Below are 451,930 nucleotides of genomic sequence, written 5' to 3' on the forward strand. Positions count from 1 at the left end.
AGAGGGTACAAAATGGAGACAGGGAGGAAACGGGATACGTGAGGGGTAGAAGAGATCAGAGGAGACACATACAGGTGCAGCTAGGGGTAACAAGAGTCTGAAAAGGCCAAGAGGGTTGGTAGCCAAGCAGGATAGGAAGACTATAGGCATAGCAACTTTCACACACTGTTTGCTCTAACAGTCTTGCTACAGGATGGAGTTGTCTGGCGTGACCTGGGAACACAGTGCTCTTGAGCCCCAGGAAGTTTCTTTTCTCTATCATGAGCTGTGCTTGGACAAGCCCAGGCACAGGTGTGGCAGGTCACAATTTCCACACCCACCCCACCACCCCTCGACATTAACTTTGCCAGACCGGCTCAGGTGGAAGCAAGTGACAGCTGTATTTGCATGCAAAACTACAATCTGCAATGAAATGCCATAAACATGCACAAAATATACAGGGGTTACAACATTCACAGGCCTTCACAAACAGGACAAGAATCCCCTGGGCAAGGACCAGGGGAGGCTACCAGTTTCTCTTTTTCTGTCCCTCCCCACCCCCCCCTACAAAAGAAGGGAGAAATGAGCAAAGGAATGTTAATACCAAAACAATGCAGCCAAGGCCAGGCAGAGGCAAGTTAGTATCTCTCCAGAGCAAAGAGGCAAGAGGAGAGGAGAGAACTGGTTTGGTGCAAGCACTCTTACGGTAGATATCTCACCCATTCACAGGTATCTTCATTTTCCTTTTCACACAACACAAAGATTTACTTAGATTTCACTACTTTTCTGTTCAGGATCTGGAAAGATTCCGAGGGCACAGCCTACCACTGCCACAACAGGACGCTGCCCTTTCCTTTGCCTGGTATGTGTGCTAGGTGTGGACCACACTTGGAAGGTCCTTGTGCCTCCCCTTGCAGTTGCCCAGGCTTAGATATGGAAACTTTCCCGTGCGTGCAGTAGCCGGCTACAGCCTCCACCGACCCCAGCACCCTAAAATGAGGCAACTACCGCAGACACCCACACATGACATCTGACACGGCCCCAGACAGCAGCTAGAGGGGGAGAGTGAGGTTGTGAGAAGGGCTCTGAGAGTCTCTGGGATGAATGCAAGGAAGCAGGTCCTACTGCTTGCCTCAGCTGTACCCCTGACGTGGGCCCTTCTTCCCCCTGCACACTTCCCCATTGCATTGAGCCAAAAGTGGCACACCGCATACCTGAGCATCTCCAGATTCCTTAGAGCACGAGGGGCAGAGCTAACCCGGCAGCAGAAGCGGGTGAAAGCAAAAGCGGGCGAAAGCCGGAGCCTGCACGCGTCCCTCCGGGGAAGGTCGTATTCTCCTCACACACAGAAGATCAGCTGAAGCACATTTCTAGTTACAGCCCTAATCAGCCAGCACCTGCCCTGAGAAGGGCGCTCTGCACCAGGTGAGCTCTTCTAGCCAGGGATGAGTCAGATCTCAGGGACAAAGTGCTATCCTGGGGTGTATTACCCACACAGCTACCCAACCCCGCCGTCCAACTCGACTAGGAGCCAGTCCAGCGACAGCAGTCTGCCAGACCTCCACCTTGCTACAACCAACAGCTACAGAGTATCTTTCACGTGCTTTCCATCCACTGGCATTCAGTTCAAAGTATCCGCGTCCAGCAGAGTATCCTCTGACGCATATAAATATTACAATAGCGCCGTGTACGGCCAGAAGCCGCCCGCGGCCCGCCGAGTCGCCGTCCAGTGGCCAAGCGGCAGAACTGCACCCTTCGTTACATAAATATAGAAATAGTTCTGCACATAGTTCGATTCAGTTCCAATCGTAACACTAGGCCACTTATGAACGTATTTCACGACCGTGCACAAGACCATGTATACGAGTTAGTGATTCCTCGGTTATTACCGATTTTGACAATTAATAAAAATAATAGTATTTTCATAATTCCTATTTCGTATTCTGAAATTCATTAATCTCTTCGTCACAAACATCCAGAACACTCCAACACTGCACTGGAGGAAATGGAGTGATGTGGCATCCAGTTCGCTACCAGTAGAGTACATACAGGAGAGGGTGGAAAATACTCACACCTCGCATAGCTCTCTCATCCGTGCCATAACCTGACCTGAAAAGATGGATAGCAATTACAGCTCCCTGTATAATCCCTAATCTAACAAACATTGCCTTCATTTCCACCCGAGGGAAGAAGAGATTGAATTGCAAAGTAAAGAGCTGAGGTTGGCCAATGGAACTTTCCACTTCAGGAACAGCCACTTCTTGAAAATCAGAAATTGGTAAATGCATGTAAAGCCACATAAAACCTTAATTCCACTCTCTCTGAACGATGCCTCTGCATTCGCTTCTATCTTTTGCCGTGACTCTGAACTGGTCAGGAGCCCACAGCCTCAGTCCTCCAGGCTCCCACTTAACTTTCTGCCTAAATACAGCAGCACAGCTGCTAAACTCTACAGCGCTCTACCTCTCTTAGCCCTGCAGCCTTTGGCACGCTGGGCCACTTGCTGCTCCACTGTCCAGGGCCATGATCGCACCAGGAGCCTGTAATCGCTTCCCACCACATTGCCGACAGTCCCCACGGCCAGAAAACCCCCGTGGCTACTGCTGACACGACCCAGACTACGGTCATGAAAAGTCAGAGAAGGCACGCCGCCTCTCTTCAGGCACACGCCGACACCTGCGTTTGCACAGGGGTCAGGCAGAGAGCTGTGGCTTTCCCATTGGGGCAGTTCCAAACTGCCTACTCGGCATGCAGTGTGACTGCCTCCGACGAGGTGAACGCAGCTGGTGCGCTTTCTCCTGCCAGGTTCAGGGAGCTCACGTTGCCATGTCCACGTGCCTCACCGCTTTGTTGCTGGGCTGAGAGAACCGTGGGATGTGCAGGAATCTTAGAATTGTGGAACGGTTAGGGCTGGAAGGGACCCTAAAGATTATCCAATCCCAACCCCATTGCCGTAGGCAGGGACACCTTCTGCTAGCCCAGGTTGCCGATGCCTCATCCAACCTGGCCTTCGATAGCTCCAGGGAGGGGGTATCCACAAACCCCTTAGGCAATCTGTTCCAGAGTATTACCACCCAGGCAGTGACCCAAACTAATAATTGTATCAGTTTTATTAATACTGAGGGCTACTCATTTTTCAATCTCACAGGGAATAAATCCCAGAAATGGCACATTACCAACAGGAAGATGACTATTCCTCTGCTTCCTATGAGAAGTATGGTCCTCTAAAACCCTTTGGTGGCGGGGTTGGGGCCAGAGGGTTAATGAGTTTAGGAAGCTTCATACATTTGCATTTAGGACAACAGGTTTTCAAGAATTTGCTTATGCTGAGAGTTTTTACCCAATTTCTCAACTGCAAAGGTGTTGCAAATAATACAGGCAGATATTTTGCAAGGCAAGATAAGTGCTGGTAGCAGATTACATAAGTGATGCTGAAATCACAGAATCACCGACTCATGGAAACATTGAGGTCAGAAAAGACCCTCGGGATCACCGAGTCCGGCCGATAACCCTACTCTACAGGGTTCACTCCTAAACCTTGGCCCCGCGCACCACATCTCAACCACATTTACACAGATCCAGGCTTGGGGACTCAGGCACCTCCCTGGGCAGCACATTCCAATGTCTGACCATTCTTTCTGAGAGGAACATTTTCCTAATGTCCAGTCTAACTCTACCCAGTCACAGCCTGAGGCCATTCCCTCCTGATCCATCACTAATTACCTGTGCAAAGAGACCGGCACCAGCCTCCACAAGATGCCTTCAGGTAGTTGGGCACAGCAATGAGGTCTCCCCTCAGCCTCCTTTTTTGCCACACTAACTAGAAAGGCATTGGAGGGGAGCATCGAGGCCTGGTTTTTGGACTAGGTGGTCAGGCAGGCTTTGGAAAGTTTTGGCCTAATGAGTTTGTGGTAAGCCCAGGTTGGAGACCTGGGCTGAGGCTAATTATGAATTTGTGGATTGCTGTATCTATGTGTGACCAGCATTTCCATTTACACTTCCAATCCTGCACAAACAGCATTTGTAGTACATTCCTTTGGGGGCAGGGGGGTGTGCTAAAATATCTTTCTGTCTGCTCAACCTAACATACAGGCACACAAACGCAGGCTGGGGATCGCAGGTCTCGCAAAGGACACTGCGTAAAGCACCAGGAGCTGCCGCCTGGGCGGAGGGGATCAGGCAAGAGATTTGCTTATTCCACAACCCACTCTCCCAGGCACCATCCATGGTGGATGGTGGCTTCTCACATTAGAGGCACATCACCGCATTCTGGAGGATCTATACAGAAGGGAATCAGGGTCAACTGCATCCCTGCTCAACTTTTGATAACATAGCCTCCTCTTCCCCTGGGAAACCTTTAAAATATGTTTCTGTCCCCAGGACTGCCCCTTCGTCTCTTCAGAGGCACCGTGCGACGGCTTGCCTTGTGACACGCTACGTTGGGGACCGTCTGTCAGGTCACGTTAGGCTACGGGAGTGGCCTGTGGCACAGGCCCAGCTCCATTCCCAACAAACTGTCAGCAGAGCAGAAAGCAATACTTGCCCACCATTGGAATTTCATGCCAGGTCATCCTGGAAAGCTCATGTAACAGTTTGATGCGCCCAACAGTTTGCTCAAATAGATGCCTGCATCCTGAGAAAGTCTGTCTCCTCCTCTGTGCCGCACACGTGACCTGCCGGGCACTCGGCGCAACATTGCTCTACCGGCATCACGCGTGCGTGAAACAACGGCTTCCACAGTAGCTCAGAGGTCCCTGGTCCTAACTGCAAGAGCTGTGTGGAAACGGACAGCTGGAAACCGCTGCATATGAGCTTCAGCTTGGCAACAGAAACCAACAAATACAGATCACAGTATCACTTAGGTTGGAAAGGACCTCGGGGATCATCGAGTCCAACCTCTCAACACAGACCCCATGACTAGACCATGGCACCAAGTGCCACGTCCAATCTCCCCTTGAACGCCTCCAGGGTCGATGACTCAACCACCTCCCTGGGCAACCCATTCCAATGCCGAATGACTCGTTCGGTGAAGAATTTCCTCCTCACCTCGAGTCTGAACCTCCCCTGGCGCAGCTTGAGACTGTGTCCCCTCGTTCTGGTGCTGGTTGCCTGGGAGAAGAGGCCAACCCCCTCCTGGCTACAACCACCCTTCAGGTAGTTGTAGAGGGCAATGAGGTCACCCCTGAGCCTCCTCTTCTCCAGGCTAAACAATCCCAGCTCCCTCAGCCTCTCCTCATAGGGCTTGTGTTCAAGGCCTCTCCCCAGCCTTGTTGCCCTTCTCTGGACACGCTCAAGTGTTTCGATGTCCTTCTTAAACTGAGGGGCCCAGAACTGGACACAGGACTCAAGGTGCAGCCTAACCAGAGCAGAGTACAGGGGCACTATGACCTCCCTGCTCCTGCTGGCCACACTATTCCTAATGCAGGCCAGGATGCTATTGGCCCTCCTGGCCACCTGGGCACACTGCTGGCTCATATTCAGGTGGCTGTCGATCAGCACACCCAGGTCCCTCTCTGTTTGGGAGCTCTCCAGCCACTCCGACCCCAGCCTATAGCTCTGCATGGGATTGCCATAGCCAAAGTGCAGCACTTGGCACTTGGACTTGTTGAATGCCATCCCATTGGACTCTGCCCATCTGTCCAGTCGGTCGAGGTCCCTCTGCAGAGCCTTTCTACCTTCTAACTGACTAACATCTGCCCCTAACTTTGTGTCATCTGCAAACTTGCTGATGACTGACTCTACCCCTTCATCCAGATCATCAACGAATATGTTGAAGAGGACAGGGCCCAGCACTGATCCCTGGGGGACACCACTGGTGACTGGCCTCCAGCTGGATGTGGCACCGGTCACTACCACTCTCTGGGCCCGGCCCTCCAGCCAGTTCCTAACCCAGCACAGAGTGCAATGGTCCAATCCACGGGCTGACAGCTTAGTCAGCAGTTTGCTGTGGGGGACGGTGTCAAAGGCCTTGCTGAAGTCTAGGTAGACCACATCCACAGGCCTCCCCACATCCACCAGGCGGGTCACCTGATCATAGAAAGAGATCAGGTTGGAGAGGCAGGATCTGCCCTTCCTGAATCCATGTTGGCTGGACCTGAGCCCTTGGCCATCCTTCAGATGCTTTGGTCCTGGGTGACACAGGGCATACCTCGCACCGTCCTTCTAGGCTGCTACGCTATTGTAGGCTCCTCTGACTTCTCCACAGGGTAAATATTTACAGAAACATAGAATCACCAAGGTTGGAGGAGACCTCCAAGATCATCAGGTCCAACCTGTCACCACAGACCTCATGAATAAACCATGGCACCGAGCGTCACGTCCAAACCCCTCTTGCATGCTTCCAGGGACGGTGACTCCACCACCTCCCTGAGCAGCCCATTCCAATGGCAAAGGACTCTCTCAGTAAGGAACTTTCTCCTCACATATTTCTGTAGGAGTTAATAGAGTGTCACCTCAAGGTCTGCAGGAGCTCTGGCAACACTGAAATTTGACTGTCCGCACAGGAAAACCAGGCAATAGATGATACAAATAATAAATGCTGCTATGAGCAGGGAGGAACCAGCATCAACATCTTCATTCAGCCTCTGTTGCCATCCCCACCACCAACACCCAGCACACACCATGGGAACTCACCAGTGATGAGAGGAGGATCCCTCAGCCCAGATGGGCTCAGCTTGCTGCTTCTGTCTCTCCTGCAGGGGATTAAATAGGGGAGTGGGTGGGAAGGGCACAGTGGCCGCACCCCCTGGGTGGGAGGCGACTCCACCAGAGCCCAGGTGCTCTGGGTTTGGAGGGCAAATATAGGGTGGGTGAGGGTGGGGCTTGGTGTCAGGTGGTGATGAGACTACCAAATTTGTTCCTACTCAACCAAGGGAAGTAATGGCAAAATGCATTTTCTTTACTTTTTCCACCCCCCCTTCTTTGCCAAATCTATTCAAAGCGAGCAAGCAGCAGGATACCAAACCACACAGAAAGAATTGTAGAACACTTCTTTTCTCATCCTCTAACATATTTCAATTAAAATATGCACATATTACAATGAATTCTGGGACTTTTTTTTTTTTTACCAGAAAAATTAGCCACTGTCGATATGGACACTATGAATTGATTTTACATTTTCCAGCTGCCTCTTTTAAGGGTTTTTATTCTATTTGTCCACCCAAGTGCTACCAAAAGATTAGGATGGGGTCACGCACTTGCTGAACTCTAACAAACCTATACCTAAAAGCTCTGCTCTTTGACATCAGCAGTGACTTACTGACATGGATAATAAAAGCCCACCTCTCAGGTGTGGTGGTTTTGGTTGGGTTTTTTTGGTTGTTGCTTTGCTCTGTTTTGTTCTTTTTCGGTGGGTTGGTTTTGCTGATTTGGTTTTTGGGTTTTGTCAGTCTAAGGTCTCTTTCACAAAACGGAAGGCCAGGTGGGACACGGTTTAATGGCCATGGTGGTGTCAGGTCAATGCCTGGACTGGATGATCTTAAAGGTCTTTTCCAACCATAACAATTCTGTGATTCTGTGACTAAGGGAAATGGAAAAAAAAAAACAAAACAAAACTAGAAATGGGTAGATTCAGATTGAGGAGGAAGCTCTTCCCCATGAGGGAGGCGAGACACTGGAACAGGTCGCCCGGGGAGGTGGTGGAAGCCTTATCCCTGGAGGTTTGGAAGGCCAGGCTGGATGTGGCTGTGAGCCACCTGATCTAGTGTGAGGTGTCCCTGCCCATGGCAGTGGGGTTGGAGCTAGCTGACCCCTGTGGTCCCTTCCAACCCTGACTGATGCTATGATACTATGACCTCACCTGGGGACTGTATCCAGCTCTAGGACCCTCGACAGAAGAACATGAACCTGCTGGAGAGGGTCCCGAGTAGGGCCACAGAAAGTATCAAAAGGCTGGAATACCTCTCCTATGAGGACAGGCTGAGAGAGGATGGGTTGGGGTTGTTCAGCCTGGAGAACATAATACTCCAGGGAGACCTTACAGGGGGCTTCCAGTATCTGAGGAGGTTACAGGCAAGCTGGGGAGGGACTGTCTACAACAGCATGCAGCAGCATGACAGGGGGCAATGGTTAGAAACAAGTGCCAGGTAGATTTAGACCAAACATTAGGAAGAAGTTCTTCACTATGAGAGGGGTGAGATACTGAAACAGGCTGCCCGGGGAGGTGACAGGGACCCCATCCCTGGAGACGCTCAAAGCGCCGATGGGGCACTGAGCAATCTGATGTTGGGGATGTCCCTGTTTACCGCAGAGGGAGTGGATTAGATGTCCTCTAGAGTTTCCTTCCAATCCAGTTCACTCTGTGAAACATTCCATGGTTTATTCTAGGATTCTCTGATTCCCAGTTTCATTCATACACCACCCTTCCTGCCTTCTGTCTTTGTTTCAGGGGTGACTGGAGACAACAGGACAGCAGAGGCCGTTTCGTGGTTCAAACTCCGTGGCAGAAACCACGGCACGGAGTCGGGCTCTCCCACCATTCCCAGAACTGCATCCCTGTTTGTAAAGATAAGGCCAATAAAACACTTCCACATCTCCCCTTCGCCAGAAAAATAAATTCAAGCAATCCAAAGCTAAATAGAAATAACGTGCAGGCTTCATGCATGAAGTGAGTAATTTACAAAGACAGCATTCTTTGAGGGTCGCTGCTGCATTCAGCTGGAAATTCAGACAACCCAAGGATTGCTGGGCCCGCTCATTTATATTCCTCACACCTTCCCATTGCAGCCATTTTGATTTCCCACGGTGGTTCAGATTGGCTGCAACAAAGTTTTGCCTGCGCGGTTTGGGAAAAAAAGGATCGCTCTACAGGCGAGCGGCCGTTTATCTCCTGGAGACAAAAAACAACCCCAAACCGACCCAAACCTCCGCTTGAAAACAGGGGTATATGTGATTAATTACTTAGCACATGCTGGCTCCCAATCTCCCATTCCAGAATTTTACAGTACCCATCCGGAAGCCAGAGGCAATGGTGTTACGCTGAGGTAGGAGGAAAGAGTGAGGCTGAGCAGTCTGCTGCCAACACACAATCCACAGATGGTTAACACAGGCAGGAAAATCTGGATAACCGAGGAACACATGCACAGGAAAATCCTCTCGTTTCAGCAGCGTCACGGTAGCAAAAGTCCAGAGTTATTCGTAGAATCAAAGACTTGGCCAGATTGGAAATTACCTCAACGATCATCAAGTCCAATCTATTATCCAATACCTAACACCTCGTGACTGACTACACCATGGCTCCAAGTGCCAAGTGCTGGAGCACCTCTGCTATAAGGACAGGCTGAAACAATTTGGGCTGTTCAGCCTGGAGAGGAGACACCTGTAAGGGGACCCTAGAGATAGATTTCCATATCTGAGGGAGACCTACAGGAAAGCTGAGGAGGGATTGTTTAGAAGGGCTTGCGGCGATAGGAAGAGCGGCAATGGTTAGACACTGGAGCGGGGCAGATTTAGGTCAGACATCAGGAGGAAGCTCTGCACAATGAGAGTGGTGAAATACTGGAACAGGTTGCCCGTGGATGTGGTTGAGGCCCCATCCCTGAGGATATTCAAGCTCAGCCTCGATGTGTCCCTGGGCAGCCTGCTCCGGTAGGAGCTGTCCCTGCCGACTGCAAGGGAGTGGGACAGGATGACCTTTGAGGGTCCCTTCCCACCCGATGCAATCTATGAATCTGGAGCAGAAGACACTGCTTCTACCCTCCATACAGGAGAGTCAATACTACACAAGAGGAACCCCATCTCTGGCCCCCTCCCCGTGAGCTGCCAGTTGGGTACATTTGCAGACACAGCCCACACTCATCATACTGGAGGGGTGGGTTGCTTTACCAATCTGTACTCACATTGTACTACATGGTGAAATCCCAGGTTATTTCACGAGACTCTGCTAATATTGCGCTACAGGATGAACCCCTGGGTTGCTTTAGTAGTCTGCGCTAACACTGTACTACACGACGAAATCATTTTACCGTGTGCGGCAGAGGACGGGTCTTGCAGCACCAAGGCTGAAACTCAGTGGGATTTTGTGGGCGCTGGCCCAGCTCTGAAATGCATCCCATGCCAAACCACCTGCTAGAGTGGACTTCAAATCTGAGATCCTCATTAGTATTCCTCCTCACTCCTCAGTCTAATCAATCTTTCTACTGCAACTCACTAAATAAGTAATTGAGGATGAAAATGCTGCACAGTGAATCCACATTATTGCTGTGCAACAGTTAAACATCCAGCTATTACCTTTGTGCTAGTAATCGCCTCTAATCCCGATAAACGAAAGAGTGACAATAGGTACAGAACCCTTTGGTAGTCCCAGGCAAAAAGAGTTTTGTCGGTCCTGAGGTCTCAAACACTGAGCTCTGACATTAATTATTCCCGAGTTAGCAACAACTGCCTTTTGCTAGCAATATTGGCTAGCTGGCATCCCAGTGTCTACCTCCTCTACTCTTCTAACTCAGCAGAAAACGATATTGCCGCTTAGACTGCGGCCTGCTCACAACTATGCTCCAAAATCTTCTGGATACCTATAAAAATTAAATGTTTCTTGGGAGACCATCCCAGCCTCACGGAGGCTTTCCCAGCAGACACCTCACCAAGCACTTAATTACTTCCTTGGTCACTATTAGAGGCATCTGCTCCATTCCCTGGGTAGGATGTCAGCATGAAAAAAAGCCTCATTCTTTGGGGAGGAAAAAAATACATAAATAAGTGCTTACCTCAGGAACAGATGATATCTGCAGAGAGGTTCTCAACATATCTTCAGGCAATTTCCTAGGGCACCTTAATCCCTTCTCCCTCTCATTCCTTCGGACGGTCCCAGAATTTTGCGTGGTTTTTCGCTCCCCTTCGCAAGTACCCTTGCGCCTTGTGCAGAATATTGCTGTCCAGGTAGTTTCACCCCTTGAGGGATGCCACTTGTAACTCATCTCCATCTGGACAACAGGCTTTTGACCGCTACCCATCGATGCAATCATCCGACCGGTTCCTTCTCCACCGGAGAGTCCGCTCATCAAATCCAAATCTCTGGCATAGAGAGAAGGATGTTGTGGGGGACTATGACAAAGTCCAGATAGATGACATCTGCTGGTCTTCCCTTGTCAACTGATATAGTTACCATTGTAGAAAGCCACTAGGCCAGGCAGGACTCATCCTCGGTGAAGCCATGCTGACCATCTCAAATCATCTCCCTGTCCTCCACATGTTCTAGCATACCTTCCAGAGGGATCTGTTCATGATCTTTCCAGACACAGAGGCAGGATGTAGAACCTGGTGAGGCAAGAATATGGAAGCATGTACAGACTGCACAGCAAGTTGATTTGCTGGATTTGGACGAGCAACATCATTCTCTAACTTTTCCTTTCACGCAAAAAGGACTTAAAAATGGTAAACTAAGTGGTGAGAGGAAAGACATTACATCAGACACATGATTCCATCACACATAAAACTATTTATGTCCTTCCAAACCACAAATACAGCTTTGCAGCATTGCAGTCCCCCAACAGACCTTGGTTTGCTTCAGTTCCCGTTTGCCGGTACAACTATTATTGAATTCTCACACCAGCAGAAATGAGGAGGAAGTACTGGGTTGGAAGGAACCTCTAGAGGTCACCTAGTCCAACCCTCCCTGCAGTAAGCAGGGACATCTCCAACTACATCAGATTGCTCAGAACCCCATCAAGCCTGACTTTATCTCTAGGCATGGGGCCTCCAACCACCTCCCAGGGTGACTTGTTCCAGTGCCTCACCCCCCTCATAGTAAAGAGCTTCTTCCTAATGTCCACTCTACACTGATCCTTCTGTAGTTTAAAACCATTGCCCCTCGTCCTATTTTCCCTCTGCGAGAGTTATTGCTTCCATGGGTGTTGTACACACCCAAGAAAGACAGAAGTACATTAGAGGTACTTCACTGGTAACTTCTACTTTGCTATACGTTGATTCTTTCCAGTTCAGCAGGCTGCCCAGATTGGTTGCGGAGTCGTCTTCTCTGGAGACTTTCACAACCTGCCCGCACATTGTGATCCTGGGTAACGTGCTCTGGGTTACCCTGCTCTGGCAGGAGGGTTGGACTAGATGATCTCCAGAGGGTCCTTCCAGCCTCCACTACTCTCCATCGTGCAAACAGGTGCTCATGGCCTGTTCCGATTCCTTAAAACCACTGGAAGTGCTGGGATTGATTCCAACGGGAGAAGGAATGCACGTTCATAGAGGAGGGATGGTCTTCTGGAAGAGGCATTCATAGGCCTGCTCTCTACTTCAGTCCTACAGTGTCACTGCTATCCTGTTTACAGTCGCTTAATCCATGGAGTGATCATATTAATTTTGTACTTTATAAGCTCACTGGGCACCTGCACAAATTGGTCTAAGTGCTCATACAAGATTTAGCATATTTCTGGCTTTTGGCGCTCACGCTCAAATCCACAGGCCAGGAGAAAAAAGGGAAGAAATAGAATACAAAACACGTTGTAAAAGCTCAAAATCCAATCGGCCGTCCTGCTGTCCTGCCTTCCTTCCACTGCGCTCCCAGAATCACAGGACATCAAGGGCTGGAGGGAACCTCTGGAGATCAGCCAGTCCAACAGCCTTGTCAAAGCAGCATTACCTAGGGCAGTCCACACAGGAACAAATCCAGGAGGGTTTTGGAAGTCTCCAGAGAGGGAGGCTCTGCAGCCTCTCTGGGCAGCCTGCACCAGGGCAGCAACACCCTCACAGTAAAGACCTTCCTCCTCAAATTGAGGTGGAACCTCCCGGGTGCCAGCTTGCACTCATTGTTCCTTGTCCTATCGCTGGGCACCACCAAAAGGAGGGTGGTACCTTCTTCCCGACACCCACATCTCAGATGTTTGCAGGCATTGAACAGACCCCTCTCAGCCTTCACTCCTCCAGACTAAACAGACCAGGTCTCTCAGCCTTTCTTTGCAGCAGAGATGCTCAAGTCTCTGGGGAGTCATCCTCCCAGCTCTCCATTGGACTCTCTTGAACCGGGGAGCCCAGAACGGGACACGGTATTTACAGGTGTGGTCTCAGCAGGGCAGAATAGAGGGGGACAAGAACCTCCCCTGACCTGCTGGACACGCCTCTCCGGATGCACCCCACGATGCCATTGGCGCTCTCGGCCACCAGGGCACAGTGCTGACCCACGCAGACCTTGCTGTCCAGAGGGACTCCAAGGTTCCTCCCCGTGGGGCTGCTTTCCAGCGGGATAACCCTTAGCCTATACCGGTGCTTGGTGTTACTCCTCCCCAGGTGCAGGACTCTGCACTTGTCTACAAGACTCATCCAATTTCTCTCCAAAGAGATGGTTCCTAAACTGTATTTCTTTGTTTTTTTTGTTTATGAAGAGTTTGAATTTTAATATTTTGCTAGCTAGGCAGCAGATATGAAATCTGGTATTTTGTGCGCAGTAAAATGATAAAGACCTTATTTTAAACTTCTAACGATGGTGTCTGTGCTAAAGAGAAGCAGATTAGTAAACGAGGGCGACAATAAATCTGTCAGATTAAACTGCAGAAGCTGTGGCCATAGGCTGGTGAAATGGCTGTGCACTGGCTGTTGTTTCACTATAACAGCTACCATTAAACGGCAATTTTATCACCACCATTATTGATTTATTTGGCTGAACTTCCAGAATACAGCCTCGTTACAATCTTAATTCAAAGTACGTTTATTTTCTGCGAGCACTGACAGAAGAATACCGGCACTTAGACCAGAGGCAGCTGTGTCAATCGCCCCGGACCGCAGGGAGCAATGTCATAAGGTTGCAGGCTTCACCTGAGGGAGTAGCACCGGGCAGGAATTACTCCTCAGAACCACGGAATTGTTAGGGTTGGAAGGCACCTGAAGGATCGTCCGGTTCCAGCCCCTCTGCCATATGTCACCGTAGAAACCCGCCTGAGGAGCCCAGCCTGGACACCCCTTGAAATCCGATCGTGTCGGCCGGAACGATCCCTACCCCGGACTCCCGGATGGGTCCGAAGGGTGCACTGAGAAATAGCCGCTCACCCTTCTGGCACAGCTTTCTACCAGGCTTTGACACCTTGGGCGACCGGGCTTCCCAGAGAGGTTGTGGAGTCTCCTTCTCTGGAGACATTCAAAACCTGCCTGGATGCATTCCTGCGTGACCTGCTCTAGGTGATCCTGCCCTGGCAGGGACTGGAATACCTTTGGAGGTCCCTTCCGACCTCTACTGTTCCGTGATTCTGTGATGTTCTCTGTGATTCTGTGAGATTCTTGGGGGTTTTCTAGCTTTAACTAGTCAGGTTGGAAAGAGATGTTAGCTTCCCAAGGTCGAGAGATGCTTAACTTCTGCAGAAACTCAGAGCTTGCCGAGAAGAGAAAAAAAAAAAAAAAAGGTTAATTTTGGCACTGGATTCCTAAGGTCTATCACACCTAAGCCTTGCCTAGCTCTAGACCAAGCAATTAAATCACAGCAGAGAAACCAGAAAATCTATCATAAGTCCTACTTGTCTATAAACACTTGAGGGAGAAGGGAGGAGTCTGGTTCCCTTCATCCACAAGCTTCTTACAAAACTGGCCTGATTTCAACCACTCTACATTTTCTGTGGATAAGGGCAAGGCCAGCAGTGCCCCTGTGCAAACAGAAAAATTCATGAGGACAGAACCAAAATCAGGCAACTACACAGGAACAACAACAAAACCCAACAAACGAGCGGCAGAGGTGCTTTTTTCCCCAGCACAGCTCTCTGCTACTGCTGGACAAGCAAAGGAGGTCCTAGGCAGGGCAGAGGATTGTTTTGCCTCTCCTACTCTTTCCATTGCTATGCCATATATATATATATATATATATATATATAGAGAGAGAGAGAGAGAGAGAGAGAGAGAGAGAGAGAGAGATATGCAGGCTGAGTGGAATGCATCATAAAAAGGTGACATTTTATAACAGCAGTTTGTAAATTTTCCAGAGGCTTACTGCCTGTAAATCACATCTCTTATTCCCTCACTGACTTTATTACTGCAAACCCAACCAAGGATAAACTCCATGGCAGTTTACTTGAAATTTATCCTTTTTTATTCAGACTGAAGTGAGGGCTTTTAATATTCCTTTTCTTCTAATGATAAAGCCATCCTGATAATCTTATGTCCTTCACAGACACTTCGAGGGACTCTAATGGAGCTGGGAAAAGCAGTTCCTGGTTTGGGTAGTTCCTATCCCAGCGTATATTTCTGCTGCCAACCGAGGTGCTTTTCCCCTTTATTACAATTGTGTGCATTTATTTTTATTCCAGATCCTCCCCTGCCACCCAACCCTCTTCAGATATAAACTACCTCCCTTCGACTTGCATTGCTGTGCTTTGACTTGCTTCATAGCTAGACATCACAGACTGGTTTTCAACTGGATCTATGAACAAGCCTGCTCTTTATTTTGTAACATCCACATTTATCTCATGGCTGAGCTACGCAATTTATTCTCCCATCTGTGCAGAGGACATTTGCATGGTTAAGCTTCACAGGCATTAATGGAAACTGCTGGCACAAATTCCTTGCGCATCAGTGAGAGTTTTGAGAATGAAGTGGGTTAGTGAATCAACTCCTTTGTCCTAGGAGGTCCGTGGAGCAGAGTGCCCCAGCTCGTGCGCTTCCCTCTGCTTTTGGCGGTTCTCGTTCTCTGCTTGTGGCCTTGTTGACGCCTCATTTTCACCCCTAAAAGAAGCAAGGGTACAGAGGACCGAATTGTTTGCAAACCGGCAAGGAAAGCTCTCTCTTCTGAGCGCTTCTTTGACCAGCTGTTGGAAAGGTCAGTCTTTCCTCTCCTGGCAAGGCAAGCACAACTGGCAGTCAGATTAGAATGAGCTCCAAGCACTCACATCTGGACTCGGGAAGAGTCCATCACAGAGCCACAAATGGTAGGGGTCGGAAGGGACATCCAGAGATAATTGAGTTCAGCAGGTCTGCAGGTCACACAGGAACATGTCCAGGCAGGTTTGGAATGTTTCCAGACCAGGAGAGTCCACAAACACTCTGGGCAGCCTGCTCCAATGTTTCAGTATCTCGAGAGGATGTCCAGCAAACACAACAGGCTCCGTTTACTTAGTCCTGACCGCAGGGTAGAATAATCTCTCTGGGCAGACCACAGAGGGCTTTCCAGACACAGGCATGGGGGACTCTGCTGCAGCCTCCAATTGCCATGACCATCGTGAAGGCATTCAACTAATATCTCCTGCTGATGCTGAAACAGAGATTTCATTTCCCAGAAGACTTTCTCAGGACAAGTCAAATCCATTTACTACTTTTTTGGACCTCAGAGACGTAGCAACACAGAGCAGCATTTAATTGTTGTGTCTTAAATGACCTGCTCAGAGGTGAAATATCACATAGAAATGTGGATCTGATAAAATGGGAACCCATTTTAGCTGAGCCACAGTGAGATGAAGAAACATTTTTGCTTCAGAAAAATCCGAATTTTTTGCTGGATCCCGGTTCCATATGGGAAACGGTAGGGGTCGGATGATTTGGAAAGGAGTTCCTAAAGATATTCCCAGAGAACGAGCTTCGGAGATTAGCCGTTCCATGTGCCCAGGACATCTTGTTTCGTATGAAATTTAATCAGCATTGTGTAATGACATTACATTTTATATTGCAAATCACACATTGTAATTACCTAATTGCACATTGTAAATATATGATTACATGAATTTGTACCAAATATTCATAATTACATTTAATTACCCTAATTGCCTCAATCTAAACTAATCAACCACAAAATACAAGGAAAAGTCATGCAAACCAAGCCTACAGCAAAGAGCATTTTTGGAGAGTGAGCTCCCCTTCCTAGAGAACCCAGGGACACAGCACTGCCTCAGACCAGTAGGGTGGTGTGGGAAACAATTTCTGTGCCTCACATTTTCAGTGGCGGTGTGCAACAGGACAAGGGGCAATGGATTCAAAGCAGAACACAGGAGGTTCCACATGAACGTGAGGAGAAACTTCTTTCCTGTGAGGGTGGCAGAGCCCTGGAAGAGGCAGCTCAGAGAGGTTGCGGAGTCTCTTTCTCTGGAGACTTTGAAAACCCACCGGGATGCGTTCCTTCGTGACCTGCCCTAGGTGATGCTGCCTCGGCAGGGGGGTGGGACTGGATGATCTCCGGAGGTCCCTTCCGACCCCTAGCATTCCATGAGTTCCTAAAACGTAGCCCTAAATCTCCCCACTTCACGTAATGGGGCCAGATTTACCTTTGCTCTGCTGAGGGCAACGCTCCTAGGAGCTGATTTAGCCCTGGAGCACAGCCTCGGTCATTTGAGGTTCACCTTGCAACCCTAGTCACAGGGTTCTCTTCCCTGCTAACTGAATACCGGCACTTTCTAACCGCATCAGCGTGAGTGTTGCCATGCATGATTCTCATTTACTGCTTTCCTGAGCAGTGGCCTATTTCTCTCTCAGCTCTTTATTGTGACTCCAGGAAAGGTATCAATCAGAGAAGCACAGAGTGCTTTTGACGCCCTTTCAGCAATTAAAGCTCATCTTACATATTTATATAAATTTCCTTCCTTTGGGGGACAATTCTGAGGAGGCTGACCAAAGTCCTGCTGCCCAGAGAGGAAGGCAGACTGCTACGGAATATCCCTTTCTTGCCTTCCCTTTTATCACTGCTGTATCCATAATTACACCTGTGGTACTGTAAATACAGCTTCACACATCTCAGAATGTTTAAGGATGTTGCTAGGTCTTGTAGGAAGAGAATTAGGGAGGCAAAAGCACACTTGGAGCTTAAACTGGCCTCTACTGTGAAGGACAACAAAAAGTCCTTCTATAAATACATTAATAGCAAGAGGAAGGGGAAGGAAAACCTCCACTCCTTGGTGGATACGGAGGGGAACATTGTAACCAAGGATAAGGAAAAGGCAGAGATACTTAACACCTTCTTTGCCTCAATTTTTACTAGAAGGGCAGAACGTCTTCCTGACAGCTGGCCTGCAGAGCTAGCAGAAGGAGCCAGGGAGCTGCACAGTTTCCCTATGTTCCATGAGGCGGTGGTTGGAACTCTCCTTAGCAGCTTGGATCCCCACAAGTCCATGGGACCAGATGGGATTCATCCTAGGGTGCTGAGAGAGCTGGCAGATGAGCTGGCCAAGCCACTCTCCATAATTTTCCAGCAGTCCTGGCTCACTGGCAAGGTCCCAGAGGACTGGAAGCTGGCCAACGTGGTGCCCATCCATAAGAAGGGCCGGTTGGATGAGCCAGGGAATTACAGGCCTGTCAGCCTGACCTCAGTGCCAGGCAAGATCATGGAACAGGTCATCCTGAGTGCAATAACACAGCACTTAGAGGATGGCCAAGGGATCAGGCCTAGCCAGCATGGATTTAGGAAGGGCAGGTCCTGCCTGACCAACCTGATCTCCTTCTATGATCAGGTGACCCGCCTGGTGGATGTGGGGAGGCCTGTGGATGTAGTCTACCTGGACCTCAGCAAGGCCTTTGACACCGTCCCCCATAGCAAACTGCTGGCCAAGCTGTCAGCCCATGGCTTGGACGGGAGCACACTGCGATGGGTTAGGAACTGGCTGGAGGGCCAAGCCCAGAGAGTGGTGGTGAATGGTGCCACATCCAGCTGGCAGCCAGTCACTAGTGGTGTGCCCCAAGGATCAGTGCTGGGCCCTGTGCTCTTTAACATCTTTATTGATGATCTGGATGAGGGCATTGAGTCCATCATCAGTAAATTTGCTGACGACACCAAGCTGGGGGCAAGAGTTGATCTGCTGGAGGGTAGAGAGGCTCTGCAGAGAGACCTGGACAGGCTGGACAGATGGGCAGAATCCAACGGCATGAGATTTAACACATCCAAATGCCGGGTTCTGCACATTGGCCACAACAACCCCATGCAGTGCTACAGGCTGGGGTCAGAGTGGCTGGAGAGCAGCCAGGCAGAGAGGGACCTGGGGGTGCTGGTTGATGGTAGGCTTAACATGAGCCTGCAGTGTGCCCAGGCAGCCAAGAGGGCCAATGGCATCCTGGCCTGCATCAAGAACAGTGTGGCCAGCAGGAGCAGGGAGGTCATTCTGCCCCTGTACACTGCACTGGTTAGGCCACACCTCGAGTACTGTGTCCAGTTCTGGGCCCCTCAGTTTAGGAAGGAGGTTGACTTGCTGGAACGAGTCCAGAGAAGAGCAACAAAGTTGGTGAGGGGTTTGGAACACAAGCCCTACGAGGAGAGGCTGAGGGAGCTGGGGCTGCTTAGCCTGGAGAAGAGGAGACTCAGGGGTGACCTTATCACTCTCTACAACTACCTGAAAGGAGGTTGTAGACAGGCTGATGATGGTCTCTTCTCCCAGGCACCCAGTACCAGAACAAGAGGACACAGTCTCAGGCTGCACCAGGGGAGGTTCAGGTTAGATATTAGGAAGAAGTTCTATACAGAAAGAGTGATTGCCCATTGGAATGGGTTGCCCGGGGAGGTGGTGGAGTCGCCGTCATTGAAGGTGTTCAGAAGGAGACTTGATGGGGTGCTTGGTGCCATGGGTTAGCTGTTTGGGTGGGTTGGATTGGTTGATGGGTTGGACACGATGATCTTGAAGGTCTCTTCCAACCTGGTTTGGTTTATTCTAATAAAGGTTTATTCTAATAAATGCCAATAAAGCATACAGCATGCACAGGCAGTGTCCTGGAAAGAAGCAGATGTTGAGCTATAGGAGTTGGGAGGATGGAGCCAGGCTCTTCTCAGTGATGTCCTGTCAGAAGTCAGTGATGACTTCTGCCCTGAAAGCCTTTGTGAGACTCTTAAAAACTCCTCCAGTTGTGCACTGATACTCTTAGTGATACAAACATGCTCTCTCATTTCATGAAAATCCGCTGGTTTCAACTGGAGGATCCTACCCCATAAAGATTCAGCTCATGCAAAGCTGTGTCCCTCAGACGCCAGTGCTGTCAACATCTCTGTCAGCGATACAACAGCAGGATTGAGGCACCCTCAGCAGCTTTGCGGATGACACCTGGCTGTATGATGTGGCTGACACACTGGAAGGAAGGGATACATCCAGAGGGACTTGGGACAGGCTTGGGAGGTGGGCCCAAGCCAACCTCATGAAGCTCAACAAGGCCAAGTGCAAGGTCCTGCACCTCATTCGGGGTGAGGGGCAGCTCAAGAGCAGTCTGGAGCAGAGGGACTTGGGGGTGTCAGCTGACGACAAACTCACCGTGAGCCAGCAATGGCTGCCGGCAGCCCAGATGGCAGCTGCGTGCTGGGCTGCATCCAAAGCAGGGAGAGCAGCAGCACGGGGAGGGGATTCTGCCGCTCTGCTCTGCTGAGACACTACCTGCAGCACTGCCTCCAGTTCTGGTGTCCCCAGCATAAGAGGGACATCAAACTGCTGGAGCAGATCCAGAGGAGGGACGCAAAGTGCTGGAGTATCCCCCATACTGGGAGAGGCTGAGAGAGCTCAGCCTAGCAGAAAGAAGACTCCAGTGAGACCTTAGAGCAGCCTTCCAGTACCTGAAAGGGACTACAGAAAAGCTGGGGAGGGACTTGTTACAAGGGCTTCTAGTGAGAGGACAAGAGAGAATGGATTGAAGCTTGAGGAGGGCAGATTTGGACTGGAGCTTAGGAAGAGATTCCTGACAGTGAGGGTGGTGAGACACTGGAGCAGGTTGCCCAGGGAGATCGCAGATGTCCCCTTCCTAAAGTTGTTCAAGGCCAAGCTGGGTGAGGCCTCGAGCAAGCTGGTCTAATAGCAGGTGTCCCTGCCCATGGCAGGAGGGTTGGAACTAGGTGATCTTTTAATGTCCTTTCCAACCTAAACCATTCTATGAATCTGAGGAAGTCATTACAGTAAGTATTGCTTACATGTTTAAAATCCGCAACAAGTTGTTTATCTACTGCCTTGTAAAATGGCATCAATCACGCAAAATACTTTGAATAGAGCTAAAATTTATGCTAATGCCTCTGTTCCCTCACGTCAAAACTAGGCAGTCCCACAGTTAAATTTATCCATCTAATCTCACTTCTTGCTGTGTAGTAACACCGTCTGTAGGCACCCAGTTACACGTTATGTTTTCCACAGGATTAATCTCCTCGGAGGCTTTCGGCGGGGCATCGCTTTTTGTGTGTTAAGTCTAGATCTGCTAAAGGACTTAGCCTCGCAGAGTGCAAAACCACAATGGCTTCAAAATCCTCTCGCCGATTCCACTTCGCTTGGGAGATGTCTCAGGTTCCTGAGTCTTAAATACATCTGTCAGTAAATATCCTTAGGGACTAAGGGCACCCTACAGGGGATATGTGTCCCGATAATGTCGAGCAGCTTTGCGTCTTGTTCGTTCCCAGATCCCAGTGGGATGAGCAAACTCATCCTTCCCCTGTGTGTTTTCCCTGAGGAAAGCTAGAGAACATTTATACAACCATAGAATGGCTCAGGTTGGAAGGGACCTCACGGATCATCCAGTTCCAACCCCACTGCCATGAGCAGGGACACCTCACACTAGAGCAGGTTGCTCACAGCCACATCTAGCCTGGCTGGATCTGGCCCGGGGATGAGGCTTCCGCCACCTCCCTGGGCAACCTGTTGCAGTGTCTCACCACCCTCACGGGGAGGAATTTCTTCCTAACATCCAATCTGAATCTACCCATCTCTATTTTTTTTTCTATTCCCCCTAGTCCTAACACCCCCTGACACCCTAAAAAGTCCCTTCCCAGTTTTCATGCAGCCCCTTTCAGATACTAGAAAGCCACAATAAAGTGTTCTTGGAGCCTTCTCTTCTCCAGACTGAACAGTCCCAACTCCCTCCATCTGTCTCCATAGCAGAGGAGCTCCAGCCCTCTGATTATCCTCGTGGCCCTTCTCTGGACAGGTTCCGGCACCTTCAGATCCCTCCTGGACTGGGGATGCGGAACTGGACACAGCACTCCAGGTGTGCTCTCGCCAGAGCGGAGTAGAGGGGGATAAAGCTAAAAGCTTCATCCAGCCTGGCCTTAAACACCTCCAGGGAAGGGGCATCCACAACTACTCTGAGCAGCCTATTCCAGAGTCTCACTACCCTCATACTGAGGAACTTCTTCCTAAGTTTCAGTCTAACCCTACTCTCCTGCAGCTTCAAACCGTTCCCCCTTGTCCTATTGCTAGGCAACCATAGGAAAGGTCCCTCTGCAGCCTGAAGGAAACGTATCTATATATGAAGCCTCTCTTGGTGATTTTTAGGCTAGTATTAACATGTTTGATGCAAAATTAAAGGGGGGTGGGGGGGGTGGTGTGTTTCTAAACTAGTTATTTCATACAGAATACCCAAACAACAATAACAGATCAACACCAACAGCAACATCAGGAAAAAAAATAAAACCAACCACAAACCACCAACTGCGACCAAATTAAAAAAGGAGGAAAGGAGGAAAGTGTAAAACTACTTCTTACAACCCCAAACCCACACAGAAAAGTCTTTAACCGCCCTACTAATTGCGGTGAACCGCCAGGCAGCTTCGCAGTGCCTGTCACCCTCGAGGCTGGGAGTGATGCTCTGGGATGCCTTTGCTCCTTCCCTTCATGCTCTGGCCAGGAAATGTGCTTTAGTCTTCTTTGACAAAAAACATGACCCAAAAACTCAGCAGCCATTTGTGTGGACAGCGCTGGAACGGGCTGATAACATTGTCATGAGATATACAAAGTTATGTACAGAGAGAAAAGAGCTCCGGGGAGGCATGTAAAATGACAGGATATTAGCTAATTCTTACTCAGGGCTGCCCTGCATTGTTCTCCTACAGCATCAGCTTGGTTGTCAGCAGGACTCAAAGAGGCAGGTACAACATTTGGGAAGAAAATGAGGAGCCAGAAAACACAAAATTTCACTATTATGCCAAATGATTTTGCTTCGTGCCGTGCCATTCATCTTGGATGTCATGGCAATTCTGCTCTCTCGACAACACAAAAGAGGAAGCACTGAGAACATAAAGGCTTAGGGAATGGCCCTACAAGGGAGATGTGAAATAGAATCTTGGAATGGTTTGGGCTGAAAGGGACCTCCAAAGGTCACCTAGTCCAACCCCCTCTGCAGTGAGCAGGGACATCTTCCACCAGATGGGGTTGCTCAGACCCCTGTCCAGCCTGACCTTGAATATCTCCAGGGACGAAGCCTCAACTACCTCCCTGGGCAACCAGTTGCACTGTTCCACCACCCTCGTGGTGCAGAATTTGTTCCTAACATCCAATCTAAATCTGATCTTCTAATTTCAAACCACTGTCCCTCATCATATCACTGCAGGCCTTTGGAAACAGTCCCTCTGTACCCTTCTTGTAGCCTGCTTCAGGTACTGGAAGGCTGCTATTAGGTTTCCCCAAAGCCTTCTCTTCTCCAGGCTGAACAACCCCAGCTCCCTCAGCTTGGCCTCACAGCAGAGGTGCTCCAACCCCCCGATCATTTTCCCGGTCGTCTTCCTGCTCCGACGGGTCCACGTCCTTCCTGCGTCGAGGGCTTCAGAGCCGGACGCAACACTCCGGGTGAAGTCTTACCAGAGCAAAGTGGCAGTGAACGTTAGACATCTGCCTGGAGAAAGGATGACAGAATGAGCATGCAGGGGAGCTTAAGCCTGGGAATCGTGTTTGGACACAGGAGAGCCAATCTGGAAAGATTAACAACTGTTGTTCATAATCCTGGAACTAGAGAGCACCTCATAAAATGATTACACAGTGGGATTAAAACATAGAGAAGGAAGAATTGACTTCATTCCATGTATACTTACAGCACAAGGCCTCACTGTCACAGGATGTTGAAAATGTTAAGGGTATAAATGGATCAGAGCAGCCAAATACATGATAGGAAGTTTTTTCTGAGAGTATTAAATCTGAGGACTGCAAGACAGCCTCCTTCTGTGGCTGGCAGTCTGCTGAAATTTGTACAGACGTAGATTTCTTTCGCTTTTCTTTCCCCCCCTCAAGATTTATTTTAAGTGTCTGCTGTGGTCACTGGCAGAGGAAGGGCACTGGACTGAACTGGTCTGAGCTCACCTGCAGTTCTGTGTCCAGCTCTGGGGCCCCCAGCACAAGAGAGACATGGACCTGAAGGAGAGGGTCCAGAGGAGGTCACAATGATGATCAGAGGGCTGAAGAACCTCTGCTGTAAAGACAGGCTGAAAGAATTGGGGCTGTTCAGCCTGGAGAAGAGAGGGCTCTGGAGAGATCTCATAGTCACATTTCAATATCGGAAGGGGACCTACAGGAATGCTGAGGAGGGATTGCTTAGAAGGGCCTGTGGTGATAGGACAGGGGGCAACGGTTTGCAGGAGGAGCAGGGCAAATGTAGCTTGGACAAACAGGAGGAAGCTCTGCACAATGGAAGTGGTGAAATACTGGAACAGGTTGCCCAAGAATGTGGTTGAGGCCCCACCCTTGCACACAGTCCAGACCTGATGTGACCCTGGTCTGCCTGCTCTAGTTGGAGGTGTTCATGGTGAGTGCAGGGTGGTTGGACAGGATGACCTTTAGGGGTTTCTTCCAACCCCACTGCAATCTGTGAATCTATGACCTTGTCCAAAAGGAGAAGGTGCAATGCTAAAAGCAAGGTGAACCCGGTACAGCAAGGGTCATGTTGATGGAGACGTTGTCTCCACTAACATCAAGAGAATGTCACAGCGATGTTGAGCTATGGTGTGGATAAAGACAGCTTGAGAACCCTTCGGCTCCATAGGAAGGCAGCCAGCTTCTACACGCTGACGTCCCCAGCTCGCTGTACGTGTCCCCAGAGCTGCTGTTTCCAACCTCAGGGAGCTTTTGTTCCTACAGTGAGGCTCGCTCTCATTTTCTTTGTCACAACAAAGGCAGAGGGCTTAATTTGTAACCAGGTGCAATAACCAATCTGCCTTTTGGACGAGCCACGAGATGAAGCACCTTAATGCCTCCCAGCGAGTGCTGAAAATCCTGGCACCCAGGATTAAAGCCACAGGAATCAAAAAGCACTCTCACAACTTCAGCCCATTAAACAGAGACATTCCAGGCATGCTGCACTCTATAACAAGCAGCAAAAAATGATTAGCCCAGCAGCAAATGGCAGTGCACATGGCTCACTGCTCTGGCTCAGCACAAAGGAGGCAACAACCTCCTTGCAATCCCAGCTAGCCCATTAGACTCCTGCCTCCATTGGAGGGCTGAGTTAGGAAACTGGGGAAGGAAGAGCACTGGTGCAGTCTGCCCAGAGACCTTATGGAGTCTCCTTCTCCAGAGACCTCTTTGGATGTATTCGTGTGTGATCTGCTCTAGATAAACCCGCTTTAGCAGAGGGCTTGGACCAGATGACCTCTCAGGATCCCTTCCGAGCCCTACCATTCTGTGAGGCAAAAGGATTCTTTTAGGGCAGGGGGAGCGTTCTTCTGTTGAGGGTCCTACAGCTGGATACAGTCCCCCAGGTGAGGTCACAGTATCATAGTATCAGTCAGGGTTGGAAGGGACCACAAGGATCAGCTAGTTCCAACCCCCTTCCCATGGCCAGGGACACCTCCCACAAGACCAGGTTGCTCACAGTCTCATCCAGCCTGGCCATGACCACTGGCAAGGAGGGAGCCATTCTCCCCATACTTGTGAATACTTTTAGTCACCCTAAAACTGTGGGTGAATACAGCAAATAAATTATTTTTTCCATTTTCTTTTCCATGTGCAGTTTCCCTAGGCCTCTTTTCCATTATAGCTGACCTGGGAATAGTAAGTCTGCGCTTTTATTATTTACATTATATATCTCTATAATCCTGAAAGTTACTCTATGCTTTCCAACCTCCTGAGAAGTTTTCCCTTTTCATGGTGGCTTTGATCAAAAGCTGAGCAAAACAAAGGGAATTCTTCCCTTGGCTTCAATGGGCTGGAATCTTAGCCCTTATGCTTTCACTGAAGAATAAGCCAAAGCTATTATTCTGGCAGTGCAAGAGAACTGTTTCTTCCTTCTGTCACGGTGCCCCAGCACGCAAAGCCAAAAAAAAGCACACATCTTCCTCAGCTCAGCCAGAGATCACAGAATCACAGAATGTTAGGGGTTAGAAGGGACCTCTGGAGACCATCCAGACCAACACACAGACCCCCTGCCAGAGCCGGGGCATCTGGCTCAGGGCACACGAGAACACATCCAGGCAGGTTTCGAAAGTCTCCAGAGGAGATGCCACAACCTCTCTGGGCAGCCTGCTCCAGTGCTCCATCACCATAAGGAAATCTCTCCTCATACTGAGGTGGAACCTTCTGTGTTCTAGCCAATACTCATTGTTCCTCATTCTACCACTGGGCACTGCTGAAAAGAACCCGGACCCTTCTTCCTTACACACATCCCTGCAGGTATTTGTAAACGTTGATCAGATCCCCTTTCAGCCTTCTCTTCTCCAGGCTAAACAGCCCCAGGTCCCTCAGCCTTTCCTCATCAGGCATATGTTCAGTCCCTAATCTTCCTCATAGCCCTGTGTTGGACTCTCTCCAATATTTCCCTGATCCCTCAGACCTGGACACAATACTCCAGATGTGATCCCTCTAGGGCAGAGTAGAGGGGAAGAAGAAACTCCCTTGACCTGCTGCCAACTCTCAATGCACGGGTCACTGGCCTCCTCGTCTGCAAGGGCACATTGCTGTCCCATGGAGAACTTACTGTGCACCAGGACTCCAAGGTCCTTCTCCATGGGGCTGCTTTCCAGCAGGTCAACCTTTAATCTGCACCAGCGTAGGGGATTACTCCTCTCCAGATGCAGGGCTCTACACTTATCCTTGTTGAGCTTCACTAGATTCCTCTTTGCCCATCTCTTCACTCTGTCCAGCTCTCACTGAATGGCAGCACAGCCAGTCCTCCCAGTTTCATGCCATCAGAGAGGCCTCTGCCAGGGCTTTCTTTAATCACAGCCGCACACAAGACCAATGTCCTCATTACATTCAGCAATACCAAACTCCACATTGTTACTATGTATTCATGGCTAAAAAAACAACCATCCAGGGGCTTGCAATTCGCCATCAGTCTGTATGTCCAATGCAGAGCAGAAATGATGGAGCCAACAGAACAGAAAAGCTTTTGGGAGCTGCTGTGAGGCAGCACAGAAGGTTCACTGTGGCTCTGGACCAGGAGGATTAGGCTGCAGAAGCCAAGTGCTTGTGGACCGGAGCAGACAGCGGGTGCCGATACTGCATCCAGGACTCACTAACCAGGCAGGGACCCCACTTCACAACTTCTGCGTGTTTAATGTACTCATGCAGCTCATTGTTCCAAAGAGGCTGTTTGGGCAAGGCAGGGGGAGTCAGGTCCATATTTTATATCTCCGTTAGAGAATACAGAATTGACCAGCTTGGAAAAGACCTCAGGGATCATCAGGTCCAACCTATCACCGCACACCATCTGACCAACCACATCATGGCACCAACTGCCTCATCCAGGCTCTTTTAATATACTTCCAGTGACGGTGACTCCACCACCTCCCCGGGCAGCACATTCCAATGGCCACTCTCTCTTTCCGGGAAGACTTTCTTCCTAACACCCAGCTTTAACTTCCCCTGGCACAGCCCAAGACTGTGTCCTCTTGTTCTGGTGCTGGTTGCCTGGGAGAAGAGACCAACCACCAGCTGGCTACAACCTCCCTTCAGGGAGTTGTAGACATAAGGTCTTCCCTGAGCCTCCTCTTCTCCAGGCTAAACCTCACCAGCTCCCTCAGCCTCTCCTCACAGGGCTGTGCTCGAGACCTCTCGCCAGCCTCGTTGCCCTTCTCTGGACATGCTCAAGTGTCTGAATGTCCTTCTTAAACTGAGGGGCCCAGAACTGTTCACAGTACTCAGGGTGTGGCCTAGCCAGGGCTGAGTACAGGGGCAGAATGATCGCCCTGCTCCTGCTGGCCACGCTATTCCTGATCCAGGCCAGGATGCCGTCGGCCTTCTGGGCCACCTGGGCACACTGCTGGCTCGTGTTCGTCTTCTTCATCTGCTTCATCTGTTAGGGAAGTCATGGCAAACCCCTTGAAATGGGCAGCAAGTCTGACCACAGCCACAGAACAGCTGCCTGGCAAAGCCCGATGGCATTACAGTAGGGCCATTACTCTGGAAAAGAGGAGACTCGGAATGCATGTGGCAGGAGTTCATGAAACTGTAAACAGCACAGGAGATTATAGAGGATCAAATGGACATCAGTCTGACCCAGTACAGTCCCATGAGGCATTACTGGCTCTTGCTTATGCCAAGAAGAAAGGAGTCAGAGGAAAGAAGGACAGCAGCAAAGGAAGACTTGTGGCCAGGCTAAAAAGAATGAACACCACAGAACACCAAGATAATTCTACAGTATATTCCACCTGTGTTTCAGCTTGAGGTACCTCCATGACAGGTATTGTAGTCACCACTTTACAGAAGGAAAAACTGATACAAGAGAGATGTAGTAATTGGCCCAAGGTTACATGGGAAGTCTGAGGCAGAAACAGGTCTGAGTTTAGATCTTCAACTTCTCTCTGCAAAATCCTACATGAAATGCTGTGACAAGGAAAATGTTCCTGGAGCTGTACAAATTAGGGGATGGCACAGAGCGTGTGCCTCATTGTGAGCCTGTAAATGAATGTTAAACATGGATTTGGAATGCAATTAGTCTGCCCTAGCCACTGAATATATTTGAGAAGGCTAACTGGCCCATGTCAGCTCTTGTCACTGGGGAGCTCTATAGGCAGCTCACAAATACAGGACTCCACTTAGGTGCTTAAAACTGGTAGGAAAAGCTAAGAGAAAGGAAAGGCAAGGAAGGGGGGAAAGGCGGGGGGGGGGGGAGGAAGAAGAGAAATGGGGAAGGAAAGAGGGGGGAAGGAAGAAGAGAAAAGCAGAAGGGTAGGACAAGAAAAACTGTACTCTCTGTTTTTCATAGGGCTCTCCATGAAATGGAGCACTTCCACAACTGGAGCACTATGGGCCAGAAAGAATAAGCATAAAAAGATTGGAGGTTGCAAGACAGCTGTCCTTTTGTCACATCAGTGTCACACACAGAAGAGACTGCATTGAAACGGGTAGGACTGTACTGGTGAATCCAAAGGGAAGGAGGAAGAACAAACCCACACCAATTTGCCATCTCTACAAGCTATTCTTTTCCATGCAGATTATTCACGTACCTTAGGAATGAGGAATAAATGCACAAACAGAACATTGCCAGCAGATTTCCCTTGCTAAACCAGCAATCCTTCGTCCATTCCTAGGATTCAATGTCCTCTCGGTCAGCAGATTCAGAGTGGGAAATGGGTACCAGCTACCAAAAAAACTAAACCACATATGAAGGCAACATCTTGCAGGCACCAGTACAAGTTAGGAGCTGCCCTGCCGGAAAGCAGCTCCGTGGAGAAAGACGGAGTGCTGGTGGACAGCAAGTTCTCCATGGGACAGCAATGTGCCCTTGTGGCCAAGAGAGCCGATGGGATCCAGGGGTACATCGAGAAAAGTGTGTCCAGCAGGGCTAGGGAGGTTCTTCTCCCTCTCTGCTCTGCCCTACTGGGACCACAGCTGCAATACTGTGTCCAGTTATGGGCTCCCCAGTTCAGGAGAGACAGAGACCTGCTGGAGAGAATCCAACTGAGAGCCACGAGGATGATTAGGGGACTTGAACATTTCCCCAATACAGAGAGACTGAGAGCCCTGGGGCTGTTGAGTCTGAAAAAGAGAAGACTGCGAGGGGGGCTGTTCAATGTCTATCCATGTGTGAGGTGGGGGTCAAGTGCAGGGGGCTAAGCTCTTTTTTTGGGTAATAAGATAAGGAACAATGGATACAAACTTGAACGTAGAAGGTTTCACCTCAACGTGAGGAGAAACTTCTTTACGGTGAGGGTGACAAAACCCTGGAGCAGGCTGCCCAGAGAGGTGGCGGAGTCTTCTCTGGAGACTTTCAGAAACCACCTGGATGCTTTCATGAACAGACTACCCTGGGTGATCCTGCTTTTCACAGCAGGATTGGACTTGATGATCTCTGGAGTTCCCTTCCAACCTCTAGCGTTCCGTGATTATCCATTTCAATTAGGCTTAAAAAAAATCAGCTGTAATGCCTGCCAAAAAATAGATTAATAAAAAGGCTGCAGTGGAATATCTGGATCCTTAACTCCACCCAGCAAAAGCCTTGCAGAGATTGCCCTGCAGTGCTTCCTATGGAGATGGTGAGGTTTTGCAGAGGATAAACACAGTTTGGCAAATAGATTTGAAATGACTGATTTACTCAGATTTCCATGTTTACTGGTTTGCCACTGCTGTAATTTGTACTCCTTGTCATATCTCATCTGGCCAGGGTTTGTAACAGTGGGTCTGGGAGGATTCATCTTTTGTAACTTTAGCACCACCACATGGTTTGCTGTGTTTAAAACTCCTATTAAGGAACTGAATTTTTCCCCTGTCCTTTTCCTCTCCATTTTTCTTTGTTAGTTTTTCATTCATTTGCTTGCTGGGTTTTTTTCTTTGTTTTCATCCTGTTTCATTTTTTCCTCCTTTCCAGTATTTTTCACAGACATTAAACAAAGACTTGAGGCCATTTCTCACTCAGAGATGAAACACCCCACACCTGAGCAGTCAAAATACGAATGCTCTCTTAGGGTTGTACAGTTCCCATTATTCACATCAGAGCCCCTAAAAACAAACGCCATTCCGTGCTTAAATGTACCGGCCAAACCCGTCTGTGACCTGACAGCAAGAACGCTCCGTTCCCTACTGTTTTGCATACCAGTCACAAAGCAGTTTCAAAAGCATGAGCTAATCTTGTCACAAAGAACAACTCTCCTAAAGAAAAGGAGAGAGAGGGTGGCCATGCTGATGGCAGCAACGGATAGCAAAGGAGATACAAAGTCACTGTCTCTAAATACGCTGAAGCACCTCTCCTACAAGAACAGGCTGAAAGAGTTGGGGCTGTTCAGCCTAGAGAAGGCTCCAGGGAGACCTTAGAGCTGTATTTCAATATCCGTAGGGGACCTACAGGAAGGCTGGGGAGGGACTGTTTAGAAGGGCTTGGAGTGATAGGATGAGGGACCATGGTTTGAAACATGAGCAGGGGAGATTTAGGCTGGATATCAGGAAGAAGTTCTGTACAATGAGAGAGGTGAAATAGTGGAACAGGTTGATCAGGGATGTGGCTGAGGCCCTGTTCCTGCAGACATCCAAGATCAGACTGGATGTGTCACAGGGCAGCCTGATCTAAGGGGTGACCTCATTAATGTTTACAAATATGTAAAGGGTGAGTGCCCAGAGGATGGAGTCAGGCACTGCTCGGTGAGGCTCGGCCCCTTCCCACCGATGTACCTCTTATCTCCAAAGTGTATCCCTGACTGGAGTTACTACCGAAGACTTCTTAGCAGTCTTAAAATGCAAAATGGGAAACTGTGCTACAGAGGCAACTCGATTCTGACAGCGGTGTTTACAGGTGTTAAGTGCCACAGGACGCTCTAAATGAGGCCACTGGGGGTACTGGTCGACAGCTGGCTGAACATGAGCCAGCAGTGTGCCCAGGTGGCCAAGAAGGCCAATGGCATCCTGGCCTGGATCAGGACTAGTGCGGCCAGCAGGAGCAGGGAAGTCATTGTGCCCTGTACTCAGCACTGGTTAGGCCACACCTTGAGTCCTGTGTCCCGTTCTGGGCTCCTCAGTTTAAGGACTTTGAGATACTTGACCATGTCCAGAGAGGGGCAACAAGGTTGGTGAGAGGTCTCGAGCACGAGCCCTATGAGGAGACGCTGAGGGAGCTGGAGATGTTTAGCCTGGAGAGGAGGAGGCTCAGGGGAGTCCTTATTGCTCTCTACAACTACCTGAAGGGAGGTTGTAGCCAGGTGGGGGCTGGTCTTTTCTCCCAGGCAACCAGCACCGGAACGAGGGGACACAGTCTCGGGCTGTGCAGGGGAAATTTAGGCTGCAGGTGAGGAGAAAGTTCTTCCCAGAAAGAGTAATTGGCCATTGGAATGTGCTGCCCAGGGAGGTGGTGGAGTCACCGTCCCTGGAGGTGTTCAAAAAAGGACAGGATGTGGCACATGAAGCCATGGTTTAGTCAGTCAGGAGGTCTTGGGTGATAAGTTGGACTGGATGATCCTTGAGGTCTTTGCCAACTTTATCAATTCTGTGATTCTATGACACAAAACTACCTTCTTCTAGGGTCTTGTAAAGCTACATCCCTCAAAAGAAAAGATGCTGACTGGAGCCTTCAGTTCACAATTACCTATGAATTTTACTTTACCACCTTGTTTATTTCTGACACGTGATCAAAACAGAAAATATCAGTGTCTGCAATCACCTGAGAAAGACCAGAAAGACATGATATGAATCACAGAATTGTGAGGGTTGGAAGGGACCTCAAGGATCACCTAGTTCCAACCCCCCCTGCCCTGGGCAGGGACACTTTTCACCAGTTCAGGTTGCTCAGACTTGGCCAAGGACTACATGAAAGAGAGTGAAACACCCCTCAAAAAAAACCCACAAATCAACCCAAAACCCCTCAGATTGTTTGAGGTTAGGAGGCCTTTTCTTCTACCTCTTTTTTTTTTTCCTGTAATCGAAATGTATGAAGAGCTACAGAGCCAGCCTGCAGTAGGAATCTAAACCCCCAGCTGGACTGGTGCATCCTGCACCAGAAAGTGCTGTTGAAAACAAAGGGATTCAGGCTGACGGAAAGGTCTGCCCACAGGGATTGGAATTAAAGATCAAGCCCTTGTGCTTTAGGCTGACATCTCTCAGGAGAGAGCTGCTTTGACTGAGGGCTATGGCTGTCCATGGTGTTTAAACCACAGCCAGGCTAACACAGGAGGTCATGCTCACTATTTCACAACCTGTACTTCTTTTATTGGAGCCTTTCTGTCTCTGTTCCTGGCAGAACAGAGATGAGAGGCAATTTACATTTTATTCCACACTGTAATATTACACGACTTAGCCAAAATCCTGTCCTCTTTATTCTTTCTGCCAGCACAATTTGGATAAGTAAAGAAGCTTTGATTGGTGCTCTGCTTGTCACAGAGCATTCCTTCAGGTTTCCTTTCTTTCTTTCACCTCAGCATTTCACAGTATCACAGTACATTAGAGGTTGGAAGGGACCTCCAGAGATCCTCAGGCCCAAGCCACCTGCCAGAGCAGGATCGCCGAGGGTAATCCACACAGGAATGCATCCAGGTGGGTTTTGCCAGGAGACTCCATAATCTCTCTGGGCAGCCTGCTCCAGGGCTCTGCCACCCTCGCTGTAAAGAAGTTTCTCCTCGTGGTGAAGTGAAACCTTCTATGTTCAGGTTTGTACCCATTTTTCCTTGTCTGATTCCCGTGCATCGCCAAACAGAGCTTAGCCCCCTCCACTTGACACCCACCACTCAGATATTGAGAGGCATTGATCAGATCCCCCCTCAGTCTTCTAAAGACTGAACAGCCCCAGGGCTCTCTGGCTCTCTTCATAGGGGAGATGCTCCGGTCCCCTGGTCTTCCTCATGGCTCTCTGTTGGATTCTCTAAAGGAGGTCCCTGTCTCTCTTGAACTGGGGAGCCCAAAACTGGGCACAGGATTGCAGCTGTGGTCTCAGCAGGGCAGAGTAGAGGGGCAGAGGAACCTCCCTAGCCCTGCGGGACAGACTTTTCTCGATGCACCCCAGGATACCATTCTCACAAGGGCTCACTGCTGTCCCGTAGCAAACTTGCTGTCCACTAGGACGCCAAGGCAGGATTGGCACAGATGCACCTAGCACAGATCCATCCTGCTCCACCAAGGCGGCCAGAGAGAGGCACTGTGGTCCAGCAGACACAGACCTACACCCCAGGAGAAGCTGTGCCCTTGGCCGAGAGTCTGCAGAGGAGCCAGCCCCCACCACACGTGAAAGTGCCAGTGGCTTGAAGCCCTTGTTTCCAGCCTTTCTGATTCCAGACTCTGAAACACTACAGCCCCAGCCCTCTTACTCAGAGAAAGCCACTTTAGTGTTTCTGCATCCAGTTCATGACATGATGCTGCATTGATTTATGGGAAAACAACAACAAAGAGATCATCCCAAGAATTTACTGTGCTGGTGCATGGGATACATATCTGATTTCTGATTTCTACCCCATACTGAATCAGTGCTGTGCAGGAGCAAACACACCTTTCCTTCTCCTTTGTAGAATTTAACAGAAAGGAAAAAAAAATTAAACAAAATCCTTGTTACAGGTTCCACAATTTTCTGCAGAAATGGGAGCATCAGGATAATTGTATTCAGTATGTATTCCAAGGACTTTGCTGATATCTAATGAAGCGTGTGGAACCAAGCTCGTGTTCCAAGGAGAGGGAGGTTATCGCTTAGAAATGCGCATGTCTACAAGTTCAGCATTTCTTTGGCTTAGATTCATAGAAGGGTTTGACTTGGAAGGGATCTTAAAGATCACCTAGTTCCAACCCCCCTCCCACGGGCAGGGACACCTCCCACCAGTCCAGGCTGCTCAAGGCTTCATCCAAGCTGGCCCTGAAAACACATCCAAAACCTCCCTGGGCAACCTGTTCTAGTGTCTCACCACACTCACGGTCAAGAATTTCTTCCTAACATCCAGTCTAAACCTGCCCTCCTCAGGCTTCAATCCTCAGCTTTGATTTCTTGATGCTTGGTTGAAAACAAGTTAAAGGGCTTTGCTCCTTAGAGACTGGGTGATAAAACACATGTCAAAAATGCCGCTCTTCTAGCATATCTCTTCATCCACACTGCACAAATCAGCTCCTACCCCTCCATAGTCTTGGGCTCTGTCTCTCACACAGTAACTACAAATTCTCAGTTATGCCACAGTTGCATGTTTACCTTTAGAGCTGAACCATGGTGTTGAGTTTATGCCTACACACAAACATTGCTTGCTTGGTGCTCTGCAGATTGGAGGCCTGTGGCTCCCTGCCCTCCCAACACACACACAGAACAACTAACCCTGACATCTTTCTCAACATGAATGAGGTCAGCCCTCAGGCTCCTCTTCTCCAAGCTAAAGAGCCCCAGCTCCCTCAGTCTTTTCTCGGTCCCTTCAGCATCTTTGTGGCTTTGCACCACAAATAAGGCATCAGTGCCTTGCATAATCCTTCCTCATGTGAAGGAGGAAAAAAAAGGCAAAGGGGAAAAACAAACCAACAAACAAAAAACCCACCAGCTTTTAAAGCAGCTGGAAAAAAAAATTACTATGGAAAGAAAGTTTGGAAATTAAACCCTCAGGGCACCCCAGCAGTAGCACAGCAGATGCAGAGGTACCTCTCTACCTGTACAGGAGGCATTAACTTATTGCTGTCAACATACTTCTGTGAGGTCCACCCTTGGCAGGCTATGCAAATGCAGCCAAATTGATTCTTTCCAGACATCCATGGAAGTACACAGGCAGGCTGTTTATGCCTTCTGTTCCAATCTGAGAAGAAATAATTCAAGCAGAACACAATATCTGGGAAATATTTTCTTGTCATTTATGGCTACAGAAAAGCTAATGGAGGGAAAGCTTTGGAGAACGGCAGCACTGTATTCTGCAGCCCATAAGGATCAAGACATTAGAGCTGTGCATGGTTTAGCCATCTAACGAGTACCATCATTTGCTTCCCCATACACCAGAGCATCATAGAATGGGTTGAGTTGGCAAGGACCTCAAAGATCATCTAGTTCCAACCCCTCTGCCATGAGCAGGGACACCTCCCACTAGACCAGGTTGCTCAAAGTCTCATCCAGCATGGCTTTAAACACTTCTAGGGATGAGGTATCCACGGCTTTTCTGGGCAATCTGTTCCAGGGTCTCACCACCCTCATAGCATTCTTCCTAATGTCCAATCAAAACCAACCTACCCTGCTCTAGTTTAAAACATTGTCCCTTGCCCTGTGACCACACACCCTCCTAAACAGCCCCTCTCCAACCTTCCTATACGCCCCCTTCAGGTACTGGAAGGGCTTTATAACACCTCCCCACAGCCTTCCCTTCTCCAGGCTGAATAGACCAAAGTCCTTCAGCAGGTCCTTGTAGGACAGGTGCTGCTGCTGTCTGATCATCTTTGTGATCTCCTCCGGACTTGAACCACGCTCCACAGATCTACATCCTTGTTTTGTTGAGTGTCCCAGAGCAGGACACAGTACTCCAGCTGGGGTCTCACCAGAGGAGACTAGAGGGGGAGAATAACCTCCCTTAACCTGCTGGCTTTGAGCCTTCAAATGATGCCTCTAATCACACCAGGCAGGACATTGTGAATAAACAGAAGGATTAACATGTAGCTCTTCTGCAATGCTTTCCTCAAAGCATATACACAAACATTTAATGCAACCTTGCAGTGCCCACACAAAGTCAAAAGATAGAATTGACCCATGCAAAGCTTCTTTCTTGAGCATGACTGCAGAGACCACAGATCAATATCTTCTCCTGCAGACTGCACGTGGAGCACCAAAGATGCTGCCACTCCTCCCAGCTCCCACTCCACAGCTGACAAGCAGCCTGCCCCAGCCAAAAAGGTCCAGCTGGCATTGCGAGCTGGAGGAGTGACACTTCTCACCACTCAGGGTGACCGGAGACCTTGCCACATCCACGTTCAGTATCAAACAGCAACCTCACGGTCGGTAGAGAGCGGAAAGAGCGGAGCAGTTTTGTATCAGCATCGAAGTCGCAGCAGCTGCTTTTCACGGCTCGCGAGTGAAACGCTTGTGACCAGGCTAACACTGCATATTTATCAACTGCATTGAAAGAAAGGTGCATCAGCCAGATAAAAAGCCCCCTCACTGTTACTAATCACATTTTACACTCAAACAGAGCCTTAAATCCCAAGCAGTTCTGAAGAATTTAGCCAAGCTCACAAATCGTTCAGACAAGAGCCCAGGCAAGCTGGAGTGAAGCCAGCAGAGCCACGCTGCTTTACGCCAAGTTTACACAGGGGTAGGTGCATGCTCATGTATGGACATCACCCAGCTGCTCTTTAGCAAGGCACTGCAACACGCACAGAATTGGGTCACTTGGAAAAGATCTCCAAGATCATCAAGTTCAACCATCGATCTGGTGCCACCATGGCCACTAAACCATGCAGCCTAGACAAAAAGAGTAGAACAAACCCATACAGAACCACCCCCATCCCCACCCAGGGTTTTGGGACACAACTCAGGAAGGGATCTACCCCTCATGCCTGGCTCTTTTCTGCTTCTTGGAGCAGACACAGACAAAACTTCAGCTTCTCACTTCAGCATGAAGAGACATTTCTTTACAAGGAGGGTGACATGGAACTGGAGCAGGGTGCCCAAGAGGGTTGTGGAGTCTCCTCTGAAGACATTCGAAACCCACTTGGATGTGTTCCTATGCGGCCTGCCCATTCTGCTTTGGCAAGGGGGTTGGACTCAATGATTCCCAAAGGTCCCTTCTAACCCCTAACATTCTGTGACTCTGATTCTTCTGCCACTGGTGCCCTTGAAGGACCAGTTGCATTCAGTTCCCACCTTGGAAAGAGCTTTTTGCTGAAATATTTCCCTTACAGCCACATTTTCTTCAGTGCTTGGTAATGACTAGCAAAACTGCCCTGTGATTGTCATGTTTGTAAGCATGTGATTACCAGGTTTCTCATTGAGTAGAAGCTGGCTGAGGTCTTGAACCTCTGAGACAGTTCAGCCACCCCAAGAGTTTAGCACTATTTTTTTCCAGTCTGGCTGTGATGATCACTTAACATAAATGCTGGAGACTGTGCAGACTGTGTCATGTCTAGTCAAAAAAAAACCAGAAAGTGGACTGTTTGAGCCCGTAATTTCAGCCTTCAAGGATGCCCTTTTATATCCTTGCAGGATTGCAGGCATCCTAGTGCCTGAGGAAGATACTCCGCTCCTTCTAAGCTGACAGTTAATTAATTTTGAAGAAAGCTGCTTCCCATCACATTCTGGGGAGGAGCCAAGAGTTGATGACAGGAAAGCTTTGAAACCAGGGGCCTCCTGATGGGTGAGAAAATGCAAATTGTTCTTAGGTGATAGATATAGGAAGGAGGGCACAGGGTTGATATGGTGCTTGAGTCAAGGCAAGGCTTTTTAGTATTGGACAAAATACAAAGCCCTTCACAGGCTTACAGGATGTTAGGGGTTGGAAGGGACCTCTGGAGATCATCAAGTAAAAACCTCTGACAGAGCAGGACCACAGAATCCAGCACAGGTCACACAGGAACACATCCAGATGGGTCTTGAGTGACTCCCAAAAAGGAGACTCCACAACTTCTCTGGGCAGCCTGTTCCAGTGCTCTGGGACCCTCACAGTGAAGAAGTTCCTCCTCATGTTGAAGTGGAACCTCCTGTGCTGTAGTTGACATCCATTGCCCCTTGTCCTATCACAGGGTGGAACTGAGCAGAGCCTATTCCCTCCCTCTTGATCCCCAGCCCTCAGATATTCATAAACATTTATTAAATCCCCTCTCAGTCTTCTCCAGACTAAACAGCCCCAGGTCTCTCAGCCTCTCCTCCTCAGGCAGTGCTTCGGTCCCTTCATCGTCCTTGGAGCCCTCCGTTGGACCCCCTCAAGTAGATTACTGTCCCTCTTGAACTGGGGAGCCCAAAACTGGACACAATATTCCAGGTGAGGTCTCACTAGGGCAGAGTACAGGGGGAGGAGAACCTCCCTCGATCTGCACTCTTCTTAGTGCAGCCCGCTTATCCACAGTTTGCCTTCAGAAGAGGGAAGGTTTGTGTCTGTTCAATTTCAAAACCATAGTTTGCTAGGGAGTATGTGCAGCCCTACCACAGTGGGACTTGCAGTCATTCTGTACAGTGAATAAAGCAGCAGCCTTTTATGAAGTCTATTCCATTCCTTCCTTTGCTTTGGACTGTGTTCACTTGCTTGTTATTGTTTTAAATTCACCAAGGATAATTTTAAACTAATCTTCTCATTGTTGTTTTTTTTTGCAGCAAACCCTCATCAATAAGCACTGAAAGGATGATTAAAATATCACTCCATGTAGAACAAACTGTTACAATTACTGTGGGGAGTAAATTACCCTAACAGAGATGTAATGTCCATGCCTTCATTTCATGAAAGACTTATTATTAATTAAAAAAAAAAAATAATAAAGAAAGGGAGAAAAACCCAAACTCCTAGCACTGTAAGCAGGTCTTTGTCAAAAGAGCTTTTTCTAAACAGATAAATTACTTGCTTTGGTCTAACACCAAGTTCTTTATCCATAGTGATTCATAGAATCTTGCCACCCATCAAAGCACTAGACAACAAGGGCAAAGGAGACCACCACTCCCTTGGCTAAAGCCCAGAGAGAGAGGCAGAGCAGCTACATATCATAGACTTGTTAGGGTTGGAAGGGACCTCAAGGATCATCCAGTTCCAATCCCCCTGCCATGGGCTGGGACACCTCACACTACAGCAGGTTGCTCACAGCCACATCCAGCCTGGCCTTAAAATCCTCCAGGGATGAGGCTTCTACCACCTCCCTAGGCAATCTGTTCCAGTGCCTCATCACCCTTATGGGGAAGAACTTCTTCCTAACATCCAATCTGAATCTACCCGTTTCTATTTTTTCCCATTCCCCCCAGTCCTGTCACTACCTGACACTCTCCCTTCCCAGCTTCCTTGTAGCCCCCTTTAGATACTGGGAGGCCACAATAAGGTCTCCTCGGAGCCTTCTCTTCTCCAGACTGAACAGCCCCAACTCTCTCAGTCAGTCCTCATAGCAGAGGAGCTCCAGCCCTCTGATCATCCTTGTGGCTCTTCTCTGGACACATTCCAGCACATGCAGATCCTTCCTGTAATAGAGGCTCCAGAACCGGATGCAGTACTCCAGGTGGGGCCTCACAGAGCAAATCCTCTGGAGAACCAGAAAGGGAGCCACACCATGCAGAACTCATGCCTTGATGGTGGACCTACTTCTGTTCACAGACTGCATTGGGTTGGAAGAGACCCTCAAAGGTCAGCTTGTCCAACCCCCCCACAGTCAGCAGGGACACCTCCAACCAGATCAGGCTGCACAGGGTCACATTGAGCCCGATTTTCTCCTCCCCACAGACAGGCCTCTGCCAGCTCCAGGAATGTTCACATTTGTGATAGATTGAGTTGATCCCATTCTCCTCTGTGAGAACAGACACCTAATTCACTTATTTATTCAACAATGTCTGCTGCTCCTGTGACAGAAATGCCCTTTCCATTTTGCAGAATCCCTGTTGCCTCGTTCATTTCTTATTCTTTATCCACTTGAAGTCTTTCTTCTTTATTTTCACCTCTTGTCCAATTTTCATTGTACCTTCTCTCTTTGCTACTCTTAGGCTTCCTTTAACATTTTCAGTTTATTCTGTAATCTTTTCACATCCCCTTTGAGTTAGATCTTTCATAATTCATGTGTGTCCTTTTCTGCTCCTCTTCCTACCTGAACGTCCCTGTTAGCTACATCTGCCTTATTTTACTGTCACGGCAGGTCCTGCTCTCATCCCAACACAACAGCAAAGCTCCTATTGAGTTCAGTGGGAATGGGGCTCTTGGAGTGTTTATGGCTTGGCTCAATACACTTAAGCCCTGGGTGGGGGAAAAGAAAGTAATTAAGCAATATGTCAGGACAGACCATGGCTCGCTGCCAATTAGTGGGTGCTCAGTGTAACAAAGGCACAACTGTGGCACACATTAATCAGCCTTAATGTACAACCTGAAAGCTTAGATCCTTATGAAATGGGTGTTTAAAACGTTAAAATGCCTTTTATTTCAGTGAGAGCAATCACTATAGAGGCATTTCAGTACCTGAAGGGGGACTACAGGACAGCTGGGGAGGGACTGTTTCCATTTGCATGTAGCACTAAGGGCCAACGGTTTGCAAACAGAGAAGGGTAGATTTAGATTGGACACCAGGAAGAAGTTGTCTACTCTGATGTCTGAGATAATTCTGCTTTAGGTTATCAGATCTCCTCCTTTGCACCAGCCTTTAAGAACTGAGCAAGATAAATAAGAAATAATTGATAATGACAACATCAGAAACAAGCTGAGAAGCAGATCCTCTTTAGTATCTTCATTGATGATCTGGATGAGGGGATTGAGACAGACATCAGCAAATTTGCAGATGACACCAAGTTGGGAGCAGATATTGGCCAGTTAAAGGGTGAAGGGCTCTGCAGAGGGACCTCGACAGGCTGGGCAGAGTCCAACAGCATGGAATTCAACAAATCCAAGTGCTGGATGCTACACTTTGGCCACAGCAACCCCCTGCAGAGCTACAGGCTGGGGTCAGAGTGGCTGGAGAGCTGCCAAACAGAGAGGGACCTGGGGGTGCTGATTGACAGCCGCCTAAACATGAGCCAGCATTGTGCCCCGGTAGCCAAAAAGGCCAATGGCATCCTGGCCTGCTTTAGGAATAGTGTGGCCAGCAGGAGCAGGGAAGTCATTGTGCCCCTGTACTCTGCATTGGTTAGGCCACACCTTGAGTTCTGTGTCCAGTTGTGGGCCCCTCAGTTTAGGAAGGACATCGAGACACTTGAACGTGTCCAGAGAAGGGCAATGAGACTGGTGAGAGGCCTTGAGCACAGCCCTGTGAGGAGAGGCTGAGGGAGCTGGGGTTGTTTAGCCTGGGGAAGAGGAGGCTCAGGGGAGACCTCATTGCTCTCTACAACTCCCTGAAAGGTGGTTGTAGCCAGGAAGGGGTTGGTCTCTTCTCCCAGGCAACCAGCACCAGAACAAGGGGACACAGGCTCAGGCTGCATCAGGGGAAGTTTAGGCTCAGGGTGAGGAGAAAGTTCTTCACAAAGAGAGTTGTTAGCCATTGGAATGGGCTGCCCAGGGAGGTGGTGGTGTCACCATCCCTGGAGGTGTTCAAGAGGGCATTGGACGTGGCACTTGGTGCCATGGTCTAGTCATGAGGTCTGTGGTGACAGGTTGGGCTCGACAATCTTTGAGGTCTCTTCCAACCTTGGTGATACTGCAATACTGTGATCTCAGTCAGGCACCCAGAATCACAAAATGGTAGGGACCTCTGAGGATTATGGAGTCCAACCCCCCCTTCAAGAGCAGGGTCACCTAGAGTAAATCACATAGGCGCACATCCACAGAAACTGAAGTTTTCTGTTTCCCAGTGCTTTCGCCTCAACAGTGACAAAAGAGACCCAGCCTTCCAAATTCCCCACTTGACTAAACAGCTTCTTTCTCTTTGGAAAGGCTGAGGGAGCTGGGGATCTGTAGCTTGGAGAGGAGGAGCCTGAAGGGTGACCTCATTGGTGTTTACAAAGACGTGAGGGGCAGTGTCGGGAGGACAGAGCCAGGCCCTGCTCAGTGATATCCAACACCAGGACAAGAGGCAATGGGTGCAAGCTGGAGCAGAGGAGGTTCCATGTGAACAGAAGGCAAACCTTTTTTCACAGTGAGGGTACCAGAGCCCTGGTGCAGGCTGCCCACAGAGGTTGTGAAGTCTCCTTCTCTGAAGATGTTCAAAATCCACCCGGATGCATTCCTGTGAGACCTACTCTAGGTGACTCTGCTCAGGCAGGGGGGTTGGACTGGATGATCTGCTGAGATCCCTTCCAACCTCTAATGTTCTGTGATTCCCCATTCACATGGAGAAGGGCAGCTCCATGTTATGTTTGTTTTCCAATTTAGGGCCCACACTAGCATGTTCCAAAAGTGCTGGCATTTTCATTTTGTTCAGCTTAATGGAGGGTGACTCAAACCTTAAGCTGTTTGGTTTTGGAAAGCAAAGCAAATACACAGTGAGGCAGAGGATGAGCTGCGCTGCAGCTCTGTACCACATAGATCGTTAAAAGCAAATTTGTTTCCTTTCCAGAACAGCCCAACTCCTGATCCATCATGTTCTGTGTGCCCATTGCCTTTCTGAAGAGACCTACCACAAACTCCAGACATCCCACAGCTTCACATACCTCCTTTCTTCCCCAGGAGGGTGGTGAGACACTGGAACAGGTTGCCCAGGGAGGTGGTGGAAGCTTCGTCCCTGGAGCTTTTGAAGGCCAGGCTGGATGTGGCTCTGAGCAACCTGATCTAGTGTAACGTGTCCCAGCCCTTGGCAGGGGTATGGAACTGGATGATCCTGGGGGTCCTTTCCAACCCTGACAATTCTATGATTCTTCGTTTTATTTTTTTGAATCAGCACCACATTCTTCCAACTCTCTCAAAGCCAAATAGGATTCAGTCTCTAAATACTTTCTATAACTGCCATGCAAGCATGGTGAGAATGGCCCAAAAATGACCAGAGGTCCAAGGCTCTCACACATCTAGAGGTGTTACTCCACAGTGCTGCAAAAGGAGCACAAAACCTCACTTGGGCCCTAAGCTCTTCCCCCTCCCCCCTCCTCCCCCAGCAGTTTGTCTGCAAGTTAGGTTCTGGTGTATCCCGCTCCATCAGTCCCTTTGTCATGCTGCAGTGTGCATTCCTGTGAGTAAGTTGCAGGTGGTGGTGATTTTTCTTTGTAACATGAATTAGCTCTGCACCTCTGTAGCACATTTAGCCATGCTGGATCCCTGCAAATATTTCTTTGGTTTATCTTATTTTCCCCACATAGAACGGCTTAGGTTGGAAGAAACCTGAAAAGTCATCCACTTCCAACCCCCCTGCCAGGGGCAGGGACACCTCCCACTAGCCCAGGGTGCCCAAGGCCTAATCTACCTTGGCCTTCAGCACCTCCAGGGAGGGGGTATCCACAACCTCACTGAGCAACCTGTTCCAGTGTCTCACCATCCTCACTGCAATGCTCTGGGGAAGCAGTGGAACATGAGAGACAGGCACCAGACATTTTGTAGCTAAATCAAAGCTCTCTTCTTTCATCAGGAGAAGAAATACGCTACAGAGGAATACCTGCTGCAATCAGGGGGAGAAATCTAAGCATTTGCCTGTAAGAGCTGAATTTAGCAATAGAGAAGAACATAAAACACTGTGTTTCCTATTAAATACAGGCTGAAATAGTGGGTCTCCGGGACTCAGCAAAACTTGATAATTTCTAAACCAAGAACCCAGGTGGTAGCTCTCTAGTTGTGCAACACCATACTGAAAACCTCTGCTCTTGGCACAAACAGGGCTGCACACCCTAGGCACAGCCATGTGTGCTGGTGCAAAACAGAGCTAACGCTAACAAAGCCACCGAGACAGAATGAATAGAAGTCCCCAGAGGTCCATCGTTTAAATAGCAGCACAGGAGCAAAGGCTGAGGCAAGTGATTTCAGCTACAAATGGTTTTAACTTGAAAATCAGAGAAAGGCAAGATGTGCGTGATGGGGACAATGATAAGAGAGAAAAAACAGGCTGGATTATTCCACAACTGTAAATCATCCTCTGCTATGAGGACAGGCTGAGGAAGCTGGGGTTGTTTAGCCTTCAGAAGAGAAGGCTCTGGGGGGACCTCAGAGCTGCCTTCCGATAGCTGAAGGGAGCCTACAGAAAGGCTGGAGAGGGACTTTACATAAGGGTGTCTAGAGACAGGACAAGGAGAAATGGTTTGAGGCTGAGGAAGAGTAGGGTGAGAATGGATCTTAGGAAGCAGCTCTTCATTTTGAGGGTGGTGAGACTCTGAAACAGGTTGCCCAGGGAGCTTGTGGATGCCTGCTCCCTGGAGGTGTTCAAGGCCAGGTTGGATGAGCCTTGAGCAGCGGAGTCTAGCTGAAAGGTGACCCTGCCCAGGGCAGGAAGGTTGGAGTAGATCTCCGGGGTCTCCCCCAACCTAAACCATTCTGTGAATTAGATCTGGGGCGGGGATTAAAGAAGCCCCACTGAGGAAGACAATTTCTAAGTGTCTCTTTGCTCAGCTCTCACCCCTCTGGTCTTTGAATACTCAAACCTTTTGCAAAACACTCAGTTTTGCTCTTTCGTGGTTGTGCTTTGCTTTTGGCTGTGCTGTTTGGGGGGGGTTTGTTTTTATTTTTTTAAACATACCTGAATCACTCTTTTGACTCTGACTCCCTGCTCTTCAGCTAGTAAGAAAATTTCAGGAGTCTTTGTTGTAAATAGCTTCCAGCAGAGAATGATTAGCATGAAGATCGATTGTGTGATTTGCCATAGTATATGGTGAATGTTTTCCGCAACTAAATAAGAAGAGCATGATCCTACTCTGTGGGAGGGCTGGTTTAAATGCTCAGAACATTCCAGGGAAAAGAAAAGGATGTTGTTAAGAAACTACAAAAGAAGCACTAAATAGCAGCATCTCTGTCTGCTGCAGAAGGTCAGAATGACCTAGCGCTCTTAGAGTAACTTTACCTTGGGTGACGCTCAGTACAGGTACAATCCATTCCCACCTGCAACACTGACAGACCATGCCACACTTCTGTGGAATCAAAGAATAGCTTAGGGTGGAAGGGACCTCAGAGATCATCTACTCCAACCTCCCTGCCATGGGCAGGGACACCTCTCGACTAGACTTGGTTGTTTAGGGCCTCATCCATCCCATTCCTGAAGACCTCCACAACCTCCCTGGGCACCCTATTCCAGAGTCTCACCACCCTTGTATTGAGGAGCTTCTTGCTAAGCTCCGGTCTAACCCTGCTCTCCCTCAGCTAAAAACCATTCCCCCTTGTCCTGTCTCTGGACACCCTCAGGAAAAGTCCCTCTGTGGCCTTCCTGTAGGATCCCTTGAGGTATTGGAAGGCAGCTCTACAGGTGCCCCCAGAATCTTCTCTTCTCCAGGCTGAACAACCCCAGCTCTCCCAGCCTATCCTCATAGCAGAGGTAGTCCAGCCCTTGGATCATCTCTGTGGCCCTCTGGACTCACTCCAACAGCTCTGTGGCCTTCTTATGCTGGGGACACCAGAACTGGAAGCAGTATTGGAGGTGAGGTCTCAGCAGAGCACAGTCAAGGGGCAGAATCCCCTTTCTTGTCCTGCTGCCCACACTCCTCTTAATGCAGCCCAACACAGAGCGACCTTCTGGGCTGTGCGAGGGCACTGCTGGCTCCTGGGGAGCTTCTCATCAACAAACATCTCCAAGTCTTTTTTTTCAGGGCTACTCTCAACCCCTTCTCTACTCAGCCTGGATTTGTGCCTGGGGTTTGCCTGACCCAGATGCAGGACCTTAGAGCTGGACTTGTTGAACCTTATGCAGTTGGTACTGGCCCAGTTCTCAAGCCTGCCAAGATTCTTCTGGGTGGATCCTTTCCCTCAAGGGTGTCCAGCACACCCCACAGCTTGGTGTCATCAGCAAACTTGCTGAGGGTGCACTTGATGCCACTGCCCATATTGCTGATGCAGACATTAAACAGTACTGGATCCAGGACAGACCCCTGAGGATTTCCACTTGGTATTACTCACACTTTCAGTACCTAACAGCTGTGTGTACCCATTGGTGCCCTTCAGCCTTCTGTGGGGCTGGCTGATGGGGCACAGCATCCCCAACCAGACCTGTGGCAGCGGTGAGGAGAAACTCTTTTGTGCGGCTCTCAGCCCTGCACCACTGGGTTGTGCTTCCAGCTTTACCAGACCTACTAAAGGTTTATCTCATAACAATGTAGATATCCTCAGATGCACAATAAAGCATTGATTACATTCCAGGCTGTATTCACACACACATCCTTCCACCAAAATGATAAAGTCCCTGCTTTCTGCTTACTAAACACTCAACCACAAACCCCCACCAAAGATCTGCTCGGCCTGTTTGCTGTACTAAAGAGAAGACATTTTAGAGGAATGGGTCTCATCTTGTTATTCAGAACAAACACCCAAAATTCATAGCCTATTTCAATATGAACACAGACCTGATCCCATTTTCTGGGATGGAAAGAGCCTATTTCAGAGGAAAGCAAGATGAGCACTTGTCTGGGGCCCCTGGGAAATGTGCAAACTCTCCAGAGCCTCCCTGACAGAAGAAAAGGACCCATCTATCTCAGCTCTCCAGTTCTCACACTGTAGAGATTATTGCAGCCACTTCTGCAAGCAGCCTTGAATGATCTAAGCTGCTTTTCTCCCTCACCAGTACTGCAGCACTGAGAGAAGCGGGGCAAAGCAGAGCCCTCCATAACTGAGCATCTTCAGAGCAGGGGGAAAAAAAATGTCAGAACAAAGAGCCCTTGAATTTCTCCTTCATTTCCTAACCACGTAAAAGGGAATGGGGGTCCTCAGATCTGGGAGAGAAGGTGGGATATGGGCTGTTGTTTTGCAGCAGAGAGCTCTACATATAATACTACCTGGGGCTTTGCAGGCACAGCTACAGCCAGCAAAGAGCTGGTGATCCCACAGCTTCCTTGTAGGAGGTGTGTGCATTGGGGCAAGGGGGGAAGGGAAGGAGGGCCAGAGTGCAGCCTGAGGTAATAACTGCATGTGCACAGGGAACTCCATACATGACAGGAGTGGGAAGAAATCAATCTTAGAACATTTTCTTTTGCAGTTGGGATGCAGTTTCTCCTTGTGTTGAGATAGAACTTCCTGGGTTACAGTTTGTGTCCATTGCCCCTCATCCTGTTACAGGGCATCACTGAAAAAAGGCCTGGCCCCTTCTTCTTGGCAGCCACCCTTCAGATATTTGTAAACACTGATCAGATTCCCTCTCAGCCTTCTCTTCTCCAGACTAAACATCCCCAGGGCTCTCAACCTTTCCTCATTAGACCAATGTTCCAGCCTTTTCATCATCCTCACAGCCCTCCACTAAGACTCTCCAGTATTTTCACGTCCCTCTTGAACTGGAGAACCCAGAACTGGACACAATACTCCAGATGCAGTCTAACTAGGGCCGAGTAGAGGAGGAGAAAAACCTCCCTCAACCTGCTGGCCACACTCTTCTTAATGCACCCCAGGGTACCACCGGCCTTCTGGGCTACCAGATCACGCTGCTGTCATAGTATCATAGTATCATTCAGGGTTGGAACTTCTTGTTATGCACCGGGACTCAAAGGTCCTTCTCCGTGGAGCTGCTTTTCAGCAGAACAACCTCCAACCTGTCCCGGTGCTTGGTGTTACTCCTACCCCAGATGCAGGACTCTACACTTATCCTTGTTGAACCTCACTAGGTTCCCCTTTGCCCAGCTCTCCACTCTGCCCAGATCTTGCTGGGGTAACTGCTCAGAACAGAGCTATCTCAGCCAAATTCCCTGTCACACACCAAAAAAAAAAGGTACCAGCTGCTTACTGCAGAGGCAGTCATTTACCTGGAAAGGCCGCTAAAAGCTCCAATTTAATTGGCAAAAGCCAAAGTGGAAAGATAAAGCTCAAAAGCACTTCAGGCTTTTTTTTGTCTCACTCAGATTATTTTTTTTCCAGAAATGCTGGGGGGAAAAAAATAGGAAAAAACCCAACTGAAAACTCATAAATCATAACCAGTGCTGCAGAGACCCCATGGGAAATGTTGGGTGTGATTTCCCTGCCTGGGTTTTCATTTCCCTAACCCTTCCATAGCTGCTGGTATCTATGCATTGATATTATTCTCCTTCCTGCTTTAATTCAGGCTCAAAAAGTCTTCTTAAAACAGATTTGATGCTTGCTTAAGGAACTATCTTACTTCCAGCAAGAGATGGCTTTTACTGAGAGCATTCCCCCCAATGACTTTTTAATCTTCCTAGCCCTGACCTTTTAGTTCCAAATATTAAACAAATCACAAGCTATTACTTGTATTTATTAGACCATTAGAAGCCAAATCCACCTTGTCCTGAACAGTTATGGAGGAAAAGGGGAGCCCAAAGTGAGAGGAATTAGATAATTACAGCACAAAAGACCGAACATAAGTGAGTTATTCTTGGGACATTTTCCATTCTGGTTGCCATCTTACTCATGAACATGAGGTGTCAGGAAGCTTTATTCCTCCTACCCAAATTTTATGTGATTTCAGTTCCATTATTTGAAGATTTTTTCCAATATTTGGGAGTTGGGCCAGCCAGCCATTGCCCTAAATTTCTGATTACAGACCCAACAATCCACAAGGGAAGACTTGAGAGCCCGGCTAATAGTTGGGTATTTCTTTAGCAGAGCCGATGCAATACTTGGCTGCTGGGGAATGCATTAGAAGACCCAAGCCCTCAGCCTTTGTAAATGCAGAGATATGGAAGACCTCATTCCACGGCTCTTCACTGCACTGTCCCTATTAAAAGGCAGCACAGACAAATGTAATGGGTCAAAGGTCTAGAAAGGATTTCCAGAGAAATAAAAATTCACAGTAGAAAATAAATAACAAAATTAATACCAACTTCCATGAGCAAGAGGTTTAGGAACAGCACCATAGCTGCAATACTGGGCAGTGTTCATGGGATTTGAGATGAGGAAGCTATCTGGAAAACAGCACAGGTTACGGTAATAGATATCACAGGGGTTTCACAGATTCACAAATTGCATTACGTTGGAAGAGAGCCTCAAAGGTCAGCCCGTCCAACCCACTGCACTCAGCAGGGACACCTCCAACTAGAGCAGCATCTGGTCTGATCTTGAAGGTCTCCAGGGACAGAGCCTCAACCACATCCATGTGCAACCCATTCCAGTATTTCACCACTCTCATTGTGCAGAACTCCCTCCCAATATCCAACCTAAATCTCCCCTGCTCCACTTTCAAACCATTGCCCCTCGTCCTATCACCACAGGCCCTTCTAAACAGTCCCTCCCCAGCCTTCCTGTAAGTCCCCTTCAGACACTGAAAAGAAGTTCTAAGGTCTCCCCAGAACCTTCCCTTCCCCAGGCTGAACAGCCCTAATTGTTTCAACCTGTCTTCATAGCAGAGGTGCTCCAGCCCTCTGATCATCGCTGTTGTAGATGAACAGCTGCAGGGAGGAGGCAAGGCCAGGCTGGATGAGGCTTTGAGCGGCCAAGTCTAGTGGAAAGGCTTCTTTGCCCATGATGTGGAGGTTGGAGCAAATGATCTCTGAAGTCCCTTCCAACATAAGCTTTCTCATAGCTTCTGCAACAGCCCAAGGTGACAAAGAGTAGATGCACAGTCAGTAGCTAAGTGCTTCACCCTTCCCTTGCAGAGCAAGGTCAGCCAGCACCCTGACACAGCTTACACTGGAGCAAAGAAAGTGAAAACTCTTCATCTGGCACGATTCTCAGCCCAAAGAAAGCTTTTATGCGGTTTGCTGTTATTGTTTGTGTTATTGCTGCTGGTATCTGGACAAAGACCCAAAAAGGGATTACATGCTCACAGACAAGGAGCGTCCAAGTGACACTTTCACCCAACCCTTGGCTGTGTGCAATTTGCTCTTCTTAGGAGACCCACTGACTGAAGTGCCCTAGTTTTCCAGCCACCATCCTGTAATGAGCTGAGGATGCCATACATCTTGCTTCTAAACCAGCAAACTCAGTATTACTCTCACACCACCGGGTAAAGCTCACGTTACAGCGCTGTCTTGGTCTCTGTTACCAATTGTAAGGAGATATCAGGCATTTCCTAAGAATCAGGTTGCAAAAATGTAGCTGAGAGACATACAAGGACATAAAAATTCCAATGAGATAAAAGCATCCCTGTTTACATAGCAATTCTGCTTCATTAGTCTCAATGTTATTTCATTAGATTCAATGCCATTTAGCTCTGATGTTCATTTCAAGGCTGCTTATTTATACCCAGGCAGAGCGGGGGAAATGCTGTAAAAAAAACCAACCAACCCAAACCCTCTGTGCTGAATGCAGTGTTGAAATGGGGTTTAATATGCAATAAAATATAGAGATCTTGCTCTAGTTAGGCATCACTGTTTGCTTACATATGATACCATGCACACTATATCCTGAAGTGAACTCAGTCTGCAGGCATGAAACCCTGCAAGTAGAGAGACTCGACTGAGACTGCTCAGAGACGCTTCAGAGCACAGAGAGATTTCTTACCTCATTTATGCACCCTTTCTGCTGGCTGAGAGTCTTTCCTGTGTGGGGCTTTTACAGAAGGTTTGGGTTTGTTTTTTAATCAGGGATGAATTTCGCCTCATCAATCCATTTGGGCTGTTTTGCAGAGGGCAAAAATCCAGGGGGCATGGGCTGCTACCACCAAGAGAAGCGTGGCCAGCAAGTCCAGGGAGGTGATTCTCCCCCTCTACTCCACTCTGGTAAGACCCCACCTGGAGTACTGCCTGCAGTTCTGGAGCCCCTGTCACAAGAAGGATCTGGATGTGCTGGAAGGTGTCCAGAGAAGGGCCACAAGAATGATCAGAGGGCTGGAGCACTTCTCCTATGAGGACAGACAGAGAGTTGAGGCTGTTCAGTCTGGAGAAAAGAAGGCTCTGAGGAGACCTTGTTGTGGCCTTCCAGTATCTGAAAGGGACTACAAGAAAGCTGGGGAGAGACTATTAAGGATGTCAGGGAGCGATAGGACTGAAGGAAATGGAGCAAAACTAGAAACGGGCAGATTCAGATTGGATCTTAGGAAGGAGTTCTTCACCATGAGGTTGGTGAGACACTGGCACAGGTTACCCAGGGAAGTGGTAGAAGCCTCATCCCTGGAGGTTTTGAAGGCCAGGCTGGATGTGGCTGTGAGCAACCTGCTGTAGTGTGAGGTGTCCCTGCCCAAGGCGGGGGGTGGTTGGAACTGGCTGATCCTTGAGATCCCTTCCAACCCTGACAATTCCATGATTCTACCTCAAGTGTTCTACCTCAGAGGTACCAGGCTACATCCCCTGGAATTTTGCTACACTGTAAGACTGCCTGCTTTCTTGAATTGCCCTTTTTTTATAATCAAAATGCTTATATGCAGCAGCTCCAACCCACTAAGGATTTGATTCTTCATTTTTTTCCCTTCATTTTACTGTATGCTATTTGCACATCTTGCTATAGGGTTTCCCTGCAAGTACATAAACTGATTTTAATTGTTCCCAGTGCTGACACCCATTTAATTAAAACAGTAGTGCTACAGCAAGATTTATTCTACAGAAACAAAGAGATTTTCAAAGCAGTAATGGAACATGTAATAGATGTGTCACATTTTAAAAGCCTAATTAAATCGATTGTTTCTCTCCATCCTCAGCATGTCTCTCTCAAGTGTAATATAATTTTAAATGCCTGAGATGCTTATTTCAATCATTGTGTGAGCTGGATTCACACTTAGGATGGTTGCTTTTGGCAAAGTGATAAGAGTTGATAAGACTGAAGGATGGGATGGGTGCCATCCAGAGGGACCTGGACAAGCTGGACAGGGGAGCTGAGGAGAATCTCATGAGGTTCAATAAGGCAAAGTGCAAGGTCCTGCACCTAGGTCAGTGCAACCCTTCATATCAGTCCAGGCTGGGGGATGATGAGATTGAGAACAGCCCAGCAGAAAAGGACTTGCGGGTGCTGGTGGGTGAGAAGCTTGACATAAGCCAGCAATGGGCACTTGCAGCACAGAAGGCCAATGCAGTCTGGGCTGCATCTAAAGAAGCCTGGCCAGAGATGGAGAGAGGGGATTCTGCCACTCTGCTCTGGTGAGACCTTACCTGCAGTTCTGTGTCCAGCTCTGGCGCCCTCAACACAAGAGAGACATGGACCTGCTGGAGCGGGTCCAGAGGAGGGCCACAACAATCACCAGAGGGATGGAGAGCCTCTGCCATGAAGACAGGCTGAAAGAATTGGGGCTGTTCAGCCTGGGGAAGGGAAGGTGCTGGGGAGACCTTAGACATCCACCCAGCACCTTAAGGGGGCTACAAGAAAGCCAGGGAGGGACTTTTCACAAGGGCTTGTAGTGACAGGATGAGAGTCAAATGCTTTAAAATGGAAGAAAACAGATTTGGACTAGAGATTAGGAAAGAAACTCTTTCCAGTGAGGGTGGTGAGACACTGAAACAGGTTGCCCAGGGAGGTTGTGGATGGCCCCTCCCTGGAGATGTTTAAGATAAGGTTGGATGAGACCTTGAGCAACCTGGGCTAGTAGGAGGTGTCCCTGCCCATTGCAGGGGGGTTGGAACTGGATCAGGTCCCTCCCAAATCAAACCATTGCAGGAATCTATAATACTCCCCTTTGTTCACAATCTCTAGACAGAAGAGATGTGCCCATTTCAGAGAGAGGCTGAACTCAGCCCAGAGGAAGGATTTCAGCCCATGAGGACAACTCCTTTGCCCCAGCAGCATTTCAGCAGTGGAGCAGACTGCAGGGCTTAGATCAGCGCTGTGATCAGAATCTCTGCGCTTCAGCCCTTCTGCGCACGTAGTGCAATCACATCTGATTTTATACAGCAGTCAAACACTGTAAGGCCCCCAAAATGAGAATAATAAGAGCACCAAGGGAGGCAAATTCCCTTAGAGATCATAGGAGATTATCTTAGAGAAGAAAATTCAGTACAAGCTAGATATCAAAAGCACAATACTTTTCTTACAGATAACCAGCAGCATAGCAGTTATTGAGGCTTTGGCAGCTAAAACCTTTTCTAACGAAGAATACATTGCAATTATTTAGTCTTAAATAAGTAATCACTTTTTTTTTTCCCCCTTCTGCTTTCATATTCTGAAAATAATTATATTACTTAGGGTTCATTAACTGTTTCCAGCAGAATAACCAGCTTTATTTAATTAGCTGGATGAAGCTTTTTAGTTACTTCCTTTCCTCCCATCACTGATTAAACATTAGTTTCAGAAGATTAGCAGCTATTTTCTTCCACTCAATATCCTCTTTAGTTAAATAAATAAATAAGAGAGGAAATCAAACATAAATGCTATGACTACTTAGAGAAGACATCAGTGACAAATGGTGTTTGCCGAATTCTTTCATCCACTATCCTGCCCTGACCAGTAGAAAGGGTAAAACACTTCAAACCAAAGCAAATGCCGCTTGTAAGGGACAGGTTGAAACATGAACTGTTACTCTTCCAGTCCAGTTCCCGCATGTGGAAATGGTCATTGCATTATGGGTGTCAAACAGGCAGGATTTATCCTTTTCCTTCAATCTGAATTCAGGCAGCTCCTGCAGCAGTGAATTCCACATTAGTTCACTATCAGTGGTAAGTAAATGCCCCTGCACGCTTCAGGTGCCCAAACAAGACAAAAGATGTAAGTCCTGTACACAGAATGTCTCAGGTTGGAAGGGGCCTCAGAGACCATCTACTCCAACCACCCTGCTATGGCCAGGGATCCATCTCAACTAGATTTGGCTGCCCAAGGCCTCATCCAACCTGACCTTGAACAGCTCCAGGGAGGAGGCAACCAGTACCTCAAAGAATTGTAGAATGGCTCAGGTTGGCAGAGGCCTTTAAAGGTCATCTACTCCAACCTTCACACCATGGGCTGGGAAGCCCCTCCACTAAACTTAGCTACTTAAAGCCTCATCCAGCCTGGCCTTGAACATCTCCAGGGAGAGGGCAGCCACAACCACTCGGGGCAACCTATTCCAGTGTCTCACCACCTTTGTATTGAAGAACGTCTTGCTAAGATCCAGTCTAAACCTACTCGCCCAAGGGGGAAGGAGGAGAGTTGCTGGCTGCAGTCACTGGGCAGGACCTGGGGGCACTGTGAAGGCAACACAGGCAAGCATCTTGTGGACCCAGCAGGTGAGGAATATTTTTCTCACAGAATCACCCAGGTTGGAAGAGACCTCCAAGATCATCAGGGCCAACCCATTACCCAACCCTAACCAATCAATTAGACCATGGCACTAAGTGCCTCATCCAGGCTTTTCTTAAACACCTCCAGGGATGACAACCCCACCACCCCCCAGGCAACACATTCCAACGGCCAATTACTGTTTCTATGAAGAACCTCCTCCTAATCTCCAGCCTAAACCTCCCCTGGTGCAGCATGAGACTGTGTCCTCTTGTTCTGGTGCTGGTTGCCTGGGAGAAGAGACCAACCCCCACCTGGCTACAAGCTTCCTTCAGGTAGTTTTAGAGAGCAGTAAGATCTCCCCTGAACCTCCTCTTCTTCAGGTTAAACACCCCCAGTTCCCTCAGCCTCTCCTCATAGGGCTGTGCTCCAGACCTGTCCCCAGCTTTGTTGCCCTTCTCTGGATGTGTTCGAGCATCTCAATATCTTTCTTGAATTGAGTGGCCCAGAACTGGACACAGTGCTTGAGGTGTGGCCTAATCAGTGCTGAGTGGTCCCTGCAGACATTAGCCACCTTCCCTCACCAAAACCCATCTTGCCTCCACAATGCCAAAGATCTGGAACAGAAATGAAACTCTCACTGCATTTATTAAAATCAACAGCTTTGTAGAAACAAGATCCAACCACATCAGTTCTCAGCTACTGTCTGATCCTCCTAAATTTTAGCACACAAAACCTCCACAGCACCAAAGCATGCAAACCAATTTTACACTCCTCTCTTCAGCAGAGAAAGAAATAATGCCTCAGCCTGCTTTGCCAGTTCATTTTTGTGCCCTTCACAAATTGTCAGTGCCTGCAGCTGTAAAACCAGAACTTCCTCATCTGTCCCTGCAGCACGTTCCCCTGGAAGCAAGCACAGGCAAGCAAATGCAAGTGCCTGCTGCAGGCTCCTAAATGATGCAGTGCTTTGCTGTGCCACGCTTTTCAGGTAGTGGTATTAGCAGAGTGTCCCTGACTGGTGGTATTATGGCTCTTTAGTAAGGGCATAAATCCATCTATTTTGTTAGGATTAATCAACATCTGAAATGAAAACCCAAATGATGGGAATAGAAAACTGCACATTTCTACAGACTGCAGGTTTTTATTGTTATCATTCCTTGGCACCTTGGTCTGTGCTCAAGGCTTTTTTTCCACACACCCCCTCCCCGCCCAGGTGTATGAAAAGCTGGACATGAGCCAGCAATGGGCACTTGCAGCCCAAAAGTCCAGTGGCAGCCTGGGCTGCATCAAAGGCAGCCTGACTAGGAGGTTGAGAGAGGTGGTTCTGCCCCTCTGCTCTGCTGAGACCTCACCTGCAATGTTGTGTCCAGCTCTGGAGCCAACACAAAAGAGATGTGGAGCCGCTGGAGTGAGACCAGAGGAGGGCCATGAGGATGGTCAGAGGGCTGGAGCACCTCTGCTATGAAACCAGGTTGAGAGAGTTGGGGCTGTTTAGCCTGGAGAAGAGATGGCTCTGGGAAGACCTGAGAGCTGCATATCAAGGTCTGAAAGGAACCCACAGGAAGGCAGGGGAGGGCCTATGGTGATAGGATGAAGGCAAATGGTTTCAAAGTGGAGCAGGGGAGATTTAGGTTGGACATCAGGAGGAAGTTCTGCACAATGAGAGTGGTGAAATACTGGAACAGGTTGCCCAGGGATGTGGTTGAGGCCCTATCCATGCAGACATTAAGGATCAGTCTCAATATGTCCCTGGGTGGCCTGATTTAGTTGGAGTATCCCTGCGGAGTGCAGGGGCATTGGACAAGATGCTTTGAGGCTCTCTTCCAAGCTGATGTAATCTGTGAATCTGTAAACTAGAAGTTACATCAAAGATCTCCTCACACTTGGCAACACAAAACATCTTTACTGCTAACTACAACCATTGTGCCTTCTTTTATGATTCTATTCTACTCCCTTTCATGACTCTGGTATCAGTAATGTGTACTTTGATATAAGGAGTCAAGACAGACCTCTGCCTTCCCCATTTTGACAAGGGTATGCTTGACTCGAGGAAGCTGCAGATGTGCAAGCAACTCAAAGCCAACCAGGGAGTAAGATTCCAGCTGCTAATATTTCTGCTTCTGAGTTGCTGGCATGCTGCTGTTGGCTTGTTTCCTAAGCACAGTCCTGCTACCAGGCCACCTCTGATCTGCTCTAATGCATAGATGGATGAGGGTAAGACCTGCTCATAGCATCCAAGCAAAAGCAACTGACTCCTAGCACAGACTCATAGAATGGTGTGGGTTTGGATCTCTTCTGCTCCCATTTTTTCCCCCCCCTCAGACCTTTATTGCTGAACATGCAAATGGGAGTTTCATAAATTCATAGAATGGCTTAGGGTGGAAGGAACCTCAAAGACCATCTAGTTCCAAGCCCCCCACAACCATGGGCAGAGACACCTTCCACTGGACTAGGCTGCTCAAGGCCTCATCCAACCTGGCCTTGTACACCCCCAGGGAGGGGGCATCCACAGCTCCCCTGGGCAACCTGTTCCAGTGTCTCACCACCCTCACTGGAAAGAATTTCTTCCTAGTCTCCAGTCTAAGTCTGCTCTCCTCAAGCTTCAATCCATTGCTCCTCATCCTATCACTACGAGGCCTTGTAAAAAGTCCCTCTCCAGTTTTGGGTTTTTTTGTAGTTACATGCCTTCATATCAATAAGGAAATGCCTTCATCCAAACAAGGAAAACAACTGTGCTAAGAATACCTCACCTGACTTCCTATGGAGCACATGCAATGCATGGCCACATAACTCCTGCAGAGGGAACTGCACATTGTAGCTGACTGACAGGTAGGGTTTGGAAAGAGCCTTCTGTTTATTTACACAAAGCCAATACCCAACCAGCTGCCTGTCAGAATCCAGCACCATTTAACCCAGCTGTCAGGAGAGTTGTTTACATCATCATTACATACATTTTTACAGTGGGTAAAATCTGTCAACAGCTCAACAAAGCATGCCCATCTATTGTCTGGGTACTGCATGGAGAGAGGCACCAAACCACTTTTTTTAGGCAAGTGATGGGGTCACAGAGCAAGAAAATATTTCAGTCTCTCATTTCCTCCCTGTGCAGGCAGTTATTAAGTTAGAGAGAAGCCTTTACAAATGAAAGATTCAATGAGGGCCTGTGTAAAGGATGAGGGAGGAAAATAATAGCAGGTGGCACTTCAGTTCCTATATTCCCAGAGCAAAATCAAAGCTGGAAGGTAGCTGTTACACTCTGCCTGTGAGGCAAAGTTTCTCCTGTAGACATAACCCATCTAGGTAGGCTATTGCAATCCCCTGCAAGAGCAGTGCTTGCCGGCTGCAGCGCTCAACAGACAAAGTAGCAAACCCAAATTCCCCAGGACTGAAGGCAATGTTGCTGTTGGTTGGTTGGGTTTTGTGGGTTTGGCTTTTCTTTTTTTTTAACCCAGCATGTTAAACATGTTCCATTTCCCTCCAAGTCTGCCATGCACTAAAACCAGAGGGTGAAGCCAAAAGCTCCAGGTCAGATACAGCACTGATCTTAAGACACCAACTTGATGGACTTGTGTGAGTCAGTCCTGGCTACCACAATAAAACTGCTCCAAGAGCAAGTTCACAGAAACAGCTTAGTCAGTCTGTAGGAAGAGATCCTCATAAGCAAAGGTGCTCTTAATTAAGGAATACAACAAAGATCTCGAGTCAGAATGAAATGGTCAAGCTTTCCTAACTCCTAAAAGTTTGTTTGGAAAACTTTGTGTTTGACAGCCAGATTCTCCTTCTCTCCAGCTCCAAGCCACTCTGCTGGCTCTGCCCTGCTTTTCTGTGCTTTGCTGGCACATCAGAGCTCTTAACACTTAGCACTTACTTTAAATTTCCTAGCCATGCTCATTGCCAGGAACTTTTATTGTTCCTTTTCAATGTAGTGTTGTCATCTTGATTGACTAGATGGCAAATCTTTCAACAGCTGATGTGTTTTTCAACTCACCATTTGCAGGACGAGCTTCTAGTCCACATGGTCAGAGAGAGGAGCTGGAAGAGCAGGAGGAAAATCCTAAAAGCTAAAGAACAGAAAACACATTTTAAAATGCTGACATTTCATGGGTTCACAGATTCATAGAATGGTTTAGGTTGGAAAGGGCCTTCAAGATCATCTAGTCCCAACCCCCTTGCCATGGGCAGGGACACCTCCCACGAGACCAGGTTGCTCAAGGCCTCATCCAGCACGGCCTTGAATACCTCCAGGGAGGGGACAGCCACAGCCTCCCTGGGCAACCTGTTCCAGTGTCTCACCACCCTCACTGGACAATTTCTTCCTAATCTCCAGTCTAAGTTTGGTCTCCTCAAGCTTCAATCCAATCACTCTTGCCCTTGTAAGCTCCTTTCTGGCTTTTTTCTAGCCTACTTCAGGTACTGGAAGGCTGCTCTTAAGTCTCCCTGGAGCCTTCCCTCTCCAGGCTGAACAGCCTCAACTCCCCCAGCCTGACTCCACAGGGGAGGTTCTCCAGCCCCCTGGTCATCTTTGTGGCCTCCTCTGGGGAAGAAGCATGAGGAACTGTTATGGTTTGACTGACCACTATCACTAGAGACTAGAGGTGCACAACACTACTACAACCTCTCTCACTTCCTCTCTGGGGTGGGACAAGGAGAATGAGGATTTGGGAGGCAAAAAGATAGCAGAAAACCCTGTGGGTGGAGATAAGGAGAATTTAATAAGGTGATAGAAAACACAAAGAAAAATGCAAGGTTTATGTTGCAGGCATCAGAACGGACAAAATGTGAACCACACACCACAAGCCAGAGGCTGAACATCAAGTCCCATAAATCCCTTTTGCCCTGGCCAGCCCCTTCTCTTACAGTGGACATGACATCAGCTTGGCATTGAGTAACCCACTAAAGATCCCTGTTGGCAGCCTCTCCTTGCAGCACAGTTCTGCAGCACAGCAGCCCCAGTCCCAGCTTCTGCTCTCCACTGCTGGGGGGGAGGGGGAGGGCAGTCTTCCCATCCCTCCTCGTGAGACCAGCCAGCTAAGACCAATACATCACCAAGCCCAGTTCTCATTTCTTCTTGTGAAGAGTCAATTAAGAAAACCAAATTCCAAGCCATTAATATGGCACCCTGCAACAGGGTTTCACTGCACCTTGATAATTTAGGAGTTTCTTTCCCTGCTGTCTGTAGTTATGGACCTCTTTGCATGTGTGTTTAAATCTGTCCATCTGTGAAGTGCAATGAATTTCTGCTGAGCTTTAGAGTGACTGTTCTTCCAGTTTAAATCTTCCCTGAGAACCTGTTTACTGGTGCTTACTGTGTGGTGGCATAAATCACCTAAATGGACTCAGGATTTGGTTGTAAAACATCAGGACATGCTGACCAAGGATGCCATTGCAATGCAAGCAGCAAACTAATTTTATGGACATTGTTCTCTTGCATAAAACACAGCAGAAGTTCAGATCTTTTATGCAGTAATGGAAGCCACAGAGGAGGTTGTTTTCAATAACAAGATCAGTAGAGTTATTCTGAATGTGACCATTTCTTGAACCTGGCAGTGGGCCTCTTTCTGCCCAGAATTCAATTGATCTTATGGATCCTCTCCATTTTCAGTGGGATGAGTAAAACCTGAATACCCCTTGGGAGCTACTGTTATGTATGTACACCTGGAGTTTGTATCTGCACAGCATTTTGATGATGTTGTCAATATGATAGCCTTCAACAGAGCGAGGTTACCCCACCAGGGCTCACAGGCATCCCTTTCTCTCCATCCCTCCCCATAGCCCTCAATGAAGCTCCTGGACCTGGAGAGGCTGGTGGGACTTGGGACATAACGTATGAGAGCCACAGCAGCTCCTAGAATATCCAAACAGAGGCCAGGGCATCATTATGGTAGCTACTTTATACAAAATGTAATATACAAATCCTGAGGCAGATGGCACAAAGGCAGAGCTTTACCATCATTTGACACAGAGGAAGAATTTAGGTGACAGATTCAAAGATGACCACACTGAAGTTGTAGCAGATCTCATAGACTGCATTGAGTTGGAAGGGACCCTCGAAGGTCATCTTGCTCAACCCCCCCTTTGCACTCAGCAGGGACATCTTGAATTAGGTCAAGCTGCCCAGGGCCACATCGAGTCTGATCTTGAGTGTCTCCAGGGATGGGTCCTCAACCACATCCCCGGGCAACCTGTTCCGGTATTTCACCACTCTCATTGTGCAGAACTTCCTTCTGATGTCTGTCCTAAATCTCCCCTGCTCCAGTTCTAAACTATTGCCCCTCATCCTATCACTATAAACCCTTCTAAGCAGTCCCCCAGCTTTCTTGTAGGTGCCCTTCAGATATTGAAATGCAGCTCTAAGGTCTCCCCACAGCCTTCTCTTCCTCAAGTTGAACAACTCCAATTCTTTCAGAAGTCCCTCCCAACCCCTCTCCTTCTGGGATTCTGTGAAGCATTTGGCAGAGCCAGGCAACATGCCCACACAATCTGGGTCATCCTCCTCCAAACTAGGATCTGCCTCCTTCTCCTTATTCAGCTACAAGTCACTCTTCACATACATAAAAAAATGCAGCAAACCGAAACATCAGTTCCTGAAACATCCCATGAATGCATCCACATTATCTGGGAAGATAGTGCTGTCACCTCTAAAGGATGATCTACGGGTCAAGAGGCGTATCTGCATGATATGGAAAGGACTGGAGCCTCTGCTGAGTTACAGGGATGACAGAGCTGCAGAACGTTACTGTTGAGTCTAGAAAAGCCTTGTGAATGCTCTTTACCTACCGGCAGCCAGTGAATTACAGGGGAAAGGAGTATGCTGGCCTACAGGGGAAGGCTTCCAAGACACGGGAAGAAGAGGCAGAACACTGCAGTATTCACAGACTCATAGAATGCCAGGGGTTGGAAGGGACCTCCAGAGATCAGCAGGATCTCAAGAGTTTAGTTAAATTTAGTCTTTTCTCCCTGTGGCTATCAAGGCACTTCTCCAGCCATAACAGAGATAGCATTACAACCCACAGGCATTGCAAAACTTTGTGTTAAGGAGTCAAAGCAGAGAATTAGGTCAAAATGATCTGAAGAAGAAAATCTAGTGATATGAAGGGAGGAGAGACCAAAAAATGAGAAGAACTGTCTACACCACACACATCCTCAGAGAGCAGGAGGAAAAGAATCACAGAGGGATGGGACCTAGCCCCTAAAGCATTCAGGGGATGTAACAGTACTAGTTTGGCAGCAGAGAGACAGCAAGCACAACCACCTACTGTGTCTGCATCACTCCATGCTGGCTGTTACCCTATGGCTCCATCTTCTAAAGGGAAAAATATCATAGGAGCATTGGTTTTCCTTTAGCCATGCAGGCAAAGCTAACTACAGGCTCCACAGGTAAAGGGATGAGGAAAGCTCACACGAGGTTTTTACACTTTCTGACAGGCATGAGCTGTACACTCCAGAACATTGTCCAAAACAATCAGCTGACCAAAGCTGGGTGGTGAGACTCTGGAACAGGTTGCTCCAGGAGGTTGTGGATGCCTCTCCCTGGGTGTGCTCAAGGCTAGGTTGGATGAGGCCTTGAGCAGTAAGTTTTATTGAGATGTGTCCCTGCCCATGGCAAGGAGGTTGAAGCAGATGATCTTTGAGGTTCTTTCCAACCTAGGCTACTCTATGATCTTCATCAGACCCAGAAAAGGACATCTACCTTCCCCCCAGACACAGAGTCATAGACTGGTAGGGGTTGGAAGGGACCTCTGGAGATCATGGAGTCCAATCCCTCCACCACAGCAGAATTGCCTAGGGAAAGCCACACAGGAGGTGCCTTTCTAGTTAGTTAGCTCTGTGGACCCTACATCCTGAGAAAGAGTCTGAGAAAACAGCTCCTATTTGCAAGGCCTCAGACAACACAATCCCAGGCCTCTCCCTGACTGAGGAAAAGCTTGTGTGATTTATACTCCTTTTTCCAATTGATAGACAAAACACAAGAGAGTGCCAACGTGGAGTCAGCTGATGATTTTCTGGGTTAAACCCTGCTCACAGATGTATGAAAATAAATTTGTACATCCATTTAATGGGTAGTTACATTAGTGCAACCAAGTGAGGAAATTGTTGAGTCATCTCTGACCTGACTCTCAACTATGAAAATCCAAAGAATAGGGGTGGGGGGGAACCAACCACATAACAAATCTATTTAAAAGGGCACTTCCATGCTCCATAAAGTAAGAACCTAAAGATCAGCTTTACAGACAGATTTTTACCCTTCTTACATGCTATAAAACCTATTTATTTGGAGAAAAAATACTAATATTACTACTAATAATAATAAATCAGATTTACAAGTTGGGGTTAAACTCAGTCATCCAGACACCTAAGGACCAGATTCTTTTACCACCATTGCCTCCCCTTACCCTATGCCCCAGACATGGGCCAGCCTGCTGTACTGGAGCAGGAGGGTAAACAGGACCCCAGGGAGGTGGTAGAGTCACCATCACTGGAATTGTTTAACCAGAGACTGGATGAGGCACTTAGTGCCATGGTTTAGTTGATTAAGTGGTGTTGGGTGATAGGTTGGACTTGATGATCTCAAAGGTCTTTTCCAACCTGGTTAATTCTGTATTCTGATGCAGGGAGTCCCCAGATTCATAGATTCACAGAATTAAATGTCCCTTCTAACCCAAATAAAGATCAGCCAGTTCCAACCCCCCTGCCATGGGCAGGGACAACCTCACGCTACAGCAGGTTGCTCACAGCCACATCCAGCCTGGCTTTAAAATCCTTCAGGGATGAGGCTTTCACCACCACCCTGGGCAACCTGTGCCAGTGTCTCACCACCCTCATGGTCAAGAACTTATTCCTAACATCCCATCTGAATCTACCCATTTCTAGTTTTGCTCCATTCCTCCTAGTCCTATTATTCCCTGACACCCTAAAAAGGTCCCTCCCTAGCTTTCTTGTGGCCTTCCAATATATGCAGGGGTCTACAACAAGGTCTCCTCAGAGCCTTCTCTCCAGACTGAACAGCCCCAACTCTCTCAGTCTGTCTCCATAGCAGAGGAGCTCCTCATGGCCCTCACTGGCCATGTTCCAATACCTCCAGATATTTCCTGCAACAGGGTCTCCAGACCTGGACACTACTCCAGGTGGGGTCTCACCAGAGTGGTGTAGAAGGGGAGAATCACCTCCCTTGACCCGCTGACTACGCTTCTCTTGCTGCAGCCCAGGATGTGATTTTATTTCTGGGCTGCAAGTGCATACTGCTGGCTCATGTTGAGCTTCTCATCCACCAGCAGCCCCAAGCGCTTTTCTTCAGGGCTCCTTTCCATACTTGCAAGAGGTCAGGATGATCTGTTTGTACAGCACTTAGGTACATGAGGTTCATGGCCCACACTGGCTGTTCTCAGGAGGTAGAGCACAAAGAAATCATTAGCAAATCAAAAGGAAATTAAAAAGGAGCAGCTTTTCACCCACTTTCAGCAGATAAGAGGGAACATCACAGAACTGTCAGGGTTGGAAGGGACCTCAGGGATCATCCAGTTCCAGCTCCCCTGCCATGGGCAGGGACACCTCACACTAGAGCAGGTTGCTTGAACTTGTGCTTTCCTCCCGCTTCTTAACTTCTACTTGCACAACGAGCACTTCATCATCATGGGGCATTTGCCTATTTGAAAGTGTTTATTGACCTGAACCATTTTTTTTTCACCCTGTGTTTACATTTAATCATCTAACAAGCCAGAATATCTTGAGCACTAATAATAATCAACACATTAGTAACATCACTGTCATTTTAAGCCCTGTGACTAAACACTGCAAATTAATTCTAAGTTAATTAGTTTCATTAGCTATGCAAATATTTCTGAGGCTTAAAGCACCAAATCAGATTTAATTTGCTAAGACAATGTTCATTGGGAGTTTGAGGAATCTGTTCTCGCTTTCCATTAATTAAGGCAAGTTACACTGTGGGGTCTCTATGCAAGGGGGAAAAATAGTTAATAAATAATTAAATCTAAAGCAACAAAACTGTTAAACTGGAGCTTTTTTTACTGCAAGGGTAGTAACACTAAAGCAGAGCTTGTAAGTGTGATCTCCCTTGTGCCTTTACTCCCAAGCACTGCAGTCAAAGTGTGAAGTAAACTCACTTGAAAGAGCTGAGAGTGCTAAGAATAAACAGAATAAACCAAACCAGGTTGGAAGAGACCTTCAAGATCATTGCATCCAACCCATCAACCAATCCAACCCACCCAAACAGCTAACCCATGGCACCAAGCACCCCAGCAAGTCTCCTCCTGAACACCTCCAATGACAGCAACTCCACCACCTCCTTGGGCAGCCCATTCCAATGGGCAATCACTCTCTCTGTATAGAACTTCTTCCTAACATCCAACCTGAACCTCCCCTGGCACAGCCTGAGACTGTGTCCTCTTGTTCTGGTGCTGGCTGCCTGGGAGAAGAGACCATCATCCGCCTGTCTACAACCTCCTTTCAGGTAATTGTAGAGAGCAATAAGGTCACCCCTGAGTCTCCTTTCCTCCAGGCTGAGCAACCCCAGCTCCCTCAGTCTTTCCTCATAGGGCTTGTGTTCCAAACCCCTCACCGACTTTGTTGCCCTTCTCTGGACACGCTCCAGCAAGTCAACATCCTTCCTAAACTGAGGGGCCCAGAACTGGACACAGTACTCGAGGTGTGGCCTAACCAGTGCAGTGTACAGGGGCAGAATGACCTCCCTGCTCCTGCTGGCCACACTGTTCCTGATGCAGGCCAGGATGCCATTGGCCCTCTTGGCTGCCTGGGCACACTGCAGGCTCATGTTCAGCCTACCATCGACCAGCACCCCCAGGTCCCTCTCTGCCTGGCTGCTCTCCAGCCACTCTGACCCCAGCCTGTAGCACTGCATGGGGTTGCTGTGGCCAATGTGCAGAACCCGGCACTTGGATGTGTTAAATCTCATGCCGTTGGACTCTGCCCATCTGTCCAGCCTGTCAAGATCCCTCTGCAAGGTGCAGAATTGTTCCTCACAGAATCAGAGGCTATATTTGGTTGGAAGAGACCTCCAGGATCATGCAGTCCAACCTTCAACCCATTCCAGCATGTCCATGTCTCTCATGTGTTGGGAGTCCCATTGCTGAGCACAGTACTCCAGGTGAGGTCTCACCAAAGCAGAAGGGCAGAATTCACTTCTCTCAACCTGCTGGCTTTTGATGCAGCCCAGAATAAGCAAACAGTGCTGTTGGATTTATCCCACCAGCATGGTGGAAACAGCAGATCCGCATTTGGAAAGTCAGTTTTCAGAACACCTGGCTCTCCTAGATATGGAAATGGGATCCCTGCTCTCAGTCCTGTGAGCACCAGTTTGAATGGTAACAGGATCACAAATACAGTTCAGAGACAGTGAATCATAGAATCGTCAGGGTTGGAAGCGACATTTAAAGATCATCTAGTTCCAACCCCCTTGCCATGGGCAGGGACACCTCACGCTACAGCAGGTTGCTCGCAGCCACATCCAGCCTGGCCTTCAAAACCTCTGGGGATGAGGCTTCCACCACCTCCCTGGGCATCCTGTTCAGCTAGCACCCTCCAGTCCTATTCTGCTGGGCAGCTTTCCAGCCACTCTTCCCCAGGGCTATAGCATTGCATGGAGTCGTGATATCCCAAGGCATTAAGGCAGAGTGGACAGGAGAACATCAGACTGTCAAAGCAGCTTGTGCTTCTCTTCTGGAACACAATGCCTGACTCGAAAGAGAGCCTTTCCTGCTGTTCTCTCCCATTCCTGCAAGCCATTTCTCATAAGCCATCTGCCTTGATGCTGGCATGCCTTTGGCATAAGGATGATCTGGTTAGATGCGGGTTGGCACCAAGCCTGCTGATTAAACCAGTGATGAAGTGACTGCTCAAAAGGAAATTTCCTTGACCATCCACAGGTCACACAGGTTTCTTTTGCACATATAAATTGCATCAATTGTTGTGTAGAAATAAAATCACTTCCAAAGAGTGATGGGTAATTACACCTTGGGAAGGTTCTACCTCACCATAGCTACATGAGCTCAGAGTAGCAGCACTTAGACAAGTGGACTGGGTTACCAAAGTTGGATTTGACTGCTCCATCTGGGGAGATGACACATAAGAGATACACCCATCTTGTGGAGCAGCTTCAGCAAGTATTTACTTCTTTAGCAGGTCTTTGCAAGACATGGATCCACAGACACACAAGTAGGAGTACTTAAACCATTCTTCCCCTTACACTCGGTGAGATCAAGAAATAATAAGTAAATTGAGGTCAACAAGACTAAGTGCAAGGTCCTGCAACTGGGTCAAGCCAAACCCTGGCACAAATCCAGACTGGGTGCAGAGGGGGTTGAGAGCAGCCCTAAAGAAAACCTTGGGAGTGTTGGTTGCTGAAAAGCTCCCCATGAGCCAGCAGTGCCCTCACACAGCCCAGAAAGCAGCTGCGTGCTGGGCTGCATGCAGAGGAGTGTGGCCAGCAGGGCAAGAGAGGGGATTCTGCCCCTTGACTCTGCTCTGCTGAAACCTCACCTCCAATACAGCATCCAGTTCTGGTATCCCCAGCATAAAAAGGACACACAGCTGCTGGAGAGGGTTTAGAGGAGGCCACAAAGATGATTCAAGGGTTGGAGCACCTTTGCTGTGAGGATAGGCTGAGGGGGCTGCAGTTGTTCAGCCTGGAGAATGGAAGATTCCAATGAGACCTTAGAGCTGCCTTCCAACACTTGAAGGGAGCCTGCAGGAAGGCTGGAGAGAGACTTTCCATAAGGGTGTCAAGCAACAGGACAAGGGGGAATGGTTTGAAGCTGAGGGAGAGTAGGTTTACACTGGATCTTAGCAAGAAGTTCTTCAGCACAAGGGTGGTGAGACTCTGGGATAGGTTGCCCCGAGTGGTTGTGGATGCCTCCTCCCTGGGGGTGCTCAAGGGCAGGCTGGATGAGGCCTTGGGCAACCAAGTCTAGATGAGAGGCATCTCTGCCCATGGCAGGGGGGTTGGAGTAGATGATCTCTGGGGTCCCTTCCAACCTGACCCATTCTATGATTCCATATTAATATACACAAATCATTTCAGTCCCATAAGAACAGTCAGCTTGCTTGTCCTGAGGTTGCCTACATTCATGCAATTTGGAGAACTGAAAGACCTTGTGGGCTTCAGGGATGAAAAAAAAAGGGCAGCCACGTCTTGTTACAGTCCACCACTTTTAGCAAATACTCATACATTTAAATAGTTCAGAATTTAACCCCTCCTCTCCTTAAGTTTGCAGTCATCACAAAGTGAAACATCTGCACTTATTTTCCTGCCAAGTCCCTTCCCCAGTTCAAGCAGAGCACAAAGGGCTCATGGATACATTAGGAGCATCAAGTACTTTCGTCCTTCTTTTAAGATTTCGCCAACCCATTATTTATCTACTTATTTAATGAGGACAAGAGGAATGAAGGGCTTTGGGGTTTTCAGGAGGCTATTCTTTTCATATTTTTTTTTTTTTTAGTCCAGTCACTCATCTAAGCAACACACAACCCAGAAATAACGAGGAAAGGTGCGAAAAGAGACCACCTTGACCTCTGCATTTTTCACAAAGAGGAGATGTGTGTAATGAAGATCATCTGTGGAGCTGCAGCACTTACATACAAACTCAGGAACAGTGCACCCTGTTCCTGTTTATTTTAACCCAAAGTGGCCAAAGTAATAGGCCCAAAGTAAGCAGCATCCCTCACTGGTGCCACCTGGCCCCGCATTCAGCAGCCTTCATGACAGCAAAGATGGATAAGGATCATGTGACCAGCCTGCCCTTGGGAAGGGACATAGAATTGTCAGGGCTGGAAGGGACCTCAAAGATTAGCCAGTTCCAACCCCCTTGCCATGGGCAGGGACACCTGACACTAGAGCAGGTTGCTCACAGCCACATCCAGCCTGGCCTTCAAAACCTCCAGGGATGAGGCTTCCACCACCTCCCTGGGCAACCTGTGCCAGTGTCTCACCATCCAGATGGGGAAGAACTTCTTCCTAACATCCAATCTGAATCTACCCACTTTATTTTTTTTTTCCCTTTCCCCACAGTCTTAGTTTCATAGTTTCATTCAGGGTTGGAAGGGACCACAAGGATCATCTAGTTCCAACCCCCCTGCCACGGGCAGGGACACCCCACACTAGATCAGGCTGGCCAGAGCCTCATCCAGCCTGCTCTTAAACACCCCCAGGGACGGGGCCTCAACCACCTCCCTGGACAACACATTCCAGGGTTTCACCACTCTCATGGTGAAGAACCTCCTCCTCACATCCAGCCTGATCATGGTGAAGAACCTCCTCCTCACATCTAGCCTGATCAGTCCTATCACTACCTGACAGCCTAAAAAGTCCCTCCCCAGCTTTCTTGTAGGCCCCTTCAGATACTGAAAGGCCACATTTAGGTCTCCTTGGTGCCTTCATCTCCAGACTGAACAGCCCCAACTCTCTCAATCTGTCCTCATAGAAAAGGTGCTCCAGCATACAACAGCTGAGCAAGCGAGGAGAAAAAGGAAAGCAGAGGAAGCTCCAGAAATGTCTTTCTGCTATTCCTCTCATTCCTATTATTCTTTCATTTATCATCTGGAAAACACTCTCTTCTCTGGCAGCCATGTGTATACTCCAACAGTTCCCTTTGGCTAAGGATAAGCCAAAGGGAACAAGGTGGAGAGTGGGGAGTTGAGCCAAAGGATGCTTGCTGGGTGATCTGGGCATGCAGCAACTGCTGGCTGGCTAAGCCAGAGCTCTTTTATGTTCCACTTCACACCCACACATGCCTCATCTGTGCAAGGGTAAGCCAGCAACAGACACAGCAGGAATGCATCAGACCTACAGCTTTTGCCTCTTGGGCTTGTATGTGAGGGTAAAGTAGGTGAGCATGGGCAGAGGAAACTAGTGCTGAAAGGAGTAAGAAAGAAGGCTGTGCAGAGGATGGAAATAGTGAGGAAAAAAACATCTAAGGATGTCAGGGATGTGGGGTAGCAGTGAGCATACTGGGAGAGCCTCACTGGCCTCACAAACCTGCTCTTCTGGGTATCCTGGGCTGGACAGGGGGACTGGACCAAGCTGAGGCATGACAAGGAAAGCTTTGCAGGCACAGATGACAGGATCACCTTTGGTGGGATGAAAAGAAACTTCTTACAGAACCACAGAATTGTTTTGGATGGAAACAACCTCAAAGTTGACTTAACGCCAGCGTGGCCATTAAACCATGCCCCAGAGTGCCTTGTCTGCAAGTTTTCTGAACACCTCCAGGGATGGTGACTCCACCACCCCCCTGGACAGCCTGTTCCAACACCTGACCACTCTTGCAAAGATTTTTCTCTTAACACCCAACCTAAATTTCCCCCGGTTCAGTTTGAGGCCATTATAACTGAGAGAAGCCCAAGGGACAAGATCTGGGTCACATGAGAGAAGGCAAATCCGAGAGGCTGTACATGTGAGGAGATCAAGAGGAGCGGCAAGACATCCCAAATCAATATATGAATGTAGTCCATGAGTCCTAATCCTAACAAATACATAAATAATAATAAATGCTATACCAGGCTGTCACCTGTGGCCCTTCCCCACTTCACTGGGCTTTGGTGCTGTGAGCCATTACACAAGGACTCCTTCTTTCATCCTTTTTTTGGCTGGTATTCAACAGAGACTCTGGTCCTGATGAGTCTGAGGAAGTAGAGTAGAACCAGTTTGGTTGGAAAAGACCTTTAAGATCCTCGAGTCCAACACACCAACCTGACACCACCATGGCCATCAAACCATGTCCCACAGTGCCATGCCTACTAAACTTAGTGGGAGAAGAAGTAGGAGAGAATGAAAAACTAAGCAGTCAGGCAGCTTGTGATCTGTAGTGCCTGGGAGCAGGGTGGTGACTCCCACAGCCTGAGCACCCTCTAGTGGTACCCAGCACCTTTCCAGCCTGGCACACTGACACCCACCCCCTTCGAGCACCAACATCCAGCTGTTTGCCCTGGCTTTTAACAGAGAGCTAAACACAAATATTGTGGGAACAGTACCAAAGCCCACGAGGAGCTAACTGAGGAGCTCTTATCACACTATGTCCTATAGCAAGCTTGTGTCAGGAAGGTTTTGCTGCTGCCTTCCACAGGGCTGCAAAACAAAAGCCTTTAGATGCACACACACCACCTACCTGGCACACCAGCTCCCTGATAATTAGGGGAGGCAATCATGTGAGGGTCCTTCACAGAACCTAGCCCTGATCAATCCCTCACTTGGCACTAACCCAGAGGAAGGAAAGAAAATCCATACCAGAAGTCCGGACTTCAGTTGTGCAAATGGAGGAAATGGGCGAAGTCAGCTGGAGAAGAGAGGGCAGGGATGTAAGTTTCATCCTAAACTAAATGAGTTCCTGGAATTCTCCTCACAACAGAACAAAACAACAACCCAAACCTACAGAGAAGTGTTCCACAGATAACTGGCAGAACACACATCTTAGAAGGACATGAGCAGGGAATGCAATAATGCCTCAGCAGCAAAGGCTCCTTGGCTGCATCTGAACCAGAAATTATTGAGGAAGAGAAGTGCAGGCAAAAGTTACAGCAAGCTAAAGCACAGAGGAAAAAAAAAATCGTTTTCTGCCTTCCCTTCTGCAAGGCAGCAGTATACAGGGGCTCAAGCCCCAGACAAGCAGCACCACTCAGCTGGAAGCAGTGAGGCACAAATCCAAAATCCTCTTAGGAGCATGAAAGGGACCACATCCAGGCTCCCTCCCTCCCCTACCTGGCAGCATTTCTTCCCTCCATGGAAACTCTTTAAATTAAAAGATCAGGCTTGCAAGTGTTTCTTCCTCCCATATGATAGATGTTGGGATTTACAAGTCTGGTTCCCAAATGGATGCAACTCCTTGCCTCCAGGAACCCCACTCTAGTGTGAGCTGTGCTTCATGTTCATACTTCTACCCAGGGCTCCCTGGCTTGCTCTGGATGGCTCTTTATACACCGTGCATCATTTGGGATTTCTCTTTTGGAGATGTGCTTCCAGGAGCTTTACAAGCTTGCAGACCAATTTTTGGAGACGGATGCTGCTGCAGCAGTCAGATAGGTAAAGGCTAGACAGAAATGTCTGGTATCAGATGCAACTCTTCAATATCAGCTAGCAAATCACATCCTGAGCTGCATCAAAAGCAGTGGTGGCCAGCAGGTCGAGAGAGGTGATTCTGCCTCTCTGCTCTGGTGAGGCCTCACCTGCAGTATTGTCTCCAGCTCTGGGGCCCCCAGCACAAGAGACATTGACCTGTTGGAGTGGGTCCAGAGGAGGGCTGCAGAACCTCCGCCATGAAGACAGGCTGAAAGAATTGGGGCTGTTTAGCCTGGAGAAGAGAAGGCACTGGGGAGACCTTAGAGCTACATTTCAATATATGAAGGGCACCTACAGGAAGACTGGGGAGGGACGGTTTGGAAGGGCCTGTGGTGATAGGATGAGTGGTAGTGGTTTGAAACTGGAGCAGGGGGAATTTAGGCTGGACATCAGGAGGAAGTTCTCCACAATGAGAATGGTGAGACACTGGAACTGGTTGCCTGGGGATGTGGTTGAGGCCCCATCCCTGGAGGCATTAAAGATCAGACTGGATGTGTCCCTGGGCAGCCTGCTCCAGTTGGAGATGTCCCTGCTGAGTGCAGAGCTGTTGGACAAAAGAGGATCCTTGAGCATCTCTTGAAGACCAATGCAATCTGTGAATGTGTAAAAGTCACAGCTGTACCCAGGTAAGGAATAGAAGAATTGGGGTCAGTCACCTCCTGGGCTTGTTCCCAAGTATTGCACTAATTCCTTATCCACAAAAATCACAGAAGGCTGGAGGTTGGAAGGGATTTCTAGAGATCATGTAGCCCTATCCCCCTCCTAGAACAGGATCACTGGGAATAAATCACACAGGAACACATCCAGGTGGGTTTGGAATGCCTCCAGAGATGGAAACTCCACATCCTCTCTGGGCACCCCACTGAGGCAGTGCAGAAGGGGGGGAAAAAAATACCAAAATACCAAACCCCAGGAACGTGAGGTTAATCACAGATAACCTGAAAATGCCTGCCATGTAGAACTTGATTCTGATCTCGTTTCTTGTTGGTGCAAATTTCTGTCACTAATCATGGAAAGGTTTTACAAACCAACCTTTCTTTGAGGCTATGAGGCACTGCATACACGCAAGGAGACAGCCTGCTTGTCAAGATGGTTGGAAACCTCTTTCTGGATTGTTGGCCTCATGATGCCACACACACCCCCCATCTCCAAATGTCTGCTCCAGCTCATTACCTAAGCAGCTGACAAACTCCATTAATCTGATGTTGAGTTGGAGAAAAAAAAATAAGAGAATAAAAAAAAAAGTCAATCTGTGTCCTTTGTAAGTCATATCAGGACAAGCAGCAAACATTCCTACGGCTTTATCAGTACCAGAGCATTTTCTGACCGATGGCCAACTGCACAAGGCCCTGCACCCTTGGAGAGAATCACCCTTGGAAATACTGACCTTGAAATAGTGTAACCTTCCTGGATGGCAATGGTAAGAAATTGAGCAAGGCGAGGATGGCTAACACTAGTGATCTGGGGAATTAACACTATGATTGGGAATTGTTTTCCCTTATTAGTCTCCATAGGTTTGTCTAAGGCAGCTTCTGCTTTCACAGAGTCATAGAATGCACTAGGTTGGAATGGATTTCAAATGTCATCTAGTCAAACTCCCTTCAGTAACCAGGGACATTCCCAATTAGAGCAGGTTGCTCAGAGCCACATCAAGCCTCACCTTGAATATCTCCAGGGAAGGGACCTCCACCACCTCCCTGGGCAACCTGTTCCACTGTTTCAGCATACTTCTTCCAAGTCCGATCTAAATCTACCCTGCAATTGCCCCTTGTCCTATGGCTACAAGCCTTTGTAAATAGTCCCTTCCCATCTTTCTTGGGGGCCCTCTTCAGGTACTGGAAGGCCTGTTCTCCAGCCTGAACAATCCAAGCGACTCAGCCTGTCACACAATCACAGAATGTTAGAAGTTGGAAGGGGCCTCTAGAGATCAAGTCCAATCCTCCTGCCAGAGCAAGATCACCCAGTGTAGTCTGCACAGGAATGCATCCAGGTGGGTTTTGAAAGTATCCGGAGAAGGAGACTCCACAACCCCCCTGGGCAGCCTGCTCCAGGGCTCCATTACCATCACTGTAAAGAAGTTTCTCCTCATGTCGAGGCAAAATGTCTCTCTCCAAGTTTGCATCCATTGTTCCTTATTACCGTGCACCACCAAAAAGAGATCGGTCCCGTCCACTTGACACCCACCCCTCAGATATTGATAGACATCCCAGGAGAGATGCTCCAACGTTCTGATCATTTCTGTGGCCCTCCTCTGCAACCTCACTGTCAGGTCCACATCCTTCTTGTGTTGACTGCCCCAGAGCTTTAATGAACTCCAAGAAAAAAGTAAAACCAAAAAGTGTATCAAGTGCTTTCCAATCTTCTTCCTAATGTTTACTAAAACCCCAGTAATTAAAAAAAACCACAACAGTACAGCATGGGCAGTTCTGGTTTTTTCCTCTCAACAGCTTGTGAGCTATCATTTGCATAAAATGATCTGCTATTAACTGCTAAACTAATACCTAATTATCAAAATTACTCCAGACTTCTCAGGCTCTGTCCTATCCATCTCTGCACTGTCAGAATCACACAAGCTGGGCTGTGTTCTGTTGCAAGTGAAGCTCCCTGTTAATTGCAGACCTTTTGAACCTGAAAGTCTGTGAAACACTCAAACAGAAACCTCAGGATCTAGGCAGCATGCCACTAGTTTTTCATACAGTATTCAAACATCATAAGAATGGCAAAGTATATGAATCACAGTGCAATTTTATCATTCTGGCCACATCTAGCATTAGAATCAAAAATAATCCTAGAATGGCTTAGGTTGGAAGGGACCTCAAAGATGATCTGCTCCAACCCCCCTGCCATGGGCAGGGGCACCTCTCAACTAGACTCAGCTGCTCAAGGCCTCATCCAGCCTAGCCTTGAACACTCCCAGGGAAGTGAGCAACCTATTCCAGCGTCTCACCACCCTCATACTTAAGAGCTTCTTCCTAAAATCCAGATTAAACCTACTCTCCCTCATCTTGAAACCATTCCCCTTTGTCCTGTCTATAGACAGCCTTATGTAAAGTCCCGCTCCAGCCCTTTTGTAGGATCATTTCAGGTATTGGAAGGCAGCTTTAAGGTCCCCTCAGAGTCTTCTCTTCTCTGTGCTAGAGAAGAGCTCCCTCAGCCTATCCTCACAGCAGAGGTGTTCCAGCTTGTTAATCATCTTTGTGGCCCTCCTCTGGACTCACATCTGTGTTCTTCTTATGATAGGTACACCAGAACTAGATGCATTATTCAAAGTGGGGTCTCAGAAAAGCAGAGCAAAAGGGCAGAATCCCCTCTCTTGCCCTGCTCCTGATGCAGCCCAGGACACGGTTTGCTTTCTGAGCTGCGTGAGGGCAATGCCAGCTCACAGTGAGCTTCTCACCAATCAATACAAGCAAGTCTCCTTCTTCAGAGCCACACTCAACCCACTCTGCACCCAACCTGGATCTGGCTTCATTAGATAGAGAAGAAATGCACCGCAGATATTTTTCTTGCAGGATGGCATGCCAAAGCACAGAGTCATTAAGAGCATAGATATAGATAAAATGAACAGTGTCAGGTGCAAAACTGCTTCTTAACTTATGAACTTCCAGAGTCACATTTTGATCTCATTTGCAGCAACATTAATCCAGAGCTCAATCAAATTCAAATTTATGCCATTATAAACGAGAGCAGAATTTGGCTCTTAAATTACAGCAGCTAAGCACAACAGATTTTGTTTCCCTTGGAGTGTTTTTAAGCTCCTGATAAAGAGACAGCTTTTATGTCTTTAATAATCCCTCCTTCCTGCATTCAATGAGGTAAGCATCGCTCAGTCAAAGTGCAGGGCTTCCTTCATTTCTCATGACAAGTTTAATGTCTTTTAAAATAGTTTCTAAAGCAGTGCATAAATCATGCTGAAAGTGACAGAGGGATCAGGCTCAGCCCTGACTGTGAGCGGCTGCACCACCCTCCTGACACTTTGAGACAATGGGGTGGGGGAAAGGTAAATCAGAATGTGAAAGGAAGTCTTGGGAAGAAGAACTGAAAACCAGCAGTGTGATCAATTGTTGAACTGATGACCCAACTGACACAGGGATTACTGATCATGGGTTTTGCCATCTAGGGAATAAAGCCCCACAACCCAGCCTACTCCAAACCTTACCCAGCCTTTAGGCTTTTGCTGTCTGACATACACATGTGGAGTTGCTGTACATCTAGTGTACACACGGTGTACAGGTATACTTGGGTGCATTAATACAGAGTGTGGCCAGCAGGTTGAGGGAGGTATTTCTCCTCCTCTACTCAGCACTAGTCAGACCACGTCTGGAATACTGTGTGGAGTTCTGGGCTCCCCAGTTCAAGAGGGACAGGGATGCACTGGAGAGAGTCCAAGGGAGAGCTATGAGGATGGTGAAGGGACTGAAGCATCTCTCTGATGAGGAAACTCTGGGAGACCTGGGCCTGTTTAGTCTGCAGCAGAGAAGGCTGAGAGGGAAACTGATCATATCTACAAATATTTGCAGGGTGGCTGTCAGGAGGATGGAGCCAGGCTCTTTTCAGTGATAGAATGAGGAGCAACAGATGTAAACTCAATCACAAGAAATTCCATCTCACCAGGACAACAACTTCTTTACTGTGAGGGTGCCAGAGCCCTGGAGCAGGCTGCCCAGAGAGGTTGTGGAGTCTCCTTCTCCGGAGACTTTCAAAATCCACCTGCATGTGTTCCTGTGTGGCCTTCTCTAGGTGATGCTGTTTTGGCCCTAGAAGTCCCTTCCAACCCCTAACGTTCTATGCTTCCTTTTCTCTCAGTATCCTTCCTTCAGTCTTCAGTGAAGGTAAATCCCAGGCTTATATACCCTGGCCAAAGCCCTCCTCAAAAATTAATAATTTCTCTTTTGGTCGGGATCTGCCACAGATCATAACACAACACTGCCAAGCAATGTGGGAAGTGAGATTCAATAATTAAGTAACTGATAAAATAACAGACTTGCTTTCTATAAACAAACTCTACTATTAAGCAGCACTTAGGAGGACGGAATGTGGTCCAAAGTTACTCACTACTTGCTGCTTTGTGACAACAGTGCAGAGATGTGGTGCTGAGGGATGTGGTTTAGCACCAGCCCTGGTAGTGTTTGGACTCAATGACCTAAAAGCTCATTTCCAACTGAAACCACGCTAGGATTCCATAATTACTGCCAGCTGCGATTCAGCTGTAGTTACCACAGGTCATCACGTTAAGCAGTATATTGGCAGGGTTACAACAACTATTCTGGGATGTTGTGGACAAGGCAAAGTTCATCTATAGGATAGAAAACAATGAGGCATTTTAGGGTTAGTTCACTGAACACAAAAGAACATTTCAGCTTTCCAGTACCACAGTGATTAAAAACCCAATGAATGAAAACACAGAAAAAGCAGCAGATCATAGATTCATAGAATGGGTTGGGTTGGAAGGAACCTTAAAAATCATCTAACTCCTGGCCCTGAACGCCTCCAGGGAGAGAGCATCCACAACCTCCCTGAGCAACCTGTTTCTGTGTCTCACCACCCTCACTGCAAAGAATTCTTCCCAACCGCCAGTCTCAATCTGCCATCCCCAAGCTCAAATACGTTCCCTCTCATCCTATCACTACAAGCCATTGTAAAAAGACCCTTCCAGTCTTTCTTGCAGGTCCCTTTGAGGTACTGGAAGGCTGCTATAAGTCTCCCTGAAACCTTTTCTTCTCCAGACTAAACAGCCCCAACTCTCCCAGCCTCTCCTCATAGGGGAGGTGCTGCAGCCTTCTAATCTTTCTGCCTCTCCTGTGAACCTGCTTCAGCAGTTCCGTGTCCTTGTTACGCCAGGGACAGTTCCTCTGTTTTCTCCGGTGAACAAGGAGAAGCACCTCAAAGCAGAGCACAAACCCACGCAACGCCAGACTGCCTGTTGCCTCTACGCCATTCTTAGTACACCACCTACCCTTACAACGAACTATCGCCACCGAGGCACCAACAAAACCGACAGCAACAGCCACCTGAAAGCTGTGGATTCGCTGCCACTCCTTCCAACACAATGAAATCCCAGGGTGGGATGTCAGGTGGGAATATCCTGGTACACAATCAGTTAAGCTATCCAGGGAGAGATGAACCAAAACGTGCACTCACTCACAAAGGCCAAATCTCCCCACGGGTACCCCAAACGCACTTACCAAGGAGGGGGCTGAGGACTCCTTGACGAGGTCCCGGTCTAAAGGGAGAGGATCCAGCTGCCAGGCCACTTGCCGTGTGGAAAGCAACCCTCTCCGTAGCAGGACTCCTTTATATCTTGCCCAAGTTTTGAGGTGCACCGTGGTAATTTTTTTTTTCATTAGTTGGAGGCCTCCAAGCACCACAAAAGCAAGGCCAGAACGTCTGGCTCCGCAGGTGCCACTTAATGACTGCTGATCATCATCAGCTGCTAGCAGACCGCGGGACCCTTTGTCAGGCGTCTGTGAGGACTTTTGTGATTGTCAGGGCGGTTGCACCTGCCCACAAGCACGCAGTTAGACACGATGGGGTGCGAATTGCCACGGCATTGTTAGATGTCTGCAGGAAGGAGTCTGAGGCCAAGGCAGCATCCTTCACACGCGGCAGCAGCCATTTCTAACCGAGTTCAGGTGGAAAAATACTGGAGCATCTGTGCTCTGTTCTTCAGGCAGAAAGCACAATCCTTGGCAGCACACATGCCCACTGTTACCTTCTGGAAAGTAAGAAAAGCGTATGTTCGAGCAGATGCTGCACTATGATTTCCTCCCCTTGGACTCTGTTAAGGGCATTCAGTTAATTGTAACACTGCAATTAGCTGTGTTTTGCTAGCTCAAAGGCAGGGTGTTTTTTTCCACATGTGAGTACTCCACTGGCACTACTTCTCTGAGGAACTGTAGAAAGGCATGTTAAGGTTAACAAATGGAGAAAGAGAGGGGAAGGCAGTAAATTAAATAACTGGCCTACAATGGGTCTGCAGTGACAGGGCTCTGGGCCACCTGATCTAGTTGAGTATGCCTCTGTTTACTGCACAGAGATTTGGACTGGGTGATCTTTGGAGGTCCCTTCCAACCCAAACCATTCTATGATTCTGTGTTTCTACGACCGTAAGCTCTGGGTCGCTCCCGAGCAAAGCAGGATGACAGGTTGCAGCCCTGCTGTTAGATGTCAGAGTGAGAAACCTTGTAGCAGCAGCAGGTCCTCTGAGCCAGACCTCTCAGTCCTTGATCCATCAACCCCATACTTCTGATCAGTGGGAGCCTGCATGGAGTAAGGAGGGTGGGGATTTCCTGTTTACATTTTTCTCCTGTGCAGAACAAACCTACAAGCCACAGCTGCAGCCCCGGTGGCTGTTATCACTCCTGCGTTTCCTGCGTGCAGAAGAGCTCGAGGAGGCTTCTGCACAGTGGCCTTGAGGCAAGGATCCTGGAAAGCACTCCAGCATGTGTAAAGCAATCCCTGCCTATGCCAGTACTTGAGCAGAGGAATAGCATCAGGCATATCTTTAATTACACTGAAGCACAGTTCTCAGCCCCCAGGCATGGACAGCCACTTGTGTGTGACAAAGGTAGAGCAGGGCCACTGCTCCCATGCTCCTGGCAGGCACCACACAGAGAAGAGAACTCACATCCTCCAACACCACACACTGTTCTAACACCTTTGTTGATAATACCCTCAAAGGCATCTGAGCAGCAACAAAATTCTGCAAACCACCAAATGCTGCAGATAAAACAGACGACCCACAGTGCCTGCCAGGCACAGAATGACAGCAGGCGTCACTCGGCAGTGCTGCTCCCCATGCGCTTCCAAGCTGGCTTGTCAAACAAGCCTTTCTTTAAAGATGCACTCTTCTGCCTGACTGTGGTTCTGTCAGCAGCTTTGTGGACAGACAATCTGGCAGCAGGCAGTTTGTTTCCTGGACTAAAGACCGTACATAGTCAATGTGGGAACTGACCTGCTCCTCGGGAGCCAGCAGTTTGGCAGCAGGAGTCTCAGGGAAGGCCTTTCTGGCTTGCCTTCTGGCCATCTCCTTCCCAAAGCAATCCATATAAGCGCATGCAAATAACACAGGAATACACCCAGAACGTTCCTCATTGACTGCTCCTTGTAGGAAATGAAGCTGTGGGAGCCCACACATTGGCTACAGCAGCAGAGTGTTGGGAAGGGGTCAGCAGTACCATAGGTGAGGCCTCAAGGACCATGCACTCCTTATGAACACGTCCTCTCAAAGGCCAGGATGTTATCCCAGGTTTGAGGCTGGTGTGGTTCAGTTGGTCCCTTGCTTCCTTCTCTAAGTCCACCACTTTCTTTGATTCCAAAGATGATGGGGAGGTGAGGATGAGGAGGAGAAGAGACCACAATACAGGCACAAGCTACTTGTATTTAGGGAGGCCACCCATCAGTCTAACCCTGCTGTAGCAGTGGAGAAAAAGGGTATGCCAAGCAGAGCTGAATAAAGTTATGGAGCACACCTCCCAGCCATTGCAAGGTCAGAACAAAAGCTAACATCACTACTGGTTAAAGTGGAGTAGATGATGCCGAAGGAAGAAAGTTGAGTGGGTGGTAGGGACAACAAAGCAGGACTTTGCCAGCCAGTGCAGTTTGGTTCCAGTTCCTGAAATGGATGTATGGATGGATACAGGTTATGCTGTTGAGGCCAGTCTAGGCTCAGCCCCATCTCCACCTCCCAGCCCCATCTCCACCTCCCAGCCCCCTCTGAGAATACAGGGATGGCCCTGAACCCCTCACTTCTCATAAGTCTCCTTCCTGTCTTCTTCTAGTTCTCAACATCCAAACCTGTAAGAGGCTTTATTGTTTGATGCCATGAGTTTAAAGCAACAACTGGAAGAATCAACTCAGGCAAAACCCATGCTGCTCTGGCTCGTTCCTTCCTTTACTCTGTGCTTTTTTTCTGGATACACTTGAACTGGATGTACTCTGCTCCTGTGAGACCCCACCTTGAATACTGCAAACAGTTCTGGTGTCCCCACCATAAAAAGGACATAGAAGTGTTGGAGCAAGTCCAGAGGAGGGCCATGAGGATTACTGAAGGGCCAGAGCACCTCTGCTGTGAGGATAGGCTGAGGTAGATGGGGTTTTCAGCTTGGAGGAGACTCCAAGGAGATGTTAGAGCTGCCTTCCAATACCTGAGGGGACCCTACAGGAAAGCTGGAGAGAGACTTTTCATAAGGTTTTCTAGCAATAGGACAAGGGGGAATGGTTTGAAGCTGAGGGAGGGTAGGTTTAGACTGGATCTTAGGAAGAAGTTCTTCAGTACAAGGGTATCGAGACTCTGGAACAGTTTGCCCAGAGAGGTTGTGGATGCCTCCTCCACGGAGGTGTTTAAGGCCATGTTGGATGAGGCCTTGGCCAACCAAGTCTAGTTGACAGGTGTCCCTGCCCATGGCAGGGGGTTTGGAGTAGATGAGCTCCGAGGTTCCTTCCAACTGAAGCATTCTATGATACCATGAAGACAGGGGCAGCTTTTGAGGATGTCCCCATACTCTTATATTTACTTTGCAAATCCTGCTCTGGGGAGCAATTGTCTTTTTTGGTGGGTTGCTCCATCATGCCCATATATAGGGTCCCAATGTCTAGAAGCTACAGTTGCAGTAATAAATAATAATAACAATAACACAGTTACTTGGAAAGCAGCCCCTTACAAAATGAATGGACCTCTGTGAAGATAAGCAGCCCTAAGAACATGATTACTTCCTCCACACAAAGGCTATAATTGATCATAAAATAACAAGTCACACGTTCTGGAATGCCTCTCTTTGATCACTCAGCAGGAAAATTATAATCCTTCATCAGTGATACAGCAGCTGTGTGTGGAGCCTTAAGAGAGCATTTGACAGCGACATTTGTATCCCAACCATTCCCATCCACTGATGAGGCTGCAAGAGCTGCTCAATAAGCATTCACCCCATTAAAGGAACTGTGGCAGATTTCCCCTCAGACACAAGCTCTCAAAGTAGTTAACAGTCAGACAAATGGCACCTCCCAGGGCCCACACCTCCACCAGCTCAGCTTTCATACAACGCAGCCTGATGCAGAGGCTTTGCACAGACACCACTGGCCAAGGAAAGCCTCTCAACAGAGTCAGAGAATGGTGGGGGTTAGAAGGGACTTTTGTCCAACCCTCCAACCCCCCTTTCTAAAGCAGCTTGCATGGGAAGATGTCCAGGTGGGTTTGAAAAGTCTCCAGATAAGGAGACTCTCCACAACTACTGTTTCAGTGCTCTGAGATCCTCAAAGTGTTTTCCTTATATTAAAGTGAAACCTCCTCTGTTCTAGCTTGTGCCCATTGCCCCTTGTCCCATTGCTGGCCACGACTGAAAAGAGCCCAGCTCCATCCTTCCCAAGGAGGGCCACAAGGATGATCCAATGGCTGGAGCCCCTCTGCTATAAGGGATTCAACCTGGAGAAGAGCTGCCTTCCAATACCTGAAGGGATCCTGCAAGAAAGACGGAGAGGAACTTTTCATAAGGGTGTCTAGAGACAGGACAAGGGAGAATGGTTTGAAGCTGAGGAAGAGTAGAGTTGGACTGGATCTTAGGAAGAAGTCCTTCAGTATGAGGGTGATGAAACTCTGGAACAGGTTGCCCAGGGAAGTTGTGGTTGCCTCTTCCCTGGGGGTGTTTAAGGCCAGGCTGGATGAAGTCTTGGGCAACTGGGTCTAGTTGAGAGGTATCTCCACCCATGGCAGGGGCCTTGCATCTCTGTGGTCCCTTCCAACCTCATTTGTTCTATTATTCTTTTGACTTCAACCTTTTAGATATTGATTAGCATTTAGCTGAACCTCTGGGAGAGTATATCTTGTGCTACCAATCACAGAATCACAGACTGGTTTGCAAAGGATCTTTAAAGGTCAGCTATTCCAACCTTGCTGCGGGGAGCAGGAACATCTTCAACTAGATTAAGTTTCTCAGAGCCCTGTCCAATCTGACCTGGAGTGTTTCCAAGGATGGGGCTTGTACCACCTCTCCATGACCTTCATCCTAACTCCATCTAAATTTCCCCTCTTTCCATTTAAAACCTTATTCTGTTGCAACAGGCCCTGATGATAATCTTGCTCCCATCTTTATAGGCCACTTTTAACCTCTGAAAAGTCACAATACAGTCTTGTCAGAGTCTTCTCTTCCCCAGGCTGAACAATCCCAACTCTCTCAGACTGCCCCAGCCTTCTGTCCAGTGCTGTGACCTCCTCTGGACCTTGTGCTGAGGACTCCAGAGCTGCACCCAGCACTGCAGGTGCAGGGACTGAGCAGGTGACAGGACTCATGGGAACCAAACTCCGTGAAACCAGCCTTCACCACTATCAAGATACAGGACAGCAGCCGGACCGCGGCTTCCCCACCGACGGAGGGCAACGAGCCCGCCCCGGGGCGGGGGGCGGGAGGAGCCCGGGGACCGTGGCCGGCGTCTTCGCGGGATGCGGAGCGGCAGAGGCGAGAGGAGTCGAGGGGAGAGGAGCGGAGAGGCGAAGAGGCACCAGCGGCCATGGTGCCCGCACTGCTGCCCCTTCTGCTGCTGCTGCTGCTGCTGCCGCCGCCTCCGCTGCCCGCGGCGGGCGGCCGCTGCCCTCCCCGCTGCGCCTGCAGCCAGGCCGCCCTGCGCTGCCTCTCGTCGCCCCAGGGGCCGCTGCCCGCGCCCGCCCGCGCGTAAGTACCGCGGGGGAGACGGCACCGGCAGCGCCGCTTGCGCCTCGGCCACTCAGAGTGGGAGCGGGTCGAGAGGGGGTGCTGCTGCCTTCCCCATGTCTTGGGAAGTGCCGTCGGGAGTTGAGCAGGTTGGATGGGATGCTTAGGGACTGAAGGGCTAGCCGGGTTTCGGAGCCTGGCGGGCGCTGGTGCGAAGAGGAAGCCTTGCAAGGAACGGGAAGCAGGGGGTTTGTTTCACCCCCCACTCCTCCCCTCTAGGACGAAGATGCGCATCTTGTCGGGACGTTTTCTCGGCTTCCAAAAGCACATGCCACATGCCACCAGCCTCAGGGACAGATCTCAACTTTCTGTATTCTCCCGCTGCGGGCAGGAGGCAAAAAGATGCTTTTCCTATTCCCAAGTAGTGGCGTGGATAACTTTAGAGGAACCCGATGAAGCGGTTGATATTTATCTTCTAGGGGTTCCCTGCCTGGTTGGTTTCTTTTCTCTTTCACAAAGCCGGACTGACTTTGACCCTCTTCACCCAAAGCTCCTGCAGTTTAATGAGCCCTATATTAATGCAGCAAAATCCCCTTACCCCTTCTCTCTGCCTCTTCTGGAGGTCCAGCTCATTGACAGTTTAGGGGCTAATCTTCCCTTTGTCCACCCTTCCGTAGTGGGGGAAAAAAACCAAGCAGGTGTGAGTTTTGACAGCTGTTTGGGTCTCTATGGACTGCTGCATCAGATCTTTCTGCCTGCTACTCCTCTTGGAATTAAGGTTAAAAACAGGGAATCACAGGCCTTCCCTTACCCCCACACCATACTCTTAAGATCATGATGTAGCAGACCAGACCAAAATACTTGATATAAGAAGGTACTCCAGTGTTGTGATGTTTATGGGCTTAGTTACAGCACTGATCTAAACACTGGTGGCGTCAAAATAAGGGATTACACAACTCAACAGATAGCACAGTTGCTGTTTTGAGGATCCTTTGGTTATCTGCACACAAATGGAGCCTTATTATGCCCCTTTTGGGAACAAAGCCTGTGTTTTCTATTTTCATCTCATTTGTTTGTAAATTTCATGTGCTCTTGAAATTCCCCAGGGATGATACTATCCCCTCATCTCCTCTCCCTTTGTCCAGAACTGAAGAACTGATAGGAGCCAGAAATACCAATTTCTGTTAACCTAGAACCATCTGAATCGTTTTTCCAAAGCCAGCTTATAGAAAGTACCATTTCCTCCCCTTTCTCCTAATAATTACCTGAGCATCAGAGCAAGGAGAGCCTGTGGATGCTAAAGAGCCTCTCCATAGTTATTGCAACAAGCACATCAAGGATCCCTGCAGCAACAGAAACAAGTGGGAGGTTAATTTTTTTAATGGATTTAGCATGTTTATTAGGATGATGCACATCCCAGCCCAGAGAGGTTATCAAAAACTCTACTTATGTGTTGTGGTGGTTCTTTCTTTCTTTCTCTTTCTTTCTTTCCCTTTCTTTCTTTCCCTTTCCTTCCTTTCCTTCCTTTCCTTCCTTTCTTCCTTCCTTTCTTTCTTGGCATACTCTTTTATTTTCCCATTTTCCATCTATCATCTTAGGAAGAAACAACATCCCAACTTCAGTGATCAGGTTAGGAGAGAAAATGGTCTTATGGCTGTTGGCAGTTAGGATTCTCTTAGATCAACAGGGCTAGATGATGGACAAAACTAAGAGAAGAACTCTTCTGCCTTTAATATAACAATCTTTTATGACTGTACACAAAGTCCAGCTGTTAGGCTGGCTGTAGAAAGCAGCTTTGCAGTCAGAAAATAATTCACCCAAAATTCTGATCAATCCTCCTGCAGAGAAAACATTTACACTTAGATGGGAAAAAAAAAATCCATGTCTTTCAGCCTGCATTTGCAGACATAGAATCATAGAATCACAGAATGGTCTGGTTTGGAAGGGACCTCCAAAGGTCATCTAGTCCAACCCCCTGTGCAGTCGGCAGGGACATCCTCAATTAGATCAGGCTGCCTACAGCCCTGCTGAGCCTCATTTTGACTATCTCCAGGGATGGGGCCCCAACCACCTCTCTGGGCAACCTGTGCCAGTGTTCTACATGCCCAGCTCCTTCTAGTTCCAGGCCAAATCCAACCTGATTTACATTGAGTCTGGAACTGTTCTAATAAATTTCCATTGCCATTTAATTGAGGGGGGTGTGTGTTGATAGTTTTTGTTTGTCTGTTTCATTTTGTTAATAGAAAGTGTACAATTACAAAGCTGTACTGATGAACTTACAGTCACTGCCCTTATAGGTCTATATGTATTCTTGTTTTGTTTAAGTTCCTACTGAACTTGGTTTACTTTCCTTTCACCTCTTTGATATTCATACTAGTGTCTTCTTCCCTGCTTAGCTGTTGTCTCCCTTTCTCTGCCCCCTCTCCCCTACTCATACAGCTTTGCCAGCTTTGCTAGTACTGACTCCTTCTCTTTCCATAATCCACTGATCTTTTGAGCTCTCTTCTCCCCTGTATGAGACAAAGCAAGAGACATTTCCCCCCTCATAGTCACATCTGTACCTGTATGCAGCAGATAAATTGCAGTGTAGTGCTGGCAATAATAATTTGAGGGTAGGGGTGGGAAATGCTGTTCCAGGTTGTTCCAACACACTTCTTTCTGTTAGTTCCATGAGAATACAGAAAGCAGACCTCAGAGAAGACCTTGTTACTAGAAGAAAATAAACAGCAATATGTAAATCCAGCTATAGCCAGGTAATTCAAACCTTGATGCTCAAATGAGCTGCATTTCCAAATGTGTTTTCAGTACTTTATTATATCCCAAGTGTGCATCCTGTAGGGAAATCTCAGCCATTTTTCTTTACCAAGTTATTCTTGCCATGTCATGGTATTGCTGAAACAGTTTTCAGAATGATTAGACTTTCGACAGGCTGCAGAAGGATGTGTTTTATACAGTCTGGAATTGACCACATTTTTCTCAGGCTCCTGGTTTTAATCTGGACATTAGACAGACACTATAGAAGCTCCCATTATCCAGACACATTCATTGTGCTATTTTAGCTACAGCAGCTATGTGTCTTCTTAGTCTCAGCAGGGACAATCCTCGATATCAATCCAGGCTGGGGGATGGTGAGATTGGGAGCAGCCCTGCAGAAAAGCACTTGGGGGTACTGGTGGGTGAGAAGCTGGACATGAGCCAGCAATGGGCACTCGCAGCACAGAAGGCCAAAGGCAGCCTGGGTTGCAGCAAAAGAAGCCTGGCCAGCAGGTGGAGAGAGGACATTCTGCCACTGTGCTCTGGTGAGAGATAGATGAATACCTCTGAGTTTCACAATCAGAGAAATCAATATTTCATTCCTGCCAGGAGCTGCTTGAGTTTTGTGGTGTGCTGTCAAAGACATCAGTCATGTTCAATAGCAGAGACTCCAACATGAGATAAGGCCTCACTTTACTCTGCACTTTGGGAAGATTTAAACTTGCAACAAGCAGCTCAAAACTCAGTTAACCTAAATGCTTATGCATGTGCCTGCCCAGGGCAGAGGGTTGGAACTAGATGATGTGTAAGGTCCTTTCCAATCTAAACCACTCTATGAATCTACATACACAGGCTGGCTTGTACTTAGCAAGCTGAAGGATCTGCAAAAGGTGAGCATAGGAGGAGACATATAAATGCAGGGTTTGAGGTACAAAGCACAAAGTGGACAAAAATAGGGGTGGGAACATTCAATTTTTGGTGAACCTAGGATGTCTTCATTGATGTGGACCTGTTTGTGCACACCACACCAGTTATTTCAAGGCTTAAGAAAGAGGGCTGGTTATGAATTGCCTTTTTTCCTTGGCTCTTGCTGTTTTGTGAGGTGCTTAATGGGACAAGGTAATGTCAGTGCAGATGAGTTCACAGTTCCAGCTACCATGGATGAGCTCAGGAGAGTTAAAAACCAAAACCCAATGAAGTTGAAATGCAGAATGGATTAAGGGCTGTCATGCAATTTAACTACAGTAGCTATTAAAATGCTGGGTCATCCCACTTAAATTTAATGACTTAGCTGAAACTTGGAGCACCACTGCCAAAAGCTCTCTTCAGGCAGCAGGAGTGGGTCACTGAGCCACATGTTACAACCGCTACACTGTAAATAGTCACATCCCAGAGTGGCAGGGGCTTGTTTGGCTGAAGATTTTGATGTAAGTAAAAGCCAAGATCTGTTTTAGTCTTTGCACTTTAAGATATGCTCAGATTTCTTTTGTAAATCATAATATCTTCCCCCAAAGTCATGCTTTATTTTGTAAGCCACCCCAGTTGGTGCTGCAGTTATGCAGAGGTTCCTACTGCCAGGGTTACAGAGCAACAATTTCTCAGCTTCTACTTTCTACTACTTCCTGAAGTTGTTTTACTTTTGGCTTGGAGTATTTAACCTTCTATAAGGTGGCATCACCATCCCTGGTGGTGCTCAAAAAATCTGGGACATGGCCTTGGAAGAGGCTGCCCTGAGAGGTGGTGGAGTCGCCATCCCTGGAGGTGTTCAGGAAATGTGTGGCCATGGCACTTTGGCACAGGGTTGGTTGATGGTTGAACTCTGGGATCTTAGAGATCTTTTCCAACCAAAACAGTTCTATGATTCTATGGTTTAATGGCCATGGTAGTGTCAGGTCAGTGGTTGGACTCGATGATCTTAGAGGTCTTTTCCAACCAAAACAATTCTCTGACTAGTCTTTTGTCCCCTCAGGGGCAAACACATTTTTCAAGACACATGACTTAGTTTCATTTCTGGTTTCAGCAAACCTCACACAGAACACTCCAGCGGCCATCTAGAGACAGGCATGACCCATTCACTGTGTTGTCAAAACCATATATATCCTTAAAACATCCCTATTAGGTAGGGAACCATTGTTGTCTCCAGTTCACAGACAAGGCAGTCAACATGCCAAGGAAATAAATGCTGGAGGTTCCACGTAAACACAAGGTGGGTGTCACTTTGAGGGTGGCAGAGCACTGGTGCAGGCTGCCCAATGAGGTTATGAAGTCTCCAACTCTGGAGGCATTCCAAATCCACCTGGAGGTGTTCCTGTGTGATTAATGCTGGGTGACCCTGCTCTAGCAGGAGGTTGGACTACATGATGTCCAGAGGCCCCTTCTAAACCCCCCCCTCATTCTTTGATATGTCCTAGATCATGCAACTTGAACCATAGCTAGGAAGTGACTGCCAGGCTTCAGAGTACATCTGGATTTGTAACCTTGTAAGCCCAAGACATACAGGTGGCTGACATCCTGTCCTTTATATTGTGTGGGCATGATATGTGTAGATATAAAAATACATATTTATAAGTGTTTGTAATTGAATACATTTTTAATTCTTAGATGAGGCCTTGAGCAGCTGAGTCTAGTTGAGAGGCATCCCTGCCCATGGCAGGGGGGTTGGAGTAGATCATCTCTGAGGTCCCTTCCAACCTCAGCCTTTCTATGATATAGAAGATTATAACAAAGCAAGCAGGTTAAATGGGTAGGAAGGAAACCTTTCAGCCAAAAAAAAAAACCCTGAGGGGTGGTGGGGGTGTGCATTTAAGGATGGGAAACAAACATCTCTGACTAGATACCTGTGATTACAAAGCAAAATGTTTGCACAAAGATAAGGTCTTCAAGTATGTTAAATATTTTCCTATGGCCATTATCAAGGAGAGTGTGGTCAATGGCTAGATAAATTGGCAGGTAAAAGCACTGTGACTCAAATGCAGAAGAGAATGGTAAAATGCAGATCTGTCTCCCACATCATTAATTTCTCAGGCAGAGTAACTGAAATATTGAATAAGGGACATCCAGACTGGCTCTTAATCAACTAACCATACTGATGCAATTTCTTTCCTTATAAATACATCTTTAAAAGTGTAGCAGCCCACTTCCATCAGGCTATTAATTTACTTCATAGGTTCTGCTTATTAATGATTTGACAGTGATTAGCCTCAAATTGATGTTGCTGAGGAACTGAGCCAATATCCTTTGAATTCTGTTTAACTGAGATCAGTGGTAAATGGATCAGGCCACAGGCTTACAGAGAACTGCAGGTGAAATGAAGTGGTGCTGTGCTTTGGTGATTTTCTCCTGGTGTGTAAAGAAGGAAACCCCATGCCTCACAATCCTCTCCTCCTTCTCTTAATTTTTCAGATTGTTTACTCATCTCCCTGTAAAAGTAATCCCATCACACGCCTTTGAAGGACTTAGAGATGCTTTCATCATGTAAGTTGACAATATTTTCCCTAGGGTTCTCCTTAATTTCATGAAATGTCCTTAATGTAATGAAAACCTTAACACGAGACAACAGTGTGCACTTGCAGCCTGTACCCTGGGCTGCATCAGAAGCAGTGTGGCCAGCTTGATGAGGGAGGGGATTCTGCCCCTCTGCTCTGGTGAAACCCTACCTGTACCACTGTGTCCAGTTCTGGTGCTCCCAGCATAAGAGGGACGTTGATCTGCTGGAGCAGGTCCAGAGAAGGTCACAAAAATCAGAGAGATGGAGAACCTTCCCTATGAGGACAGGCTGAGGGAGTTGGGGCTGTTCAGCCTGGAGAAGAGAAGGCTGCGGGGAGACCTTAGAGCTGGCTTCCAGTATCTGAAGGGGCTACATGAAAGCTGGGAAGGGACTTTTTACAAGGGCTTGTAGTGATAGGATGAGAGGAAATGGAGTGAAGCTTGAGGAGGGCAGATTTAGACTGGAGATTAGGAAGAAATTCTTGACAGAGAGGATGGGGAGACACTGGAACAGGTTGCCCAGGGAGGTTGTAGATGCCCTCTTGCTGGAGATGTTAAGGTCAGCTGTCCCAGCTGAAACATGGCAGGTTGGGGTCACCATTATTGATTACTTGAACATTTATCTGCATTGAATGGTCTCTAGAAGACAGTTGATGACACACTAGTGCAATGTAGAGCAGGGGAATGACCTTCCTCATAACACAAACAGTGCCACTTTCTTTTTAAGGTCCACTTCTACACCTCTTCACCTATGAAAGGCACTTAGTGCATCAGATATTAAAATATGCATTGGCTGTTACCTGATTTATTTAGGGGGGTAGGACACCCCCTTTGTGGTGCATTCTTGAAGGATAAGACTTGAAAGGTGAGGATAATTCAAATATCTAAATAGACTCAACAGGACTGCTTTAGCTTTTAGTGCTTATTGGTTAAACAGTGTTGGCTGAATTATAAACTTCAGTGTTCCTGTAGCTCTGGCAAGTAGAAAATAAGCTAAATTCTGCTGCATCTGTTCCACTGCAATGAAGTGCCATGGTACAATCCAGTGGTGCTGTATTCTTGCACTCACTTGCACCTTAATGATTAATGAGAACTTCACCAATTTCAGAGGGGAGCCCCACTTCAATCTCACATTTCTCCTACCTGTGTGACTTGAGGCTAAACTTTCCCACACTGTATGTACCTGCTATTATTCACAGAGAAGCTTCTGCTCATTGACATTTTCCCTTCCACAAAGAGAGTTTAATTCATTTCTTTGTATCCTTTTAATGTATCTCTCCACATTAAGAGTGCAAAAATCAATGTATTTGTCTGAAGTAAACCTATAGAATGTTTCATAATTGTCGTGAAGTGTAGAGCTACTTTGAAGAATGCATACCTTCAAATGATCAATCTCTAAATCATCTATTTGTGCAACTCATCACCATCTGCAAATCAGGTGATCAATTATTCTCACTGCCACAAGTCATTCCAGCATATAGAAATGGTAAGGCAGTTGCAGACAGGAGGAATGTGTCCAGATTTGCAGAGAAAGGCAACAAAGCTTGTGAAGGGTCTGGAGATCAAGGCTTGTGAGGAGCAGCTGAGGAAACTGGGATTGTTTAGTCTGGAGTAGACTGAGGGGAGATGTCATTGCTCTCTACAACTACCTAAAATGAGGTTGCAGCGGGGTGGGGGTCTGTCTCTTCTCCCTAGGATCAAGTGATAGAACAAGAGGAAATGACCTCAAATTGCACCAGACTGAAAGAATTGGGGCTGTTCAGCCTGGAGAGGAGAAAACTCTAGGGAGACCTTAGAGCTACATTTCAGTATCTGAAGGGGACCTACAGGAAAGCTGGGGAGGGACTGTTCAGAAAGGCTTGTGGGCTTGTAGGATGAGGGACAATGGTTTGAAACTGGAGCAGGGCAGATTTAGGTTGGACATCAGGAGGAAGTTCTGCACAATGAGAGTGGTGAAATACTGGAACAGGCTGCCCAGGGATGGGGTTGAGGCCTTGTCCACAGAGACATTCAGGATATAACTTGATGTGTCTCTGGTCAGCCTGATGTAGTTGGAAGTGCACCTGCTGACCATAAGAGGGCTGGACAAGATGACCTTTGAGGGTCCCTTCCAACCCAATGCAATCTGTGAATCTATGAATCTTGACTATGAAACATGACTATGAATCTATGAATCTTGGGCAGTGACTGGCTGGAAAGTAGCCCTGAGGAGAGAGACTTGGGGGTGCTGGTGGACAAAAAGCTCAACATGACCTCTCAATGTGCCCTTGCAGCCCACAAAGCCAATCAGATCCTGGGCTGCATCAGGAGAAGTGTGGCTAGCAGGTCGAGGGAGGTGATCCTCCCCCTCTACTCAGCCCTGGTGAGATCCCACCTGGAGTACTGTGTCCAGTTCTGGAGCCCCTATTACAAGAGGGATGTGGAGGTGCTGGAAGGTGTCCAGAGAAGGGCCACGAGGATGATCAGAGGGCTGGAGCACCTCTCCTATGAGGACAGACTGAAGGAGTTGGGGCTGTTCAGTCTGCAGAAGAGAAGGCTCTGAGGTGACCTAATTGTGGCCTTCCAGTATCTGAAGGGGGCCTACAGGAAGGCTGGGGAAGGACTTCTCAGGATCTCAGGTAGTGATAGGACTAGGGGGAATGGAATGAAGCTGGAGGTGGGGAGATTCAGGCTAGATGTGAGGAGGAGGTTCTTCCCCATGAGAGTGGTGAGACCCTGGACTGGGTTGTCCAGGGAGGTGGTTGAGGCCCCGTCCCTGGGGGTGTTTAAGAGCAGGCTGGATGAGGCTCTGTCCAGCCTGATCTAGTGTGGGGTGTCCCTGCCCATGGGAGGGGGGTTGGAACTAGATGATCCTTGTGGTCCCTTCCAACCCTGAACGAAACTATGAAACTATGACTTAGTATACGAAGCACTATGAACATTATCTACAGCATCACCCCTGCAAACAAATAGTCCAGCTGAGTGAAGCAGGACTAGCAATAGGAGCAAAAGGCTCCCAGGTGTGAGGTTCCTTCTGGTTACATAAGTGCAAAGATACTTCCTAGAATGGCTCAGGTTGGAAGTGACCTTAGAGATCATCTACTCCAACTGCCCAACATCTCTCAAATAGACTTAATTGCCTAAGGCCTTGTCCAATCTGGCCTTGAACAGCTGCAGGGAGGAGGCATCCATGACCTCCCTGGGCAAACTATTCCAGAGTCTCACCATCTTTGTACTGAAGAACTACTTGCTAAGATCCAGTATAAACCTACTCTCCTCAGCTTCAAACCATTCCCCCTTGTCCTGTTTCTAGACACCCTCATGAAAAGTCCCTCTCCAGCCCTCTTGTAGGATCCCTTCAGATACCGGAATGCAGCTCTAAGGTCCCCCCAGAGTCTTCTCTGCTCCAAGCTGAACAACCCCAGCTCCCTCAGCCTATACTCCTAGAAGAGGTGCTCCAGCCCTTGCATCACCCCTGTGGCTTTCCTCTGGACTTGCTCCAACAGCATTGTGGGGTCTCAGCAGAGCAGAGTCAAGGGGCAGAATCCCCTCTCTTGCCCTGCTGCCCACACTCCTCTTGCTGCAGCCCAGCACACAGCTGCCTTCTGGGCTGCAGGAAGGCACTGCCAGCTCATGGGGTGCTTCTCATCCCCAGGTCTTTTCCTTCAGGGTTCCTCTCAACCTGTTCTGCACCCAGCCTGTGTCTGTGCCTTATTCCAGAGGCTGGCATTCCCTTTTGCCAAGACAACAAAAGGCTAGTCTTTCTCAATTCTCCTTGCAAGGGCTCTCAAGGTGTCTGTGGTGAGGCATGGACACTGCTGTCAAACAAAAATTGGTACAAAGAGATGAACAACTATTTCTAAAAGAACATTAAAAAAGGGCACTCATTTGGAGTACTGTAACCAGTTCTGGGCTCCCCAGTTCCAGAAAGACAGCAAAGGCTTACAAAGATGATTATGGGATTAGAACATCACTCTTATGATGAAAGGCTGAGGGGCTTGGGGCTTTTTAGCCTGGAGAAGACTGGGGGGATCTTATCAGTGCTGATAAATATGTAAAGGGTGGGTGTCAGAAGGATGGGGCCAGGCTTTTTGCAGTGGTGCCCAGCGACAGGACAAGAGGTAATGGGCAGAAACTTGAACGCAGAAAGTTCCTTCTAAACATGAGGAAGAATTGAGGGTGGCAGAGCTCTGGAACAGGCAGTCCAGAGAGGTGGTGGAGTCTCCATCTCTGAAGTCAATCAAAGCCTGCCTGGATGCCTGCCTGTGCAGCCTGCTCTAGATGACCCTGCTCTGGTGGGGGAGTTGGACTCTACGATCTCCAGAGCTCCCCTCCAACCCCTATCATTTCCTGGTTGTGTGAAAAGAAGAAAATGCTAATTGGAAAGCTGATTTCTGGTGTCTTTCTTGCTCATGTCTTGCTTTGTGCCTACCTGTTTCATTGCAGTGAAATCTCGCAGAGCGATTCCCTGGAGAGGATAGAAGTGAGCGCATTTGACAGCCTCCCCACGCTGTCTGAAATGTAAGCATCTGTTCAGAGTCACCAAGGAGTAAACAGTCTGAGGAGAAGTATTCTTGGACCAAATCTTCCTCTTTAACTTCGATTGGCTTTGGACTAGATCTGTGATGAGAAACAAAAGTGCCATGTAAAACAGGGAGCCCTCTTTAAGGTCTAGCCTTGGAGACTGAAATCATACAAAAGACATCCTGACTTCAACTACCTGAAAGGACCTTGTGGAGAGGCTGGTGTTGGTCTCTTCACACAAGTCACTAGTGACAGAACAAGAGGGAATGGCCTCAAGCTGCCACTGGGTAGGTTTAGACTGGACATTAGGAAACATTTTTTCACAGCAAGAGTGGTCAGGCATTGGAATGTGCTGCCCAGGGAGGTGGTTGAATCACCAAGCCTGGATGTGTTTAAAGGTGGTTTGGATGTTCTGCTTGAGGCTACGGTTTAGGGGTGAACCTTGCAGAGTAGGGTTCTGAGTTGGACTTGGTGATCCTGAGGGTCTTTTCCAACCTGAATGTTTCTGTGATTCTGTGATCCATGCCTAATGTCCCACAGCTTTCAGTGAGCACGGTGGCAGGAGCAGAGCTCTGCCTATTTCTGCCAGCACTGTTGAGATTTCTAAGCAGGGAAATTATTTGAGATGACAACAGATGAGGAAAAATTTTCTTTTTTGAAGATGAGGATTTAAATACAGCTGCTTAGTATGCAGAGCACTTCCTCTGAGTGCTAAAATATTACTCAAACAGAACATGTACTGATTTTAAACTTGACCTGCACAGGCATCTGAGAGAGAGAGGCAAGTTAAAAGCAATGAATAGGAGAATGCTCTGAAATATTTAGTGAAATTGGAAACTATAAATCTGGTTCAATATCTCATTACTGCCTCCTCTTTTTTTCCCTCCACATAGCATGATCAGCCAGTGGCTTAAAAATGGTGCAACTGAGTGAGGACAAATCCATCTCTTCTTTTTTCCCCCCACTCCTTTTATGTGAACTCCATTGAAGCCAGTTACTCACATAAGCCAGAGATACAGATTTATCCAACTCTGGCTGAGTCCAATTTCCACAAAAATCAGTAGTGGGTTTAGGGAAAGAATAAAAGGGTTAACCCTGTGCATTTACCTTCATAGAATCAGAATTGTTAGGGTTAGAAGGGACATCAAGGATCATCCAGTTCCAACCTCCTTCCATGGGCAGGGCCATCTCACACCAGATCAGGTTGCTCATAGCCACATCCAGCCTGACCTTAAAAACCACCAGGGATGAGGCCTCCACTACCTTCCTGACCAGCCTGTTCCAGTGTCTCACCACCCTCACTATCAAGAGCTTCTTCCTAATCTCCAGTCTAAATTTGCCCTCCTCAAGCTTCAATCCATTCCCTCCCATCTCATCACTACAAGCCCTTGTAAAAAGTCCCTTCTTAGCTTTCTTGTAGCCCCCTTCAGGTACTGGAAGGCTGCTCTAAGGTCTCCCTGGAGCCTTCTTTTCTCCAGGCTGAAGAGTCCAAATTCTCTCAGCCTGTCCCCATAGGGGAGGTTCTCCAGTGTTCAAGGCAGGGTTGGATGAGGCCTTGAACAACCTGGTCTAGTGGGAGGTGACCCTGCCCATGGCAGCAGGATTGGAACTGGATGACCTCTGAGGTCCTTTCCAACCCAAACCATTCTACACAGGGATCTCACTGTGGGGCAAGGACAAGGCACGCACACACGTACACAAAGCTCAGGCTCCTTGCTCAGCCTCACCTCCAAGATCACCACGATGGTAGCACTCATGTGCCTCTAAGCCCCGGTGGTAAAGCAGCAGCTCACTGTGTTAAGCACACCACAAACCCAGAACACAAAACTGGCAGGTGACAGCAAAATGAGCAGGATATCCATAACAGATCATCTCGGCTCAGTGAATCGTGAGGATCCAGGAGCTGTTAACCTTTTGTCAGCTACCTAACAATGACAGCTCAATTTCATTTCCAGTAGTGCTGCAGAATGCACTGGGGGTATGTCTGTATCACAACCTGCTGCCATTTTCTGCACTTGACTGTTTCCTGACAAGGCCAATCAGAAGCAGAATTCTTGTGACACACCCCCACCCCCCACCCCACCCCCAATGCCTGACAATTAGACTAATTTGTAAAAAACATTAACATATTTTTTCCCCCTCATTACAGATTAATCCTGAATACAAAAAATCTGTTGCACATCGAGGATGGAGCATTCAGAAACCTTCCAAGGCTGAAGTACTTGTAAGAAAGAGTTTTGCTTCTTTTCTATTTGCCTTTTTTTTAACCATTTTTTTTTTTTTCCATATGCAAGAGTAGAGAAATTACAGAAAGAAGTAGAATGAAACCAGAAGTTTCTCATGCATTTTGGAGAATAAATCTTATGAAGAGCGACTGAAGGAGCTGGGGCTGCTTAGTTTGGAAAAGAGGAGGCTGAGGGGAGACCTCATTGCTCTTTACAACTACCTGAAAGCACCTTGTGGAGAGGCTGGTGCTGGTCTCTTCTCACAGGTAATTAGTGATAGAAAAAGAGGAAATGGCCTCAAGCTGCCACTGGGTAGGTTTAGACTGGACATTAGAGCAGGGTTAGACTGGATCTTAAGAAGAAGTTCTTCAGTATGAGGGTGTTGAGACTCTGGAACAAATTGCCCAGGGAGGTAGTGGATGCCTCCTCTCTGGAGGCAGGCTGGATGAGGCCTTGGGCAAGCAAGTCTAGTTGGGAGGCATCCCTGACCTTGGCTTGGAGGTTGGAATCAATGATCTCTGGGGTCCCTTCAAAATTAAGCCATTCTAGGATTCATACATGACACTAATCTTTTTAAGGAATTGTTACAATTGTCCCTGCAGAGCTGCCTCCTTGTCTCCTCTCTGCTAACATTTTCTCCTGTAAAAAGGAATTCTGCTTTTCTCCAGGAGCATCTGTAACACTGGGATAAGACACTTTCCAGACCTGACACAGATATTCTCACTAGAAGCTCATTTTATTTTGTAAGTAGAGACCCAAGCTAACCCAGCCTTGAGTCTTTTCTCTCTTGTTCCTGGACCACTGACAAAACCGCCTTTTTCTCCTTCCCTCCCCAAGGGAGCTCTGCGATAACTTGCGTATGACAACGATCCCACAAAACGCTTTCCAGGGGATGAACAATGAATCACTGACACTGTGAGTAAAATGATCCTAGCTGCAGTTCCTCCTGCAAGGATAACACTTCTGCTTCAAAGTAAGCAGCCTGACTTTAGAAACATCTTGAAGTTAAACCCCAAAAAAATGTATGTCCGTGTCATGAGTTTGGTTTTGAAAGGCTTAGGAATTAGCAGAGTGTCCTTCAGGCAGAAGAGCAGAAGGTTACCCAAAAGCTAACTTCACTTAGGAAAGAAAAGAGGAGGAGGAGGAATCCGAATCCTTATCTTCCATGCAGTGTTGTTTTTATAAAATACCATCAACAAACCTCCAAAGGCTGTGCTGGAGCCAAAGTCTCTCTTCTACCCTCAGGGATGTGGTTTCTTGAAATAGTGCTTTCAGGGACAAACTAGACTGATACTGCTGATGAGCATCGGCTGCACAGGGACTCTCTGAACAGGAGAAAGAGAGAAGAAATTGATACAGAGTACTGATGTTTATTCTTCCCCTGGTTTCTTCTGACTCAGTTTATGTTGATTCCTCTTAAGTCTCCACACACCATACTTTCCTTCTTAGCAAAGTCTGGGTTCATTGCTACAGCCACCTGAGAGACTGGAAGGTTAGAACCACAGAATCACAAAATGTCAGGGGTTGGAAGGGACCTCAAAAGTTCATTGAGACCAACCCCCCTGCCAAAGCAGGATCACCTAGAGTAGGTTACACAGGAGCATCCAGGCAGGTTTTGAATGTCTCCAGAGAAGGGGACGCCACAACCTCTCTGGGCAGCCTGCTCCAGGGCTCTGGCACCCCCACAAAAAAAAATGTTTTCCCTTCTGTTCCTGTGGAACCTCCTCTGCTCCAGCTTGCACCCATTGCCCCTTGTCCTATTAGTGGACATCAGTGAGCAGAGCCTGGTTCCTTCTTCCCAACACTGACCCTTTACTCCCATCCCTCTAATCATTAAGGGCAATATTGAGATTGTGGATGCCCCCTCCCTGGAGGTGTTCAAGGCCAGGTTGGATGAGGCTTTGAGCAACCTGATCTAGTGGAAAGTGTCCCTGCCCATGGCAGGGGGGGTTGAGACTAGATGACCTTCCAACCCAAACCATTCTATGAATCTGTGAGTCTAAACTCTAAAACCTGTAGTATGTAACATAATCTCATTTTTTCCAAATCGTTCTCCCTTTCACCTTATTTTTAATCCTCAGCAAACTGTACAAAAATGGACTTGAAGATATCCACAGCCATGCCTTCAATGGGACAAAGCTCAATCAACTGTGAGTATATTTCCCCTCTTCAGTACTTTTTATACATAGTAACTATAGGCAGTAAATACAGTAAGTAGTACAGTAATATAATAATAAAGATGGTAACTAATCGATGAAATACAGTTAAAGGCTCTTCCTTCAGCCTCACTGGCTCTGCCTTTGCATTTCCTGCTACCCATTAGAAAGTGTCGTGTTTCAGTCTCACTCCAACTCAGTTACTGACCCTGCAGCACATCCTGCTTTTCCTGAAACACCATCCCTTAGTTTTGATGAGAAAAGCTTATCATCTTTCATCAAATATAATACATTCTTAAACTTAGCAGCAATAGTGGAAAACTGGAAACAGTAGCCCAAACCAAGGGACCTACATTCTGTGTCTGGAAACAACAAATAGTTTGTAATTTACTTTCGCCTGCTCTGGGACTCAGCCTCTTGGTTTGGGCAAAAGTTTTGTTGCATTCTTGTATGCTGCTGCCTGTCCTGGTTCAAGTTATAATAAATTGGAAATGATCAGAATTTAAGTGTAGATGATAATTCCAGTACCTGAAAGGAGCCTACAAGAAAGACAGAAGGGACTTTTTACAAGTGCCTGTAGTGATAGAATGATAGGGAATGGATTGAAGCTTAAGGAGACCAGACTTACAGACTGGAGATTAGGAAGAAATTCTTGACAGTGAGGGTGGTGAGACACTGGAACAGGTTGCCCAGGGAGGCTGTGGATGTCCCCTCCCTGGAGGTTTTCAAAGCCTAATTGGAGAAGGCCTTGATCAAGCTGATCTAGTGGAAGGTGTCCCAAACCGTGGCAGGGAGGTTGGAACTGGATGGTCTTTAAGGTCCTTTCCAACCCAAACCATTCTATGACTCAATAGTTTGTAATTCACTTTCACACGCTCTGGGACTTAGCCTTTTGGTTTGAGCAAAAACTTCTGATGCGTTTCTCTACACTGCTGGTTGTCCTGGTTTAAATTAGAAGACATTTGAAATGATCAGAATTTAAGTGTAGATGATAGTGGTCTAGTGACATCAGGGAAGGGAACAGTTGCATGAGGAATAAAAGCACTGTCAGGCCAGATATTGCAACAGCAGCTCTGATGGGAGAAAGGTTTGAAGTAGTTGGGGAGGATAAACTAAATAAGTAAAGAAGAAGAAAAGGTTTCATTTAAAGGATACATGTAAAGAGAGTTATGTTTGACTCCACAGAATCCTGAAGGACAACAAGAACCTCAGGCGGATACACAACGACGCCCTGAGAGGGGCCACAGGACCAGATGTCCTGTAAGTACCCAGCACTCCCTCACCCGGGTTTGTTGGTGTCCTATGGGAAAGGTGCTGTGCAGTGTAGGCTACATCATCCCAGCTAACACGGCCTCCGAGTCTGGAAGAAGACTTCATCTCTTATCCTCTGCCTCTAAAATGGAAATATATCAACAAGATGCCATGAAACATGCCTCTGCTATGAGAATAGGCTGAGGCAGCTGGAGTTGTTCAGCCTGGAGAAGAGAATACTCTGGGGGGATCTTAGAGCTGCCTTCCAATACCTGAAGGGATCCTACAAGAGAGCTGCAGAGGGACTTGTCATAAGCGTGTCTAGAGACAGGATAAGGGGGAATAGTTTGAAGCTGAGAAAGAGTAGGGTTAGACTGGATCTTAGCAAGAAGTTCTTCAGTATGAAGGTGGAGAGACTCTGGAACAGGTTGCCCAGAGTGCTTGTGGATGTCCCTCCCTAGGGATGTTCAAGGCTAGGTTGGATGAGGCCTTGAGCAGCTAAACCTAGTCTACTCCTTGCCCACAGCAGGGAGGCTGGAGTAGATGATTTTTGAGGTCCCTTCCAACCTAAGCCATTCTGTGATACTATGAAATCACAGGGTGGAAGGCTCAGTTTGCACCACGCCAAATGCTTATCAGCCAGTTCTAGCATTGCCATTGACCTCCACCTCACAGATATTTTGGCCTTTGCTTTATCTGTGTTTGATCCTCTTGATCCTTCCCTTGTGCTTTATATTCTGGCATTGCAAACTAAGATCTTTTGGTAGGATAACTACAATTTTACTATTTATTATTTGAGAATTTGGTTATAAAAAGGAAGTAGCTGATTGCATGCTAGAAGCCTGCGCTGAATAAACCACATTATCATCATCCTCATGCTTTATTAATCAAGTACTTGCTGGCTGGCTGCACTGCATGTGACTCCATGCATGAAAACACAATGGGTGGTTCTGTAAATAGCACTCTGTGCCACACTTGTCATTCTGTTCCTTTTATTGGTGCCTTACAGTACATGGCATTACTAATGCTACTCACAGTTGTAGCCTTTTCCCCCCTGTTTAATGACCTACCATTGAAAATCTTCAGCTATGTTGATGGCCTTTCCTCACACAAACAGTCCTCTGAAGCTACTCTAAACCAAACTGCTTAAGCTTGCTGTGGCAAGGATTCATTTAAGTGTTTCAATTAATAACTATTTCATTTAAAAACCTAGAACAGCCTTTGAGAGTTAGGTAGAGAGAAGGGAGGTTGTCCCACCTGTTAGCTTGCTGGCGAGTGCCATTCACCCACTTTCTCTCCCTTGCTCTGGCCTAAAGCACATCCTAGGCTACATCAAAAGGTGCATGGCCAGAAGACCAAGAGAGGTAATTCTGCCACTCTGCTCTGCTCAGGTGAGACCTCACCTGCAGTGCTGTGTCCAGCTCTGGGGCCCTCAACACAAGAAGGACATGGATCTGATGGAGCACGTCTGGAGGAGGGCCACAAAAAGCGTCAGAGGGCTGCAGCACCTCTCCTATCAAGACAGGCTGAGAGAGTTGGGGCTGTTCAGCCTGGAGAAGACAAGGCTCCAGGGAGACCTTACAGTGTCCTTCCAGTACCTGAAGGGGGAAAGCTGAGGAGGGACATTTGACAAAGGCAGGTAGCACTAGAACACGTGGCAGTGGTTTTAAACTAGCACAGATTAGGCTTAGATTGGACATTAGGGGGATGTTTTTCACAATCAGAGTTGTGAAATACTGGAACAGGTCGTCCAGGGCTGTGGTTGAAGCCCCATCACCAAAGACATTCAAGGTGAGGCTTGATGGGGCTCTAAGCAACCTGATCTAGTTGTGGATGTTCCTTCTTGCTGTAGGAGGGTTGAACTAGACATTTAAAGGTCCCTTCCAACCCATGGCATTCTAAAGAGCCATCCCTCACTCCATGCACAGTAGCTTGCAAATAAGGACATCAGGGTACAGCCCCTGGAGCAGCGGGTTTTGGTTTCCCCAGGACAGAGAACTCTGCCTCATGGGGGTTTCCGGGCCCCAGGCGTGCTTTTACCCTGCTGCTCTGTACTTTCACAGACCATGTTTCTGAGCTGGGCATCAGGTGCTGAGGCAGCTTTGCACACTCAGAGCTTGGTGAAACAAGAAGTCACTGTTACCCTACAACGCTTTAGTTGTATTTTGATAGATACATTTTGATCTTGGAAAGAAGTTCTTCACAGAAAGAGAGATTGGCCATTGGAATTGGCTGCCCAGAGAGGTGGTGGGGTTGACACCCCTGAAGGTGTTTAAGAAAAGACTGAATGAGGCACTTAGTGCCATGGCCTAGTTGATTAGTTAGGGTTGGGTGACCTACTGGACTTCATGATCTTAGAGGTCTCTTCCACCCTGGCTGATTCTGTGATCTGAAGAGAGGAATGCTCTCTTTATTTCACAGGGATATCTCCTCAACAGCACTGGAATCCCTGCCTAGTTATGGGCTGGAGGCCATTCAAGTCTTAAACGCAACATCATCTTACTCCTTAAAGAGGCTACCACCCCTGGAGAAGTTCAGCAGTCTTCTGGAAGCTGTTCTCACCTATCCAAGCCACTGCTGTGCCTTTCAAAACCTAAGGACTGAAAAGTAAGTCCAAATAGTACATTGTTGTGCTGCACTGCTTCACAAGCTCCAAATTGGCAATTCTGCTCCATTCAGCTCATTAGCTTTGATGATCCTTTGAGTTAGAAGGATGCTGTGGTATGTAGCAAGCCCTTGCACAAAACAACAGATCTCTGCTAAAGCCAGGAAAATGATATATTTGGCTTAAAACAGGAGTGGGTCCCATCCTGTCCCCAGCACCTGACAGCAGGAACTTTAAGTATGTTTAAAACTCTTATTTTCACACATTCAAAGATTCCATCAGGTTGGAAAGGACCATCAAAGGTCATCTTGTCCACCCCCCCCTGCACTCAGCAAGGACACTTCCAACTAGAGCAGGCTGCCCAGGGAGACATCCAGTCTGACCTTGAATGTCTCCATGAACAGGGCCTCAACCACATCTGTGTGCAACCTGTTCCAGTATTTCACCATTCTCAGTGTGCAGAACTTCCTCCTGATGTCCAGCCTAAATCTTCCCTGCTCCAGTTTCAAACCATTGCCCCTCAGCCTATCATCACAAGCCCTTCTAAACAGCCCCTCTCCAGCCTTCCTGTAGGTCCCTTTCAGATGTAGGTATTCCTGGAGCCTTCTCTTCTCTAGGCTGAACAGCTCCAGCTCCCTCACTCTATCTTCATAGGAGAAGTGCTCCAGCCCTCCGATCATCTTGGTGGCCTTCCTCTGGACACCCTCTAGCAGGCCCATGTCTCTCTTGCACTGGTGGCCCTTGACAGGGGGACAGTACTCCAGGTCAGGACATTCAAGATTAAACTCTATGTGGCTCTGGGCACCTGGATGTAGTTGGAGGTGTCTCTGCTGACTGCAGGGGGGGTTGGACAAGATGACCCTCAAGGGTTTCTTCCATCCCAATGCAATTTGTGAATAACCAAGCTGAAAGACCATACTTATACTCCCCATGAGGTGCTACCTACTGTGGTAGTATTTGAAACCTCCTCCCTGCTTCCAGAGGTCTACAGGAACGTTCACACTGCCAGGAGTCCAACTCCAGCTTACTTTGCATGTTGGTGAAGTTCTCATCGCTTGCAGACAAGATGAGAATTTAGCCAAAATCCAAAGCGACACTCAACTTTCTTTTCATTCTTCTTTCAGACAAAATTCCTTGCTTTCCATTTTTGACAATTTCTCCAAAGAGTGTGAAAACACCACGAGGAAATCACCTAATGAAGCATTGTGAGTACCTGTCTGCATACAGATGCTGGAAGTGGCCAGCTCAGACCTCCCGCTCCTGCTGGTGCTGTGATTTTCAGCTGCCAATTCAGTTGCACAGTGGCAATTTCAGTATCATTAAACCACCATTTTTTGGGTTTTGTTCAAAAGAAATCTAAAAGAGATACAATCCTGTGAGCTTTACTCACTCCAGCTTCAGTTCTGAATTCACCTTTCAAATTAGCAATTAAATAGTTAAGAAGGCTAATGGCCTGCAAGGAGACTTTCCATGGCCTGAGATATGTGCAGTTGTTTGTGATTCAGAGAAGGGCTGCTACTCTTAATACAATTTTGCCTACATAAAGTATAATTAGAAGTCTGTATGCCAGCAGTTTTCCATGGTAGAACTAGAATCCCTGAGTTGGAAGTGTGTTGACCCTGCACAACTGCTTTACCTCTTCTGTGTCATAGAATCCTCAGGTTAAAAGGGACCTCAGAAATCCTCTGTTCCAACCTCCCTGCCATGAGCAGGGACACCTCTCAACTAGACACGGCTGCTCAAGGCTTCATCCAGCCTGGCCTTGATCACCCCCAGGGAGGAGGTCCACAACCACTCTGGGCAGCCTATTCCAGAGTCTCACTATCCTCATACTGAGGAGCATCTACGATCCACTCTAAACCTACTCTTCCCTCAGCTTCAAACCATTCTCCCTTATCCTGTCTCCAGACACGCTAATGAAAAGTCCCTCTGCAGCCTTCCTGTAGGCTGCCTTCAGGCAGTGGAAGGCAGCTCTAACGTCCCCCTGGAATCTTCTCTTCTCTAGGCTGAACAACCCCAGCTCCCTCAGCCTGTCCTCTTAGCAGAGGTGCTCCAGCCCTTGCATTGTCTTTGTGGCCCTCCTCTGTACCCACTCCAACAGCTCTGTCTCTCCTTATCACCAGACTTCTGTTTGACAGAGGACACAGTCTCAAGCTGTGCAGGGGGAAGTTTAGGCTTGATCTTAGAAAGAAGTTCTTCACAGAAAGAGAGGTGTACCCATTGGAATGGGCTGCCCAGGGAGGCGGTGGAGTCAGCTTCCCTGGAGGCGTTTAGGAAAAGACTGAATGAGGCATTTAGTGCCATGGTCTAGTTGATTAGTTAGGGTTTGGTGATCTGTCAGACTTAATGATTTTGGAGGTCTCTTCCAACCTGGCTGATTCTGCAATTTTGTAACAAACAGTTCACTTCTCTCTGGGGGGGATTGGGTTTTTGAATAGCTACAGAGATGACTCTTCCAACACATCGGTGTGGCCAGAAGAGAAGAATCTGTACCCGTTCACAGCAGATGAGGAGCCCTCCCCTTACAGCTACTCAGCCATTTTTTATGACAGCGAGCTGACCGCCTTCGACTTCGAGTACGATTTCTGCCAGCCTAAAATACTCACCTGCACCCCGGAACCGGATGCCTTTAACCCCTGTGAGGACATCCTGGGCTACAGCTTCCTCAGGGTCCTCATCTGGTTTATCAATATCCTGGCTCTCGCCGGCAACTTCACCGTGCTCCTCGTTCTCATCACCAGCCACTACAAGCTGACCGTTCCTCGCTTCCTCATGTGCAACCTCTCCTTCGCCGACTTCTGCATGGGGCTGTACCTGCTGCTGATCGCCGCCGTGGACGCCCAGAGCAGCGGCCAGTACTACAACCACGCCATCGACTGGCAGACCGGCGGTGGCTGCAGCGCCGCCGGCTTCTTCACGGTGTTTGCGAGCGAGCTCTCTGTCTACACCCTGACGGTGCTCACCCTGGAGAGGTGGCACACCATCACCTACGCCATGCAGCTGGACCGCAAGCTGCGCCTGCGCCACGCCGTGCCCATCATGCTGGGGGGTTGGGTGTTCTCCCTTCTCATAGCTGTGCTGCCCCTCTTCGGGGTCAGCAGCTACATGAAGGTCAGCATCTGCTTGCCCATGGACATCGAAACGGGGCTCGCCCAAGCCTACATACTGCTCATCCTGGTGCTGAATGTCGTCGCCTTCGTTGTCATTTGTGCTTGCTACATTAAGATTTACATAGCTGTTCAGAACCCAGAGCTGGTAGCTGCCAATAAAGACACCAAGGTTGCCAAGAGAATGGCCATACTGATCTTCACAGATTTCACCTGCATGGCCCCCATCTCCTTTTTTGCCATATCTGCTGCCTTCAAGGTCCCTCTCATCACAGTGACAAACTCCAAGATCTTGCTGGTTTTATTTTACCCTGTCAACTCCTGTGCGAACCCCTTCCTCTACGCCATCTTCACCAAAGCCTTTCGAAGGGATTTCTTTCTGCTGCTGAGCAAGCTCGGCTGCTGTAAGACCCGAGCAGAGCTTTACAGGATGAACTATTTCTCTGCTCACATCTCTAACTGCAAGAATGGCAGCTCAGCCACAGCCCCCAGCAAAACCTCCCCAGGGCTGCTGCTCTTGTCAGCCTTGGAGAAGCCACGTCCTGCAGTACCAGACAAGACATCTTGCAATGGCAGTTAAGCCAGAGTGCCACTAGATGTGGCACTTTGAAAGGTCAGGTGAAATTATTCTAGTGACTAGGGAATATTTTCTATTTTGAGCATTGCACAACCAATAAAAATGCCAGTCAGTAATTCTTATGCAACCTAACTGTTCTGGTGGTCAAAGTGGTATTTTCCCTGCTTTTCTTTTGTAATTATAGGCCTGGATGGTGACTGCAAGGCAACACTTTTTGGGGTGAAACCAGAGTAACCCAAGAGTAGCCAGGTTGCTCTTTCACACAATCACAGAATGTTAGGGGTTGGAAGGGGCACCCAGGGCAGGTCACACAGGAACACATCCAGGTGGGTTTTGAAAGTCTCCAGAGCAGGAGACTCCACCACCTCTCTGGGCAGCCAGCTCCAGGGCTCTGCCACCCTCACTGTGAAAATGTTTTTCCTTATGCTCACATGGAACCTCCTCTGCTCCAGCTTGCACCCATTGCCCCTTGTCCTGTCACTGGGCATCACTGAGGGGTGGGTGTCAGGATGAAGGTGCCAGGCTCTTTTTGGTGGTGCCCAGTGATAGGACAAGGAACAACAGGTACAAGCTGGAACACAGGATGTTCCACCTCAACATGAGGAGAAACTTCTTTACTGTGAGGCTGACAGAGCCCTGGAGCAGGCTGCCCAGAGAGATTGTGCAGTCTCCCTCTCTGGAAACTTTCAAAACCCACCTGGATGTGTTCCTGTGTCACCTGCCCTAGGTGATGCTGCTCTGGAAGGGGGAGTGAACTGGATGATCTCTAGAGGTCCCTTCCAACCCCAAGAGCAATCCAAGAGCAACCCAATCCAAGAGCAGTTCAAAGCTCTTGTGAGACCCCTCTGTGTCCAGTTCTGGTGCCCCCAGCACAAGGAGAACATAGAGATGCTAGAGCGTGTCCAGAGGAAGCCACAAAGATGATCAGAGGGCCAGAGAACATCGCTTGTGAAGACAGGCTGCAAGAGTTGGAGCTGTTCAGCCTGGAGAAGAAAAGGCTCCAGTAAAACCTGGCAGCCTTCTAGTACCTGAAGAGGGGCTACAAGAAATCCAGGAAAGGACCTTTTTACAAAGGCTTGCAGTAACAGCATGAGAGGGAATGGATTGAAGCTTGAAGAGGGCAGATTTAGACTGTAGATTAGAAAGAATTTCCAGTGAAGGTGGTGAGACACTGGAACAGGCTGCCCAGGGATGTTGTAGAGTCTCATTCTCTGAGATTTTCAAACCCACCTGGCTGTGCTCCTGTGTGACCTGCTCTAGGTGATCCTATTCTGGCAGGGGACTTGGACTCAATGATCTCTAAAGGTCCCTTCCAACCCCTAACAATCTCTGCTACACATAGAAGGGAGGAAATAAGTAAACCCCAGACTTTTCATAAAGATTTAAATACATGTGTACTTCTCTCTCATGATGTTTGCTAAATTTTACCTTCTTTCTGGTGGAAATTTTTAGATTGTCATTTCCTGAAGTATCTTTGACCTGGTCCCACGCACCTCTTCCCATCACATCTGCAGCAATGTGTTTGCTAAGCTGTAAGCAGCAGCAATCGAAAACATTAATACAGAAAACTATTCAGATCAAAAGCTCTCTCATCTAATTACTGCTCAAGTCATTAGCTACAGCAATTAGCTCATCTGAGCTTATATTTTAATACACTTTTTCTACACCCCCCCCATATTAAAATTAATTACTTCAGAGGTATTTAATTGTAAATGTCTTACTAAAAGCTTTAAGTCTTTGCCAGCATTCATTCAAGAACACTGGAAACAAAATGCAGGGCAATTTGTGTATGCTTAGACGGAAGAAAAGGGAAATCAGTGCTACTGGAGTTCAAATAGATAGCCTATAGCTCTGGACTAGGAAATCAACTGCAGGCACTCCAAAAGAGTATCTGCAATGTAGACTGGAGGGAGCCAGATCTGTCACAGAACGGCTTATGGTGGAAGGAACCCGAGAGATCACCTACTCCAATCTCCCTGCCATGGGCAGGGACACCTCAACTAGACTTGGCTGCTCGAGGCCTCATCCTACCTATCTTTGAGCAGCCCCAGGCAGGAGGCATCCACAACCACTCTGGACAACCTGTTCCAGAGTCTCACCACCCTTGTACTGAAGAACTTCATCCTAAGATCCAGTCTAAACCTACTATCCCTCAGCTTCAAAGCATTCCCCCTTCTCTGGCTTTATTCCTATGTGACCTGCCCTAGGTGATCCTGCTCTGGCAGTGGTATTGGACTCTATCACTGGAGGCTTCTTGCAACTCCTACCATGCTCAGATTCTGTGGCAGAGCGAGCTGCTGTCACCTGCATGGCTCATACACATTTCTTTAAGCCATTTTGTATTCAAGAAACACAAAACCAACTCTGTGCTGGAAATGTCTGAGATAGCATTTTATTGTTGTGCACAGCTCACAGCTTCCTGGTCTGTAGTGCTGGGATGTACTGGGTTTGTAGAGCAGCAAACAAATGATTGCATTGCCAGTGAAATTAAACCACGTCTTTGTGTTACATCACACTACTCACTGCATCTCAGCAGACATGGAAGGTACAGAATAAACAACACTAATTCTCATGTAGTGAAAGCTCAAGGGTCTTCTTCCACCCTCATTTCCTGTCTTGCAGCTCAAATACCTGCCTTTAAGCTGACGTTAAAAACCCACAAAGCAACAACAAAAAAAACAAAAAAGGATGGGAGGAAAAAAGGGGAGAAGGAACCACACAGGTTTCAGACTTGCACAGACATTCTCTTCCCAACAACCACATTGTTTTATACTTCAAATAAGTCATCCTTCAGCTCCTATTTGACAAAGTGAAAAGAAACCCAACAGCACTGACACTTAGTATTCCATAACTTTCTTGAATTCCTAACAGACTCAACAGTTCACTCTTCAAAGCTAATTCATTCCAGTGATGGTTCTTGGGTAGAAAAGTAATGAAAGAATCAGAAAAGAACAGCAAAAACCCAGCTGAGTAACTAACACCACAACATTTTCATTTGCATAGTATCACCAGTGCTGATTTTGCATATTTGTTTAGCACAGCTTCGTGGTTTTATTTGGTTTGGTGTGTGGTTGAAGGTCAGGGGTTTTTTTAATGGAGGAAAAAAAAAAAAGTCTGCTTGTTTCACAGGAAGCTCACGAGGGACTAATGCCACAGTCTCAAAGTACATACTTCAGTGAGGTTTCACCACTCTGCATCTCCAACAGCTTTGGCAAAGACATGTTCTTTACCCTCAATGGCCATCACTCCATCTTTTAAGAAGAACTTCCATTTGTTCTTGCTTCGATGTATCTGATGAGAACAAATAAATATATAAGTAAATGAGTGCCCTTATAAAAAATCCTACATAATTAGCCCATCCATTAAAAAACAGGATTCAATGTCAGTGGGTTTACAAACTTTGTTGGGGTTGTTTTCACAATCCTGACAGCTCAAAACGTGAGCTGCTGCTGAACACACTACAAACACACAGAAGCAGCAGACTGCAGTTGGTTATAATCAACTCCCTCTCAAAGGGACAGCATTGTGAGTCTCGGCACACACTACACCCCCCCCCCAACTTCTCCTCCAAAGTAAAAAATATATAAATAAATAAAACCCAAAAATGTGACAGCTCAACATTGGCTGCAAAACATCACAATAATCAAAATTTCCTGAGGGCACCAGTCCCAAAATATCCTGCACATTGCAAACAAGTATGGCTTAATTCAGAGTGGTTTCCTTCTATTCACCTTGCAAAGCAGTGCTACACACAGAGAGATGTCAGGATAAGGCTAAAAGAGGGGAAAACTTTGCTTAAAAACAACTACCACACAAAACAAGATGAGGCTCAGGTGAGACCTTATTGCTTTCTACAACTCTCTGAAAGGAGGTTGGAACCAGGCAGAGGTCAGTTTCTTCTCCCAGGTTACAAATGCCAGGATGAGAGGAAGTGTTCCAGGGCTCCATCACCCTCACCACAAAGAAGTTCCTCCTCACGTTGAGGTGGAACCTCCTGTGTTCCAGCTTGGACCCACTGCTACTTGTCCTATCACTGGGCACCACTATAAAGAGCCTGGCAGCTTCATCCTGACACCCACCCCTCAGATATTTATAGACATAGAGGAGATCCCCCTCTCAGCCTTCTCCAGACTAAACAGCCCCAGGTCTCTTAGTCTTTCCTTACAGCAGAGATGAGCTCGAGTCCCCCAGTTATCCTCATAGCTCTCTGTTGAACTCTCTTCAGCAGATGCCTGTCTCTCTTCAATTGGGGAGCCCAAAACTGGACACAATATTCTATGTGTGGTCTCACCAGAGCATAGTAGAGGGGGAGGACAACCTCCCTAGACCTACTGGACACACTTCTTGATGCACTTGGTTTTGTCAACATTTAAACTACTGACACGTGTGTCCAAAACCATAGCAGAGTTAGGATTACTTGATTTGGTCTTCCAACAGTTGAAAATAAGGTTGAATTTTAAACATTCACATGAAGGAGGACAAAATGGCCTTTCATAACTATTTTGTATTTCAGACAACAGAATTCTGGTAGGAAAGAGTCTCTCAGTAAGTTCTTAAAGCCAAACAAATGGGAAACAAAGTAGACACACTCCTCTTTCTGTTACCCATTTCAAAGTCTTAATTCATGGCTGAAAATGCATCCATCCAGGGACTTGGAGATACTACTTAAAAGGAAGTCCCTAAGTTTTAGCAGCTTTACAAATTTTAATTTCCCAAGATTTGAGGGTCCTTTTCTTTTCCTTTGTAGGCCATTATGAACCTGTTGATCTTCAGCAGCTAAGTCACAGAACCACAGCATGTTAGGGGTTGGAAGGGACCTTGAAAGATGAAGTCCAACTGCTGTGCCAGAGCAGGATCACCTAGAATAGGTCACACAGGTATACATCCAGATAGGTTTTGAATATCTCCAGGGCTCTGCCACCCTCATAGTGAAGAAGTTTTGCCATAGGTTCTTCAGACTATTATCAGCTAAACAAATAATTTAAATGCTCAGATTTAGATTTGCTTTAGGAAACAGCCTTAGAATTTCTTTAAAATGCACTGCCAGCAGACCAGGCACAGATTTGCTGAAGTTATTATGGAGAAAAATTAAGGAATAAATATAAAACTATAGACTGTACCTTGTCATATTGGCAGACTATCACATTGTCAGTGTCAAACAAGTCTGGAGTGTCCTGTTCACTGACGTCATCGTCAGAATTTAAGGGGTCCTAGAGATTAAAACTGGATTTTAGATAGGCTTTCAGAACAGCATTGACATTAAGCACATCTACAACAGTAAGAGTTACCTCTGAAAAATAAAAAAAGAATTAAAAAAATAGTAACATCAAAGAGCTGGAGGTTGTGAAGCCCACATTGCATAATGCTCATTTATTGGGATCTTTACATGCCTCCCTTCTCAAAACCAAAGGTCAAAAAGCAAGACAGCTAACTCAAAGCTGGCCTCACTAACTGGTGTACTAAGCAGTTGGTATTTAGTAGAAATCCAAATGCTATGAGGTGAATCTCTAGGGTACAAAACTGCACATCTTTAAGGAAAACCTTTTAAGAACCACCATACCTACTGTTCTCTTCTCTACCTCATGCAACTTCAGAAGGAAAAGAAACAACATTTATACCCCAACCTTACTTAAACAGAAAGCAGAACTCTGTTCTGCTGAGGCTGGGGTTTTACCATAGAACTTTAATTATGGCAATTAAGGATTTTAATTCATCCAATGAGCAAATGGCTTCTCAACATCTCTTTCATAAATTGTCTGAGGTGTCTTCCAACCTAAGAGATCACCTACTCCAACCCCCCTTGCTATGGGCAGGCAGCTAGACATGGCTGCCCAAGGCTTCATCCACCTCAGACACCTTCAGGGAAGTGGCATCCACAACCACTCTGGGCCTATGCATCTATTTCAGAGTCCCACCACCTTCATACTGAAGAACTTCTTCCTAAAATCCAGTCTAACCCTACTCTCCCTCAGTTTCAAACCATTCCCCCTTATCCTGTCTCTAGACACCCTTAGGAAAAGTCCCTCTTAAGCCTTCCTGTAGGATCCCTTCAGGTATTGGAAGGCAGCTCTAAGGTCCCCCTGGAATCTTCTTTAGACTGACTGACCCCAGCTCTCTCAGCCTAACCTCATAGCAGAGGTGATCCAGTCTTTGTACCATCCCTGTGGCCCTCTTCTGGACTCACTCCAACAGTTCTATGTCCTTCTTATGATGCTGACAGTTTCATTTGTCCATGCTCCTCATAATGAGCTCCTGAGTAACTTCTCAGCAATACCTCCAATCCCAAGAGGTATGTAACTTAGCCATGCATTCCCTGCATTCCACTTATCAGCAATTGATCTGGGTCAAACAATTCAACAGTCAAGACAGACACACTATTATAGTGTGCTTCACGAGGCATAAAACTAAAGTTACCTCCTCAACTGCATCTATTTGGACCTCTTCATTATCACCACCGCTGCTGCTAGACTCTGTGGTTGAAACACTGTCACATTCTTCATGGTTGTCTTCATTGTCCTCCAGAACTTTTAGATCCTCTGATTCATTAATGCCAACAAATAAATTCTCTCCCCTGTCCCTGTGTGGTATTTCTTCCTTGGGAGAAACATCACCAGTCCCATCCAGCTGAATTATGCCTTCAATGTCACTGCAGATATCCTTCTCTGACTGCAAATTAGATTCCATCTGCTCAGTAGGTTCCATCTGACAGGAATAAGAGACCAGAGACAGCTTGCGAATTAGCACCACAGAGCTTTTGCTGTTCACAACAAAAATCTGAGGGGTTTTTTTTTGTTAATAAAGCAACAAGATTAGGGCACTAAAATCAGAGTTGCAAGTCTTGGTCTACTTTTAAACCCCAAATACACTCTCAAATCTTATTATTACACTTAACCCTAAATGGAATTCATGGCAAATACTCCTCAGCAATATAGAAAAACCTTTTCTTAGACTTTAAACAGTGTTGTACTTGAACAACTTCTAAGGAAAAAGGCCTTTAGAATTTTTATTGCAAAGAAAACTCCAGAAACAAACAAAAAAGTTAAGATGCTACTCTCTTGGCCATAAACCCCAGCATTTCTAGTTTTTGAAGAGTCAAATGGAGCAAAACTAGAAGTGGGTAGATTCAGATTGGATGTTAGGAAGAAGTTCTTCACCATGAGCGTGGTGACACTGGGAACACGTTGCCCAGGGAGGTGGCAGAAGCCTCATCCCTCGTGGTTTTTAAGGCCAGTCTGGATGGGGCTCTGAGCAACCTGATCTAGTGTGAGGTGTCCCTGCCCATGGCAGGGGGACTGGAAGTGGATGATCCTTGAGGTCCCTTCCAACTCCAACAATTCTGTGATTCTAAATTCTTATCAGATCTGATTTGTCATTCTCAAAACAAGTTAAATGCTCTTCAAACAATACAAGTTAAAACTAATTCCAGCTGAGATCAAAAAGCAATTTGCCTCACAAATAGACAGGATTCATATGCAGGTTCACAGACTGTACCAGGTTGTAAGGGACCCTCAAAGATCATCTTGTCGCACACAGCAGGGACACCTCCAACTAGAGCAGGCTACCCAGGGGCACATCAAGTCTGGCTTCCACCACATCCCTGAGCAACCTGTTCCAGTATTTCACCACTCTCAGTGTGCAAACTTCCTCCTGATATCCAACCTAAATATCCCCTGCTCCACTTTGAAACTATTGCCCCTCATGCTATCACTCCAAGCTCTTCTGAACAGTCCCTCCCCAGCTTTCCTGTAGGTCCCCTTCAGATACTGAAATGGAGCTCTAAGGTCTCCCTGGAACCTTCTCTTCTCCAGGCTGAACAGCCTCAATTGTTTCAGCCTGCCTTGACAGCAAAGGTGCTCCAGCCCTCTGATCATCTTTGTGGCCTCCTCCAGACTCACTCCAGCAGATTCATGTCCTTCCTGTGCTGGGGGCCCGAACACGCCAGGTGAGGTCTCACCAGAGCAGAGTGGAAAAGTGTCCTCCCTCCATCTCTGGCCATGCTGCTTTTGATGCAACCCAGGCCACCATTTGCCCACTGGGCTGCAAGTGCCTATTGCTGGCTCATGTCCAGCTTCTCACTCACCAACACAGTCAAGTCCTTTTCTGCAGGGCTGCTCTCCATCTCATCATCCCCCAACCTGGACTGATATCAAGAGTTGCTCTGACCTACATGCAGGACCTTGCCCTTTGCCTTGTTAAACCTGATGAGATTCTCTCAGTGTCAGAATAACACAGTAGTTCTCAGAATGCCATTCAGGTCAGCTCACTCCCAGAGAAAAAAAGAAAAAACTTATCCTAGAAAGCAGCCAGCCAGTCTAAGAACACATTATACCCATCCAACACTTACAGCAGTTTTCAGCCTGACATTCTCTTCAGTGCCAGTACTTCAGCAGTATCTGGGACAAACTTTTAAACGTAAAAATAAGCAGCTACTGCTATTCAAAACAAGCTCAGGAACTGACTTCAAAATGCTAGCAATTTTGGTTATTGTAATTCAGAGGTGCTACTTGTCACTTACAGATGTGTTTCATTACACCTCTTAGGATGTTTCAACCAAAAATCTCCCACAGATGTATTTTCAGCAGGTGTTACCTTGTCAGAGGAGACAGTGCTATCCTGGCATTTCAGAAGTGTGTCATCATCCACATCTTTGCCCATGATAATCAGGTCAATGATATCATCAGACACCTGCTGTTGTGCCAGCTCCAGAGGCTCGATGTCTAACTGCCCCTCTACATCCTGCAGTATACTGCCTGAGCTGTTTGCCAGGGATTCAGCAAAAGCAAAGCCTTCAGAGGATTCTGGAGCAAACACAGCTGTATTAAGATTGGCCTGCTGGGGTTCTTCTGTTGAGCCTGAGCACTGATTCAACACCACATTGGCTGCAAGCTGCTGCTGACTCACAGGAGACTGCTGGACTAAAGTGATGTTGGCAGAGTTCTCCAGGTGATTCTTCTCCATGACTTTTGGCTGAAACACCTTGGTCTGTTGGACAGCACCCTCCCGGGGTTGCAAAGTTTCAGCAGGTGCCTGGGCAGAAGATGCATTCACCTGTGCGAGGCTGGCAGTGTTGCCTTGCAGAACTGAAGGCTGCACAAAGGGCTGAAATAAATGCTGAACAGGATGGAGGATGCTTGAATCTCCCGAGGCCTGTGCAACCATAACAGGCATATTTACCTTATAAAGCTGCCCTGCCAAGAAAAGAGTTCAAAACTGCTTCAGCAGGTTAAACTATAGGTTGATTCAGGCAAACTACCAGAAACAGGACATTTAGAAAGCAGTACTTGCCCGGAGCACAACCTCAGCCTTCAAAAATTAAGTGTTCAGGGGTTTTGCTTCCATCCAGACCCTCATGTTTCATACCCCTTTTTGGTTTTAACTTCCACAATATTCTGTGGCACTAAATCCAGTAACTTAAGTACGAAATCAATTTAAAAAGGAAAAGGCTGCTTTTTGTTTTCCATGCTTTTAAAGAAACTAAAGCCAGGTTGGACAGGGCCTTGAACAACCTGGTCTAGCAGAAGGTGTCCTTGCCCATGCCACAAGGTTTGGAACTAGATGATCTTGAAGGTCCCTTCCAACCCAAACTGTCTCTTCCAACCTTGGTGATACTGTGTTATTGTGATTCTATGATGAAACAATAACTATTCTGTATCTACAGGGACAGTTCTCTCCTTTAAGGACCTTTAGGTATCCCCTCAAAAATAACCTGCCAAGTGAAAAGAAAAAAAAAGCCAAATCAACAACAACTAGTGGTGGTGGAGGGTTTTGGATCTGTCCTGTCCTTGTACAGAAACCACTCATAGAATGTTTTGGGTTGGAAAGGACCTTCAAAGGTCATCTATAGTCCAAGCCCCTCTGCAGTAAGCAGGGACATCTTCAACTAGATCAGGATGCCCAGAGCCCTGTCCAGTCTCACCTTGAATATCTCCAGGGACGGGGCACCAACCACCTCCCTGGGCAACCTGTTGCAGTGCTCCACCACCCCCATGGTGCAGAGCATGTTCCTAACATCCAATCCAAATTGACTGCTCTCTAGTCCAACCATCCAACCCTATTCTACCAAGACTACTACTAAGCCATACCCCAAGTGATAGATTAAATCACAGTAAAATGAGAGCAACAAGTTAAAATTATTTACACTAGAAAATCTATTTGGTTGGTTGGGTTTTAGGACTAAATTATTGGAATTTAACATTGGAATAATTTCTTCAAAACTAAATATTGAAATATGACTCAAAAGCCAAACCAAAAAAAACAAACCATAATCTCTAAATTACTGTTGCAGTATTTTGCCCCTCAGGTTTCTTATTGCACTAAGAACCAATTAAGACTTAAAGATTAAGAATTTTCAGTTTTGTCTGCGTAAAAAAAATAAAGAAACAGCATTTTTGCCTTCCAACAGCAATTACAAACATGATCTACAAAGTGGGAAGAGGGTAACTGCCTCCACCCACTTGCACCTCATACTTGCTTTATCAGACCATCTTTCACTTGCTCTGTAACATTCCTCATCTCCTCTTTGATCTTACCAGATGCTGTCTGCAGTGTCACTCCAGCTGGTACATGGATAGGATAAGCAACACTCGAAGGGAGAGCAAGAGTTGCACCTATTTGTGAAGCACCCTAGGTACACAAAAGCTTGATTAAAAAACAGTGCAGACTTTTTAGCTCCTAGGGCCCTAAATGTCACATCCAACACATGCAGATGTAACAGGAATGAGGACTTTTTTGTAGACAACTTTACAGAGTCAAGGAAGGGAGCTTCAGAGATCTCGTAGAGAAGGTTTGTCTGGACCAGACTGCACAGGTTTACAACATAAAGGCAGGTTTTAAAAGCTTCCAGAGAAGGAGACTCCACAACCTCCTGGAGCCTTCTCTTGTCTAAACTGAACAACCCCAACTCTCTCAGTCTGTCTCCATAGCAGAGGAGCTCCAATCCTCTGATCAACCTGGTGGCCCTTCTCTGAAGATGTTCCAGCACATCCAGATGTGTCTTGTAATAAGGGCTCCAGAACTGGACACAGTCCTCCAGGTGGGGTCTCAAGAGAGTGGTGTAGAGGGGGGAAAATTACCTCTCTCAACCTGGTAAGCACACTTCCCATCCCTCTTCACTGCTCCAACAGCAGCATCAGCATTACAGCTTTCCCTTTGCACACTACTACATTTGGTTTTCATTAAAAAAACAACCAAGCAAAAACACAACCAAATTTAAGAAGAGCTAGACCTAACACCACTGTCTTTCTTCAGCTGTTGGTTGTCGCTCAGCCAGACTTCCACTCCCTTGCATACTGCACACTACTGGAGAGAGGAAACTGTCACAAGAAATGCTACTTTTTCAGTCCCTAAATGCTGTCCTAAGCCTCTACACAAAAGAAATCTTTAACACTTGCTTCCCCCTAAGCCTGGTAACAACTGACAAACATAACAGTTTAGAACTCAAAACAATGAATACTGAAATAAAACATTGCCACAGCTACCCACCAGATCCACTGCTGTGAAAGGCTGAAAACCTCTGCCAGTTGGGATGATTAAAGAAGCTATGCAAAAGAAAACAACAAAAAAGGGCATTTTACCAAAAAAAGAGTAATTTCTTGGACACAGTTGATCTTTCAGTTGTTCATAGCAAGCACTGCTGAAACTAAACCAATCAAACTTCAGTTCACACTCATTAGATCAACAAATAAGCGAGCATGACTAGATAAACCTCTTGAATATACTTCCCTTTCTGCTCCTTCAAGCTTGTGCTGTACTCAGGAGGCGAAGTTAAACACAGGATTTATAACACCTTTTGCTAAAATGCTGGTCTTGGGAGATTTTTGCTTGTTTTAAAAATAGTATTTCTATTTAACTATTTGATCTGTTGAAGATACACTGTAAAAATTTAGCATGCCCACAGTTCACTGTGCCTTCCACAGATGGTTTCACCTTAGTATTGCCCTTCTAAAATTCAGGGGTAACAAGGTAAAGCTCCTCCAAGAGCACATGAACCCCGAAGTATGTTCCCTTTAACTACAATATGGAATAAAACATCTCTCTCCAAAACCAGTCCCTTCAACTGTTAAGATTGTGAAAAAACCTCAGCCAACCAAACCAGTAACACAGCAAAAACACCCCAAAAACAACTCAGATGAGGCTTGCCTGCCCAACCACGAAGTGTACTATGACACAGATTTTTCATTACATCATCTCAAATGTCTTTTGCCTTCTATGGGGGAAAGGTCCTAGCAGCCTCTCACTTTGAGAGAAACCTCAGCTGAGCATTGCACTCCTAACCATAACATTACCAAAACAGTCAGCTGGATTTAATTGAGAAGAATAGGTCCTGGTGTCAGAAGGCAGTGTGAAAGTCAAGTACTTCCTTGCAAGGGGAACACTACTTTTAGGAAAACTAACTGAAAGACAAACCAAAACACTCCCCCCAAAAAACTCTTCCCTCCTCTTTGACCAAGGGATTACATTTTAACAAGGGCAGAACCAGATTAAACTCCCAACATGACAGCAGAGCTCCATGGCACAAATGCACACATCATGCCACACGTTCAAAAGGGGAAGTGAAAGCTTAACTCTGATGGTGAATTTACGATTGAAGGGCTACAATTTTGGACTGCAGACAAGAAGGTTAAAAACCTCTTCACATTTTGCTGCTGGAAATAAACAGCAGGTCAAGAGCATGCAGACATAATCACATTAGCTCAAATCCTTGATTAGTCAAATTCTGCTTTCAAGCAATTAGTGTTCCACATCACAGCCAGGTAGAATCACAAACCAAGATTATTGCAGCACCCTGAAGTCTTCCAAAAAAACCATTTCTGATTCTGGCTACTCTTAAATTGCATCTGTTGTATTCAACAAGACCTGACCTGCTGAAGCCTGCAGAACCTGGTGGAAATTTTGTGGCAACTGCATGGTAAACTGTGAAGAACGGTGGCTGTGTTTGAAGAAGCCTTCTGTTACTTTAGACTGAATCACCTTGGTTTCCCAAAGCTGCAGAAAGATCAATAGGTATCAGCTTTAAATACAAACCACATCTAAAATGATAATTCCTAGTTTTCCCCAAGAGTAAATGGACTGATTATAGCCAATAAACATGGTAACAATCACTGCTGAAATTTGACTTCCAGCAGCCCAACACATCATTTACAGGGTATTTGTTACCTCTAAGTCAGGGCTAAAGTTTGCATGTTTTGGAGGGCAAAGAAACTGCTGGGTAGGTTAAAAACTGACAGGCACATTACCCTCAAAAGAAAAGCAAACACCCAACTTCTGTTAATGCAGGGGAACCCAACAAACCTGCTTCAAGTCCTTCAGAACCTGTTCCTCTAGGCCTTCTTCTGCAAAGAGCTCCCGCACACCTTCGATCACATCTTCAATAATGGACTTGTAGAGTTTAAGCTACATTACAAAATTAAATTAGATGTTTCCAATTTTTTTTCCAAGTTCTGATGCATGTTAAGTCATTTGAAATAACTGCACAAACTCTAATCTCACCACAAAATACTGTTTCAAACTGAACAACATGGTGCAAGACAATAAATACTGTGTCAGGTGCAAAGAGTCTGCCAAGTCCACTGATTCTTTTAAGTCTGAAATCTCTGGGAACAGACACCCCTAGAACACTGGATTTGAGCTTCAAATCATTGGTTTCTGCAGGCTACAGAAAGGCTCAAGAAATGTTGTACTTCCAAACAACCATGCTTGAAACAATCACTTCAAAACTGTCTTTTGCCACTTAATACAACTCTAGTATCACTGCCCTTACCTTAAAGGCCAACCAACACCACAAGCTGGTAACAACTAACTATGCCACTTCTATCAGAAGCATAACATAAGTAACCTGCAAGAAGTAACTGAAGTTTGTTTTTCAGCTTTTTTCTTCTTTGTGTGTCTGATGCTATGTAACTGTTTAGCTATGGAAATTTTAACACTAAAGCTACGAGTCTCATTCATATTACAGTAGGAATCCAACACATTTTATTCCTTCTTCTCCCCACATCACTGATTCCAGTCAGACCTGGACAACAGACAAACATAGGATGCCAAATTAATCTGCTCAGATGCAAGAAAATAAGCTTCTGGTAATTAAAAGCTTATTAATCTTGACTATGCTGCCTAGGGAGGCTGGGGATGTCCCCTCCCTGGAGGTGTTTAAAACCAGGCTGGATAAGGCTTTGACCAACCTGGTCTAGTGGAAGGTGTCCTTGCCCATGGCAGCAAGTCTGGAACTAGGTGACCTTTAAGGTCCCTTTCAGCCCAAACCATCCTATGAATCTATGACTCACTACCAGCAGAACAGCACACACCAAGTGAAAGATGAAGCTGAGACTTTTAGATAAGCTTAGAATTTAACGTTCCTGAATACTAATTTACATTTTCCTAATTTAACCTCAAATTAATATTTTATTACTCCAAAGTCATTCCAAAGAGCAAAAGATAAACAATTTGTTTTAAAAAAACAACCAAGGAAGTCTTGAACCAGGGCCACTACACCAAGATGATGCGGAGTAGCCCATGCATCAAATGCTTTGCCTTCATTGTAGATACAGAGTACAAACCAAACTTAAATCCCTCAATGTGCCTATTCATTGATTGCATGGTTTCAGTTGGAAGGGACCTTAAAGATCACCTAGTTCCAACCCCCCTGACATAGGCAAGAACACCTTCCACTGGACCAGGTTGCTCAAGGCCTCATCCAACCTGGCCCTGAACACCTCCAGGGAGGGGACAGCCACAACCTCCTTGGGCAACCTGTTCCAGTGTCTCACCACATTCACTGGAAAGAATTTCTTCCTAATCTCCAGTCTAAATCTGCCCTCCTCAAGCTTCAATCCATTCCCTCTCATCCTACCACTACAAGCCCTTCCAAATCCTACCACTACAAGCCCTTCCCAGCTTTCTCAGAGCACCCTCCAGGTACTGGAAGGCTGCTGTAAGGCTACCACACCTCTCCCCAATGCTGCCAAGCTACAATAAGTTCAAGTATTTATTAAGCTATATAAAAATCTGTACATAACTGCAAAATTCAAGCACCACATTTCCAAATTGGAGAAAAATGGTTCGACTCCTTCACATCCAGGCACTGCCAGGCCCCCCCCTTTGCCAGACCTTAGCTATGCGCATCAGGCACTGCCAGCACCGGGAACTGCACAACGGGGCAGCAGGACAGGACTTAACAAGTCCCCATTCTAGCAAAGCCAAAAGCAAGTCTTAAAGGGAAGCCTTTAAGTATGACTGTATGGTATGACTGTCCGCTGAAGGACTACCTGAAGTCCCACATAAGAGAGGCAAAGGCAGATGAAACCCGAGGATAGTGACAGCCACCACCATGCTTTCACAGTGTCCCTCTGCACCACCCAACAGTGGTTCAAGCTTTTGCCCACAGAAATCTTTTAACACACCCACCCACCCATTCATATCCCATAAAGAAAGAAGTTTTTAAAAGTCTTTCCGAAGTCAGCCCTGGGCTTCCCACGCCTGAGCAGCACCCGCGGGGAAGACCCCACAGGGCCGCACCGCCTCCCGCCGGGCCCGGAGAAGGGAAGATAACTTTCCCAGCCCTGCCCCGCTCTCATCCCCTCTCTCCAGAGGGGGCAGAGGCAGGCAGGCCCGCAGGGTCGTTTTTACGCCCCTCAGGCTCACTACACGCCGCAGGTCAGGTTGGGTTAGGGTAGGGACGGGACCCTTCCCGGCCTCGCCGCCGAGCCTCACCAAACCGTTAGCGTTAGCCATGGCTCCCACAGCCACGCGCCGCCCGCCCGCCCGCCTTAAAACGCCGCCCGCCGCCGGCACCGCCCAGCCCCGCTCTGCCCCCCCGCCGCGCGGAGCGGCTCAGCCCAGGCCGCACCTGCGCTTTCAATCTGTCACCTCCCGACACCGAAAACAGTACAAGAGCCAATGGAGATGAGCTAGAATAGCAGCAGTTCTACCTACACTGGCAGAGCACTGGATTAGGCTGCCCGGAGAGGGTGGACAAGATGACCTTTGAGGGTCCCCTTCCAACCCTATGCCATCTGTGAATCTGTTGTGGAACCTCCTTCACTGGAGGCTTTCAAAACCCACCTGGACATTGTGTTCCTGTGCATCCTCGGTGAACCTGCCTAAAGAGAAGGCTGGACTAGATAATATCCAGAGGTCCCATAGAACCAGAGAATTGAGAGAGTTGTCTGGCATGGGTAGGGACACCTCACACTACAGCAGGTTGCTCAAAGCCACATCCAGCCTGGCCTTAAAAACCTCCAGGGATGAGGCTTCCACCACTTCCCTGGGCAACCTGTTCCACACTCTGTGTTTCTGTCACCCACCGCTGCCCAAAGCACAGGGCCACTGAAGGGGCCTGGTTTGTCATTCAGATCCTGAGCTCCATCCTGGAACTTCAGCATAGAGGGAGAAAACCTGTGTTAGGAGAACCCCATAGTGTGAAAATAGACCCAGGAAAGCTGGCTGCAAAAGCATAGTATTTTGCTGTGATAAACTCTCAAGTCATTATTGTCTCATAAAAGAGACAACTGAAGCTCCCAGTTAGGTAGCAGCAGTAGGGTACAACTCCTCAAACAACTGCTTAGGTTTGCAGTGACCTGTTTATATATTAATATAAATACTTCCCAATTTAGCAGCTACTCATCTGCAAAAATGTTTCTTAATATCATGTATGGAAGAAAATAAAAACAACTTGGTCTTTATAGACCTTCTATCCATACATGGACTGGTGTTGCCCTGATCATTCTGAGAACACAGAAACGCCATCTTCTCTTTTCCCCTTCTTTTTCCTCCCCTTTTCCATTTTTCAGGTAGCTGCAGTGCAATTTGTCTTGAGAAGAGGAGACTCACCTGGTAAGCTTTGATTTTTAAGGCTGACTTACTCATCCTGAAAATATTTTAATGGAAATACTGACAGACCCTTAATTATATAGCTAGACTAACACCTATAACAACAAAAAATATATTAAAAAAGATGGCAGTAACATCCATAACAATATTGTAAGTTGCATTTCCATGAGTGAGACAAATGCTGTTTGCTATTGAAGTTTGCTCTGCAACAAAATCTGTTTAATGACACTGTCTGTATCTTGAATTAAACAGCAGTTGCCTATTCAGCTGTTCTCTGTGCCCTGCTTTATCAAGAGGAAAAGGCAAGCCACGCTGCTTTGCCTATAGTGTAATTGAAATAATAAAATGTATGGTTTTTTAAGCACAGTGCTCATTTGGAACTGTCTGGGACAGTGGATACCAAGAACATCATTATTCTTCTCCTCTCTGGTTACTCCTGTCGTGTTAGCAAAGAGAGCAGGAAGAAGTCGCAACCTTGAAGATCTTTCTGAGCCCTGAAGGTTGCAGATGGTGATCCTGCAGCAGGCTGCGATTCATTGGGCAGATAAACCTGATGCAGAGCCATCTACCTGCTAGCATAGTCTAGAGCAGTTTTAGAAAGGTGGCAGTGCAGAAAGGAGGCTTGTAAGTGAATTCCCTGCTTTCTACCACCCTTTGTTTATCTGGAGATTACAAAGTGCCTTGGGATTGGAACAATTTGTATGCCTAGGGTCGGAAAGAAAGAGAGGTTGGGGAGGTTACTACCAAGGGACTTATCAGCTGTCTCAGATAGGGTCAGGTTATTTTGGCTATGTTCAGATGAAAATCTACACCAAAACAAGTGATCTTCACCTGCACTTCAGGGTGACAGCATTGTCTCTTTACTTGCATGTACCCAGCATATCCCACCAGCGCAAGGCACTGTGGGCATACCCCCATGTTGCAAGTTATAACCTTTTTATTGCCAGGAATAAGTGCAGCCCTGTGGTGATTTTCGTGCTAATGGATTTTGTTAACATTTAACTCCACTTTTATGAGAAGAAACTGAGGCACAGACACAGTTTCACAGATTGCATCGGGTTGGAAGGGACCCTTAAAAGTCATCTTGTCCAATCATCCTGCAGTCAGCAGGGACATCTCCAACTAGATCAGGCTGCCCAGGGTCACATCAAGTCTGATCTTGAATGTCTCCAGGAACAAGGCCTCGACCACATCCCTGGGCAGCCTCTTCCAGTATTTCACCACTCTCGTTGTGCAGAACCTCCTCCTGATTTCAAACCCCTCATCCTGTCACTACAAGCCCTTCTAAACACACCAAATATCATGCTCAGACTAACAAATGGCAGTTGGGAGCAGCATCCACGTTTCATCAGTCTTGGTTCAGCTTCCAGTCCATCTCTCCCTGTTGGAGTCTCTTTAACAGCTCACAGGAATTTTAGAAGTCAAGGCACTGAAAAGATTAGCCTGATGTTCAAACCCTGCTGATTTTTCAGGAGGTTTCTCAGCATTTGGGGATGTTACTCCTTAAAGGGCATCTCAAACATTCCTTTACTGGACAGGTATTAATTTCTACTTATTTAGACTCTCTTGGTACATGATGTCTGGAGAAAATTTATTTTTGGCTGGAGGACATTTATTAATCGTTTTTTTAAGAACAAGAAATTAAAGTTACCATTTTAAAATACCTTCCCTCTAGAAAGAGAGAGTCCTCAGCACTCTCAGTTTCTAGGTCATGAATGCCCTCTTCTGCTGAAATCCAGCATTGCTGCACTAGAGCAATGTGGCTTCTCCACCGCAGGACTGCAGGATTCTTTCTCAAGGCATGCTTTACAAATACCATCTTGCCCTCCTTTACAGCCTCACAGATTGCATTGGGTTGGAAGAGACCCTCATGTTGTCCAATTCCCCTGCCCTCAGCAGGGACACCTCCAACTAGAGCAGGCTGCCCAGGGACACATCAAGGCTGATCTTGAATGTCTCCAGGGACCTGGCCTCTACCACATCACTGACCAACCTGTTCCAGTATTTCACCATTCTCAGTGTGCAGAACTTCCTCCTGATGTCCAGCCTGAATCTCCCCTGCTTCAGTTTCAAACCACTGCCCCTCACCCTATCACCACAAGTCCTTCTGAACAGTCCCTCCCCAGCTTTCCTGTAGGTCCCCTTCAGATGCTGAGATGGAGCTCTAAGGTCTCCCTGGAGCCTTCTCCTCTCCAGGCTGAACAGCCCTAATTGTTTCAGCCTGTCTTGATAGGAGAGGTGCTCCAGCCCTCTGATCATCTTGGTGTCCTCCTCTGGACCCACTCCAGCAGGCTCATGTCCTTCCCGTGCTGGGGGTTTCAGATCTGGACACAGCACTCAAGGAGAACTCTCAGCAGAATCCCCTCTCCATCTCTGGCCACACTGCCTTTGACACAGCCCAGGCTGCCATTGGCCCTCTGGGCTGCAAATGCCCATTGATGGCTCATGTCCAGCTTAGGTGGGTTGGATTGGTTGATGGGTTAGACGTGAAGGTCTCTTCCAACCTGGTCTGGTCTGGTCTGGTCTGGTCTATTCTATTCTATTCTATTCTATTCTATTCTATTCTATTCTATTCTATTCTATTCTATTCTCACCCACCCCCCCAAGTCCTTCTCTGCCGGGCTGTTCTCAATCTCATCATCCCCTAGCCTGGACTGATATCAAGGGTTGCCCTAAACCAGGTGCAGGACATTGCACTTTGCCTTATTGAGCCTCATGAGATTCTCCTCAGCTCACCTCTCCAGCCTGTCCAGGTCCCTCTTGATGGCACCCATCTCCTCCTTCAGTCTTATCAGCCACACCATTCAGTTTGGTGTCATCTACAATCCTGTTGAGGGTGCCTCAATCTCATAACAATCATTCTTAGGAGGGAACCGGTTACGGAGTCCAGGCAGATGCCTTGACAGGGGCAGAACTGTAATTCCACTTGAAAGATAGTCTCTGTCATGCTCCCTTTGTTTTCAGCTGTTAACTCATGGATATACAGCACTCTAGACTCATAACCAATTTTATTAACAGCCTGATTTTGTTTTAAACTCCATCATTTCCGTCAAAGTTCTGAGACAGATGACACTGGGACCTGTGATTTGTTCCTCTTCCATTTATCATGTGTGACTTGTGTTTCTTCAAGTGCCTATCCTTTTTTTTTGTCTGATTTAAACCCCTTCATCAGAAGAACCATCAAAAGGGCTGTCCCTTAATTCAATTTAATGACAAATTTTCAGGACATTTGGTAGCATAAGAAGAGCTGTGACCTGGACAAACTGCCATATAAAAGTGGCAGGCCTGATGGATTGAATATACTGAACAGTACTGTGCACCTCAGCATCCTGATAAGCCCTGAGACTTGTGCAGTATGAGTAAGCCTTATTAAGGATGAGATAAGCTCTGCTTCTCCTAAATACTCACCCTGATACAGAAGCCTTATGTGGAGAGAAAGCCTCAAAGGGAAGCAGCAGCCACCAGCCCCTTCACCGTCCTTATTCTCACTTATGCTTTCTGCCACACTCCTGCCAGTGCTCAGCTCAGTGCTCATCTCTTCTTCCCTCACCTCCTTTACTGCCTGCCTTGTTTCTCTGGGTATGATGTACAGATGTTTATAGCACTCTCCTTCTCAAGAGACCCCAGTCTCCTGCCTTGTGTTCCCATGGAAAACACCAGTCCAGCTCCCTCCTCTTTTGTCTGCTGTCTGCCTGCATTGCTTTCTAAGCCTCTTCCCAGCCATCTTGTTTTACCCTCCCTTATCAGTGGCTGAAATCTCAGTTCCTCCTTGCAACTTAACCTATTTCTGGCCTCCCCTAAACCAGGGGAGTAAAACTAGCCACAGGGACATGCAGAACCATGCAGAGGCAGGGTGCAGCAGGAGAGTAAATGCCAGGAACACCATTTCTTCTTATTTGAATTAGCTGCTGGAAGTTTGTAGTCGAGCAGGCGATTGCAGAAGTCCAGCAGCTTAAGTGCAAAGTTAAATAAGAGCAGAGCAGCATGTTTTGGACAAGGCCAATTTGCTCTGCCTTAACTTTGCATGTAGTAATTGGGAGAGGAATAAAGCTGAGTGACCACAGTAGCTTCTTTCACCAGTCATGAGGTTTGCAGCATCAAGCATACACTATAATCACCTAGAAATCATCAGGCTAATGCCTCAGTTCTTGCTTTAAATCTCTTCTCATCCACTGCTGGCCTTTATTTAATGTTTTCATTGAGCCTCCTATACTCTGTGTCATTAGTTCCTTGCATGAGCAAGATCTTCCAGTCCAGGATGCTAAGATCCCATTATTGACAGCTTATATAGAGGTGATGCAGGGATGCTCAAGAGACACTGAACAAGCTCCTCTGCTTGGCACATATAAAAGCAGGACCAGCTGCATGGCATGGCACTGCCCTGGGCAGTCCACAAGCAGGCACCAGCTTGGCTCATTTGGGTAGGTAATCTCTCAGCTTTTCACCTTGACTTAGAAAGCAGCAGTTCTCCTTAGCCCTTGCAAACAAGCTTGCCCACCGCCCTTTCCCTCTGCCAACTCCCTGCCCACAACCTGCCTCTTTCCTCTTACCTCCACTGCCTGTCACTCATTGTGGGTCTTTTCCATTCCCACTTTTTTCTCTTCAGACTTTTATTGCTGAACATGCAAATGGGACTTTCATAAATTCATAGAGTGGTTTAGATTGGAAGGAACCTTAAAGATCATCTAGTTCCAACCCCCCCGCCGCCATGGGCAGGGACACCTGCCACTAGACCAGGTTGCTCAAGGCCTCATCCAGCCTGATCCTGAACACCTCCAGGGAGTGAACATCCACAAACTCCCTGGGCAACCTGTTCCAGTGTCTCACCACCCTCACTGGAAAGAATTTCTTCCTGATCTCCAGCCTCAATCTGCCCTCCTCAAGCTTCAATCCATTCCCTCTGGTCCTGTCACTACAAGCCCTTGTAAAAAGTCCCTCCCCAGTTCTCAGATAGTGGAAGGCTGCTCTAAGATCTCCCTGAGCCTTCCCTTCTCCAGGCTGAACAGCTCCAGGCTCTCATCCTGTCCCCATAGGGGAGGTTCTTCAGCCCTCTGATCAACTCTGTGGCCTCTTCTGCACTCAGTCCAGTAGTTCCGTGCCCCTCTTATGCTGGGGGCAGCAGATCTGGATGCAGTGTTGCAGGTGAGGTCTCAGCAGAGCAGAGAGGCAGAATCCCCTCCCTGACCTGCTGCTCTCCCTGCTTTGGATGCAGCCCAGCACACAGCTGCCTACTGGACTACCAGGGACCATTGCTGGCTCATGTTGAGTCTTCCATCAGCTGACACCCCCAAGTCCTTCTCCTCCAGACTGCTCTCAAGCTACTCCTTGCCCAGACTGGATTTGTGCTTGGAATTGCCCTGACACAGGTGTGGGACCTTGCACTTGGCCTTCTTGAACTGCATGAGGTTGGCTTGGGCACACCTCTCAGGCCTGTCCAAGTCCCTCTGCATGGAGTTACTCTACATTAAACCAAAACCACCACCACAATGCAGTATAATGCTGGACTGCACCTACCCCCAAGCAGGAATACCTCATCCATGTTTCCATGGGTTTGATTGCATTCTGGCAATTTACTATCTCAGTTTTTCACATACCTGAGTCGTATTGTCTACTGATACTTTTAAACGTTGGTTTAAGCCCTGGAAGGGGACTGTCCTGCTAGACACCTGCCTTCCATTTGCAGGTGCTCACTGAGGGGTAGAGGAACAATGAAAATGGATCTGAACTGTATTTCCCAGTGTTGCACAGAGGAGCTGCCTGCTTTGCTATAGAGACAGCAGCACAAGGCAAGTGCCAAGGTTATCGTACCCTTTAAGCCCATTCTTTGAATGCTGCCCCACTAACCTCTGCCTTATTCCCATGTTTCCCGGCAGAGCTTTCACGATTTGCCTAGTAAGAGGCTTTGAAATTCGTGAAAGGCTTAACCAGTTGTGGCTTCTTTATAGTCAAATATCCCAGAGAGATCAGAGGAAAAGCTCAGCGTTCTTTGCCTTACTATTGTTATGCAAATAAGGCAGGAAAAGGGCCTGACATAAATGATCGTTAGTGGAATACAGGCACTGCTCAGCCTTCTGCAGCTGGCTTTATCTATGATGAAGAAAGGTGGACAAGGAGAAATTGAATTAAATCCAACAAGAGCAAGTAGAGAGTCTTGCATCTGGGAAAGAACAACCTCATGGACCTGTGTAGACTGGGGACTGACCTGTGGGAGAACAGTGAAGGGGAAAAGGACCTGGAGGTCCTGGTGGATGGAAGGATGACCATGAGCCAGCAATATGCCCTTGTAGCCAAGAAGGCCAGTGGCATCCTGGGGTGGATTAGTAGGGATGTGGTTTAGTAGGTCCAGAAAGGTTCTCCTCCTCCTCTACTCTGCCCTGGCGAGACCACATCTGGAACATTGAGTCCAGTTCTGGGCCCCTGAGTTCAAGAGGGACCTCAGGGAATTGCTTGAGGGAGCCCAGTGCAGAGCCACAAAGATGCTGGAGTGGAACATCTCCCTGCTGAGGAAAGGCTGAGGAACCTGGGGCTCTTTAACTTGAAGAGGAGCCTGAGAGGTGACCTCATTCATGTTTATAAAGATGTGCAGGGCAGTGTCAGAAGGATGCAGCCAGGCTCTGCCCAGTGATGTCCAATGATAGGACAAGGGCCAGTGGGTGCAAGCTTGAGCAGAGGATGTTCCATGAGAACATAAGGAAAAATTTTCACCGTGAGAGTTCTGGAGCCCTGGAGCAGGCTGCCCAGAGAGGTTGTGGAGTCTCCTTCACTGAAGACTTTCAAAACCTGCCTGGATGTATTGCTGTGGGGGCTGCCCCAGGTGATGCTGCTCTGGCAGTGGGATTGGACTGGATGATCTCCAGAGATCCCTTCCACAGCCTAACATTCTGTGATACTGTGATTGTTGTCACCTACTCACACAGAGACCAGAACTGCTCTTTCTAATGAACTGCAATACCTGATGATAGGAGATCAGCCAGTTAATTATAGCAGACATAAAACAACCTTGATAGATTTCCAGTGAGGGGACAAGGAACAGCTAGTTGGAAATACAGCTTTCTTTTTTTATAATCAATATGCAATCTACAAAATGTTATTACAAGATTATCAGCATGATCTGTTTACAACCTTAAACTGACAAAAGACCCACATAAAATTTTATTTTCCATTAAGAGTAAGAGCCCTGCTCCAGAGTTATCTAAATTATAGCTAAGAACTACTAACTGCAGCAGTTAGTTGCTGGGTTTAGTCAACAAAAAGACAAATAGATGTGAAATGGAGGCGTGCATACCAATACTGCAGCTAAAAAGGTACATCAGGTAAATTAAATGCACCTAAAAACAATGCATGAAAATGTGTTTTCAGATGTAAAGTACTATTGGACAATTAATACAGAATCAGGAGGGGAAAAGAAGCAAGGAGCATAATGATGACAGCAGCTTGGCATCATGTTCACTGGAGTTTAACCCTTGATATCAGTCCAGGCTGGGGGATGATGAGATTGAGAGCAGCCCTGCAGAAAAGGACTTGGGGGTACTGGTGGGTGAGAAGCTGGACATGAGCCAGCAATGGGCACTTGCAGCCCAGAAGGCCAGTGGCAGCCTGGGCTGCATCTAAAGAAGCCTGGCCAGCAGATGCAGAGAGGTAATTGTGCCCCTCTACTCTGCTCTGCTGAGACCTCACCTGGAGTGCTGTGTCCAGCTCTGGGACCTCCAACACAAGAGAGACATGGACCTGCTGGAGTGGGTCCAGAGGAGGACCACAAAGATGATCAGAGGGCTGGAGCACCTCCACTATTAAGACAGTCTGAGAGAGAGGGGCCTGTTCAGTCTGGAGAAGAAAAGACTCCAGGGAGACCTTAGAGCTGCATTTCAATACCTGAAGGTTACCTACAGGAAGGCTGGGGAGGGACTGTTTAGAAGGGCCTGTGTGGATAGGACAAGAGGCAATGGTTTGACACTGGAACAGGGCAGATTTAGGTTGGACATCAGGAGGAAGTTCTGCACAATGAGAGTGGTGAAATCCTGGAACAGGTTGCCCAGGGATGTGGTTGAAGCCCCATCCCTGGAGACATTCAAGATCAGACTCAGTGTGTCTTTGGGCAGCCTGCTCTAGTTGGAGGTGTCCCTGCTGAGTGCAGGGAGGCTGGACAAGATGACCTTTGGGGGGTCCCTTCCAACCCAATGCAATCTGTGAATCTGTGGGTGCACAATCATCCTCATTTCTCAAGAGCTGGGGCACACAGGGGCAGCTGGACTATTGTTCCCAATCACTGCAGAGCTTCAGCTCTGACACCAGTAACACTTCCTCTCTTGTGTGTTCTTTTCTGGTTGGGATAAGTAAGCAATGCAATGCAGGTTGCTTACATACTAGCATCAAGAATCTTCTATAGTGCCTTTTTTTTTTGCCTGTTACCACTATTCCTTTCTTTTTTTTTTTTTCTTCTTTTTTTTTCTTGCCTCTCCTTTATTCTTAGAGCCTTTGATGCAGATCCCATTTTGTCAGTTAAAAGACTTGCATTGACTTCAATGGGTGTTTGAATCCAGAATTACACCAAGTGCCATTTACCTGCAGTGACACCATTAGTATGAGAAAGATGAATGCAAAGATCAAGCCTGTGGGCTCCAGCAAACACAACACTTTGTAAATCAGGCAAACACCCTATGAAAATTAGCTGCTCTCACTGATTTCTAGTTAAAATAGAAAACATCCCCAAACCCTGCTGGGCCTCTGTGAAGGAAAGTGATAATATCTAAGTACTGCTCTGTATGTGAGCAAATGCTAGTGAAGATTATCAGCACCTTAGTGAAGTGTCAGAATCTTAAGTGACCAGAACAGTTGGAAGCATTCCAGTGACTGCAGGCACTAGCTGTAGGAAGCAGACATCAGATACTTGGGAAACCTGCTTCCTCACAGGATGCCAGTGGACCTCATGAATTATTTAAAGCTCCAATCCTTATGCTAGCTGGACACTGAGCATGGCAACAGCTTATAGCAACTGTTCCTCAGCCCCATTCTCCTCCCAGAATTACAGTTAAGACTACTTATGGTCTTCTGAAGAGTCAAAGCCAGCATGTTTACTCACTGTCACCTGCTGGAGCAGAAGAGTCTTAAACACTGAGCATATTTCTTCAGCAGGTCATAGTCAAGGAAATCAGACCATGCAGAAGAAGAGGGAAAACAGGTTATTTGTGCTTTGGCAGAATAGGAAGTTAGGATTGATGGGAGGAAAAAAGAGTCAGACAACGCAAACTTACTTTCATTAAACTGCAGCTTGCAGTTTAACCTATTCTGACAGCAAGGCATGCAAACATCAGTCTGAGATTGAGCAGGGTAATTATTCAGCCTTAGGTTGCACTAATTGTCAGGTTTAAGCTGAGAGCCATGCATTAAGCAGAGTAACTTCCTTTCAGTGTAGCAATATTTCTGTGGAATTAATTCCCTGTGATCCTGATCCAGCTCTGATGAAAGTTAATGGTGAGTCGTGCAGGCCTCAGAAGGAAATCCAAGAGTCTGCACCGTAGATAAAGCTGCAGCTTGACCTTTTTATGTTGACAAGTTCAGTAAGGATGGATGATCATTTGCACCATACCAGATATAATACAGACTCACTATCAGGAAAGATAACTTGCAATGGGGCTGTTCATCACTTAAGCCATTCTGAACAGTAGCTCATGTCTTGAGGGGTCAGTGTTATGTGGGCTTCTTAAACACATCTTGAGATAGAGAAGACACCTGACGGAAGAAAAGCAGCTGCTGCTTCTGCAGGATGCATAATGCCACCAAATGCCCAGGAGATCAGTGTTGCAAATGGGAATCCTGAGGTGAAAGGATCCCAGACTGGCCTGACTGTCCCTGATGCTGAAAACCAGGGGCCAGATGGACAAGACAGGCTTTGGACAATGACCACTGCTAACAGTCTTACTGAATTAACTGCAGCCATGCCAGTCAAAACAAACGTTGGTGCAGGTATCTGCAACAGAGATTTACACAGATTCACAGATTGCATTGGGTTGGAAGGGACCCCCCAAAGGTCATCTTGTGCAACCTCCCTGCACTCAGCAGGGACATCTCCAACTAGATCAGGCTGTCCAGGGTCACATCAAGGTTGATCTTGAATGTCGCCAGGGATGGGGCCTCAACCACATCCCTCGGAACCTGTTCCAGCATTTCACCACTCTCATTGTGCAGAACTTCCTCCTGATGTCCAACTTAAATCTCCCCTGCTCCGGTTAAAAACCTTTGCCCCTTGTCCTATCCCCACAGGCCCTTCTAAACAGTCCCTCCCCAGCCTTCCTGTAGGTCCCCTTCAGATACTGAAATGCAGCTCTAAAGTCTCCCTGGAGCCTTCTCCTCTCCAGGCTGAACAGCCCCAATTGTTTCAGCCTGTCTTGATAGGAGAGGTGCTCCAGCCCTGACTGTCTTGGTGGGAAGATCAGCTCCATGTCTCTCTTTTGTTGGGAGCCCCAGAGGTGGAGACAACACTCCAGGTACTCCTCTACCTTAGCAAGCAAACAGGTTAATAGATGTTGTAATTTAAGTACAACCATGGACTTCAGTGAACTGCGGAGCTCTGCAGTGATGGTAAGTATAAGCACATTGCCCCTGCACACACTGCACCCCTTAGCTCAGCTGAGAAAAATATCAAATTTAAACCTGAATACAATCATAGAATTGTCAGGCTTGGAAAGGACCTCAAGGATCATCCAGTTCCAACCCCCCTGCTATGGCAGGGACACCTCACACTAGATCAGGTTGCTCACAGCCACATCCAGCCTGGACTTAAAACCTCCAGGGATGAGGCTTCCACCACCTCCCTGGGCAACCTGTTCCAGTGCCTCATCACCCTTATGGGGAAGAATTTCCTAACATCCAATCTGAATCTACCCACTTCTATTTTTGTTCCATTCCCAATAATAAACCAAACCAAACATGACTTGAAGATACCTAATGGCTTCTCAAGTCAAAACACCGCTGGAGGATGCAGCAGATGAGGAGTATTTGGATCACTGCTGCATTCCAATGCTTGCTTAGATTTTTAATAATGCACTCTGCTAATGAAAAGGGATATCTAGAGAAGCCAAAGTACCATAATAGTCTATCTGGGGCCTTGGCAGTGCAATACCCATAAAAAAAAACCAGCCCACCCTCAGGACTTACTCTAGAATCTATTACCCATTTCATTCTCAAGCTGCCAAATGGGGGGAAATGTTTATTGTGATAAACTAGGTTCATCTGCTGGGCTGCCATTTCCTCAGCCTGGCAATTTTCTCAGTGCATATCCCACATATTTCTGCTTTTGGGGGAGTAACATTTATCTGTATATTGCATAGTGTTCATCTAAACTGTTACTAGCTGTGACACAATATAAAGTGAGACTTAGTGCACTGCTGTATTTTTTGCTCTCCACTAATTTCAGTTTGAAGTAAAAAATAATTTTAAGGAAACTGCAAGAAGGGGGGAAAAAAGAGAGAGAAGGAACAATAAAGGGGGACTGGGGGTTAGGAAGAAGAAAACCCCAGAAGGTTAGTTTGTTTATTTATTTATTTATCAGGTTGTTGGTTTTGGTTTTTTTCCCCAGACCTGGAATTGCAGCCTGAAAAGAAAAATGAGAAAAGGAATAATGGCTGAGGAGAAACATTCAAACCTTCCACTAGGTGCCAATAGCTCGTTGAGAACACAGCTAACACATTGATAAGGGATTAGCAACTCAGACAGCCACTGCATTGTCAGCAAATTTGCTGATGAGACAAAACTGGGAGCAGTGACACACCAGAAGGTTGTGCTGCCATTCAGCCAGACTGAGGCTGGAGAGCTGGGCAGGCAGAAACTGAATGAAATTCAATGAGGGCAAGCAGAGAGTCTTGCACCTGGGAAAGAACAATGCCATGGACCAGGATACATTGGGGACTGATCTGTTGGAGAGCAGTGAAGGGGCAAAGGACCTGGGGGTCCTGGCAGATGGAAGGTTGACCATGAGGCAGCAAATGTGCTCCCGTGGCCAAGAAGGCAAATGCCATTCTGTGGTGAGAAGGCTGAGGGAGGTTCTCCTGCCCCTCTACTCTGCCCTGGTGAGGCCACATCTGGAATATTGTGTGCAGTTCTGGGCCCCTCAGTTCAAGAAGGACCTCAGGGAACAGAGGAGAAGCCTGGAGAAGAGAAGGCTCCAGGAAGACCTTAGAGCTCCATCTCAGCATCTGAAGGGGACCTACAGAAAGGCTGGGGAGGGACTGTTCAGAAGGGCTTGTGGTGATAGGGTGGGGGGCAGTGGTTTGAAACTGAAGCAGGGGAGATTCAGGCTGGACATCATGAGGAAGTTCTGCACACTGAGAATGGTGAAATACTGGAACAGGTTGGTCAGTGATGTGGTGGAGGCCAGGTCCCTGGAGACATTCAAGACCAGCCTTGATGTGTCCCTGGGCAGCCTGCTCTAGTTGGAGGTGTCCCTGCTGAGGGCAGGGGAACTGGACAAGATGAGGGTCTCTTCCAACCCAATGCAATCTGTGAGGCTGTAAAGGAGGGCAAGATGGTATCTGTAAAGCATGCCTTGAGAAAGAATCCTGCAGTCCTGCGGTGGAGAAGCCACATTGCTCTAGTGCAGCAATGCTGGATTTCAGCAGAAGAGGGCATTCATGACCTAGAAACTGAGAGTGCTGAGGGCTCTCTCTTTCTAGAGGGAAGGTACTTTAAAATGGTAACTTTAATTTCTTGTTCTTAAAAAAACGATTAATAAATGTCCTCCAGCCAAAAATAAATTTTCTCCAGACATCATGTACCAAGAGGAGTCTAAATAAGTACAAATTAATACCTGTCCAGTAAAGGAATGTTTGAGATGCCCTTTAAGGAGCAATAGCCCCAAATGCTGAGAAACCTCCTGAAAAATCAGCAGGGTTTGAACATCAGGCTAATCTTTTCAGTGCCTTGACTTCTAAAATTCCTGTGAGCTGTTAAGGAGACTCCAACAGGGAGAGATGGACTGGAAGCTGAACCAAAACTGATGAAACGTGGATGCTGCTCCCAACTGCCATTTGTTAGCTTGAGCAAGATACTCGGTGTGTTTAGAAGGGCTTGTAGTGATAGGATGAGGGGTTTGAAATCAGGAGGAGGTTCTGCACAATGAGAGTGGTGAAATACTGGAACAGGCTGCCCAGGGATGTGGTTGAGGCCTTGTTCCTGGAGACATTCAAGATCAGACTTGATGTGACCCTGGGCAGCTTGATCTGTTTGGAGATGTCCCTTGGGATTGGACAAGACAACCTTTGAGGGTCCTTTGCAACCCAATGCAATCTGTGAATCTCTGAATATCCCATAATGGTGCCTTCTGTCCTCCTCTACTGCATTATGTAGTGGCCAGCCCTATCTCAATCTTATCCATCAAGTCTAATAGTTATTTTTTTACCAATTTCAACCTCTAGTTAGAAAACAACAATAACAAAAAGCCCCAAACCAGCTCGAGCTAGCAAGTAGCCTGGCACTGCAGGTGTGAACTGCAGCAACAGCATGAATAAAAGCTTTGAGGCAGAATCAAAACATTCCCAGACCAAACATATTTCAAAACCACTTCTCCCAAAAATAGCTCCACTGAGCAAAACCAATGCTGCCTTTGCACTTGTGTTTTTCTGCATCATCTTGGATTAGACAAGGCATTAGTTTTCACTTGTTCTTTGGCTAAAAGTCTCTATCACAAGTACATGAAGATATGTTCAGAACACCAAGTAAATACTGTATAGGGGAGTGGGGTGGAAGAAAACACTGAAAACATCCTGAAAATACCTTGGCAATTGTACAAGGCTTTCTGAACCACGTGTTTCTGGGGCTGCAGATCACCCTGTGTCCAGAGACTTGACTTCTGTTCCTGAACCACAAGTATAAGATAACTGCTGCTATGGGTCTGTAAGAGTCCATGAAGATGCTCAGAGGGCTGGTGCACTTCCCTTACAGGAACAGGCTGGGAGAGTTTGGGCTATTCAGCAAAGAGTAAAAAAGAAAGCCTCAGGGAGACCTTATGGTGACTTTCCAGTACTTGAAAGGGGGCCTGCAAGGAAGCTGGGGAGAAACTTTTAACAAGGGCTTGTAATGATACGGCTAGAGGGAATGGATTGAAGCTTGAGGAGGGCAGATTCAGACTGGAGATTAGAAGGAAATTCTTTCCAGTGAGGGTGCTGAGACACTGGAACATTCCTGGAGGTGTTAAAGGTCAGGCTGGATGAGGCCTTGAGCAACCAGGTCTAGTGGAAGGTGTCCCTGCCCATGGCAGGGGTGTTGGAACCAGGTGGTCTTTAAGGTCCCTTCCAACCCAAACCATTCTATGAATTGCGAACGACAAACTGGACAGTAGCAAACACACACCAGTCAGATGGCATTTCCTGGCTGGATCTGAGTGCCAGTTTGTAAGACAGGCTGTGTGGATGAGAGGAATCTTGCAAAAGAAAAACAAAACCCCAAACCCACACCAAAACACAGCCTCAGTTACTTTTGTTTGCTTGTTTACAGTGCAAGGTCAATCTGCTAGCAAGAGAGCAGAGCTCTATTTTATCTTTAATGCACAGCTGTTATTATGGTACAAGCTTGTTCTATCTATAATCTTTTGATACTTGGGCATAAAGTGGCCCCTTACTGCTTTTTTTGTTTGTTTGCTTGCTTGCTTCAGCTCACTCTACAATTATTGCAGTGTAAATCTTGATTTACCCAAGATTTACCAGATCCTTACAGCTTCCAGCTGAGAGAGCAGCCTTACAAACATAAGGACTGCATTCTTCAGATACATGGCTCCTCCTAAGCAGTCTTCTACTAAGGGGCAGCCCTCAGGGAGCATCCCAGCTCTTGAGAGGCATAGGTTGGCATCAATCATGGCCTCAAGTTGCAACAGGGAAGGTTTGGGTTGGAAATAAGAAGAAACTTCTTCCCTGGAACTGTTCTCAAACGCTGGAACAGGCTGCCCAGGGAGGTGGTTGAATCCCCATCCCTGGAGGTGTTTCAAAGAGGCAGAGATGTGGTGCTGAGGGGCATGGTTTAGCCCCAGCCTTGGTAGAGCTAGAGGGAAGTTGGACTCAGTGATCTTAAAGGTCATTTCCAACCAAAAGGAGTCTATGATTCTATGATTGCTTGCTAAATCCAGAGTGTTAGGGAAGAATCTCAGTTCTCCCTTCAAAATATATTTCTTACTCTCATAGGAAAATAAAAAACTGGAAGGCCCCCAGCTTAGCTAAGGCAGAGATGCTGCTCTGTGTCCAACAACCACCCTTTCCACAGCTGTTACTGCAGTGTTTTATTTCAAGTACCAGAGCTGTCTTGTGTAACATCATTTATTTCAGTGCATCTAGGCAGGAAGATAAAGGCACAGCTCAGAGTGCTGCTCAAACAAGATACATCCCAGCTGCCAGGATAAAGGGCCACTGGGACTCCCTTTCTAGCTTGGTTTGTTATGAGGAAAATAACAAACCTCATTTCTTCCCAACAGAAGTGTTCATGAAGTAACTGTCATGCTATAAGGCAGAGTCATGAAAGACTGCCCAGATAATGCAGCACAATCTGAATTACTTCAATCCAACCCTAGATCCTAAGGCTCACTTGCTTTACAAATTCACAGGTTGCATTGGGTTGGAAAGGACCCTCAGAGGTCATCTTGTTCAACAGAAACTGTAGGAAGAGGTGATACAATGCAGGGCAGATCCGTAAGAGGCACTGGTAGGGAACACTGCATCCTGAGTTTTGGGACTGAAGCGGCTCTAAATATGTCCCATACAGCAATACCTTTAAGGTGAGTGGGGAGAAGGAGGTGCCCAGCAATGGCCATCACCAAAGCTAGCAGAGGGGGAGGGAAACCAAACTGAACAGGGCAGGCTGGAGAGATTGATGGAAAAACTTCACCCTCACAGACTTTGCAAGCCACCTGCAGCATCATGACATCTCCAGGTCCTTCTCAACACCTCTCTCAAGCTACTCCTTGCACAAATAGAGGCTGGGTGAGGAGTGGCTTGAGAGCAGTCTGGAGGAGAAGGACTTGGGGGCGTCAGCTGGAATTCTCCTGGGCAGGTATCCGGTGATATATGTTGGATGACAGCTAGCCACTCGTCATTCTTTGCTGGAGGCACTTGCCTGCAGGACCTCTTTGGACGCTGTCATCAAACAAATCCCTCAAACAGACATGACCATGAGACCATGAGAGTGGTGAAACCCTGGAATGGGTTGTCCAGGGAGGTGGTCGAGGCCCCGTCCCTGGGGGTGTTTAAGAGCAGGCTGGATGAGGCTCTGTCCAGCCTGATCTAGTGTGGGGTGTCCCTGCCCATGGCAGGGGGGTTGGAACTAGATGATCCTTGTGGTCCCTTCCAACCCTGAATGAAACTATGAAACTATGAAACTATGAAACATGCTCAGACAGTCCCTTTTAAAGCTAGAACCCTTCCCACAGCAGGAGCAGCCCAGCCTCAGCCTCTCAGAACACACCTCTGGCTGCCCAAGCCCCAGCTCCAGCTGGAGTCCATTGGAAACACAGGGCACAGACAAATCCCCACAGCACATCGCAGATAAAGCAGAGCACCAGTCGCAGATACAGCGTCTCACATTTGATGCACTTTGCATAATTTACGAACTCGCACATTTTCCCCAGAGCACGAACACGGCCCACAGGAAACCTCAGGCCGGTGACTCCCGGCATTCCCCAGGGACACACAGGGCCAACAGGCAGACCCTCGTCCCAGGAGCACACCTCCCGGCATTCCCCAGGGACACACAGGGCCAACAGGCAGACCCTCGTCCCAGGAGCACACCTCCCGGCATTCCCCAGGGACACACAGGGCCAACAGGCAGACCCTCGTCCCAGGAGCACACCTCCCGGCATTCCCCGGGAACACACACGGCCGCCAGGCAGTCCCTTGCCCCAGGAGCACACCTCCCGACGTGCCCCGGGAACACACACGGCCGGCAGGCAGTCCCTTGCCCCAGGAGCACACCTCCCGGCATTCCCCGGGAACACACAGGGCCGCCAGGCAGTCCCTTGTCCCAGGAGCACACCTCCCGACGTGCCCCGGGAACACACACGGCCGACAGACAGTCCCTCGTCCCAGGAGCACACCTCCCGGCATTCCCCGGGAACACACAGGGTCGGCAGGCAGTCCCTTGCCCCAGCAGCACACCTCCCGACGTGCCCCGGGAATAAAGATGGTCGACAGGAAGGTCTGTGCCTCAGGACTGCAACTCCCGGCATGCCCCGGGAACACCACAGTATAAATCTGGCAGAGAGGAAATGCCCTAACACGGGACTACGGATCCGGCATATCTCGGGCAGGGACCGTGGGCGTTGGGACGCTTTCTATCTCCGGTCTACAGCTCCTGGCATGCTCAGCTCCGCCCGCTCCCGTAGTCGATTCCGGTTGCACCCACCCCGGCTGCCTATCCTGAACCCCGGGTCCGCCTGGACGTGGGACGGTCGCGGGGTTTCCCCCACGGAAGGCGGCAAAAAGTGCGGCGACGGCACCCAGCAGGCACTGCAGTGTGGCTTGCCTTTACCGGCGCCTAGCGGCGAGCAGCACCCGAACGGCACCGCTCCTGCGCCGCTCGGTAACCGCCATAGCTGGACATGGCCGTACGCTGGAGGACTGAGCACTGACGGTGCTGCGATACGGGCACACGCAGCTCCCGAGCCATACTGAGCTGCAGATTTTTATATAATAGAATTACTAGAGTTGGAAAAGACCTTTAAGATCATCGAGTCCAAGCGTAACTCAGCTACCATGACCACTACACTGTATCCTGAAACACCACATCCACAGCTTCTTGAACACTTCCAGGGATGGTGACTCCATCACCTCCGTGGGCAGCCTGTTCCAATGCCTCACCACTCTTGCAGGGAAGAAATTTTTCCTGATACCCAACCTAAACCTCCCCTGGCAAAACTTAAGCCCATTCCTTTCATCCTACTGCTAGTTACTTGGGAGAAGAGCACTCCAACCTGCTTTCAGGTAGTTGTAGAAAGAAATGAGATGTCCCTCAGCCTTCTCTTCTCCAGACTAAACAACCCCAGCTCCCTCAGCTCTCCTCATACACCATGGCCTCCAAACTAAGTTAAAACAATTAAATGGTTTAATGGTTCAAAGTGACAGAAGGAACAGGTTGGATTGCCAGTGACATGGGCACTGCTGGTAGGTGATATTGCAGAGTCACAGACTGCATTGGGTTGGAAGAGACCCTCAAAGGTCATCTTGTCCAACCCACCCTGAACTCAGCAGGGACACCTCCAACAAGAGTAGGATGCACAGGGCCACATCAAGGCTGCTCTTGAATGTCTTCAGGGATGGGACCTCAACCACATTCCTAGGCAACCTTTCCCAGTACTTCACCACATTCAAGTGGAAGTTTTCCAAAAGCGTGAAATTTTGAGTCCTGCCACACGAGTCAGAACCAAGTTAGAGCTCACAAAGCCAGCTGAGGATGAGGTCTGCAGAAATAAATGCTGTGCAGCCTGACACTCCTGCACTGCCTTGCAGGTTCTGAAGAATCAGAAGAGGGCAGAGTAGGAAAAGCATTGAGCCTGTTTTCTCCTATGTCGTTGCTTTGTATGATTTCTGAGAGACCTTGCTCCCCCTAGTAGAAACTGCAAGTAACTCTGCAGCTAACTTGCATTTAAGCAGAGTGGGAACAAAGCATAGCCAGCAGGTCGACAGACGTGATTCTCCCCCTCTGCTCTGCTCTGGTGAGACCCCACCTGGAGTACTGTGTCCAGTTCTGGAGCCTCTATTGCAGGAAGGATCTGGAAGTGCTGGAACGTCTCCAGAGAAGGGCCACAAGGATGATCAGAGGGCTGGAGCTCCTCTCCTATGAGGACAGACTGAGAAAGTTGGGGCTGTTCAGTCTGGAGAGGAGGCGGCTCTGAGGAGATTTAATTGTGGCCTTCCAGTATCTGAAGGCAGCTACAAGAAAGCTGGGGAGGGACCTTTTAGGGTGTCAGGGAGTGATAGGACTGGGGGGAATAGAGCAAAACTAGAAATGGGTAGATTCAGATTGGATGTTAGGAAGAAGTTCTTGACCATGAGGGTGGTGAGACACTGGCATAGGTTGCCCAGGGAGGTGGTGGAAGCCTCATCCCTGGAGGTTTTGAAGGTTTTGAAGGCCAGGCTGGATGTGGCTGTGAGCAACTGGATCTAGTGTGAGGGGTCCCTGTCCATGGCAGGGAAGTTGGAACTAGATGATCCTTGAGGTCCCTTCCAATCCTACCAATTCTATGTAAAAAGTATGAGAGCAAGCATGGAACACTCATCCAACTACTTAACTTATGATTTAGTAGGAAGCTGCATCTGTTTATGAAAGAATCTGAGCCTTCCTTCAAAACTGTTGTAAGCCAAACAAGATCACTGGAGCTCAAGGTAGGTGTTCAGGATGATTCTTAAAGCTACTCTTGATGTGCCAACAGAAAGTAAGTAGCACTAAAATACCAGCAGCATTAACAGGATTATTCCAACAGGAACATCTTGCCCCTTCATCATGCCAGAAAAGACATTTCCTCTCTGTAAGTCCCTACCAAATACAGCCATTCTGATATTCTGGGAAGTTACAATGTGAGCTATTTTTGTTCCCCAAATATTGTGCTAACAGTCTTCCAGAGTGTTATGTGTGGGTTTCAAGAGGCATGAAAACTGTTTTGACTTTAATAAGGGAAATGAATAATCTGATTTCTGTCCCTGTTTGGTTCAGGTGGGCAAGCAGAATGAAAGGGACATCTCTGTGCTCCCATCTTAGGCTCCTCCAGGCTAGAAATCTTTTTGGAAGCATCTGGGTGTTGATTCACAGATTGCATTGGGTTATAAGAGACCCTCGTCCAACCTCTCTGCAGTCACCAGGGACTCCTCCAACTAGATCAGGCTGCCCAGGGCCACATCAAGTCTGATCTTGAATGACTGCAGGGACAGGGCCTCAACCACATCCCTGGGCAACCTGTTCCAGTGTTTCACCACTCTCACTGTGCAGAACTTCCTCCTGATGCCCAACCTAAATCTCCCCGGCTCCAGCTTAAACAGATGACGGGAGAGTGAACCTGCACTGCTGGTTCCTGGCACTGCTGTGCCTGAAGGCAAGCCCTTTGCTCTGTGCACAGCTACACAGCATGTTGACATTACTGTGCTGTGCTTGCACTGAGGCTTTCCAAGCACTGCTTTAGGCATCAGGCTTCAAGAGTATGACAGAGGAAAGAATGCCATTAGCCCTACTTTACAGATAGGAGTTGAATGATGCACTCAGAGACAAATGAAGGGCTGAACCTGGATGTCTGGACCATCTCCTCATTAGTCACTCTTTCTGGAGCCTTGTATTAAGTGCTGACATCTCCCTCTTAGCTGCAGTCAGACACAGATACGTGTCAGTTGGGATGTTCTCCCTCCAGGTACGCAGACACAGATGTAGATACTAGAGGTCAGATTATGCAGTCCTTCTCAACTCAGGAATTGGATCAATAGCCACAGCAAAGCAGAAAAAGGGTCAGTTAGCATCCAAAGGTGAGCAACCTGCTGTAGTGTGAGGTGTCCCTGCCCACGGCAGGAGGGTTGGAACTGGCTGATCCTTGAGGTCACTTCCAACCCTAACAATTCTATGGTTCTATGATTCTGCTTTCCCTCCAGACTGACTGCTAGAAATCAGTTGTTGAGACTATCTGCAAACCACCTTTATGCAAGAGGCTGGAGCTTATGAGTTTGTCCACTGGCCACACTGGCACTCAGGAAAACCCTGCAGCTTGCCCTGTTTCACTCTCACACCTTGATATGTTTTGGAACAACAAGGCAAAATGTCAGCAAGCCAGAACAAGGTCTGGTTCAGAGGGGAGTGAAAAAACAGTGTCCTGGGGACGATTCCAGGCTGGGGCAAGGTGGCTCACTGCTCTCCAGCTGTGTGTGACACATGGCAATCCAGTGCCAAAAGCTGTGGGTGAAGGCTGAGTTTGGCAGCACATTTTATCATTAGCCAGCAGAGTAAGCTAGGAAGACCAGTGTTAGTTCCAGTAAAGAGTTCAGAAATAGCCCTTTTTCTCCTGTTTCTCTGGCTCCAGCCTGCCTTCCTGTGAGGAACGACTGCACAAACTGTCCCAGATAACCCTTCTGTCCCTTGTAAAGGCTCTTTAGGGTGGCTAAATGCAGGCAAGGGACCTGTTTCTCTTTGCCTAGCTTCAAAATTAATTTGCCATGTTTACCCAGGGGTTAATGGCTTCACTAGCTGTCACCTGTAAAGTGAATCCTGGCTGGAAGAAGCTACAAAGAACTGAGCCTTTCCACTGTCCCTGTACAGGATTGATTGGGGTAAGTGTAACCCATCGGGTGGCAAGAGGGCAAAGCACTCACCAAATCATGCAAGCAAATGGCCAGAAACAACTGATCCATCTGGCCCAGAGATAAAGAAGAATTAAAGACTTAGGAATGTTTAACCAAGTCTCTCAGCTCTGGAAGAGAAATACCTTCTTCATGAGGTACTCAGTTGCTAATCATCCAAAATGCCTTTGCTCCATACCCCTATGAAGCACTGTTGGGCAACAGAATCTGAACAGGCCAGCATGGAAATGTGAGTGTTTTACTACATTAATTGCTAATGCTAGTGCCTGTCATAGATTCATAGATTCATAGACTCATAGAATGGTTTAGGTTGGAAAGGACCTTAACCATCATCTAGTTCCAACCCCTCCGCCATGGGCATTGACACCTCCCACCAGCCCAGGTTGCTCAAGGCCTCATCCAACCTGGCTTTGAATACCTTCAGGCAGGAGGCATCCACAACCTCCCTGGGCAACCTGTCCCAGTGTTTCACTACCCTCACTGTAAAGAATTTCTTCCTAATCTCCAGTCTAAATCTGCCCTCCTCAAGCTTCAGTCCACTCCCTCTCATCCTACCCTTTGTACACTTTGTAAAAGGTCCCTTCTCAGCTTTCTTGTAGGTCCCCTTCAGGTACTGGTAGGCCACTCTAAGGTCTCCCTGGAGCCTTCTTTTCTCCAGGTTCAACAGCTCCAACTCTCTCAGCCTGTCCCCACAGAGAAGGTTCTCCAGCCCTCTGATTATCTTCATGGCCTGGCTCTGGACCCACTCCAGCAGCTCCATTTCCCTCTTACGTTGGGGACACCAGAACTGGACATAATATCCAGGTGGGATCTCAGGAGAGCATAGAACCAACCCCTGTCCTTGCCCTACACTGTCCCACACACTATCCAAAGACCAAGACTGGTATAATTTTCTTCTATTTAGTGCTTCTATCTGCAGCCTCTCCACCTGGCACTGTCCTTCTCTCAAGGTATTCCACCCCCATGGGCTTGTCTCCAATTTTCCAAAGCACCCAGTACTCACTTGGCAGCCATATGGCACTGTTTGAAGGGAGCCCCAGCCTAGTGTGGTGTGTTGGCATAGCTGTGCTATGCTGCACTACTTTTACTGGCAGTCCTTTGTCAGTGATGAACACATTGGTAGCTTGGGCTTGTTGTGGCTTGCTCCCACCTCATCTAGAGACTGGAACATCTCTCTCATAAGGAATGACTGAGAGACCTAGGGCTGTTTAGTCTGGACAAGAGAAGGCTGAGAGGGACCTTCTGAATATCTAGAAATATCTGCAGGGTGGCTGTCGGGAGGATGGAGCCAGGCTCTTGTCAGTGACACCCAGTGATAGGATGAAGGGCAATGGATGCAAACTCAATCACAGGAAATGCTATCTCAACAGGAGAAAATTGTTTTTTACTGTGCAGGTGACAGAGCACTGGAGCAAGCTGCCCAGAGAGGTTGCAGAGTCTCCTTCTCTAGAGATCTTCAAAACCTGTCTGGATGTGTTCCTGTGTGACCAGCTCTAGGTGATCCTGTTTTGCAGGGGGGTGGACTCAATGAGATCTGGAGGTCCTTTCCAACCCTTAGCATTCTGTGCTTCTGTGATTCTCTGTTATCCAGCCTGCTGAGCATGTGTGTGGGTGTGGCAGGGGCCAATCCTGGAGAAAGATAAGGCTGTGATTTGTCTCACACCCCTAAGAAGAGGAATCTAGGAGACTATTGCTTTAAATGGCAGAAGAGCAGACTAGCTACCTTTTAGCCAAATTCTTAGAGAGAACTCCAGCACTGGTGAGCCTGTACCCTCCTCCTGTTCAGTGCTATATAGTCAATGCACTGGAGCTATACAGCAGGAGCCACAGATACCCTGGTCCAGAGCCACGGCAGTCTGTTCAGCATAGATAACAGGAGGAGACAAGAAATGCCTGAGCTTTGCTACCAATGCCTGCCCTCTTAGGCCTCTGTTGCTCTCTTCCTTGCAGACCCAGAGAGATAACAAATCACCTCTGTGGCTTGATACCCTTCACCCTTCTTTCCCCAAAGTGGCCCCTGTCTGTGTGCCACAGGAGGGGTGAGCAGTATGAGCAGGGGCCTGCAAGAGGTACCTGTGAAGGTAGCTTTCTTAGCAACCTAGGGGGCAAAGGGAAGGTTTCTGAGTTGTCTTCTCCTTACTATGTTTCAGTTAAGAGACAAGGCTGACCTTCAGTAGTCCTCTCCATAGCACCTGACAGCTCCTCTGCCCAGCTCTTCCCAGCCAGAGGCTCTGGGCCCTCCAGCAGCCTTGCTGGCATTCCCTGCCCTCTTCAGCTGTGTGGAGCAAGACTGCTCAGTGAGAGCCCCAGAAGGAAAATGAGATGGAAATGATCATATAGCTGTCCCACTCCTCTTACTGTGTCTTCCTCTTGGACAGAAAACTTTTGTCTCAAGAACTGCCTTCTGACAGCACTAAATCACTACTTAAAAAAAAAGTACTCACTGACCAACTGAAATGGAACCTGGTCTCTGACCCTTTGTAGGGAGGGGAGAGACAAAGAAAGGACAAGTGTGGAGAATGCCTGACTCCTTTGGGATGAAAATACAGAGTTCAAGAATTAGAGCACTCCTAAGCATTACAAAAATAGCTCATCATTTGAATCCTATGATGCTACAGGACATGCATCTACCACACAGTGAGTCAGAAAGATCTTGTTTCTTTACAGGGCTGTTGCTGTCATTCTTGGCCATAAAGCCATGTAAATAACATATGGTACAACAAATGGCATCCCTGAAATCTGCCAAAGGTTTGCAATGCCTACAGGTTAACTACTCAAACCAAGCCACCTGTCCAGTGACTTGTACTTGAGCTGTTCCACTTCATCATCCCTATGCTATTATAGTATGTTGCTGCAGCACCATAAATCTACGTAGTCAGATAGGACATTACCCTCTGAAGAAATTACTCTGTAAAGAAATGTGTGAATGTAAGGCAAAACCCCTCAAGAGAGAGCTTAGCTGGGCCTCAGGAGTTGCTTGGAGAAGGAGGACTGAGGGGAAACCTTTCCAGAGCAGCTTTTTCTTTGAGGTTAGCTGTGTGAACACAGGAAAAAGATGGTGACATATATTTTATTGTGGTTAGAGAAACAGCTTGGGCTTGTCCTATACAACAGGAGTTATGAGTGTTCTATGAATAGCTGAACACTTGTCAACCTAATGACACGACCAATAGCTGCCTAACTGAGACACCATTAACCCTTTATTTCTGCAGATTAGTTGTCTGCCTACTAATTTCCTGCTGCAATGGAGCCCTTCTTACTGCAGGACTCAAAGATCCTGCCAGGCTCTGGGTCTCTAACTTTATTTGGTTTGTAGAAGTTTAGCCACTCTGGCCCGTTCTTCTGTGTGTTCCTCTCTGGGAACTTGGCCCACTTGGCTTGAAAGAAGCCAGCTTTCATTGGGTTCTTCAAAGCAGACAGCATCAGAACTGGCAGAGCTTTTCTTGGGTGTTCCTTGGCACCCAGTAAGTGGCGGGCTGCTAGGTGGTGAGCAAACAAACTCCTCTCGGAAAACAGCAAACAGGAGGAGGAAAGCCACCCAACCCAGAGGCTGACAGTGACCCTGCTGTCAGAGATCCTTGGACTCGCTCTCACCAATGTCCTTCTTGCCACTTCAACCCCAGCCCCACAGCAGAGCTGTTTATACACCTTATGAAACTGCATCATTGTGTAAGTATCAATAGGCAACGTGGGGTGAAGATATGATAGCATGGCTAAAGTGTCTGCTGTGGAGTCAGGACTTCCAGCTGCTACAGCAAGCTTCCCCACTGACCTTGCTTAAGTTACCAACCAAGTTGCAAACTCAGGGTATCTTGAAAATTAAATAATCTCCAGCAAACCATTTTAACATCACTAGAGAGAAGGCTCTGGAGAATTCTGAACCCTTGTTAGTTCTAATTTAAAAGTATCATAGTTTCCTTTGCATTTATACATCTATAATGAGGATAGGTATATCATTATAGTACTTAGAGCTGTATTGTGATTTACATTATAATAAAAGCTGTCATACTTTAATTATCATTTAATAGAAGATTGATTTATATACTGAGAGGTGTAAGATTGTTGCTAGAAATGCTCACGTTTCTGGAGAGGGCAGCAAGCATGTTGAAAGGTGACTGTACGTAACACTGCTGAAAAGATGAGAGAAGCAAACTGCAGCTGCAAGTGCCAAAGATGTGTTGTGGTTGGTTTCATAATGCTCACTTCTTACAGGTAGCCAAGAGACTCTTTGGAATCTGGGAACTTGCTCTTTCACAGGACTGCTCCAGCTTGCTCAGTAAATTCAGATCTGCAAAAGTACAGGAGGAGAGGAGAGGAGAGGAGAGGAGAGGAGAGGAGAGGAGAGGAGAGGAGAGGAGAGGAGAGGAGAGGAGAGGAGAGGAGAGGAGAGGAGAGGAGACTCAAGGAGAGGAGAGGAGACTCAAGGAGAGGAGAGGAGACTCAAGGAGAGGAGACTCAAGGAGAGGAGAGGAGACTCAAGGAGAGGAGACTCAAGGAGAGGAGAGGAGACTCAAGGAGAGGAGACTCAAGGAGAGGAGACTCAAGGAGAGGAGACTCAAGGAGAGGAGAGGAGACTCAAGGAGAGGAGACTCAAGGAGAGGAGAGGAGACTCAAGGAGAGGAGAGGAGACTCAAGGAGAGGAGAGGAGAGGAGAGGAGAGGAGACTCAAGGAGAGGAGAGGAGACTCAAGGAGAGGAGAGGAGACTCAAGGAGACTCAAGGAGAGGAGACTCAAGGAGAGGAGAGGAGACTCGAGGAGAGGAGAGGAGAGGAGAGGAGAGGAGACTCAAGGAGAGGAGAGGAGAGGAGACTCAAGGAGAGGAGAGGAGAGGAGAGGAGAGGAGACTCAAGGAGAGGAGAGGAGAGGAGACTCAAGGAGAGGAGACTCAAGGAGAGGAGACTCAAGGAGAGGAGAGGAGAGGAGAGGAGAGGAGAGGAGAGGAGACTCAAGGAGAGGAGAGGAGAGGAGAGGAGAGGAGAGGAGAGGAGAGGAGAGGAGAGGAGAGGAGACTCAAGGAGAGGAGACTCAAGGAGAGGAGACTCAAGGAGAGGAGACTCAAGGAGAGGAGACTCAAGGAGAGGAGAGGAGAGGAGAGGAGAGGAGAGGAGAGGAGAGGAGAGGAGAGGAGAGGAGAGGAGAGGAGAGGAGAGGAGAGGAGAGGAGAGGAGAGGAGAGGAGAGGAGAGGAGAGGAGAGGAGACTCAAGGAGAGGAGAGGAGACTCGAGGAGAGGAGACTCGAGGAGAGGAGAGGAGAGGAGAGGAGAGGAGAGGAGAGGAGAGGAGAGGAGAGGAGAGGAGAGGAGACTCAAGGAGAGGAGACTCAAGGAGAGGAGACTCAAGGAGAGGAGACTCAAGGAGAGGAGACTCAAGGAGACTCAAGGAGACTCAAGGAGACTCAAGGAGACTCAAGGAGAGGAGAGGAGAGGAGAGGAGAGGAGAGGAGAGGAGAGGAGAGGAGAGGAGAGGAGAGGAGAGGAGAGGAGAGGAGAGGAGAGGAGAGGAGAGGAGAGGAGAGGAGAGGAGAGGAGAGGAGAGGAGAGGAGAGGAGAGACCTTCAAGATCATCATGTCCAACCTAGGCAGGCATTTAACACAAAAATTACATCAGTTTAAGACATTGACGTAAAAACTTTTAACCTGCTACAGCTGGATTCTGCTCTCACACCATGTGGGAGGCATGAAGGCATTGATGGATGTCAACAATTAAGATTTTGTATATAGAAGTTTCTTAAGTTTCTTCTCTCTACCCTGCCTGGAAGGGCTCTATCTGGCAAGTTTTTGCAGAGCACATTTAGCAGATCAGCTCCTGCATAACCTCTGGCAGCTGATTCAAAGTATGGATGAAATAAGTGTCACTGCTGTTTCACCTGCAATCCTTTGGTGGAGGGCACAAAACCAGAATGGGGCAGACTGGGCTGCTCCTCATAGGATTCATGTCATGTCTCCTGAGGCAGAGCGTGCACAAGAGCAGACTATAAATTTGCCTGAGATTTGGAAGGGATGGAAGAGTGTTTCCAATCTCATTTCCTCTTGCTGAGCTTTCCCATTATGTAGAGCATAAAAATAAGTAAGAATATGAATAAAGCTGGAAGGAGGAGAAGGCAAGAGCATGCATAACGATTAGGGTCCCACTGTGAGGGTGGAGTGCCTTAAGTCTTCACAAGCAGAGAGGGAACCTGAATGTGGACCTCCCAAAGCCCATGGGAGCTGCTAACCATAAGGCAGTTACAACAACCACTGGCACCCTTTCTGAAGAAAAGGATGACTCCCCTGAACTGTTTTTGAAGTACAGCACTTTGCCCCTTCTCCTTTCCACGGGTCAGGACTGTAAATCCTCTAGCTGGTAGCACTAAACACATCTCCAGTATTGGCAGTGTGTTTTCTCTTTTACCATGAAGTACAGCACTTTGCCCTTTCTCTCACCCAGGGGTCAGGACTGCAAATCTCATAGTTGGTAGCACTAAACAAATCTCAGATATTCACAGAATCACAAGAATGTTAGGGGCTGGAAGGGACCTCAAGAGATCATCCAGTCCAACCCCCCTGCCAGAGCAGGATCACCTATACCAGGCCACACAAGAACTCATTCAGGCAGGTTTTGAATATCTCCAGAGAGGGAGACTCCACAGCCCTGCTGGGCAGCCTGTTCCAGTATTCTGGGCAGCCTGTTCCAGTATTCTGTCACCCTCACAGTGAAATAATTCTTCCTCTCATTACTTTTTCTCTAGTGTACAGAGAGATCTTGCATGGCTTTGGCCATGGAACAATTCTCCAACTGCTTTACACACATCAAGTTCAACTTTTTAGTTAGGCTTGTGGACAAAATTAAGGCAACCACATCCACAGAAGTTAGCCTCTGGATACTAAGTCCTGGGTGCCCTGGTCCCCTTTCCTTTCAAGAACTAAAAAGTAACAGAAAAAGACACAGAATATTTGCTCCCAGCAGCTTCCGTCCAGCCTTCAATCCTCCCTCTTTGCATTCCAAATGGAGAGGGAAAACAGACACTTCTCTCTTCTTTAGTCTAAGTATAGAAAGAGCTGGCCTTGCACTCAGATTCAAGGGGTCTTTTAAGGCTGCAGAAACCCTGGCAACAGAAGGTGTGATGCAAATTGAACGGCAGCAGCAGAAATATCCAATGGTTTACCACGTAGCAACGAAGGGAACCAGCCAGGCCTGAATTTGAAAGATGGGGAAGATCTCTATCCTTTGTTTGTTCTGCCTACATCTCAAAACTCTGACAGTCTGCTCATGCAGAAACTCATGCAGAAACTCATGCAGTTCTCCATGCTCAGCACAGTGAGTAAGACATATTTCACAACTGATGCCAAGCTGATGCAAGCAAAGTGATGTTACACTGAAACTTGGAACTAACACCCCAGTTCAGTACAGGAGTAGATAAAAAGACTGTGCTCAGGAAAGACATCAGAAGCACCTCTTTCCAGATGAGGGTAAAGATGATCTTTCCTTCAGAGAGAATAGTATGGAATTCACCACAAATACAAGGTTTAACTTGTATGTATTTCTGGAGGTGTCTGTATTGAAATTAAGAATATTAGACATTTATTTTACTTTAATAATCAGAATTATGGAGTGGTAGAGGTTGGAAAGGCCCTCTGGATATCATTGAGTCCAACCCCCTGCCAAGGCAGGTTCACCTAGAGAAGGTCACACAGGAACACATCCAGGTGGGTTTGGAATGTCTCAAGAGATGGAGACTCCACCACCTCTCTGGGCAGCCTGCTCCAGGGCTCTGTCACCCTCACATTGAAGAAGTTCCTCCTCGCATTCAGGGTTTGTGCCTTGTTACCCCTTGTCCTGTCACTGGGCACCACTGAAAAAAAACTGGTCCCTTCCTCCTGACACCTACCCTTTGGGTATTTATAAGCATTTATGAAATCCCTCTTCAATCTTCTCAACTCTAAAGAGACCCAATTCTCTCAGTCTTTCCTCATGAGAGAGATGTCCTAGTCCTCTGATCATCTTTGTAGCCCTTTTCTGTACCCTCTCCAGCAAGCCTCTGTTCATCATGAACAGGTGAACCCAGAACTGACCACACTATTCTAGATGTGGCCTCACCAGGGCAGAGTAGACAGGGAGAAGAATCTCCCTCGACCTGCTGGCCACACTCTTCTTGATGCATTTATTTTATTTTACACAGAATTCTTCAAGGCTGCTATCCTACTGCAGCCATATATTTTTTTTTTGCATCACCTAACAGATCTAGTCTCCATTCCATTGAAAGTGTCATCTTTGGCCTTTCCATTTCATATATATTGTGTCTGCTCCTAGCTTGTGTGTAGAGCAATTAAGTCAACAATGCATCTTCCCCAGGGAATGGGGTTTTTAACCTTTCAGGTTCAAATCTAGCCCTTTTAGTACTGGCTGAGGCTTACTTCCAATTGGATAGTATCTGTGTGATGAGTTTTGCTCAAACTATTTGTAGCTGTCTGTTCAGTGCCTAGCAGAGACCTCCCATCAGCTTACTTGGGCCTTGGGTGGGAAGCATGTCTGTTTTATTAAAAAGATTAATACAAATGTGAGAATGTAAGTAATATGTTGTGTGTTCACAAATACTAGCCAAATAACCTCTGGTTTGAGAAGCTGGATGTAAGGGATGCAATTTTCCCCTTCTCTAGGTGGGGGGGAAGTTTGGCACCGGCAGGTTGGCAGCAAGGTTCACCAATGGGCTGTGTAAACTCCTAAACTTATGCACACCATTTATCCAGCTTCCTTCTTTACAAATCCACAGCATTCACAACTCCTACTAACTTTGATCTAGGTCCTTCAGCGTGGATTTAAGTGCTTGATCCAAGCTGCAAAGGTTGACCAAAGCAAACACTTAACAATGCTGAAATTCAAGCCTGGGGCTGTTTGTTGGTCATTCCTGTAAGTGATGCTAGAACTAAGGGAAACTTGGGGCTGTTTGTTGGTCATTCCTGTAAGTGACGCTAGAACTAGGGGAGAATTATGAACTGTTTGTTTTAAGTAGAAATGAACTCATCCAAAAATACTTTCTGCACTAATGCAGCCATGTGGCAAATGCACCATAAAGGATGCATTGTTATTTTTCAGACAGGAAAGCTGCCGACACAGACAGAAGCTTACCAGAACATCCATCCAGAAATGCAGAGAGCTGTCTGTTGCTCTTTAGCCCCTTACAGCATCTCTGAGATGTGCCATCACTGGACTCAGCCTGTCAGAAACAATGCCCTGGTTCTAGAATAGAATAGAATAAAATAGAATAGAATAAATCAGGTTGGAAGAGACCTCCAAGATCATCGTGTCCAACCTATTACGCAACACCACCTAATCAACTAAACCATACAACCAAGCACCCTATCAAGTCTCCCCCTGAACACCTCCAATGATGGTGACCCCACCACTTCCCCAGGCAGCCCATTCCAATGGGCAATCACTCTCTCTGTGCAGAACTTCCTAACCTCCAGCCTAAACCTCCCCTGTCACAGTTTGAGACTGTGTCCTCTTGTTCTGGTGCTGGTTGCCTGGGAGATGAGACCAACCTCTGCCTGTCTACAACCTCACTTAAGGTAGTTGTAGAGAGCAATAAGGTCACCCCTGAGTCTCCTCCTCTCCAGGCTAAGCATGCCTACGAATGTGCAGTTTCACACAGAGGTGTGAGCAGCAATGACTGCCATTTTAAGACATTACTTTCAAAAATCAGGGTGACACCTCCCCACACACACCCCAAAACGTTTCTGGGACATGGAGCACCACGAAATGGAACTTGATCTCTTCGCTTAGCATTCACCTGGAGCCTGCCAGGCGCAGCGCTCCGGGTATCTCTTCCTCTCTGTTACGGTGGGACCCGCTGAGCAGGGATCCCCTGCCTCCTCCGGGCAATCTGGTCTAGCTGAAGAGGTCTCCCTGCAGGTGCGTCGGACCAGATGACTTTTGAATCCAAAGTAATGACCCTACCAGGCCAAAGTATTCCATAATTCCAGTCATGATTCCCCTTCTCGAGCGCTCCTGAGGCTCGGGGAAAGCGCGCTGCCTAACTCCATCCTTTCCCGCCAAGCGTCCAGCCTCCCCGGCCCAGCCCGGGGGACACCCAGACAGCTGGGGCCGAGACGCCGCCACCCCTCACCGACACCCTCACCTCCCTTGGGCACAGAAGCCCCTCCGGCGCGGAGGGAGCCGGCCCACCACTGACAGAAGGCGGCGGTAGCGGGGCTGCCAGCCCCCCCGCGATGCCGGCGGGTCCCCAAGCGCCGCCCGCTCGCCCGCAGCACACGCACCTCACGCCTCGCCTCACCGCCCCCCACTCTCCCCCTCCCCGCCCAGCCGCCGCCGCCGCCTCACGGACCTCACGGGCCTCACGTCGCCTTGCAGCCGCCGCTTAGCGCCATGCCGGCCCCCGCCCCGCCCCCGCCATTGGCCGGCGCCCCGCCCCGCCCCCGCCATTGGCCGGCGCCCCGCCCGAGCTCTCCTGCCATTGGCCGGGCGCGCCGGTGCGCGATGCGGGCGCGCTTCTCACTGGAGGCTCGGCCTCGGGGGCGGGGCGTGAGGCCGGGCCGAGGCCGGGGGTAGCCGGGGCGGTAAACAGGAGCGCGAGGCCCGGGCGGCGGGCGCGGAGCTCAGTGGATCGAGGTGAGGTGGTGCCCGGCTGGGCTGTGCCAGTCCGGTGCAAGCAGGCCCGGGTACAAGGACTGGCTGTAGCGACTGGAGGGAAAGGGGCTGCGGGGGTACCTAGCAGTGCAGTCCGATGGAGCGGTGCTTGGGAAGGTGGCGGGCGGTGGAGGCGCTGCCGCGGGGAGAGCAACCTAGCCGGGCGCGGAGAGTGGGCACAGGAGCCTCCCGGCATCTCGGCATGGAGATCGCTCCTCCAGCGCTTCGTTCTCTGGCGGGGGGATGTGTGTGAGGTCCGTGCCAGCGGCTGCCAGAGCCCTGCGGGGTCGGACCCGGCCGGAAGGCAGTCGGTGTTGTGGCCTTCGCCGTGCCCTTGCCGAGGCAGTGGCTCGCAGAGGCCGCAGGCGGGAGCAGCGGGGCCTCGCTGATGCGCCGCCGGCTCTGCCCTTGCGGGGTCAGGAGTCGGTCAGCAGGGCGTTCAGCTGCCCCGGCTTCTGGCCGAGCTGTGCTTGTCAGGGTGCCCGGCTGCAGGTCACACGAGATCGGGGCCTTGTGCAGCGGCTGGGTCCCGCCGCGCTGCTGCCATCTTCTGCAGCCTGGCAGCTGGGGGTGGCCGCGGGTTCCCCAGGGGCTGACCGGCTCCTGGCCCGTTTGGGTCCCCGCTCCTGTGCCGCAGCCCTGCTCTTCGCAGAGGGCATAGTGGCTCTCTGCTCACCCAAGCAGAGCGCTTGATGTTCTATGTGTCCAACCTAAATTTGCTTAGGGTAAAGGGTGGAATCGACATTTCTGCTGTGCACGGTGTCTCTATCTTGCCATGGACGTCTTGTCCTTTGCTCTGTGCATCTGCTGGCTTGCCAGGCTGCTCTGATTTGGACCCTCACTTCTTTGTCATTGGGACCCTTTTGTGCGTCCTGCTGAAGATGGACATAAAATAAATATGTTGGCTGTTTTGAGCTTGCCTGTGGCTGACACAGGGGGAGAGAAACTGTGGTCAGGTGCTCCAAGGAAATAAGCTTACTTTTCACAAGCTCAAAGAATCTTTGAACAGAGCGAATAGGAATTAATTAGTTTTAAACAGGCACTGCACACATTACCCATAAATAGTTACAGATATAAAAGTTTGGCTTGTGTAATGTTGCTGTCATTGTTACTGACCATCCTTGATCCTGCAGAACTGTGTTTGGGTAATAACACTATTTCTGATACCCTGATACACCCATGTCCCACCTGGCAAAAATGTAGGTGGGCAATTTCCCCTCTGCATCCTCCCGCTCCTGAAATGAAAATCCAAACTTTGCAGTGTTGTGAAAAAGATGCTACTGTTGATAAATTGAGGGAGACTTCTTTTTTCCCACTTATAGGCAAAGAAAAATGTGAGAGGAAATAAAGGTTCTTCTTTCAGTAACCCAAAGCATTGTTTTCTAAAAGGAATTAACCTAACAGCTTCTGAACTTTATTTCCTGGATTGCTTGTCTTTGAATTATTATGCACATGCTCAAAGCATCACTGAGCTCTAATCCAGAATCACTGAGCTCCAGTTCAGCGATGCTTTGAGCGTATGCAAAATAATTCTCAGCGCTGGTTGCAGAGGGATGGTCGAACCAGTGTCGATGGTAGGTTGCTAAAAGACTTCTGAAAGGATCTGGAAGTTGCTCTGAGTTAAAGGCTGCATGCAGAAGAGCATTTAAACAGAATACTGGTGGGCTTACGTTTCTCTGCTGTGTAATAAGAAGTTGTCTCTCTTGTATCATCAGGAGGAAAAATGTAACTGCAGTTCTCATGCACCAGTCCGCTTGCTCTTACACTGTGGAATCATGGAATGGTTTGGGTTGGAAGGGACCTTAAAGATCATCTAGTTCCCAACACCCCTGCTATAGGCAGGGACACCTTTCACTAGACCAGGTTGCTCAAGGCCTCATCCAGCCTGGCCTTGAGCACCTCCAGTGAGTGGACATCCACAACCTCCTGGGCAACCTGTTCCAGTGTCTCACCATCCTTGCTGTAAAGAATTTCTTCCTACTCTTCAGTCTAAATCTGCCCTTCTCAATCTTCAATCTGTTCCCTCTCATCCCGTCACTACAAGCCCTGTAAAAACTCCCTCTCCTGCCTTCCTATAGGCCCCCTTCCGGAGGGGAGTCTTATTTCTGTATTTCATAAATACTGTTTTTATGCTGTTAGTTAGCAGTGACTTTGGTAACCTTGAATAAGATATGGTTAGACTAAACAGTTTTGTGTTCCAGAGTTAGTTAAGAGCCAGGGTGAGGGGAAAAATAGGTGACCTGCTGTTCTTTGTCAGTGTCTCTCTTTCATAAACAGAGAGGTGTGATAAGTAGAAGAGAAGGTCACTACACGTGGGGAGTTCCCTTAAGTGTTTACCCTCCGCATGTTGATCACTTGGTTTCGCTGCTGTGTAATCTGTGCTATGCCATGCAACTCTGGTCATTTCATTTGTGATATTTCAAGCAGGTTAATAATAGCAAGTATTGCATCCATGCAACAAGAACAGAGCTTTTGGGGCTTCTGGTCCCCCAGCAGTCCTTTGACAGACAGGTGGTGATGTGCTACACAGCCTGACAAACAGGGTGTGAAGTTAGTTTTCTGGAGAGGGATGAGGGACCTGAATTCCTACTTTTGAAACTTCCCTCATGATAAATTGATCAGTTGGTTACAGAGCTTTCTTTTTTTGTAGGTAAAGAGTTGTTTGGTTTTCTTCCCCTCTGTGTGTGTTTTACTGTTTTGACAAGGGTAATAGGGATGGTGTATATCTCTTGTGGTCTTTTACTTGTGTGTCAATGTGCATGGTGTAGCTTGCTTGGGCCAGCTCAAGGTATCACAGGACTTGGCTTGATGCATGAATAAGCATTTCCTCTTATTCCTTAAACCTGTCTGTACTGATGGGTGAGCAGTCCAGCCTAGCATGGAGGCAGTAAGTCTGAAGCAGTATTTAGGTATCCCATCTCCTGTGAGTCTGTGGGTCTCCTGGTTTTCTCTGTCTAAACCTATTTAAGAAGGGATCCTGGGAAAGAAAGCTTTTTGAGTTACTGAGCTGTGTCTTCTGAGTCAGAGCATCTATGGAAAAGTAGCTTGCCTCTCTTTTACTGCTGTGAGTGTGTGCTTTCCTTCAGTACCTGCAAAAATAAGTAAGCTGCACATGGAGCCAAAATGCAAGCTAACAGTAGTTTGAGGGAGGGGGTTCAGTCAGTGTCTGCTTTCCCACCCAACTGTGTTCACTGACACGTGCCTAACCTCAGATTCAAAGATGCTCTTTGCATTTTTTTAGATGCCACTTGTTTTATGTGTTTAGGAAGAGACTTGATGGAGTGCTTGGTGCCCTTGATTAGATAGTGTTGGATGATAGGTTGGACTCAATGATCTCAAAGGTCTCTTCCAGCCTGGTTAATTCTATTCTATTCTATTCTATTCTACTCTATTCTATTCTATTCTATTCTATTCTATTCTATTCTATTCTATTCTATTCCATTCCATTCCATTCCATTCCATTCCATTCCATTCCATTCCTCCCCCCATTACAGTTGAGTTTCTGCACCTTACTTTGATGGCTTTGTGTTCTGTCCATCAGTAAAGGTGGAGAGCTAAGTGAAGTCAGTTGCATTCCTAGTTATTCAGTATCTGAAGTGTTCTTTGTGCTTCTGACAGTATAGAAGGTAACACCAGTTGCTCTGGAAAATGTAGTTGTCAATCCAGAGAGTTACCTTCTAGAAACTTTACAGATTTATATGCCTGCTTGAATAAGTCTAGGCACATATATGGAGTTAAAAAATGTTTGGTTTTTCTGTTTCTGGAAACTCCATAAGGCTGTGTTTCATAAAGACTCTGTAGATTCTGTATGTAGAGACATCACAAAAGATGATCTGCTTGTGAGCTAAGGTGGTCTTAGTGCTGGTTCGTGTTTGTAGATTCTGTATGTAGAGACATCACAAAAGATGATCTGTTTGTGGGGCAAGGTGGTCTTAGTGCTGGTTTGTGTTGTGCAGGTGATAGCTTCCACTGTGTTTGTTTTGCTTCCACAGTTTGTCCTGGGTTTGTGTATAATTTAGATCTTTATGTAACCCTTTTATTGCTATTCACACCTCCTTTTTCACCAGTTGCACACTCTGGTATTTCTGACCTTGGAACCTGACTAAGGGCATAGCATGCATGGTTCTGTCTTGGTATACAGAAAGGATCATGAGCAAAGTATCTTCTGCCACCTGAGGAAGGCAGATGTACAGTGCAGCTACAGGATGTGTCTAGTTTTCCAGAAGATAATAATCAGAAAGGATCTGTCTAGAAACCATTGCTTGTGTGACATCTAATCATCTAGATACAACTGTTAACAACATACCCATACAGATGGTCAGCACACCTGGCTATAAATCTTTCATTGGCTTTTTTTGCTCTATAGGGGTGGATATTTAAAGGACCAGAGGCATAATCATGAGGTGTTGGGTGACAGGTTGGCCTTGATGATCTTTGAGGTCTTCTCCAACCTTATTGATTCTATGATAAGCCATGTGCTGTAAGGATCAGCATACTCTGGGCAGAGTTGTGGGTCTCATCCAAGCCCCAACACTGGCCTGCAGTGTGACTGTGGGTAGATTATGTGCTCTCTTCCCTCTTCCTTAGCTTTTTGAGAGCTAAAAGTGAAGAGTGATGTGCCCTGAGGGTTGGACTAGATGACCTTTGAAGGTCCCTCCCAACCCAACCTATTCTATGATTTAAGTGCAGGAGGAAGAGCTGCTATTTTGCTCAAGACTTTTGTTTGCAGTCATGGTTTATTTGAGGCTAAAAAATCTGCAGCTTTTTTTTTTTTTTTTGGTGAGGCACAGCTTTTTATCAAATTTCCAACTCCTAAATGTGACTCAGTGTGCTTTCAAAAAGGTAAAACTTCCAATGAAAACAATTACAACATAGCAGTGTGTGCCAAAGAAAACCCCCAAACTTGCAAACTGATAAACTCCCTCATTTTTGCACTTCATTCCATTTCAGAGCATGAGGCCACTGGGAGCTCTGTTGGCTACCTGTGCTGCAAAGCTGTGCATCAGAGAGGGACTGGTTCCCTGTCCATCAGAGGGGGAGCTGAGTTCCAGTGGTCTCTTCTGCCTTAACTGGTGAAATGACTCTGAGAGAACCTAGAGCTACTCTGCAACTCTGGGGAAAGATGTTCATAATGTTCAATGCTTGTTTAAATTACAGTGATTCTAATTGTTAGAACCTATGATTCTGACTCTTAACTGCTGCTCAGAATTGTTCCATATGGATGTGGGGACTTGTCTGTGTGTATGCTGTATGCTACACACATAAGATTTAACACATCCAAGTGCCAGGTTCTGCACATTGGCCACAACAACCCCATGCAGTGCTACAGGCTGGGGTCAGAGTGGCTGGAGAGCAGCCAGGCAGAGAGGGACCTGGGGGTGCTGGTTGATGGTAGGCTGAACATGAGCCTGCAGTGTGCCCAGGCAGCCAAGAGGGCCAATGGCATCCTGGCCTGCATCAGGAACAGTGTGGCCAGCAGGAGCAGGGAGGTCATTGTGCCCCTGTACACTGCACTGGTTAGGCCACACCTCGAGTACTGTGTCCAGTTCTGGGCCCCTCAGTTTAGGAAGGATGTTGACTTGCTGGAATGAGTCCAGAGAAGAGCAACAAAGTTGGTGAGGGGTTTGGAACACAAGCCCTATGAGGAGAGGCTGAGGGAACTGGGGTTGCTCAGCCTGGAAGAAAGGAGACTCAGGGGTGACCTTATCACTCTCTACAACTACCTGAAGGGAGGTTGTAGACAGGCTGATGATGGTCTCTTCTCCCAGGCACCCAGTACCAGAACAAGAGGACACAGTCTCAGGCTGCACCAGGGGAGGTTCAGGCTGGATGTTAGGAAGAAGTTCTATACAGAAAGAGTGATTGCACTATGGAATGGGTTGCCCGCGGAGGTGGTGGAGTCGCCGTCATTGAAGGTGTTCAGGAGGAGACTTGATGGGGTGCTTGGTGCCATGGGTTAGCTGTTTGGGTGGGTTGGATTGGTTGATGGGTTGGACACGATGATCTTGAAGGTCTCTTCCAACCTGGTTTGGTTTATTCTAATAAAGGTTTATTCTAACACTGACAGAGGGATGACTTGGAACTGGTGAACTCTGCCTTCATGTAAGTTTGCTGTAAAACCAAATAAAGGTGTAAATTCAGCCTGTAGTAGCTTAAGTATACACTTCAAATACGGGATCTGCCTGAATCTGATGTGGATCTGTATGTTTTGTTGTCATGCTCTATTGTGATTGTAACATTCTCTTGTCCTTGTTGCTGGATGAAAAATACACGTGTGGGAAGTAACTTTGGTAATTAATCAGAATTGTTCATAGAATCAGTAAGGTTGGAAAAAGACCTCAAAGATCATCAAGTCCGACCTGTCACCCAACACCTCATGACTACTAAACCATGGCTTCAAGTGCCAAATCCAATCCCTTTTTGAACACCTCCAGGGACAGTGACTCCACCACCTCCCTGGGCAGCACATTCATGTGATTAAAGTTAGACTTGTGCCTGCAGCGTTTGAGCCATGCAGAGAATGAAGGGCAGTAGCATGTTCTAAGCACTGCCTAATGCATAAACACAACCCCCCTTTCTTTTTAATTTGCACTCTTATTCTTGATAACACAGCTGTCTGAACACAAGCCACCAGTGTGTTCAGGAGGCCAAGAAAGTCATCGGCATCCTGGCCTGGATCAGTAATGCTGTGGCCAGCAGGACCAGGGCAGTGGTTGTGCCCCTGTACTGAGCACTGGTGAGGCTGCACCTTGAGTACTGGGTTCAGTTTTGGGCCCCTCACTGCAAGAAGGTCTTTGAGGTGCTGGAGCAGGTCCAGGGAAGGGCAACAAAGCTGGTGAATGGTCTGAAGAACAAGGCTGGTGAGGAGCAGCTGAAGCACTTGGGGCTGTTTAGCCTGGAGAAAAGGAGGATGAGAGACCTCATTGTTCTCTCTACAGCTGCCTGAAAGGAGGTTGGAGTGAGGTTGGTGTTGGTCTCTTCTCCCTAGTATCAGGTGATAGGATGAGAGAAAATGGCCTGAAATTGTGCCAGGGGAGGTTTAGGTTGAGGATGAGGCAAAATTTCTTTGCTGCAAGAGTAGTCAGGCATTGGAACAGGCTGCCCAGGGAGGTGGTGGAGTCAGCATCCCTGGAGGTGTTCAAGAAATGTGGACATGGCACTTCAGGATATGGTTTAATGGTGGTCTTATGTTGACAGTTGGACTTGATGGTCTTAGAGGTCTTCTCCAACCAAAACAATTCTGTGATTCTATAATACAAAGAGAGGTTGATAAGTATAAATACAACTCCAGATTGAAATATTGGTCCAATGGCCCAAACATTTTTGTGCTGCAAATGTAGTCGATGGAACTTTTTTCTTTTGTGGTTCCCCAACTGCAAATACTTAATTCTCAGGAGTAGCCACAGAACTCATCATTGGGGAAAAAATTAGGAAGAAATTCTTGACATTGAGGATGGTGAGACACTGGAACGGGTTGCCCAGGGAGGCTGTGTATGCCTCCTCCCTCGAGGTGTTTAAAGACAGGTTGAACGAGGCCTTGAGCAACTTGGGCTACTGGAAGGTGTCCCTGCCCATGGCAGGGGGATTTAAACTGCATGATCTTTAAGGTCCATTCCAACCCAAACCATTCTGTGATTCTATGAATGAATTGAGCGAGTGGTAGCCTTAAAATGCCAGCGATCAAGATGGATCTGCCTTGGTGTAAAAGGAAACCAAGTGCCCAGGACAGGATTGATTGGGGTATTGTGTGGAGGCGCTGCAGGAAGTGGCCTGTAATGAGGCAACGTGCTCCCACTAGGATCTTAATTAGGAGTGAATTGTTTCTAGATCTGTGGCCAGGGGAGAAGGAGACTGTTAATTCCAGGCATGTGGGCTATGACTATGCTTTTGCTTGTTGCCAGACATTCCCCAGAAAGCAGTAAATAGCACAGTCAGTCGAGCATTCCCGTTGTATTGATGTATCTGTGCCTAAAATAAAGCAGGCTCTGCTCGCTTTGAAAGTGACCAAATAGCCTTTTTCCACTCTCATGTTGTGTTTCAAGCCATTTATGGGGAAAATGGTTTGTGCTGGATTTTGAACTAGCTCTCATTCACCAAAAATAACTGCCAAACCATCTGAATGTTGGTGGAAAGATGCATTTCTCAGCCAAGCAGCCCACTTTTATCAGTGCCTGTACTGCTATTATAATGATTAGAAAGTAAATGAGTTCCGCCAGCCCCTCAAGGGTGTGCAAGGGCAGTCTTAAAGCAGCTTTGAGAGACCGGTTCTGGTTCCCCCAGCATAAGAAGGACATCAAACTGTTGAAGCAGGTCCAGAGGAGGCCACAAAGATGATCAGGGGACTGGAGAACCTCCCCTATCAAGATAGGCTGAGAGAGCTGGAGGTGTTCAGCCTAGAGAGAAGGCAGCTCTGGAGAGACCTCATAGTGGCCTCCCAGTACTGGAGAGGGACTTTTTACAAGGACTTGTAGTGACAGGATGAGAGGGAATGGATTGAAGCTTGAGGAAGGCAGGTTTAGATTGGAGATTAGGAAGAAATGATTTCCAGTGAGGGTGGTGATACACTGGAGCAGGTTGCCAGGGAGGTTGTGGATGCCCCCTCCCTGGAGGTATCCAAGGCCAGGTTGGATGAGGCCTTGAGTGGCCTGGTGGGGGCCTTGAGCACCCCTCATGGTGGGGGGATTGGAACTATGTGATCTTTAAGGCCCCTTCCAACCTAAACCATTCTATGATTCTATGACTTGATGACTTCAATTTATGGAGGCTTGCGTCAAATCGACAGGGCAGGACTAGAACATAGGAGTCCTTAGTTCTGCTGTAGGTCAGATCTTTAAAGGTATTTCTTTTGGAGCTGCAGTTTAGGGGAGTTGTGGGAAGGGGGGAATAATAAAAGGCAAGTCTAGTTATCTGTCTAGTTACCTGTCACCTTGATTTAAAGGATGATGGCATGTTTCTCCTTTTAAAATGCAGTTTGTTTTGTACCCTTCATGGTTAGAATTTGGTTGCAACCCAAGGAATCCAGCTAATGAAAATCTAGCATGGAAATCTAGTATCAAAGGAACTGGTGGGGAAGTGTGTTTTGGAATGGAAAAAGGCCATAAGTGAAAGGATCACATGAAAGGGCTGGTGTGATGACACACATGAGAAGAAACAGAAAAGTCTGTAGAAGATAGAGAAGGAATGGCTCAGGGAGCTGGGGGTGTTTAGCCTGGAGAAGAGAAGGCTCAGGGGAGACCTTATTTCTCTCTACAGCTACCTGAAGGGAGGTTGTAGCCAGGTGGGGACTGGTCTCTTCTCCCAGGCAAACACCAACAGAACAAGAAGACACAATCTCAAGCTGCACTAGTGGAGGATTAGGTTGGATGTTAGGATGAAATTCTTCACAGAAAGAGAAAAGAGAAATTGGCCCTTGGAATGTGCTGCCCAGGGAGGTGGTGGAGTCACCATCACTGGAGGTGTTTAAAAGGAGCCTGGATGAGGCACTTAGTGCCATGGTTTAGTTGCTTAGATGGTGTTGGGTAATAGATTGGGCTCAAAGATCTCAGAGGTCTTTTCCAACCTGGTTAATTCTGTATTCTGTATTAAGACCAGTTACAGAAGAGCTTAATGAATCATACTGACTGTGAAGGTAGTCTGTGTCTGGTTTAAGGCTGCAGAACAGATGTGCTGGGTACCTGCTTATCTGTATCTTGTTTGTGGTGTTTACTTTTATTTCACACTGTTGCCACCCTCACTCCAGTGATGTGGGTGGCTACAACACAGAGGTTTAGAGTCCTTGTTTAGATGCAACTGAGATAACTGATTGTGATAATGGGTGATAGGGATGGCATAGAGACTGTTGGCTTTTCCTGTGGAAGCATGATATTTAATTGTCTGCCTTTACTACCTAGACAGCCTCATAGTTTTCTTTTTTGTCTCATTCATTTAAAAGAACAATTGGAGATAAAGTTGAGGACAACTAAAACTCCTGCAGAGCTGAGAGGGGGAATATGGGCTACTCTGAAACTGCTGATGTTTCTGTGGGGCTTTTTGCTTGATGGGGGTGGGGTTTGGTATGCTGTTTTCTTTCTCTTTGTTTTTTTCCTATTTATTGTTTTCTTTTTCTGTTTCTCTTTTTTCTTGCTGTTTGTCTTAATGTTTGTCTGATTCTCTTACTTTTTTTTCTGTTTATTTTTTCTGTTTCTCTTATGTTATTCCCCCCCTGTTTCTCTTTTGTTTTATTTTCCCCCTGTTTCTCTTTCCCTTAAATCACTGAGCTCTTTTCTTGGGTGGATAGTGAATTAACTGTTGGTGGTCGAAGTAACTCCCTTACATTGAAAGAGGCTGTGGTGACATGCACTGAAACATTTCCCAAATATTCATGGTGTATTTCTATATTATTAGAATTCTCCTTGTGTTTAAACTTGGTCTGTTTTATATATATGTGTATATTTGTGTGAGTATACACATGTGTATACCTTCTGTGATATGTGAGTGAGGGTTTTGACTGTACAGCCATCTAGGAAAATGAACATGGAGTCAGAGGCTGCTCTGTGTCTCTCTACAGACACAGAATCACCAAGGTTGGAAAAGACCTTCAAGGTCATCATGTTAAACCATTATCTTACTCTACCAGGGTCATTATTACACCATATCTAGACAGCTTTCAATACATCCAGGTCTGGATTCAGCCACTTCCCTGGGCAGTCTGTCCAGTCTTTGAGAACCCTTTTGGTAGAGATGTTTTTCCTGATGTCTACCCTAGCAGGTGGGAACTGTAGACGTACTGTTTCCCACTGGGGAGAAGGGTGCACAGGTTAGCATGTGGAAAAGAAGGGGAATGAATGGAGAGATGTGTTTTGCAAACTATAGAAATACAAGAATGTTCTTTCTTGTGAGGCTTTGTGTCTTTATTATTGGCCTGATAGGCTGAGTGTCTTTCTAGGTTTGTTTAAACCTTCAGCCCAGTGGCCTGGCATATTGAGGAAGGGAAGAAATGTGTTGCAGTTAGTCACTAGAGGATAGTAGCTTGTGAGGCAGATAGGAGTACACAGGAGCATCCCAGGGATTGATTTAACTTTGTCATTACAACAGGATTCAAAATCTGGTGTGGTGTCAGGAGATAATTTACCTACCAGTATAGCATCTAACCTCTACAAGTCCCTCTGCCCAGCTGTATGGACCTCATCTGGTGTCTGAGCATGACTTGGCTCTAGCCTTCTCATGCTAGAAGGTGTGGGTGTTTTCCAGAGATCCATTCAGCTATGAGAAGTTTACTAAGCAAAAACTGTGACACTGCCTGTTCATGGAAAATAGCTTGGCTGACACTTCTTGGCCCCCTTCAATCCAGGTCAGCAGGCACTCTGGGACAGCTAGCATAGGCATGACCCACTTCTCCGCACTCCCTGTTGGCACTGCCTGGCTTTGCTTGTGCAGGATCACAAGTCCTCAGGAGATGCAGACTTTGGACACTTGGACCAATTCTCTTTGAAACCACTCTTTAAATCTGTTTTTGATAGAGCTTGCTTGCAATCTTTGTTGATTTAGAACTTGCCACAGAGAGGGAACAGCCTCCTGCCTGCTGTCTGCGCTGGGTGTTAACTCACGCCTATTGCTGGGGATAGGTACCAGTCTTCTCGGGAGACTTCTCTCTCTCTGTCAGTCTTCATGTCTCTTGTCCTTGCTTGTGCTTATTGCTTTTTCATTGAGGAAAAAAGGTGATTTTTCCCTTTTTTTTTTTGTGTGTGTAGTCTTCCCTTCTTGATTATCTAGCATATATTTTCTTTCATGCTTTCCCCTTCTGGTTGTGCTAATCTTGTTAGTCCTTGCTTTCCGTGTCCTTCACAGAATAATTAACCTATGTATCCTGCTCAGTGTAGGGAGACAACCTGGGATATTTTCCACTTGAGGAAAATGCCTCCAATGCACATTGCACTGAGTAGCTCCCACCTTGTTGCTTGATGATGAGTACAAACACTATCTGAACATTTTCTTCTCCTAATAGCTAGTGCAGTATAGTTGTTTTGGTTTCCTCTGTCTTTTTCTGACCACACATTGTTGAAGGTAAGAACTTCATGTACAAAAGATGAGGAACCTGAAGGAGATGAGACATAATTCTGTTAAAAAACAGGAATATGGTCTTGTGTCTGAAAATGCATTCCTCTTTTTCTGCCTTTTATTTGTTGGTGACTCTCCTTGGGTTTGACTTCTGAAGTCCTTATTGAGCCATGTGCTTGTCCTGCCTTTTCCATTCGGGTCTGTGAGCTTCCTGTGGAGAATCTTTCAGATCATTGGAAAGAGCAAGTCCTGTAGGCTTTGTATTTCCTACCCAGAGACCTGTGTTCCAGCAAGGTGCTGGGATAAATGCTCTGTTAGAACAGCCTGACCTTTAGCAGCGCAGCATCGGGGTCTGTTGCTGCTGCTTCTGAGCTAAGAAACAATACCACTTGCACGATACCTGGGCGCTTAGCACTGCTGTGCAGAGGAAAGTGGAGGCAATAGCATGGAAGTGAGAAAGGTATTGGCAGCCATGTGCCCAGTGCTGTCTTTTATAGCCAGACCCATAAAGGACAGTTCACTTATTTCCTTAGTCAGGCAGTGCAGGTTGTGCAATGTCTGTTCTCCGTTCGTGGTTGCATCCCAGAAACTTTGCTGGAAGATTGATTTTCATTTATTTTTAAATGCAGATTTAGTGTCTCATAACTGTCACTTCCAGGGAAGTCCTTCAGCTCTTTTGGGGTGAAAGGGGGATATGGCATTAAAAGAATCCCTGTTAAAAATATATGTTGTTGTCTGAGTGTGCTCTGATCTGTACTGCTTTGTCTTTCCTTGCCCTTCTTGGGAGAGGGGGGTGAAGTTCTCTCATTCAAGCTTTGCTGTGCTTCTAACACTCGTGACTACAAAAGCACTTATTTCTTAAGTCGTGGCAACCTTTGAACTGATTTCAGCTAGGACAGCATTGTGTTGTTGGCTGGTTTCTTTGCCTGCCTTTTGAATGGCAGGGACTGCCTGCAAACGCTTTGAGTGAGATCCATGTGGAAATTTCCAGTGTGAAGATGTGTGGGGAAGAAACCACCTCCTGTTGACAGAGTGCCTTTCCTTACGTGGCAGGCAGCTTTCAAATTTAACAGTGTATTATGCAACATTAAACCAAATTGCAGTGATTTCACCCTGGAAAGATTCCAGGGGTAGCATTTCGGAGATTCAGAGAATGGTTTGGGTTGGAAGGGACCTTAAAGATCATCTCGTTCTAGCCCCACTGCCATGGGCAGGAACACCTTCCTCTAGACCAGGCTGATCAAGGCTTCATCCAACCTGGCTTTGAACACCTTCAGGGAGGAGGCATCCACAACCTCCCTGGGCAACCTGTTACAGCTAACTTATTATGCCTAATTATTTGCAGGCATTTGGTTGTCCTTCTAACAACTGTACTTAAAACATGTGATCCATGTGTCTCAAGCTGCGCCAGGGGAAGTTTAGGCTGGAGGTGAGGAGAAAGTTCTTCCCAGAAGGAGTAATTGTCCATTGGAATGGGTTGCCCAGGGAGGTGGTGGAGTCACTGTCCCTGGAGGTCTTCAAAAGAGGATTGGAGGTGGCACTTGGAGCCATGGTTTGGTTGTCAGGAGGTGTTAGGTGTTGGTTAATAGATTGGACTTGATGATCTCTGAGGTCTTTTCCAACCTGGTTGATTCTATAACCCATAATACTCACTCCTGGTTACCTTGCTCCTGATTTTGATGAGTGCATCTCCTGTGAGACTGCAGTAAAATTGTTTGTTTATCCAGAAACTAAACTCTAGCATTCCATACCTCTCCAGCATGACTGGTACGGCAGACATGGTTTTGGATAGGGTTTTGTATTTCCTGAGGAGGTGATGGGATGGATTTGTTTGTGCAGCAGGATGTAAAGTTCTGAGTGCTGTTGACACAGGATCCCTGGTAGGACTTCAATATAGTGAGGTTTATACATACATATAGTATGAATTATGGAATCACAGAATGCTGGGAGTTGCAAAGGACCTCCAGAGGTCATAGAGTCCAAGCCCCCTGCCAAAGCAGGATCACTTAGGGTAGGTTACACGGGAACACATCCAGGTAGGTTTTGAATGTCTCCAGAGAAGGAGACTCCACAATCTCTCTGGGTAGCCTGCTCCAGCGCTCCAGCACCCTCACAGTAAGGAAGTTTTTCTCTATGTTGAGAGGGAATTTCCTGTGGTTGAGTTTGAGTCCATTGCCCCTCATCCTGTCACTGGATGTCACTGAAAAGAGCCTGGCTCCATCCTCCTGACAGCCACACTGCAGATATTTGTAGACATTGATCAGATCTCTCAGCCTTCTCTTCTCCAGACTAAACATCTCCAGGTCTCTCAGCCTTCCCTCATCAGACAGATGCTACAGTTCCTTCATCATCATCATCATCATCATCATCATCATCATCATCATCATCATCATCATCATCATCATCATCATCATCCTCCTCCTCCTATCTCTCCGTTGTTCTCTCCCCAGTAGTTCCCTGTTCTGTTGAACTGGGGAGCTCAGAACTGGACACAGTATTCCAGATGTAGTGCTGAGTAGAGAGGGAAAAGAACCTCCCTTGACCTGCTGGCCACACTCCTCGTAATGCACCCAAATATACCCTTGGCCTTTTTGGCCACCAGGGCACATTGCTATCCCATAGATAATTTATTATCAACCAGGACTCCAAGGTCCTTCTTTGCAGAGCTACTCTCTAGCAGGTCAACCCCTAACCTCTACTGGTGCATGGTGATTTTCCTGCCCAGGTACAGGAGCTGAGCTTCATTAGGTTTCCTCTTGCCCAGCTGTCCAAGTCCTGCTGAATGGCAGTACAGCCTGACAGGGTGTCAGCCACTGCTCCCAGTTTGGCATCATCAGCAAATTTGCTGATTTATGTGGGTGTTGACAGATTGTCTTCTAAAAATGAATTGGTGCCTCTGTGCCTACCCAGGAAAGAACTCCAATATGTGGTCTTACACTACTGCTTGTTTGTTTTGTGTCCAAATCATTACTGAAAAAGCTCAGTAAGGTTGAACCTCAGCATCTAGTGCCAGGTGCATGTGCCAGCACACATATTCTGTGTCAGTAGAGGTGGAAGGACATGCAACTGAGCCAGCCCTAGAACTGTCAGTGTGGCTCTGCTTTAAAGATTTGTGAGATGAGTGAAATAAACAGGTGAAAATCTCCCTTGCAAAAGGGGTTTGGCATCGTGGGCACTACTGGGTTTGTGTTGTGGCACTTCTGTTTGTTTTGTCTTTACTTTGGCCAGGTTTTTTGTTTGTTTTGGTTTAGTGTCTGTCTGTTTGGCATTTTGCTCTGGTTTTTGTTTGGTTTGGGGTTTTGCTCTGGTTTTTGTTTGGTTTGGGGGTTTGCTCTGGCTTTTGTTTGGGGGTTTGCTCAGGTATTTGGTTTGTTCCTTTGTGTGAGTTTCTTCTTTCTTTCTTTCTTTGTTGTTTTGTTTTTTACATGAACTCCAGTGATATAAGAGAGTCACGGTCCTGAGCCTGAACTTGGTTCTAGGCTGAGACAAAGGAGTTGATGGAACTCATTCTTCTCAGAGAGACTCTGTTCTGCATCCTCTGCAGTATCCAGTTTGTGTTTAAGACACTGAAATTGCACAGACTGGTAGGAATCTGAGCGGGAGTGTGTCTGGAACAGAAAGGGAGCCCCAGTGAAAATGTAACACTCAAGTGCAGTGCTTTGCAAATGCTGTGCTAGGGAGTTCTGAGCTACTTAAGTTTCCAGTTAAAAGTAGCAGAGTGAGCTACACTTCCAGGACTGAGCAGACTACGTTGGAGGACAGGCAAAGTTTGCTCATTGGCGTGGAGGTGAAGGTCTTCAGCTGTGTAAAATGAGCAGGCATAGCTCCAGGGCAGGAATGGGATGTGACAGTTGTCAGTGCACTTCATCTGTGCTATTGGGCACTGAGAATATGTTCCAGGGCCTGATAATAATTAAAAGTCAAATGCTAATGCTTTTAATCCTTTTTAAGTGTCAGGAAGGAATCAAGACCACTTCTGAGGAAAGTTTTTGTCACTGTGAGGGTGACAGAACACTGGATCAGGCTGCCCAGGGAGGCTGTGGAGTCTCCCTCTCTGGAGCCCACACGGATGTGTTCCTGTGTGATCTGGTATAGGTGATCCTGCTCTGGCAGGGGGTTGAACTGGATGAGCTTTTGAGGTCCCTTCCAACCCCTAACATTGATTCGGTGACACTGCAGTGTTACTGACTTCTGCCTGTCTTTGCTTGAGTATTTGTGTGTCCTGGAACATTATCCTAATATTATCCTAGGAGAGCTGTCACTGTGGCTGGTAAGGTCAGCTAACCAGCTGTCACTCAAGCTGGCCTGTGTCCTGTCTGAGCTGCAAACAAGTTCCCACGGTGGCTGGTTGCCAAAGTGGAAAGCGATTGTCTGGGATATGCACCTGGCTCTTAGGTGACTTGAAACCAGTTGCAAAGTTATTCCCTTATGACCTTATGACATATTTTTTAATTTCTTTCGTCTCCTGTCATCTTTCAGCACAGAAAGACATCAGCCATGGCAGGTGATGCCATCATGGTCATCAGAGGCTTCACAAAGCTGAGTAAAGCGATCGTGGAAACCCAAGCGGGTCAGCTTCGGCAGGTTTTCCTTGGAGGTGATGCAGTTACCATTGCAAAGACTGTCCAGGCCACTGTTGAAGAGCAGTTGAGTTCTGCCTTGGGCAAAGTGCAGGTAAGCAAACCTCTTCACAGGCCAGGCTGAAGCTTTACTTTACTTCCAGCTAAGTTTTTAGTTTCGTTATGAGAGTGACTAGGAATTCCTTTTGCTTTACTGTGAATGTCTGCCGTGCCTGAGTCTCTACAGATCACTTAGTGCAGAGAAGTAACAGCCTAGCTGCATGCCCATCTCCCATGACCACAGATGGGTAGGGAGTGGATCACAGAATCACAGAATGGGCTGGGTTGAAAGGGACCTCCAAAGGTCATCTAGTCCAACCCCCTTTGCAGTAAGCAGGGACATCCCTGACTAGATCAGGTTGCCCAGAGCCCTGTCAAGCCTCACCTTGAATATCTCCAGGGATGGGGCCCCAACCACCTCCCTGGGCAACCTGTTCCAGTGTTCCACTACCCTCATGGTGCAGCACTTGTTCCTAACATCCAATCTAAATCTGCTCTTTGAAGCCATTGCCCCTTGTCTATCACTGCAGGCCTTTGTAAACAGTCTCTCTTCATTGTCCCTGTAAGATTTAAAGTTCTTTTCTGAAAGTCTTTCTGTTATTGTTTGCAGGATTTAGGCAAACAGCAGGAGAACTTGGCTGATCTCAGTGATAAGTTTTGGGAAGATTTTGGGAAGGACTATGAGTTCTCAGCCCAAGAGCGATCTGATGCTCCAATGGACTTCTCCACTTCCCCTGGCAAGCTTCACCAACACAGCAGTGAAGGCCCTGCTTACTCTTACACTACAAATGGACCTTTTAAAAGTACTGGTGATGCTGGAGATTCTGACATGGATCAGAAATCTTCTCCTCCCAAAATGGATGCGAGGTTATTCAGAGGCTTCAGGGACCCTGGAAATCCTTTTGCTGCTACCTTTGGACAAAATAGGGCTTTTCACCAAGACCATTCCTCTGTTGGTGGATTAACAGCTGAAGATATTGATAAAGCCAGACAGGCTAAACCAGGTTCAGGACAGAAACCCTATAAACAGATGGTATGTGATACTTGTTTTTTTTCTCAGTACTGTGGTTTCTATTCTGGATTGGCCTTACTCACCTTCTCCTTGGTTTCTCTCATTTCTTCCTCTTCTGCTGTTCCCTTTTATGGAGCTATCTGGCTGAAGCCCAGTTGCTTTGTGGATTTCTTTTTGGTTGATTTTCCTTTTCCCCTCCTCCTCTTTCTGCTGCAGCTCAGCGAGAGAGCCCGGGAGAGGAAGGTTCCTGTCACACGGATCGGACGGCTCGCCAACTTCGGAGGTCAGTTTGCACTCCCACATCTGCACTCACTAGGCTTCCACATTAGAATCACAGAATGGTAGGGGTTGAAAAGGACTACTGGAGATCATTGAGTCCACCCCCATTGCCAGAGCAGGATCCCCTAGGGCAGGTCACATAGGAATGCACAGTGACTAACGACTGGCTGTGGCAGTGCTCCTGATGAAGCTGGAGTTGGTTCTGTTCAAGAGAGACAGGGATCTGCTGGAGAGAGTCCAACAGAGAGCTACCAGGATGATTAAGAGACTGGAGCATGTGCCCTATGAGAAACTGAGAAACCTGGGAACTGGTTAGTCTGGAGAAGGGAAGACTGAGAGGGGATTTAATAAATGTTTATAAATAACTGAGCGCTGAGTGTCAAGAGGGAGGGGACAGGCTCTGCTCAGTTGCTCCCTGTGGTAAGACAAGGGGCAATGGATATAAACTGTAGTACAGGAGGTTCCACCTCAATGTGAGGAGGAACTTCTTCACTGTGAGGGTCACAGAGCACTGGAACAGGGTCCCCAGAAAGGCTGTGGAGCCTTCTTCGCTGGAGACTTTCAAGACCCATCTGGATGTGTTCTTGTGCTAGATTCTATGGTCCTGCTCTGGCAGGGGAGTTGGACTCAAAGATCTCTGGAGGTCCTCCCTAACATCCTGTGATCCTGTGATCTCTGGTTCAACTTGCTAATGAGAAAGTGCTTCCCACAAAAAGCTGGCTAGCTCAGAGCTTTTTCCTTACAGGCCAAAGCCTTCAGTCAGAATGAAGTTGTACTTTGAATCCCATCTTCTGTCTACTCTTTTATCATAACTGCTCTACGATAGCACAGCAAAAGAAAAAAAGCTCCCCACATAAACAGAGCTTTCAGGTGCATTCTGGGAGCTGCCTGTAAACAAGAGCTGCAGAGCTGGCATGCGTTATTGTTTGTGTTCAGATGGCAGGCTGATGTGTCCCTGGAGTTTAGTTTTTGTGTGCCTGTTGGAAAACAAAGTCATTCTTCAGAGGGCAGGGCAGATGATTTGGGAGCACACAGCAGAACTGCAGATCTCCATACTGGGCTGTGCTGTTTCAACAAGAGGGAGAGAGTGAGGTGCAAGTAGATCTCCAGTCTGTACAAGTGCTCTGGTCCTGCCTATTTGATTTGCCTTTGCTGAGGAAACTCCTTCTAGTCCCTACTGTCTTTACTGTTACTGTCCAGCATAGGCAGCTGGAGCAGCTGTTACTTTAATTAGTTGTTTTCCCAAACTTGTCCTTGCTGCTTTTCTGAACAGTGGTTAAATATAAACCAGATCTTTTTTTGGTATTGATTTATGAGGGTAGGGAGATGATAGTTGTCAAGGTTTTATTTACTTAGCCATCACTTATAAGCCATTCTCTCCCAGGAAGGCTGGCAAGTGGAACAGATCATGGATGCCTCCTCCTTAGAGGTGTTCAAGGCCAGGCCGGATGAGGCTTTGAGCAACCTGGGCTAGTGGAAGGTGCACCTGCCCGTGGCAGGGGGTTGGAACTAGAAGATCTTTCAGGTCCCTTCCAAACTAAACCATTGTGTGAAAGCCTGAGCTTGCAAGGTGAAGCTAACTGAAGCCCATGTGAATTTTCTTGGCAGAATGGGACTTAGTGTGTTAAAAAGCAGCTAAATGTCTTCAGTAATATTAACAGATAATGCTTATCTAATGTCTTATATCCAAGACTAAGTATGTTTCTGAGAAAAAGGGAATTATCACAGTGTTGCAAAGGGAAAAGGTGATCATAGCCAGTCTTACTTAGCTTAATCATCAGATGAGCAGCCTCACTGTGTTTTTGTTGTGACTGTAATGTTTTGAGATGATAGGTTGTGAACGGTTTCCCTCAAGCAGCATGTAAGGCTCTTGTAGTTCTCTCCCACAAAATCTGATGGGGAAGCATGTGTGCAAAATAGACATCCAAGTGTTACAGATGCCAGAAGACAGAAAAAGCGCCTCTCAGATGTAATTCAGATCAACACCACTGTGTTCTTCCTCTTTGTGTCTCTGTGTCAGAGTAGGAGGAGCTGGGGGCAGAGACATTCCATGCAGTACAGGAATAAACAGCAAGTGGGTTTTGTGATAACATCAGGGTTTAATACTGGCCAGAGTTCATTGCAGGTGCTGGCTTCTCAGCATTCTTAGTGTTCTGTAAAGGGAAGCAGGATTCCTGATCTGCTTTTTGCAGTAACAAGGACCACTGAAAAACTCACTTGACTTCAGTGTTTTTAAGCTCGAGTAGCATACAAGTCTCCATTGTAATCCAGCCTTGATTTCTACCCGAAGTGTCACTTCACACTTGGTTGTCGTCTTCCAAATTTATCTCTGGCTTCTTGCTGACAGCTGGTGGGCATGAAGTGGCAGGTGACCAAATTTTCTATGAACTTTGAGTTCCACTGCTGTGGTTGTACACTCCAGCACTCAACATCCAGGGCTGTTGCCTGTGGAAAGGCTGACTCCTGCTTCAAGGGGAAATGGAACTAACTGCCTCTCTTCTCCTGACCTCACTTTAAAAAGAACCCAAACAAACAAAAACACCCAAACCAAAAACCCCAATCCACCAAACCTGCCTCCCAAACCAAACCCAGGAAAGGAGAGCAAGGAAGAAATGATTGTTTATGGGCAGCATCCCCAGACCTATCTCTGTGTCATCTGTTTTTTGTTCTTGCCCTTCTCCAGCTGTCATGCTGGCAGGACAGAGCTCTTGCTTTGAGACTACTTCTAGGGTGACTTTGTGTTGCAAAAGCCAGGATGTTCTCATCAAGCTGTTTTGCTCCTGTGCATTTGACAGTGTGGCTTGAGGCTGATTACAAAAATGCTTGTGTATGTGGTTCAGAGGGTTTAAAGCTCTGACCTGGGTCTTTTTCCTTCTTATTTTTAAAGGACTAGCTGTTGGCCTTGGCATTGGAGCGTTGGCAGAAGTTGCAAAGAAGAGCCTTAGACCTGAGGAACGCAGTGGTAAGCCCCTTCTGTGTTCTCATTCTTAATTAGTATGATTTTTTTCCCCCTTATTTTTATCTATTTCTCAGGCAGAGTGGGAAGACTGTATTGTTTTGAAAGCTGAGCTGGTGAGGCAGTCAGGATAACAGGGGAACGTGGGTAGTTTTACTTATAACATAATCCTTCTCCACTTCCAGTCTTTAAGTGGTTGTGCTCTGAAACGGAAGGATGCTCTACCTAGCAGGGACTCCAAGGATGGCTGCTCTCTGCAAAGAGAGACTTTCTGGATATGTTCAGTGGCAATTCCTTATTTCCAATATTTATTCATATATTATTTTCCCCCCCTTTCTTTCTTCTCCCCGTTGGAGAGACCACACCTGGAAAACTGTCCAGTTCTGGGCTCTCCAGTACAAGAGAGACAGGGATCCACTGGAAGGAGTCCAACAGAGAGCTATAGGTTTGATGGGGGAACTTGAACAGCTGTCCTATGAGAGACTTGGGGCTGTTTAGTCTGGAGAAGAGAAGGTTCCAAGAAGAGAAGGGAATCTTAGAAATCTAGGATGGCTCAGATTGGAAGGGACCTTAGAGATCTTCTGCTCCAACCTCCCTGCCATGGGCAGGGATGCCTCTCAACTAGATTTGGCTGCTCAAGGCCTCATCCAGCTTGGCCTTGAACACCCCCAGAGGAAGTACCCATGACCTCTCTGGTCGACCTGTTCCAGAATCTCACCACCCTCTTACTGAAGAACTTCTTCCTAAGATCCAGTCTAAGCCTACTCTTCCTCAGGCTCAAACCATTCCCCCTGCAAATGCAGGGTAGCCCAGCAGAGAAGAAAGGATATTTGGCTGGCAGTCGTTGTTTTTCTCCAAGACCTGAGGTGTTTGAGGCTAAGTGCATTTCTTTGCTCTGATTTAAAAGCATGCATTCAGGCAAATGTGGCCACTCCTGTCAAGAATCCTTGACAGATTGTTCATACCTCTTGGAAGCTGATGCTTTGCTTTGCTTGTAACAGAGGAGAAATTGCACAACTGTTGGTATTTGTCTGCTTGCCAGATTACTTTCTAATTGGGCACACCCCAGAGTGAAAACATGAGCTTGCAGGTCTGTGAAATTTGAGGGAATAACATGAGCTTTGTTGCTCTTCCTCACAGCAGGAGGAAGGATCCTTCAGAGGGCAACAAACACTTTTTCCTTGCAGTAAAGGAATTGCACCTTTTTATTCTTGCTAGTGACATGATTATTTTGCCCTCTAATTACAACTTGGTGCCAGAAGTTGTCTCTGCAGCTTGCTTTGTAAAGAGTAAGAAACCTTGATTAAAGAATAAGGCAGAGGGCTGCCAATTTCAGTGCTAGGCATGGGAGTTACAAACTGAGAGCAGTGAATACTGAGCTGAGGCAGAAGTCAAAGTCTCTTTCAGCCCTCGTGCTCTCTTGGGGCTTTTTAGGCCAAGACCACAGGAGAGTCTCCAGGTGAATCAGGTACAGCCTCTTATTAGTGTCCTCAGATGTGTTTTTTACAGGATTTTACAACTGTGGGTAAGGCTCCTTAAATGACAACTGCCTTCTTGGGCTCTGCTGCTGCAGAAATGCATGGCAGTTTTGAGTCCAAGATCCCATTTTCTTACTGATATGATTTTTCTTTCCTGGCATTGGCAGCCTTAGCTCTTCCTGGAGGAAATCTCTTGATTTAGGGTCCCCTCTACATTTCTTTAAAAAAATACCTCTGCACCTCTTTCACAATTTCAGCTGGAGTCATTTGTGTCCAGCTTTTCTGGCTGGTAGCACCATAAGCACAGGCTGAGACCTGTCTCTCTTGAGGATGACCTGTTGTCCTGTTCTCTAGAAGCTGGTGGAAGATGTCTTTTCTCTCTCCACTGCTGCAGTATTAACTGTTTGGCACTTCAGACATCAGCAAGTGAGATGTGTGTATGCCCAAAGGCATGCTGAAGAATTTCATGCTCACTGACATCCAGGAGTGAGAGGAAAGTTGTCTTCTCTTGGTTACCCTCTTCTTGTCCAGTCAGTGCAAATGGAAGTGTCTCCACCTTTCAAATGGAGCTAGAAAAACTGGTCCTTGAGTCACACAACGACAAGCTAGAAACTCCTGAGCTACAGGTGATCCTAATAGCATGGCTTGAACTGTTCCCTTCAGTTGCTCTTACCAAATAGAGGGACCACAAATGTCTACACCCCTGCATGTTCTCTAGCAACTCTGCTAGCGCTGATCTGCCTTTTCCTGCTCAGATTCCCCATCCTTGCTTAGTAGCTACAGGGCCTTTCCCCTCTCTCTACCTGGTTTCTCTCTTATTTCCATGATCAACTTCTTAAGGGATTTATCCTAGAATAAAAAAATCTGGTGTGAGAGTTTGTGAATTTTCTCCCTTCTCCATCCAAGCCTGATGTCCTGGACATAAATTCTTTCCACTATCAATTCCTGTGAATAGGTGCAGGAGGGGGTTTTGTTGGTTTGTTTTGTTTCTGGAGGAGGGTTTTACTCACAGAATGGTTTGGGTTGGAAGGGACTTTACAGATCATCTAGTTCCAATAGGGACACCTCCCGCTTCTATTGACATTTTTTTCCCCTTTCCCTGATGAAGTAGGTTAAAACCAAACAATAAACCCAAACTACAACAGCAACAACTTTGTGATCTTAAGATGGGGAAGTAATAATTTGTACATCAAAAGGTGCCAGCCATTTTTAGGGAAAAAAATGTTAACTTACTGAAAATCAGCATATTTCTTCATGAACTTGTGCTGGGTTTTATCCCTACTTCCTTTGCACCTAGCCTTGGAAGTGTGTCTCTGTTCTCCCTCCCCGTGCCATTTACCTAACCCTGCTTTTGACTCTTGTTTCCAGGTCATTCCTTGCTCGTGTTTCCTTTTAGCAAAGTACACAAAAAAGCAACGGCTGAGCACATGCCGCCTGGTGCTCAGCTACTGGCCTTGTGGGCTTGACTTCAATGAGAAGCATGCCAGGACAAAGGGGGTGGGGAGTGCCTGTATCTGGCTCTTTCTCTGATAAGACTTGTAATACTGTCAGGGTTCATTGGCTGCTGGAGGTGACTTCAATCATTAACCAAGTCCTTTAAGTCCTTTATCCTGCCGCAGACTCGGAGCAGGATGTTTCTGTGTGCCAGTGGTGTGAAGGAAGTAAAGCTTTGCCTCAGTACTTTCCCTAGCTCCTGTGTGTCCCATGGAGCTCACACAAGGGATTATTTACCTCATCACTGCTAAAACCACAGAGTTTTCCTGCTGGGACAGTAGAGGTGGGATTGCTGAAAGTCAGAGCTGTTAAATGGCTCCAAGCAGTCCATTCTCCAGAGCCAGCTTTTCCAGTGAGTGGAAAAGCAGCTTGACCTGCTCAGTCTCTGGGAATTCTCACATTGGAACTGGATGATCCTTGAGGTCCCTTCCAACCCTAACAATTCTAGGATTTTATGATTTTCTGGGCATATCTCCTGTTGAATGTGGGCTAGCAGAATGAAGTGAGCATGATGAGGTAAGGATGGTGTTCACCCATGTGCTTTCTCTCCTCATCCACAGGAAAGAAAGCAGTGATGGATTCCAGCCCATTCCTGTCAGAGGCCAACGCAGAACGAATTGTGAGAACCTTGTGCAAGGTCCGGGGAGCAGCACTGAAGCTGGGACAGATGTTAAGCATTCAAGGTAAGAGAGGTCCTCAGCTCTCCTTAGTGCTGAAACGTTGGGCCATTGGCTTCTTGTGCTATATGGTCAGCTGTCTGGAGTCAGTCAATGTCAAGTGAGTGTGAAGAGACCAGACAAGTGGCTTTCCCATCTGAGAGCAGTGGTGGAGACATGTTTGATTGAGTTCAGTCTAATCCCAGTATGAAATCACTGGAGGTATGCACTAGGTACCACCACGTTCCCAATGTCCCTGCCATGTCAGGCACACAACTGGTTGGAACTGGCTGAAAATAGTGACACTGTCTGTGTGAATTGTAATGCCTGTATTAAAAGCAGTTGTTGGGAAGCATGCATTTAGCAGGGACACCTCTCATGGAAGGGACACTTCTCCTGGCAGGGATACCTCTCCTAATGGCGACCCCTGCTCTACATGCAGGTGTCCCTGCTAGAAAGGAAAAGGACAGTGTCAAGAGTGGGGATTCTGCTCTGCTCTGCTCTCATGAGACCCCACCTTGAATACTGCATCCAGTTGTGATGTCCAGCATAAGAAGGACACAGAGCTGTTGGAGTGAGTCCAGAGGAGGGCCACAGAGACGATCCAGGGGCTGGAGCATCTCTGCTAAGAGAACAGACTGAGGGAGCTGGGGTTGTTCAGCCTAGAGAAGACCCAAGGGAGACCTTAGAGGTGCTTTGGAAGAGCTGGAGGGATCCTACAGGAAGGCAGCAGAGGGACTTTTCTTGAGGGTGTCCAGTGACAGGACAAGGGGGAATAGTTTGAAGCTGAGGGAGAGCAGGGTTAGACTGGAGCTGAGGAAGAAGTTCTTCATTATGTGGGTGATGAGACTTTGGAAGAAGAAATTCTTCATTATGTGGGTGATGAGATTTTGGAATAGGCTGCCCAGGGAGGTTGTGGATGTCTCCTCCCTAGAGATGTTCAAGGCCAGGTTGGATGAGGCCTTGTGCAGCTGAGTCTAGTTGAGAGGTGTCGCTGCCCGTGGCACCGAGGTTGGGGTAGAGGATCTCTGAGGTCCCTTCCAATCTAAACCATTCCATGATTCTATGAAGAACATGGTTCCATTCTTTGTTGACCAAAAGTGGTCAAGGTTATATCCACAGCCTTCTCCCATTACAGCAATCTGATTGTGGTCTACGTGCATTGTTGGCACTGAAGCTTTGCTTGGAAGTCCACAACAGCTGATAATAGAACACCTCTTTTAAACTTGAGGAGAATTCAAAGTGATATTCCATCAAGCTCTGAAGCCAGTGACCACAGGGGAAGGCATGAAGTGGCATCCATGTCTGTAGTGAACTGTTACAGTCCTGGGAGATAGCAGGTGTGCTGAATTCAAACCTTATCTGGACCTGTCCACTTTGCTTCCTGCCCAACTTCTTAGGGAAGGAAAGGACCGGCCAAAAATAGATGTTACCCTTGTCTGGAAATAGCTTTGGAGATGTCGCTGAAACTGAGTCAGTGTCTGAGTGTTTGAAGGGCTCAGCTTGCTTGGCTTGTGTTTCTCCTTGTGTTGTTGTAGATGTTGGCTGGCGAGGCTGGATCTAGCCCTGTTTTAAATGACCTGGGCTAGCCAATACAGCAAGAGCAGCTCCCTGTTCCACAAAGGCCTGACTGTGGCATTCCATCATTTTTCATTTGCCAGTCACTTATTTTAGGTGTGTGCCAGCCTGATGGCAACACTTAACAAAGCAGAGGGGGTGACAGCAGCTGTGGCATCAAACTGCCACACAGATCCTGCCTTTATCACCCTTTTAAAAGTGCCAGGTGCCAAAGACTGATGGTTCAGAGTGCAGATCCAGAAGGAGCTCTTGGGCTCCTTGCTTTCTATGGCCAGCATCTCAGGAAGGAGGGGTGGGTATGAGCTGTGTCTGGACATCAGCTCTGAAGTTAACCTGGGTCTAATTAAATTCTAAAGGCACTATTGCATTGCACCTGATGTGTGCTCAGAGCCTGGGCACAGCTGCCCTGGGCTTGGATGTGAGTAAAGAGGGAATAGCTGTGAAAAACCAGATCTAAGGAGCAGAAATGCCCTGGATTTTTGTCACTTGCCTGCTGCTTCCTAATGTTACTGAGCTCCGGCAAGAGTGTCACACGCTTACTGATTGACTTCACTTTGGTATCAAGAACATGCAAGGCCTTCAGCAACTTCAGTGGTGCTGCCCAACCCTCACTTGACTGGAGACAAATGTGTGGAGTGCTGCAGTACCTGGTGAGAACATAGGCCCCTGGTAACTTTGCTGAGGGACAGTTGTGAAATGGAGCTCTTCTTCAGCCTTCTCTTCTCCAGGCTGTACAGCCCTGTTTGATGATCCCCTTGGTGACAGAGCAGAAGCTTCTGTCAGTGCCTGGAATGCACACACCAGTGCCATGTCTGGCCTTCTGGCAGGGCTCTAGTGTCACAACTGTAGTTTCACTCTCTGCTCCTGCAAATCCTTTTGATCCCTGACTTGAAGGGACGTAATGGGACCTCCTCTTGAACTCCTACTCACTCCAGTGAGGGTTTGGTAGTACTTTCTAATGCTGCTCATGGCTTCAGTGGGAATTTGTGAACAGGAGGCATCACACCTTTAGAAATGATTGGAAGAGAGAAAGAGAAGTCCTGGGCACCAGTAGCACAATAAAAGGCTTCTTCTTGGTGGTGCCCAGTGATAGGACAAGGAACAGCAGGTATAAGCTAGAGTACAGCACCTCTGGTGCTGGTTTTGGATATGGGGAGTTTGCAAAGTAGAATGATTTCAGAAGCCTTCGCTGGGGCATGCCTGGGGGCGGGAGAGCTTGGCTTGTCTGTGTGCAGGTGCCTGCTGTTTGTGTGCTGGAGAAGCAGAGAATGCAGTGCTGTGTGCTCTTCCCTTGGCAGATGATGCCTTCATCAACCCCCACCTGCAGCGGATTTTCGAGCGTGTCCGTCAGAGTGCTGACTTCATGCCCATAAAGCAGATGATGGTGAGGAACATCCCTTCCTGCTTATGGGGGAGGAGGGGACAGTAAGAGGAAACATCACCTGTGGCATACCCCAGTAAGGGAGATCGGTAGGGATTGTTCTTTCACTAAATGTTGCATAGCTTCAGGTGGGGTAGCTTCAGATTCATTTATGTGCTGCCTTTTGCCTCCAAAGCACTGAAACTTAGCTCTAGACAGAGGTAAAAGTGTGTTTTGGTTTGTTTTGATGTCCCAAGTCTGTGCTGATGGAACAAGGTGTTGCATACAGATACAATTATAGGGTCTTGTTGAATGTAGCCTCCTCTTCTGTTTCCATTCTCTCATCTTATGGCTGTTAAGCCAGTGTCTGGAAATGCCTAGAAGCAGCTTTTATTCTGATGAGAAATGAACAGCAACCTTGTCCATCCTTTTCTGCTTAAAGCCAACCCACCATCCAGGAGAGCCAGAACATGGCAAACTCGATTTTCTGTCCCTGCTTCCCTCTGTGGATTCAGCTGACACAAAAGGAATTGCCAGCGCTGCATCTGAATGACACTGAGCAGAGCCAGAGCTGGCAGCCTAGCAAAAAGGCTGTTAAAGCAGGTTGTGATGTTTAATTGTCAGTATTGCCTTCAAGAGAGTCACTCTTGCGTGCCTGGATTGCTTCTCTTCAGTTGGGCAGTAAGAGGGAGGAAGAGAAATATCCAAACTCCATGCTCATTTTCTGGAGGATGACAAGTGGCACCAAAAAGGGGACTGAGTATCCTGAGGGCAGTAGTGTTTGCGCTCAAGATCACTGTCCTTTAGGCCACAGCACAGAGCCTCACATAGATCTGATCAGCATCTGCTTAGTGTTGGGCAGCACTGCTGGCTGGACCCTCCCTTGTGATGGTGTGGGAGGGAGGACAGTCTAGAAAGCAGGGTGTAGGTACTCACAACTACTGCAAGCTGCGAGAGGCACCTCAGAGGAGTGGGATTTCCCCTAGTGAAAATCCTAAACCTTTTATTCCCACATCCTGATGCCTTTGTTTGTTTGTTTGTAGAAAACCCTGAACAATGATCTTGGCCCCAACTGGAGGGACAAACTGGAGTCCTTTGAAGAACGTCCCTTTGCTGCTGCTTCAATTGGTCAGGTTCACCTGGCACGCTTGAAAAATGGGAAAGAAGTTGCCATGAAAATCCAGGTGAGCTTCAGACCAGCCTTAGCACTTTCCTGTGCCCCACAGGAGGGCAGGGGAGCAGTATGAGCATGCTTGCTGCTAGACACATACAGGCCTTTATGCAAGTGAAAGTGTGGGCCCAGTGAGTCCTTACCTAGTGCTAGGCTGTGTAGCTCGAGACAGTCTCTGACTCCACACAAGTGGAAGACACCTCCTAGGTAGATCACTGCAGTGTGGGGATAGTGGTGGTGAAAGACTGCCTGTGCTTTTAGGGCCCTACCTGAGCAGCCCCATCCCTGGGATGTGCACATGCCACTTGCCCCTTTTCTGGCCACAGCCCAAAGGTTAAAGAAGTTTTAAGTGATGAGCAGGCAGTGACTGTTGAGCAATGACAGTGACCTTTCATGTGCTGGAAGAGTCCTTGTCAAAGGACCTGAAGGAGCCCTTCTGCTTGCAAGGAGCTACACCTTAGCATGATGTCTGTCCCATTTTAGATGCTGGGCTGTAAATAACCTTTTAGAGGAGGGGTAAGCTTTTACAGAATCACAGAATTATAGAGGTCTGTTCCAGCCTCAGAGATCATCAAGTCCAGCCTATGGCCTAACACCACCACCTCAACCAGACTATGTCACCAAGTGCCACACCCAGTTAAACACCTCCAGGGACGGTGACTCCACCACCTCCCTGGGCAGTCCATTTAGAGGTGGTGCAGATAGAGCCTGGCTCACTTGTAGGTGGCTGTGTGGTGGGAGGATGTTGAGCTGGAAGTTTTTATCTTGCTCTATACAGCTTAGGTCATTTAGGTATCAACACTGCCCTCTCCCATTCTGTCCTGCAGTACCCTGGAGTCGCCCAGAGCATCAACAGTGACGTTAACAACCTGATGACTGTCCTGAGCATGAGCAACATTCTCCCTGAAGGTAAAAACACAGAGAGCCTTGGCAAGTTCTGCCTTTCCCCTGGCACACAGAGGAGCAAGCAGCATGCTGCATACTTCTCTCTATAGACTGGAGAAAGGGAAGCAGCCTTGAGGAAACATTGAAAAGGACTTGAAAATTGCCACCTTTGCCCAGGAGCAGATCTCCTGCAGAAAGTGGGGGAGTTAGTGAATGTGGGCAGTCAGTGTAGGGCCAACTTGGGGAGTCATGCTCTGTTCCCCTCTCCTGTTGCAGAGCCACCACTGCCTTGGGCACATGCCCACCCCAGTATTCTCTAAGAGTAGTGGAAAATATACCTGTGATTTCTTTTTTCTGACCATGACCAGACCCAAAGGGGCTCCTGGCAAAGTATCAAGTGTCAGGGCATACTCCCTCAGATGGCTTTCCAGGCATGAAGGATGAGCAGTGTTCAGGTTAGGTTGTCCTTGTTCTTTTCTGGTACAGTTGGCATTACTCACTCTTCTCTGTGTTTCCTGTAGCCTCCCATTCCCTGCTCTTTCCAGTCATTCTGTGTTCTTCCCAGACTTGTGGAGTCATGGAAAACTGTCACACTTGGAGCTTGCTCAGTGTCCCAGCACGCAGATTAAGTCCCTTTTCCCACAGGGAATCTAGGACTTAAACCATTCTAGGCATCCATGAATCTACAGCAGCTGCAGGCACATAACTGGGAAAAATGAGTATTAAGTTGGAGGGGACCTTGAAGATCACCTGTCTCCAACCCTCTGCCATGGGCAGGGACACCTCCCACTAGACCAGGCTGCCAAAGGCCTCTTAGTAAGACTGCACTTAGCCAGGCTTTAAACCCAGCCTGGGTACTGACAAAACTGGGGTCTGCTCTTGGTGGTGGCAGGGCAGGGCCCAGCTGTGTCTGGCCTGAGAAGCAGATTGGTTTTCCAGCTCCAAAACTAAGACTGAACCTAGCACCTCAGGTCCTGCCTAGGTGCTGTAGCAGTTCACCATCTTGGTCCTGCTGTTTCTCCCTCTCATAGGCAGATAAGATTTTGGACCCTTCCTTGCTGCTTTTTTGGCTAGCCTCTGGGTACTCCTGCTCCTTGGTGTGTGTCTCTGCACAGCTATGCCAGTGTGGAGAAGTGAAAGCTGGGGCTGTGGGGTAGGGTCTGGGGGGTGACAGAGCCCTGCTGTACAAAGATGGTGTAGATGTGTCTTGTTTTAGGAGCACCTGTGTGGCCTAGGCCCAGGATTACCCACAGAACCTGTGTCTACTTGGAAATGCTCTTCGGCTCTCTGGAGCCTCCTGTACTACTCAGCTCAGAGCTGGCTGGGTAGCAGATTGGTCCTCAGTTGCACTTCTGGAAAGCTTAGCCTGAGGAGCTCCTTTTTTTCTCAACCTACTTCTCTGTTTGACTTTCAGGTTTGTTCCCTGAACATTTGATTGAAGTCGTGAGCAGAGAGCTGGCCCTGGAGTGTGACTACCAGAGAGAAGCTGCCTGTGCAAGGAAATTCCAGTATGTTCACACCACTACCTTCAACCCCTTCCATCTGTGCATGCTGTAAAAGGCAGGAGAGGTTGCTTAACTGCAGGGACAGTGGGGAGATAAATGCCATGCCCTGGGATGTGCCTGTGGGCTGAGCCCTCTGCCAGAATTACCACCTTGTCTGAGCCAGGCCTGTAGTGACTCAGCTGAACTGTGATGCTGAGCATGAAACATGGGGGTGAGGCAGGTGGCTGCTACCCTCTCTCTTCTGCAGAAGCCCACAGGAAGGTACTGCAGTAACTCTTGAGGCAGTGCTTTCTTTGCAGGGAATCCAGGGGAGGACCACAAGATGATCCAAGGGCTGGAGCACCTCTGCTGTGAGGACAGGCTGAGGGAGCTGGGGTGTTCAGCCTGGAGAAGAGTAGACTCTTGGTGGGGGGATACCTTAGAGCTGCCTTCCAGTAGCTGAAGGGATCCTACAGGAAGGCTGGAGAGGGACTTTTCCCAAGGGTGTCTAGAGACAGGACAAGGGGGAATGGTGTGAAGCTGAGGGAGAGCATGGTTAGATGGGATCTTAGGACAAAGTTCTTCAGTATGAGAGTGGTGGGACTGGAATGGGATCCCCAGAGTGGTTGTGGATGCTTCCTCCCTGGGGGTGTTCAAGGCTGGGCTGGATGATTTTTCCTGTAAGAGTGGTCAGACATTGGAACAGGCTGCTCAGGGAGGTGGTGGAGTCACCATCCCTGGAGGTGTTCAAGAAACATGGCCCTGGTACTTTGGGACATAGTTTAATGGCCATGTTGGTGTAAGGTTGATAGTTGGACTCTATGATTTTAGAGGCCTTTTCCAACTGAAACTACTGATGATTCTATGATGTACCAGCCTAGTGCCCGTCCAATGTCACTCTCTGGCAAGAGATGTGAGCTCAGCAGCTGGCAGCAGCCCTGTGTCACTGGTGTGGCTTCTGGTGACTTGATCCCTACTGTAACTGCTAAGGAAAACAGCTCCTGGCAGCCACAGCCAGGATGTGAGGAAAGCTGGCATGAAGGGGCTGTGTGCTGCCTGAGGTGTGGCAGAGGGACCCAGGTGCTCTCCAGGCTCCTAACCTTCTCATCTCTTCATTCTCTAGGGAGCTGCTGAAGGACCACCCCTTCTTTTATGTCCCAAAAGTAATAGATGAGCTGTGCAGCAAACACGTCCTGACCACAGAGCTGGTGTCTGGCTTCCCCTTGGATCAAGCTGCAGGGCTGAGCCAGGAGATCCGAAATGAGGTACTGTGAGGTGCTCCTGCCTCTCCCCTCACTCATGCTTGGCCTGCCTGGTGACTGGTAGAGCAGGGGACACTTTGTGGAAGGGCAAACCCTGAGCACTGCAAAGCAGGATGGGATCTGGGGACTGCCTAGAGTCTCTGTGCAGGGAACTTGGTGATGACATCGGAGTCTCCCCAGGCCGGTCTGGGCCTTGCAGGAACCAGTATTCAGCAGGGAGGGGCTGGAGGGGGTAAATGGAAGGGCAGCTGAAGGGGAGGTAGCTGAGCTGCATAACTTCTAGGTGCCCTTAGGTTTGGGGAAGAGATTGTCACTTATTGGGGGGGGAGGGTCTTGTTTTGCAGCTGCTCTGTTGGGCAGAAGTGCAGAATGACCTCAGTGTTGTTATCCCCTCCTGGGGAACTGACCTGTGCTGCACAGGGCTGTTGGAAAAGTACCTCCTGGTAAACAGGAGGGGGGATGTGAGGATGGGTAGGCGTTGGTGCTGAATATAGCAAGGGATGGGAGTGCTGTGGTGAGACAAACAGCTGCTCCAGGGGCACAAATAACTGTTCTGGTATCTGCATTTTCTCTTTTTGTTTTGGTCTTTTTTGTGTCTTGCTGTGAACTGTCAGCTGTTAGCAGGTCATTGGGGAAGAAAGCAGAGTGTGTTCCTCTACATAAACTGATCTCAGTGGCACACTGGACTTGAAGCTATGCCAGAACTGGCTGCCTGTGACCCCTGAGCTCGTGTTCTTAGGGCTTGTCCCCCTCCAGCAAGCTGCTGTATCATCAGGGCTGCTTTTGCAAGGCTGGGAAGGGGGCTGTTGCTGCAAGAGAACCCCTTCGTTCCTAGAAGCTGCTGGCCTGGCTGAGCTACAACCCTCTGACCCAGATGGCAGAGTCCTGTTGCAGGCTCTGTCTTGCATTTGGTGCTCACCTCTCTCCTAGAAGACATGGTTCACTCAGTTTGCAGCAGCTCAGGGACAGAATGGAAGTGGCAGTTACGCTGCTGCCCAGGCTCCAGCTTGCATAACCTCACAGAATGCTAGGGGTTGGAAGGGACCTCTGGAGATCACCGAGTCCAACCCCCCTGCCAGTGCAGGTTCACCTACACAACATAGCAGCTTGTGTTTTAATTCAGTGAGAGCCCTTGCTCAACTACCAACAGTATCTGGAAAAGTGGCCCTCACACCTTGCTCGAGTGGCAACTGCAAAGCCAGCCCTGGGCTGACATCAATCAACCCTTTGCTTTTTCTATCCAGATCTTCCCTATCAACAAGGGAAGGGAGTTTTGATAGGGGGTTGTAGTGATAGGATGAGAAGGAATGGATTGAAGCTTGAGAAGGGCAGATTTAGACTTAGAACAGCTCTGCTGTAGTGTGTAACTCAGCAGTGGGCTCTTCAGAGAGCAAGCTACTCTTGCTTCTCCCATGCCTGTCAGTCCCTAGGTGTGAGCCTGCTGCTCATCCCTTGAGCTGGCTCAGTGCTGAGCCCAGCAGAAGACTTGGCTGAGGAGTACATGCTGGGTGTACACAGCTAGTGAAGAGCCCTTTCAGTAAGGTTTGGTCCTAGCTGTGTGTCGTTTGGCAGTGTTATAGGGAAAGACTCTCCAGTTTAACTTCTTTGGGCCTGTAACTGAAAATGTGGAACCACATCCCATTTTCCATTACCTACCCTGGCTTCATTTTGGTCAGGCTCCTGCAGTTCTTTCCACCACATGAGGCTCTAACACTTTGCTAGCCTCTCCTACCTCTGTTTCTGGATGCCTCTTGGCCTCTTGACATCTTGTGGAGATGTTCCTTTGCTCTCAAAGCAACAACCAAATGTGCAGTCAAAGCTGGGAGGGTCAAAGGCAGGACCAGGACACAGGTAATGTGTGCAGCTGAATGATCCCTGGAGCCTGCTCTTCTCAGCTGCCAGATGTAGGCCAGCAGCCTCTCTGGAGGCACCTCTGGGGGGCTGCCAGGAGCTACAGCTCAGACTGATATAAAACTTGAGTGGCTCCTGTGCTGCCTGCTAAGGATGTCTCATGGCAGGTGTGGGCTGGGAGGCACTGGGAGGTGCTCCATCACCTCTTGAGTAGTTTTGCAGCGTGCAGCAGGGAGTTCCTGCCAGTCTGGTGATGTGTCCCTGTTTGCTAATGCCCACTGTAAATGGCATGTGTGAGTAGGGCTTGCTGCCCTCCTGACTTTCTGCTTTCTCTCCTTGCTTTTCAAGATCTGTCACAACATCCTAGTGCTGTGTCTGCGGGAGCTGTTTGAATTCAGGTACATGCAGACTGACCCAAACTGGTCAAACTTCTTCTACGACCCACAGCTGCACAAGGTAAGCCCAAGCTGCTGCTGCCCTGCCTCTCCAAGAGCTGTTTTACACCAACTTCTGATTGTTTCCCACTGCCAGAGTTTAATGAGCCCTTGGCTGAGATTCTGATTCTTGCCCTTGAGCCTCAGGCAGGTAGGACAGTGAAACCTGTCCCTGTGCCACCCGTCCTCACTCGGTCTGGGTAGGAGAGCAGGGCACCTGTGACCCTGGCTGCCTGCCTGTCTTTGGACTTGGATCCAGTCACAGCTGCTTCCTTGGCCTCAAGGTCTGTTTTGAAGCTGGTCAGTGGGAAGTTGCAGCTGGCAGTGCTCTACCAGCACACTCTGGAGCCAAGGACTTTTACTTGAATGCTTTTGTCTGAAAACAATGGCAGAAATTGCAGCTCTCCTGCTTGGTCTGGCTGCTTGCTTGGGTGCTGCAGGTCAGATGGAACTGTTTGGCCATCTGTGAGGTCTCTGTTGGGAAGTGCTGGGTGAAGGTTATGTGTTGCTCTGTCCCCACACAGCCTGAGTTATCAGCTGAGCAGGTGTGGGCACAGCTCCTCTGCCACTTAGCAGTGCAAATGTCTGTGCTGCTGTCAGGGAATAAAGGAGTCAGGGGAAAGCTGAGCTGCTGTGGAAGGGCTCTGCAGCCAGCTGAGATTCCTGAAGACATCACAGAAGGTCAGGCTCTTGCTGGAGTGGTTGACACTGCAATACAGATGGGTTTGTCCATTTCCAGGTGGCCCTGCTGGACTTTGGAGCAACACGAGGGTTTGATGAGAAGTTCACAGATGTCTACATAGAGGTGAGAACTTGCACTGTGCCCTAGATTGCTGCCCTGGGCATCTTAAGAGTCTTGGCAAAGCTCTGTTTTTCTCTTTGCTGTATCACTGTGCACTTGAATTCACTGAGAGCATGAAGGGGCTGGAGGCAAGAGAGAGAGAGACATCTATTCTCCTTTCATCCCTTACCATAGTGTTCAGCACATCTGCTCCAAGCCCCTGGCTGTTTGTTTGGATGCTGAGATTGCAAAACAAAGGTGGAGCACTGTCCTGTTGCTTACTGAGAGCTCAGGCAGCAGAGCCTAGCAGAGCATTCAGAATCCAGTGGTTCTTACAGCAGAAAGTGCTTGTCCTGTCCACTCTCTCTGCCTGCGGTCTCTGGCCTGCTTGCAGACTCTGAAGTTCACATGAAATCTTGTGTGCTTCTTTCATCATCACTCTGGTCTGCACCTGATACATCCAGCTGCAGGGGCCAGAAGCCGTCACCTAAAGCTTCTCACAGCTCTCCTGTTTTGCTGGGGGAGGGGCTGGCTGCTGCAGCATTTGTGAAGCTTTTTTTGATGTCCCTCATGTTCCCTGGGCTACATGTAGCCCTTACTGGGAAGAGATTTGGTGAACCAGGAGCTGTTTCACTTTGGTAGTAGCTCTTAAACTGCCCAAGGTGCAGAGCCCTGAAGAGGAGGGCAGTGAGTGGGCAGCACCTGTGCCTGCAAGCAGTTGTGTGCTCAGAACAGCTTTCAGCCATGCTCTAAGTCTTCCTCCTCTTCAGGTAATCAAGGCAGCTGCTGACATGGACAGAGAGAGAGTTCTGAAGAAGTCCATTGAAATGAAATTCCTCACTGGCTATGAAGTCAAGGTATGGAATAGAAGGGTCTGCTTTTACTGGTGGCCACCAATAAATGTGTCTGTTGACATACCCAGCTTTCTTCATGTTGGTAGAAAGCAATGCTGCTCTGAAAGGGGGGGAAAAAAGGTTCTGACTTTTGTTCTTTTTTGAGAGTGGGAGCCCCCAAACCCCTCTCCTTCTGTTCCTCCCCATGCAAGACCCTGCAGGTGATGACTGCTGAAACTTCATGACTGGGTGGATAGTCTCTGCAAGGTTGAGTTGCTCAAAACTGTATTGACCTCATGTTCCTCAGCCTTGCTGAGGGCTGGAGGTGACCTTTCTTGTGGGTAGAGCCTGGTATCTCGAGCTGCTGCTGCTTGTAGCATTTCTCCTGTTCCTTCCCCGCTGCTGGAAATGGCTGGTGACCTTCCTTCTGCCTCTTTCCTTTTGGGCAGGAAATGGAAGATGCCCATTTAAATGCTGTCCTCATCCTGGGAGAGGCTTTTGCATCCGAGGAGCCTTTTGATTTCGGCAACCAAAGCACCACGGAAAAGATCCACGGTCTGATCCCGGTCATGCTGAAGCATCGGCTGATCCCTCCGCCAGAGGAGACCTACTCTCTCCATCGGAAGATGGGGGGTTCCTTCCTTATCTGCACCAAACTGAAGGCCAAAATCCCCTGCAAAAACATGTTCCAAGAGGCATACAGCAAATACTGGAGCAGCAGAGGCAAGAAGCCGGAGGAGTAGGAAGGATTTGAACTAAGGATGTCTCGTTCTGAGGGCGCAGTTCACCTGAGCCTTGCAGAGAGCGTTCTAAGCCTCCCATGCATTGCACCCCAGTTCTCCATCCTCTTGAGATGCAGCAGCTCTGCCCTGGAAGCCAAGGTTGTGTTTCATAAGGACAAAGCTGTTCTGTCGTGCTCTGTGTGTGTCCTACGCTGACTGCCAGTGCAGGAAGCTATCTTCTTTGAGTGCTTCTCTACTGTGGCAAGGCAGCAGCTGACTACCTGGAGTGCGTCGGTAACGTGGTGGTGGTGGTGGTGGCTGCAGATTGACTGGGGAGGGGAAAGGAGGACAAAGAGTAGCTTTGAACATGGAAACCCTGTTTGGAATTCTCCACAAAATCTTTTTGGTTTGTTTTGTTTCTTTCCAATTTTTCTTTCCAAAAGCCTTCCCTCTTTCATGCCACGGTGGAATTCAAGTAGTTTTCATACTGAGGATGAAATACAAAGGTGAACCCCTATCACAGACATGGTCAGCACCTCCCTCCCCACCTTGTGTTTTGGTGGCAGTTTGAAGAAGCCTCCTGGATTTCACTGATTTAGTGTAAGGGGAGGGGGTTGTGTGTACCTAGGATGAAGTTTTTAATGCTTTCTGCCTCTCTTTGGCTTGCATAGGAAGTATTTTAAAAATGTGAGAAGCAAGTGCCAATCTCTTTTAAACACACCTGTACACTGACACAGCCCTTCTCGGGTCTGGGAGTCAGAGATGTCATCCAGAGAGCAGGACCTGAGCACACAGAGTGGGATTCTTCACTGTCTGGCAGATTTCCTGAGGGCAAGTCAGGTGAGCTCCAACTCTGACACCATCTGCTTGCTGGACTCCTAACCAAGAACCTAGTCAGTCTGTCTGTCTCTTTTGCTTTCCTCTAATGAAGAACTTAAGGCAAGGCAGACACAAGTAATGTCTCTCAGGAGCATTTCAAGCTTTTGCTGAAGTGTCACACACACTTAAAAGCAGCCACACAGGGTTAGTTTGTTGGAGTCAAGCTAGGAAATTGACTTTCTTAGAGTTTTTGTACCAAGCCTGTACCTGTTCGACTTCCTGATTTCAATAAAAAAAGTGCTTGTGCAGTGGGGCCTTCTGCCTGCCGTTTGTTCAGCTTCTGCTGCCAAGTCAACCAGGGCCTGGCCTGTGGGATAAACAGGAGAAGCTTCCAAGTCTCCTCTTGTTGCAGTTGGTTATGCTCAGAGCATAGCTGCTGCCCTTGTAAGGCCATCTGTCTATGGGCTGTTTATTGCCTTCCTCCTTCCAGTGCAGCTCTGTCCTCAGTACTGATGAATGGCTACAGGTAGCTGCAGGGTGGCTGTCCGGAGGAGGGTGCCAGGCTCTTTTCAGTGACACCCATTGACAGGATGAGGAGCAATGGATGTAAACTCAATCACAGGAAATTCCATCTCAACAGGAGAAAAAGATGTCTTTATTGTGAAGGTGCTGGAGCCTTGGAGCAGGCTGCCCAGAAAGGTTGTGGAGTCTTCCTCTCTGGAGATCTTCAAAACACTCCTGAACATGTTCCTGAGTGACCTGCCCTAGGTGGCCCTGCTCTGTGGGGAGGTTGGACTCAATGATCTCTGGAGTTCCCTTCCAACCCCTAACATTCTGTGATTCTCCAGACAGTGATGGTAATGAGGAGCCAGAGGGACATCAGCCTGAGCAGCTGTCTGGCCATGAAAATCCCTAGTAGTGGACTTGTCTTCTTGTTTTCATTTGTTCAGTCACTCTATTACCAGTCTCTTGGACACAGGTCTCTTTGCCTTGCCTCTTTTTGTGAGGAAAGAGTGGCTGTGGGAGTTGATGCTCACCCGGGGCAGATATCCTCACCTGGCAAGTGCCAGATATGTAGCTAGTCCTACTCAGGCAACACAGCCCAGGAATGTCGGATCTTAAACTTCAGGGAACAGGTTCTTCCTCAGGGAAAAAATTCTCACTTGTGACACTTGCAGAAGTAAAAGAACAGGTAAGTGAATAAATTGTCTCTCAGAAGGAACCTATGAGGAACAGGAGAACAGGCTGTTGTGTTACCTTTCTTCTGAGATCCTAAAACTCCTCATTTGGGACTTGGTTGAGAGAGTTTAATTCAGCTGCTCTTGGAGAAGAGTGAACTCTGCTGTCAAGTGAAGCATTTGCTTTGCATCGAGGTTTTGTGCACTGATAGAGTAACTTTCCTTCTTCTGGCTTCTGACAGACTGAGTTTATTTTTTCTCCTTTGGTTCTAGACCTTGCAGCTCTCAAAGCAGTGGATTTGTTTGACACGTTAGATGCCATTGGTAAAGGTTAAAAAGCAAAGCATTAAAAGCTGAGCAGGGGATTGAATTTGGTGAGCTTCAGAGCAGCATTTCTGAGGCGGATGATCCAGAGCTGGTGGGTTCAGAGCTTGCTAAGAAGGCAAAGTAAACTCAGAGCATTAGAGTTCCCTTCTGCAGTGAGCACAGCCAGGTGAGCCTGGTAAGTGTTGCTTCTTGTGACCACTGATATCTGGTATGCTCTGCTGGGGCAGGAAACATTTCCCTTCCCTCGAGAGCTGTTTAACATCAAGCTGTAGCAAAGCATAAACCCACAAAGCTGTTCTGCATTTGCCTAAAGGGCAGCAGCTAGCAGGAGGTCAGGTATTTGGGTTTTTGTTAGAAGAGCTAATCAGAGCTCTCAGTCCCTAACCCTCCTGGCCTTTTGTGCATCTTCTAACGGGATTCACTTCTATAGCTTTGTCCAGAGAGGTTTGAGCCAGGAGAAACTGCATGGCAGTGTAATAGCTGTGAAGGAAAGGTGAGACAGAAAGCTGTGCTCTGATGGCATTTGACTCTATTGTGCTGCTGGCTCTACCTTAGCTGGGACTACACAGGTAGGATGAGATGAATATTTTTTTCTGCAGCAGGCTTCTAAGTTGTAGAAAACTCCTGCAGAAACCAGTTCTTTGTTCCACAGGGCAGGCTGGAGGTTAAATCTGCTGCTCTGAAGACAGGGATTTGCCATTCTATAGAATCAAGATTCAGGCTGCATGTGGTAGCACAGATTTTTCCTGCCTTCTTTCTTCAACCTGGGTGCCACATCGAAGCAGAAGATGAATGCTGAGGAGCTGAACAGGAAGCCTAACATGCAGTTCACTTTCTGCTTTTCTAGTGTCCAAATCCCTTGACAATAGAAGGCTCATTTCCCAAGCCCTTCACAGCTGTGATAGTGCAACTGGGACCCTGGGAATTCAGAAACACAGCACCAGGAGTGCAAGCCAGAGTACAGGAAACAGGTGGTAGTTCACGGAGCTACACAGCAGCTAGAAGGGACCTGCAGTGGCCTAGGTGGGATGAGCCCACGAGCTTAAATCCACACAAGATGGAGCAGGGGAGGCTGAGCAAATGATACTTTTGACTGAAGGAGAGGGACAGGATCAGAAGGTTCTGTGGAGAGGTAGCCATATAGGAAGAGTGCTGGCTGCTCCTCGAGAGAACTGCTGGCAGTCTTTGGTCATGAGAGGATGCCCAGGCTGGCACTGCTGGCAGCACAGGATCAGTAATAGCACAGTCCTCTATTCCTGCTGCAAGGGAAGGGGGGACTGAGGCATGCAATCGAAGGTAGGACTTTTACCCAGCAGGTACTGAGCAAAGAGGAAGATGTTCCAACAGACACTCTGCTATGGAGAGAATCCCAGGCATCGTGGTGGGTGATGTGAAAGGGTCAGGCCACATACAGAACTTCACAGGTATTCTGAGATGTCCTTGAAGATTCACAACAGTCAATTTGATGAGACCTTGAGGTGCTGGAGTGTGTCCAGAGAAGGGCAACACAGCTGGGGAAGGGTCCGGTGAACAGGGCTGGGGAGGAACAGCTGAGAGGCCTGGGGTTGTTGCTTAGTCTGGAGAAGAGGAGGCTGAGGGGAGACCTCATTGCTGCCTGCAACTCCCTGAAAGGAGATTGGGGTGAGCTGGGGGTTGGTCTCTTCTCTGTAGTAACAAGTGATAGGACCAGAGGATATGGCCTGAAATCATACTGGGGGGGTTCAGGCTGGATGGTAGGAAAAACTTCTTAATTTCTTTGCTGCAGGAGTGGTCAGGTATGGGAAAAGGCTGCCCAGGGAGGTGGTGGAGTCACCTTTCTATGAGGTGTTCAAGAAACCTGTGGACATAGCTCTTTGAGACACGGTTTAGGGAGCATGGGGCTGTTGTGTTGAAGGTTGGACTGGATCTTAAAGGTCTCTTCCAGGCAAAACAATTCTATGGTGGTAACTCAGAAATACCTCAGAATCCAGGCTCTGTCTCTAGGGTAGCTGAAACACCGGATGTGTAACTTCATGGAGGAGGGACATCCGAAATGCCGACTACGAATCTTGACAGAGAAGAGATGACCTAAGACAAAAGGTCAGGCGAAGTGGCTGAGGCAGGTCAGTGTCCCAAAGCACAAGGTGGCTTGGCTGGATTTTCAATAAGGTTCTGCTATTTTTAATTCTGAAAGCTGTTAAGGAAGAGATAAGAAAAATTCCTTTTTCTTCCCACTGTGCATTTGTGCTGATGAGTTACAAAGTCTTCCCTTCAAGAACACCATCGAGTCCCTTTTCCATTTCCTCCTCAAGGCTTGCAGTGAGAAGGTTAGAGGGGGAAGGCAAAAACCCCAACAAAAGACAGAACATCTGCACTTCTAACAGTTCCCTGTTTTATTGCAGTACATCAAAGTAGGTTAATATTAAGTGTGTTACCAACATAAAATAGTGGTGGCAAATCATTTTTTTACATTTGACTCGCCCACCTTAAATATTTCTGTGCAAAAAAGAATCTACATCATTGTTCTGTAGCAGAGAATCTCTTAACCATGTCCCCTACAACATTGAGGGCATTAAAAACCAACAACAACCCAAAAAAAAAAAAAAAAAAGGAAAAAAATAAAGAGTGAGAAGAGGCAAAAACCCCAAAAGCAGAATCTTTTCCCCCACACGCACACTTGTCAGCTTTTATACTCTAAAAACAAAAAAGTGATTACATCTATGCCATGCAAAACTGTACAATAATATTACAATGGAAAAAGAAAAAAACAAACAAACAAACAAAAAAAAAGAAGTAAACCCTAAAAAAAAAAAAAATAAAGGTAATTGTAAAAAATAAAATGATATGAAAGTGTCCTACATAAAAAGGCAGGCAGGTTATCATTGCTCTGAGCTGCCAGCGCTGCTTGCTTTCTGGATTTCTTCCCTGTGGATGAGACTTTTTCTTCAATGCAAAGACTGCAAAAAAAGAGCTTAGACTGAGCTGTGGCTGGAATGAAAGGGCCAGAGGGGAGGGGGAAGATTTAGAGCACAAAGCCTGCAGCAGAGCAGTTTCTGGCGGGGTGTTCCTCAAGTCCAGTGTGAACACAAAGCATGCAGCAGGGCATGGTTTGTGTGGGTGCAGAAAGCTGCCTCCATGCTTCCATGACTCCTCTTACCAAAACCAAACCACCCCACAGCAGAAGCTGTTCTGTGCCACTTGGATCCTCAGACTTAAGGCTCAGGAGGTGTGGGGACTTGCACTGCAATAGATTTTACCCCTCTGAAAATGAAGCGGCCTGTATAAAATGGAGAACCCTCCCCCTACACCCTCTTTCTTCTACCCAATAGCATCTGTGTCCTGTGGTTCAGGGTCTGTCCAGGCAAGGCAGTATGGTGCCAGGATCCTGTGTGTATTGCTCCAGCTGTTATATTTTGAAAGGCCAACTCGCTGTGAAGCAGCTTGGTGTGGCTCAACTGCATCTTTGTACCTTACACTCTGCTTTTGGGACTGTTTCAGTATGACAGGACCCCTAACTTCCCTCTGCCACATACCTGAGAAATACACACCTGGCTTCCAACATGCTCAGAATCCAATCCATGAGCTAACCAACCTTCCTGACTCAGTTCTAAAGCTTGTTCAGGTGAGCAAAAATGCACATTCCTAACAAGCCACAGCAACTAATGGAAAGAAAAGGAAGCAACTACATTGCCACTGGTTTGAAACCACCAGCTGTCATCTACAGGCCCAAGGCAAGAGAGAAGAAAGTACTACAACCCTGCTTTGGGGCTGATGAAATGTAGGAGGAAGCCACACAGCTGTGTGTGCACATGTGCAGGGGAAAACCACTCACCAGCCCTCTGTCATTCTACAGCCTGGAATCCTTAGTAGCTGCCTGAATCTGTTTAGATCCTTTGTTGCCAGTAAAAGAGGAAAAAGAAAAATGCAGAAACCAACCCTCCCAATGTTTAAACAGTATCAAAAATGCCAAACACCTTCAGCCTCAGCCGGTAGGAAAAAAAAAACCAGTTAGATCCACAGTGTGTACAGAGTGCTACAGTCAGAAACTCCACAGAGTTTCAGCTCCCTGGGCAGGATGCAGCCCTCACACTGTGAAGCTGAAGCAAGGCTACAGTGCCAAGTAGCAACATCAAACCTTAAGAGACAAACTGAGATACCAGGCAAGAGTCCTACAGTTCAAATGACCAAATGACTTCTCCTAGCCCAAAGAGGCTTTTCAAAGCTCGGCTACACTCTGCAGAGGTTTTTAAGCATTCAGCTGAGGGTGGTTTAAAACTGCTTGCAATCAAGTGGTCCCCAAATACATTGAACTATTCAAGTCCTAGGAGAGTTTTTCTCTGAAGTGATGTGGTCATTTGCTTTTCAACTGAGAGAACAGTTGCTGTTTCCCTGCTGAATAGAGGAGTATAAAAATGCAGAGTACCAAACAAATGGTTAAATAGAGTAATCCTAAAGGAGACTGCCAAGGCTTAGAACTACGGTGTACAAACAGTGTAGGCCTCTGGAGCGCTCATCCTCTGGAGCTTGGTTTTGTAGCACAGCCGAGCTAAGCTCTGCCTGAAAAATGTCAGGGTTTGATTGCAGGCACCATCATGGAGGGGTTTACTCAATGGAGTTGTTTGTTCCAGGCCATTTTCAGACAGAGCATTAGCTCAGCTGCAAAAAATAAACACCACAATGATAAATCCACAAACAAGACCCTATGACCCTCACTTGGGGGGGGCTGGAGGGGGACTGTCACGCAGACTGCTGGTTCAATGCCTTCTCTCTACATCAAAATAAGGTTAATGTTTAAATACAACATACAGTACATACCAAACTAGTCTGCAAAGGCTTTGAGAAGTGTGTGGACATGCTTCACCAAAACGGGGGGGGGGGAATTGTGGGGCAAAAGCAGTGGCTATACTTGAAGCAACAGGCTGCCACCTTTAAAAAAGAAGCTGATGTGGAGCTGGAATAATGCCAGTAACACCCTGCCTGTCTGTCCCTCACGAAGACTGGGAGGAATTAGTTTCAAGTGCTTTGCTGGTTGCTAAAGCTTTCAATATTAAATGCCAGGCTTGCAAATGTGAGAGCTTTGAAGTGAAAAAAATGAAAAACACAGCCAGTCTGCTACTCTGAAGAACCCACACAGGAGAGAGAGGGAGACAGAGAAAGAGAGACAGGCTTTTGATATGCTCACCTTGAAAAAATAAAATTGCCTGAATTCCTGTCCCAAAGTAACACTGAATGAATTTAAACCTGGATGAGCCTCTTGATTCAAAGTGAAAGAGAAATCTTCCCTAGAGACCCAGCATGATTCAGTGGCTGGAGGTGATCTGTGTAATTCTTATTTAGCTCCTGCCTGGAAACTGCTGGACGTGGGTTGGACTTACCTAGAACTTCTATTGGGGAAGACAGAAGCTGGGAAACTCCCAACTGCTCTATGTGGGTGAAGCACTATGGACTGCTGACTGCAAGAATACAGAATGGTTTAATAAGAGCCATAACAAGTTTCCCAAACCCCACAAACCCACTATTCTAAATACAAAAAGCCCTTTTATATGTTTGGGGATGGTCAGAACATAAAGCCAGGAACAGTACTGCTGAGAAGAGAGGCTCATCTGAACACACTCCCAACCTGCCAGGGGACATTTCCCTCGTGCCAGCCATTTGCACATCAGTCTCTCTTACTTTATTCTGTTGACTGCTTGACCAGCTTCAGCTTTTCTGCTTATTTCTGCAACTTCAAGTGGGCTCTGCCTTCTGCTGTGATACCTTCTGCCCTCCAACCTGAACTGCAGGTGGAACCAAACAGCAGGTTGAGCACATAAAAAACAACTGCAAATTGCACAAACCCGCAGCCTGGGCAGGGAGGGAGAGGAGAACCAACCTTGCCAGCATGGCAGTTGTGAGTAGGCATCTTTGACTACCACAGTGTGAACAGTGTGAGGTCAGTCGTCAAGGTTCTTCGTTGCTACAGTGACAGCGCAGCCTGCCGGGGCTGGCCTCAGGCTAAGGGCACTCAGTTGGCTGATGTGTATTAGCAACTAGTATTTGGTAACAACAGTTAACAGTTTTCTGGTTAGGGATGGTCAAGGAGGTGTGGAAGACTGCTCCCCTCCGAGTTAAACCTGGTGAGAGGCTGACCCAGGAGGCAGTTTCCCTGCTGAACCCTGCCGTGGTGAGCTCCCTTGCTGCCTTAAGGACCTCTACTGTAGTTTGCTGGAAGGCTCCTCAGCTGCACAGCTGACAAACGAGAAACCAGGACACCACCTGGCTGCCTGACGCCCTTGCTTGAGGGGGGGTTGGGGGGGCGTGCAGGGGGTTTGCCTTCCAATTGTCGTCATTGTGGCACGGGATGGGGGGGTGAACGTGAAAGCAGGAACGAACAGCTTCAGTGACGCTACTGCCAGCAGGAAAGAAACATTGCAGAAGCACTGCAGGGACCTCTCCCAGCCACAGGAAACATCTTTCCTGCAAAAGGTTTCAAGAAGACCAGACCTCCCGAGTCTGTCTTATTACCAAGCATGAAAACAGGGACAACACAAATCTTAAATTAAAGGCTCACTTAAATAAGCATCCATCTTCTGCTGCATACACAATGCTCTTTTTTTTCCCCTCTTTTTTCTTTTTCTTTCTGTTTTTTTTGTTTTGTTTTGTTTTGTTTTTTTCTCTTTGAATATATACATAACCTATTTTAACCTCTAACATCTGCATACTCATTTAGACTCTGTCCTGTAGTAGTAAAATATTGCATCCTCTTCATCGATAAGGATTTGCTGGCGACAATCAGATCGACATTCAAACGTGGTGGCTTGGAAAGCTTTGTTTTTTTATGTGCCTCTGACATGTACTGATGGTTCCCCGTGCTGGGGAAGGTGAGGGGGGGAGAGGGGGAAAGGGGTCTCTGTGCTACTTTTGTACAGTACAATGAACTAGTGTAGGAAAACAAAACCAAATCCCTCTGAATTTTCTCTTCTTGATACTGAGCCAGTCTACAGAAGCTACGTTTTGGGAAGTGGAAGGTGTGTGTGTGGAGGGAGGTGGAGGAGGAGGTGGGATAAATATGTCTTTAAAAATGAAGCAGCTGTAACCACAAAAAGGAAACCAATGCTAATACAAAGTCTACAGCATCTGATATTTGCCAACACCCTAAGCTTTGCTCCTTTGCTGCTGTCAAATGTGGGGAAGGGAAGGGTGAGGCAGTGCCGAACGGTGCTGCAGGTGACCAGCTTTTACCTTCCTCTGTACCCCACGCTCCCAGATCACTGTCAGACAGGGATTGGAGAAGGTTAGGATGATGAAGGTGAGAACTGGAGCAAGTGAAGGGGACAGCCATGGGGGTAGCGAGCTGCTGTGATGTCAAATCTGAATGCTGAAGCAGTTCATGAGTCCCAACTCACGTGGTCAGAGCTCTCCAGGGAGAGGCTCTTGGTCTTGTGAGGAGAAACTGGGCTGGGAGGGCTGCTGAGGTTGGAGCTGTTTGATGCAGTAGAATGTCTTGGAGAGTCAGAGTCCTGCAGCCCAAACAGAAGAACAACACTAAGTAACAGGACAGCAAGTTTCTAAGAGAGACTGAGGGTGTCTGAGCAACAGGGGACTAGATCCAAAGGCCACCAAGTATTTCTCTTGTGTCCAAATATCCTGGGGAAAATTCTGGGGAATATTTTTTTTTACACAGAATTTCCTGGTCCAGAGCAACTTAAGAGTAAGCAGCCAGACCACTGTCTCCAGCAGGCACAACTGATCCTGAGTAAGCACCTATGGGATCCTTGCAATCTGCTTCTTGCCAAGGGCCTCAGCAGAATGTGCAGCTTTGTGATGCCTGTGAAGCCACAATGGCTCCTTGCACTGAGCTGAGCAATCTTGATGGGGCCAGCTTCACCACAGCTACCTCTTCTGTATCACTCCCGGCATTTAATTCAAAGCATCCTAATCAAGTTCCTCCAGGTGCACCTTCCAGAGTACAGCAGAATGCAACTACATCTCGGCTGGAGTTTGGGCTGACAGCCACATTCCAGCTTCAGCTGAAAGGACAGATGCAGCACCTATGTGAGCTCTCCTCATTCCTTGCAATGAAAAGGTGCTGAGGAAGTTTGAATCATAGAATTGTCAGGATTGGAAGGGACCCCAAAGATCCCAACCCCCCTGCCATGGACAGGGACACCTCACACTACAGCAGGTTGCTCACAGCCACCTCCAGCCTGGCCTTCAAAACCTCCAGGGATGAAGCTTCCACTACCTCCCTGGGCAACCTGTGCCAGTGTCTCACCACCCTCATGGGGAAGAACTTTTTTCTAACATCTGAATCTACCCACTTCTAGTTTTGCTCCATTCCCTGCAGCCCTATCACTATGTGACACCCTAAAAGGTCCCTCCCCAGCTTTCTTGTAGCCCCCTTCAGATACTGGAAGGCCACAGTAAGATTTCCTCAGAGCCTTCTCCCCTCCAGACTGAATAACTCCAACTCTCTCAGCCTGTCCTCATAGCAGAGGAGCTCCAGTCCTCTGATCATCCTCATGGCCCTTCTCTGGACATGTTCCAGCACATCCAGGTATTTCCTGTTGTATGGGCTCCAGAACTGGATGCAGTACTCTAAGTGGAGTCTCACCAGAGTGGAGAAGAGGGGGACAATCACCTCCCTCGACCTGCTGGCCAGTTTAAGGTTGAACCTTCCCATGTATAACAATTCTTGGTCAGAGGGACTGAGTTTAGCACTGAAGTTCTGTCATGAAGACAGTCTTGTTCTGCACAGAACATAAATTATTAAACCCAGTTTCTGCTCCAAGTGACATTATTAGATGGCAATTCCTGAATTACTTTGCTAGCTTCAGGCACAAAATGTCTCCTGTGAAATGGTTGCTAAGATAGCTTAAGAGTCTTGGCAAGTTAGGGGCAGAAGGAAGATCACCACTCCACTAACAAACTGCTTTTCAACTGGGCCAGTATTTTTGGGAGCCTCACTACCCACACAGGGAAAGAGTGCAGGGAGTTTTCTGCATGGTCACCCCAGGAGCAGAGCTGACTCAGTCTTTTGCCAGGTTAGTTTGGAATAAAAAAAAATCCAAATTTCCATAGTCAGCAACTCCTAAACTTGTAGCCAAACCCACGACAGAATTTGACTTCCTCATCTTTACCCACACATTATGACTGTCTCCTCTGTCTTCTGTCACTCACCTCTCTCTCATAGTCCCTTGTTGGTGCATCGCTGCCTTGGTCTAGGCCACCAGAGGACAGGGACCCATCTGAGGGCGAGGCCATGGGCTGCCGCTTCGCTCCGTAGCTGCCTCCCGAGAACTCCCTCCTCAGGGCGCTGCCGTTCTGTGCAGACGATCCTGCAACACAGGCAGGAATTCAGCTGCTGCCCTGCTGCTGCTCTCCTCCAGCATGTCCCAAGATGCTCAGTATCCCAAGATACTCAGTTCATGGCTTGCAGGCTCTGCAGGCGTTTATCTGGCCTGACGCCAGCTGCAGTTCTCCTGCTCCCTCCCTTGGCGTGCCAGCATGGACACACTTTAGCTCTTGAGCTTGGAGCAGAGGAGCCTGAGGGGTGACCACATTCCTGTTTATAAAGATGTGAAGGGCACTGACAGGAGGACAGAGCCAGGCTCTGCTCAGTGATGGCAAATAATAGGACAAGGGGCAATGGGTGCAAGCTGGAGGAGAGGAGGTTCCATGTGAACATAAGGAAAAGCTTTTTCACTGTATTGGTGCTAGAGCCCAGGAGCAGGCTGCCCAGAGAGATTGCAGAGTCTCCTTCTCTGGAGACATTCAAAACCTGCCTGGATGTGTTCCTGTGTGACCTGTCCTAGGGGATCCTGCTCTGTGATTCTGTGACTGCAGAAGAAAATATTCCCCCATGAGAATAGTCAGATATGGGAATCACCTCTCAGGGGAAGCAGTGGATTCCCCTACACTGCACAGTTTTAAGACCCAGCTTGACAGGGTGCTGGGTCAGCTCATTTCAACCACACCATCACTTAGAAAGGTTGGACCAGGTGATCCCTGGGGTGCCTTCCAACCTAGCATTCTGAGATTCACACATTCTATTATTCAGTCATTTGCCCGCTCTCAACACAGGCCACTGTGCTGACTCTGGCACTCAGCAGTGGCACAGCAGTACTAGGAAAGGCGTTTCCAATGCAATTCAACTGTTCCATACCCACAGCCAGCTTTCCACTGCTTTCTGTTTGCACCAGCAGCAAGAGAGGCATCAAAAGCTCTACACAGTTCAGCAACAAAGTTGTTAACCATGGAGCTTGTGAACAACCTGCCACTGATTTCAAACACTTCAGCAGCAGCAAAGCAGTCCCAGGGGTAAAAATATAATTTAAATTCTCATGGTGGTTTTAAAACTTGATGAATTCCAGCTGTGGGACTCTCAAGACTGCTCCTTTGAAGGCAAGATTAAAATACTGTGTGTGCCCTCAATGGGAACAGAGTCAGCCATCACCTCTGAAAATTCCACCTAGTGGCAGTAGGGAGAGAGGCAAATGCAGTTAAGCCCTTTCCCTAAAATTCACACATTCACAGATTGCATCTGGTTGGAAGGCACCCTCAAAGGCATCTTGTCCAACCCTCCTGCAGGCAGCAGGGACACCTCCAACTACAGCAGGCGGCCCAGGGCCATACTCAATCTGATCTTGAATGTCTCCAGGGATGGCACCTCAACCTCATCCCTAGGCAACCTGTTCCCATATTTCACCACTCTGATTGTGCAGAACTTCCTGCTGATGTCCAACCTACATCTCCCCTGCTCAAGTTTCAAACCACTGACCCTATCACTCCAAGCTCTTCTAAACACTCCCTCCCCAGCCTTCCTGTAGGTTCCCTTCAGATATTGAAATGGAGCTCTAAGGTCTCACCAGTGCCTCCTCTTCTCCAGGCTGAACAGCCCCAATTGTCTCAGCTTTGCTTCATAGTAGAGGTGCTCCAGCATTCTGATTATCTTAGTGGCCCTCTGCTGGACCCACTCAAGCAGGTCCATGTCTCCCCTGTGTTGAGGGCCCCAGAGCCAGACACAGCACAGCAGGAGAGGTCTCACCAGAGCAGAGCACAGTGGCAGAATGCTGCCCATGCTGCTTTTGATGCAGCCCAGACTGCCATTTACCTTCTGGGCTGCAAATGCCCATTGCTGGCTCACATCCAGCATCCCTGTGCACAGACCTGCCCCCCCCCCCCCCCAAGCCCCAGAGCTGTGTTTGCTTACGTGCTGCTAAGCCACTGCTGGCACTCATGGACCGCCCTGGTTCCGTGCGGGATTTGGTGATGGATGGGATGCTGACAGAGCCGCTGAACACCGTCCGGCTCTCCTGCGGCCGAAGGTTCTGCAATGCAGACACACACAACCACAACCTTTACTTATTGATTCAGGCTGACTCCACCTTGCAAGCCCCCTCCCCCGTCCCAACCTTACCAGAGCCGAATTATCTAGGCAGCAAGTCAGCAACGTTTGCAAAACAACAATTCTGCAGCTGAGTGCAGAGAGACTGGGAAGCACACGCAACGCCGCAGCGAGGTGGCTGAATTACATGGACGTATGCAGAGAACTGAAAGAGAAGGTCTAACAATTCCAGAATTCCCTTGCCAAGAGGCTATGGCAGCCTCATGATGCTGCTGTGGACGTATCCAAGTTGTATCACATAAAGCACGCTTGCCAAGGATCTGATTAAAATGCCTCTCTTTGATGCTGTCACTTGCAACTGCCTACAATAACCAGGTTAATCCATAACTCCTGCAGAGCTGTGAACACGGAGTGGATCCCTCTGTGTTTCAGTTACTTAGGCAATTCCAGAAGTATTTTACAGCATTTAAGCCAGGCCTGCCCTGCTTGAGCTGAAGTGAGAACCTGCCTCCTGTTTTTGGCCTGCCCAAAGAGGGCACACCACTGTCTGTCTACCTGCTTTGATTACTGCTCCAGTTTTGCATTCTGAGAGTTCCAGTGGGATTTGTCTAAACTGGTAACTGAAGTAGTCCTTTGCTGAGGGAAGAGGTAGAACACAAATTCTCTACTTGGATAAGGTACCTCCTTAACAACATAAGTTGTCTTTAAGATGGGAAAAGAGTACTTTGAAGTGAGTTCTGTGATACTTTATTTCTGCTTCTCTTAACCTAGAGCTGACCTTAGGGAAATGGCTTCTCAGCTTATGTTGCCCATTTCTGCATATCACAGCATCACAGGATGTTAGGGGTTGGAAGGGACCTCTGGAGATCTTCCAAGTCCAGGACCCCTGCCAGAGCAGGACCATTATGAGGTGGCTTCTTAGCCCAGAGGGACTTTCTAATCCTCCAGCACATCATTCCACCTCTGGCTAAATATGAGATTTCATCCTGCCCCTAACATGATGTGCACTGTTAAGTCATTACCATTAACCAGAATTAAGTTTAAGGAACCTTTACAGAAGCAGAACATGAAAAGAACTGCAGGTGGCTCCCAGCAGTGCTTCATTTCCACTTTACAAAACACTTCCCGCAACACAACTGTGATTTTTTTCCCTATTTAGATTTATTTGTTTAGCTGAGAGAAAGTGGCCACACCTAAAAGAACAGCTGCTATTGTGATGCCTTTTTAAAGCTGGGATGTTGTGGATCTTTCAGACCAGAACACAGATTCCATCCCTGCCAGGGCTCCCATTTCTCTATCTGTATTTTAAAATGAGTAATTAAACAGAGGTTTTGTAATGAGAAGATTTTATACAGTTCAGACTTTATCTGGTAATTATTACCACCCTGCTGTCAAATCCAGTCTTAGAATGCTCCTTAGAGCCACGGCTGTAACAGACCCCTTTGATGGTGGCTGTGAAGTCAACCTCTTGCTTTTCCTTCTCCCAGTGGTCTAGTAATGGTTGATTTTTAACAGCAAAGAATTAAAATCTCCCAATCTGTTCCTAGATCTGCCTCAAACACCAAACAACATTATCTGAGACCTTCCCAACAGAAGAGCTCCATTTAATTCTGCCATTATTCACTGCTGCACTATTCTCAATCACCATTTACATCAAAAGGCTCAACTTGTAAGGATCACACCTCTGTCCCCTGCTTACCTCCTTTCTGGGCTTTTGGATTTTAGTTTGGGTGTTTTTTATTTTTATGTTAACAACCAGCCTGCTTTGCAGTATGAATTACTAAACTTCTGCTCCTGTTTCTTAATGAACAATGTGAGCTAAAGGGTCTGAGCCTCCTGGCTGTGCACAGGCAACGGAGGCTCCCACAACAATTAGAATCATAGAATGGTGTGGGTTGGAAGGGACCTCTGAAGGTCATCTGGCCCAACCACCCCTGCAGTAAGCAGGGGCATCCTCCACCAGATCATTCAGAGAGGAGCTCCTAAGTTAGCGTTGTCTTGTGAATAAAGCCAGGGGCAGCACCGCGCCAACGTGTGCACTGCGGTCGGTACACCAGAGTTGCAAGGAAAGCCTTTTGGACTTGGATAAGCCCAGAGTGGTTAATTTTGCAAAGGGAACACTTAGGTTTAATACTAAGGCAATTAACTTCCTTAACAGTGATTGCACAGACAACAGACAGGCATCAGGGGGAGAAAGGGGATGGGCGGGTGAATGAAACAGACTCATTTGTTTTAACAGTGTCTTCATTTTTCATGACCTCAGCTTGCAAAGTCCATGTAATTCCTTGTAGAAAGTTTCTCCACAAAGCAAATCTTTCCTTCTTCTTTGTTCCAAAAACTAAAATAAAATAAGCACATGCCAGAGAGCCTGGCATTTTGGACCAAAACCCCTGGAAGTGATAGGCAGGTGAGGCAGAAAGGGGAGTCAAAGGAAAATAAGTGGTGGTTATTAGCGATAGTTACAAAAGCAGCAAAATGCAGCAAGCTAAAATCAAAGGGAAACGGAAACCTGAGCTTGCTTTGCTTAAAGAGAGAGACAAAACCCCCTCGTGTAGAGCAACAATTCAAATCCTAGCAAGGAAATCCATCCCCTGCTGCTGAACCAAAGGTGAGAGAGGAGAAAAAGAAATCAGCTGCAGCGAAGCTGCTTGCTGAGCCAAGTTAATAAGTGTGAAAGAGGGCCAAAGGACCCACACCAGAGCCCTGCAGCCCACTCCCAGGCAGAGAAGGGAGCTGCTGGGCAGGTGTGGGCTGTGTCCCTGTGAAGCTCTGTGGTGGTACCAAGCCTCAGCTTCTCAGGCAGTGAGGCGAGAAGGTGCACATGGGGTCTAACTCAACAGCCACACCACCTCCAGGAAAGGGATTGTTTCTGTGTCCCTCAGGATGCTTGGTGTTCTCTGTTGTTACTCTTTTTTGTTTAAAGAGTGTTCTGTTTAGTACCTTACAGAACTGAGCTGTTAATTCTTCCATGATATACCAGCACAGAATGTAGAAGCTCACTTTAACAGGCCATTTTTATGCTCCCCTATGGATTCTGTGTTGGTTTGGTTCCAATCTCCCATCTGAACCCCAGGCCCCTCAGGGGGAGTGCTACCTTTCTTACACTACAAGCTCCAAACACAAAGGCAGGCTGGGCAGACACAAAGTCAACCTCACAGCCTTGTTTTCCATACAGATTCACAGATTGCATAGAGGGGTCATCTTGTGCAACCTTCCTGCAGGCATCAGGGACACCTCCAACTAGAGCAGGCTGCCCAGGGACACATCAAGGCTAATCTTGAATGTCTCCAGGGACAGGGCCTCAACCACATCCCTGGGCAACCTGTTCCAGTGTCTCACCACTCTCACTGTGCAGAACTTCCTCCTGATGTCCAACCTAAATCTCCCCTGCAGTTTCAAACCAGTGCCCCTCTTCCTGTCACCACAAGTCCTTCTAAACAGTCCCTCCCCAGCCTTCCTGTTAGGTCCCCTTCAGATACTGAAATGCAGCTCTAGCATCTCTATACAGCTTACAGGCTCTCTCAGGCTAACAAGGAGACAAATGTTTTTCTTCATACAAGACTAAACTTTTAGTGCTTGAAGGAGCTAAGAGGTACAAGATCTCCATGCTCCAGGTTGCCCACCTCCACTTTGGTTTTGTTCCATTTATGCTAGCAGCCTGCAACATTAGGATGAGGGATGCTCCTAAAGCAAAAATTAAGTGTTAATGTCTGAAACACCAGGGGTCATTCCTTAATGATCCCAAGGAGACTACTCACAGGAGAGAGGGAAGGTAGAGGGTGGGTCACAGACCCGTGATAGCTCGCTGTATGTTGAACACAGAACATTTTAGAGTACACTTGGATTTAAAAAAAGCCTCTTAAAACCAGAACTGAAATACAGCTTCAGTGACCCCATAATGACCCTCTAAGAGAGAAACAGCTTAGCAATTTTATTTTAATTATTATTCTTACTACTTTTTTTTGCATTTCAATAGAGGATTCCTCTGGTGTGTTTGCATCTCTCCTGCCAGAAAAGCCAGGCTGGATGCTGGGCTGGGCACATCTTCCAAAATGCTGCAACTCCATGTTTGAATGTTAAAATGTTAACGGTTGTGACAACTGGGACTTCACAACAGTGACACACGGCCATGGGCACGTGGCCAGTCAAAGCTTAGCTGTGCAGAGTTGCTTCACAGCCATAGAGAAAGGAATTAATTTTCCACCTACATTTTAAAATTCTCTCTAGTGCTGGCTGCAGGTAGGTATCCAAAACCCCTCCCACTGATAAGGATCTAGAAGCACAATCAAAGGGCACTCAAAGCAGCCTGGCAGTGAAGATTTGACACAGGCCTGAAGGGTGTCCAAGGGCCACAGAAACCAACAGCAGTGTCTCCATTATAGCAACAGGCATGGCTCTGACCTGTACAAACCCTGAGCAACCAGCCACCACCCCACCCATCTACACCTCACAGATGACTCCTGGTTCACTTGTGAATCTGTCCCAAGCAGAACTGCAGACCACAGCAGAGGACACAATGGCAATGCAAAGAATGTACCTGTGTGCCTGTTTTCAATGGGTTTGGATTTCTATGGGACCTAGCAACCCCTGTGTGGTCAGACCAGGATGCACAACACCAAAAAGCCAAGGAAAGCACACGTCCCTTCCCCCCGGTAACACTCCAACTGGATGGGTACCTACAGAACAGGATCCTACCTCAGCCTCTGCTTTGAACTACCAGGCCTGTGAGGATCTAGATCAGCAAGTTACCATCACCTTTATTTCTGATCTTTCCTCTACGTGTTCTACCTTTACTTACTGAACTAGATAACCAGGCACAACCTGTGCTTGTGTTTCTCAGGCTGTGTACAGTACAGTGCAAAAATTCCTGCATTCCACAGGATTCCATCCTACACCAACAGTCTGAAAGTTTAGCCCAGCACAGGCAGGTCCAGAACCTTTTCTGGATGAAACCTGGTACACAGCATTCTGCTCCTGACTGCTGCAGGAGGAACACTGTGGAACAGGCAACTTTTCCTTCAAAATTCCCACACACTTCCTGCTGATTACAAAACACTGTTCTCACAGCAAGAGGTTCAGCCCAGAAATGTCTTGTTTCTTGGCCTGTCAGAGCTGTGGAAATACCACAGCTGAGAGCTGAAAAAAATCAGTCACCTGGGACAGAAGGAAGTTAAGGGGGTGAAGGATACCACTTACAAGGGGGTTTCTCCCATGTTAATAGCCAGGCAAAAGGAAAACCACACAGTGTTAGTAGAGTGAACACCTGGCTCAGCTGTTCATACCCTCAGAGTCACAAAGTCTGGAGTACCCAGGACAGAGCGTGGAGGCGGGGAAAATGCAGGGTTTATGGAATCGTAAGAGAGGAATTTTTCAGCTGAGTTAACAGTCATGTGGTAGATGTGCTCAAAGTTGCTCGGAGAGGAGATCAGACGGGAGTGATGATGAGGGAACTGATAAGGGGAACGCTGCTATCAAAGACAACAGAGAGAGAAAGCAATGAAGGATATGGGTTGTACAGGTTACATCGGCAACAGCAGTCCACAAGAGCAGTCGCACACTGAAGGACAGCCAGACAGCAAACCTGCACAGGTTCTTACATTTTCACCCCCAGTCCTCTGAGCACCTTCTTTACACGGTGTCATACGGGCCTGCTGCCCTTGCTGTTGCTAAAACATTAAAAACAAATAAAACTTTTAACTCACTGGGAATAGGTTCTGATATTTATTATCATCATCATCATCATCGGATATTTCAAAGAGCACCACAGTTGTAAAAGGTGCTTTACAGACAGTTGAGAAGCATCAGTTCCCTGCCTTGAGGAGCTTACAATCTAAAAACCGACATAACACAAACAAAGAAAGGTGAGCACAGGTGAGATGGTGTGGGGAGAAGGACAGCTGAGAATACACAAAGGTAAAGACTGTCAAAGAGATTTCCTTCTGTTATTCATGCACTTCAGCAGCTCCGTTAAAATCAACACACAGATGGGATTTCCAAGGGGAGGGATCAGTGTTTTGACACGAGAGGACACAGGTGGTGTGGGAAGGTGAGCTGGTTAGTGCCAAGACAACTGGGACAAGTGACCCTGCTGTAGACAGACGACAGGTGACCTGTCCCCACCGCACACCCACTCAATCCCCACCGCACTTGGCGATGAAGGCATCTTGCACCGCTGCCTCAGAGCTGCAGGTGATGGGGCCCTTAGCAGCTAAGGTGTGGAAGTGTTGGGAAATTCCAGTGTTTCCAACTGGCCAGCTGAGCAGTGTGTGCCCAGAACGTGACATAAGGGAAAAGAGGGGAGAACTAGCCCTGCACATTGAAGAGAAACTGTTGCTAACTCATCTCTACAGAAGGTGCTGAGGCAAGTGTTCTTGTAACTGAAAGCCATCTAAATCCAGAGTTAAAGGAAGAGCGTTTCACAGATTGCACTGGGTTGGAAGGGACCCTCAAAGGTCATCTTGTCCAACCCCCTGCAGTCAGCAGCAACACCTCCAACTAGATCAGGCTGCCCAGGGCCACATTTCAAGGCTCGCTCTCCCTCCCTGTGCCCTCTGTACTTTTGCAGCAGGGTGGCCTGCTAGGGGATGAGTTTGCCCAACAGCTGCTAGCAGATTAGAACACCTATTCTAATTGCTAACTCCTAATATCCTCTGCCCTTTGTCCGACTGACTTCATCACCTTCCAACAAATAGATCTGAGCAACATCAGAAACGTTAGGACTTAAAAAAATAAAATATGGTAAAAATCCAGCTTCCCCCTCCACTAAGCCTAAGGCACTACTTTGTTTTGTACGTGGAACGTATTAAAGTTTGGAAGAACATTAAGTCACATCCCAATACACAGTTATCAAACATTATTGTTCTCTTCATTTCAGCTGGTAAAATCCAACTTTTAAAAAAGATTATATATATTATTATTATTTTTTTAACACATGGTTATGATGAGACTTTGCATGATAAAACAAAACATCAAACACCACATTAGGGCATGTAAGACATTATACATATTGAATTGGTTACTAGTGAAGTTTGTCAGCATCTAAGTATCAGGAGAAGTAGTCACCCATTCCAGGAATGATCCAGGAAAGCAGACCTTGCTGAGTTACCTGGTCACAACAGAGAACTAGCATCAAAGCCAGCAATGCTCCTAAAAGCCAGTAAGGGAGAATAAGGAGTCTCTACAACCACGAGCTAAAAAGCAGCGAGTAGGCCAGCTGCAGACTGTGAAAATATTGAGCTAACATTCAGCCATGAGTGTGAGAAAGCCATGAGATGGAAACATTTCCAAAAATGATCCTCCTCCATGGAACTTTCTCCATGGACTCCCACCATTAGATGCATGCAGGGGGTTCCCACTTTCCTTTAAACAATACCAAATATGGGTAAGTATTCATTTAGTCTATAAAGTTTCTCATTTGAAACAAGCAAAGCTTCACACATCATCAAGAATGGAAGTATAATGGCTCATGTATAATGAGGTCAAATTGAAGCATCATGTTGAAATATAAAGGCAGTCAAGGCTCGCTTTTTGCATGTGAAATATTTAGGCATGCAGCATGTGAAAGCAAAAAAAAATAATAATCAATCCTGTACATCTGATGTACACAGAGAGGTGGTTCTGTGCTGCAGTTAAGTGCAGTTCCAGATTTCAGATCTTCCACTACAAAGGAGCATCCACGATAAAAGTGGCTTCAAGGAACAAGAGGGCAGAAGGGAGGCCAGAACTGTACGGCCAGTTAATTGGTGACAGGCTGCTAGGGAAGAAAAACATGTAAATAAATGAGTTTGGGGATATACTAACAGGAATCATTCCACATTGTACAAAACAAGATCATGACCCAGAGTTAGCATCCACATCAATAAAACACAAATAGGTACCGGTTAGGGTTCAGGTAACAGCAAACAACAACTGCTTTCTGTTGTGTGGTAGCCCACAAACCAGCTTGTCAAAGTGAGGCCCTTACCACCAAGAAAGGAAGGATGCAAATTTAGAACTGCCTGATAGCCTCCAAAGTTTTTTAAATCTGATCTGACTTTGAGCCTTTCTGCCCAAACACAGGGCTACGCTGAAGTCAAGGGTGTCCACTCATGGAGAGAACAAGGTGGGACTAGGCTGACAGACGGCAGTTTGCCGGGACTGTAGCTCATCACCGTCCATGTCACATGCCTGCTGCATATCAAGACCTGGGAAACCATGCACAGAGAAAGCATCTTTCTTGCATTGGCGAGGGTAAGCACATGCAGATATGTTGCACATGTGTAAGCATCTGATGCCACATAATCAAACAGCCTGAGTTTAAAGCGTTCCACTTACCCTGTTTTCATTTTGCACATTTACAATGCAAACTAAACTCTCTAAAGCTGGTGTTCTAAAAGATATCATTAAGAACAGCAGTGAGCAAAAAGCAAGTGAGCTCCTGTAGTCTCTGCTTCCACCAGGCGGTGATGCCAGGGGTTAAGGCAGCACAAGTGTTACGTCTCCTCCTGCCCACCAACACACCACAGCCCAGCCACACAAGGGCCATCACCAGCAGCTCTAATCTTTTGCCTCATTCAAATTTTCTCTACAAAAGGCAGGAGAGGCAGGTTAGTGGGACTGCAGAGAACAGTTAGGATTGGTTTTACATTGAGGGAGCTGAGGTTGTTCAGCCTGGAGAGGAGGAGGCTCAGGGGAGACCTTACTGCCATCTACAACTGCTTGAAGGGTAGTTGTAGCCAGGTGGGGGTTGGTATCTTCTCCTGGGCAACCAGCACCAGAACAAGAGGACACAGTCTCAGGCTGTGCAGGGGAAAGTTTAGGCTTGGTCTTAGAAAGAACTTCTTCCTAGAAAGAGAGAGTGCCCATTGGAATGGGCTGCCCAGGGAGGTGGTGGAGTCACTGTCACTGGAGGTGTTTAAGAAAAGACTGAATGAAGCACTTAGTGCCATGGTCTAGTTCATTAGCTAGGGTTGGGTGATCTGTTTGACTTCACGATCTTGGAGGTCTCTTCCACCCTGGTTGGTTCTGTGATTCTGTGAAGATGCAGCTGCTCCTAAGCAATGCATAAATGCATCCATAGAGATGAAAATTGTCATTTGCTTTACAAAGTTCATACAGGGATGCTAGACAAAAGCTAGGCTGAGCTGGCCATTTAGTTTGTGACCATCTCATCCAACACAGATTAAAATATCAATTTGTTATTCAGACCTATTTATTACTAAGGACCTTTGTGCCTATGTAGCACTACACTGACATCAGCGAGAGCTCATGCTGTATGAAACATCTTGTATGAGTAGCCCCAGCCCAAGTTACAATTGCTCAAAGAAGCTGGAATAAACTTGGCAGTTAAAGGCCCACTCCAGCCTTTCATACACTTTCTTCATTCCAGTATCTCCTACAAAAATAAGCTACAGCACCTAAAGTAGTAGTTGGATGAAGAGAACTCGAGGAAAGGACGAGCCTTGCACTACCTGCTCCCCCTGGTGGCAGCCCTCTTGAAACGCAAACCTGCATTTTATCATCTGCTCTCCTCGACAGAAACCCAATCATCTTTCCCCACAGACCTTTGAAAAGAAGCATTTTTCCTTCTGAAACACACTAATATATTTAAAGTACACAGAAAATGTTCCATCTGAAAAATCATCACATGTGCTAGAGAAGCACAAACCTCCCTCCCTTCCCAAAAAAAACTATTCACCTTTTTGTTACAAGGTATGAATCCACTGAAAGAATTCCATGTCCTGTAAAGAAACTGCCATACAGATGAACTGCACAGAGAGGTGGAAGAGTATTCTTTACCTTTTGTATGAATTCTTCAGGAAACATCCTCGCTATTCAGGAACAATCCTCACTATCAATGAAGACTGGGGGATGAGGTGTTAGAAAGCACCCCTGTGGAAAAGGATTTGGGGGTGCTGATGGATGAGAAGCTGGACATGAGCAGGCAGTGTGAGCTTGCAGCCCACAAGGCCAATGGCATCCTGAGAGATCCACAGAGGTGATTCTACCACTTTGCTCTGGTGAGACCTCCTCTGGAGTACTGTGTTCAGCTCTGGAGCCCTCAATATAGAAAGGACATAGACCAGATGGAGAGGGGACAGAGGAGGGCCATGAAAACGATCAGGGGGTTGGAGCACCTCTGCTGCGAGGGCAGGCTGAGGGAGCTGGGAGTGTTCAGCCTGGAGAAGATGAAGGCTCCAGGGAGACCTAAGAGCAGCCTTCCAGTACCTGAAAGGACCTGAAGAATGGAGAGAGACTGTTTACAAAGGCCTGCAGTGACAGGGCAAGAGGCAACGGCTTCAAACTAGAAAAGAGCAGATTTAGATTGGGTATCAGGAAAAAATTCTTTACTATTGACTGTGTTGCTCAGGGAGGTGGTTGAGGCCCCTTTCCTGCAGATATTCAAGGTAAGACTTGATGAGGCCTTGAGCAGCCCTGATCTAGTTGAGGATGTCCCTGCTGAGTGCAGGGAGGTTGGACTGGATGACCTTTGGAGGTCCCTTCTGGCCTGGACCATTATGTGATTCTATTCTACAATTCTATGGTTCCTTCCAACATAAGCCCTTCTGTGATTGCAAGTTGCTGCTGGAACAAACACACATCAAACTGGCTTTACTTGCAGTGACATCTCCCAGCATTAAGACTGACACCTACTTGCAGAAACAAGTTTTTAACAACCACTTTAAAAAGAATTGCAGCAGAGGAACAAGTCCAGAAATCGGTTCTATATTGTACACATTTTCTAATGTCTTCCCATCACTTTGAAGTGTGGGAAGTGAATTTCCCTCAAAATATCATAAGAAACAAAGTACCAGTCCTAACTTCAAATACTACCTTTGAGCTAACATAAGGCTTGCATAACTTCAATGAATCCATTTAGAGATGAGACAGCTGAAGAAATATTAATCTGTGTAAGCCTAGAAAATCCCCTTCTGCAGATAAAATCCTTTCTCATTTTACACTTGCCAACTTCTGATTCCCATGAGTTTTCAGCTACTGATGGTGTGAAATGAGATGTCTTTTGCCCTATCTTTAGCAGCAGTTTATTTTCTCTGCTTGAGAACAGACAGAAGTATTTGAAAGAGCTCACCAGAAGTAGAAAAGTGGAAAAAACTAAAAACATTCTGCTCTGCAACCTGCTCTGAAGCAAACTGTCATGCTTGGGTGAAGGGTCAGGAGAACAAATCTTGTGAGGAGTGGCTGAGGGATCTGGGATTGTTTGTTCTAGAGAGGAAAGGGCTGAGGGGAGACCTTCTGGCCTTCTACAACTCCCTGAAAGGAGGTTGGAAGAGAGGTGGGCGTTGGTCTCTTCTCCCAAGTAATTATCAATAAGATGAGAGGAAATAGTCTCAAGTTGCACCAGGGGACATTTAAGTTAGACATGAGAAACAATTTCTTTACTGGAAGAGTAGTCAAGCCTTGGAACAAACTGCCCAAGGAGGTGGTGGAGTCACCATCCCCAGAGATGTTCAGAAAATGTACAGACATAGCATTTTGGGCACATGTGGGCATGCTAGTGTTGGGTTGCTGGTTGGATTTGATGACCACAGAGGTCTTTTCCAACCTTAATGATTCTATGGTCATTTTTTTATTTAACACTAGACATATGAAAACTCACATCCAGGGAAGACAAACATTACTTGCCAATTTCCCTTGGGTTTGGCTTGTGCTTTCTAGATCTAGGTCCTTCACTATTTATTCTTTTATACACACACAAAAACACACAAGGCTGTGGGTTGTTGTTTTTTTTTGCGCAACTGCAATAAATATGTTTGTTACTGAGAGGTTCCTTAGAGTATCTCTAGCATGAGATTTAAAGTAAATCTTCTCCTTTCACTGCATATTCCATCTGAGAAAAACACAGTGCCAGAAAGGCTCATGTGCCATGTGCAGACTCCAGGGCAAAGTGTAATATTAAAGCACCATTTGCTGCAAAACAGAAGTACAACAACCGTCTGAAGACCAGAGGTTGTGCTCCTCAGCTCCTCAACTAGTGCAACTGCACGGCACATTTTATTTTCTAGTCTTACTGTTGGTTCCTTTGGACTTTTCAGAACCTGAAAAATCCCATTTTCAGGATCCATTTCCTGCTTTCTGCACAAACTCTGCTCTTGTGAGACCCCCCACCTCAAATATTGCATCCAATTCTGGTGTTTCCAGCATAAGAAGGACACAGAGCTGTTAAAGCAAGTCCAGAGGAGGGCCACACAAAGATGATCCAAGGGCTGGAACACCTCTGCTATGAGGATAGGCTGAGGGAGCTGGGGTTGTTCAGTCTGGAGAAGAGAAGACTCTGGGGGCATCTTAGGGCTGCCTTGCAATATCTGAAGGGAGTCTGCAGGAAGGCTGGAGAGGGACTTTCATCAGGGTGTCTGTCAAGACAACAAGGGGGAATGGTTTGAAGATGAGGGAAAGTAGGTTAGACTGAATCTGAGGGAGTTGCCCAGGGAGGTTATGCATGCCTCCTCCCCAGGGATGTTCAAAGCCAGGCTGGATGAGGCCTTGGGCAGCCAAGTCTGGTTGAGATGCGTCCCTGACCATAGCAGGGGCTTTGGAGTAGATGATCTCTGAGGTTACTTCCAACTCAAGCTGTTCTGTGCTTCTAATAATGGTGATCATTTTAGATAGCACTTCTGTACTAATGCCTGTGTCTTACTGTTGTACTCACGTAATCTGTTTCATATCATAGTGTATATCACATCATATCATCTTTCTTACAGCACTAATTAGCACTTTCTGAGTCACATCTGTGTCATCACGGACCACTTTAGACAACAATACAGAACACACAAACAAGATGCTCAAGGAGTAATGATGCTCTCCAATGAACAAAACATCAATTGGTCTTTAGCTCACAGAAAAATCTCAGTAACCTCCATTTGACTATTTCCCAATTAAGATTTAGTGGAAACAAATATGCTATTACAGGGCTCCTTTTCCTATTTTTCATCTTAAAAGGTTAGGTTTTACAGAAGAAATTCTGTTTCACTGAGATGAGTTAATCTGGAGAAAACACATAAAAAAAAATAGCACCTCTGGCACGGGGAGAAATTTGGGACACTGCACACTGTTAAGCTGCTACAGTGCCACTGTCTGAGGGAAAAAAGCTCTAAAGACACAGGCTGATTTGGAGCAAAAGATGGGAAGGAAAGAATCAAAGCATAGCTCACAAAGAAAGGAATTGCTCTTTCCCTTCCCACAAAGGACACAAGCCCAAATCATCTTAATTTTTTCCCCTTTCTAAAAAAAAAATCATAAAAATTGTCATCCACACAGAGAAGCCAATCTGCCTTAAAACCCAGGAGGCATTGGCCACTGCTCCTCCTTCTCTTGATGCCTAAGTGTCATCCTCTTTGTTTGAACAACAGAGCAGGTTCAGCACCATCTTTCCAGTTACACTGCTCCTCTACAAACCACATCAACACTCTGAACAGATGTTTAAAACTGCACTTGTCCTTCCCTCTCTCACTGGCAGCTTCTGTTGCAGGGGGACATACTCTCAGATATATTTTTGTACTTACCATTGGAAGGTCTTTGAGAATTTGTATACCATCTCCTGGCCCCATATGTGCTATGTGGTTAAAATTAGTTGGGTTAGAAATTAATTTGTTTCTCATTTCTGGGTCACGTAGCATCTCCCTGGAAGAGAAAAGAATTTGTTTAGGAATTTCCTCTGAAGTGAGGATGGACATCTATAAAACACGTACAGCTTTGTTTATCAGCTACTTCAAATGGAAATTGACCATGTTAACTGTGATAAACCCTTGCCATCATATCAGGAGTGGCATGGACAAGCTTCCAGCTTGAAGAAAAGGCAAGAGGCCAGAAGAAAAGAATGTTCTTTGCAGGCTAACAGCCCAGGTCCCAGTAGTTACTAACAAGCAAAGATAATCCAACCACTGTGAGCTGATAAAAAGCTCTGTATGATGAGTAAAAGCAGAACTCATTTGTAATGGATTATGAAGTGGAGATGCAAATGAAGTAAGAAATATGACAATAGGATTGAAATAGTACTGCAGTACCTTTCTCAGCCTGTGGTCAGAATTAAAAGCTCTTCAAAATAGCAAGGATGCATTTCAGTACTCAGAACAAATAAAACTTCAAAAGATCAGCTCAGAAAAGGCAAAGACAAGAACTTGAGTTTTATCTCCACTGTATGCAGCTGTATAGTTTTCTTAAGAGCCAAAAAGACAGAAAACCTGGGAGCCAACTATCAGTGCAAGACACTGGAAATTAGAAGACTGAAAAAGTTCTTGGAGTGTAGCTTGGCACAGTAGCAGATCATCTTCAGTGAGTGATCATAAATGGCCAGGTCAGCAGCACCCTCTGTGAACAGGAGTAGTGCAGACCTAGTTTTACTGGCATTTAGGAAGGTATTTGTGACCTGTTAGAGACATGTATTAGAAACACATCCTGAAGGCCTGCCTCCTCAGAAGAGGTGAATTTTCTGGTATGTAGAGAATGTTTAGGTAGTTAAATCTATAAATAAATGGGGGGGGAAGCAGATGTCTTGGAATATTGCTAAGACCAGAATTGCCTTGAGGAAGAAAAGCAGAGTCTGAAAGTAGTTAATCCACATGCATAGCTAGCAGTGTTACCTCCTTTGGCAAAGTGTTTATTACAAATCTTTACGTACACAGTAGACGTGCACCCCTCTGTGCACTCTTATATCCAGTATGTGGAGACATGCATCCCAAATTACAGCTGCTTCACATAATTACACTGATCTAATGAGTACTTGTAGTCAGTGCATCTCCATGTGCTCACTGGTATAAACATAGATTAAACATTGAGGATTAACATGGTAGTGAAGAGACAGAAACATCTGAGTAGGCGTTCCAGAAAGCAACAAATTAAGTACGACACTAGAGAAGAGCAGAGAAGGCTGTGGGGGGACCTTACAGCTGCCTTCCAATACCTGAAGGGAGCCTTCAGGATAGGCTGGAGAGGGACTTTTCATGAGGGTATCTACTGACAGGACAAGTTTTAAGTTGAGGGAGTGTAGGTTTAGACTGCATCTTATCAAGAAGTTCTTCAGTAGGAGGGTGGTGAGACACTGGAACAGGTTGCCCAGGGAGGTTGTGGCTGCCTCCTCCCTGGAGGTGTTCAAGGCCAGGCTGGATGAGGCCTTGAGCAGCCGAGTCTAGTTGAGAGGCATCCCCACCCGTGGGGAGAGGTTGAAGCAGATGATCTCTGAGGTCCCTTCAAGCTAAGGCATTCTATGATTCTACATTAGCATCAGTCACTGTCCTTCAGGGCCTACAGGCACATACAGAAGGCAAGGACACGTTGAGTACCGACCTCCTCTGCTGCATCCTCTCCTCCTCCGGAACTCTGAAGGAGTAGCGGCGCTTGTTGTTGATGTTTCGAACCATCTGCTTCCGGCTGTTATCTGATGTCTCAGGAACTACTAGTTCATCACCCTCTGAAATCAATATTAAACACCATGATCCAGGGGGACAATTCATTAGGTATCCATGGAATTTGAATTAAAAAATATTTAGGTATTTTCTCCCTCTGCTTTTGATATTGTTGGTCACCCCTTACTGCCCACCAAACACAAACAAACACTCTGTGGTCTCCTTGGTCACTCTCTAACCTGCTAGACAGCAACAGACTTAACCTTTCTTCATACCTGAGCTGCCACAACTGCATCCTCAAAATATCACCAATTAATTCTTTCAAACAAAACATTCAGGTGAGCAGGAGAGGATCCCAGTCCTCTATGTCAAACTTTCTTTGGCAGTTCTCACTGAAAAATCTCTACAACAGTCTTGTTCTGCCAGCCCTCTGGAAATTCAAGGAAAGAGTCTTTTTCATTCTTTCCCTACTTCAGAGCCTACTCTTTTGGAAATGCTTGAACACTGATGTAATTTTGGAGCAACTCCTGGAAAAAAGAGAAGATGTGGGAAGGAGTAGCAATCATACAATAGAAGGGTTACTTTGAATGAACCCTCCCCAACTGCTCTGTCTTGCTTTATGCATATGGAGACTAAAGTTACACTTAATAGGCTTGAACATAGCTACTGCTCACTGCCAAAACAGTTTTTGCACAAACTGAAATCTCCTCTTTCCTTAAGATCAACTGAAGAATTCTCAAGTTGCCCAGGGAAGTAGTTGAGGCCCCATCCCTGGGGATATTCAAGGTGAGGCTTGACAAGGCTCTTAGCAACCTGATCTAATAGAGGATGTCCTGCAGGGGGTTGACTAGATGACCTTCAGTGGCCCCTTCCAACCCACACCATTGTATGATTCCAAGTGTGGGATTTACTAGGAAAGCAGCTCCAGGAATAAAACTTAACAGACTGTTAAAGAGGTACACCTGGAGGATACTTTACTGTTTGTCAACATATTCTGAAAGATAGTAGTGTACAGGAGTAAACCATCACAGCCTTCCTTCCTTCTGATTCTACACTCTCCAGCTTCTTTTTTCCCCCCCTTCTCCTTTCTGCTCTACTTTGAATGTTTCACCTCTATTAGGACCTAAGAAATTGTTACATGTGCTTCCACCATATTGCTGGTCTCTACCACTGCCATTCCTCTTGTGTTGATTTGCTAGTCCTTTAAATAAACACTGAAACACAGCCAACACCACTAGATGTTTCTAGAGCATTTAATCTCCACTCTTTTCAGAACAGTTGTTTTTAAAAAAGCAGCTTCTGATTGTTAGAATGAAGCACATCCCCTTTCATCTGAGAGGTTAAACAAAAGGTTAAGGAAATTACTCAGGAGAATGCTTATAAAATGGACTCTATAAATAAAGTGAAAATAAATCATTAAGACTCACAACAAAACCAGAATTGTGAAGCTAAGGCTATGGCACACAGTTGTATGAAGTCCTATGAATATGTAATACTGTATTACTTCCTGATCCCTGGGAAAGGTTTGTTTAGGTTAATTATGCACTCTGTGGACCAGTACATAATGGGTGGCTACCAGGAGGATGGAGATTCCTTTTCTAGCAAGGAGTCCCATGGATAAGACAAGGGGTGATGGGCACAAGGTACTGCTGGGGAGATTCCCATTGGACTCCAGGAGAAAATATTTCCCCATGAGAACAGTTAAACACTGGAATCATCTCTCAAGAGGAGCCCTACATTGGACAGTATGAAGACTCAGCTTGCCAAGGTGCTGGGCCAGCTCATTTCAACTCTACTGTGACCAAGAAAAGTTGGACCAGATGATCCTTGGAGTCCCTTCCAACCTGGCATTCTGTGATAAAATTATTCTGCTACTGCCATGATCATTATTTAAGTCTTTAACTGTGGGAGCATTTCCAAACAGCTCTCTGTCAGGTGATCCCATATTTGGATGGAGCATCGAGTCATTCTATTTCCTACTTCCAGTCTTCATTCAAGTCTTCATTAAATACTCAAAAGGGAATGAAAGTTCAGAGTAGCTGCCTGTCATTGCACTCATGGTGGGATCTGTAAGTTTTGACTTTCTCCCAGGTTAACAAGGATAAATTTGAAGGATTACTTTCTCTAATGCATTAATCCAGGTCAAAAAAACCCCACAACAACCCAAAAGCTCTTTGTAAACAAACAAATAAAAAATTGCATGATGAAAATGGGCTTCTCATTACTTACCTGCCATTTTATTTTTGAAATATATTAATCTAACTGTCTCCAAGCCTAAAAGGTTTAGTGATCCTTCTGTATTCAAGGGTCGTACCTGAAAGGAGGAAAATCAGACTGTGATAGTAATAACTCACATCCATATAGAGCATCTCATTCTGAAAGCTCCAAAGTGCACCAGAAACTCAAAAGCAGCACTGTAATAAAGCCAACCAGGGAGCAGTACAGTACAACTGTCCAGAACAAAGTCTGCTTCACAGCAGAGCTGCAGGCTATGGAAGCAGTATCTCCTAACCCCAGTGACACATGGCAGCTCTGAAGAACAATTGCCACTCATTAAAGCCATGAAGCAACCTTAAAACCAGTTTGGGATTTTAAATTTCTCTTTGGAGAACAAGTACAGAGAAGAAGTTCTGCACAACTAGAGCGGTGAAATACTCCAACAGGCTGCCCAGGGATGTGATTGAGGCTCTGTCCCCTTCCAACTTAGGCCATTCTATGATTCTATCTGTCTACAGTGTTCTCAAGCAGCAGAAGGTACTTAACACGCAATCAGTCCCAAAGAAGCCAGCTGCATTTAACACCAAGGCACTGCTCTTGGTGTCGTATCACTAAGTAAACTCCAGATTGGTCATTCATCTAAAACAGAGAGAAGATATCCAAACACCTTTCATGTCTTCTATTTCCAACAGAAAGCCCAACTTTCTTTGCAGTAGCTCTTCTTTCCACTCAATCACGTTTAGACAGATGTAATGATGGCTTCTACTGTGCTTTAAGAACCTGGTATGACTGTAGCACGACTGAGCCGAGCTTTCAACTGGCACTGAAACAGCTGAATTACCTTTTTGAGAGGAATAGTCTGAATCCACTCCATGGAGTTCACGTCAAAGATATCAATTGCATTTTCACTGTACACAGAGAGGTATGGTGCATTGTAACCTGTGAGGAAATGACAAGGTCATGTGCTTTGAGACAGAGCCCAAAACAGACAACATTTCACAATTTATAACTAGATTTATTTAAAGAAAAAAAGAAAAATAAATCTGTAATGCAACAACAACCTCTGCAAAATTGTGCCAGGGGAGGTTCAGGGTGGAGATTAGGAACAATTTCTTTCCTGCAAGAGTGGTGAGGCATTGGAATAGGCCGCCCAGGGACATGGTAAAGTCACCATCCCTGGAGCTGTTCAAGAAACATGTGGCCATGGCACTTTGGGACATAGTTTAATGGCCATGGTGGTGTTGGGTCAGCTGTTGGACTTGATGATCTTAAGAGGTTTTTCCCAACCCAAAGAATTCTATGAGTCTATGACTATACACTAAATGACCAGCAGTTGGAACTAAGCATAAAAAGAGTAATAAAAATCTCCATGTTTCCTTCTATCTTTAAATCTCATATTTGGTGGATTGTAAAGAGAATTCTAGTGCTGCTTATCTTGCACATTTCCCCAGGATGAAATTTGTTTCACTGGGACCACGTCTAAAGGAGAATTTGTTATTTCGTATTTCCATGTTGGGAAGAAGATTGCCATGGTCTGCCAACAGTAACAAAAGCATCCAATTTGTGTTTCAGTGTACCAGGTTTTGCTACAAAATACACCTCCATTCTGATTAGGAACAACACCAAGACACTTCATTTAAGGTGATGAAAAATCCTACACCAATACCAGTGACCAGTAGAGATGTGCTGAAGATGAAAATACCTAGTTTTTCAGACTATCACAAGATCTTATGATTCATTTTTCTCTGAGGCCATTGTAATAATTACACTCTTGATTGAAAACCAGAAGGATACACAGCCTGTAAAAGCTGTTCCTTCCACATTCAGAAGGGGCTTCACTCAAACAAGCTGAAACAAAGATGATCCAAGGGCTGGAGCACCTCTGCTATGAAAATAGGCTGAGGCAGCTGGGGTGGTTCAGCTCAGAAAATAGAAGGCTGTGGGGGGACCTTAAAGCTGTCTTCCAATACCTGAAGGGAGCTTACAAGAAGGCTGGAGAGGGACTTTCCGTAAGGGTGTCTAGCAACAGGACAAGGGGGAAAGGTTTGAAGCTGAGGGAGAGCAGGATTAGACTGGCACTTAGGAAGAAGTTTCTCAGTACAAGGGTGGGGAGACTCTGTGTGATCCATCACACTCTGGAATAGGTTGCCCAGAGTGAAGTTGTGGATGCCTCCTCCCTGGGGGTGTTCAAGGCCAGGCTGGATGAGGCCTTGAGTCTAATTGAGAAGTGTCAACATAAAATAGCAGGCAGACTGCCAGAGAGGGCAACTTACAGCAAGAAGATGGAGTCGCAGGCCACATCAATTCCTGTTGCCGAGACCTTCGGCCCTGGCAGTCAACGTAAACCCCTACGCTGCTAAAACACAGCAGGTATTCTTTGTTTGAGATTTCGACTGCACAGATGGCATCAGTTGGCTGCTGTGAGACAAACGAGAGCGTGTGGTCATCCGGATGGAGCAGGCTGTAGGGGCTGCCCTCTCCGTGCAGGGGGTATTTTAAGAAACCTGACTGGTAGCCCACACAAAGCCGGTCACTGAAGATTGCCATCCACTGGACGTTGCCCTGGACTTGGATCTCCTTGATCTTTTTGTGCCGCGTCTTGCTCTGATTGAGTTCGTAACAGAGGACCTGCCTTTTCATGGCTACGCACAGGCAGGTCAGGGCTCCGTGGCGCACGTGGCCAGACACTATGGACTGGCAGCCTTTCGTCTCTGCCAGCTTGTAGAACTCGGTCTCCCTTCCATCCAGGGCAGCCATGGGAAACAGCCGCACGTGACGGTTTCGTCCCGAGATCACCGCCACCAGCTGCTCGCTGGGGATGAGCTCAATCTGATGAACCTTCTTGTTGTCACCAACGCGGACAATCTCTGGAAACAAAACAAAACAAACACACACCCCCACCCCCAAACCCAAGTCAGTAATATTCAAGTGTAAAGTGGTTACAACAGAAGTATCTGTAAAGACAAACTAAGGCAGCAACCCAAGCAATGCCATTCATTGCTTCCTTGCAATATTTAAATGTATGCAATCAGAACTTCTATTCCAGCAACAGCAGATGTGGCAATGCTGGATAGACCTTTGGCTTTTCCTCATCAGGAAGCAGATCTGATGTAGCTGTCTGCATCAACACACAGCTGCATCAAGTCACACCTTCAGTACTGTGTCCAGCTGTGGCACACCTTGAGTACTGTGTCCAGTTCTGGGCCCCTCAGTTTAAGAAGGACATCGAGACATTTGAACGCGTCCAGAGAAGGGCAACAAGGCTGGGGAGAGGCCTTGAGCACAAGCCCTACAAGGAGAGGCTGAGGGAGCTGGGATTGTTTAGCCTGGAGAAGAGGAGGCTCAGGGGAGACCTTATTGCCCTCTACAACTACCTGAAAGGTGGTTGTAGCCAGGAAGGGGTTGGTCTCTTGTCTCTAACAACCAGCACCAGAACAAGAGGACACAGTCTCAAGCTGCACCAGGGGAAAGTTATTCACTGAGAGAGTTATTCGTCATTGGAATGGGTTCCCCAGGGAGGTGGTGGAGTCACCGTCCCTGAAGGTGTTCAAGAGGGGATTGGATGTGGCACTTGGTGTCATGGTCTAGTCATGAGGTCTGTGGTGACAGGTTGGACTCGATGATCTTTGAGGTCTCTTCCAACCTTGGTGATACTGTGAAAATGCTTCCTTGTGAGAATGGTTTGGAGGAGAAAGCCCAGAAAGGCTGTGGAATCTCCATCTGTGGGGATTTTGAGGACCTGACTGAACAAAATCGTGAGCAATCTGGTCTGAATTCAGTGTTAAGCCTGCTATAAACAAGGGAAGAAAACCTTTAACTGCATTCAAGATGCTCAGTCTTTGTTACCGGAAAGGATCCCCAAACCAGAGAACACCACCTTGAGGTTTCTCTCTTGTGTGGGGACTGTCCAGCTGATAGCATTGCAGAGAAAACATGAAACCAGAAGATATTGAAAGCAAAAAGGTTACAAAGTTACTTCCAGGTTGTTTAATATTAAGGAAATTACTACCAGTTCCTAATGTCTTACCGTCTTTGGTGACATGCACAACAAATAATCCTTCTTCATTCCCCAGAGCTATTCTTTCATGGTCTGTATTGAGATTAAAAACAAAAAATAAAAAAGAAGTTATTTTTCTTTGGAAATACTTGACAATAATCAACAACCCTACTGTGGCTTTCCAGTATCTGAAGGGGACTACAAGAAAGCTGGGGAGGCACTTTTTAGGGTGTCAGGAAGTGATAGGACTGGGGGGAATGGAACAAAATTAGAAGTGGGTAGATTCAAATTGGATGTTAGAAGAAGTTCTTCCCCATGAGGGTTGTGGGACACTGGCAGAGGTTGCCCAGGGAGGTGGTGGAAGCCTCATCCCTGGAAGTTTTTAAGGCCAGGCTGGATGGGGCTGTGAGCAACCTGCTATAGTGTGAGGTGTCCCTGCCCATGGGAGGGCAGTTGGAACTGGATGAACCTTGAGGTCCCTTCCAACCCTGACAATTCTATGATTCTATTAATTCTGATTAACAGAGACAGTTTTTTGTATCTTTAAATAACAAAAAGAAACCCTAAAGCCAAACCAAACACATTCATCTACTTCCCAATCTTTCCAATTCCTGAAAAAAAAAAAAAAGTATTTTCTCATTTGTCCTGTTAGCAGAAACAGCAAGAAATACCATTAAAAAAAACCCAAACCCATATTCAGAGCACTTAAGTGTACTACAGACTGTGGAATAAAGTGTAATATTGTGTAATTTGAATGACCAGTTTAACCTATTTGATGTAGTCTCATTTAAAATAACTAAATCAATTCTGGTTTTAGATTTTCTCTCCAGTCCCATGTGCAGGTATTGTAAAACTCAGTGATTAATGATTATTCTACAGTGCTACTTTTGCCTGGTTAAGGAATTACATTTACAGAATAAGAGTTATGAATAGGTGTGAATAGGGGGAACAGTCTTAAAGACCTGACTGGGTAGTGAATTGCACTCCTCTCTTAAATCTATCCACACTGCTATATGGGAAAAAACCATTACATATTACTCACTAGTCAGTAGATAACTCCATGTAATATGTTAGTTGGGCTGGGTTTATTTTAACCCAAAAAGCAAGCCTTTGGCATACTCAGTGATATCCAGTGATAGGACAAGGGGCAATGGGTGCAAACTGGAGCAGAGGAGATTCCAGGGGAACATAAGGAAATATCACAGAATTTCAGGGGCTGGAAAGGACCTTGAATGATCATCTAGTCCAAATATTTTTTTCACTGGGAGGGTGCTAGAGCCCTGGAGCAGAGAGGTTGTGGAGTCTCCTTCTCTGCAGATATTCAAAACCCACCTGGATGTGTTCCAGTGTGACCTGCCCTTGGTGATCCTGCTCTGGCAGGGGGGTTGGACTGGATGATCTTTTGAAGTTCCTTCCAATCCCTAACATTCTGTGATACCCATTTCTAACTTAGCACTTTATTCTATACTGTTCTAGTTCTTAATTTCATACCTATAATTGCTGCTGACTGTGTTGTTTTGATGAGGGGTAAGGTGCTGTCATAAGCTTCTTTGGGAACATAGACTGAGCGGTCTTTGAGCTTGTTCTTCTTCAAGATCCTGTGCAACTCATTCAGCACTCCTACCCACTTGCTCTTTTCATTCTCACCGTCTGCCAGAATCAGGATTGAACACTTATTACTGGATGCAGAGAGCTGGGAAGCTGTAACCTGGAAAATTTTTAAAGATACATCTTAAGTCAGAAGGAACAAAAAAAAAATTCATCATGATCATTTCTACTAAGATATCAGATGCCACAAAGGGACTTTTTACAAGGGCTTGTAGTGATAGGATGAGAGGGAATGGATTTGAGCAGGAAGAGGGGAGATTCAGACTGAGATTAGGAAGAAATTCTTGATAGTAAGGGTGGTGAGACACTGGAACAGGTTGCCCAGGGAGGTTGTGGATTCCGCCTCCCTGGAGGTGTTCAAGGCCAGGCTGAACGAGGCCTTAAGCAACCTGGTCTTGTGGATGATGTCCCTGCCCATGGTGGGGGGGTTGGAACTGGATGGTTTGAAGGTCCCTTCCAACCTAAACCATTCTATGCCTATAAGTGCCCTTTTAATGAGCTGTCTGAAGTAAGAATGCAAAACTTTAGCTTCTGTTAACAGAGAACAGAAAACCCACAGAAAACCTGTAGATGTGAGGAACGCAGCCAAGGAGAGAAAATCTAACTTTGTCTTTATTCCAAATACATTTGCATTTATTCTGTAATTGCGCAGTGACTAACTAAGCTAACCAAGTGTTTCTCACAGCAGTTTCTTACATTGTAGTCTGTAACTTTAAGACCAATAGATCTGTTAAGAAAATAAGGGAACAGGAATGGCTTTTACAGAAGAATGATTTATGATCCTTTTGCTGCATTTGGTCCAGCTATTTGCACATAAAAATGAAAGTTTCTTTTGTAGGTTTATCTCCTCAGCATGCAGAGTGATGAACAGCCTGAAAGCTAGAGAAACAAGGGTTGAAATACAATGGTATAGTAAAGAAGTGATAGTGGAATTACTAAGACAGCAAAGTGATTTCATTAAGTCAAAGCTTTAATTCATAGATTCATAGAATGGTTTATGGTAGAAGGGACCTTAAATATCTAGTTCAAATAGAAGACAAATATTAGAAAAAGCCAACAATGGCAAAATCCTAATACCAGACACTAGACATAAATTTGGATGACCATTTTACACTGGATTCCTATACTGGCTATCTGATGAATGTGAGTTTTCAGAGATCTAGTGCATAGAATCACTGAATCATTTTGGTTGGGAAAGACCTTTAAGATCATCAAGTCCAACCATTCTCCAGCTCTGCTAAACCTGGTGCTAAACCATGGCTCTCAGCAGCACATCTCTGCCTCTTTGAAACACCAGGGATGAGGATTCAACCATGTCCCTGGGAAGCTTGTTCCAGCCTTTGAGAATCCTTTCAAGGAAGAAGCTTCTTGTAATATTCAACCTAAACCTCCCCTGGTGCAACTTGAATCCATTATCTCCTGCCCTAGAGGAATCTCATGATCTTCCAGCATCACAGATGTATAGAAGAACATGATGGTGCCCATGTGTTTGTACAATTAAGTTTCTCATCTATACAAAGAAAATATGTGACAGAAAGTCTTCAGGGATAGCACAACAGATTAAACTGAGAAGCAGAAGGCAACTTTAGGAGATAAAAATGTAGGTCACAAGGAAGATAAGAATTCCAAACAACTAACAGGAGGTTGAGAAAAGTATGTCTGGCTGTGAAAGTTAAAAAAATAAACCCCACCTAAAGGAGTAGATGAGAACTTGTCTAAATGCATGGGTTCTATTTTTATCACAGAAACGATACACGTAGAGATCTTTATGCACTGCTGCTGCTGCCATGGATACCACACTTGCAAAGGAAATAAAATACTAGCAAGCTGTTGGTGTGTGCACAGCACACTGTGAAACCCTGCACTGCTGGGCTCCTAGGGGTGAGATGTAATACTTACCCTAAAGATACAGGGGATATCTTTTCGATTTGCATGGATGACATCTGAGGCCAAGACAGAACTCACTGAGAATTCTTCATCCCTTATGGAGACCACAAACAGAACAGGCATAGAGTTATTAACCTCTATTTCCAGAGTACCACCAACAGTGTCATTTTGGCAGGGAAACAACAAGACAGCAGTGAGACCTGGTATTTTTTAATTATCCTTTCCTCTTTATCTGCAGATGAAGTTCACAAATGCAGTGTTGCATAAGTAAATCCCTGGTAAAAGTTGATGGAGATAAATCTATTTAGAGTATCTGGGTTTTGTCTTTTTAAATCAAAACATTCCCCCTCCCCCCAAATAAATGAATGAATCAATCAACACATGAATGAACTTAAAACATAAGCCTGGATCAAGAACAGCTCTCCAGCTTTCCATTAAAATCATCTAAGCTAAAGCTGCCTGAGACTTCTTGGACAAACTGAAAACTAATCTACTTCAGAGATAAGCTTTTACTTATCTGGTATGTTAAATGTTCTCAATACTGCTGAAGACAGTGGAAAAACTATTTAACTCTTCTGAATCAAAATTTGAATTAGTGTTATCCTATAAAATCCTCTATAAGTTTCATCCTGTGATTTTGCTTCTGTGATAACAAAGATTTACCTATCTTTCAAAACTCTATTCAACCCTAAAGAGCGTATTTTCCTTCTTTCTTCTTACCACATCTTCCACACAGCTGAACAGATACATTCTGGCACATGATGATGTAGTAATAGAAGTTTAAATAGCTATATATGACCACACAAGTGTAGTCCAGGCTACTGCAAATAATCCTGTTGTTTGGGTTTTTTTTTTTCCTGGAAAATTAGAGGTTCTCAACATGGATTACAGTGTTGCATAAAAGCTCTGGACTTTGATTATTGATTTCACAAATTAGGAAAAGCAGGGGGAAAAAAAAAAATCTCCCAGTGCCCCTGAAAAGCTCCCACTCAGCACCAAAGAGCTTACCTCATGTCTATGACCTGACTCACTACCACGCTGGGCTGGGATGCTTTTCCTTCTGCTACATCATATAGGAAGAGTTTAAAATCGCAGATCACTGCCAGCGCTCTCTGCCAACCTTTCTTTACTCCAGCTGGTTTTGGTACCTTTAGCAAAATAAATTCTGATCAACACCCTGTAAGTTTGCATGCAGTCAGAAACCAAACAGGGCAGAAATCAATTCATACATCTAGACTGACAGGCTTTTTATTCAGTGATGAAGTTAAGCGACATAAGCAATAGCACAGATGCTGTAAGAGCACCAAGCGCAGACCCCACAATATAGGAGTTAAAAAATGCATAGCACCAGACTCTTTCTTCTTATTTCAAGACCTCATTCAAAGTGGTATTAACAAGTAGAGAGAAAGAAATCCATCTAGCTGGTCAGTAGGAATGTGGTCCAAACTATGCTGACCAGTTGTTTCGTATTTCTGTACAAGAGCCCACAGCAATGACCCTAGATGGTACTAGCATCAACAGGAAGAATCAGAACCTCACAGGCCCTGGAAGACGATCAGATCTCTAGAGATGTGTCATTCAAGACCAACTCAAAGCACAATGGCTGACAGAGATGGAGAGAGAAATACTGCTGAAAATGCTAAGAGCCGATTTGTGAAAATTTAGGTTTGTTTCCAAACTGTTACCTTAATGTACAATTGAATCCATCACCCCCCAGTGCCCCTCTTCAGAAAACATTAAGATTTAAGTGCCCCAAATGCAGCTACCTGATACTTACTCGGACATGTCCTTCATAAGCTGTTCCTATGCCTTTCTGTGGATCTATTCCCAAAGGTCCCTTAGTCTGTTCAGGAGGGATTGGACATACTGCAGGAGCCTTGTCTGCACAGGTCACATGGCAAGAGAATCCACACACTTGTGAAAAGGAGAGGAAACAGAAAGATTATTTCTTGTGCTGTGCAACAGCTAGGATAATGATGACAACGTTTATAGAGGAATCTTCTCTTTTTGACCAACACCTGAATAGTTTCACTGAACAAATATAAGTGGGTGCAGAGCAGCAGCTCATAGAATCATAGAATGGTCCAGGCCAGAAGGGACCTCCAAAAATCATCTAGTCTGACCTCCCCACAGTCAACAGGGGCATCCACAAGTAGATCAGGTTGCCCAGGGCCTCATCGAGCCTCACCTTGAATATCTCCAAGGAAGGGGCCTCAACCACCTGTCTGGGCAACCTGTTACAGTGTTCTACTACCCTCATAGTAAAGAACTTCTTCCTAACATCTAATCTAAATCTGCTCTTCTCTAGTTTGAAGCCATTACCCCTTGTCCTGTCACTGCAGGCTTTTGTACACAGTTTCTCTCCATCATGCTTTTATCATGCTATCCATCGTGCTTTTATCTGCTCTGAATTCTTTCACATTTCCAGAGGTGTATGGATATGGCCTAGTTTCATCCAGGTAAGTAAGAGCCTAATCAGAAGCTCATACTGAGACAATTTCTGTTATTTCCCCTAAGCCCAACTCTATTAGCAAACAAAGAGCTGGAAGCTCCTCTCAGTGATGAGCATCACTCTGTGTACACACAAATAAATTAGTCCTGGAAACAAGTGAAATTGGTACTGAATGGCAAAGCTGTCTTACATTTTGTACTAAGCCAGAAAACAAAACTACTGTTGCTATACATGACCACTGACTCTGGCCTCTTAATGCTATTTTAAGTCAACTAAGCTCTTCTACCACCCACTGGAATAAATCTGTCCCCAGATAACTAGGTAATCTCTTATGTAAGATGTTCACTGTTTGGCTCCTACTGTTAACAAAGAAAAAAAGAGGCATGAGAATATATTCTGTAATTCAAACTACAAACAGAAGACTCCTGTACTATCACACTACAACAGTTAGTGTGCAACTACAAGACCTTCAGTTCTCATTTAAGAGCTTCCACAGGTGCTCACCTTCACAAGTGCAGCCCTGTCGTATCAAACCCACCATCAGAGATGTGCACTGATTGCATTTTGTTGGTGTGTTAAATGATTTCACGACAAATTGGTGGGCTTTAGGCTGTAAAACAAGCAAAGATGTTAATACCTGCAACACTTTGGAAGAACAGTTACTTTTCCCCCCCACAGACATGAGTGCATAGGTGTGTTTAACAAGGTAGCCTATTTGTGTTCACTGAAATGAGATCTGAGCTCCTAATACATGAGTTTATTCCTTCTCAGTGCTGGTTATTGATAATTTAAAACAGGGGAACTGGAGCTTGTCTAAGAACACGAATTTGCTTCCATTGCAGATAAGAAAGTGTCCAAAATTATCTCATTGCCCTCTCAAAGTTGAAAGTGTCTGTGTATGGATGTGCTTGGTGGGCTCCCAGCAGCCAAAGCCAGCCGACCACACTATTTTCTGAGCTGCAAATTCACTGTTCCTCTGTAAGAAGTGTTGCCTTAATTCAAATCAAACCCCATCATTTTTATGCCAGAAAACATGACAGAGTTCAGTTTTATGGAGCTAGGCACAAGCCATTTCAGAATACTCAATTTAAAAGCAAGAGTATGGATGAAGGACCAGCAGGACAAGGTGTATCCCCCACTCTACTCTGCTCTTGAGACCTTACCTGGAGCACTGTGTCCAATTCTGGTGCCCCCAACCACAAAAGGGACATAGAACTGCTGGAGTGGGTTCAGAGGAAGCCACAAAGCAGATCAGAGGTCTCGAAAACCTCCCTTATGGGGACAGGCTGAGAAAGATAGGGGAATTGAACTTGGAGAAGAGAGGGCTGCAGGGAGACCTTAGAGCAGCTTCTCATGTACCTGAAGGGGGCTACAAGAAAGCTGGGGAGGGACTTTTTACAAGAACTTCTAGTGACAGGACAAGAGGGAATGGATTGAAGCTGGAAGAGGGCAGATTTAGACTGAATTTAAGGAAGAAATTCTTTACAGTGAGGGTGGGGAGACACTGGAACAGGTTGCCCAGGGAGGTTGTGGATTCACCCTCCCTGGAAGTGTTCAAGGCAAGGCTAGATGAGGCCTTAAGCAACCTGGTCTAGTAGAAGGTGTCCCTGCCCATGACAAGGGGGTTGGAACTAACTGATCTTTAAGGTCCCTTCCAAACCAAATCATTCTATCAATCTATGAAGTTGATTTTGAAAGGGCTCCTCCTTACTTCTTGGGCACACAAAATATGTGAGTGAGGCCTTTAATTCTCTGTCCCCTCAGGGATGGTATTGCTGATGCTGTGGTATCAAAACTAAATGACTACCACCTTCCACTAGACCTGGCTGATCAAGGCCTCATCCAATACAGCTCTGAACACCCCCAGGGAGGAGGCATCCACAACCACTCTGGCCAACCTGTTCCAGAGTCATTAGAATCAGTTTTAAACTAGTCCACTGGATTAGCAAAAGAGTATCACAGTATTTGCTAGTAAATTGTAATAGCCTTGTCATCACCCTCATACTGAAGAATTTCTTCCTAAGATCCAGTCTAACCCTGCTCTCCTTCAGCTTAAACCATTTCCCCTTGTCGTGTTGCTAGATACCCTTATGGAAAGCCCCTCTGCAGCAGTCCTGCAGGAACTTTTCAGGTATTGGAAGGCAGGTCTAAAGGTCCCCCCAGAGTCTTCTCTTCTCCAGGCTGAACAAACCCAGCTCCCTCAGCCTATCCTCATAGCAGAGGTGCTCCAGCCCTTGGATCATCCTTGTGGCCCTCCTCTGGACTCGCTCCAGCAGCAGGAGTTGTTGATTCTTCTCAGCAGTTCTGGTTAAGATTACTGCGCAAATTATCTCCCCTGAAGCTGTTGCCCATGAGTGACATCTTCCCCCTTACTACATGAACTGTGTGAATGCTTGACTGAATACCTTTGGTGCAGAGAGTCCTGATCCAATGTATGCTGTCCTCATGGTTGGTGTGTGCATTGAACGGGGAGGATGGTCTGCAACCTGAACAGAGTCCCCAAAGGGTCAGTAAGACATCCAACACATGCTCTCAACGACAGCTTGAATAAAGCATAAAAAGGCCACAAACATCCTACCCACCCCACCCCCACACACCAAATAAATTAACACAGGACTCAGAAAACAAAATCTCCGTTCTCAGAAAAATTATGTGCAAGACTTATCTCCTAAAAGTCAAAATTATATCTGCAATGTATCTTAAACACTTGGTTGAATTTTCTCTTATATAAAATAATCAAGAGAATTCCATTTCTTAATAGGGGACACATTGCACTTGCTGCAGAGTCTGGCTAAGTATTTGGTACTGACAAGACTTTGAGCAGGACTTCAAAGTGTACTCTTACACAGTAGAGTCTAACATTAACTTTGTGCCAACATATCTTAAATATTCATGGCTGGGGCATGTTATGAGAGAGAGAGTGTAGCTAATAATGGATTCAACATAGGTCCCACCCTGTGAAAGGAAATGCAACATTCCCCAAAATACAGTTCCCCACTAGTGCAGAAGCTTCCTACAGGGTCCTGAGTAGCCTACTGGAGAGGAGAAAACAACTGCAATAGCAATTTTTGTATTAATGAAACTGTTACTCCTAAAAACCCCACCAAAACCAAAGTTGTAAACACTGAAGTACCTCAATCGGTTCAATCTCACTAGCTGTAGAAGGAGACCTTGATCTTGAATGGAGGTGAGACTTGCTATCTTCATCCCGTGATGGTGTATTAGACAATGTAAAATTCTCAACTGAATCGATCTAGGAGAACAATTCAAGAGAAAGAAAAAGAAAAAGAAAAAAAAAAAAGAAAAAGAAGAAGAAAAGAGGGGGGAAAAAGAAAAACGACCAAAAAAAGTAAATCAAAGACATCATTAAAAAAGAATTCTTAGGTCTTACCAAAATAAGATTATGGGAGCAGTAGAATTCCTAAGAGAGAACTGAGAGGATAGAAATTTGGGTTTAAGCAGCTTTCTACTTTGAGTACAAAAATGCAATGAAAAGCATTGATATGAACACACTAAGGCTACTGCCAAGAGGGGAGCACATGCACAACAAAGCTGCTAGCTCAGGGGGCTGATAAACACTTGAATGAGTTTTGTCCACTGGTAGCAGAGATTCGTCAGGAGTCAATTGCCATAAAGCCCACATTGAGGAGAAATCAAGGAGAAAAGGCAGCTCAACCAACCTGTTTCCTGTGGTTAGTGTTAATTATAGTCACTGAAAATTGAGGAGCTTTTTTGGTACCCTGTTTGAACTACAAACACTTCCTGACCAGAAATACAGTTTCTTCAGGGAAATATTTTTCCTAGTCCTTGACACACAATGAAACTAAGCCCAGGACAGAAGTACACTGAACAACAAGGCATACAGGTACAAAGAGGTATCTTAGATAACAAGTCAGCTGTTGTCAGTGCAACTGAAAAAATCAGAGAATGAAAGATTCTTCCTTGAAAACAAGACATCTCCACAGCAAACATTTCTATGTGAAAGTATCTATATCTATGTTATGAGATGAGGATGGTTTTCCCCATTTAAAACTAGAAGCTGGAAGCTTACAGAAGGCTCCATTGCAGATCTGGCTTTTCTGGAACAATCAGCTCCCCATTGCTAAGGATTTGGCTAGCTTGCACAACAAGCTAAAAGAGACAGCAAGGCTGATACAGCATCTGAACATTCCAGTGGGATTTTATCGCATTTGCATTTTACATTATACTGAGAATTTCACAAACTTTACTGCCTCTTGGGAATAAAAGATGTTGCCAAGCCAATCTTGTACATGCATATACAGTCTTGTTCTCCAGAAACTCAGTCATGGTAGCAAACAGGTGCAGTTCCTGCACTGAGTGTGATTTTCTTGTTAATCTTGTCAATGTTTTTTTCCAACAGTGGAGAGTTAAATTTGATGGCTTCTATTTTTATTGTAGCCCCCAAAATAAAATAAATCTAGTGGAGAATGGTCACCAGCTTTGTCAACTTAGGCATGTTAAGATGCCTGCAAATATTTCCCTTCATTAAACAGGAAATTCCCACACCTGTTTTCTACACATAGATGCTGTGTTTCAAGCATTGAGGCAAAAATTAGCATTAAAGCAAACATTTTGTGCTCAGATGTATCAGAAGGACATAACTGGAAGCTTTATCCAGTATTAGAAACACTGTTGCCTTCAGAGTAGTAAATTCCAAGTTGCACAGATTCACAGAATGGTTCAGGTTGGAAGGGACCTTAAAGATCATCCAGTTCCGACCCCTCTGCCATGGACAGGGACACCTCACACTAGTCCAGGTTGCTCAAGGCCTCATCCAACCTGTCCTTGAATACCCCTACAGATGGGGTATCCAGAACCTCCCTGGGCAACCTGTTCCAGTGTCTCACTACCTTCACTGCAAAGAATTTCTTCCTAATCTCCAGTCTAAATCTGCCCTCCTCAAGCTTCAATCCATTCCCTCTTCTCCTACCACTACAAGTCCTTGTAAAAAGTCCCTCCCCAACTTTCTTACATGCTGAAAGATAAAATCATTTGAATTGTTTGAAACTTTTTGGGTTTCTTCAAGTCATCTAAACATGTGTATGATAACTCCACTCAAGGACTGTTTAACCTCAAATAAATCTACCTTCTTTTTAAAAGTGTTATTAAAAATAAGTCCAATGAGCAACCACAGGCAAATTTTCATATCAAGAAACAGACATTCCTTTTCTTCTCTGAGTTCAACTCAGAGATCTAATCTGTTATTTCATAAAGGTTTCCAGATACTCCAAAGGCTTTCCCTTTCAAAGCAGCATCTGCATACCAAAGAATTTTCATGGTGTCTCTTAAAAAAAATTTAGTTTGATATGAATGACGAAACTTTACTGGAATGTACTCTAAAGCCTTTGTAGTTGAACACAACTGCTGAACCAGTATCAAATGTATTTTTTTCAGAGAAACACAGAATTGTCAGGGCTGGAAGGGACCTCAAGGATCATCCAGTTCCGATCCCCTAGCCATGGGCAGGGACACCTAACACTAGATCAGGTTGCTCACAGCCACATCCAGCCTGGCTTTAAAAATCTCCAGGGATGAGGCTTCTATCACCTTCTTGAGAAACCTGTTCCAGTGTCTCAGCACCATCATGGTCAAGGACTTCTTCCTAGCATCCAATCTGAACCTACCCACTCCTAGTTTTGCTCCGTTCCCATACATAACTGCTCACTAAACACTCAGAACCTCATCTCCTGGTGCAGAATTTGAAGGGAATTTAACCATCACCTTTCCTCTAAGTTAAACGCAGCCCTAAACTGTACTGCTGCAATAATCACCAGGTTCCTTGCTCTAAGGAGAAGTGAAAAAAACCTGACTCAGCTATGGCTGCAAGCTTATGTGGACCATATCAACACCATTAGAATCAGTTTTAAACTAGTCCAGTGGATTAGCGAAAGAGTATTACAGTATTTGCTAGTAAATGGTAATAGCCTTGTCATCACAGAATCATTGAGTTTGGAAAAGACCTTCAAGATATGAAATTCTGTCACCCCAGAGCACCATGGCCATTAAACCACGTCCCAAAGTGCCATGCCCACTCATTTCTTGAACACCTCCAGGGACGGTGACTCCACCACCCCTCTGGGCAGACTGTTCCAATGCCTGACCACTCCTTGGAGGAAAGAATTTTTTCCTAATATCCAACCTATATTTCCCCTGGTGGAACTTGAGGCCATTTCCTCCCCCACTATTGGTAGTTGCTTGAGAGAAGAGACCAACCCCGCTCCCCCACCACATCAGTCCAACCTCCTTTCAGGGAGTTGTAGAGAGCCAGAAGGTCTCCCCTTAAGCACTTCTTCTCCAGACTAAAAAATTCCAGTTCCTCAGCTGCTCCTCCTAAGACTTATTCTCTAAAACCGTACTTAATTCTCTACACAGTGCTACCTGTGTGGGTCTGAGGCAATGCTAAACTGTGTACAAGCATATATGGAGTTTAAGGGACCACAACACATCCAACTCTGTTTTCCTTGCAGTAGTTTTTCCTGCCCTCTTTGATGCTCCAATTTACCCGGTTCCCCAATTCCCATGTACTTGTCTCTGTCCTGTGATGTTCTCCATCTTTTGCTATGACTTGCCTGCCAGATGCTAAACTCTACCTTCCCAGAGGCAATAACAAGAACTCGACACACACCCTCTGCTAAAGGCAAGGAAACAAACAGGACCTCATTCGACATTTGCTCATCTTCCCAATCTGCATCTACCTGATCAGCCTCCACAATGAAACTCCCTTACTGGAAAGAGAAAGCACCCAAAGCAGCTTCTCCAGCTACTGTGACACTCTGCTTGCAGGACTGCCAAATGAAACACTCCAAAAGCTTTTAGCCCACAGCTGTAAAACAACAACAAAAAAATCCAGCACAGCAGCAGCAAACAGCAGCAGCAGCAGAAGACATGCAGCGAGATAAATACACAGTCCATACATTAAACAAAGGCATGTACACAACAGGCAAAAAATAAAGGACCACATAGAGTAAGACAGCCTCTTACACGTCTGCCTTTGTTAGCTGGAATACAGGAAGGAGAGCGCTTTAACAAAGAGAGGAGGAGAAGATGTTACAAAATCAAACAATGACACAAACATCAGGTCAGCATTTGTTGCTCTCTGTCACCAGAGGTAGTGTTTAGACACACACAAGCATGTTCATTTTTCACAAGTGTTTTGAAAACGTGATATTCTAGGGCAACAGGAGGGAAGAAACATCACACACATACACACACACACAAAGAAGGAAAAAAACCAAAACAGTTATTTTCATGTTTAGATTTGTTAGACTGGGTAATAGCAGTGAAACTGCAGACTAGGTTACACTACAAATTTACAGTTAGCATCTCTCTACCTTGAACAAGGCTAATAAAGCAATCTCTGCCATCTCTTGCAGGCACAGTGTGCCCAATTTAAAGTATCATTAAGAACCAGAATGATTCTAAACTTAAGTTCTGAATGTGCAGGTTGAGCCAGGGCTGTCACCACACACTACTTAATCTGTTTAATAATGATAGTTCAGAACGAGATTTATTCTGTGGTTATTTACAGAGCTCTGACATGTTGCATCTAACCAAAGCCCACGGGGACTGCACATGAGGACAGGCTGCAGGAGGACTGAAGGAAACTATTTTTAGTTCATAACACAATAGAGGGGGAAATACTCTTTTCTAGCAAGTGGAGACAATATTTTTTGTTAAGGGAAAACTGGATTCCATGTTGTTGCTATTAAATAATCACAAATTCATCTTTAAACAAAACAAGTTGGTGGCTCCTAGTAGTAAATGACATACACAAAGATCCACTTGGCAAAAAACAAACCAAAGCCCAACACTTCCACTGTCAGACACTTCTAGGGAATGCAGGAGACTTAACACCTAGACAACATTATTGAGACAGCCTGCAATGCACAGGAGAAACAGCAGCACAGATCTCTACATCAGTGTATTAAAAGCCCCTGAGAGTGACTTCCTTCCCCACCAGAACCAGAAACCAAGGACAGCAAAACCCATTCCTTCTCTTTGTACCATCCTGCATGCACCGGAGATATAAAGAGGATTTCTGAGCCCAGGGGCTTTCATGGGTGTGAGGATTTAGATGCCAGTTCTGACAACCTGACCAAGTATCTTCTCAAGGGGGCACAAGTGGAACCATCAGTGGATGCTACTCAGCTGCACAGTGAGCCACAGAGGCAGTGAGACTTCTTTCAAACTTTTTAATTGCAAACCCACCATTTTCCTTATTGTAAACCTGAGAATTAACTCCAGTCAAAGTATGCTGTAAACCATTGCTATCTGGATGGCAGACACACAAGACATAGCCACCCTAGTAACTCCCAAGTGGAATCAGTGGGCCAAACTCAGTGCTGCTGATGTATCTCTATGTTCAATATACTTCAGAGACCTCACGAACAGTGCTATGGAACCACAACTATGCAGTACTTTACCCTCTGCCATTTTTTAGTAAAGAACAGAGGATGAAGAAAAAAATGTGTGTCATTAACAATATTTACTTCAAGCTCTGAGTTAAAGGAGGGGATTTCCTGGAACCCATGTAATAACTGCAGCACTGCATGAGTCAGAAACCTGAGGAGCTCTACTTCTTTCTTGGTCTTTATATAAAGAACTCACAAGGCTTCTCAGGTTTGACTGACCATGGATGAATTCTTGAGTTGCTGCAAAAAGCACTGCCCTTCAAGGGTAGCTACTATCAAAAAGAGACAATGGAAAGAGAAGAGAGCTCACATAGAATCAAAGAATGGTCTGGGTTGGTAGGGACCACTAAAGATCATCCAGTCCAACCTCCCTGCCAAAGCAGGATCACCTAGGGCAGGTCACATAGGAATACATCCAGGTGGGTTTTGAAAGTATCTCGAAATGGAGACCCCACAACCTCTCAGGGCAGCCTGCTCCAGGGCTCTAGCATCCTCACAGTAAAGAAGTTTCTCCTTGTGTTGAGGTGGAACCTCCTTCCTGTATTCTATCTTGCACCCACTGTTCCTTTTTCTGTCACCAGGCACCACTGAAAAGAGCCTGGCACCTTCATCCTGACACCCACCCCTCAGATATTTATAGACATTGATCAGATGCCCTCTCAGCCCTCTCTTCTCAAGACTAAACAGCCCCAGGGCTCTCAGTTTGTCTAATGTATCTATATAGAGAAAAAAGCTTCTATAGTTACAGGGGGAAAAAAAGGGTTCTAGAAGAAGAAAATAATTTCTGAGCTGGGGAAAGGAAATGTAACCAGCACAACAGGCCCAAATACTACATCCTCTCTGCAGAGTAGACCCAAATACTCTACCCTCTTTATAGAACAGGCCCAAATACTTTACCCTCTTTGTCACACCCTTCACAGTAGACATTTCTAAAATAAAATTAATTCCCTTACATTTCAGAGCAAAAAGGATTCTACTTTAAATACATATGCATAAATATGTGTGTTTGTACATCTACAGATATACAAGCACACACACACCATACACCTCCAGAGTCATCATGGGTGGTTCTCTGCAGTGGATGCACAGTGTATACTTTCATTTGAAAAGTTCATTACAACTTATTTTTAAGTGGAGGAAACATCATGCGGTCAATTTTCAGCTTTTAGCTCAATTAACTAAGTAGGGTAAATATTGAAACCATGCCCTGCCAGAAACCTAGCATCTCAAATGGCAATAAAAAGTAATACTTCACTGCAGTGCTAATGAAAATTACTTCTTGCAATATAGGCTAAAGAAACCAAACCAACAGAAGACACAATATCTTATTTGAGTAAATAAAAATTAACTGTGTGCAAGAAGAACTTTTTTCACTGAAATGATCAGAAAGCTTTTGGGAACAACTCATGGCAATTTAATAATATGCAGCCAACAGAGGTAAGTAAAAGAAATGTGACAGTGGGTTTGGGATCATTTTCCACAGGTCATAGATCAGAGGATAAGGTCCAAAAAGCAGTGTCTCCCCATTAGGAAAAACTGTTTGCCATTAAGAAATTTCTTCATCAGCACCTAAAAAAACCATTTATTTTAAAATTGAACATTTGTCCATGTAAACTGGTGTTAAGTATGCTATTAGAGAAAGATTCTGTTCTCCACTGCACCTGCAGGTTTAAGTTGACTGCATTAAAGTTTGAATATTCCAAATCAACCAACTGATCTCTGCTACTGAGGGGTTTTTACTGGTTTGAGAGTCAAAGACTTACGTCATCCATAAAATCAATCAATGAGGATGAAGAGGAGGAAAAGGAATCCTATTTTAATGAAAACAGCAGTAAAAAAAAGAGAGAGAGAGAGAAAGATGGATGAAGAAAATGGTTTGGTATAAATCCAAGTGCAAAAATAAAGAACTGTAAATAACTAGTGCCAGTAACAGCTACATCAGTATGTTTCCATTAATTGTCTTTCACAGACAATTAATCAATAAACTAACTACATGAAACTCAATGTTTTCCCAGCATTCACTCAATAAATTAATATCCCTACACTCCAACGGGATTTTTATACTGCAAGTAACTTAAAAGATAAAGAACTGCAAAAGCAAATTACAAAAAGAAAGAAATTATTAATTATGAGGATTTCAAGACAGAACACTTGATGAACACACCATGAAGAGAATGCAAATTTTGGAACATCAAGAACATCAAGGATTATGCTCTTTCACAGCTAAAATGTGACCTTTTACTTTGCACCTATCAGAAAAAAAAAATAAAAGCAGGGGAAATTTTTAGCCTAGTGTGTAACTGTCAAGGTGGTGCCTTGTCTCCTCCAAATTCAGTTTCAGCAATGTATCAACCCTGTTGCTCATTGAAAAGCAAAGCAAACCATTGCCAACTGATGATGGAAAGAAAAAAAGAAGCTATGAAACATATAATATTATTTCAATTTTGTTTTCTTCCAGGTTTCCTTCCTAAACAGATCTTTTGTATAAAAGCGACAATGGCTTTAAACAGATTTATTTTTTAAGTATATAGGCTCTGTGGAGAGATGAGCAGTCATTATCTGGACTTTACAGATCTGTGTAAAATGAAGGGAAAATGAAAACAACCTAGTAAGAATACAGCACCAATGATTCATGGAACACATTTAAGGACAATTTACACATTTTCTCCCTTTTTTACCAAAGTAGTGTCCACATTCCTTAGCATTTTTCTGAATACAAGGAAAGGCCATTTGAAGAACTACCCTTTTTACTACAAGAACCAGGCAAGATTTCTGCATTCAAGGTTTGAAAATTCTCTGTCATTACTGGTGTTCAAGAGGAGACAGCCAGCACTGTAAATGACAAACAGTTCTCATGTATTATTACACAAAAAATATAGGGTATACAGAGATTATGCAAATATAAACAAGGCAGCATGATTAAAACCCAGCAGCAAACTCTCCCCACATGTGCATATAAGCAGCAGTAGTTCCAGTGACTAGCAGAGAGTAGGAATAGCTGTGCACTTACTTCAAATTGATCCAGAGCAGAGGTAGGCGCATTCAAAAATGCCAAGAAAGAATTCTGTGAGTCTTGGTGCTTTACACCTAGAAAACAGCAGCAGGTTTTTAAGCTACAGAAAAATGACCTTCACGTTGAGGACCTTTGCCTTGCTCAGTCAGGGCTTGAGTGTTCACCTGAAGCACCTAACATTTTTTGAAGTGAGTTGTCACATTTAGTCTGTTTTTCAGAGTAAAAGGCGTGTTTGTTGTTTTTTTTTAGCAGACATATGTCCCCCTCAGCAAGCAGCAGAGGTTTAATTAACCTTTGCCAAGCTAGGATGCATCTGATGTGAATTCAAGATGTAAGCATACTCCACCTTGGTGGCCACTGTGCAGAAAGCACAGCTTTCTAAGGTGCTTCTGTCCACACACTGCATGACACAGGCACAAGCTCCACCACAGCAGGTGCCATTCCTGCTCCAGTCACACTCACTGGATGGCCCACAGTGAGGAGGGAGCTTTGGCAAACAGTGAGGCTCCACAAAACCACAGAGAACAGCAGAGCAGGCTGCCTGATGAGCACACTTTATTTCCAAACAATACCACTTCCTTGCCCCATGCTTGTCTGCCACCTCTCACTTTTGAATGTCCAGGAGTCATACAACCCTGGGTAAAGCCTCAGTTCTCTCTCTCACTCTACACCATTCACATTGTTTTCAAGAAGCCAGTGAGCAGAGCAGGAAAGCTGCATCCTCAGAAGCCACAGAGGCTGTCACTCCTTGACTGTTATTTCAAGTTACTTCAACTGATATAATTTTGTTTCTTCTTTCTTCCTGCTGTTTGAGTGCTTAGAAACCACACGTGTACTAAATTCTAGCATCCTGAACACTACAGGTACTCACATGCACACTCATCATTATCAGAGCCTGCAGAACCGTGTGCATCTCAGCAGACTAATGCTATCAGAGGCTGGTTATTTGGGTTTTCTAAATGCCAGTGTCTTGCTCTAACTGTTTGCTCTAAGTATAACCCACAGTAAACAAAGAAGTCATAGAATCATAGTATTATTAGGGTTGGGAGGGACCTCAAGGATCATCCAGTTCCAACCCCTCTGCCACAGTCAGGCACACCTCACACTAGAGCAGGTTGCTCACAGCCACATCCAGCCTGGCCTTCAAAACCTCCAGGAATGAGGCTTCTACCACCTCCCTGGGCAACCTGTGCCAGTGTCTCACCACCCTCATAGGGAAGAACTTCTTCCTAACATCCCATCTGAATCTACCTACTTCTAGTTTTGTTCCATTCCCCCTAGTCCTATCACTACCTGACACCCTAAAAGTCCCTCATCAGGTTTCTTGTAGTCCCCTTCAGATATGGAAGGGTACAATTAGGTCTCCTTGGAGCCTTCTCTTCTCCAGACTGAACAATCCCAACTCCCCCAGTCTGTCTCCATAGGAGAGAAGCTCCAGCCCTCTGATCACCCTCGTGGCCCTTCTCTGGTCATATACCAGCACGTCCCTATCTTTCTTGTAACAGGGGCTCCAGAACCTTTTTCTCTTCAAAATATCTATACACTGCAACCCCAGCAAATGAAAACCCATTTTCAAGTTACCTGCTATTTTACAGACTAATTTTTAGTAATCTTTTTCTATCCTCAATTTCTGAAACACATTTATGAGGAACAAAGGATTCGAGTGCCAATCTAAGCAATCCCTTCCCAGAAATCAATTTCCAAACACAGGAGATTACTCCACCACTGTACTACTGACTAATTTTGAATCCTCTATACACTTCACAATATAGTGATACCCTGAACTGTACATCTTCAATGTATTTCTTCTTATCATCAATATATTTCTTCTTCTAAGAGAAAAAATATGTCCATAGGAAATAGGGAGTTTGGATTAAAGTGTATTTCTCTCACAGTATTTGAGTAAGTTGCAGTAGAATCTTCTTAATCAAATTATGACAAAAGGTGTAACAAGTAACTTTTCATTGAACATTACCTTTCCTTTTTTTTTTTTTTTTAAAGAAAAGAGTAAATATTTATCTCTGTTTTCACCAAAACAGTAAGATTTTAAACACTGGTACAGAATAAAATATTAAAATGAAATTCCTATCAGCTTAACACAAAGGAAGATTTCAGAAGCCAAGTAACCATGCATGAGATTTAAGACAGTTCAAGGATCTACAAATGAAAGCTAAACATGACAAAGCATAATTGTCTCTGGGAAGATGTTGTCAGGAGCTCCTCTCCAAGCACTTGGAAGATGCAAAACCCTGGTCTCAGGAACAAATATAGATGTCCTAAGTCACATTTCTTTATCATGGCATCACACAGAATCACAGAATGTTAGGGGCTGGAAGGGACCTCAAAAGATCATCCAGTCCAACCCCCCTGCCTCTGTTTCAAACCATTTCCCCTTGTCCTGCTGCTAGACACCCCTAGGAAAAAATCTCTCTCCAGCCCTCCTGTAGGGTCCCTTCAGGTATTGGAAGGATTAAAGTTCGTTTGGATGTGGTGCTTGAGGTTTCGGGGTGAACCTTGTAGAAGAGGGTAATCGGTTGGACTTGGTGATTCTGAGGATCTTTTCCAACCTGAACGTTTCTGTGATTCTGTGATCCCTTCAGGTACTGGAAGGATCCCTCCAGGTACTGACTAGTTTTCCGGCAGTAAATTGCTATAGGCTTATCAAATAAAAATCAATGCAGTTCCACCTCAATACCTTACTGGTTCAAGGATAGCAACGTAACTTTACAAGCACACTGGAAGTGCAAACACAGCTGCTGTGGGTACATCTTAACACACAATTGCTGTGCTCCCCTTTTGCATGCCAAAGCCTATATAAATATTTTTAGCTACAAGGTGACACTTCATTGATAAGATGTACCCACCAACATGAAACATGTTATTTACTTGTATATCAGTTGCCATACCCTTTTCTGATCTAAGCTCTTCTGTCTCCTTTTTCAGCCTTTCGATATCTGCCAGCAGCTCCATGTTCCTCTTCTCAGATTCTTGCAATTTACTTCAAAAGAATACAAACAAACAAAAAAACACCCAACTAAATCTTGAGAACCCATAATAGAAGTCACTTTTCCCACCCCCACCTTTGCATGCTGTTTCAAAATGAATGCCCAGCAAGTTTCATGATCTCATCAAAGGCCAGAATGAATTCAGCAATCTGCTGGGACCTGTTTAATATGGTATCTTAAAAACAAACCACAACAAAACCAAACAAAACCAGAACAAGCCATTAATTCTCCCTGTTTGCTCATTAAATGGGCTTGTATTTCTAATTTATGAGTCATTGTGTCAGCTTGTATCCTGTGAATGAGAAAAAAAAGGACATGTCTTTTTACACTTAAAATTGGAAGTTTTGTGTTAATTGACAGTGCCTGTGATACCAACAGCTTAAGCTGAACTTTTTTTTTGGTCTCAGTTACTTTCCAGTTAGTTGTTTCAACGCTTTCCAACCCACAGCTGATAGGCAGGTGTAGTAGGCATTTCTATCACACTTCTCACCCTTGCCTAACAAAGCCAATTCTGGTTCTCCTGTTCTTAGAGGATGTATCATCATGTTCCCTGGCCTGAAAAACACTCAAGTCATGTGCACAAGGTATTCCCATTTTACAGACAACCATTCCAGCTCACAGATTGCTTTGGGTTGAAAGGGACCCTCAAAGGTCATCTTGTCCAACCCTCCTGCAGTCAGCAGGGACACCTCCAAGTAGATCAGGCTACTCAGTGACACATTCAGTCTGATATTTAATGTTGCAGAGATGAGGCCTCAATCACAACCTGTTCTAGTGTTTTACCACTGCCCAATTGCTTCCCTTGCAAATCAAGTCAGTGCTCTGAGCTAGATCGAAGATGGAGACCCAAACTCTGCTTGCATTTGAACTTCTTGCCATAACTATGAAAGACATTATTAGTGAAAGTCTTCAAAATGTCAGATTTTCCCAGGAAGTGCTGAGCTGCTTACACAAACAAGAGAGAGACAGTCTTTTGTTCACATTTAGCTATTGGACACTGGGGTATCATTCATTATAGAATTTTGACAGACAAGATAGTTACATCTCGATTTGATGACAGTCCTCCTTTGGGAGCTATCAAAGTAAATTTCCATCAGGACAATTCAGTCTTACCACTCTGTAGAGATACAGGAAGCTTTGACTTTATTCAGCTCATCTTGAATAGCCTGTTTGGCTCGGATTTCAGCATCGAGAGCAGACTGGAGCTCCAACCTTGCAGACATATCCAGTTTGGCAAAGCGGCGCATCTTCCAGGGCATGTCCTAGGGAACAATAAAGAAAGGGTGGGAAAAAGAGTGAAAGAGAAGAAAGCTGAACATGGAGCACATGCCCTGTGAGGAGAGGCCAAGAGCCCTGGGGCTGGTTAGTCTGGAGAAGGAAAGACTGAGAGGGGATTTAATAAATGTTTATCAATATCTGAGGGCTAGGTGTCAAGAGGAAGGGGACAGGCTCTGGCCAATTGCACCCTGTGATACGACAAGGGGCAATGGATAGAAACTACAGCACAAGAGGTTCCATCTCAACACGAAGAGGAACTTCTTCACTGTGAGGGTCACAGAGCACTGGAACAGGCTCCCTAGAAAGGTTGTAGAGTTTCCTTCCCTGGAGACTTTCAAGACCCCTCTGGATGTGTTCCTGTGCGACCTGCACTAGATTCTATGGTCCTGCTCTGGCAGGGGAACTGGACTCGGAGATCTCCAGAGGTCCCTTCCAACCCCTAACATCCTGTGATCCTGGATAGGAACTATGTTTCTCAGTCTATTACGTGCTTAATTCCAAAGTAATCAAGAGTGAAATTAGAAGATGATTATTATTAGCATTATTATTTCTAAACTCAAGTGCCACACAGACAAGACAAACCTCTTACATAGTCAGGATCTCAAAACCAAAAGGATTCCATGAATTCTAGTTTTGATGTGCCTCAATGCAAATGACAACTACAAAGGACATTCACATTTCACAAGTGAAAGACCTCAAGGCTTTCAAGCTCCAAAGTACAGATTTTCTTCATCAAATTTATGTATGATTGTGAAGTGACTATTTGAACAATATTATAGATCAAACACATTCTGAAGATATTGGTGTTGAATTAATTGATAAGCAATGGTATCAATTGTTTAAACAGTGATAAACAATTGATAAACAATGGTGACAACTGATAAAGACTGGTGATAACTGATAAAGACTGGTGATAACTGATAAAGAATGGTACCAATCATTCAGAAGGGAAGCTCTAGGACAGGTTAACTTTTGACTAACATAGTCCCTACAGACTGCAGCTGAAACTATCAAATCAGTGTTATTTCAAACAAAACAATTCAGATGTATGGAAGTAAAGTCTTACTGTAGCTCTTGCACCCAAACTGGAGTTCCTCAGGGCCTCTAGTTCTTCTGTCATTTTAGAAGCCAAAGCTTGAAGGTATCCTCGAGCGTCTTTTTCATCACTTACCCTAAACAATAACACAGGAATAAAGGTGTTTCAACAAAACATCTATTTAAATGAACAACCAAACAAAAATAAACCCAAACAGAACACCTTACAGGAAAGGGGAAAACCAGTTTTTCTATTTAATGGAAATTAAGTTATCCTTGCTACTAGAGTAGCTGTAATCCTAAGTATGTTGGACAGAAGATGAGAGCTTTCCAGATGGTTGCATTTGACTCACAATGCCCTTTCTGCAGAAAGTGATTCCCCTATCTATAAAGCCATTAAAGTTTCTCTGCTTGATACCATGGGGTTCATGTACACAAAGAATCTGGAACTGCCACAGGCAAGGCAGGAACAGAAGAGCTTTCCTGAAAGCAGCCTCAGGGAAAGATCACAATGCAAACGCTGTGGGCTAAACATCTACAGGCTGTGGTGATTTTTGCAGCTGAAGATTCACATAAGGATCTATACGGTTACTTTAATACTGAGGAAAAGAATACCAAAACAGTGACCATCAGCCACAAAACTCATACCAAATATGAAACAGCAAGCACTAATTTAATACTTCGGGCTTTGTCTTCTTTCTCCCCTGCTTACAATGTAGTTGCAGAGGTGGGGAGTAGCCTACATGTCCTGGCTCTATTACAGGCAGGCAGAGTTCTGATATTAAAGTCACTGCTTTTCCCAAGGTATACTGGAAATATGGTATAAGGGATGGAATATGGTATAAGGGTATGCTAGTATAAGGGAAGCAGCATATCCAAGCTTTTTTTTATTCCCCCATAATATTCTGGGGGGTACACTGTGAATAAATAATTATTAATAATAATGACAATAACAGTAGTAGTAGTAATAATAACAACAACAATAATAAATAATCTTTGCCTATACAAACCAATAAGAGAGTAAGATGTGAGAAGAAGCATAAGATCCTTTTGGGGAGGTGGAGGGTGCACAATTAAATACAGTGAAAAGGAGAGTGTAAGCAGGAATAGAAAGAATGCAAGGCTCTGAAGGTGAGAATTCAGTTTTCCTGATGTACAAGGAAGGAAAAGAAATACAGAAATCAGTGCTTGATTTTCTCTTGGTTTTACTGACACACAAAATCTTTGCAGAAAAAAAAAAGGGACAATGTCAGATTAAAAATTAAATGGAAATGGGGCATTACTTTCAATACTTTTTAATTGAAGCTGAACAATTTTTAACCATTCAATGTATTTGTCAATTTTTACAATGATCCTCCCTTATGGAAGGTGAGAAAACAGTTCAGTTATTTGGTTTATGATGCATAGAAACTTCAGGCTCTCAACACTGCAAAGCCAATGCCAAAAAAAATCAAAAGCTCAGAGATGTCCCAGAGAACATGTGGAAATGTAGAAAATGAAACACAGGTAAAGTTAATCCTTGCAAAAATCTATACTGAGTTCAAGGAGACTCTTAAATTAAAACAGTCAAAACTCCTCAGACTCTTAAATTAAAGCAGTAAACAAAACCAGTGCCGTTTGGAGCCGAGATGCAGGCTTTTTGTCCCCTAGATGGCAACATTTCCTCGATAATGGGATACACTAATTAAATGCTACCTGAACCCAGGAGTTCTGGGAGAGCTTGGGTACTGTTTTGCTGGGTTTGGTGTTGAGTTTTTTTTTCAGTTGGTTGGCTTTTATGGGAGAAAAGGAAAGAAAAAAAGACCGAGCAAGAATGGTAAATAACTCTTACTGAGGGCTCCCTTCGTGCCTCCCTTCTTACAGAGAGCTCTAACAAGCACAGCAAAAGACCTATGGACCTTAAACATCATGTACTTACAAATCCCCTGCCATATGCAGGGACGCCTCCCACTAGACCATGTTGCTCAAGATCTCATCCAGCCTGGCCTTGAACACCTCCAGTCAGGGGACATCCACAACCTCCCTGGGCAACCTGTTCCAGTGTCTCACAACCCTCACTGTCATGAATATCTTCCTAATCTCCAGTCCAAATCCGCCCTTCAATTCTTCAGATTCCACCCAGAGCTACTTCTTCATTGTAAACAAAGATTTGATTCACTGTTCTGTTTTTTATGTAACATAAGTGCTCTCAAAGGTTGAGTTTGTTAAAGAACTTAGAACAGTGATATAATACAACTTGCTGTAAAATTAGATTCAATTTTTTGGTTGGAGCCAACATGACAACCTTCAAACAACCTAGTGCGCTATTGGTCAGATGGTGGAGTCACAGTCCCTGGAGGTGCGGAAATGGCACTTTGGGATGTGGTCACGGTGGTGTTGGGTTGATGGTTGCACTCAATCATTGTAGAGACTTTTCCAATCCAAATAATTCTATGGCTCTTGCACATTTCTGATCGTTTTTTTAATTATCTTGAAAAAAAAAATAAAACCTCAATCCCAAACATCTTTTATCTCTCCAGGGATAATATGTTCAAGATGCTATAACACCTACCTGAATCACATCAGGAGTACATCTCAGAACACTACAACACTCTCATAAATTGGAAAAGGGACATTTTTAATGGTTGTTGGTAACAGTTTGCATAGTGTTAAGCAATCCCCAGTTAATTCTGACTTGTTTTTGTCCAGAAATGTCAAGTTTAAGGAGTGCTTTCATATATAATTTTGATTACTGTGGTGCATTAAGGCAGATAAGCAGTACCTCAAAATAAAACAGAATGTATAGTTTGTCTCTCTCCTGACTTGGATTTCTTTGTTTTTGAATAAATGTTTCTGATTGCCTAGAAATTAACTTAATTCAACCAACTATAAGTTTCTTATTTCTGTGATGCAAGCTGTCTACTACACTCACAGTTACAACAGACAAGGTGCATAAAGTGGATCCTTGAAATCTTTTGACCTCTGCTACAAATACAATACTTTGAGATGCTGTGGACTTCATAATACAGATTAATATTAATTTTATGTAATAAACACTGTTTAAAACACTTCCAGAACCCCAGAGGCCAACCCTCCTATCTTGTTAGACATTCAAAAGGCAAACTTCACTGTATTAGGACAACAAAATTAATCTGACATTCCAAAAATACCAAACTAGGTCTCATTAAAAAAAATGCCCCCCATTTTTGCATTTTACTAACAAGAGACAGGGAAAATGGGGGGAGGAACAATCAAGTAGCAAACAAAAGATTAGTATAAGATGACAAAATCCTCTCAGACATGGATGATCTGTATAAAAAATGTCTGGATGTAAATTGGTTTTGTAGATGCTAAACACCTCAATGGACAATGAAAGGACAGAAGAGAATAGAATCCAGTACCTGAAGGGAGCCTACAAGAAAGTTAGGAAGGGACTTCTGACAAGGGCTTGTAGTGATAGGATGAGGAGCAATGGATTGATGATTGAGGAGAGCAGACTTAGACTGGAGATTAGGAAGAAATTCTTTCCATTGAGGGTGGTGAAACACTGGAACAGGTTGCCCAGGGAGGGGGTGAATGATCCCTCCCTGGAGGTGTTCAAGGCCACACTGAAAAAGGCCTTGAGCAAGCTGGTCTAGTGGATGGTGTCCCTTCATAGAAAATGTCCCTTCCATGATTCCATGAATCTATGAATCATAGAATTTCTTCAGATGGAAAATGCCTCTAAGATCATTGAGTCCAACCATCAACTAACATGGCCATTAAACCATGTCCTGAAGTGTCATGGCCACTGGTTTCCTGAACACCTCCATGGACAGTGACTCCACCACCTGCCTGAGCAACCTATTCCAATGCCTGACCACTCTTTCAGTAAAGAATGAAGAGGGGAAAAAAAGGCCACCTAGATAAAGCAATCTTTTCCTCCTAATGGTTTCAACTTTCTCCCTCCCCTCCTTTATTTATTAGAACTGGACAGAAGACTTTAGAACCATAATGTCATTATTTAGCAAAAGTATTATTAGAAACATCACTTGACTGGCTTTGTGGTAGTCTCAAATGCCCTCCTTGTCAAAAAGAAAAAAATCACATAGAAGTTGCCCTGTATTTGTTTCCTTCTGCCACATGCCAAGCAGATGAAGGAAATTAATGCTGAGACACAAATACTCTCAGCCACTGCTTTTCCCAGGCTTGTTCTCTCTCCCAGGCGTGAGCTCAGCACATGACTCCTTCCAGCATTCTTCCAAAGCCACAAGCCACACCCAATGGCCACCATTCTTCTGTGCTTAAAAACCCTTGTATTTGGTAAGATACTCTTGCTCTTAAGGAGGAACATAATTTCCCAGATGTGGATCCTATTAAAATCTCAAGCAACAATACAGCAGACACCCAGAAGGGTGTGAGATTTCACACGTGCATCTGCAAGTGCCATGTGCCAAGGCAAAAACCCCTCACTAACAGCCCTACCACATACTGAGGGCACTCTGCAATGAAATTAGAAAGCAGAGTTACTCACCATTGGATGATCTCAGTAATTTGGGCCTCCCAGTGGGCCACTGACTCCTTTTTATCAGCCAGGTCCCTCATCTCTTCTTCCAGCTGCCGGTTGTTCACGCTCAGCCTCTCGAACATGGTGGTGAGCTAAAGGAGAATTGCAATGACTTGTTAAAGGTATAAGCTGCTCTGACTTCATCGATGGGCAGACTCAAAGCCACATCTTCCCTTCTCCCATGTCATGCATCTGCTTTAATAATTGGTACTACCTGTCACAATAAATGCCATCTAACAACAGAAGTCAGAATCTCTTCCCCTGTATGACCTTAGTGGTACTGAAAGGCCATTTTAAAGACCAATACTACATTTTTACCCTAACAAATTAAGTAGCTTTCTGAGAATTAGTCTCCAAACACCTCTGCAACTCTTAGAAGGTTTCTGCTTTGCACCACATAGGTGTAGAATGCTCTATACAGAAACAAACAAAAAAAGGTTATTAGAAGAGCAATACAAGGACATAAAAATGGTTATAGCTCAGACAAGACTGCTGAACCTGTCCCTGATTCAGTAACCATGGAGAACAAGAGGCTTAACAGATACAGGCAGCAGTCCTGAGATACTCCAGGTGTCTCTCACTCCCCTGTTTGTCATTTTGCTCACTTGCAGACAGGGAAATTGAAATTAAATGCACATCTGTGGAGCACAATATCTTATACCCAGCAATTAGCCACTCATTCACACAGCTGTCATTCTTACATGCACGTTTTGCAAGACAAAAACCACTGCCAACCTGTGTTGGGATTGGAACTAAACCTTCACTGCGTTAAATAATTATTCAGAGAGTCAAAGTGCAACCAGAGATCACACAGACTTTAGAGCAAGGAGAATACACCTCCTGTGAAAGGCTGCTTCTAGTGCTGCAGTATATTAATAAATCAAAACTGTGAACAGAATCTCAGTTTTAAATCTATCCTGCTTTTTATTCCTTACGTGGATACCTCACTCCATAGCTGCCATTCGAACGGGGTATGATTTAAACAGGCCTAGGTACTGAGTGTTGTCTGACAAACACAGAGGTAGACAAACTGAAACAAAAGCAAACAAAAACCAGAAGACAGAGAGAGAGAGCAAGAATGAGAGAAAGAGAAAGAGGGAGAGAGAAAGATAGAAAGAGAGGGAGAGAGGGGAAAAAGAGCAGGAAAGAGAGAGGGAAAGAGTGAGGAAATGTGTGAGGGAAAAAGAGCGGGAAAGAGAGCAGGAAAAAGAGCGGGAAAAAACAAAGGAAAGAGAGTGGGGAAAAGGGGGGGGGGGGAAGAGTGGGGGCAAAAACAGTAGAAGAAAGCTATGAAAGAGTGACTTGTGTGCTCATCTCTTACTGGTTTTGGCCTGCGACTGCACAGAGACCACTCATGCATCTTACAGAGTTATGAAACCATCCTTTGCCTAAGCCCTGCCACGCAAAGAGGCTGACTTGGAACAACTCTGCTTTCCTCATCTTATCAGAAAATGTCACGCATCGCAAAAAGAACAGACAAGCTTAGCAACACTCCTCTGATCCCCACTGAACCTGACTAACCTGCCACAGCCAACAATGAAGGGATAATCTAAATGCACAAAACGATGGTTCCTTCCTCAACACACTTTAATTAATATGCCTTATCATTTGTATTTCCTTTAATATCCCAAAGTAACACTTAATCTCAATGGGTGGGAGAGACCCTGCTATTTCACACTAATTGACATGCAAATACAGCCTAAGTGATCACATCATTAGGTGTGCATTTTTATATTTGGGTCATGCAATTAAATACTCTTCTTTTTTGGCTTAAGATACTGTCTAAAATTGATCTTGCCAGACAGCAGGACCATCTAACTCAATTCCTACACAGAAATACGCAGCCATGCATTTATATACATGCACACATTCTCAAACTCACATAGACATTCACACTATTCAAACATTTATTAATCACCAGGTTTGGTGTAATACTAAGCTCTGATGCCAATAAAGAGTTAATAATAACCAAAACAGCTCCATGTTGTCTAATTGTACACAGCATACAATAGCTGTAGTAAACTCAGGACTCAACTCTTCAGCACTTACCTTATCAAGTTCATTGGAAAGCTTTTTGTTTTCCTCTGTCAGCAGAATCTTTTCTCGTTCATACTTCTGCTTGAACTCCGTTTCAAACTCCTCTCTTTCACTTTGGCTGGGAAATAAATTGCAGTGGAATTACACACACAAGTTTTCTGTTTCTAGAATTAGAAGCTTTTCTCTTCTAAAACCCCTCACACTAGTCACTTGAACACGTAAAGATCAATGCAGCCACTAGGTGAAAGGAAAGTACCACATTGGTTGTACCACAGCCTATTAAAACTAAGCAAGTGGTGTATTATATTACTATCTTTTGACTTTCATTATTAGAAAATGGACTTCAGCATGGACTTAACAGATCAGGTCCATGGAACTAACATTTATCATAGATTCATAGAATGATTTACACTGGAAGGGACCTTAAACATTATCTAGTTCCAAACCCCCTGCCACAGGCAGGGACACCTCATACCAGCCCAGGTTGCTCAAGGCCTCATCCAGAGTGGCCTTGAACAACTCCAGGAAGGGGACATCCACAACTTCCCTGGGCAACCTGCTCCAGTGTCTCACCACCCTCATGGGGAAGAACTTCCTCCTGATGTCTAATCTGTATCTCCCCTCCTCTATCTTGGATCCATCCCCCCTAGTCCTATCACTACCTGACATCCTACAAAGGCCCTCCCCAGTTTCCTTGCAGGCCCCCTTCAGATATTGGAAGGCCACAATAAGCTCTCCTCAGAGCCTTCTCTTTTCCAAACAGGTTCTTTTTCTGAGATGCAGGTCTTCTGCAACTGCCAACTTGAGAGAACACCCTTAAAAGAGGAGAAGTGTCAGCAGTTACAGTGAACCCAGTTAAGAGTAATGCTGGTTTGAATTTCCTATTCCTAATTTGAAATTCATTTAGTGCTTCCACCACTCTTTGAAATCAAGCACAGCACATTAGACTCATGGTGAAACTCTATGTTGCTAGGCACTCTTTGAAACCCAACACTACACCCTAAGCAAAGTAACATCCTACCCTGTCAGGGGAATTAAGAACAGGTCCTGCTTCTGTTTGCAAGGCACAGATTACAAGCTAATACCTCAAACAGTAGACTGAACTATATTTTTAATTAATTTCTTTTAGTTAAGCTTTTATGGCTTTAAGGTTTTGCTTTGAGAATTTTTTTTTTTTTTTAAAAAAATCTGTATTTGTATAAAATTTGTTCTTTTAAGGCTCAAAGCAACCATAAGTGGTGCTGGATTAAGTTAGCTTTGGATTGGAGAAAGACTCCATCCAGCCTATTTGTAGCTTTCTGTATGTTATGTTCTTATTTAAACAGGTGACTGTCATTAATGCAGTGAGTCAGATTGCTCTAGCATAGCACAGAAATGAAGACAAAATGTTAAACAGAGAGGAATGTGCTGTAGGTATCATCTATCACATCTGAGTATCAACTCAGCAAACCACAGAATAGTGACAGACTATAGGCCTAGGGACAACCAGGAAGATCAAAATAACATGTTTGCTTTGAAGCCTGTTAGCCTCCTCTCCCATCAAGCTTTTCCTCTCATCTAAAATGTAGCCATGGATTTGCTCCTCAGGTTTAAGAAATCACACATGATCCAGCTTTTTTTTAACCAGTAAAGTAACTGTAGCAAACCACAGGCAAGCGACATGAAATACAGATTGATGATATCACTCTGTCACTCCACCTCTTTATTGTGGCCGTATGAAGTTCAGAAACATTTGATCTTCCTGCTTTGAAACCAAGAGAAGCACACCTGAAACAAACAGCAGCCCTCAGGCTTCTTCATATCACACAATGTGAAACCAGCAAATGCTGCTTTATAAAGCTCTCTGCTTTGTAAATCTAGCCTCAAATAATGGCCTTGAAACAAACTTGTACAAACGTGCTCAGGTGGTCCAGAAGGCCAAGAGCATCCTGGCTTGGATCAGCAATAGTGTGGCCACTAGAACTAGGGAAGTGATCATGCCCCTGTGCTTGGCATTGCTGAAGCTGCACCTTGAGTACTGGGGTTCAGTTTTGGGGCCCTCGCTACAAGACAGACATTAAGGGGTGGGAGTGAAGCTGGTGAAGGGTCTGGAGAACAGAGCTGGTGAGGAGCAGCTCAGAGAACTGGGATAGCTTAGTCTAGAGAAGAGGAGGCTGAGGCATTGGTCTCTACAACTCCCTGAAAGGAGGTTGGAGTGAGGTGGGGGTTCGTCTCTTCTTAGTATCAGGTGATTGAAGAAGAGAAAATAGCCTGAAATTGTGCCAGAGAAGGTTGTCCCAAACCTGGACAACAGTGTGCACTTGTAGCCCAGAAAACCAATTGTATCCTGGGCTGCATCAAGAGAAGCATAGCCAGCAGGTTGAGGGAGGTGATTCTCCCCCTCTACTCCACTCTGGTGAGACCACACCTGGAGCACTGTGACAGGTTCTGGAGACCCTATTACACGAAGGATCTGGAGGTGCTGGAACATGCCCAGAGAAGGGCCATGAGGATGATCAGAGGCTGGAGCTCCTCTGCTATGGAGACAGACTGACTTGTTGGTGTTGTTCAGGTTGGAGAAAAGAAGGCTCCAAGAAGACCTAATTGTGGCCTCCCAGTACCTGAAGGAGGCCTACAAGAGAGCTGAGGAGGGACTTTGTGGGGTGTCAGGAAGTGACAGGACTGGGGGGAACAGAGCAAAACTGTAAGTGCGTAGATTCAGATTGGACATTAAGAAGTTCTTCCCTATGCGGGTGGTGAGACACTAGAACAGGTTGCCCAGGAAGGTGGTAAAAGCCTCATCCCTGGAGGTTTTTAGGGCCAGGCTGGATGTGGCTCTGAGCAACCTGATTTAGTGTGAGGTGTCCCTGTCCATTGCAGGAGGGGTTGGAACTAGATGATCTTTGAATTCCCTCCCAAGCCTAACAATCCTGTGATGCTTTAATAACCATTCCTCCTTCTGGGACACAGCTGGCCTGACACAGCACTGAAGCAGTACCACACTACTGCTATATGTCACAAGCCAGTGCAGCCTTTTGTGCATTTAGAAGTCAGCTCAGCAAGACCATTAAGTTGTGGCACAATGAAAACACACTGATGATGCAAATGCTGCCTCTCAACCTAGAACAAAGCAGCAAACTGCTGTGCTGTGTTCAGTCTGTGAATAGCCGTACTCTAAGAAGAAACAGTTCATCCACTACACTCTAGGCTGAATGATCTACTTCTACTGCTGCAAAAAATGTACCAGAAAAGCAATGTTTTCACCCCTGCTTGCATAAGGTTGCTTTTTTTTTTTTTTTTCCCCCCTATTTTCTGTATTTTACTTACTACTTCTATTTCAAGATTCACTGCAACCCTCTGGACCAGTACAGGTTGGGGACTAATCTGTTGGAGAGCAGTGTAGGGGAAAGGGACCTGGGGGTCAGGGTGGACAGAAGGATGCCCATGAATCAGCAATGTGACCTTGTAGCCAAGAAGGCCAATGGCATCCTGGGGTGGATTAGAAGGGGTGTGGTGAATAGGTGCAGAGAGGTTCTCCTGCCCCTCTACTCTGCCTAGTGAGGCCACATCTTGAATACTGTGTCCAGTTCTGTGCCCCTCAGTTCAAGAAGGACCTCAGGGAACTTTATGAGAGGGTTCAGCACAGAGCCATGAAAATGCTGAAGGGAGTGGAACATCTCCCTGCTGAGGAAAGGCTGAGGGAGCTGGGGCTCTTTAGCTTGGAAAAGAGGAGCCCAAGGAGTGACCTCATCCATGTTTATAAAGATGTGAAGGGAAGTGCCAGGAGGACAGAGCAAGGCTGTACTCAATGATATCCAAAGACAGGACAAGGGGCAATGGGTGCAAGCTGGAGCAGAGGAGATTCCACACCCTGACATTCTGTGATTCTGTAATTTGGCTAAGCTTTCAGCAGGCATTTCTCCATATTTTTACTATGCCACTTTGCTCCAGCAGCAAAAAGAAGAATCTCCATTAGGGCCTACAGAGCATTCTGATTTTTTTATGGATTTCAAATGGACACATTCAGCTTATGACTATTTCCAGTACTACACTATCCAACAGGACAAAAACCCCAATTGTGTTTATTGTTGATTTTCTCAAGGGACACTCTGAAGGCCAGTTATAAGCTCTACCACATGGGAGAGAAAGAACCAGATCTCTGACAAATTACCATGTCAGAAGAGATAAAGCAGCTTATGCCTACAGTAGTCTGGTGACTGATGTCAACACTGGATGGAACCCAGCTTGGATTAGCCTTAGTCTGCATTAAGTGACTGTTCCTGGGCTGGCAGAAATGCAAGCAACTGTTGATCTCTAACACATTAGCTTTGCATCAAAAGATGAAAATACCAAACAGGAAAAGAAACAAATAAATAAATAAATAGCCAAGCCCCTATTTCAAATTGCAACATAAGCTTTGGGGGTCAACTTACCCAGAGCTGCAAGTCTGCCACTCAAGTTACATACCTTAGACTAGTCAGCCAGTGCAAAATTAACTCTTTCAAGTACAGGGATATGGATTTGTTAGCCCTGTTGCATTTTTAAACGCTGACTGTTTTCCACTCTGGCACTAGCTCAGCCAAAATGCACTATAATTAAGGAAGTGACAGTGTGTGTTTGGAAACATACTAGGAGACTTCAAACGACACTTCTAAGCTTAAAGGTGAAATTCCATACGAATACTCACTTTTCCCTTCTGGTTTTCTCTAGCTTGTCTTTCAAAATCATGATCTCCTTTTTGAGGGCAAGTTGCTGGCTCTCTGCATCCCGCAGTTCTTTCTTCAGGCTTTTGACTTCATTAGCATGCATTATTTCACGTTTAGATAGCTCCTCTTCATAGAAAACACTTTTCTTTTCCAGGTCTGCCTTTAATTTAGTGATCTCTTGCTGGTGTTCTATGCTGCTTACCCCAGGTGAGCGACCAATCTGTTTTTGCTAAAGGAAACAGCGCCCAATTAGCACTCACCGCTGAAAATGATGCTTAAGACAATATTCCTAAGTCTATGTCTAGAAAACAACTCACTACAGCCTAGAGTTAACCACATCTATCTCCATTTTTTCATCAAAGTATGTTAGAGCGTAAATCTGAGCTGTGATTTATAGACAGGAATCATTTTCAAGGCATTAAAATTCAACCATCACTTTAAGCACCTCTGGCCATATTCTGATTCCCCTGACAAGCAGCGACCATAGATTTATGGAATCATAGAACAGTCAGCATTGGAGGGGACCTCCAAAGGTCATCTAATCCAACCCCTTCTGCAGCTGGCAGGGACATCCTCAACTAGATCAGGCTGCCCAGAGCCCTGTCAATCCTCACTTGGAATATCTCCATGGATGAGGCCCCAGCCACGTTCATTTTTCTGGACACCACCACGATGCACCCTCGCATTAACATTCAGCATCAGCTATGGTGATGACATGACAATACCCTTTTGTCCTACATCTGAAAGCAATCAAAGAGATCCAAGTCCTAGCTGCCTAGTAAGTTTGCAGGTGTTAATATCAAACCAGACTAACCTTCAGGCCTTCTACTTCGCTTTCCAACTGCTTAGAGTACTGTTCACTTCTCTCCCGCAATTTCCTGTCTTTGGATGCCTCAGCAGCTGCGGCTTCAGCTTGGACTTCCAGCTACAAAAGCACACAGGTTGTTAATGGGCAGGATTCTGCCGTGGTGGGGCTGTCTTGCTCAAAATCTACTGATGGTTTTCACCACAAGAGGTAAATCTTCAGCACTCAACGGAACAATTCAGATTCTTAAGGCAAACAAAATGAGTACTGTTTGAAGCAGCAATCAAAGAGTGAAAGATTTACAGGGAACATCAACAGCATTACTTTTGTCAGAAAACCTGACAGACAACTACAAGTTCATAGGTTCTAAACAGTCTTCTCACCACTTACTTCTTTTTTAAGTCTCTCTGTTCTGCGTAACTCTTGCCTTAAACTTTCTACTTTTTGCATCACCACTTCCATTTCTTCCTCCTTATCTCGGAGCTGGCGGGCAAGCTTTTGTTTTTGAGAGTGCAAATCTGTCAGCCGCTCGTTCATCTCTGAGAACTCCTGCATTGCCAATTTCCGCTGGCTGTGTGCATCTTTCAGCTCTTTGGCTTGGGATTTTAATCTGTCACTAGACTCTGCCAGTTCCTACAGTTTAAAAAAAGAATTCAGTAATAAACCTAGAAAGCTTCAAGGCCAATTTCTGTCTTTGGATGCACATCTAACACCTTTCTTCCAGAGCGAACAGAAACTACATTTATTCATTTCTTTTCATGAATGCATCTCCCCAACACAGACTGCATGCCTCTGTAAACAAGGAATGAGGCCAACTTTTACACTGCTCAAGTTAGTGAAACTGGAGAAACATAAACCAAGCAGGCATTTACTCCGTTATTACAGGTTAAACATAAAAGGCTTTCAAGCATTTGCATTAAAATGTACAAAGACTTTGCTTTTCTTAATTAAAAAGTGGCATTAGCATAGTTTTTCAAGAACTACTTATACAAATAAGCACAGTACTTGTCTCAACTGCTAAATGACTTTTAAAAGCTTTTGCACCAACTGAATGGAAAATTCTGCTCTCTGAAAGCTGACCTGCAATGGTGTGTATGATTTCCACACACTCCACCATAATATCAAACGTTACAGAAAGCATCAGGCAACAAAATGCTCTCCAGACAGAATGTAGTAATAATCAGTGTTCTATTAAAAGAACCCAGATGAAACAACACTGCTGATGCTGTGGTAACTCCCCAGCACAATACCTTCACAAAGCCTGCTCTGTCTTAGATCTGTGCTACTAGGCTAGGAATGAGGCACCACGACAATTTGAAATGGTTTAATAATGCTCAAACACACTGGAGCAGAACAAAGCAGCAAATCTGAGGAAGAAAAAGAAAAATCTGAGGATGGAAAGAGGAGGGGCAGGGAGAACTACTGTTTGGCCTTGTTGACAGCTATACAAATGCAGAAGCATTTTCTAAGGTTGTTAAAACCAGGTCCTAATCACTACAAATTGCAGTTTTAGAAGACAGATGGCCTTTCTTGCACAAAGTGGCAGCTTTCAAGGTTTTAAGAGCCATAAATGTTAAGAGAAACAGTGTTAAATACAGTAAGTCCATCAACAATGAGTGAGGACTCTAAACTACCAGGCCAATATAATCATGGTGAGAACGCAGGCTAATGTATTTCTCACCTGACTACAGCTTGCTTTAATCATGAATACAAAATAAAAAGAGCCATGAAAGACAGCATGTTAGAAATAAGAAAAGGAGGAATGTGGGAGACAGAGAAGAAGAAATCCAAAGTCAGGATATCCTTGAAGTGGAGTTATTTCAAATTAGTTTTCAATCTTCATTTATTTTTCACATCTCTCTGCTGGAAACCCTTTTGTGACACAGTGTTAGTACCATATTCTTATCTTTCTTTTTCTGCTACAGTCTCACCCATACTCCAAATTAACTTAGTTGTCTGGAATAGTTCTTCTCTACTCTGTCTTCTAACAATTACTATTATCACCTTAATCTAGAGCTAGAAAACCTTTGCAGCCACCCTGCAATTTGGCTCAGGGAGTTATTCAGTATCCAGCAGCTGTCACCTAGGACCACCTAGCAGTCATACATACAATGTGTTAAACAATGTCCTTGTCTTCAAAAGAGGCAGAAAGCAAAGTGGGTCACGCTACACATTTCTTATCTGCTCATTAATTTTACACTTGAAAGTTATTTTGGGGGAAATGAACAAAAATAAAACAGTCTTTAGGGTTTAGAAGAATTGCTGACAAAATGCTTTTACCTTATTAAGATCTTCCCTCTCTTGCTTCAGCGTTCTGACCTGTTTCTCAAAAGCCTTTATTTGTCTGGAAGCATCATCCAACTCCCTCCTTGCAGTGCTGGCCTCCTCAAGTTGCTGTTCTAGCTGACCAGAATCTAGAAAAAGCAGCAGACTTCTAAATATGTTAAGGAAAAAACCATTATTCTAGAAAAGCAGTGTCTAGGGACTCAAAGGTTGCTCAGCATTTGTTCTGGTTTCCATTTGATCACAAAATATTGCAATTCTGATCTGGTTTAGCAGAGATTCACAAATTGCGTTAGGCTGGAAGGGACCCTCAAAGGTCATCTTGTCCAATCCCACTGCAGTGAGAAGGGACACAGGGAGTAAGTTGTTTTAACTGCCATCATCTGCTTTTAAAGGAACAGAATAAAAGGTCACTCTCTGCTGCCAAGCAACATAGGAAAGGAGAACAACTTCTCTTTTCACACCATAACATTGATGCACTTCAGACAATAATCTGTGCTTTACTATCATCTACACATTTGACACTGTCATGTCATAAATAATGCATCTTTTATCACACTGTAATTATAAACAGCCTCCATCCTCACCCAAAATTCCCCTAGAAAGAAACAGTAACAATCCCCACAGCCACTCAGGAGCTGGGAAGCCTCCTCCAGCTGATACACTTTAAGAACTTCAGATAATTTTACTTCTTTCTGGTGTGGAAACCACTTAGGTGTTTATGTGATCTGCTTTATTACTCCTATAAATGCAGGGGAAGTGTTACAGTCAGTTTCTTACCAACTGGCAGTTACACAGTGACTACATGTCTAGGCAGCAGCTAAATGACCACACAGAAATACACTCAAGGGCTACAAAATCAAAACCTGAAATTCAGAATATATGAAAATATCAGCTGAAAATTTCTAGCCAGTGGGTGTTTTTTCCCTCTCTCCCAGTCTTTCCCATAAAACTGAGAAATTTAAAGCATATGAAAAGAGGTTTATCAGGGAATCATGAAAAGGTTTTGGACAGAAGGAGCCTCCAAAGCTTATGCAGTCCAATCCCCCTGCAGTCAGCAGGCACATTCTCCACTAGATCAGGTTGCTCAGAGCTTTGTTGAGCCTAACTTTGAGTATCTTAAGGGGCAGGGCCTCAACTACCTCCCTGGGCAATGTGTTCCAGTGTTTCACCACCCTCATGGTGCAGAACTTGTTCCTAACATCCAATCTAAATCTACTCTTCTTTAGTTTGAAGCCATTGTCCCTCATCCTATCACTGCAGGCCTTTGTAAACAGTCTCTCTGCATCCTTCTGGTAGGCCCCCTTCAGGTACTACTGCAAGGTCACTATTAGGTCTCCCCAGAGCCTTCTCTTCTCCAGGCTAAAGAAGCCCAGCTCCATCAGCCTGTCCTCGTAACCGAGGTGCTAGGTGCTGCAGGGCCCTTGTTTTGGTGACCCCTCCTCTGGACTCACTCCACCAGCTTCATGTTCCTCCTGTGTTGAGGGTTCCATAGCTGGACACAGCACTCCAGGTGATGTCTCACCAGAGCAGAGGGGCAGAATCACCTAACTTGACCTGCTGGCCACACTTCTTTTGATGCAGCCCAGGGTGCCATTGGCCATGGGTAGGGACACCTCCCACTAGACCAGGCTGTTCAAGGCTTCATCCAACCTGGCTTTGAACACCTCCAGGGAGAGGATATCCACCATCTCCCTGTTCCAGTGTCTCACCACCCTCACTCTAAAGAATTTCTTCTGAATCTCCAGTCTCAATCTGCCCTCCTCAAGCTTCAATCCATTCCCTCATCCTATCACTACAAGCCCTTGGAAAAGTCTCTTCCTGGCTTTCATGTTTTACAAGCAAATGAATACCATTAGCTTATACCCAGAGAAATAGTCACTATTGTTTTAATTCATTGGTTCAAAAATTTAAAAGAATGCATTTCAGTAAGAGCTGTAGCTCAAAGCCAGAAATTCTTAACTGCCTCTCTTATGTAGTCTGCTCTGAAGTCACCAGCAATAAGAAAAGTTTACACATGGCTCTGCTGAGCCAAGATAAATCTCTCTTCCGTGCACGAAATACTTTGTTCCACAGCTCTGTTTTCTTCTTCCATCGTTGCCCTTTACATATTTGGCCATATTAAAGATTCCTCAAAGTTTTCTCCTATGTAACTTTGGGAACAAATAATTCTAACTTTGACCTTAAAAATTGAAAGCATATGCTCCCTTGTCATTTCCTGGAAAAGTAGAGAGACAGGAAAAATGCATTGGGTTTTTTTCTGAGGTCTCCCTGGTGACACCTCTGAATTTGATATTGTTTTGTGCTCCTTTTTTTATTACTCTGACACCTCCAGAAGAGGCAGTAAAACAGGTTGAAGAATATAAACAAAAGCTAGTTGTGACTATATGCGCAGTAAATGGTAATTTTCCATCTAAACACTCTTCTTGTTGCTAACATTTGAGTTAACACATGCAAACACTCCCTGTAGGATGTTATTACATTACATTTAATTGCCCAAGAGATGAGCCCGAAACATAAAGTTCACCTCTGCACTTCAACTGAACCTTCTTAAGGTTCATCAGATTTACTTTGGAAATGTAGATACTTTACAGGCCCAGAAAACTTGCAAGTAGCTCCCCTAAATTTGAATCATCCAGACCTAAACACCATTTGGGTCATGCCTGTATTCTGGCATTAATTTGGTTTCAAAATCTACCTCATCAAAACACCCCATAAGATCAAGCAAATACAACATCCTCTTCTCTCAGTTTTATCAAAGTAGCATGGCCAGCAGGAGCAGGGAAGTCATTCTGGCTGGTACTCAGCACTGGTTAGGCCACACCTTGAGTACTGTGTCCAGTACTCAGTTCAGGAAAGAGGATGAGTTGCTGGAACATATCCAGAGAAGGGCAGTGAGGCTGAGGAAGGGTTTGGAGCACAGCCCTGTGAGGAGAGGCTGAGGGAGCTGGGGTTGCTTGGCCTGGAGAGGAGGAGGCTCAGGGGAGACCTTATTGCTTTCTACAACTACCTGAAAGGAGGTTGTAGCCAGGTGGAGGTTAGTCTCTTCTCCTAGGAGAACACCAACAGAACAAGAGGACACAGTCTCAAGCTGTGCTGGGGAGGTTTAGGCTGGATGTTAGGAAGAAATTCTTCACAGTAAGAGAGATTGGCCTTTGGAATGGGCTGCCCAGGGAGGTGGTAGTGTCACCATCACTGGAAGTGTTTTAAAAGAGACTGGATGAGGCACTTGGTGCCATGGTTTGGTTGATTAGATGGTGTTGGGTGACAGGTTGGACTTGGTGATCTCAAAGGTCTTATCCAACCTGGTTAATTCAATTCTATTCTATGGACCCACTCCAGCAGTTCCGTGTCCCTCTTATACTGAGGGCCCTAGAACTGGATGCAGTGCTCCAGGTGGGGTCTCACAAGAGCAGAGTGGAAGGGTAGAATCCCTTCTGTTGTCCTGCTGACCACTGCTTTTGATGCAGTCCAAATCTTCCTCAACTGATCATATTATTCATTTCTAACCCAAAATCCAAAAAGCACACACCATGTGTAGGATATATATATACACACACACATGTATACACACACATATATATATATATGCACATATAAACTCAAGTTGCACCCAAGGAGGTTTAGGTTGGGTATTAGGAAAAATTTGGAACAGGCTGCCCAGGGAGGAGGTGGTGTCACCATCCCTGAAGGTGTTGAAGACATGTGTGGCCGTGGCACTTTGGAACACAGTTTAGTGGGCATGGTGGTGTCAAGATCAGTGGTTGGATTCAAAGATCCTAGAGGTCTCTTCTCACCAAAACAATTCTATGACTCTATATATGTACATATAACATGACACAGAAAACTCTTAATGGATACTCGTGGGAAAACCTTCTCAATGTTAACTGTCTTCCCCAGGCACTGACTTCTTTTAAATCTGAAAAGGGGTATCAGTTGTGTTGGGGAATATTCCCACACCCTTTTCCAGTATTTTTTTCATTACCAAAGAAAGAGAGCAATAACTTCAGCAAGGAACTGAAAAGTGAGTGACAGCACAATATTCAAGGAGAAAACATAATTTAAAGCTGCTCCTCAAGCTTTCCTGTGAAGGGCTGGTCCCATTCAAAAGCTGTTCCTGTACATGGTGCTTTTCAGTGGTTCCAAAGAGCCAAAGGCAGAGCTGAGGGCTCTTGCAAACCAGAGGTTTCTGATGGTGTTGTCATTTTCCCCATGACACTAGCAAGTGGAAGGCCATTTGGCTGGAGAGATAATTCATCAAGACCTCTGTCCTGACATTGCACCAAGATGACATTGCTCACATCAGAGTGATCCTCCCTGAGCTAGTTCAGCCATGTTCAAACCCAGAAATTATTATGCTAATGCTACCAACACAAAACTGCTGCATCATGCCAGAGCAGCTCTCTGACTGCCTGACAGAGTTTTCTCAGTCTATGCATTTTTAACAGCACATCATCTATGTGCTGCACTCTGCAGTTCCTACACAGCATGCTTCAGCCTGGTAACGTAGCAGCAGATTCTAAACACACCAACTGAAATGCCTGGAAGTTATTCTTTCAAGTTATTCTTTCTGTGGGTGTCACTGCTGGCACTTGTGGCTTCAGGAACTGAATGAAGACTTTTCACAAATACAACCCAGAATAAATATTTTTTGCTTTGTTTTTGCTGTAGTTCCCTCCAACCTTTCTCCTGGGATTTTTTTCCCTTGCTGCAGGTAAGATATGGACATAATACAGAAACCCATCTGGAAAATACATGCATGTGAGTTTTCTCTCACATAACATGCACACTTTTTCCTATTTGATTTGGCAAGAGAGATTCACAGAATGGTTTCAGTTAGAAGGGACCTTAAAGATCATGTAGTTCCAACCCCTCTGCCATGGGCAGAGACACCTTCCACTGAACCAGGTTGCTCAAGGCTCATCCAGTCTGGTCTTGAACACCTCCAGGGAGGGGATGTCCATAGCCTCCCTGGGCAACCTGTCCCAGTGTCTCACCACCCACACTGGAAAGAATTTCTTCCTAATCTCCAGTCTAAATCTGCCCTCCTCAAGCTTCAATCCATTCCCTCTCAACCTATCACTACAAGCCCTTGTAAAAAGTCCCTTCCCAGCTTTCCTGTAGCCCTCTCCAGGTGCTGGAAGGCTGATCTACGGTCTCCCTGGAGCCTTCTCTCTGCCTGTCCACATAAGGAGGCCAAATCTGTTCCTACTGTTCCTGCTACCTACTATTCTCTATCAAAAACAAACGTTTTGTTCTGTAAGAGACAACAACTGACTGACAGCAGAACTGAGAGGTTCCCATCTCCCTGTACTTGGATGCTTCTATCGCCTCTCCTATGAGGACAGCCTGAGAGAGTTGGGGCTGTTCAGTCTGGAGAAGAGAAGGCTCTGAGGAGACCTTATTGTGGCCTTCCAGTATCTGAAGGGGGCCTACAAGAAAGCTGGGAAGGGACTTTTGAGGGTGTCAGGGAGTGATAGGACTGGGGGGAATGGAGCAAAACTAGAAATAGGAAGATTCAGATTGGATGTTAGGAAGAAGTTCTTCCCCATAAGGGTGGTGAGACACTGAAACAGTTTGCCCAGAGAGGTAGTGGAAGCCTCATCCCTGGAGGTTTTGAAGGCCAGGCTGGATGTGGCTGTGAGCAACCTGATGTAGTGTGAGGTGTCCCTGCCCATGGCAGAGGGGGTTGGAACTAGATGATCCTTACAATCCCTTCCAACCCTAAAAATTCTATGATTCTATCAGCCCAACCTGTGCTGATTTTTCAGATCATAACCTGATGATAGCTCGCTCTTTGTTTAATTGAGTTAACTGAAGTTAAGGCAGAGTCTGGGGCATGTACAGAGAGAGAAGTGGACACAAAGCTGTGAGCAGGATCCATTTTGGGGGCAGAGTGTTTGTTTGGTCTGTTCTGCTGCCCAGAGTGTCCTTTCTGAGGGAAAGCAGCCTTCCCTGCTCCCTGCCACTTGGAACATTCAGTACCACTGCTGTTTCCTCAGTACCACTGTCATTTCATGCATGCAGCCCACCACCCACACTTTTCTAAGACAATACCCAGAAAACCACATCTCCAGTTGGAACTGGCTTTTGCTCCCCATCCAGCTACAATGCACTAAGCAAGAGTACACTCTAAACCTTTGTGGTTTCCAAGCAAACACAATCAAAATTGTGATCATGTTCTACAGATATGGCCCTTCAAAGAAAATTCAACAGAAAAGGAGAGAATAAAAAATACCAGTTGATGTTTATATACTAACAAATCAGCCTTCCGTCAAATATTAACACTATCAAAATTGCTGAAGTCTTCACCCTTTATCTTTTCCTATGTAAGCAAGAACACCTTTCCTTTCCTCTCCTCCTTCCCTCTGCTCTTCTCTCCTCTGCTCTCCTCTCCCCATCATTCCTCTCCCCTCCTCTCCCTCATTCCTCTCTTCTCCCCTTCCGTTCTTTGTTCCCATCCTCCCTCCTCGCTTTCCCTCCCCTTGCCTTTCCTCTTCTCCCTTACTTCCTTCCCTCTGTGTACCTGCACAGCAGGATGCAGAGAAGTAAAAACCAAGAAACACTAAGATATGCTACAGTGACTAGGACTTCTGAAAGGACTGCAGTGACTTTTGATGCTGCCAGAAAGAACCGATCAAGTGCTCCAACTGCTCCTGCAGTACACATTTCAGGAGGAAGGCAAAAAGCCCTTAGCACTACGGAAACTGGTCAGGGTTTCACAGATTCTCCGGTAGAGCTTGATTCACATCCATGGCAATCAGCAACACTGCAATCTCAAACTAATGGAACTTTACCATCAATAATAACAGCAGAAGTAAATGAAATCTTCCTTCTCTCCTGCAACTGGAATTCCTGAAGCACTGAATATCAAGTTGAATTGGTAGAAAATATTGAGCTACCAATGGAGAGCAAAGGGTAAAATGAGAAGTGAAAGAGAGACTGGGAGACTCTTTCAGACAGCAAAGCAAAATTAGCAGCACATTAGGAGGAAAAGTCTTGCAAAAGCATTGCTACTTGTCAGGGTTCTTGCATCAGTATTTGTACCATACCTGTTACTTGTTTCTTCAGCTTTTCAATTTCTTCTTTCAAGCTCTTAATTTCTAAATCTTTGCTTGCTGTTATGGGGCCATCCACTGTTGAATACTGCAGAGCCTGGACTGTCTGGGTGGACTCTAGAAAAAGATGGAAGAAAAGAGGGACAAATCACACACCTGCCCTTGGAGGAGGTCAAAAAGGTTTTATTGATAAACATGCCAAAAGACCCTACAGGTGAGGATTCTGCAATTCATAACTTCCAGCTACTAAGTGCCAATTTTACAAGAATTTTTAGGAGGACAAACTAAATTCTTAAAGGCTTTAAGAATGAAACCTCGGTGCCACAGTGATGTAGGCATGCTGTGAGCCAAGTTAGCATGTTTAAGAAGTTGCAGAGATGGGGTATTTCAGACATAAAAACAGCAGCAGTTTAATTTGTCAATACTACAGAAAATTCTTTTCTGCTAGAATGCATTCCAGAAGGAGTATTTGGTGGGGGTTTTTTCCCACAGTACAAACCAGGCTTTACAAAGCTGCTAGTTAATCTCAGTCAAAAAAAAGTGATTGAATGGGTTTTTGGTTGGTTTTAGTTTTTTAGTATACCTTGTAGCTTTCTGCTAAGCTCAAGCTTTTCCTGCTCTAGACGTCTTATTCTCCTCTCATAAGCTTCTGTTGCTAAACTATCCTCCAAAGTTCGTTGAATGCTGGCATCCAGATCCATGGAGGGTGGTCCAGCTGTCAGCCTTAGACAGCTGCGGTCTGAAAGCACACTGGAGGGGGGAAAAAGAAAAGTTTGAGGAGTATTGGATTTGACAACAATCTGTGTTTCAAGTATGTTAAAACATACAGAAATCAATGAACGGTTGTTTCAATTGTTATTTACTACACAGCCAAACAATACCTTGCCAGATGTGCTCACCAGAAATTGAATTCATTTTCACCTACCATGACTGATGTCCTCAATGCATTTTTTTTGCTTCTTAGACTGAACTCCTGATTGAAACCAATCATTATGGATAGCCTGTGTTCAGGCAGATGGGACAAAGCAAGAACTCAGATAGTTCTCAACACTGAAGGAAGAGTTTGTTCTAAACTAATTCATCAAGTTCCCCAAATACTTTGAAGAGAACAATCACACTGAATGGTGTGAAATGATCACAGGACAACTAGGGCACCTATATAACAGAGATGCTGTGGCCTGAGGGAGGTGGATACTCCTGTACATATGCTGCTATTCATGCAAATAATCACACAGAATGGTCTGGGTTGGCAGGGACCTCCACAGGTCATCTAGACCAACCCCCTCCGCAGTCAGCAGGAGCATCCTCCACTAGATCAGGTTGCCCAGAACCCTGTAGAGTCTCACCTTGAGTGACCTGTCACATAACCAGCATTCAGCACAGGTGTTTGCAGAAACACAGGGCTGGCTTTCCAAATGGTTGCAAACATTATTAATTTGTTTGTTTTCACCAGTGAACAAGGACCATAGATGAACTTCCACAGGAATATGAAGTATCATTGAAAGTTGTTTGTTTGGGTTTTTTTTAACACCTTTTCAGACTCAAAAGAGTGTGAAAGGACTAGGGGAAAAAAAGAAGTATTTAAAGTCTAATAAGCTAAGGTCTCCCTGGGTCCACATATCTGATCTTAACTTGATCACATGCAGTTAACTTCCTACATTGTGTGGAAACCACCTCTCTCAACAAAACTCCTCTGAGCACAGGTGGTGGACTGTGAAATTCATGTCAAGTTTTACTGCAGAGAGTTCATTCTTTTGGACAGAAAGGATTTTAGATTATGCCCTAGTAATTTCCTCTATAAACCACATTCTCTGGTATCTGTTTGAAGTTGGTATCAGACACAGAAACTTAAGATCCCCTGTAACTCTCTTACAGATGATTTTTGGAATGCTCAACTTACCAACTACTTGTATATGTGAAACCCACAAATGGTAAATGATGGCCAGAAAATGCAGTGTGTGATGGTGGAGGCATTGTTTCCTGGAAAAAAAAATAACAGGAGAGTTGAGTAAGTAATATCCTGCTGCACTTGAAAGAAAAAGACTTTTGAGGTTGACCATATGCTAGTGACAATATCACATTAACTACACTCTGAGTCACTCTGATCTGAAGCCCAAATAGCAGCACCTAAATTTCTTTCCAGCAGCAAGCACTACACCAAAACAAAGCATGCTGGTATAAAAACACTTCTCTCATTAAACAGGCTAGTGTTGGAGGAAAGTACAGTATTATATGTTTTGGAAGACAGAGAAGCACAGCATGTTAGGGGGTGGAAGGCACCTCTGGAGACTGTCCAGTCTGACCCCTCTGCCAGAGCAGGATCACCTAGGGCAGGTCACGCAGGAATGCATCCAGGTGGGTTTTGAAGATCTCCAGAGAAGGAGACTGCACAACCTCTCTGGGCAGCCTGCTCCAGGGCTCTGGCACCCTCATCATAAAGAAGTGTCTTTACATGCTGAAGTGGAACCTCCTGTGTCCAGCTTGTACCTGTTGCTCCTTGTCCTGTCACTGAAAAGAGCTTGGCACCCTTAACCTGACACCCACCCCTCAGATATTTATAGACATTGATCACATGCCCTCTCAGCCTTCTCTTTTCCAGACTAAACAGCCCCAGGTCACTCAGACTTTCTTCATAGAAGAGATTTTCAAGTCCCCCAGGCATCCTTGTAGCTCACCATTGGATTCAATCCAGCAGATGCCTGTCTCTCTTGAACTGGGGAGCCCAAAACTGGACACAGTATTCCAGGTGTGGTCTCACCAGGGCAGAGAAGAGAAGCTCTTAGCACAAAGAACATCACCTTTGATTCCCTCCTACCATCCTCTCTCCTTTTTACTCAGTAAGGCTGCTTGCCTGTAGATTTACCAACTCCACTTCTGAGTGAGCTATCTTTGTGTATAGAGAACCTCAGAGATTGGCTACAAATCAGTATCTCAAGGAGGGTCTTCTATCCCCATTCGTGCTTTGACCACTTCTCCCTTACTGACTCTTCTTCCTGCCAGACATACAAACCACAACATCCCTCTGAGCTTCTCCTCAGGCTGAAATAATTTCACAGATTTGAAGAATGGTTTGCACTGGAAGCGACATAAAGGTCATCCAGTTCCAACTCCCCTGCCATGGGCAGGGACATGTTCCACTAGGCCAGTTTGCTCAAGGCCTCACCCAACCTGGCCATGAACACCTCCAGGGAGGGGGCTTCCATGACCTGCCTGGGCAACCTGTTCCAGTGTCTCAACACCCTCACTGTATAAAGAGTTCTTCCTAGTATCCAGCCTAAATCTGGCCTCCTCCAGCTCAAAAGCCATTGTGCCTCATCCTATCACTTCAAGCCCTTGTAAGAAGTCTTTCCCCAGCTCTCCTGGAGCCCTCCTCAGGTATGGGAAGACTGCTCTAACATCTAACTTCTCTTTTTTCTGCAGGCTGAACAACCCCAGCTCTCTCAGCCTATCCTCAGAGCAGAGGTGCTCCATGTGTTCTGTTAGCAAGCATACTGCAAAAGCAGATTTGTTCCTTCCATACTTACAGAATTTTTTAAGCAATCATCATCCACATCAAAGTTTGATGTATCAGTGGGGCTGCTGACTTCTGGGATGTAAGGTGCCTCACAGTTTCTAATGTTGTCCCAGTCAATGCCAGCAAAAAAGGGATGGTTCTTAAAGTCTTCTATACCATTCTGTCCAAGTCGGTGCTCTCTGCTACAAATGAGCCTTCGGATGAGGTCCTTCGCACTCTCAGAGACATCCGTCACTTGAGCAGGAAACTGAAACCTCTCCTTAAAGATTAAAATAAGAGGAAATAATTTATTACCAAGAAAAAGTGGGGAGAAATCCACTCTGCATTTTATGTGAAAAATCACCCCGCTAAAACTCCAGTTCTCAAATATATGCAGTAAGTTTTCTAGGAGAAACACTTCTCCAGGAGACAAACTATTGACACTTTTGTTGTCTCCTTGTTTTCCTTCTTCATTTGAACTTCTCTTACGCTGTTGAATTTTTACAGACACCTCCATTCGGAAGAACATTTAAGCACCTTTTGAATAAGCCAACCAAGGCATCCACCAGAAGAAAGCAATGCAGAAGGAATGATGCAATGTAGGCAAGCTTTGCTCCATAGAGTGGCCCAACAGCCACATTCCCACAGCTCTTAGTTTTGAAATGCTTTGCCCCCAAAGCAAAGCCACTTGCAACCCACAGCCACAAACTGGCTACGTGGGATCATTATTTTGTGCCCTCCATTTAGGAGAGTTAAGATAATTAGTACATAAAGCCTCATTTTTAAGTAAGTTACCCTTTTTTCCTCTATTTTTTTTTTCCCAAGTTACCCTCTTAAAAATTAGCTTAGAGAGAGACAGAAAGTGCACTAACTTTGTGGTTCATTATTTTCCCATAGGTCTCCACCAAGGACTCAGCATAAAAGGGCGTTTCTCCATAAAGCATTTCATACATGCAAACGCCTAGGGACCACCAGTCACACTCGGGCCCATACTTCCCTTTCCCATCTTCCATGGCCTGCAAGATTTCTGGAGAGATGTAGTCGGGAGTTCCAACTGCCACTGAAGACTGGACCTGCAGAAGTTAAACATTTCCAGGACTCAGATCAATTTCCATCCTTACAGACACCCTTGTTCATGGCACATGTGCACATACATGTAAGTCCAGCCTAGTGTTCTGCTTATAACAATCACAACTGAAACACAGAATCATACAACACAGCTTAGGCCAAAAGAGACATTAGAGGTCATCTAATCCAACCTCCCTGCCAGGGGCAGGGATGCCTCTCAACTAGACCAAGTGACTCAAGGTCCTAATTCACAGGATCACAGGATGTCAGGGGTTGGAAGGAACCCAAAGAGATCATCGAGTCCAACCCCCCTGCGCCACAGCAGGACCATACAATCTAGCTCACATCACAGAGGAGTGCATCCAGGCAGGCCTTGAAAGTCACCAGAGAAGGAGACTCCACAACCTCTCTGGGGAGCCTGTGGCAGTGCTCTGTGACCCTTACAGTAAAGATGTTCCCCCTTGTGTCAAGGTGGAACCTCCTGTGCTGCAACCCACGTCCTTTGCTCCTTGTCCTATCACAGGGTGCAACTAAGCGGAGCCTGTCCCCTCCCTCCTGACCCCCAGCCCTCAGATATTGATAAACATGTATTAAATCCCCTCTAAGTCTTCTCTTTTCCAGACTAAAATTCGACCTCGCCTTGAACATCTCCAGGGAGGGGGCATCCACAACCTCTCTGGACAATCCATTCCAAAGTCTTGCCAACCTCATAGTAAAGAATTTCTTCCTAAGATCCAATGTAAACCAATTCTCCTTCAATGTAAATCAATTTCCCCTTGTCCTATCATGTCCAGCTTCTCACCCACCAGCACCCCCAAGTACTTTTCTGCAGGGCTACTCTCAATTTCAACATCCCCCAGCCCGGATGGATATTGAGGGTTGCCCTGACCTAGGTGCGGGACCTTGCACTTTGTCTTATGGAACCTCATGAGATTCTCCTCCGCTCACCTCTCCAGCCTGTCCAGTTCAACATTTTAACACTCAGGGACAGGATTAGCACAGAGTAATCATATTCTAGTCAAGCCTAATAGATACTGTGCAAGTTTCAATATAGCACAGTTAGCACCTGATCATAATTCAGTATCTTGTCCTGTTTCTACTAAAGCTTGCATTTTCAATAATGATTACTACTCAGAGCTCAAAACTGAAGAGGTTCATAGTTCATCAAGAAACATCTCCAGTGCCTGAAGGGGGCTGGAAAGGGACTTTACACAAGGGCTTGTAGTGATAGGACAAGAGGGAGTGGATTGAAGTTTGAGGAGGGCAGATTTGGACAGGAGATTAGGAAGAAATTCTTTACAGTGAAGATACTGTAACTTCTCTACTTATTCAGAGCTGACTCCATGCACCTAGAAAGCTTTTAATGCACCATATAAATAATCTACCAACATAAATCCAAGCAGCGAGCAGCCATCTTTTGAACTAAGGTGAGTTACATCCCAATACCATTGCAAATCCACTTCACTTGCCACAAGGCACCTTTTCTCTTCAATAACACAGATTTTAGTGGCAAGCAAAGGCCTGCAAAAAGGGCATTCAGGAATAGGTATCATGCTTTGGAATTTACCGTTCCATCTTCCATCAGTTTCAGACATGAACCAAAATCTGCTAACCGAATATGTCCATTCATATCCATCAAGATGTTGTCTGGTTTAATATCCCTGCAATTAAAAAGACAGTTCTGAATTAGTACAGAAAGACAGTGCATAGCATACAGTCTGCTACACTTAGCATCAAACCAGCAATAGATCAGCAGGTGGAACACAGTCACTCAGAGAGTGACAGCTGCACCAGGGATGTTCCATGGCAGAGGCTGGATCAAATCATGTAATGTCTGTTGATTTTAGTAGGCATTGGGTGAGCAAATCCACAGCCAGACAGAAGAATCTTACTTGCTCTGAACTTCTGTGCAAATGACTTTCAAATAGCCTAAAGAATTCTAGTGAGGTACAACTCCAAATGCATCCCTTATGCATCTCGATTTTTCTAAAGAATGAAGTTCAAGGGACCTCTAAAATAATTAACATTTCAACATTTAGTGTCTTCAGAATTTTTCTCTCACAGACATCTCAGCTGATCATGTAGGTCACAGAATCACAGAACTGTAGGAGTTAGAAGGGACCTTGAAACATCACCCAGTCCAATCCCCCTCCCAGAGCAGGATCACCTAAAGCAGGTCACACAGGAACACATCCAGGTGGGTTTTGTTCAGATCCCCTCTCAGTCTTCTCTTCTCCAGACTGAACAGCCCCAGATTTCTCAGCCCTTCTTCACAAAAGAGATGTTCAAGTCCCTTAAGCATCCTCTTAGCTCTCTGTTGGACTCTCTCCAGTATATTCCTGTCTCTCTTGAACTGGGGAGCCCACAACTGGACACTCTCTACCAGGTGTAATTTCACCAGCACAGAACAGAGTGGGAAAACCACCCTAGATCTGCTGGACACACTTTCCCTGCTGCACCCCAGGGTGCAATGAAAACAAACACATCCTACTGAGACCTCTGGAATTTGAACTTCGGTTTAAAACACTCTGTGAAAACATGCACCTAAAATAAAGTTCCTCTTAGATGCTGGACCTAGTTCAAAGTAAACAAAAACATTGAGTCACCCCTGAGGCTCCATTTATCCATGTTCTATCTTTTAATATACTCCCAAGAGAACTAACAATAATAATAATAAGTAATACTAATAATCACCATCATCATACCAGCCTCTCCCATTTAACCTCACAAAACAGCACAAAACATGAAAAACTCTCACTGGGCTCTCAACACTGCACAAAGATTAACCTGTAAGCAACACTGAAAGCACCCAGAAGGGGAAAAAAAAAGTATTTCTTTCAAAGCAAAGTTTCTAAGGCTCAATAATAAGTTCATCAGAATAACTTTTAGAGCAAGGAAAGAAAAGAACACCATTTCACATACAATCATGATCACAGATCATCCAGTCCAACCCCCTACCAGAGTAGGATCACCTAGGGTAGGTCATGCAGGAAGACATCCAGGCAGATTTGGAATGTACCCAGAGAAGGAGACGCCACAACTCCTCTGGGCAGCCTGCTCCAGGGCTCTGACACCCTCAATGTGAAAAAGTTTTCCATTCTGTTCCTGTGGAACCTCTTCTGCTCCAGCTTGCACCCACTGCCCCTTGGCCTACCATTGGACATCACTGAGCAGAGCCTGGATGCAGAGAGGGAAAGAGGGAGCTGGGGTTGTTCAGCCTGGAGAAGAGAAGGCTCCAGGGACACCTAATATCAGCCTTCCAGTACATGAAGAGGGCTACAAGAAGGATGGTAGGGACTGTTTACAAAGGTCTGCAGTAATAAGACAAGGGGCAATGGTTTGCAATTAGAGTAGATTTAGGTTGGATGTTAGGAAAGAGTTATTTATCATGAGGGTAGTGGAACACTGCAACAGGTTGTCTAGGGAGGTAGTTGAGGCCCCAGTTCCGGACATGTTCAAGGTCAGGATCAACAAAGCTCTGAGGAACCTGATCTAGTAGAGGATGTCCTGCTGGCTGCGGGCGCGGGGGGGTGGGGTGGTGTTGGACTGTATGACCCTGGGATGTCCCTTCCAACCCAGACCATTCTATGAGAAAAGGAAGCTGAGATCTCAATCTCAACAACTCCCTCAAAGGAGGGTGTAGAGAGGTGGGGGTTCATCTCTTCTCAGAAGTCACAACTGGGAGGACAAGAGGAAGGTTTAGGTTTGACATTAGGAAAAATTTCTCCAGCTAAAGGGTTCTCAAAGAGTGGAACAGGTTGCCCAGGGAAGTGGCTGAATCACCAGCCCTGGATGTCTTTAAAAGTCATTTAGATATGGTGCTCAGGGATATGGTGTAGTGGGGGTCCTGGTGAGTTACGTAAGGGACTTGGTGATCTTGAAGGTGTTTTCCAAGTGCAATGATTCTGATTCTGTGCAAGGATGTGAGCTGAGCAGACTGCTGGTTTGCACCCCCTTTTTCTTTAATGGCTGATATAAAGGTATGAAAGGAGAGAGAAGTCTGGACTGAGTAACTCTCTTTAAAAACGTTTAAGCCGTGGCTCCAACACAGAATCAGGTTGGGAGCTGAACTGGTCCTGACTCATGGAGGCAATCAGCACTGCACAGCAACTTAGGGAAAGTGATGCTCTTGGTGTTTGTTTTGCATACTTTGGTTATTTGCTTCTGTTCATGTGGAGAATGCAAGAGAAATAAACAGTCTGAGTGTCACTGGAAACTGCAACAGCAAAGGAGTATGGAGGCTTCTGAGGGGAAAAAAAGTGAAAAGCCTTTAATGAATCATTTTTCATAATGCTTCTTGGTTTAATTTGGGAGTTGCTCTTCAGAGTGGCATGTTTACCCAGATGACTTCACTCACCTCTCTTTAAAACAGTTTGCTTTCTTAAGCCATAATTAAAAACTCCAACACTATACACACTAACTGTGTTAATATAAACAACATTCTGAAACAGGACTACAGCAGATACCTGGATTACTGCCATTCATTTGGATTTCTCTGTTAATGAGCCAGAGTAGCTTTTCATTTGTTCAGTAAGACTCAGGCAAACGTATTCCCTCTGAGACATGCTAAATCCATAGCACATTCCAGCTGGAAAGCCAACTAAAAGGAATTTTTAGTACACGTGAATGTATTTTTTCCCCCCCTGGATCTATTTCCAATGCTAAGCAAAACTTCAGGAGTTGTGAGGTCCCACAGATTGAAATTTGGACTAGTCACAGAATCACAGAATGAGACCTTTACAGTGAGGGTGCTGAGACACTGGAACAGGTTGCCCAGGGAGGTTGTAGATGCTGCCTGCCTGGAGGTGTTCAAAGCCAGGTTGGATGAGGCCTTGAGCAACCTGGGTGTTCCTGCCTATGACAGGGGGTTTGGAACCAGATGATCTTTAAGGTCCATTCCAACCTAAACAATCCTATAATTCTGTTGTTTTTAATTTATTTATTTTTAATAGAACCACAGAATCACAGAATAGTTTTGGTTGGAAGGCACCTCCAAAGGTCATCCAGTCCAACCCCCTCTGCAGTCAGCAGGGACATCCTCAACTAGATCAGGTTGCCCAGAGCCCCGTCGAGCCTCACCTTGAATATCTCCAGGGATTGAACCCCACCCACCTCCCTGGACAACCTCCTTAAGCTTTTTCCAACTTAAAATATCTTGCCATTTTATGGTTTCAAAGCATATCTGTTCCTGAGGTTCATCTAGGATTCAATGATTCAAAGACAGACAATGCTCTTCAGTTATTTGCCAGACCACATGGAGTTCCTCAGGTCTACAGCACAGGAAGCAGCAGGTTTAAGAAGAATCATCAGTTATTTTTGTCTCATAGACAGCCTCGTGGAGGCAGGGGACCAGACCAGACAATCAAAAAGGAAGATGTATCAAAAGATGTATGAAAAAGAGTGATGTTAGGCAAGCATTGCAACAAAATGAGTAAGGAGCAGTCATGAGCTGCAGTTGGTCCCCTCAGCATAAGAGGGACGCTGAACTGCTGGAGCAGGTCCAGAGAAGGCCATGAAGATGATCACAGGGCTAGAGAACCTCTCCTTTGGGGACAGGCTGAAAGACTTGGGCTCTTCAGTATGGAGAAAAGAAGGGCCCAGGGAGACCTTATTATTACATTTCAAAATCTGAAGGGGGCTACAAGAAAGCTGTGGAGGGACTTTTTACATGAGCTTGTAGTGATAAGACAAGAGGGAATGGATTGAAGCTTGAAGAGGGAAGACTTAGTGATCATGGAATGGTTTGGGTTGGAAAGGAATCTCTGAAGGTCATCTAGTCCAACTCCCTGTACTAAGCAGAGACATCCCCAACTAGATCAGGATGCCCAGAGCCCTGTCAAGCCTCACCTTGAGTATCTCCAAGGATGGGACCACAACCATCTCCCTGGGCAACCTGTTCCAGTGTTCCACTGCCCTCATGGTGAAGAGCTCATTCCTAACATCCAACCTAAATCTGCTCTTCTCTAGTTTGAAGCCATTGCCCTTCCTTCTATCACTACAGGCCTCTGTAAACAGTCTCTCTCCATCCTTCTTGTAGCCCCCCCCTTCAAGTACTTGAAGGCTGCTATTAGGTGTCCCTGGAGCCTTCTCTTCTCCAGGCTGAAAAACCACAGCTCCCTCAGCCTCTCTTCATAGCAGAGGTGTTCCAGCCCTCTGCCCTCCTCTGGACTCAATCCATCAGGTCCATGTTCTTCCTGTATTGAGGGCTCCAGGCCTGGACACAGAATTCCAGGTCAGGGCTCACCAGAGCAAGGTGACAGAATCACCTCAACTGATCTGCTGGCCACGCATCTTCTGATGAAGCCCAGGATGCCGTTGGCCAAAGGAACAATTTGATAGGTGAGCTATCAGTTTACTTTAGCCCATTGGATAAGAAAAGGTTAATCTGCAAAACAAATGTTTATTTCTAATGTTAACATTAAAAGGCATGGAAAGTAATTAATTTTCCTGAGCAGGTCACTTGCTATCCTTGAAGAGTCAAGAACAAAATGAACAGCTTACACTGAATTTGTTTTTTCCTGTGAGATCTCCAAATGAAGAGTTGTGGGTTTGGTTTTTTGTTTGGGTTTTTTCACTTTTATTTTTAATGCTAACAATGCTAATTAAAATAGCACCAGATTAAAAAAATGAATAACATCAAATCAGTTTCAGGTGTAACTGCTGGCACCGAGACATTGATCCAGGCAATTGGTTATTAATTGAAGATTTCAGAGCAAATTATTTTCTCATCATACATGCAAGAGCATTCCCCAAAATTATAAATCAAAAGGTTAAAAGCAGACATCAGTCCAGAGAAGGGCCACAAGGATGATTAGAGGGCTGGAGCACCTCTCCTATGAGGACAGACTGAGAGAGTTGGGGCTATTCAGACTGGAGAAGGCTCCAAGGAGACCTTATTGTGGCCTTCCAGTATCTGAAGGAGGCCTACAAGAAAGCTGGGAAGGGACTTTTGAGGGTGTCAGGGAGTGATAGGACTGGGGGGAATGGAAAAAAAAAGAACTGGGTAGATTCCAATTGGATGTTAGGAAGAAGTTCTTCCCCATAAGGGTGGTGAGACACTTGAACAGGTTGCCCAGGGAGGCGGTGGAAGCCTCAAACTTGGAGGTTTTTAAGGCCAGGCTGGATGTGGCTGTGAGCAACCTGATGTAGTGTGAGGTGTGCCCGACTGTGGCAGGGGGGATGGAACTGGATGATCCTAGAGGTCCCTTCCAGCCCTGACAATTCTATGATTCTACGATTTCACAATTATCCACTCGTAGAACAAGAGAGGTTATCCTTTGACAGGTTACCTACTCAAAATAAAACCCCAACCAACCAAACCCCAGGACCCTACTGCCAGAATGCCTGGAGTTTTTATACAGAATTCCTTCAAAACACAAGACTATCCTTAGTCAGGACAGAAGTTTGGCCAACTGCTCATTGCACTCCCTTCTGTTGCTTCAGGAAGACTTTTCTTCCATGCTCCACTTCTCTCCTCTTCAGAAATGCCACATCCATGACAAAAAAGCATTTGGTTTTGGCAGCACTCCAGTGAAAGGAAATTTGGTGCCTGTGAAGTTTTTATTAAGATACTCAAGCAATGACATACTGACAGCCTGCTTTAGATATGCAGAGTGAGACAGCTGCTGAACTCCCATCAAGAATGCCACTCAAATGATGCTTCCTTCTCCCCCCCTCCAAGTTAAACCTATGGACATTGATGGCCAGGAGCTTATTTCTACTTTCCATCACAGTGTACTGGGTTTTATCAAAGTTGCCACATTCTGCCAACTACAGTTTATTTGTAGAAAAACTAGGAATAGGCTCCTTCTGGCAGAAAGGCCAGCCACACTGAGCCACATGGGATTTGGGCAGGGGGCAGTTATTCCTCACTAATCCCAAGAAGATAGGCTGCACAAGATAGCAGCATGAGAAAACTGGGATATGCTGGGCCTCATTAGCTGTGCCTCTTATCACTCCTCCACTTCTGGGTAGAATCCAAAAAAGTGCTTATTTCAATAGAATGCAAGGAATTACAGAATCACAGAATGTTAGGGGTAGGAAGGAACCTCAAAAGATCAAGGAGTCTAAACCCCCTGCCAGAACAGGATCACACAGGGCAGGTCACACAGGAACACATCCAGGCAAGTTTGGAATGTCTCCAGGGAAGGAGACTCCACATTTCTGGGCAGCCTGTTCCAGGATTCTGCCACCCTCACAGTGAAAAAGTTTTCATGTGGAACCTCCTCTGCTCCAGCTTGCACCCACTGCCCCTTGTCCTATCATTGGACATCACTGAGCAGAGCCTGGCTCTGTCCTCCTGACACTGCCCTGCACATCTTTGTAAACATGGATGAGGTCACCCCTTGGGTTCCTCTGCTCCAAGCTAAAGAGCCCCAGCTCCCTCAGCCTTTCCTCAGCAGGGAGATGTTCCACTGCCTTCATTCAGCATCTTTGTGGCTCTGTGCTGGACTCTTTCAAGCAATTCCCTGAGGTCCTTCCTGAACTGAGGAGCCTGGACACAATATTCCAGCTGCAGCCTCATCACAACCTTATGATTTACATAGCACCCAAACAGTTGCATCATGTTTGTACAGTAAACAAAATTAAAATTACAAATTAAAAGCTTGCAGCTGCAAAAGCTGTAGTAGCCTTGAAGTCAAGACTGAACACTAAAATTAACCACTCAGAACAAGAAATGGTATCTTCTGCCAGGTTCAGGCTTCACAAAATGGTTACCTACAGCAAAAAATACAACCAAGACCCTACTCCAGTATGCCTGGAGTTCCTTCAGAACACAGGATCATCCTTAATCAAGACCCTAGTTTGGCAAAAGTGATGTCTCCAGTTGCTTCTAAGCAAAGCAACTATGTGGATAAAATCAATGCTATCAGCAATCTTATTTTAGAATCACCACAAAAAAGTTCAACTTCTTTTTTTTTCCTTCAACAGTATCTTACTACTGCAAGAGTGTCCTGTTTTCTCACTAACTCTTTACAATAAATCATGGTGTGTGTGTTGTTCCAGGAACACCCAGTAATTCACCACTACCAAAAGAATCTCACTGCTCGCAGCAGCAGGGCATGCATCTAAATCTCAATAAAATCAGCAATTACTAGGAGAGGGCAACCAGACCAAAGCAATAAAGGTCCTAGATCTATGGTGCAGTCATTATTTACTGACCAGCATGTGCACTTCCTATTTGTACTGGAAATATTGACCAGATGAGCCTGGAAAAGAGAAAGCTCCAGGGAGACCTTAGAGCCGTTTTTCAGTACCTGAAGGGGGCCTACAAGAAAAGCAGGAAGGGACTTTTTCCAAGGGCTTCTTGTGACAGGACAAGGGGCAATGGTCTTAAGCGTGAGGAAGGAAGATTTAGACCTGGAGATTAGGAAGAAATTCTTGACAATGAGGGTGGTGAAATGCTGGAGCAGGTTGCCCAGGGAGGCTGTGGATGCCTTCTCTCTGGAGGTGTTAAAGACCAGGCTGGATGAGGCCTTGAGCCACCTGGTCTAGTGGGAGGTGTCCTTGACCATGGCAGGGTGTTGGAACTGAGTCCCTTCCAACCTAAACCATTCTATGATCCTAACCAAGTTTTATCCTTAGTAACATCACAAAACTAGTTGAAAGACAATAGAGAAACCCAACTTCCATGTCCTAGATGCAGTAAATGTGCTACAACACCTACAGAATGAGGTAATGAATCTCAACTTACATGGTTTTAAGCTATCTGTTCCATCAAGTGGACTTTTCTAATGCCTTGTGAGAAAAAACTTGTGTCCATTAAAAATAAGGGAACCACATTCCTCTTTCACTGCAGAGAACTTGCACCACAGACCTAAGGTACTCTGATAAAACTGACTGAGACCCATTTTTATCCACACTGAATGTGGACAGCACACAAAATGATGAATTTAAATCCCAGTGGAAGATAGGTAGTGAGACACTAGAGAACACTCTCATAACAACAACAGGAGGACATCAGAACAAATTGCTGAGGGAAATTTCACCATCTCCAGCTCTGTGGTTTTTTAAGAACTGGTTAGACAAACATCTGTCAAGAATGGTTCAGCTACGGGTTGGTCTTGCCTTGCAGCAGAAGAAAAGTATTAGCTGACCTCTCCAAGTCCTCTCCCAGTCCTTTACATCCTTTCTTTCTGCACTCAGCCAAATATTCAGGACATAACACAGTATTTAACTTGTGGTATACAATGGTCCTTAGGAATTTCAAATGCTAATAAAGGAAATCATAACAAACAACAGGGAATGAGTACATCAGCCAACATATATACATCTTGAGTTTGTTCAGGCACTGATATTCATTCCTGAACACTTCAACTGAGTGCAGTTCCTGGCTTACAAATATATGTTCCACCACATCATAGTTTAATGTCCTAGGATTCATTTACCTTAGTAAAATGGCCTTTGTGCATGTGGATTTGCTTTCAAGTAATGGATCTCAAATACTCTAATGGTTCTAATCCAAAGAGAACTTCTTTACAGTGTGGGTGGTGAGACACTGGAACAGGTTGCCCAGGGAGGCTGTGGATGCCCCCTCCCTGGAGGTGTTCAAGGCAAGGTTGGATGAGGCCTTGAGCAACCTGGGCTAGCGGAAGGTGTCCTCGCCCATGGCAGGGGGGGTGGAACTAGAAGATCTTTAAGGTCCCTTCCAACCCAAACCATTCTGTGATTCTGTCATTTTTTTTAAGTTGCCTATATCTATTTGCCCCCTTCTTTAGAAAAAAATAAATAATAAAAAATAGGTAAATTGAAAAATTCTTCTTGGTAAGGGACTGAGGGGCCCAGAACTGGACACAATAGTCCAGCTGCAGCCTCACCAGGGCAGAGTACAGGGGGAAGAGAACCTCTCTGGAGCTTCTAATCCACCCCAGAATGCCACTGGCCTTCTTGGACACAAGGGCACATTGCCGGCTCACAGTCATCCTGCTGTCTACCAGGGCTGAAGTGGGCTACAAGAAAGCTGAAGAGGGATTGTTTACAAAGGCCTGCAGTGATAGCGTGAGGGGCAATGGTTTGAAATGAGAGAAGAGAAGATTTAGATTGGCTGTCAGGAACAAGTTCTGCACCATGAGGGTGCTCAAACACTGGAACAGGTATCTCTGGAGATATTCAAGGTTAGGCTTCACAAGGGTCTGGGCAACCTGATCTAATGGAGGATGTCCTTGCTAACTGCAGGAGAGCAGGACTAGATGACCTTTGGAAGTCCCTTCCAAACCAAACTATTCTGTGATTCTATGACTCTATTAATAAAGAAAAATCACAGAATTATAAGATTGTTTAAGTTGTAAGGGACCTTAAAGACTACCCAGTCCCAAGCCCCTTGCCATGGGTAGGAACACCTCCCACTCAAGCAGGTTGCTCAAGGCCTCACCTAACCTGGCCTTGAACACCTCTAGGGAGAGAGCATCCACAACCTCCCTGGGCACCCTGTTCCAGTGTCTCACCATTCTCACTGTAAAGAATTTCTTAATACAATGGTGGGGAGTGGGCTGCTCAGCTCACAAGCCACCTTTCCCAGAGAGACCCTGAAGGAAAAAAACCAAAGAACAAAGAGCAGTTGGAAATGGTTGTGAACCAGAAGTTTTGCCACAGTGGGTTCTGTACTATTTGTGAAGGAAGAGCTGGAAATCTTGAGTTTATAGAGTATTTAAAAATAAACAAACAGAAAACACCCCACCAACCCTGATTTGATTTCTCTACCTCCATCTGGTGTTCTTCTAGTTTCCTAATGAGCTACAAATACCTGGCAGAGGGCACTCACTATTTTCACCTCTAACCTGCCCAGCTGTCACAATGCTTTTTTTGGATGGGATCATTCTGCTTATGGCTTCACATTCCTCAACAGAAACTCCACACCAAAAGCATTCAGAGAAAACCTCCATTTCAGTCAACACTTGAGGGAGTCACGGCCTTGGCCTTCAAGCCCATAGCTGCCTGAGCATTGAGAAACACCACCACCTAAGTTCACAACAGACAAGTAACTGTCCTAGAAGTCTATTCCAGATCTGGAAGACAGTTTGCTCTTTTTGTGTGTGTGGCAGTCTATTAGATGCTACTTTCAATGCTAACTCAAAAATAAATAAATCCCAAATCCAGCTGCTGGTTGTAGAAACAAGTTTCATTGAGCAGTCAGCTTTAAATATTAAGTTTATTCACTTAAGATTTCAATCCAATCACCATGGAATACCAAGAGGGTTGTTTGAACTCTGTGAACTTCAGCTGACAGAGCTGTTTCTGGTTACTCTTTCACATATCATTTACAGCTTTCCTCTAAAAGATAGGAACAAAAGGTCTTAATCAAGACAATTCCAAAACCTGTGTATTTCCCTTGTTTTACCATCTCAACTTTATTGGAATTCCATTTTGGCTTCTAAGAACTTAAGTAAACAGATTAAGAACTCTACAACCACTACCCCTGCAGCATACTCTGAAGATTAAAAAATTAAGGGCTGCTAAGTAAGGCTAATTCATGTCAAAGCTTTTACATTTCTAATAGTATCCTGAGTTACCGGCGGGTAAGGGAGTAGAAAGAGTAAGCTCCTTAAGAATGTTGTGTCCATCTGTGAGTGCCATCTGTCAGAGAAATCCTGAAGGAAGAGGCTAATGAGAATCCAGAATATGCCCAGCTGTTGGACTGTAAATTACTACCTGTACTGGATAACCTGAATGCATGTGTAGGCAGATAAATGTGTTCTTAGCCTGGAGAAGAGGAGGCTCAGGGGAGACCTTATTGTTCTCTACAACTACCTAAAGGGACGTTGTAGACAGGTGGGGGGTTGGTCTCTTCTCCCAGGCAAACACCAACAGAACAAGAGGACACGGTCTCAAGCTGTGCCAGGGGAGGTTTAGGCTGGATGTTAGGAAGAAGTTCTTCACAGTAAGAGTTATTTGTCATTGGAATGTGCTGCCCAGGAAGGTGGTGGAATCACCATCACTGGAGGTGCTCAAGAGGAGACTGGATGAGGCACTTGGTGCCATGGTTCAGTTGATTAGATGGTGTTCAGTGATAGGTTGGACTCCATGATCTCGAAGGTCTTTTCAACCTGGTTAATTCTATTGTGTTCTGCTCTACTCCACTCTTCCTTTGTGATTCTCATTTTAGATAGCTGCTCTCTGCATTTCAGTACACCTTACACAGAGGGCTTGGACTAGATGACCTTTGGAGGTCCCTTCCAACCCAGACCATTCTGTGTGGTAATTTCAGGAACAAATCCAGGACTTGATTGGTTTTGGCAATGAGAGTCAAACATTTTTCCTTTTTATTTTTCTTCATAAAAATCACAGAACTGTTTCAGTTGGAAAAGGCCTCTAAGATCATTGAGTCCAACCTTCAACTTAACACCACCATGGCCATTAAACCACGTCCCACAGTGCCACATTCACACGTTCCTTGAACACCTCCAGGAATGGTCACTCCACCACCTCTCTGGGCATCCTATTCCTTTTTTTTTTTTTAAACTTTCTTTAATGTATTGATGATCCTAAGAAAGCAGCTCACAGAATAGTGTTCACTGGGAAGCTGTATGGACAATTCAACAAGTTTTCACAGATTCATGGAATGTTTTAGGTAGGAAGGGACCATAAAGATCACCTTGTTCCAACCCCCATGCCACGGGCAGGGACACCTCCCACTGACCCAGGCTGCTCAAGGCCTCATTCAACCCTGAACACCTCCAGGGAGGTAGCAGCCACAACCTCCCTGGGTTTTCATGTATTTTTTTACAGAAGAGTGTCTCTGTAAGACATGTGGATGGTTTTTAATTATCTGGGATATTTTTAAGTGCTTTGAGCCTTAGCTCAGTGAGCTGCTAGCTGCAAATTGCTAGAAAATTTCTGGGGCTGATGAAGGGACAAACCAGCCTGCTCATTCCAGACTGAATCCCACAGCAATTCTTCTCCAGTCCTTTTCCATCTTTCTCTGGGAATAAATACACAGATAGAAATACACCAAGAGCTATGGGAGGCGAGGGAAAGGGAGGTCTGTGCAGGACAGAGTTCTGAGATCACCAGATCAGGCTGAAGAAGAGAAGGCTCCAGGAACACCTAAAAGCAGCCTTCCCGTACCTGAAGGAAGCCTACAAGAAGGCTGCAGAGAGACTGTTTCCAAAGGCCTGCAGTGACAGGATGAAGGGCAATGCTCTGAAATCAGAGCAGATTTAGATTGGATGTTAGAAATATGTTCTTTATCTTGAGGGTGGTGGAATACTGGAACGGACTGCCCAGGGAGGTATTTGAGGCCCCATCCCTGGATTGACAAGGCTCTGGGAAATATGATCTAGAGGAAGATGCCTCTGCTACTTGGACTAGATGACCTTTGGGGTCCCTTCCAACCCAGACCATTCTATGATCACTGGATGCTTTTCATTGTGCTAAAGGAAGGATATAGAGTCTTAATAAAAGGTTGATCTTATCCCTCTCCCATCCATGTATTTCATTGGCAATAAAAATCACCACAAAGCTGTAAAAATATATTAAAGGGGAGGAGGGGGGAAGAAACACACTAAAGTGTTTGCTCCATTCTTCTAAGGCACATAAAATACAAAGGAATAGGGAAGACATTACCCCAAAAAAAAAAAAGAATTAAAATATTGGTAATTGTTCCTGAAGTTATGTGGGCAACAAAACAAAGATAAGATACAAAGCTGCAAAGTAAACCCTGGAGGCTAAAAAAAAAAATCAATCAAATAAATGGCCTACATTGGGAAGAAAAGCAATGCTATTTCCAACAGAAGAAATACATCCAGCACTTGCCCTAGCTCTTGCAAGATGGGAAGCAGCACTGTTTTACCCTATATATTTTACTGTTCTTCCCCTAGGCTAGTCTGTCTCTAGATTTCACTGACTGCCCAGCAGGAAGAAGAGTGCTTCAGAACACAACACTGCTATACAGCCATTTAATGTGCTGCACAGATGCTTTCCTTTCTCCCTCCTTCGCCCAATAAAGCTTTACTCAGCAGTGACACAGATATTTGTGTTTCCTCTTTCTTTAATGGAAGGCAGTGTTGGTAAGGATATCTACCCCCTTCAAAGAAATAAAAGAGAAAGAGAAAGGGAGGCAGGGGGGAGGTACGGAAGAGCAGCAGACAAAAGCATGGCTTTTCCAAACATGTCTTCTGCTTAACTGTACCCTAAATTAAGAGTATATAGGTTAAATGCTAATGGCAAAGAAGATTCCTTCCCAGTAAGGAAAAAGTAGAACAGCAGAGAGCAAAGAACCTACTAGTCCTGAAACAGTAACACCACAGTTAGGATAATCTCTCTTGCTTGCTCCAGGTTGATCATGATCTTTTACACTGCAAATGTGGCGTTCTATTCCACAGAAACAAAGAATGGCCTAGGTTGGAAAGGAACTCAGAGATCATCTACTCCAACACCCCTGCCAAGGGTAGAGATGCCTCTCAACTGGACTTGATTGCCCAATGCTTCATTTAAACACCTCCAGGGAGGAGACATCCACAACTTCTCTAGGCAACCTGTTCCAGTGTCTCACCGCCCTCATACTGAAGAGCTTCTTTCTGAGATCCAATATAAACCTACTCTCCCTCAGCTTAAAAGCATTCCCCCTTGTCCTGTCTCTAGACATCCTTAGGAAAAGTCCCTCTCCAGACATCCTGTAGGATCCTTTCAGGTATCAGAACTACATTGAAAATTATATAGATTAATACTCATTGCAACACTCTCCTTCAGTTTCTCACCCACAACTGGCCCCTTCCAGTACCTAAAGGGAGCTACAAGAAAGGCGGGAAAGGACCTTTTACAAGGGTTTATAGGGACAGGATGGTAGGGAATGCACTGAAGCTTGAGGAGGGCAGACTTTGACTGGAGATTAGGAAGAAATTCTTTCCAGTGAGAGTGTTGAGGCACTGGAACAGGTTGCCCAGGAAGGTCATGGATGCCCCCTCCCTGGAGGTGTTCAAGGCCAGGTTGGAGGAGGCCTTGAGCAACCTGCTCTACAAGTGTTTGTCTTAAAGAGTGATTCAAACAAAGAGTGAAACCTGGAGCTGAACTTGAATTTTTTAAAGGAAGTCAGAGAATACTACCTTTAAACAAACAGCTATTTAGGAGTATTAAAAAGCACAAAGCTCCCCTCCCCAGGCCTCTGAAGCCACTCATGCCTTCTTTCCTTCTCCTCCATGTGTTTCTGTCTAGCATCCTCCTCCATTTCAATAGCTTGTGGGTAGAGGATCAAAGTTGCTATTTTCAGTCCTTTGCCCAAGTGTTAATCTCATTGTTGCTTGCCTCTTCAAGTAGAGTTAGCTGTCTATTGTGCACCTAATGGCTAACAGGAGCCTGACAGTAAGTCCTTGGCTGTAGGTAATGCTGCAGAAAGTGCACTCCAGAACTCGCATAACCAGTACTTTTAGTTAGTTTTGATGCTTTGACTGACATCTGAACTTACAAGACTTGACTACTGGCTGGCTGAGACTCAAGCATTGCTCTCCTCTCTCAGGAAACCAAACTGAAAAGCCATTTTTGTACAGCAGGGAAGAGCAGTTTAAAACTTAAACTAGCAGACCAGTTACAGCTACAAACGATTTATTCACATGATGCATAAACAGAGTTAATCCAAAACTTTCTTTGGACACCTGTTCTATCTGATCTGCTTCAGGAAAAGTCTGAGTAAAACACAAAGTGAAATTTTTACTCAAGAGTGGGGAATCAAACATTCATAGAATCATTGAACAGTTAAGGTTGGAGGAGACCTTAAAGATCACCCAGTTCCAAATCCCCTGCCAGGGGCAGGGACATGTCCCATTAGCCCAGGCTGCTCAAGGCCTCATCCAATCAGCCTTTGAGCACTTCCAGGGAGTGGGTTCCCACAACCCCCCTAGGCAGCATGTCCCAGTGTCTCACCATCCTCACCAGAAAGAATTTCTTCCTAACATCCAGACTAAATCAAAAGATTTCCTATGAGAAAGACAAAAACATTACCAAAACAGATTTCAGCCTCTCCATTCCTTTTTCCCCCCTTCTGTTCAAACCAGTGGTTTAATTTTGTACCTTTCCAATGCACCTTTCCTGGACTTGAACCTAATCTAGTGTGAGGTGTCCCTGCTCATGCCAGGGGACTTGGAACTGGATGATCTCTGAGGTCCCTTCCAACCCTGACAGTTCTGTGATTCTGTGACTGTGCACACTGAATCTGACTGAAAACTCCAGAGTTGCAGTGGCAGTAATATCACAGCTTGCTGCTGCAGAAGGAAATACTGAAAGGCTGCTCCTCAAGAGCTAATAAAGGACCACTGAACAGCATAAACATCACAGCACCTGAGTCAATAGAGAGTTTAATACAACTCTGCAGATAAAGCCCCACAAGGTCTTTGCTTCCCTGACCCTTACCATGAAGTCTTCCATTACTGAACCAGAGTGACCTTACATAAGCATCTGCTTTGTAAGCACTACTCTATAATTTGCAGGACATGAAGTGACCTACTTTTTGTCATGTAAGAAGTTAAAATGTATTAGTATCTTGGTGCTATTAAAGAGTAACATGAGGCAGCTTCTTTAACAACACACCAAATCTTCTGGAAATGGAACAGGCAAATACTGTAGAAAAGCTTCACTGCAGACAGGGTTATTTCATAGAATTCATAGAACAGTCTGAATTGGAAGGTACCCTAAAGATCATCTGATTCCAGCCCTCTGCCAAAGGTAGGGACACCTTCCACTAGATCAGGTTGCTCAAGGCCTCATCCAACCTGGCCTTGAACATTTCCTGGGAGGGGGCATCCACAACCTCCCTGGGCAAGCTATTCCAGTGTCTCACCACCCCCACTGGAAACAATTACTTCCTAATCTCCAGTCTAAATGTGCCCTCCTCAAACTCCAATCCATTCCCTCTTGACCTATCACTACAAGCCCTTGTAAAAGGTCCCTCCCCAACTTTCTTGTAGGCTCCCTTTTGGTACTGGGAGGCTGCTCTTAGGTCTCCCCTGGAGCCTTTTCTGCAAGCTGAACAGCCCCCAACTCTCTCAGCCTGTCCCCATGTGGGAGGTTCACCAGTGCTCTGATTAGCAGGATCAGTAAGTCAAAGTGCAAGGTCCTGCATCTAGGTTCTGGAAACCCTCAACATCAGTACTGGCTGGGGGATGGTGAGATTAAGAGCAGCCCTGCAGGAAAGAACTTGAGGGTGTTGGTGGGTGAGAAGCTGGACATGAGCCAGCAATGGGCACTTGCAGCCCAGAAGGCCAATGGCAGTCAGGGCCACATGAAAAGTGGCATGGCTGGAGATGGAGAGAAGATTCTGCCACTCTGCTCTAGTGAGACCTTACCTGCAGTGTTGTGTCCAGCTGTGGGGTTACTAACACAAGAGAGACATGGACCTGCTGGAATGAGTCCAGAGGAGGGCCAAAAAGATGATCAGAGGGCTGGAGCACCTCTCCTACAGAGACAGACTGAAAGAATCGGGGCCATGCAGCCTGGAAAACAGAAGGTTCTGGGGAGACCTTAGAGATATATTTCAATATCTGAAGGAGACCTACAGGAAGGCTAGGGAGGGACTGTTTAGAAGGGACTATAGTGTCCCTGAAAACATTCAAGATCAGACTTGGTGTAGCTCTGGGCAGCCTGATGTAGTTGGAGGTGTCCCTGCTGAGTGCAGGGGGGTTGGACAAGATGACCTTTGAGGGTCCCTTCCAACCCAATGCAATCAAATAGAAAGAAAGAAGCCAAGGACCCACAATGGTAAATAAGATAAAGGCACTGTAAGGAGGAACTTTAGGAGTACATAAAGCATTAATAAATGAAAATCTGAGAGAATATGAAAGGAGGCAATTATGAGATAAATACTGAGTTCACAAACTGACAGCGAAGTGGAAAGTCTGAAGACAAAGCAGCTGGTGTCCCTCTCTGTAACAAGTATCACCAAGACACCATCACACAACTGTCGTCCTCACTTCTGCCTACATTGTTCTGAACTGGATCAACATGAACAAAACCACCCAAAGCTAATTACCAACTCTATCCTCCAAGTGAAGCACACCCTCAGAACCACAGGTCAGCAGGGCTACAAATTCAAAAATAAGGAAAATGTTTTGCCCTACTTCCCTGATGTTGATTTTGGACCTCAAAGAAACTAGTAGGAGAAAGTATTTCCAGGTCTGAAATAATCAGAAAGGAATGAGTGTAAAATTATAGCTTAACTCACACAAAACCAGCTTCCAAATGGGAATGTTTTGCCTTCAAAATGAATTGCTAAGCTCTGAAAACTCTTCCAACTTCCTGAAAGAGATCTGATAGAGTTCTGACAGTCCTAAGGTGGCTAACACCAAGAAGTCAAATCAATCTTTATGACAGAGGCAGCAGGATCTCTTGGAAAGTTACATCAACTGTAGCATTCGCTGAGACTTGCTGTAAACATTATTACTTGGAAAGCAAGACCAGGTTTTGTTTGGGTTTGGGGGCTTTGTTTTGATTTTTGGTGGGGTTTTGTTGTTGTTTTGGCTGGTTGGTCTGGGAGGGTTTGTTTTGGGTGTTTTTTTATGTAACACTTAACAGCATCAAGCATTTTTCCACTAAAACAAGGTTTAAAAGGGCCCTTTTCAATCAAACTTTTCTTTCTTGTCTCTCTCATTTTCACTCTTAGCAAGGTTTACATACTTCTGTTTTATAACAGCTACATCCAGTTCCTACCTAAACAGGATTACAAACCATCTGACAGAGCACTCTCAGCCATCTGCCTTTTGAGCAACTGCACACAGAAGACACACCAATCTACATAAAAAAAAGATGAAATCTTCATCTATTCATTCCTTTTTCCCCCCTTATGTGTCTTCTTTCCAATAAAGGTATAATTGTCCTAGCTACAGGAATGCCAGGGACTAACCAGAAAACAGTGGTGTGCTCCTTTTCTTGCTGGCCTTCCTCAGCCGACAATAACCAAGAATTTCCTTCCTTAGGAGGCAGGTGTTGGAAGGGGTCTGTTCAAAAGTATTAGGGCTAAATACTTTTAAGATTCCTCATTTCCAACTGCTTCTTAAAGCTGAATGTATCTGTGGCCCCAGTGGTAGCAGGTATTTCAAGTAGTAATAAGTGTAGGGGGAAATGGGCTTAATGTGATGAACACAGAGCAGCGTAAAGGCTGGGAGAATTGGGGCTGTTCAGCTAGGAGCAAAGAAGGCTCTGGGGAGACCTCAGAGCTGCATTTCAGTATCTGAAAGGGACCTACAGGAAGGCTGAGGAGACACTGTTCAGAAAGGCTTGGAATGATAGGATGAGAGGCAATGGTTTGAAACTGGATCAGGGCAGATTTAGGTTGGACATCAGGAGGAAGTTCTGCATGATGAGAGTGGTACAATACTGGAAGAGGTTGCCCAGAGCTGTGGTTGAGGCCCCATCCCTGGGGACATTCAAGATCAGCCTTGATATGTCCCTGGCCAGCCTGATCTAGGTGGAGTTATCCCTGCTGAGTGCAGGGGGGGTGCACAAGATGAACTTTGAGGCTCATTTCCAACCCAGTGCCACCTGTGAATCTATGAGGTGATTTCCTCTTCTCCTCCATCAAGCAGACTGGAGAACTGACCCAGCTTACTTAAAATGTGAAGTTATTTGGGCTGGTGTCCTCACTCAGTTCACTGCACAGGCCCACAAACCTTTGTTTCAGCAGAGCGAAGGATGTCTGGAGTTGGGGTCTTGAAGAGACAGGAACAATAGGAGGACAAAGGCCAAAGGATAGGTTTGTAAAAGCACCTCTGCTGAAAGGACTGCTCAAGGCTACTATCACTTAAAGCACTGGAGCTAGGGTTTCTAAATTCCTTCTGCTCAAGTAACACAGAATGTGGGTCTGTGCAAGCTCAGCCAGCCATGGCGCAGCTTTCACTGCCACCAGACACAAGGCTGCAAGAGACCATTTGCCTTCCACAGGAGAACACAGCCCCTGTGACCCACTAGCTCCTGGCACTCCAGGGGTCTTTTATTTCAACATACTAGGTCATCACAGGCTCCTTCAGAAATCCCTCCAATGAATTCTAATCAAGCAGCATTAACTCCATCCAGTCCTCACTACAGGTTGGGTGCCACCCTGAGGGGGCACTATGTAACAGAATACAGAATTAACCAGGTTGCAAGAGACCTTCAAGATCATCAAGTCCAACCTACTACCCAATACCATCTAATCAACTAAACCATGGCACTAAGTGCCTCATCCAGTCTCTTTTTAAACACTTCCAGGGATGGTGACTCCACCACCTCCCTGGGCAGCACATTCCAATGGCCAATCCCTCTTTCTGCGAAGAACTTCTTCCTAACATCCAGGCTAAGCCTCCCCTGGCACAGCCTGAGACTGTGTCCTCTTGTTCTGTCACAGAGCAAAGAAGTGCTCTGTTTAGAGCACACAGAGCCATAGGGCAACGGGAAAGCTCAGAGCTGGCAAGGTGGCCTATTGCCTGCAGTCCCTCCTCAGCACTGAAGATGGAGAGCAAACATAGAGCCTTAAACTCACAGAGCTCTTAGACCACCTCAATGGTTTGGGTTGGAAGGGACCTTAAAGAACATTTAGTTCCAAGCCCGCCACCACGGGCACCTTTCATTTAGGCCAGGTTGCTCAAGGCCTACCTCTGCATAAGGAATACCTTGCCTGGAAGCAATGGCTTACCAAACACTCACTAAAATAACGTCCTGCCTTGCAGTTTTCCATGTAAAACTAAACCCTGCAACATTTCAAAGCAAGACCATTCCCAGCAGGCTATCAAAATAACCTTACGTTGTTGGTTGGGGCTTCCCCCCCCCCCCTTATTTTTCCTAGCTCAGTTTCCTTAACTCTCAGCACTTTGTAAGGACATCTTCATGGTGTGCATTCAACAGTCCTGTCTGTTGCAAAGTTTGGTAAACACTTCAAATGCTTGGGTTGCTTTCTTTCAAGCCCACAATAACAGTTCACTTTACCAAAGGCCACAGCACTTGGCTCACCCTTCTGCCAACTCGACTCACAGGCGCATGGTGCAACGCATCTGACTCCCCAGGATGGGCCTTCCACCCCCAAATTTTCCACTTAAGCAAATTAATGATCAGGAAGGATGGGCTACACCCAGAAGACAGAAAACCACTTATTCAGCAAGTCAAAAATGGATATGCTGGCACTGAAACTTATAGTTGAAAGTGAAATGCATCTTCCGAAGAATCCCAGATTCCAGCTGCCTGCTAACTACAGTAAGTATTTCAGGGATGTCCCCAAGATGATTTTTACTGAGGGCAAATAGAGCCTTCTTGTGAAAAGCAAAGAGGAGGCTTGAAAATAAAAGCACAGGCAGTTCTTTTATGCCTCCATTATTCCACTATGCTCAATATTTCTCAGAAAGGATGTCACTTCCACAGAGAATTCTGCTGCTCTGTATTTCAAGAACCGAAATGTGCCAATGAAGCCCAACTGAAATTTCCAAAGATGATAAAGAAAATGGAAAGAAAGGGGGGAGGGGGATAATAATAAATAAATAGAAGGCATTGGGTGGTTCAGAATGCTAAAATCCTTCAGGTTTAAAGTGTCAAAGAGAATCACCGAATGGCTTAGGCTGGAAAGGGCCTCAGAGATCATCTGCTCCAACCTCCCTGCCATGGGCAGGGATGCTTCTCAGCTAGACTTGGTTGCCCAAGGCTTCATCCAACCTGGCCTTTAACACCCTTAGAGAAGATGCAGCCCAAAACATCCCTGGGCAACCTATTCCAGAGTCTCACCACGCTCATACTGAAGAACTCCTTCCTAAGATCCAGTCTAACCCTTCCTTCCTTCAACTTCAAACCATTTCCCCTTGCCCTGTCACTACACACCCTTAGGAAAACTCCCTCTCCAGCCTTCCTGTAGGCTCCTTGCAGGTATTGGAAAGCAGCTATAAGGTCACAAAATCGCACAATCACCTTTAAGATCCTCAATACCACCTGTTACCCAACTATCATGACCACTAAAGCATATCCTGAAGCACCACATCTAGACACTTCTTGAACACCTACAGGGATGGTGAGTTTACCACCTCCCTGGGCAGCCTGTTCCAATGCCTGGCCACTCTCTCAGGAAAGAAATTTTTCCTAATCTCCAACCTAAAACTCTCCTGGCACAACTTAAGCCCATTTCCTCTTTTCCTATTGCTAGTTACTTGGGAGAAGAGACAAACACCAGGCTCACTCAAGCCAGAGACCAATGAGGGCTTCCATCAGCCTTTTTCTTCTCCAGACTAAACAACCCAGGCTCCCTCAGCCCGCTCCCCATACACCATGCCCTCCAAACCCCTCTCCAGCCTTGTTGCTCTTCTCTGGACGCCCTCTCTGACCTCATGTCTTTCTTACACTGTGGTACCCAGGATTGAATGCAGAACTCAAGCTGTGGCCTCACCAGTGCCCACTACAGGGGCACCATCACTTCCCTACTCCTGCTGGACACACTGCTCTTGATCCAGGCCAGGATGCTGTTGGCCTTCTTGGCCACCTGCACACACTGCTGGCCCATGTTTCAGCTGCCATCCACCAGCACACCCCCAGATCCTTTTCCACAGGGCTGCTTTCCAACCACTCATTCTCAGGCCTGTAGCATTGCCTGGGGTGGTTGTGACCAAAGTGCAAGACCTGGCACTCGATCTTGTTAAACCCAGAAGCTTTCTGTTCTCTCAGCTGAGCAACCCCAGCTCCCTCAGCCTATCCTCACAGCAAAGGTGCTCAAGCTCTTGGATCATCCTGTGGCCCTCTGTTGAAGCTGCCTGCAATCCCTCACCCCTTAGGGCAGTCGATGTGTTGGTGCTCTGCCTATCTTTTCTCAAGCAGATGACATCTGCAATGTATGTAACTCGAGAGCTTGCCCCGTAGCCCTAACTATCCTCCCACAAACTTCACCAACAAAAACAATAATTACCATAGGTGTTTCATAAGCCTTCCAAAATATTTTCTTTGTCAGAAGGTAAGGCAGGATTGTTTTACCATTCCACAGAAAACTAAGCCTGTTTAAGGTGGGTGTGTGCCAATCTCTGAAAGCTATTTTAAATGTCTGTTTGTGCAGTGGTCTGGCAGATCAGAAGCCTGAATGCTCAACACTCCCTAGCTGCAAATTCACTGCACAGCCCTGCGAGGAACAAAGAGATGAAGGAAATCAAATATCAAGATGAAAACTGCTTAAGCACATTAACGCTTAGAACTCTGTAGTGTGCAGGAAGCTGGAATGTCCCATATAAAATCTGGGACAGAGACAGACTTAGATGCACCCTTACTGAAGCAAGGGCTGCCTCAGAAGGCAGCACAAAAGGCAGCAGCGGCAGGGACAGACAGAAGGCAAGCCGCCAGTGGCACACTCACCGTGCCTGGGACTTGTATGTGCACAGAGTGTGTCTTCTGCAATGCCCAGGAGAAAATTCTTCCAGTGGCAACCAGGCCTTCCAAAATGGTTTTTACTTAAAAAAGGACTCCTTTTTATTTAAAAGGATTTAGACAAAACCAAGCATTTTAAAGCTCAAGTTCCATCTTACATTAAGTAAAAACATAACATCAAACTGCTGGAGCAGGTCGAGAGGACGGTCACAAAGATGATCATAGAATGGCGTAGGTTGGAAGGGAGCTCAGAGATCATCTGCTCCAACCTCCCTGTCATGGGCAAGAACACCTCTCAACTAGATCAGGGGGCTGGGGACAGGCTTGAGAGAGTTGGAGCTGTTCAGCCTGGAGAGGGGAAGGCTTGAGGAACACCTCCTAGCAGGCTACCTGTACCTGAGGGGGACTACAGGACATCTGGTGAGGGACTTTTCACAAGGGCTTAATGTAGCAGGAGGAAAGGGAATGGATTGAAGTGGGCAGATTTAGACTGGAGATTAAGAAGAATTCTTTCTAGTGAGGGTGGTGAGACACTGGAACAGGCTGCCCAGGAAGATCATGGATGCCCCCTCCCTGGAGGTGTTCAAGGCCAGGTTGGATGAGGCCTTGAGCAACCTGGGCTAGAGGAAGGTATCCCTGTCTGTGGCGGGGGGGACTGGAACTAGGTGATCTTTAAGGTCCCTTCCAACCCCAAACAGTCTATGAACTCTGAAAACTGAAATTAGTATTAATGCATGTAGAGACTTTTTTTTTCCATCAGCTAAAGGACTAAAACAGTGCTAAGAATCTATAAAAATAGGAACCAGAATCAATTTGGTTTAAGATATGTAAAATCTCACCAGGTATGATACTACAGTTTGCAGGAAACTGGCACAAGACACTATTTAACCTTGGCCTACAAGCAAGCCTCACTTCATTAGTACAAATGAGTAATCTCATACAATTACTGAATCTTTCAGGTTGGAAAAGACCCTTGGGATCATCACCAACCATTGACCCTACTCTACAAAATTCACCCCTAAACCAGCAGGTCAAGAGGTGGTTCTGCCCCTCTGCTCTGGTGAGACCTCACCTGGAATATGGTGTCCAGCTCTGGAGCCCTCAACGCAAGACTGACATGGACCTGCTCAAAGAGGTCCAGAGGAGGGTCACAGAGATGATCAGAGGGCTGCAGCACCTCTCTTATGAAGACAGGCTGAGACATTCAGGGCTGTTCAGCATGGAGAAGAGAAGGCTCTGGGGAGTCCTTAGAGCTACATTTCAGTATCTGAAGGGGACCTACAGGAATGCTGGGGAGAGCCTGTGGTGATAGGATGAGGGACAATGGTTTGAAACTGGAGCAGGGGAGATTTAGGTTGGACATCAGGAGGAAGTTCTGCACAATGAGAGTGGTGAAATACTGGAACAGGCTGCGCAGGGATGTGGTTGAGACTTCATCCATGGAGCCATTCAGGATCAAACCTGGTCAGCCTGATCTAGTTAAAGGAGTCCCTGTTGAGTGCAGGGGGGTGGGACAGGCTGACCTTTGAGGGTCTCTTCCAACCCAATACAGTCTGTGAATCTGTTAACACGAAAATCTATGCTGAAAGAACTGGGCCACAAAAAGGAAACAAAACAAAACAAATCAAACCAAAACAATCTGCTATCTCATTCCAAGGGAAAAACAAACAACCTTGAATGAAAGATGCCTAAAGCATGGTTTCTAGTTAAGTAGCTAAATCTCAGATCACATCCTGAAGGCCACAAAGGACGTGACCATCAGAGTTAAAACTTTCCAGAACAGAGTATTATTGGCATGCAGATGCTGTGTTTTATTTACTTTAGCAGTTGCAAACATCCTAATCAGAGGAACAGTGGAAGAGGTCTCATTTCAGAGGCTGATCATGTCACATATACTCTGCCCTGGTGAGGCTGCATCTGGAATATTAGGTCCAGTTCTGGGCCCCTCAGTTCAAGAAGAACCTCAGGGAACTGTTTGAAAGAGTCCAGCACAGAGCCACAAAGATGATTAAGCAGTGGAACATCTTCCTTACAAGGAGAGACTGAGGGAGCTGAGGCTCTATAGCTTGGAGAAGAGGAGCCTGAGGGGTGACCTCATTCATGTTGGTAAAGATGTGCAGGGCAGTGTCAAGAGGACAGAGTCAGGCACTGCTCAGTGATGTCCAATGATAGGACAAGGGGCAGTGGGTGCTAGCTGGAGCAGAGGAGCACTTTTTTACTGTGAGGGTGCTGGAGCCCTGGAGCAGGCTGCCCAGAGAGGTTGTGGAGTCTCCTTCTCTGGAAACATTCAAAAGCCACCTGGATGTGTTCCTGTGTGACCTTCCCCAGATGATCCTGCTCTGACAGGAAGCTTGGTCTGGATCTCTGGAGGTCCCTTGCAGCCCCTAACATTCTGTGATGATATGCAGACTCATTGAGTAAAGCAGAGCAGCTTATGTAGCACATGAAGTAACAGAAGATAGCACCTCAGCAGCTTACCCACAAACACATTTTAAAAGCCAGAGCCAAATGACACCAAATAGAAAGGCTCCCACATCAGGCCCTAAGCAAACAATTTCTCACAAATGACACATCTGAAATCTTCAGAATTCAAGGAATAATGCTCTGGCTGGGTTTCCCCACAAGGTGTTATCACAAAGAGCTCTCTTTGGCAGGCAGACACAGGTTTTGAACAAAGCTAGCAGACTTGAAAATATTCCAGGAGTAACATGCAGCTTAGCACCACCCCACCTCAAAGCATTGCCAGCTACAGCTCTTTCATGAAAAGCCACCATTTCAAAGGACACAATGCAGTCATAAACCAAAACCAGCCACAAAACACCTTTTGGACAAAACCTCCACCTTTTCTGGAGAGAATCAGCCACATGGCAACAGTAAAAGGAGCAATGGCCACTCTGAGGGCAATAGATGGTGTATCAAGCTCCTTCTGCCAACTTAATCATAGCATCACAGAACTGCTTTGGTTGTAAAAGCCCTCTAAGATCATAAAGTCCAACCATCAACTGAACGGCACGATGGCCATTAAACCATGTCCCAAAGTGCCATGGCCACAGGTTTCCTGAACACCTCTTTGGATGGTGACTGCACCACCTCCCTAGGCAGCCTGTTCCAATGCCTGACCACCCTTGCAGCAAAGAATTTTTTCCTAATCTCCAACCTAAACTTCCCCTGGCATAATTTCAGGCCATTTCCTCACCTGATACAAGGCAGAAGAGACCAACACCAGCCTCCCTCCAGCCTCTTTTCTTGGGAGCTGTAGAGAGCAATGAGGTCTCCCTTCAGCCTCCTCTTCTCCAGACTAAACAACCCCAGCTCCCTCAGCTGCTCATCACCAGCCCTGCTCTCCAGACCCTTCCCCAGCTTTGTTGCCTTTCTCTGCACACATTCCAGCACCTCAATGTCCTTCTTGCAGTGAGGGGCCCAAATACAAACCCATTACTCAAGTTGTGGCCTTACCAGTTAAAACAACTCAGAGTTTACTTCCGTTGGAGCAAATGAAATCTACTGCATTTGAAAACTCTGCCTCTTGCAAGGTAACCTTTTCCTCTGCATACAAGAACCACCATGGAATCCAGTGAAGATGGAGACATGAAAGATGATGCCACATTGATGGTGGTGGAAAAAGCAATCATGACCTCACAATACATAACTTAACACTCTGCTTTGAACAGAATACATGATTTGGTTTTTATTTACCAATCCAAGTACCGATCTAAGATAAACCTAAGTACCACAATTTAATTACTTCCAATTATTTAGCAGAATGTCCTCATTTCACCCTGAAGATAACTTCACTATGACCAAGAGAAAATGGTGAAGAAAAATACCCCCAATAAATCCAAAGCAGACCACACAATGGTGTGGCTTCAACTTCTTAATTAAGAAACAGCTTCTGACCCTTCAGAAGGGTTTGAGCAGATTTCACAAACAGGTTTCCAGATTTGCTCCTATAAATTATGGATCATTGAGTCTGAAACATGCCAGTGGGTAAGATTCATCAGATGAATGTAGACATTCATTCATGCCTCTGACCACAAGGTTAACACCAGCTCTCAATAACCACCAGATGTAAGTAGGTCACTTTTATCATCCTTCCTATTGCAGCAAAGGCTTGTTACCACCCTAAACTCTTTCACAGGAGTTATTTTCACTCCAGCAAGAAATTTCCCACTACTCCTGCAAGAATTTGGAGCACAAATGACTTACCTGTGAACATAATGCAACTGATGAACTGAATCAATAGCTATCACCATTTCAGCCAGATAAAAACGAGCCATATCTTCAGGCAGCCTGTCCTCAAACTTGCTGAGCAATGTAAGCAGGTCCCCTCCAACATAATAATCCATAACCAGGTACTATGGAGAGAGAAGGACAAGAAAGCAGAGTGAAAAAAGGAAACAGTTGGAGTGAATTTGGAGAACAAAAACTAATTGATGCACACAAATTAATGCACTGTAAAAATAACAATAAGCATTAAAGGTTAACCAAGCTGCTCAGACGTGCTGAAAACAGTAGCTAGTTCAGTCACGTTTTAATATTTAACCTCCTTGAATACTTTTTGTATCTACACCTCTCCAAATACATTAAGTCCCATGGCAAAATAGTATCAGCTTCATCTACTGCCTCATCACCAAATAGAAATGATTTAGATATTCAGGATTCCCTTGTAAAAATAATAACCTTGGAGAGAATGCAAAGGAGTAAAGGATTTCAAGCACAGATCCATTAAAAAGAAGCCCACCAAGATGACCAGAGGGCTGGAGCACCTCTCCTATCAAGACATGCTGAAACAATTGGGGCTGTTCAGCATGGAGAAGAGAAGGCTCTGGAAAGACCTTAGAGCTCCATTTCAATATCTGAAGGGGACCAACAAGAAGGCTGGGGAGGGACTGTTTAGAAGGGCTTGTGGGGATAGGACAAGGGGCAATGGTTTGAAACTGGAACAGGGGAGATTTAGGCTGGACACCAGGAGGACGTCCACACTGGTGCATAGTATTATTCCTCCCCAGGTCCAGGACTCTACACTTATCCTTGTTGAATTTCATTAGGTTCATCTTTGCCCAGCTGTCCAGTCTGGGCAAGTCTCACTGAATGGCCACACAACCTAACAGGGTGTCAGCCACTCCTCCCACTTCCTTTAGAGACACAGTCAAAATTACTGGAAAAAGTGTGAATCTCCTTATTAGTGTCTTTTAAGCTTAGTTTAGTTTCACTGTGGAACAGCAACTGGAAGGGCAAATGAGGAAAAGGAAAAAAAAATCCAACTAATTATAACTAACAAACTAATTATAAGCAATCTAATTTAACACCCATTTCTATGACATTGCTTTCCAACACCATTGTGGACAGACTAATTAGAATAATTTCCCACTGAAGCACACAGTATCTGAAAGCATTTGCCTAGAGTTCCAACCTCTGCTTCCAGGAAGGCAGCATTCCACTAGCATTGGAAGCAGTGACTCCTTACAGCAGTGCAGAATGAATCACAAATAGTAACTAATATTTAAGATGCAACAACACACAACTCCATTTCGTAGAGTCATAGTACCAGTTTGGAAGGGATCTTAAAGATTATCTACTTTCAACCCCCCCTGACATGGGCAGGGACACCTCCCACTAGACCAGGTTGCTCAAAGCCTCATCTAACCTGGTCTTGAACACCTCCAGGGAGGGGACATCCACAACCTCCCCGGGCAACCCGTTCCAGTGTCTCACCACCCTCACTATCAAGCATTTCTTCCTAATCTTCAGTCTAAATCCACCCTCCTCAAGCTTTAATCCATTTCTTCTTGTCCTATCACTACAAGCCCCTGTAGAAAAGTTCCTCCCTAGCTTTCTTGTAGCCCACTTCAGGTACTGGAAGGCTGCTTTAAAGTGTCCCTGGAGCCTTCTCTTCTCCAGACTGAACAGCTCCAATTCTCTCACCCTGTCCCCATAGGAAAGGTCCTCCCGCCCTATGACCTTCTTCATGGACTGCACTGAACCTAGTCCAGCAGTCTTATGATCCTCTTTATGCCAGGGGCACCAGAACTGGATGCAGTGCTCCTAATAAAGAAGTCAGCCCCGCTGTTAAGTCCTGGGGAACACCAGCATTGACTGGCCTCCCGCTGGGTTTTGTGTCACTGAGCCCAACCCTCTGGGCCCAGCAAGTTTTCAGCCCAGTTCCCTGTCATTTACCTAATGCATGCTTTGTCAGCTCAGCCATGCTGATGTTGTGGCAGACAGTGTCAAAGGCATCACTCAAGTCAAGGTAAACAACCTCCATTTTTTAAAAAGGCAACTTCTGGTGCATTATATTTCAATAAGAAGCACCAGGGCTGCAGTCACACCAAGCTGAGGAAAGACAGCACTGCTGACATCTTCCCCAGCAGCCTGCAAAAGCAGCTCCTGTTAGCTAGCAGGCTACCAAAGGTAAGGACCAGAAGCTTCACTGTGCTTAGTGCAAATAAGGAAACTGGCAGGATTAACACAAATTCTAGCAGGCTGCTGCAGAATACTTAATATTCCCTTTCAAATACTATTAATAGTAAGATCAGAATTATACAAAACCTGAGATTATCTTCACTGTCCAAATTAAGAAAGCCTAAAGCTGGCTGGGAGTAAGATTCACAAATACAGAGCCCTGTTTCTACACAAACTCCACTAAAATCCATGGATTTCAGAACACAAAGCAGTAAGCTGCAAAAAGCACTGCAGCTCTGCAAGAATTCCATTTGTTTTAGTGGACATACTGGAGGGGACAAAAACCCCAAGTAAGTAATACGACTGCATAATGGATGTTTAAGAAAAGATTCCAACTGACTAATATATGAAAACCAAACTACTGGGTAATAAAACCCAAATAAGCAAAAATATATCAGTGTTTATTTTTTTCAGGCACAAATAACACTAAAAATGTATCACAATTAAAAGAAACCTTTCCCACTTAAAGTAGAACACAAAATTGGCACTTTTTCCTCATATTACCTTTTTTTCCCCCCCAAGTCTTTCAAAATACCTGAAAGCTAAATAACCTTTAACATTAAAAAGACCTTTTAGTCTACAACTGCAGCTTACAACCATTTATTAAGACATTTAGTGGCATTCTTCTGTTCTGCAAGAACATTTCCTTGCTTTGTAATATCTTAGTGGGTCTAAGTCCTCAAAAAGGCGAAGACCAGGCTCTGCTCAGTGACACAACACTTTGGAACATGGTCTATTGGGCATGGGGGTGTTAGATAGAAGGTTGGACTTAATAATCTTGAAAGTCTTTCAACCTCAAAGATTCTATGATCCAAGGAGAGGACAAGGGGCAATGGGTGCAAGCTGGAGCAGAGGAGGTTCTGTATGAATATAAGAAAAAAAACCTTTTTCACTGAAGGTGGCAGAGCCCTGGAACAGGCTGCCTAGAGAGGTTGTGGAGTCTCCTTTTCTGAAGACAGTCCAAACTCACCTAGATGCATTCCTGTGTGACCTGTCCTAGGTGATCCTGCTATGGCAGGGGAGTTGGACTGGAAGATCTTTTGAGGTCCCTTTCAACCCCTAACATTCTGTGACTGTGTGAGAACCAACTTGTGCTTTGAAACAGAGCTACTCCCTGTTTCTAACTGTACAGCAGTCATCAGCAATGTTAATCACAGAAAACTTGAAGTCACAAAGAAAATGTATGTTAGTAAGTGCACTTTGATCTTTAATGGAGTGATGAATTATAGGGAGATGCAGATAGGTTTATCAACAAATGCAAAGTGGCTTAGAAAACAAAGCTGCATTCCTGAGATATTTATAGCAAAAACTTGCAAGCTTTCTGACCACTCTCCCGCATTCAAACCCTTGGACACAAAATCTGTTCAGTCCAGAAGACAAAACTACCAACCACACAAACAATATTCCTGTCTTCAAGCACAGCTAGGAATCTGCCATTTCCATCCACAGATAAATAAAAAGCAACACTCACCAAGTAGTTTTCATCCTGGAATGCATAATGTAGTGTTGTGATCCACTGGTTGTCTCCGTTCACTAACACATCTCTCTCCTCTCGAAAGCAGGCTGTCTGCAGGGGAGAAAAGGAATTGTAAGCTTTAAGTAAAATACATAAAGAAACATTTTGCAACATGACTATGCTCATATGAGCACAGTACATTTGGGGAAAATAAAACCAAATATAAATTGAAAGAAAATAAGGAGAGGAAACCATGTTCTGTCCCTTCCATCTCAGGACACAGCTAAAGTTAAATGAAATCCAAACCTTTTCTTTTATCCCTTTTCAACTTCATTCCCAAAACTAAGAGGTGAATAGCAGAACTCTGGCATGCTTTATGCTGGTGAGGAGATTTGGAGAGTGAAAAAGTAAAATATCATTTTAGAATAATACATGGAGTGAGAAGAGAGCAGAAAACTCCCTCCTCCGAGCAAATAAACCACACCAGGACTTGTTTCAGAGAGAAGAGGTCTGAGAGGGGATCTAGTAAGTGTCTATAAGTATCTGAGAGCTGGGGGTCAGGATGGAAGGGACAGCCTCTGCTCACTCGTGCTCTCTGATAGGACAAGGGCCAATGGATGTAAACTACAGCAGAGGAAGTTCCACCTCACCATGAGGAGGAACTTCTTTAGTGTAAGGGTCACAGAGCACTGGAGCAGGCTGCCCAGAGAGGTTGTGGAGTCTCCTTCTCTGGAGACTTTCAGGACCCATCTGAATAAATTCCTGTGCAACCTGCATTAGATTCTGTGGTCCTGCTCTAGCAGGACAGTTGGACTCAAAGATCTACAGAGGTCTGTTCCAACCCCTAACACCCTGTGATACAGTGTGTAAGAATACTGCAGGCCAGGAGAAAGGAAGCTGACAGATTTAACAGAGCATGAGATAAACGGAGTGCAACTGGAGAAAATGACAATGTGCACTTCAACAAATAGCCTCTGAGGTTATTAAATGAAAAATGGACTTGGGGCTGGGAGAAAGAGAAAGATGATCTTCAGAAGGAAGAGAAGGTCTTCTGTGCTCCAGCTGGCCGTTTTTCCTTCCTTGTTCGTAAACTCTTGCCACATTTCAGGGAGAGATACTACCCGTTCTTGTTTTCACAAGGATAACTGACACAGTTTCACTGCTTGTTGTAACACAATTCACAGGATTAGTTACTCGACAGTTTATATAACTCCACTTGTTTTTGCCATGCTTTAAGAGAAGCCCACGCATTCCCTGAGCACTCTAGACACCCACCTCCAGGCAGCGTGCCCAGAGCTGACAGCAACAGCTATTACCACAGCAGAGACAGCCAAAGAGCCTAAGTGGTTCATGAGCTTTACATTAATTCAGAGAGGGGAACAAAATAAAATCGATTGTAGCAGTGATTCTTGTAATTAATGACACACATCAATTAATTTTCTTTTATGAAGCCTTTTCTTTAATGCCTTTCATTGCTTCAGCAGTACATTTCATCTTCCCTAGGCACAAATCTCAAATTGTTGGCAGAGACCTCCAGAGGTCATCTGATGCAGCTCTTTGCCACAGCAAAGCCTACTTAGTGCTTTGGTTATATCTATACTGTTATTGTGGCCCTCAACCAGACAAGAATTCAGGCACTGCTATCTGTAGCTCATGTCCTTACAGCTCAGAGTTAACACCTTCCAGGAGTGCTGACTGCCTCCATGCTGCATATTTTCCCCCGCCTCTCCTGAGCCTCATCTGGCACCTCAGGATACACATTTAAGTGTGATTATCACCACTCAGGGTAACAGCTGTCACACGCTTCCAGGTCCTCCTTGTATCAGCAACATGTCCAGTCCTCTAACACATCTCTTGAGATTTCAACAGCAGCAAGTATTTGGAAAAGTTAACACTTTTTAGAATACCAAAGAGATCCCTGACCTTGCACCCTGTGTTGTTTCATCGTCACAAAGCTGTGTACAATTACTCTCAGAGCTTGCAGCCATCCATCTTAACCTGGCATCTGTAAAGCTCTTGAGGACACACTCCATTGCTGCTTTTACAAAAGACTCTCACCTCCCACAGGGAATACAGCTGATACAAGGATACAGGAACAAACTGAAGGTGCTGTTGGATGAGAAGCTAGACATGAGCCAGGAATGGGCACTTAGAGCCTAGAAGGCCAATGGCAGCCTGGGCTGCATCAGAAGAAGCACAGCCAGAAGGTTGAGGGAGGTGATTCTGCCTCTCTGCTCTGGAAAGACTTCACCTGCAGTGCTGTGTCCAGCTTTTGGGCCCCCAACACATGAGAGACATGAAGCTGCTCAAGCAGGTTCAAAAGAGGGCCATGAAGATGATCAGAGGGCTGGAGCACCTCTCCTACCAAGGCAGACTGAAAGAATTGGGGCTATTCAGCATGGAGAAAAGAAGGGTATGGAGAGACCTCAGAGCTCCATTTCGGTATCTGAAGGGGACCTACAGAAAGGCTGGGGAAGGACTGTTTAGAAGGGCTTGTGGTGACAGGATGAGGGGCAATGGTTTGAAACTGGAACAGGAAAGATTTAGGTTGGACATAAGGAGGAAACTCTGCACAGTCAGAGTGGTGAAATACTGGAACAGGTTGTCCAGGGATATGGTTGAGGCCCCAGGCCTCAAGACATACAAAGTCAGCCTTGATGTGTCCCTGGGCAGCCTGCTCCAGTTGGAGGTGTCTCTCCTGAGTGCAGGGTTGCTAGACAAGATGGCTTTTGAGGGTTCCTTCCAACCCAATGCCATCTCTGAACTTCCTTCTGCCCTTTCAGCATAGAGTGATCTCTGCTTGCCTGGCAAGCCTGTTGGAGTTTCCTCTGTGTTTCAGCATTAGTGCAGCACATAGCTAACAGAGCCCAAGTGGGTGATTTTCCCTGTAGTAACAAAGTGAGATGTGGTCATCCACTTTTAAAACTGACAGGTTATAGTTGTTGGAGGTGATGTTTTGCAATAAATTTTCACTCTAGATGGTTCTCTTTCCACTGTATACCCATGGGTTACAGAGAGACAGAAAACCATAGTTGTAATTCTTTGTAAGCTAACAGTTCAGACTTTCAGAAATTCAGCTGGACCCATGGGAAGAGAGTATTTTTAATACCTTGCATAGTGAAAAACCTTTCAAACCTATTTATAAAGTTGTTTTAATGGAAAGAAGTAGATTCCAAACTGCCCTTAACAGGGTACATTTAAAAATAGAGTGTAGCTTTTTTACCTTGGTATATTCTTTTTTTCACTAAAATAATAAAACTTACAGTAATGACATCAATCTTAGAGACAAAAATCTCTCTTAATCATAGAATCAATAAGGTTGGAAAAGATCTCAAAGATCATCAAGTCCAACCTGTCACCCAACACCTCATGACTACTAGGCCACGGCACCAAGTGCCACATCCAATTCCCTCTTGAACACCTCCAGGGATGGTGACTCCACCTCCTCCCTGGGCAGCACATTCCAATGGCTAACAAGCCTCTCTGGGAAGAACTTCCTCCTCACCTCGAGTCTAATCAAGACTATTGCCAGCATGCTCTGAATCTGGACAGTGATAGGACTAGGGGGAATGGAGCAAAACTATAAGTGGGTAGATTCAGACTGGATGCCAGGCAGAAGTACTTCCCCATGAGGGTGGTGAGACACTGGCACAGGTTGCCCAGGGAGGTGGTGGAAGCCTCATCCCTGGAGGTTTTGAAGGCCAGGCTGGATGTGGCTGTGAGCAACCTGATCTAGTGTGAGGTGTCCCTGCCCATGACAGGGGGATTGGAACTGGATGATCCTTGAGGCCCCTTCAAACCCTAACAATTCTATGATTCTAAATTTTTGGATACAGAGGAAACACATTGTGTAAATCCAACCCCAGCCTGCATGCCATTTACACTTCTTCATGTGATAACACTTTCAGTGAAAGAGACAGGAGGTGCACACATCACAAATTTGCTTTAATTTGCCTGGATATATTTTTTTTAAAGGTTTCCCATTGATTTAATTTCCTAACAAGATAAAATTAAAGCATAAATGCAGGCATCAGAATAAACTTGGAAGCAACTGAACAGGAAGGCAGGCTGAGAATAAGGAAGTAGGAGTCTCAAATAAAAACTCAGGTTAGGGATAATTCAGAGAGAGAAGTTGGAAGGGATTTTTTAGCAGGGCTTGTAGTGATAGGACAAGAGGGAACGGATTGAAGCTTGAGAAGGGCAGATTTAAACAGGAGATTAGAAAGAAGCTGCAGTGTCCAGGCAGGGCAATGAAGTTGGGGAAGGGTCTGGAGAACAGAGCTGGTGACAGCAGATGAGGGAACTGGGGTTGTTTAGTCTGGAGAAGAGAAGGCTGAGGGAAAAACTCATTGCTCTCTGCAGCTCCAAGAATGAGGTTGCAATGAGGTGGGGGACAGCTTTTTCTCCAAGCTAACAAGTGATATGACAAGAGGAAATGGCCTGAAATTGTGCCATGGGAAGTTTAGGTTGAAGACAAAGAACAATTTCTTTCCTGCAAAAGTGGTCAGGCATTGGAACAGGCAGCCCAGGGAGGTGGTGGAGTCACCATCCCGAGAGGTGTTCAAGACATGTGGCCACAGCACTTGGGGACATGGGTTAATGGCCATGGTGGTGTAAGGTCAGTGGTTGGATTTGATGATCTTGAAAGTCTTCCAACTGAAACATTTCTATGATTCTATTCTATAAGTAACAATTCAGTAGCATATGAGGGGGCAAGATTAAAGAAAGCATTAATGTCATCTTACTTCAGCTCTCTTCAGCATCTCCCACTTATTGAGTATCTTCATGGCAAAAACCTTATCTGCATTCTTCAGTTTTACTACTGCAACCTGGGAAAGAAAAATGAAAGAGAAGTTAAAAGATGAAAAAGCATGTTGTTTTCACTTATATGAAACCTTGCTGTTTTGGAGGTTCTCTCTTCACTGCCCTAGAGAGTTTTACTAGCCACAGAATACCACACCATCAACACCAAGAAACAGTAACACCACAGAGCATCTGCTCTGCAAAGGTTCCAGGGCTGTTCTAAGAGTTCACTATCACACTTCTGTATGGTTATGTACATCAAACCAGTATGTCCAGCAGGACAGGGAAGGGATTCTGCCCCTCTGATCTGTGGGGACCCCACCTGGTATCCTGCATCCAGTTCTAGTGCTCACAGCATAAGAAGGACACGGAGCTGCTGGAGTGGGTCCAGAGGAGACCAGGAAGATGAGGGCTTGGAGAACATGCCCTATAGGGACACACAGAGAGTTGGGGCTGTTCAGTCTGGGAAAGAGAAGGCCTGGAGGAGATCTTAGAGCTGCATTTCAATATCTGAAGGGGACCTACAAGAAAGCCAGGAAGGGACTTTTTACAAGGGCTTGTAGTGATAAATTGAGAGGGAATGGATTGAATCTTGAGGAGAGCAGATTGAGACTAGAGATTACGAAGAAATTCCTCTAGTGAGGGTGGTGAGACACTGGAACAGGCTGCCCAGGGAGGTTGTGGATGCCCCCTCCCTGGAGGTGTTCAAGGCCAGGCTGGATGAGGCCTTGAGCAACCTGGTCTAGTGGGAGATTTCCCTGCCATGGCAGGAGGGTTGGAACTAGATGATCTTTATGGTTCTTTCCAACCCAAACCCTTCTGTGCATTTTTTCCTAAGTGACTGCAGATGAACAATGGCATTGTTCACAATCACACTTCTTGCTCCACCATACCATCATGAAGCTATCACTGGCTGTATGCTTTATATTCCTGAGCTTCAGTCCTACATTCTGCAATCACTTAAATTACAAGAGTGCCAAACTAGACAACAATTCTGTACTTTCTAGAACAAAGTAATTAATTTCTTGCAGCTTTTAGGCACAGTTTAGGCTGCAGGATATCATAAAGCAATTTTCACTCTCATTTCAAATAACACCTTAGATTTTAATCCAAGATACAGTAAAGTTCATGTTTTTCCAACTGAAGTTCAATTAGCTGTGACAAAAGACAAAACTGGAATCATTTGAGGGAAGAAGCAATGTAGACATTTACACAAACACACATGTTCATAAAAATCATCAAATGGCTTGGGTTGGAAGGCACCTCCCAAGGTCATCCAGTCCAACCCCCCTGCACCCAGCAGGGACATCCTCCACCAGATCAGGTTGCTCAGAGTCTTGCCACGCCTGACCTTAAATATCCCCAAGGATGGGGCCTCAACTACCTCTCTGGACAACCTGTTCTGACAGTTCAGGCTTCCCTGGGTATGGAAAGCTCTGACTCCTACCTATGAATATGCCACAGACTCAGAGCTGCTGCTCAGAACTAGACCAGACCACCAAATCACCATCCAAACTCTGGGTACATTTTAACAACCATCATCCAATTTTTCCTTCCTGCCTCTTGCCTTTCAAATGAAACTTAAAGCTTGAGCAGTGAGGTTTACTTCTGTGTGCCTCTGGTTACAAACCAACATGTTTCACAGATCCTTGTCATCCTCATCCTGCAGGCCAGTGACAAAAAAAAATACCGAGGTTGAATCCTACATTCTTTCCACCTCTTCCATCATCAGTAAACTATGTGTGAAGACAGTGATAAAAAAAAGAAATATGGGATCAGAGACTTGGAGTAAAGCATCACAGAATCATAAAATTGTTAGGGTTGGAAGGGACCTCAAGGATCAGCCAGTTCCAACGCCCCTGCCATGGGCAGGGACACCTCACACTACAGCAGGTTGCTCACAGCCACATCCAGCCTGGCCTTCAAAACCTCCAGGGATGAGGCTTCCACCACCTCCCTGGGCAACCTATTCCACTGTCTCACCACCTTCATGGGGAAGAACTTCTTCCTAATATCCAATCTCAATCTACCCACTTACATTTTTTTTTTCCATTCCCTCTAGTCCTATCACTACCTGACACCCTAAAAAGTCCCTCTGTGGCTTTCTTGGAGACCCCCTTCAATTACTAGAAGGCCACAATAAAGTCTCCTTGAAGCCTTCTCTACTCCAGACTGAACAGCCCCAACTCCCTCAGCCTGTCCTCATAGGAGAGGAGCTCCAGCCCTCTGATCATCCTTGTGGCCCTTTGCTGGATGTGTTCCAGCACCTCCAGACATGCAAACCTCTTTCAACCATCTTCAAATTTGAAGCTGCAGCAGCTTCATCAATACTGCAAAATAAATGACAGGTTGAAGGTTCCAACACTTCGATGTCTAAACAAAGCCTGTCTAAAAGTTTACCTCTTCCTTAGCTACAGATTCAGCTGTCAGTTCCCATATGTGCAGCATTATCAGCCCTGCTCTTGACTCTGCAGCCTTCTGGGGTCACAGAGGGAGAACTGGATGGGGGAGATGGGAAGAAAAAAACAAATTTGAAAGCAGAGATTTGTGCCTGAAAATTGAGGTTTAAATCCATACTTGGGATCCCTCAGGGTACTTTCAGATTTGAAACATAAAAATCGATTATTTCTTTAGACAAGAGTCTGATTTTAATTCCTAAGGAATGTCTACTCTCCTCTGCATGGTACCTAGCATTTTCTTTAGGAGAAAAAAAAAATGAATCCTGTGCAGTGCTGCATAACCCACAATGCAGATTTGAATCCTGAGTCTCCTTGCACTTTAAAATTAGCCTGAAACTCTGGTAAGTCATATCAGTATTGCTTTCTAAATGAGAAATGGCAGGAGGAGACAGGCTGAACGCTGAAACTTAGTCAGCGTTCAAACTGGATCACATCCTAGCTGACAGGGACCTCTCTGCGTGATGCAGTCTGGTATAAAGCTGCAGCATAATTCTGCCCTAAAGACCTTTGTGAGTGTTACAGGGGGAAATGAAGAGGTTGATGGCAGAGCTGGCTGGAGTGCTGCTGCTGCCCAGTGTCACAAACCAGGTTTTCCCCACCATTAACCATTGTAGCACAGGCAGCCAGAGGCATTCAGATAACACTCGCACTTCAAGTCCAACCCCAGGATTTCATTTCTTGCCTGTAGCAAGCACAGTGAAAGGCTGTGTTGTTCTTCAAAAGGCTTGGTTGTTCAAAGACATCCACTAATTGCACAGCTGCCTACATTTGAAGTCTCCTAGAGAGCACTCATTTGGACACAACCAACAGAGCTACAAGCACTGCCCCTGGTGAACAGCTGGAGAGGCACAGGGCTTCACGACAAGATCAAGGGCTCAGCACCTTCTGTGAATGTGCAATGGTACTGAGGAGTGACTGCAGAGCAAACCTTAGACTCCTGTTTACCAGCTGTGTTTACACTCAGCCAGCAGCAGTGTTTTGGCCTGTGAAAGCCACTCCTGTTATTCCATATCAATAACTACCACAGACCACCGTACAAAAGAAGATTCATATAGTCATGGAGCGGATTGGAAAGAACCTTTAAGATCACCTAGTTCCAACCCTCCTCCCTGGCAGAGACACCTCCCACTAGACCGAGTTGTTCAAGGCCTCATCCAACCTGGCCTTCAACATTTCCTGGGAGGGGGCATCCATGACCTCCCTGGGCAACTTGTTCCAGTGCCTCAACGCCCTCACTGGAAAGAATTTCTTCCTAATCTCCAGTCTAAATCTGCCCTTCTCAAGCTTCAATCTCTTCCCTCTTGTCCTATCACTACAAGCCCTTGTAAAAGTCCCTTCCTGGCTTTCTTGTAGGCCCCCTTTTGGTACTGGAAGGCTGCCAGACCTTCGAAGCCTTCTCTTCCCGAGGCTGAACAGCTCTAACTCTTTCAGTCTGTCCTCATAGGGGAGGCTCTCCAGGCCTCATGGCCTCCTCTGGACCTGCTCCAGCAGTCTGATGTCCTTCTTGTGCTGGGGGCCCTGAAACTGGAGGTAGTGCTGCAGGTGGGGTCTCAGCAGAGTAGAGAGGCAGAATCCCCTCCCCATGCTGCTGCTCTCCCTGCTTTGGATGCAGCCCAGCACACAGCTGCCTGCTGGGCTGCCAGTGACCATTGCTGCCTCATGAGGAGTTTGTCACCAACTGACACCTCCAAGTCCTTCTCCTCCAGGCTGCTCTCAAGCCACTCCCCACCTACCCTATACTCTATCACAAACACTGTCATTTTCTGTAATCACAGTGCTGTGTGAAAGCAAATTCCAAGGTGCTTATTTCAGGACTATGAGAGGAACACCTGACACTACAGCAATGAGCAGTCTGAAGCAGTTTCCAATTGTGACAGGTTTGGAAACATGTCTACAGATCTGGATGGTATCAATGTACACACAGAGGTATGAGAATCACAGAGCCATTCACGATGGAAGCCCTCAGGATCACCAAGCCCAACCAAGAACCCTACTCCACAAGGTTCACCCCTAAACCGTAGGGCCAAGCACCACATCCAAACCACCTTTAAACACATCCCGGCCTGGGGTCTAAACCACCTCCCTGGGCAGCTCATTCCAATCCCTGACCACTCTTGCTGGGAAAAAAAAAAATATTCTTAATGTCCAGCCTAAACCTACCCAGTCACAGCTTGAGGCCATTCCCTCTTGTTCTGTCACTAGTGACTTGTGAGAAGAGACCAGCACCAGCCTCTCCACAAGGCCCTTTCAGGTAGTTGCAGAGAGCAAGGAGGTCTCCCCTCAGCCTCCTCTTTTTCAAACTAACCATCCCCAGCTTCTTCAGTCACTCTACATCAGATTTATTCTCCAGGCCCTTCCCCATCTCTGTTGCCCTCCTCTGCACTGGCTCCAGTGCCTCAATGTCTCTCTTATATTGAGGTGCCCAAAACAGGGCACAATACTCAAGGTGCGGCCTCAGCAACACCAAGTACAAGGGGGCAATCACTGATGTACACAGACCTCAATACACACAGAGTTCTTCTGATCTTCTCCCTTCCCCAGTGAAGCTGTCCAAACAGAAGAAGGGGGTCCTCATTCCTGCCTAGCTATACTGAACTGTCTTGCTACTGGTATTTCTTAGAAGTGGACTTTTGGGGGGGAGGAGAGTAAAATTTATATTTTCCTGTGAGCAGCCCAAGAAAATATGATTGGTATGTGCTGATGTAAACATCTTGGTTTAGTCAGATAGGGTTTCTTCCCAACACTTTTCCATGTTTCCCACAAACAGCAGTGCAGTCTGGAATGCTGTGAGATACCTTCTGCCCCCAAGTCAGCTACTTGTCTCTATGCTACGTGTCTGCACATTTCCTGTGCCTGAAAAGCAACAGCCCTATACAGAGCGTAGTCATCCCTCCAGGGACAGAGAATCTTACTGTTCAAAATTGGATGCCAAAATTTAGGAGCAACCAACTAGTTACCAGAGGTACAAAATTCATCATCCCTGAAGCAACACCAATGTGACATCACATTTGCTTGTGTAAGAAACATTCAGCTATTTTTTTAAAGCAATAATAGAGTGAATGGAGTACAATGATGTTAAGTGATGAAGTTGATAGAACTGAAGGATGGGATGGGTGCCATCCAGAGGGACCTGGACAGGCTGGAGAGCTCAGCTGAGGAGAACTTCACAGGGTTTAATAAGGCAAAGTGTAAGGCCCTGAACCTAGACTGAGGCAGCCCTTGATATCAATCCACACTGGGGGATGATGAGCTTGAGAGCAACCCTGCAGAAATGGACTTGGGGGTGCTGGTGGATGAGAAGCTGGACATGAGCCAGGAATGGGCACTTACAGTCCAGAAGGCAAATGGCAACATGGAATGCATCAAAAGAAGCATGGCCAGAAGGTCAAGACATGGGTCTGCCCCTCTGCTCTGCTGAGAATTCACCTGGAGTACTGTGTCCAGTTCTGGGGCCCCCAACACATGAGACACATGGACCTGCTGGACTGGGTCCAAAGGAGGACACAAAGATGATCAGAGGGCTGGAGCACCTCTCCTATCAAGACAGACTGAAAGAACTGGGGCTGTTCAGCATGGAGAAAAGAAGGGTATGGAGAAACCTTATAGCTACATTTCAGTGTCTGAAGGTGACCTACAGGGAGACTGAGGAGGGACTGTTTAGAAGGGTCTGTGGTGATAGGATGAGGGGCAATGGTTTAAAACTGGAACAGGAAAGATTTAGGTTGGACATCAGGAGGAAGCTCTGCACAATGAGAGTGGTGAAGTACTGGAACAGGTTGCCCAGGGATGTGGTTGAGGCCCCAGTCCTGAAGACATTCAAAGTCAGCTTTGATGTGTCCCTGGGCAGCCTGCTCCAGTTGGAGGTGTCCCTGCTGACTGCAGGGGAGTTGGACAAGCTGACCTTCAAGGGTCCCTTCCAACCCAATGCAATCTCTGAATCTTTGACTTTGCTATTAGCAGAACCATCAATACGGCCTACTTTACATTGCTGAGAGACACTAAGAGCTGCTGCCAGTTGCTTCACCTTTTCCAGCAACATTCTTCAGCTCCCTGCTCTTTCTGTTTGGAGTTAAGTTTTTCAAACCATGCTGCCTGAAGCCAGCATAATGAAACACTTGATGCCCACATTATTAATTTTACCAGGATAATCCTCCTCCTCCACAAGCACAACATCTGTGTTTCCTGAAGACAGTGCTCTCTCACATTAAATGCTAAATAAGCAAATTTATGCATGCAGAGGGGAGGGGCATGTCATTAATTTGACAAAAAAAGGGAAGAATTCTCAAAGTGGCAGCAAGCAGGATAAGGGAGGGAAAGCAAACTAGGAACAATGAATCTCACAGTTATAAGCAGCAAGTAGTTTAAACCACTTTTTGTCTACATCAGAATGCCGGACTATGCAAACTGAAGAAACTGAGGAGCAGAAAAATCAAAATAGGAACAATCCTGAGACTGTGCCAAAGAAAACTTGCAGTCACTTTGTAGTCTACAGAATTTCAGGATTCTGTTGATTCAGGAGACAAGAAATGACTCCTCCCAATAACCTAGAACAATCTTGGGCTCATTTATAGTTTGCTGGAAAGAAAAATACATTCCTCCAGATTTCCTAATCTGTCTCAGTAAACTACTGTAGTCTACTGAATCATACAAGTCTTTGGCAATGCAATATTCATACAGGTTCAGGTGTCTTAGGAAGCAGTAAATTTTAGTTGTCTTCTTTTTTCTCTTTTTTCTTTCCTCCCCCCCAGCCTTGCTAGGATATTTACTGCTTATTTTACAAGGCAATTAGTCATTTCATCCAGAACTTCTTTTCTTATGCAGATTTTTTTGGTGTCTCCTTTAAGCAAGTAATCACAGAATCACAGAATTTTAGGGGTTAGAAGAGACCTCAAAAGATCATCCAATCCAACCCCCCTGCCAGAGCAGGATCTCACAGAGTAGGTCACACAGGAATGCATCCAGGTGGGTTTTGAATGTCCCCAGAGCAGATTCCACAACCTCTCTGGGCAGCCTGCTCCAGGCCTCTGCCACCCTCACAGTGAAAAAACCTTTTCCTTCTGTTCCTGTGGAACCTCCTCTGCTCCAGCTTGCACCCATTATCCCTTGTCCTGTCACTGGACATCACTGAGCAGAGCCTGGCTCTGTCCTCTCAACGTTGCCCTTCACATCTTTATAAACATGAATGGGGGCACCCCTCAGACTCCTCTTCTCCAAGCCAAACAAACCCAGTCCCCTAGCCTGTCCTCAGCAGGGAGATATTCCATCACCTTTGTGTCTCTGTGCTGGACTCTTTCAAGCAGTTCAAGTAAGAAAATATAATACACATCCTTGCAAATACTTGGTGAGTCTTACTTTAAGAACACACAAAATTAAACATCTTCACTGAGAGGGCTTCAGTTTTCCCCTGTACTTAAGATTTAGACAATTAAGTAAGAGTCCTGCTAGCTTTCTCAGGTAAGGAATTAGAAAGAAACACTGTTCACAGAAGAGGAGAACTAAGACACAGATTGTCCTGAGGAGAGGATGGGGACAGTTCCACTCTCACTATTCATGGGCTGATTCACCACAAAAAAGCTTCCTGAGAAAGAACCTCAGGGCTTTTGTGGTTTAGCCGCTGTGGAGTTTGATGCTGATTTAGCAGACAGAAATGACTTCTCTTGACAACTCAGTATAAGGCAGCTTTCATATAGGACTCTTGTGACAAGAAGGAACCCACATCACTGATTTTCTCTTCCATCTTGCACAATCTGTGCATGAACTCAGCTGCAGCTACTATAGCAACAGGCAGACAAGCACACAATAATGGAGAAGACAAAAACTGCTGTGCCAGAGGTTCAGAGTGAAGATAAATCACCCATCACTGACTTCACCTTTTAGTCTCCTTTATCAAGATGCATTACTCCAGATGGATCAAAGTCATACGTGATAAAGTAGCCAAATAAACACTACTCTTATTTTTATGGTTACCCACTGATGGTATTTGCACGTAAGCAGAGTATATGGTGACACAGTCAACTGTAAAAATGCCTGTTCCTTACATACTACCTAGCTACTACCCAAGAGAATTCTCTTCTTCCATAACCACAGATTAATGAAGGCCAATATTCACATGAGTCAAACATACAAGTGGGCATCACACCAATTCTCCTGCGTCAGACTCCTCCAGGGCTCTGGCACCCTCACAGTAAAGAAGTTTTTCCTCATGCTGAGGTGCAACTTCCTGTGTTCCAGTTGCCTCTTCTGTATCCATTGCCCCTTGTCCTACTACAGGATACCACTGAAAAGAGCCTGGCACCCTCTTTTTGACCACCACCCCTCAGGTATTTATAGACATTTATCAGATCCCCTCTCAGCCTTCTCTTCTCCAGACAAAATAGCCTCAAGTCTCTCAATCTTTCTTCATAGGAGAGATGTTCAAGTCCCTTAATCACCCTCCAGCAGGCCTCCAGCTGCTGACTGGAAAGGATTAGAGTCAAGCAAATGAATTATCAAACAGCTGACACATGGTCTTTTAAGGCATGTGAACTTGCCTCTCTCAAATTTTAAGAGAGACTGAAAGAGAGCTGTCAAAGAATGCAATCAGAATGTATTTGCCTTGAACATGAGGTGGGCCTACAGTATCTATTATACCTTAATAATGTAACGACCTGGACATCAGTATATTGCTCTTAACTGCCCCTCCTCAGTGCTGCAGATTTGCAAGAGCATTATTCAAAGCCCTCTCTCCACCTCCCTCACACACATACCTCCCCAAAGGCTCCTCGACCAATCACCTTCAGGATTTCAAAATCTTCTTTGTGTAGTCGCATCTGTTTCACTTTAGATGTAAAAGGTTTGGCTGAAACAAAGGAAAATAGCAGTCATTAAAAAAAGAGAAAACCACCTCAAAAACATAGCAAAACAAACAAAAACCCAAAGAAGGTAATACTAGCATAAAATAGATGTAATCAGAGCCCTAAAAACAACAGACTGTGTTCCTTGGAGGGAGGGAGAGCAAAGGAGGGAGGGAGAGCAAAGGAGGGAGGGAGAGCAAAGGAGGGAGGGAGAGCAAAGGAGGGAGGGAGAGCAAAGGAGGGAGGGAGAGCAAAGGAGGGAGGGAGAGCAAAGGAGGGAGGGAGAGCAAAGGAGGGAGGGAGAGCAAAGGAGGGAGGGAGAGCAAAGGAGGGAGGGAGAGCAAAGGAGGGAGGGAGAGCAAAGGAGGGAGGGAGAGCAAAGGAGGGAGGGAGAGCAAAGGAGGGAGGGAGAGCAAAGGAGGGAGGGAGAGCAAAGGAGGGAGGGAGAGCAAAGGAGGGAGGGAGAGCAAAGGAGGGAGGGAGAGCAAAGGAGGGAGGGAGAGCAAAGGAGGGAGGGAGAGCAAAGGAGGGAGGGAGAGCAAAGGAGGGAGGGAGAGCAAAGGAGGGAGGGAGAGCAAAGGAGGGAGGGAGAGCAAAGGAGGGAGGGAGAGCAAAGGAGGGAGGGAGAGCAAAGGAGGGAGGGAGAGCAAAATAAAATAGAGAAAAATAAATTAGAGAAAAATAAATTAGAGAAAATGAAAAATAAAATAGAGAAGAGGATGGAGGAAAAAAGAAAATGTAGGGAAAAAAAAAACACCCAAAAAAGAAAGAGGGGAAAACAGAGGAAAACGAGGAAAAAAAAAAAAAAAAAGGGAGGAGAAGAGAAAATGAAAATAGCAAAAAGAAAAAAGATAAAGGCAGGGGGAAGCAATGTTCACTGCATTTTTCTACACCATTTGGAGTTCAGAGACATCCACAACACCTCTGCTCTATGTTGTTACCAGCAAAGTATAATGTAAATTATTGAGGAAAAGATTAATTTCTCTGTCAAACAGCAGAAACAATACCATGCACTATCTTTGGAGATCACTTCTTCACAAGAGGGGAAACTTAACAGTCAATTCCTGGCTTCTGGACGTGAGAACAGTTATACTCAAGACATTATCAATCCCCTCATCTACAGAGTCAAGCTCCAATTCCCCCCTTTTTCCCCTCTTTCAGAGTACTTTTCAAAGTAGTAAGCAAAAAAAGTAAGGTCCTGGATGCCTCCTCCCTGGAGATAATCAAGGCCAGGTTAGATGAGTCCTTGAGCAATCTAGTCTAGTGGGAGATGCCCCTGCCCACAGTGGGGGGGTTGGAACCAGATGATCTTTAAGGTCCCTTCCAATTCAAACCATTCTACACTCTATGAAAATAAGGTGGTGCATTCCAGACAGGTAACCCCAGTGCTCTTTGCAGTGTAACAGTCTCAGCGGGATTGTTCCCCCCTTTCAGCTCCATTTAGCGCTAGATCTAACCAGTCCTGGATCATTACCAAATGCTTTCTGCATGCAAGCAAAACATCCAAGTTACTGATAACCAGAAACCAAATACTACAACTTTTTTGGGGGGAAGAGTGGGGGAACAAGCCACAAACTGATACAGTTAACTTTAAGACACATTCCTTCAAGGCAGTACAAAAATCTTTATCCAAAACCCCACTGCCTACTATTCAGCAAAGAACTTTTTAATAGATTCACAGATTGCTTGAGGTGGAAAGGGATCATAAAGACCTTCTGACCCCCCCCGCAATGGGTAGGGACACCTTGTGCTAAACCAGGTTGCTCAAGACCTCATCCAACCTGGCCTTGATCACCTCCAGAGAGGGGACATCCACAACCTCCCTGGGCAACCTGTTCCAGTGCAAGATGCCCCTTCCTGGGCTTTCTTGTAGACCATCCTACAAAGAAAGGCTGAAAGAATTGGGGCTGCTCATCATGGAGAAGGGAAGGCTCCAAGGGAGGCCTTAGAGCTACATTTCACTATCTGAAGGGGACCTACATGAAGGCTGAGGAAGGACTGTTTAGAAGGGCTTGGAGTGACAGGATGAGGGACAGTGGTTTGAAACTGGAGCAGGGGAGACTTAGGTTGGACATCAGGAGGAAGTTCTGCACAATGAGAGCAGTGAAATACTGGAACAGGTTGCCCAGGGATGTGGTTGAGGCTCTGTCCCTGGAGACATTCAAAATCAGCCTTGATGTGTCCCTGGTCAGCCTGATCTATTCAGAGGTGTCCCTGATGAGTGCAGCGAGGTTGGACAAGATGACTTTTGAGGGTCCTTTCTAACCTGATACAGCCTGTGAATCTGTTGCTTTAATGCAAATATTTAATACAAAGTGAAGAAATTAAACCAAGCCCTTAAAGCCTTTTAACTTGCAATCCAACTGATTGAAAACAAACGTGGAGTTCTCCACTTCAGAACTTTTTGACCGTTACAGGCCTGGCTGCAGTACAAGGAAAAAAAATATCTTGTTAACAAGCAACAGCATAGCTGTTTAAACCACAAAACTCTTCCTCACTTTATGTTGCAAGGAAAGGGCTGTCATTCTTTAATTATTACATTTTGGAATCTTCCAGGGTTCCCATAGGGACACTGGGAAAATAAACATCGTTAGAACTACTGCAGTAAAATAACGGCCGACAAAAATAGGCTGGGAGTAGATTTAATGATTTGTAACAGTGGTGTTGGTGGAAAAGTTTGTAAACCCTTCTCTTTATCATCTCTAGCAAGAGACAGCCCAAAGAGGAGCCAAGCAGTTTTAAGTAGAAAGATACAGTCCAAGAAAAGAGAGGAAGGAAAAATAAAATACAGAAAAGGGGGGGAAAAAAAAGAAGGAAAAAAAAGACAGAAATTGCCCCAGGAATGTGCTCCACATAGCTTGCTCCAAAAAAAGGTCAATTTGCTTTATCATCAGTGTTGTTTGTCTGCTGTGCAAACATCTGCTGTTCTTGTGGCAACAGCAGTCTCAAGTACAAAATACTTGGCCAGGCCAAGGGGCTTGGAAAGGGTGATCTTCAGACAGCCGTTTTGTGCATCCAGCTCTCCAGACTATGAGGTTAACAGGCAGACTTTCTGCAACCACTTTGGCAATGTCGTTGGAGCTGTTATGAAGACAGCACAGGGTAAGGTCAGGAAACGGTTTGCAAACTGCAGGGTGCTCAAAGGGGTCCCATCAATGTAGCTCTCTTGAAAGACACAGATACACAGCCCCCACTTGTTCACAGCCCCATGCCCCTGTGCAGAAGCCTCACGAATCAAATGGGTATCACTGAAAAGAGCCTAGCTCCATCCTCCTGACAGCCTGCAGATATTTGTAGACATTGAGAAGGTCTCCCCTCAGCCTTCCCTTCTCCAGACTAATCAGCCCCAGGTCTCTCAGTCTTTCCTCACCAGACAGATACTTCAGTCCCCTAACCATCCTGATAGCTCTCTGCTGAACTCTCACCAGTAGTTCCCTGTCCCTCTTGACCTGGGCAGCCCAGAACCGGACACAATATTCCAGATGTGGTCTAACTAGGGCTAAGTACAGGGGAAGACAACCTCCCTTGACCTGCTGGCCATACTCTTCCTAATGCACCCAAGTATACCATTGGCCTTCTTGGCCACCAGGGCACATTGCTATCCCATGGATAACTTATTATCAACCAGGACTGCGAGGTCCTCCTCCATGGAATTGCTTTCCAGCAGCCAACCCCTAACCTGTACTGGTGCCTGATATTGTTCCTTCCCATGTGCAGGACTCTGCACTTGTCCTTACTGAACTTCATTCAACTTTAATTCCTTGCACTTAATCAATTACACATGGCAAGGAAAAAAAACCAAACAACTAAACAATCTCCCAATTCACCCTCAGGGGTGACCGATGAACAGAAGTGTTGTAAGCTGAGCTGAGCTGTTATGTCAAACAAGGTGAACTGTCATGACTATTCCTTCTACTTATTTACATCTCTGTGGGTCTTTTCTCAGATTTTATGCTCCAGTCCCTTCATTCCACTTATGCTTCACATGCATTCAAACTATAAAAATCAGTAAAAAGAGAATTCTACAAGTGTTTGAAATTCAGACTAACTTTTTTCCAGATGAAATTTGATCAGAACTTCACCTGAAGTAACCTGTGAAACACACAGAGCAACAGTCAGCAGAACACTAGCTCCCAAGCCAGGCATATTCAATGATCTTTACAGTGAGGGTGGTGAAACACTGCCACAGGCTGCCCAGGGAGGTCGAGAATGCCTCCCCCGCTCAAGGCCAGGCTGGGTGAGGCCTTGAGCAACCTGAGCTAGTGGAAGGTGTCCCTGCCCAGGACACCTTGTACTAGACCAGGCTGCTCAAGGCCTTACCCAACCTGGCCTTGAATACCTCCAGGGAGGGGGCATCCACAACCTCGCTGGGCAACCTGTTCCAGTGTCTCACCACCCTCACTGGAAATAAGCTCTTCCTAGTCTCCAGTCTAAACCTGCCCTCCTCAAGCTTCAATTCATTGCCCCACATCCTATCACCGCAAGCCCCTACAAAAAGTCCCTCATCAGCTTTCCTATAGGCCCCCTTTAGCTACTAGAAGGCTGCTCTAACGTCTCCCTGGAACCTTCTTTTCTCCAGGCTGAACTATGAGGGAAGTAGATTGGAAAGGAAGCAACCCCTATGAGAAACCAACTGCTTGGCATTTCAAAACAAAGTTCCCTTTCCTTCAGTAGTGAAAAATAATGACAAATACATACAGAGCTTTGCAACGCAAAGGAGAAAAAAACCCACCTAACCTAAGACACTGGCACTGAACTAAATGGCAGAAGGCTCTCTGATTGCTCCTAACATTGTCCTTAAAAAAAATAATAAAAGAAATTACAGAAGAACAAACCAGACAAATCCATCAACAGCTTTGTTTTTCAAAGCTTTCTCCGCTTTTGAAATTCCTGGAAAGAATTTAACAAGTGTTTTTATTTTACAGGCTCAGTCCAAAACCTAAAGTATTTTCTGTTTTCCACTGGCTTCTATCAGCTGTGATTATGAAATGTGCAAACAGCATTTTTGAGTTAAGAAAGAACCATAGCTGGAGGTTTCAAAAACACTCCTGAGCAGGAGGTGTGAGAAAATAGCTCCTCCCGAAATAAACAGCGTGCCTCAAAATAAAGGAGAAAGAACTGACAACCAGTGAAGGCAGAGCTGCTTAAAGACTCATTTAATTCATAGAATCATAGAATGTTCCAGGCCAGAAGGGACCTCCAAAGGTCATCCAGACCCCCACACTCAGCAGGGACATCCCCAACTAGATCAGGTTGCCCAGGGCCTTCCGAGTTTTATCTTGAATAACTCCAGGGATGGGGCCTCAACCACCTCCCTGGGCAACCTGTTCCAGTGTTCCACCACCCTCATAGTGAAGGACTTCTTCCTCATATCCAATCTAAATCGGCTCTTCTCTAGTTTGAAGCCATTGTCTCCTGTCCTGTCACTGCAGGCCTTTGGGAACTGTCTCTCTCCATCCTTCCTATAGCCCCCTTCAGGTACTGGAAGGCTGCTATTAGGTCCCCCTAGAGCCTCCTCCTCTCCAGGCCAAACAATCCCAGCTCCCTGAGTCTGTCTTTGTAGCAGAGGTGCTCCAATCTCCCAATCATTTTTGTGGCCCTCCTCTGGACCCTCTCCATCAGGTCCATTTCCTTCCTTCCAGACCTGTACACAGTACTCCAGGTGAGGTCTCACCAGAGCAGAGCAAAGTGTCAGAATCACCTCTCTGGATCTACTGGTAATGCATCTTTTGATGCAGCCCAGGATGTGATTTGCCTTCTGGGCTGCAAGCTCATACTGTCTGCTCATGTTCAGCCTCTCATCCATCAGCACCCCCAAACCCTTCTCCACAGAGCTGCTATCACCTCATCTCCCAGACTGTATTGACAGTGAGGATTGCTCCAGCCCAGGTGCAGAACCTCACGTCCTGTCCCTCTGCTGTATCGACCACACCACACAGCTTGGTGTCATCTGCAAACCTGCTGATGGTGCATTCTCAATTGTGAGAAGGGAAAAGAAATTTCTCCTCTCCACCCACCTACAGCTGGCAAAACAGCACAAGGAAGCTTTGTCACTGCTCCTGCCAACCCTCTGGAGGCAACCAGGGGCAAAGCACTGCCGCTGACAGCGAGAGTGGCTCAACCACAGAGCATCAGTTAAGGCAATGCACAAAATGAGAGGCACAAATACCCTTCTCACTTCCAACGGTTAAGATTCAGTTGTCCCTCCCTCAGAACATTTTTAACATGTTTTTCCTCAAGAATGGTTAAGGGCCAACATCTGTAAGCACAAGTTAAGAATCTGGCATTTTCCAAGAATGAGAAGTATGTCCACAAATTCCTGTGCTACAGTATGGACAGATGGAATATTCTGGATCCTACTCATCTCGGAGAAAACAACACAAAATGAAATAAAATAAGTAGTAATCTGTTCTGCTGTAGGTCAAGTGGAGACCATCCAGCCCTCTACTCTGCTCTCATGAGACCCCACCTGCAGTACTGCATACACTTCTGGGGCCCCCAATACAAGAAGGGCATCAAACTGCTAGAGAGGGTCGAGAAGAGGCCACAAAGTTGATCCAAGGGTTGAAGAACCTCCTCTAAGGAGACAGGCTGAGAGAGCTGGGGCTGTTCAGCCTGGAGAAGGCTCTGGGGAGACCTTAAAGCAGCCTTCCAGTACCTGAAGGGGACCTACAAGAAATCTAAGAAGGGACTTTTTACAAGGGGTTGTAGTGATAGGATGAGATGAAACGGACTGAAGCTTGAGGAGGGCAGATTTAAACTGGAGATTAGGAAGAACTTATTTACAGTGAGGGTGGTGAGACACCGGAACAGGTTGCCCAGGGAGCTTGTGGATACTTCCTCCCTGGAGGTGTTCAAGGCCAGGCTGGATGAGGCTTTGAGCAACCTGGTCTAGTGGAAGGTGTCCCTGCCCATGGCAGGGGGGTTGGAACTAGGTGATCCTTAAAGGTCACTTCCAACCCAAACCTTTCTATCTATGAATGAATCTATGAATCTTTGGCTACGGATACCACAAAAGACTCTTCAACAGGAACTTTAAAATCCAAGAGAAGAAATAAGGTATTTTTCCCAAACATAACAATAATTCTGGCTTCTCACTTCCTGGATTCGGATGAAATATAACCCCTGCACTCATGAAACACACTGCAAATCCAGGCAATGCTTCCATACCACATCAAGATACAACCATTACTTTTATTCATATTCCCATTCTTTCTCATCACAAGAATTTCAGTAAACCACCCTATCTTTAAATATTATTTCACTAGGAGCACAGTGAAATACTGAACTCGTATTCATCCTGCTGCATATGGGGATACTGATGCAACTCTTGCAGCACAGTCAGGAAACTCTTTATTAGAGAAGGCTTGGTTTACTTAGTCCAGAGGATGGAAATGCTCTGGGAGCAAATTAAGAGCAGACAAAAAGTTCTGTGATACTTAAAACAGCTGAAAGGCTACCAAAGAAGGAGGAAGGTGGTCTTGCACTTACCAAGTGGGACGCTGGATATATTCCATGCCTTACACTGTCACAGAGCTAGAGACAAGTCAAGTAAAAGAACATTTCCAACAGAAGCCTAAACTTCACATTCACAGAATCACAGAATGTTAGGGGTTGGAAGGCACCTCTAAAGATCAAGTCCAATCCCCCTGCCAAAACAGGATTACACAGGGCACATCACACAGGAATGCATCCAGGTGGCTTTTCAAAGTCTCCAGAGAAGGAGACTCCACAGTCTCTCTGGACAGCCTGCTCTGGGCTCTGGCACCCTCACAGTAAGGAAGACTTTCCTCATGTTGAGGTGGAATTTCCTATGATTGAGTTTACATCCATTGCCCTTTGTCCTATCACTGGGCATCACTGAAAAGAGCCTGGCATTATCCTCCTGATGGCCACCCTTCAGGTATTTGTGGACAGTGATATGGTCCCCTTCTCAGCTTTCTCTTCTCCAGATTAAGTTATATTTCAACTCTACTTCTAAGTTTTGCTAAGAGAATTTAGGGACTTGCAACTTTCACAGCAGTCCATTATTAAACTAACATTGTTCCTTAAAGATTCACAGATGGTATTAGTTTGGAAGGAACCCTCAAAGATTGTCTAGTCCAATCCTCTGCAGCCAGCAGGGATACCTCCAACTAGAGAAGGCTGCCCAGGGACACATCAAGACTGATCTTGAATGTCTCCAGGGACAGAGCATCAACCCCATCCCTGGACAACCTGTTCCAGTATTTCACCACTCTCAGTGTGCAGAACTTCCTCCTGATGTCCAACCTAAATCTCCCCTGCTCCAGTTTCAAACCATTGCCCCTTATCCTATCACTACAAACCCTTCTAAACAGTCCCTCCTCAGCCTTCCTGTAGGTCCCCTTCAGCTACTGAAATGCAGCTGTACTTCAGCACTCTGACAGAGTTATCTTAAAACTAACACAAATAAAATTAAAAAATAATTAATCATGTGGAAGTTCAGTGCCATTAGAATGCAAATTGCCTATATTAAGCTTGATTTGGCCCACTTGAGAATAAAGACCACATCATTTTGCTTAAGCACCTAACTGCGCACCAGATCCGGCACTCTATTTCTTACCTCCAATCATCTTTGCTCCCTTCCTGATTAAGTGATACCTGTCCAATAATGCTGATTAAGATATTTTTATTTTCACCATGTTTCACCTCAAGGCAATTAAAATCATTTGGCCTTCAGTGCAGATAAATCCCTTAAAAATATCATCTACTGTGACTTCAAAAAAAGATCAATTATGTCAAAGAATCATAGAATTGTCAGGGTTGGAAGGGACTTCAAGGGTCATCTAGTTCCAACCTCCCTGCCATGGGCAGGGACACCTCACACTACAGCAGGTTGCTCACAGCCACATCCAGCCTGGCCTTCAAAATCTCCAGGGAAGAGGCTTCCACCACCTCCCTGGGCAACCTGTGCCAGTGTCTCACCACTCTCATGGGGAAGAACTTCTTCCTGATATCCAATCTGAATCTACCCATTTCTAGTTCTGCTCCATTTCCCCCAGTCCTATCACTCCCTGACACCCTAAAAAGTCCCTCCCCAGCTTTTTTGTAGCCCCCTTCAGGTACTGGAAGGCCACAGTAACGTCTCCTCAGAACCTTCTCCCTCAGTCTGTCCCCACAGGAAAGGTGCTCCAGCCCTCTCCTATATCCACTAATACAAATCAAACTTGCCACAGCATCTTGGTTTTTAAGATGACAAATATATCCCAGCACCTGTATCCAGCCCACAGCACACATCTGTTGAAAGCAGAGAGCTTCTGTAGAAACCTGTGCATGCATTATGTCCCCCACAGCCCTTTTGGTTTTGATCCACACCTTCTTTGTATCACCAGAAAAGAGTAATTCTAGAATCTTCTTGAGGAGAGGGACTTTGGGATGTCACCTGATGAGAAAAATCACCAAGAGCCAGCAATGGTCACTGGTAACCCAGCAGGCAGCTGTGTGCTGGGCTGCATCCAAAGCAGGGAGAGCAGCAGCACAGGGAGGGTATGCTACCCCTCTGCTCTGCTGAGACCCCACCTGTAGCACTGCCTCCAGTTCTGTTGAACAACCCCATGGTCAAGATTAGGTTGGGGACTGACGTGTTGGAGAGCAGCACAGCAGAAAGGGACCTTGGCATGGTGGTGGACAGAAGGATGACCATGAGCCAGCAATGTGCCCTTGTGGCCCAGAAGCCCCGTGGCATCCTGGGGTGAATTAGAAGGGTTGTAGCTAGTAGATCAAGAGAGGTTCTCCTCCCCTCTACTCTGCCCTGGAATTTTGTGCCCAGTTCTGAGTCCCTCAGTTCAAGAAGGACCTCAGGAAACTGCTTGAGAGAGCCCGGCACAGAGCCACAAAGATGCTGAAGGCAGTGGAACATCTCCCTGCTGAGGAAAGGCTGAGGAAGCTGGGGCTCTTTACCTTGGAGAAGAGGAGCCTGAGGAACCTGACCTCATTCATGTTGGTAAAGATGTGCAGGGCAGTGTCAGGAGAATGCAACCAGGCTCTGCTTAGTGATGTCCAATGATAGGACAAGGGGCAATGGGTGCAAGCTGGAGCAGAGGAGGTTCCACAGGAACAAAAGGGAAACCTTTTTCACTGTGAGGGTGCCAGAGCCCTGGAACAGGCTGCCCACAGAGGTTGTGGAATCTTCTTCTCTAGAGACATTCAAATCTGGCCTGGATGTGTTCCTGCCCTAATAAAAAAGGATTCCAGTTACAGGTAATAAAGTATTTTGAAGCTATATGTCATAATTAAGCCATAAGCAGAATAAATGCTGGGAATTTATTGCTTTTCACTCTAGAATTAGGTTTGTTCCATAAGCAAAGTAGCTGCAGGGAAGTGAATTCCTAACAGCTCATTTGTTTGTAAGTGTTACCTTGTTCCACAGACTGCAAAAGAGCAAGGCAAGTAGTTTATCCCAAAATGCAAGCAAACACAGCACCATAGAACCACAGAATGGTTTGGATTGGAAGAGATCTTAAAGATCATCGACTTGCAACCTCCCCAATACAGCAGAATTTCCTTTTAGTACGGGTATTCTGTGTCCCACATTGAATGACTAAACCCATTTTGCTAATTATTTCATCACCTTGAAGTCCCTCAACCTGCTGGACACACTTCTCCTAACACACCCCAGGATGCTGTTGGCCACAATGGCACCTTGCTGGCTCATGGTTAATTCGCTGTCCACCAGCAATTTCAGGTCCTTCTTTGTAGAGCTGCTTTCCAGAAGGCCAGCCCCTCACTTGTAGTGGTGAAGAGGGTTCTTTGTCGCCAGGTGCAGGACCCTACACTAATCCTTGATGAAATTCATAAGGTTCCTCACTGCCCAAATCTCCAGCCTGTCCAAAGAACCAAATCAAAAGAACCAATTCTCCAAACTGAATGTGGCAATCTCAGGCTTCCATCATGAGAAGCCTAAGGGAAAACTGAACATGTGCAACACATGCATAAATTCAAAATGCTTTTCCCCAAAAAACTCAGATTCACCTCACTGATTTTTTTTTTTATACCTTTTTATGCCTATCTATACCTTCCTAGGATCACAGGATGTTAGGGGCTGGAAGGGACTTCCGGAGATCTTTGAGCAGGACCACAGAATCTAGTGCAGGTCACACAGGAACAATTCCAGATGGGTCTGGAAAGTCTCCAGAGAAGGAGACTCCACAGCCTGTCTGAGGAGCCTGTTCCAGTGCTCTGTGACCCTTATAGTAAAGAAGTTTTTCCTCATGGTGAGGTGGAACCTCCTGTGCTATAGTTTACATTCATTACCCCTTGCCCTATCACAGGGCACAAGTGAGCAGAGGCTGTCAACCTTTCCAGCTTTCTACTCTGAGCCAATGCTTCTTGTCCCTAAATCCTTCTCCATTTATCATTACTATATAATATTCAACTCACTCTTTAAATATTCTCAGTTCATCCCATTCTCAGTGCATTCCAAAACCCATCAGAAAGACACCAGGGAAACCTGAATTCAGTCCAGATATAGGCACTACTGTAAGCAGCTTAACATTCATTCAGAGGAAAGGGCTTGCTTATCTAACTGCCTAATGGAAAGGGCTCTCACACAATGAGCTATTTTGGGGCTACTTTCTTGTTACTTTTTCCATATAATGATGGCACAAAGGAAGAAATGTTACATACAGCAAGCTGGTGTTTACAATAGCCATTGTGTGCATTTTTTCCCCTAGCTAATACACACACAAAGCTGAAAGGCAGAACACAGTCCTTGTGAAGAATTGTACCTCAGGTAGTGTTCAGGAGCATTTGGGTTTCATTCTCTAGATTTATAACAGCTCCCAGAGGACAAATTTATTCTTAAGAAAAAAAATAAATGACTAAGCATCATCACTACCAACAAAACCATTTAGACAAGGGAAATCGTTGGGAGAGTGACACAGTGATGGGAGAAACACAGAATCACAGAGCTGGTTTGGTTGGAAAAGGCCTTTAAGATCATCAAGTCCAACCATCAAACTAACACCACCATGGCCATTAAACCATGTCCCAAAGTGCCATGGCTACAGGTTGTTTAAACACCTCCAGGGATGGTGATAGCATCACCTCCCTGGGCAGCCTGTTCCTGTGGCTGACCACCCTTGCAAAGAATTTTTTCCTAATCTCCCACCTAAACCTCCCCTGGCACATTTTCAGGCCATTTCTTCTCATCCTATCACCTGATACCAGCGAGGATAGACCAACACCAGCTTCACTCCAATCTCCCTTCAGGGAGCTGTAGAGAGCTATGAGGTCTCCCCTCAGCCTCTTCTTCTCCAGACTAAACAACCTCAGTTCCCTCAGCTGCTCCTCACCAGCCCTGCTCTCCAGACCCTTCCCCAGCTTTGTCTCCTTCCCCTGGACAAGCTGCAACACCTCAATGCCCTTCTTGCAGCGAGGGACCCCAAATCGAACCCAGTACTCAAGGTGTGGCTTCACCAGTGCTGAGTACAGGGCTATGATCACTGCCCTGCTCACAACCTGTCTGCACCCAGGTCTCCTCAGAACTTCTACCCATCACCTGACTTGAACCACGTATGACTAAGCAGAAGACGTCTCCAAAACCATTTAAGTTTTTGCATGCTTCTGAATCCCAGGACAACACCCTGGGAAGCAGCCAGGGCTGGAAGCAGACTGCTTCCTGTACAGGTGCTGTCGCTATCACTGCAACAAAACCTTTTACTCGTGGACTCCAATCAACCACCAGGCACAATTAACAGGAAACCAAGCTTTCATTAGTCACTTCTGCTCACAGAATCACTTCTGAGGGTTTGTTCATTTTGTGGTTTCTGTGGCTTCTAAATCAAGAGGCTGTGCATAGCCAGACTCCTAGTGCCAGCAGCAGATGTAACTGCTTGAGAGCTGACGACTCCCTCCAGCTCCTTCAACAAACAGAGGAAATAAAAATAAATAGGCAAATCCCCAAATCACAGAATGTTAGGTGCAAGAAGGGACCTCTGGAGATCACCCAGTCCAACTCCCCTGCCAAAAGAGGATCACCTAGAGCAGGTCACACAGGAACACACCCAGATAGGTTTTGAATGTCTCCAGAGAAGGAGAGTCCATAACTTCTCTGGACAGCCTATTCCAATGCTCCAGCAGCCTCACAGTAAAGAAGTGTATCATCATGTTGAGGTGAAGTCCCCTGTGTTCTAGCTTCTATGGAAAATTAAGAAGAAAGTGAGGTCTCACTTCATGATACAGAATCACAGAATGCTAGGGGTTGGAAGGGACCTCCAGAGATCGAGTCCAAACAGATGATTTCTCTTAGGAACATCATTTGATACACGCTGATTTGGGGAAACTGTTGTGCTGCAATGGGTTTTCAAGATGTCTTGGGCTGAGATGCTCAGAAGAATACAAACATTTAACTTCTGACATCAACAGGCCACCTGTGACTACCCAACTCTGTCAACACTGATGCAAACAGCCAAGTTCAGACCAGACTGGATACAGAATACAGAATTAACCAGGTTGCAAAAGACCTTCAAGATCGAGTCCAACCTACTACCCAACACCATCTAATCAACTAAACCATGGCACTAAGTGCCTCATCCAGGCTCTTTTTAAACACTTCCAGGGATGGTGACTCCACCACCTCCCTGGGCAGTGGAGTCACCATCCCTGGAAGTGTTCAAAAAGAGACTGGATGAGGCAGCACCTAGTACCACAGGGCTGTGAAATTGATTTGCATACCCTTCAGGTACTGAAAGGCAGCTATGAGGTCCCTCCAGAGTCTGAGGCTTCAGGCTGACCAATGCCAACTCCCTTCTGAATCTCAAGCAGATTTCAACCTGAACTCAAGAAATGGTGACTGTCAGGAACTGGAGTTGCTTGGCATCAAAGTGGACAACACTTGCCTTAGCTTCTCCTCCCTCTCAGCAGTTGGCTGGCTGGCTTGCCTAGGCTCTGCTAAGCTAAGAGCCACCCACGTCGCAGCGTTTTCCCCATTTGCACTTTTTTGGGTACATTTCAGAACAAATGTGAACTGAGTGAGATTTACTGGGCTGATTAGAACTAGCTGTCAGAAACAAGGGCAGGGCAGGCTTCTCTGCAATATCCTGACCTGTGGGCCTTATCTGTGTGACATTTCTACATATAAAGGCATTTCAACTTTTTTTTGGCTCAGTCAATGCCCAAATACCTCTGCTGATACTAATAGAAAGATAAAACAAACAAGAAAATCCATTAGATATGCTTCCATCAGGAAGACCTAATGAAACTTTCTCCCAAGGGCTTGAGGAAATAGGCAAAGCAATTTCTGCCTCATTAGAGATTCTATTTAAGAACACATGGAGAAGGAACATAAGTTGCACATCCACACCTCTATCCTGAAAATACCTGTCCTGCAGCCTAAAAGCACGATGGCAGGGATCCAACCTGACAGATGAGTGTGACTGCAGCAGAGCAATGAGCTACTGCAATCAGCAGGCTGAATCACCAGGGGACTAAGACATACACTCTCCAGTTGAGTGGCAATCTATTCATTTCCACTCATGTACACTGAAGAATAGCTGCTCGATGAAGATTCCCTTGGAGTTAGCCGAGTCCCTGTGAGCAAACAGGCTGCTACACTAGGGAGGACATAAGAGTGATAAAGCAATTATGATATAGATCAGTAAAGGAGCTGCAACAGCCAAGCCTACTCTTCACCTATCCTTTTTTCATCACTGTCAAGAGGTAACAGGGAGGAGGGTGTGTTAACTGAGCTATCAAAAGCTTTTCATACAGCCATAGAAAGGCTGAGGTTGGAAGGGACCTCAGAGATCATATACTCCAACCTCTCTGCCATGGACACAGATGCTTCTCAACTAGATTTGGTTGCCCAACACCTCATCCAATCTGGCCCTGAACATGTCCAGGGAGGAGGAATGCATAACCTCCCTGGGCAACCTATTCCAGAGTTGCACCAGCCTCATACTGAAGAACTTCCTCCTAAGATCTAGTCTAATCCTACCCTCCCTCAGCTTCAAACCATTTCCCCTTGTCCTATTGCTAGACACTCTTATGAAAAGCCCCTCTCCAACCTTCCTGTAGGATCCCTTCAGGTATTGGAAGGCAGCTCTAAGATCTTTGAAGTCTTCCCTTCTCCATGTTGAACAACCCCAGCTCCCTCAGCTTGTCCTTATAGCACAGGTGCCCCATCTTTATGACCTACTGTGGATTTGCTCCCACAGTTCTGTGTTCTTCTTATGCTGGGGATGCTGGAACTGGATGCAGTACTCAAGCTGGGGTCTCACAAGACCAGAGCAGAGGGGCAGAATCCCCTCTCTTGCCCTGCTGCCCATGCTCCTCTGGAGACAGCCCAGCACACAGCTGCCTTCTGAGCTGCAGGAGGGCACTGCTGGCTCATGGGCAGCTTCTCAGCAATCACCACCCCCAAGTTTTCTTCTTCAGGGCTACTTTCAACCTACTCTGCACCCAGCCTGGATTTGTGCCAGAGACTGGCCCAAGCCAGATGTAGGATCTTGCCTTTGACTTGTGAAACCTTGTGTAGTTGCCACCGGCTCACTTCTCAAGCTTCTCAGATCCTTCTGGATGTCATTCCTGCCTTCAAGTGAGTTGAGCACAACACACAGCTTGGTGTCACCAGCAAGCTTGCCAAGGGTGGCACTGTCCATGTTGCTGACAAAGAAGTTAAACAGCACCACCCTTTTTTTAAATATATACACATTCCACAGCAGTATATATATGTATTCCACTAACTGGACATTTCCAGAGCCACGCCAGGACTTTAGATAAGGCAGCATTTCTTAGACCAACTTATTACTTCCAAAAAACCCAAATATCTCAACCAAGAGGAACACAAAGGAAAAATACTTTCTCCATTTTAGGCTTTTTCCTGAGTAAACACATTTCAGTATCTGAAGGGGACCTACAGGAAGGCTGGGGAGGGACTGATCAGGAGGACCTGTGCTGATAGGACAAGGGGCAATGGTTTGAAACTGGAGCAGGGCAAATTTAGGTTGGACATCAGGAGGCAGTTCTGCCCAGAGTAGTGAGATACTGGAAGAGGTTGCCCAGGGAGCCTAGGCAGCCTGATCTAATTGGAGATGCCCCTGCTGAGTGCAGGGTGGTTGGACAGTAAGACATTTGAGGGTCCTTTCCAACCTAACGCAGCCTGGGAATGTTCTCTGTGGGAGTATATGGAGTGAATGGCTCGAAAACAGAAGCATCACTTAATCCTCCCCTAGGGAGGCTGGATTTGAAACATTCAGGCTCCTAACAACACTTCTGAAAGACATCTTCAGTCTTCCAACAACGACACAACTTCTCCATCAACCCAAGAACTACCTTCTCTAGGGTACAGGTGGAATCCCCTACACCACGGCCACACATGTAAGAAACACAGGCCAATGGGACATGAAACTTACAACACACCAAATGAAAGCAAAAATTGCCAGCATTAGCAATTAACCTTGAAATTTATGTTTGGTGTCCAAACATCCCCTTTAAACAGTCCCCAGACTGTTCCAATGAGAACCTTTCTTCTCAAGGGTTCCTTCTCACAGAAGCACCACGATTCCTATGCATCTTAACACAATTACAGAGCCAGACAAAGAGACTTCTGTTTAAGTTACAGAATCTTCTGAAAGAAAAGCAAACAGTAAAGTTAAAAAAAAACCCCCAGGCACAGATGTCTGAGCAGATCTAAGGGTGAGGGCAGCCTTCAAGGAGGTGCTCTACCCCAGCTGTTGTTTTTTGAAGCCAAACAAAGTAGGGACAGTTTTGAAGCATTCTAAAGGGCTCTCTCCCCCTCTGCTTGTACCATGTGAAGGCAAGTGAAGGAATTGCAAAGTCTACCCCAGGCACAACCAAATTCTTGTGGGCCAGGCCCTGTGCAGATATGAGAAACAGCACCATCAGAAGATATCAAATTCAGTGAGACTTGGACCAAATGGACAGAAGGGAACCTAATGAAGTTCAACAAGGCTAAGTGCAGAGTCCTGCACCTGGGCAAGAATAACACCATGCACCAGTAGAGGTTAGGGGTTGACCTGCTGGAAAGTAGCTCTGCACAGAAGGACTTAGGAGTTGATAATAAGTTGGTAATAGGTTATCTATGGGTGTGAAAGACTAAATGTTGGCTCTCCTGGTGTGACTCAAAGATAAAATCACTCGCTGCTTGCCCAGACAATAGCTGATATGTGTTGGGCAGAGCCACTGGAAGGAAGGTGCAAAGATCATGTAGGAATCCTGTCTACCAATCCTGGATGCAAATCACCTTGTGATTGCATCGTGATAACACTGGAGTGCAGCTGGCCTACAACAATGACCCAGCCATCAGGCCTTCAGGACAAGATAATCTCCACCCATCAAGTACCCTGGGAAGGGTGACACAATGGATTCACCACCTGTTTCCTGAGGTGTAATGAAGATGGAGGAGACAAGGGGGCCTCCCCCCCTCCATTCAGAACCTTGCCCAAACACACAGAAATGCACAGAAAGATTTCCAGGGGAACGATACCTGGACATGTACCTAAGGATGATTTCCTGGCCCTGGAATTCCTGAGGGACAATACTTGGATACATACCTAAGGACTAAAAACCGTTCCACTTGCACTTAAGGAGAAACTTCTTTCACTGTGAGGGTGCCAGAGCCCTAGAGCGGGCTGCCCAGAGAGGAGACTCCGCAGCCTCTCTGGGCAGCCAGTCTCAGACACAAATCCAGGCTGGGTGCAGAGTGGGATGAGAGTAGCCCTGAAGAAGAAAACTTGGGGGTGGTGGTTGCTGAGAAGCTGCCCATGAGCCAACAGTGCCCTTCTGCAGCTCAGAAGGCTGCTGTGTGCTGGGCTGCAACCAGGAGTGTGGGTGGCAGGGCAAGAGAGGAGATTCTGCCCCTCTGCTCTGGTCTTGTGAGACCCCAGCTGGAGTGCTGTGTCCAGTCCTGGTGCCTCCAGCATACAAGGGACACTGCAGCAGGTTGTCCAGGGAGGTCATGGATGATCCCTTGCTGGAGCTGTTTAAGGCCACATCAGATGGGGTGGAAATGTGCCACTGCCCATGGCAGGGCTGTTGGAACTGGGTGATCTTTAGGCTGCCTTCTGACCCAAACCATTCTACGAATCTGTGAAATGTGGCACAATCACAAGCCACAATAACCAATTTATTTTCTTTCAGGAGACAAGAAAATTCCTCTCTAGCTGTGAAAACTAAGTAGTTACCAACCACTGAAACAAGAGAGCTGTTACTTAATCAACAACATTAGGGGCCTGTTACTGACATGATTTGCCTTATTTCTTCCCAGAGGTAATGCAAAAGCCATTTAAACTAAGAGCAATTTTCTTCATTCCTTTTCTTTCTGTCTCCCTCCTAGTCACTGGCTTCTGCTACTCTCTTTTTCAACGTCGCCTGTTTTCCAAACACCACCTCCCCCCCAAAGTTACCCGAGAGCAAACTTAACTAGGCTGGGTGGCAACCAAGGTGGAAAAACCTGTGACCACATCATACCCCTGCCCTGCAACTCATCATGGGACTGCTGATAAGCACACTACCAAGTCATCAGGATAAACCACCCATCACTTAGGAGTTTATTGATTTAAATCTTGATTATTATGTTGATGCTGTAGTTTGCAACTCATTGCAGGTATCACACAGGCTATACCTATCAATCACAACTTTAAGGACATAGGAGAATCAGACACTCATTTATTTCTATTACATGTTGCCACTCTGATGCAATCTGTGAACCTCTGAAATAAGTAAGGAAGTGCTAGAAGATTGAAGAAGTTTGTCCTCACCCTCTACTCAGCCATGGTGAGGTTACACCTGGAGTATTCTGTCCAGTTCTGGGCTCCCCAGTTCAAGAGGGACAGGAAGCTGCAGGAGAGTGCAACAGAGGCCCACAAAGATGCTGAGAAGAGCCTCTCTCTTATGAGGAGAGGCTGAGAGACCTGGGGCTGTTTAGTCTGGAGAAGAACAGCTTTACAGAGGATCTGATCAGCACTGATCTATAGCTGAGGGGTGGAGGTCATGAGGATTGGGCTGGGCTCTTTTCAGTGGTGCCCAGCAACAGGTACAAACTGGGACACAGGAGGTTTCACTTGAACTTAAGGCGAAACTTCTTTCACTGTGAGGGTGCCAGAGCCCTAGAGCAGGCTGCCCAGAGAGGCTGCGGAGTCTCCTTCTCTGGAGACTTTCAAAACCCAGCTGGACATATTCCTGTACAACCTGACCTAGGTGGCCCTGCTTTAGGAGGAAGGTTGGGACTGTATGGTCCCTTCAGGCCCCTTCCAACCCCTACCAGTCCTGTTAGTATACTTAGAGAAACATATCAGTGCTTTCAGTATCAGCTGTAAACAAAGCTTATAAAAAGGTGAAGCTGAAACACTATTTTCACTGTGGTTTTTTTTCTTCCCTTTTTAATTAACTCATCTCCTCTCATCTCAAAGACAAATACACTTAAAATACCCAAACTCATATGCTACTGATAGTTTCATAGTTTCATAGTTTCATTCAGGGTTGGAAGGGACCACAAGGATCATCTAGTTCCAACCCCCCTGCCATGGGCAGGGACACCCCACACTAGATCAGGCTGGACAGAGCCTCATCCAGCCTGCTCTTAAACACCCCCAGGGACGGGGCCTCGACCACCTCCCTGGACAACCCATTCCAGGGTTTCACCACTCTCATGGTGAAGAACCTCCTCCTCACATCCAGCCTGAATCTCCCCACCTCCAGCTTCATTCCATTCCCCCTAGTCCTATCACTACCTGATATCCTGAGAAGTCCTTCCCCAGCCTTCCTGTAGGCCCCCTTCAGATACTGGAAGGCGACAATTAGGTCACCTCGGAGCCTTCTCTTCTGCAGACTGTACAGCCCCAACTCCTTCAGTCTGTCCTCATAGGAGAGGTGCTCCAGCCCTCTGATCATCCTCGTGGCCCTTCTCTGGACACGTTCCAGCACCTCCACATCCCTCTTGTAATAGGGGCTCCAGAACTGGACACAGTACTCCAGGTGGGGTCTCACCAGGGCTGAGTAGAGGGGGAGGATCACCTCCCTTGACCTGCTAGCCACACTTCTCCTGATGCAGCCCAGGATCTGATTGGCTTTGCGGGCTGCAAGTGCACACTGAGAGCTCATGTTGAGCTTTTTGTCCACCAGCACCCCCAAGTCTCTCTCCTCAGGGCTATCCTCCAGCCAGTCACTGCCCAGCCTGTATTTGTGCCTGGGATTGCCTCGACCCAGATGCAGGACCCTGCACTTGCTCTTATTGAACTTCATGAGGTTGGCCTGTGCCCACCTCTCCAGCCTGTCAAGGTCCCTCTGGATGGCCTCCCTTCCCTCCAGCGTGTCTGCTGCACCACACAGCTTGGTGTCATCAGCAAACTTGCTGAGGGTGCACTCAATGCCACTGTCCATGTCCCCCACAAAGATGTTGAATAAGACAGGTCCCAGGACTGATCCCTGAGGGACTCCACTTGTCACTGGCCTCCACTGGGACATGGAGCCATTGACAGCCACTCTTTGGGTGCGGCCATCAAGCCAGTTCCTTATCCATCTAGTGGTCCACCAATCAAACCCATGTGTCACCAGTTTGGAGACCAGGATGTGGTGTGGGACAGTGTCAAAGGCTTTGCTCAGGTCCAGGTAAACGACATCAGTTGCTTGCCCCTCATCTATTAATTTTGTCACCTGCTCATAGAAGGCCACCAGGTTGGTCAGGCAGGATTTGCCCTTGGCAAAGCCATGCTGACTGTTCCCAATCACCTCTTCACTATTCTTTTGAGCGAGTAGTGACTCCAGGAGGATCTGTTCCATGATCTTTCCAGGCACAGAGGTGAGACTGACTGGCCTGTAGTTCCCTGGTTCCTCCTTCTTGCCCTTTTTGAAGATGGGGGCAATGTTTCCCCTTTTCCAGTCTGTGGGGACTTCACCAGACTGCCAGGACTTTTGAAATATAATAGAGAGGGGTTTAGCAACCTCATCTGCCAGTTCTCTCAGTACCCGTGGGTGTAACCCGTCGGGTCCCATGGACTTGAACACTTTCAGGTTCTTCAGATGATCACGAACCTGATCTGCACTTACAATGGGCAGTTCTTCCTCCCCGTCCCTGGCTTTGACTTCCATAACATCAGGAGTGTGGCTAGAGGCCCTTGCAGTGAAGACTGAGGTAAAGAAGTTATTAAGTACCTCAGCCTTTTCCTCATCACAGGTGACCATGTCACCATTTTCCTTTCTGAGGGGGCCCACACCTTCCCTAGTCTTCTTCTTCCCATTAATATACCTGTAAAAGTTCTTAGTATTCCCTTTAATCTCCCTGGCTAGATCTTTTACTTCAGAAAATAAAATTCTCCCAGAGTACTCTTCCTGGCTACAACCTGGACACTCAACAGCCCTTCTGCACATCATTAAAGGGAAGCGAAGTGTCACTTCCAACACAGAATATTTGGAACAAAACATTAACACTATGAACATTTTTCCTCTTTGTCTGTCAGATTTTCAAGCCAACTTTGACAACAGAAAGACTGCCCTTAAAAGAACACTTCGACATAATGTAAACCAGCTTCCCCCAGCCCTGCTTGTATGGTCCCAGTGCTAGCACTGTGCACTCCATTGAGGGTAGAAGAAGAGAAAGCAAAAAGCCTGTACTGCTAGGATGGATCTGGTAGCACAGGATCCTCTGGTTTCCTTTGTAGCAGAGACAAACTAGCTCCTTCTGACATCATCTGTTCTGCCTTTGTGGGGGTTTTCCCCTGATTTTTGAAAACAGGCAGCTCCTCCACAAATCTCTGCATGCATCTCACCCTTAATAGAAGTGATTGACCCACTGTGCAAACACAGCTTCATTTTTTGCCCACTTCTATCCTCCTCTTCTCTTCATTTGGCAATCACATTACCTGGATTTAAGAAAGTTGAGCACCCATTTGTTAGAACACTCTGATTCCATCAGGAATATTGGCCATTTGTCATCAACAACAGGTCAGCCTGAGGGAAATACAATTTTAACCAGTGTAACCTGCAAAAATTTGAGTTAGGGCTCCCTTTGAAAGCAGTGACTTGACCCTCCTACAGTGATGTGAAGGGCAAGTTCAGATCTGAAAGGACTGCAGAAAGCCTCCTGCTACATCTCAAGGTCACAGCAAACTCATTTCAAATACAGGTACAGCAAGGGGCTTAAGGGACTAAAAAGCTGCTCAAGATTGAAGTTTTAATTCTTTAACAACTTAGTTTCTTGGGGTTTTTTAATTGTAATGTGATTGACCCCCTGAAAGAACACTTCCAGTAGGATGTTATTCCTTGGTTATTGTGAGGACTTCCCAGCTTCCTTCCTGCACTCTACAAGATTTCATGATTAAAGTTGGGTGGTTGACCTGGAAAGTTCTGCCTCATGTGATAAGACATTAGATTTCAAGAAAGACACAATAGCTAAGCACACAAGCCTCCTTTCAAAAAACCCACAAAGAACACAGAACCCTTTGAATAGGCTTTATTGCTGTATTAATAGTGGAAATGCAGAGCAGCCGAGGGAGCAAAGCTCTCTTTTCCTCATTTGAACTCACTCAACTGGCACAGGATCCCTTTCCCACTCTCCCAATCCCTTGGGTCCCTACAAATCAAGACCAAAACAGGACCCAGCTGTCTCAGCTTGTTGTTCAAGCCCATTCAGTTGCAGCTGGAAGGCAGAATTGTTTCCTGGCAAAACTTTCCCCTGGGATACTTATGTGAACAAAACATCCAGACTGCTCAGGTACATTCAGCCACTGCAGAGCAGTAGCCCTGCTAAATGCACTTCCCAGGTTCTGAAGGAAGTGCTTCAGCAGCTACAGCTTTAATGAGGCCCTAACAAATGAATTAGCATAAAAATCACTAAATTAAAGATGTAGCTGACCTGTCCTGAGGATGAGAGGGAGGAGATGGAGTCACCATCCCTGAAGGTGTTCAAGAGGGGATTGGATGTGGCACTTGGTGCCATGGTTTAGTCGTCATGAGGTGTTGGGTGACAGGTTGGACTTTGAGGTCTTTTCCAACCTCATTGATTCTGTGATTCTATGAGAAGATCTTTCTGCCACTCAAAAGGCCTGCAAGACAGATTCTCTAAGCAAGAAAGGGATTTCAGGTATGTCCACAGGAATACCTGAAACTGGGTGCTCCTGTTCTTCTCTAATTTCAAGTCACTGACCCTTGTCCCGTCACTTCTAGTCCACAGAGAAGCCAATATTACATTCACAATTCCATTGAAGTGAAACAAGATGGAAAGCTGCTAAGAGATTCTGAAGGAATTTCTATCACCCCTACAATTGAAACTTTTTCCAAAACTCTAATCAGACTTTCAATTCACTGTCATTACTTCAACATTAAATATAAAGCCCCTGTTAATAGATGAGGCTTGGCAAACTCCTCCAGCTTTTCTCCACACTCAGTCAATCCTCTAAGCTCACGCTACTTCATAAACGTACATTGAGGGCAACTATCACATAACAGACAAACAAAGCCACTCTGGGAATAGTAAAGACTTAGTAAACAGACTTGAGGGGTGAGAAGTGATTCTCCCATGAAAGTTGGTAACAGACATCACAGAGTGCTAGCAATTGGAAGGGACCTCAAAAGATCATCCAGCCCAACCCCCCTGCCACAGGAGAATCACACGGGGTGGTGGGTCACACAGGAACACATCCAGGCAGGTACTGAAAGTCTCCAGAAGAGGAGACTCCACAATCTCTCTGGGCAGCCTGCTCCAGGACTCTGCCACCCTCACAGTGAAAAAGTTTTTCCTTCTGTTCATGTGGAACCTCCTCTGCTCCAGCCTGCAGCCACTGCCCCATGTCCTATCATTGGACATCACTGAGCAGAGCCTGGCTCTGTCCTCCTGACACTGCCCTGCACATCTTTATCAACCTGAATGAGGTCACCCCTCAAGCTCCTCTTTTCCAAGATAAAGAGACTCAGCTTCCTCAGCCAGGACATGTTCCACTGCCTTCAGCATCTCTGTGGCTCTGCACTGGACCCTCTCAAGCAGTTCCCTGAGGTCTTTCTTGAACTGAGGGTCCCAGAACTAGACACAGTATTCCAGATGCAGCCTCATCAGGGCAGAGGAGAGAGGAGAAGAACCTCTCTCAACCTATTCACCACACCCCTTCTAATACACCCCAGGATGCCACTGGGACACACTGCTGGCTCATGTTCACCCCTCTGTCCACCAGGATCCCCAGGTCCCCTTCCCCTACACTGCTTTCCCCCAGGTCAGTCTCAAAACACCCATGGGGTTGTTCTTTCCCAGATACATGACTCTACACTTACCCTTGTTGGATTTCATTCCATTTCTTCCCACCCAACTCTCCAGCTTGTCCAGGTCTCCCTGAATAGCAGCACAGCCTTCAGGTGTGGCACCCACTCCTCCCAGCTTGGTGTCATCAACAAACTTGCTGACAGTGCTCTCTGTGCCCTCATCTAGGTTGCTGATGAATATATTGAATAGTACAGGTCCCAGTACTGACCTCAAGAGACTTCACTGGATAGAGACTTCCAACTAGACTCCCACTGACCACAACTCTTACTTCTTCAATCAGTTCACATCCACCTCACTACTCCATCACCCAAGATCACACTTCCTCAGCTCAGCTACAAGGATGTGACATTCACCAATTATCTGAAAGTGCTTAAGAACCGTAACAAGGAAGAAAACAAAAAGGAAAAAAAGCAAAACCCAAACAGGTCAGGAAATCCAGCTCCTGACAGCAGTTAAAAGCCTCCAGCCCTAATTTTGTTTAAGCTGTTTACAGCCTATTCATAATAGCTGATCCCAGACAAGCCCTCTGATTACACTGCAATACACCACTGCACACAAGATTTTGTTCTAGAAATTAAAACAAATCAAGACCATTTGAAATAAGTCTGCTCAGAAATATGTCTCTTCCAGATGTCTGCTGACATTAATGCTCAATTACAGTTTAATCATCATGTGTAGTCACCAATGGGTCCCATCCTTGCTTTCTCTGTAGCATCCATTTTCTTCTATAACATCCTCTTTGAATACTGATTAGCTTCATTAATTTTTATGCTAATGAAGATATGTGAACAAATGAAAGCTGCACAACACAAGCAACCAAGCTCAGAAGATTCAGCTTTGTATTATCTGCCAGTATGACTTTGCCAGGACCAGTAAAGAGTAGCTACCTCTGCCAAAGAGCTGTTCTATGCTTTCTGGGATGATCATCAACACACCATCCCATGGCTCACCATTGCCATGCAGACACAGATTCACAGGGCTGGAAGGGACCCTCAAAGGTCATCTTGTCCAACCTCCTCTGAACATCTCCAACTAGATCAGGTTGCCTAGGATCACATCAGGTCTGATCGTGAATGTCTGCTGGGACAGGGCTTCAACCACATCCTGAGCAATGTGTTCCAGTATTTCACCACTCTCATTGTGCAGAACTTCCCCCTGATGTCTCCCCTGCTCCAGTTTCAAACCATTGCTCCTCATCCTATCACTACAAGCCCTTCTAAACAGTCCCTCCCTGGCCTTCCTGTAGGCCTCCTTTAGCTCTTCAAACATAGCTCTAACGTCTTTCCAGAGCTTTCTCTTCTTCAGGCTGAACAACCCCAGCTCCCTCAGCCTGTCTTCATAGAAGAGGTGAACCAGCCCTCTGATCACCTTTGTGGCCCTCCTCTGGACCAACTTCCATCAGGTCCAAGTCTCTCTTGTGTTAGGGGCCCTATAACTGGACACAGCACTGCAGGTGAGGTCTCACCAGAGCAGAGGGGCAGAATCACCTCTCTCAACTTGCTGACCACACTTCTTTTGATGCAGCCCAGGATGCTATTGGCCTTGTGGGGGTCTCTACTTTTGCAACAGGACCTGTAACGTTATGATGCCCAAATGGATTTTCAAGGGCTGTGAGTTGTGCACATTTACCATATTATTTGCTTGCTTTATGAATATGACTTTTAATAAACTGAGAAGAAATTATTATTAATAAAGGAAAAAGAAACTGGAATTAAGCAGGTTACATTTGGCCCCTCATTTACATTTCCACTGAGTCTGGGAACAACATATGCCTTAAAAAAAAGAAAAGCCTCTGAATAATGCAACATCTGAAATAATCATTACATATGGATAACACCCAGTAAGGTGTAAAAATGCTTCATTAGCTCAGAACAAGAAAATGGAAAAAAAAATTATATGTATAAATAAAATGAGCTGCACTGCTGGAAGTCAGCAACAGCTGCACTCTTTTAAGGAGTGGTCAGCTGGTGTTAAAATTAGAGACAAATGCTGCTCCTGCAGACCATAATGGGCACTGCTCTTCAAAGGCTCCAAGCACCAGCCACTCGATCAACAGGGAAGGGGATTTCAGAAAGCAAAGCAGCTTTCATTTCTGTAGCAACTCCTGTAAGACTCCACACACTATTCTTGTTTACTGTTGAGCAGCTCTTTAACCATCTCCCAGCTTTCAGTTTAATCTGTAAATTAAAAAGGGTCATGACCACAACTCACTCACTACAACTGCTGAAGCGTTACTGCCCAGTTAAGTACTTCACAGAATGGCTTAGGCTGGGAGGGACCTCAGAGATCATCTACTCCAACCTGACTGCCATGGGCAGGGACACCTCTCTATTAGACTTGGTTGCCAAGTCCTCATCCACCCTAGCCTTGATCACCTCCAGGGAAGTGGGCATCCACAGCCTCCCTGGGCAGCCTATTCCAGGTGAAAGCAAGCATCCATTTCAGTCATATCTGATCAGTTATCACGGAATGGGATACACAAGGTGACCCAGAGTTTGGCTCTGAGTATTTTGCAGCTACAGCTCAAGTTTTGAGACTTCAGTCATTAAAAAAAAAAATATCTTTTATGTGTCTAAGTCATAGATAAGGAAAGGCCTCACATTATACATACAGTTTGAGATAACCCCAGAGAAGTCACATTTTAACAGGGAACTCTGCTCCCTTGCAATTACTGCGTTTTACAAAAAGTATCTCCAGTGTCTGCAGACAGCTGAATTTCTTACTGCTTAGATCAAGCACAAAATTAATTAACAGTAATAAAACACAAAAGAAAATGGTCTTGATGTCAAATAAAGGGCCAAGGCACATGAGTGGCAGTCCAGCAGTTGTCTACATTTAGCCCTTACCTCAGGCTCTGCTCCAGCAGTTACTTTATCAACCAGTGATTTCTCCCCAGCAGAGAAGGGCAATGAGAAAGAGATGATGAGACTCACAGGGTGAAATACAAATGGATTTAATAGAACAGCCAAATGAACACCAAGGTCAATACAAAGCATAGAAAGTTATGCTTAGACCAGCAAAAGTGGTCCTCAGGAGCAGGAAAGAGGTGAGGAGCAGGCTTTAGCAGGAGGCTCCCCTCTCCTTAGCAAACTCCTTCCTTATGCTGATTGTGATGCTCATGAGCTGGGTCACTCCTGCAGCCAACTCCAGTCAGCTCTGCTGGCTGACTCAGAGCTGCTGATGGACCTGGTGCTTAGGGACATGGTTTAGTCTCACAGTTCTGGGTCAAAGGCTGGCCTGCATGATCTTGAAGGTCTCTTCCACCCAAAGATATCCAGTGATTCTTATACTACCTTTTCCTGTAGCTACTACTTTAATTGCCCCCACAAAAAGTAAGTTGCACTGCCAGAATCAAGGACTGTAAGAACATCATATTCCATTTTTAGTAGTTCTGAGTAGCCATCATATTATTATCAAGTGCACCAGTTTTTAGAGCCCGTTCTAAGGGACACAAAAAAAGGCACAACATCCAACCGATTTCAGCTTGAATTTCAAACTCTGATTCAGCTGCTAATTACAAACAATGAAAGACAATCCTTCCCTTCCTCTGCAAACATCAAACAGAACTCATCTGAGACTGAAACACTTCTAAGGCGAGCTGACAAGGTTTACTAAAGAAAAAAAATCCAGTATGAAGTCTGTGTGGTAATAAATTTACTTACAGAGTAGACTGCTACAAGCAAGGAGAAAAAAATAAAGGGCTATTCCTTGAAGTTCTGAAAGGGACCTAAAAGAAGGCTGAGGAAGGACTGTGTAGAAGGGCTTCTGTTCATGGGGAACCTCCTCTGCTCCAGCTTGTGCCCATTGCCCCTCGTCCTATCACTGGAGACACGGAGCAGAGCCTGGCTCTGTCCTCCTGACACTGCCCTGCACATCTTTATAAACACGACGGAGGTCACCCCTCAGGCTCCTCTTCTCCAAGATAAAGAGCCCCAGCTCCCTCAACCGTTCCTCAGCAGGGAGATGCTCCACTGCCTTCAGCATCTTTGTGGCTCTGCGCTGGAATCTCTCAAGCGGTTTCCTTAGGTCCTTCCTGACCTGAGTGGCCCAGAATTGGACACTATATTCCAGATCTTAATTATCACTAAAAACAAAGGGTTTCAAAATTTCTGGAGGGTATCAGAAACCTATGGAGCAAAAAGCTTTTTAAAGAAATATATGTATGCATCTCTGTGTATGCCTGCATCTAGGCACACACCACCTACACAAAACTATCTGAATACAGTATACCTATATTTACATAGAAGTTTAGGCATAAATTAAGCATGAATTAATGAATTTCATAAAATTCATTAACATTAAACATAACCTACAAATTCTGCAAGTTCTCAGTCATATGATTTCATTAGGAGCTGAGTGCTGCATAAGAAAGGGATTTTGACTTTTAGTATTTAACTTTCCCAGGTACTCAAAATGAAGACTAAAATGAAGACAGACTTCACCACCACCAGCTAGTGTTACTGTTTTTGTTTGGTTGGTTTGGGGTTTTTTTGCTGGGTTATGTTTAAATCCTTGTCTGACCAGTCCATTTTATGACAGAATTAGGACAGTCTTCAAAATTCTCTGAGGTACTTAGCCAAAGAGGAGCTCACTATGTGAAGTTATAAGCTATGATGGATGACAGGAACTCATTTAGCTGTTTGGGTACTTTGAACTGCATATAATTCAACTCCATTCCCTGCACTTCCCCTCTCAATCTTTACATTTTGCACAGAAGATATCATCAAAACATTGCTGCAGTGAGGTGCTATGGAAACATCCCTTACTCTTCACTGGGCAACAAGTTCAAAGAAGACATGTCCCCAAAATACGAATCTGGATTACTCTGCCAGATAAATTTCGTGGGCACTATCTGATGACCCAAGCAGGCTAGCAGTGTCACCCACATTCCCACCTCTGGCCCAAACTTCTGAACCAGATAATCAGTCACCATAAATCTGCTTGCAAAGAACATGCTTCTTCCTGAAATTTACTACTGATGACAGCAAAAATTATTACATCACAGACGGTTTTTGACACTTCAAGCAGGGAAGGAAATGAAGTCAATTCAGCCCAGATTCTGCAAAGTCATTTTCACTCATCTTACAACTACTTGGTTTTAATCCTACAGCTACTTTTATTCCCAAAAGACCACCTTCCACAAATTATTGCAGATCATCTTCAGATCTTAGTAACTCCTTTAATTGCTTTCCATAATTTCTGAGCTTTAATTTCTGGTCCAAAGAGGAATTTATTTAAGGCTACTTAGCTCAGAGGAAGCTCACACAAATATTGTTAGCATCAGTTCGAATAAACAGATAATTTGTCACTTAGGCTGGTGACCACACAACCATCTGAGGTCAACAGTTCTACCAGTAACGTTTCTGTTGGATTTACTGAATACTCTATGCCCTGGTCTCTGAGAGAGAGACACCACAACAGAATAGAGAGATTAGAGGAATGGAATAATTTAAATAAACTGCAATTCCTACTAAAACAACATCCCCCAAACTACTGGGCTACTGCTATCCCAGTTTGTCTCTACTGCTAATGTCTCCTCCTCTTTATTCCAAGTCTTCATATAACTTCCCAGAGGGCTCAGGTCCTTAGGGGGATTTGGAGGCATCTTCTAACAACTCCAACAGAGCTGCACCGCTGCAGCTACCCATACCTCGCTCAACTGCTAGCAGCAGTTCATGGCATGTGATACAGAAGATTAGCACCTTCTTCTTGACACCCACTCCTCAGGTATTTATACATATTAATAAGGTCCCCTTCACTTCTCCACACTAAAGAGCCTCAGGTCTCCCATCCTTTCCTTATAGGAGAGATGTCCAAGTCTTTCAATCGTCCTCATAGCTCTCAACTGGACTCTGCAGTAGTTTACTTTTTATTTTGTTTGAAGCCACCCACATTGTGCATTTTCCATCCCTAAATTCTCATCAGCAATACTATTTACTTTCAGGTCTTTTGTAGAGGAAGAACCCCTATCTCAAACATTGTTAGCCATTCTGCTTGCAACACACAGAAAAAAGGGGTCACCTTTAAGTCGAAGAGCAAAGCAGTCCTCAACCAAAGGTAGCGTTCTGCAAAACCAAATTTACCTCCCAAAGAAAGCAGAGAACAAAACTGGTTTCAACCACAGGATTTCCTGTGGTTATATCATTGCTTTTCAGTCACACACTTGATTAAACGTGACTTCCTATGACAAACTGGGAGGAAACCAAGAGGAACTTACTCATCTGTCAACCAGGATTACACAACAACAGAAAACAAAGTAGTACAGCAAGTCTCAGTGATATCATAGACCACAAATAATCCACAGTGAACACCTAGGTGTGCTGAAAGAAGAAACCCAAAGAGATTAGCAGAAGTGCGGCTGAGCAATAACTATGCACCACTGAAGTAGTTTGGCAGAAGACTGAGAGGGGATCTAATAAATGCATATAAGTATCTGTGAGCTGGGGGTCAAGAAGGAAGGGACAGACTCTTCTCACTTGTGCCCTGTGACAGGACAAGGGGCAACGGATGTTAACTGCAGCAGAGAAAGTTCCACCTCAACGTGAGGAAAAACTTCTTTACTCTAAGGCTCACAGAGGACTGGCACAGGCTCCCCAGAGACATTGTGGAGTCTCCCTCCCTGGAGACATTCAAGACCCATCTGGATGTTTTCCTGTGTGATCTGCCCTAGGTGACCCTTTTCTGGCAGGGGGATTGGACTGGATGATCCCTTGAGTTCCCTTCCAACCCCTAATATTCTATGATCTGGTAGAAATGCCTTTGGATTGACTCCTTACACATTCTCCATAAAACCCACAGCCAGTAAGCACCCAAACGAACATCAGCACTGTAACTGGTGGCACAATACCCCTACTCTTGGACTCACAGCAGCTCCTGCCTTTCAGAAACCAGTACCTTGAAATCAACAGCCAGCAAGCCACAAATGTCAGCCTACTTTGCTTACAGGAAATCCAAAGTTAGAAAGAGTTATGGGTTTGCAAACCAGTTTGTCTAACCAGCCTGCACAAGCCCCATTCAATTTCACAGCTCATTACCTGGAGCAGACAGTTAAAACCAGTAACAGATGCATTCTGTACAAGACAACACTTAAAACTGTAGTTAAAAATCCCCTCTCCACTCTAACATGGTGGCTATGTGTTACCTTATATTTTTTTATCCCCTTACTGCAGAGACCATCTTGAGATTCAGTTGCTTTTTTGCTGTGTTAGTTATCACAAGGAGAAAACCTGTTAGAACTGGTGCCTGTGGCTTTCAAGTGACACACACTGACAACAAAAATGGCCAAGTAAAGGTAACCATCACCAGGGAGCTGTTAGCAGTCATTGTGTAACGACAAAAGCAAATGTGTCCTGAGTGCCTAGAATCTTTGAGGTGTCCATGGAAGAAAAACTCAACAGAAGGTGTCAATGTGAGTTTGCAGCCCAGGACAGGGTTGTCTTCTGGGCTGCATCAAAAGCAGCATGAGCAGCAGGACAAGGAGAGGATTCTACCCCTCTACTCTGCCCTGGTGAGACACAACCTGGAGTACCACACCCAGTTCTAGTGCTCCCAGTATAAGAAAGGCATCAAACTGCTGGAGCAGGTCAAGGGAGGTTTAGGCTGGATATTAGGGAAAAATTCTTTCTGGAAGAGTAGTCAGGCATTGGAACAGGCTGCCCAGGGAGGCAGTAGAGTCACCATCTCTGGAGGTGTTCAAGAAGCCTATGGACTTGGCACTTTGGGACAGGGTTTAATGGCCATGGTGGTGTTAGGTCAGTGGTTAGATGATCTTAGATGTCTTTTCCAATCAAAACAATTCTAGGGTTCTATGGAAGCCTTTGGAATGTACTGTTTGAACATACTTTCTGGATAACATCTAATAATTTGCTGTAATTACTGTTGCATAGCTTACCTTAGCCTAAAGTCAAACAAGAGGATGAGCTCTGACCTAGACCTGGGAAAGCACTTGGTTAAGTTTATCCTCACACTCAGGAGCTGATTGATCTCAACCACTGATTAAGGCTCACTTACATTCTTGAACAAATTTCTTTTCTAACTCAAGCCATTTACTTCCTTTTTACACTGACCACAAATCTAACCAACCCAGAAGGAAATGATCTCTTCTTTTTCTCTGTTAGAAGGATACAACAATACCTCAGGATGGCTTTGTGCCAGGAAGTACATTTGACAGCTGCCTGAGACCATGGCATAGCGAGTACATTTTTGATGCCTGGTGCTGACAGGGATTACTTAAAAACAACTGCACCAGAAGAAATTGTTCTGCAGGCTATTCCTCAGCAGGGTTTTCTGGAACAGAGCAGTTGTCAGAATGAGCACTAATTTGTATTTCCAAGCAATCATTCCAGTAAATACAGCAAATTCCTTTTCCTAATTCACAATTTCAGAATATTTATCAATGAAGATCGATGGTTAAAGAGTGATTCCAGCTTTCTGAGCACATAAATAGGAGACTCAGGTTGGACATCAGGAGGAAGTTCTGCACAATGAGAGTGGTGAAATACTGGAACAGGCTGCCCAGGGATGAGGTTGAGGCCCTGTCCCTGCAGACATTCAAGATCAGACTTGATGTGTCCCTGCTGAGTTCAGAGGGGCTGGACAAGATTACCTTTGAGTGCAATTTGCAAAGCTGTGAATCCTGCATTCATAGTGAAGACTGATCACCAGTGTACAAGTTAGTAAGATTTTCACATCTATTTTCAGCATTTCCTCATTTAAAACAGAGTGTAAATATCAATTACTGAGCAGGAGGAAGGTTCTGTGGCTGTAGTAGATTTCTGTTCTCCATAATTTTCTCTAAATCAAAATCATGACTTCTACCACAACCACTGCAAGTCAATTTCACCTATTTGTGGGCAACCGAGTGACAGAGTTCACACATCAAAAACTGTCCCCAAAAGGGATTGAAATACAACACCCATTTCACAGAAAAGCAGGAAATGGTCTACTAATTACTTAACACCTATCAGGGATTCACACATGCACAGATTGCACTGCATTGGAAAGGACCTCAAAGGTCATCTTGTCCAACCCCCCTGGCACTCAGCAGGGACACCTCCAACGAGACCAGGCTGATCTTGAATGTTTCCAGGGACAGAGCCTCAACCACATCCCTGGGCAGCCTGTTCCAGTATTTCACCACTCTCATTGTGCAGAAGAACTTCCTCCTGATGTCCAACCTAAATCTCCCCTGCTCCAGTTTCAAACCATTGCCCTCCCCAGCCTTACCGTAGGCCCCCTTCTCTCTCTACCATTAGTACAGGCATGTAAATAGTTTTTATCTAGCAACAAAAATCAAGGAAAGAAAAAAAGTCAGAGAAACATGAAAACATTCTTCAGATTTGTCTGGTTGCTTAACATGCCATCAGCTGCTGCAGTACAGCAGCAGGACACTACGTAAAGGGGCACACCAGAGAATGAAAATGGCTGTTTATTTAGCACTCAGATTTGCATTGGATGTTAGGTACAAGTTCTTTACCATGAAGGTGGTGAAACACTGCAACAGGTTGCCCAGGGAGGTGGTTGAGGCTCCATCCTTGGAAAAATTCAAGGTGGGATAGACAAAAGGTCTCTGAAGACCACCAGTTACATTGCTTGATACATGGAGGATGTGCAGCAAGCCAGCCCTACATACCCCACCACTGCCAGCTGTAGGAATCAGACAGCTGAGAGCACAACCAGATTTAACAAGCCAACTCAAGCATCAGTAGCTGGGGAAGGCTTCTTTCCAGGACTGCTTCATAGCTACAGACGTGGAAGTGACAGTTACAGCAGCTCCAGATGTGTTTGAATACACAGAACCATAGAATGGTTTGGGTTGGAAAGGACCTTTAAGATCATCTAGTTCCAACCCCCTGCCATGGGCAGGGACACCTTCCACTAGACCAGATTGCTCAAAGCCTCATCCAACCTGGCCTTGAACACCTCCAGGGAGGGGGCATCCACAACCTCCCTGGGCAACCTGTTCCAGTGTCTCACCACCCTCACTGGAAAGAATTTCTTCCTAATCTCCAGTCTAAAGCTGCCCTCTACAAGCTCCAAGCCATACCCCCTTGTCCTGTCACTACAACTCCTTGTAAAAAGTCCCTCCCCAGCTTTCTTGTAGCCCCTTTCAGGTACTGGAAAGCTGCTGTAAGGTCTCCCTGGAATCTTCTTTTCTCCAGGCTGAACAGCCCCAACTCATAGCCTGTCCCAATAATGGAGGTTCTCCAGCCCTCTGATCATCTGTGTGGAATCCTCTGGACCTGTTCCAGCAGTTCAGTGCCCTTCTTAAGCTGGACAATGAACAGTGCTCACTGAAATTGCCCCCTAAGAATGGCTGCTTGCCTCCTGTGCAAAAAGGACAGCAGTGAGTATGGTGCCAGCCCCAGCACAAAATCTTTGTACTGCATGAGTTCCAGCCCAGTGTGGGAAAGCAAGGCCCTCAAAGTTAACTTTCAAACTTGCAAACTTCACCAACTGGGAAGCAACAGTTATAAATTTTGATCTTAATGAGTAATGACCTAAAACCTGAAAGTTTGAAGTTCTTTCACAAATGGCAAGTAGTTTTCAATTAGAATTGGAAAGCATCATCATAAGAAAAAAACCCAAATTAATAAAATCTTTCATTTGTTTGAATTCATAGATACATTTTTGGTTGCAGCTGGCCACCCAATTACCATTCTAGACTTTTGTCTCACCCTGGGATAGAAAGCAGGGCTGTGCAGCAATGCAGATGATTTAACACCATCTCATTTCGGTGCTAGTCGCCTCGACCTGTGCTCTTCTACTCGCCTAATTATGAATTGATGAAGGGATCATTAATCCCATGTAACAAAACCAACTTTAACCCTAACTCTTGGCTATTACTTAACATTTTCAGCTGCTGAGGAGCACCGAGTGCCTGCGGGGAGGCAATGGGAGGGGGGATGCTGCTGGGGTTCCTCTCTGCCAGACGTCTTTATTGGCCACACATTTAGATTTAGCTTTTATTTAACAAACAAGGCCGGTGGGAAAAGCACTTCAGGTTCCTTTACATTAGGCTCTTCCAATAGGACACCACCACTAAAACACCATTTTCACTTGTTGGTAACAATCCTTCACTTGATGCCATCTACCGATGCTGTGGGTCAGCCTTTCAAAACCAAAGACATCCATTCAGGTACTCACAATGAACCCAAGTAAACGAAACCTCAAACATTTAATTACTTCCTGTCTGGACCCCAACAATCAAATTACACTTGGCTGCAATCCATTTATGGAAAGCTGTGCCTCCAGCCTCCCATTTGCAATGCAAGAGGAGTGTGTGGCTCCTGCCTTCCCATAAAGGATTCACAGAATTGCAGGATTTCAGGGGCTGGAAGGGACCCCGAAAGATCATCCAGTCCAACCCCCCTGCCAAAGCAGGATCACCTACACCAGATTACACAGAAACATGGAGCTTCACCACTATAGCACAGCTTTCCTAAATTAAAAATTAGATAGAGTTTTAGCCATTGCAACACTCTCCTTCAGCCTCTTACCCACAACTGGCCCCTTCCAGTACCTGAAGGGAGCTACAAGAAAGCTGGGAAGGGACTTTTTACAAGGGCTTGTAGTGATAGGATGAGAGAAAATGGATTGAAGCTTGAGGAGGACAAGGTTCAGCTATGTTTTTGCTTCCTACGTAATCACATCACTACCATCTCTATCTCTCCAGGTACAGCAGCACTTAATCAAGATAGGCTACCACCAACTCTGTGGGATGGGTATCCAGTACTGCTTCTCCAAAGAGCATGCAAGAAGCTGTACAGATGTAAGGATTAAGGATTTAGCCATCATTGAAGGTCTTCTCTGTCGCCTTTGTTCAAGGCTTTCTCTCTTCTGCACACCATGAATCTAAGCAAGAGAAGCAGAGCTACAAGTGTGCCTACCAGGACAGTGAAGAAGGGCTCAAGATCATCATAGAATGGTTTCGGTTGGAAGAGACCTTAGAGACCATCTACTCCAAACCCGCTGCCATGGGCAGAGGCACCTCATCCAATTTGGCCTTGAACACCTCCAGGGAGGGTCATGCACAACCTCCCTGGACAACCTATTCCAGCATCTCACCACCCTTATACTGAAGAATGTCTTCCCAAGGTCCAGCCTAAACCTACTCTCCCACACTTTAAAACCATTCTCCCTTGTCCTGTTGCTAGACACTCTTACAAAAAGTCCCCCTCCAGCCTTCCTGCAGAGGCTTCCTTCAGGCACTGCAAGGCAGCTCTAAGGTTCCCCTACAGTCTTCTCCAGGCTGAAGAAACCCATACCTCACCAAAAGGCAGGTTTTCACTGTACACAGATACACAGCACAATGACAGGAGCACAGCTTTAAGTATTGCTGTGATTAACTGAGGAGCAGCTTGTACAAAAAACAACACTTGGAGCATTGGAAAGACAAATCAGTGTCATGCTGCTTCTTAGTTTAAGGTTTGGAAGTGATCCTACTCCAACGCCTACCCACTGCAGAAAGAAAACACAGTGCTCTTTTCCCAAAAATGGTGAAGCAGCAGAGACATAGAATGTCCTTTATCTTTGGGTCTGGATGCTGTCTTCTAGCCACAAGTGACTGGAGCTGGAACACAGGCTTCCTTCCTTACTGGCAGAGGAACCTTACTTTAAACAGGGAAATATCTTGCGGCTGTGACTTCCCTAGGATCACCTCTCCCTCAAATGAACAAGATAAAAACATCAAAGGTGACTCTGGAGTTCCCCTTGCGTGTTCAAAGATACATCAGGACAAACCCAGGCTGGGCAAGTAGTGGCTCGAGAGCAGTCTGGAGGAGGAGGACTTGGGGGTGCCAGCTGGTGACAAACTCCCCATGAGCCAGCAATAGTCACTGGCAGCCCAGAAGGCAGCTGTGTGGGCTGCATCCAAAGCAGGGAGAGCAGCAGCACAGGGAGGAGATTCTGCCTCTCTACTCTGCTGAGACCCCACCTGCAGCACTGCCTCCAGTTCTGGGGCCTCTGACACAAGACAGACATAGATCTGGTGGAGCAGGGTCCAAAGGAAGGTCACAAAGATGATCAGAGGGCTGGAGCAGCTTACCTATGAGAACAGACAGAGTGCTGGGGTGGTTCAGTCTGGAGAAGAGAAGACTCCAGGGACACCTTACAGCAGCCTTCTAATACCAGAAGAAGGCCTACAAAGCTGGGGAACAACTTTTTACAAGAGCTTGCAGTGATAGGATAAGAGGAAATGGACCAAAGCTTGAGGGCAGATTGAGACTGGGGATTAGGAAGAAAGTCTTTAAAATGAGGGTGGTGAAACATTGGAATAGGTTGCCCGGTGACCTCTCTGGAGATGTTCACGGCCAGATTGGATGATGCCTTTCAGCAGCTTGGTCTAGGGCAAGGTGTCCCTGCCTGTGGCAGGGTGGTGTTGGAACTAGATGATCTTGAAGGTGCCTTCTAACTCAAACTATTCCATGGAACTATGAGTCACTGTAAGGTGTTGATGAAGCAAACTGCTGGGGTCACTTCACAAAAGCTGAAGTTGTCTCTCTAACAGGTGAGAAAAGTACATGGCGTCTCTGATGCCAGCAGTCAGGATCCCTCTCCAGAAGCCTTTGAATACATTTGCATGCTCTCAATGAATCTAGGAGAATTTTAAATATGCACTCAAAATGCACTTCTCTAACACACAGTCTGTCTTGAGCACAGTACTCCCCCTTCTCAGCTACCCACAAATCATAGTGCCATTGAGGCTCAGCCAAACAAAACTTGTCACTTCTTTCATACTGTTTTTTCCCTTTCTTCATCTATCAGTAGCTCCATCACACCTCATTCTAATTCAGGAAACCTCCACTTATCTCTTCCAAAAGAGAAACTGTTGTCAGAAATGATACATGCTATGTTCAGAGAAAGTGGCTGTCCTGATCAACCCCAGCTACAACAATGAAGTGGGCAAATATCCCTGATTTACACACACGTGCTGTGATGTGAGGGTTACACAATGAGCACTCTCTTGAAACACAACTGAAAGAAAATTCATCCAACATCTCCCCCCCACTTCTCTTCATCACACACATCAGGAGATCTGCAGAGGCTGGCTGCTCCTTCTTCCTGAACTCCAGTGCCTGGCAGTTGGCTCCCAAATTGCATTTGGATTGCACCTCACCTTCCCATTTGAGGACAAGCAACAAGCTGTTTCGGCTAAAGCTATAAATGATACTTACATTTCCTTTCTTTCAAACTAGGAGGAATTCCCTGACCTTTAATGCAAAACCAGAACTGCCTCAAGCTTTTGTGCAGCTAAGTTACTTCACAGATGCACACAGAACATCAAGCAAATTTCTTCCTAACATCAACACTGCCATTCCTTACCCCATCCTCACACCAGTTAGCATCTGGCATTGTATTTCTGGAAAGAAAGAAATAACGCCCTCCAAAGAGTGATGGTCAATGGTGCCAAGCCCAGCTGGAGAGCTGTTCCTAGTGAAGTCCCCCAGGGATCAGTGCTGGGTCTGGTCCTGTTTGACATCTTCATCAATGACACTGATGAGGGGACACAGTGTCTGCTCAGCAAGTCTGCTAAAAGTACCCAATTAGGAGGCTTGGCTTATCTGCCTGAAGGCTGTGCAGCTATTCTTCAAGACCTGGAGAGACTGAGGGCTGGGCAAAGAGGAACCTCATAAAGTGCAACAAGGATAAGTGCAGAGTCCTGCATCTGGGAACGAAGGATAAACTGCGCCAGTACATGTTAGGAGGTGATGTGCTGGAGAGCAGCCCTGTGGAGAAGGACTTGGGAGTCCTGGTGGACAACAAATTACCCATGGGACAGCAATGTGCCCTTGGGGCCAAGAGGGCCAATGAGATACTGGGGTACATTACCAGGAGTGTGTCCAGCAAGACCCAGGGAGGTTCTCCTCCCCTCTACTCTGTCCCGGTGAGACCTCACCTGGAATCGTGCATCCAGTTTTGGGCTCCCCAGTTGAAGAGGGAAAGGGATCTGCTGGAGAGGGTCCAGCAGAGGACTACAAAGATGATGAAGGGACTGGAGCACTGCCTGGTGAGGAAAGGCTGAGAGCCCTGGGGCTGTTCAGTCTGGAGAGAAGACTGAGAGGGGATCTGATCAATGTCTATCAATACCTGAGGGCTGAAGGTCAAGAGGGAGGGGACAGGCTCTGCTCAGTTGCACCCTGTGATAAGACAAGGGGCAATGGATATAAACTACAGCACAGGAGATTCCACCTCACCATGAGGAGGAACTTCTTCACCGTGAGGGTCACAGAGCACTGGAACAGGCTGCCCAGAGAGGTTATGGAGTCTCCTTCTCTGGAGACACTCCAAACCCACCTGGATGTGTTCCTGTGTAACCTGCCCTAGGCAATGCTGCTCTGGCAGAGGGGTTGGACTGGATGATCTAACATTCTGTGATCAAAACACCAAGGTTTAAGAATGAGTCATAACTTTCAGCAAACAGGCAAAGGCACTTCCAAACCACAATTTATTTTTTGTGTGCTTGTGCAGACACTAAGCAGAGGGCAGTGCCCTGAACACCCCCAGAGAGCCACTGCTCTGCCATACCGCTGAAAATGGCAACCAACTCTTTTCGTGGCAAGGTTTCCTTCCTGAGCTACAGGCTGGTAAGAAAAATGGAAGAAAACATTGTAACGCTGACTTTTCATGTGTTTGTGTTTTGCTTAATATGGTGAGCCACACAAACAAAATATTAATGAGTTATTTCAAGTGTTTCGGTTCTGAATTCTGACTTCCCAGCAAAGAAGCCCCCTGCTTACTGCAGACAGGTGGGACTACATGACCTTTGGAGGTCACTTCCAGCCCAGACCTTTCTATGATTCTATGCATAGCCAGCAGGTAGAGGGAGGTGATTCTCCCCCTCTAATCTGCTCTGGTAAGACCCCACCTGGAGTACCACATCCAGTTCTGGAGACCCTATTGCAGGAAGGATCTGGAGGTGCTGGAACACGTTCAGAGAAGGGCCATGAGGATGTGCAGAGGGCTGGAGCTCCTCTCCGATGAGGACAGAGAGAGTTCGGACCGCTCAGTCTGGAGAAGAGAAGGTTCCAAGTAGACCTGAAAGGGGCTACAAGAAAGCTGGGGAGGGAAATTTTTAGGGTATCAGGGAGTGATAGGACTAGGGGGAATGAAACAAAAATAGAAATGGGTAGATTCAGATTGGATGCTAGGAAGAAATTCTTCACCGTGAGGGTGGTGAGACACTGGAACAGGTTTCCCAGAAAGGTGGTGGAAGCCTCAGGCCTGGAGGTTTTTAAAGCCGTGCTCAATGTGGCTCTGATCAACCTGCTCTAGTGTGAGGAGTCCCTGCCCATGGCAGGGGATTTGAACTGGATGATCCTTGAGGTCCCTTCCAACCCTAACAATTCTGTGCTTCCATGATGCAGAGTATGCAGGAATGAAATCACAGGAGAGAAGCATGCTTCTTTTATCAGCCATTCTGATTCTTTTCCTGTGCCACCATCTACAGTTAACATTTCTGAGGCATGAAAACAACTCAGGAAAAGTATTATGGTACTTAGTACCAAGAAGTACCTTAAACAAAAAATTATTTTGACTGTGTTAAAGCCCATGGCAATTCAGTCTCAGCTATCACCTAAAGGCATGAGCAGCAAGAGAGGAAAAGCATTCAAAGGGATAAGTAGAGGAATTACTCTCCATTTAACCAGAAGCTCATCTACTGCAGTACTAAGCTCACAAATTGCAAGGGGAGGGGACTTAACTCTACTAACATTACACAAAAGAAAGTTTCCTCTGGTACAATGAATTGAGAAGAGAAGGAAAGGCCCCAAGAACCTCCAGGAGAACATTAAGTTCTTCTGTGCAAGTTGGGATTTAGCTCAAGAAATCAGTGAGTAGCTGGCTCTGTGTCCTTAATACAGCTCAGAGGAGCGGACACATTCATCAGCAGCGAGCACCAAGAATAAAAACATTCAGCAGGAGACAGGATAACTGCATTATTTACAAGCAGAAAAACCACAAATGAGCTACTGATGCTCTCCAAAACAAATACTGATGCAGGATCTGGTTTTGCACTAGCTTGCCCTTTATTCAGATCTTACTGTTCCATGCAAAAGAACAAAATATTGCTACATCCACTGCTGATTTTACCCAGGTGTGAATCCCCATTACTCCAGACCCCACGTGGTCAGGCTTTAAGTCCAATATTCTGTTAGTGCTTTTTCCCCCCACAAGAATGCTCATTTGAAACAATCAAACAATTCATTATAAAGTTATTCTTCTCCATCCCTCTACTAATGAAGATAGAGCAGAAGACTGGACTAAAACCCTCCACAGAGTAGCAAGGAAACTAAGTCACCCCCTCAGAGCACCAATTCATTCACGATCTCCAATACCTGACTGAAAGAAAGAATAGGAGGCAAGTTTCCAAAGTCCTACCCAAGAATGGGAACCCTAAATCATTGCCACTTGACAAACACTGCCCATGCAGCTGCAGAGCACAGGAACAGCTGCTCCTTCCCTATGTTCAGAAAGCAGGCACCAGGGCTGGCTACGGCAGCAGGCTGTGGAAGGCCAATTCCAATCCTCGCCATACTTTTCACTGAAGACCTGTGAGAAATTCACAGCCTGCTCCATTTCCACTGTTCCTGGCACATTACCTCGTGACATGCCAGAACCTTTAGCCTTTGGAGTATGGCCAAGCAAAAAGAGAAATTGCAACAGCCCAACCAACAAATCAACCTCAGAGCACCCTACAGTACACATTCAAAAGTTCTTAAGCACAAAATATAGAAATAAAGATAACTAAAACCATAAAGCACCTATTCTTAACAGAGTTCTACTTAACAGTGTTCTACTTAGGGCAGTTCCTCAAAGGACAGATGAAGGCATAGGGAGAGCCTATTTCCAGATCCACAGAACTAACCATAGAACCACAGAATCATTAAGGTCAGAAAAGACCTTTAGGATCATCAAGTCCAACCATAACACAACTACAATGACCACTGAACTGTGTCCTGAAGCACCACATCTACAGCTTCATCAACACCTCAGAGGATGAGGATTACACCACCTCCCTGGGCAGCCTGTTCCAATGCCTGACCACTCATACAGGAAAGAAATTGTTCCTATTTCCAGTAACAATCTTGTGAAGCCGCCTTCTTTATCTCAACTGATGACTAAAGATGAGGTTGCAAAAGGACTTGCCTCAACTTTCAGTTACAACTTCTTTGAGCAATAGCTATGCACATAAAGCTTTCCAGGAGATAATTTCCAGTGTCTCCGGAGATCACAATCAAGAGTTTTCAGGTTATTTCTCTTGCCATCATATTTGGCTTCCTGAAAGCATACAAAGTTTGCAGTGTATCCATGTTACATACAAACTCCCTTTCTCCTCTCCTCTCCGAACTGAGTTTTGCAGCCTGTTACTTGCTCCACCACCACAAACAAAAGCTTTCCTCAAAGTCCACTCAAGCCAAGCAAAGCCTACAACACAGCGGGAGCTAGCACAAACCTAAGCAGTAAGCATAAGAAGATTTAAATGTAGGTACTGCATCCTATATGAGATATTTAGACACTCTGGGAAAACTTCACTGCAATGCCAGTGGCAGGAAGTACTCCAGGGGGCTGTAGGAAAGGCTTTTGAAAAGGTGAGCTATTAACTGCTGTTCAAAAGAAGATGAATTTTTAAATGGAGGCTGAAGTTCAACATACATAAGCAGTTGCTCAAAACAATTCTGGCACACATCCACCTGACAACTGCAGAAAAGAGCACTTCCCCTATGAGAAATAAAACAATTGCCATTGCTCTGAGCTGTACAATGCTGCAGTTACAAGAAAGGGAGGAAAGAGGGCTTCACAGCAACAAGATCAGGGCAAGAGGATTCCAACCTTTCCCAAATAACCACACCAAGAAAAAGAGCAACCATTTCAAAAAGTTCTGAGGGGAAAAAATTACTTGGAAGGAACAAACATAAACCTGGATCTTAGAAGCTGCTTTTCCACTGAATTTTTTAATGGCCTTCAACAAATCACAGCTCTGCCTTCATTTCTTTGCAGAGGTATTTCAAATGCTAATAATCACCCACTTCTCTCCAACAGGGTTCTACATGAGAGAGTCCAACAGAGGACTACAAGGATGATTAAGCACTGCCTTATGAGGAAAGGCTGAGACCTGGGGCTGGTTAGTCCAGAGAGATGACTAAGAGGGGATCTAATCAACGTATACAGTATCTGAAGGCTGGGTGTCAAGAAGGAAGGGACAGCCTCTGCTCACCTGCACCCTGTAATAGGACAAGGGGCAATGGTTGGAAACTACAGCAGAGGAAGTTCCACCGCAACACAATGAAGAACTTCTTTACTGTAAGGGTGAGCAAGCGCCTAGAACAGGCTCCCCAGAGAAGTTGTGGAGTCTCTGGAGACATTGAAAACCCACCTGGATGTGTTCCTGTGTGACCTGTGCTAGATTCTATGGTCCTGCTCTGGCAGGGAAGTTGGACTCAAAGATATCCAGAGGTCTCTTCCAACCCCTAACATCCTGTGACTTCCAAGCACCTGGTCTTACTGTAAATTATTTTCTCATTAGGAATCTTACCACTGAAAGAAAAGAGAACATTTACAACAGTCCCAGTTTGAAAACTAATATAGACATTCGAAGCATACTTTAAAAAATAAAGAAAATGCTCTCTCTTGGTACCTAGAAAAAAGAATTAATACTTGAACTCTAGTTGTAAATACTTAACAAGTTAATGCCTTCAAGTAAGCAGCTTGGCTTTCTTTAAAAGTTCCACAGCAACTATGAACTGGTTTAATACTGCAGGGCTAGCAGTGAATTAGCATCACATTTAGCTCCATGACATAAGGAGCAGAACTTGGCTTACAAATGCTTTCTTCTTACTACCACAAAAAACATCACAGCTTTGGCTCACAGCTGGTATGCCAACACAAACTCACAGATTGCATTGGGTTGGAAGGGACCCTCAAAGGCAATCCTGTCCAACCTCCCTGCACTCAGCAGGGACACCTCCAGTGAGATCAGGCTGTTCAGGGACACATCAAGGCTGATCTAAATGTCTCCTGGGACAGGACAACCACATCCATGGGCAACCTGCTCCAGTATTTCACCACTCTCATTGTATAGGGCTTCCTCCTGATGTCCAACCTAAATCCCCCCTGCTCCAATTCCAAACTATTGCCCCTCATCCTGTCACTACTGGCCCTTCTAAACAGTCCCTCCCCAGCTTTCCTCTAGGTCCCACTCACATAATGAAATGCAGCTCTAAGGTCTCCCCTTCTCTTCCCCAGGCTGAACACCCCAACTCCCTCAGCCTGTCCTCATAGGAGAGGTGCTCCAGCCCACTGATCATCTTTGTGGTCCTCCTCTGGACCCACTCAATGATCTTAGAGGTCTCTTCCAACCTTGGTGATACTGTGATACACTCCAGGAGGTCCATGTCTCTCTTGTGTTGGACACAACACTCCAGGTGAGGTCTCACCAGAGCAGAGGGCCAGAACCCCCTCTCTCCATCTGCTGGCCACACTGCTTGTGATGCAGCCCAGGTTGCCACTGGAATTCTGGGCTGCAAGTGCCCAGTGCTGGCTCATGTCCACCTTCTAATCTATCAGCACCCCATTTCATTTTCTGCAGGGCTGCTCTCAATCTCATCATCCCCCAGCCTGCATTGATATCAAGGATTGCCCCAATCTAGGTGCAGAGCCTTGTACTTTGCCTTATTGAACCGCATGCAGTTCTGCCCAGCCCACCTCTGCAGCCTGTCCAGGTGCCTCTGGATGGCAGCCATCCTACCCTTCAGTCTTATCAATTGCACCACTCAGCTTGGTGCCATCTGCAAACTTGCTGAGGGTGCCCTCAATCTCGCTGTCTGTAGCACTGATGAGGAAACACCTCCCACCTGAAATCTGTGTAGGGTTATTGTGCAAAAAAGTCAAACCTATTCTCCTACACATCATCTACATATACACACAGTCTCCTAAGTAGATCATCTGAATTTTTATTTCATCATTTTATACATACTCATAAGACAGACAGTCCTCCTTCCTAATGACCCACTCATGAATCCACCCCCACTCAGATGTCTATGCTTTCTAAAGCCTTGATACACCACCTATGACTGGGAAACCTGCTTCTTGCTGCAGAGTCTGTTTTTCTCACAAAGAGATAAAAGCAGCAGGGAAAAAATAGCAGCTAAATCCTTAGAGTGCCAGACATAGAAGAGCAAGGTATGAGACAGTCACTAGGCAGAGAGAAAGACAGCCAATTTAAGTTTATTCATCATATCCTAGGTTGAAATTGTGAGGCTCAGCAAGTCAGCAAGCAGCACGCTCACAGATTTCATCTATTTGTCTTACTTGAATGCTCTGAGAAATGACATCAGGTGAGACAATGCAGAAGAGCTAGAATGATTTTAAAAACACACACAGAGGACCCTAGACTCCTGAAAGAGGTGTTTATGCATAATTCCAATGTGGAGTCTGGTGTGCTTGACCTGGCTTCTCTTTGAAGGAGGTTGCAGCGAGGTGAGGGTCAGTCTCTTCTCCTTAGTATCAGGAGACAGAATTAGAGGAAATAGCCTGAAATTGTGCCAGGGGAGGTTTAGACTGGAGATTAGGAAAAAATTCTTTCCCCATAGAGTGGTCAGGCATTGAAACAGGCTGAACAGGGATGTGGTCATCATAGACTTGTTAGGGTTGGAAGGGACCTCAAGGATCATCTAGTGCCAACCCCCCTGCCATGGGCAGGGACACCTCTCGCTAGAGCAGGTTGCTCAGAGCCACATCCAGCCTGCCCTTAAAAACCACCAGGGATTAGGCTTCCACCACCTTCCTGGGCAACCTGTGCCAGTGTCTCACCACTTTCATGGTGAAAAATTTCTTCCTAATATCCAATCTGAATCTACCCATTTCTGTTTTTTTTCCACTGCCCCTAGTCCTATCACTACCTGACACCCTAGAAAGTCCCTCCCCAGCTTTCTTGTAGGCCTCATCACCGTCCCTGGAGGTGTTCAAGAAGCTGTGGATGTGACCCTTCAGGACATAATTTAGTGGTCATGGTAGCTGGGTTACAGTTTGACCGGAGATCTTAAAGGTCTTCTCCAACCCTACCCATTCTATGATTCTGAAGAAAATTCTGCCATAAGCTTTCAGAGGGAGGTGGGGGCAAGGTGGGGTTAAAAAAGAAAAAGCAACCAAGAAACAATTGGCATACCAAGAAGAAATCCTTCAAACTTGGCCCAAATTACTTCATTTCCCATCTCCTGCAAATTTCCTCTGCCGCTTCCCACAGGAAATGGTTTTGTACTCCTGGCACTGCAGCGGTGCTAAGAACAACCTTCGTACCCTGCCCTCATAAGGGCAGGATTTCACTGGGGGGGAAAGGGCAGCGGACCAGAAAGAACTCGAGAAGGTGGTGCCTGAAACAAACTGAAAATCTAAAGTCAAAGGAAAAACAAGTAATGGGGCCTGCCATTAGGAAAAGCACCATGAGAATCTATCAGTCAAAGTCTTCTTTTGAAACACTCCAGAATCAGTGGGCTAAAACCCAAACTACTTTATTTTACCAGAGAAAATACTAGCCCCCAACAAGTCAATTAATTTGATCTGACTAGATCTGACAGTGACTTATTGAACTGGAAAAGGGGGAATAAACCCAAAACATAATTTCAAGACAAAAGCAAAAGGAAACTCCCAAAAGATGGAAGCCCTCTCTGACATAAAAGACATAAGACAAAGTGTTTTTCTTTTAGAGCTAGAATAACATTTGCTTACCTCCTAGATTTTAAAACATAAACCAATTTTGCTGAACAAAAGCAGTCGTGGCTAAGAACTGTTGACTGACATTCTGCTTCTTCAAGGGGGTGAGGGGGGAAAAAAAACAAAACTCAGAAGATTCCATGGACCAAAATTAGACATGTTTTGAATAATTATATGGTAGTCTGACGTCATTGGAATCTTTCAGTGCCACAAATTCAGCATTTTTTACAGCGGAAAGTACTGAGGCTGTAGCAACAATCAAAGTGCAGCAAGATATCATGAGGATTTCAGTGTGTTTAAGGATCACAGAATGGTTTAGGTTAGAAAGAACCTTAGAGATCACCTACTACAAACTGAGTGCCATGGGCAAGGACACTTCTCAACTAGACTCAGCTGCTCAAGGCCTCATCCAGCCTGGCCCTGAACAACTCCAGGGAGGGGGCATCCATAATCTCCCTGGGCAACCTATTCTAGAGTCTCACCATCCTTGTACTGACGAACAACTTCACAAGATCCAGCCTAAACCTACTATCTCTCACCTTAAAACCATTCCCCCTCGTCGTGTTGCTAGACATCTTTGTGAAAAGTCCCTCTGCAGCCTTCCTGTAGGATGCCTTCAGGTATAGGAAGGCAACTCTAAGGCCCTCCTGGAGTCTTCTCCAGGCTGAACCACCCCAGCTCCCTACACCTATCCTCACAGCAGAGATGCTCCAGCCCTCTGATCATCTTTGTGGCCTTTTCTGGACCCACTCTAGCAGATCATGTTCTTCTTATTCTGGGGACACCAGAACTGGACACAGTGCTGCAGGTGGGGTCTCAGCAGGGCAGAGGGGTAGAATCCCCTCCCTGTCCTGCTGCTCTCCCTGCTTTGGATGCAGCCCAGCACACAGCTGCCATCTGGGCTGCCAGCAACCATTGCTAACATGGTGAGTTTGTCACCAACTGACACCCCGAAGTCCTTTTCCTCCAGACTGCTCGTGAGCCACTCTTTGCCCAGACTGGATTTGTGCTTGGGATTGCTCAGACCCAGGTGTAGGACCTTGCACTTCGCCTTGTTGAACTTCATGAGATTGGCTTGGGCCCACCTCTCCAGCCTGTCCAAGTCCCTCTGGATGGATCCCTTCTGTCCAGCCTATCAACCAGATCCACACAGCTTGGTGTCACCCACAAACTTGCTGAGGATGCCTCAAACCCAGTTGTCCATGTTGCTGACAAAGATGTTAAGGAGCACTGGTACCAGTTCCGACTAGGATCCTTGTCTTTAAGTTACAGAACATCCAAGCAAAAGTGTTTAAAGAGATGAGTGATACTCTGCCAAATACCACAACACACACAAATACACCAAACACTTTCTTTTTCCCATCATCCAAACCAGACAGCTGTTCTGACGACCCTACTCACCATCTGAAAAGTTCTTATTGCAAGAAGAAAAGTTTTGGAAACTGCTAGGGAAACAGTAAGGCTCAAGGAGTTTCCACAGCAAGTTATCATAAAAAGGCTGGTAACATCAAAATTCACTTCCAAATTGTAGCTTCCTTGGATGCCAGGAGGAACCTGAGGAAGCCTCTAAACTTGGAGCACAGGAGCTACAGGAGGTGAAGCCGCTGAGGTTTGGGCTGTCACAGTCCTAGCCCTCTCCCTTTGGTACAGGCACCAGTGCAATCTTTTCACACAACCCCATCGATAGTTTTTAACATGCTTTTGCAGAGTTATGTCTCTCTGCCCACATAAGCACCAGCAAAACAGAGACCAATGGGTTTACTAGCCTTCAGACACCGCCAAGTCAGCTCCTATCCAAGATAAAACGAGTGAGCTACAAGTGAAATACCAACTCCTATTTCCTCCTCCTTTTGTTACTATTTGTTCTGCAAAACATTCAAAGAACACAGTGCTTTATTTACAAAGGGCAGCATGGTAAAGGTGAAAGAGTTTTAACGAGCAGGAAATACCTTGGGACTCTGGTATCCCCACAGCACAAATGCCATTTGCTTAAATCACTTTGCAGTCATGTAAAAGTCGTTACCACCCTTAAAATGATAAAGCTACACTCTCACTGAAGTCTCTTCGTACTTACACTACAGGGGTAAAACAGATCACCATTTCTTACTCACAATCAGAACAAACACCCCAAGGCCCCAGATCTACTGGAGCTTACAAGTAGAAACGATTCATAGCAGTAAATCAACTGAAACACTCCAAAGCTAATAAGAAACATACAACACACACTGTGGATGCACCTAAAGGTAAATCCCCTTTGTCTCTCTCACACAGATGACAGCTTTTTGTTGCTATTCTCCACACACAGCTGACCAACAAAACCATGACAGCTTGGAGAGACTGAGGAGAAACAAAAATATAAACAAACAAACCAAACAAAAGCCCCCAACCAATAATCCAAATCCAGAAACTAAATTTTGCCCATGATAAGATTAGGCTGACACATGGATCCCTACCTTGTATTAGAAGGAAGAAAACGAGATCTTGACTAGATGAAAAGCAACAGAATGGAAGCAAGGAAGAGGAGACATTCATTGTCCAACAGAGAGGATGATTAGGGGAATTGAGCATCTCCCCTACAAAAAGAGACTGAGAGACCTGGGGCTGTTCAGTCTTGAGAAGACTGAGAGGGGATCTGATCGATGCCTATCAATATCTAAGGGGTGGCTGTCAGCTGGAGGGAACCAATCTGGTTTTGGCAATGCACAGTTAGAAGACAAGGAACAATGGACACAAACTTGACTATAGAAGTTTTCAACCTCAACATGAGGAAAAACTTCTTTACAATGAGGATGACAGAGCCCTGGAACAGGCTGCCCAGAGAGGTTGTGGAGTCTCCTCCTCTGGAGACTTCCAAAACATGCCTGGATGCATTTCTGTGCAGACTACCTTAAGTGATCCTGCTTGGACTCAATGATCTCTGGAGGTCCCTTCCAACCTCTAACATTCTGGAATTTCTAACAAACAAAACATATCTAAAAAGGTCAAGAGCTCCTCCTCCAAAATACACCAGTTCAGAACATCTCCAAGATCCACCTCAAAAACTTCTCAAAAAGGTGATTCCCCAGTCATAAAAAACCCTACAGCACTGTGTAACAAAACTAATTGAAATCAAACTGCAAGTCTGCAAACGGATAAGGAAGAACTGTGAAACACAAAGTCTTTGGAATCTGGATATACCTCATGTGGATTTTATCCATGGTGACTGCCAGTAAACCTAATTAGGCTGCATTACTAGAAATAAAGCAAAGCGACCTGTCTGAACAGAAGTTTTTTTGCAGTTATTATTATTATTCTATCAAGTAGCATCTTTAAACCACTGGAAATAAAAACTCCTGGAGTCAACAAAAGGTTGCACATTTTTGAACCTAAATCACTTGGCATTTCCCCCCCCCCCCCCAAGATTTTAGTCCCCATTAGTGGCATTCCCAAGCTTCATGAGGATTGTAGAAAAAAAAAAATAAAATATTAAAATGTGTTGACTTAAGTTAGAACAGAAGAGAACAAAATATTCTGGTTGTTCAGCCAGAAAGAGAAAAATCCAATTGAACAAGTACAAATGCTTATGGAGGGAATGCCTGCTTGCCAAATCAAAACCTGAAAGAGTCTAGAACTTTGCCTTTTCATAGAATCATAGAATGGCCTGGGTTGGAAGAGACCTCAGAAGGTCATCTAGTCCAACTTCCCCTGCAGTCAGCAGGGGGATCCTCAACGAGACCAGAGTGCTTTTCATTCTCTCAGCTACCCACAGCACCTTCTTGTCTGTCAGCTTTTACAGCTTGGCAACAGGGTACGAGAGCTTCTGGAAGTTTTGTGCCAATAGACATGGTAATTGTTTTTTTACAGTAAAGGAGCAATAAAGGATCCTATTAATAGGGTATTTTTTTTCAAAGATACATCCAGGATAATTTAGAGAATACAGTTTCAGAAAATAAATTGAGGTAATCAGATTCACAGAATGGTTTAGCTTGGAAGGGACCTTTAACATCCAACCCCCCTGCCATGGGCAGGGACACCTCTCACTAGACCAAGTTGCTCAAGGCCTCATTCAACTTGGCCCTGAACACCTCCAGGGAGGGGGCATCCAGTACCTCCCTGGGCAACTTGTTCCAGTGTCTCACTACCCTCACTGGAAACAATTTCTTCCTAATCTCCAGTCTAAGTCTACCCTCTTGCAGCTTGAATCCATTCTCTCTTGTCCTATTACTGCAAGCCCTTTTAAAATGGGGAAGCTAATTTCTAGAGCAGCAGCATGCATCCACTTTGGAAATTCTGTGCTTCCAATTTATTCACAAAAATATTTCAAAACAACACTGGTCTCTCACTACCCAGCCACAGGTATGACTCAGAAACTCAATCACTTATTTTCTGCCACTATTTGTAGAATCACAGAATAGTAGGAGTTGGACGGGACCTTAAAAGATCGAGTCCAATCCCTTTGCCAGAACAGGATGACCTTGGGCAAGTCACAGAGGAACACATCCAGGTGGGTTTTGAAAGTCTCCAGATAAGGAGACTCCATAACCCCTCTGGGCAGCCTGCTCCAGGGCTGTCACCCTCATCATAAACAAGTTCCTCCTCACGTTGAGGTGAAACACACTGTGTATTCCAGCTTGGACCTGCTGTTCCTTGTCCTGTCACTGGGCACCAGCAAAAAGAGACCAGCACCTTCATCCTGACACCCACCCCTCAGATACTGGTAGACATTGATCAGATGTCCTCTCAGCCTTCTCTTCTCCAGGCTAAACAGCCCCAGGGCTCTCAGTCTTTCTTCATAGCAGAGATGCTCAAGTTCTCCCAATCATATTCATAGCTCTCCAGTGGACTCACTCCAGTAGGTCCCTGTTTCCCTTGAACTGGGGAGCCCAAAACTGGACACAGTATTCCAGGTGTGGTCTCACTACATAATATAGATCTTCAAAAATAGAAACAGTTTTTCTTGTTCTTTGTAAAAATATCCAATATAGATGACAAAGGATTAAACTCTACTGAGCCAAATCAGATCATCGTCCTAACAAAATATCCTTCTTTCAGGCCACTGTTAACTAATAACATGCTACAGGTTATAAAAGAGTATTTACTAAAGTTCAGGAGAGAGAAGGGCCAAAGAAGTGTGACCAGCAAATGGAGAGAGGTGATTGCGCCACTTTGCTCTGCTTTGGTGAGACTTCACCTGGAGTGCTGCATCCAGCTCTGGAGCCCTCAATACAGGAAGGCCATGGACCTGATGGAGCAAGTCCCGAGGGTCACAAAGATGATCAGGGGGCTGAGAGAGCTGAGCCTGGAGAAGGCCCCAGTTTGACCTTAGGACAGCCTTCCTGTATCTAAAGGGGTTTACAAGGCGGCTGCAGAGGGACTGTTTCTAAAGGCCTGCAGCAATAGGAGGAGGGGCAATGGTTTGAAATTAGAGAAAAGTAGATTTAGATTGGATGTTAGGAACAAGTTCTGCACCATGAGGGTGGTGCAACACTGGATCAGGTTGCTCAGGGAGGCAGTTGAGGCCCCATCCCAGGAGACAACTCAATGTCAGCCTGGACAGGGCTCTGAGCAACCTGATCTAGTTGAAGATGCTCCTGCTGACTGCAGCAGGACTGGACTTAGTGACTTTTGGAGGTGCAACCCAAACCATTCTAGGACCCTAGGACTTTAATCAGGTACATGCAGACACAGAGGTTAAGAATTCAATCACACCTTCAGCAGGACGTTTTGCAATTATCATCCTCCCACAAATGAACTGTTAGATTAACCCTTTAGCAGGAAATAGCTTAGTAACAGAGAATTTATTGTGTTGTCATGAGGTTTGTAATGCCCACTGAGCAGAGTAACTCATATAATTGTATTTCTCCATTTGTCCCTATTAGACCAAAGCATGCTAGGAATTTCTGCACAGAATAAAGGCATTCCTAGAATTCCTGAAAATGAGTATTAGTTAGGTTTCTGTGTAAGCAAGCCATACTCCTTTGCAATAAAAAGGACATAACTGACAGAAGTCACTCAACCTAAATACACAAACATCAGGCAGCCTCTAAATACCTCCAGACTTCCCCAGGCCAGAAGAACAAAAATGACCAAAACCAACATCCTTTAAAAAAAAACCAAACTTATTTTGAAGTGAAGGTTAAGTTTAATAGACATGGTGTGCTGTAAATGTGTTGAGAACCAAAATGTGTTACAACGGGTTAATGCCTCTGGAAATTGGCTTTAACCCTAATGCAAAGCAAGTGGAATTAACTGGATGGTCTCACAGCTCATTTGATCACATCAGAAATGTTGATGAACTTAACAGCAATTAGTTTCCTCTGTTCAAGACAAGAATCAAAACTGAAATAAATGTGGGAAAGCTCACAATTCAAAAGATACTAAGGTTAAACACAGAGCTACCTAACAGTAAGGTTCTGCACAGGCATCCATTCTCCTACCTGTTTTCCTGCCTTTTTTTTTTTTTCCCCCTTCTTTTTGAAGTCATTTGGTATAAAAGTGCAACTCTATAAAAGCTGCTCATGCAGTATTCTGAAACATGGGCATGTGAAGTTGTTTCCACTTGAGAGCATTTAGGAATCATAGAATTGTTAGGGTTGGAAGGGACCTCAAGGATCATCTAGTTCCAATCCCCCTGCCATGGGCAGGGACACCTCACACTAGGGCATGTTGCTCAGAGGCACATCCAGCCTGGCCTTAAAAATCTCCAGAGATGAGACCTCCACCACCCCCTGGGCACCCTGTTCCAGTGTCTCACCACCCTCATGGGGAAGAATTTCTTCCTAACATCCAATCTGAATCTACCCATTTCTAGTTTTGCTCCATTGCTCCCCAGTCCTATCACTCCCTGACACCCTAAAAAGTCCCTCCCCAGTGTTCTTGTAGGCCCCCTTCAGATACTGGAAGGCCACAATAAGGTCTCCTCAGAGCCTTCTCTTCTCCAGACTGAACAGCCCCAACTCCCTCAGTCTGTCCTCATAGAGCAGAGTTGCTCCAGCCCTCTCATCACCCTCGTGCCCCTCCTCTAGACATGCTTCAGGACCTTCTCTCATCATTTAATTGTTAGCTGCACCTATAGAACAGAAGCAGTTTACATAAAACGAGCTCTGAAATGCTCTCATAAACAATGACAGAAGTGGGTGCCTGAAGAATGCCACAAGGACTTCTGCAGGGGTGGACCCCCATACCTCCACACACTTCCAACTGCAGGCAGTGAAACAGCTCAGATTTCAAATCAGCTGTATGCTTTAGCACATAAAGTGGCCTTGACAAGCAGGATGCTCATTCTTTCCCCAAAGGAAATCACTTTTTTCACTTATGTTAATCAGACCAACAGGTATTCCTACTTTTAGGACCATAATAAATAACTAATTGTAGTTCTTAAAATGCCATTTTCATGGGAAATGCATTTCAGAAGGCTTCCATAGTACTAAGGTTAGATCACAGAATAGCCTGGTCAGAAAAGCCCTTCAAATCATCAACCATAACCTAACATCTCCCTGTACACAATTAGATCGTGTCCAAACATCTTTTAAACACCTCCAGGAATGGTGACTCCACCACCTCCCTGGGCAGCCTGTTCCAAAGACATTTTTCCTAATCTCCAACCTAAACTTCCCCTGCTGGAATTTCAGGCCATTTCCTCTCATCCTATCACTTTGTCACCTGAGAGAAGAGGCCAGAACCCATCTCACTCCACCCACCTTTCAGGGACTTGTAGAGAGCAGTGAGGTCTTCCCTCAGTCTCCTCTTCTCCAAACATCCTCAGCTGTTTATCATATGATTTGTGTAAAAGACCCTTCCCCAGCTTTGTTGCCCCTTTCCAGACATGCTTCAGCCCCCTCAATATCTGTCTTGTAGCAAGGGGCCTAGAACTGGACTCATGGTGGGGCCTCACCAGGGCTGAGTACAGGAGGACAACCACTTCCTTAGTCCTGCTGGCCACACTATTCCTGGTCCAAGATGGAATGCTGGTCCCTTCTTGGTCATCTGAGCAAATGCTGGCTCACAGTCAGTAAGCTGTCAGACAGTAACCCTAGGTCCCTTTCTGCCAAGCTACCTTCCAGCCACTCTGCCCCAAGCCTGTCATGTTGCATGGGGTTGCTGTGACATAAGTGCAGGACCTGCTGCTTGGCCTTGTTGGACATCATATAGTTGGCCTCAGCCCATCAACCCAGCCTTAGACAGCACTAAGCACCAAAGTCTACTTAAAAAAAGGAACACTTAATGTTAAGTCTTTTATTGCTGTGTCTGCTAAAAATAGGGCCTAAAGGAGTATTTCTTTTAACAGTCCATTTCATAAACAAAATACAAGCAACTCACAGCTGAACATGCCTGTGAATTCTTTCATGACCTACAAACAGATGAGTAACATAAAAGAGGTGCAAGAATTAGAAGCAAGGTTGTTTTCTTTTGTTACTAATACTGAAAAACAAGCCTAGCTGGAAAATGGGAATAACCATTTTTCTTAAGGTAAAACCTGAGAGAGAGAGAGAGAGGGATCACCAGAAAGAAAATACAATCTCCCCACACCTCTCTCAAAAAAAATTAAATATATATTTCATGGTGATAGAAACATTTTTAACATCCAGAAGAGATGCTGCACATCTGAATGGCAGAAGTATAAGAGCAATAATGACAGTCTAGTCTATGACATATCAGCACCAAATAATCACATCAGATCTTCTGCTAGAGGTGAAATGAGAACTATTTAATCCATCTTTCAAAGCCTCCTTTGGTAGAGGAAAAAAACCAAACAACACAAATTCCACTAAAGGATAGATTACATTTTTCTGTAAGAGGACAGATTCAAATAAGTCACTGACCTCAGCATGCTATTGGCAGTGTCCTGCATCTTCTCTCCCTTGTTTCTCTGCACATTTTGAGGTTTCTTGTTTTCTTTCAATGCACACTAACATTGTTCTTGTTTAAAATCAATTCTAATTGGAGTCACAGAATCACAGAATGTTAGGACTTGGAAGGAACCTGCAGAGATCATCCAGTCCATCTCCCGTGCCAGAGCAGCATCACCTAGGGCAGGTCACACAGGGGCACATCCAGGTGGGTTTGGAAAGTCTGCAGAGAAAGAGACTCCACAACCTCTCTGGGCAGCCTGCTCCAGGGCTCTGGCAACCTCACCATAAAAAAGTGTCTCTTCATGCTGTGGTGGAAACCTCCTGTCTTCCAGCTTCTACCTGTTGCTGTCACTGGGCACCACATTCACCTTGATACCCACCCCTCGGATATTGATAGACATTGATCAGATCCCTTCTCAGCCTTCTCCAAACTAAACAGCCCCAGGTCTCTCAGTCTTTCATCATAGGCGAGATGTTCAAGTACCACAACCATTGCAAAGGGAGTTTTCCCAGAACAAAAACATCTCTAAAAGCTTCCATTGCTCTGATTTTTCTTTCAAATTCAGTTTATCAGACTTCATTACCTCCCCTCACAGTCATGAGTCATTGTAGAAAAGAAGAAAAAGCAAAGTCCTTGGAATCCTTTTCTTACCAGCTTTTCCTGGTAAGCTCCAAGTTGCTACAATTAGACAAATCCTTTTCTAAATCACAACTACAACTATCAATAGAGACAAAATTTGAAACTAGCATCAAATACACAGGATGAGCCAAACCTAAACCTTCTATTTGCTTCCCATCAGCTCAAAACACACCATGATCACAGAACCTTAAGGGCTGGAAAGTACCTCAAAAGCTCATCCAGTCCAACCCCCCTCCCAGAGCAGGATCACCTAGAGCAGATCACACAGGAACACATCCAGGTAGGGTTTGAATATCTCCAGAGAGGGAGAATACACACACCCCCTGGGCAGCCTGTTCCAGTGTTCTGTCACTCTTGCAAAAAAAATGGAATGTGAAACTTTTTTTCCTCATGTTTCCATGGAACTTCCTCTGCCTCAGCTTCCACCCACTACCCCTTGCCCTGTCACTGGGCAGGATTTAACCTTCTGAAGCCAAAATAGTTTCCATGATTGTCTTAGCATACAGGATACCTCCATAAAAATGAAAGTACCCCAAAATCACCAACAAAACCAAATCCTTTTATTTGCATGTCACAAAACTAATGGTAACAAAAGAGACAGAAATTACATTTCCACTTTCAGTAGAAAAACAGTATTTTAGAACTAATGCAGATTCTAAATCACAAAATAATTAACCTGACACTTCCAACCAATCAAATGAATCCCAAGCACCTCAGACTAAAAACCTACCAAAAAGAATAAGGTAAAACTCATCCTGATGTTGCAGAGACCTATTTTCTCCACTTGCTGAGTTAACCCTGTAAATTTCAAACCAAAAGATGAACCACCCATGTAGATGCTGAACTGCTTCACTCTGTTTTATTTTTTACTAGAGATGCAGATAAGTGCTTAAAAGTGTTCTAAAAGATCCAAGGACTAGAGCATGAAATGGTTTAATTCCCCTAAATATAGCAGCAGTCACATGGTTGTCACTAAGACCACATCAGCTTTTCCAAGCTAGAATACCCCCTAAACCCTTCCCCCCTCCAAAATTAGGACTGTTCTACTGATATTAAGTCTTACATGAAATAAAGCAGGTAACATCTCAGACCAAGAACACCTGTGGATGCACATCCATGTAAAACTCCCCCTCCCAAAACCCTAACCCCCCCACCTCAAAACCAAACAGCAGCACCTAAAAACTGCACCACTGAAAAGGAAGAAGAAAATTATTGCTGCCCAGGACAAATCTGTGATCAGCCAACACCTACTTATTAGCCTTATCTTAAAAAAACAGCTGTATCAATAAATCTGATTTGCTTCTGCAAAGAATAATTTTTTACAAGCAGTTTAAGCTCAAGATGATGAACAGCTCTCAGGAGTAAATTGGTACTTAGCAATGTGTAAATGCACAAAAGACATCAGTTTTATACCATCCCAAAACCAGTTCCAATAAGCTCAGACTGCACTCTTCATAGTAATAAAGCAAATGTGTGGAGGCTTGGCATAAACCCACAAAATGTGTTTCCAAGACAGCAACCAACTGGCTTCCACCAGCAGATATACCAAGCACCAAGTTTTGTATCACTGATGGGAGAAATAAATTAGTGCATATTATTTTATACAGCACATCCAAAACTAAGAGTGCTTCACATAAAGCAGATTTCAGAACTCCCTAGTGCCAAACTGGTGGCATTTTCCCTACTCTTTAACAAGGGAAACTGAAAAAAATAAAACCCAAAAACCAAAACCAGCTGAAAGCCCTTCAACATTGAGTCACTGAGGGAGGCAGGGGCAGAGCCTACAGTTTCTGGCTGCCATCCTTCCACTTCTACCACTACTTGGCACATCTCAGACTTCAAAACCACATGTAACTTCTTTCTTATCAACAACTTGCATTGTTTCCCTTTTTGGGGGGAGAGAGATATGCAGGGTCACAACTGTATCAAAGAAGAGGGTACCCTTAGTAACTTCATTGAACCAAAGCACGGCGGGGTACCTACCTCTGTGAGAATCCTGGTTTGCCAACTCCCTGATCTCAACAAACATGCCAGAGACTGCTAGTTTCACTAGGAGGGCTGGCTTGCAGAAGAGACAATTTGTGTGAGTGTCTGCATGATAAAGGCATCATTCACAGGCACATTTCCAACAGCAAGTACTAGAAACCATTACTCTTCCATTTCACCTCACCAACCCTCTTGAAAAAAAAACCACCACCACTCTTAGGGTAGACGTCCCGATAGCAGAGCTGGGAGCAGACAGGGGACTTGGCCAACTCAGCCCTGAAAATGGGAGGAACTGGTCTTGCCTGAAGTTCAAGAGTCCTGCTAAGGCACAGCTGGAGCATGAGAATGGAAAACTAACAGGAAAAAGAATAAGCCAGCAAGAAACCTTATTCCAGGCTTTCCAAAACACTGTATTATTTCCATCAGCAGCCTGTAAAGTTTACTACAGAAATCTTCTGCTACTGTCAGAGCCTTGTCAGGGTGCATTTATCCACCAAACAACCACCACCAAATGCACCAAATATCCTGAGCACACCACTGCTCTTACCATATAGATAAGGTGAACTGCCTTATTATTTTTATTTAGAGGGTATCAGTAGGCTAGATCCACTGCAGACTACACTGAGTTTCCACACACACAACACCCTTGAAGTTACCACATTCTCCCAGTCTGGCACAGCTCCTGTGTGCCAGTGACAGTTTTAGGGGGAAGATTCTCCAGAAGCACTTCTAATTACTATTTCCTCCTCAGCTAGAGCACATTAATTATAGGCTGTTCCTCCAGATAATAAGAAAACAAAGACTAGTAAGATATGAACAGGACAAGAAACTTAATTACGGAGTCAGATGACCTTTCCATGTCAGTATGTCTACGGCGAGGAGCACAAAAATAAAACACCTATCAGCCTCAAGTTGTTAGATCAGTTATCAAAACAATGTCTTTCCTCAGTGACTTCATTATGAAGAGCTCAACCAGCTAATTAATCAAGTGCCTGTTACATGGTTCCAAAAAAAAGGTGGGTTTTTAAAAATCCTTTTTAGTAAAGGAGGCCTGCTGATGTATATATTACAAAACAAACGTGGGAAATGGTTTTGCATGTAAATGCAGAGGTGGAACATGACTTTGAAGTTTGAAGGTCAGATACAGTAACCACTCTCATGTCAGACTGCATCTTCTGTTTTGCATCTATGTTTAGGAGGGGGGAAGAAAATGAGTTAAAAAGAGAAACACAGAGATAACCAGTTCTGTGACATCTTAGGAAGAGCTGGAACACTCTCATTCACCTGCTTCATTCAAAAATCCTCCAATATGCTGTCTCCCCAAAACAAAGGAAGAAAATGGAAAGGGTACTGGGGGGGCATACAACTTCCTTTTGCTTTTCAACTTTGTTTTCCTCATCAGGAAAACCAACCTGATTGAAGTCAGCAACGAATTTTTGCTGAAGAGAATGTAATTTTCTCCATTTTCAGACATTTCAAACTCATGATGTCTAAGAGAGCTGAAGGGTTTTCTTGTTGATCAATACCTTTTACTACAAATCAGTATAGATTTGACTACTGATGCAAATCACAGGACTGTGTAGTGATCTTTTATCCAGGCATCAGAATTTATCCTTCACTGCTCTATAATCCCAGAAACTTCAGGATACCAAAACTCAACAGCTGGGCCTGAAGGCAAACATGCCTCATGTACCAGAGTCTGATCCATGTCAAAAAAAGAATCATGTAGGTTTTACATTCATATCTCAAAGACAAATAACCAATAGGGATTGCTTTTTAGCACCACCACCATCTTTTAACTACAGTGTAAGCTGATAACACTTCCCAGTAAAACACTGACTTATAAACAATCCCCTCTTACACATAAATAACAGACATTATACAAAGAAGAATGGAACAGGGACGGATGTACACAAAATAAACATTCCAACTTACCCCACTCGAGGTACTCGAGGATGTTCTTCTCTCTTCTCAGAGGGGAGTTATTACATTCATCATAAAGGCAGATGAGTATATCCAGCAAGGTTTCCACACTGAAGCATTGCCCATTAGTCTGAGTTGGCCCATCCAAAATAAACTGTTCCAACTGCTTCAAACGCACTTCTCCAGACATGGTTGTTTCACTTTGCATGGGTTTTTGGTTTTTTAATGACTGCTATTACTTTGCCCTCCCCCCCCCAAAAAAAAAAAGAAAGAAAGAAAGAAAAAAAAAAAGTCTTTTGAGGGTTTTGTTGTTTAAGAAGTCAACAGTACTTGTAACAAGTGTCAAGACTGTTGGAGGTGCTTAATTTCCAGCCCACCTCCGTCTTCCCAGGCTGAAACTAAACCCTTTTAAGTTTCAGATATACACATATAGTGTAATGTATCTGTGTAGGCATCATTGTTAAGTTAACCTAAAAAAAAAAAAAAAAGAAAGAAAAAAAAAAAAAAAAGAAAAAAAATTAAAATCCTCTTAGTAAGAGAAGGAGAAGGGGGGTGATGGAGGAGAGGACAGGAATGGCCACTCCTGATGTTTTAATAATAATGATTGCACTTCGACTCAGCCGAGCCTGCCTGACACCGATTTCAGGGTGCGCGCAGCATACGCACTTGGCTATCGGCAAAGGTCTTCTGCATTCACAATGCAGAGCATGCAGCGCGATCGGGGGCGCGCCCCCACCGCAGCATTTCCAGGCGAGCAGCCCCCTTCGGCAAGCACCGGCCTTTCCCTTCCCAGCACGGAGGGCAAGGGGAAAGATCTGGATATTTACACACGCGAGAGGAAGAAGAAAGCGAGCGCACACCGGCAGGGAAGGAGGGAGGGAAGGGGGAAGGAGGGGGCCGCGTAGCCCCACCGCCGCCTCCCCGGCCGCGGCCCCGGCCCGGCGGGCAGCGCCTCGCCGGCCACCGCGCCCGCCGTGGGGGTGGGGCGCAGGTCCCCTCGCCGCCCCTCCTGAGGGCGCAGCCACGTCCTGCCCCGGGCAGCCTTGCCTTTCCCTTCCTCCTCCTCCTCCTTACCGAGTCTCCTTTTAAGGCTTTTCAGTGATTCAAAAAAACTAAAGTCTTCATCGTCGCGCCCTTCTCCTGCGCTGCGCCAACGGGCGGCGGGCGGGACGCACCGGCACCGCCGCGGGGCGACTGCGAAGCGCTCCGATCCTGTCAAATCCTTCCCATGGCTGCTGCCGCTGCTGCGGAGACGGCGCCCTCCTTTTCCTTCTCCTCCTCCGGGTGCGCGTCCTGGGGCGGAGGGGAAGCGCCGGCTTTCCCCGCTGCGGGCCGGGAGGCCCCGGCGGCAGTGGTGGCTTCACTCCCGACGGCGAGATGCTCTCCCGGCTTCGCCCCCCCGGGCAAAGGGCATCCTCCCGCGGTGCGTGTGCGGGGTGTGTGCGTGCGCGGGGCGGCGGGGAGGGGTAACGGCGGCTCCCTCCCTCCCTCCGCTTCCGCGCCCTCCTCTGCCCCGCCGCTCCCTCCTTCTCTCTCTTCTCCTTCGCTCCCTCCCGCGGTCACACGCAGCCGCTGCCGCCGATCTCGCACCAGCTCAACATGGCGGTCGCGGCGGAGGGGAGCCGCCGCCGAGCGCCGCCGCAGCGCGAGGAGCCGAGCCCGGGACCGCCGCTACTGCTGGGATTGAGGGGAGGAGGGAGGGGGGGTGCTGCAGCAGGGAATGCAGGGATACGGGCGGACTGGAGCGGAGGGAGGGAAAGAGAGGAGAGGCTGCCGCGCAACGCCCCGCTCGCTGCGGCCGCTCCGCTGCTGGCTGGCTGGCTGGGCTGGACTGAGCTGAGCTGGGCCGGGCCGGGCCGGGCCTGGCTGGGCTGGGCTGCCCCGAGCCGACCCACCGGTCAGGCCGGGGTTACCCCCGCGGCTTTACCCGGCTCGCCGAGGGAAGTGGCCTCCTCACCGCAGCCGTTTCCTGTCGCGGGCTGCCCCTAGGCTGGTTTCCCCTCAGTGCGCTGCCGTTCATCTCCCGGCGCTTACAGCTTCCGTTAAAGAGCACAGCTTCATTAAGGCCGAAGGGCAGCAGCCGCTGTGTCCTGCCTGGCCAGGCGTTTCTGGGGCTCTCCCTGCAGAGCTTTTCAGCGGCGAGCCCCAGGTGCAGACACGAAGTCCATCTCCCTCACCTGCGAGGACTGTAAAAGTGAGGGGTACTCTGGTGGGTACTCTGGTGCTTCGTGGCACGGAGACCCTCCTTGTGAAGTGCCTTCTCAACCGGGGAGCCCACTGTGCCCCATAGCACACACCGGGGAGAACAACTGGATTGTCAGGTGCTTCCGAGGTAGAAAAGGGCAGAACGCGGCCACACGTGGTAGCTGCCCTCTGTGAACCTGTGAGGAATGCTGTGGTGCGCTATGGCTACCACGGGGGATTCAATGTCATCTGCGCATCAAGATGTTGCATGAGCCCAACCCTCCTCAGAAGTCACAGGAAAAGGGAGGAAGCCCCCCAAGGATCACTGCCACTCCTAGGTGAAGTTCATCAAAGTCCTGCATCTGCTGGAACTCCAGGGAGCAAAGCAGCTCAAAAACCTCCTCAGTTCAGTAACCAACCCAAGACCCTCAGCTGGGTGTTCTCATAGCAAGCATCTGTGTAATGCCTTTTGTTTTTTAACTGACTTTTTTACCAGATACTAACATCAACAGACCATGAAGATGAAATACACAACATGATTAAACAAAAGACCCACTTAGAACCATAGACTCAACCAGGTTGGAAAAGACCTCAAAGATCATGAAGTCCAACCTATCACCTAATGCCTCATAACAGCTAAACCATGGCCTGAAAATGCCATGTCCAATCCTTTTTTGAACACCTCCGGTAACAGTGACTCCACCACCTTCCTGGGCAGCACATTCCAATAGTATCACAGTATCACCAAGGTTGGAAGAGACCTCAAAGATCATCAATTCCAACCTGTCACCACAGACCTCATGACTAGACCATGGCACCAAGTGCCACATCCAATCCCCTCTTGAACACCTCCAGGGACGGTGACTCCACCACCTCCCTGGGCAGCCCATTTCAATGGCCAACAATTCTTTCTGTGAAGAACTTACTCCTCACCTCCAGCCTAAACTTTCCCTGGTGCAGTTTGAGACTCTGTCCTCTTGTTCTGGTGCTGCTTGCCTGGGAGAAGAGACCAACCCCCACCTGGCTACAACCTCCTTTCAGATAGTTGTAGACAGCAATAAGGTCTCCCCTGAGCCTCCTCTTCTCCAGGCTAAACACCCCCACTTGTTTCATCAGAGTTGCTTACATCTTTATAAAGTCGGCTGTGGACTAGAGAGGCCAGTGTCTCCCAGTGCAGAGGCAGAGCAAATGGGCTGTGGGGCTCAGAAGAGTCTGCTTTGTGTTGCAGAGTCTGGGAAGGGGACAGACCAGCTTGGGCGATGGCCTTTGAAAGGCCTTGCCAACTCTCAGTGAATGAAGACGTGCAGAGAACTTGAGGGGCAACAAAGCTGGGAAAGTGGAGAATAAATCTTAGAAAGAGTGACTGAAGGATCTGGAGATGGTTAGTTTGAAAAAGAGGAAGCTGAGGGGCAACCTCATCGCTGTCTACTTGAAAGGACCTTGTGGAGAAGCTGGTGCTGTTCTCTTCTCACAGGTAATTAGTGAGAACAGGAGGGAGTGGCCGCAAGCTGCGACTGGGTAGGTTTAAACTGGACACTCGAAAGAATTTTTTTCCCAGCAAGAGTGGTCAGGCATTGGAATGTGCTGCCCAAGGAGGTGGTCGAATCACCAACTCTGGATGTGTTTAGAGGTGGTTTGGATGTGGTGCTTGGGGCTATGGTTTACGGGTGAGCCTTGTAGGGTAGGGTTGTAGGTTGGACTTGGTGATCCCGAGGGTCTTTTCCAACCTGAATGCTTCTGTGATTCTGTAATTCTAAAACCTTTTTATGCAGAAACCCTCCAAGAAATGCTTTTAAGAACTATTGAAAGTACAAGTGAGCTTGTCATGGGCAGAAGATAGGATAAAACTGGGAAGATGAGAACAAAGGAAGGATTCCCTTCTGATGCTGGGGTACACCTTTGATATAACAGGAGCCCTGTACAAAGATCTGGGGTGCTGCTGGTCCTTGCCTACCCTGCAGTACCTATGTGGTAGGAGCCCACTCCAAAGCTGTGGCTTTACAGCACAGGTGAGGTATTTTCAACTGGCTCTCCTCTGAACTTGTGGAAATTGGGATTGAAGCAGGGGTGGAGGATGCCTGATGGTGGCAATAAAACTAAATTACTGTTATTGCAGTACTGGGTCAGATAGCACTTCCTATGGAAGCTGGAGACACATCAGCCAAGTTCATCCTGAACACAAATTAACTATTAATAGAGGGAAACCATTAACCATTAGCAGAGGGAAAAGTGAGAGGACAAAGAGTTAAAGGGATGTTAGCTCCTTGGACTTTGGCACCACTTGGTAGGAAAGTGAAGTAAACAACCATTGCCAGAGATATGATGGGTGTGGATATTTCACTTATTTGCTTATGTTACTGTGTTTCCCTCAGCCAACAATAAAGTCTTTCCTTGTTTTAATTGCAGATCAAGTGTTTGCAAACAAGGATACCCAGCAAAGGCCCTCACTTTCCCTGTAGCTCTGGGTTTAAAGCTGAGCTCTTTGTTTCTGTCAGCACCACTGGACACAAGTTGCACATGGAGCCAGCATGCTTTCAGCCGGAGGGAGGCGACCAGAGGCACATGACTTGTTTTGCTGCTAAAACCGTGCTATGTAAGCTGCAGCTGAACACAAAACAGCCCCGAGAGTTATTTATTTTCTACTTGTTTAGTAGCTTGTCCAAAACCATACAAGCAGTCTGCACGACAGCTGGAGATACACCCACTGGGCTGTAGTCAGCCACCCTGTCACAGAAGCTGTGAGGAACAGGTAATGCCAACAATGACTAGCAGTGTTTTTATTTGCTAGGAATTATCTATGTACCAGATGAGTAATTCTCACAATACCCCTGTGGGGTGGAAAAAACTATTTCCTCTTGTTTTATAAGAAAGACTGCAAGAGAGCCTTTAGTGCAGAATATTTAGCAAACCAACAAAAGAACTTGGTGGAACACTCAGAAATCCCTTCCCTTTTGTGTGTTCTGTCATCAAGACAGACTGTGTCCTAAAAATACACCCAAGTTGTGCAAACATACCCTAGTATCTTTCATAATTATCACATGCTTGTTTCAGGCCCTTCTTGTTTTAATAACATCATGATAATATTTGCTTCTCACTGCTTAACTTTGAGAATGTTTATGGTACCTAAAATGTAACTTAATGATAATACAGAATTTATATCATACAATATATTAAGTGAGCTGATAGCAGCACAGAGAATAGTGGGGAATGAGGAGGATGTGGCTGAAACAATATAGTATATGCATTGACAACCTGCTCTGGTGGGACCTCACCTGGAGTACTGTGTCCAGTTCTGGGACCCTCAACACATGAGAGGCATGGACCTGTTCGAGTGGGTCCAGAGGAGGGCCACAAAGACGATCAGAGGTTTGGAGCATCTCTACTAGCAAGACAGGCCAAAAGAATTGGGATGTTCAGCCTGGAGGAGAGAAGGCTCCAGGGAGACCTTAGAGCTGCATTTCAGTGTCTGAAGGGGATCTACAGGAAAGCTGGGAAGGAACTGCTCAGAAGGGCCTGTAGTGATAGCATAAGGGGCAATGGTTTGAAACTGGAGCAGGGCAGATTTAGGTTGGACATCAGGAGAAAGTTCTGCACGATGAGAGTGGTGAGATACTGGAAGAGGTTGCCCAGGGCTGTGGTTGAGGCCCCATCCCTGGAGACATTCAAGATCAGACTTGATGTGCCTCTGGTCAGCCCAATCTCATTGGAAGTGTCCCTGCTGAGTTCAGGGGGGTTGGACAAGATGACCTTTGAGAGGGTCCCTTCCAACCCAATGCAATTTGTCAATCTGTGAACCTGTATGTCAAGCATTGCAATACTTAATGTTGCTATAATAAACAGCATTTTCTCTCTCCAGAGACATAAGACTTGCTGGTTGGGTGAAATGCTTCAGGTCCCTGTTTTTGGCACACAAATAGTTCCTAAAATCAAGAGGGACACCATGTGCATCCTAACAGGTGAACAAATGCTAGGTGAGTTTATCCACCTAAAAGGTGAATAAATGCAACTAGTAGGTCTGCTACATGCTTAGGGGCAAGTAGTTTGTGTGTTGACAAAATTCTTCATCAAGGCTTTTCTGTTCTCTAAAACTTCACTTGCAGACAGACATTTGTACTGGTGTAGTGGTTCATCTACTGAGGAATATTTGGGCTGTATGCTATGCAAAACCACTACTGTCACCCAGTTTAGGCATGGTACCATTTGGAAAGGGGTGTTACAGCTGTTTTCTGAGCTGTGATAGTGTCTTAGGATATCATAAGAGATTTCAGGTAGCTACAGGTGGAGCACACATTGGTTGCGCTCCAGGATGACACTGAAGGCTTGTGTGTGTGAAGTGAGCAAGACTTGTTCTAGTCTCTATAGCATGTGTCTAGTTTTGGGGTCCCCAGTTCAAGAGAGACAAGGATCTGCTGGAGATGGTCCAAAAGAGAGCTACAAGGGTGACTGGGGGACTTGAAGATCTCTGCTGTGAGAAAAGACTGAGAGACCTGGGGCTATTTAGTCTGGAGAAGAGAAGGCTGAGAAGAGTTCTGATCAATGTCTATAAATATCTGAGGGGTGGTGTCGAGATGCAGTTGCCAGGCTCTTTTTGATGGTGCCCTGTAATAGGACCAGGAACAACAGGCATAAGCTGGAACACAGGAGGTTCCACCTCAACATGAGGAGAAACTTCTTTCCGATGAGGGTGTGGAGCACTGGAACAGGCTGCCCAGAGAGGGTGTGGAGTCCTCTCCTTTGGAGACTTTCAAAACCCACCTGGATGCATTCCTGTGTGACCTGCTCTGGGTAATCCTGCTCTGGCAGTGGGGTTGGACTTAATGATCTCCGGAGGTCTCTTCCAACCCCTAACATTCTGTCATTACATAAATCTTAGCTACTGGGATAAACTTAATCCAAGCAGATAGAGAGGCCTCTTCACTGAAACTGATGACTATCACAGAACTTAGTTAGTCTTACTCCCTGTAGTAAAACGTTTAGTAACATACTGGAATCTATTTAAAGACTTACACATCTACTATTCTTTTCCTCTCTAACTGTATTGCCAAGACCTATTTCTCCTGTGAGGTCTACAGACAAGTCCAAGCTCTGTGTCTACAGACAAATCCCAAGTCCAAGCAGTAAATAGTGCCTGACAAAATGGGTTCTTATTTTCTTCCTAACCCCAAAACACTGATCATAACTGTATATGCATACATAGATATAGTAAATATGGAATTATCTTTCTCTTCCCTCATGCTTCTTTTATTGGTCTTTGGAGTCTTATTTATACTCTTAATGATTTTCTGTAAATGGCTGAACTGCCTGATTTTACCTCAGAGACAAACTGTATCATACTGAACTCTCTACAGTAGTTCTGTATTGGCCTCTTTCTCCTGGTTTTTGTCTTCATTTAAAACTAATGAGAACATGGCCACCACTAGGATACAATTTTCTGTGAAGAATGAAGTATTTTTGGCCCTGCTGAAGTGTGCAGGGATGCTGTACTCTAAACAGCAACAAGATAACCTCTGTGATTAAAGAGGAGAGGGACCAAGGAAATTATAACTGCCTGAAGCCACTATTTTTTTTGAATCTTGCTTTTATGATGTGAACTAGCAGCTGACCAAAATCACATCTCATGCTGGCCTCTAAACAAGACCCAGGGGCCCAGAACTGGACACAGTATTCCAGATGTGGCCACACCAATGCAGAGCAGAGGGGGAGAAGAGCCTCTCTCCATGTACTAAGCACCCCCCTTCTAATCCACCCCAGGATGCTGCTGGCCTTCTCAGCCACAAGGGCACATTGCTGGCTCATGGTCACCCTTCTGTCCATCAGGATTCCCAGGTCCCTTTTCCCTATGCAGGTCTCCCACAGGTCAGCCCCCAACCTATCCTGGTCCATAGGGTTGTTCTTTACCCAGATTCCCCTTAAATGAAGCTATTAATGAGGTAGAACTCTTCCTCAGGTCAAGTGGCTTTTCCAGCTGAGGAGTTCTCAGAGAGACCTACATATTTATTTGGGAAACTGGATGGATGCAAATTGCCACATGAGGAAGACCCCCCAAAATTCCTTTGTTTCAAGAGTAAAGTGAGTACATTCACATTGTTTGGCTGATGCCTATACAAAACTAGTGTGGCTCAGATGAGCAGCATGAGGGCTGCTTCTAGACCTACTTCCTTTGCAATGTTTCATAGTCTCTACTCATTACAATCAAGGCTTTTGATAGCTGTTCCTTTAAAACTGGTATCCCTTGTTCTGGTGAATGCCCAAGTCTCTATTATTGACTTTTTTTTTTTATTATTTTAAGGGTATATTTAGGGATGAATGCAATGAGGGCCTGACTGTGAAAGTGATTTTTCTCTTAAATGCAATGAGCTGTTAATGTCATATAAGTAACAGTGATGGAAGGGACGAGGAATTAGGAAACTTGTGACTAAGAAGTCTTTGGCAGGGGAAGGAAACAGGACAAAGTGAGGAAAAATGGGGTAGAGAGGAGAGAGGGAGGGAGAGTGATGATTAATTTAGAGATCATATGGGAAAGAAGAGGCAGGAGGAAGCCAAGGGCAGGGATTTTGTCAAGAACAGTGGGAGGGAAGCTTGTGAAGAGTGCGAGGGAAAGAAGAACCCTTACTTGTAAAAAGCATCTTAGATGAAAACAAGGCCAGCAAGAGGCATCATTTGGAATGTGAGCCCAGGGTGGATTGAGCTGGATTAGCTTCTCATCAGAGAAGGGCTCATTTCAAAAGGGAGTGTGAGATATCACACACTGATCTCCATTTCCCTGAGGTTGGGAAGTTCTCAGGTTAGAAGTCTGACCAGTTCAGTGTTTGTTTTGAAGTCTGCTTTACTGCATCTTAATTGAAAGAACATTGATATATTGAAAGCAGCAGTGTTGCTTATTTTTCACTTTTAAAACTGCAAAATAGCAACAGGGCTTTAAGACAGCTAGGAAAACAGATGTGGACAATGATGACAGTGACAATTCAAGTACAAGTCAGTGTTTTAAATCAGAAATAGGACATTCAAAGTAAAGAAACTCTTCTATTGTGGTCTGTGGATTAAAATCACAATCCCATGGCTTATCAACAACTAGCTTGTTGAGGTTTTTTGCTGAATTTTGTTTGGGCAGCAACCCTCATCTCTCTCCCTGTGGATTAAATTTGCAGTCATCACATTTGAAGCAGGTTGAGTTTGTCTGCTGAATTTTGTTTGGGCAGCAACCCTCATCTCTCTCCTCATGGATTACATTTGCAGTGATCCCATTTGAAGCAGGTGATGGCAAAGGTGTAGCTGGCAATGTCTAGAAAGTAGTGGCTTTGTTATTTGTAATATTTATAAATGTATAAACATTAAAAATTATATATTTATAACATTTCTAAAAGTTACTTCCAAATATTACATTTTCTGGATTTATTCCTTCTGTGGAGAAAATTAATAGGAAAATGAAGTTCTCTGCAGAACGTGAGAGGCTTGTGGAAAGCCTTTGTTGTAAATGAAGACCTCTTGCCACTCAGCAGGTGACTTGAGGTCACCTCCCAAAGAGAAGAAAAATCCTTGCAGGGAAATGGGCAATGGAAGACAATTTCAGAAACATTAGGCAGCGTTCAACCATGATCCCTCTCCAGCCAGTGCCAAAAAAGCCTCCTTGATCTCAGCAAGAACCCAAGTGAACTCATCTTTCCTTCTGAAACAGACAAAACTGTTTGATTTAGGAAAAAAAAAGAGAGTGGTTTATGGCTTTATTTTTCTGTGTAAGCTATCAGTGCACAAATTCAGGGGATTTAATAGTATGGAGAGGTGAGGAGTGTTATCCAAAGTCTTTTGAGTTAAAGACAACTGTTTCTACTAATTGAATTGAAAATGTCAATGCAACACTGCCTTGGATCCTGGTGGGTGGATAGAAAGGTTATGGGTGAACTGAAAATAATTGTACTTGTGGAAGGGGCTGCTGGCCAGTGGAATAGCTTCATTTTCTTACTAGTGGCTCCCTTGGTGAAGGTAACTTTTCTCACAGAAGTAAGAGCAGATCTGCTGGCAGGAGTGCTGCCTATGTGCATCACTGCAAGAGAACAGGGTTAGCAATGAATCACCATGCCACTGCTTAAAGGAACCCAGTTCACCTTGGCTGAAATAAGTTGAGGCTCACTTAGTTCTCTCTAGACAACAAAAAGAAGGAGACAGTTTCCAGCAGATGGACAAAGACAAGTACCAGAGATGAGGTCAGGGACAATGACCTCTTCTAATGGGGTACATATGAGTCAGGAACAGGACATTGCTCCACAACTGGGCAGAAGTTTTGAGTTACTGTGAAATTTTCTTAAGGCAGGAGCATTACCATGGACTGAATTCATTCAAATCAATCAATCAAACTGAAAACAAGGAATAAAAAAGTAAATATTTCTGAGCAGGGTAAGTTTTAACAACCATGACTTGAAAGCCATTTGGCTGATTTTCCTCAATATTTGCAAAACTAAGATACACCTGGCAAGCTTCAGGCTCAAACAGCTTTCCAAGCCAAAGTTATGATGAAGAGATGGAAAGAAGGTGCTATAACTGAGGCCAGCTTTAGCCTTAACCACTGAGATGTTGCTGCTTCCCCCTAACATCTTCAAGCTATGTTAAAGCACACAATAAATGGATTAAAATCATCCCATAAAATGGAATGTTTGTAGAACTTTGGTCAAATAGTATATTTCATAGAATCATAGAATGATCTGGGTTGGAGAGGACCTCCAAAGGTCATCTAGTCCAACCCCCTCTCCAGTCAGCAGGAGCATCCTCAACTAGATCAGGATGCCCAGAACCCTGTAGAGCCTCACCTTAAATATCTCCAGGGATGGGGACCCAACCACTTCCCTGGGCAACCTGTTCCAGTGTTCCACTACCCTCATCGTAAAGAACTTGTTCCTAACATCCAATCTAAATCTTCTCTTCTCTAGTTTGAAGCCATTGTCCCTCATTCTATCACTGCAGGCCTTTGTAAACAGTCTCTCTGCATCCTTCCTGCAGCCCCCTTCAGGTACTGCCAGGCTGCTATTAGGTCTCCCCAGGGCTTTCTCTTCTCCAGGTGGAACAACCCCATCCACCATAGAAACATTAAAGAGAATCCTAGAATTCTACAATGGGTTATGCTGGGAGGGACCTCAGAGATCCTATACTCCAAGCCCCACGCCATGGGCAGGGACACCTCTCAACTAGACTCAGATGCTCAAAGCCTCATCCACCCTGGCCTTGAACACCTTCAGGGAGGAGGCATTCACAGCCTCCCTGGGCAACCTGTTCCAGAGTCTCACCACCCTTCTAATGAAGAACTTCTTCCTAAGAGCCAGCCTAAACCTACTCTCCCTCAGTTTCAAATCATTTCCCCTTACCTGTGTCTAGACACTCTTAGGAAAAGTCCCTCTCCAGACTTCCTGTAGGATCCCTTCAGGTATTGGAAGGCAGCTGTAAGATTCCCCCAGAGTCTTCGCTTCTCCTGGCTGAACAACTTCAGGTCCCTCAGCCTATCCTCACAGCAGAGGTGCTCCAGCCCTTGGATCATCTTTGTGGCCCTCCTCTGGACTCAGGACACTGGAACTGGATGCAGTATTGAAGGTGAGGTCTCAGCAGAGCAGAGTCATGGGGCAGAATCCCCTCTCTTGCCCTGCTGCCCACACTCCTCTGGATGCAGCCCAGCACACAGCTGCCTTGTGGGCTGCATGAGGGCACTGCCAGCTCATGGGGAACTTCTCATCAATCAACACCCCCAAGGCTTTTTCTTCAGAGCTGCTCTCAACCCACTGTGTACCCATCCTGGATCTGTGCCTGGGATACAGCTATATCTCAAATCTTTTCTTTCCCAGAGATGGAGACAGCACAGTTTGCTCAGCAGACTGACAGTTTCTGTGTGGTGCATCAGGAGGAAGTAAGGTCCAGCTACATTTAGCACCTGAAAGTGCAGCTTTTTCTGCCATGATATTTCTTGACTCTCCCATGACGAGGAGGGTTTCGTTCCAGAAGCTCTGAAAGTTGAGTTTCTTTGCAAGTAATTTAAAAAGATTTTTGGAAGATGTTATTTAAAAAAAAGGCAAAGCACAAAAATATTTTTTTTTACATCTTGTCTGTTCCCAAACAACAACAACAAAAAGACATCAGCCTTTATTAGTTGTACTTTTGGCTTTCCCAGTGTATGGAATGTTTTCTCACTTAACTGAATACCAAGGAAAGAGGCTAGCAGATGTGTAATTAGCTCCCAGCTAGGAGTAGCACAGCTCTGCACAGCAGCAATCCTATAGCCACTAATCTCACTGCTGTCTTCTACAGTAGGAAGAAATGAGCCAGGCCACAGTCTCTTGAACCTCATCAGTCAGGGAGAGTGAGGGACTCTCATGGACCCAGGGTGCAGAGCCCTCAGGATGTTAGCTGTATTGCTCTCATTTGCTTCAAGACTTTTCCTAAGACCTAATTCCCTCACCCTGCTGTAAAAGTGATAATAATAAAAAGGTCTATGATTCACAGCAAACCACTGTATCTTAAGTTAAACAAGTACCTAAGTGCTCTGCTGAATTGAGGCCAAGGGTGGATTACTGGGAGAGCTGGGCAGTCTTCCCATCTCCAGCCAGTTCACCAAGTAGGCTCAGGCTAATCATGGAGTTGTTCTGGGGCTTAGTTTCCTGCATGTTTATCATAGGGTCTCTCTTCTGACTGGTAAAGATAGGGAGATAATGAGGGAGCATGAAAAAACCTCTTCAGAACATCATGGAAGGGAAAAATTGCTGTAGGGGAAACAGCCTTCTCTGTGTTTTGTTTTTTTTTAGTGTCTGGACTCTACTGAGTATTAATGAAAATCAGGTAGCTTTTTAGCAGAGCCCACTTGCACTTTAAGAGGCAAGAGTGTGGTCTGAATCCCACAGAAAACAGTGGAAGAAGCTCCAGCACTGCACACGACTAGCAGCCCAGAATGGTCAGGCTGTGCTGCCTTCAAGCAGCCTCATCACCCTGCCAGCACTGGCCTACTGTAGGAGGTGAAGCCAGCAGAGTTTGTGTAGGCTGTTGATTTGTGCCATACAGCAGCCTGGAAAGTTAACTCAGACCCTTTTGCAATGGTTCATTAAAAGGGGAGTGGAACAAAGCCTTTGGCAGTCTCTGCTCGGCTTGCAGTGGGGGAATTTCCTCTGATCAGATACAGGGCTTTTAAGGCTGTTTTGCATTTCTCTGATTCCTACCTGGCAAAAAGTGGCTAGTGAAAGAGCAAGGGTGTCACTGTGGAGATATTTATATTGATAGGAAAGGAGCTTGGTTACCATGTAGCAGTTTGCAAGAGCAGACTTTTCTTTTTAACACTTTTTCTGCTTGGCAATTTATATTCCATTTTGCAGAGTCAGAGCAAAATAGCTTAGTGTCTTGAATTGCAAGAGAGCTATCCTGAGTGCTTGTGTTTACTGTATCTCCTGAAATAGGCATAAAAACTCTTTACTGGGAAGAGTTTGTACCACAATATTAGTTTTGTATCATGACAGACAGGAAAATGTAAACATGCTGATCCATCCTCTGCAAGATAAAAGGTGAGGTGAGGTACTCTCCTGATGAGCAGCTGCTGGCTGATGTTGTAGGCACAGTGGTGGAGATCATAGAATCATAGAATTGTTAGGGTTGGAAGTAACCTCAAAGATCATCCAGCTCCAACCCCCCTGCCATGGGCAGGGACACCTCACACTACAGCAGGTTGCTCACAGCCACATCCAGCCTGGCCCTCAAAACCTCCAGGGATGAGGCTTCCACTACCACATCCCTGGGCAACCTGTTCCAGTGTCTCACCACCCTCATGGGGAAGAACTTCTTCCTAACATCCAATCTGAATATACCCATTTCTATTTTTTTTCCATTCCCTCTAGTGCTATCACTACCTGACACCCTAAAAAGTCCCTCCCCAGCTTTCCTATACGCCTTTTAACATAGTGGAAGGCCACAAGAAGGTCTCCTCAGAGCCTTCTCTTCTCCAGACTGAACAGCCCCAACTCTCTCTGTCTCCATAGCAGAGGAGCTCCAGCCTCTGATCGTCCTCACAGCCCTTCTCTGAACATGTTCCAGCACCTTCAGATCCTTCCTATAATAAGGGCTCCAGAACTGGACACGGTACTCCTGGTGGGGTCTCACCAGCATGGAGTAGAGGGGGAGAATCACCTCCCATCTTAATACTACATTGCAGTGCAGCTAGAGAAAAAGAAAATGCCAACGTTACTGTCTGTGGAGTCTGAGTTGCAGTTCTGAAGGAGAAAACACTGTTGTTTGGTTCTGTTGGGGTTTTAAAAGCTCTTTTCTCTTATAATAAGCAGCCATGTTTTGTTTATCCCTAGATAAAGCAGCACTGTAGCATACTTCTGGTTCTGTGACCTCCTCAAAACCTTTCTGCAGGCATTTCCTGATTCCTGAGTTCTGCAGCTTTAGAACCACAGAAGGCTTCTGAAGAGTAGTGTGTATCAGCAAGATTTCCTTTTTTTCTCTAGCACATTCACAGATCAGTCCAGCAGGAAATAGCACAGACTGGAGCAACTACTTTTGCTCAGGATCCCCTTCCTGCAAGGACAGAATTCCCAAGTTCTGGTCTCACCCCCAGTTCTGGCTCGCTTTGTGTGCGAACGAGGCGTGAGGTAGCTGGGGCCAACGTGCAGACAAAGGATTAGCACCCGTGGGGAATGAGCTGTTTGCAACTCCCCCTGCATAGCTGTGGATTTGAAGGCTTATTTCCTTGCCTCTTTGGCGGTAAGTGAAGGGGAAAATCCAGTCGACCAAAATGGAAATAGGGTCAACGGGAAGCAGTTGTGGAAAAGGAGTTTGTGAAAGGAGGTTATAACAAGGATGTGTCCCCTGGGAGTAGCTTTCAGGACCCACCCTCCTGGCTTTGCTAGGGATGCACAGGAGACAGCAAGCCATAGAAGCTCTCAGGTGATTTCTAACCATGGGAAAGATCTCCTGAGCTGTTTGCCAGCTTATATGGCAGAACATCTTTGCCTGAACCAAGCCTGCAGGCAAAGAAGTAGATAATTGAAAACTGGGCCTTGTCATGGCTTCCAAGGTATGATGTGTGAAGAGGTCTTAATCCTGACAGACAGCAAGTCCAAGACAGGGTTTGCCAATTCTTGGGTTGGAAACACACTATTTAGAGAAGACTTAATGCAGGGACAAGTCTTATGACAGAAAGAGCGAATTCAAAAGATAAGCAGGATATTTAAGCCAGAACAATTCAGTTGCAGAAAAAAACCTGCTAAAAATAGGAAGTTCCATGGAAACATGAAGAATTATATTTTTTGTCACTGTGAGGGTGACAGAACACTGGAGCAGGCTGCCCAGGGTGGGTGTGGAGTCTCCCTCTGGAGATACTCAAAACCCACATAGATGTGTTCCTGTGTGATCTGCCCCGTGTGATGCTGGACTGGATGATCTTTTGAGGTGCCTTCCAGCCCCTAGCGTTCTGTGATTCTGTGAAATTTAGGCAGTGTCCACTAAGTGCATTGTTCAGCTGGGATGGATATTGGTCCTGGAGCTAATGAGAGAGGATGTGATTCATCCCTTACTAAAGTCTCATGGAATGATAAAAACCATTAATCCATGTGTGCCATCAAAATATATACTCCATCAAGGATGTAAATTCTGATGTCTAGAGAGAGAGAGAGAGAGAATTCATAGTAATTACACCGTGACAGAAGAACACAGCTTGTGTGTTTAGGTATGTCAGCTGTCCAGCTGCACTTCAGTGCCTTTCAGCATATCCATTACATTTGCATAGGATGTATCAAAATTAATATGTCCTTAACTCATCCCTATTTCTGTGGGCAATGCAGTGGGCTGCATGTATACTCACGTATGCCTCTGTAGGGATGATATAAGCACACATTCATTCCGAGCATTTTAATATAGTTAAAACCCTGTGCCAAAAATGTACACCATCTGTTTTCAATCAAAATAGCCTGTTTCAGAGGAAAGGGAGTGTTGTCTGCTGATCAGAGTGGAGGAACTAAAGAGCCAGGGGCTCATGAAATCCATTCTCAAATCATAGAATCATAGAATTGTTAGGGTTGGAAGGGACCTCAAGGATCATCTGGTTGCAACCCCCCTGCCATGTGCAGGGACACCTCACACTACAGCAGGTTGCTCACAGCCACATCCACCCTGGCCTTCAAAACCTGCAGGGATGAGGCTTCCACCACCACCTCACTGAGCAACCTGTGCCAGGGTCTCACCACCCTCACAGGGAAGAACTTCTTCCTAAAATCCAATCAGAATCTACCCATTTCTAGGGTTTTTTTTCCATTCACCCTCATCCTATCACTGCCTGACACCCTAAAAAATCCCTACCCAGCTTTCTTGTAGGCTCCCTTCAGATACTGGAAGGCCACAATAAGGTCTCCTCGGAGCCTTCTCTTCTCCAGACTGAACAGCCTCAACTCTCTCAGTCTGTCTCCATAACAGAGGAGCTCCAGCCCTCTGCTCATCCTCATGGCCCTTCTCTGGACACATTCCAGCACCTCCAGATCCTTCCCATAATAGGGGCTCCAGAACTGGATGCAGTACTCCAGGTAGGGTCTCACAGGATGTTGCAATGGGAAACATAATTAGTATATACTTCTTGTTATATCATCATGGGATGGCTGAAGAGTGGAGTTTACTGCAGAAGTCCAGACTGGGATTTGTTTCAGAGGACATATGTAGCAGTTATGGCTCATTATAGCCAAAATTCATTTTTGAATGGGAGTACCCTTCACAAAGTTAATGGGGGAAAAAATGGTGCTCTGCCAGCCCAGCCAACACTGTAAACGTTTTCACACTCTGTTGAACAGGGTTTCCACGGTGACAGCCCTATACCAGTGGGTGAAATACATGCTGTACCTAATTTTCAGCCTGAAATAGGAAAATACAAATGGGTATGGGGGATTTTCTGGCAGGTTCCCTGTGGAGAAAGCCTAGCTTCACTGAAGGCAATGACAATACTGCTATTAAGATAATTAGGACAAGATTTCACCCCCATCCGCTTCTTTAGCCTCAGTGTATCCCTTTCAGGATGCAGCATCAGCAGGGACTGATCAGCCCACCCCACAGTGCTTCCTCTTGGGCATGTTGGGCACATTTGCAGTGCAGCACAGAAGAATATTTCTTCCTGTGCTTGGTGGGAGTGCTCCTGGTGTGGTAGCAGGCAGAATGCTAAGGGTGTTCCATTCTCCTGGTCTCCCACCACCCTTACCTGCTGAACAATTGTCACTATAAATACAGAGTGGGGGATGAGGTGATAGAGAGCAGCCCTGTGGAAAAGGACTTGAGGGTACTGGTCTGCATCAAAAGAAACAGATCCGGAGGGGTGATTCTGCCACTCTACTCTGGTCAGACCTCACCTGGAGGACTGTGTCCAGGTCTGGAGCCCTCAATATATGAAGGACATGGACCTGATGGAGCAGGTCCAGAGGAGGGCCACAAAAATGATCAGTAGGTTGGAGCACCTCTCCTATGAGGACAGGCTGAGGGAGCTGGGGTTGTTCAGTCTGGAGAATAGAAGGCTCCAGGGAGACCTAATAGCAGCCTTCCAGTACCTGCAGGGGACCTACAAGAAGGATGGAAAGAGACTATTACAAAGGCCTGCAGTGATAGGATGAGGGGCAATGGCTTCAAACTAGAGAAGAGCAGATTCAGATTGGATGTTAGGAACAAGTTCTGCACCATGAGGGTGGTGGAACACTGGAACAGGTTGCCCAGAGAGATGGTTGGGTCCCCATCCCTGGAGATATTCAAGGTGAGGCTCTATAGGGCTCTGGGCAGATTGATCTAGTGGAGAATGTCCCTCCTGACTGCAGAGGGGGTTGGACTAGATGACCTTCAGAGGTCCCTTCCAACCCAGACCATGCTATGATTCTATAACGATTGTATGACTCCCAAAATCATCAAGATCACACAGTTCCAACCCCCCTGCCATAGGCAGGGACACCTTCCGCTAGACCATCTTGCTCAAGACCTCATCCAACCTGGCCTTGAACACCTCCAGTGAAGGAGCATCCACAACCTCCCTGGGCAGCCTTTTCCAGTGTCTCATCACCCTCACTGGAAAGAATTTCTTCCCAATCTCCAGTCTCAATCTGCCCTCCTCAAGCTTCAATCCATTCCCTCTCAACCTCCCACTACAAGCTCCTGTACAAAGCCCTTCCCCAGCTTTCTTGTAGGTCCCCTTCAGGTACTGGAAGCTTGCTCATCTAAGTGGGCTTGGTGTAGTGACATACATGTTAAAGCAAGGAAAAGACAAGGCAGTCTGGATCTCATGGCTACTAAGTGGTTTTGCAGTTTTGTCACTCACAGAACTGCTTTTACCCAAATGAGTGAGGACAATGTGCAACATAAAAGTTATGTTAGAGACACAAACCAGTGAGATTCAAACTCTAGGCTGTGAGAATTGTATATCCAAGCTGTCATCTTCTTGTCTTTGTGGCTGTAAATGTAGCTGCTCTTTGGATCCCAGCCCCTCTATTTTGAAGTGTGAGACACTGGAACAGGTTGTTGAGATATGGGGACAGGTTGGTGAGACACTGGAACAGGTTGCACAAGGAGGTTGTGGATGCCCCCTCCCTGGAGGTGCTCAAGGCCAGGTTGGACAGGGTCTTGATCAACCTGGTGTGGAACTAGATGATCTTTAATGTCCCTTCCAACCCAAACCTTTCTATGACATGCTTTTAAAATACAGCTCTCAACCCTCTTTCAAGCCTACAGAGAGTTCCCATCCTACACAAGAGAGTTCCTATCATGTGTTTGTGCCATATTACATTTCAGCTGCTTGGACTCAGAGCATTGAAGATAAACTTGCTAACCATGATAAGCTTTTCTTTGGTTCTTGAACATCTGTAAACCAAGATTGCTCTTTAAAGGAGGTGCAATTGCCAACCAAACGAGAGCAGCTTCTAATTGCAGACTACCACAAAGAAGTAAGTAGGGAAGTTTCAGACAAGGAGGGTAGGCTTTGGTGTGAAGAGACCAAAGATCTAAATCCTGCTTTCTGCTTATGATCACCTGTACCTGAAAGAGGAAGGAGAAGATACACTTAGGATATAGATCTCTTGTGTGCATTTGCTATTCATGCAGTAAAATCATGCAAATGCACCAGGGGCTCTTCTTATGCACAGACTCAGGCTTTGGAAAGAGACAGGTTTTGCTCTTACGAGCCACTTGTTTTTCTGCCTCTCTGTGGTGACTTCTAGCAGGCAGGCATGAAATCAGGGTGTGTTGCCAAAGGAGCAGCAGCCAGCTCTGGGGCCAGGGCCAAGAAGCAGTGATAGGGAAGGAGCTGATGAAGGTTGCTGCCTCTCAGCATGCCCCGTGTGGAGGGCAGTGGATTCCTGGGTCTGACCTTGAGCAGTCAGGAAGAGGATGAGGAGGCTGAGCCAGGCAACTCAGCTCCCTGCAGAGGCCACAGCCCTGGTGCAGGGCAGGGCTTGTTGTAGGTTGTCTTTAGCAGTGCCCTCCACTGAACCGAAGCAGACAGAAGCTTGGAAGGTCTGCTGGGTTCCTGGGTTTTGAGGACACTTGTCTGACCCAAATAGCAAAGGTTTCACACATTGCCAAATGCACTGGACATGTCAACAAACACACAAAAATGTTTGACTTACCACCAGGCTTAAAAAAAAAGAAAAAGAAAAAAAGAAGAAAAGAAAAGATGAAGAATGTGGAAGGAAATAAACTGCAGATTTTTCCCTGGGCAATCCCAAGGAGCATGACTTTTAAATTACTCTCACTCCCTAAGCCCCAAGTTGTTCTGCAGTCTGTTGGTGATGGTGTTCTCAGGAACTTGCAATGAAAATAAACTCTGTTCTCTTTCATAATGCTCTTCCACTGTGTCCAGGGATGTCCAATGCCTGGCAGTGTCCAGAAAGGCCTTCTGATTTCAGTTCATGCAAACTCCCCCTCAGAAAAGAAGGTAAAGGTGTCCAGTTCTGGAGCCTCTATTACAGGAAGGATCTGGATGTGCTGGAACACATCCAGAGAAAGGCCATAAGGATGAACAGAGGGCTGGAGTTCCTCTCCTATGAGGACAGACTGAAAGAGTTGGGGTTGTTTAGTCTGGAGAAAAGAAGGCTCCGAGGAGACCTTATTGTGGCCTTCCAATATCTGAAGGGAGCCTACAAGAAAGCTTGGGAGGGACTTTTTAGGGTGTCAGGTAGTGACAGGACTGGAGGGAATGGAACAAAATTAGAAATGGATAGATTCAGATTGGATGTTAGGAAGAAGTTCTTCCCCATGAGGGTGGTGAGACCCTGGCACAGATTGCCCAGGGAGGTGGTGGAAGCCTCATCCCTGGAGGCTTTGAAGGCCAGGCTGGATGTGGCTGTGAGGAACCTGCTGTAGTGTGAGGTGTCCCTGCCCATGGCAGGGGGATTGGAACTAGATGATCCTTAGGGTCTCCTCCAACCCTAACAATTCTATGATTCTACGAAAAGAGAAACCTACTCCAATTCTTTATTCACATAAGATAGATGCAGTTTGGGGATGATGTTTTGATTCTGGAATCCTGCAGTTGTTTCAAGCAGTAAGGCAGCATTGCTGGTACCCCACTGAAGAAGGATCATAGAAGGGGATATGGTTTTTAATATTTTAGGCACAACTCTGCTGCCATTCAGCCAGGCCTGGACAGGCTGGAGAGTTGGATGGGGACAAACTGAATGAAATCTAACAAGGCCAAGTGTAGAGTCTTGCATCTGGGAAAGAACAACTCCATGGACCAGTGTAGACTGGAGACTGACCTGTGGGAGAGCAGTGAAAGGGAAAGGGACCTGGGCGTGCTGGTGGACAGAAGAATGCCCATGAGCCAGCCATGTGCCCTTGTGGCAAAGAAAGCCAATGGCATCCTGGAGTGGATTAGAAGGGGTGTGGTTAGTGGGTTGAGAGAGGTTCTCTTCACCTCCTAGTCTGTCCTGATGAGGCTTCATCTGGAATATTGTGTCCAGTTCTGGGTCCCTCAGTTCAATCAGGACCTCAAGAAACTGCTTGAGAAAGTCCAGAACAGAGTCAAAAGGAGCTGAAGGCAGTGGAACCTCTCCCTGCTGAGGAAAGGCTGAGGAAGCTGGGGCTCTTTAGCTTGGAGCAGAGGAGCCTGAGAGGTGACCTCATTCATGTTTATAAAGATGTGCAGGGCAGTGTCAAGAAGGTGGAGCCAGGCTCTGCTCAGTGATGCCCAATGACAGGACCGGGGCCGATGGGTGCAAGCTGGAGCAGAGGTTCCATGGGAACAGAAGGAAAAACCTATTCACTGTGGGGGCACGTGGAGCAGGCTGCCCAGAGGGGTTATGGAGTCTTCTTCTCTGGAGACTTTCAAAACCCACCTGGATGTGTTCCTGTGTGACCTGCCGTAGGTAATGCTGCTCTGGCAGGGGGGTTTGGACTGGATGATCTTTGGAGGTCCCTTCCAATCCCTAACATTCTGTGCACTGCCTTTGTCATGTGGATGCTACATGGTGTGAAGGTCTGACATAACTAACAGCTGCTCTGTCAGTGCTTGGAACATGAAGTCATCACAACACACCACAGTATTTTCTGCTCAAGGGTTGAATTGAGCTAGTATGTGCTGGTCTCCTTTGCCAGTCTCTGCTGCTATTTGTGTCAAGCTCTTTTTCACATACAAAGTGCAAAAGCAGAACTCGAGGCAAGCAACGCCTTATGCTACAGCAAATCTTCACAAGTGTTATGTGTGTGATTTGAGTCTCACATTGGGATCAGTATCTGACTCCTGCTTTTGCTTTATTACAGCTCATCAGAGCCTGGGCTGTGATGAGAACCATCTCAGGTGAGACAGAGGAGGAAAGCTGCAGTGTGTCAGACATGAAAGCTCTGCATAGCCAGCAGGTTGAGGGAGATGATTCTCCCCCTCCACTCTGGTGAGACCCCACCTGGTCTGTGTCCAGTTCTGGAGCCCCTGTTACAGGAAGGATCTGGAGGTGCTGGAACATGACCAGAGAAAGGCCACTAAGATGATCAGAGGGCTGGAGCTGCTCTGCTATGAGGACAGGCTGAGAGAGTTGAGGCTGTTCAGTCTGGAGAAGAGAGGGCCCCAAGAAGACCTAATTATGGCCTTCCAGTATCTGAAGGGGGCTACAAAAAAGCTGGGGAGGACCTTTAAGGGTGTCAGGGAGTGACAGGACTCCCTAGTCACAATGTAAAAAAAAAACAAACAAACAAACTAGAAATGGGTAGATTCTGATTGGATGTTAGGAAGAAATTCTTCCCCATGAGGGTAGTGAGACACTGGCACAGGTTGCCCAGGGAGGTGGTGGAAACCTCATCCCTGGAGGTTTTGAAGGCCAGGCTGGGTGTGGCTGTGAGCAACCTGCTGTAGTGTGAGGTGTCCCTGCCCATGGCTGGGAGATTGGAGGCTGTGATCTCTGAGGTCTCTTCCTACCTAAGCCATTCTAGGATTCTATGAAGTTTGTGACTGTCAGATTGCTATCAGAGTTTCAAAATGCACTCACTGCTTCCACAAGTGCAAAGCAATCCTAAATAATAAATGCAAAATGTCAGTGCTACCCTTTATCAGCTCAGACATTGTCTTTAAAGGTGTCATTAGCTATGCCCTTAAATTCTTTCAAGAGATCTGGAAGCAGAGTCTGGAGTCTCATATCTCACAATATGAGAGCCCTGGAAAGGGAATTTCTCTTTTGTATTTGAGGTTATACATCTCAGAGTTCAATCTTCTTTTATTCTGTAAACTCTTTAGACTTCTATGTGTCATTGCCCATCTTACCTTGTGCAAATAGTTGTTCTTCGTGTCTCCCCAAGCAGGGTTGCCACACTGAACTGATTTAGAAACCATATTCAGAGCATAGTTCCCTAATGCTTTACCCATTGGCTTTCCTGGACAAGAAGCAGACTTGTTTCTGTCTTAGTTCTCTGAAAGCACAGATCTTGGTAGTCCTGAATTTTTATTGGTGCAATTGTAGCTTTCAGTCCTTATGCTATCAGTGAAGTGAGATTTTTTCCTTCCAGCCTCTTGAACTACAGAGCAGATAAAATCCCAGTCTTTTTCTACCTCAAGCACTGCCCTATCCTGCAGGATTAAGGACAGAAGATGGAGACTGGCAGATCCTCCATGGTCACCTCTGACTTCACAGAGTCGACATAATTCACAGCGTTTGCGACTACGTCTTGGGCAGGACTTTGATCAGCACATTTGCAGAGATGGCTGAATTTTGGTTTGACACCTTGCTGATCTCTGCTGGCCTTCCGAAACAGGCTGTGAGTCATAAAGCATTCCCTGGAAGGCAAACCTCACTGGTTAGCAAGCTCTCAAGGAAACCTGTGTTAGTTTTAAAGGACAACATTTTCCTTTCATTCCCTCCTCCCTTCCAGACACTCTCTCTGTTTATTTTTCATTCTGCCCCCAAAACTTCTTTGTTTATATCCTGCATTTTGGAAGTGTCTTTCTTCTCCTTCATCTAACTGCTCTTTTATTCCACAGGGTTACTCTGAAGAGGCGAGCAAGATCTGGAAAGAATCAGACATTTACGTTGATAATGTTCCAGCCGGATTAGCAAATGTTTGGAAAAGACCTCATGCTTTGGGCACCAACTGCTCTCTGATTGGGGTAAAACACTTTCATGACTGGGGTTATTGCTCAGGAGAGGGTTGGTTTTTGTTTTTCCTTTACAGTATCTGGTGCTAGTTATTATCAAAGACAGATTGCTGGACTGTGTGGGCTGTCACTGGGCTAGTCCAGCCTGGCAGTTCTCATCTCTCTCTCTTTCTGAATGTGAATGCAGACACATTTCAGCCTAAGATGGGTGTTCTTTGTTGATGCATGCAGGATAAATAATGAGGTACACTCTGCAAAATGAGTTTGTTAGAAGAAGTAACTGGTGACCTTTGTATCTGTTGCTGAACTGAATCCTCAGTTCCATTGGAAGAGAAGGATCCACTGAGCTTTCCACATATTTTAAAACATCTGTAATCACAGGCAACAAAGATTTAGCAGAATGCTGCAGTTGTCTGGGCTTAGATGTGAGGCAAGGTTACATGTAGAGCCCAGACAATGCACTCACAGCTAACTTTTTGACCTCATTCTAGATGTGGGGTTTGATCACTGCAGAATCTGTGTCATGAAGTTGAGAATGCCAGTAGACTTTAGATGGGGAGTTGATCCCATAGGCACTTCTTTAGCTGAACTGGAATAATTGCTTCCTTTCCTCTTGTGTTTCTTCAAGGAATTTTTATATGTCGTATTCTTGGAGTTTCCTGTTGACCAGAGCAGGAAGCCATACAGCAAGTTGCAGCCAGATTTCAGGGACAAAGCTGATTAACTCTGGTGAAGCTGTAATGCAAATCCCATCCCATTTAATTCCTCAGCTTGCCTCCATGCTGCTTGGTATTCCCTCTGCAGACACAGCCCTACATTACCAAATGACACAACACCACCCAGCAGCCTCATAGCAATCCAGCAGAGCCTGGGGGCTGCCGGTTCACACCACACCGTTTTGAGGTGAAATTCCCTCCTCAGCAGAGGGGCTTCTCAAATGGCACGTGATGCTCGAGTCCCTCAGAGCTGTGCAAAGCAAAGAAGGCTTGTGCTCTGCAGAAGGGAGCTTGCTGTGTCCTGCTGAAGTGCTGCTTACTTATTCTGTTGCCTGGATATTGAATTAATAAGTGTTGTGCCATCAGCTGTCTGGTGTGGATATCGGTGTGTGCAGGCACACACCTATACTTACAGCTTAGAATCACAGAATCATAGAATTGTTTGGATTGGAAGGGACCTCAAGGATCATCTAATTCCAACCCCCCTGCCATGGGCAGGGATACCTCACAGTAGATCAGGTTGCTCAGAGCTAGGTACAGGATGGCCTTCAAAACCTGCAGGGATGAGGCTTCCACCACCTCCCTGGACAACCTGTGCCAGTGTCTCACCACCCTCATGGGGAAGAATTTCTTCCTAACATCCAATCTGAATCTACCCATTTCTCTGTCTTTCCATTCCCCCTAGTCCTATCACTACCTGACACCCTAAAAAGTGCCTCCCCAGCTTTCTTGTAGCCCCCTTAAGATACTGGATGGCCACCATAAGGTCTCCTCGGAGCCTTCTCTTTTCCAGACTGATTAGTCCCAACTCTCTCAGCCTGTTCTTGTAGCAGAGGAACTCCAGCCCTCTGATCATCCTCATGGCCCTCCTCTGGTATGGTAATCTTTTACTTGCAGAGACCTTGTATGGTGGCAGTGAGCTGCTGATATGGTAAGGAAAACAATGTAAAAGCAAAAACCCCCTCTGCTGACGTCTCTACGTCCACATCAGCATAAATGAAATGAGAATTTAACTTGGAGTTGTCAAAAGGTTATTAGGCCCAGGCTTAAGAGGAAGCCTGATGATGTAGTCTAGCTGTGTTCCACAGACATTGCCACACCTCTGGGAGCTGCATATTCACAGACAGAGACGGTTTGACCTCATCCAATTTATACATTTGATCTAATGCTCTAGAGGTCATCTAAAAATAGAGATCTGGGGAGAGGAAGACAGCTAATGCTGCTGAGCCACAGACCAACAAAAGCTGCTCTCCTTCTTCCAGGCTCTTTTCTCTCCCTGTGCTAGGCTTCAGCTCCAACTTCTTTACAGTAAAAAATTGCTTTTATCACAGATCCCCTCAGAATAGATAACTTCATGCTTAATAAGTCTAAAAGAAGATTTGTCAGCCCTTCATGAATAACCAGATGTTGGGGAAAGGATGGTGTGTGTCATTTCCCTGAGCAAACATTCTTGGCATTTATGCATTTCCTCACATATCTCCTTAAAAAAAAAAAAAAGGAAAAAGATTGTGTGTAAATTTAGTGCTGACAAAACTGAGGGCCTGGGAGAAAATGGATTACTCATTCCTTTGGTAATTACAGTTGGTCAAGGCATAGAAGCTCTGTTTTAGGGAAATGTGACACTGAAACATTACTTTTCATTCTGATTCAGAATACTTAAAGCAAAAATACTGCCATAGAGCAGAAAATCCAAGACAGCATTGTTTCTGAGCTCTGCTATGAAGATAGATTGTGAGAGTTGGGGCTGTTCAGTCTGGAGAAGAGAAGACTCCGAGGAGACCTTATTGTGGCCTTCCAGTATCTGAAGGGGGCTACAAGAAAGCTGGGAAGAGGGTTTTTAGGGTGTCAGGTAGTGATAGAACTAGGGGGAATGAAGCAAAACCAGAAGTGGGTAGATTCAGATTGGATGTTAGGAAGAAATTCTTCCCCATAAGGGTGGTGAGACCCTGGAACAGGATGCCCAGGGAGGTGGTAGAAGCCTCATCCCTGCAGGTTTTTAAGGCCAGGCTGGATGTGGCTGTGAGCAACCTGCTGTAGTGTGAGGTGTCCCTGCCAATGGCAGGGGGGTTGGAGCTGGATGATCCTTGAGATCCTTTCCAACCCTAACAATTCTATGATTCTATGATTCTTTTTATTTGAAACTTTCAAGGCTTAGTGTTTCTTTCACAGTATTTTTAGTTTTCATTAACTTATGGAGGCTACTGATGGAAACCTGCTTTTAAGTCATTGAATGCCACTTCTATGGACTGGGCTAGAAAAGAGAATTACAGAATCACAGCATCACAGAATATATCTAGTTGGAAGAAACCCTGAAGGTCATCCAGTCCAACCCTCCACTCTGCATAGAAGGTTTAACACTAAACATGTCCCTAAGCATCAGGTCCACAGGCTGTTTAAACACCTTCAGGGATGGTGACTCCAGCACTGCCATGAGCAGACCATTCCAAGGTCTGAGAACTCTTTCAGTGAAGAAATATTCCTAGCATTCAGCCTCAACTTTCCCTGGCACAGCTTAAAACCATTTCCTCTGGTCCTGTCTCTTGCCACCAAGGAGAAGAGGCTGCCCCCTCCTCACACCAATCTCCCTTCAGGGAGCTGTAGAGAACAATGAGGTCTTCCCTCATCCTCCTCTTCTCCAGATTAAACACCCCCAGCTCCCTCAGACTCTCCTCATAGCCTGGGTGCTCCAGACCCTTCACCAGCTTTGTTACCCTTCTCTGGACATGCTCCAGAACCTCAGTGTCTTTCCTGTAGTGAGGGACCCTGAACTGAACACCACACTTGAGGTGCGGCCTCACCAGTGCTGAGTACAGGGGGATGATCACCTCCCTGTTGCTGCTGGTCACTGTGTTTCTAATCCAAGCCAGGATGCCACTGGCTTTCTTGGCCACCTGGGGACACTGCTGACTCATGTTCAGTTGACTGTCAACCAAATTCATTCAGTACTAAAGAGCATCTGACAGTACTGCTGTGAAATGTGTTGAAATAGCATCTTTCAGTTATCCTCACTCATACGCAGTGCCTCAAGTTAGCTGACAGTGTGCCAGCAGTGATGGTTCATTTACTCTAGCACAGCTATTGGAATTCAATCATGGAAAGAGAAGAAGTTGTTCTTATTGAGATCAAGTTTTAAAACCTGCCAAGGCAAAATCCCATCCATTTCAACATTTCCCTGGAATCCCAAGATGCAATTTCAGATGTAACCAAACAGTGGATCAAAACCACTTTTATGTTTAGAAAATGTTACTTGAAATGCCTGTTTTGAGGAAAGGCTCAGGCAGTCATCCCTGGATTTCTGGAATTCTGTCCAAGCCCAAACAGCTCTTTGGTGTTTATGTGTGTTTGTTCTCTTTCACAGACTTCCCACAGTCATCCCTGTCAGTATTGGTATGTTACTGATAATTTCCACAGCGTAATCAAACACTCAGTTTACACGCATGTTGAAATACAAACCATTGAACTCCAGTAAATGAAAGCTCAGTTGCCTCATTCTGTACCTTGGGAACAGAACAGAAATTCACTCATTCACAGATTGCAATGAGTTGGAAGGGACTTTCAAAGGTCACCTTGTCCATCCCTGCCCCTGCACTCATCAGGGACACCTCCAACTAGGTCAGGCTGCCCAGGGACACATCAAGGCTGATCTTGAATGTCTCTAGGGACAGGACCTCAACCACATCCCTGGGCAACCTGTTCCAATATTTCACTACTCTCATTGTGCAGAACTTCCTCCTTATGTCCAACCCAAATCACCCCTGCTCCAGTTTCAAACCATTGCCCCTCATCCTATTACCACAAGTCCTTCTGAACACTCCCTCTCCAGTCTTCCTGTAGGTCCCCTTCAGATACTGAAATGTAGCTACAAGGTCTTCTCTTCTCCAGGCTAAAGAGCCCCAACTCTCACAGCCTGTCTTCATAGGTGCTTCAGTCCTCTCATCATTTTTATGGCCCTCCTCTGGATCCACTCCATCAGGTCAAAGTCTCTTTCATGCTGGAGGCCCCAGAGCTGGAGACAGTGCTCCAGGTGAAGTCTCACTAGAACAAGTATTAAAACACTTTTAATGAAACAAACATGATTCCAGTGATTCACCTGTGTTGCAAGAGGATTGAACAAAATAACTCCCTTGGAGACAATCTACCTGTCCTGGTGCTGCTGGGAAAGACTCCCAGACGAGCCATGGGCTGCAGGCCATCAGCAGCTGGCTGGAGTTGGCTGCAGGAGTGTCCCAGCACATGAGCATCACAAGCAGCATATGGAGGGAGTTTGCTGAGGAGAGAGGAGCCTCCTGCTAGGGTTTGTCCTCACTTTGCTCCTCTTCCTGCTCTCAGGGACTGCTGTCCTGAGTATAAATTTACATATCTCTTGTATTGCTATTGTTTAGCTATTTTGTTACATCCATTATCATTTCACTCTGTGGGTCTCCTCTCCTTTTCCTGATCCATCTTTCCCGCTGCTGAGGAGTCACTGGGTGATAGAACACTGCTGTGGTTTAGTCCCAGATGAGGGCTAAATGCAGACTGTACCATTACCCTCTTCTGAACTGGTGCTTGTCATCTTCTCTGGCTTGTGAGCCTGACGTGAAAGGGTGCAGTGCAGCAAACCCTGTGGGGCTCTGCAGATGTAATGGAGCAGTAGAGAACCATTGTAGAGAGAATGACTCTCTCCTCACTGAAGCAGGCAGGACACAGCAGCAGAGAGGGAGCAGAGCCAAGCCTGCAGCTGATAGGTATGGCTATTTTTTGTGTGTGGGAATTTCTCTGCCATGTGATTTTGCATGCTGCATAACTTTAAATGTCAGAGAGAGAAACCCTACCCAGAGCAGTTCATTAATCCACAACTGCCTCTTAATAACTGCTGCCAGAGAAGACAAATAGAAGTTAATGGACCAAATTTTGTCCTCTGTTAAGTCACTACGTTGGTGTTCCTGGTGACGTAAGCAAGGCTCCTGTGTAAGATGCTTTCATGTATTTATAGATCCAAACACACTGATTTGAAACAACACACAAGAGCAAAGTATTGATACTTCAACAGAAGCTGAGTCAGCAGTTCTGCCTTGCTGATTGCATCTAGGACATGCATTGTATTGTTAAAATAGTGCTCTGCACTTGTGCAGTGGATGTGTTTGGTGTATTTCAATGGGTAGCAGGGCAGTGTGGCCATCCAGGCGCTGCCCTGATGCCATGTGGCACCATTTGTGCATCTCCAAGATATGTTTCCTTATCCTGTCTGAGTATAATAAGGTCTGGATGAGATGGAATGTAACTAGGTGTCCAGATGGAGACAGGCAACAAGTGGTGTCCCTCAAGGGTCTGCACTGGGACCAGTGCTGTTCAATATCTTCAGCAATGCTATAGACAGCAAGACTGAGGCACCCTCAGAAATCATGCAAATGACACCAAGCTGAGTGGTGTGGTTGATAAGACTGAAGGTTGGGGTGAGTGCCATCCACAGGGACCTGGACAGGCTGGAGAGGTGGGCTGAGGAGAATTTCACGAGGTTCAATAAGGCAAAGTGTAAGGTCCTGTACCTAGGTCAGTGAAACCCTTGATACCAGTACATGCTGGGGTATGATGAGATTGAGAGCAGTCCTGCAGAAAGGACTTGGGGATGCTGGTGGATGAAAAACTGGACATGAGCCAGCAATGGGCACTTGCAGCACAGAAGGCCAATGGCAGCCTGGGCTGCATCAAAAGCAGCTTGGCCAGAGATAGAGAGAGGGGATTCTGCCACTCTGCTCTGGTGAGATCTCACCTGGAGTGTTGTGTCCAGCTGTGGGCCCCCCAACACAAGAGAGATGTGGACCTGCTGGAGTGGGTCCAGATGAGGCCCACAAAGGGCTGGAGCACCTCTCCTGTGGGACAGGCTGAAAGAATTTGGGCTGTTCAGCCTGGAGAAGAGAAGGCTCCAGGGAGACTTTATAGCAGCTTTCCAGGACTTGAAGGGAGCCTACAAGAAAGTTGGGGAGGGACTGTTCAGTAGGGCTTGTAGTGATAGGACAAGGGACAATGGATTGAAGCTTGAGGAAGGCAGATTTAGACTGGATATTAGAAATAAATTCTTTCCATTGAGGGTGGTGAGGCACTGGAACAGGTTGCCCAGGGAGGCTGTGAATGCTCTCTCCCTGGAGATGTTCAATATCAGCTTTGATGTGTCCCTGGGTACCCTGATCTAGTTGAAGATGTTTCTAGTTGGAGATGGGAAGGGGGGTTGAAGAAGATGACCTTTGAGCGTCCCTTCCAACCCAATGCAATCTGTGAATCCATGCAGATGAACTGCTAGAAGTCTCTTCCACTGGGCACACGCTGCCTCACACTGAGCTTTGGCTGCTTTACTCGGCAGCTGAACAAGCCAAAATCGCTGCTGAAATACCACGGTCACGTTGCTTTCCCCTCTGCACTTCACCTCTTTTCCATCCTCTGCCCATGCAGACATTTCTTCAGTGCGGTACCTGCCTCAATCTCTACACTCTATCGCATCGTGTCCCGCGGTGATCTCTTGGTCCATGTACAGCTTCCCAAGCACGTCAGTGTTAAGTTTAAAGCGATGCTGCCCTCTCCTGTTCACTCCTGCCCTGGGTGATCTGCTCCTAAGCGAGGAGCGCAGGATCAACGGTGTTTGTGACCCCCCTTCCCCCGGAGCTAAACGGTATTCAGAAGAAGGGGTCAACCTTTTCCCTGTATTCTTAGCAGTCTTTTTAGATCTGCACAAATAGTGTGCCACGGAAATGTTCTTTCAAATTCTATTCTTCGGTATTTGGAGGGCCACTGAGATGATCAGAGGGCTGCAGCATGTCAGACAAGGGGAGAGAGATGGGGCTGTTCAGCCTGAGAGTGGTGAAATACTGAAACAGGTTGACCAGGGATGTGGTTGAGGCCCTGTCCCAGGAGACATTCAAGACCAGCCTTGATGTGTCCCTGGGCAGCCTGATCTCATTGGAGGTGTCCCTGCTGAGTTCAGGGGGGGGTTGGATAAGATGACCTTTGGGGGTCCCTTCCAACCCAATGCAATCTGTGAAATCTGAATTTCCACCTTACCAACATTCCTCAACATTCCTTCTTCCCACCCCCACCCCCCCCCCCGCCCCTTTGGTTTTTTTGTTTATAGTTTACTTATTTATTTTTTAACCATCTGCTTCTTACCCAGTTTCTTCTTCCTAAAGAGCTTTCTAAACACACTCCTCCACCAGCCCAGCTAGAAGAGCTAATTGCAACAAGCAGTTCATTAGCAATCAGAGGAGAGTGTCAGTCGAAGCCTGCTTCCATTATTTGGTCCCTGAGAGAAGAGTTTGACACAATAATTGTGTTGGCTCAGACAGCTCCCCAGAAGAGCCCATCAGGGAGACAACCCCTGCTTGAGGAGAAAGGGCAAATGTGTGACAGCACTGAGGTCTAGACAAGGTGAAATAACAATAATTTAGTTCTTCCATTGTTCTTGTTACCACCCCTCCTACTCAATAACTTAAAATATTCACACAGCTCTTTTTAGGAACAATGCCTCCCCCCCCCCAGTTCAAGCCAGGATTGTGTAGTTCACTCATTTTCAAACCAAATTTTCCCAACCATGGGAGGAAAATTCAAAAGTAGCACTACAGGGCTAGGAAAAAAAAAACAAAACATCATGTTGTTAATGTAATTGTTTAAATGATTATTGACTTAATATCAAAAGAAAACAGACAATTAAATGCCTGTTATTCTTTTTCTTAAGTTTTATGCTGACAGCATCTCATTTTTGCCAGTTTAAGGGCAATTGAGAAGTAGCTGTAAATACTGACTGCAAGCAGTTAGGTTAATCAGCTTTTAACTGCTGGCTGCAGCTCAGCCCCTCCAGTGCCAAGGAGGGAGTGTTCTGGGGCTCCTCTTCTTAGGGCCAATTCTCACTCCTCTGCTCTGGAGGAGCTGAGCTGCTTCTGCCATGGAAAGGTGATTAGCAATTTCCTGTCTAGGGAGAGTCAAACAGAGATGGAGAAGCTCAGAAGCCTTAAATAGCCAAAGCACTGGGTGCTGCTGTTTCAAACTCTGCCCAGAGTCTGTTAGTCACCACCTCTTTGGCCTTCAGCATTTCCAGGGATGAGTTCTCCAGCTGGCCTCCTAATATGCTCAGGTGGAGAACTCAGTGCTGCAAGGGTTGAACACCTCTGCATGAGTGCTGAAGACTATCAGCTCACTCAGACAAGGTTGTTACCGCTTTGGAAGTGCTGTAGAGAGCTGGAGATTTAGTTCATATGTTCTGATGTCTACAATCATGTCTTTCCTTGGTAGCACATGCTGATTGAAACAAGGAATCACAAAGTGATAGGGGTTAGAAGGGACATCGGGAGATCATCTAGTTCAACCCTCTTGCTAAAGCCAGTTCACCTACAGCAGGTTGTACAGAAACATGTGCAGGAGGGTTTTGAAAGTTTCCAGAGACAGAGACTCCACCACCTCTCTGAGCATCTTGGTCCAGTGCTCTGGGACCCTCAAAATAAAGAAGTTTCTTCTCGCTTTTAGATAAAACTTCCTGTGTATGCCCATTACCTCTTGTGCTGTCACTGGGGACCACTGGCCACATCTTCTTGACACCCACCCTTTAGATACTTGTAAGCATTAATAAGATTCCCCCTCAGCCTTCTCTTCTCCAAGCTAAACTGCCCCAGCACCTTCAGCCTTTCCTCATATGAGAGATGTTCAGCCCCCTCATGATCTTAGTGGCCCAGCACTGGACTGTCTCCAGTAGTTCTTTGTCCTTTTTGAGCTGGGATTCCCAGAATTTCTCCAGAATATCTCTGTTTCCTTCCCCTCTGTATTCACATGTACTCCTCAAATCCCACACACCTCTGTCTGTTTCATAAGGCACTCAGATTTGCTTCCTGAGCTCTGCATAGGCACATCTGAAAATCTCTTGCCGGCTAAATCTTTCATTCACCTGGAGGCCACGTAACAAGGCAGACTGCCTGGAGCATTCACTTTTGTCAGTCAGTGTTGCTTTCAAGGTGTTCAGCAGCTGAGCAGCAGCCACTTCATTTGCAGTCTCCATTCAAGGCATGCCTGCAGGTGCTGTAGTGTGCTTACAGAATTGCCTAGCTCAGAAAAGACCTTTAAGATCATCTAGTCCAATCATTAGCCTAACACTGACGCGTCCTCGTAGAAGAGGAGGAGGTAAGAACTCCTTAGACAAGGAAGATGAAAGTCAGCAGAATGTTCAAAAAGAAGGGGCAGGAGGACTGAAGATCACAGAACCATAGAAGTGCCTTGGTTGGGAAACAATTCTAAGATCATCAAGTCCTATTATCAACATAAGACAAACATGGCCATTAAAGCATATCCCGAAGTGCCATGTCCACACATGTCTTGAACACTTCCAGAGACAGAGACTCCACCACCTCCCTGGGCAGCCTGTTCCAATGCCTGACCACTCTTTCAGTCCAGAAAGTTTCCCTAATTTCTGACCTAAACCTCTCCAGGCCATCTTCTCTCATTCTATCACCTGATACTAGGGAGAAAAGGCCAACCCCCACCTCACTCCAACATCCTTTCAGGGAGCTGTAGAGAGCAACTTGGATGCTTGTTGATCACTATTTACGAAGGAAGGTGAAGAGGAATCTGAGGAAGCTGCAAAGGAAAATATGACTAAGAATGGAAACCAAGTTTTCCCAGCCACCTCAGAGGTGAAATGCCAATGACAACAACTAACAACATTTTTTTTTCCCAGAAGCATACAGCATGATGAGTAAATAAATCCAGACTTCTAAAAATTCTTGCAGTGGTACTGTAATAATTATGGGATGTTGGCAAACACCTCTAACCAGAGCAAAAATGTTTCTCCTCGCCTAAGTCCCAGATCACATATTCAAGTGGGGCAGTGCCTGCTTGTGCCTACTCTGAATTTGATCTCTGGCTTGCTTTGTTTCTGGGTAGGATTTTTGGTTTGTGGGGGTTTTGTTTGATTGGTTGGTTGGTTTTGTTTGGTTTGGGTTTTGTTGGTAAAATTTCAGATCCTTTGAAAGATCTTTACAAGAGGAAGTACCTCAGATCCCTTTCTGTGATATAAAGTATCATGACGGAGTGGGTCCAGAGGAAGGCCACGAAAATGATCAGGGGATTGGAGCACCCCTGCTATGAAGACAGGCTGAGGCAGCTGAGGTTGTTCAGCCTGGAGAAGAGAAGGCTCCATGGAGACCTAATAGTAGCCTTCTGGTACCTGAAGAGAGCTACAAGAAGGATGGAGAGAGACTGTGTCCAAAGGCCTGCAGTGATAGGATGAGGGAAAATGGTTTGAAATTAGAGAAGAATAGATTTAGATTGGATGCTAGGAACAAGTTCTGCACCATGAGGGTGGTGGAACACCAGAACAGGTTGCTCAGGGGGGTAGCTGAGGCCCCATCCCTGGAGATATTCAAGGTCAGGCTTGAGAGGGCTCTGGCCAACCTGATTGGTATGAGGATGTCTCTGCTGACTGCAGAGGGGGTTGGACTGGATGACCTTTGTAGGTCCCTTCGAACCCAGACCATTCTATGATTCCATGATCAAGGAATTATTTCAAAACTGGATGAATCCAAGTGTTCTTTATTGTGATCCCAAGAGCTTTTTCTCTGCAGGACAAAGACCAGGTTTTAAAAGTCTAAACCTGTTCCAAAACCACCATGAATGGTTTCTGGGAAGGAAAGATTATATATTATGCTTGGTTTCTTTCCAAGATTTGTATGTCTTACATGAATACTCCTCTGTCTCCTTCTGTGGTGACATATCTGAGACCAATTAAGCCGACAGTGAAGTCTGGAATTTTTATAGTCTAGCTCTTTCCAAGCATTTTCATTGAAGAACTTAGGAAGGCTGAGGCATAGGACAAGCCCAATAACCCTGACCTGTTATCGATATCATCTCCAGCCCTGTGTCTTTTGCTCTCTACCCTCTCCAGGCAGAAAACACTGGTGCATGTAGTTCACATACTCCCTTGTGGTGGTTTAAATGGTCATCTGTATGTTCTCCTGAGGCCTTCAGGAATGGGCAGTCTCGTTAGTGCCTGTGTCATGGCTGGATGGGCCAACAAATGTTCTGTTTGCATAAGAGAAATTCTCCTCTCTTGCCTTTGCTTCTTTTATTCAGCAGCACATTCCAATGGCAAATTACTCTCTCTGTGAAGAACTTTCTCCTCACCTCCAGCCTAAACTTCCCCTGGCACAGCTTGAGACTCTGCCCTCTTGTTCTGGTGCTGGCAACAAAGCTGGGAAAGGGTCTGGAGCACAGCCCTGTGAGGAGAGGCTGAGGGAGCTGGGGTTGCTTAGCCTGGAGAAGAGGAGGCTCAGGGGAGACCTTCTTGCTCTCTACAACTACCTGAAGGAAGGTTGTAGCCAGGTGGGGGTTGGTCTCTTCTCCCAGGCAACTACCAACAGAACAAGAGGACACAGTCTCGAGCTGCACCAGGGGAGGTTTAGTCTGGATGTTAGGAAGAAATTCTTCCCAGAAGGAGAGGTTGGCCATTGGAATGGGCTGCCCAGAGAGGTGGTAGAGTCACTATCCCTGGAACTGTTCAAAAAAAGACTGAATGAGGCACTTGGTGCCATGGTTTAGTTGATTAGATGGTGTTGGGACTCGAAGATCTTGGAGGTCTTTTCCAACCTGGTTAATTCTATGAGTCTGTGGTTCTGTAATTACAACCAATATCCTTTAATTGCATTGATTCTTCCTTCATTTGGCTTTAGATTTTGCAAAGCTTGTTTAGATGCAGGATGCTGAATCTGTCATGCTGCACTGAGCAGCACTTGAGTGTGCAAATGCTCCTACCGGCTGAGCTAAGAAGGCAGTAAATTCTGAGGAGGAGCAGCATGGTGCTTCACTGACTGGGAAACTGGGAAGTGAAGAGGCAACTATGTTAGTCAGTATGATGGGAGGTCACTGTCAGTGCTTTAAATCAAGGCTTAAAGAGAGCAAACACCTTAACTTGGTGGTTTAACAGCAGGTGGGGTTTTGCCTCTGCAAAGGTGACATGCTGGGTTTCCAATGTCATGTTGTGGAATCTTCTGTTTCATAGCTGCTGTTCACTGCCCATTCTCAGTGCTGTCTATAACTTGAGTGCCCTACTGGATCCTTTCTGGCCTATTCTTCAGCTCCAATGGGAATTTTGGATGTGGGTGAGGACGTTAAAGAGACACATGAGTGATTGGCTGGAAAGCGCTGTGAATAAAGTGATTACACCCTCCTAAGTACTTCTGAAAGCCATCTGCAGAAATTTGAGATAACAGAACCCAGTTTTGTCTTTTATCAAAGAGCATGCTCAGAAAGAGTAATGGGGCTAAGGAGGAATTGGTTGGCTTTCAACAAAAAGTAATTATCTATGACTGAATGTACACATGCAGCACAGATGTGGAAGGAGGTGCAAGCGTAGGAGTCTTTTCCTTGGTAAAAATGCATTTGTAAGACTTAAAAAGGATTCCCAAGGCTAACAGAAGGTGTTGTGCTCTACTGATAGCTTTTTACAACTTGACTTAGGTTTCAGTGTTCAGATTGCTTCAGCACAGCCATGGGAAAATATGCTCCTGGTTGTAGAACTAGGAAGGAACATCTCTTTTTTTTTTCATCCTCATGTAATTGAAAACTGACTGACAACAATTGGCAGGGATCAAAATATTCACATTTGGGAAGAGACCAAACGTGGGAAACATCAGGCCAAGGGAAAATTTTTTGTGGAAGATTATGAGGAATTGCATAAGAATGGTTTTGTTGTTTGTTTTGTTTGGTGTTTTGTTTTTTTGGTAATGGTGTTTTATTGGAGCTGACTCAAAGTATAAATTGGCCAACTGCGTCTTCCCGGTGTTGGTTCTTTGAATCCCACATTTATTACTGAGTAGAAATGTAACAGACAGGGTTTCTTTAAATAGAAATCACATTCTTGTCAGCTTACCCAAAGCCCAAATATGGGGCAGAGTGTCAGAGAAAAGCACTAGCATGAGGGATTCAGAGACTTGACAACTGTACAGACTCTGCTTCTGCCTGATAAAGAGCTTACACTGACTTGTGCTGCTTGAACTCACACGGAATAGTGGAATCATAGAGTCATTAAAGTTGGAAAAGACCTTTAAGATCATCAGTTCCAACCATAACCATTCTCCTGAAAGGAAGTGGCAGCAGCCCAGCTAGTGTAACACTGGGTGCTCCTAAAGTGATAAAGAGTAAACTAAAAGCCTCCAGGGAAGTGCAGTGGTGCTCACTGCTCTACTGGAGTGCCACTGGGGCACTGTGCCAACCTTCTCTTTGTTAGCAGTCCCTGCTGAGCCCATGCCCCTTCTCACACCCTCCTTGGTGGATACTTTCATCTTCTTCCTTCCTCACTAAGGGATTGGAATGCTTTCTCTCCTGCTCCAGTTTGTTGAGGATGCCCTTCCCCTCCTCTCCCCTCCCCTAGAAACCAGCTCTTCCAATGACTCCTAGAAACCTTCCTTTCCCTTTCCTCTCTATGCTCCAGCTGCTGTTACCAAGACATTTGGACCACGACCTGCTTCCAAGGTGCTACTGCAATTTGAAATTGGGTAGAAGGAAAAAAAATCCCTGCCTGTCCTGTGCAAGTGGTTCACTGTGCTGAGCCACCACATTGACCAGAGTCTAGCTCCTTATTACATCCAGATGAACAAACAGTTTGCCTGCCAAGAATATGCTTAGTGCTTCAGGAAAGCCTGTCACTGAAGTCATTCTGCCCCTGTACTCAGCACTGGTTAGGCCATACCTTGAGTACTGTGTCCAGTTCTGGGCCACTCAATTCAAGATGTTGAGATGCAAAAATGTGTCCAGAGAAGGGGAACAAAGCTGGTGAGGGGTATGGAGCACAGCCTTGTGAAGAGAGGCTGAGGGAGACGGGGTTGTTTAGCCTGAAGGAGAAGAGGCTGAGAGGGGACCTTATCAACATCTACAAATATATGCAGGGTGGCTGTCAGGAGGCTGGAGCCAGTGACCACCCAGTGACAGGATGACAGGCAATAGATGTAAACTCAGTCACGGGAAATTCCATCTCAAAAGGAGAAAAACTTCTTTACTGTGAGGGTGCTGGAGGCCTGGAACAGGCTGCCCAGAGAGGTTATGGAGTCTCTTTCTCTAGAGACTTTCAAAACCTGCCTGGATGTGTTCCTGTGTGAGCTGCCCTGGGTGATCCTGCTTTGCAAAGGGGTTGGACTCAATAATCTCTGGAGGTCCCTTCCAACCCCTAGCATTCTGTGATTCTATGAATTTCTAGTGTTAAGTACCCAAAGAAGACTTAATTGCACTTGTCTGAGTAAAACTGATAGTCATTTCAGTTTGGGGCCTGAGGACTCTTCTTGCCTTCTACAACAACCTGAAAGAAGTTTGTGGGCTTGTTCAACCAAATAACAAGTGATAGGACAAGAGGAGATGGCCTCAAGTTGCACCAAGGGAAGTTTAGGTTGGATATTAGGAAGCATTTCTTCACTGAAAAGTTTATCAGACATTGGAACATTGCGCCCAGGGAGGTGGTGGATTCCTCCTCCCTGGGGGTTTTCAAGGCTGCTTTGAGCAGCTGAGTCTAGTTAAGAGACATCCCTGCCCATGGCAGGGGGGTGGTGGAGTAGATGCTCTCTGAGGACCCTTCCAACCTAAGTCACTCTGTGATTCCATGAATGTGACCAGTTTTCAGGATATTTGGAAAGGGAATCTGAATTTTGGAGATGAAAACTACTTCCATCAAAATTAAAGCCCAGGCTGTCACAGGACAAGTATGCTATGCAAAAGCTTCCTTCTTCGGCAGAACAAGCTGGTCCTTCTTACACAAGGCAAAGGAACTGTTAAATGTGGAGGCTGAATTGAGTCTGGTTTCTGTCTACAAGAGGACAGACAGTAACAGTCAAATAGATGGAGCTGGGTCCTAGGTGAAATAAGTTCAAAGGCAGTCAGTGCCACAGTATTAACTGCTTCTGGAAAGGCTGCAAAATAATGTATCCTAGCCAGTACAAACCAGATACAAAAATACATCTGCTAAGCAAGCAGAGAGCAGAAAAATGAAGCACAGATATATTTCAGATGCAGCACAGGGTAAAAAAATGTCATAAACATTTAAGGGTTTATAATTAAACAATATACTTTCAGTGAGGAGCTTGAAGCAACATAGGAAGTGACACTCTGCCTGCCACAGGCTTTAGCCCTATAGAAACATTTGGAGAAGACATGAAGGGGAAGATTTGATAGATCAGGGACAAAGACTGTGATTTTAGGAACTCTTGTGTCAGAAGGCAAATGGCATCCTGGGCTGCATCAAAAGAAGTGTGTCCAGCTATGGGGCTCCCAACACAAGAGAGACATGGGCCTCATGGAGCAGGTCCAGGAGGCTCTGAAGATGATCAGGGGTCTGGAGCACCTCTCCTGCAAGGACAGGCTGAGGGAGCTGGAGATATTCAGTCTGGAGGAGAGATCCTTGCTGGGATCTCTGCAGGCAAAGAAATTCATCAGTTCAGGGCTCAATCTCCTTCATCACTGAAATTGGTCTGTTCTGGCCTCTGAATCGTTATTCACTTGTGTAGCCACAGGAAAGCTCATTTATTGAGATGGCTGATTTCAGGGTGATTGGATGGATATTTCCTCTCTCTGCCTTCTGAAACTGATCCCACAAAGACTACCCTCAGTGCTTCCTACATCAGAAATACTTCTGTAGAAACCTAAGTTTTCAGTGACCTTTTCTTTATACTGGTTTCATGAAGCACCCAATTCATTCATGGGGCTATTAACTAGTCCTGAATTCAGTCATTTTGGAGTATTTTAGATTATTACCATCATAGAGATGGACTATGATCTGGTGCAGGAACTTGGCTTTATTTATGCCCTTGGATACAAAAAACCCCAAACAAACCAAACCTTAGCAGGGGGAGAATTCAGCTGCAAACTAAAGGGAATAAAACCTGACCTTTCTTGACAAACTGTCTGAATTTTCGTGGCTTTCTCATGTCTTCAAGCTGTGAGTAATATAAGGAATACTGCAGTGTCTGCAAAGCCTGATATTAAAAATAAAGACTTTGTCCAAGCCAGTTGCAGTTTCCTCTGTCCACTTTTCATTTGCTCATTCTCTCTTTAACACACCGCCCCCCTTCCTTACAAGAAAGCAAGTCCTGTATATTGTTCCCACATGAAACACTCCTCCACATGGGTCTGTCACTGACATGACATCCCACTGCTCCTAAGAGATCTGTGAGCAGCCACTGATGTGTCTTTGCCAGGAGTCTCCTGTCTTATTAAGAAATATGGTTTCATTTAACTCCTCACGGAGCAAGGCGTTGTCAGAGGAGAGCTACAAGAGCTTGCAAAGCCCTTCCAGCTGACCAGGGTGAATTTTTGTGCATCTCCTGCCATCTTGTGGGACTGTGAAGAACATTCACCTTGCTTATTAAGTGCTAAAATTCACAGATTGCATTGGGTTGGAAGGGGACCCACGAAGGTCATCTTGTCCAACCCCCTGCACTCAACAGTAAATGAGCATGGGGTTAGAAGCCAAGAACTCTTGCCTGCAACCCCAGTTAACCCCAGGCTGCATGGGTGGCCTCATACAAGGCTCTGAGCACAAAGAAAGAAGCTAACAATTTCTGAGTGATAATCCCATGTTTGTCCTTTCTTAAAGCTTCCCACTGCAATGAGGAACAGGTCTACTCTGTGTAAATAAAGCACGAGCTACTGCCAGCCCATGGACCACACTCTGCCCTACAGTGCTGCTAAAGAGTGGCAGGGTTTGAATACCAGTGGCTGAGCCAGGTGAGTACTCCCATGTTGTCACTGTGGGAGAGTGAAAAGAGACAGTCTGGCTTGGTGTGACTTCTGAGTATCCTTAATGTGACCAGTTTGGTTTCACACTCCTGGCACACCATCAGCCAGCCTTATATTTTGTCTAACCAGGTAATGGCAGCAGAAATCAATCATAGAATCATAGCATTGTTAGGGTTGGAAGAGACCTCAAGAATCATCCAGTTCCAACCCCCCTGCTATGGGCAGGGACACCTCACACTAGATCAGGTTGCTCACAGCCACATCCAGCCTGGCCTTCAAAACCTCCAGGGATGAGGCTTCCACCACCTCCCTGGGCAACGTGTTCCAGTGTCTCACCACCCTCATGGGGAAGAACTTCTTCCTAATACCCTACCCAGGTCACCTAGAGTACTTGCAACAGCACTATCAGAAATCTATCATCCCTGGCTTTGGTCCAACTGCTGGCCCCCTCCTGCCTGGTGGGCAAGCAGCTCTGTGGCAGCTACTGGTGAGTGCAGGAACTTTGAAACCTGTACTGGTGCAGGGGATTATTCTACCCCAGGTGCAGGGCTCTACACTTGTCCTCTTGAACTCCATCAGAAGATTTTAAAACCTCTGCATGGTTGAATACACTTCCCTCATGAAACTACCAAAGGTCACCTGAACTAGGAAAACAATCAACATGAGCTTTGTCCTCTTTTTAGAGGCATTTTTTGGCTTTCCTCCACCCATTCCCCTCATCACTAACATGAAAAACACTCCCAGCGCTTTGCAGAAGAGGAGAGCACAGGCACACATTTCCCCAGCTGCAGTTAGATTAAGTGTTGTAAAGAATGCTAATCTAGGGAGAGGCCACATATTCCAAAGAAACTCTCCAAAGAGTTCCAAAGAAACTCTTGCCTGAAGTCATAAGATAGAGCAACTATGGTTGTTGTAACTGTAGGGAAGGCTGCTGGGTTTCATCAGAATGTGTCTGCGAGGCTCTCGCTGCCTCTGGACAAAATCTTCAGCTTTGGGAACACTCCTAAAGAGAAGGGCAGAGCCACAAAGATGCTGCTGAGGAAAGGCTGAGAGAGCTGGGGCTCTATCCTTCTGCACCAGGGGAAGTTTAGGTGAGGAGAAAGTTTATCACAGAAAGAGCGAGCCATTGGAATGTGCTGCCCAGGGAGGTGGTGGAGTCACCGTCGCTGGAGATGTTCAACAAAGGATTGGATGTGGCACTTGGAGCCATGGTTTAGTTGTCAGGAGGTGTTGGGTATTAGGTAATAGGTTGGAAGTGATGTTCTCTGAGGTCTTTTCCAACCTGGTTGATTCTGTGATTCTATGATTCTGTGCAGCAGTCTCATAAGCATGCAAATGTATATAGAATTCCAAATATGCCTGGGACTAGAAGTGTCCCATGGGCAAAAGGCCTTTCACAGCCATTGCAGAGGCAAAGACCCTTCCTCAGCTTCCTCTTTAGCTTGGAGAAGAGGAGCCTGAGGGGCGACCTCATTAATGGTTATAAAGATGTGAAACGCACTGTTGGGAGGACAGAGCCAGGGTCTGCTCAGTGATGTCCAATGACAGGACAAGGGGCAATGGGTGCAAGCTGGAGCAGAGGAGGTGCCATGTGACCAGAAGGAAAATTTTTTTTACTGTAAGGGTGCCAGAGCCCTGGAGCAGGCTGCCCAGAAGGGTTGTGGAGCCTCTTTCTCTGGAGACATTCAAAAGGCACCTGGATGTATTCCTGTGTGACCTGCCCTGTGTGATCCTGCTCTGGCAGGGAGCTTGGAGTGGATGATCTTTGGAGGTCCCTTTGAGCCCCTAACATTCTGCGTCTCTTTGATTCTGCATTCTGTGATTTAGCTCCAGTGTTTCCTCTTTCTACTATTTTCCAAGAGGATTGATGATATGGGTGACCCTGTAAAGAGTAATGCTTAAGCCACATGGTTAAGTACACATGAAAGTGAAGCAGGTAGCAATGAGTGCTTTCATGTGACTTACTGAAGTGTTAGCATCAATTGTTCATTACAAATAGTGCATTTGTGATCTGAGAAGACCTCATGGACATTTCCCTACATTCTTTGTTAATGGAAATGGGGGGAAAACCAGACTTTGAATCACTTCAGCTTGCTGTGATCTCACCAAGTGGCTGTAAGCATGACATTGTAGGGTATCATTATTCTTGCTAGAAATAATAAGGACACAGAGATATTGGAGAGAGTGCAGAGGAAAGCCATAAAGATGGTCCAAGGGATAGATCGCCTCTGCTATGAGGACAGGATGAGTGAGCTGAGGTTGTTCAGCCTAGAGAAGACAAGACTCTGGGGGAACCTTAGAGCTGCCTTCCAATACCTGAAGGAATCCTGCAAAAAGGCTGCAGAGGGACATTTCCTAACGCTATCCAGAGACAGGACAAGGGGGAATGGTTTTCAGCTGAGGGAGAACAGGTTTAGCCTGGATCTGGGGAAGAAGTTCTTCAGTATGAGGGTGCTGAGACTCTAGAATAGGTTGCCCAGGGAGGCTGTGAATGCCTCCTCCCTGGGGGTGTTTACGGTCAGGTTGGGTGAGGCCTTGCACAGCCCAGTTAAGAGGCTGGGAGGGAGGTTGGAAGAGAGGATCTCTGAGGTCCCGTTCAACCTAAGCTATTCTATAACTCTGTGAAACAGAGTGCAGAACACTGTTCTCTGTAAAATCCTCATGCCTGGCTAGAAGCTGCTTGTAATTGTCTTCATTCCAGCTAGAGTATAGTGTCATCTGCAGACTTTGCTTCAGGTGCTCAATCTCATGGTAGTAGCTCTGGAAGTGCTGTGTTCATTATGTGATTACCAGGATTAGTGAACTTCACAGTGTCTATCTTGTTACAGACATATGGGGAATTAATTCTGAGCCTCACTGCTATGACTCAGACTGTGTTAATTGCACAATCCAGCAACATAAAACTCAATGTGGAACTCCTGAATGTTAAAATGGAGCCAAAATCTTGGGTAGCATCTTGCTAATTGCATCATCTTGCTGAATACAGAGGAGAACTGCATCACTAGTAACCATGGATATTAATCTAGAAGCACACATCCCCTTCAAGCACCAGCAAACCATTTTCAGATCCTTAATTGGCCTAAACCAAAGCAGATCACTATGGGTTGGCTGTGTCCCCTATGTAAAAGAAAACAAAACCACCAAACAACCAACCTTAAGACGCACAACTGCTGGAAAATGGAGAAATAAAAGGTACGATTTGACTGCAGTAGAGTCAGTCTAACTATTGATAATTGCTCTAGTTGCCTTAGAGGAATAAATAAAACACCAACTAGGAAACAGCTTCCTAACCAGAAGGGAAATCTTAACAGCCTAATTAAGTACAAGGTGCTGTTTGGTTTCTTTTTCTTTTACAGATACTTCAGTTTCTCTGCATTCAATGCTTAATCTTTGAACCAGAGGCAAGTTAGCACTGGTTCACCCAACTGCAGGAGAAATGTCATCAGCATCACTTCCCAACGATGACGCAAACAAATTGGCAAGATAAAACAACATATAAAGTTCTACTAAGCTTCTGCAATTGGGAGACCCAGCAGCAATTGGCATAATTGCTCAGTTTTGTGGCTCTTAGTGAAGGACACCAAGTTGTTGCAATTTTTTTCTTTTGGATGGATGGACATGTAACAGTCTGAATAAACCTACAAAAGAGTGACAACCACAACTGCAAGTGAGTCTTAAACATGATGAGAGTAGCTTGAACTGATAGAAAATTAGAGATTCATGGTTTGGGTTGGTGTGGAGGGCTGGAACACAAAATTTGCCAGACCAGCTCAGTTAGAAGCAAATAAGAGATGTATTTAAAAGCCAAATCTACAATTTAAAATAGAAAGCAATGAATATGTCCAAAATAGAGAGCAGTTACAATATTTACGGATATAGACAACACCATCTCTTCAGGAGCCCGGGGACTGACCTCAGCCCTCTAAGGGCCACGCAAGGTTGGTTCCTGTCAGCTGCCTAAAGCAGCCTCCCCTGCCCTGCTTACAGGGATCTTTGGGCGGCTGCTGGGGACAGAAGGGGACGGGAGGGGCCGGAAGGGGACGGAGGGCTCCACGACTCTTCACGCAGGCCCCCAGTACGGGGCTGCTAAGCTGACGGGCTGCCAAGAGAACAGGCTGCCATGGAGGCAGAGGCCCAGGCCCTGAACTACAGGCGGGTCACCTTGCCGCAACACGACTATAAGCGGCTTCGCTGTGTCCGTTGACTATAAGGGAGGGGCAAGCTGAGCTCCCCACCCCGCTCGAGGCACCCAAGGAGGCTGCCCGGCAACTGCCCAGAGCCCCTCTTTCCCCCCTGGGAAGCCTAAGCTAAGCTAAGCTACGCCACACTGCAGCCTTGTCAAAGGGACCTAAAGGACAAGCAGACTCAGGCGCACAGAGTCAAGGGGGGGGCCACACACACAGCCCTTCCCAGGAGAGGGAGCAAGCTCTGGGCAGCCACTGGTGGGGCAGACATCCTTACCCCGAGCGGGAGAGCAGAGGGTCAGACTTGGTCCCTCCAGGGGATGCATGGAGGCAGAGGGACCTCGGGATGCCAAGGGGCAAACGTTGTGACACTCCCCGAGTACAGGGGGTCACGCTGGCCACGCCGCCAGCAACCTACCGGGGCTGTTTAAAGGGCCCTCCCCTGCTTACAGGGGGGGCTGGGGTCCAGGGAGCTCCGGTTCCCCCACAGGGCTGGAGACGCTGGCACGCACCCTCCTTACAGGGTTGCCAGGCTCCGGGCAGCCTAAAGGAGCAAGGTGGCAAAAGGCCAAAAACAGCACAAGCAAAGGACCAAGCCCTGCTTACAGGGAGGTCGCCCAGCGCAATGGGCACCCTAACGGTGCTGGCAAAGATCTTGTGTTACCACAGCCAAATTCGGAGGGAAGTCTCATTGCCCAGGGCGCCTTTCCCCCGTGTCCTGTTCTTCAGCCCAACGCTGCTCTTCTTCTCGTCGCCTCTTGCCGCGCCGCACCTTGCCCCGCCGCACCTTGCCTCGCCGCTCTACACGTGGGCCTCCTCTTCCTTCTGTGCCAGCTGCTGCTGAGGAAGGAGGACAGAGTTAGGCCTCGGCAGAGCCAACTCCTCCCCGCCCAACGGAAAGAGGGATCCTTACAGCCCCGCAGGCAGCTCCCCAAGGGCGCCGCCCGGCCAGCTCCCCGCCCGCGGACACCCCGTAGCCCTACAAAGTCTTCCCGCTTCGGCTCGACTCACCCAAGAGGCACACGGCAGACTTCCGGTCAGGACTGGAGGCAGGCACCCTGGGCAATGGAGCTGGGCATGCAAAGCAGCGGCCAGAGCGGCTGCACGACCCTGCTTACAGGGGGCTGGAACCGCTGCTGGCACGGCAAAGCGCCCGGGATGCCAGGGCACTGACCGGGCCCTGACTTACAGGGCGGCCCTGGTCCCAAAAGGCCCGCGGAGGCTCCTTCGCTCCGCTTCAGGGGCATCTCGACCCACACCCCACTAACTGGGGGGGGCACCCCACACAGGCTGCCAGCTGAGCGCAAAGGCACTCGGACCACAACCCCGCTTACGGGGCGGGGTCGACACCCAGGGAGTTGGGAGCGTGGCCTGGCCCCTGCAGCTGCAGGAAGTCAACAACTCAGCAGCCAGGGCAGTGGAGCATCACGGCCTAAAGGCCGGGGGGCTGCGGCCCCGACCCCGAAGACGGGGCGGGGAGGGGGAACACGCTAAGCTAAGCCCCACACGTTTCCTGGCCCCGAGCCTCTGAAAGGCCAGGGCCAGATCTACCCCCCCTGATTACAGGGGGGGTCCCTCCTTGAACCTCCCGCCGGGCACCGGCAACACGCTTCCCTGCCTACAGGGCAGTCGCTCTCGGCCCGGCACTCCCAAAAAGCCCCACTGAGAGCCAACAGGCTCTGGCCTGCGCCCCACTTACGGGCCGGCCCTCCTGGCTGCAGCACAACGCCATCTCTTCAGGAGCCCGGGGACTGACCTCAGCCCTCTAAGGGCCACGCAAGGTTGGTTCCTGTCAGCTGCCTAAAGCAGCCTCCCCTGCCCTGCTTACAGGGATCTTTGGGCGGCTGCTGGGGACAGAAGGGGACGGGAGGGGCCGGAAGGGGACGGAGGGCTCCACGACTCTTTACGCAGGCCCCCAGTACGGGGCTGCTAAGCTGACGGGCTGCCAAGAGAACAGGCTGCCATGGAGGCAGAGGCCCAGGCCCTGAACTACAGGCGGGTCACCTTGCCGCAGCACGACTATAAGCGGCTTCGCTGTGTCCGTTGACTATAAGGGAGGGGCAAGCCGAGCTCCCCACCCCGCTCGAAGCACCCAAGGAGGCTGCCCGGCAACTGCCCAGAGCCCCTCTTTCCCCCCTGGGAAGCCTAAGCTAAGCTAAGCTACGCCACACTGCAGCCTTGTCAAAGGGACCTAAAGGACAAGCAGACTCAGGCGCACAGAGTCAAGGGGGGGGGGGCCACACACACAGCCCTTCCCAGGAGAGGGAGCAAGCTCTGGGCAGCCACTGGTGGGGCAGACATCCTTACCTCGAGCGGGAGAGCAGAGGGTCAGACTTGGTCCCTCCAGGGGATGCATGGAGGCAGAGGGACCTCGGGATGCCAAGGGGCAAACGTTGTGACACTCCCCGAGTACAGGGGGTCACGCTGGCCACGCCGCCAGCAACCTACCGGGGCTGTTTAAAGGGCCCTCCCCTGCTTACAGGGGGGGCTGGGGTCCAGGGAGCTCCGGTTCCCCCACAGGGCTGGAGACGCTGGCACGCACCCTCCTTACAGGGTTGCCAGGCTCCGGGCAGCCTAAAGGAGCAAGGTGGCAAAAGGCCAAAAACAGCACAAGCAAAGGACCAAGCCCTGCTTACAGGGAGGTCGCCCAGCGCAATGGGCACCCTAACGGTGCTGGCAAAGATCTTGTGTTACCACAGCCAAATTCGGAGGGAAGTCTCATTGCCCAGGGCGCCTTTCCCCCGTGTCCTGTTCTTCAGCCCAACGCTGCTCTTCTTCTCGTCGCCTCTTGCCGCGCCGCACCTTGCCCCGCCGCACCTTGCCTCGCCGCTCTACACGTGGGCCTCCTCTTCCTTCTGTGCCAGCTGCTGCTGAGGAAGGAGGACAGAGTTAGGCCTCGGCAGAGCCAACTCCTCCCCGCCCAACGGAAAGAGGGATCCTTACAGCCCCGCAGGCAGCTCCCCAAGGGCGCCGCCCGGCCAGCTCCCCGCCCGCGGACACCCCGTAGCCCTACAAAGTCTTCCCGCTTCGGCTCGACTCACCCAAGAGGCACACGGCAGACTTCCGGTCAGGACTGGAGGCAGGCACCCTGGGCAATGGAGCTGGGCATGCAAAGCAGCGGCCAGAGCGGCTGCACGACCCTGCTTACAGGGGGCTGGAACCGCTGCTGGCACGGCAAAGCGCCCGGGATGCCAGGGCACTGACCGGGCCCTGACTTACAGGGCGGCCCTGGTCCCAAAAGGCCCGCGGAGGCTCCTTCGCTCCGCTTCAGGGGCATCTCGACCCACACCCCACTAACTGGGGGGGGCACCCCACACAGGCTGCCAGCTGAGCGCAAAGGCACTCGGACCACAACCCCGCTTACGGGGCGGGGTCGACACCCAGGGAGTTGGGAGCGTGGCCTGGCCCCTGCAGCTGCAGGAAGTCAACAACTCAGCAGCCAGGGCAGTGGAGCATCACGGCCTAAAGGCCGGGGGGCTGCGGCCCCGACCCCGAAGACGGGGCGGGGAGGGGGAACACGCTAAGCTAAGCCCCACACGTTTCCTGGCCCCGAGCCTCTGAAAGGCCAGGGCCAGATCTACCCCCCCTGATTACAGGGGGGGTCCCTCCTTGAACCTCCCGCCGGGCACCGGCAACACGCTTCCCTGCCTACAGGGCAGTCGCTCTCGGCCCGGCACTCCCAAAAAGCCCCACTGAGAGCCAACAGGCTCTGGCCTGCGCCCCACTTACGGGCCAGCCCTCCTGGCTGCAGCACAACGCCATCTCTTCAGGAGCCCGGGGACTGACCTCAGCCCTCTAAGGGCCACGCAAGGTTGGTTCCTGTCAGCTGCCTAAAGCAGCCTCCCCTGCCCTGCTTACAGGGATCTTTGGGCGGCTGCTGGGGACAGAAGGGGACGGGAGGGGCCGGAAGGGGACGGAGGGCTCCACGACTCTTTACGCAGGCCCCCAGTACGGGGCTGCTAAGCTGACGGGCTGCCAAGAGAACAGGCTGCCATGGAGGCAGAGGCCCAGGCCCTGAACTACAGGCGGGTCACCTTGCCGCAGCACGACTATAAGCGGCTTCGCTGTGTCCGTTGACTATAAGGGAGGGGCAAGCCGAGCTCCCCACCCCGCTCGAAGCACCCAAGGAGGCTGCCCGGCAACTGCCCAGAGCCCCTCTTTCCCCCCTGGGAAGCCTAAGCTAAGCTAAGCTACGCCACACTGCAGCCTTGTCAAAGGGACCTAAAGGACAAGCAGACTCAGGCGCACAGAGTCAAGGGGGGGGGGGGCCACACACACAGCCCTTCCCAGGAGAGGGAGCAAGCTCTGGGCAGCCACTGGTGGGGCAGACATCCTTACCTCGAGCGGGAGAGCAGAGGGTCAGACTTGGTCCCTCCAGGGGATGCATGGAGGCAGAGGGACCTCGGGATGCCAAGGGGCAAACGTTGTGACACTCCCCGAGTACAGGGGGTCACGCTGGCCACGCCGCCAGCAACCTACCGGGGCTGTTTAAAGGGCCCTCCCCTGCTTACAGGGGGGGCTGGGGTCCAGGGAGCTCCGGTTCCCCCACAGGGCTGGAGACGCTGGCACGCACCCTCCTTACAGGGTTGCCAGGCTCCGGGCAGCCTAAAGGAGCAAGGTGGCAAAAGGCCAAAAACAGCACAAGCAAAGGACCAAGCCCTGCTTACAGGGAGGTCGCCCAGCGCAATGGGCACCCTAACGGTGCTGGCAAAGATCTTGTGTTACCACAGCCAAATTCGGAGGGAAGTCTCATTGCCCAGGGCGCCTTTCCCCCGTGTCCTGTTCTTCAGCCCAACGCTGCTCTTCTTCTCGTCGCCTCTTGCCGCGCCGCACCTTGCCCCGCCGCACCTTGCCTCGCCGCTCTACACGTGGGCCTCCTCTTCCTTCTGTGCCAGCTGCTGCTGAGGAAGGAGGACAGAGTTAGGCCTCGGCAGAGCCAACTCCTCCCCGCCCAACGGAAAGAGGGATCCTTACAGCCCCGCAGGCAGCTCCCCAAGGGCGCCGCCCGGCCAGCTCCCCGCCCGCGGACACCCCGTAGCCCTACAAAGTCTTCCCGCTTCGGCTCGACTCACCCAAGAGGCACACGGCAGACTTCCGGTCAGGACTGGAGGCAGGCACCCTGGGCAATGGAGCTGGGCATGCAAAGCAGCGGCCAGAGCGGCTGCACGACCCTGCTTACAGGGGGCTGGAACCGCTGCTGGCACGGCAAAGCGCCCGGGATGCCAGGGCACTGACCGGGCCCTGACTTACAGGGCGGCCCTGGTCCCAAAAGGCCCGCGGAGGCTCCTTCGCTCCGCTTCAGGGGCATCTCGACCCACACCCCACTAACTGGGGGGGGCACCCCACACAGGCTGCCAGCTGAGCGCAAAGGCACTCGGACCACAACCCCGCTTACGGGGCGGGGTCGACACCCAGGGAGTTGGGAGCGTGGCCTGGCCCCTGCAGCTGCAGGAAGTCAACAACTCAGCAGCCAGGGCAGTGGAGCATCACGGCCTAAAGGCCGGGGGGCTGCGGCCCCGACCCCGAAGACGGGGCGGGGAGGGGGAACACGCTAAGCTAAGCCCCACACGTTTCCTGGCCCCGAGCCTCTGAAAGGCCAGGGCCAGATCTACCCCCCCTGATTACAGGGGGGGTCCCTCCTTGAACCTCCCGCCGGGCACCGGCAACACGCTTCCCTGCCTACAGGGCAGTCGCTCTCGGCCCGGCACTCCCAAAAAGCCCCACTGAGAGCCAACAGGCTCTGGCCTGCGCCCCACTTACGGGCCGGCCCTCCTGGCTGCAGCACAACACCATCTCTTCAGGAGCCCGGGGACTGACCTCAGCCCTCTAAGGGCCACGCAAGGTTGGTTCCTGTCAGCTGCCTAAAGCAGCCTCCCCTGCCCTGCTTACAGGGATCTTTGGGCGGCTGCTGGGGACAGAAGGGGACGGGAGGGGCCGGAAGGGGACGGAGGGCTCCACGACTCTTTACGCAGGCCCCCAGTACGGGGCTGCTAAGCTGACGGGCTGCCAAGAGAACAGGCTGCCATGGAGGCAGAGGCCCAGGCCCTGAACTACAGGCGGGTCACCTTGCCGCAGCACGACTATAAGCGGCTTCGCTGTGTCCGTTGACTATAAGGGAGGGGCAAGCCGAGCTCCCCACCCCGCTCGAAGCACCCAAGGAGGCTGCCCGGCAACTGCCCAGAGCCCCTCTTTCCCCCCTGGGAAGCCTAAGCTAAGCTAAGCTACGCCACACTGCAGCCTTGTCAAAGGGACCTAAAGGACAAGCAGACTCAGGCGCACAGAGTCAAGGGGGGGGGGCCACACACACAGCCCTTCCCAGGAGAGGGAGCAAGCTCTGGGCAGCCACTGGTGGGGCAGACATCCTTACCCCGAGCGGGAGAGCAGAGGGTCAGACTTGGTCCCTCCAGGGGATGCATGGAGGCAGAGGGACCTCGGGATGCCAAGGGGCAAACGTTGTGACACTCCCCGAGTACAGGGGGTCACGCTGGCCACGCCGCCAGCAACCTACCGGGGCTGTTTAAAGGGCCCTCCCCTGCTTACAGGGGGGGCTGGGGTCCAGGGAGCTCCGGTTCCCCCACAGGGCTGGAGACGCTGGCACGCACCCTCCTTACAGGGTTGCCAGGCTCCGGGCAGCCTAAAGGAGCAAGGTGGCAAAAGGCCAAAAACAGCACAAGCAAAGGACCAAGCCCTGCTTACAGGGAGGTCGCCCAGCGCAATGGGCACCCTAACGGTGCTGGCAAAGATCTTGTGTTACCACAGCCAAATTCGGAGGGAAGTCTCATTGCCCAGGGCGCCTTTCCCCCGTGTCCTGTTCTTCAGCCCAACGCTGCTCTTCTTCTCGTCGCCTCTTGCCGCGCCGCACCTTGCCCCGCCGCACCTTGCCTCGCCGCTCTACACGTGGGCCTCCTCTTCCTTCTGTGCCAGCTGCTGCTGAGGAAGGAGGACAGAGTTAGGCCTCGGCAGAGCCAACTCCTCCCCGCCCAACGGAAAGAGGGATCCTTACAGCCCCGCAGGCAGCTCCCCAAGGGCGCCGCCCGGCCAGCTCCCCGCCCGCGGACACCCCGTAGCCCTACAAAGTCTTCCCGCTTCGGCTCGACTCACCCAAGAGGCACACGGCAGACTTCCGGTCAGGACTGGAGGCAGGCACCCTGGGCAATGGAGCTGGGCATGCAAAGCAGCGGCCAGAGCGGCTGCACGACCCTGCTTACAGGGGGCTGGAACCGCTGCTGGCACGGCAAAGCGCCCGGGATGCCAGGGCACTGACCGGGCCCTGACTTACAGGGCGGCCCTGGTCCCAAAAGGCCCGCGGAGGCTCCTTCGCTCCGCTTCAGGGGCATCTCGACCCACACCCCACTAACTGGGGGGGGCACCCCACACAGGCTGCCAGCTGAGCGCAAAGGCACTCGGACCACAACCCCGCTTATGGGGCGGGGTCGACACCCAGGGAGTTGGGAGCGTGGCCTGGCCCCTGCAGCTGCAGGAAGTCAACAACTCAGCAGCCAGGGCAGTGGAGCATCACGGCCTAAAGGCCGGGGGGCTGCGGCCCCGACCCCGAAGACGGGGCGGGGAGGGGGAACACACTAAGCTAAGCCCCACACGTTTCCTGGCCCCGAGCCTCTGAAAGGCCAGGGCCAGATCTACCCCCCCTGATTACAGGGGGGGTCCCTCCTTGAACCTCCCGCCGGGCACCGGCAACACGCTTCCCTGCCTACAGGGCAGTCGCTCTCGGCCCGGCACTCCCAAAAAGCCCCACTGAGAGCCAACAGGCTCTGGCCTGCGCCCCACTTACGGGCCGGCCCTCCTGGCTGCAGCACAACACCATCTCTTCAGGAGCCCGGGGACTGACCTCAGCCCTCTAAGGGCCACGCAAGGTTGGTTCCTGTCAGCTGCCTAAAGCAGCCTCCCCTGCCCTGCTTACAGGGATCTTTGGGCGGCTGCTGGGGACAGAAGGGGACGGGAGGGGCCGGAAGGGGACGGAGGGCTCCACGACTCTTCACGCAGGCCCCCAGTACGGGGCTGCTAAGCTGACGGGCTGCCAAGAGAACAGGCTGCCATGGAGGCAGAGGCCCAGGCCCTGAACTACAGGCGGGTCACCTTGCCGCAACACGACTATAAGCGGCTTCGCTGTGTCCGTTGACTATAAGGGAGGGGCAAGCTGAGCTCCCCACCCCGCTCGAGGCACCCAAGGAGGCTGCCCGGCAACTGCCCAGAGCCCCTCTTTCCCCCCTGGGAAGCCTAAGCTAAGCTAAGCTACGCCACACTGCAGCCTTGTCAAAGGGACCTAAAGGACAAGCAGACTCAGGCGCACAGAGTCAAGGGGGGGGCCACACACACAGCCCTTCCCAGGAGAGGGAGCAAGCTCTGGGCAGCCACTGGTGGGGCAGACATCCTTACCCCGAGCGGGAGAGCAGAGGGTCAGACTTGGTCCCTCCAGGGGATGCATGGAGGCAGAGGGACCTCGGGATGCCAAGGGGCAAACGTTGTGACACTCCCCGAGTACAGGGGGTCACGCTGGCCACGCCGCCAGCAACCTACCGGGGCTGTTTAAAGGGCCCTCCCCTGCTTACAGGGGGGGCTGGGGTCCAGGGAGCTCCGGTTCCCCCACAGGGCTGGAGACGCTGGCACGCACCCTCCTTACAGGGTTGCCAGGCTCCGGGCAGCCTAAAGGAGCAAGGTGGCAAAAGGCCAAAAACAGCACAAGCAAAGGACCAAGCCCTGCTTACAGGGAGGTCGCCCAGCGCAATGGGCACCCTAACGGTGCTGGCAAAGATCTTGTGTTACCACAGCCAAATTCGGAGGGAAGTCTCATTGCCCAGGGCGCCTTTCCCCCGTGTCCTGTTCTTCAGCCCAACGCTGCTCTTCTTCTCGTCGCCTCTTGCCGCGCCGCACCTTGCCCCGCCGCACCTTGCCTCGCCGCTCTACACGTGGGCCTCCTCTTCCTTCTGTGCCAGCTGCTGCTGAGGAAGGAGGACAGAGTTAGGCCTCGGCAGAGCCAACTCCTCCCCGCCCAACGGAAAGAGGGATCCTTACAGCCCCGCAGGCAGCTCCCCAAGGGCGCCGCCCGGCCAGCTCCCCGCCCGCGGACACCCCGTAGCCCTACAAAGTCTTCCCGCTTCGGCTCGACTCACCCAAGAGGCACACGGCAGACTTCCGGTCAGGACTGGAGGCAGGCACCCTGGGCAATGGAGCTGGGCATGCAAAGCAGCGGCCAGAGCGGCTGCACGACCCTGCTTACAGGGGGCTGGAACCGCTGCTGGCACGGCAAAGCGCCCGGGATGCCAGGGCACTGACCGGGCCCTGACTTACAGGGCGGCCCTGGTCCCAAAAGGCCCGCGGAGGCTCCTTCGCTCCGCTTCAGGGGCATCTCGACCCACACCCCACTAACTGGGGGGGGCACCCCACACAGGCTGCCAGCTGAGCGCAAAGGCACTCGGACCACAACCCCGCTTACGGGGCGGGGTCGACACCCAGGGAGTTGGGAGCGTGGCCTGGCCCCTGCAGCTGCAGGAAGTCAACAACTCAGCAGCCAGGGCAGTGGAGCATCACGGCCTAAAGGCCGGGGGGCTGCGGCCCCGACCCCGAAGACGGGGCGGGGAGGGGGAACACGCTAAGCTAAGCCCCACACGTTTCCTGGCCCCGAGCCTCTGAAAGGCCAGGGCCAGATCTACCCCCCCTGATTACAGGGGGGGTCCCTCCTTGAACCTCCCGCCGGGCACCGGCAACACGCTTCCCTGCCTACAGGGCAGTCGCTCTCGGCCCGGCACTCCCAAAAAGCCCCACTGAGAGCCAACAGGCTCTGGCCTGCGCCCCACTTACGGGCCAGCCCTCCTGGCTGCAGCACAACGCCATCTCTTCAGGAGCCCGGGGACTGACCTCAGCCCTCTAAGGGCCACGCAAGGTTGGTTCCTGTCAGCTGCCTAAAGCAGCCTCCCCTGCCCTGCTTACAGGGATCTTTGGGCGGCTGCTGGGGACAGAAGGGGACGGGAGGGGCCGGAAGGGGACGGAGGGCTCCACGACTCTTTACGCAGGCCCCCAGTACGGGGCTGCTAAGCTGACGGGCTGCCAAGAGAACAGGCTGCCATGGAGGCAGAGGCCCAGGCCCTGAACTACAGGCGGGTCACCTTGCCGCAGCACGACTATAAGCGGCTTCGCTGTGTCCGTTGACTATAAGGGAGGGGCAAGCCGAGCTCCCCACCCCGCTCGAAGCACCCAAGGAGGCTGCCCGGCAACTGCCCAGAGCCCCTCTTTCCCCCCTGGGAAGCCTAAGCTAAGCTAAGCTACGCCACACTGCAGCCTTGTCAAAGGGACCTAAAGGACAAGCAGACTCAGGCGCACAGAGTCAAGGGGGGGGGGGCCACACACACAGCCCTTCCCAGGAGAGGGAGCAAGCTCTGGGCAGCCACTGGTGGGGCAGACATCCTTACCTCGAGCGGGAGAGCAGAGGGTCAGACTTGGTCCCTCCAGGGGATGCATGGAGGCAGAGGGACCTCGGGATGCCAAGGGGCAAACGTTGTGACACTCCCCGAGTACAGGGGGTCACGCTGGCCACGCCGCCAGCAACCTACCGGGGCTGTTTAAAGGGCCCTCCCCTGCTTACAGGGGGGGCTGGGGTCCAGGGAGCTCCGGTTCCCCCACAGGGCTGGAGACGCTGGCACGCACCCTCCTTACAGGGTTGCCAGGCTCCGGGCAGCCTAAAGGAGCAAGGTGGCAAAAGGCCAAAAACAGCACAAGCAAAGGACCAAGCCCTGCTTACAGGGAGGTCGCCCAGCGCAATGGGCACCCTAACGGTGCTGGCAAAGATCTTGTGTTACCACAGCCAAATTCGGAGGGAAGTCTCATTGCCCAGGGCGCCTTTCCCCCGTGTCCTGTTCTTCAGCCCAACGCTGCTCTTCTTCTCGTCGCCTCTTGCCGCGCCGCACCTTGCCCCGCCGCACCTTGCCTCGCCGCTCTACACGTGGGCCTCCTCTTCCTTCTGTGCCAGCTGCTGCTGAGGAAGGAGGACAGAGTTAGGCCTCGGCAGAGCCAACTCCTCCCCGCCCAACGGAAAGAGGGATCCTTACAGCCCCGCAGGCAGCTCCCCAAGGGCGCCGCCCGGCCAGCTCCCCGCCCGCGGACACCCCGTAGCCCTACAAAGTCTTCCGCTTCGGCTCGACTCACCCAAGAGGCACACGGCAGACTTCCGGTCAGGACTGGAGGCAGGCACCCTGGGCAATGGAGCTGGGCATGCAAAGCAGCGGCCAGAGCGGCTGCACGACCCTGCTTACAGGGGGCTGGAACCGCTGCTGGCACGGCAAAGCGCCCGGGATGCCAGGGCACTGACCGGGCCCTGACTTACAGGGCGGCCCTGGTCCCAAAAGGCCCGCGGAGGCTCCTTCGCTCCGCTTCAGGGGCATCTCGACCCACACCCCACTAACTGGGGGGGGCACCCCACACAGGCTGCCAGCTGAGCGCAAAGGCACTCGGACCACAACCCCGCTTACGGGGCGGGGTCGACACCCAGGGAGTTGGGAGCGTGGCCTGGCCCCTGCAGCTGCAGGAAGTCAACAACTCAGCAGCCAGGGCAGTGGAGCATCACGGCCTAAAGGCCGGGGGGCTGCGGCCCCGACCCCGAAGACGGGGCGGGGAGGGGGAACACGCTAAGCTAAGCCCCACACGTTTCCTGGCCCCGAGCCTCTGAAAGGCCAGGGCCAGATCTACCCCCCCTGATTACAGGGGGGGGTCCCTCCTTGAACCTCCCGCCGGGCACCGGCAACACGCTTCCCTGCCTACAGGGCAGTCGCTCTCGGCCCGGCACTCCCAAAAAGCCCCACTGAGAGCCAACAGGCTCTGGCCTGCGCCCCACTTACGGGCCGGCCCTCCTGGCTGCAGCACAACACCATCTCTTCAGGAGCCCGGGGACTGACCTCAGCCCTCTAAGGGCCACGCAAGGTTGGTTCCTGTCAGCTGCCTAAAGCAGCCTCCCCTGCCCTGCTTACAGGGATCTTTGGGCGGCTGCTGGGGACAGAAGGGGACGGGAGGGGCCGGAAGGGGACGGAGGGCTCCACGACTCTTTACGCAGGCCCCCAGTACGGGGCTGCTAAGCTGACGGGCTGCCAAGAGAACAGGCTGCCATGGAGGCAGAGGCCCAGGCCCTGAACTACAGGCGGGTCACCTTGCCGCAGCACGACTATAAGCGGCTTCGCTGTGTCCGTTGACTATAAGGGAGGGGCAAGCCGAGCTCCCCACCCCGCTCGAAGCACCCAAGGAGGCTGCCCGGCAACTGCCCAGAGCCCCTCTTTCCCCCCTGGGAAGCCTAAGCTAAGCTAAGCTACGCCACACTGCAGCCTTGTCAAAGGGACCTAAAGGACAAGCAGACTCAGGCGCACAGAGTCAAGGGGGGGGGGCCACACACACAGCCCTTCCCAGGAGAGGGAGCAAGCTCTGGGCAGCCACTGGTGGGGCAGACATCCTTACCCCGAGCGGGAGAGCAGAGGGTCAGACTTGGTCCCTCCAGGGGATGCATGGAGGCAGAGGGACCTCGGGATGCCAAGGGGCAAACGTTGTGACACTCCCCGAGTACAGGGGGTCACGCTGGCCACGCCGCCAGCAACCTACCGGGGCTGTTTAAAGGGCCCTCCCCTGCTTACAGGGGGGGCTGGGGTCCAGGGAGCTCCGGTTCCCCCACAGGGCTGGAGACGCTGGCACGCACCCTCCTTACAGGGTTGCCAGGCTCCGGGCAGCCTAAAGGAGCAAGGTGGCAAAAGGCCAAAAACAGCACAAGCAAAGGACCAAGCCCTGCTTACAGGGAGGTCGCCCAGCGCAATGGGCACCCTAACGGTGCTGGCAAAGATCTTGTGTTACCACAGCCAAATTCGGAGGGAAGTCTCATTGCCCAGGGCGCCTTTCCCCCGTGTCCTGTTCTTCAGCCCAACGCTGCTCTTCTTCTCGTCGCCTCTTGCCGCGCCGCACCTTGCCCCGCCGCACCTTGCCTCGCCGCTCTACACGTGGGCCTCCTCTTCCTTCTGTGCCAGCTGCTGCTGAGGAAGGAGGACAGAGTTAGGCCTCGGCAGAGCCAACTCCTCCCCGCCCAACGGAAAGAGGGATCCTTACAGCCCCGCAGGCAGCTCCCCAAGGGCGCCGCCCGGCCAGCTCCCCGCCCGCGGACACCCCGTAGCCCTACAAAGTCTTCCCGCTTCGGCTCGACTCACCCAAGAGGCACACGGCAGACTTCCGGTCAGGACTGGAGGCAGGCACCCTGGGCAATGGAGCTGGGCATGCAAAGCAGCGGCCAGAGCGGCTGCACGACCCTGCTTACAGGGGGCTGGAACCGCTGCTGGCACGGCAAAGCGCCCGGGATGCCAGGGCACTGACCGGGCCCTGACTTACAGGGCGGCCCTGGTCCCAAAAGGCCCGCGGAGGCTCCTTCGCTCCGCTTCAGGGGCATCTCGACCCACACCCCACTAACTGGGGGGGGCACCCCACACAGGCTGCCAGCTGAGCGCAAAGGCACTCGGACCACAACCCCGCTTACGGGGCGGGGTCGACACCCAGGGAGTTGGGAGCGTGGCCTGGCCCCTGCAGCTGCAGGAAGTCAACAACTCAGCAGCCAGGGCAGTGGAGCATCACGGCCTAAAGGCCGGGGGGCTGCGGCCCCGACCCCGAAGACGGGGCGGGGAGGGGGAACACGCTAAGCTAAGCCCCACACGTTTCCTGGCCCCGAGCCTCTGAAAGGCCAGGGCCAGATCTACCCCCCCTGATTACAGGGGGGGGTCCCTCCTTGAACCTCCCGCCGGGCACCGGCAACACGCTTCCCTGCCTACAGGGCAGTCGCTCTCGGCCCGGCACTCCCAAAAAGCCCCACTGAGAGCCAACAGGCTCTGGCCTGCGCCCCACTTACGGGCCGGCCCTCCTGGCTGCAGCACAACACCATCTCTTCAGGAGCCCGGGGACTGACCTCAGCCCTCTAAGGGCCACGCAAGGTTGGTTCCTGTCAGCTGCCTAAAGCAGCCTCCCCTGCCCTGCTTACAGGGATCTTTGGGCGGCTGCTGGGGACAGAAGGGGACGGGAGGGGCCGGAAGGGGACGGAGGGCTCCACAACTCTTCACGCAGGCCCCCAGTACGGGGCTGCTAAGCTGACGGGCTGCCAAGAGAACAGGCTGCCATGGAGGCAGAGGCCCAGGCCCTGAACTACAGGCGGGTCACCTTGCCGCAACACGACTATAAGCGGCTTCGCTGTGTCCGTTGACTATAAGGGAGGGGCAAGCCGAGCTCCCCACCCCGCTCGAGGCACCCAAGGAGGCTGCCCGGCAACTGCCCAGAGCCCCTCTTTCCCCCCTGGGAAGCCTAAGCTAAGCTAAGCTACGCCACACTGCAGCCTTGTCAAAGGGACCTAAAGGACAAGCAGACTCAGGCGCACAGAGTCAAGGGGGGGGCCACACACACAGCCCTTCCCAGGAGAGGGAGCAAGCTCTGGGCAGCCACTGGTGGGGCAGACATCCTTACCCCGAGCGGGAGAGCAGAGGGTCAGACTTGGTCCCTCCAGGGGATGCATGGAGGCAGAGGGACCTCGGGATGCCAAGGGGCAAACGTTGTGACACTCCCCGAGTACAGGGGGTCACGCTGGCCACGCCGCCAGCAACCTACCGGGGCTGTTTAAAGGGCCCTCCCCTGCTTACAGGGGGGGCTGGGGTCCAGGGAGCTCCGGTTCCCCCACAGGGCTGGAGACGCTGGCACGCACCCTCCTTACAGGGTTGCCAGGCTCCGGGCAGCCTAAAGGAGCAAGGTGGCAAAAGGCCAAAAACAGCACAAGCAAAGGACCAAGCCCTGCTTACAGGGAGGTCGCCCAGCGCAATGGGCACCCTAACGGTGCTGGCAAAGATCTTGTGTTACCACAGCCAAATTCGGAGGGAAGTCTCATTGCCCAGGGCGCCTTTCCCCCGTGTCCTGTTCTTCAGCCCAACGCTGCTCTTCTTCTCGTCGCCTCTTGCCGCGCCGCACCTTGCCCCGCCGCACCTTGCCTCGCCGCTCTACACGTGGGCCTCCTCTTCCTTCTGTGCCAGCTGCTGCTGAGGAAGGAGGACAGAGTTAGGCCTCGGCAGAGCCAACTCCTCCCCGCCCAACGGAAAGAGGGATCCTTACAGCCCCGCAGGCAGCTCCCCAAGGGCGCCGCCCGGCCAGCTCCCCGCCCGCGGACACCCCGTAGCCCTACAAAGTCTTCCCGCTTCGGCTCGACTCACCCAAGAGGCACACGGCAGACTTCCGGTCAGGACTGGAGGCAGGCACCCTGGGCAATGGAGCTGGGCATGCAAAGCAGCGGCCAGAGCGGCTGCACGACCCTGCTTACAGGGGGCTGGAACCGCTGCTGGCACGGCAAAGCGCCCGGGATGCCAGGGCACTGACCGGGCCCTGACTTACAGGGCGGCCCTGGTCCCAAAAGGCCCGCGGAGGCTCCTTCGCTCCGCTTCAGGGGCATCTCGACCCACACCCCACTAACTGGGGGGGGCACCCCACACAGGCTGCCAGCTGAGCGCAAAGGCACTCGGACCACAACCCCGCTTACGGGGCGGGGGTCGACACCCAGGGAGTTGGGAGCGTGGCCTGGCCCCTGCAGCTGCAGGAAGTCAACAACTCAGCAGCCAGGGCAGTGGAGCATCACGGCCTAAAGGCCGGGGGGCTGCGGCCCCGACCCCGAAGACGGGGCGGGGAGGGGGAACACGCTAAGCTAAGCCCCACACGTTTCCTGGCCCCGAGCCTCTGAAAGGCCAGGGCCAGATCTACCCCCCCTGATTACAGGGGGGGTCCCTCCTTGAACCTCCCGCCGGGCACCGGCAACACGCTTCCCTGCCTACAGGGCAGTCGCTCTCGGCCCGGCACTCCCAAAAAGCCCCACTGAGAGCCAACAGGCTCTGGCCTGCGCCCCACTTACGGGCCGGCCCTCCTGGCTGCAGCACAACACCATCTCTTCAGGAGCCCGGGGACTGACCTCAGCCCTCTAAGGGCCACGCAAGGTTGGTTCCTGTCAGCTGCCTAAAGCAGCCTCCCCTGCCCTGCTTACAGGGATCTTTGGGCGGCTGCTGGGGACAGAAGGGGACGGGAGGGGCCGGAAGGGGACGGAGGGCTCCACAACTCTTCACGCAGGCCCCCAGTACGGGGCTGCTAAGCTGACGGGCTGCCAAGAGAACAGGCTGCCATGGAGGCAGAGGCCCAGGCCCTGAACTACAGGCGGGTCACCTTGCCGCAACACGACTATAAGCGGCTTCGCTGTGTCCGTTGACTATAAGGGAGGGGCAAGCCGAGCTCCCCACCCCGCTCGAGGCACCCAAGGAGGCTGCCCGGCAACTGCCCAGAGCCCCTCTTTCCCCCCTGGGAAGCCTAAGCTAAGCTAAGCTACGCCACACTGCAGCCTTGTCAAAGGGACCTAAAGGACAAGCAGACTCAGGCGCACAGAGTCAAGGGGGGGGCCACACACACAGCCCTTCCCAGGAGAGGGAGCAAGCTCTGGGCAGCCACTGGTGGGGCAGACATCCTTACCCCGAGCGGGAGAGCAGAGGGTCAGACTTGGTCCCTCCAGGGGATGCATGGAGGCAGAGGGACCTCGGGATGCCAAGGGGCAAACGTTGTGACACTCCCCGAGTACAGGGGGTCACGCTGGCCACGCCGCCAGCAACCTACCGGGGCTGTTTAAAGGGCCCTCCCCTGCTTACAGGGGGGGCTGGGGTCCAGGGAGCTCCGGTTCCCCCACAGGGCTGGAGACGCTGGCACGCACCCTCCTTACAGGGTTGCCAGGCTCCGGGCAGCCTAAAGGAGCAAGGTGGCAAAAGGCCAAAAACAGCACAAGCAAAGGACCAAGCCCTGCTTACAGGGAGGTCGCCCAGCGCAATGGGCACCCTAACGGTGCTGGCAAAGATCTTGTGTTACCACAGCCAAATTCGGAGGGAAGTCTCATTGCCCAGGGCGCCTTTCCCCCGTGTCCTGTTCTTCAGCCCAACGCTGCTCTTCTTCTCGTCGCCTCTTGCCGCGCCGCACCTTGCCCCGCCGCACCTTGCCTCGCCGCTCTACACGTGGGCCTCCTCTTCCTTCTGTGCCAGCTGCTGCTGAGGAAGGAGGACAGAGTTAGGCCTCGGCAGAGCCAACTCCTCCCCGCCCAACGGAAAGAGGGATCCTTACAGCCCCGCAGGCAGCTCCCCAAGGGCGCCGCCCGGCCAGCTCCCCGCCCGCGGACACCCCGTAGCCCTACAAAGTCTTCCCGCTTCGGCTCGACTCACCCAAGAGGCACACGGCAGACTTCCGGTCAGGACTGGAGGCAGGCACCCTGGGCAATGGAGCTGGGCATGCAAAGCAGCGGCCAGAGCGGCTGCACGACCCTGCTTACAGGGGGCTGGAACCGCTGCTGGCACGGCAAAGCGCCCGGGATGCCAGGGCACTGACCGGGCCCTGACTTACAGGGCGGCCCTGGTCCCAAAAGGCCCGCGGAGGCTCCTTCGCTCCGCTTCAGGGGCATCTCGACCCACACCCCACTAACTGGGGGGGGCACCCCACACAGGCTGCCAGCAGAGCGCAAAGGCACTCGGACCACAACCCCGCTTACGGGGCGGGGTCGACACCCAGGGAGTTGAGAGCGTGGCCTGGCCCCTGCAGCTGCAGGAAGTCAACAACTCAGAAGCCAGGGCAGTGGAGCATCACGGCCTAAAGGCCGGGGGGCTGCGGCCCCGACCCCGAAGACGGGGCGGGGAGGGGGAACACGCTAAGCTAAGCCCCACACGTTTCCTGGCCCCGAGCCTCTGAAAGGCCAGGGCCAGATCTACCCCCCCTGATTACAGGGGGGGGTCCCTCCTTGAACCTCCCGCCGGGCACCGGCAACACGCTTCCCTGCCTACAGGGCAGTCGCTCTCGGCCCGGCACTCCCAAAAAGCCCCACTGAGAGCCAACAGGCTCTGGCCTGCGCCCCACTTACGGGCCGGCCCTCCTGGCTGCAGCACAACACCATCTCTTCAGGAGCCCGGGGACTGACCTCAGCCCTCTAAGGGCCACGCAAGGTTGGTTCCTGTCAGCTGCCTAAAGCAGCCTCCCCTGCCCTGCTTACAGGGATCTTTGGGCGGCTGCTGGGGACAGAAGGGGACGGGAGGGGCCGGAAGGGGACGGAGGGCTCCACAACTCTTCACGCAGGCCCCCAGTACGGGGCTGCTAAGCTGACGGGCTGCCAAGAGAACAGGCTGCCATGGAGGCAGAGGCCCAGGCCCTGAACTACAGGCGGGTCACCTTGCCGCAGCACGACTATAAGCGGCTTCGCTGTGTCCGTTGACTATAAGGGAGGGGCAAGCCGAGCTCCCCACCCCGCTCGAAGCACCCAAGGAGGCTGCCCGGCAACTGCCCAGAGCCCCTCTTTCCCCCCTGGGAAGCCTAAGCTAAGCTAAGCTACGCCACACTGCAGCCTTGTCAAAGGGACCTAAAGGACAAGCAGACTCAGGCGCACAGAGTCAAGGGGGGGGCCACACACACAGCCCTTCCCAGGAGAGGGAGCAAGCTCTGGGCAGCCACTGGTGGGGCAGACATCCTTACCCCGAGCGGGAGAGCAGAGGGTCAGACTTGGTCCCTCCAGGGGATGCATGGAGGCAGAGGGACCTCGGGATGCCAAGGGGCAAACGTTGTGACACTCCCCGAGTACAGGGGGTCACGCTGGCCACGCCGCCAGCAACCTACCGGGGCTGTTTAAAGGGCCCTCCCCTGCTTACAGGGGGGGCTGGGGTCCAGGGAGCTCCGGTTCCCCCACAGGGCTGGAGACGCTGGCACGCACCCTCCTTACAGGGTTGCCAGGCTCCGGGCAGCCTAAAGGAGCAAGGTGGCAAAAGGCCAAAAACAGCACAAGCAAAGGACCAAGCCCTGCTTACAGGGAGGTCGCCCAGCGCAATGGGCACCCTAACGGTGCTGGCAAAGATCTTGTGTTACCACAGCCAAATTCGGAGGGAAGTCTCATTGCCCAGGGCGCCTTTCCCCCGTGTCCTGTTCTTCAGCCCAACGCTGCTCTTCTTCTCGTCGCCTCTTGCCGCGCCGCAACCTTGCCCCGCCGCACCTTGCCTCGCCGCTCTACACGTGGGCCTCCTCTTCCTTCTGTGCCAGCTGCTGCTGAGGAAGGAGGACAGAGTTAGGCCTCGGCAGAGCCAACTCCTCCCCGCCCAACGGAAAGAGGGATCCTTACAGCCCCGCAGGCAGCTCCCCAAGGGCGCCGCCCGGCCAGCTCCCCGCCCGCGGACACCCCGTAGCCCTACAAAGTCTTCCCGCTTCGGCTCGACTCACCCAAGAGGCACACGGCAGACTTCCGGTCAGGACTGGAGGCAGGCACCCTGGGCAATGGAGCTGGGCATGCAAAGCAGCGGCCAGAGCGGCTGCACGACCCTGCTTACAGGGGGCTGGAACCGCTGCTGGCACGGCAAAGCGCCCGGGATGCCAGGGCACTGACCGGGCCCTGACTTACAGGGCGGCCCTGGTCCCAAAAGGCCCGCGGAGGCTCCTTCGCTCCGCTTCAGGGGCATCTCGACCCACACCCCACTAACTGGGGGGGGCACCCCACACAGGCTGCCAGCTGAGCGCAAAGGCACTCGGACCACAACCCCGCTTACGGGGCGGGGTCGACACCCAGGGAGTTGAGAGCGTGGCCTGGCCCCTGCAGCTGCAGGAAGTCAACAACTCAGCAGCCAGGGCAGTGGAGCATCACGGCCTAAAGGCCGGGGGGCTGCGGCCCCGACCCCGAAGACGGGGCGGGGAGGGGGAACACGCTAAGCTAAGCCCCACACGTTTCCTGGCCCCCGAGCCTCTGAAAGGCCAGGGCCAGATCTACCCCCCCTGATTACAGGGGGGGTCCCTCCTTGAACCTCCCGCCGGGCACCGGCAACACGCATCCCTGCCTACAGGGCAGTCGCTCTCGGCCCGGCACTCCCAAAAAGCCCCACTGAGAGCCAACAGGCTCTGGCCTGCGCCCCACTTACGGGCCGGCCCTCCTGGCTGCAGCACAACGCCATCTCTTCAGGAGCCCGGGGACTGACCTCAGCCCTCTAAGGGCCACGCAAGGTTGGTTCCTGTCAGCTGCCTAAAGCAGCCTCCCTGCCCTGCTTACAGGGATCTTTGGGCGGCTGCTGGGGACAGAAGGGGACGGGAGGGGCCGGAAGGGGACGGAGGGCTCCACGACTCTTTACGCAGGCCCCCAGTACCGGGCTGCTAGCTGACGGGCTGCCAAGAGAACAGGCTGCCATGGAGGCAGAGGCCCAGGCCCTGAACTACAGGCGGGTCACCTTGCCGCAGCACGACTATAAGCGGCTTCGCTGTGTCCGTTGACTATAAGGGAGGGGCAAGCCGAGCTCCCCACCCCGCTCGACAGCACCCAAGGAGGCTGCCCGGCAACTGCCCAGAGCCCCTCTTTCCCCCCTGGGAAGCCTAAGCTAAGCTAAGCTACGCCACACTGCAGCCTTGTCAAAGGGACCTAAAGGACAAGCAGACTCAGGCGCACAGAGTCAAGGGGGGGGGGGCCACACACACAGCCCTTCCCAGGAGAGGGAGCAAGCTCTGGGCAGCCACTGGTGGGGCAGACATCCTTACCCCCGAGCGGGAGAGCAGAGGGTCAGACTTGGTCCCTCCAGGGGATGCATGGAGGCAGAGGGACCTCGGGATGCCAAGGGGCAAACGTTGTGACACTCCCCGAGTACAGGGGGTCACGCTGGCCACGCCGCCAGCAACCTACCGGGGCTGTTTAAAGGGCCCTCCCCTGCTTACAGGGGGGGCTGGGGTCCAGGGAGCTCCGGTTCCCCCACAGGGCTGGAGACGCTGGCACGCACCCTCCTTACAGGGTTGCCAGGCTCCGGGCAGCCTAAAGGAGCAAGGTGGCAAAAGGCCAAAAACAGCACAAGCAAAGGACCAAGCCCTGCTTACAGGGAGGTCGCCCAGCGCAATGGGCACCCTAACGGTGCTGGCAAAGATCTTGTGTTACCACAGCCAAATTCGGAGGGAAGTCTCATTGCCCAGGGCGCCTTTCCTCCCGTGTCCTGTTCTTCAGCCCAACGCTGCTCTTCTTCTCGTCGCCTCTTGCCGCGCCGCACCTTGCCCCGCCGCACCTTGCCTCGCCGCTCTACACGTGGGCCTCCTCTTCCTTCTGTGCCAGCTGCTGCTGAGGAAGGAGGACAGAGTTAGGCCTCGGCAGAGCCAACTCCTCCCCGCCCAACGGAAAGAGGGATCCTTACAGCCCCGCAGGCAGCTCCCCAAGGGCGCCGCCCGGCCAGCTCCCCGCCCGCGGACACCCCGTAGCCCTACAAAGTCTTCCCGCTTCGGCTCGACTCACCCAAGAGGCACACGGCAGACTTCCGGTCAGGACTGGAGGCAGGCACCCTGGGCAATGGAGCTGGGCATGCAAAGCAGCGGCCAGAGCGGCTGCACGACCCTGCTTACAGGGGGCTGGAACCGCTGCTGGCACGGCAAAGCGCCCGGGATGCCAGGGCACTGACCGGGCCCTGACTTACAGGGCGGCCCTGGTCCCAAAAGGCCCGCGGAGGCTCCTTCGCTCCGCTTCAGGGGCATCTCGACCCACACCCCACTAACTGGGGGGGGCACCCCACACAGGCTGCCAGCTGAGCGCAAAGGCACTCGGACCACAACCCCGCTTACGGGGCGGGGTCGACACCCAGGGAGTTGGGAGCGTGGCCTGGCCCCCTGCAGCTGCAGGAAGTCAACAACTCAGCAGCCAGGGCAGTGGAGCATCACGGCCTAAAGGCCGGGGGGCTGCGGCCCCGACCCCCGAAGACGGGGCGGGGAGGGGGAACACGCTAAGCTAAGCCCCACACGTTTCCTGGCCCCCGAGCCTCTGAAAGGCCAGGGCCAGATCTACCCCCCCTGATTACAGGGGGGGTCCCTCCTTGAACCTCCCGCCGGGCACCGGCAACACGCTTCCCTGCCTATCAGGGCAGTCGCTCTTCGGCCCGGCACTCCCAAAAAGCCCCACTGAGAGCCAACAGGCTCTGGCCTGCGCCCCACTTACGGGCCGGCCCTCTGGCTGCAGCACAACACCATCTCTTCAGGAGCCCGGGGACTGACCTCAGCCCTCTAAGGGCCACGCAAGGTTGGTTCCTGTCAGCTGCCTAAAGCAGCCTCCCTGCCCTGCTTACAGGGATCTTTGGGCGGTCTGCTGGGGACAGAAGGGGACGGGAGGGGCCGGAAGGGGACGGAGGGCTCCACAACTCTTCACGCAGGCCCCCAGTACGGGGCTGCTAAGCTGACGGGCTGCCAAGAGAACAGGCTGCCATGGAGGCAGAGGCCCAGGCCTGAACTACAGGCGGGTCACCTTGCCGCAACACGACTATAAGCGGCTTCGCTGTGTCCGTTGACTATAAGGGAGGGGCAAGCCGAGCTCCCCACCTCCGCTCGAGGCACCCAAGGAGGCTGCCCCGGCACTGCCCAGAGCCCCTCTTTCCCCCCCTGGGAAGCCTAAGCTAAGCTAAGCTACGCCACACTGCAGCCTTGTCAAAGGGACCTAAAGGACAAGCAGACTCAGGCGCACAGAGTCAAGGGGGGGGGCCACACACACAGCCCTTCCCAGGAGAGGGAGCAAGCTCTGGGCAGCCACTGGTGGGGCAGACATCCTTACCCCGAGCGGGAGAGCAGAGGGTCAGACTTGGTCCCTCCAGGGGATGCATGGAGGCAGAGGGACCTCGGGATGCCAAGGGGGCAAACGTTGTGACACTCCCCGAGTACAGGGGGTCACGCTGGCCACGCCGCCAGCAACCTACCGGGGCTGTTTAAAGGGCTCCTCCCCTGCTTACAGGGGGGGGCTGGGGTCCAGGGAGCTCCGGTTCCCCCACAGGGCTGGAGACGCTGGCACGCACCCTCCTTACAGGGTTGCCAGGCTCCGGGCAGCCTAAAGGAGCAAGGTGGCAAAGGCCAAAAACAGCACAAGCAAAGGACCAAGCCCTGCTTACAGGGAGGTCGCCCAGCGCAATGGGCACCCTAACGGTGCTGGCTAAGATCTTGTGTTACCACAGCCAAATTCGGAGGGAAGTCTCATTGCCCAGGGCGCCTTTCCCCCGTGTCCTGTTCTTCAGCCCAACGCTGCTCTTCTTCTCGTCGCCTCTTGCCGCGCCGCACCTTGCCCCGCCGCACCTTGCCTCGCCGCTCTACAACGTGGGCCTCCTCTTCCTTCTGTGCAGCTGCTGCTGAGGAAGGAGGACAGAGTTAGGCCTCGGCAGAGCCAACTCCTCCCCGCCCAACGAAAGAGGGATCCTTACAGCCCCGCAGGCAGCTCCCCAAGGGCGCCGCCCGGCCAGCTCCCCGCCCGCGGACACCCCGTAGCCCTACAAAAGTCTTCCCGCTTCGGCCTCGACTCACCCAAGAGGCACACGGCAGACTTCCGGTCAGGACTGGAGGCAGGCACCCTGGGCAATGGAGCTGGGCATGCAAAGCAGCGGCCAGAGCGGCTGCACGACCCTGCTTACAGGGGGCTGGAACCGCTGCTGGCACGGCAAAGCGCCCGGGATGCCAGGGCACTGACCGGGCCCTGACTTACAGGGCGGCCCTGGTCCCAAAAGGCCCGCGGGAGGCTCCTTCGCTCCGCTTCAGGGGCATCTCGACCCACACCCACTAACTGGGGGGGGCACCCACACAGGCTGCCAGCTGAGCGCAAAGGCACTCGGACCACAACCCCGCTTACGGGGCGGGGTCGACACCCAGGGAGTTGGGAGCGTGGCCTGGCCCCTGCAGCTGCAGGAAGTCAACAACTCAGCAGCCAGGGCAGTGGAGCATCACGGCCTAAAGGCCGGGGGGCTGCGGCCCCGACCCCGAAGACGGGGCGGGGAGGGGGAACACGCTAAGCTAAGCCCCACACGTTTCCTGGCCCCGAGCCTCTGAAAGGCCAGGGCCAGATCTACCCCCCCCTGATTACAGGGGGGGTCCCTCCTTGAACCTCCCGCCGGGCACCGGCAACACGCTTCCCTGCCTACAGGGCAGTCGCTCTCGCCCGGCACTCCCAAAAAGCCCCACTGAGAGCCAACAGGCTCTGGCCTGCGCCCCACTTACGGGCCGGCCCTCTGGCTGCAGCACAACACCATCTCTTCAGGAGCCCGGGGACTGACCTCAGCCCTCTAAGGGCCACGCAAGGTTGGTTCCTGTCAGCTGCCTAAAGCAGCCTCCCCTGCCCTGCTTACAGGGATCTTTGGGCGGCTGCTGGGGACAGAAGGGGACGGGAGGGGCCGGAAGGGACGGAGGGCTCCACAACTCTTCACGCAGGCCCCCAGTACGGGGCTGCTAAGCTGACGGGCCTGCCAAGAGAACAGGCTGCCATGGAGGCAGAGGCCCAGGCCCTGAACTACAGGCGGGTCACCTTGCCGCAACACGACTATAAGCGGCTTCGCTGTGTCCGTTGACTATAAGGGAGGGGCAAGCCGAGCTCCCCACCCCGCTCGAGGCACCCAAGGAGGCTGCCCGGCAACTGCCCAGAGCCCCTCTTTCCCCCCCTGGGAAGCCTAAGCTAAGCTAAGCTACGCCACACTGCAGCCTTGTCAAAGGGACCTAAAGGACAAGCAGACTCAGGCGCACAGAGTCAAGGGGGGGGCCACACACACAGCCCTTCCCAGGAGAGGGAGCAAGCTCTGGGCAGCCACTGGTGGGCAGACACTCCTTACCCCCGAGCGGGAGAGCAGAGGGTCAGACTTGGTCCCTCCAGGGGATGCATGGAGGCAGAGGGACCTCGGGATGCCAAGGGGCAAACGTTGTGACACTCCCCGAGTACAGGGGGTCACGCTGGCCACGCCGCCAGCAACCTACCGGGGCTGTTTAAAGGGCCCTCCCCTGCTTACAGGGGGGGCTGGGGTCCAGGGAGCTCCGGTTCCCCCACAGGGCTGGAGACGCTGGCACGCACCCTCCTTACAGGGTGCCAGCTCCGGGCAGCCTAAAGGAGCAAGGTGGCAAAAGGCCAAAAACAGCACAAGCAAAGGACCAAGCCCTGCTTA

The 451,930-nt window shown here is 47.2% G+C and overlaps 5 protein-coding genes across 11 annotated transcripts in view; 2 read left to right on the plus strand and 3 right to left on the minus strand.

Moving 5' to 3' along the window:
- The first annotated feature begins 82,655 nt into the window (after nucleotides 1–82,655).
- On the plus strand, nucleotides 82,656–105,612 carry LOC137448840 (lutropin-choriogonadotropic hormone receptor). The gene is made up of 11 exons (XM_068153738.1): nucleotides 82,656–82,858; nucleotides 88,994–89,065; nucleotides 93,503–93,577; nucleotides 95,730–95,804; nucleotides 96,474–96,548; nucleotides 96,643–96,720; nucleotides 97,887–97,955; nucleotides 99,147–99,221; nucleotides 101,634–101,819; nucleotides 102,942–103,022; nucleotides 104,256–105,612. The coding sequence occupies exons 1-11, from the start codon at nucleotides 82,698–82,700 to the stop codon at nucleotides 105,502–105,504; spliced, it is 2,196 nt and encodes a 731-aa protein (XP_068009839.1). The 5' UTR covers nucleotides 82,656–82,697; the 3' UTR covers nucleotides 105,505–105,612.
- Nucleotides 105,613–107,873: 2,261 nt separating this feature from the next.
- GTF2A1L (general transcription factor IIA subunit 1 like) lies at nucleotides 107,874–154,015 on the minus strand. Of its 4 annotated transcripts, none has more exons than XM_068153453.1 (9): nucleotides 153,955–154,015; nucleotides 152,736–152,846; nucleotides 147,710–147,918; nucleotides 116,983–117,038; nucleotides 116,031–116,124; nucleotides 114,091–114,689; nucleotides 111,916–112,203; nucleotides 110,622–110,711; nucleotides 107,874–108,792 (listed from the first exon to the last, which is right to left on the minus strand). In XM_068153453.1, the coding sequence occupies exons 3-9, from the start codon at nucleotides 147,822–147,824 to the stop codon at nucleotides 108,685–108,687; spliced, it is 1,350 nt and encodes a 449-aa protein (XP_068009554.1). In that variant the 5' UTR covers nucleotides 147,825–147,918; nucleotides 152,736–152,846; nucleotides 153,955–154,015; the 3' UTR covers nucleotides 107,874–108,684. The 4 variants fall into 4 exon arrangements, with proteins under 4 accessions (XP_068009554.1, XP_068009556.1, XP_068009553.1 ...); XM_068153455.1 differs by lacking the exons at nucleotides 152,736–152,846; nucleotides 153,955–154,015 and adding exons at nucleotides 118,362–118,485; nucleotides 118,792–118,893 and having other exon boundaries at nucleotides 114,403–114,689; nucleotides 147,710–147,815; XM_068153452.1 differs by lacking the exons at nucleotides 152,736–152,846; nucleotides 153,955–154,015 and adding exons at nucleotides 118,362–118,485; nucleotides 118,792–118,893 and having other exon boundaries at nucleotides 147,710–147,815.
- Nucleotides 154,016–154,153: 138 nt separating this feature from the next.
- Nucleotides 154,154–192,274, plus strand: LOC137448694 (atypical kinase COQ8A, mitochondrial-like). The gene is made up of 15 exons (XM_068153462.1): nucleotides 154,154–154,238; nucleotides 170,772–170,966; nucleotides 171,522–171,944; nucleotides 172,140–172,206; nucleotides 175,090–175,164; nucleotides 178,691–178,813; nucleotides 181,663–181,748; nucleotides 182,768–182,908; nucleotides 183,723–183,804; nucleotides 185,195–185,288; nucleotides 186,388–186,529; nucleotides 188,726–188,833; nucleotides 189,551–189,616; nucleotides 190,363–190,449; nucleotides 190,875–192,274. The coding sequence occupies exons 2-15, from the start codon at nucleotides 170,790–170,792 to the stop codon at nucleotides 191,166–191,168; spliced, it is 1,965 nt and encodes a 654-aa protein (XP_068009563.1). The 5' UTR covers nucleotides 154,154–154,238; nucleotides 170,772–170,789; the 3' UTR covers nucleotides 191,169–192,274.
- A 6,866-nt stretch (nucleotides 192,275–199,140) lies between these two features.
- Nucleotides 199,141–383,340, minus strand: CDC42BPA (CDC42 binding protein kinase alpha). Of its 4 annotated transcripts, XM_068153459.1 has the most exons (42): nucleotides 382,678–383,340; nucleotides 381,616–381,848; nucleotides 321,201–321,292; nucleotides 311,938–312,021; nucleotides 307,208–307,303; nucleotides 303,481–303,629; nucleotides 276,560–276,653; nucleotides 274,797–274,997; nucleotides 273,956–274,204; nucleotides 272,332–272,411; nucleotides 271,015–271,181; nucleotides 270,426–270,548; nucleotides 263,371–263,504; nucleotides 261,481–261,723; nucleotides 261,100–261,210; nucleotides 260,267–260,514; nucleotides 255,613–255,718; nucleotides 253,531–253,655; nucleotides 249,070–249,175; nucleotides 247,839–247,987; nucleotides 246,627–246,718; nucleotides 243,718–243,794; nucleotides 242,471–242,518; nucleotides 239,278–239,316; nucleotides 235,409–235,528; nucleotides 234,681–234,761; nucleotides 232,780–232,885; nucleotides 231,601–231,737; nucleotides 230,832–230,971; nucleotides 229,836–229,917; nucleotides 227,820–228,036; nucleotides 226,359–226,421; nucleotides 224,605–225,198; nucleotides 223,173–223,270; nucleotides 222,344–222,428; nucleotides 220,056–220,179; nucleotides 218,276–218,393; nucleotides 210,374–210,442; nucleotides 210,059–210,244; nucleotides 204,642–204,759; nucleotides 202,610–202,767; nucleotides 199,141–200,949 (listed from the first exon to the last, which is right to left on the minus strand). In XM_068153459.1, exons 2-42 carry the CDS (start codon nucleotides 381,809–381,811, stop codon nucleotides 200,818–200,820), a joined length of 5,637 nt encoding a protein of 1,878 aa, XP_068009560.1. In that variant the 5' UTR covers nucleotides 381,812–381,848; nucleotides 382,678–383,340; the 3' UTR covers nucleotides 199,141–200,817. The 4 variants fall into 4 exon arrangements, with proteins under 4 accessions (XP_068009560.1, XP_068009562.1, XP_068009561.1 ...); XM_068153461.1 differs by lacking the exons at nucleotides 210,059–210,244; nucleotides 210,374–210,442; nucleotides 261,481–261,723 and having other exon boundaries at nucleotides 382,678–383,338; XM_068153460.1 differs by lacking the exons at nucleotides 210,059–210,244; nucleotides 210,374–210,442; nucleotides 239,278–239,316; nucleotides 242,471–242,518 and having other exon boundaries at nucleotides 382,678–383,337.
- A 68,109-nt stretch (nucleotides 383,341–451,449) lies between these two features.
- The window catches only part of LOC137448828 (tetra-peptide repeat homeobox protein 1-like), a 5,055-nt gene continuing 4,574 nt past the window's right edge, over nucleotides 451,450–451,930 (minus strand). Inside the window, exons 9-10 of the mRNA XM_068153726.1 lie at nucleotides 451,849–451,869; nucleotides 451,450–451,490 (exon numbers count right to left, since the gene is read on the minus strand). Of these exons, the coding sequence (XP_068009827.1) occupies nucleotides 451,450–451,490; nucleotides 451,849–451,869 (62 nt within the window). The remainder of the gene's footprint in view (nucleotides 451,491–451,848; nucleotides 451,870–451,930) is intronic.

Source organism: Melanerpes formicivorus, unplaced genomic scaffold, assembly GCF_026170545.1.
Source record: "Melanerpes formicivorus ecotype bairdi unplaced genomic scaffold, bMelFor1.0.p_v2 SCAF_26, whole genome shotgun sequence".
NCBI lineage: Eukaryota > Metazoa > Chordata > Aves > Piciformes > Picidae > Melanerpes > Melanerpes formicivorus.

Bases quoted from the DNA above. Each gene is read 5' to 3' on its own strand.
- GTF2A1L (XM_068153452.1), bottom strand. From the start codon at position 147,733: ATGCTTGCTGCCCTCTCCAGAAAC. The intron at 117,039-118,361 runs GTCAGGTCTTGT...TCTTTTGCATAG, and splicing joins GGTTCTGCAGGCTTCAGCAG to CTTCTTTAATCATCCCAACT. The intron at 112,204-114,090 runs GTAACACCTGCT...TATTCCTGTCAG, and splicing joins GCACTGTCTCCTCTGACAAG to ATGGAACCTACTGAGCAGAT.
- LOC137448840 (XM_068153738.1), top strand. From the start codon at position 82,698: ATGGTGCCCGCACTGCTGCCCCTTCTGCTGCTGCTGCTGCTGCTGCCG. The intron at 89,066-93,502 runs GTAAGTTGACAA...GTTTCATTGCAG, and splicing joins CTTAGAGATGCTTTCATCAT to TGAAATCTCGCAGAGCGATT. The intron at 103,023-104,255 runs GTGAGTACCTGT...GTTTTTGAATAG, and splicing joins AAATCACCTAATGAAGCATT to CTACAGAGATGACTCTTCCA.
- LOC137448694 (XM_068153462.1), top strand. From the start codon at position 170,790: ATGGCAGGTGATGCCATCATGGTCATCAGAGGCTTCACAAAGCTGAGT. The intron at 178,814-181,662 runs GTAAGAGAGGTC...TTCCCTTGGCAG, and splicing joins ACAGATGTTAAGCATTCAAG to ATGATGCCTTCATCAACCCC. The intron at 181,749-182,767 runs GTGAGGAACATC...GTTTGTTTGTAG, and splicing joins TGCCCATAAAGCAGATGATG to AAAACCCTGAACAATGATCT.
- CDC42BPA (XM_068153459.1), bottom strand. From the start codon at position 381,811: ATGCAAAGTGAAACAACCATGTCTGGAGAAGTGCGTTTGAAGCAGTTG. The intron at 232,886-234,680 runs GTATTCAGTCAA...CTTGTTTTACAG, and splicing joins CAGGACTCTCTGCACCAAAG to CCTAAAGCCCACCAATTTGT. The intron at 230,972-231,600 runs GTAAGTATCAGG...ATTTTGCTAAAG, and splicing joins CTTATGAAGGACATGTCCGA to GTACCAAAACCAGCTGGAGT.